This window comes from Miniopterus natalensis, chromosome 5, assembly GCF_054644295.1.
Source record: "Miniopterus natalensis isolate mMinNat1 chromosome 5, mMinNat1.hap1, whole genome shotgun sequence".
NCBI classification, from domain to species: domain Eukaryota; kingdom Metazoa; phylum Chordata; class Mammalia; order Chiroptera; family Miniopteridae; genus Miniopterus; species Miniopterus natalensis.
Genome location: NC_142085.1, coordinates 37,868,392 through 38,434,920, shown reverse-complemented (window position 1 = coordinate 38,434,920; position 566,529 = coordinate 37,868,392). Strand labels below are relative to the sequence as shown.

Below are 566,529 nucleotides of genomic sequence, written 5' to 3'. Positions count from 1 at the left end.
TGAAGTGAGGGAGCTCTTGTGTTCTTATGTTTAAATCATTCAGTTCTCACTCTACCTTAAGGTTCTTTAGCACAGATGATTTTAAGATGTTACAAATATAACATTGTCTAGTAGCTTTCATGATATCTCTGCCATCACGCTAAGTTGCATGCCTAGTACCCCAAAATCAGGAAGATTGCATCCTCTCTTTGGTGAAACTTTGTCACTAACTACAGAAATGTTTTATTACATAGAAAACAGAGATTCTATTAAATATTCGCAATGAGCAGAAATACCTGAGGCATGTGACAGTGCACTAGAGTTGATGACTATAGCTCTCTTTTTTTCTCTTTCCTGTGTTACTCTTGACTCTGTTTTGCTGATGGACACTGACTGGTGATTAATTTCAGTATTATTGTTATTAATTTAGTCCTCCTTTCCTCTCTTTCCACGCACTCTCTAGGCTTTCAAAACTCTTTCATATGGATTATTATATTCACAGTTTAGAGCATGGACTATTGACATGTTTTGTAGTTTATTGGAAATATTTTAATTTACAGGTTTCTTTCATATATGTAACTCAGTTTCCCTGTAAATAAGAAAGAAACTAAAAGTGGAAGTGATTTTTGCTGTCCTGTCCATTTGATGATATGACGATTTAGGCATTGCGTATTAACTATTGGTGCCGAACTCTTGAATCTCACCTTCATTAAAATGCGACATCAAGCTGAGCTGTTTTCACTCTCTGCTCTTTCCTCATCGCAGCCTCAACCCCAGGCAGCTGTATTCACAGCTGTCCTTATTGAGAAAAAGGTGACTGCAGATGTGCAGGATGGGCACTCAGCACAGACCCTGGGGACTTAGACTTAGGATCCCGCTGGATGGTGATAGGCCCACAGAGTTGAGAGGCACCGTAATGCTGAGGCACATACACAGGAGCCCAGCATCTTAGCAGAAACTAGAAAATCCGTGTCATGAGAGTGGTCACCTGCCACTCTGCATGCAAGCAGATGACATCTGAACGGGAAGTATAGTTGTGAAATGAAAGAGAAATAGAAACAGATTTGTTTCCAACTCTACAAATCATGCAAGTATTAGAAGTTGGTTTGCCTAATATAAAGTACGGAGGAAAGGCACAGCTGTGAATTGAAAGGCACAGCTTTTAATTTTATTATTATTTTTAAAAGTTTTAAAAATAGAAGGATGGAATATAACTCTGCATTCCTGAAGGGGATTCAGAGATCTAAATTAAAAATTATAATTGACATATAGAACCACTACCAGATGAAGACAGATTGTAGAATATATATCACTAAAAGAGCCTTGTCACTTATGAAGAAGGTGGCCAAAACTGTCTTTAGGTGATTGATTAATAGGAATTTTCGGTAGGCAAGGGATGATCTGAATTACTCCATGGAGCTCTTCTAGACTTACAGGTCTAGGTTTCGCTATATCCTTTGAGAAATCAAACTTTTTTTTACTGGCTAAAAAATAAATAAAACCTAGGTCTTCTTTTTCCTTTGTCTTTTTCATTTTACCACATCAAGTCGTGTTCACATGTTTACATGTGAACAAATTTTCCTTCATACCTTCATTGCTTGGAGATCCATCTGGTCTTAAATAGAAATTGAACTAGAATTTTATTTTCCCAATTCTGATTGGTGAGGTTTTCCCAGGGAATGTGTCCTTCAAGTATTTCCTTTGAGAATGAATACATACTGAAACACATCACTTGATATCTATCTACCTAATTGCAATAATCTAATGCAGCTATCAGAAGGGTCACACTGTACTTGAACATATACAGAGAGTCAATGTCCAAATTAAAAGCCATTCTAAAACTAAAAGTCTTGGAAGGTTTATGTAATACAGACATTTCTAAAAAGATAGGGTCTTGAAATTATTGGGTATTTCCCTATTTAAATTCAAGACTATGAGTTAAAAGAGTATTTTGTCAGTCCATAAGCACAGTTCATATGCTCTGTCAGTCCCCAGGTGTCCCTGAAACCCGTTTTTTGGCAACTTTAGAGAAGCCAGTTAGGTTGTTCTTTTACTCAGTTTTAAATTTTGTCTTTGAATTTCCTATGGGGAAAAAGGAAAACATCCAGTTGAAATTCCTTCTTTGACATCCCTGATGCATTATATTTAAACCGAGTTTCTCCTCCCTGTGAGGAAGCTCTCCTAAGAACCAGTCTTTCAAGAACAGTGATTACCTAGCTATTTGGTAATGAGAGGGTGGGTAAATTATGAATCTTGCCTGGTAGGTAGCATGATGTTAGTGACATTCACACCTCACCTTTGAATGTGGATTGTGTTCTGATTAATAAATCTGGAATCAAATACAACATTTACACTTTAATAAACATGTTATATAGTTAGGGTTTATCATTTGTACATACGTAGTTGGATTTCAAATATTTTCTGAGTTCAGTTCTCACAGTGAAAATGTAATAATGATGCTAAGTGGTCACAAAAGAACAACTGCTCGACAAAGCTATATTTATTCAACACATTTAAGTGTTCTCATTATGCTTGAATTATTACTGTCGCTATTACATACTGGTAACAGTGGTGTCTAGTCTTTTTTCCAGAAGGAAAAGGAGCATAGGAGCTTGTGAGGCAAAAGTGCAGCCAGATGAATTTGGGGAAGAACAAATTTCTAACTTCCCTTTAGAGATGAGATTTGAAGTTCACATCCTAGAGTCTACCCTAAATATTAACCAGTTCAGAAAACCATCTTTAGGTTAGTGTGCTAGGTATTTACTGGCTCTACAAACCCATTTTTATCTCCCTGATACATTCTCTCTCCTTTCTTCTTTGGTATTGCAGTGTCTAGAGGACTGAAAATGACATTTCTCAGATTCCCTCACAAATTTGGGTTCTGTGAGTGTGAGGAACTTATGAAATTTTTGGAAGGCCATCCTTCTATAGTAATGTAATTACATAGATTGGCTTCTTACAGGTATGTGTTCGCAACAGCTAAACTACATGTTCCACTATCTCGGCACCAATTTTGTGAGTGTAAGCAGGGGGATGGTGATAGCAGTCATGGCAGATGTGGTCACATGAATTTGAAGTCAAAGACTAGGAATGGCTTTTGACTTTCAGTCTTCCAAGTTACCGTAATCTTATAAGCATCTAATTATTTGCATTAAAGCTCTTTCTACTTGAAATACCTTGAGTGATATCTATTTTTTTGCAGTGACCCTTACCTAATTAAGTATTCAGCACCAAAATTTGATCAGGAAATAGACTAGCAAAGATAATAATGTGGAATCAGTTATCTGACCTAGTTGAGTGATAATTTCATGACCAGTGGGAGATGGGATACTGTTTTCCATGTAGCAAGTAGTTGAATTTTCACCTATGGTCACCTAAAATGGAATACAGTAGTTGCCCCTTATTGAGAGATATGGTCCAAGATCCCCAGTAAATGTCTGAAACCACTGTTAGTAGTGAACCTTATACATACTATGTTTTTTTCCTTGCATATAGACCTGGATGATAAAGTTTAATTGATAAATTAGGCATAATAAGAGATTAACAATAACTAATAATAAAATAGAACAATTATAACAACTTACTGTAATAAAACTTAGGTTATGTGAACATTCTCTCTCCAGTAATTTTTGTATTTTGCAATCCAACCCTGTTCCTGAATCTCTGTAACCATTCCTTACTGGCAATCTGGCAATAAGTGGCTGGGTGTCACTTGCTGCAGGGGACCCCTTGTGGAAGTCTTCCTATAGGCTCAACGCATTCTTGCTCAACATGTTGCCATCAATAGGAACACATTTCCTATGTATCCTCTACCCACAAATCAATGCCTTTTCCATCTTAACTAAGCACTTACCATTCACCATGGTTATAACTTTTGCACTTTGAGGTGCAACAGAAAAACTAGCATGAATTTCTTTTTCCTTCACAATTTCACCGATACAAGACTCATTCTCACTGTAGACCTTAGCAACATCAGCATGACTTTCCCCCCTCTTAAGTCAAGAACTCTCACCCTTTTCCTCAAACAAAGCACTTTATGGCTTCTCTGTGGCATATTTGAGTTGCCAGCATCACTACTCTTGCGCTTTGCAGCCATTATGAAGTAAAATAAGGGTTACTTGACCACAAGCACTGAGATATCATGGCAGTCAATTTGATAACTGGGAGATGCTACTAAGTGATTAAAGTGTGTACAAGGGGAGACATTGGACGAAGGGATGATTTACATCAAGGGAGGCAAGGAGCAAGATGGCACAAGATTTCATCATGTTACTCAGAATGGTGAGCAATTTAAAATTTATGAATTGTTTACTTCTGGAATTTTTCATTTAATATTTTTAGAACCCAGTAGACAGTGGATAACTGAAACCACTGAAGTGAAAGCATGGATAAGGGGGACTACTGTAGCTATTGAAACTGAAACCTTTGACAGCGCAAGTGGCTGCTGAATTGTAATGTGATGGAAGTAAGGAATGTCAAGACTTGAGTGAGGTGGCTGCTTCTGATTGCCCTGGAGAGCTTACAGAAACCAAATTAACTCATGTTTGAAATTCTTGGCTACCCGAAGAGGCCTTGTTATATCTTATCGCTACAGATCTGAAGTGTTTTAAAACAAGAGCTAGACTTTCATCCAAAGTATGTTGCAAAATTACAACTTAAGGTCACAACTTCAGTAGTTTCCTAAGCGGAAGTTGTGGCATTCATTGGGAAAGAGTGGGGCCCAAAGAGTTGGAATAGGGACATTTGGGTAGATTTGGATGAATCTGAGAACCTGAATCTCTCAAACCCATTGAGTATCCTTGGCCAGGAAAGCAGCCCTCTTCCCTTGTCAGATGACATTCGTTCTTTGCTGCTTGAGGTCCTATAATGACTTCAATCAAAGAGTTACCTTCCAAAAGGATGCTTATTTTTCTATACCTTCCTTCTATTCTTACTGTGTCATCAGATTGTAAGATTTTTTAGACCATAGCATGTCCCAGGAGATACACACAAATCTACCCTGGGAGGAGATAGTTTAAGATTATAGAATTTGGCTAATTTTTACCTATATAAATGTGTAGGAATGGACTCTAAGAGTGCTGAACAAAGCAGAAAGAAACATCTTTATAGTGGACTAAAATTATTAATATTAGTGCACTTACCAGAAATTCTTAATTTGAAGACATATCTCAACAGTGAGGAGTTGCTTTAATGATTTGTCAGTTGCTTAACTAAAACCTGGAATTATTGATAGCCTACATTAAATTGAGCTGTATGTTAGAAATTCATTGCAATAATGTGGAGGAGGAATCCAAAGGCTTAGGAAATTAGCAATGTTGGAGATGATTTATCGTGTGCAACTCACTGTGTTTGAGAAATAAAATTGGTAAATGTACATTGGTAATTTGTCCTTGAAAAACTCTGTAGTGGATATTTTTTTGTAGGCTGGGGATTCTAGAGGGATTTTCCTCTATCCTTTTAGGTTTTAGCTGAGACTTGTGAATTAAACTGACAAAAGACAGATTAACAGGAAAAAAGCTTATAACTTTTATTGATGTTAATATTTTTAATTTTACATGCTTGGGGATTTCAGGGGGAAATCCCCCTGAGAACCCCAAAGAAGTGGTTAGACTCAGAGGCTTATATACCATTTTGACAAAAGGCAATCAATTGTGGAGGAGTAGCTAGACAAAGGAAAGCATCTGGGCTTCTAAGACTGGTAAATTGTGGGGAAGTGATTAGGAAGCATGTGGAGGAAATTAATGGTAGATAAGGGATTTTTTCACAAGGTTTGTTTATGCAGACTCATTTCAGTGCCATATATATTTTTTTCCAGTGGTAGGAGTTGTTGATATAGGAGAGGGGAAGAGTTTCACAAGGGGAATTTATGCCCTGCTGTTAGGCAGACAGAGGGAGGGCAGAGGGCTCTTCTGTGTCACCTTTTTCTCAGTTGCCTTCAGTTCAAAATAATCCTTCTGTCAAATTGGCATATTTTGAGATGATATATTCTGATCCCCTTCAGAATGATGAGGGAGGAAGGGTGCTGTCTCTGAAATGGGTCCCCTGACTTCAGTGGGAGTGATGGTATTACATATCGCCAGAGGCCAAATGGCAATCCTGAAATGCCAGAGACAAAGTGGACCTGGTTACAGTAATGAGCAGAGTCAGAGTGGTTATTAGAATGGCTTAGTCCATGAGTATTTCTGGTGGCAGTTAATTTATGATGATGTCCCAAGGGGCTGAAATAGGTAGGCAGCCTACTAAACTCCTACTTGATCTGTATATCTGACTCTAAAGTTAATGAACATAGTCTTGGCTTGAGTCACCACAATAGGGAGGCACAGTTCCTCACCGATTTCTCTACCTGAATTAATGCATAGACCAGAGCTTCTAAAAGAGAGGGAATGTTGGGTTCCCACGAGGAAATCCCGTGACTATGTCACAAGGATATACTATGATTTCCCCTCCTAGCTTTTACCAAAAGGGAAGGGAAATAAGCAAACCTTGGGACACTGATCTGATGATGATCATGAGGCACCCAAATTGCTATTGTGGTCACCTTCAAAATGGGTGTGTATGGAGGCCGGATGATAAATGCAGTTTTGGCCCGAGTCCATTGCACAGTGGGCCCAGGGTCCAAACTTTCCATCTCCAATTCTTGAATGTAGAGTTGGATTAGACATACTCAGTCTCTGGCTGACTCTCCACATTGGTGCCTTGTGCCATGGAATTAGGGCTAATGCACTATGAAGTCAAAGCTCCTAAAATATTCCCTTCTTCTTGAAACAGTGGACCAAAAGTAACATCACATTTCTGGGTGAACGTCAGAGGTTCATGCCAGCATCACAGGCAGGAGACATTCCGGGGTGATGAGTTTTTATCTTATATCCATTTAACTCTGCTGTTTGACCTGAGCAGAGCTGGGAGGATCTTAGAAGATGACAGTGTATTATCATTTACTTAATCATGTAATTTCAAGTTTAATGGCCTTTCCAGACGTCAACTGAAGCAAATCAACATAATTTTGGCACCTGATTATCAGCTATCAATCTGTTAAACATTTTTTTCTCTTTTACAATAAAGAGATAACAGAAGTAGTTTCTTTCACCTGTACTCCTTTACTGTCATACCTCAGGACAGGGCTAATTTTTCGGTATCCTGTTATGACCTAGGAACCTTATGTGTCGCATCATGCCATAAAACATCGGTTTGTCTATCATCCTGATCGGATGTAGTGAGTAGGAGGTAACAAGTACCATAGATTTTTTGGTAAGGAACATGTGTGCCAAAGAGTAGGAGAGGAAAAAAAATAATGTAAATTCCGGGGCTATGACATGAATAAAATTGTTGGCAGTCCAGTGGCAGGCTGAGATTTTTTTTCTCTTTGGTGAAAGACAATTGCTACACTTTGTCACCATCACTATTAAAGAGGCAAATGATTGGTAAGTCTCATTGAACTTTTAAAGCAACATAAATATATTTGAGGCTGTTTCTCTGACCCACTTATCAAGTAAACCGTAGGCTGCCCTTTCTGAATGGGGCCAGAGTAAGAGAAGGCTTTGCTATTATTATGGACTGCAGTGCAGATTACTCTCTTAGCTGAGCCTTAAGATCCAAAAGATCAAATGGTGCTTGAAGCATCTGGCAGAAAGCAATTCTGTAAGGACCTCTGGCAAACCTTGATTTAGAATTACAGAGCAGCCCTCTATGGTTTTAGAGCAAAGCCACGAACTATTCTCCAGGTAACTATTCTTTTAAGAAACAGGTCCTGGATTGCGTCTGGACCATGGTAGAAATTTGTGTTCTGACCATGGGCTATCAAATGATCACATAAGCCGAGCTGCCTGGCATGGACGGGGTGCTATCTGCTCCTCCATGTCATAAATAGGGTGTGCATAACGACGCTCTTTCATCAAGAGGAAGACTCTGAAGGCACAGGCAAGTGGCATGAGAGCGCCTGAGACTGCCATCTCGTGACTCCGGCTGCACTGCCACTTCTCCCTCAGCCCACATGTTCAACCTCTGGAAAGTTCCTATGAATTGTTGGCTGGTTATGTTTGTGTGCCTCTGATCAATTTTGCCTCGTTTTGTGTCCTAGGACACTGACCCATTTGGGCACTGCATGTTGTTTTTGCTCTGGTTTTTGTTTGGAAGTGAAACACGGGCAGATTACGGATGCTGGGTAGCTGCAGCGGATTGTGCCCGACATTGCTGCCACGAGGCATCCATTCCCACCCCTTTCTTGTCCTTTCCTCCGTGTCGCGTGTTGCATGGGTTGGAGAGCTAAAAGCCACATCTCCAGGCTTCCTTGAGGCCAGCGTCCTGTGTCTGGTTTATATTATGCCAATTAAATACTGGAGTGGATGAGTTTGTTTGGAGAGAGAAGGCAGCCGAAACAGCTCTGATAGACTTAACATTGACAGCAGCTGGGTCCCATCCATGTTCCACCATTTGTCATCAGCTTCGTTAGTGTGGAGCCGCTGCAGTGTCACTGAGGGTGGTGGCAATGGCTGAAGCAGTTTCCTGGCCTCTGATCCCGCCACAGCAGTGGTTCATTGGCTTACGAAGTATAGTGGCGGCCCTTTGACTCCTGTTCCCCCAGGCTAACCCTTTCCGTTCGAAAGCACTAGCTTCTGTTTCCTGCGCGGGACCCTGAACAGCACAGATGAATAGTACAAAGGCTACAGGGCCTAAATTAAGTGCAATGTGACACGAACTCTGCTACTGTTAGAATGCAACAGCGGTACAATTTTATCCGGCTCTGGAGCTCTAAAATGGCCATTCTTATCTTTAACACGCATTTTCCCCTTCCTGTGACCAAGCATCCTTCTAACTAAGTATTGAATAAATGTTTTTCTGTATTTGAAGGGGTGCAAATAACTGGCCCAACTTGGGCACCCACATGTCAGCACAGCCGTGATTCCTTAGACCGCTTGTGCCTTATTTTGGGGGATTTCCTTAAGAGCCAAAGACAAGGTGTTGGGTGCAGATAGTTTGAGAGTTGACCGAAGCTAGAGTAAGTCTGAAGAGAATGAGATTGGGAAAGAGGGAAAGCCAATAAAGGGTATATTTTAGGTTGGTTAACATTGGGGCAACTGAAATCCAGGGTGGGCAAAGATAGGTTTAAGGTTAGTATGGAAAATAATGCAATAATTAATAAATATTAATACAAGAATAAGCTCTGTGTTTTTGTGTACTCACAATGGTAAAACTGCTTTTGCCCCACCCTGCATGATTCTGCTGGAGACTCTCTGACAAACCATAAGGAAATCTCAGACCTTGTATCTGAGGGAATCAACAATTCCTCAGGCCATTCCTCTCCAGCCTCATTTCTGTTCCCCAGAAGTAACCATTTTAACTGTTTCCAGTTTGATTTCTTCTGGCAGTCTTTCATTTGTAGTGCTAAATATTTTCTATCTTCTGGTAGTCTCTTAGTTATATTTATAAATAATAAATATGTGTTTCCTGCTGTTTCTAGGTTTGCCAACTGGAGGCATTATATATTGAGTTCCTACTATCATAGATGGGTAGAGCTCAGTTATACCACACCCACCTTGCTTAGGTCTAAATAATATACTTGCCTCTCTACTTCTTTTTCCATGGCTTACAGAAAATATCTTTTGATCTCACAGTTTGTAAGATGTAAATGTAAATGCCTCTGTATTTTCCTTCTCTCTATTTCTCCTTTCAATCTGTATTTCTTGTCTATATTTTTAATTTTACTCTGTCAATAGTGATAATATTTACATTCTATTATGTTATCATAATTGTCTTCTATGTTTTGCTTTCAGAATTGTTCTAAAAGTTGAAAAATCAATAAAAAGCTTTTACATTATTTAGGCTATGTCAATTCTGTAACCTTCAGAACTAAGTACTGTGTCTTGGTCACATTTCCTTTTTTGTATAGCTTTTTGTTTTTCTTAGACTTTTAGATTGCCTTTTTGTTTTCTTGAATTTTCTATTTTTCAGGGTCTCAAGTATACTATAAAATCTGTGAATCTCCTTTTCCCCCTAAATATCTCACATCTTGGGGTATGAAAAATGTGTTGCTCTCTAGGCCTTTGTATAGCTATCATTCTAGTAATTGCCTTCACTATTCAGAGGAATTGAAACTGCTGTTTTTTGGGTCAATATCTTCCTCTTCCTTGATTCATTCTCTCATTTTCCTGGGTTATATCCTTTCTTAAGACAAGTTACATGGGTGATATATTTTCTTCTTTTAAAAAAATATATCTTTATTGATTTCAGAGAGAGGAAGGGAGAGGGGAGACAGAGAGAGAAACATCAATGATGAGAGAGTCATTGATTGGCTGCCTCCTGCACGCCCCCAACTGGGGATGGATCCTGCAACCTGGGCATGTGCCCTGACCCAGAATTGAACTGTGATCTGGATCCTAGGTGGATGCTCAACTGCTGAACCACGCCAACCGAGTGGGTGATATATTTTATGAGTACTTATATCACTCAGATTGTCTATTCATGTGCTTAATAATTTGGCTGAGAGCAGAATTCTAGGTTGAATATCAATATTTTTTCCTTAGAAATTTTTTGGGAAATATCTGTTGCCTTTACATGACTAATAGTTGGTTAGGAAAAATCGAATGCCAGTCTGAATTTTATTCCTTTGTTAGTGACCTATGTTCCCTTGTCTGACAGTATTTCTTTATCCTTAGGTTTCTGAAATGTCACAATGATTTGTCTAGGTGTAGTTATTTTTCATGTAATTTTCAACACACCTGAAAATCTTTTTTAATTTAAAAATATGTCCTCTTTTGATGAAGGAAAATTCTCTTCTTTTTTTCCTATAATTACTTCCCTGTTTATCTTCTCTAGTTATCAATCACATTTTAAATTTCTTTTTTTTTTGACCAGTACATATACATTTTAAATTTCTAAGAACTTTATATTCTCTGATTATTTATTTTCCCATAGCATCTTATTTTTGATTTATGAGTGCAACATACCCTCAAATATTTCTAACATTCTTAATTAGAGGATTTTTCAAAGTTGTTTTTGTTCCCTGAATTACCTTTGTTTGCTTTAGAGTTAAATGTTTAGTGTATCTGTCTTGGTCTTTCAACCTCAGAGCTGCGTAATCCGTGGTTGCCATTCATATTTAAACATGACACAGACAAAGGCTGATTTGGAGCAGTGTGCTTATGGCAGAGTGTGTTGTCTGTTTAGCTGTACCTCACTGTGAGCAGGCACGAAGCTGGCTGTCACACTGGGGGCCTCTCCATGCCAGAATGAGGAATGAGAAGGATTATAATTTGAGGCACCAACACCTATACTACCTGTCTTAGTTCTCACCATAATTTTTTTTCAAGAAAACATTCCTTGTTTCAGTAAGGGTATAAGAAGTGAAGGTTAGTGCTGCAAAGCTATGAATTTTGTGCATGAGGGTCCTAGCAGGTAATGAGGGTTTTTACTATTCCACAGACAGGTTTCCTAAACCTCTGTTTTCAACTCAACTTCTCGTGTCCAGCCTCCACCAGTGTGGCATTTTCTGGGGGTTGTGGAGGGAGAGCCGGGTCCCCCCTCCACAGTAGCCACCTCTGCATGTGACCTGCATACCCTGCCTCCTGCTTCAATGATTTGACCACCTGCTTTCCATCTTCCTGAAAAGTATTGAAATCTCTCACCTGCTCTGCCCTCTTCATATTGTCCATATTATTGTGGAGTCAGACATTTTACTAATCTTTTACTGTCTTTTAAATAGAGCCCTGAGAAAAATAGAAAATAAATAGGTGAGCTTGCTCTCCCATTTTGAGTCAGAGGTCACTTTAATATTTCTAAAAAAGGAAACATTCTTTTTTTTTTCTTCCTCTCCCCTCCTAAGGAGCCTGGAATGTGCTGTTTCCTATTGTTTTTCTTGAAAATTAATTAATCAATGTACAGGGTGTTCAGGGCAATATACTTAGTATGACCTTTACTCTTGAGGCACGAATGGGAGTCTGCATGGGACACCCATGATGAAGATTAGAATTTGGAGGAAAAATGGAAATGAGTCATGATTTAATTTGTATCAGTCTATATATAACTGAGAAGGGTTTTAGTTGATTCAATTTTTAAATATTTATTTAGTTGTTTGTTTATTTATTATTTTGGTTACCCATTATGTAAGTTTAGTTGTTTTTAAAATACCTTTGTTGTTGAAAGTATTACAGATGTCCCCTTTTTTCCCCCATTGATCCCTCCAGCCCACATCCACCCCACCCCCAGGCCTTCCCCATTCTTGAAAGCATTCTTGAAGCCAATACCGATTCCAAATCTAAGCTTTGTTCCTGATATAACCTTGAACAAGTTATTTAATCTTTCTGGATCTGTTTCTTTATCTGTAAAATGGAAATAATAACTAACTCAAATAATATATGAGAATGAAATAGAAAAATGTATACAGGCATACCTTGTTTCGTTGCACTTTGCTTTGTTGCTCTTCACAGAGCAACAAATTTGTATTTTTTACAAATTGAAGGCAAGCCCCCCCCCACCAGCAAAAAGATTACAGCTCTATTGTGGTGGGCTGGGACTGAACCCCCAAGATCTCTGAGGGATGCCTGTACAAAGTACTGAGAGCAGTGTCTACCTCATAGATACGGCTTAACGTGAATTCTTTGCATTTTTTCTTGGCATCTCCTTAAAAGTTCATTATTCCTCAGACCTAGTAAAAAATGTTTTATTTTTTTATTCTTATTTTGTGGCAGTAATGGGGAGGGTTAGGTAGTCTGCAGAGTTGTTATTCTTTCGACAGTCATAAAAAAAAGGGGAATTAATGCCCTAGGCTTTTTTTCTAATTGCAAGTGATCAACAATCTGTTTTCACATTCATCTTCAAAGAAAGTTATCTTCTCCCCAAAGAAACAACTAGTCGTTACTTCTTTAAGAACATTCATGATTTTCTTGTTTTCTATTAGCATCCTAAAGCCTATTTCTAACTGGTTTTGATATATTTAGAAAACTGTAGAGTTTTTCTTGTGAACTGATTGTATTGAAGGTTATTAAGATACCACAATACACTGTGTGTATTAATTGCTTAATAAAGGATTTAGTGCACTGTTACTTATATAGTATAACTTAGCATATTATAATTGATCACAAACCAACTGCAGTGATGCTCTGAATTTGGGGGCCCCATGGAAAATATTTATAATGAGATGCAAATAATAAAATCTCCAGAGCAGGGGGAAACTTTCCAATTAAAGAGTTATTGGCATAGTCATTGTTCCTCTGCAGTCCTGATACTGTTGATTGTGAATTCATATACTATAATTTGAATTCAAGCAAAGAAAATCACTAAAGAAAATAGCATGATTTTTAAATCAGGTACTGAAGGACTTCAAAGTTTATTAAATAACAATAAATTTTTAAAAACTTTCTATAGTAGCTCTTATTGTTTTATATTAGGAATTAATTTGTACTTGTTATAAGACAGCACTAGAATGCTCTGGTTAGAATAGCAGGAGAGATAATCAGGTTAATGGCTCATGATAGGGCACTGTGACAATAATAGAAATTAATGACTTTAAATCCAGAGGGGCCTGCTATGGATCCCTGGATTAAAGAACATTACCAATACCATGACCATCCTGTATACATCTATAAATCTCCTGCAGTTTGAATGTAAGTGTAATTACAAACAAAGCTGCTATTAGCATCCATGTGTAGATTGTTGTGTGGACATGTTTCCAACTTTTTTGGGTAAATACGTAGGAGCAAATTGCTGGATTGTGTGGCAGGAGTATGTTTGCTTTTGTAAGAAACCACCAAACTGTCCCCCAGAGTGGTTGTACCATTTTGTATTCCTATGAGCAATGACTGAGAGTTCCTGTTGCTCCACATCCTTGCCAGCATTTGGTGTTGTCAGTGTTTTGGATTTAGGTCATTCTCATAGGTAATGATATTCCATTGTTGTTTTAATTTGCAGTTCCCTAATGACATATGACGTGAAGCATCTTTTCTTATCCTTATTTGCCATCTGTATATCTTTGGTGAGGTGTCTGTTCAGGTCTTTTACTCATTTTTAAAATTGGGTGTTTATTTCCTTAATCTTGAGTTTTAAGAGTATTTTGTGAATTTTGGATAGCAGATATATCTTTTGGTAATATTTTTCTTTCAGTCTGTGACTTGTTTCCTGTCTTGATAAATATTTTTTAGATTAGCTAATTTATCATTCTTTAGGGCACACAATCTGGATAGAGATAAATTGTGATTTTATATTGTCATAGACTATTATTAAGCAATACCATTGCTTCTCAGAATAATCAGTCACAGAAATTTAAAGTTAATCACTTACATTCCTCACATATACAGTAAGTTTTATTTAGATGTTGTTGAATGAATCATCATTGTTTTATGCCATGAGTGTGCTGTAGACTGAACAGGAAAAGGGCAAGGAGGGATTTTTTTTCCCAGTGAGGAATTGAGGTAGCTTAGTTCATATCATAATTTATTTCTGTATTTAAAATTCACATCAGCTTTCCCACTTCTCTATCAAAGTTGAGTGGTCACAATCTTGGGAGCAGTGCTCATCTGCTATGGAGTGCACAATGTCACATGAAATTATCTTTCAAAGACTTAATTTTAAATATCTTCAGTGATGATTAAAATAACAACAATTTATAAAGATTGTAAAGCTTGTTATAAAGGTTAAATTGCTGAAACAATAAATTACATAGAAGAAAACATACGTACTGAACTCATGGACCTCGGTCTTAGAGAAGATTTTATGAATTTCATTCCCAAGGCAAGGGAAATAAAAGCAAAAATAAATGTGACTATATCAAACTAAAAAGCTTTGCACAGCAAAAAAAGTGCCAGCAAAACAAAAAGGTGACGAACCAAATGAGAGATGATATTTGCAAACAAAAGCTCAGACAAGAGGTTAGCATCCAAAATATATAAAGAACTCATACAACTCAACACAAAATGAACAATCCAATTAAAAAAATCAGATGAGGACTTGAACAGACACTTCTTCCAAGAATAGATACAAATGGCCAACAAATATATGAAAAGATGCTGAGAATCACATGATTTCACTCATATGTGGGATATAAAACTAAAACTCATAGACATGAACAATAGTACTGTGGTTACCAGAGGGAAGGGAGGTAGGGGGTAGTGAAGCGTAAAGGGAACCAAATATATAGTGATGGAAGATTATTTGACTGTGGGTGGTGGACACACAATGCAATATACATGTCATGTATCATGGAAATCTAAAATTAAAACCTATATAATCTTATTAACCAATGTCATCCCAATATGTTTAATAAAAAATAAAATAAAGGTTAAAATTGCAACAATTTATGCAAACTTTGCCCTTTTATATTTGGATTTTGAGTGAGAGGTTTCCTAATTATAACCATAATTTACATAAACATTTGAAAGACAATAGTGTAATTCTGGAAACAAGACATTTCCTTGTCAAGAAGTAGTGTGCTTATGTCAGAACTTAGATAATATAAAGAGAGCTTTGCTTATTTTTATGGTAATTATACTTTTGTACTCTCAGATTACTGTTGAATATATTCATTAGACAAATATTTAATGAATTCTTTCTATGTACCAATTATTGTGCTAGCCTCCGGAAGATAATAATATACATTCCAAGCTGGTGTGCCAGTGACTTGTAAAGATGGTCAAATAAACAAATAATTTTATTATAAAAGGTGCTAAAATTGAGGTCTAGACAAAGATGAGAGAGAGAGAGTTAGAACCACTTCATAAAAGTTTGCTTCTAATTTGTAAATAACTTTTTGTAATAACAATTTTGTGTCTAGATATGCATAGATTTGCATTTAACATTTATAGTAGCCAATGCCATCTTAGATGTGACACGAATTAGAAACTCTTGATACAATATAAACAGCATACTACTTACTTCTCTATGCACTGAATGAAGAATTCACTGACTAAGACATGTGCTATGGAAATATGACTCTGAGAAGATATTTTAAAAAAAATTTAGAAACAAGTACAGTGGATTTTTACTACTAGTTACAAATTTCTAGAGTTAATGTTGCAGAAATAAGATTGTTCATATGGTGCTGGAGAGTGCATCAAATTTTAATCCCTCTCTTTAATATGTAATTGTGGTAACATGGTCATCTGCCAACATATCACTAGAACAGAGATTTTCAACATCTGTGTTGCAAGAATTTTTAAAACATGCGATACCTGACTATTTAGTCAGGGGCACTGACCTCTTTTCCCCTAGATTGTCAAATAAAAAATGACAACAGTCAACACAACGATAGCCATTTGGTGTGAATGAATCAAAATTATACTTATTTTTTAATCAGATTGGCAAAAAATAGAGTATATTTTTTGGTGTGCCACAGAATTTTAGTAATTAGTTTATGTGTGTCACAAAATGAAAAACATTGAAAATCACTGCACTTAATAGGAACTTTGTAATAAATGGTCATGAACATTAAGGAAATTTTATTTTATTTATTTATTTATTTTTTTAGATCTTACCAACTTTTATTTATTTATTGTTTTGTCTTTAATGTTGAAAGTATTACAGGTGTCCTCTTTTTCCCCCCATTGATCCCCTCGACCTTGCATCCACCCCACTCCCAGGCCTTCCCCATATCAATGCCTGTGTCCATGGGTTATGCTTATAATCATGTAAGTTTTTTGATTAATGTCTCCCCACCCATTCCCCCCTTCCCACCTTCCCTCTGAGATCCCTCAGTCTGTTCCATGCTTTTATGTCTTTGGATTTATTTTGTTCATCGGTTTATTTTGTTTATGACATTCCACATATGAGTGAGATCATGTGGTGCTTGTCTTTCTCTGCCTGGCTTATTTCACTTAGCATAATATTCTTCAGTTCCCTTCATGCTGTCCCAAAGGGTAAGAGATCCTTCTTTTTAACAGCTGCATAGTATTCCATGTGTGTAAATGTACCACAGCCTTTTTATCCACTCATCTACTGATGGGCACTTATTTGGGCTATTTCCAGATCTTAGCTATCGTAAATTGCACTGCTGTGAATATAGGGGTGCATAAGTTCTTTCTGATTGGTGTTTTGGGTTCCTTAAGATATATTCCTAGAAGTGGGATCACTGAGTCAAATGGCAGTTCAATTTTTAGTTTTTTGAGGAAACTCCATACTGCTTTCCATAGCTGCTGCACCAGTCTGCATTCCCACCAAGGACTTTTTAAACATGTTAAAAAATATGAGCTAGTTGAGACCAAGTTGAGCCAGGTCAGGTTGTAATTATTAATTTATGCAATAGTAACTAATTAGGTGTTTACTATTCATAAAAATGACGTCAGGGTTTATCTTGCTAAGCAAGTTTAAATTCACTGCTACTAGAGTACTTTGATACTATGGGAATGTTTCCTAGGCATAGTGATGCTACACAATGCACTAGACATCTGTGTCCGCACTCTCCCAGTTATCTGGGGGTTGTTTCAAAAATTTGTTGATGATTCATTTGTTGGTCCTCCAGCTGAGACAATGTCATCCGTAGGTATAAAACCTCGGGCCTACTCACAGGGCCTATTGAACCTATAGTTCATCTAGAATAAAAAGCTGTACTTGAAATTTAATCATCAAGTAAATCAACAATACTTATCTTGGAAAAGGCTTTCAGAGTCCTAACAGGAGGTGCCAGTCCCATAGCCGACATCCTGTTACAATAGAAGCAGGAACCCCCTGAGCCCCGAGCCATTCCTGGCAGCTCTAACAGCTTCGAGCAGAACCACCAGTCAAGGGCTGAGTACCGGGGACAGTGCAGCATAGCAAAACCAGGCCCATGGGAGACAAACATCTCCCCAGTTTATACACATTCAAACCTCCTGTTTGTGTAAGTTCTTTAAAGGCTGAAACAATATCTTATTTGACTTTGAATAGATGTTTCAAGACTTAGGGTTTGGCAAAAGCAGGCATTAGAAATGGCTGCTGTGATTTGTCTAGTAGTAGCTAAAGTCATTAGTATACAATTTATCCCAGGAGTAAATTGATAGCCTGGACTGAATCCATGGACTAAAAGAAAAATAGGTGTCCCATTTTCAGAAAGCTTCGGATCTTGGAAATAAAATCAACATTCCCTGAAACATCACGAATAGTTGATAAACATTAACTACTGTTACCTTTATTGGTTGAATACCTGCTATGAACCTCTCAACACTGCCTCTCTACTCTGCTTGTCTCAGTAATTTCAAATTATCCCCCAAATTTATCAGTATTTTATTTTATAAATATCCTCGATTAAATAAAATTTTTCTTTTAGATTAAATATTTATCATACATCTCCTTCAGAAAGATGCTGTCCTAAGGAGTAGGTATGTGCAGCCGGTGAAACTCAAAAATACTGATGCAGGCATGTTTGGCTGAAAGTAAGAAAAAAATTGCTATTAATAGTAGCATAAATGAAGAGCTTAACTTTTGTCTCATACAGAATCAGAAGTCTAGAAGCAGAGAGTATAGATTTGGTGCAGTAGCCATTTTTAGCAGGTTGACGTAATTCTTTAAATAATCATTATTCTTTTTTCTCTACTGATCCCACCTTTATTTAAAATTTTGATATTGCCGGGCCTGCATGGCTCAGCAGTTGAGCTTCAACCTAGGATCCAGGAGATTGTGGTTTGGTTCCCAGTCAGGGCACATGCCTGGGTTTCAGGCTCGATCCCCAGTAGGCGGCATGCAGGAGGCAGCCGATCAATGACTCTCTCATCATTGATGTTTCTATCTCTCTCTCCCTCTCCCTTCCTCTCTCTGAAATCAAAAAATAATAAAATTCTGATATTTTGCTCATCCTGTATTTTTTGAATTATTATGATTTTTAAAAATATTGCATTAAAATATTAATCTTGATTACTGATTTTTTCTGTATCCTCTTAAATTCTGTTCCTGAAGCAAAGGCTGAGTTCACTTGCCTTACCCTAGTCCTGACCCTTCTTATTCCAATCAGTATAATAATCCTTGTAAAACATGTACATTCATTGTCATTGTTTAAATCTATCCCTTGAATTACTTCAGAATGTTTTGAAGCTTCAGAACAAGGGAAGATATTTTAGAAACAAACAAAAACAAATGGGAGTTTGTGTTTTCAACTAATGGAAATCAGAGTAGGAGGGCCCAACCCTCTTTACGTTGTTGTGAACCGGTGTGTCACATGGAGCTTCGTGGAACAGGGGACTATTTACTAAAAGCATGGTTCTTGGCCCTGGCCTTCCCCTTTCTGAGCCAATGAGTAAGTCGCAAGTCCCCTATTGGCCTCAGTTTCTTCACCCCTAAAATGAATAGAATCTGCCTTGCTGATCCCTGAGTTGCAATGAGATCAAGAGCGTGAAAAGGCTTTTTAAACTGTAGAGGTATGAAAGAGCGTGGTGAACTGTAGAGCACCCCTTGAGGAGGTGAGCTGGGGGCAATGTAAGAGAACACCTAAAGAATCAGAGCCGCAGACCGTGGCGGTAATCCAGGCCAGCCCTCCCATTTGGACAGTGGGGCAAGTGAGGACCTCAGACACATACCTTGTGTCAAAGATGGGGCAGGACACGGCTTCCTGAGTCTGGTCCAGGTCCCAGGCTCTTTCTCTTACTCTAATGATGATCTCAAAGACATCAGATTCAAGGTAGAATCAGGACAGGCCCTCTGGAAAAGGAGAGAGAGATTCCTGTCCTTAGTGAGAGAGAAAAGCAGAGAAGGGAGCTTGAGAGGATTTGTTTCTGAGGTGTGGATAATTTCGACTGGGACTGGCAAAACTGGCTCCCATTGTGAGGTGTGGCCACACAAGCAAACCAAAGTGAGTTAGACTGACTAGGTTTTTCAATCTGGTTGGTTTTGCCTGTGGTATAGAGTAGCTTAATGAAGAGGCAAAGATGAAAACAGGAAACCCATTATGTAAGAATTAGTCATTCATGTTTACAAATAAGCTCTCTGAAAACTACATAAAATGATATGGCTCTTATAACAACAACAACAATAATAATTTACTTTAGAAACTAAAGAAAATCACCTAGGAAAAGATGCATTTGATGCAGGAGTGGGAGTGGGTAGGGATAAAAAAAATTCCTTCTCTAATTTCTTCATTCTCATGAAATAAAAAATTTTGCTAAGCTCCACCCAATTCCTCATTGCTATACGTGACTCATCAACCTAATATTAGCTTTTACGTAGTAAGTGCCGCATGCGCTCTAATGGCATAACTAGTGAGAGAGTATTTATTGACATTAGTCTTCAGTGGGAAAAAAATTATGTAAGATAAGAGTATGAGAACCAAAGTTTGGTTTAATAACTTTGGTCTTACAGCACACAAATAAATGGTTCCAAAATCAAAGATAAATGACATTGCATTGCTATTATTATCCATTATTTCCAAGGGAACCAAATTATCTTCATTTTCTCTAAGACATTTCTAAAATGTCCTTGTTCCTTGAAAGTATAACATGCCCAGAGCACTGGAACTGTTCTCTGGCTAGCATAAACATTTAGCTTGTTTTGGCTGGACTCTACCCAAAAGGCAGATTCAATTAATGTGACCTGTTTGAAGTAAATATGCTAAGCCTCCAGCAAAATTGCTACATCATCTTAGCAATGTCAGATTTCCTAAAGCCTGGCTACTCCTCATGGAAATATTAGTAATCCTACGTGAATTGTTCTGTCACAGATTAGTAGCCACTACTCTTCATTCCTGGAAAGGGTGGGCGCACCCCATTTGAAGGGAAGTGTTAGGATCTTACTCCTGGGATGGATGGCTCATAGTCTCTTTGATATTTAAAAGAGGTGTGTGCAAGTTTTACAGTCATAAGATGGGAAGTTTTAAAGGCGATAATATTGTAGGAAACGCTCACACGAGACTATTTTAATAGTAACATTTTCTGAGGAGGTGGGTTGACATGGTTGCTATGGTTCCAATATTTTTAAATCTTTCAATATGTACCAGATACTGGGTTGAACACAGAAGATAAAGAACTGAGTCAATCATAATCCTTCTCTTAGAAATTTCACAGTAATGTGCTAAGTGTTCCTCAGTTTGTTTCTCAAGCTCTGACCTCTTTCTTAAGATCTAGGTAGATGAAATTGCCAACTGGGTGGTTTGTTAACTCTTCAAAGCTAGCCCATCGGAAAATATCTAGCTTTGCCCCTACCCTTGTTTTTCTCACCATTTCTGTTGGTGACGTCAGCATGCCAGCACTGAATTATCTTCCTTCTTTTCTCCACCTTCCCAGCCTTAATTCTGACCCCTTTCTTGCACTTGCCTTATGCTTTAGTCCATAGCTATGTCCTAAACACACCCCGACCTCTTCCCAGCCATCCAATATCAAAAGGTTTTACTCTTAAAAATGCTTCCTGATATTTATTCTGTAGAAATGAGGATGCACATTGTATAAATATTAACTTTATTTAGCAACTTCTATTCCTACCTTACATGCATTTTCTTAATGAACCTTCTATCTATGACTATCTGAGGAGGATGTGTTATCATTTCATTTTATGTGTGTTAAAATCCAGTGACTTGCCTAAGATTACACTACTGATAAGGGTTGGGGCAAGAAAAATAATTTGCCCAGGATCCAAGTATGAATCCTTTTCACTGCTTGATGATTTTGAGGTCAATTCTTTTCAGCATCTCTTAGTAGCATTTCCCAAATGATGTTTCTTGAGATATTAATTGTTGCTTTTTTTTTTTTTTAAAGAATTCTCTAAACATGGATTTGGGAAATAAAAGAAAGTTTAAATGGTTTATTTTCTGCTAGTATTCTCTGACTTTTTAATATGCTAATGTGCATTGTGAATATACATTGCACAATATATTTTATGTAGCATTTTTTAAAGGTATTTAACCAGAGTACTATTGCTTCACAGCCTCTCTTGCTTTCTCCAGAATAAATCTGAGGAAAAGTCATATTAGAGAAAGAGAACTGTAGATCGTAGCACCAGTTCTTATTTTCTTAATTTCACTTGCTAGGAAAAATCTCAACTTTAACATTCTCCTGGTTGACTACTCAACAACAGGCTGCTATGAGTTTAGTCACTGTCATTTCAACCCTTGTTGAAATCTTTTCTTAAGCTCAGCCCAGCTGATGACTCAGGGAGGCCCTCACCTTCTGACAGATAGGTAACCAGTTAAGTCTGTGTATCCATGTCTGGGAAAACATATTAATTAACGAGAGCTTCTGCACTTGATAAATTCAAGACACTAGGACAGGTACTTTGATAAGCATTATCTCATTTGGCCCCCACACACCCTGGGAAGAGGGTACTAATGTAGCCTCTGTTTTACAAACGGGAAAAGAAAGGCTCAGTTGTACGTGCTCATCCATGACCACATAGTGGCTGCAGTGACAAGCTTGAGTCTCATGCTCGAATCTGTCTGACCAGAGCCCATGCTTTTAGCCCCATACTCTTGTGAGCTGACTCATTATCAAAATATTTAAAAATAGATGAATCTGATTAAATGACTAAAAAAATATAACAGAAGACTCTAGTGTCTGTGTCCACTTAATATTTATGGCTCCATATCCAGCTCCTAGCACAGTGTCTAGCATGTAAAAAGGGCTTAGGAAATCTTTGTTGAACAGAAATGGAATTGGATGACAGTGGAGAGACTAATAAGAGAAGAATATAAACAGTGGAGCTAACTTAAAGAAAAATATCAATTAAACAGCATAGTCTCTTCACTGCAAGCATATGAAGAAAAATCACATCACTCCTCAGAATTTCTGGAATGATATTAAGAGCTGTTTGTTTCACCAGGTCATCACTTCCCTGTTGAGTTAGAGAACCAGTTGTCGCATCGGGGCTGTCATCATCTCGACTCTCTGTTGCCACTCTATTGTTGCACACCCCTCCTGCAGCAGGCATGAATCAGGTGCCCTTACACAATCTTGAGTATCCCTAAGGAAAATTGCCTGTTAGTCATATATCAACTACTCACCTGCCCAATGATGAGATTTAATCTTAGATACTTGAACAGGTGACGTGGTGCCAGCAATATAGACAGGTTTTGTAAGTAAAGTTATAAAAAGAGGAAGGAAAAATCACTTTTTCAGGCAACTTATTCAATTATGAGAGAGACAAATTACTGATGCGATGATACCATCTTCAAAGGGAAGTATATAGGTGTATTTAGATGAGTTTCTTAGAGCAAGATGGTGAAGATAATGAAATGTATGTACTGTGGGTGGTGACTAAAGAAGGGTATAGTGATTACCTAAGAGTATGGATGGTGCAAATAGCTAAGGAGGGATAGAATTGAGTGACTCAAGGATTAAATAATTAAGGGGGGAAAAAGAAGATGATATATCCTTTTTACTTCCTTTCAAATAATTTTGGACTTCTCATGACTGATGATATCCAAAGAGCGTGCTGCTGACACCATTCCCATTCACGTGCCCTTTAATATAAACATCAGTGTGCATGGTGATCCTTTTCATAGTGGGAACATCCGTAAAGTGTTCCATTTGTATGTATTGAATTTATTTTACCCAGACTCTTTCTTAACAGAATTTGAGAAGATATGATACACACTAAGGCCAGTGAAACCAAGTGACTCTTATCTATGCTAGTCTCAGGGCCTAGCACAGCCCAAATCATGGTAAGCACTTAAAAAAATGTATGTTCAAGGAATGAATACAGGGTCTAAATGACTAACAGAAAATCTGGTTGAAAGAACCATTACTACATTTTGGTTCAAAAATCATTCCTTTCAGGAGGTTAATTATTTCTTGGAAGATTCGCAGGTTCTATCCCCCATAACCCTTTATAATCTAATATCAAGTGTAATTATTGGATTTATGGAGCTTACATCTCCATTGGGGCTGTACTATATGTTGTCAAATGCCAGTGGATTACATACAAAACACCATCAAAACTTCCACATATCAATATTGCTGACTGGAAACACAACAGTTCAATCACAAAGTGCCTTAACATTTTCTTTCCTGAAGTAATTATATAAAAATAATAAAAATATTTACTAGAAAATTCTCTTGAGAATGCAGCCTAAGTGGTTGATTGTCAGAATTGGGAAGAGTAATGAACATCAGAGAAAATCAAGTTCCCTGAGCTTCAAATTTGCCATGCTTGCTAAAAATGCAGATTCTAGGGCCCTTCTTCAGATCTACTAGGTCTAAATACTCAGGAGGTGAGGCCTAGAAATGTATGCATTTTAAAAACTAAGAAAGATTTTCGAAACCGCCACCTTATCCTTTCTGGTATATAGAATCTTAGGTACAGAGCGGGACCAGCTGATGAGACCCAGGCTGCAGAGCTCAGTGGTCCAGCAGAGGAAGAACAGAGACTTTCATCTGCTTCCCACTGCTCCTTTGACCCTTCCACATTTTCCCTTGATGCTTGCTTTTTGGCTTCTAGTATACATTCCCTAATTATTTGATCCTGTTTCTAGGCAAACAAATGGCCCGCTCCCTCAGGTACTCACGTACCAGTACCATATGTCAGGAAGAGATGAATAAGGCAGATGTAGGTTGGCATCCTGGTACCCTCTGTATGACCTTGGCCAAGTTACTTCACTTCTTTCATCTGCCCTTCCCACATCTGTAAAAATGTGGACAATAATGACAACCTTTCTGTGTTATTGTGTACTATGAGCTGGATATTGGTGTCCCTCCAGGAACCTTATGTTGAAGTTCTAACTTCCAATATGATAGTGTTAGAGGTGGAGCCTTTAGGAGGTAATTAGGTTTGGATAAGCTACTGAGAGGGCAGCCCCCATGATGGGATTAGTGTTCTTATAAGGAAATGAAGACAATAGAGCTCTTTATTTCTCTTCCTTGTGAAAACACGCAAGAAGGTGGTCATCTTCATGCCAAGAAGAGGGCCCTCAACAAGAAACCATGCTGGCACCCCAATCTCTGACTTCCAGCTTCCAGAACTGTGAAAAATAAAATCTCTGTTGTTTAAGCCACCCAATCTATGACATTTTTATTGTAGCAGCCTGTGCTGACTAATACATCATGAAGAGCACATGAGGTAACAAGAGATAATACCTGGTATATATTAGATGCTCAGTAATTATTATTTCCTTCCTTATGTGTTATTCTAAAAAGGGTGAGTATTTGATGTCTCAATTTCCTGTGCAAATACCTACCACCCTTGTCTGTGGGATGATGGATCAGGACTCAGATGGGTGTGTGGGGGTGGAAGTCCAGCATATATATATATGTGTGTGGCAGGGCTTCAAGGCACAATCTGGTTAAAAGGGGGTAATTTCTAGGGGATTTGTCTTGAAAATGCAAAGCAAGATTCTTGCTTTTGCTTAGATTCTGTGCTCTTTGGGTGGCTTTAGGAATACTGATAGAGATTAAAGGCCACCTTCCCCCAATCATTTCTTAGTGCTACCCCTGATGGTAGGGGCCCCTGATGCCAGAATTCTGTCATTAAAGTCTGCCTGCCTCGCCTTGACCCCATGTAAGTCAGTGAGTGTGCTCCATGACAGGTAATCTTTGGTGTGGAGATGGCTGTGACAGATACAGTTTCGTTCATTCATTCATTCATTCATTCATTCATTCATTCATTCAATAAGCAATCATGGAACACCTGCACTGAAGAAGCAGTTCTTCAGCGAACTCAGGGTGTAATCTGGGAGTCACCTTTGGGTTCACTACCCAGAACATTACTCTTGTTTCATGAAACACTACAAGCCGTGTACTATAAAGCCATTTCCCATTCATCGGCTCTTCAGTGCTGGCCCCATTTTAGTCATCAGTTAAGAGTGGAAGTGAAATTCTCAGAATTAATTCCACAGTCACTGCTGAGGGTAAGCACTCCAGCCGCCTTCGCCATCTTGATGAAGTAGTCAGGAGGGTTTTTTCCTTTAATTCAAGCTCATTAGCATATCTTAATGTCAATTAATTTAAACATATTTCTTGGGTGCCAGGCACAGTTCAGAAGGCAGATAAGCACCTCCACCTTCCCGAGCTTGCCTTGTAAATGAATACTCCCTGGCAAATCCTTTGGGGTCAGTGGGGAGAAGGGCTTGGGTTTCTGTTCTGCAAGAGACGACCACATCTATCAGTCAGTCGTTAGCAGTGGCGTGCAGCCCGAGGTTCGACCCTCAATGTCAGCTTAGGTTGTTTAGAGAGATACTTTTCCATTGTATTTTTTAACTGAAACAAGGGAAACTCCATTTCTGCTATCGGGAACAGGGCCACTTTCTTGTGCAAGGGCCCCGGAGGAAATAGAACTAGGTTTTGCCGATTTTGAACTCAGCAGGCCCCTTCCCCAGCCCCTGAGGGTGCGGTCCCTGAGCGGCCTTCCCCGGCCTCGGGCCAGTTCCTTCCCCTGTGCCCCGACCACCCACACTTGGTGGGTGTGATGTCCCTGGCGGCCGCTAGAGGGAGATGAGCGCCTGAGACAGCAGCGGCTGTGAGGCCACGGCGGCGACCTGGGCCCCAGGGCCCGGTTCCAGCCCGGCTCAGTGGTCACCCAGCTGGATTTAGAATGCCCTGGAAAATAGAAACCGTGAAAACAGAATTAAATCAGAGATAGGGTTTCCATCTAAAACACAAGACCCCAGTTAAATATGAATTTCAAAGAAATAACAAATACAAATATTAAATCAGTCATTGTTTATCTGAAATTCAGATTTAGCTGGGTGCCTTGTAATTTTCTTCACTAAATCTAGCAACTCTGACCAAAGATCAGAGAGACCCTGGGAAGACTGAAAGCTCTTGTAGGGGATGAGGGGTGAAGTGGGGGGGGGGGGGGAGACAGTTTTTACTACCTACCCATTACTTGAACTTGATAAAGTTTTCTGTCCTTTAGACTAGAAGAGGTTATTCTATTTGCAGTTAGCAGAAAATCAGCGATACAGCCTGTGGCCTTGGCTGGGAGAGGCATGAGGGGTGGTCCTCCACCTTAAAACACCTCCTCCATTATCTTCTCCAAGGTCAAATACACCATTAAAGTCCTTCCTATGTTTAGGAATTTCTCCTAAAGATGTAAGTATCTTTTTAAGAGAATGTTACCCCAGGCTCCTATGGCCAAATACCACAGACTGGGAGCTTAAACAGCAGGCGTTTATTTCTCACAGCTCTGGAGGCTGGAAGTCAGAGATCAAGGTGCCAGCAGGGTTGGGTTCCTGGTGAGGTCCCTCTTCTCGGTTTGCAGATGGCCACCCCCTTGCTGTGTCCTCACATGGAGGAGGGAGAGCCCTCTGTTCTCTATATTCCCTGATAAGGGCTCCAGTCCCACCATGGGTGCTCCAATCTCATGATCTCATCTAAACCTAGTTACTCCCCAAAGGCCCCACCCCTAAATACCATCATGCTGGGGTTAGGCTTCAACACATGGATTTGGGGAGGGCACAGGCATTCAGTTTGTGTAGCAGAGGCGAGCATAACATTTCTGGGAAGGCTGCTTGACAGCTAGTGGGAAACCAGTTCCAGACCAGAAAAAGAAATAGATTGAAAACCCAGAGTGCCAGGCAATATCAAAGGACGAAATGCAATGAGAAGACAAAAAGGAAGGCCCCAGAAGAGGGGACCTGGATTATAATTGCTACATTCCTAGTTAACAATTTTGTCCAGGGAAGGAACCTTTTTGGAGGGCACATTTAGAATCTGACTAGGTGGCTCATATCAAGTTACCAAAATGACTTCTGAGCACCTCAAATGCAGGAGCATGATTGCTGTTCATTGTTGATAACAATATTCTCAGGTTGGATAAACTCAATCAATCTCAAGGAACATTTTTTATATCTCCCCATAGTAGGAACAGAGTTATAATGTCCTTTGGGTCCTAATAAAGTCTAAAGTAATCACAAGGGGCTTGCGCTCACTATTACTCAGCTGTCTCTCCAAGCTTTTCGTCTTGAGCCCCTTTCTTATTCAGAGTCGACAAAGGTACCTGGAACCCTGAGAAGATTCTTAGGACAAATATCTTTATAACACTCTCGAAACATTCCTCTTTTGCTTCCTTTTGTCCCCCAAGAGCAGTATCAAGCAAAGAATTCCTAATTGCTGGAGAGGCTGCCTTAACACTGAGAGGACATTTAAATTACTGACCTTGGAAAGACAGCTCTATCTTGCAGTCCTGGAAGCAGAGAGATTTTTTTGTTTTGTTTTGTTTTTTAAATTTATGCTGACAACGTTAATATCAAATTAAATCAGCAGGGGGCACAATTTCTTCACAGTGTGCTAGGCTTTGTTTTTTTGATTAGAAAGAAAAGCGTCTAAGCTATTTCTTTGTGTTGTTCTAAATCGGAGTTATCTGATAATCCAAATATCAAAATGTCAGGCACATATTCATTTTCCACAGACAAAAGCAAACTAAGCCATCCAAAAGCAGTCGACACATTTACTGACAGTGCCTTGCTAATGATTTCATTTCTGCATCAATAATTCTTTTTTTTTAAAGATAAACAATCATAGGGTGAGCATGTCTAAGACCATAAATCCAAACACAAAGTGGAACCTATTGCCCATATTTATTTAAAGTATCACCCTAGAAGCTCCCAGCCTGATGGTGACTGCCATTTTCTGGGTCTCTAGAAAATTGGTAGAAAGATTTCATCTATTGATTTCATCAAGAATCGTGGCAGTTACTTACAGGGGCTGTGTGTTATAGCTGTCCTGCACATCTTGAAATAGTCTGTGCATTCATAATACCTCCAAGTCAGGTATATTGTATTCTCTTTTTGATTTGCTAAAAAGGAGTGGGAATCAATGCACTTGTCTCCTATCATTCCCAAATGTGTGACATAGAAGGATCTGGCAATGCCCAACTGTCAACTTCTGCATTTGTACTTGGCCCTGAATCAGTGCTCTCTTGGAATAATCACTTTATTACTCTTGGCATTCATTATATTATCTTAGAAAACAAACAGTTTATACCTATCACAGGAATATTGGAAGGATTCCAAAAATCTCATCACTAAAGTGTTACCAGGGTTTCTTTAAAATTGTCATTATTAAATGCAGTATAAATAACAGCCCAAACTTACACAGACTTTACTTTGCTTCAGGCTTGACTTCTTTGCATTTATCAACTCATCAAATTCTTCTTCAGAGAGATTAGAAAACTTGCCCAAATTCCCTGATGTTGTAAGAGGTGAGGCAGAGATACAAAGATAAGAAATCTGGCTCTAAATGTATGGGCAAGATGCAGGAGTTTAAAATTTTAATTTAATTTCTGGAATAAGTAATAGTGAAAGGTTTTAAAAGTAAAAATGGTTTATAAGAAGAAGTTTTGCTTCCACTGCGTGTGTCCTGTCCTCACACCTGCCCCCTCCCTTAGCAGTATGTACACTTCCAGTACTTTACACAACCACACACAAAGCAAATCCGAACTCTTCTCCTCCCCTTTATGACACAGGAGGCGTCACATTGTCTTCACTCTCTTGAACTTTGCTTTTCCACTGAACCATCTGCCCTGGATACGTTCCCAGAGCACAGCGAGAAGGTATCTCATTCATTTTCAGCTGTGTAGTATTCCACCGTGAGGATGTACCATATTTATTTAAACAATCCTCCACTTATGGGAATGAGTTGTTTCTCATTCTTTTTTTTTTTAATTTTTCAATGTTTACTTTCAATATTATTTTGTATTAGTTTCAGATGTACAGCACAGTAGTTAGACAATCATATACTTTACAAAGTGATCCCCCCAATATTTCCAGTACCTGCCTAGCACCATAGATAGGTATTAAATTGTTGACTATATTTACTATGATGTATTTTACACCCTTGTGGCTGTTTTGTAACTACCAATTTGTACTTTTTTTTTTTTTTTTAATATATCTTTATTGATTTCAGAGAGAGGAAGGGAGAGGGAGAGAGGGATAGAAACATCAATGATGAGAGAGATTCACTGATCGGCTGCCTCCTGCACGCCCCCTGCTGGGGGTGGAGCCCGAAACTCTGGTATGTGCCCTGACCGGGATCAAACCTCCATCTCCTGGATGCTCAACTGGTGAGCCACGCCAACTTTTCATCCACTTGTCTATTGATGGGCACTTGGGCTGCTTCCAGATCTTGGCTATTGTAAATAATGCTACAATGAACATAGGGGTGCAAATATTCTTTTGAATTCATGCTCTGGGTTTCTTCAGATATATTCCCAGAAGTGGAATTTCTGGGTATATAAGGCATTTTAAATTTTAATTTTTAATTTTTAAAGGAACTCCATACTGTTTTCCACAGTGGCTGCACCAATCTGCATTCCCACCAACAGTGCAGGAGGGTTCCCTTTCCCCCACATCCTCCCAACACTTGTTTGTTAATTTGTTGATGATGGCCATTCTAACAGGTGTGAGGTGAAATCTCATTGTGGTTTTAATTTACATTTCCCTGATGATTAATGATGTTGAGCATCTTTTCATATGTCTATTGGCTATCTCTGTCATTTTTTGGAGGGTGTCTGTCATCTTTGGAGAGGTGACTATTCAGGTGGGTTGTTTCTCCTGCTATTACGATCAACACCACAACACAGCACTTGTGCATATCACTTTGTAATTGTGCAGAGATTGCTGTTGGATAAGTTTCCAGAAGCAGGACAATTGGGTCAGAGGGTGAAAGTTTTTGTAATATTGCATAGATATTGCCACATGGCTCGTTCTAGGAACTATACCATTCACACTCCCCAAGAAATGCTTGAAACTACCTATTTCCCAACAGCCTCATTAACAGAGAACATGTCATCCTAGAACAATTTAGGGGATGGCGATGCCAACTCCAAAGCCGTTGAAAACCATGAATAATTTTTGACTCCCCAAAACTTTAACTACTAATAGCCTACTATTGACCAGAAGCCTTATCAATAACAGAAACATTCAATCAACATATATTTTGTGTGTTATATGTTATTATATACTGTACTCTTACAATAAAGTAAGTTAGAGAAAAAATGTTATTAAAAAAAGCTTTGTCTGTGAGTTTTGCAGATTATTGCAAATCTCCAAAAATTTTTCTAATAAATTTATTGAAAAAAATGTGCATATAAATGGACCCAAGCAGTTCAAACCCGTGTTGTTGGATGGTCAACTGTATATTGTTGAACTCTTGAATTTTTGCCAATATGGTAAGAGAGAATGGCATCTCAGCATAGTTTTAATTAGCATTTTTAAAAATTATAAGTAAGGTTGAGCATCTTCTGATTGATTTAAGGGCAATTTATATTTCTGTTTATGTGATTTGTCCGTCCATGTTCTTGTCCATTTATTTGTTGGCTCATTGAGCTTTTTCATCACATTTTCTAGGAGTTTATATATATTAGAAAAACAAAATATTTTTATGTGATAGGAGTTGCAAATAATTTTCTTGGTTTGCACTGGCTTTTTATTTTGCTTATGTCTTTTTTGAGACCATAAATGTATTTTTATTTTTATGTGCTTGAACTAAGATACAGGACTTTAATGTCATAAGTTGTTAATTATTCAAAGTTTAAATAGATTCCATTCAATAAAAACATGTTGAGAACTTACTGCTGTGCTTTCTACCTTGTGCTAAATGTTTGGGACAAAACTGCTCCCCTGGAAAAGTTCCTAAGTCTAAAGATTTAGTCATATAAGTAAATAGTTCCAGTGTGCCAATGGTAAGGGTTACAACAGAGATATGAAAAAGGGCTATAAATTTACCAATTGTTTGCCTAACTCTGAGAAATTTGTGAAAGATTTAATAAATAAAGTTATTTTAAAGCAGGGTCTTGAGGGTTGTGTAGGAGTCTGACAGGTGAAAGAAAAGGGAGGGGTAGATAAAGTCCTCATAGCTTGGTTTCTGAGGGATTAGGTCCAATGATAACATTTAAACAACTCTCTCCCCTCCAAACCAGATAGGTTGACTTTTTCTTGTATCAATTTGCCAAAACACAAGGAATAATCTCAATGATCTCTTACTTAAACAAGAGGTAGTATAGTACTCTTACCTGAAAGAAACATTATGGTTGGAACTCGGTAAACGTGAATAAGCTTGTGGTGGCTTCTGGCTCTCAGTGTCCACTTAATGTCATTCTATTCTAAACATTTGATGTTAAGCCTAGTATTTCACTACTGGAATCAAGAAAAGAAAAGGAATTCACTAGTATCTATAGTCTTTGGTAGAGATAACTGTAATATTTTTTCTTTTAGGTTCATCTCACAGTTTCCATAGAACTGGAAATTATCTTCACAGTGCGTACAATCATCTCTTCATTGGTCAGTTCAAGTATGAGATACAATCGCTATGGAAGAAAGAAGAGTGGAGTCGGCCACTGACTGGTACTCAGGAGCTGGAAAAGCTGGGACTCACTGCATTGGCTCAAGGGGCAAACACAGTTGTTGCCCACCCAAGCTATCACTGACTCCTGTCTCAGCTCTAGAATTCCTGTCTGTTGAAAGAGGAGACCAGCCTGGACTAGTGACAGCGCACCTCCAGGCTGGCAATCTAGTTCCTCTCTTTCAACTGGATATCTGGCTCAGGGTGGATATCTGGCTCAGAGCTTGAGGCTCAGGGTGGTATGAACCTGTTAGGGCCAATAATGCATAAGAAAAAGTCTGCTTGGGAGTTTCTGAGACAGCTACTGCTTTCCTCAAAAAACAGACGGGTAGCTGGTGCCTGCCTTTGTGGCTTCATCTTGCCTGGAATGCATATGTGATGTCTGCAACTGCAGCAACCATCTTGTGACAAAAAAGACAAGAATTTTTGCAATGATATCAGCCTTGACATCATGCTGCTGACTTAACATAGCAGTTGCCCATGTCCAGACTTCTTCGCATGGGAGGAAAAGAAATATCCTTCCTTTCTTAAGTCAGGTTTTCTAATAAGCAGTGAAGCAGTCACTAAGCAGCCGTGGTAGGCGCTTATATACTATCAGGTTGGCTTGCCACACTTCTGTCCACTCAGCTGGAAAGAAGACGACAAGCCCAGGTGGCTTTAGGCAATCTATAACTTAAAGAGACAGCAAAGGCAAGAGAAGCGTGGTGCCAGCGACCTGTGTTCCTTGTCCCAAAGGACTACAATGAACCAAAGGGCCAGGTCATGGGCAATGTGAGCAGTGAGACCCACTGCTGCTGAGGAGCCAGCTTTAGACTCCAGCCAAGTAATTTTATAATCTGGAACTGTTTCCAAAACAGGAGGACAGGTAGAAGGTCCCACGCCTCACAGGAACCAGGGAAACATGAGAAGCACCTGTAGCAACCTCCCGCAGGCAGGGCAGTAGACAGAAATAGCTTTGTAATAGCTCCTCACAGAATTGCCTCTCTTGCTGAGTTCCCGAGAGGATGACAGGACGTTCAGCAGGATGAGTCAGACCACAGCTGGGCCTGGGCTTCGTGGTCTGTGTGGAGACCTGTCGGGGAACCGTGGCAGACACCATCCCCTACAAATTGCAGATAAAAGCCTTTTTAATTTAATTAAGAGGTGGTGGTGGGGTAGGGGGAGGACTTAAGCTTGTTGAAGGACACAAGTTTTTCAGACAAATAATATATTCTGCTTATAGTTTTATCTTTTGCTGAAATATTTGCCAGTATCTCATAAGACTGATTACAGACAAGGACACTTCCATGCACACAAAGATAGTGTGGAAGCACATTCCCAGGCATTTGCAAGGATAGAGTTCAAGGTCTTGTGTGTGTGTGTGTGTGTGTAAACATATGTGTGTCAGCTGAACATTAGCCACAAACCTCACAGACCCCAGCACACTCTATCAACATGCTTTCTGCAGCTGCCCTTCATACGTGATGTGTATAATTACACATCCAAATTCATCCCCAGCCACACAAATGGGCTTGCCTCATTCTTATTTCTTAAATGTATAAAACAGATTTTGTGAAATCCAATATGAAATTCCAATCTTAACAAAGCTTGGAAGAGACATTTTTACAGCCATTGCCTTTCACGCCTGAAAGGAAAGCTCAAATAACTGCAAAAGCAGAGCGCAGGTAACACCGCTCGTTCATCTTCCCAAACCACATCGGGTGGGCAACGCTGCTGTTATTTATGATTCAAAGTATTCATGTCACATCACCTTCATGTTCTGAGGTAGAATTTATGATGTCTGTACATGACTCATCCTAGCTGTCCCCAGGAATAAAAACAAGACTGGCTTATTACTGTGGAATGGAATGGGTGAGTTGGAAGGGACCTAAAGACCCCCCCCCCCAATTGTACTGGTGAAAGTAATTTACCCAAACAGCCTGTCCCTAGGGCCCAGGACAAGAGCACACATGGCGTCCTTGGGCCGCCACTCCACTCCCACCCCATGCTCTGTCCTGCACCGCAAAGTCCCTTGTGAACATGTATGTGGAAACGCCAGCCTGCATGGCTGGCTCTTATGCAAACCAGTTTTACAGCTTTATAGCCCCTTTTCAACCTTGTCTGCAAAAGGGATGCACAAAAAAATAATTCTTAAGTTCTAATTTGCAACCTTTAAATATCATCCTACTGGGCAAGCTATTCACTGTGAATTTAGAATTTGCTGGGAAAACTTGATTAACTTTCTGAAGTACTCAAAGAAGAGATGGACTTAAGAATGCCAGGTTGGAGATGGGGGAGGGGATGCCAGAGGCTGGAAGCAGAGTTCAGCGAAAGTCCACACATGCCCTGCCGAGCCCCACCCTACCCCAGGCTCACCTCTCTTCCCAGAACACTGGCCACCAGGCTTATACTCCCCAAGTGAGAAAGTTGAGGACTCCTCTCTGGAGAAATGGATTGGGGCAGGAGAGCAGATGTATAGACACCAATATTTGAAGGTCACTCCACAAAGTGGCTGCCTCTGACTATAACCCCACAGAGAGGTTCCCTGGGAACCAAGGGCCAGCACGGCCCACAGAGCTTCTCTCAGCTCTCGAGGGCTTTGCTCATATCAATAAGCAAGAACAGCCGAGGCTTGGTAGATGTCATGGGAAGCACCTGACATGAAAGATAGAGACAAAAAAGTAAAAAAAATAAAAAGGGAGGAGGGAACTATACAGAGAAGAGAAGAAACACCCTGAACATCTTATAATTGAGCTCAGAGAAAAACAAGAGCACATTCCATCTGTGAAACAAGAAAAGAGGGTTCTTGGAAGTTAAAATTTGAAAGCTGGAATGGAAAAAGTCAATAAGATTGCTGAGAGATAAATTTAAGGAAACAGACCAGGAAGTAAAACAAAACAAAACCCTAAAGAGCCCAAGGCGGCCACGATGGCTGAGTGTCTTCCTGGTCCTCCCCCGACTGCTCCTACCTTACCCCGATCCCCAGTGGTCTGCTGTCTCACCGCTCAGCTGAGAGTGCTTATTTAAGTGCCATCTCATTACCTTATAGTTAAATTACACACTGAGTATTGTTTTGGAACCATATAGCTGGGCCAGGAGAAACTATAGGCCTTAAACTATAAGATCTTATAAAGTAATACCTATATTAACAAGATTAGATTCCCAGAGAATTTGTTGATATAAAATCTTTCTGTGAGTCCTTCATTAAACACATAAGCCAGATCACCCAAACAAGGTCATTTGAAAGAAAAGAAGGCAGTGGAACAATAGAGAGGAACCAAGCAGAGCTGCACAGAGGAAGCTTAGGGGGCTACCAGGCGCACCTTCAGCAGATCTTTATGGAGAGCCTACTGTGTGCGGTCAGCACCCTTAGCACTGAGGATACAACAGGCCCTTTCCTCATCAAACTTATTTTCTAATAGGGAGACAATAAGTAAACAGGCAAGCACATTTTACGTACCTGTGTTATTTCACAAACCCAGTATGACAAATGGTAAGTCACTTAGTACTCCCAACAATCCTATGAAGTTAGTATTCTTAATTCTATTTTTCAAAAGAGGAAACTGAGGCAGAGAAAAATTAAGTACCTTGCCCGAGGTCCCACAGCTGGCCTGCCCCAGATGTAGGCTGCCGGTGTAGCTTCCTGCTCTAGGTGGTGTCCTTACCAGCTGCTAGACTGCCCTCCTCGGGCAGGAATAGGCTCTGGGCACAGCCAAGCAGAGTGAGAACCTAGAGAGTCATGTGCTGTATGAGCTACTTTATGTAAGGAAGTCAGGGAGGACTTTCTGAGCAGGTGACATGTCTGCATGGCTCTGTGTGCTTTGGAGCTCAAAGATTTCTGGAAAATATAGGGGCAGGGGGAAACTTTTCTCCCTTTCCATCCTCATGATTAATTTTAAAAGAAATAGGAAGCTTCTTGTTTAGCAAGTAATGTCTATCTCCTTCAACTACTGCAAGGCCACGGCTGCCAGGAGCAGTGTCCACAATCAGTCAGGAACAGTTGCCATGGCTTCTGGGGAATTTTTATTCCTTTTCACTATTGTAAATTAGATTCTGCAGGTGTCATAATTCTCACCCATTTCAAATGTGTGCTACACATCTTTGCTTCCTGTTAAGGTGTTAATAGTTTATCACAGTGTGACTGTTCCTCTGCTCATATTTATCTTCCCCATTTGAATTTTTTATAGTTGCTATTAAACATCGCATCTGCAGGACCCCAGGACAATATCCCAGGCATGGTCTAGCCAAATAGATCAAGCAAAGGCTTCATTTTCCCTTTACATTGACCTCTACATTTTGACTTTTGGGGTTCTGATGATCCTTAACCATGTCCACATTTTACTTACATTACTTGTTAATGGGATTGCAGAACAGAAGTGTCCAACCTCTCTTCCGTCTGACTTTGCTTTCTGCCTTTAGGAGGATTTTAAAATCCACTTTAAGAGCAAGTATGGCAATGGCATGAACACAGCCATGGAAGCCAGCATCTCCCTGTCAACTTATCTCTTCCCTATTAAATGCCATAAATTTTCATTAGGAGATCAATAGAAATGACACGATTGCTCAGGAGCTCAACCCTGATATTTAAATTTCTTCTCCTCGACCTTAATGACGGCATCTGTCAGAGCAGTGGAGTGGGGTGACATTTACAACAGTGCCACTCCATTCTGTGATTAGACACAGATCATTCAGGGGTTAGGTTTCGGGCTAATGGTGATTTCAACACATGCTAAGTAGCAATCGTGGTAATTACAAAACCTGCAGTAAGAATAACAAATAATATCTTGTTTTTCAAACTGCATCTCAATTAGCAGGCATCACATAGTTGGTGGTGCAGGAGGGGCTTCTGTTATATGCTAGACCCTGAACACAAGGGATGGGAGGGAGAGATGGGGCTTCTGGACAGATGAAGAAATAGAGAAGAAAAGCAGGAGTTGAGAGGAGGAAACTGCAAAAGGCAAAAGCCACAGAGCCTACATGTATTAGTCAGGGCTCTCCACAGAGCATTAAATAAGGTTTTATAAAAGATCAGTCTGTGACCTTCTTCATTTGTAAGTTTTTGGCAAATTTATAAAGCTTGAGTGTCAGCCTTTGTATCAAGGTATATCCATGTTTCTTAATCCAAATTTCCAGGAAAATGAGAAATCAGTTCACTCAGGATCTCAAGTGGGATGTGCGCTGCATCGTGTAGCTGTAAAGGTTTCTCTGAACTCTAAGAAACGGGTCTTTTCAAAGGCCATTTGTTGATAGCTGAGTTCTATATCATTCCGTCCTATTTCTGAACAGTTGGATCTAGACAAACTTCATCATACTTGAGATGAAAGCCTTTAATTTCAGCAAATATATCAACTGGTGATCCATCCTGCAAAAGCTGTGGCCAATCTTTGCACTAACTGCAAGACAAAAAGTGCTACAAAAACTGCTACAAACCAGTCCCCCGATGCACTTCTGGGCTGGTCTACTCATTAAGGAGCTTGGGCACTAACTGTAGTGCCCTCTGGCTGCATCTGCTCTTTTCTGCTCTGAATTATGGTTTCATTTTCTCATTGGTAGCCTTGTTTTTGTTTTTCAAATGATAGGACAAATTTCAGATCCTGTAGTTCTTTTGCATTGAGCATAGTTATATTAAAGAGGTGGTAGCTGCCTGACTGATGACAATGGACACTTTCTCCTAGGTTTGGGGAAGCCTGGCTTAAGAAACTGGCGTTAGAACTGGCTGTGTTCAGGGGTCTGAGTCCTGAGGGCAGATACTTCATCCTCGATTACAGATTTCGGGGACCCCAGGGGTAGGCATTGTAGTGTTCGTCTTGAAGCATTCCATTTCTTCTTTTCCTCTGACTCTTTCCTGGTTATATCCTTTGTAGGTAGCTGAGCTAGGTTATTTGGTGCATAACATGGGACCCACAGGTACTGTTTGGGGCCAGTCACTGTTCAGGTACATCTCATTCTTCTCTGGCCCTTTCAGATTGAAAAATTGCAAAGATATTCTTGGAAATGATTTACTGTGCTCTCCCCAACTCTGCCGACAATATCTTGGGCTCCAGTTACCTCAGCATCCCCCCAAATGCCTCTGCTTTAGGGAAGGTATATCATCATCTAGATCAGACTTGATTGCAGACCTTTTCTTAGCCTTTATTTTGACTTTGCAGCAATTTTTTTCACTGCCATAGCTTTAGATTGCTAGTGTGTGCACCTTGATAAAGAGATCTCAACCAGAGGGGAAGTGGGTGGGGGAAGAGTGAAGGAGGTAAAGGGGACCCAACATATGGTGATGAAAGGAGACTCGATTTTGGGTGGTGAGCACACAATGCAATATACAGATGGTGTAACATAGAATTGCACACTTGAAACTCATATAATGTCATTACAATGACACCCCAATACATTTATTTTTTAAAAAAAGAAGAGATCAGTTGCTTGTTTGAATGAACCCAAAGAAGGGATTGTACAAACTGAAGAGATTTAGATCTTTGTCTAAGGCTATGTGCTGCTCGTATGGGGGACACTTCTTTCTATACTTGTCAACAGAGATGTTTCACTGTGAGATATCCAATTATGTCTTTTCAGTCAGGGACGTTTTCAGTGGCTGCAGTAGAACATAAACAGCAGTGTGAGAAAGGCACACATTATGAAGCAGAAATAAGAGAGAATCCAATGTATGGTGCTCGGCTGGCCTTCCTTTCCAGTCTCCCAAACTACGTAGTTGGTCTTGAAATTCTTGGGCTACTAGAACGACTGACAACAATCACTTTGTCTGCCTTCACCACAATCTTCTTCTTCTGGGTGTCGTACTATTGGAGAACACTGAGCACATGTGTCTCCCTCCACCTCATGGCACCTCAGGGAACCAGCAGCACCAACAGGAGTCTGCGTCTATGATAGCAGCGGGGCAGCAGCTGTCGTGGACACGCTATAAGGCCTCAGGAGGCTGTATGAGATGATCTTAGCAGGCCTTTCCCTCTTGATGTCTTTTTTTTCATTTTATTAAGAGCAGTGTTCAAAGTGCTTATCTACAATAAGCATCTCCATAAGAAGGATTCCCCTAAGATTTCACCTTTCCCATATCTAAAATTGGCGTCTTGATAACTTGTCCACACCTAACCAAACCTGCTTTTGTCCCAGGCTTTTTCATCTTAATAAACAGTACTACTGAGTTGATGAGGCTCTTGACCAGAGTCATCCTTCATTTTTCTCTTTCATTTTCACCCCATATCCCATCCAGCCAAAATTCCTGTCTCTGATCCAAACCAATCATCTCTGGGAGGATTTCTGCAATAAACCCCTCAATGGTTTTTCTGTGCCTCTTTTTATTCCTCTTCCCGTTGCTACCCCCTCTGCCACATAATTTAGTCTCTAAACCGCAACCAGAGGGTTCTTCTAAAAGGCAAACTAGATTGTACCACTCTTGCAGTAACCCTCTAGTCACGTCGCCAACATTTAGAACCGACCCAGAGTCCTCTCTGTGGTCTCCAAGTCCTGCACGATTGATTGTATCCCTGGCTGCCTCTCTGACCACAACACACACGACCCCTTGCTCATTACACTGGATTTCTTGTTGGTCCTTACATGTCCATTACGGGCCTGCCTCAGGTCCTTTGCACTTGCTATTCCCTCATTCCGGAACCTCTTCCTCTACGCAGTTCAAGGCTAACCCCTCAATTCATCTGCTTCCGCCACTCAGAGATACCTCTCCTCTTAAGACCCTTATCTAAAGTATCACTCTCATCCCTCTTCCTTCTTTATTTTTCATGATAGCATTTATGGATACCAGGTTTCATATTATATATTTTTTGTTGATTTGTTTATAGTGTTTGTTTATAGTGTAAGACCCCCAAGGACAGGGACTTGCTTTGTTGTCTGCAGGGTCCCCTATACCTAGAATGATGCTTGGCACAAAATAAGTGCTTAATACATATTTGTTGAATGAATAGCTAGATGAGAAAACTGAAACTTAAGACAAACTATCTTTATTTTCCTGTATTTCCCAGGGTCAATTTTGCCAAAGGTGAGGATAATCCAGTATACAAATAATGTGGGCATCCATGATCAGAAATTGACCATAATCTGAACTCAAGTCCTGTTGCATTCTTTTATGGATCCTTGTTGATGGTTGTAATAAAATTATATAATGTTCTTACGATGAAACTTAAAACCAAACTCTATTTAAGTTATTAGTGTTTCTGAGTAGAAATTGCAGCCCTGAGCACCGTAGAGGATCTGCAGGAGATGATTTACTGGAATGGCATGTGTGCCCAACCCGGGATCTATGCGAGAACATCAATATCATTTTTGCTAAATTATGTGCCTAATGAAGACATTTCCAGGGAGTATCAATGACAGACTCCTCATTTACTTCCAGAGCTGCATGCACAACTCCAGTAGCCCCTGAAACAAGCTTGGTAACATCAGTGCACAAATCACTCTTCAAGTGAGCAAAGAAAATATGTCATGACTTACATTTATTCATATAAAACAAATGAAGGAGAACATTTATTATTTACTTACTCTGGTTTTATCATCTTTTTAAGTTGTTCTAGTTGAACCATAAAGCTCTACCAAATGTCAGACTGATCTGTATAACAGAGCAGAGAAATTTGCAGTAGCAGTTAGAACACTTGGGTTTGTTTCCATTGCTTGTGCAAACTTGTGGAAGCAGCTTACATTCCTTCTGCTCCTCATTACACTAAAAGATGATAGAGTTGAGATTTCAAAAAAGAAAGCCCCAGCATTTTCAGGAAACAACAATAGGCTTCCCCTTAATAGGATAAGAAATGAATAATTTAAACTATATATAGAAAACATTTGTGGAACCATATTTGACTGTCTGCAAATGAATGTATAAAACAGGTAATTTCTCTAAAATTCTGTTTACTGTATTTCTAAGTTTCCCACATTTCTTCATACATTCTTTCCACAAATATTTATTGAGCATCTGCTATATTCTATATACCTTGTTAAATAGAGCTAAGGATATGCAATCTAGAGGACAGACATGGATGTGAACATGTATTTTATTTATATAAAAAAGTTAAAAGAATATATTCTCTTTGATAAAAATAATCTTGGTTTTCATGAAAGCTTGTGTGAAAAAACAAGGGACGGGATTGACAAAATTTCCAGGAAAATCTTGTAGACCAACAATTTAAATAAATTGAATAGTCCAGTTGCCTCATGGCCATGGAACAATTGGATTGCAGAAGTTCAGAAAATATTTACAGTTTTTGAAACTGGTGCCTGATACACTTAATAGTACAGCAGGTTTTCAAATAATGTTGATGAAATGCCTAGGACCATAACTCCTATTTATATCAATTAGACTATGGTAAAATAAGTTTTGTTATATGTCATTTTGCTACAGTTCCAAGAACTATCAACGATATTTAATGAAGACTTACTATATTTATTTTAGCTTTAGAAAATCTCTCCCATGAGGTTTTATAAATCTCTTCCTTTCCAATGCTAGCACCTCTGACACCCAGGGCAGCAACTGGCAGCGCCAGGTGATAAAGCTGAGTCACCACGCCTTCTGGAGGAAATGTTCATTGTACATTTCTGGAAAGCAATTTGGAAAAATGCCTCTCCATCTTACTAGCCATTTGACAAAGACTTTAATTACAGAGCCTCCAGATTCCCTTTTCAGTATCTTTCTCCCTCCTCAAGATAATTTCTTCAGCTCAGGTTCCTAGTGCTGCAAGTTCTCTATCCACAGACAAGTCTGCTCCTAGGAGATGATTCTGACAGAGTCACTCACACCAAATTCAAATATCTGATGTGTCTTTCTCCTTTCCTATGGGCATTCGCACTAACAAGTTTCAACGCCTTAAACAAGAGACATCACTTCTTAATTTCTCATTATATCATCTGTTAATTGGAGATGTAGAATGACTCAGCTCTGACGTTCTTTGGTTTCAGCTGCACAGCATTGTATTTGTCCGGGTGTCGTGGTGGGGGTGAGGGTGGTGGAGAGCAGAGAGTGGAGGTTTGTGTGTAAAACTCTTCATGGAAGACCTTATTATCAGTTAGGGTGATTTTCCTTACAGTATTTTAGCCAATATATTAATTTATTATTGTAACAAGAAGTCTAGAGGTGGGAATCTCAGGAGTGGGTCCACACTGCCAGGCCACCGAGTCAGGCTCTCCGACTGGCTTGTATTTTCATCATGGTCACCTAAAGGTCTGCAGCACCTCCTGGCATCAGATTCTGCAGTTCAAAGAAGCAAAGAGGAGGGGCAATGGGGCGGACTCAAGGGCATGGCCCCCTTTATCTGGGAGAACACTTTCCCAGAGCCCCCAGCAGGCCTCCCCTTACATTGCCTTGGCCAGAACTGAGTCACTCCCCGACCTTTAGGAGCAAAGAGTTGACAGAGACCTGTCATGAGTTATTCCCCAGGGTTAGCCATATTGAGAACTAAGCAAAATCGAGGTTTGTTAGCAAAGAAGCAGGGAAAGTGCTACTGAAAGGCAATCAACAGTGTCTGCCACAGCCTTAGAGCCACATCACCAAGAAGCTACTCTGAGTGGACCTGGGCCAGGCTCAGTCAGACACCTGGCCTCTCCCCAAGCCCCTCCACCTTCCTTGCTTCCTCGTAAATGTTCAGGTTGAGAGGACAGTGTGTCATGGAACGGATGGTGATGCTATGAATCAAAAGAGAAACAGGATGTTGTAGCACTATGCTCAACTTTCCGATTATCATTTGTTTCACATTTTTATTCTGTAACTTGAATTTATTCTCTGAATATTTTACTCAATCATATCTGCAAATGTGCTAGAAAATGCAATAGATTTTTTGGGGGTGGGGTGGGGAGGTTAGGCTATTCTCTCACTGAAATGGTTCAGAGATGATTGTATTCAGTTTTATTTCCAAAATCTCCACTTCTCAAATGCTGGCGTGCTAAGAAAACAGATGGCTTGATCTGAGGCTTCTTTTGTTGAATGCAAGATAATGTTTTCAACATCATGCCAAGATTTCATTTGTAATTTTAAAATTGCTTGGGGTACCATCAAAATTCTGAGACAGTCTTCATAAAGGAAAAGCAACATTTTTGCATGAGGACGAATTCAAGGAAAATAAAAAGTGTTTAAAGGACACACACTTTTTCTCATCAAAATAGAATTAATTCTGTTGATTCCAATGGAGGAAAAAAAATCTCTATTTTTAGGATATATAGTACCTGTTGCATTCAATGGAAGAATGTCAGTTTTCAAATTCTCACTTCTTTTTGGCTATTAAAATATCAATATCTTAAAATCTTTGAAAAAAAGCAAACTTAGATTCACCTTTCTAATCTTTCTTATTTTTTAAAAAAATATTTTTTGTCTTTATTGTTGAGAACATTCCATATGTCTCCTTTTCCCCCTATTGCCTCCCTCCACCTGGTGCTTGTCCCACCCCAGGCCTTTACCACCCTATTGTGTGTCCAGGGGCAATGCATATGTGCATATAAATTCTTTGGTTAATCTTTTCCAGCTCCCCTCACCTCTTCCCTCTGAGATTCATGATTTATAATTGTGTAGAATTTTAGAGTTCATGACATTTGTTCGCAAACTTTATTTCATGTTATCTTTTAATTAATCAGCGAAGAATATTATTATTATTCTCATTGAAACTGAGAAAAAGAACCCTGAGGCTCAAAAAAAGAAAATGACTTACCTAATGTCACAGAATATTAGCTATGGAGTTAGGCCCAGACTGAGATTGTTATATCCATTGCAACACTTAGCTTATGCCTGTTCTGTGTCAAGCACCATTTTGACACTGGAAATAATAAAATAACAAGAATCAGATCTAACATTTCTTGAACACACTCAGTGCCAGGCACCATCCTAAATATTTACATACCTTATCTCATTGAGTCCTCTCAACAAACCTATGAAATAGGAACTATTAAAATTCCATTTTCAGCTGTGGAAACCAAGGTCTAGGGGCTTGCATAAGGTCATCCTGCTAGAAATGGGGAATTGTCAGCTCTTAATGATTTAACAAACAGTGCTACTCTGTGCCTCGGTTGCAGTTATCAACTCTCCTGGAGCCGGTGGGGAGTGATTTGTGCTGGCTGGAGCCACCTCTGGGAGCACTGGCTGCCACTGTACACGGCTGCTCTTTGCAGTGCTGCTGCATTTTTTCACAACTCTCAAGTTGCCGTGATGTAAATATAACTGGAAGAAGCTGAAGCAAAAAGAAAGTCTACTGATTCATGGAATCCAAGGGAGGGCCGCACAAGCAGACCACCCACCACGAGAAGGGCAGGGAGAAGGGGACCGCTGGAACCAGCAACTTTGGTTCTGACTGAATGCTTGCGGTCTCTTGTTTTTGTTTCTCTCTTTTTTGAAAAAAATATTATCTTTATTGTTGAAAGTATTACAGTATTATTGTTGAAAGTACCCAGTCCTCTTTTTCCCCCATTGACTCCTTCTACCCATAAACCCCCCCCCCCCCCCCCCCCCCCCCCCGCTTCACCACACTGCTGTCCGCGTCCATGGGTCATGCACATTGGCTTTATTCTTTCTCACTACCCATAGCTTTTTTTCATATGGTAGGAACCTCAGTCACTCATAGTTATGAAATTCATCTTTTGATTTTCACCAACAGAGAATGTCTGACTCTCTTGGGTCTTGTTGGAAAAAATTCCACATAAGGACTCTGATTGGCCTGGCTTATATAAGAAGCCACCCCTGGGACAATCGAATGTAGCTAAGAAGACTTATCGTGTAAGAACATGTAAGAGTTGAACGTGTATAGTTGTGCAGTTTGTGTATTTCACAAAGATGCCTTCCCAAAGGGCAGAATGAAGCCCGTGCACTGCTCACCAAGCCATGCAGCCTGGAGGAGCATTTCTCCTGGAAGAAAGACAAGCTTTGCATCTCTCAGACACTGGGGCTTGCCAAGCTGGGCACCCAATGGCCTGAGCCTTTTCTTTTTAAAAAATTAAGCTATAATTGACATATAACATTATATTAGTTTCAGGTCTATATAAAATGACTCGATATTTGTAAAACAATGACCACAATAAGTCTAGTTAACATCCATCACTACATATAGTCACAAAATATTTTTTCTTGTGATGAGAACTTTTAAGATTTACTCTCTTAGCAACTTTAAAAACTGCAATCCAGTGTTGTTAACGACAGTCACCATGCTGAACTTATTTATTTTATAACTGGGTATGTGCACCTTTGACCACCTTCACCCATTTCACCCATCCCTCACCCCCTGTCTCTGGCAACTACCAACCAATCTGTTCTCTGTATCTGTAATAAGGCCCCCACCCTTTTTTTTTTTTTCTCATGAAAGTATTAATTAGGCTTGTGGCCACCCTGAATAAAACATGACAGCTTCTGAGGAAATAATACATTTGTAGATAGAGGAAGGAAAGGTAAGTATTAATTACTGAAAAAGAGGTGATACTCAACAGAACACTGAAAGGGAATTTAAACCATTGGCCATATTCTAAGGTTTCCCACTTTGTAACAATGAGTGAATTCTCTTCAGAAAACTATTTTGATTTCATGTGAATTTTTTAAAAACAGTTCGACAATTAAGTCACAAAACAATGATAAATAGAGACTATGATGTGAGCAAAAAAACCACTGCCAGGTCAAGGTCTGAGCAGCACCCTGAGGAGCAGCACCCTGGGGAGCAGCTTGCTACTCTCTCAGGTCTACCCACCCTCTCTTTGAGGATTCAGAAACTCTCTCACAGTTGATTTCAATTAAACAATTTCATGGTTTCTGTGTGAAAAGACAGTCTGACATTTAATAGAGATGCCTGATCATCTTCACTAGAAAAGTGCTGCTGAAAGCAGTTCTGGTTACATTAAAATGGTATTTTTAGCACCAGGTTTGTGGAACTGTAAAGATTAAAAAACACACACAAAAACTTAAGCGATTCCTCATGGGTTGGAGCAAGTTTTCTCTGGAATACAGTCACACCACCTCTACCCAGAAAGCCAGCATTTTCTCCAAAGCCGTGGGCTGTGTGGAAGTAAGAAGACTGAGCGTGTGTCTGCAGATGGGCAGAAAGAGGCCGGATTCAGGAGCTTGACCAGCTGGGCCCCATTTCAACGCAGCCCAACCCTCAAGCCATGAGGCAAAGGGCCCTGCGTATTTACTCTGGGATATCGAACCCCAGCGGCAAACTTCTTCCCTGGGGCACATATAAAAATCTCAGGAGTATGAGCTTTGCCAACATTACCAGGCAGCGTGCACCAAGGGGAAACCTGGTGCTCCAAGGGCTGGGCTGACAGGCTCTACCAGCTTCATCCTGCTGCAGCAGCCCCCCCCAGTAAGTACCTTTTGAATTTAGGCTCTCTGCCTTCCATTTTCCTTTGCTTCTTCCTGCGCCTTGTTTATTTTTCTCCACTTACCCTTCCCTGATAGCCCAGAGCCGTGCCTGACTTACCCACATCTTCCTGCCCCGCTCTGCTTCCTCTATCCCAGGGCTCTCTCTTTGTTTGACTGGCCAGCGCCTAGAGAAACAAACAACGGTGGAAAATCTCAGGAGTAGAAAGTTGTACCGAAGACTTTCAGATTAAGGAGACTCCCCTCTCTCCTTCATGTCTCCCATTTCTCCGTTTTCTTTTTATACTTCATTCATCCTTCGCTCTGCGCTTACTCTTTTGTCTCGTCCTTTATCTACTCTGCTTATGACCAAACCTTCCTTGCAGAGTTTCTTTTGTTAGAAAAGCCAACATCTTGTGCAGTAGATTTTAAATCCGATTGCCATCAGCGCAATTAAAACAGTGTATTCTTCTGCGAGGGGTTCGAGGGCTGTCCTGGGGCGTGTGGGCTGTGTGGGAATCGTCAGGCTGTGCACATAGCCTTCCTCGGCCCCTTTCCCCACGCGTGGAGCTTGCTTTGGGTAAGCGGATGACTGAGCAGAGGGCGCCGCTGACCTGCATCGGGCCTGCAGCATAAACAAGTAATAAACCCTTTTTGTTTTATGCCACTGAGATTCTCGGGCTGTTTGTTGCTACAGCCAGTGCTGCACGAGTTTTTGAAACATGCAATACCTGACAGTAACTGCGCAGGAGCTGACAGCCACGGGCAGGCAGAGTGACGTTTCCCACTGAAATACCCTCGTGGAAAATTTCCGATCTCACCGTGAGATGGCAATTCGCTGAGGCCGGGAGGATAGGCCAGTGACAGAGGCGATTTCTAGTGCTTTCCTGGTGCTTCAGACAGGAAAGAGCTGTAGCAAAGCAGCTATGTGCAGCCGTTTACTACCCTCTTCCCACTCCCCGCTCTCCAGCCCTTAGCTGGCCGTGGTGACCTCCAGGGAGGGGGCTGTTGCTTTCACGTTTACTGGTGTGTCGGAAGCAAGGGCAGGTCCTGACCTAACTGTCCACAGCACAACTGAAACCAAGCTGCTCCTCTCAATAAGACTTTATTCTAATTTTGAGGAAAATGGAAGGGAACTGCAACACCGAGAAAACATTTACGTTACTGAGCAGGCACAGGGAAGCCTCTAGGACTGTTACACTCACCACCCCTCCGCTCATCCCAGTATCAGAAACGCTCCAGGAACATGCCCTTCCTTAGACCTCACCCCAAAGACAAGGAAAACTTTCTCTCTCCCAAGTTGCTTACAAGTCCTTATTTCTTATCGAACACTTGACCATTTCCCAAGATGATTGATTCTGGGAGCACCTGCTTCTTTTGAGGAAACTCCATTTTCACCTTCATGTACCATGATCTGACTATATGGCTCCAACAAGACAATCACACAGTTGTGCTAGAAAAGAAAAATTATGCTCTGTGGTGGTAACAAACAACCTAAGACCTCAGAAGGATGGCTCATGTTTCAGAAAGGTCTTTGATGTGGCCTGGGACCTGGTATTCAGAAAAACTTTTGATCATGCTTCTGTAGTCTTTATTTTTTAGAATTAATTAAAATGTGTCAATTCCAGGCCTTTTTTCTTTCTTTATTTGGCAAAATCCTATTCCTGTAAATGTCCATCTGTCTGTGAAGCCCTCCCTGACTCTGGGCAGTGTGAATCCTTCCATTCTGGGTAATTCTGCAGCACTGTCCTCTACACCTTTTTGACAAAATTACTTACCTTTTTATATTGTGATTTGCCTTTTTTATTAGAAGACAATTGCCTGCGGACAGGAAGCAGGTACTTCTCACATGTCTATCTCAGTGCCTACCACAGTACTTGGGATGTAGGAGCTATGAGATGTGTGCCAACTAGGTGGGTGAGTGGCATCTAAGGGCACCATCACTTCCTCATTCATTCTTGGATTGTGCGTGTGTGTTTATGGGTTGTGGGGGTGTGTAATACAGTATAGTTATATCTATGTAGCATCACATATGAAGGGATGTGTCCAAAATGGTCCATATTGAACCCATCAAAGGAATTCATGGGTTGAAATACACAAAAGGCCTGAGAAATATTTATGTAGTCAACCACATTCTAAAAAGGAATTTGAGGTTCTTTTTTGCCCACTAAGGCTTCCCATACCCCATAGTAGTAATCCCATATTTACCCCTGAGCAATTCCCTTTATATTTATAATCAGAACTTTTCAAAACATTTCTTTTCTCCTTAAAGGTACATGACACATGAGTATGTTCTTAAGCTGGTAGTTTGTGATATTTTTAGTATGAAATAAAGGAAATGGTCAAATTTTTTTCTTCTTGGTACGGATTTTTAAGCCCACACGATAAATCACATTTAAGACAATTTTCTTCATCTGAGTTCTGCTTTTCTGGTTTTGCCTCTTGTTTTTGTGTGAAAAACAAAAAAAGAGAGTAGCAGATTATAACTGAGTTATTGTAGAATTGCATCACTATGTTTTTCCTCTGTTATTGGCAATGGTATTTGGTCATTTGTCAACTCCCTTTTCAAATATCCTTTTCCCCATAATAAGTCAAAAATGTCTTGTTTAGGGCATATAGAATAAGTTGTAATCATACATTTGCTAGCTCTAAACAATTCTCTTCTATCAGTGTACGCAGTGTGAATGTTATTAATGGGAAACTCTTTGCATGGGCCCTGAAAATAGCCAGTAACTCAACTTGTCATCATTTCGATAACTGCAGGCTTCAATTTCACATGAAGAAATATACGATTCAGTTTAGCAGTTTCAAAAGCAATGAATACAGATGATGAAATCTCTTCTTTCAGGCAAAAAGACTTCCAAATTATTACACACAGACACTTATTTCTAATAATGTCATTTTACTTCTCAGTTGCCTAATATTGTAAGTATTTGTCCAGGAAGTAGATAAGTTAATCACCATTTGAGAGCTCCAGGCCCAGTCTTTGGGACCAACTGAAAATCTTATCAGCAACTGAGTAGCAATGCTTCTCATCGTTTTCCTGTATTTCCTTAACTTCTTTCTTCTTACCTTCCAAATTTAGTTCCAAACATGCCAGAAATAGCTCTTTTTTAGATGGGAATTAATGATGATGCCATTTGGTTTCACTTGGGTGTGACTTTTTCTCACCCCTCCTTCCATCCTTATTTTTGCAAGACACAGATTGGGCCCTTCTTTCTCTAAAAATTTCCTCCCTTCCTCCAAAAATACACCTTCAGTCTGGGTGAATGAGAAGAAACAGATGTCCTCAGGTAGCCTAGCATTGAGCTGATGGCAGGAAGGACTGCAAGATAGTCACCTGGAGTAGGCAAACTTCCATTACCATGCGTTCTTCTCACCAGCAAGGCCATTCCTCAGACTGGAAAGCCTTCCAGTTCCCATTGTTATGCCATTGGTAGGTGGCTCCTTCTCCCTCCCAACTTCATCCAGCTGCAGAGGTGTGGAGATCTCTCATGTCTTCAAGACATGGTAAGAGTTAAGGGAACATGTGCACTTCAATGCTGTCTTCCTATAAGACTCTCCAGTAACATACTTTAGCTGGCACCAGGTGTTGTTCTGTTTGTGGTGTTAGTCCCACACCTGTCTTAATAATTTGGTTTTTTTTCTCTGTGCTCCCAGACACTTTGTGTTTCCCTCCTATACCAATCTCTATTGCAATCGTATGTGTAGTCCTCTGGTGTTATTAGGCCATGGACTCACCGAGGGCAGGTACCACATCTTCTGTCTACTTCATTGTATCCAGAGAGCCTAGCATGATTGTAGAAAGTGCTCAAGAAATACTGTTGAATGGATGGTTGGATAGTCAAAAATTATAGACAGCAAGATCGGAGCAATGTTAGCCTGGGTACTTCTTTGCTACATTTATAGATTTCTTACTTTCTAGTGGAATTTTATTTGGCCTCTAAAATCAAATCGGATATAAATCCCACTTTTGGAGATGATGTGCTATAGTGAAGAACAGTGATGTGCTGGTAAATGTTTATCAATGTAGCAGATTTGAAGCTACCAGTATGTTGTCATTGGGTGCAGCACTGGGGAAAGATGTCCAGTAGCACACCATTCTATGTATTTCCATCATACAGCTACAATGTAAGAAAATTACAGCAAGAGCATAGATAATAGTGAAATATAATGAAATAATTAGGAAGTGAAGGGGTTTGAGTATTTATTACTTTTGCTTTTAATATAATTTATATAAATTTAATATAACTTTTAATAATGGCTGTGTTTACAACTAGTTTACAAAATTCCTGATAATGTAATAATTTTCTCTCATGACGTTGGAGAAGCCGACTTCAGATACCACTGGATAGGACTCTTCTTCTTAACCTGCCTTCCGTATCCAAACTTTCCTCATCCAGCATTGAACTCACCCAGGATCACTTCAACCACTTCCTTGCTAGCATTTCCAACCAGGAAAATCTGCTGTTTGACTGAAACAATTAATTGTTTTGGTTAGTGGCAGAAAAATACAAAGGTTCATAAGAAATAGTACATGGGCCAGAAAGAAGATTGGGACATTCTTTAACTCCTTAAAACCTACAACCCTTTACTAAGTATCTTGAGTTGCAGGTAAGTAGCCTGCTTCAACTTAATATTTTTTTCTTATTATATTTATTGGGGTGACATTGGTTAATAAAATTATGTAAGTTTCTTTCTTTTGGCTTAAAACAATACAAATCTATTATCTTACAGTTCTGGAGGTCAGAAGTTTTAAAATCAAGGTGTCAGCAGGGCTGCGTTCCCCTTCATCTCTGACTGACCCTCCTGCCTCCCTCTTATAAGGATTCTTGTCATTACACTGGCCCACCCAGATAATCTAGGATGTCTCTCTGCCTCAAGATCTTTAATTTATTCACCTCAGCAAAGTTCCTTTTTACCCTGTAAGGTAACACATCCACAGGCTTGAGACATGACATCATATACCAAACTCACAAGACATCAGAACCTTGTTTCTGTTATCTATTGCTTTCCTGATTACATTTTCACATTTCTGGAGGTTCTTGATATCTGGCTGAGACTTTAGCCTTTTGTCCTACTGTACCACTATCTTGGGCAGTTGAACTTCCAGGTGGATGATCCAACACTAGGGCCTCTCCTTTCATTGGCACCCTCAAATCCGGGGATATTTGTCTCTACTCCATTTCTTTTTTACCTTTTTATTGAATTTATTGGTTAATCAAATTATATAGGTTTCAAGTATACAATTCTATAATACATCATCTGTATATTGTATGTTTTGTTCACCATCCAAAGTCAAATCTCCTCTGTCACCATGTACTTGACCCCCTTTACCCTCTACTACGTCCCCCAAACCCCTTCCTCTTTGGTAACCACCCTACTGTTGTCTGTGTCTATGAGCTTTTGTTTGTTTATCTTATTTATTCCTTTGCTGTTTTCACTCATATGTGGGATATAAAACTGAAAACATCAACTTAATATATTTGTATTTGGCATCATAGGCCATCTCTAAACCTCATCACCTTCCAAATCCAGCTTGATTTCATTCACTCATTTTATTTTATTTTTTAAAAAATATATCTTTATTGATTTCAGAGAGAGGAAAGAAGAGCGAGAGAGAGAGATAGAAACATCAGTGATGAGAGAGTCATTGATCAAGCCCACAACCGAGCATGTGCCCTGACAGGGAACTGAACCCCAATCGCCTGGATCCTAGGTTGACTCTCAACCGCTGAGCCACGCCCAGCTGGGCTCATTCACTCATTTTACAGGCAACTGTATTTTCTGGCCTATATGCCTCCTTGTTAATCTTCTTTATTGTGCAAACAATCTTTGAAGTGCCTCTTCACACCAGAATTGTCTCTTGGCTCTTGGGTGAAAGGTAATGTTCTGTCACTATTACTCTGCTCCTACTGCCCCCACCAACCAAATCAAAGTTGTCCTTTTTTTAAATCACATAACACTCTATGGGCCTTGATTCTGTGGCTGTCTTATGAACATACTGAATATTTTCATTGCCCTCTTCTTTTACATGTCCATTTTAGGCTGCTTAGTTTTGATGGGCAGTGCTTGGGAATCATACCCATTTAGTTTTCTTTGCATTTCACTCAGTAAAGAATCATGAACAGCTTTATAAATGTCTTTTCATAGCTTCAAGAATGAGGGTATTCATGATGTACTAATTGATGGGTGTAGAATCGTGCTTGTGAGCAGCAACATATGAAACGATCAGTCTGTCCTAGAGCACGATTCCTCATTATAGAGTAAGTAGTGATGATGACGATGATGCTTTCAAACTTCTGGCATTGTCCCCATGTCTTAGCACATTATGCATGCACCATAGCTTATACAGAAGTTGTGCCAAGACACACTCTCAAAAATCCACAATTATTGTGCCTTTCCTTATGTATCTCCTAAGTTAAGAATACATAACGCATAAACAAATTCTAGCTATTTTGTGCGTTAAGAGTAATGAAACAATATTTCAGTTGCCTTACCCTTGAAAACAGAAACAGCCATTAGGTTTTATTTCTAAATGTTTAATTCATCACCACAATCATCATCATCTGGACTACAGATGGCAGGCACACTTTCTAGAACTCTGTTTTTAAGTAAACAGCGTTTCCTCGAACAGCGCTGTAGAGAGAACATACAGTGTTTACATTCCGTTCATTTCTTCTCTGCATTTGCCTAAGTTTACAAGCATATTGGGGATGAGAATCATATGCCTAAAGAGCAAGTACAGTTTCTCAAATTTGGTTAAGGAGAAAAGCTAAACTAGACTATAGAAAAACACTTTCAGAGAGATTCTTTCGGTTGGGTTGCTTTTTCAAAAAAATTTACATATAGCTTACTCAGTGTTTCTATAAGGGCACACTCATCATTTCCATTCCTATTATCTTTGCCCATAAATACCTGACCAAACATAATTCACTTAATTAACAGCTCTCTAAATAGATTGAGTTTGCTGCCTTAGGGGATAGACACTAGAGGCCAGAAACTCCTGAGTTGTCTGGCAAAGCTCCAGAAGTGTCTAATCACATGCTTGGACTGAAAAAAATAGATCAAACCAAAATGCAAATGACAGCAGCAGAGACGTTGGCCACTGGGTGCAGGAGAGAGGGGATGAAGAGGTGAGCTTCCCTCTGCCTTCCAATGTCTGAAAGGCCAGCTCTAGGCATGATATTTATGAACTCCAGTGATGTACTCAGATCCAATAAACTAAAAAAATCAGAAGAGGCAGATGTTAATAAAGCCAATTTACTGGAAACAACAATTTCAACCATTTGGCATGAGCTTTTGGTCATTGGCAGTATGAAACATATAAACAAAAATTGTAAAGAACAATAAAACAGATAAAATTAAATTTATGGAAACCATAAAATTAATGAACTTACCGCCTTGTAAGAACTTATACTGGCATGAATACTATAGTTACATTACTGAGGTTTGCGGCTAACAATGCTGATTTTCTTTTATAATAAAAACTCTCAACAAAGTGGATATAGAGGGAACATATTTCAACATAAAAAGGCTATTTATGACAAAACCATAGCTAATATCATACTCAAGGGTAAAAAAATCCAAAAGCTTTTCTCTAAGATCAGGAACGAGACAATAATGCCCACTATCACCACTTCCATGCAGCATTGTATTGTATGTCCTAAGCACAGCAATCAGACAAGAAAAAGAAACGCAAGACATCCAAATTAGAAAGGAAGAAGTAAAAGTCTCACTATTTACAGATGACATGATATTATGTATAGGAAACCCTAAAGACTTCACCAAAAAGCTATTAGAACTAATAAATGAATTTAGTAAAGTTGCAGAATACGAACTCAATATACAGAAATCTGTTGCATTTCTATACACCAATAACAAATGATCAGAAGGAGAATGAAGAAAACAATCCCACTTACAATTGCATCAAAAAGCATAAAATATGTAGAAGCAAACTTAAACAAAGAGGTAAAAGGCCTATTCTCTGAACACTGTAAGACATCGAAGGAAGAAATGGAAGAGTATGAAATAGATGGAAGGATGCCAGGCTCATGAATTGGAAGGATTCATAGTGTTTAAATGTCCTTACTACTTAAAGCAACACACACATTTAATGCAACTTCTGTGAACAGACCAATGGTATTCTTCTCCAAACTAGAACAACTAATCTTAAGACTTATGTGGACCCACAAAAGACTCTGAATAACCAAAGGAACCTTGAGAAAGAACCAAGTGGGAGGTATCGTGCTCCCCTATTTCAAACTATATTACGAAACGACAGTAACCAAAACAGTCTGGCACCAGCATAAAAACAGAAATATAGATCAATGGAATAGAATAGAGAGGCCAGAAATAAATCCTCATTTATATGGTCAAGTAATCTATGACAAAAGAGGCAAGGATATACAATAGGGTAAAGACAGTCTTTTCAATAAGTGGTGTAGGGAAAACTAGGTAGATAGATGTAAGAAAATAAAATTGGACCGCTTTCTTACACCATTCACAAAAATAAACTGAAAATGGATTAAAGACTTGATGTAAGACCTAAAACCATAAGACTCCTAAAAGAACATATAGGCAGTAAACTCCTTTCTATCAGTCTTAGCAATATCTTTTTGGATATGTCTCCTCAGGCAAGGGAAACAAGAAAAAATAAACAATAGGACTTCATCAAACCAAAAAGTTTGCCAGAGAAGGAAACCATCTACAAAATGAAAAGAAAATCTACTGAATGGGAGAAGATACTCACAAATGATACATGAAATAAGGGGCTAGTACCCAAAATATATAAGGCACTCATATAATTTAACACCCCCAAAATCAAATAATCAAATTTAAAAATGAGCAGAGGACCTAAACAGACATTTCTCCAAAGAGGACATGCAGGTAGCCAACAGACATGTAAAAATTAAAAATTAAAAAATTAATAAAAAAGCTCAATATCTATAATCATCAGGAAAATGCAAATCAAAACCACAATGAGATATCACCTCCCATCTGTCAGAATGGCTATCATCAAAAAATCATTAAATAATAGTGCTGATGAGGATATGGAGAAACCCTCTTATACTATCAAACATTAGAAGTAGTATTAATGCCAATCCTTCCTTCTCAAACTCTTCCAAAATTTGAAGAGGAGGGACATTTCCAAACTCCTTTTATAAAGCCAGCATTACCCTGATACCTCAGCCAGGCAAAGACACCACAAGAAAAGAAAATTACAGGCCGACATCCCCAGTGAATATAGATGCAAAAATTCTTAACCAAATAATAGCAAATAAATTACAGCTTATTTATCCATTCACCTACTGAAGGACTTTTTGGTTGCCGCCAAGTCTTGGCAATTATAAATAGAACTGCTATAAACACTTGTGTGCAGGTTTTTGTGTGAATGTAAGTTTTCAGTTCATTTGGGTAAATACCAAGTAGCATGATTGCTGGATCATATGGTAAGACTATGTTTAGTTTTGTTAAAAACTGCCAAGATGTCTTCCAAAGTGGCTGTGCCATTTTGCATTCCCACTACTAATGAATGAGAGTTCCCATTGTCCTGCCTCCTTGCCAACATTTGGTGTTGTCAGTGTTCCAGATTTTGGCTATTCTAATAGATGTGCAGTGGTATCTTATTGTTGTTTTAATTTGCAATTCTCCCATTACATATGATGTTGAGTATCTTTTCCTGTGCTATTTGCCATCTGTATATCTTCTTTGGTGATATCTACCAGCTCTTCTTCCCATTTAAAAAATTGGGTTGTTGCCATGGGCAGGGTGGCTCAGTTGGTTTTAACATCATTCTATACACCAAAAGGTGGTGGGTTTGATTCCTGGTTGGGGCACCTATCCTGGTTGAGGGTTTGATTCCCAGTTGGGGTACATACAGGAGACAACTAATCTATGTTTCTCTCTCACATTGATGTTCCTCTCTTTCTCTCCCTTCAGCTCTCTCAAATCAATAATAAAAAATTGGGTTGTTCACTTTCTTATTGAGTTTTAAGAGCTCACTGTATGTTTTTGATAACAGTCCTTTATCAAATATGTTTTTTGCAAATATTTTCTCCCAGTCTTACCTTGTCATTCCTTTGCCAGTGCCTTTCACAGAGTAGAAGTTTTAAATTTTAGTTAAACCCAGCTTATCAATTATTTTTTCATAGTGTTGTATCTAAATAGTCATCACCGAATTCAGGGTCATCTAGATTATCTTCTAATGTTATCTTCTAGGAGTTTTATACTGTTGTGTTTTACATTTAGGTCTATGACCCATTTTGAGTTAATTTTTGTGAGTGCTATAAGATCTGTGTCTATATCCAATTTTTGGTATGTGCATATCCAATTGTTTCAGCACCATTTGTTGAAAAGACTATCTTTTCTCCATTATTTTGCATTTGCTATTTTGTCAAGTGTTACTAGTTCAAGAAACAGAGGGTTTTAAATTATAAATTTTATACATGTTTTAAACAGCAAGCTTTGGAGAAATAAATGAAACAAAAGACCATCCTTCTTTCCCCCATCTCAATCACAAATCAACCCATCCTCACTGTAGCATGCTAAGCCTTGGGGTTTAGAATCATGGCTTAGTTTGATTAATGAACAGGATTAGTCTGGAAAATATCAAGGTTGAAGACATAATTCATTGCCAGATATTTTTAAACAAAAATGCAAGTGAATTACTTGTTCCATGTACCTAAGATGCTGGTGAATCATTAATCATAGTAGTCTTCCCTACAGCCATGGGTTCCCAGAAAGTGCTGGCATTCCAGGTCTGCATCGTCCAAAAGACCATCTCTCAGATAATAAGAACACCATCCTCAGCTCATGGTGATTACAAAACCCAACATATTCTTATTTAGCTAGTCTCCTGGGAAAGAATTTTTTTCAATTATTTAGTACACTTTTCTTTATTGCTAGTCACTAGACTTCTGTCTTTGCTTGATGAATGACAGAAAAAAGAGTTAGAAGATGTCATTTTTCACATAAGGAACAGCCTAGAAGCATTTATGAATGGGAATAATTTAGAACATATCCCTTCCCATGATTTACATCAAAGACCTGGAAGACCCAGATTACTGCCGCTATGGCTGCTCCCTGTGTCTTTTTGATAACTTATTTCCCAGATGAAAGAATCAATAAACTCAAATGGAATGCAAATGCAATAAATATTACTGCCTGAACCACTCGATTCCAGTAGTCTCCTGAGGATTTCACATTAAATGGTAGCCTTTTGTCCTAAAGTTAATCAAACTGTCCTACTGCTTCTCAATAAAATGTCTAATTTGTTCCCAGAATATGTCTTACACAGAAGTAAAAATAGTTTGTCAGTCCTAGCCAGTTTGGCTCAGTGATATTTGAGTGATGTATTTGAGCCATTAAAGGTCTTAAACAGAGGTGTGATATGATCCAATTTTTAAAAAATTGTTTTTGTGTGTTTGGTAAAAGGCAAGAGAGTGAAAGCAAGAGGGCCAGTGGAAGCAGCTGGGATCATCCCAGCAGGAAATCACGGCGGCTAGGGTTGGATCAGCAGCGCTGGCCCCTAACGGGGTAGAGTAGATGGACACACGGGCGTGCTTAGGAGGCTGCCGGAACTTGCTGTTCATTTGGAGGTGCTAGATGAAGTAAAGGGAGGGGTCAAGGGTGACTCCTAGTTTTTTGGTTTAGAGCCATTGGATGAATGGTGATGCCTTTTACTAAGAGGAAAGACAGGAAGAGAAACAAATGACAGCAGGAGCCCGCGCCTCCGCCACCCACTCCCCTGAGCTGGGCCAGCTCCCCAGACCCGGCTTTCTCAGTGAGGCGCTTCCTCACCACCTTTTCTAATGACGCCTGATCCTCTACCCCCCTCTGTCACGCTACCACTTCATTCTCTTTATCATACTCACTTTATCACATTATTTTATTAGTCTCTTGTTTATTAATAAATGTAGGCCAGTTTGAGTTGTTCACAGGAGTATCACAATGTCTTAGCAAAATGCTAAGAAGACAGCTGGTTTTCAAGAGGCAGTTCTTGAATAGTGAAAGATCTTTTAAGGAAGCCCAATACATAAAAATAAAAAACAAAAAAGAGCTGAGAGCATAGTTTCTGTGGTTGAATGAGAGAAGCTAAGGGTGGGGATGAATAGTGGGGATGGCAGGTGGACCCCCTACCTGGCCCCCTCTTCTAGCTGCTCCTGAGGCTTCTTGGAGAATAGAGTGAAAACCAGGGGCAGTGTGTGTGGGGGAAAGCCAGCGAATTAGAGCTGTCCTGGCCAACAGTTTTTATAACAGTTTTAAAACATTGGTGAAATAAATCAGTAAAAATAGTAGCACTTAACTGCATTGTCTATTCATGGCTCCACACCTTACTTGCAAAATGTCTTCCTCCCATTGATATAGTAAAAATAAAAAAATTTAAAAACTCTCTTTGCTGCTGGTAAAACATCTTTGTTGGATAGTTTTCTAATAAGGGTTTGAAGGTTGTTTGGAGCCACCATCAGCCAGGTCACCAACCCTCAATCAATCAGCAGACAGTCTCCAAAAAGCTGGTACTTAGTAACATTGGAAAAACAAATTAGAAGCATGGTACTACTGCCTTGTAGGATTGTTTATTTTATCATTGAAATTGTAAACAATTCACCTCCCAAGAAATTTTCTGACTTAGAAAATTGCATGTAATAAATTTCTCATCTGTGAGAATAAGATGTCATTTTAAGAAAAGAGATGCATAATTTTAAGAAAAGAAGTTCATTTCTTCTATTATCCAAAAATAAATAGCATTTTAAAAATATCGACTTGTAGTGCTACTTTTTTTCAACATATTTATGTCTTGAACCTTACCTTAAATAAATGTATACTATTCTTAAAGGAATATGTGGAGTCTGACAATAACCACTATACCCCTCTAAGTCATAATGACGCATGAATCCTGGACAGATGGCTAGACTCCCTCAAAAGCCCCAAAGCTCTACCCAATTCCTGCCGTAATGAAAGAACTAATTACTTTAAATTGTAGACTTCCTGGTAGCTCTTGAGAAATTGGTATTTAAGATGGGAAATGAGACATTTTCAAGCTATTTTGTGTTTTTAATTTATGTAAACGCTTCATTTAAAAATTATGTTTAAATATTTCCAAATGCCATTTTTACTTAACTATAGTATCTACAAAAATAGGATGATAGGTATGGGAAAGCAGACCTATTCCTCTTAAGCACAGACCGAACACAAATGTGGATTTGTTGACAGTTGAAAGTAGGAAAAAAGAAGGAACCAAAAAGGGCAAATCTTTGGTACTCATCAAGACTTTTCAGCACAAGATATGGAAAACCCATGTTAAACTGGCTTAATTCTTAGAGAGGCATTTATTGGCTCTCAGAACGGAAACACCCAGGAGTAGAGCCGGTGTGAAACACAGTTGGAACTGGGGAGACAAAGGATGTCACTGGGTTCAGTTTCTTCTCATCTCTTGGCTTTTCCTGCATTGTGGTGACTTGATTCTAAGTACCACTTAGCAGAACTTGGGCAGCTTCCAGGCGCACGCTGTTTTGACCGCCAGCTATGAGAGTGGAAAATAGCATGTGCCTCTCCTTCATCTGTCCTAGCAAAAGTGCCAGTGGGTCTTATTGACTCTCCCCGACCTAGTCACTGCAGCCTGAGGAATAAGCAGCCCAGATCAGAGAGGACACCTAAGAGCTAGGAGGACCCGGCCTTGGCAGGCCCAGGTTATAGGACAGGGACTCAGCCTGGGGAAGAAGGTGATGCAGCTACTGGACCTGGGAGCAAGTCTGTGACCCTCTCTTCCTCATGGATAAAAATGCCTAGTGTATAGTGTTGAAAAGATCCAACAGGATAACATAAATAAAGCACCTCACAGAACAGCAGACTTTCAACAAATTTTAAAGATAAGCCATTGTCTTTGCATAAGCAGCAATGACCTTTGTCACCACAAGGTGACAGTCGTGGGCTGAAAGGTAATGGACTGCTTTTTTTGGCCACTGGAAAAGTACGAATTGGCTGAAATGACGATTGGCAGTTGGAAGAAAGAGTGGGGAATGTGAGTACAATTCCTGCTGCGCTGAAACCAGCCTGTGTGACCTTGGCCAAGGTCTGAATTGATCTCTGGTTTGGATTTCCTCAAGAAAAACTTGGAGACCAATTCTCCACTTGGCTTAATTGTTTTTTTAATTCTGTAAAAAGCTAATCTTGTATTTAATAGTAATAACTCTAACCATAAACTCAGAAGTCAAAAAATGTTCAAGTCTTGGTTGTTAATACACACTGTTTAAAAATATGACTGTCTGAAGCATAATCCATTCATTTACTGCTAAGTCGCTGCTACCCTGGGAGGCCTGAAAGAGTTCATGTAATTTTGTAAGGTGACTAATGGGTCCACAGAGATGCTCTTGAGTTATACACAGCTCAGAAAATCGTCCTCTGAGGAATGCAATTCAGAAACCTCACTATTAAAAAAAGTCACACTGAGCAGGCTTCAAAAGAATTTTCAGTCATGATCATATTTTAATGCTAGGGCCTTAAAATGACTCAGAAAAGCAGCAGCAGTTCAGAAAATGTCAGGTCTGAAAAGTGTGGGAAGTATCTGGGGCAGCAGGAGGCCAAATCAGGAAAGGGTGAGATTTAATTGGGCTCGAGAGCAAAACTGCTGACTCTCCACTTTGGCATGAATCAAACCCTGTAACAAAGTTGAAATAAGATGATAACAGTGAACATTGACCTGGTATAATATATTGGGGGAGGGTATGGTATGTCTCAGTACAGAATTCTCTACTACAAGGAAGCAAGGGGTGGATCCATCCTTGCAAAAAGAGACCCGATTGACATTCTAAGGGTGTCCCCACATTTCCATGTTCCATGGAGATGTGGAACAGCATAGTCTGAGCTCTTGACCTTTATTTCTCAGCATAGTTTTATTTCCAGGGTAAAACCTCCTGAACTCTTAAACCTGGAAAGTGGGGGTGGGGATTTGTTGGTCAGGTATGGATTAGGAGAGTTCTTAGGTTTCTGTCATTCTTCATAAATCCAGACCGTGCTTTACACAGTGCCTCATAAAAGGGGAAAGATGATTAATTAAGGTTTTCATTTTGTTATTTTCCTGCTGTAGAAGGAACTAAAAGAATGAGAGCTGTTTTTACCTTTTTGTTTTTCCTCCCCCATTTAGGGGTAGCCAGGACTTGAAGGTCTTTTGATTCTGGGCTGTTGTGTTGAGATCAGTGCAGAAAGCCCAAGTCTCTTTAGGGCCCCTGGAGAGCTTAACACACAGCAGGCCGGGCCCCACCCCCAGTGTCCGATTGATTCAAGCCTGGGGGAGTCCGGGAAGTGGTGTTTCCAATGATAAGTCTCCGTTTAGCACTGGTGCTGCAGGCCAGGACCATGCGCTGAGGACTGCTGACTGTTAGGGTGACCTCTCTTCCTGGAAGCAGGGAAACTTCCCTTCTCTTTTGGAAGCCTGGAACCTGAGCTTATTGAGAGGGTTGTGTTGGGGAGTGCGTCTGCGTGTGGGGAAGAGATAGATGAATGTGTCTGTGGAGGACCGTGGAGGCTCTTGAAAGTGAGGGAAAGGACGTTGCCCAAACCCAGGATGAGCACGGAGGCTCGTAACTCCTGAGGATCTGTGGCAGTTTCTTAGCTGTCCCCCGGGGCTAGGCTGAGCTTGAGACTTGAAGGGAAGTTGTTTGGCCCAGAATCAGGTGAGCCAACTTCTTGGAGAAACCTTGGACAGATAATTCGAAGGGTCCATAACACACTGAGAGGCTTGCTTATTTTGGGGTACCAAATGAGCCTTCCAGATTTTTATGTAAACCCTGGTAGAAGGGGGAGGCGGAGAGGACACATAACTGCATGTCTTGCCAATTCAATGGCATAAAGGATGGCAATCAGAGTTAATTTGATTAGAAGAAAATAACTAGATATGTCTTGCCTACCCAGCTTTGAGCGAATGCCACACCCACTACAGGAATTTCTGACTTAGAGTTCATAAGCCACACGCATTAGTATCCGAGGCCTCACTCAGATTCGGCCCTGCCGAAGCTCTGGGTTCCCTTGGAAGGGCGGGGCGGGCTTCTCTGCACATCGGGGCACGTCTTGCCCTGCCCGGCACGACACACAGGGGCTGAAATCCAGGGGAGCTGTGGGGAAAGGCTGACGGTCTCTAACTTCCTAATGTACACACACAACTCCTGCCTAATGTCACACCACCAGAAAACACTACACTTAGGCATTTTCCTGTGGACTTCCCGTGGTTTCTACTTTTCACAGCCATAATAAACACCCTTGTAAGCTTCTCCTGCGTGTGTAGGTACTTGTAAGTTAGACACTTAGAAATGGAATTGCTAACTACCTGAGAATTTTACTTGACCTTTGTCACAGAAATTCTGCCAATTAGAGATGCACGTGCTATTAGAAGCAGCTTGGGTTCTTTCTAACATGCAAAGACTTCTGAGAGCATGCAGGCCATCACCTGAGGGTATAAATGAGCCCACACGGGTTGCTTTTCTCTATTTTCTAGTTGAGATGTATCGTTCTGAGCAAATGGAAGAAAAATTACAGGAGGATGAGCGAGAATTACTAACCAGGTGCATTTGGAGTAGGGATTAGGGTACAATGCCTGGCGACCTAAATGACATAAAGGGTTTATGTCATTTACTGAAGGGTGAGCACAGGGAAGTTACAAAGTGAAAAATTGTCAAGGATTAGCTTGTGTCTCAAAATTATAGCTCAGTCTAATCCCATTTCCCACTAAGAAAGGGGACAAACACCCATCTTCTCCCTGGACCTAGGGCTCAGGTAATGCATGTTATGCCTTATTCTGGGTTAAGTAGACTTTGGGGGAATCACATGGAAATTTAAATATCATTAAAGTATTGCTTCTATAGAAAGTGGATTTCTCTTTCGAAACAACTGATGTAAGTATATGCTTTTAGTACCCAACGATGCTCAGAAACAGCCTCTCTGTGGTTATGAACTCAACCTCGAAAAGGATTCAGCTACCTGACTTGAGTAAGAGCGATTTCTATGACTAAGCTGAGAAGAAACCATGTTCTTAAATTTCTGAGACATGCTTCAAAATGTATTCACTGCGATTCTTGTGTTGGGGTGGTTCGTGGGCATTTTTAAAGCGAGGCTGTGACACCATCATGTGCCCCGTCTCCCCCTCCCTTACAGCAAGGTGAGCCTCCAGGGCAGCTCTGTGGGACACCGGCTTAAGAGCCAGCCAGCCACGTGACGCGGGAGGGGGCCTGCACCAGCTGCTGCAGGGAACTGGTAAATTCCTCACCTGGCTTTTGAAGATATTCAAGGAGAAAGCAGGGACACACATACTTGCTCTCACCCAGCCAAATAAGACCATGTTCCTTTTATCATTTCACTTTAGCCGTGTTTGTTTGAGCAGCAGGTGAGGCGCTTTTTAAAAGACTCATCTCCGAGGGAAGTCATCTGTTTTACGTTAATTGTCCATTAGTCTCCAAGCCTCCGCCCATTAAAATCCTCAGCCGCTCATTACATATATTGTGCCCAAGTCCCGCTGTCAGCTTTCAATGCAGAGCTGTTTTTCCTCAGCTGACTTAATTGCGCTAAGTGCCTCTTCCTTTGAGACAGCGGCGAGCCTACCAATTAATTCGAACTTTCTTTCCTGGCTTTAGGTTGCACAGATAAACCGCGGTGAGGACAGTGCAGATGCTATTTACTCTAATTTATCAGAGACCTTTCTGCCATAGGCTCACACGGTGGGTGTTTAGAGACCTTTCTGCCTTAGTCTCACACAGTGAGTGTTTTACATCTAGACGGCTCAGTTTATACGGTGACTTCTGGATATGTTTTGAATAGACTTTGTTTTCTATAGTGAAAATACCCATGAATTTACAATCCATCTATGCTGTTGTGATGAGGGGTTTAAATTCCATTTTCTCCTGATTAGTTTAAATGTGCAATTTTTAAATGCATGTGGCACTCTGAAGAACAGCTTGGATGAAATTGACTTTGCTGATGGGAAAATTAGGCTTTCATCCTTTCAAATTACAGCTCGAGGGGTTGCAGCACAATAATTTAATTACTGTTGCTGCCTTATTATAACGGATTCGCCTACCTTTAGTCCCATGGCTGCTGTTTTGAAGAAACACATTTAAATGAAGGAAGAGCAAGAGATCATGATTATAACCAACCTTAGAGTAGCTTTTAGGAATTTTTGATGGGATGGAGGCAAATAAAGCCTAAGAGAAACATGGACAGATTATCTTCAACTCTATACAGAGGTAGTAGAAAAAGTCTTCATTTATTCTTTTTAAAAATTGTACCATATTCCCACTTATTGCATTTTAGATATTTATTAATATTAAAAACAGCCAATCAATTAATATAAGTTCCCTTCAAGATACCATGGAATTCGGACTCTAAATCTATTAATCTATTATGATTAATATATTTTATCACAGGTCTTAAAATCTTTACCAGGGTTTCATCTCAACGTGTAACTGAGTTTGTTAACAAATGGCCCTTTTAATACTTGGTAAGTACCTGCTCATTGATTTGCTCGATTACATTTCAGCAACACCAGAAGTGGAGGAAGGGGAGGGGCCAATACAGAAGCATCCAGACTGATTTAAATTACAGGAGAGAATGAAAACCAAAGGTGGAATTTTTTGTTTTCTACTTCCTGAAGATTGTTGGGGAAATATCCACTTTTGCCATCAGCAAATTATTTAGGAAAAAAATGAGCAGCCCTACATGGGAAACTGTAGAGTGGGTGAGCCTCTTAGGCCCTCTGCCTTCCTTCCGGGGGTCCCTAACCTGGCCGCACCCCTCCTACAGCTCTCTCCCCCCTACCCACCTGTGTCCATTCTCAAACAGCCTTGATTAGTAACAAGGTATTAGCAAACGCAGATACTAAGAGTTAGGATTCTGATCCTTTCAGAGGACTCTCATCTTCCTCATCGTCACGTTTCGGGAACATTTTTGAGCAGACTGTGTATAGGCGGTGGGGAGGCCGTCGGAGTTCTTATTCCCAAAGGGTGCCCCTTTTCCTCTTGATGAGTTAGCATCCCTGATTAAGTCTGCAGGTTTTGTTTCTGCATAACGGGCATAAAGGGTGGCCTCACCCACTTATCTTTACAGAGAGAAATTCTTTACTACCCCCAGGTTACAGGTGAGTTAGTTCTAGAAAATTCCTTTGATAGTTCATCTCATCTGTAGGATATTCCTTTAAAAATCCTATCAGCTTTTCTCTCAGCAGTTTTTCAGGAAGAGAGCTTAGGAAAATACTAAAATACAGACTAACCGATTCAAAGACGTATATTAGACATTTAAAAACTTCATACACGTTGCTGTGCCCTTCAATATAGTGATTCTTATTCTAGAGGCTTGTACAGTATGATTTGGGTTAGCCAACAATGATTAGACTATAGGTGTCAAGTCCACCTCCCCAACTGCTAGCAGAACTGACTCTGAGTCATCACCTCTTACATCATCTTCTTTGTAACTGATTCATTTGCCCAGGAAAGTGATGCTTCTGTCTCTCTGTTTCTGAATTTTCACTCCAGTGTTCTGATTGACAGTCTGGAATGTTGTTCACACATGTGGAATCTTGTTGGAAAGGATATTCTTTCCAAGGTCTTCCTCGGGGTTGTCTTGCCCTTGTAAAAACTTCTCAGTGTCTTTGTATTCAGACCCCTCTTATTATAGTTGAATCTGTTGCCCATCTATGGCAGGCACACCATAGGGTGACTTCTAATGAGTCCTGCCCTTAATTCCCTCGCCACGAGTGTGGGTGGAACCTGTGATTGGCTTCTACAGAATAGAATGTGCCTAAGGTGTGATATATCACTCCTGTGGTTATATTATTTTATATGGCAAAGGTGAAGGGATTTGGCAGGTATATTCAAGGTCACTAAGTAGTTCACTTTAAGTTAAACAAAAGGGACTTTACCTTGGTGGGCCTGGCCTAATCAGGCAAGCCCTTTAAAAGAGGCTGCAGGCCTTCCCTCAAGTTAGAGACTTAAAGTAGCAGAGATTGCCTTCTGTCCGTTGCTTGCTTTGAAGAAGGGAGATGCCATAAATTCTACAGCCACACGGAAATGGATTCTGACAACGACCTGCAGGAGCTTAGAGGCAGGTCCTCCCTTACTTGAATGTCCAGATGAAATGCAGCCCAGCCAACACCTTGATCCCAGCCTTGTGAGGCCCTGAGCAGGGAACCCAGTTCCGCCAGGCCCACATTCCTGACCCACAGAAAGTGTGAGATAATAAATGGGTGTTGCTTTGGGCTGCTACGTGTGAGGTAATTTGTTATGCAGCAATAGAAAACTAACATACCACCCTTGCCATAAAGATACTGTGTGGTTTTTATTGCCAAATATCCCTTACATCATTATTTACACACAAATATTTACGCACAAACTATATACAAGGCCTTCTTGCACTTTGTTGCTAGAAAATGTACCCACATCATGCCCCAGGCTCTAGAGATGACTTATATGTCACCCTTAAGTTTCCTACAGACGTCGCTGCCAGATAAATTAAGAGCAGATGCGGTGCCCAACATTAGGAATAAGAGTTCCTTTTAAGTACCTGGACACATCTGGTCCCTCTGCTACCTTTACATCAGCGCTTCTCTAACATTTCATTCTCAGGACCCCTTTTCTTCCAACACTATTGAGGATGCCAAAGAAATTTTGTTTGTGTGGGTTCTGTTTACCACCTCTTGTATTTGAAATCAAAGCAGAACGATGTTTGAACATGAGAATGCACCTTTTCCATTAGCCATCAGGACATGACATCATCACTCAAGCCTCTGGAAAACCCCTCTGTTTGCTAGTAAGAAGAATGAAACTAAAAAGCTAAAGAACATCATAGTGTTATTATAAACTGACCTTGCAGACTGAAAGAGTCTTGTAGAACCCCCAGAGATCCCCAGACCACGCTTTGAGCATCATTGAGCAAAATATCAATATTTTATTTTATTTTATTTTTTTAATGTATATTTGTTGATTTCAGAGAGCGGAAGGGAGAGGGAGAGAGAGATAGAAACACCAATCATGAGAGAGTCATTGATCGGCTGGCTGCCTCCTGCACGTCCTGGACTGGGGATCGAGCCCGCAACCCGGGCATGTGCCCTGACTAGGAATCAGACCGAGATCTCCTAGATCCTTGGTTGTTGCTCAACCCCTGAGCCACGCCAGCTGGACTATATTTTCATTTTTTATCTTTGCTCTGTTTTGCATTGCGTTAAAATTTTTCCAACTTTCTTGAAATATAATTGACATATCACGTTGATTATATTACATAAACCAAAATAAGTGTATGAAATATATGAGGTAAGCACTTTAAAATATGAACAGAACAATAGCCTAGCTATGTGATTGTGCTGGTTATTTCTTGCTTGCCCCCATATACATCACTGGCTCATCCTTGCTCAGTCCTGTGCCCTCGAAGCTGATCTCTACAGACTATGTCACAAGGGTCTGGCCCTCTGGCTTCCAGCTGGGTCTGGGCAATTGGAGGCACCAGTGGGAAAAGCAAGGAGAGGAAGAGAGTGAGGTTGAGGTCATGCATTTATCCCCTCCTTCCCTGCCACACGACAGTTCTGGCAGCAGCCCCTCTTCTAAGGCCCCAGCTCTTAGCCAGCTACAGTAACAAAGGTCCTGCTCTTTACTCTTCAGGGGAGGCATGGCGATGGCTTCTTGCTGCTGTGAGTGCCTGGTGTCTCGCCGTAACTTGTTGGCTTCCCTAACCCTGCCCACATTCAATTAATTACTTTATGTATTTTTATTTTCAAGTCCTTTGATTATTCGATCTGTCTCCTGAGGGATCCTGGCTAACAGAGTGACTTCAGACAAGTCCCCTTCAATAACAGGTTCTCAGTTTATTTGGCTGTAACATAAAGGACCTGTGCAGAGGGGCTTTTGCATATCAGTCTCACCACATTCCAGTTTGTATTGTGGTCTGCAGTTTGTGTTGTGGTCAGATATGTTGGGGTAACACTAAGTATGATTCCTCCTTTTGGGAACCACAATTTATGGCACATATCAAAGGCTCTGAGGGGTTGTAAATAAGCCTGTTTAACCTTGTTTAACCAGCATTTCCCTAACACAGTTAACTATGGAACCACTGCTTTTGCAGAAAACCTAATAATGTCTACGAAATACTGGACCAGCTCACCCCCAGGTCTGCCCGGCCTGGCCTGTCTCATTCTATGGAGAGGCCTCTGTGCGTGTATTGCTAATGGTGGGGATATTCTCTGGTTGTCCCTCTGTCCTGACACCTAAAACGTTCCCACCCATGGGGCTCAGCTTACTGTAAGTACAACAATAATGAAAACCTAGCCCCTGCCTTGTTCGCAAACGTTCAAGACAAATGGTCCAGTGATGGGGACCCTATCGTGTCCACTCATCCTCACCATCCCAGGTGGGACCTGGAATGGGCGATAAGTGTGGGATTGCAGAGGTTACTGAACTTAGAATACCACTTCCCTGAGCTCAGCGCAATGTTGAGCTCTTCTGACCATGACTTTGTGATGGTAAAGAAGTATTTCTCACATTAAAATCGGATTGAAAGTAAAATTTGGAAATAGTGGGTCACAAATTTACATGGAGTACAATATAATCAAAGCACAGGTAAGGGTGATGGTGCGAAATAACGTGAGTCCTACAGAAACTGCCCGGAGGTCTGGAGTTGTCATGAACAACACAGAGTCCCAGGAAGTCTCAGGGGCCCTCCTGGCCTCCTTTTACAGTAAGCAGCTACCCTCTTGACCAGTTTCCAGAACAGCTAACATACATCTCCCTTTATTTCTAATTGCCAAACCCCAGTATCAAGCCGTCCCACTCCATCGTGACACAGAGGTGGGGACCTTCCCCCAGTTCCAGGTTTGAATCCTGGCTGAACTAAACCAATTTTAGTCCCATTCTCTTTCCAACGATAGGTTTTGGAGGGGGCTTGTTACTCATTTCTGACCGGTGGGACATGTAGAGGGGTGGTGTGTTGGAGGGACTTTGGAAAAGTGGTCCTTGTTTCTAAGAAAACAAACACCAGAAGCTATGCCCCCTTTTGCCACTCAGCGTTGCTTTGTTTCTGGCTGTCTCGTTTGGAAATGCTGCGACAATCTTGCTTCCACAAGAAGAGCCTGAAAAGAGAACTGATGCCGAGGACAACAGAGCAGAGGGGAAGGGACCTGGGCGATGGCATCACCGAGCCTCTGATTGTGCGCTCCACGTAGTCTAGGCCAATTTGAGCCAGTGTTTTCTGTCTCTTGAAACTCAAATCTTTCTGACAGATGTCCCTTTTAATAAAATTACCCATGGTCATTATTTTCACTCTCAGATTCTTCCCAGGAATCCTCTGTCAATGTGTAGGAAGCAGCAGAAAATGAAACACTGCATCTCTGTGTTCACAGGCCTCCCTCCTCCTGTGCCCCAGGCCTAGAGTGACAGCGCGGGCACTGCCCCTGCCAGGATGGCACGTCGGAGCAGCCCAGGAATGCAGGCATGGGGAACAGCACGTTTGTGGAAGGGCCGCCCACAGAACGCTTCCCAGCAGGAAATTTTGGAAAGGAGACATGCATGGTTTACTCATTTCCTTGATACACACCTCCAGTTACTGTGTTTACGCATGCAGACATCTTCATATGTGTACGGCCATTATTTAATCTCTATTTTATGTGGAACTATTGGAAGGTCAGGACTTAATCTTTGACATCTGTCTGCAGTACTTAAGACACTGTAATAATGTAAGTTATGTGCATTCAAGAAATACTTGTTCACTAATATCCCTACCCATTTGTATTGTAAGAAAAGAGGGACGAGAGGAAATTAATCCTTTGTCCTTGTGTCAGTCAGTGTTCAATCCGAAAAACAGAAGCCAGCCCAGCCTGAGTGGCTCAGTTGGTGGAGCATCGTCCTGTGCACCAAAAGGTTGCCAGTGTGATTCCTGATCAGGGCACAGACCTGAGTTGCATGTTCAATCCCCGGTTAGAGTGGGTATGGGAAGGCAACAAATAGATGTTTTCCTCTTCCCCCCCCTCCTTTTTCTTCTCTCTCTCTCCCTTTTTCTCTCTAAGCATGCCTTCAAGTGAGGATTAAAAAATAACAGAAACCATTCTGGGCAATCAGAATTCATAAAGTGAGGTTGACAGTATCATTAGAGAGCTGGGTAAGGAAAGGCTGCCAGGTTGTTTTGGGGACACCTGAGGGTGCAGAGATCCAAGGGAAATGGGAGCTGCTGAAGTTATTAAGTTGCCCCTGGTGGGTGTTTCTCAGGAACCCCAGACACCAAGGATCTGAGTGACTGCGGGCAGCTGGCGCCAAGGAGAAGTGGCTTCTACTTCTTCCCACCCGGGACATTCCATGGGGGTGGGGAGCTCTCACCAGCCAAATCCAACCTGGAAGCATGTAGAGAAAGAGCTCCTGGGGATTGAGGTTCCTGGTTTTCCTCTGAGACACAGAGAAGGTGGGGGAGTGTATGTATCACAGTGAAGCCAAGTTGTCAACACACCACCCAGAAACCCCCCATATAGTAATAGAAAATAAAATCAAAACAAAAAGCAATTGTAAAATACCTATCTATAAATTATACCAAGGACAAGATCACACTGGCAAAAAGCATTTGATATTCGGTTAATTGGTAGACTGTCTGCTATGCAGAAGTGGTGGCATTTTTTTTTTCTATTAAATTATTTCTTGCTCAAACTCACTCTGGTGCTTGGAATGTGACGCTGCAGCCAGTTAAAGGTGTCTCTCTCATGGGCACTTTCTTTAGAAGCGTGAGCACTGGAGCAGCTTTCTGAAATCTGCACCTCCAAAAACCCATCCAGTGCAGTCAAAGGCCACACAGTTGCTTGCAGCAGCTTCAAATACACAGTACAGTGTCAGAAACAATTCCAACCAAGATATTAGCAGACGTCCTCCTCTTTAAGAAGGAAGAAACAGCTTTGGAGGACAGCCACCATGCTTCTAAATTCATTGGCACACCCTCACCTGCAGTGTCTCCTAATGATTGTCACAGTTAGAGCTAACCTGGTTTTCGGGGGTTAGCGTGGGATCAAGGGAGAGAGAGCAGCTAACTGACCGGGAGAGAAATGTAGCAAGAAAAAAGCCTTTATGTTTTGTACTAAAGACTATGATGATTCCAGGGGAAGCCTGATGCTTTGGTTAGGAAGAGAGGCCCAGTTGAGGACCCAGCTTCCCAGAGACCTCCAGAGAGAAATCTGCTGTCCCTTAGATGCAGGGGTTCTGGGAACATCCTAGGTTTTTGCATTTCCTGCAGCAAAAACACAAAAAAGCACTGGGAAGGTGGAGGCCCAGAGAAGCGGATTTGGGACATTTTCATGGTCAGTACAACTTGCTGGAAGCTCTGGTAAGAGAGTTGGGTGTGAAGTGGACTGGGACAGTGTTAAAGTAAAGGAATGGAGTTAGTGCTCAATTATTCATTATTCTCCCTATTCCTCTCACAATTAGCAGAGAAATTTAAAAAGGACCATCCATGTATGTTTATGTAAACCGTGGGGGGCTTAGAGATGGCTAACAACACTCTACTTAGTCAATGACCAAAAACAGTGTCCTGTAGGCAACCAGCTTGACTGCCAGCCATCCGGCGCCCTCAGAGCGGGGGCCCTGTTTCTCAGGGCCTGCTGTTTGCAGCACACACCTCGCCGCATCTTTGAGCAAGACTTCTGCTCACATCAGTGCCTTCCACCCCAGTTCATATTGCTGTGGCCAGTATGATTTCCCTGCTGCCCTCTCCTAAGATGGAGAACCAGCCACCTCCAGGGGGCGAGGCTCGGGCCTGTCTTTACGCCCTACTCCCTGAGAGGCACTTCCTCCTAATGCAGCCACACTGCCATCCTCTAGTGCCCCGTCCTCATCTGGCCCAGCGAGCTGAGCGCAGCCTTCATGGCCAATGTACCCAACATCCACCCACCAAGCCTGTTCGTTCAGCATACTGGTGTTCACGCTAGCAGCTAGGTGATAAGCATCAAGATGGGTTCTTTGGGGTTTTAAGTTGAGTGCTTTCTGCTTGTGAGATTATTTTCTATCTTTTAAGTAGATAAAACAGGAGTATGTGGAAGCATATACTTTAGTGTTTGGGGGTTGGGGGGTAGTCTGAGTTAGGCAAGTAGACTCCCTGTAGGGAAACATGAACATATTGGCACGCATGACTGCACAACATATTTAGACTCTGTATGTGTGACAAATCACTGTGTCATTCTTTGAAGCCACAAATGTTAGGGCTTCTTATGCTAAAAGAGGCGACCCTATCTAAATAATACTCTAGGTTCTCAGTGCACTGATAAACATGTTCATTTTGGGGGGAATTAAGAGGTTTGACCCCTCTATGACTGTTATATAGGAGAGTTTGCAAATTAAATGTTTTTATACTGATTATCAATGTTTTGTATTGCCATTGTTGGCTTAATTTTTAAAGATACAGTGATAAAATGGTCATAAATATGTATCTCTGCACTATATTTTATTTTCTACTTTCACATCTGGCAATTGATATATGTTACATGCTCTGCTGTGCTAAGTCCAGGGTTATTAAGGGGCCAAATGAATGGCAAATCTTATAGCATAAAGGTTGTTCGGAGAGTGTGGAATGCCTCAGAAGTCTGTCCCACCCATTCAAATACGGGACATGGTACATGAAAAGCATAATAGAAGGTAAAGAGCGAAGTGCAAAGGAATTTGAGTTATTTATAAAGCAGCTCTGCAGATCTAATCTATGAGGATCATCTCTTTGTGCTCAGGACAATACAAAAGGCATTGAATGAAGTAAAATGATTACAAGAAAAGGCAGGCTGTGGTTTGCTTAGCTATAATCACTTGGGGATGAGCCGCACCCTCTGGGATCACGACTGTTACTTCCAGAGTGTACACGATGCTCTGTGCCAGGTGCCAACCTGAGTGCTTCTCACGAGGTGTCCTGGGCCCCTCACAACACACTGGGTAGTGATCTGGCTGGGGCTGGAGCACTGGCCTCACCAAGTGCTACCTGTGTGTGTGTGACTTTAAACAGATTATGCACTCTCTCCCCTCTTCAGTTTTCCTCACTTGTGAGAGAGGGACAGTGTTAGTACCTCATGGATTAATACAAGTAGAATGCTTGGCACAGTGCCTATCACATGGTGAACATTCAATACATTAAATATCATTGCAACTGCAGCTGTGAATAGTCCCTGCCGGGAGCAGCTTACAATCTAGTTGAAGAGGGCAAGACCTATGAGTCAGTCTGAGAACAAGTAGAACTTGCTACAAACCACAAAAACCAGAAGATTGAAAAAAGGAAGAGAAAAAGAGAGCACATGAGCTGGAGAGAGCTGTCGGGATCTGAAACGAGCTTTAGAGAGAGGGAGGGACATGAAGAGGCAGAAAGAGAAGGAAGGGCGCTCCAACAAGGGGCTAGAGGGAGCCAAGTCCTAGAGATGGCAGAGGCTGTGCCGGGGCCACAGGACGCTGAGAAAATCAGCAGTGAGGAGTAAGAATTAGAGAACATGATCCCTGAGGGCACAGAGAAACAAACCAGAGTGCTGTACCCATCTGGCCCCCTCCGGAGAGGACCTGAAGGGAAGCTGTAGGACTGTGGTTCCCAAGTGTGCTCTCAGACCAGCAGCAGCAGCATCACCAGCAACTTCGTTAGACGTGAAAATTCTCAGGCCTCGCCCTGATCTACTGAATCAGAACTCTGGGTGTGGGGCCCTAAGGTGATTATGATACACAATAAAACCTGAGGACCTGTGGGTGGCAAGAAGGTCCCTGTTCCCACCCCATCTTTCCCACGTCTGTTGGGAGCCCCAGTAGAGGCTGGTTAGGTCCACACTTCAAGCATGTTTGCTTAGGCTTGAAACAAAAATTCCAAAGGATGAGCAGTGAAAATGAAGAGCAGGTCCCTCACGTCGCAGGTAGACTTTCAAACACCTCATCGCAGTGCCTGCCCCTGACATCTGGGAGGGAGCTGGGCCCTTCAGTAGCTTATGGAGTGGATCTGGGGCAGTAAAGAGTTGGATGAAGAATTTTGGCAGATGGCTGGTACATAGCAGTAAGTGCTTCATTTTCTTTCAAGAACATATTTAGGAAACTTTATCATAAGAAATATTGGAACAATTTAGATTTTTTCCAGAACAGAAGGAGTCTGTATTGCAGTCTCTATCCCAATCTAATCCATTTAAGACATTGACCTCCCAGTGATGGTTTTTATGACACAATCCAGTGCCATCAGCCTCATGAAGACCCTTGCATTATCACTGGTTAATACAGAGTTTGGGTCCTTATTAAATGCTGGGCTGGTGCAGGTGGCCATTTGGAAGATGGAGTGTGCTCTTTGCTGTTAAGAGCAAACAAGTGGCTCTTTGACATTAAAAGCATTAGTGGGAGGTAGAGAAGATCATGTGACTTCCCTCAGGAAGAAGCTCTAACACGTCCTCTAAGAGCTTTCACACACTTAATTTCAAAATGTAATCAATAAGACAGATAAATTAACATTTGCTGGCTTCCTTAATTTACCTTATTGAATTATTTGATTGGTGCTTAAAACTCAGAGACAAGTCTAAATTCATTCAAGGATCTAATGCTTCTGAAATAATTCCAGAGTATTTTAAATTGCACTTTTTTTTGTTCTGACACAAAATAATTTTCACCTTGGACATAGCTGCCTTTCAGAGAAATATACCACAGGCAGGGTAAGTAAGGGGAGCCAGAGGACAGCAATACTTAGAATTTTAAATTCCCATTTCCATCCATTGCGTAGGTAAATAAAATTAGTTCATTATGTGTCGCTGCAAAACATTCATCTAAAAGCCTAGAGGGAATCACAGGCTTCCCTGTATTCCTTTGCCCAGTAGCCATCCCTTTCTGCAGTATTGAAAATCTATACAAATTGACAAACAAGAAATTAAAGCAGTGATGTGAAACGGCCTCCAAAACTCCTCTCTTTCAATTTAAAATTCATTGCCTAATGGATGGCATAGATGGGAAGCTGTTGTTTGTTGGTTAATAAAGATTCCAGCTAATGTCATGTAAACTGGAGCTCCTGAGCCAGGACCTTCTATCTTTTTTGAAGCTGAGGTGGGAGAAAGAGGTATAAAGAAGACAAAGCCTTCTGAGTGGAACGTTCGCGGGCTTATGTTTGTCAGATCCCATCACTTCTGCCTTGGCATCGGCACTTCTATACAATGATAATTTTTGTTTCAGTCTCTTGCCATATCGCAGTCTAGAACCTCATCAGCCAGTCAAAGATTACTGCGACAGTCAACCAGCAAGTCTCCCAGCTGCTTGTCCCACCTCTCCGCCACGCCATGCAGTCTACCTTCACCTCCCTTCTCTCACCCTGACTTCCCTGCTCCAGCCCAGGAATGAGCCAAACCAGGAGGCTTGAGTTCCGAACAGGACTTCTACTCTGGGCATGTAATTTTTGCCTCACTGTGACATCTATTTGGTTTATGCCATTGTCATTCTGAAAAACACCTACTCTGCATTCACAACTTAGCTCAAGTATAACCTTCTCTAAATGTTTATCTGAATCTCCAGGAGCTGCTTTGGTTTTTGTGCCCATGAACCTAAAAATCTCAAGGTACCCATCACACTTTTTTTTACACTTATTCGTTTACTATTCCCATTGATCTATAAGCTCACCAAGGGCTGCCGCCAAATCTAACTCATCTTTGCCTGTGTTTCCAAAGCCTGGCCAGTTCCTAGCATGTGGTGAGTTTGCATAGATAACTGTCAAACTAATGAAGATATAGGCTCCTGCCCTACCTGATGGGAGACATTTAGGAAAATCAATGACTTTTATGCCCTGGCAGCCTGGGCCATCACCACTACATTAAAAATGGGCTCGGTCAAGTAGTAAAATGACTGTGGAAAAGAGGACTCGGGGTGTCCAGAAGATGGCTTCTGGACCAAATCAGCCTAGAGTATTAGAAGCTGAAGGTTTGACATGCACGGGACAAAATAAGTCCCTGCTCAGAAGTAACCTCCTCTAAGAAATGTTCTGCTCTGACTGGGCTCTCTAAAATGTTAGTCTCTCTCTGTCTCTCAAAACCTCTACCCCACTTTGTCTGTCTTCATCATTTTCATCTCAACCTTACAGCTTATTATATACCCATCTGTCTATTGTCTGGTCCCCGCTAGAATGTAAGCTCCACAAGAGTGAGAACTTTGTTGAATTCTCAGAATCTACAACCACATCAGGCACATGGTCAACCCTCAATAAATATTTTGTTAAAAAATATAAAGGAATCAATTCCCCCCCCCCCCCCCAGGGAATCAATGTATCCAGTTGCTGCTTATCCCAAGTATTATAGTTAGTGGTTTAATGAAACTAGTTTTCTGGGAGTTTGAGCTGAGAGTAAGAGGTGAGATGGGATTGACAGCACCTGGTAAAGTTCTGGAGCCTGGGCCACAAAGGAAAGAGGCCATCCTGAAGTCTTCTTTATTCTCTGCCAATCACTGCTGTTCATTACATAACCTTAAATCAGGACACAGTCTGTGTTCATTTTCTATTTGTATATCATTCACTCATGTATTTATTGAACTACTCACCTACTGTACCTTTTGCACCTACCATATGTCAGGCTATGCTGGGTGCACCAGGAACACACACATATTGAATTCGACAATGCTTTTTCCTTTAGGCCACACACAAGTATAAAACATAAAGTGATAATGTGCTATGACAGACTTTGGATAAAGGGCTAAGAGGATATAGCTGTGGGCCAATTACTTTTTCTTAGACAGGAAGGAAATATTTCACAAGAAGGTGACATTTAAACGAAGACCTGAAGGCTAGCAGAAATTCTCCCAGTAAATGCCACTGTCTTCGAACACTACCTTCACCTCACCACCTTGAATCTTGATTGTGCCACCTAGTGCCCCGCCTGTAATTAACCTTAGCTACTCTTTTGACAATACTTCCTTCATCATGATGGATGAAACTATAACCTACTTGGTGATGGCTAGTAGTGACCCTCCTACCCCAGTTTGCTCCAGACAGGACAAGGTGAGACCTGGGTATATTTCTTAACCTCTTATGCCTTAGCTTTCTCACTTGAAAAATGAGAATTTTAAACTGAATAATCTCTACACCACTATCTTTTAGCAAAAATGTTTAAAATAAAAGCACCATATAATGACTAGAAAATAGTTCTTTTATTAATATTTGTTTCTATAATTATGGTTGTAAAACTGAACTCAATGTGCTGCAAAAATGCATTATTTTAATATTTTAATTTATGTGCTAAGTTAACAGTAATAGATAAGACACATAATATAACTGATGTGTTAATATAGTATCAAGAATTATGTTTATTCATAACTCCAGAGTAACAGAATTATGAAATCCCCAGATTTATTCACTAACACATTGGCATCTCAATAAATACCCTGATAGTAAAAATAATTAATTAATTAATTATTTTTAAAAAGCACCTTGGTTATCCTGAGGGCCTGTTTTCCTGAGAATTTATTCATACATAACATCTTCTTCTACTCAGTGATGCTGGGTAAATGAGGTGTTGCTGTGATAATGGTCCTCAGGCTCATCAGGGTAGCTGGCAACATTAATTTAACCTCTGAACGCCCTCTTCCCATGCAGCAGGCCAAGAGAATTTTTATAAAATCCCAAAACATCTTCTGGCGCACACGGCGAATCTGGGATGCAGGGTTGGGACTGGAAAATGCTCCCTTTCTTCCCAAAATGAGCAGCCTTGAACAATCTTTGGCTACCTGGTGAAATCTAGGAAATTATACAGAATGTAAGCTATCATAAAGATTTCCTTTTTTCCTTAAGATTCTGTTCATTGTAAATGTAAGTGGCATATTCCTTGGAATATATTCCATTCCATTTCTAGAGGTTGTTACAATTCACATGCCTACCCCCACCACACCCTGAAAGAGGGAAATAGTGATCAGGTAATTGTAACAGGCTGTTCTGATCCAGCCATGAGCCATCTTCAGGGAAATATAAATAGATGCTTTAGTACCACTTACTGGGTAAGTGCAAATGGAACAGAGGCTTCATTAGGTGCCTGGTGTACCAAGGGCTTCACTGTGAATGGTGCGGTTTCTAATGAACTGTTCACGCTCTGTCAGGACCACCACCGTCATCCTGGAGTGTGGGCTGGAGCTGCTCTGAGATCAAGGGCACACAGTGGCACTCTGACTGTCTCCAAAACCTTAGGACACAAAACCAAATGATCTAGCCTTTCTGTGATGGGGCTTTTTTTCTTTTTAAATACGATCTTTTTTTTTCCAGATAAAGTGACATAAGTACAAACAATTAATTATTGATTTGACGACTGTTCTAGTCAAAACAGGCTGTTCATGTGTTATTTTTCTTGTCCCATTAGAAATTAAAATTTGCTCTTCCTTTCAATTATATCTGGGACCAACAATATGTTTCTGGAACTCAATTTAGTTATTAAACGGGGAAATATGCTGTGACATAAGTGAGGAAATTTCATTCTTTCACAAAGTTTGGTGTTTACTATTAAAGATTAAGACTGCTAACGGAATCGTAATTTAGGTTTTAGCAAGACTATGAGTTCTAATTGTTTGGTAGGCGTACTTTATTTTTCTTCAGTTTAAGCCACAATAAGATAAATACACTTTTCACCTCTCGAATTAGCAAAGATCATGACACACTTCATTGCAGAGGGTGCCAGGGAGGCAGGTGCTCTTACAGTGGTGGCGGATATAAATTGGAGGACTCTCTCTCGATGGCAATTAAACATTCGCATAGCATTAGGTGGGGCTGAGTAAAGTAAGCCTCAGTGCGTGGGGGTGGGGGTGGGGGGTGGGAGTGGGGATAGCGGTGGGGGTGGGGGTGGGGGTGGGGGTGGGGGTGAGGGAGCTGGGGCAGCATGAGCGGGTGAGCAGTGGTGCCATACAAGAGGGTGCCCAGGCATGGAGTGTCAGGGTGAGAAGGGTGTCCCAAGTGGAGGGATGGTGGTATCAGCAGTCCCTGGCAGGGCATCAGAGCCCTAGTGGGGTGTGGAGGACATCTGTGTGGTGTGGGGCACAGGGGTTCAGAGCCCACGTAGGGTGAAAGGCCGCTGTGACCTTGGCAGTGAAAGGTATGTACAGCTCGGCGACTTCACAAAGAGCTCTTGGGGTGGCTAGATCAGTGCTTCTCAGACACTATTCATTCCAACTCCAACCTCACGAATTTTCACCACCTCTGTGTGCCATCTAACTATTATTAAATATTTCTTCCAATTGACCCTGTTTTACTTAATTTCATTGTTAACAGAATAAAAAAAATAGACTTCCTGCTCTATGTGTAAAAGCAAGATTGCTTGCCATTAAAGAAGGTAAAGGTAAAAATAAATACTCGAGTTCCCTCCAAATATTACATTCTTAAAATTTAATAATTATGAATGAAACAATAAAATAGTAAGTCAAATCAATTTGTACAAAAAATAAGTACCTGAAATATAATTTCCCCCATGGAATTAAATCTATAAGCAGTCTTTCACAAAAGGCATCGTTTGGTTGGATTTCATGTAAGTTAAGGGGAAAATGAGTTTTTAGGCCAGTGCCACGATTGGGTCTTTTAGTTTTACAGTTAGCAAGTTCAGACAGACCCTACCAACATGGTGTACAAAAATGCAAAGGGCATAAAAAATTATTTGAGCATTAATTTCTAATCCAAATGTTGCAAGAGGCTTTTGTTCCATTAAATATAGTTTCGGAAAGTAATTAATTATAAACCAGTTCCAGGTGTTGCTAGTGGACTAGAGATCAGGACCACTCAGTGTTCCTTTCTGCTCCACTTCCTCCACTTAAAATCTGCATGGCATGTCAACAGGCTGGGAAATCCTACCCAGACAGTTGTCTGTTAACCAGTTTTTACATAAGGGTGCACATTTGAAACACACCTCTACCCCCTTGCTTCTTTCTCCTTGGCTTTTAAAGAAATAATATCTTCTGAAATTCCTGGCACCCCCTGAGCCCAGTTTCTAAGGAGACAGTGTCCCTGAGGAATATTTTTAAATAGGGCAGCCTCTCTCCTCCTGCTTCTTCCCTTTGGTTGTCTTCTCAACCCTGACTCTGTACCTAGGGGCCAAGGGTCTCTCTAACAAGGCTGCTCTCACCTCACAAGTGTGCACAGGGAAGACCTACGGTACCACCAGCCTGGTAGAAATTACTGGACATTGTGGGATTCAGAAAACTGGGTTTAGACCTCAGAATTTGTGGGAGCATAATAAAATCCCTTAAGCTCTCTGATTCTTAGTATTCTCAGGCCAAAGTGGTGCTAATCGAAGATTGTTTTCTCTGGCCCACCTGAAATGCTTTGGTAAGAAGAAAAGTGAAATGTAGGAAAGTCCTTTGTAAACTGTAAAGGACCATGAAAATGTTAAGGGTTTTTACAACGATGAGGTATAAAATATGCATACCATACAAAGGCTGTGTATTTCATATAGGGACACGTGTGTGGTTTAAAACAAGGTTTTCTCAACCTCGACCATACTGACATTTGGGGCTGGGTCATTTATTCACTGTGGGGGACTGTCCTGTGCATTGTAGGATGTTTAGCAGCATTGTGACAACCAAAAATGTTTCCATTCATTTCCAAATGTTAAAATTAATTATTTATTTAGCTCCTGCGGGGAGAGGAGCTAAATCACCCCTAGCTGAGAATTACTACTGTAAAGGTCAGAAAGCCTCCTTTGGAATGGTAATTTATTTCTAAAAAACTATCCTGAATAGCCAGACATGTGATTAAATTGTTAGGGTCTTTCTCCCCCTTAAACCATAACATATTTATAATATGCAAAAATTGAAAATTACCATAATGTTCAACAAGGAAGAGTTGGTTGAAATAATGATGGCACAACCACACAATAGAGCACTGCACAGAAATCACATGGCAGAGGCACTGAGTGAGCACATTTCCAGCCTCCTTGACAGTTAGGGGGAGGCCAGGTGGCCAGTCCAGCCACTGGTAATGGCCTGGGAGGAAGTGTGTTATTCCTAGGCCAGGACAGTTAAAAGTGGGTCTTCTCGTCTGGCTGGGCGTGGCTCAGCGGTTGAGCATCGACCTAGGACCCAGGAGATGGCGGTTCAATTCCCGGTCAGGGCACATGCCTGGGCTGCGGGCTTGGTCCCCGGTTGGGGGCGTTCAGGAGGCTGCTGATCAATGATGACTCTCTCATCACTGATGTTTCTATCTCTCTCTCCCTTCCTCTCTCTGAAATCAATAAAGATATATTTAAAAAAAAAAAAAAGCAGGTCTTTTCTTCCATCTTTCTCTTCCCCTCCCCTTTGGCAGCAACCATGGAAATCATGTGTTGAAGTGACAGTGCCCCAGGATGGAAGCCTCGTGGGTCCCTGAGCCAGCACTTGGAGGAGAGCTGCCCAGAGAGCCACCTGGCCCACAGTGGCATTTTCCTTTTTATCCGGAAAAAATTTTTGAGCCTCTAAGTTACCAGGGTTTATTTGTTCCTCTTGAATGTCCTTTCCTAACTACTACAAATATTCGTGTTCATAAGAGACTGGAAAGACAAAAAGCAAAATGTAGACAGTGGCTACATTTCAGTGGTGGGCTCACCAGTGATTCATTCATTCATTCCTCTCAGCAAAGGTTCGCTGAGCCCACGTGCACCAGCACAGTGAGGGTGCTGGGGTTCAATGAGAAGCATGGTGTTGTCTTCACCTGGGGAGCTCACAGTCCTTTCATATGTGAGAAGAAAGAGCGGTTAAACAGTTTTCATACCGACGGTGAAAAAAATAAAGGAAAGGAAGGTCCTAACACCTATGGAAGAAAATTCTGCCTCCATAACCCAAAGATAGAAATAACTGGGCTCATCCTTCACGCACTTTTTTAAAAAGAAATACCGTTATTGATTTCAGAGAAAGAAAGGGAGAGGGACAGAGAGATAGAAACATCAGTGATGAGAGAGTCATTCATCAGCTGCCCCCTGCATGCCCCCGACTGGGGATGGAGCCCGCAACCCGGGCATGTGCCCTGACGGGGAATTAAACTGCGGTCTCCTGGATCCTAGGTCGATGCTCAGCCGCTGAACCACACCAGCCAGGTTCTTTGTGTACTTTTAATAGAGCATGTGTTCTACAACTTGGTACAAAGTAAGATTAAAAACACAGAGCTCCAGGATGTTCTGTAGTGGTTGAACAAACCCAGCTGTGAGCTCAGTTCCTGGAAAGAGATTTCATTACACTGTATAAAAGTGCCTCCCCTGTATAGGAGTAGGTGTCTGTAATCTTTCTGCTCTATTTGCTGCATGAACATTCATTATTTTAAATAAAAGAAAACAGAGGAAACTACTTATACTTCCCCAGTGTCTCTCTCTCGTTAAAATTAATTATTTTCCACATTCAGTCCTCTTTGTTCACAATTGTGACCAGTGAGAGAAACAGATCTTAGGAAACCCAATTATGTCTGAGGCAGTTTCAGAATCAGATAAAAGGGTTGGGGGCTGGAGCTTAAGGAAAGCCTGGCAGGGAATAACTTCACATTTCCAACGACCGGCCATATTCAGAATTCTCCTCCTTGGGAGTAGTTTTGAAAGCACTGTGTCTTAAACATAGGCATTTTCCAGTTTTAATTTCTAAAACGGAAAATAATGACTTTCATTCAGAAAGGAATGAAACAATATTCTGTACTACTTTATAGCACATGAATTTAATTACTACATCAGCCAGTAAAGGAAACACTGCATGCTGAGAACTATTTGGGTAATATTGTGCAGCTATGGGTTTCACTTATTTTATTTAATGAACCTGTAACATACATGTGAGTGATTCCTTCAAACAGAGGGATCTGATTCTCAGTTCCCTAGGGAATTAGCATATTGATTATTGTCAATGCATAAACCATGCCTGATTAAATGTTTCAGTAGAAATAATCTCATGGAAATGAGGGCCTGATAGCACAGCTTAGTATAACTTATTTTAATTCTCATTTGTTAATAGCAAACAAGAATTTTGTATTCCAAAGACAAAAATGCTGTGTTTAAATTTTCAAAGGAGTGGTAACAATGGAAAACTTGGTGCTCTCTTTCACACAGACTCATCTTCACAGGTCACGAGAGCACCAACGTCACACACCATCAGAGTCCGAGGAAGGCTCTGGAGAGTGGTGTTCCATGCTTTTCACTGTGGCCTTTCATGCTTGTTAGCTACATGCTTAATGGCCCCATCCATCTATACCTGGAAAACAGTGGCAACCTCCTCCCTGAGGATGCAGGGATGCTGGAGCTGCTGCAGGGACTAAGGCCCTGTGAGAGGCGTGTGCACAATCTCCCACAGGGAAAGGAAGAATGACCTGGACTTTGTTCTTGACTGGCCCTATCATGTTCAGGCAGCTGGGCAGAACCTCAGAAAAGTGGGAGGTGACAATGAGGTGGTGACTTTCCAGTGCTGCTGAAAGCACAGCCTGCTATGGACGGAATGTTTGTGTGCCCCCAAATTCATATATTAAAGCTTAATCCCCATTGTGATGATGTTTGGAGGTGGAGCCTTTGGGAGGAGATTTGGTTATGAAAGTGAAGCCTTATGAATGGGATTAGGGTCTTTATAAAAGAGACCCAGAGAGCTCTCTCACCCCATCCGTCCATCATGTGAGAACACAGCTGGAAGACCACTGCCTATGAACCAGGGAGCAAGCTCTCACCAAACACCAAATCTGCCAGCACCTTGACCTGGACTTCCAGCCTTCAGAACTGTGAGAAATACACATGTGTGCTTAAGCCACCCAGTCTATGGTATTTTTTCTTTGTTCACTGATGTATCCCTACCTCTTGAAATAATGTCACCAGATAATAGACGCCCAACAAATAGGTCTGAAATACACAAATGAATGAACAGTTGGTTTCCAAGATCACATGGGCCCTTGCACAGGCTCCTCCAACCCGCCTCTCCCTCTGCTTCCCACTGCAGGTGTGCCTCACCTTTGATAATCTCCTCCTCATTTTTGGACATGAGATTGGTATCTATTCCATGATGAAAATATGGAGGGAAACTGGCTGCAGGTATCCCACATTTCCTTCCTTCCAAAAGCATCCACCCACCTCTCCTTTCTCAGAAGTAGAGCTATATGTCTTTCTTCCTTTCAAAGTCTGACCCTTCCATCTGTACTTCGTCTCTGCCCTCAGTGCTTTTAGGAGGGATTGCTCAGTCGATATTCTGTCAAATTGTTGGGGTTTGCATCCTTAATGAAGCACCCTTTCTTCTGTGAGAACTAAAAAAGAGAGAGGCGATTTCCTGCGTCCTGGCCTCAGGGAGGAAAGCTCTAAAGAAGAAAGGGGCAGAGCTACACAGCTCAGAGTTTATGCAGCTGAGGTCAGATCCTGGGGCCTGGCCAGGAGGACTGTGAAAGTGAGGCTGAGGAAGAACTGCTGAGTGCAGTTTGCTCAGCCACAAGGGGGCAGGACACGGGGGAAGAGAGAGACCCCTGAATGCTGTGAGTAAGGAGAGGCTCCAGGCGAAGAGGCAAGGCCCAGATCTCCAAACATATTTTCTTCCTATGGTGGCAGCTGAACAAGCGCCAGGGATTTTAAGGTGGAACCTACCAGCAGCCTCCCCGAATGTGCTATTCCCCAGCCCCACCTCCTGCCCACTTCCCAAGGTCAGGGATAGCAGCTGCCACTGGAGAATCTCTGCCACCTCGTGGCCACTACAGCAGTGACAGCCTTGGAGCCCAAGATGCCCCTGCAGACAGGGTTGGCTGCTCTGTTCTCTTCTCTCTCTACCTGTACTCAGAATTGGGTAACCCCTGGTGTGAATAACCCCTGGAGTTTTTTGCTTGATCACGGGGGTGAAGGGGGAAGGGGAGAACCTGGAAAGGAAAAAAGGCATTAGTGCAAGAGACAAATGGAGACCAGCCATTTTGATATCGAAGGAGATGTGTCATTTTATACGGTCACCCTGGAGAAATCAGGTGGAGGCAAGATCTGGGAGGCTCTGCTTGCCATGCTGAGTTTGCCTTTTCCCATCGGCCGTAGGAGAGAGGGATTTTAAACAGGGGAGATGAGTGATCAGAGATTGCTTGGGTGAGGGTGAACGGGCTAGAGCAAAGGGAGGGGAAGGGGCAAGGGAGGGGAGGGAGAAAGAGAGGGGGAGGGGGGAGAGGAGAGAGGGAGGGGGAAGGAGAGGGAGAGGAGGGGAGGAAGAGGGAGGGGAAGGGAAGGGGAGGGGGAAAGGGAGGGGAAGGGGGAGGGAAGGGGAAAGGGAGGGGGGAGGGGAGGGGAGGGAGGGGGAGGGAGATGAGCATGGATAAAAGTAGGGAGACTACTGCAGTAGCCCAGGTCGTGCTGAGGGCCTGACACAGGGATAAGGGGCAGAGGGAAATAAATGGGTGTGAGAAGTACTAAGAACGAGAATTGACAGGGCCAAGCAATTGCTGGTCTTTTGAGGGGATGGGGCAGAGGAGGTGTTTGGCTTGAGTGACTGAGTGGATAACGGTGTCAATCACTGAATTAGGGAACAGAGGAGGAGGGGCGGGTTTGGGGAGAAAGTTTTTGAGTTCATTTTGGGACATATTGGGTTCTGGGCTCCTGGGAGCAACCCAAGAGGTAGAGCAGTTAGGTAACTATATGTGCAGGTAGAAAGCTCGTGAGAAGCTCTAGGCTGAAGCTGTAAAGGGGGAGTAAAGAACAGGGGGGCAGTGGCTGAGGCCATGCGGGGGTGCAGGCTCAGGAAGGCCGTGCGCAAGGAGGAGAGGAGAGAACACAGGCAAACATCTTCGAGGATCAGGCAGAGTTTTTGGGTTGCAAGGGACAGAAACCAAATCTAATAAATGTAAGCAATAGATTAAAAAAACGTATTGGAAGCCTCCTGAGTAGTAGGTCACAGAATAAATAACTGCATAACCAAGCCTCAGGGACAAGAAAGGAGCTCCAGAATTTAGGATCCGCTGTGTTGTTACGCTGGGGGCTAGAGCAAGACTATCACGGACTGGTGGCTCTCCACAGACATTTACGTTTCACAGCTCTGAAGGCTGGGAAATCTGAGCTCAGGGGCAGCACGGCTGTGTTGGAGCGAGAGCTCTCTTCCTGCTTTCCCCCCAGGGAGAGAGAAAGCAGCACTCACGCTCTCTCTTTCTCTAATTTGAGGAAGGTGTCTCTTTTTAGAAGGGCACTAATCCATAGGGCAGGCTGTGAGGAAGGGCAGGCCGGACCTCTCTGGACCAGTCTGGCACAGACTGAAGTTGTCATCCACAGGCACAATTTCTTCTTTTTCAAGGAAGCCTCAGCCTAGATTTTAAGACCTTTCAACCGATTTGATTGAGTCCGGGGCCATCCAGATTATCTAGGATAATCTCTCTTATTTAAAGTCAACTGCTTATGGACTTCAATCACATCTACAAACACTTTCATCATAACACCTATATTAGTGTTTGGTTGAATAACCTGGAACTGTAGCCTGACCAAGTTAACACATCAAACAGATCATCACGGGCCTGTTCTAAATATTCAACATACTCTAAACATTATTCTAAATATTTTATGCAGAATATTTTTTTTTTGAGGTACTGTGGTTACTCCTTTTTTACAGATGAAATTAAAACTCTGAATGAGTAAAAAACCTGTTTAGTGTTTCATAGCTAGTAAAAGGTGGAGCTGGAATTTGCCTCAGATAATCAGACTCTACAACCAGTCAGCTGAGCAGCTCTCTGGAGAACAGGATTACGTGTCTCTAGAGCAGAGACCAGCTAGACTCACTTTTGTATTCTTAGCACCTAGCCTGACAGATAATAGGAACCTAATTGTTGAATTAATTTGTTAAGGTATAAGATTTAAAATATTCTGTGTATACTCAAGGGAAGATGAATGAAATCTACTTAATAGGTTCCTTAAACTGCAAACTGCTTAAAACAATTTTCTTAATTATTTTAAGTGTTCTTTGGTTTTCTAAAGGAATTAAGCAGTTGTTTGGTTCAGAGCTGAAGATTTTAAGTAAACTATTTCAAGGGAGATTTTTTTTCTAAGTTGCTTCTTTAATTTTCTACAATGTGGCTTTATTTCTTTATGCATGATATGAAGCCAAATTCCAAATTTAATTAAAATTCAGTATCTTTAGGAGAGTACAGGAGGCTATTTTCTTTATGAGCTTTTTTCTTTGGAAACTAAACAGAACATATTTAAATGTACTTAGTGACAAAAATTAAATTGGGAGTTTTCAGTATTTAACTATTTTACTGACATATCCAAATGTAATTAAATTGCAAAGCTGCCTGGCTCGCTCCTTCTGCCACCTCTCAGTTCCTTGATTTCCTCACCCCTTATACTCTTCCTCCCTGCCTTAGCCAGCCTTCTTCCCCCATCCTGCAGCACTTCAATATCTGGGTCTCACTCCATGCTTTGTTCTCACCATTTCTGAAATCTGATTTCATGCACCCCCACCCCACCCCCGCCTGTCTGATCCCACCTCCAGTTCTTCCAGCTGACAGGCGCTTGCAGCAATTCTCCAATTATAACAAGACCTCCAGTCCACTGACCCACTTTTTTGAAATCCTCGTTTTTATGCCCTTATTTACCACAATTCCATTTCATCTTCACTTCCTGCCTTAACCAGCTTTCATCCCACCCGTCAGCGATGCCATCGCTCCCTTGTCTCGCCTCTGTCTTACTCCCCTTGCAAACTCCAGCCCCCGGTGAAGCCCAGCGGGCCGCCTTCTCTGCCTGCCCGGAGCCGCTGAACACTGCTGGGGAAGACCACGCAGGCCGGCTCCTGGCTTCACTTGAAATTCGTGTCTAGAAATGTATGGGCACTGAAACCGCTTGAACAGGGATATGTTTTTACGCAACCACTAGATCAGTATTTTGCCTAAGGAGGAAAAAGAAACAAATAATTCCCTAATGGCGTTTAATATCCAGAGCATTCCCAAAATGGCCTGGTGAAATTTGAATAAGTTGGTAGATTAGCTCATAGTACTGTATTGATGTTAATTTCCTGATTTTGATCCTTCTACTGTGTTTATATAATAGAATATTCCTGTTTTTAGGAAATCGACACTGAAGTATTTAGTGTTAAAGAGCCAATCATGTCTGTAACTTAGGTTTCAAACTGTGTTTTAAAAGTGTGTGTGTCTGTAGCAGGGAGAGGAAGTGGTTTCAAAAATGTGGTAAAATCTGAGGAATTTGTACTATTCTTGCAACTTTCCTGTAAATCTGAATTAATGTCAAAATAAAAACTTCCCTTAAAGTTGGCAATTAATAGCCTTTGAGATTTATTTTAAAAGTATGATGATTTTATTCTTTGGGTAAGGATTTATACAAAATTAAAATGAGGAGAACACCTTTTACATTTGTTTAGATAGAAAATAAGGTTATTATAAAAGTTGATTGAAAAAATCAGCATATATACTGAAAGAATAACAGGTGATGTATCATTCATAACATCAATTCTGTTATTAAATTAAAAATCTATAAAACACTGATTATAACTCACATTTCTCTACTAAATTACCCATCTTTTTACCTCTTTCCTCAAACATCCCAGTATTGTTTTGCATCTTAACCTATCTCTACTGTTAATCTTTGTACATATCAATACATAAAACTCTACCTACAGGCCTTGTCTCCCTGCAGCCACAATGCCTTCAGTGTCTGCTTCTGTCCAGTGCCCTCAGGACCTCCCCTCCCCTCTACTCTATGCTTGTAGCTTCCTTTTTCCTGAATCATCCATTTCTTCTCCCCACTGATGCTACAAACATGCTCTAGAATCTCCCACCTGTAAGATCTCCTCCATTGGCTCTCATCCTCAGATCAGACCCTTTCCTTGTTTTTATCTTTAAGCTAGAGGATTTTATTCAATCCCAAGGCCATAAATGCAGCCATTAGACTACACTCTAAATTTCCATCACTGACTTTTACTCTAAAGTCCAGATTAGCTACCTGCCATCTTGAAGTATCCACTTGGATATCTAATACATATCCCAGAACCAACAAGTCTTCTACATCTCAGTACATAGAACCACACTCCACTCAGTTCTTTAAGCCTATACTGGAGGAATTAGGAGAATCTGTCCACATGTCTCCTCTCCGCTGACACCACCTATTTTAAGCCACCATCATCGAGCTCAGCTATTGTGATAGGCTCATAGCTATTCTCCTGTACCAAATCTTGCTCCTTTCTTCACAGGGTACTTACAGTGATCTTTTCTTAAGCAACAACAACCACATAAATAAGACCTGGTCATGTTTCAACTTAAGATACTTAGATTATTTTTCATTATACTTGGAATGAAATGTGAACCCTTCACTGTGGTCACTACCGCCCCCTATGACGTGATTCCTGCCTATTCTCCAATCTCTTTTTCACTCTTTCCTTCCCTGCTCACCTTATCACCCTTTTCCTCTTTTGCCCTCTGAGTCTCTGACTCAAAAGCTCTTTCTCCTCCCCGGCTTCTTCTCATCTATTACATCTCAGTGGATTTGCCCTGGCCACAGATAGGCCTTTCCTGGCCATCCTATATCTGAAATAGGTACCCCTCTTCACCGCCAGACCCATTTCATATCATCACTCCATTTACTTCAGGCACAGTAATGATCAGCTTCTTAAGTTTTCTAACTGGTCTTATGTTTACATTCTAGATTGTAAGCTTCGTGAGGGCAGGAACCTTGTCTATCTCATTCAGAACCTGCAGAACCTGGGATGGTTCTTGGCACTGTGAAGAGAGCAATAAATATTTCCTTCAGGAATGAATCATGTAACTTAAGCTCATATTAGATTTTGGGGCATTGTCATCATGTGGTGCCTTTGATAATTTGTAATATTTTTTCACCAGCACTGTTAGCTAACTTATCTTTGTTTTCTTGCTAACTGAGTCAGAGCTGTTCTAGCTTCTAAACTATGTATAATATTGATGAAGGGGATCAATTTGGAAGGCAAAACGGAGTTCTCTCCCTGACAGCCTAATTTTTAAAAATACATGAGGATCACCTGGCTGGGTGTGGCTAGTCAGTTGAGCATCAACCTAGGATCCAGGAGATCGCGGTTCCATTCTCAGTTAGGGCACGTGCAGGGTTGCAGGCTCGATTCCCAGTCGGGGGTGTGCAGGAGGCAGCCGATCAATGATTCTCTCATCATTGATGTTTTTCTCTCTCTCTCCTTCTCTCCTTTCCTCTCTCTGAAATCAATAAAGATATATTTTTTAAAAAACAAAAAACATGAGAATAATATATGAGTGTATATGCTCATATATGACATTTTGTTTATCATTGAAGTTTATGTTATATGATAGGTGCCGTGTTAAGCACTGAGCTATGTAAGATATGCACTTCTATATACTTATAGATATATACTTATGTATATAGAAAGATGTAGACATAGATCTATATTCCCATTTAAATATAAATATATAGACATTCTTCCAAGACCCAGATGTTCATCAGAATCAACAAGAAAGATCAGGATCTCAACCGAACTCAACAAACTAACAGGATTTGGAATGGGAAGAAAAGATGTGAGAAATGCATGCTAATCTGATTGCTAATCCCTCAGTCCCCATGTCACAGGGTTCCTGTAAGCATTAGGTGAGATGCCCACATAAAGCTCTTACCACAGAGTCTGGCACAGAATACGTGTTCAGGAAGAGCTAGCTGTCTCCAGCGATGGTTTCTACTCATTGTGTGATGGCCTTGCATTAGGTCCCTCCTAGGACTTCCAAGGCCTGCGCCTCAACCCCTCCAGTAACCAGCAGTGTAAGAGGGTTCTGAATTCTCCACGTCCTTGCCAATACTTATTTTCCATTTTCAAAAAAATAATAGTCAAACTAGAGGATGTGAAATGGTATCTCATTGTGACCTTGCTTTGTATTTCCCTAGTGACTAATGATGTTGAACAGTCAACCCTTGCCCTGCCTGGATGCAAATTCTGAATCTTCATTTCTTCTTCAACCTCACTTTGCCCTTTGTGTGCTATTTTTCCTTTTATCTCAAATTGATCTCATAATGTCAAGTATTCTTAACATCCTCTTGTGAGTGTCCTTGATTGATGTTCTTGGACATAATAAAATCCATGATCTCTCTCTCTGCTCACAAGTCTTTCTGGGCTCCCTATTCTGGCCTTTGTCACTTGACTCAGTCTATAGTACTCAGTCTCCGGCTATGACAAAAGTGGGAGAAAGGTCTGGGAACAAGGAAGACAGAGCTGAGAAGGGAAGAAGCAGGCCACTCTCCTGAGACCTGGAGGCAATTTCAGAGGTTAGGGGGTGAAACTGACATGGACAGGATAATTCAGCATCTGGCTTCCTTCACCTATTTCTTATTATATATAAAAATGAAGTTGCTCAAGAGGGAACTGCAGCCAATTAGGTTAGAAGTGAAAGTTGCTTGGGCCAGAGGGAGCTTTAGAATAGCCTACCGTACTTTAAAAATACCTGTTCTTGTACCTCACCTCAGAAAATATGACTCAAATGACCTGCCATGTGGCCCATGAATCAGAATTTGTGAAAAACCCCTCCCCTCCACCACCACTCTGCCCCAATGATTTCAATGAGCAACCAGGGTTAAGCAGCACCAGACTAGAGGCAACAGGGACTACAATTAGTCCCAGATTGTGGTCAGCAAAGGACAAGAAATCTGGGTGAGCAGAACTTGTTTAAATATGATAGCTATGGTTTGAGAATAGACATTTTCTCAGCCTCACAGAAAAAAACCAAAGGAAAACATTCAGCTCAAAAAAAAACCCATCAGTTCAACAGAACATGTCCACTTTATTCATTTTTTCCTAGAATTTTCTTCTCTTTAGAATAACCCAGAAAAATAGCACCACCGTATAAAGGCATATTCATAAGCATTAAAAAATCATATCATCTGCACAGTTCCATTGCTATGCCTCTTGCTCAGCACAAGATTAGAAAAATGGCCAATGTTCGTAGAGTTTTCTACACACATTACAGAAAAGCTTTAAGGCTTAGGAAGGGTCTGTTTGGGGCATACTGAAGTCTGTGTGTATCAACTCACCAGAGTTGACTCTTATAATCATTTCCTAAATTCATGTTCAGCCCTGTTGCATATGTAGTTTGAATTCAAATACTCTGGGAATATTTACACCATGAAAACTTGTAAATGCTTTAAATCAAGACTTTTCTTTTGGAGTGCTAGTTGTTACCAGATGACCCTGGGCCTGATCAAAATCTCTGATGTTCTTTGATAAACTTTTCCAAATATTCCCCTGTATCATTTGCTGTCAGTGAAATGAAGTGCAGCTGCTGACTTTAAGGAGGTGTGGTCAGGAGGATTAGTGCACCGTGACAATTAACACTGCACCATCCCACAGAGTGAGGCTGGGGAGGTGAGCACTGGGTCATTCTGTTTGGTCATGGAGCTCACCTCTGTTTCATTTTTATCCACACTGGTTTACTTCTATTGGTTTTGCATGTTTCATCTTTTTGAGAACTTATGTTTGTTAGAATCCTTTATCACTTAATAATTAGACAGTAATTCAACAGTAGACAGTTCTGTCAACAGTAATTATAAATGCTCTTTTAAGTCTTGCAAGTTTGAAAACAGACTGTGACATAGAAAACATGAAAAAAAGGAAGCATAAAAGAATGCTCTTTTACTAAACTACTGAAAGAAAGTGGAACTCTTTTCTCATAAGTAAGGACTATGCATCTTTTGTTGCTATTCTAAGTTAACTTATAGGCTATGTATGAATCCTGTATATTGTATATAGAAAGGCTAACTTTTTTTTGTTGTTGCTTGAAATGGTATCTTGGAAAATTCAGAACAAAGCCAATGTCATCTTAGTTCAGATCATAAAATTTCTTTTCTTAAATATCTTGACTTCAGTGGTGGTCAATCCCTATTCTATCCCAGGGCTAGTAGACTTGCTTCCTACTGATACAAATCATTTTAATGAAAAAAGACAGGTTCCTTCTTTTACCACTGGATGAGTGATCCTCAAGCTCCTCATCCTTGGCCACAGCATTTAATCTCCATCAGACATGATAATATGCAGTCGGATTCATTATTCTCTGAAGGGCAATAGACACTAAACTTTCATCTACTCCCTGACATCATCAGCCTCCCAAATTATTTCTATTTGTTTGGCTCCCTCCACATTTCCTGGGTAGGGAGTTATTATTTGTTAATGTGTGGCATAGTTTGATACATATAGTGCTGCTGGTGATAAGAAACAGGGCAGAGCTAGAATTTACCTCAAGATGGAATGTAATTAAATATTACTATACTGTTTTTAAAATGTCTAATCTATGCCATGTGGGGCTTTAAAGTGATCAGTAATTCTAAGAAAAACTGAGACAAGCCTGAATTACTATAGCATTTTCACCAGGATACCAGAAATGACTATTTCGGGTCTTGGGTTTATGAGTGCAGCACATTTATGAAGAGTAGAAACTTATTACTAGATCTCTGTTAGTCCAGGTCCCAGGCCATGGGCCAGCATCTCTCTTTGGAGCAGCTTTGTCTATATGTCACTGTGGTGAAAAGCAACCCTGTGCAAACTCTTCAGAAATGCCCTCCCGTGATCCCATGCTTTACCACTGGGGGCGCTAAAGAGCCAGTCACCCAGATACAAAACCAAGGGGCAACCAGAAGACAGGCTAAAAGGCTGAGGTACTTCACATAGAATTAATTTGAAAAGTAATTCTTCAAATTGCAAAAAACAAAACAAAAACAAAAACAAAAAAAACAGCCAACAAAACCCCCCAAAAACATATGATGTTCTTAAAGCAAACCCCTGAAAGCCCCTGACCAACTTAATTTTCCCAGAATTGTGTTCTTTTTCCATGTATTTTTTTTCCACAGAGCCCATACACATGAAGGCTTAATGACTTTCTGACATTTTAACAGAATTTCCAAATATTTATATATTTAAATGTCTATATTTTTTTAAGTAGCAAGAGAAAGTCACTAATTAGGTATGCTGAAGGAAAATTCAATTCATTACAAATTATCTAGGAGCTGTATGCACCATTCCAGCTATGGAGAATCAATCCTTCTCAGGGAACTAATGAGCCTTAGCTTCTGCATTAAATTGGTGCCTGTCATTTAAAATTATACACAGATGTATACATACCTGTAAGAGGGGTACATTATTTATATGCAAATAGTATATATACCCAGTTTTTCTAACAGCAATTAATTTGCTACAGACTTTAAAATCTGTCTTGCACTTTTAAAATATCTTATCAGAACCCAAATTTAAAGCTATTTCATTGATCACCAAGTGACAATAGCATGCATATCCTTGAAGGGGTATGCGGTGCAAAAATAACATGACATGACTGTTAATTAAATCATACCTACATTTCTGATCCCAAGCTTACATGTCTCCAAATAGCAAGAGAACACCATGCCTCTCCCCTTCTCTCTCCCCCTCAGACCTCCCTTTCAAAGTGCATTAACACATTCGATTCTTTTTCCATTTTCTCTCTTCATCAATGCTGACATCCAGCTTCCATCACGGCTATTAGAACTACTGAGCACAACCACATGACAGGATTTGTAGACTCCCCATGGCTAGCACAAAAACAAAAGCATAAATAGAACAAGTAGGCAGCAATTTCTGTGGGCGAGGAAGGGGGGTTCTTGAATTAAAGGCTAGCTCCCTCCACAGGAAAACATGGATCAGCCAGCTCACTGACATTAAGATCATAGGCCCCCAAATCAGGGAGATTTAGATGTTTCAAGAATAATGATTTGTTTTTATTTGTTTGTTGGTTGGTTTCCATTCCAACCTGTTTAAAAAAAATGTGTACAACTCCCTCGCCTCACCATATTTTTTAAACAATATAAAAATGCCTACAAATATAGGGGGATATGATGACCAGTGTTTCCTCTAGGGTTATATGTATATAGAGAAAAGTTTATACTGTGGCATGTCTCCTGCACCCTCCCTTATAGGTATTGCCACATGATTGGTCTCACCAAATACAGGGCATTCACCCAAATTTCCAGGCAAATGTTTATTCCCATAACTTACAATATCTGTGAAATGTGAAAACCTAAAAATAAGAGTGGATAGAAATGTTTAATGTATTGCCTCTAATGATAGAGCCCAGGAAAATTTTTAGAACAAAAATGCATTGGGCAATTTTAGCAATACCAGAAATCTCAAAGTTCCACACTCAGCTGACACAGATTTTCAAGTCTTCACTGCTATCATTTTAAAATTTTCTTTGGGAGTTCAGAATGATATATTGGTATCAATATACCAAAAGCACATGTGAAATAGATCAGTCTGCCCTACAAAAAATTTAGCGGGAGGTAAGTCTGTGGGAAATTTTGTCTCTGCTTTGGGGAATTTTTCTCTGTACCCCTGTAATGCCTTCTGTTCTCACGTTTTATTTATTTGCTTCTAAAAACCTAATCTTAGAAAAGGAGCTGATACATCCAATCACATTAAGGCATAAGCCACTAGAAATTGACTCCCAAGGGTTAAGCCTTAAGCCAACACTAAAAAATTCTAATAGTGGAATTTTATCCCAAATCATGTTAGCAATCAAATTCTAAACTTAAAAATATTAAAAAGAGACTGGTGGTTTTGCCCCAAAGCATAAATAATTTCCATGAATGAACTACCTTGTCTAAATTCCGTATTTATAAATAAATACATCTAAATTTTTGCAAGGCTACAGATGATCCCTATTTAAGATGGTTTGACTTACAATTTTTTGACTTTACGATGGTATGAAAGTGATAAGCATTCAGTGGAAACTGTTCTTTGAATATTGCTCATTTCCTGGACTAGTAAGGCGTGGTATGATACTATCTCGTGACGCTGGACAACAGCAGTGAGCCTCAACTCTCTGTCAGGCACAATCACAAGGGTAAACAACGGATGCCGTACATACTGTGTTGCCAGTATGTCCTAAATATTGTGTTCTGAGCATGTCTAAGGTAGGCTAGGCTAAGTTATGTTAGTCAGTAGGTTAAGTGTATTAAATGCATTTTTGTTGTTTTCAACTTATGATCTGTTTACCCATTGTAAGTCTAGGAGCACCTATAGTCATTGTAAAATTCTATCGAACTTCTATGGTGAACCAAAAGCCATTTTAGAAAAATCTCTTTGTCCACAGCGGGATGCATATGATAAAATACAAATGTGTGTTTAGATCCATTACAGCAGTAGTTATGATCACAGAAAAACTGCAAACAACATAAATGTCCATCCATAGGGGAGTGGCAAACGGATTCAAAGACAATGAAATACCACACAACCTGGGTTTGTCTATTTTTCCCCTTTGGAAATTTTTAAAAATTGTGATAAAATATACATAACATAAAACTTTACTGTCTTAACCATTTTAAGTGTACCATTCAGCGATATGCAACCACTTAAAAATAAGGTGGACCCACGTATGCTAAAATGATATAAACTCTCCCAAATATGTTGTTGAATGAAAAAAGCACAGTGTGTATCAAATGAATCTACTTTGCTTTTTATCTGAAATACATTTAAAAATAGGTAATGTACAGAGAATAATTTATCACTCATGAGCTTATTCTCAAAACTGGCAATTCTTTTCCCCCCAAGATTTAGTATTTTTTTAAACTTTTTTATTTAAATAAGGAGAATTCTTTCATATGGAAAGAGCTGGTACAATCCCACATTTGAAAAGAGAAACAATAGGTACTGAACCTGAGGGGAAATGTGAAAGGTGAATGTGCCACCTCACCCGGCCTGTTAAATCCATGATTCCATTTCCCTTCCAAGGTAAAACTTCTCCAAAATAATGTATAAACAAACTGTACATTACACCTTCTGCCTTTTCAAATATCTGGTCTACATGAAAAGACAAAGAAAGGAAAGGCCAAAAAACCACAAAACAAAAGGAAACAAAAACAAAACAACCCTCTCAAGAACAACAAAATAACCCCAAGCCCTTTTTACTACACAAAACATGAGTTAAAAGCTTACAGTATAGTGTCCCCTTTAAACAGTGGAAGGAAGTCATCCACTCAGAGCCGTCATAGAAATTTCCTCTCTGAGGCTTCCTAAGGCGCAGAAGACGGGGCCGGGGATGCTGCTACCAGCTTGGAGGCCACCCAGCTGGGGTGCAGAGACGGTGAACAGCAAGTTGGATGGGCCTGGCTGATTCCTAGCCAAATACACGCTGGTGGTTAGGGGGAGGGCGCGGCTGGGAACAGACAGTGCCCGACCCCAACACTGAGCCACTTCTGTCCCGGGTGATCTATGTGTCTTATGTCCACCTCATGTTTTCAAACAGGAAGAGCTGGCTTTCTGAAGTCTTCCTTTCTGATTCATCTCAGAACACGACAAAGTACAGACGCTTTAGTATCCTTGATGATCAAGGCCACTTCCAACGGATCTTCTAACCCAGGCTTGCTCTGCAAGCGAAAAGGGACACATACAGAGGAGAGGCCACGCGCAGCTACTTGGTGCAGGGGAACCGAGGAGCAGGGAGGGAGCTTTACCAGTTCGCCAGCTCTGAACACAGCCTTGACCGTGGGCACACCCTCAGCCTCCTTGGCTCTGAGCATTAATCACAAACCTTGTCAACCATCCGGAAGGCAGATCCAGAAGACAGGAGGTCGAGAGTGTAGCTGGAGATAACTGAGACCAGTACTTACCGACAAGATACCCCAATATTCCTAGAAGTGGTTGGAATGACCATGGCTTTGGAACCAGAAAAAATGATTTTCTGAAAGTGTAGCAGTCATCCTCTGTCTTCCTCCTTAAGGAACATAGAGCTGAAACGGGCAGTTCTTACAATTGGTCACATTTGCTTCAATATGTATATGTGTGTGTGCAAAGAAAAACAATTCCAGATAAATCTGAAGTCCATTTGTCCTTCATTCCCTGTCCCTTGCAGCCAAGTCACCTCTTGAGAATCACGTGAGTTTAATGTGTATCTGATTCATCTGCTTTTATCCATCTATTTTTTCAGACAAAGAGAAGTAACATGAATACAATATTATTTTGTGTACCTTTTAAAATTTGCCTAAATGTTATAACCTCTTGAACCTGCTTTCTTATTCCACCATTAATCTGAAGCTTGTTTTCTGCACCTGACATTGTTTTGATTGTGAATGCCAATTGTGTGTTTTTGTGAAAGGATACGTGTATGTGGTTGATTTTGCAAAACAGCTTTCTGGTGGTATACGCATGACATTGTTAATAGTGTTCACATCTAGAAAAACAGTGGGGGAGGTGTTTCAATGGAAGGAGGTAGAACTTTTACCTTTCATTTTACACCCTCTGAAGCATTTGAAATTTTACTACAGTTGTTAGCTTCCTAATAAAATAATTCATTTAAACATATAACAATTTTATCCTGTTCATGTGGCAAGGTATGTTCATGTAGCAGGTTAAATGGGGTAAATTATTCTTCCCCAGTTTACACATCACTGCCCATTGTGAAATAACAACATTGTGCGTCATGATGAACGCAGTAGAACTTGCAGAGAAGTTACAGGTTCTAGGGGGTAGGGGGTTAAGAGATCACTCATCTCATTCAGTTGAGGAAAACTTAAGACAACCTGCCTGCTAGGGATGCATCAGATTGGAACAGAACTGGCTGAAAGGGCTGTATGTCACGTGTACAAAGAAAATACATCGGGATAGGAGGGAATACCGCTGACTTTAAGTCCTGGTGCTGTCACCAACAATCACACACCTTTCTCATTTTAGGGGTTTTTTTTCCACAGTAAAATGAGAAGACACAGATTTCTCATTCATTCATTCTGTAGATATTTGTGGGCTCTCTTGTAGGTGCCAGGCACTGTATTAGGCACTAGAGACATAAAGGTGAGCCCGATGGAGTCTCCTGCCTCAGAGAGTTCCCAGCAGCACCCTAGGAGCTTGGGGACATTCCCTGAGTCCAGCCTCCAAACTGGAAATAGGCAGAGTGCCAGGCAGGAGGCCTGCAAGCTCCGGTATTGCCCTGGACACACTCGGCAATGCTAAGTCAGATGCCAGCTGACAGAAGAGAATAGTTACTCCAAGGGTCTCAGCAGAAGTCTGGGACCCCAACAGAAAAGGTCTCTACTTCCTGTGGGACTTGGGGAACTTGGCTTCAGCGGAGGAGCTGCAGGATGGACTAGAAGCGCCACAGCCAGGGCGATAGAGGGAACATGCAAAAGGAATGTTCCATGAGTGAGCAGAAGAGAATATCTGACTCTTTTAACTTGAGTCAAGTTAAATGGGGCTATTCTACATCTTCGTAGCGTATATTCTGAGAGTCCCTTGAATTTTTTTTAAGTGTATGACCTTTAAAATGACTGACCGCATAAACTGTCACAGTGGGTCGTATGGGAGATGGAGTCACTTTGAGGGGAGAAGTCTCCTCTTTCCTCTTGAAATTGCCGAGATGGTCACTGTAGTGACGCCGTGACAGGCCGAGGTTTCCATGTGCTGGGGCAGAGGGCTGTTCCAGGAGGGCGTCGTCCTCGGGCCTCTCAGGGAGGGATTTTCCACCAGAAGCTGAGCCAGAGCTGAGGATGAGCGGGAAAGTGCTGACTGATTTGGGGTTAGATTTTGAAGCCTGTGATATTAAGAGAGTGAACTAGTATCTTATAAAATGGGGATAATAATACCTAATTCATGGGATTACCATGAGGAAGAATAAATTTTAAAACATGGATATATAAACTATAAAGGGCTTTATAAGCAGGAGGCTATTATTATTATATTATCTGGTGTTCTGGAAGATATAGGTAATATATTTCCTAGAAATTGTTTCATTCCGTGGGCTCATGAAAAGGTGCCAAAAGTCCAATTGGCCCTATCGATCTCAAGTCTCATCTGGGGATAGTTGCCTTGTCTCTTACTTGTTTGTGAGAAGGACTCTCATTCCTTGAGGGTGTATTATGTGACCTAGTTCAGTAGAGGCCTGGGGACATTTAGGGAAATATGATTTTGACAAAAATCTAGGAGGGGGGGATTCAGATTGGCATTTAAATCAAGAAATGCATCCACACACACCAGAATCTTAAAAGCCCGTATGGGTTTGGCTTATGATGACAAATAAAGAATCACTATCTCTGTCTTCCTTGGATCCTTCCCGGTTATTCCTTATTATAGAAAAATATATTGTCATGTGCATCTGAAATTTAAAAAAAATTTTTCTTTTCAAAATCTTCCAAGCTAATAATGGCAATACTAAAATTTGCCTATTTTTTTTTATATCCTTACAATCTTTGTCACAAAAGATACAATGCTCAGTAGCTACACAGAGAGAAATGAGCCCCAGATAAAATACTTTTGAAATAGCATGGCTCTTTTTTTCTGTATACACAGACAGGAAAAGCGATTTCTTAGCCCAATACTACCAATAGCCTCAAAAGATTTTCCAGTGTTCCAAAGATGAAATGCTTTCTGCATACATAACTCAAATCTAACAATTTCTAGTCATCCATTATTTAAATGAGAGACTTGAGTATGTTAACAATTTAGGAGACATTTACATAAAAAGAAATCATTTACACTTTATAATTATCCAGTCCACAAGAAAATTATGGTGCACTCCTCTGGGAAACACAGAACAGAACAAATGGAAAGATAATGAAATAGAGTTGCCATGATTCATGCAATAGCTTTTGACTAGTTTTTGAGAGAGAATTTCGCACATTAGACTCATGCATACATCTTTGGAGACAGCTCCAGAATTAACAGTTCTCCCTTGGGATTCTTGAAACCTTAGGTGATGTGGGGATAAACTCAAAGCCCAAAAGTTAATGTCAAAGGGAGCAAATTTATGCAAGAAAGTCATGGCCAGACTAGCACAAATCATAGAAACAAAGGACCAGGAGAACAGGGATCAGATGGAAAACTTTCTAGGTCCCCCTGGAAGTAGTACAGGGGCAATAGGGCATCACCCATCTTGTACCAACTGGATACAACTGATATGAAAAGGCCCAGTGAGGAATCTTAACTTATCCAAGTACAAAAATGAAAGTTTCTATTTATTCCCAAAAACTTCTATTAATTCAGTCCTACCAACACCTCACTTGCATGCATTTTTTTCCCCAGTAGCTAACAGTCTCCCTCAAAGAGATCTTAGACTGATTTCCTAAGTTGTCAAACATGCTTGGCTATTAAGACAGGGTCATTTTATTTTTTTGTTGAAAGTTAAACCTCCCCACTTAAAATTTCTATCTCTTACATTCCAGGTCTCCTCTTTCCCCTGTTACCAGAGGCTTGGATAGGAGGACAGGGGAGGAGTGTTGGGGCCGGAGAGGTGGAAATGGAAAAAAAGTTGTGTCTTTATAAAGCTACACAAAGCAAATTGGCTCTTGTTTTTTGTTTTTTGTTTTTTTTTGCTATCAAGGGGGCAGCCCTTTGTCCATGGTAATAGGGTTGCTGTGCCTATTCTTTTATTAGTATAGTTTCGTTATCTAGACTTATCCCAAACAACTTCCCTGGCACCATAACCCGGCACTGGGGCCTTAGTCACAGGCACACACTTGGAACTTTAGGGACAGTTTTGTCCTTTCTCCACCAGACTATGTCCTATGTCAACTTTCTTCCATTTGAAAACACCAAGGCATGTCATCAAGCCCGATGGCCAAGCAAATACTCAATCAGGAAACAAGAAACCAGTTTTCCCTTTTTAAACAAGACCTTAGACCTTAATAATTGTTCTCTGGGCTGGAGAATCATTAGAGGCCAGTACTGTACCAAGGACAAGGTGGTGGGAGGAGTCCACCCCAGTGTAGGTAATAAGCTAGTGCATTATCTGTAGAAAATTTAAATACAATAATAAAGTCAACTCGAAGTCAGTATGCCTTTTATCATTACTATACTGCCACAATTCTAAGCAAAGTCAGTGATAAAATCTCTCCCTGTAAATATTTTTTGTTGGCCTAAGTTCTAAACAATTATTGATCAGAGAGGGAAGGGAGAGGGAGAAAAAGCTTCAAATTAATATACTTTTATTGCTTATCCTTTAATAAATATTTATCCTGTCTGGAAGTTAATTTGGAGAACTCATCGATCACCTGGTTCCCAACACACAGGGATTCTGTAAACCTCATTTCTTTCTGAAGTAAGTTCATAAAGGTTGAATTTGGGCACAACCACCAAGATACTTCATATTCCTATTCTTTTTTTATTTTTTAAATCTTACCCAAGGGTATGTTTTCATTGATTTTAGAGAGAGAGGAAGGGAGGGAGAGGGAGAGACATCGATGTGAGAGAGAAACATCCATCAGCTGTCTCCCATACTCGCCCTGACCATTAATCGAACCTGCAGCCTTTTGGTGTATGGGGCGTTGCTCCAACCAAGTGAGTCACCCAGCCAGGGCAATATTCCCACTCTTTTTGTTTTTTAATATGTCTTTATTGATTTCAGAGAGAGGAAGGGAGAGGGAGAGGGAAATGGAAACATCAATGATGAGAGAGTCATTGATCGGCTGCCTGCTGCACGCCCCCTTCTGGGGACCAAGCCCACAACCCCAGCATGTGTCCTGACCAGAATCGAACCTTGACCTCCTGGTTCATAGGTCAACGCTCAACCACTGAGCCACACCAACCAGGCAATATTCCTATTCTTAAACAGTGATTCAAAGTTAAATAATGATAGCCTGGCAATTGTAAAGAGAAGGAAATAGAATTAGAGAACTTCAATTCTGTTCATCTAAGCAGCCACTTGGAGTTTTTATTTGTGTTTAAAATGTAAAAAAGTGAAACTGCAAACCATGAGGTATGCTGTATCTACTTGATATGTGCAAATTTCAGTGTGAACATGCACTATTTTACTGAATTTGAGTACTATGTTTAAGGAGTTGATATATATTCTTCTTTTAAAATTTGCTAACTAAAGAATGAATCAAGAAAATAAAACATTAAATAAATGGTACCATTCAGTAGCGGCAGATATTTAAGAAACATAATAATTAGGAATTCTTTTTGCTAGTACCCCCATGTTTCACACACTAACCACATATGCAACGTGGTCAGGTACATCGGTATTGAAGATGGTAAAACTGAGGCAGAGGAATCATTCTTGAAGTTCTTTGCGATTTCTGAAAAAACGTTGCTAAGCCTATGGAAGAGATGTTGAAACAACTGGATGATGGAAGGGCATAGTCATCTATCATGGTCAATGATATGACAAGGCTGAAACTATGACAGATACTCACAGTAGTGTCAGGCACAAGTCAAAGGAATTACTCCCAATCCTAACATATGTCTTGTGTAGAGCACTCTTTGAACCTTTGCAGAGCTCTCTTCTTTTGGAAGTGTTGCTTTGTGTGGCTCTCTTGGAACTTTGGGGAAAATGTATTCATTCATTTAATTCTCTCCTCATTGATGGAAAACATTGCAGAATGTGTGTATAACAGTGAAAACACCTTCCAAGATGAATGGTGTGCTCCTTATGGAGCTGTACAGTCAAAGCAAAGCATCTTCAAGGTACTATGCAATCCAAAAGAAAATGCAGACCCAAAAGGATTAGCTTAAAATTTCTCCCTGTTACATGCACCTTTTCTGAGTTTTCTTTTTTTCTAATGTGACGTTTTAGATGAAGTTAATCAGACCCCAAAATATTTGCAAACAGACAAAATCAGCCTTGAGCAATGCACAGTGAAACAGCAAGCTTTAAAAAAACTGCTTGAATATCTCACAGAAATTCTGAAGAAGGCTGTAATTATGCCACATAACATCGAAAGGACCAACAACCCACCAAAATGGTATCAAAGTGAAAATATCTGAGCTACAGAAGATGCAGAAAGAAATCTTATCTGAACTTTCCTTATCTGACTAATACAGAGCCTTATAAGAATCAGTTGTCACTGAGACAATTGTCCTTGGGCACTGAAATATTTCAAAAAAGTGTGTAAACAGCTTTATCAGAGCCTTCCTCCCTTTGAAGCTCTAACTCAGTGCCTGCCCCCCTTACTAAGTTGGTGTATAAACCTTTGTCCCTGGATGTCTCTATAGAGTACGCCCACGTGCATAATCCATTTTTGTCCTGTTGTCTGTCGATTGTCAACTAATTCACAGGTGCCTGACCATGTGGGCCTAAGTTGGTAGATTAAAAATTTTCCCTTCCAATAACATAAAGAAAATGAGTATTTAAATAGGAAAAACAATCGAGTTTTAAAGAATGACAGGAGAAATAACCAGAGATGCTGGTATTACATTGCTAGGGGATATGAAAACAGCTGATTGAACCACCTCCTGTTCTTACCAAGAACTGGACATTTGTTCTAAAGTAAGGGATCAAGTAATGTCTCTGCAGAAGAAAAACTTTGAAAGAGTTTATGGAACATGATATAAATTTATGTTGAATTTACTAGTAAAGATATTTTGGTAATTTTTTTCTGATTGGAGGCATTTGAACGCTGCTAGAATAAATCCCAAAGAAACCATGACACGCTCGGTACTGAGATTTCTGGAATTTATTGTGAAATTGGATTTTTATGAGTCTTTGCTGACCTTATACTTAAGACTTCTTACTACTATATGTATAAGTATTGCTTCATGTGATAAAAGTTTTTGAAATTAAAATGAATAAAAAGTAGTTTTCAACCAACCATGAGGGAAGATAGATCGACCAATTCAGCAAAATGTGGATATGTGGAGAACTATTTTGACATTAAGGTTTGAAAACAGAAACTGTAATGTTCATCACTGTGCCAGACCAATATGAAGAAGTAAATATTTCCCCCTTTTCAAAAAAATGCATTGACCTAATTAAAATATATTAACCCATTCTTTTTTCTATTTTTCTGCAGTAATTTGTTGACTTTTTGTTATTTTTTTACTGACATGATTATACTTACCAAAAAAAATCAACAAAGCATTTTTCACTGTTTGCATTTCTTTTCTGTCCAGTATTATCACTTGTTTCAGTTTGTGATCATTACCGAAATAATTTTGTTATGGACAGGAGGGATGTACAAAAAACTATTCTGGCTGTCCCTTAGCTTAGGTGAGCCTCTAAATTCACCACCACTTGACCCCTCCTCCTCGGGGTCCCTCCCAAACTTGCCTTCCACCTGCCCAGCTTCTCCCTCTTTCCTCTGGGCCATCTCCTTTCAGTCAGGGAGGCTGAGATTGAAATGAAGCTTTCGTATCTATAATGTCAATCTACAGACACTTAGACACACTTCTAGTTATTCTTTGAACTAGAATGTGGGGGTATTTGGTACCATTTGGTCTCAGAATTGGCCTTTGTCTTCAATTCTGGAAAACTAGAAAGATTCTGATCAGCCTCTCACACCACCACACATTTTAAACCAAGTAAAGAAATCAGTGCTATTGAACTTGATCATACCAGATTGGCATTGCTTAATATGAATACAAATGATTTTAGGTTAATGGGATAATTTGAGACTTTCCCTAAAAACAATTTTTTAAAATTCTCAGCTTTAACTTAACTATTGTTCATCTCTTTTTTTGTGCTTGTTTTTTATTTTTTATTATTGATTTCACAGAGAGGAAGGGAGAGGGAGAGAGAGATAGAAACATCAATGATGAGAGAGAGTCACTGATCAGTGCCTCCTGCACCCCCCCCCCCACTGGGGATCAAGCCCGAAAACCAGGCATGTGCCCTGACCGGGAATCGAACCTTGACCTCCTGGTTCATAGGTCAACGCTGAGCCACGCCGGCCGGGCATATTGTTCATCTCTTAGACCTGTAGTTTTAAAGTAGAAAAGTAGAGAAATTTAAAATAAATGATAACATAACTTAAACACACAGGAGGAAAAATAGGATGAATTAACTTCTTTGCAGCTGCTAAAAGACTGATGGGATTTCCCAGTAATGGGAAACTTTGCTTCCATTTCCGCTGAAAAAGACAAAAATGGTTCTGATAGGCACAGTGTCGTTTGGCAAAGATTTATACTTATTAAATTAGGTTTTAAAACTTGAGACGACAGGACATAAATCCTCTCCGAATCGTTCCGAGTTGCTCTCAGGCAAGTCCTGTCCCGTGTCCGTCTGCGTGTGGCTCCCCAGGCCAGAAGTCTGAGTTTGAGGGTGAGTGATTCTCCCTGTGGCTCCCTCCTGGGAAGAAGCCATCAATGCAGGACTGCAGCCGAGCAGCCGGGGCTGTTTCTTGGTCGATGAGCCAGAAGGCTGGGCAAATGAAACACAGCTTTTGTTTTTCTTTTTGTCGTGTTACTGGTTGGTAATTTAGGGCCTTGAGATCAGTGCGTATTTCATTTTTCTCTGTGGAAGCTAACCCCTTCAGGTGGAGCCCATGAAGTAACATTGCAGAGCGAGAGAGAACAAAAGACAATGAAGCTTATGTGTCTTTTGCTTTGGAAAAGGTTTTATACTTTGTTTAATGATTTCTTTATAACTTACACTGCGTGGAAAGAGAAAATTAGGGCTTTCATATGTCTGTTCTCCATTTAAAGAGAATATTGGTTTTAGTCCACTGACACAGAGGCAGGAAAATTGGAAAGCTGAGTTCAATTATGACTGATGGCTCCCTGAGACGACCTGTAAAATTATTCTTTTGTCTTTAACAAGAGACACTATCTAGATTTGGTTTTTTTAAAAAAGTATTTCAAAATGTTTAAAGACTGATTCTTCAAAGGAAAATGCTTAATTATAAAGGTGATAGATCCAGTATGGTCTTGATACACATGTAATAAGGTTTTTCAACTTGGGCTACACTACCAGCTTTAGGCCATTTTATTTTTTTATCATTTTTTGAAATATCAATGCTTGAGTGAAATACACTCAAACCTGAAATAAATATTTTCACTCTTGATTAAGATTGGTTCCCAATTGTACAAGTCACAAACCACTTGGGTTGAGTGCATCAAAACCTTTTTTTATAATGCCTTTAACCTGCTTTCCAAATCAGTGTTTTCCTAATGGAAGGAAATAATTGTGAAACTACAAATAGACATTGAGTAGAAATAAAATACAAGTTGTGTTACTTTTATTAATTTATAGCTAATGGAGTCAACTGAGCCTGTGATTGGATTTTGTCTACCCAAAGTTTTTCAATTCCATTCTTCTCAAAACAGACCCTAGTCCTTTGGCCACAGAGCTGGGATTAGCCAATCCTAGTGCTTTTTCCCTCGTGGAAACAGTGATTGATCAAGGTGTGAGTCTGTGACAATGCAGGTCACCGTCCTCCCCTGGAATTGATAATAAACAGAGGGGAAAGAGTTCTCTTTCTAGCTGAGCTACTAAATTGGGACTGCTAAGGGGATAGGCTCCCTGCTGCAAGAAAATCACTAGGAGAGAGAGACCATGAATATAAGACTTGAGAGCTGGGGGAGATAATGAACCCTGGCCTCAGTGATCTTTGGGGCTCATCTCTCAGCCCTGGTTCCTAAAACACGGCCTTTAAGTTTGTCATCTACCCAAGTAATTCTTCCAGCTATCTGAGCAATAAATAACCTCTCTCTTTTTTTCCTGCTTATTGATCATTTGAGTTACTGCAACTTGCGACCAAAAAGTCCAGACTAATATTTGTACCATTTTATAGCACTTATTTTTTACTTTTTAAATTTTATTTATTTTTTTGTCTGGTAGGTTTTCTTTTTCTTTTTTAATTGGATTTCATTGGAGTGACATTGTTTCACAAAACCATACAGGTTTCAAGTACTGTACAACTCAATAAAACATCATCTGCACATTGCATAGTGGTGTGCCCAGTAATTCAGGTGAATCTCAGCTTCCTAAATAATAATGATAATGACAATAGTTTTCTTATGTGTTGTGCCCTACTGTTAAAAATGATTCATGTACATTATCTAACCAGTGCTCACCACAATGCTGTGGGACAGTTTGGGAGTATGGTATTGCCCTCATTTGATAAATAAGCAGACCAGATCTCAGAAAAACCTGTGGCTTACTCCAGGTTACAAAGCTGGTGAGTGACAATTGGATCCATGTCTTCTGAATCTAAAAGTGCTCATGAGACTCTCAAAGAACTAGCCATGTGCACAGTAAGGTGAGGTCCGTTATACCACCTCTAATTTTTCATTACAATGATTAACTCTACCGTAAAATAAACTGCATTACATAACACAATAAACTAAGGCACAGGGTGAAAAGTTTCGATCTGACTGGCAGTTATTTAACGTAAGTATAACCGGTCGTTTCCCATGACTGCAGGATAAAGCCCAGGCGCCATAACCATAAGCATCTTGGCTCTTCCTTATGGATCTCAGCCACTTTCCTTCCATCCCTGTTCCAGGCTCTATAATTCTGCCACATTCTTAAACACCTCAAGCCATTTTAGAGCTGACATTTCTCTTCTCTCTGGTTTCTGCCTCCCTGCGCCTCTGTGGAGCCCGTGGAGCAGGAACCACCTCTGAGGTTACCATGGACGAGATGACTTCATCTGTGCTTCTTTACCGGTTCTCTGTGTGCCTGCTTCTTTCCTGCTCAACTATGAACTCCTAGAGAGTGGGGGCTAGTTCTTACTTGAGTGTGAATCCACAGTCCTTAGCACAGGACACAGGACACACACAATGCGTGTCTATCATTTTGTGAGCGAACGAATAAATTGAAACACAAAAAATACTTTTAGATACAATATTTTTATGAAGTATTACAGTTTGAAAACACTTTTATATGTCAATATCTAACCTTTTATTTTCAAGATTTCTGGAAAATACTAAATGCTGTCAAGTAAATAATGAACAATTGACTAATGATCCACTTAGTGGAAAATAATGCAATACTTCCATGTGTGTCTAATAACTACTCTCACTTTAAAATTCAATGCAGTTTCATGTGTAATTCACTCTTAACCTTCACTGACACTTAAATCTATAAGCTCACAGACTTAATCCTTAAAATAAATGCAATGTAAAATGTTTAAAATTTGTCAGGGAATCTGAATGAAAAGGTATCAGCAAATATAACTTGCCATGTTAGATATTGATTTCATCATTTCTTCCCTGGGAAAATAAAATCAATGTTTACTATGGCAGCGGATGACAAATGGTGGGGGCTAAATGAGCTTCCTGTGTGCATTCATTCTGATGATAAGTGAAACAAAAGGGATCCACTGTGAATTACATCTGCGGCGAAGTTGATTAAACCTGCATGCGCAGTCACAGCATGACTGAAATGTCATGGGATCCGTGATGAGTTGCTCCTCCGATGCTGTTTGCCCTGCGGGAGTAGCAGGCAGGCAGATCTTCCTCAGTTCAGTGATTTTACTGCCTATATACAATTTCAGCCAAGTGCAAGAGAAAATACTCAGAATAAGGAGAGCACCGGAAAGATAGCCAAGCCATAAATAACAGGATGGCTGTTTTAGAGAGCCAGATGCAAGGAACAGGGCAGCTTGGTAAGCGTTAAGAAAGGAGCGATGAAAGCCGGGCATTCCATTACATTGTCAAAGCCAGACTAGAGAGAATCATGTCTCTGCTGGCTTTGTAAGCAGGCAAAGAAAGAAAAATACAAGCAAATATTCAAGGAGAGAAAAATATAAAAGCACTCTTTTTACATCTGGCCCAAGGACACCATGCCAGATTAGAAGAGGAATTTAAGAACTGTAGGGGAAGGCACTACCACAGAGATAGAAAATTCTGTCATGTGCTTGTTTGTGGTAGTTTTCTTCCCCTCTCCATTCAATGGATAATTAATAAGAATCTTGCTAGGATATGTAGAGAATGCAAAGGGAACAGGTCACATCTGAGCTCAGGTTGCCTTATTTAGTTAAAAATTCACTTTGCTATTATCAATCTGATTGAAGTTGGAAGTTGTGATGAAGAGCATCTGGTTCTTGCAGGAACACATTCCCCACAGAGTCCGATAATCCTATATTACACTGGATTCCATTACTATTGTGGTATTATGGAGATATTTACTTTGGGAGGCATTTAGCACCTTTTTGGCCATAGAAATGTTCTTTAGGAAATGATTTCTTCAAGTGCCTGAGCATTAATATCTATTTCAGCAGAGGGTGAGAGTTAGGGTATGTCTACATTCAGCAATGTACTTATTTCCTAAGGCTTTTTATTAATCTGGTATTCTCCCAAGCCATTTTAGAAATCTCTTTGAGACATGTCCATTAAAACTGAATTATACTTCCTCAGCAGGTAGTATATTAATACTAGGTGTCATTTACTTATAAAGTATTTTCAGCTTTTATTCTAACATAACCATGAAAATAGACATGAGTCCACAAGCTCATAGGCTAAAATATGTGCCAAATGGAAATGGGGGCGGGGGGTGGCAATTTACCTTTTGTGGAATTCTGCATTTGTGGGTTTTCAGAGAAACTGCAGGCAAACATGTTCACAAAATCACTTTACAAGTTAAATATGAGAACCAGAGTAGGTGGTGGAAATTAGCAAATATAAGTACAATGTTTGAGGAAACATGTCCAAAAAGTTATTACTCAGACTGATGTCAAATAGTTTGCTACCTATGTTTTCTTCTAGAAGTTTTATGGTTTCAGGCCTTACATTTAAGTCTTTAATCTATTTTGAGTTTATGTTTGTATATGGTGTAAGATAGTGGTTCAGTTTCTCTTTCTTTCTTCTTTCTTTCTTTCTTTCTTCTTTCTTTCTTTCTCTCTTTCTTTCTTTTCTTTCTTTCTCTCTCTCTCTCTCTCTCTCTCTCTCTTTCCTTCCTTCCTTCCTTCCTTCCTTCCTTCCTTCCTTCCTTCCTTCCTTCCTTCCTTCCTTCCTTCCTTCCTTCCTTCCTTCCTTCCTTCCTTCCTTCCTTCTTTCTTTCTTTCTTTCTTTCTTTCTTTCTTTCTTTCTTTCTTTCTTTCTTTCTTTCTTTCTTTCTTTCTTTCTTTCTTTCTTTCTTTCTTTCTTTCTTTCTTTTTCATGTATCTGTCCAGTTTTCCCCAGTACCACTTGTTGAGGAGACTGTCATTACTCCATTATATATTCTTGCCTCCTTTGTAATAGATTAATTGACCATATAGGCTTGAATTTATTTCTCAGCTCTTTCTTCTGATCCATTGATCTATTTGTCTGTTTTTGTGCCAGTACCACAGTGTTTTGTTTTGTTTTAATATATTTTTTATTGATTTCAGAGAGAGGAAGGGAGAGGGAGAGAGAGAGAGAAACATCACTGATGAGAGAGAGTCATTGATCGGCTGCCCCCTGCACTCCCCCGACTGGAGATGGAGCTCGCAACCTCTGCATGTGTCCTGACTGGGAATCTAACTGTGATCTCCTGGATCATAGGTAGACACTCAACTGCTCAGCCATGCTGGCTGGGCAGTGCCATAGTGTTTGACTATTAAAGCTTTGCAGTATAGTTTGAAATCAGGGACCATGATACCTCCAATGTTGTTCTTCTTTTCCAAGACTGTGTTGGCTATTTGGGGTCTTCAGTGTTTCCATATAAATTTTAGGATCATTTGTTCTAGTTCTGAGAAGAATGTCATTGGTATTTTGATAAGGATTGCATTGAATGTGTAGATTGTTTTAGGTAGTATGGGAAACAAAAGCAAAAATAAACAAATGGGATTTCATCAAACTAAAAAGCTTCTGCATAGTGAAGGAAACCATCAACAAAACAAAAAGACAGCCCACTGAATGGAAGAATATATTCACAAATGATATATCTGATAAAGGGTTGATATCCAAAATATATAAGGAACTCATAAAACCCCCACTGATAATGAAAAAACAAACGACTCTTTAAAAAATGGGTAGAGGACCTGAAAAGACTTTTCTCCAAAGAGGACATACAGATGGACAACAGACATATGAAAAGATGCTCAACATCACTAATCATTAGAGAGATGCAAATAAAAACCACAGTGAGATACCACCTCGCACCAGTCAGGACGGTTATTATCAAAAAAGTCACAAATAAGGTGTTGGTGAGGATAAGGGGAACTTTGTCACGTTGGGTGGACTGCAAATTGATGCAGCCACTATGGAAAACAGTATGGAGATTCTTCAAAACACTAAAAAATAGATCTACCATATGATCCAGCAGTTCTACTTCTTGATATTTATTCAAAGAAAAGGAAAACACTAATTTGAAAAGATATATGTACCCCTATGTAGATTGCAACATTATTTTTAATAGCCAATATATGGAAGCAACTTTGGTGTCCATCGACAGATGAATGGATAAAGAAATCTTAGCACTTGTGACAACATGGATGGATCTAGACGATATTATGCTAAGCAAAATAAGTCAGAGAAAGATAAATACCATATAACTATATGTGGACTCTAAAAAAAACAAAAACAAAAACAAACCCCACTAAATCAATCGATCAATCAATCAATCAATCAATCAAAGTAAAACAAAGCAAAACAAAACAGAATCATAGAAACAGAAACCAAAGGGATGGTTACCAGAGTGGAGGGGGTGAGAGGATGGGTTTAAAAGGTGAAGGGAAATATAGTCAATAATATTGTGATAACTTTGCTCAGTGACAGATGATTACTAGAATTAGTGTGGTGATGACATTGTAAGTATAAAAATGTCGAATCACTATATTGTGCACCTGAAACTAGTATAACTAATATAATATTGTATACCAATTATACTTAAATTTAAAAAATGTAAGTACAATGCATTTTGGAGACCTTAAGCTATTTCAAAAATTGTCCAAAATGTTCTCTAGTTTCTTAATGACAAGTAGCCTTTATCTGTCTTTACTATATTTTCTCAATTATTTGGCATTTGGAACAGATACTTCACTTTACATTACATTACAATTGTTTAATTTAATCCAACAAACATTTTAATGCTTCTACTTTTATTCTTTTCAACTGAGAAGCATGTATCCCAAGAGCTGTGGGCTGGAAAATCTAACTAATTAAAGCATAATCCATGGAGGCAGTTGCTGCAGTCTAAATTTTGCACAGAAGTCAGTTTAAATATGTTTATTTTAAAATTATTAATACTATATGATAGATTTGAAGGCAAAATTTATGTAATTTTTTAAAGATAAAGCAAGGCTTCAAAGAAATTCTATCCTAAAGCAGTCTGAAGGCATAAACTCCTCTGCTGTAAGTCATACCTAGGGGCGGATGCAAGAGGGATCTTCTCTGTTGTACCAGGAGATATGGCATAGTGTTGGGTGTGTGGATTTGGGGGTCAGTCAGATCTCAGTTTGAGCGTGGCCTGGCTATTTATCAACTACAACCCCTGGAGAGTTATGTGGTCTCTCTTTAAAGCCTCAGTTTCTTTGTCTGTGAAATGTTATGTGAACTATAGTAATAGCTAACCCTCAGAATAGCCACATGGACCAGGCTGTGTGCCCAGTTCTTTACAGACATCTCTCAACTGAGAACAGCCCTCAGAGTTGACTGTTTTTATTATCCCAGATGAGAAAGCTGAAGCACAGCAGCTCCCTGCAGAAATGTGAAGATTCACTCCACTGTGATGGCTTGTAAACTGTCCCATTTCATGATGAAGGCCTCTACTTCTTCTCCAGGTTCCTCCTGGCTTATGGAGGAGAAGTCAATAAACTGCTCTCTAGATCCACTAACTCTCCAGGGGATGTGGGTTCCAGGGGACCCTGGCTCTGTGATGCAGAGGCGAGGAGAGCCCATGCTGCCTTCCAATCACACTATGAAATATAATTGTATTCCTGCTCCACCCTTCAATCTCCACCTGACCAATGAGAGTGATTCATATTCCTCTTATTTGAATGCCTTTATCTTTATTTTGTGTCAACCAATGCTCCTGATTCCAATTTGTTGAGTGCATTCACACCATCCCTTCTCTGTGGTGCACTCTTAGGCTTTCCCTCACTGATCAGCAGTGAAGGGGATCATGCCCCAAAGATGGCCCCCTTTTACTTTACTTTCTCCCGTGGTTACAGAAGAGGCTTGGCCAAAATTATAGTTCACCCAGCCACAGAAATTCTTTATCTAGTGGTCACAATATTAACATTTGCCAGATCCATGTGTGTGGAAAAAACTCTCACATTGTTTTGTAATGTGTATTGCATGCCCAGGTAAGACTAACCCAGGCTAAGGTGGTATTCAATGAAGAGAGTTCTAACCTCGTCTTCCTATCCAGAATACCAGAATCTTAAAAATTACTGATTGTTTTAAAATATAGGTTTTGCTATTATTCGGGTATGGCAAGGCCAACAGATCAGGAGACAACTGCCATAGGAAAGACAGTTTGTTAGATTCATAGACCCCAAAGGAGGAAACACGCTGTGCCCTGCCCTGTGGGCCACATGGAGAAGCACCAGGCTCCATCAGAAAGCAGTGGGAGCAGGGGAAAAATGTGGGCAAGAGCCTTTATTGTGGTTTCTCTGGGAAGGAACCAGTGAGGCAGGGTAAACAGGTTTAGGATTGACTAATTTGAATAGTATCAGCAGGCACCAAGGCATAGGGACTATACCTAGCTAGTTGTCTGGTGCCTGACCTGGGGTGATTAGGGCAGGTGGATGGTGGCCCAAAGCGTGAGAACTCAGATGAAGGAAGTGGTTGGAGCGTGTGTGTGTGTGTGTGTGTGTGTGTGTGTGTGTGTGTGTGTGTGTGTGTTTTGGCTCTGAGAATGGCCAGTATGCATATGAAAGGTGTGTTCACAGGGAAGTTATTTACTACCTTTAGGAATTAGCTAATCCTGGGAGGGGCAGTTTCTCTGCAGTCTGCAAGGTCCCAAGATGTCAAAGGATCAGAAAATAAAAGGCCTGATTAATACATCAATTCAGTGAAATTGGTGTCTATCAATTAATGATCTAGACAGTAATACTAGAGAAGGTTATTAATTCAACCTTTAATAAAGATCACAGAAGTTGTAATTGAGAATAACTTAATGAAGACCATATGGAATAATAGTTATAAACAAATTACTCTAAATTAGATTGGGCATAGTCCTTTACTATAAACTAACACTCTGTGAGCACAGTGCTTTTTATAGCTCCCAGTGTTGCCTCACTGGGAGTCCCTGGGGCCCTTAGCAGCGTGGCTAAAGAAAGTTTGTTGATTTTCATATTCTCTTCTTCATTCCTGATGCCTTGTCACCTGCTGAAACCTACAGTGATTCTCATCAGTGTGCTGACATGGTCATTTCTTTATATTTCTTATACCTCATTTCAAAAGTTTCCATTCTCTTCATCCATAACTATCAAAAACTTAGAGTTTTAGGAAGGCTGATTTTCTCCAGTTGTATTTCTACAACTTTGTCAGTATGTTATTAACCTTAAAATTTTTTAGTTCTTCATGAAAGGCCCATTGAAAATTACTTACTGAGAATCATGTTGATTTTCAGAGTGACAGAATTCTACTGGTTTGTGTTACAACGGGTTTACATCTAATACTTGGTCATGAAATAAATGAGTGTCTTCGATTAGCCTTTGAATTTTACCTTGTACAGTGTGCTTCCCTGTGCTCCATGCAGACTCACTCTGCCTGCACTGAGAGCTCTGCTAATATGTGGAGGCTAGTGTGTTTTCACAAGGTGAGGGCATTATTGCATTCTCCCAAATCAGACTTTATGTTCAAATTCTATTTCTGCCATTTACCAAATGTCTGATATTCAGCAAGTTAATCTAATCTCTATAAGCTTCCTTTTCTTCCTCTATAAAATACGGTTCATGATAATACTCACTATGGCCCTGGCCGGTGTGGATAAGTTGGTTGAGTGTTGTCCTATGCACCGAGGGGGCAGATTTGATTCCGGGTCAGGGCAAATACCCAGGTTGCAGTTTGATCCCAGGTCGGGGTGTGTGAGAAAGGCAACTGATGAATGTTTCTCTCTCACATCGATGTGTGAGTCTCTCTCTCCCCCTCTCCCTTCTCTTCTCTCTAAAAATCAATAAAAATATATATTTTTTTAAAAATTACTCACTACATAAGGTTACTGTGAAGATTAAAATGAGATAGTGCACATAACTCAGCACAGCATCTGGTACATCATAAATGCTTGGTAATTATAATCACTATCACAGATCTCCCAACTGTGCTCTTCCTGTATTTTAAGTAGTTTTTGTAAATTATTGGTCTCGTTTATTATGTTGATATACTAGTTTAACACTCAAATGTAATTTTATTTTTTAAGTGTCAATACCAAGTACTTAGAATGCAGAGATCCTATAGTCTCTCCTAGGTTTCATCTGATTGGAACTTTTATAAATTCCTGTACATCACAACCTATAGTGGATTGGGTCGCATTATGACTTGTGGGTTCTTTCCTCCATAAAAATAATATCAACATTGTAATTTATGACTGAGTTGGTAAAAAGATAAATATGGTCAAGGTGGCATTTGTTATATTTTAATCATTATTATGTTCATTTTTCTTCTGATTTTAAAAGGAGTTAAAATAAAAACATTTTCCTGGGCTCCTAAAAGTGCCTTGTACCCTACTGTGCCTTCTCCTGTGTATAGAAGATAAGTCAGCCCTAATGGTGAACTCGGGCCACAGTGAGGGTCCAGAAACCCCAGTAATAGCATTTCCGAAAACACAGCTAAAGATATTGCTATAGCCGTTTTGTTAACAGTGACAATAAAGCTATTACCAAAATCATTCTTGGAATAATATATTATAGAATGACAAAGGTGTCAAACCCCCTTGAGACCACCTAGTTCAAGGCCCATAGATCATAAGTAAAAAATTTAGGCTCAGTTTCCAAGTGAATTCATAGAGAGCTCCAGCTAGAACCCAGTTCTCCTGGTTTACCAGGCTGTATTTTTTTCACCACACCATCCATTATTCTTTCAAGCTTGATTTGAGCTCATGTCAAAATGTAGTTAAAAATCATCTTTTGTTTTCCTAGCAAAGCTGTTCTCCTGATAGTATACTTCCACAGATATTTATAGACCCTTGTGGAATTGGACATGAGCTATTACTTGTGGGGTGGGACTTGAAATCTCTCCCTTCCCCACTGCATTAGCAGCAACTATCTTCCCATGTAAACTGACACCAGGTTGGTAACACAGAAGTCCCTGTTCGCAGGGGATACATCCCAAGACCTCTAGTGAATGCTTGAAACTGCAGATAGTACCAAGCCCAATTATTTTCCTATACATACATACCTATGATAAAGTATAATTTATAAGTTAGGCACAGTAAGAGATCAACAGCAATACTAATAATAAAATAAAATGTTTCCAATACCCAACCTCTATTTCTGCAGTTTGTCTTTTTTGCTAACTCTTAGTTATGGTGGTTTATTTCCTCTTGCATTTAGTGGTTTTTAATCTGAGCTCATGTTTTCTGGAACATTTCCCAGAACATGTTTCCTCAAGCATCTCTGGAACATTGTTTTGTAAGAATTTTTTGTGTGTTCTGGGTTTATAATCCTTACAGTAGAGAGGAATTCCATTTCCTACTGCTTGTCATCTTGTTTGGAGCAGCTCGGTCAGACCTAGTGCTCACTTCTGTCCGGTCTCACAGTCCCTCCAGGGCACCTCCCATGGAGGCAGGTCATCTGGTCACAGCACCCTGGAAGGAGGGCTCCGCTAGCTGTGGCACCTCCCCAGGGACTGCAGTCAAAGGACAGGGAGCAAAGTTGGGAAAAGGGGAACTAACATTTGTCAAGTGATTATTATATAAAATCCAACCTGGGTGTTTATTATCTGATCTCTCTTCTTTTTTTAATCCTCACCTGATGCTATTTTTTCCATTGCTTTTTCAGAGAGTGGGAGGGAGAGAGAGAGAAACACTGAGGTTCTACTGGTTGCCTCCCAACGTGCCTGACCGGGAGTGGGGAGCAAACCTGCAACTCAGGTACGTGCCCTTGACTGGGAATCGAACCCTCGACTCTTTGGTGTGTGGGCCGATGCTCTAACGACTTAGCTACACCAGCCAGGGCTATCTTCCAGATCTATCTTCTAATCTGGAAACCAGTTATCAAGATCTTATATCTTGAACCCTCACCTCCACCATTTGATAAATGATTCAACCAGGAAAGGTTAGAGATACCTGATCTCTGGAATATGCCAACCCTTTCAGATACCATCTTGTTTTAACCCACGATTTTGGAGTGAATTTCAACACTAATTTAGCCTCTAAGGTTATAGATCCAAGCTTCTCAAAGATCCACTTGTATTTGAATATTACATTCTCTGGGCAAAATGTTTCAAGTGGCCTGGTAACCACGATTTCAGCTTTTTCATAATACACAGGTTAATTATATTCTTTGAAAATGCCAAAAGTTTGGCTTCATTGCTCAAGGGACTGTATTGATCTGCAACAGTATCCGGAGACATTTCTGAGAAATGCCCTAGCCCTATTTCAAAACCTCCCTAATCTGGCTAGATCCTCTTGTGTACAAACCATCAGTATTTCCACAGGATAGTTTCCATATGGACCATCCTCATGTTAACATATTAAAACAGTGTTTAAGATGAAATATTTAGCCTAAGTAGAGAGGTGTTGAAAGCAAAGACCAGCTGTGGTGTCTATGTAGTTGGTAAAGAAACAGCTGGAATCTATATACTATTTGGAGGCATGACTGAAGATGTACTTTTTGTGAGGAATTTGCCCTTCGGGGAAAAGAACCTTTGCATTTGTGTGCAACTGAAGCGGAAAACACTGGAGAACCTTGAAAGTCAGGGACTATCTTCAGTTACATTAGAGAAGTGAACAGTTAGAACATTATGATTATAAGGAGCCATGATAAAACAGAGTTTTAATTAAATCCTGCACATTGGCAGTGAGGCCCAGGCCCAATTTTGTACAAGTTTTAGAAATTAAGTATTAATAGAGCTGCCTAGGATATCTAAGTGGCCTGCACATATTAGATCTGTGCTGTCCATAGTAGTAGCACTAGCCATTTGTGGCTATTTAAATTAACTTAAATTAAATACAGCTAAAAATTCAGTTTCTTGGTTTCCCTGGGCACATTTCAAGTGCTCAGTAGTCACATGTGGCTGGTGGCCACTGTATTGAACAGCACAGATACAGAATATTTGTATCATTACAGAAAGTTTCTTTGAACAACACTGTATTAGACATTCAATAAACATGTTGAATGAACGAATGCATGAATGCCCAACATTTGAAAGGGGAGAAAATGTACTGCTTTTGTAAAAAGTTGAACTAGTTCTCTTAAAGAAGACAATTTTTATTTGGGGGGAAGCCCCCAGTGGGTGAAATAATAGAATGACCCATTAAGAAGTATAATGTCATGATTTCATTGGACATGGTTTAAGTTTCTGTGATAAACTCCTCCTCTGAAATCTTCAGTCAAGTCTGTTTTCTTAAAAAAGACTTGTGTGATTGGTTTTCTTTTTTTGAGGAGCTCAGTGAAGCGGCAGTGCCACATAACATTTCCATCAATGACTAACTTCACATACAACAACAGTGGTCTCATAAGATTATAATGGAGCTGAAAAATTCATATCACCCAACAATGTCATAACATTGTTCACACAATGACGAAATCACCCAATGATGTATTTCTCAGAAGGTATCCCCATTGTTAAGCAGTGCATGACTGTATTTCATAGAAGTGTACAGAAGAGAGGCCAGACATGGGGAAAGAGGAATCAGGAGGTTGAGAAGCTCATGATAACATATATCCACGAAGAACAGCTTTGGAATTCCACAGCCAGGGAACCAGGCTCAAGCCAATTTTAGCACTAATTAAAGCACCTTGGCTGATCTCTAAGCTGCACTTTAATATACTATATCAGGGATCAGCAGGCCAGATCTGGCACACCACCTGTATTTATAAAGTTTGTATGCTAAAAATAGGTTTTAGACTTTTCAATGAATGTAAAAAAAATCAAAAGAATATTTCATGACACATTAGAATAATATTTAATTCAAAATTCAGTGTTCATAAAAAGTTTTGTTGGAAGGACCACCTCACTTGTTTATATATATGTCAATTCCTGACTTTATGCTACAATGGCAGAGTTGAGTGGTTGTGACAAAGACCACATGGCCTGCAATGCTTAAAATATTTACAGTCTGGCCTTTTATAGGGAAAGTTTGCCAACACCGGTACTATATCATCAATAGTGGGAAAAGGAATCTACATACCAGATACCACAAAACACTGAGGCCAGGAATGGGTTGCACTAAACGCAGCTGCTTTATGGGGAACCAGAATAAAACAGGTTTTAGAAGATTAGAAATGATGGGAGGAGTAGAGAATTTCTTAACAGGAAAAATCCTCTACATCAAATGGAAACTGCTAAATTTTTATTGATGATGATAGCAGGAAACTGTACAGATAAACAGAAAATGGTATGATTTAATCATCTAAGCTATCTGAGGATCAGTTCAACATCACTTGTTTTTCATATCTCATAGTGTTATTTTGAGGTTCAAACGCAAATATGTATATATAAAAGCACTTCGTAACATGTAAGTGTCATACAAGTGTAAAATATAATCCCTACTGATTAATAAGTATGATTAAGAAGCTGATTCTGAATACTTACTGGAGATAGAGAAGATGGTGATCAATACTTCACAGAGGATTTGGTAGACAAAGTTCCGAAATAACTACTAAGAATATCATTGAGTTGCCTTCCTGGCCCAGTGACCTCCCTACAGCATGCAAATTCCAAATATGCCAAGCATTCAACAGCTGCCCACTCACATGCTGCCTCACTCCCTCCTTCCCGTGGACACTTCCAGCTGCCTGTTGGACACCAGGAAAATGTCCACCTGAGATACAGAATAGTCTAGCACCAGATGCTGCAAGTCATTTTCTCAACAAATGCCTATTTAGTGCCTCCCATGGAAGATCCCATGCTAAAATCAATGAGAGGGAAAAATAGGAAGCTCAAATTATGGCTCTTATTTGCCAAAATTTATATTGACTTATTGGTGATGTTGAATTAATTCAAAACATATTGAATTATTAGTGATAATCAAGTGGCAAACGAGAAATTTTGGAAATAAGTTATAGAGTCATTTAGAAAAGAATGAGCTACAAAGACCAAAAGTGGCCAAGAAATGCCCCTAAAGAAGGAAGGAAAGAGTTGGGTTGGAGCGTGAAGGCTGCTGGGGCTGAGGGGAGGGAAGGAAGGCGTTACGGGTGAGGAGACAGAGGAGCAAAGGCCACCCACCCAAAGAGGAGGTCAGCCAGGCTCAACAGTGGGTATGTTGGGGAAGAGCAGGTGAACTTCTTTGAAAAGGTAGTGAGTAGAAGCCTTGGCACCGACAACAGGCTCCTTAGAAAAAGTGTTCTAAACAGCTGGGGAACCACAAATGTCCCTTCCCCTCCCGAACAGGTTAGAATGAAAGAGAAAGTGGCTAAGGGGAGAGATCCAGAGGACATTTGCGAAAGCCATCGACCCTGAATAGGGGAGGGAGAGATGCTCTGAATGGAACCGTGAGTAATATTTCTTGTTATCTTCTGGCATAGTCTTTCCAGAGTTTCTCTCCAGATTCCTGGAGAGAAGGGAGTAAAGAAAGTGTAATGCTCAAGAGTGAATCAAATAAAATATCTTTACTATATATTGCTGAAGCTGACAAAGAAATAGCACTATCACCATATTTTTTCAGCTTCTTTCTTGAGCATTTCAGTGTGACAACAATTGAAACGAAAAAGTGGCGACAATCACAACTTCTTTTGCCGATAGGTGATCTCATCCACTTTGGTAATGTTGAGAAACAGCAATCAGAGCCATGAAGCTTGGAGATGGCCATCAGAGGGATACTCGGTGCACATACGAAGGGCCACGTTCCCCTCTGTGAAGATGGTAAAAGGAGCCTAAGGACGGACGTCTCAGAGATTTCACTAAAGTGGCTAAATGGCTAATAGCAGATACTACCTTTTTTTGTTTTTTTTAATCCTCACCTGAGGACATGTTTACTGATTTTATTTTTTTTAGGGAGAGGGGGTCAGGGGTAGGGGGAGGAGAGAGAGAAACATTGATCCGCTGCCTCCTGCGTAAGCCCCAACTTGTGCCAGGGATTGAGTCTGCAACCTAGGCGTGACCCTTCAGTGTCCTGGGTGACGCTCCAACCAACTGAGCCACACTGGCCAGGGCAGATGCTACCTTTTCTCCCCCCACCATTTTACATATGAACAATATTGTTTTACAGCATACCTTTATATCTTTTATTTCATTGGTCCTCATGGAGATTTTGTGAGTTTGGCAGCCTTCACAACCAGATCATTTCAAGGGTAGGGAACCCAAATATAGAGAAAGTGACTTATTTGCCAAATGTCACATGGAGATGAAAGTGTAGATGCCATGGTCAGAACCTACATCACATATCCTCTAGTCTTGTCCTTATTTTTGTATATCAGTGGTCTCCAAACAGTGGTCCAGAAAGACATTTTTAGGGGCTCAGAGCTTCTGTTTAGTAAACTTCTGAGAATCTTCCTTTGACTTTGAGGTCTCTGAGCTGTGTAGCTTTAAGGACAAGTAAATCAGGAAAGAACTCTGGTCCCCTTCTTGAAGCTCTTGTGGCCTGCCTCTACTTTTAATCTTCAGGGTCTTGAAAATATACAAGATGGTAAGATGAAGTTTGACTTTCACTTTTCCAAGTATCACTCTGTCATTTGGGAGACAGTTTTTTAGAGGTGACTTTTTCATTTTTTTTTTAAGTTTCTTTATCTTTATTGTTGAGAATATTACCAACACTACCATTTTTATACTGTCCTTAAGAACCAATATTTTTACCATTAAGTTTAGTGACCAGTCTAAAATATCTCGACTCATACAATAAAACAAAATAATTTTATAAACTAAAGAAGAAGAATTTTATTAGTTTTACCAGCAGATTTGTCATTGTGTGTGGTTTTTACTAGGATTCACTGAGTCCCAGTGGTGATGTACTAAAGAAGACTTTTACTGCGACCTCAGTGAGCTGTGATTTGAACAGGTCAGACTAGCTTAGAATGAATGAACCAAAGGCCAGTTTTATCTAACATGCAAGTTCTTGTCAAAACTAACCATGAATGCACTTAGTGTTTGCATGAGAATAAAATGACTGGGAAAAGAGAATCATAAGTCATAATTATTCCATGATTAAGATGAATTCTTATAGGTATGAAATAACAGATAACCAATAATCAGATTGACCTTTCACATTTGTGAAAACAGGCTTGTTAAAAAGAAAAGTTAACAAAAACATCAAACCAGTTTCTTGGTGAACAGAATTCATTGTCTCCATATATGAGTAGATTTAGTGTGGATGGTAAAAACACATAGACTATAGTTTTATGTTTAAGAAGATGTTCAAAACATCTAAGTGTCTTGCTAATCAATCCACAACTACATGAGTAACTAGAATGGCCAGGAATTGATGGCACTGACATTAAAACATGTTCCTAGGCTAATTTATGTAGAATACGGTGATTATACTGCTAAATGAACTAAGCTCTATGAAGAATTAAAGAGTAAAAGGATCTAATTCCACGTGATTTATTTCTGCCAACAGAGGGGAAAGGTTTAAAAATATAAACTTAAAAATAAAATGTAACTGGTTTATTGTAAAAGCTTTTACAATTTTCATTAAAAATAACTGTAGATTAAATTCTTCCCATTATATTTTAATGATTCTTCTTTTTTTTTCAGTTGTGATTTGGCCACGACTGCAGCATGGGTGCTGGTGCTGGTGACCATGGGGCTGGCCTTGGGCAGAGCAAGACCTGTCCCCCTTTCACACCCACCACAACCAGGAGGGGCTGTGACATTGGCCGGTTCAAATCTCTGCCACCAATGGAGTGGAAGGCCTTCAAGAAAGCCGAGTGCCTTGGTGAATCCCTATCATTTTGTTTTATTTTGTTTAAATTAATTTTTGTAAATTAAGGTATAATTGGCATACAACATTGTGTTAGTTTCAGGTATACAACATAATGATTTGATACTTGTGTATATTGTGAAATAATCACCACAATGTCTAGTTAACATCATACATACAGAATTCTTTTTCTTATGAGACCCCTTTTTTTTTTTTTTTTGGCCCTGCAGCTAACTTTCTTGTTAAATTCCCTTATTGATTTTAATAGTTTGCTATAAATTCTTTCAGTTTTTCTCCATATATGGACATGTCAAATGCAAATGACAGCTTTATTCTTCCTTTTCAATCCCTTATACTTCTTAATTATCTGGCCTTATTAACTGACTAGAACCTCAAGCAACATTGAATATAAGTGATAATAGTGAACTCATCTAAGTCTTGTTCCTGAACTCAGGGAGAAAAGTGCTATTTCACTATTAAGCATGATCTTTTTTTTTAACCCATCTCCCCCAACCCCCTTCCCTTTGACAACCATCAGTTTGTTCTCTGTATCTATGGGTTAGGCAAACAGCATTAGATTTAAAAGCTGAAGGAGATGCTCCCAGAAATAAAGAAAAAAACAAAACTTCCATTGAAAAAACAAATTGCTAGCTTGGAAAAAAATTATTGTGTACTTTTCAGATGAAAACACACACTTAAATCTCTAGTTTCTTTAAAAGGTTATTTTAAAAAGTCATGAAGTTTAGGTCAGTTCCTTCAGTGAATACTAATAAGTGGTGAATGTTATTCTGGTACTTTCTCCAACTCCATAAATTCAACAGTAGTGCAATGTCAAAATAAAGGCATATGGTTGCTTTTCTGCTGAGAGCACCACTTCCCGAACCCTAATTAGAGGGCAATGCATAAAGCTTTTTTATTCTTTTGCATACTTTGAGTTGAGATACTGTCCAGGGAATATACATTCACATGAAAAAAGGGAATTTGCTTTGGGTAATGATTACTCCTGATTATTAAACGTCTCCCTCTTCTCTGCTTAAAATTGAATTGCTCTGAGAGAAATGTTCATTTTAAAGCCGGAAATAGGAACACAAAAGTTTACACAACAAACTTCACCATTTAATGGGTAAAGATAGGATTGTGGATGGAACTTAAACATAATTTAACACTCACTTTATGGCTAGAAAAAGGGGAGAGAAAAAAAGCACCATCTCTCTTTTCAAGTAGTGAGTGTTTTGAACACAAACAAGGAGTCCAGAGGTGGAACGGCCTCGACCCGCCTCGGGCACAGCCCTGGCCAGCAGCTGGCTGACTGCGGCCTGCCCGAGGGAGGCTCTGCTCACTCGGACAGAAAGTGGAATTCAACACGCTAGAATTATTTCACGGAAGGTGCTCTGTTTCTCCTAGGACGGTGTTTATAAACTGCATGTCACAACCCAATAATGGGCTGTGAAATTAAGCTACCGGGTAAAAATAAAAATGTTATGGACTGCATTGTGTCCCCCAATACTTACCTGTTGAAGGCCTAACTCCCAGTACTTCAGAACGTGACTTATTTGGAGATAGGGCTGTTAAAGAGGTAATTAAGTTGAAAAGGGGCCGTTAGGGTAAGCCCCGATCCAGTATGGCTGGTGTGCTTATAAGAAGAGGAAATTTGGACACAGGCCTGCACAAAGACCATATAAAGATAAAGGGAGGAGATGGCTACCTGCAAGCCAAGAAGAGAGGTCTCAGAGGAGACCAACCCTGCTGACACCTTGATCTCAGACTTTTAGCAGTCAGAAAATTTATTTTAGCCTGTGGAAAAACTTGTGTTGTTTTAGCCATGCAATCTGTGATATTTTGTTATGAAAGCTCTGACAAATACACCAGGATTTTAGAAATGGAATACACTGAATTAAAAATGTCAGGGAGCTCTGTACATTGGAAGAGTAAATAATACAGTTTTATTATAATTATATGGGGTGTGTGTGTGTGTGTGTATTGGTGTATTGGGTCTTGATATGTGATGTGTTTCTCAATGTCCCCCATGGTCAAAAAGTTTGAAAGCCACTGGTTTAGAATATAGTAGGCGCTCAATGTGTTTGCTAAATGATACTTGCATCATCCTGTCACAGTCCCCCTGGGGCTCACTGACAGATTTCTGCTCTTTGTCTCCCCTTCTCTACAAGGACTTCTTCTCTTTTCACATGACTTCTAATCTCATATTGTCATCAGTTAGGTTATGATCTTTTTTACACTGTCATGTCCCTGACTCTGCCTTAAATCAAGTTCTGCTTTTCACACAGTCTTATTGCTTCTTGATTTGGGTGGCTCTGAACATTTTCAGAACATCTACAAATGGCTAATTTCACTTATTATTTGGGAGGTAGTAGACATCTGCTATTTCCATCTGATCAGCATCACTACTGTCATCTGGCAATAGCCCTCCTGACTTTTTGAGGGAGGAACAATCCCTCCCTACTCCATGAGGTTCTGGTAGACTCTTTTTTAGGGTGGGCATGTGATCCAGACTGACCAAAGTTTTCCTGATATTTGACCTAGGGTCCATGAGAACCTGGGGCTGTTTGTTTGTTTTTTCAGCATGAAAGACCCTCTCTGTGGAATGAACCTAGACAAGACTCAAGCAGAAAGTTGAAGAAAAGACCATGGCTGGAGACCTGAGATGCAGCCATGCTTAAAGTATTAACTTTGGTATTAACTTTGGTTCTCAAATCACTACTCTGTTTTTATTGCTTGAATTTAACAAAGCAGGTTGGTTCCATTTGCCTTCCACCCAAAGTTATCCTTGAGTTATAGTTGGCCACAGGTTTGGGTTATGTGAACTGATAATGGACACCAGGCTACCCTCTGAGGAGCACTGGTATGGTAAATAAGGAAGGTTTAAGAAAAGACGATGGAGGATTCAGTACTGGAAAGAAGACATATAAACTGGGGAAAACGACAGTAAACAAATAGTTTTACATGAATAAAGACCGTGTATGGTAGGTCTCCCTGTAGGGCCAACAACTAAATTAAACCAATTAGCAGGCAATTTAAAAATCTTTCAGATTTATGATGTTTTGTTTAGAGGAGAAAATTCTCATACGTAATGATTGAGTAAAAATAAAGACTACTACAAATATAGTAGCCTCACATTTTTAGTTTTAATTACTTTTTATAAAAGAACACAGAAATTATGGGAACAAAAGGGTAGCTTCAAATCAAGTTACAGTGAGTTATTCTAAAATAGGAGAAGGTAAAGCCAGTCACCCAAGTGTCTGTGAGGTTTTGCCATTCCCCTGCATGGAAGCCTTCCTATGGGCTTGGAGTAGAAAAGATCCCTAGAAACATACATTTTTTTGTAGAGACTAAAATAAAACAAAATTACTGTGATAGAACATCTCTGTAGCTCATGGACTGTAAAGCATTAAGAAAGTATAAGAACTTGATGAAGTCCATCCAGTTTCTAATGCACGTAGGAGTGAATGTGGAGAAGTGACAGGAGGCCTCGTGCTTGGAGAGCTTCCAACACATTGTGTAGCATGAACAGCTAACTGAGAAGCAATTAGTCATTAAGACAATAGGCAGGATGAACTCCATATACTTGCTCTTAATGAGATAGCATAAAACTCTCTTAATGACTCTTAATGACCACAGTTAAAAAAGCAGAGAGTCACTCCTGCCTCCATCACTTATGTCCAACTTTCTTCTCTATTTTCCTTCTGTAAAAATCTTCACAGAGCCTCTAACATACCTCTGATCTCCATTTCTCATTTTCTTCTTCTCATTTCTGAGCTCCCTGTGCTGCAGTTGGCTATTATGAGATTCCTGTGGAAGCACTTTCCTTTACAAGTGGCCTGCTTCCATGAGAGTCCTTAAAATCACACTTTCTACTACAAGTCCACTTGCCCCAACTTAGATTTTTTTTCTTTAGTAACTTTCTACATTCATTTACTGGTCCTATTCCATTTCTATTCAATATCTCCCAATTTCAGCAATTCTTTCTCATATTTTTTTGGCATGTAAATAATTAAGGAGCTCACAGCAAACTTCCAGAATGTTAAGTTCAAAGGCTGCATTCTAGTGTTTGTTTGATCACACCTTCCTTTGAGACTCTTCTCCCTCTCAGCTTTCCATACAATATTTTCTACTGGTTTTCCTGCTCCTCCGGGTAATCCTTCATTTTCCATTCTCTGGGACTTCCTGAACTATCTCATCACAGCCATTCTGCTGTCCAATGGTAAATTTAACCACCTGGGTATTTCACCTACACCTCAAACTCATAGTGTAGAATAGCAGTCTCATTATCTCCCCCATTTTTGTTAACTACAACCATCAACCAAGCCAGAAAATGTGGGTGTCACACTTTACTCTTTACTCTCCCCAGCTAATAAGACATCTCCATGGCCATGACCCTAGTTCAAGCCCTCTCATCTCTGAATTAAGTTTCTAATTAGTCTCTCAGCCTCTATTCCTTCCCACATCACCCTTCCCTACACCCCGTCTTCTTCTCTCACTGCCAACTCTGTGATTTTCTGAAAATGCAAATTTGATTCTTTGACACTCTTGCTTTATATCCTTTGATGCCTTCTAGTATCTACAGCAGTGGTTCTCGGACCTCAGCCTCACTTTGAATCACCTGGGAGGTTATTAAACATGATTTTGCTGCTGTTCCTTGGACCACACTCTGAGTATCAAGAGTTTCAAGTTCATGACCAAATGTTCAACAGGGACCCCTTACAGCCTGCTCCCTGCTTAACATTACAGCTGCGGCTCCTGATATTGCTCAAAGAACTCCTGTGACAGATACCTCAGTCACTCCAAACCTTCACCCACCTTCGTCTAGAGACCCTCACCGTTTACTAGCCACATGTCTCATACCTTTTGTCAGTCAGTAAAATGAGCAACAGCTGGGGATTAGTCCATATTCAAAAGGTAAAAATCAAATAAAATTTCCATAAAAGCAGGGAAATACATGTGTTACAAGCTCTTTGTGTGAAATGGTTCAATAATATCACATTTGTTTCACATTTCTTAACAACTCACCTTTGAATCTTTACCACGGTAATCTTTTTTGCTTAATGAAAGTCTCACTAAAATTTTTATGAGGCCAGTGGTGAGAGAACAGAACTATATTAAGAGCCTTATGAAAAATATATGTATCTTTCTCTAGATATTGTCTTTTAATATTTTCATTGGATTATCAAGTGCTTATCTTCATTCTAGCTTTATGGCTCATTTTTCTTTTATCATTAGAAGTGGCTAATAAAGAGGTAGAGTAAAATGCATTCGGCTGTTTGACCAGGGTTGAACATCATTTCCTACACCACTGGGAAGCAATGTTTATGTGAGAGATCAACCCTCACTTTTTTTTTGAGCCCAGAACAGATATTATCGTAGGAAGAACAATCTCATAACGTGGTTGAGCCATTAGGTTCAGGCTCATCTCCCACCACTTACAGCAAGATAATCCAACATCTTATTAATCATGGAAACTGCTGAGCTATTTTACATATTTCTGTACTTTTGCATATGCTATGTGCTCTGCTTAAAGTTCCTTTTCTCGCTCACAGAGCTAATTCTTCCTGATGATTTAGAATTAGGTCAAATGTTACCTGGATGAGAAAACCTGAACTGATTGCCTCAGCTGAGCTGGCTCCTTACTGAGTTGCCTGTGATCACCTCCATTTGTACTCCTTACAAATCTGATTTATTTGTAGGACCCCATCCCCACCCCCTAAGAGGCAGGGACTTCATGCCTCCTGAGCCTGGCTGACACAGTGCTGACTTATAAGTGCTTCTGGCAGGCAGAATCACGCCCTCCTCCTCACTCTAACCCCCTGAACCTGTGAATCTGTAGCTTTACATTGGCAAAGAGGACATTGCAGATAGAATTAACGATCTTTAAATGGAGAGTTCATTCTAGGTTATCTAGGTGCCTCCAATGTAACCACAAGGATACTTTTAAGAGAAAAATAGAAGTGTTAGAGCCAGAGATGTGAGGTGAAAGCAGAGGTTGAGTGATACATCCTTGAGCTAAGGCATGCAGGCAAACCTCTAGTCTAGAAGGTGGAAAAGGCAAGGCAATGGATTTTCTCCTAAAGGCAACAGAAAGAAATGCATCCTTGTCAACAACTAGATTTTAGCCCAAGACCCATTTTGGACTTCTTTTTTTTTTTATTTATTTATTGAGAGATTTGTTGTTCTGCTTATTTATGCATTCATTGATTGTTTCTTATACAGGCGGTGACTGGAGATCGAATTTGCAACCTTGGCATATCTGGACAACTCTCTAACCAACTGAGCTACCCAGCCAGATCCCATTTTGGACTTCTGACCTCCTGAATTCTAAGATATATTCTTGTTGTTTTAAGCCACTAAGTTTGGATAATTTGTTACAGCAGCAACAGGAAACTAATACAGTACTAAATTAATGTTCTTTTACAGAATCCATGAATAGAAAATGCCTTTGGGCTCATTTTCTCTGTCCTTGTGCTTTTTCTATCTCTTCTTTCTCCTTGAGCTGCAAGCAAAGCCACAGGTGATGCTCTAAGACCTGGCCAGGTACTTTTCACACCCATAGGTGTTTTGAGCCCCGCGTTCTGATGGCCCAGCTGGGTCAGAGCTGGGAAGGGCTACCTGTTATATCACTCTGCCAGCATGCAAAGTCATGCTTCATTAAATATATTCTACCGCCTCTTGGCACAAGTCTCTGTGGTTGGTGCTGTGGGAAATTTTATTTAGTCTATAGTTTACTTTAGAATTCTCCAGAACTCCTTGGGGATAAGTATCGCAATCAGGTAAATTCAAACATAACACCTCTTGTGATCATCTCCTGCTTTCCACCAGGTCTCCCCACTCTGCCTGTGTCCCAGCAAAAGACAGAAACACCTACCTCCATTAAAAGCCCAGGTTTCCTGACCCAGTTAGATAACTTTCTAAAAAATACTTAAAAATTCCCCTTCAGTAGGTCTTCCAATTTAGGGTAAATGTATATTGAAAAAGACTTTAAGGAAAATAAAAAATGTATATTTCCTTTTCACAGATAATTTCACAGGTTCCTTTAACTGCTTTGCTTGCAGCTAAAATGAAACACGAAGTCCACTCTGTAACTTGTACTCAGCTGTCAGGCCTCTAGGTGTCGCTACCACCCAAGTCCTGTTATCAAAGCATTCCTAGCTCTAGAAATAACTTGCTAAGCATTTAATGTGGGTTTTTTAAGATTATCTAGGAAAAAAATATATATATAATATAGATATATATTTTTTCACCTGTTATATATACAATATATATTTTTTCATTCGTGTGTGTGTACAATCATAGAACATTGCCATTTTCCTCTGTTCCATTCTAACTCTAGTTTTTTTGTGCAAAATTCAAACTAAATGATGTAAATGATGTAAAGATTAAATGATATACCGGAATACTTTTACATTTTATTCTTGTTCCATTTCCATAAAAGCACTGGATCATCCTGGATTTTATTTGACTATCAGAATATTCATTAAAGATGCACCCAGTTCCACTGACACACAAGCAAATGGTTTTCCTTGTACAACACTGTTTCAGTGTTTTACATTCCTCTAGATTTGTATACATTTTTGGAGGCTACTGTGAGTTCATTTGGATTTCAAAGCAGGAGGAAAGCAGCAAACATCGAAGAGTGCATTTAGAATACTGGAGATATTCTAAAGTTCCCTAGTCAGTAACATTAGCTTCTTCCCCATTCTGAAATTTGACAGCTTATAAATGTAAATACATGGCATATTGAATCTGAAATAAGAATGCCAAACGGGAGAATTTAGAAGGGTTCAGAAAGGTTGAAACTCTGCTCTCCAACACTGCTCTTTTCTGATTTTATAAAGTTCTCTATATTATTAAATTGCCTTGATTCCAAAACATATGACAAACTTTTACAAAAATCATCTGTTCAGCCCTGGTGAGTGTGGCTCGGTTGGTTGGGCGTCGCCCTGTGTACCAAGGAGTCATGGGTTTGATTCCCGGTCAGGGTACAGGCCCAGGTTTCGGGTTCAATCCCCTGTAGGGGGCGTGCAGGAGGTAACCATGTTTCTCTCTCTCTCTCTCCCTCTCTTTTCCCCTCTCTCTCTAAAGTCAATAAAAATATATTTTTAAAAAATCACCAGTCTCAGTTCTACTTTTTCTTTATGAACCGCCTCCTCTGTCCTTGTTTACACTGTTGCTATTGCTACCACTTCTGCAGTTCTGTCACCCTTTCCCTCAGATTCTTCTTGTTGCTGACTTTGTAATTACTACATTTTATTTCTGGTGGCCGCTGTGGGTCACATTTATAGGCTAGACCAAGGCTTAAAGGGCATAACTGGAAAGAACATTCTGTTTAAGGACACTCCTTGCCTCTGTCTCTCTTTTTTTTTAAACTAAGATTTAGTACAATTAAAAATTGAAACAAGTCTCCATTAAGATATATGTATATGTATGTATACAGAAACACAGGCACACACAAATAAAAATAAGAGCTTTCTAAATCTTACATTTAATATTTATACAGTCCTTTTCTGACAGATCTGAATATAACCAAAGCTATTGTTAGGCAAAGAGCTTTGACTACAATCAAGGCTATTGTAAGACAGGAGAACATGCTGTTTTTATCATCCACCCACTTTTCTACCCAAGAAAAACACTGAACAGCAGTTAGCTCATATTAAGGGCTCTATCTAGTTACTGCTAAACTGGCAGAATTCTCAGGCTTCTAAAAGCGATTTGTATTGATTTCTGACTTCGGAGCTAAAATTAATAAGGAGCCCAGGAAGGCCAGGATTTTCCCTTGGACAGAGAAACAACGCCCTGGTTATATTAGGGACTAAATTGGATGTGCTAGTTAAGGGTGTTTTTTTTTTAAATTATGTATATAAAAGAATAACAATCAAAGTGAAAAAGTGGGTGGTTACATAATAAAAGTGAGTATCAGATTTTGGTCTGTTTTCATAAAATAATACCTAGGCCCAAACCTCCCCGGTAACAAAGTGTGGGCTTGGGGGTAAGGGTAATTAACTCCCAGAACTAACTCCAGCGTTACTACTGATCTACAGACACCTGTAACATACAGACCAAGGAACCTAGGAATTGAAAAGGCGCAGAGGCTGCCTGGCACAGGTCTCACCATGGCACAGATCTTTTCCACAGGTGGGCTTGGTCGAGACCACAATGACATCCACACTGCAAACTCCCACGACGGGGCCACACTGGAAGTTCTTCGTATATTCCCAAAAGTTCAGAACGATGCAGGTGCTCTGAGTATCTCTTTGTTAGTCTTGTTTTTGTAAACATGTCCTAATGGCACACAAAAACCTCAAATACTGATGAGGGCATCGAAAAAGAAAACTGGCAAACCCAGCATTCCAGGAGCAAGCCGAGAGGGCCCTGGAGTGTCCTGGGCTAGCCATCTTTTGAAGCTAATTACTTTCTCAGTAAAGTTCATTTTTCTTTTACTTCAGGCTCACGTAAAAGTTAATAAAGGAGGGATATCTGGCAGGAACATCTATCTCTCGATCTACCCACCCGCTTAATCACTAGCCGCCACAGACGGAAAGTCTGGGAATGAACAGAATCATTGGTTTTAATTGGGTATGGCACCTACTATCTCCTAATAACCTCCTGCCTGTCTTCCATTAGAGGTAAGATCTTTTAGGGTGAGTGAGTAGGTCAAACTTTACAGAGACTCCCCCCCCCCCCAATTTTCTATTTGTTAAAAAAAAAAAGATAAAGAACCAATAGTTAAGTCCTTTATAAAAGTATTGGGTTCTTGGTATTTATTTTTTTGTAATTAAAGAGAAATTCTACTGCTACGATAAGGCCAATGCTCTAAAAATAGTTTGATGCATATCCTCTGAATAACTGATTACTTGGAGTCATTTCTAGAAGCTTTAAATATATACTTTAGCATCATGCTTTTCCTTTAAATAAAATTTCAACAGCTTTACAAAACTGAGAACCACAAAGATGACTAGAGGGAACTTTGCATCTTCCTGTGACATTTCTATTTGTCACAAGACCCTCATCAGCTTAGTTAACGACAGAGTTGCTAACTCCCACAATGAAGTTCTGCATCCTGGAAAGCAAGGCAATCAGTATTATCCGTAATGCAAATTTTCATTTAAATGACCCATACTTTGCAAAACACTGATAGTCCTTTTGCTTTTAATGAGCTTGGCTAATTCCAGATAAAAAGTCACTGAGAGAATCCGTTTATGATACACGTCAGTTATCAATTTATCATGTGGTAAATTCACCCTCTAACACGTTCTGTACTAATGGTCAGAGTTCCTTTAAGCATCTCTCCTTGGCAGTGAGCACGATGTTAAGCTTTCTCAGTAGGGGGTGCTGGAGGAACACTGTAGGGGGAAGGGGCTCTTCTGTGGGGTGTTGCACAGTGGGTCTTCGTTGTGGGCCTGATGGTGCTGCCTCAACTCGGGGGTCCCAGAACACATGGATCCCCAGGGACCTTGCAGCTGTGGTCTGCCCTGGTGATAACCTCCAGGTTTAGGTTTCCTGCCTGCACTGGCACCTCAACTCCCTCTGCAAGCACACGCTGGGCCAAAGCTGGTCTGGTCGCGGCCTGCACTGGTGCCAGTGACTAAACCAGCCCCGCCCAGGGACCCCAGGGAACCTCTCTGCCATGCAGTGGACTGCAACTATCACTTCTCCAAGGAGCCTGGCCTCCCTTCCAAGGTTGTCCTTCCTTGGGAATTCTTCCTCTGTTCCAGGATAAAATATAGCTTTCTTATATCTGACAGACATTCTTTTATCAGAGTTTAATAATTCTTTATATTTAACTTCCTGTTTAAATCACCATGTGGTGTTTCTCTCCTAGTTGGTCACAGACTAACACAACACATTTCACACTTAGTAACTGGCAATTGCCAGCAGAAAAGACATAAAGAATCCCAGGTTACTAGTGATACAATAAAAAATAAAATAAATTTAAAAACTAGACTTTTCAGTGCATGGCTATGTATTTAATTATCAAATAGACTATTGAACATATACTAATAAACCAAGTATTTCATTTGACTGTAGGGTCAGCTTTTATATAACAAATGTGCTGTTTAAGTAAAAAGAGAACATACAAGTAACTCCTCTCCCTTAATACAAAGCTGACCCACACCAAATAGTATGAAATAAGCAGCACGCACACACACAACACACAGCAGCTTCTCAGATACTGAATAATAAACATTTATGCTCACAAAGAGCACTACTCTTTCACCAACATCATGCAAATGTAAATATCAGTACCTGGTATCAACGAACCCCACAGAATTGTCTTAATACAAGATAAGAGATAATGGACCTGGTTTTTATATTATATTTGGGCTTAACTGGTGAATGGAGATAATGCCCTTAGTCAAATAGGAAAGGGCTATTCTTTCCAGGTAATAAAGGGCTTATTGTTCACCAGGTAGGATACAAGCCAGGGTCCAAAAAAATGACTTCATGGCACAGGATTCTTGGAATCTGGCTGGACAGCTTCGGTGGTGGCTCCTATGTTTACCACAAGCCATGCAAAGGAAGCTGTTCCAATCAGCAAAAAATCAGAATGTAAATTAAAACAGTATATTGAAAATACTACCCAATGAAAGGCCATTTTCAATGAAAATGACTAATAGCTTTTGATAATGATGAAAACATTGGAGACAACATCTTCACCAACGCTTAAAATCCATTCTCTACTAAAATGACCCGTTTTCGGGAAGAATGCTCTCTTTTGGTAGAAACCACTACCACCCAAATTCCGCTATCATTTTGCCTGCTTATCTGATTCCAGCTGTACCACTCTCACTGCTGCTGCTTGTTTTAGGGCTCCTGTAAAGCTGCCTCTAGATCACTGGGTTCCTCTGGAATGGTTGCAGGGGACCCTGGTCCCGAAATGAGACAATGGCAGGGAAGTGGTTTCCTTCTGTTATTTAGAAACTCTCCACAAGCCAGAATGTGGTGGTTTTACCTCAGTATTTAACTGCTGAAACCCTGCCTGCCCAGTCACCTCATGACAGGATGGGAGCCTGTCAGTCCTCAGGTCCTCACTTACGACCGGGGCACAGCGTAACACTATTACACGGGAAATGGTGCGGCTGGGCCATTCCCTCTGGCTGCCAATCTGGGAGTAAAAATATTGCTGTTGCCAACACTTCTGCTACTCACCGTACTAGTTGGTTAGGCTGTGGCTAGGAACAGATTATTTAAGAATGATTTACCACTAAAGACAGGAAGAGAGAGAAAAATGGCCAAGTCTGGTCTAGCATACCAGAATCAATGTCAAATTGCCGGCCTTTTTGCCCCAGCTATTGATCTCGGAGGGGTCATCTTTGAGCCGTGGGGCTGTTCAAGAGCCCAGAATCTGTATTTCAACCTAGTGATGTTATTAGTACGTGAAATAAAATGGATTGACAGGGAGAAAAATAAGATAAAAATATTATCCCAACTCAACAGATGGTATAATATCAATAAACTAAATCAAATTAGTGTGAAAAATGTTTTGCCTATAATTTACCTCAGACAAGTTGTTCCACCCATCCCCAAAGGCAAAATCCTACGTTGCTGTGGTAGTCATTAGAATGACAAATAATGAGCCCCAAAGCAACATGCAAAGCAGCTACGGGGAACAGATGGCTGGCATCTCTGGGCTTGCAAGGGCCGGAGCACAATTACTCTCTTATTTCAGGGAAGGGTCTCCAACAAAATAATCCCCTCAAATATTCTTCCACTTAACCCAGTACTGCTACCATCAATTATTTTAATGACAAAACTAACACAAGTTTCCCCAAAAAACTGTTTTGCTAAGAGTAGCAAAAAGAAAATGTTTAAACACTCTGGGTAGGGAAAGGAAGATATTTTCCCCTTAATACATTGTTTTCATCACTGGCAGTGAGATCAGAAAGAAACTTAAAAAGCAGATTATCCATATATTCTTACGAGCTCAAATGGGTTTTACAGATACAGAGAATTAACATTTTAGGAAATCTGGAACAAAAACCTATTAATATTCATCGCTGTTCTGCAGATTATAGACGGTATCTGTGGTTCATTAAATTCCCTCTATAACAGAAGGAAAAACACAAAAATGCCACCATGACTTGGTTCACAGATGTGGGTCAATTCAACAGGGGACAGAGAGAGATGTCCTTATTATAATACAGAAATATCACTCTTTATTCCAGGTAAAGAAGAACCCCTCCCCCCACTACAAAAAAGCTTCGATCCAGAGGGACAAAAAAACAAAATGAGAAAAGCATTGATCTTGGCAGCAGTGTTAGAAAATTATATTCCAAAAGATGTTCACGTTTCCTTTTGTATCCTTTTGTAATTATAAATGAAGGAAGGAGATACTTTGCCCAAACCCTAAAAACCTTTTAAAGGTATTAATTTCTCTATTGTAAATTCAGGTGAAGAGGCTGGTACAGAACAGCACTGTCTAGTAGTACTATATAGCAAGCCATAGACATAATTTATAATTTTCTAGTGGCCACATTAGAAGTTTAATATTTGGTTTAATCCAACATATCCTGACTATTATCATTTAAAAATGTAATCAATATACAAATTATTAGTGAGACATTTTATTTTTTTTCATACTAACTCTTCAAAATCTGGAATGTTTTACATTCATAGTACATCACAAATCCAACTAGGTAATTTCAAGTGCTTAGTAGTTACATGTGGCTTGTTGGTACCATACTGGATAGCACTGTTCTCTACTATAGAGCTTTCATTTCCATAACATTGATAAGTATTTACACTAGAGCTTTTTCAGTGGAAAGTTTGATTATAGTGAATTTTATTATAGAATCAGAAATGATGTATATTTAAAGTGTGGAGTGCTGTTTTATAAAAAGGTCTAAATCTTTGTGCAATTCACTATAAGCAGTACCAGATTTTCAGTTGATATCCTTTCAAATGGCAGGGTCCTTGGTCTATTAAAAATGCTGTCCTCGGTTAGCAGGAGCCTCAGAAGATAAGACTGCATTGCACTTTCTTGTTCTTATAGCAACCAATCTATTTACATGCAGGAAAACATGCTTCTGCCACAACACACTGGCTTATATTCACGATGCTGATCTTCCTCATTCAGCTTAAGGGTTATTTAATTATGAGTATAGGTTCAATACAATCTCCTATGACTTAAATGTTTTTTCAAAAAGGACTTTATGTATATCATTTTGGCCCACTGACATAAGCCTATTATGTGTTGGCATACTAAGGAAATAAGCATATATAAACATGCAGTCTATATAAAGATTTCCTTCTGGTGAAATTCTGTAGCAGAAAACCAAATTATGACATTCATTTCTTTCCAAATAACTGGAATTGATGAGCCTTAAAATAGCTTCAAAGAAGGAACACTTCCGAAGCATTGAGAGGTTTCCAAAGTACATCTTCTCTTGGCTGATAATGCTTACAAGCTAAAAACCAGCACACTGTAAAAACACACAATATATGCATTTTCTCCAAATAGAATAAAGTTTCACATGCTTCTCATACTTCTGGAAATGGCTTCAGAAGATTTTTCTACTCTGAATATGGTTTCTCTATTAGTTAAATAAGTATTAACTGGTAAGAGATTTAAGTATAAAGAGCATCTAAAAATTACGAAAGGAAAAACACGACACAACAGAAAAGAGGTAAAAGACTTGAAGAGGATTTCCAAGAAGAGATAAGTATTCCCATAATAAAAAATGTTCAACTCATTAGTAATCAAATATATGCAAAATGAAATCATAACGAGATACCATTTTACACTCAGCTTGGCAAAAGTTTGAGTCTGAACATCCCCAAAGTCGGTGAGGATCTAGATACCTGGAAATTCTAGTCTCCAGGTGGGGGTGCAAGTTCGTACCATTACCTCGGAAAACAATTTGGCCTTATCCAGTAAAGTTGGTGATGTGCTTCCTAATATGACACAGCAATCTTATTCAAGGTATATATCCACTCTTGTGTATGTGCACCAGAAATCACACAGAAAATGTTCATAACATTCCCTTTTTCTGCTTAAAAGAAAAATGCAGTTCAACATCCAGCCACAGAAGGGAAAAACTGTGAGCCACACAACAAAATAAAGTGTAATAGTGAAAATAAACAAACCAGGGTATTTGTTTCAAAATGATAGCACCCAATTGCAATGGACATAAAAAGGAAGTGACAGACGAACAGTTTAATTTCATTTATTATTAAGGATACACACATGGAGGTAAAACGGTAAAAGACAGAGAGGCAATGATCAACACAGAGTTCAGAAGGGACTCCCGCCATCAACCTGGGGCGGGGCAGGGTCAGAGGAGGGCTCACTGTGCTTGAAAGGAAAGGCCACAAGCTGGTGGCAGGCACACGGGGGCTTGCTTATTACTCTTTACATTTTAGTGTACATATATATATATATATATTCTATGTGTGTGTATGCATATATGTTCCATTGCATGTATAAAATAATTTTAAATTAGAGTGGTTTTAACAAACATAAACGAAGATTATACATCGTGTTTCAGGTGACGCCCGTCTCCTGGAGCAGTACGCACTGACCTCAACTTTGTCATTAACGCGGCTTTTGTCTCTCTCATCCTCGAGGGTGGAGACGACTGTCCTGCTCAGACAGCCCATAACATTCTAAGGGCCCCACACCTGCTGACTGAAAGGATGACTAAACTAACCTGACCTGCATTTCTAGAAGAACCAGGAAAATCTGAAAGTCAGGGTTGTAAGTAGGTGGCTTGTTTGGTTTCACGTTTTAGCACATTCTGCAAACTTATGGCCTGCTCTCTTTCATCTCGTCCCTCACCCTCCCTGTCTTGGTGTCTGAGGTTTGAAATAGTTCAGTGATGAGATCAGTTTTAGACACTGCTTTCAGAAATGTTTTCTTCTGCTTTCAGAGGTGGCTGCATCAAAGGGGGCCCTCTATTAAGGGTGGCAGCTACACTGTGCTTGTTTTCTGCCCCCAATTAGGGGAACAAATCCACCAGCCTGGGGCTTCAGTGTACTCAGGAAACCACACCAACCAGGAGCTAAGTGATTTATTTAATGCCATCCTTGGTCCGGGTTGCTGTCTGAGATGATTCTGTGGTCACACACACACACACACACACACACCACACACACACACACACACGAGATGATATGTGCATCTCCTCAAATGGTCAAACAATATGTCTGCATTTTTACAATTAATCTGAAGGTATGGGGCTCATGGATGGGAGTGGAAACACAGCATCCCAACTAAACAGGGTTTCAACCAAACACAGAACATCAGAAAAGGTATAAGAAATGGTAGGGAACAAACACTCCATTTTCAGAATATGTGTTTTCTGGAAATTATTCCTTTTTAATGTTGAATATAAAATCTGAGATTTCACCAGTGCCTTTAGGGACAAATGCATAGAAATTGAAATCTAAAAATAACAATTATGAAGATTAAAGTGGCCCTGACACTTAAGAAAAGCTGGTAAATGAAAAGCATTTCTAGGAAAAGCAAAACCCTCTGTAGCAAAATCAAATTTTAAAAAACCAGAACAAACAAAAAAGAGAGACTTTGGTACCTTTCAATAACAGAGGAAAAATAGGTTTAGTTAATTATAAATTCATGTAATACAAAAACATCTACATGGGAATGTTGAATAAATCTATAAAACAGAAACAAATCTAAAATATATTAAAGTCTGAGAAAAAAAATCTTCCTTTTCTCCTCTTTGATTTTAATAGAACATCAGAATTTGGAATAAAACAAGTATTTCCCCAGCTAAATTTCCTTCTGGACTGCATATAGCTAGCAGGATGGCACTCTGTATTTTATCTAACTTTAAAATGGCATACTTTGATTTCTGGCAGCACATTTCCTTTGTTCCCAACAAGCCTACTATAGAAATAAAAATTCTGTCTTGAAATGCCCTGAATATTACATCTATGCCTGCAATTCCCATCCACTTCTGTCCTAGGCTTCTAAGACTGTGGTTATCTAAATCTAAAGGCAGCTAGCTAAAGAAGGGAACAAGGAAATCATTACATGTTTGAAATTCAGCTGGTAAAATAGCATAAGGACACAATATTCTCTGAAGACAATGCAGTCCCAGAGGGCAATCCCTCAGTACTCTGCAGGGCCTGGGTACTGTGTTAATGCCACACAATGTGCTTCTAGCTCACTCATAACAAGTATAGTGCCAGCTGAGGCTGGATCATAAAAAAAAGAAGGTAGGGTGAGGGGTAGATGAGGTGTAACTGTGACAGTAATTTAGCACTACTATTCATCTAGTCTGCTTAAGAGAATCATACTGGGCCTACCATAGCCATAGGAATTAAAAAGTTTTAATACAAATCTGAGTAGCTTTCTTTGTCTAGCAAGTATTGTATTGATCCTACAACCCCAGAATTTAACTTACTAAGTCTCCATCTTAACAAGTTGGTTCTTGGTGCTCACTGGCAAGAGTAGACAATATAAATTAAATCACTGTAACATTTAAAAAAATTTAATTGCTGTAGCTTAAAAAGAAATTAGAAGTCTTATCAGAAGACTCACATACTCAAACACAATATCTAGTTTAAAAAAAAAAATCCTGGATAGTCCCTGGGATTTATCAAATGGAATTTGACCTGGATCTTATTTAATGCCAACTAAGCAGTAATACCCATGATTTCACAACAGTTTTCTTTGGAGAGAAAACTGTGGATCACATATCTGTTCCAGTCTAGTAGAAATCTGTGGCATGCTTTGCTTCTGGTTGTAGTCGTGGCTGCAAATCTCAGGCTGGGATTTCAGCTTTTGCATTTAACAAGTCCACATTTAGCAAGTTGGAGGGTCAGAGAACATATGTGACAGGGCTTTAATTCTTCCATCCTTTCAATTTCTTATAAACTTCCTGCTCAGAATCTAAATGGCAGGTCCTGAATCGGGATGCTGAGAATAGCAGAATATTTTAGGCAGCCCTCTGACAGTTGGTCCTATTCAAGACTGTTCCCATGTTTGGCAACTAAAAACTCTAAAAAATGTAAGCAGGGTCAAGGATGCAAAAAAGGAGCCTCTACCCTAATAAATTAGACATGTTCAGTGTTTATCAGCATCCACTCCAAAGGGAGTAAAGATTTTGCATGCCAAGTACAATTCAGATTTATCTCCAACAGCCCCTTTCTCATATATGCTGCTCTGAAAACTCATTGAGCTCATATATGGAATGAGAACAGGTATCTACATTACTCTGAAAAATCCGTGACAGTGCATTGTCCAGAAAGATGAACTACCAAAGTTAGAGAACCAATAGAAAGAAAGGGAAAAAATTAAAATGTGCAGCAATATTAGCATTTTTTAATATGCCTAGTCAAGGGTTCACAAAATATATCTAACGAAGATCTTCCTTTATCAAAAAAATATAATCCCTTCACAAAATAGAATAAGTAGCTGTTAGTCAGGGTAGCTGCATTTAAAAATATATGTGCACTTAATGTATAAGCTGCTAGAGCTGAAAATGCCTTCAGATATGAGTCACTTTTCCTATAAATTTACTATCTAATTAGTGCACCTCTTAAAATATATCTTTTAAGCAATCTTATGCATTTAGGTGAAACTTTCCTCTTGTAAGAGATAAAGAAGCATCTATTTTCCAAAATAGCAATTATTTTAATCCCTGTAACTTGGTTCTGATCACACATTGTTGCAACAGTGATTTCTGGGAACATCTGTAGGAGCTTGGAGGATTTATGGGGGTAAGAGTTTACATTATCGAAAGGAGGCTAGAACATCCAACTCTTTCTATAGGTGTTATTACAAAGCACTGGAATAGTGACATTTGTGATTTTACAGCAAAAATCTTCATCCCTTTGTCAACCAGTATTTCTTTTTCTTTCTGATCAAAATATTCTAATATCCTGGAAGACAAATTTTACAATCCAGGCAGCTTAAAAAGAATCAGGTCTGAGCAATAATGGCATCAACTACAACCTAGGGAGATCCAACATTTTCTCTCTGATGGTACCCGGCACTTATCTTTCAGTCATTAAGGAAGCACACCTGTAACAGGTTACAGTACCTCCAGGTGAGCGAGGCAACTGCAGGCAATTCTGAAAATAAGAAAAAACCCACCACAGTTCTGATTTGGTTTAAAGCAATCATGCAATCCCATTATACCCATGTCTTCCAAAAACACCTTTTCCAAATGCAAGCAAAGTTACTGATGATGCATGTGGCTTTTGTCACAGTGATGCATTAGGTAAGCAGGTGTGTGCTGAGTACCAGGGGGCGCTCCAAAATGCATCTCCATCGTCTTCCACTTGTCTTCTAAGGTTCTGCCTATTTATTTAAAAAAAAAAAGTCAGTTATTGCACTATGTTGACAAGAAAATTCACACTGGCAGTGATATTTTAAATGTCAGGAACAGAGATGTTGGGAATCACAATAAATCACCCCCCATGTGATTGATAAGAACAAATCCTGGGTTTCAGGATAAAAGGCCAGATTTAAATGCCAAACACCTGACCTGCGAAATATAAAAGTGAAAAGAAAGCCACGTTTCAACAACTGCCGAGACACCTCTTAGAGGTACTGTTCCACTCACACCTGGGTGAGCGGGATGTGTGGGTCCCCTCCCTCAGGGGCCCTGTGGAGTGACAGAAGTGAAGATCAGCGCTGTAGGGCCATGCCTACTGGTCCATAGCAGCTGCTCCAAACCCCAGGAGGGCTCCATGCTTCAACCACTGAGGAGACACCTGGCATAAGGGGCCTCCGCCCTGCTCCAGCTCTGGCTGCTCAGTGCCCAGGGGTTTACCAGCTGTTATCACCCCCAAATGGCAGTGAACTGAAAGAAACTTCTACTTCAGTCCCTGCTTTGAGTTATTAAAATAACAAACTTGATGGGCAAAACACTGCTGGCTCCAGCCAGTCATAGAAGAAAGTGGTTTTCCCCACGGTTTCCATACCTTTCAACTTTTCAAGGAAAGTGGGAATCTGTTATTTTAAATATTAACACAACTCATTTAAATTCTTCTAAAAATCTTGTGCAAACACATCTAGAGTCAGTGTGGCCTGAAGGCTGCCAACTGTGTGACCTCCCACCTTCCTTTCCCCAGTTTACTTTTGAGAATTGCCAGTCTACACTGCAGCTGTGCCTTCTGGGCCCATAAGTGTTTTTTTCCTACCATCTCTCTTCTCTCTCCTCACTGTGTAAGAGCAATTATAGGCACTAATGGTATCCTATGTTCCCTGGCAGGCTTTCTAGCCCTGAGTTTTATGTGTGTATACTGTGGAGAGGGCAGGAAAGAGGGCCTCCATCTTCTACTGCATTACACCTGTGGACGCTCTGTCTGGGCCTCATAGATTATATAATGAATTAGCACCAAGGTAAAAATGAGTAACCAGAAAGGAGGGAAATGCTCAATTGCTCTTAAAGACACTCTTATTTCTCTCCTATGAAGGTGAATGGAGCATGAGTTGCTATTAACCCCAAATGATTCATGGCGGGGTGGTCCACACACTGTGCCACGCACTTCCATCCGGGTGCCACGTGCTCCTGCTCAGAGGGACCGACGCAGGCGCCTGAGAGCGGCGGCTGGAAGCGCGGGGCCGCCCGGAGCCCGCGCACCCTGTGAACGGTCTGCGGAAACCAGGCGCTGCCAGTGGCATCCACACCAACTGTCATGGGAGAATGCTTATTTTACAGATGGTAGGTTTCTAGAGAAATTTCTGAGAGAATAAATGTTTTTTCTTTTTTTTAAAGGTATCTTTTGATTGATTTCAGAGAGAGGAAGGGAGAGGGAAAGAGAGAGAAGCATCAGTGATGAGAGTCATTGACCGGCTGCCTCCTGCACGCCCCCCACTGGGGATGGAGCCCGCAGCCCGGGCATGGGCCCCAGAAGAGAACTGAACCCCAATCTCCTGGATTCTAGGTCGATGCTCAACCACTGAGCCACGCCCGGCCGGGCGAGAATAAATATTTTTAAAGAGTAGAACAGTCATCCCACAGAGTCCCCAAGAAAGTCAAACCTTTATGGAAAATAAGAACAAAGAAGGCAAGCACACAGCATTTTTTTAAAAAGGCTTTTGCATAGACAATGATGTCCACTGGATTTATGCATCCATTAGATTACTCCTACCACAGTCTTTTCTAGCTCTTTGAAGATAAATACGGATGGTTTAATATCCTTGGATGAAACATGTTACAAAATACTACAATTTTCCTAACAAGTATTCTAATGTTCCACCTTTATAAAAATAGTCTTAAGAACCTTTTAATATTATACGTGTGGGTTTTGCCTCTGTTTAAAACATGTGCATGGAAACCACCCACAACCATCTGTGGACTTACTGATGTAAAAACAAAGCAAGATTTCCCATCGGCTATAAACTACAGGTGCTGGTGTATAATTTATATCATTGATAGTTGCTGTATTCCTCCCACAAGTGTTCCAGAAATGGTACAAATCCTGTGTAGCCGCAAATGACATGTTACTTAGAGACACCAAAGTCCCCAGTAATGCACTTTCATTTCAATTCGGTATTAAAAATGACACTCTAGAACTCAGTCTCATCGAAATACAGTAAAAACCTCAATTGCTATATATATAAAGATGGCAAGGAAATACACCAAAAATGTTAATGTGGTCATCTCTGCGTGGTGGAATAACAGGTGATTTTTATTTTCTATTCAACACTTTTTTGTACTTTCCCAATTTTTCTAAATGAGCCTAGGCTACCTTTATAATCAGAAAAAAAACAACCCAGCTGGTGTGGCTCAGTGTGTTGGAAAGTCATACCATATACCAAAAGGTGGTGGGTTTGATTCCTGGTCAGGACACATACCCAGGTTGTGAGTTCAATCCCTGGTTGGGGCATGCATGGGAGGCAATGGATAGATATTTCTCTCTCATATCAATGTCTCTCTCTCCCCCGTCCTTCCTCTCTCTAAAAATCAATACAATTTAAAAAAAAAAAAAGAAAACAAATAAATAAATAAAAAACCAATGTCTTTAAAAAGGGAAATAATAATCAAAATATTACCTTATTTAATAAGGAAATGCTAGTTTTTATTTTGAAAGTGAACTCATGTGCTTCACAAAGTTGTGATAATATATATCATTTCTAGGTCTAAATATTAAAAAACCTTGAGCCTTTTATGTTCTCTAAAAGACATAAGACGAAAAAAAAAAAAAAAAAGGCATATGACACAATGAAGTAGCTTTAAGAACATTTTGATTAGTTTAAGAATTGTAGAGTTTTTTTCAAGGTTGACTATTTGTTATTGCAGACCATCTGTTTTAATTTAAATGAATTAAATATGCAAAAGACCTTAAAAGTATGACTTTGATGCTGCTAGTTCAAAAAACATAAAGTAATGTAAACATGCACTTTAAAACAGAAAGCACCTACTACTTTTTGCTACCTTAAATTCTTCAAAAGGGATATAAATTTTAAATAAATTATAAGTAAAAATAAAGTCTATATACAGCAAGAATTGAAAACTGGAAAGAAAAAAAACTAGTCTTCTTTTTGTGTTTTTACACTGGGCAGCCTCTAACTGTGCATTTGAGAAAGCGAAATCTAAATATTTAGGGTATATATGCATTCCTCTAACACCTCCACTTCAACTGAGAACAATTAAGAACAACTGAAGATGAATTTTAAAGCAAGAAAAGATTTACCTACCTTTGATGCCAACCGTGACTTCAGGCCTAAGAATGAAAAGACTGTGTTGCTTTCCTTTGATTCAAAAAAACTGTCATAATCCTAGAAAAAAAAGGGGGAGGAATAAATAAACAGCAAACAATTATCTTTGTATTTGGTGCTTTTGACAAATTCTTTATGAAAATAAAAAATGTACCATTGCTCCATCCAGGCCAGGGAAGAGCAATACAAATCTACTAATTTGCTCTGCTTGGGCCTAAAAATTTCTCTAAGTATGATGATAAATGTAACAAGTATTTAATCCAAAGCCTGTGACAGGATTAAAACATAAAACACTGACAACGGAGGTGAAGTTGGAACACACTCCCTTTCCTTCATGTGCCAAACTAATATTTATTTGTGTGAAATCGCTCTGAGCTAAGATTTTATTCTAGCGCTTCAATATGGAAGGCTGCCTCCCAATTCTACTCCTGATATTTTGTTATCTAGGGCTTTAAAAAAAAATCCCTGGGTAAACAGAAATCTGTAAAGGTCTCCATGTGTCAACGTGAGTGCTTCTATCCTGCTTCTGAAGTGGTCTACATTCTTTAAGACTGTGTCTTCAGAGAGAATGAGAAGATCAAATAAAAACTAGAGAAAACTAAACTCTGTAACATTTACCTTTGCCTCAGAAGCAGAATCATTTCTCTCTTTCACTTTCACAAAAGAAACCATTAAGGAATTCTGATCAATATGTTCATCAATTGTTTCTTTTCAAAAGTCTGCACGTATAATACTGCACAGTTTCTAAGTTGATACAAAGCAGTCTTAAAATCCGGTAGAGGCCCCTTGGATAACTTTATCCTGGGAGTAAATATTGTAAGCTGGCAGGACCAGAATCATTTTGAAGCACTACCTTTGCGAGGCACCTTACAATCAGTCTGTCACTCGATCCTCACCACAGCCCACCAGGCTAGGGACTGGCTCAGGGCAAAAAGGAAAACGTTGCCCAAGTTTGACAGCCAGTACATGAGAAAGAGCTGAGATTTGGGCCCAGCTCTCATTGATGCTGCAATTGATGGTTTTTGTCCTCTACGATGCTTCCTGCCCAAGGGGAAACCAAGTGTGGGGCACCCTGTAAAATGAGTCACTGAGCTCGAATGAATCCACTGCTAAGGCAAGCCAGTGGCATCACAGGTACTTCTGAAACCTGTCTAGGAATCTAAATGAGCCGCAGACTTACAGAGATCTGCTTCTTGCAAAGCATGCCTCAGTTGATCAAAAAATCTTTGAATTATTTGACTCTCTTGTCCAAATGCTTTAGCAGGGTGAGGCTGGAGTTGAGTTTCAAAATGTTAAGTCTGAGAAATTGTATGAGATACACAAGCGAAGACGATTGTCAACTGGGCAGCTGGAGGCTCTTAGTGACTCCACAGTATCAGATTTCATAGAATTTTACGAAAAATTTTACAATTGTTTTATAAGAAAACTATGTCACAAATAATGCAAGTCTAAATTTGATGTGGAATCTAGGCAAAATCCCATGAACTGAAAATGTTATAAATATTCTTATTAACAAAGATATTTCCAAACAGTTGAGTGACACTTCACTGGGTTCAAGAAAATTCTGTTCAACATATACATTATCTAGCTGATCATTTGTTGCTTATATTTAATGTGGTAACAAGAGGAAGACAGCTAAACTACAGCCAGATATATCTCATCCTTTTAGATATTCACTAGATGAAAACTGGTGTACGTGTTCCTCCCCTGCTATGTTCGGCCACTATTCAGTCTAAATTCTTTCCCTAGAGAACATCATTTAGAGCCGTGGCCCTAATAAAATTCACATTTTTTGCTCTGATTTCTCCTCTCAGTTCCGGTTCAACATAAGAACTAACTGTTCACAGACTCTTAATCTTAAGGGATTTAAATCGCGATTCATCATCTTCCTGCCACACCACAAGATGGACCTCTAAGAAAAATGGTTCCACCATCTAATGGGCTCTACCAAGTCGGAAATCAAGTACCACAGGAGGCCTCTCTTTCCTCAGCCAGTAACTATCTTTCATATTCATGTAGCCTCTCCATTTTCAACAGCTGTCCCATTGCCCTAATCCATGAGAGACTTCTGCAGTAGCACCCCAATTTATCAACCCTCCTCCATTCTAACCTATTTCCATCCACTCATTCTCAAGTGAGGACTAATCTTTTAAAAATAAGATGTTAATCATATTGCCTTCTTCTTAAGTCCTTTCCTTTAAGACTTCTCACTGCTCTTACAATACAGATTAAAATTCTTAACGTGGCTTAAAAGGAGCTGTGTGGTCAGCTCTTAGTCAAGGCTGAGGAGAAGAGAAGTCTTGTATTTCCACTCACCAACCACTATCTGGGTGACAGATTGATTTCTGGGAAAATGAGTGGTATATATGCTCAGTCATCTGTAGATGTGATGTCCTGCGGTCTACTGAGTTATATGACCTTCATCAACTCATTTAACCTCCTCAGACTATTTCTTCCTTTCTGCATCAGATACTTCCAAAGTCCCTTGAAGCTCCAGGATTCTATGAAATGATGCAGCATTCAGGAGAGTTGCTCTTAAACGGGCTGTTAGCTGTGTCCAGGTGTAAAGTCACCTATATACCCCAGGTACTAAAGCTACCTATTTGAAAAATTTACCTCTCTCTGGTTTAACTGAACAGGAAATGGAAGAGACAATAGTGAGAGATAAAATATTAGAATTAGTGACTTTATCAAAATGCTGTCCCTGTTTTGAATTTTGAAAGGGCTTTTACTTGTTTCTACTTGATTAATAATCTCTCATGTTAGTGTAAAATGCAAGAAGGAAAAAAACGAGGACTCTAAGAAATAAAAAATGAGAAACAATGCCTGACTCAATTTCTATAAATGTAGCATGAATTTCACTATAAAAGACTAGAGCGCTAACATGAAAATATCTTGCATGTAAAAGATCAAAAGGCAAGTTACAATAAAAATGTGTATAATTCAGGTTTGTGTTTATATTAAAAACTTTAATTTAAAAATAATTACAGTTCCTCATATCACAAAACTAGAAATAAAGTTAACTCTCACAAGCAAGTTTCATATATAAAACAGGACATGTAAAATCTATACATGTAGAGAAAATATGTAACTTTATACACAATCCATTTAACATTGAATCAAAACTGTTCTCATAAATTTTAGTCACCAACAAAAATATTTAGAAATTTCAGATATTTAGAAATCTCAGAAGGGCAACATTTCTCATTTAGATAAAAAATCCTCTTTAACAGTATCTCTGTCATAAACATCATAAGCATTATTTTTATGAACCTTTAACTCAGTGCCTCATAACTATAGCTAGGGGGCTTCTTACCTGAACACTAAATTGGATCCTCCCAACAGTTTAGAAATTGTCACTTAAGGTAATTAACTCCTTCCAAAGTGACAAGTATAAAATTTGGTAATTAACTTTAAAAGCAGAATAATTTAATGAAATCATTTGTAAAAGTCAATGTTAGAACAGTACCTGACACACACCAGGTTACCAATAATACCTGTCAAGTGGATGAATTAGTTGTCTGCTAATTAATGACTGATGTGCCATGTTTTAGTTAATCTCATGGTAGCAACATAATTTTAATAAATCCTATTTCTACTCTATTACTTACAGGTTTTAAAGAATTATGTATACAATTTACTTTTTGACATTCAAAAGCTTTTGAGTGGTCTGATGAATCTCAAAGTGTAAAGGTTAAACTGTTTTCCTTGTCATGTTTAGTCAAAGAGTACGTGATTGATAATTTAAAATCTAGGATTTCTGAATGGTTAAAACCTCCTTCCAGAGATAATAAATTCAATAGTATGATGTGAAATAAGAGCAAAGTAGTATTAGAAATTAAAAAATCACATCCTACTGATTATTAGTACAAGTTATTATGGCCTTAGGCATTCCCCAATAAGAGAGAAAGATCCATTTTTCTTACCAGATTCATTTCACTTATCAGGCTTATATTTTAAAAAATATATTACTGTTTATACTGCAAACGTTAAAATGGCTGTATTTTAAGAACTCGCTATAAAGTTTCTAAATAGGCCTGCTGAATTCTTTATAGTCAGACACTATAAAGTGTTTGTAAATACACGTCTGCAAATGACACATTTCAGGACAATTAATCTCCTATTGATGACCAGGAAACAGCTCCTCTGGAGAAGGGTACAAACACACAAAGCATATGCAGAATAAAACTGCCCGTTTTTATCACATTAAAGAAGAAGCATGAAAAATTCCCTTTGTTTCCAGTGTCAACTGCTTATGAAAACAAACATTTCTGGACTATGTAGGTATCAGCATAACTGAGCACTATTACTAACGGAACATTTATCTGAATGTTGCAATTTTAAGAATAAAGCAAGCTAAATAGCTTTTAGAAAGAAAAAAATGACTCCCATCACCTATACTTCTGTTTGTGTTCCAGTGAAAACCAATATTAGAGACATTTATAAGCCCATGATAAAATCTACAACAGGTAGAGTTCACAATAGTCTCATTCTTCCAAGGAGCTTACTTAAGGACATTGGCCGCACACTGCGATTAGACTATTATGGACTAGACAAGCATTTGAGACAAAGCCCTTAAAGTTCTTTGCCCTTTTAGTGTTTCCTAAGAGAACTGTGAGGAAAACCCACAGCAGCCACTCTGAAAAGCTGTGCCGCTTCCCACGCAAAGTCAATGACAATTAAGTGACAGATTCACTTTATTTCTACGTGCCAAGGACATATCCAAACGGGAGGTTGCAGGGAACAAAAAGAACACAAGCCCTACAAGGAAATGGTGGCAGTAATCAATTCCAAATGAGCCAAAGAAAATTTGGTTTATCTGAAGGAAGAAAATCTTTTTAAAAAAAATATTTTTTGTTGTTGTTGCTATTAATCCTCACCTGACGATATTTTTCCATTGATTTTTAGAGAGAGTGGTGGGAGGGAGGGAAGGAGAGGGAGAGAGAGAGAAAGAGAGAGAGAGAAAGAAACATGGACATAAGAGAGACACATCAATTGGTTGCCTCCTGCATGTGCTCTGACTGGAGCCAGGATGGTACCTGCAACCCAGGTACGTGCCCTTGACCGAGAATCCAACCTGTAACCCTTCGATGCTTGGGCTGATGCTCTAACCACTGAACCATGCCGGCCAGGGCAAAAAAATGTTTTTCAATATTCTTTTTAAGACTATAAGAATTACTGCTGCTGCTGCTGCTTAAAATGAGCTAAGGCTCCTTCTTCTTAAAGTTTCAAGCCTGAGGGTATCCTCTGAGCAGGACTTCTTGATTTGGTGGTTAAAGACAGTTAGTACTATATTCTATTTTATGAAATCTTAGTATAGAAGGAAAAAATAGTTGGCAGTTCCAATCCTGGTAGGGTATGTAAGATGTGGTTGTCTAAAACAGGTTCATTCAGCAATTTTTATGCCAAATACTAAAGATATGAGTAAGCCCAAAGCTGAGGATTTTAAATTCCTAATTCATACTTAACATTTCCAACCATACTAGAACAAGATGGCAAAGCAAGCAAAAACCCAAAAACCAATTGAAATTGGATGGAAAATATTTTTGTGCTAAACATAGCAAAAGGAACCAGCAATAAAATTTGAATAACTACCCACAAGAGTAAGTGGAAAGGCTAAAATTAGTTAAGAAAATCTCTTGAATATCGACACTTTTGTCATTCTCTTTTAAGCCACTGGGATTTAGTAAAATACCCTCCTCTGTGACTGCTCACAGAACTAAACAGTTCTGTAGAGAATAGTATTTATATGTTCAAAACAATATAAATATTTACATATTATCATAGTTCCTACAGTTACAGAAGGGAATGTGACTGTTATAAACTTTAAGCAATGCTTAAGTATGTGTGCATGTGCATATATGTGTGCAAATCAAAATAAAGGAGAAATAAGAGAAGCTATAAGAATGCAAATCTCTCTTCATCTTTCAAAGAAAAAGGTAAACACTGTCTACATTTAAAATCAAGGAATACAGATATTAGTATATGAAACAGAGTAGTGATAACTTAAGAACCTCATAAAAAGGATACATCTTGGGAATCTGGGGGAGGTCGGTTATAAAGAAGGGCAGAGGAAAACTGACGCCTTGCTTTGACCCTCCTGTCAACAGGCTTTATTGTCTTAACACTTATATCAACATGGCCTTAATGTCTTAACAGTTTTGTTTTCTTTTCATTAATTATATCTGCATAAGACTCAGAAAGAGAAAAATTTTAACAAAAGGAAAACCATCAGTTTGGATATCAGTTAAAATACACTGCTAAACATGCAACTGGGTAGCCTGAAACTGTCTGGATGAAGGTTTTCAAAATTCACAGCACAAGTTGTTTTTATAAAAAAACATGTCAGGGACTTATCACTGTAGAATATTGAAGCAAACATCTCAGTAAGGTGAAAATGGAAGATTAAACATTTATAGACAGAAGAATAAAAACTAGAGTTATATAGAAGAGATAAAACTGCAAAGAATGTCTAATTAAATTATTATGCTTCTAGGCATACAGCTGATCAGCAATCAGCGATAAAGAGGACTTTATATCATCCCTTCCCCAACACCCAGCTCTTCCTTTTCTAGTAGCTGGGAGAATGCCAGATAAGATTATTTATTGTAAAATAGCTGAAGGAGAAGATTCTCCTTGATTAGATAAGTGATCTTTTAGACTGAAGGCCTTGGAATACAGATTTTCAAATTCATATCAAAAGTTTCCTAAGGAAATTCTACCTGTCAAATATGTGAGCTTCTAATAGAGGCGATTTCTGAAACAGATTTCATTGCAAATTTAGAAGTTTCGGTAAGCTTGCTTTTGAGGCATTTGGCTTTGACTTTTATTAATAAAATGAGAATACAAATGCTCAGAACCCTGACAAGGCAAGACCCAACAGAATGGGGCAGGTCCCTGCTTGGCTGAAAACATCTGTGTAGCTACTTACCCATTCCCGGAACCAATTTTTGTTAAATATGATCTATGTTCCTAGCATTCTGATAGGTACCAGATACTAACATAAATATGCCACAGGGCCTATGGAAAGTGAGCACAAGGAAATTAGAGACTGATTGAAGGGAAAGACATGAAGAAAAAAGAAAAGAAAATTCTATGAGATAAATGCCATAATAACAGTAATGAGGCACAGGTTTGCTTGACATGGGGGTGAGGAGTAATAAGCAGAGTCCTAGTTAATTAGAGAAAACTCAATAACATATTTAATGACTCAGTTTTATAATTCTTACATTATAAGGATCTACTGAGCATTCAACCCAGTGAATGAATAACAGCTTATAATAATTAACCAAAAAAATTTAGAAATCTCATATATGTAAAAAAAGAGACCTTAAAAATTTGCATAGAAGAAACTGACAAAAACATACAACAGATCGAGGAAAATGGCATTAGACTTCTAAATTGCAGAACTGGAAACAGAATTATAATGAAGCAAAATCATCAAAATTCTTCCAAACCTAGAATTCTATACCCAGCCAAACTACCACTCAACTATAAGACTAGAATAATGGCATTATCATACCTGCAAAATCTGAGAAACAGAAAACTGCTAGGTTTTTATTTTAAGCCTTCTAGCACTGTTTGACTAATAGCTTTACATTATTTTGAAACTGTACAGTTTCCACACATTTTCAACTATTACCTCCTTTTGGTCTGCAGGCACAAGAATACATTTTCTAGACTCAGTAATTGTGAATGGGATACACCCTTGGTTACTACATTCTTCTCCTAATAAAATATGAGATCAGGATATAAAAAAGTTCCACAAAAAAATAACCTTTATTCTTATATATAATGTACTTATAGATGAGAAAATTGAGACTTAAAGAGACAAGTGACTTTCTAAAGGTGTCACAGCCAACATAAAATAGTAGTAGAACTCAAATCTGTATCTAGTGCTATGTTCAGGATTCTCCACTTGACACATATATAAGAACACTGTGCTCAATCTTTATAGCTTTGTTTTAATATCTCATTCTTCCTTATGCACACAGGAAACTTTCCTTTCAAACCAGCAAAAACACTGTTACCCCTTTTCTCCACCTAGTGGCAACCCAGCTTTTCATTTCACCTCAAGCACCTGAGCACTGTAGCCTAGCCCCTTGCCCTTCGCCAGGCGATCCTAAAGAACTGGAGAATAGGTCCCAAAATCAACACTGACTTATATACTAGAGCTCTGGCAAAAGGCAAATTCTAAAGGCTCATTAGAAAGAAATGTCTTGATTTTTTTCTTAACCTAAGGGTGAGAAGGAAATAGATAATTAGACAAAAGAGAGTTCATCTTCACATATGCTACATACAGCAGGAAAGCACCTAATGTATTTTACAGGTTCATAATGATTCATCCAGATTATAATAAAAATTAAACTACTGTCTATAAACAGCTATTAGTTTTTTTACTGTAAAGGAAAAAAAGACTCAAGAATAATTAGCCCTTCCAGTCTGCCCCCAAAATGTATTAATCAAAAAATATGCTTTAAAATTTAGGACACAATAAAAACATGCACACAGCTTCCCTTCTCACCCCCTTTTCCAAAGCAGAGCCAGGAAAACTCCCAGACACACATGCACTCAGACTCACACACACTGTCTGTGACCTTGGACTCATACCCCCTCCTTCTCAACCTCCTCCTTCGTTAGACCTGTGGACCTGAACAGGCACCGGATGAAGAGGTTCCAGTCCTCACTGAAAACCCCCTTGTACTCCAGGTGACTCTGTGATTTGAGTATTGCAAAGAAATAGTGTAATAACAATGTAGCTACTTACTCCGCAATATCGGTCACCATTAAATATCTGAGGTGGCAGAGGGTTGCCCTGAGCGGGCTTCTTTTCCGGGGGCACGTTTTTGTACATCCACTGCCTCTGTTCTTCTGACATTGTGATATCCACCTCCTCAAACTCTATCTTGTTGGCTTCCAGAAATCTAACCACATCTTGCTGCTTCTTCTTTATCTGAAGAGAGAAGAAAAAAAAAAGAAATGCTCAACTGAACTAGATTTGATTTCTCATCGTCAGGGGTCACTGATAAAAACAAAACAAAAACAAGAGGCGATTTACGTAGGCGCCATGCCCTGTCTACTTTGTGGAAATGCAACAAAGCCGTCTAAGCAGGTCCTGACACGACGGCTTCGTCACCTGGACTCCCCAGAACTCAGGGGCACAGCTCAGGCTGCCTGGGACGGACAGGCCAGGTACGGGGTGAGAGAGTCACACAGCGCTTAGCAGGCCGTCACCATTCCCCCATCCCACCCCCGGGAGGCGACATTTAGAGCCAGGAATGTTCTCTGCACAAAACCACTTGAAACTCCATCTGAGATGTCGACATTTCATTGATTCCCGGGGGCAGCAACATTTTTATTCCCCTCAGAAGCCTCCTTCAGCTAGTCCACGGCCATAGCCACCGGCATGGACGCACCCTTTCATCAACTCAGGAGCGACAAACGTCCTCTCCTCCCAAGGGGAGGGCAAACAGCACGCACCATTCTATTTTGCTCTCTATTTCCTAATCCTCTCCATTCTTCCGACCTGTCACGCTCCCTTCCTCAGTCACTAGGGGTCAGGTGTGCTCCTGAAGAGCTGCACACACATTTGTAGTTCTCAAAATGTTACCAAGCTTCTTAATTTAAGGATCTCTATTAACTAATTTAGATGGGGTGACAACAGCCAATGTCTTAAACACAGTGTGTAAAACGTGAGGAAAAAAGCTTGGTTTTCCTAAATGATTCTGGAAAATCTGCACAAAGAACACACTTAAGTGAAGTAAATCTTGTAACAGCCAAAGAAAAGAATCCTTTTGAGAGATCAAGCGGCGAGAAAGACCTCTTGTCGTAGGAAGTAAAATATTTGAAGGGCAAGCTGTCACATACCAGTTGCCTCTATCAGCCCCTCCCCCAAAGCCCCAATGACAGATGTCCCTGAGGTGGAAATCTGTCATATGCCATGAGCAAAGAGACTGTGATCACTGGGCGGAAGTCTATGAATGACTAACAAGAGCAAAGTCAGTACGGACAGAAATAAAAAGCTGACATAATAGGACATCTTTAAGCAAACTGATATTATAAAATGAGAATTACTGTATGATTATAAATCTAAATTGATAATGGCATTTAATTTCTCGAATTAAGCCACTTTTCATTTCTGAAAAGTTAACTTTTTTCCCCTCACTGATACACAATTTCAGAAATGTAGTGATAATACTTTGAAACTTCAGCTTGCAAAAAAGTATCATCCATCCTACTTAATTCCCCCTTACAACCCTACAAGGTAGATTTTATTGTTCCTGATGTCAAAAGTTGTTGCCTACTTTGATTAAGGCCCTAGTGTGTGTTTATGTTAGTCCCCTATTTAAACTCCTTTATAAATCTCTTACTGTTTCTCACAATACTACCGGACAAAGCCCTATGAATGAAACCCAGGTGAAAGGGTGGACCCAGAGTAAATTGCTTTTCAACAAAGCCACATTGGACAAGAAGTACAAACTTCTAGTTATACAATAAATAAGTCCTGGGGATATAAACAGCATGGTAACTATAGTTAACAATACTGTATTGTATATTTGAAAGTTGCTAAGAGTAGATCTCAAAGTTCTCATCGCAAGAAAAAATATTTGTAGCATGACCTGATGGATGTTAACTAGACTTATTGTGGTGATATTCTGCAATATACACATATATTGAACAATTATGTTGCATACCTGAAACTAATATAAAATTGTATGTCAATTATACCTCATTAAAAAATACAAGGACAGCCCGGCTGGGTGTGGCTCAGCAGTTGAGCACTGACCTAGGATCTAGGAGATCGGGGTTCGATTCCCGGCCAGGGCACATGCCCGGGTTGCAGGCTCGATCCCCAGTCAGGGGCGTGCGGGAGGCAGCCAATCAATGACTCTCTGATCACTAATGTTTCTATCTCTCTCTCCTTCTCCCTTCCTCTCTCTGAAATCAATAAAGATATATTTTTTTAAAAAATACAAGGCCACATCAATTTACATTCCCATTATAATATTTGAAAGTTGTATTGTAGAAGATTAACGTCCAAACAATGTGAGGTGATGGATGTTAACTAAACGTATTATACTCATCATATCACTATATATACACACATCAAATCATGTTGTACACCTTACACTTACGCAATGTTATGTCAATTATATTTCAGTAAAAGTAAAGAAGAAAGAGACATGGTTGTTGTTCCCTCCAAAGATTTCAAATGCATCATTACACACTGACAATGCTCAGGAAGCAAAAGCTATCTCCTCACTAACCACGGTAATGGCTGACAGCTCTGTAAGGTGTAAAATGTAAGGAATTATCTTTTTTAAAGGGGGAAGCAAGGCGAGGCATGACCAGGCTTGTGTTTCAGAGAGATCACTTTAATACTATGCAACTTAAAAAGAAAAAAGGAGAAGTTGTACCGTTAACACTGCTATGGAAAGGTCTCTAAGATATATATGTAAGTGAAAAAAACACAAAGAGCAGGGTTGTGAGTACACTAAGCACATTTTTCTGAAAAGAAAAAAGGAGAAAAATAAGAACACATTTGTATTTGCTTGTCTTTACATTTTTAAAAACTCTTGAAGGTGATAAAGAAATTAACAGAAGCTTAGGGGTCAGGGGAATGGGAACTGGGTAATGGGGACAAAGCGGGAGCAAGAGTTTTCACTCTCTACCTGTATAAACTTAAAATTTTTTTGAACAGTGTGAATGTGTCAATAGTCAAAAGACTAAACAGGAGAAGTTTATTTTGAGACAGAAAGAGAGCTTCATGTAAGCTTCACAGCCCGGAGGGGAGCGGCGGTGCAGGCCACAGAGATGGTGCTTTACGTAAATCAAGGTTCCAAGCAGGACATGAAGCAGGACTCGGAGCGTTTTATTACTCATCGGCTTCCATGTTTCCTTACACTTATAAGAATGGCCAGATGATTAAAATAAAATTTTAGAAAAGGGCTAAGGCCACAGAAAATTAACTAAGTACTACAGCAAATCACCCAAATAAACAAAAAGAACAAATGTAACCTAGAGGGGGAGGTTCTGAAGTGGATGTTTGTGATATTAACATCAGGAAGGAAGATGAGTCATGCCACCAAGCACTTGTATTTAAGGTTTGCCAAGGTGAATGTGGCCTGGAACTGGGGGAGCCCAGGCTTGAGTGGCAGGAGACAGGCCGCCTCCAGAGGCAGGCACTTGGGAGCCCGCAGGGCCTGGGTAATGGAAAGGCATCCTGGGTGGCGACAGGAAGCCATGGAGGGCACTTCATGTGCTGGGCACAACTCCAGAATTCAAGTAACAGTAACTTATATAGTCATTTCCTTAACACAAAGAGCTTTCTTCTCCCCACGTATGACCGCTCTGAAGCTAAGTGTACCTTACAACCATATCAGAATAAATTTGGGAAGCACATGGAAGAGAATTATTGGGTAACAGTCACTGAGCCAGGTCGATTTATCCACGAGTGGAAGGCAGGCACCTATAGCTCCTGCTTGGTTCGTTTGTTTTAAACACACTTGTAAGCCACAGCACATAATACTAGTTATTTACCTAGGAGTCATCTTCCTTTCTTTCTTAACACAGAAACCTGGTTTTGTTTAGGAAAGCAATGTGCTCAGCTACAAAATTTGTTTAACCACTCCCCTCTGCGGCTTGGGGTGATCACACGACTCAGCTCTGGCCACTGATATAAGGCAGATGTTCCTGGGGACGACTCCACCTAATGAATGGAAAGGCAGAGCCCACGCTGCCCTTCATCCTCCCGTCCCCCTGCAGAAATGCAGAAGCGGTGCCGGGAGGTGCAGGAGCCACTGTGCAGTTGTGGAAACCAACACCATATGCTACGGACGGTCAAACAGAATGGTAGGGGCCTGGGTCCTTGATGACATTTCACAGCTGTCACCCAGTCTTGTGCAGCCTACTCTAAACCCTTCCGTATTCGACAAACAAACCCCTAATTAGTTAAGCCACTCTTGAATCAAGTTTTCTATAGTTTGCATCTAAATGCAATGCTACTTGTTTAAATTTAATTGCTACTTCAAATGTCTTCAGAAATACTGTAATATGATGAACTGAAAATAAAAGCTATTACTGCACAGCAGAGCTTAGACATAAAAGCTGTAAAATATGAACTTAATATATGTGAAGTGAATATTCGTCACTGAATAAACAGATAGATTTTCATTTTCTCTGTGAAACAACAACAAAGTTGTTGAACCTACAGCAGGGAGATATATCTACAAAAGCACGAAAGGTGCATTTTACCTTATCACTCAAACATGTGCCATTACACATCACCCAAAGCAACTAAAGGGGACACTGCTAAATCCTCAGGCTAGTTCACAGGTACGCAAATTGTGGTCCACAGATCAAATCTATTATTTATATTTTTAAATGGTTGAAAAAATTCAAAACAATACTTCATGACATGTAAAAATTATATGAAATACAAATTTCAGTGTCCATAAATAAATTTGCATTGTTAGACTGCTACACCCATTCATTGACATGCTGTCTAAGGCTGCTTTTGCCTCACAATGGCAGCTGAGTAGCTGCAACAAAGGAAGTGTGGTTCCCAAAGCCTAAAGTATTTACTAGCTGCCCTTTACAGAAAAAGTTTGCCAACCCTGGGCGAGATGCCAGATTTTCATTTCCAGCTCAAAGTTCACTTTCGCGGTGAGGTCTTCCCTAATCACATGATTTTACATTTTTACCAGCCACCCCAGAACTTCATACTCGCCTTCAATGCTTCATTTTTGACCTTAGCACTTAGCATCTGACATACTGTGAGTTTTATATGTTTGTTTGCCCACCACTCCCTAAAAGAACATAAATTCCAAAGGGCTGGGGATTTTGTCTGCTGTTTTGTTCACTGCTGGATCCCCAGAGCCTAGAATGGTGTCTGGCATGTAGCAGATACTCAATAAACATTTGTTAATGAACAGGTAGGATTCTCACAAGTAGAAGGACGGGTGTAACAGCAGAGCTGACTTTCTTATCATTTTAGATATCTTTAGTATCACCTCCTTGAAGAGCCCTCTCTAGCCACCTTAGCTGAAGTTTTGTGTAAATTTATTAAAACTTTATCTGTTTACTCGTTTTTATGACCATCTCTCTGCACACAATGTCAGTCCTGTAAGCAAGGGACTGGCAAACAGGAAGCCCTCAGTAAATATTAACTGAACGGATGATTAAAGAATATCGCTCCAGTGCTGAACATCAAAGGCTTCCAGGTGATATTCAAGAGATCAAACTCAGTTGGTAATGTCAGTTAGAAACAAATGCAACTGAAGTTTAGTCAAACAAAATGCAGATCAAATGCTGGTATTTCTCAATTAATGCTAAAACTGTATGAATTTAAAATCAGTGTGCCTAGCACGTTACATCTAACTGTAAATAGACTAAATAACTCAGAAGACTCTCTAGACCCTGAATGTGAAAAAGGCTTTGCTTCTAACACGGACACTGATATTAAAGAAGAAAATTGTATGTGATTGTATGTTTAAATAAAAATGCTATTGTCAGTTAATTTTAAAAATTGCAAGTGCATAATGTAGTATTTTGTTTTGTCCAAATGTTTTCTTTTTATTAAATTGTTGATATATTCCCAAACTGATGGCGATTGAGAATTAAGCAAGTATTTCCCTCACTGTGCTTCTGATCGCTACCATGGATTCGACCATCCTTAACCACTTCCCCCCACTTATCTCCAGCAGCTCAGACGCAAGCTCCTTTGATGTGCCTGAAGTGGCCTTCTTGGCCACTGCATGAGTAAGTATGTGTCTCCCCCAAATTCATTTGTTGGAACCTAACCACCAAGGTAATGGTGTTAGAAGGTGGGGTGAAAAAGCAGTGATTAGGTTATGAGGGTGGAGCATTCATGAATGGGATTCGTGTCCCTATAAAACAGTCCCAAGAACTCCCCTGCCCCTTCCAGCATGTGAGGACACAGCAAGAAGTCCACAGTCTGCAACCCAGAAGAGGGCCTTCACCACAGTCCAACCATGCTATTACTGTGATTTTGGACTTCTGGTCTCCAGAAGTGTGAGAAATGAATTTCTGTTGTTTATAAGCCACCCACTTTGTGGTATTTTGTTATCGCAGCCCGAATGGACCAAGACAATAAATTGTCACCCTTCAACTCTAGACCCCTGCAAGACTCAGATCTGCTGAGGACCCTAATGCCTGCACCCAAGACCTGGTAACGCACCCTCACAGGCGCCAGGGTGATGAGCTGTCTGGGCTGCTGTTGCTGAAAATCTGCTGTTGTAGCATGAACACTCAATGACCCATGGAAATACTTGTATCTGGCAATCTCCTGGCTCCACAAGTCCCTCAGGATTAGATCAGAGGGCAGGCTAGATAAATTACATTGTACCTGACTTAGACTTACCCCCTACTCTATACTGCTGATTTCTAAGTAAACTTGCATTCCTCCATTCTCTTCTTATAGGATTAGTTCTTCCAGAAGGCTGCCAGTTAACTTACATAATTAAACAGCCCCTGCCAGATTCCTTCCATTGGCTTCCCCACATGTCTAGTCAGGTTTGAATTCTGAGGTGTACACAGATGAAATAGCACCCTGGGAGTCACTAATAAATAAAGAGACATAATCAATTTGAATTTAGATCGATTTTTAAAAATTGACACTTAATGTGAGCAACTGTGGGAAAGGAAGTTTAAAGACAAAATGAGGCCCACATGGAGGGCAATGAGAAAAATTAAAAAAACGCCACACACAATGTATTTTAGAGTTAGACTGTCCTACTTTTAATTCTGGCGCTGTCAGTTGAGTAGCCTTGGAGAAATTACCTTATTTCTCTCTCATTTCAGTTTCCAAATCTGTGAAATGGACCCAGTATGTTTTTTTCATTGGTCCACTGGCAGGATTAAATAAGAAAGGAATTAAGCAATAATAGGTAGTTGCTCAATTGTTTCGTCCATTCAAACATATTAGCTTCACTTTCTTGCCCTGGATTTAGCCTTCTGCAAAAACTATAAAGTGACTGCTGGGTACTTTCAAAGGCTTTAGGTATCTGATGTGACAGTTTTTTATTTCACCTACTTTCACAGTTCAAATATACAGTTTTCTTTTTTCTGATTCCAGGTAAGGCTGATTAAGGCGTTTCATGTATCTCACATGGAAAAAGTCAAAGACAGGCAGAGGAAAGAGAAAGAAAAGAATAGATTTTTTTCTAACTTGACAAAATTTACAGAGGGGCTGAGCTAAACTAAGAGAGGCAGAGGGCCCTAAAACAATTCCTCTTTCAACTAAAAAGAAAGGGAAGGACTGATAATCTTTTCCCTTGTGAAAGACCCTAGAAACTTTCCAGCAATAGGGTACCTCAAAAACATATAATTTCATGCAAATTCTTCACATCCTCACTATTGGACTCACTATGCATTATACTGTAATAAAGGGATGCAGCCAGCTGGGCCTGGCTCAGTGGCTGAGCATCGATGTAGGATCCAAGAGATGGAGGTTCGATTCCCGGTCAGGGCACATGCCCGGGTCGCCGGCTCGATCCCCAGTCGGGGTGTGCAGGAGGCAGCTGATCAATGACTCTCATCATTGATGTTTCTCTCTCTCTCTCCCTTCCTCTCTCTGAAATCAATGAAGACATATTTTAAAGAAAAAAAAGAAGGGGATGCAGATGGCAAGTACCGGGGCAGATGCTAGGTTAGTTACCCCAGGAGCTATTCCCTACCTCTCCTGTGAAGGCTGTAAAACCCAAACCCCAGTTTTCCCATCCACCCTTGCAGCTGGGGCAGCCATGTGACCCAGATCTGGCCCTTGAAGTGCGAGCCACAGTCCGATGGGTGGAGCTTCTGGACAAGGCTTTGCTCTCCTATTGAAGCGGATGGATTAAGATGCTAGGGCCCCATCTCAGCCTTTCCTCCTGCTTCCTGCTAGAAACCCAGGTATGAGAGCTGGAGGTGCACAGGTAGCCTTTCCATCGTGAGGGAATGAGTCAGTTAAAGGCCAACCAAGAGAATCCTAGAAACCCAAGCCCTGAACAAATCGACCTCCAGGCTTACCAGGAGAGACCAAACACTTCTATTCATTTAAACTCACATTAGTCAGGTCGTCTCTTACTTGCAGATGAACACACTCCTAACTAAGACACTCACCGATGTGCCTCACTGTTGCAGAGTAAGGCAGGGGTGTAGAATAAGCCCCTACAAGCCCTCTGTTAACTGTCAACATTCTAATGCTGTTTAACTAAACATGAGATTACACAAAAAGTACTGTGTCTCCAGTGTCCATTTCAGTTTATCTTACTTGAAAGCAAATACCAGGTTTACCAAGCCAGAGATAACAATGAGAGATGCTGTCTTGCAAGAGATTGAAACTTGAGTTTCAGGGAATCAGAATGCCAGGAAGATGGATTATGAAATACAGAGCACATTTTGAAAGAACCATTATGATATTTTGTAAATTAGGCAATACAATTCTAATGATGGAAAAGATTGTCCCTGGTATTTAACTAAGTACTCAATATGTTTGTATTAAATAAACATTACTGAGCTATAATAAATACTTTTAACATATTTTCATTTTAACCAGTCAACACTTTTTTATCCTGTTTTCTTAATCAATTTACATTGGTTTCTTTTTACCACGTTTATAATGTTAAGTCATCTTTCCAATTTAAAAGTTTTTTATTGAAAAAGCCCATAATTTCATCATGGTGAAGTAATCATTTTTCATATTACCTTCCAGGAATTCAACATTTAGAAACATAACTTTATATAGCTGCTATATAATAACATACACATTTTAGGGTAGGATGTTATGGTTGTATTATAAGTATTTTGTTTTTATAATCTTCATAGTTATCTTACTGAATGCATAAATTCTATCGAGTATTTACTCTAGCATTACCCTACCATTGGAAATTTGAGTGTGTTTCTTTTATAAAAATGATAGCTGCTCTGAGTGTGCTGACAGTTTTCATGATGACAAATAGTAATATCTTCCCAACAAATATTAAAACACACAGACTCTCACACCGACACACACATCTTCTTTCTTCAATATTTTTGTTCCTTCAAGGTAAAGATGATAATCTAGCAAGTAACATTCGTTCTTTTTTTAAAAAAATTTTTTATAATCAAGTAACTTTCTTGTTCAACTTTTACAAAATGAATTTTAGGAAATGTTTGCTATTATAATTTTGTTAATGAAAATAATGCTTGTGTCTATAAAAACGGTCCCCGTGAAAACCTAGAAAGATAATTTTCTAATCTCCTAAAAGTCTTTCAAATGAAAAACTTTAGTGGGTTTTTAAAAAGATGTTATAAAAATACAACATCTTCTGATTGGTTATCAGGAACAACTAATTTACATCAGGGAAGACAGTATGATTTTAACTATGGAAATTTTTACCACTGCTGCATGATTCACAAATGGGATTGAAAAATAAATACCATTCTTCTTCACTTACGACGATGCTCACTCTCCATATGCATCTGTGTATTTTAGGAAGGTGCCTTTTCAACAATTTAACAACTGTTAACAGCAGACCTTTGAGTTGTAGTCTTCATCATTAGTTTACAGTGTTCTCAGTAAGAAAAACTTTTGGGAGAGAGAAAAATTTTTTTATCATTAAAAAATAAAATTAAGAATATTGTTTCAACAGTACCCCATCGTTTTAATTGCTATTTTGTGGACACTTTATGATGCATATATTTTATTAGTACAGTAATATATGCATATAATTTATTTAAAATATTCAGATACTGGCATTATATCCTCAAATTTTTATTATTATTGGGGTATGTGATCAAAAAACATTGCAGACCACTGCACGAGAGAAGTGTGGGGACTAGGAGAAATGTGGGTGTGCAAACACACAAGATTATATATGATTTTCCTTTATAATGTTTGCCTAAATAACTTTCAAGCCAGAAGGCAAATCTCTCTTACGAACATTTGAGAAATACTAAAGTCTATTATTCTCATTTTTAGTGTTACCTCCCTTATAACAGGTTTTAAAAGTCAATTTATAAATTTCTACTTAGCAAAATCAGCAAAAATAAGGGAAGGAAAAATCCCACCATATTTTTTTAAATAACATGGTGGTGGGGGTTCATTTAGGTAGGTTATTTTTGTAACAATGTTAGGTTTTGGCTTTGTATGGCTTAAATTTTGATATTTCTTACCTGGAAGCATTCTAGCATACCTATGACCGGGAAAATTACTCTATTCATAAAGAAATCCTAGAAAACTAACCTGGATTTTTCTGTAAATATAGAGGTATACTATGCAGCTAATATATTTTCTATAGGTTAACATAAATGAGGCAGGGTAATAAATCTAGAGGAAGAAAACAGGAATATTAGCACATACTAATGTGCTTTAATCAGGCAAAATTAAGATATTGTGCAATATACTTTCTGTTTTCTCTCCATACTAATACTTTTGCCCTTGAAGACATCACATACTTCCAGAACTTCAACTACTAACCTTTATGAAGTTATAACCAAAATTTGCATTTCAAAATTGACCTCCTTCAGTAGAGCCAATCCCATAGTTCCCAAGCCTTTTTGAAAATGTATGCTTAAATGTGTCAACCATCACCTCAAAGTTGCCTGGTAAAACAAAACAACAAAAATAACCACAAAAACCTTGTTTCACAAGGTCAACCCATCAATTCACAATTCCCCTCCTTCTCTTAACTTTCCTGTTTCTATAACAATACTCGACTTTGTTGGTGACTCAGCAGGACAATAGAACTGCCTATAAATCCCAAACTTAACATTGTTACAAAAATAACCTGCCTAAATGAAAACCCCTCCCTCCCTCTCTCCTTACTGTGCTTGGTTCGGCAGCACTAACGCAGGGACGGTGGGAAGGTAGGCCGAGAGGCACGCCCGGCCACCGCAAGCCCGCCTCAGGTCTGAGGAGCCCCGGTTCCCTGCGACCTGTCCATGAGGGTTAGAGCGCTTTGATAATGATGCCAAGGGCAGTGGGCCGATCCTCCTCGGGGCCACTTAGTTTTGATTTATGTTCTAGTCCTGCACAGTCAGAAAGGGATCATCTAGTGCAAGTTTCTTACTCTATCAAAGTTTCGGTTTCCTCAGAGGTGAAATGCAGATCATAATTCAGCTCAGAGCACGGTGATGAAAATTAAATGATGCAATCGAGTTCTTAGTGCACAGCACACCCAAAGAGCTCCGCACACATTAGTTACTATTATTACTTTAGCAACTTTTATTCTAAGCCCACAAACCTCATCAGGGTAGTTGGAGGGTGTAGCAAGTGTCGGGCACCGTGCTAGGCACAAGGGGCACACACCTGCCTCTGCCTTACTTCAGCTCGCCCCCAAGAAAGCTGTGAATTACAGGTGTCAATAGTCAAAGCGCTGACAGTGCCCAAACTAGGAAACTTGATTTAAACAGACAGATGATCCACGCTCTGGGAACATGCCCTTTGAAGGGTTTATTTTCCGCCCAAGTTCATGCTAATCTGGCCACGCTCCCACCGCAGCCAGGGGAAGCAGGCTAAAGCAGGCTGGGCGCGATGAGGGCAGGAAAGGGTCTCCCTGGGCACGCCTTGCACAGTCTCATCAGCAGAAAGAAGCCCAACTGCTCCATCTTGGACTAGCCAGACCCAGGAACACACAGGCGCTGTTAGTTGTTGAGTGTTCACAAAAGTAACCTTTTGACTTTGCCATCTCTGCTGCATACAGGGACTAAGAAGGAATGTTAAAGGTAAAACCAGAAAGTGGAACAAAGGGAACCAGAAATTACAGCCAAGTAAAGAGTAATTAACAAATGTCCCCATGGCAGTCCCCTAGGACTTAAAGAATGTCCTGGTGTATTTTTAAATTGAAAAACAGTATCAATTTAATACCTTTTTATTTTGAGTATACTCACTTGTCTCTCTCTTAGAATTACGTATGAAGATCAAGTAACTGCTTAATATGTAATTGAAACCAATCACTTCATTTGGTTTCCAAATTGAAATTTAGGCAGGTATCAGAGTTTATAGTTTACTACTCTTGAGTAAAAAAAATATTTCAGAGCAAATCAAAGAGAGCTTACTACTGCCCTGTTGCGAGCAGAATGATTCTTCCCATGAACTCTAATCAAGTCTACCATCAATAAAAATCTTACCGGTATGTATTTTCTCGTTGGGAACCAATACCTTCAGAATAGTTTAGGGAATTCCCTTCACAATCCAGGTCATAGGTTACTTAAACAATATCTACTTCTAATTTGTGGTAGAATGTTAATAGACAGCTAAATAGAACCCCCCAGGCACCCTGAATCCAGCCTGGTCACAGCCTGCATGTTTCTCGAAGTATCAGTGGTAATGGACCAGTTTGCTGTAGTTCTTTTTGTTTTAACGTTCCAATCTGTGACAAACTTCTACTTCCAGAAATGAATGTCCAGATAAGTGATATACCAAAGATACACAAAACAGAAACCTAGTTTTCATTCATAATAAAAAACCAGCATGAAACCACTATGTAAACTTGCTATAAAAATGTTAACCCTCAATTACAATACTCATATTAGTAACAAAGTTTGGTCCACAGATCACTCTTTAAACAGCTCTGCTCCAGGACTGACCAGGTTTTTACGTAATGGCTCCTTTCCACTAAAATTGTCCCAATATTATTCACACTTCCTACCTAAGTTCTATTTATTCTTCACAGCTCAGCCCCAAGCCCACACTGTGCTCAATTATGTCTACCCAGTAGTTCTCAATTGGAAGTGATTTTGCACCACTCTCCACCATGGGACATTTGTCAATGTCTGGAGACATTTTTGGTTGTCACAACTAGGGAATAGGGGGGCCAAGGATGCTGCTACATATCACATGATGTACAGGAAAACCACCCACAACAGAGAATTTTCTAGCCCAAAACATCAGTGGTGCCAATGTTGAGAAACCCCAACTTATACTAACCACTGCCCTCCCAGATCATCTCCTTCACCAAACTCCCAGTACACCCACGGTTACCACCAACCCAGCATTTAATGATACACAGCCTGGCGCTGTTTCGTAACAGTTGTCGATATCTGTGCCTCTTTCCCTAACTTAACTGTAAATTCCTCTGGAGGATTCAGACCATGTGTGCATCACATCTGCATCCCATAGGGACTCAGTGGGGTAGCTTCAGAGGAGCTGATCTGTCTCCTTTCCCACCTGCTTGATGAAATATAAATAGCTATAATGAATTTTTCCATTAACACGTGTTTTGAACTACTCTTGGTTGGCATTTTAAAAAAACAACTTGTATTACTTAGCAATGTGAAACCATAATAAAACATTAGCAAAAACATGGAATGAAAGATGTGGGTGGTTGGATTTTATAGTTTTTACATTCCCCATAAAGATTACATGTTTACTTCCTTAAGGAAAAAGAGTCAGCCAAGTACAAAATATGTTTAGAATGCCACCATGAAAATTATATATGACTGTTCATACACATGCTTCCTGTTAATTAGAGGATGCTCTGCAGAAAAGCTGCTCTGGCAAAACTTGCTATAATAGTCAAAATCCTCTACAGTAAAGAGGAAATCCTGCTGAGCATAGTATTTTCCACAGGCAAGAATACACACTTCAGCCAAAAGCCGTGCCTTTATCCACAGCTAGAGATGCTGTTCTGTAACACAGTGGATTCTAGAATATGTTGTTTCCATTTCTACATTAGTCCATCCTCAAATGTGTGAAAGTGATCCTATAAGATGATCTAGAAATTACTTCTACATTTGAAAAATAACTGCGGGGATGACAGATCATTTCCACAGTTACATTTTACAGGGGATCACACAATTAGTTCGTATTTCCATGGTAGGCACAAATTGATACCTCTAAGAGAAAGTCTGAATGCTCTTACCTGCATTCTATGGACCCGCCCCGTCTCTTGGGTTGGCCATGTCACTGGCCTTCTCTGCCCCCCTTGGGCTACTTACTGAGCAATGCTAGTGTGCCTCGTCTGCTGAAATTCCACATCTAACTTCAGCTGGACACCACTCTGTTCTGATCCCACACAGACACCACTAGGAGCTCTCACAGCTTCCTCAAATCTCCACAGGCACTCGCCCTTCCCACAGATGTGTCTTGAAGAGTACCTCCAAATTCTGGTGTCTGCACCTCAAATTTCTCTGTGTCTTCAGCCGTATGATTCTGCATTCCATCTTGACTCAGAAGAGTAAGCAGAGAAGTTAACAAAGGAGAATTAGAGAGACAGAGCACAGAGGGCCAACACAGAGAAAAACCGGGCTCCTAAAGGCCAAGGAGCCATTGTTCACTCAACAGGACTTTACAAGACCTTGTGAAGGCCTTTCCATGTGCTAGACACTGCCCTAGGAGCTAGGGTAACACAGGCGAAAAAACAAGGCCTTTAAATTGATGCGATGCCCAGTCTAACGGAGGGTGGGGGAGGTAGGGCTGCCAACAAGTAACTTCGCTGTGAAACTGGCAGAACCACAGCAGCGTCCTCAGGGCGCAGGCAGGCAAAAGGCGGTACTCTGTGGGGAAGGTGCGCAGGCAGGGCTGCAAAGCTACAGCGATGTGTGAAAAACAAACAAAAGCACAGCATCAGAATTATAAAAAGGAGGAATATAAATAAACAGCTCATATGGCGAGGAGGAAAAAGAATCTACAGCTATATCCGAAGGCAGAAAGGAGAATGGAAGGCAGAGGAGGAGCTGCAACAGGGGGACAGTTAGGAGCAAATAAGTTCCTTTCTCCTGGAAGTGGAGATCGGGCTTTCTGTATAATTGAAGCTCACCCCTTTAGGCACAAACTTATTTTTTTATTTTAAACTATTTTTAGTTTAGAACCCTTTCTAAAATGCACCCCATGTCCCTGCGTTGTTCAGCAGAGTCCATCAAGCCAAAATATGCCAAAACTGATGTAATCTGTTCTGGACCAAAAATCACCATGATGATCCGTTTTTGTACTCTGATGTGGTAAACTGACATTCTCAGAGTCCACTTACACCATATGGCCAGAGCTGTGCTTCTGGAATTCTCCATTTCTGCCTTCGACGGCAGCCGTTTCTTCTCAGAGCTTCCTCTCAGTGGGGCCAAAGACCACTGTGGCCTATTTTATTTAGTTTTCTGGGTAAGGCAGTGAAGGGCAGCCTGCAACCCTGCAAAATGTTGAACAGTGCACCGCCTCTCAGGGGCCTGTCTGCTTCCTCTTAGGTCTCCAGCCTCATTTCACACAGGGGTTCTAGAATTCTGATATCTGGATAAGAGAGGTAATACTAAAATAAAATGATCTCTGATAACACAGATCCTTCATACCACTTATTTAAGCAGTAAAACAAATCATGTCCCTCACAGCCTTTACATTTCCCAAAGCACAGGCTCTAGTCCAGTCCCACTTTGATGTGGTCATGAACTCTTGATATAGTTTTATGTTTTTGATGCAGAAGCTACAGGAACAATATTTCTTTTTCACTTATTCAACAAATACTATATATGCCACCTTTTCTAATAGGAGACTTGGGGGAATAAAAAGATGAATGGAGTAGTCCCTGACCTCAAAGAACTTAGAACCTGTAGTTCAAACAACCTGCATACAAAATAATTATAACCAAGAGTGGACTGTATTGAGGCCACAAGAGAGAAGTTCACAGGCTGAGCCATGGAGGCCTAGGGAAGCAGAGTCCTCCCAGTCTAGAGGGCGAACGAGGAAGGGAGGGGTGTGGGTACACTTCACTGGGAAATGTCACTGGCATCAGCTTCAAATAAAAGGGGGACTCTGACTAGTCCCAAACGAGGGTGAGCACCATCAAGGCAAATCAAATGGCATGAGAAAAGGCACAGAAGTCAGGGAGAAAAAAAAAGTCTGGTGTATTTACATAGTAGTCCAAAGAATAGTGAGAGAAAATGCTGGAAAGGGAGGTGAGAATCAGATCATGGAGGGCCCAAAATATCAGGCTAAAAAGTTCGGCCTTGAAGTTCTCAGCAATCAGGGACCAATGAGGTTTTTCTGAGCTTTCTGAACCTAACACACAAATTTAATCTTTTAAAAGGATGAGGCTTCCCTCCCCCACTTTAATGGAAAAGGAATTCAAAGGTGAATTATTAATCAACTCATCCCTGTTAAGTATCCCTTGAACCAAGCTCACTATTAAAACATCCCTGTGGAACTAACTCTAGAGCATCCATTTGTCCTGCTCTCACACGACAGGAAAGGCCAGTGGAAAAGGAGTCATCTCGTCTAAAACAAAGGGCAGCAAGGATACACAAATCAAACTCAGGCCTGCCGAAAAAGAACAGGTAGAACCACACCTGCTGCGGTTCACGAGCTAATACAAAACATTTTGCAAACAAAAAAAAGTCTTTTCACTTTCCAGTGGAGCCTTTTATTTAAGGGAAATTTTCTAAAACCTTAAAAATAGCCACCTTCCTAACTCAAGAGATGCTTTCTTTCTGTCTAGCTCTAAATATGTCCTTCTTTGCCCTCATCCAAATAAATACACCTGCCCTTGGGATAATTTCCTCTGTTTTCTGTGCTCATCTTTCCCCCCGTCAGATCATGAGTTATTTGGGGGCAGAGGAAGAGCAATGCCATACACACACTCATTCTGCATCCTGAACGTGGCTGAATACTGGACAACAGAAGGTTTTCATAAATACATGGGAACTGATTAATTCAATTACTTTCCAAAATACATATTCCCTAAAGACTCAATGCTTGTTACTCATACTGGCTTATGTGTGGAATAGAAGGAAAAAACCTCAGAGCTAGAGGAGCTCTTAAAAAAACCCACTACTAAACTACTAAAATAGCTATAATCTAAAAGACAGAGAATAACAAGTACTGGTGAAGATGTAGAGAAACTGGAACCTTCATAATTACTAATGAAAATATAAAATAAAATAGCTGCCTTGGAAAACAATTTGGCAGTTCCTCACATAGTTAAAATTATAGTTACCATACGAACCACCAACTCTACTCCTAGGTATATACCCAACAAAACTGCAAACATATGGTCGCATAAAAACCTGTATACAAATGTTGACGGGAGCATTATTTATAACAACCAAAAAGTGGAAACAACCCAAATATCTATCAACTGATGAATGAATGTGGTATACTCATTCATACAGTGGAATACTATTCAGTCATACGAAGAAACCAAGCGCTGACACATTCTACGACATGCATGAAAACATTATGCTAAGTGAAAGAAGCCAAACACAAAGGGCACATTCCATCTATGTGAAATGTCTAGAATATGCAAATCCATAGAGACAGAAAGTAGATTAGTAGTTGCCAGGGGCTGGAGGGAGGAAGGAGGGAATGGAGAGTGACAGCTAATGGACTTGGGGTTTCTTTTTCGGATGATGAAAGGTTCTGGAATTACACTGTGGTGATGGATGCACAACACAGTGAATCTAAAAGCCAATGAAACATAAAACTGAAAAGGGTGAATTTCATGGTAGATGACATATGTCAATCAGAAAACAACAAAAACAACACGATGAGAAACCTGAGGCCCAGAGAAGCTAAGTTTCTTGTCCAAAGACACAAAGCTAATTAAATGCATCACCAGACTCCAAGTCTCCCAACTCCTAATGCAGTACTCTCGGTCCACAAAGCACTGCTCTAGAAGTATCAGGACAAGCACTGTAGATCTGAACTAGTCATTTAACGGCTCACACCTCATCAGAAGAGGAAGATGAATGTGAATTAAATGATCTCTTCAGTTCCTTCCAGTTTTGAGACCATCTGAGTCTTGTCATATCGTGCGCGCTTCCTCTCTGCTACTACAGATCAGAACAGGAATTCTCAACTGGGGGTGACTGTGCTCCCCAGGGGACATTTGGGAATGTCTGGAGAAGTTTTTGGTTGTCACAAATGGGAGGCAGGGGTACTACTAGCATCCAGCAGGTGGAGACCAGGCATGCCGCTTTATGACTCCAATGCACAGGACAACCTCCCACAACAAAGAATTACCCAGCCCCAAATGTCAATAGTGACACAGTGATGAACCATGATTTAGAATATGATCAACTTCACCTTTAAGCTTTTCAAGGAAGTTCTGCCTTAAAGAATAATGACATCAAACAGCGATTCTGAGATGAGAGAGTGGCTAGGAGGCTAGCACCAACCACACACAGGAAAGAGAGACACTTTTACCCCCCATAATAATTAACTTCCACAAAAGAGTCGAATATTCAAATGCCCAAGGCAGTTAACATAAAGGAATGAAGCCAACCAACACCTAAAACCACTTAGGACTATTATTTCCTTCCTTCCACAAAAAAACTCTCACTGGCTCCCATTCTTCATAAAATATATACAACCCACCAATATAATCTGTGGTTTCCCACTTTTGATAGACATAGATGCCAAGAAATACTATCATAAGAAAAAAGAACATCACAAGCTCCATAACAAATGGCTCAGACTTGGGAAGATTCACTAACCCTAATAAACAATGTCAGTTTCAGATACTCCTATAAATGCATTCCAATAAAACTTAGGACCCATTGTCCGATTATAAGAACAACTTTTTTTCCTTTAATTAAATCTTAACAGCTCATTTAAAGTTGAAATTCACAAAAGACAAGCGAATTATTGCTGGCTTAAATTTAAATGAAACTCATAGTATTATTAATGGCTGGCATTTCATTAAGCTACAACAACTTTACAAATGAGGATGCTGAGATCCAGAGAAGTTAAAAGAGTTGCTAAGCTACCCTGCTGGTTAGGGTACCAGAGTCATAATTTGTACCCAGGTCTTTGTGTTCCTAAAATCCACATTCTTTCCACATATTACCTTGCTTGTATTACATCAATTTCTTCTATTTACCAAGTTTATGAGGGTTTCTCTGTAAATTACATGTAAAGAATCTGATCTTTGTGATGTGTATGGACAGGGGCTTTGCATACCCGCTCCTGCGGGTCCCTCCTGCCTTCCTATGGGTGCTGATTTAATGACATTATTGCCTTTACACAGAGCAGCCGCCTGCACTCCCACAGGCCCTCCTTCTGTCCCCTCCAACCACCGGTGGCCCTGACTCTGGCCTCCCACTTTCTACTCACTGTTGCACTGAACTCCCACAGTAGGCTGCAATATGCTGATAAACTCTTTCCTCCAAATGGATACTTTATTTGTAGGGTAGAAAACGGGAACTCATCAGCCCATGGAGAAAATGTCTCTCAGAAACCCAGGATCCAAGATGAACAGAATGAGGGCACACACTCCCACCACTAAACGTCTGCTGTTGCCCAAAAGGTCCTGAGAGATTAAATATCTCTGCTTTTGACCCCATCCTGGGTTCCAGCCACAGCTTCTCCCATATCACCCTATCACCCTCCCATCCCATCCTCTGCTACCTTCAGTTCAACACATCAAGTCAGTTCTACTCAACTTTATCACACAAAGCAAAAGAATCATAATTGAAGCAAATCTGGTTTCAGGACACCCAACAAAGCATTCAACAGTCCTTTCAGAGCACTGCCTATTCTAATTTCTCTTTAATCACCGATTCCTTCCTCTGGGACATGGCCATTAGGAAATAGGATGGTATGGATCTGGGTGTCTGGACCTTCTGGAATCTATGACAAGGCAGGTTATTTAAAGTTTCTGAATTTCAGCAGGTTCCTATGTGAGAGAGAAACAGAGACAGAGAGACAGACAGGGAGAGAGAGAGGATATGAATGGCTACCATGCCAAGTTACTTTAAGAAATAAAAATAACAAACAAAAAGACCTCCTGAGTACTTCCTGCACATGGTGTGAATGGTAGTTGTTATGATGATGACCACATATTCACTTTCCATTTCAACCCATACTCCTTATAGCCTTTATCAGTCTCTGCAGAAGCAAAGCCACTGCTTTCACAGGCCCTGGGGACACTGTGCCTACAATTACTTGCTCAATAGCTGAGTGGGGACCCCCTGGAACTGTTCCAGAGGAATCCTGTCCCTCCCCTTTCTTTAGCCTGAGCTCACACACTGTTATCCTAGCCAGCTTTCTGGGTTAGCACGACCCAGGTTCTCACTGATCTCTGATTGTGGGCTCTTCTAGTGGGCAATATAGGATAATGGAAAAAGGTACTAAATATGAAATCGGAAGACAGGGGTTTGAATCTGGATTCATTGAGCTAAATGATCCGAGGCATGTTACTTAATCACCCTGTACCTCAATGTTCTCATCTGTAAAACAGGTGCAATAAACCACAGTTTGTAGGGTCTTTGTAAGGTTTAAATAACCTGCAGGAAAAGTCCTATTACATTGCTGGGTACAGGTAAACACTCATTGTTCACCTGGATCTGACCTTTCAATGCTCCAAGGTCAGCATGGTAGACAGGCATATCCTAGAGTCCACCTATTTCAGTGTCTTTCTTCCTCTCCTGCCTCCACCACCTTTTCCCAAATCCCTTGTTACCTCATTTACCACCATCTACCTGCCCCTCTGCCAGGTTTGAAAACCCCACCTACATGTCACAAGCATCAAGATTCAGCGTTCAGTTTCACAGTCAGGATAATCACTGTCTTTTCTGGGAAGTACCACTCATCTTCATTAAACACAGAAATCCGGGCCCTTCCCTACCCTCACCCCCAAATTTAGGTAACACGTTTGCAGAGGATATTATCCAACAGTTCAACCTAGTGTCTCCTATTTCTCTCACAGACTCCAAATAGTCTACATTCAGTTACACTAATCTGAAAGGCAGAGTCCAACTGCACCGAGTCTAAGACAGGGCTGGCACAGGCCCTGGTCCTCCTTCCTCTGGTGCCAGAGAAGACACCAGCAGTCAATCACATGGCTTGTTTCCCAGACAAGGCTCCAAAACCCCTCTCCCAGCTCTCCAGGCAGCCACCATCCATCAGTCAGAGCTGTCATTTGGAATGAAATCTACTTGCCAAGTTTAGGAAGCTTTAAATCAAGCTGAACTCTAAAATCATGTACTACGTAAAGCAAAGAACAGTGTCTATTTGCATAGTACCAAGCACTTTGTAGGCAGTGAATACATATGGTTTAGTGACTCATGCCCAACATGCTATATACCATAAAAGACAGGGGTCTTTTAAAAAATGTTCAAAAATTACAGAACTCTAATCAAGTGGTTTGTTTGGGGAATGACCTCAAATTGTAATGTTCTTAATTCAAATTTCAGTTGAAAACTCTTTATACTTACATTTACTAACAACTCTCCAAAAATTATACCGGTATGCACTCTCAGCTTAGTAAGTACTATGTACTGTACATAATATTTTTATGATTAAAGATCTTGCATGATCCAAGGTTATAACTTTTATTTTTTATTACTGTATTACTATTGCTGCTGCTGCTGATATAATAGAAATAATAGATAACATACATTAAGTATTTACTATATACCTGGCACTCTGCTAAATGCTTTATGTGGAATACTTCACTCACTCAATGTTCATCGCGATCCTATACAGAAGGTACCATTTCTATCCCACTTTTACAAATGAAGAGGCTGAGGTTACTTGACTAAGGCCACAGCCTTCATCAATGGCAGAGCTAGGATTTGGGCTCAGTCCGTGCCTTATCCATGAGAGAACCCTGCCATCCGATGACACATAACCCATAGATGGGCCAGAAGTAAGCGCTTGGGTTGAATATAAACTGATTCCAGAATTAAATATAACAGCAGATATTCAATCCAAATACTTACTTTGGCTACGAAGTAGTTTATTATAAAAGGACAGTGCAACCCAAAACTCCTATCAGTGGGGGATCCAGGCTTAGAGAGTGGCCCATTCCCATCCAAAGGAACTGTCCTAATGAATATAATTACCAAAGAAGAAAAACAGTAAACTTCAATCCACATGGGAATGTCATGAATGAGGAACACTAACTACACTCCCACGCCTTATGCAACCCACAGAAGGAAAACAAATTACTCAAAGGCTGTGTTGGTTGTTGTTACTTTGGAGTTTTTGCTTTGCTTTGATTCTAATAGTGGGTTAGTATGCAGCAACAGATGCTTACCTTAACTCTATTTGCATTTACCGAATATCTAAACTGACCTGTCAGGCAAGTCACCTAATTGGGTCTCTCTTACCCCTAACCCTCCTCCCAAAGCCACCAGATCGAAGATGGCAAAAAGCCATTTCCTGATGTGGGCCATTACCAAGCACAAAATGGAAAAGGCATCCCGAAATACTTAGAACCCTCTGCATTCAGTCACAGCCAATGTTCCATTTCCGGCTTCTGGAGCCCTGAAGCAATATTGGCAGAGAGCCCACAAAGGTCCCACAACAAGACAGACACACCCTAATGTACGCAGGCCCTGCTTTTCCATTTCCACGGTTCAGGGGTCAGTTCCAGGAAACCCTCTTTGGGGTTCTGCCAGACACTGAGCCAGCCCAAAAGAGTCAGGTACCCCTAGGAATAAATAAGTTGCCAACGGCAGAGGAAACCAGGTCCTGGGGACCAACCGTATTGTTCTAGAGTTTCCCAGGGGCTGCGCCAGCCTACAGGTACCTGGGTTTGTAGGTAGAGGGGGCCCCCAGTCTGCCAGCATCTAGTTCAGCTTTCAGGCCTACAGCAAAACTGTCATGAGTCCAAAAGGGAAACATTCAATTAAGTGCTCTTCCTAGGTTGATTTCTTTATAGAGTTTGGGGGGGAAAAAACAATTAAACATAAAAGAAATACCAACACTAACTTTAAATTACCATAGCCCAGTTCCTGAGTAATTAGCCAGTGCTGGCAGATAAACTCAGGTAAATAAGCCCATTAGAAGAAGCGGGCAGAAGGGAAACTGCACTGCCTGAAACCAGGCAGCTCAGTTGCACTCTGCTGGCACAGGCCACCCATCGCCACCTCTTCCTCCCACCCCCACTTCTCCGGCCACCTCGACCACCCCCCAAAACTAGGCGATGGTACACACTAATCACTACTCATCTAAAAAACCACTCAACAGAAAGGTTCAACGCTTCTAAGCTACATTTATAGAGGACCCAAAAAAGTTAACTGTACATAATCAGAAGTGGAAAATTTCCCTCAAGTATTAATAAACACTTGCCATTTCACAGAAAAATATTCACTAGATAGCTAATTTGGAAAGCTAAGATCCTTTTTTGCATAATTAATAAATAATATAACAAAAGTTAACCAGAAAAATAACGAATACAGGAATGTAATTTAACTCAAAACAACCTAAATTTCTATTAACTCTGCATCTACAATAACACAGATGAGAGCGATTCCTGCTGAAAAATTGCGGAAACCTAAAAGGGTCTCTGAGTTTAGAGTTCAGAGTGTAACTTTTTAAAAACTGACATTTAGCAGCTTAATTAATAATTTCTTGACCCTATTTTTTAAATCTGTGTTTCAAAATAAAGTATTTTAAATTTTTACTTATAATGAACAGTATGTTGTGTTAATTTTTATTTTTAAAAGTGAAATATTTAAAGAATCTAGACTTTTTTCTACTCTGTCACCCAATTCTAACTTTACTAGAAAAAACAACACAAAAAACAATTCATTTCTGAACTTTTTATAAATTAAACATTAAAAAAATCTAAAGAAGAAATATTTTTTGGAGTTAGTATTTTACACTGCTTCCTACTCAACTGTTGAAGTTTTTCCCCTCTATAATTGTTTTCATTTTCTACTTTTGATGAAAACTTGAAAAGAAAAACAAAACAAAAAAACAAACCCAAGACATAAGTAGTCTTACATTCCTGCAATTCGGAAACCACCTTATACCACATATTATCAGTATTTGTCAAAATTTCATTTCCTCAAATAGATAGAAATGTTTACTGAAAGTGTCCTAAAACAAATGGGTAAAAAACCCCTAATTTTATAAATGAGTCTATGACCTTGATCATATTTATATTTACACATTTAAAATAGTATTGTTGAAGGAAAAATATCAAATTTGGGGAATACTAAAATTAACTAGAAAGACTGAGGTGAGGTGTTTACTTGGGATATTGATAAATCTCCCTTCCCAACAATAGACCTTGTACACTGACTACAATCCCATATAATTACATACCCAGCTGCTGCCTTTAAGAGTCAAGAAATTTGCTCAAAATCTTTCCAGTTAAAGAGAAAAAATGCCATCAATTAGCCTTTTTATTTCAACTCTCATATTACATGCTGTTATGGGTCCAATTGTGACCTCAAAAGATGTTCAAGCCCTAACCCCTGGTAATTATGAATGTGGCTTTATTTGAAAATAGGATCTTTGCAGATGATTGAGTTAAGACGAGGTCATTAGGCTGGGCTCTAATTCAATATGACTGTGTCCTCATAAAAAGGGGAAATTTGGACACAGAGACAGATGGCACACAAGTACACCATGTAAACATGAAGGCAGATATCACAGTGATATATCTACATGCCAACGAACCCCAAAGACTGCCAGCAAGCCATCAGAAGATAGGAGACAGGCACAGAACAAGAGTCGCTCTTACAGCTCAGGAGGAAGCAACCCTGCCGACAGACACCCTCATCTCAACTTCTAGCTTCCAGAACTGTGAAACAAGTTTCTGTTGTTTCAGCACCCCTGTTTTTGGTACTTTGTTAATGGCAGCCCTTAGGAAACTAATACACACACCTTCCCAGCCTGACCTTCTCTTACAAGCCCATCTTTTTCCTTGCGTCCCAACATATTTCTGCTTCTAATCATTTCGTGCATGCTCCCACCTATTCCTGAACCTCACTCCACCCCTCCCTCACCAATGCCCTTCGGCACTGTTTCTCCTCAGGGCCACCACTGGCATTCTGCACCAGGCAGTTCTTATGGGGCCTGTCCATCACACTGCAGGATGTCGAGAATCCCTGGTACTCTTTCACCCAGGGCGCCACAGTGCCCACAGTGGAGAACACCTGCTCTAGAAACTTTGGAGTCACCTGTCCACCAGAGTCTGAGTAGGGTCCCACCATTTACTGTGTATGATCTCATCACGTCAGTTAACTTGAGTCTCTTCCACTGTAAAATGGGAATAACTAACTACCTTGCCGCACGACTCTGAAGTATCAATGAGTTAAAGGTGTTAATGAGCCCAGACTTACCCTTATGAACTTCTTCTGGCATCAGAATCACCTAGGAATTAATGCCCAGTCTGTTCTACATACTCACATCCTGACTTTACCTGCCTTGGAATTCCTTTCAGCAGCTTCCTCACACAGTGAAGCTTCACTGAATACATTCTGTGGAGATGCAATTGCTTAACTGATCATTGATGTTTAAAATAGTTATTAATCATGCAAACAGTTGGGTATGCCTTCTACAGTTGTAAAGAGCAAGACAACTCCGAGTACAGTTTCTATGTGTTTTCCCAGCACCCTCACTCATACTTGAAAACATAGCTGCAACCCTGGGCAAAGCTCCATGTTTTCCAACTTTGCTTTCAATTTCTCTGTAACACTTGCTCCCAGTAAAGGTTCCTCTCCAACATCCAGGGATATATTGCTGTCTTGCTCATTTCACCCTGCCCATGAAAACATCCCCCAAGGCAGTGAGTCCCTCATTCCCCTTGACCAAATGGTTAGCATCCCAAGTCTTTGAGCTAGAGAGTCAGCATTGATTTGTACCACGGGGACAGTATAAATCTGCTCTCCTGACCATCACATACACCACACCTAGCACCTAACAACACCTAACACAAAGCCTGGTACTGCACTTAGTTTCAATGATTGATGAATGCAAGGATCAACCCATGCATGAATGAATGCATTGCTGAGTGAACACCTGAATGAATACATTTAGGAGCCAGGATACATGGCTTTCATTTAACCCTCAGCTTTGCACTGACTGACACAAATGACCTTCAGGCAAACCACTGAATCTCTATGTCCTTCCCTGTGAAATTACGTGGCTGGACTTCATTAAAATCTCTTTATGTTTTGTTCCCACTCTAACAACTGAGCCCATGAACTTTTTTTTAAGATTTTTTTTTTTTTTTTTTTTAATTTTTAGAGAGAGGAAGGGAGAGGGAGAGAGAGACAAACATCAATCTGAGAGCGAAACATCCATTGGCTGCCTCCTGCCCATCTCCTACTGGAGTGAGCCCACAACCTGGGCGTTTGCCCTATCCAGGAATCAAACCAGCAACCTTTTGATGCTGGGGAAAACAACCCAATCAAGTGGGCTATACTGGCCAGGGAGAGCCCATGAACTTTAAGGAAGAGTAAAAGAAGACTTGATTTCCTTTTTGAAAAATTTTAGTTAGCACAAGGGTGGGGTGTATTTATCCGAAAACACATTCAGGGGTTCCCTCTCTGTCAGAGAGCACCTTATTCCCTGGAGGCAAAAAGCCAGAGAGAGCATGCATGCTGCAGACACTTTAGACACCTCCAAGACACTGAGTACTATGGACTTTGTGTGTTATCATGGGCTTCTTTCTTGGACTTCGAGTCTATCCTGTCCTCAAAAGGGGTCTATGGGGACCTCTGCTGCCTGCTGTATCCACCCAAAGCTCCTCCCTTTCCAGCCTGAATAAGGTGGGCTTATGCACTGTCTCCCAGGCTCCAAATCTAACTCAATCCCTCTCCCTGCCATCTGCCTAAGGCTCCCACATGCATATTTCATGATTTCTGGCACATTTCCTCCTTATCTGACATCCTGCAATGCATCCCTCTGCTGCCTATATTATTTCTATCTCTGGTAAGAATGTTCCTGAAAGAGGCATGTGTCCTTGGGCTGTACTTTATTCCTGGTGGTTTTACCTTTCCTATCTTATCTCCCCACCTGGTCCCCACAGGACTTCCTTGAGGACATAGGCCACACCCTTTATTCTCCTCTAGCTCCCCACAAGGCCTAGGACTGAGCCAGGCAAACAGCAATCCCTTAGAAAATACTGAATGAATGAAATAACCGAATTCAATGTTTTTAAATTAAAAACTGGTATTAATATATTTCCGGTATAAAGTTACTAAGACCTCCCCTTTTAGGTATACAACCAGGATAAGCCAAATATACGATTTTCTTAGGACTGAAATAAAATGTCCTTTACTACAATATGAATGATAACATTACAGCTGCATAAGAAATCTGATTTTTCAGGTATCCATACCATAATAATGTGGCATTGCTTTTATTTCCTAGTAAAAGCAGATTTGAGCTGGAGCTGGGGAAGATAAAAAGGCACTCACCCTTTGGCGTTAATTATTCCAACTGCCACTGTTATGTGTTGAAGCCAGAGAGTTCAGGGAAATCAGAACAAGATATGAGCATTTTCTCTAAAGAGAATTTCTGAATCTACTGCCAACTGGAGCAGAGCATCTTTTTAGAAATTCCTGGGACTTAACTAAGTCCATTTCTAGTCACATTCTTCCCTTAAGGTTTAATAAACTTCAGCCAAAATCAAACCGACTTGAGAATCAAATTACTTATCCTCACAACACTGCTGGAGAGAAAACACTAAGGCTATGCCTTCGAAGCTTAATATAGGTTAATGCGATAAGCCCCATTAGCCTCCCCAGCCCAACAGTTGACTTAAACAACTTCATTATCTCTTGGAAATGACTATTCTTAAACATAAGCATACAGTTATCATTGCCCAAAGTATCAATATTATATAATTACAGAAAAACTGTGTATTGATATAGGAGATATTACAATTGGAGAGACTCGATGACTGAGGATTAACTGAGACTTGAAAAGATTGGGTCCATTAAGTAGATAATTAGAGTTTCTGGGCTGTACATATGTGATAACCGAGTATATCTTCCAGCTCAAATCACACCATGTCAGAACACATACCACCAAGGGGCTGGTGAGGGCACCTGAGATATCACAGTAAAACACCAAAGGAAAAAGAAATTCACTTTGAAGCTAATAGGTATATTGCTCAAATAAAAGAAGCTATTACAAGGATTTATCCACATTTACCCAACTGATGATGTCAAAGCATTTTAAAGCTAGAGTGCAATTCTGAGTTGTTCATCACACAATTCTTCATTCTACAGAAGACAAACTCAGGCAGAAAAGGAGCACCTCATACTACTAGTCAGAGACTGCATTAAAACTCAGGTCTCTTTCCCTGGCCGGTGTCTCATCTGAGTGGAGCATTGACCCGTACACTGAAAGGCTGCAGGTTCCATTCCCAGTCAGGCCACATACCTAGGTTGCGCGGTTTGACCAGGGTGCGTGCAGGAGATCAACCAATCGATGATTTTCTCTCTCTCTCTCCTTCTCTCCCCCTCTCTCTCCTTTCCCCTCTCTCTAAAATCAATAAGCATGCCCTCCTGTGAAAATTTATAAAAACAACAACACTTAGGTCTCTTAAGTCTAGCTTCATGAGCAAAACACAGAACATTAAAAAGGCACATTAGCAGGGAGGCAATAAATATTTGTTAATGGAATTGAGGAAATGGAGATGCAGGGTTCCAGAATATCTTGATATGCTATCTATTGACAGGTTAAGTCAAGTAATTACCTCAAGTTTTGACCTTGACTTGTCCAATACAGCCTAGACCCCTTAACACTATAAAGCATCCCTGTGCAATCAATAAAATGCTACTGGAATAATTATTGAAGCATGCAAGTTGGTGGTGAAACCAAAGGCTCTGTACATTCTTACGAAGGAGTGCATTTGGAAAAAAAAATCTATCTACAAACCAGTATGGGTTTCCCAACACATGAAGAGTAGTTTCAGTGTAGAAATCTATAAAAGGCAGGTATGACTAAGCAACCAAAAATAATTAGAAACACCAGAACTATCAAGAGTCTGGGGACCAGACCATGTCTGCATATAAAGATAAGTTGGCATTTCCCACCATCTATTGTTCCTAATGCAAAAGGGAGTCTTTTTTGTGCTACAGTGTTGATTTCTTCTTAAATAAAAAGCCTCAGTTGTTTATAAGGATTTGCAAACAGTATTTTATACCATCCTCCATCCCACCTGCTTCAGAAACAAATTTTGGGATTATTGGGTTGAGTTGCTGGCCAGTCAACTGGACAGATCAAATTTTAAGCAATCAATACTGCACTTTTTATGTATTTACATATGTATTATATATCTCACCAAAAAGCTTCTTAAATCTATAGTTTAAATTAAATCTTAGCTAAGAAAACCAAGTCTTAATAATCACGTAAAACATATTGCTACATGTCTTACTCAGTGGGCTATCAAGTATACTCATGAATTTTCCTCAAAGTCTGGCATCTGGCTATTTCTCTTCTTCCTAAAAAAAACAAAAATTCTTCCTAAAAATATTCAAGAATATTGACCAAACAAAATAGCTTACAATAACTAAAGAGACCACCATTTGTACATCCCCAAGATGAAACTGACCACAGCATTAAAGGGGGAAGAATCCAAACACGCTCATTTACATAAAGATGTAAAATTATTTACAGTACTCCAGGGAAAAAACAAAAACAAATTTCTGGCACAACAGGAAAAACCTGGTTTACCATTCTCTGCGCAGGTATAAAGCTAAAGAAATGTACTTGATGGGGAAGGGTGGGTAGAGAGCAATTCCCACTTAAACTTGTTTCACTCAAGAGCTAGGCTAGCAAACCACGTAACCGAAAAAGCTTCCGCACAAAACTTAACCAGGCTGAAAGTCCAAAATGGGGAGTAATTAGCACCAAAGGAAGGTGGACCCCAAAGCTCTTGGACCACCCCTTCCCCCAAATTCCCGCGCCACGCAACCGGACCTGGGGCTCCCCGCGCTGACCCCCTCTCTGGGGGTGCAGGGTGAGCTGGGGGTGAGCCCGGAGTCCTCCAGCACCTCTGCTCCCGCCGTTTTCATTGTCCAGGCGCGAAGGGGTCGATCACCTGCGGGCGCGGGTTCGCGCGGCCGGACGTGCTGCGCACCGAGACGCGCGGGCGAGCGCCGCGCTCGGCCCGCGGGACCCGCACCCGCGCCCCTACCCGGGCTACCCCGACCCCGGCCCGCTGCGGATCCCAGCCGTGCTCACCGCCACGAAGCCCGAGGAGGACGCGATGAACACGCGGATGACCATCCTCCCTCCGGGTCGCGTCGCACCTTCTGCCCCCTTGGGCTGTGCGTTGGCGCGGACGCGGAGGCACGACTCGGCGGAGACGCGCAGCGGCCACCGCGCGGAGCGCTTCCTCGGGGTAAGCTCGCAGGGACCTAGATCCCTCCCTCCCTGCTGGTCCGCAGATTAAAAAGCTGAGCGCCTCTGCGCCGCCGGGCAAGCCGGCGGAGGGGGAGGAGGAGCGGGAGGAGGCGGGGGAGGCGGGCGGCGGGCGGCGGGCGCGGGGCGTGATGGGAGTTGTAGTTCCCGCCTCTGCCGGGAGCGGCGGGTGCACTGGGTCCCGGAGCGCTGCCTCCCGGTCGCCGGTCAATCCCCCACGCGTGCAGGTGGCTGGAGGGGAGCCCGGGGCAGGGGGAAGGCTGTGAGGATGGATGGCGAGGGTGCCAGCGAAAAGAAAACGAGGCAAAAGGGCTTGGTTCAAAGTCCAGGCTTAGGGTCCGTGCTGTGGTTTCCTGGTTTGGAGCATGCCCACCCAGGGCCGTCCGCGTGGGGCCCGCCCCGCGCCCGGCGGCGGTGGGGATGGGGGGCCGGGCGCGCCTCTGCGTTCCCAGCCACTCTGGAGATTGCAGAAAGGTGATTCTTTTTAGATAAATGAGAGGTTTTCTTCTACGCAGTCGCTGAAAATTAGAAACCCAGATGAGAACACAACCGATATTTTATTTTTCTTAGCAAAACTGTAATTGTAGTAGGAAAAATAAATACCAAGCGAAATTAGAATCCTTCTATCAACATTGGGAATCAGGACCCCGCCCGCCCCGCCCCCTGCGCTGCACAATGGCTTTGCCTTTGTGAGCCTAATATTTACAGTTGAGCCAAATCTGTGCCTTTTTCAGACCTGCTGCACATTCCAGCGCAGTCTCCCTGGAGGACGCCGTTAAATAGAAAAGCTTTTATGCAGTTGCTAATAGTTTAGGAATAGTTCTTTAGCAAGTGCTTCTGTTTAACAAAAGCGCAAGCCTCTCACAGTTTAGTGGAAATGAACCAGTTTCCCTGCAGTACTGTATTTACTTTCTTCCTTTCAGCAGGGGAGCTTAGCAGAGTTCTGGGAACAACGTTAATTAATAATTCTAGAAACAAAGAAATTAGATGGTGAGGCCTCTTGGAAAATTTCTTGCACAAATACTAATCGGTTTTGACCATTTGTTTCTTTAGAGCGATTTTGGATATTTTGTGTGTAACCTTTCCTATTAGTTGTCTTAAGTCATTTCTGTACTGTTCCTTTTTAATTCAGTATAATAACAGAAGATACAATCTTAATGGGATTTTATTCCTTTTTAGTATTCAACAATTTTAAATATAAGTTTTGCTGTAATTACTAGCTCTCTTCAAATATACTTTAATTTGACTACCATAGACGTGGAAATGAATGTTTATAAAATTTAAAATAATTTTCTTAAAGGTAGATACTAATTTCCTGTCTAAATGCATCTTTATAAAGGTCAGCATTTTCTTCAGTTTGAAATTATGTAACTTTGAAGATATGGTTAAACTCAACAAATAGGAACTCAGAGCATGTTCTTTGAAAGGTACAAGAATGGATAAAAAGATAAGTCATTTTCTCAATCAGCAGAGCACCTGTTGTCTGCAAAAGAAAAAGGTACAGAAATAGCTACAGAACAAGAAGTGCTGTACCAGTGGAGTGTTGTGTGGATATAAAGGAAAGAGAGAGAAAGGGTGACTTTTTAGAAGAGACGTTAAAGATAAGTAGAATTTCTGCTGGTAGATAGGGGAGAATGCCGGGGGAGAATCTGCAGAGTATGTGAGAATAGCCAGCAGTCAGTTCTGCTTCAGGAAGGGAAACGAGGGCACTCATAGAGCACAGGGCTGAAAAAGAGAGGCTTGAATGAACACAGTAAGGAACTCTCCTGCGTTGTGTGCCTAGTTCCTTGCCATTTTCTGGAATCTGTTCCTCCGCTCTGATCCAAGAGGTTGTAGTGATGATGGTGCCGAAAAACCTTGTTCATACAGCAAGACCCAGACCCTTGGCCACAATTGACTGGTCGAGGGTGGGCACCTGACCCAAGCAAGGCCAGGCAACATCCCTACCCTAAGGATTTGGAATTATGACTGGGAAAAAGAGAATTTGAACTCCGACTAGTGACATGGAAGCTCAGAGCTTTCCGAAACCGTGTTCCAGCGTGAGAACCAGAGAAGCTATAGAAGCTAGTCAGTGGGAAAAGAACAACAAAGCAGACGCATGGAGTGTGACAGATGAGTTTCAGAGTGTCCTGAGAATTCTTTAGTCCGGGGCCCTAAAACATGGGTGTCAAGTCCAGCTGGTTGTCTGTTTTGAAAATAAAGTTTTATTGGGACACATTCTTTTTCATATTGTCTATGGCCAAATGACAGCAACCATATGCCCTGCAAAGCCTAATACATTTACTGTCTGGCCTTTTACAGAAAAAGTTTGCCAGTCCTGTTTATGGTTCAACCTATTTCTATATCCCTGCTCTTGAGGCCTATGTGATATTCCTGTATTATCTTGCTTAAGCCTCCTCAAATTTTGGTTTATGTAACCAAAAGTGCCCTGAGAAGTCTGTATTTAATTTATAAGCATTCTGACAAAGAGAAGAAATGATCAGAGTTATACTTTAAGAATTACTCTGGTAATAATTAGCTATGTTTCTTCCACCCTGGGTGAAAAAGTTTATCTCTAGAGCTTGTGTGCAGGACAGAGTGCTAGCAGTCCAGGAACCCTCAAAGGCCAGTATGGAGTTGAGACTCAGAGTTAGTAAATAAAGTGGAAGAGTGACCAAGAGTAGAAAGCAATCTGGGATACAAGCTAGAGGTCCAAGTTCAACACCAGCGTATCATACTACAGAGAGGATTGGTTGCCCATCTGACAAGTAAAGTCTGCAGATAAAGCAGGCAGCTGAAACTTACAGACAGAATCAAGAAAACTGAGTAGGTCATTAGGTTTTTGGGAAGTTGCTCCTACATTGCCTAGGACTTGATCTCCTTTGCAAGTCATGATAGACCATCTGGCTAGAGTGTTTTTTTTTCCTTAGCTTTATTGAGATATAATGGATATATAGCATTGCATAAATTTGAGGTAACAAAGTCACAAATATTTGCTGCTATTGCAGTGGTTTGTCGCCTTCATTCATAATTGAAGGAATTGGCAAATTTCAGTTAGAGTTTAGTGAAAATATAAAGATATTTTTTTCTTAATCAAGTTCATGAACTTCCTAAATTCTGTGTGCAAGGTCCTTGTGGCATGGGCGTCGTGTGTGTTCAGGAACCCCAAGTTAAGAGATGGTGTTGTCTCACAGCACCCAGATCTGTAACAGCCAATGGATTTGCCTAAGAAGAAAGTACAGAAGGAGGCAAGAGGAGCCATGAAGAGTCCCTTGGAAAACTCCTACATTTAAGAATTGGGAGAACAAGGAATTTAAAAGAGTGGAGGAACAACCAGAAAAGAGCAAAACAAGAGTCAGGAAGTAGAGAATAGCAGGAATGTTCCTCAGCCTGGAAGCCAAGAAAGCTGATAATGAAAATGGTGGCGTTGAGTCGTTAGCCTGGGTCACATTCCAGCTTTGCCACTTAACACCTTGGGCAGGTTTTGTCACCTGTCTAAGCCTTGGTTTTCATGTCTATGAAATGACTAAAAATAATGACTGTCGCTCAAGATAGTTATGATGATTAACTATGCTTAGGATATTCTCTAAGTGATGCCTAGTAGGATCCCCCAGCCCGCAGCCCTTGTGAAGGACACTGCCAGCTCACCTGGTCACAGGCGTTGGCACCACATCTGTGTGCTTCCCCCAGGGTGACCTATGACAGCTTGAAAGTAGTTCATGACATATATGACCAAGCTTGAAAGTACACACGTGTCCTCTTTCAGGAATTTACAGTTGGAAAATTGAAAGACTAAGGCGATCAGCAGTAGGAATATAAAGGAAGATGCTGTGAGGGGCCTGAGGGTGGGGATGAGAAGCTCTGAGTAAGAACGAGACCATGAGGGAGCTGAAGTGAAAAATAAGAGAGGAAGCTGGTCGGTGACAAGAGGAGAATGGAGCCTCTGGGAGTGAAAAGCAGAGACACTAACGCGGAGGCTGGTGGCTGTCTTACTTTCAATCTCGGCTTCCATGGATCCAGGTCCGCCGCAGTTCCTGCCCTTGGGTTGCCGTTTCACAACCCAGCCTTTAATCTGCAGCTAGTTTAAGCGGGTCTCTTCCTCCAGGGGTCGGGCAGGAGACGAGAGAGGCAAGGAGAGGGCAAGTGCACGCGTGTTCCCTGTGAGTGAAAGGTAACCGTCGGTGCTGCGCCGCCGGGGAGGCTAAAGAGCCGTCTCGGACGGGTGAATAAAGAAAAGCTGAATTTATTAAAAGGGGATGCGGGGTGGGGATATCCAAAGGGAAGGGCTACACAGCACTGAGCCAAAGGGTATTCGGTCCATGATGGAAGCAAAAATATACGTGGGACAGTGGAACAAGGGTATAGAAGCAGCAACAGGAGGACCTAGGCCGGGCTGCTTTGGCTCCGAGACGTCGGAGACGGAGAGGAGGGCCTTGGAGACAGGTTCGGGGGGTAAGCCCGGTATGAGCTGCTGCTGCCCTGGGCTCTCCTGGTTGCAAGTCTCGTGGGGTCTCCTCGGAGGGATGGAGATGGCACTGGCATGCTTCCCTTGGCAGGGCGGGGGGACGACGACTTAGTCCTTTGTCCTGAGTGGATTTCTCTCTCTCTGCAGGCGGGAATCTGAGGGGAGTATCTGAATAGGATATTCATCAGCTTTCCAGGGTGCTCTTTCAGGGTTGTGGTTTTCCACTGATTGGTCGGAGCCAGGGCAGGGGGTCGTTTGTCAGTGTATCTGGTCCTGAGCCAGCCACAGGGCCACTTGTCTGGTTTTGCTGCTTATCTGGGCTGGGAGCTGAAATACAACTGAGGCCTAGATGTTATCTTTAGGGAGGTACGCTAAGGGGTCTAAACCCTAAACTGCATGACCAGCGATATGCTAGCGGAGGACACAGATTACCCTGGGGACAAAGTTCTTGTTTTCCCAGTTTCGCCTCTTGCCAGGCATCCGTGGCTTCCTGCCCTGGTGAGTTTCTGTACCCTAGCTTCTGTACCTGGGTTTCTGTACCTGCCCATCTAACAGTGAGGACTGTAGAAAACTGGACAGCACATCACAAAAATTCAGATATTGGTCTGAAATACTTTGATTTTTCAATGTAGACTTAATTTTTAAAAAAATAGCCAATTAAGTCAAAACCACTTGAAAGTCCTTCCTCTACAGCCTTGTAGTTCTCCAGGTTTCTCCCTCCAGTGTAAATAAAGCACCGAGCCCAGTGTTTGACGCCCAATAAATCCACAAGAAGTACTAGGTGTTGTTACGATGATGGTTTATTATCATGGCTAACCTTTGCAAGAGCACTTCCCGCACAAGGATGGAGGCAAAAGCCAGCTGCAGAGGCTCGAGGACTGATGGATATGAGACTGTAGAGGCAATGATAGAGCCTTTTCTAATTAGAAGTTGAGGGATAATGGGAGGGGACAAGCAAGGACAGAATTTTGAAGGGGAATCAGGGAACATGAACATTGTTAAGGTTTAGCTACAGATTAAATAAAGAGCTCTTTTAAGCAGCCTGGAGTATCAACTGTCCAGATTTTATTTATGGACTGGAACTGAATCTGAGAATTCTGTTCTGCCCTGTTCTTAACAGCCCTTAAACCAATACTATTCGGCTCCCCAAGGATTTGAGGAACCTCAGCCACCACACCAAGGCTGTCACAATTCCTGCACTGCTCCAGGCAGCTGCTCCTCCGAAAGCTGAGTTGGCACTTTTGGCTGTAAGTGGGTGACAGATTTGTGGGAGAGGAGGTTATAAGGCAAAGGGCAGGGGCAGGTCAGAGTCGTTAAGAAAGGGGGCTCCTAGCTAGAGCCGGATTAATGCCACAGCCGGATGACCTTCCTTAGGCAGTTTACTTAACTTGCCGATGCCTCACCTTCCACGTCGTTGTTGGGGGGCTTAATGGAGAAGATGCCTATAAAGTGCTCTTGCACAGCTGGGACATAGTTAAGACTCAGTAAGTATTAATTATTATTAATCATGCCAAGTAAAACACGGATGGCCTTCATTTCCATAAAGCATATAAATTCTATAAACATTTCTGTTTCATGTCTGTGATTTTAAGTTTCTCAGTAACAAGGAGCTGGTTGATTAAACCTCTTTGTACAGTGTCATGGTCAGTTAAAGTACTTATCAAAACCCTTTGATGTTAATGAAGTTCAGAGGCCATACTGAAAGTAAAAGGAGTATTAGTGAAACGAAGCGGCAGTAGAGTCAAATGATGTAGCTTGAGTTGCCTGAGAGGAGTCATCCACCGCTTTTATGTTGCTCCATCAGGCCCCTTCTATTTTTAATAAAATCAAATCCTAATGAACAGGAACTGTACTGACCAAGCCCTGGATCGGGTTGAACTTTCAGGACTCACGTTAAAGGCCTAGAGGCAAATCACAAAGCAAGGAATTAGGCTTGAAACCAACATTCAAGACTTAAGCCTTGAAGCAGTTCACATTCAACCCAACCGGGAGGGTCCCCCATCCTCTCCGACAGGAGAAGACACTTTTATTTCCCCAGTGCCTTATTCCCAGGAGAAACGGAAAGCAGGGATGAAGAGAGAGAACTGCACAAGCTACCGTCTTAGAGCTCTTAACAGCGAGGCCTTGAGATCTGCTGGTAACCACAGGGTCAACTAAAAGCCTTGTGTGCAGTTCATTTCCTGCAGTTCATTCATTCGCTCTGCGCTAGATGCTGGGGATCCAGCAGTAACTCAAACACAGTCCCGCCCTCATGGAGAGTATGCTTTTTGGGAAGATGAAGACGGAACAAGGGCATGCTACGTGCTTGAAGGGAAAGACTAGATTTGGGCCTTTTTTGTTGTTGTTTTTAAATATGTTTTTATTGATTTCAGAGAGAGGAAGGGAGAGGGAGAGAAAGGGAAACATCAATGATGAGAGAGTTATCGATCGGCTGCCTCCTGCTCGCCAATGTGGGGCTCAAGCCCACAACCTGAGCATGTGCCCTGACCGGGAATCAAACCTCGGTCTCCTGGATCCTAGGTCGATGCTCAACCACTGAGCCACGCCGGCCGGGCTGTTTTGGTTTTTTTGTTAATCTTGTAGGACTCTCCTAATCACTTTTTTTTTTTTTTTTTTTTTGAGATATATGTGCATTCCTCTCCACCCCCAATAAGATTACATCATAGGTCAGGCAATGATATCTCCATAACAAAATAACGGTTGAAAGTTGATATTGTGGCAGGCCGGTGTGGCTCAGTGGTTGAGCGTCGGTCCATAAACCAAGAGGTCAGTGGTTGGATTCTCACTCAGGACACATGTCTGGGTTGTGGGCTTGACCCCCGGCAGGGGGTGTGCCAGAGGCAGCTGATCAGTAATGTTTCTCTCTCAACGATGTTTCTATCTCTCTATCCCTCTCCCTTCCTCTCTCTCTAAAAATTAATAAAAACTTTTTTTAAATAAGTTTATATTGTATAAATAGTTCTAAGCAACATAAGTTAGAGGAACTTCTAATACTCTACAATATTTTGGTTATTAGGTCACTACTTTATAAATGATTACCATATTCTAATAAATGAACATTTACATTTAGGCTATTGTTGAATTCTGAAACATTTTGATTTCTTATGAATACATTGCTAATGAGTTTTCTCATTATAATTTTTCTTTATGCTAGGCATAAAGGCTATTTAGAGTAATTACAACAGAGGAAGTATAAGAAAATGCTTATATATAGCTATAATTAGAGAAAATGGAAGTCAGAGTAAACAAACAAAGTGTTACTGTTGTAGTAATTATTTTTATTATTGTTTTTCCTATAATTTTGAAGGGCCTACTTAATGGAAATTATGAACATTTGCTTTTAAGTACTTTTTAATACCTGGAACCATAACATTTTTGAAAATAACGATTTTGTAAAGGTTTTTACCTTTAAATTCCTCAGCTCTTTCTTAGAAGTAAAATCAAAGGATGAGAAAAATATAAAGCACTTTAACATTAGGTTAGCAGCTCTCTTCCTTCGTTCTTTGCACCTGTCTCTATATAGTTCATTCAGAGGCAACTTCAAGCGCAGATACTACTCTGCGGTACTTTGGGTTTGCTCTCTACCGTAATGAGAGCCTTTGGGTTTAAACAGAATCTTTTGAGAGGGGAAACACTTGGGCACTAAGTGAAATTCCATTTAACACTGATGTCAGGGAGCAAGACTTCCTTATAAATGCAACTTACTGTACTCAGAAGCCATGAACTGGCCCAGGTGTCACTAAGTTTATGACAAAATAAAGTATTTAATAGTGGAATTCTAGTCCTTCCAGTGTTAATTGCTCCCTGGTTGTAAACCAGACATATTTTTAAAATTCATTAAATTCTCCTTACCCCAGGAACAATATAGTACAATGCCTTATTTTACCTTAACCACAGTTTACATTTGTCCAGAACATGTAGTTTTTAAAAGCCCAGTCCATTCAGTTCAGTTTATCTGTTGAACACCTGCTCTCTATCAGTAATTTATCAAACTTTCTCTCTTCAGCAATTTGTATTTATTTAAAATTTTAATAATTATTAAGAAATAATCTCTTACCCTAGCTGGTTTTTCTCAGTGGTTAGAGCGTCAGCCCACAGACCAAAGGGTTCACCCCAGTCGGGGTGCAAGTGAGAGGCAACCACTCGATATGTCTCTCTCACATCGAAGTTTCTCTCTCTCTCTCTCTCCTCCCCCCTCCCCTTTCCACTCTCTTTGAAAAAGCAATGGAAAAAATATCCTCAGGTGAGGATTAAAAAAAATAATAATCTCTCAAGACCAGAAAATTATTACTATGTCCTTGGAATTCCTGAGTAGCCTGTGACTTTGATAGCTGTTCAGTAGAGGGGTGTTATGAAATTTTAATTCCTTACCACAAGCATTTACCGAGTTTGTGTTAGGCACTAGGCGTTCTATTAGATACTGGGAATATGAAGATTAATTAAACAGAGAGTGTGTGGTGGGGATGGGGTGAGACCATTTTAGTACAAACTAAAGTCCTGGGTGAAAGTACAAAGGGCAGTGAATGAGTGGCTGTGTGAGAGCAATGTAGAGAGACATGGAATGTGGGTCTCTTGAAAGGAATCTTTATAGTATGATCTAAAGTTTACTTGCAATTTGTATCATTTTTTCTGTTCTGGATATAGAGTAGAACATTTTAGGTAGTTAATCAGTATCTGTTTTCCTGTAATTTGCTACACTTTTGCTTTTGTTCCTTGGTTAAGAGTAACAACTGTATACTGGAGTCAAGGTGGGGGGGGGGGGCAGTGCTGGAGGAGACAGTTCTGCAAACAACCTATCAGCCTAAAACAAAGAAAGTCTGTCCAAAATCTGCTTCTGCTCCCATGTCAGTTGGTATAAATGCAGCTACAAGTTTGGCTAAACCTGACAAATTTCTAGCAGTCATAGTGACATTGGATTATTTCACACAATGGGAAGAGTCCAGGGTGGTGAGCCCTGGTTTATTGTAGCAGTCCAGCAGTGTCCTCAAAGCCCAGGGCACTTCCCACTTTCCATTCTGCCATCCTTAGCATAATGCTGTTCTTCCTGGGGCTCGTTGCCTCATGGTTGCAAAGTGGCTGCCACAGCCACAAGTATGGCATCTTCATACTGCCATCCAAGAAGGAAGAAAGAAGGGGGCAAACAGAAAATATGCTTTTCTTTTATCACCGAAGGAAAGCCCTCCCACAAGCCACCTCGCAGACTTCTCCTTAAACCCCGTTGGTCAGAACGGGGTCACACTGCCACCTGCAAAGGAGACTGAAAAATGTACGTTAGAAAGGAGAAGGCAAGAGCCAGATGGGTTTAGGTCTGTTATCATTCATCCCCTAGGAATAGAGCGGAGGGCGAGCATATTGGGAACCCAAACTCCTAGGGCTCTGTTAGCAAGGAACACAATGGGGGCGGTGAGTGGCAACAATGATGCTCCAGTAGTTTGCTTAGTGTGACCTTGGGTAAATTATTTAGCATCTGTGCCTCAGTTTCTACATCAGTAATGTGGAGACAATAATAAAACCTGATCCCTAGGCTTGGGTGAGAATTAAATGTTGTATCCCTGCCAAATGCTTGAATAAACTACTGGTGCTTGTTAAGCACTCACAAATATTAGCTGCTAATAAAAAGAGACTGTATTTCCCAAAGTGCTTGATTTACAACTGCATTCCTCAGATTCCCTGGACAGCACCCTGTGCAAAAGCTAGAGAACTGGAAAGCGTGGCTTCCAGCCCTCAGAGAAGGGTTCTTTCCACCAGACCTACGTCTGTGATAAACTTTAGACCCTTTCGAGTCTTTCCCGGCAGCACCCCCATTCCTCTCCCTGGCTCCCATTCTCTCCTCTCCTTCTTCCCCACTTTTTCTCTTGCATCTACTTTTCCGGTACATGTTTCTTTTCTCTCTCGTGACCCACTCCCCTTCCTTTCAGGCCAGGAAATTATCGCCATTTCACCCTGCTCCCGACTTCAGGGCTGTAAGGGATGCCGACCCTCACACAGGACTCTAGATTCCTGGACGCGGTTATCCTCCAAGGACTAATGGGTGATATATTCAGAGCTGGTTTAATTTATTCTGCATGTGCTAAAGCATAAGTAATTCACAAGCAGGTGACGGTCGCGCAGCTCGCGTGTGTGGATCTGGTGATAAGCACACCGCATTGCGTTAGTTTCTTTTTGCCAATACCACTCTCATAAAGGTCAGAAGAAAAACATTTAAGGGAAAGGCAAACACATTTTGATTTAACCAAATTGGCTTATTCACCTTTTTGAAAAAGAGTAGGGCAGAAATAGGACAAATAGCTTAAGAAATGAACTTTGAACAAATAGATTTGCCAAAGAATTACCCAGCAGGAAAGAACATTTGTTTATCACCTCAAAAAAAAAGAGGCAGCACCTGGCTCCCGTGAGGTTGATGAATGGTACGCAGCAGAAAAAGAAAACCAGAGAATGTGTGTTATGAGCTTTGAAGATGAGCGGGGGGGAAAGTCAGCAGAAAGAGAACTCAGTGCACTGTATCGAAAGCTCTTCCGAGAAATCAGAAACATTTATTTTTGAAAAGGGAAGCTCAGCTTCAGTGTGCAATAAAACCTTTCTTCCACCAAGTGGAATGACGTCTGAATGTTAGTGAAATCCTATGTCCCTTTTCTTCAAAATGCCTTTAAATGAGCAGAGGAAGGAAATCACTCCCCTCCGTGCCCACCAGACAAGGGAAAGGGAACAGCTGCAGAGTCAGAGCCAAGCTGTGTCAAAGCCACACCCCGGCCCTCCTTCATTATTCCCCAGCCCTCCCTTGAAACGGGACGAAGCCCAGGGTACCTGGGGCTGCATCGGAGGGAAAACAGCAGCAGTTCGGCTCCTGCTTCCCCTCATCTGCACCAAAGGCAAGTGGGTTGCTGTGATGAGTCCTGTGGACTCAGCTGTACCTGGCGTCCCTGCCTGCAGCCAGCAGGTCGGCCTTAGCGGAGGTCAAAGCCTCAAATGCCTCAGAGGACCAGATAAACAAAGGCAAAAAGGGCCACCAGTAAAAGTCTACAAGCTAAACTGCTTGTTTTGCACTAAATAACAAGAGTATAGCACTGCTAACTAAAATACACAGTAACAAAAGAGAATGAATGAGAATGATACATGCTTGCTTAAGGTTCTCAGGGATGTATGGTTAATGTTAGTGAGGAAAAAACAAAGCACGGAACAGTGGATATATTTTGCTTTCTTTTGTGTAATAAGGAAGAAAAAAAATTATGCATACAGTTATAAAATATCAAACCTACAAAAGTAAAATAATAGGCTACCTATAGAGGTCAGGGGGTGGGGAGGAAGATGGGCAGGGTGGAGGGGATATGGATGGATATAATAGATTTCTCTGGGTACATTTTTATATAGCTTTGATTTGGGCCATATAAATACTCAAACATGTTTTACCTATTCAAAAATAAAATTTAGTCACAAAAATAAAAGCAAACCAAATTTGAAATCAAACTGAAACAAATTACTCCAACTACATGTCATGTGGGTGATGTACATAGAAAATAATTATTTCAAGTGACTTTGGAACACAGTACTCTTAGTGTTCATCTTTAATCAAATATATTCTAAGAACAAAAACGAAATTGCCCCCAACATCTAAAATTCACTAAGTAATTATCGGGTATTTCAATTTATTTCCATAGCAAATAAATAAATATGTTATTGATTTAGGAACTGAGATTTTCTATGTTACAAAAAAGAGGTACAAATATAAAATCATAAGCGTTAAGGAAAACTGTAATATTAAATTTGAATTGGAAGTATCATATCAACTCATGATTTAAATAAATATATTTCTTAGCTTTAACCACTGAAGAGCTTAGGGGCAATGATACACCAATGGCAATGAGCTCACTGAGTTCAGAGACCTTGGTTTTTAAATACTATTCTCCAATAAAAGGGCCCAAGGCTCCCTGGAGAAATGGCTGATTCTGGGTCAGGGGCTTGGAACTTGCAAGATAAGCCCAGGGTTTTTCATGTGCCCCAAACTGGGAAGAGCTCAGAGAATGATGGGGACATCTCAACACAGGAGCCGGCCAGCTTGAAGGAGCTCATGCTGGCAAAATTTGGGGCAAGTTGAGGACCAAAAATAACTGCAACTGATTATAAAAATTGAATAAATAAAAACAGAGTAAATAAATAAAAGTTGAATAAATAAAATTCCATAGGAGTATTCAAAGCAGGAGAGACAGAAAGACCTAATTTGCCACCATTGAAAGTGACTATAGCAACTTCTTACTCTGAAAGTTAGCAAACTGAAAGATGCTCTTACCCTGCCTCTTTAAAGGAACTGTAATTCATCCCCAATTGGTAAGGAAGAGCTTGTTTACTGAGGAATGCCTGCAAATAAACAAAGAAGAAAGGATAATTTAGAAAATCACCATTTTGCAACTGTCAAATTATATGTGCAATTAAATAAATATCAACAGATGCTTATATCATTAAGTACAAGGTGACTGTGGGGCAGATTATCCACACCCCACCAAGCAGATTTTCAAGGGAACCCCCCAGCTGTACACTGGAAGGACCTGCGGGTCATCACATTAGTCAAGTGACTGCATTTAGCATCACTATTGTCCAACAACCTGGCATTCTGTGTCTCCTGATTGAAGTGATATGCAATACAAATCACCTATGAAATATCCCTCTCAAAAATGTTTAATCTAATTCCAATCTGGCCTTTAGAACCAACTTGCAGGTTACAGGAAAAATTGGCAGGGGCATGGGGGGTGGTAAAAAACATCACAAGGAAACTGTCAGAGAAATGCAGAATATAGGTGTTTCTACGAAACTTTGGCCTACACTCTTCTAAAAGTCAATGTCATGAAACAAACATACTAAAAGTTTGAAGAACGATTCTTATTTAACTTGCTTAACCGAATACAATGAATGAAACTTGATTGGATCTTGGTTAAAAAAAAAAAAAGCTCTAAAAGCTTTTGGAGATAAGGAACTTTAATCTGGGCTGACTGGTGATTAAACCTGGATATAAATAGGGAACTATTGTTAATTTTCTTTGGTGTTATAATGGTATGTGGTTATGTAAAAAGATGTCCTAATTCTTAGGAGATACAGGGTGAAATATTTAGGAGTGAAATCTCAAGATGTCCCCTACTGAATTTCAAAAATTCAGGTAGATGGTAGATAGATACATTGATTGATACAGAGATAGATATGAAAGAATCAAATGTGGCAGAATTTTGATAATTGTTGAATCAAGGTGTTGGATAGTTTTCATAATCAAAAGTTAGCTGAAAGTTTATAAATGAATTAAACAGACAACATCTGGCACTTAGTAAATAGATACTCTGCACATTTTTCTTTTGACCTCAATCGCTGAGCAGAGCTTTCCAGAGTGACAAGGGCAGCAAGTGAGAGGTGGATGGGACCGTAGAGGTCATCAAGGAAGCTGAGGTCTGGTCCCAGAACACAGAGGTTGGTGCAGATTCGGGACCGGCCCCTTTGAGCCTTTGTTCCTCCCAGTAAGAGAATAAGCTCTGGCGTCAGGAAGACATGGATACAAAGCTCCCGTGTGATCTCAGGCAGGTCACTTAACATTGCTGAGATGTATCGTCTTCCTGTGTCTTCCTGGCAGGATAATATGCCATCTCTCACAGAGTCATTTGAAGATGAAGTGAGAAAATGCGTATGAAGAGCCTGGAGCAGAGCTGCCACATGTTACTCCAGCCTCCAGCTCCCCACCGCCCTCTACTTAGCTCCTTCCCCAGCTTTTCAGCATCCATCTCACTTGGGCTTTCATGAGAAAGGCCAGGTGCAGGATCATAGTGCCAGTGGGCTCCTGCGTCTCCGTGTGGCTGTCCTTGCCCTGCCGTGGGAGCCATGCTGTGCCATTGTGAGAAGGGACCCTCGTTAACAGCTGTTCTGGGCCTCATGCCTCCCAAACACGACAAAAGAAGGTGGCTTCAGCCCACATTCTTATTAAATAAAACTGAAGAAAGCAGGGTGGGTTAAAACGGATCTTTAGAAAAGAAATATAAAGTATTAAGAAAAACATAAATTTGGAAATCATTTGATGATAAATATCTACAGTTCATTGTGTGCTACAAGCAATAAACAGGAAGAGCCCATGGCACTTGAAAGAAAAATAAATACCCACAACTTGTGGCGTATTTAATGTGCGTCAGTTGCTGCACTGGGCACTTTGCAGGAGTGATCACACTCATCGTGATAGCGACCCTGAGGGCGACCTTACTACCCCTGTGCAGGTGAGGCTGCCCAGGCTCAGAGAGAAGTGATTTGTCTAGTAGGCCGCAGAGCCACATTTGCCTCTGGGTCCCACTCCAAAGCCCCACTTTCATTAACCAGTTCAGTGCTATAGGCTGCAGAGTTTCCCTGCTCAGAAGCAGCCTCACAGAGGTCACTGGTGGTAGCGACCACACAGCTGGACTCTACAGCTATCTTTCTGACCACGGCAGCCAGGGAGCACCGTCAATGTGTAAACTCTTGAAGTAGCCCAGCCCGATTGCTGATTGGCCGAAACCAGAGCTCCATTGGAGCCCCTCAGTCTTCTCACTCCTGGAGCTGTGATCCCTGCAATGGGGTTTTTGAACTTAAAGCAACCTCCGGGCTTCATGGCTCTCCGAGTAGTGAGGTGGCTCCCAACCAATCCAGGGGTGTTTGCACGCTGGTGCTAAGGCCACTGTCCACTGCAGACGCTAATAATGAGTCCTCTGGACAGCCAGTGTCCATGTCAGTCCCTTGTGCGAGCAGCCTTTGGGCTGAGCCTGAGAGGGGACCGGGGAGTGGCTTACTTGGAGCAGACCTGCTTCCCAGGGAATAAACTCCCAGGCCACCTTGAGTCATTTCTCTGGTTCTGTTTCTACTTCCAGAGTGGCACCAAGTCAGAAAGTGGCTTTTAGCCAGCTGCTTCTTCATGCACCTGGCTGCTGTCTGTCCTGGGTTGCAGTCTCAGCCCTTCCTAAGCCCACCCTTTTCCTCTCCTGTGGCCACTGACCTCCACAGTCAGGAAACGCACACTTCCTTTCCATCCACATACCTGATTTGGGGTTTGTCTCAGTTTGAATCAGAGGCTTTTCTACACAATGTGCCAAATATTTACTCATAAGCTCCCCTGAATCCTTCCTGGAACCAGTTCGGTAAATAAATGAGTTCAGAGGGGGATGCTTAAAATCCAGCAGATATAAAAAACACAAAAACACAAAGGCAGAGTTGGTTACAGTGTGAGGCCCAACACAACTGTTGTAAGAAGAACACCAAACAAAATGCGATATGGTTAAAAAGAGAGAGAGAAAACCTCTGGTTGTTAGAAATAAAGAGCTCAAGGACATAGCATTTTGCATTTATGTGCCCACCTTATCTCTTGCCATTCCCACATACCCATTCTACATTCCAGCCAGGCTAAATTATTGGCTTTACCCATAATGTGCTCTACCATTTTTGCCTCTAAATTGTTGCTTTTTCCTACGTGGATCACCTCCTTGCAACTCACAATCTTTAAATGGTTAAATCTAAATTACCTCCCAAAACTCATGCCAGTGGTTCTCTTCTCCAGGATGTCCTCCATTTGGTGTCCCCTGATGGCTCCCACAGCGACGTGTGTCTCTCTTTAACAGTAATGGTTCGGGTGGGGGTTATTAGTATGGCTTTCAGAGCCAGAATGCCTGTCTGGCTGTGAATCCTACCTGCTAAATTAACTTTACATAAAAGGACTGAGTTTCTACCCATAAGGCACTTAGAATAGTGCCTGGTCATAGAAAGCACCTAACAAGTGTTAATTATTACTAATACACACTCTGGGTCATATGTAAATGTATTTCTTACTATAGATCATCATAGTCAAAAAGATTGAAAGTACTTCTCTTTAGATCCCTTCCAACTCTAAAATTCAAGGTGTAGAATTTTTCCAACTTTCCAAAGCCACCTAATTCCTGTTGATACGACTCTCTGTACAAAGTATATGTATACCAGAAATATTGGTTTTTCTATTATCTGCTCATCAACTAAATCTTTACTTCAAGCCTCTACCTGAATAGACCTGAACTTCCATTTAGTCAGCATTGGGGCTCTTCCTCCTCCTTCCAGGGTTGCATTAGGATCTTGGAGAGAGGCTCACAGAGAGTTAACCTTTAAAAGACGGCATTTAAAAGACAGCATCATACAAACTCCGTATATTTTCCAGGATCAACTGTACAAATAATGGTTTCTTTCCTTTTGCCTGTAAAAAAGAACGTATATGCTTAGGTTTCTGAGTATTTAACCTTTAAAAGACAGCATTTAAATTCCGTCAGCATTTAAATTCGGCCAGCGGGACCCACTCCTTCCCGGGAACTAAAGTTCCCTTTCAGCGGATAAAGGTTAAAAATGATGAAAAGTTCTCCAAATAATGGTTTTTGATATAGTCTGTGAGTCTCTGTGTGTCCTAGTTAGCTCAGACTGCTATAACAAAATACCAGAGCCTGGGTGACTTCAACAACAGACATTTATTTTTCACAGTTCCAGAAAATAACTGTGATCTTGGACCTGGGAGGTCCAGGATCAAGGTGCTGGCAGGTTCACTTCCTGGCGAGACTCCCTTCCTGGCCCTGGAAGGCCACCTGCTTGCTGTGTGCTCGCCCGGCCCTTCCTCGGTGCATGCTCGGAGAGAACCCCCCTGTGTCTTTTTACAGGGGTACTGATCTCATCATGGGGGCTCCACTTTCATGACTTAACCCAAACCTAATTACCCCCTAAAGGCCATCACATTGGGGATTAGGACTAAAGTATATGAATTTTGGCAGGACACCTACATTCAGTCCATAACACGGTGCCAGCCCCACATCTCCCCAGGCCCAGAGTCGTGTGATTGTGCTTCCGCCACGTGTCTGGCACACATGCTGGGCACTCAGGGCCTGAGTGTATCATCCTTAGGAACTATCCACCTGAAGCTTGGTGCCCTCTTCAGAACAGAGCCCCCCTTCTTGCACAGCTCCCAGCAGGGCGCCACAGTGCTCTTTCCTCCCCTGGGCAGAGGCCTGGGAAAATCCCCTTTCTAATCTAGTCGGAGGCCTGCTCTCCCTCCGATGTCCTCCAGGCCTCTGCCTCTCCCTCAGACCCTGTCCCCTTCCATGGTTTTGGCTTGTGGAAAACAAAACCCAGAAGGGCCTACAGACCCTCCTGCTTCCCATCTCGTCCTGTGCCTTCTCTGAGACAATGCAACGCAAAAGGGGAGAAGCGGGTAGGGGGGACAGAAAATGTATGTGGAGAAAAAACATAACTTATAGTTTATCCTAGCATCCAGCCACAATGTTATGCACAGTCTCTTCTCAACACGCAGGGCAGCAAATGTGGCTTCTCCCGGCCTGGCTCTGGTCAGAGCTGCCTGTTTCACATCGCCTAATGCCCCAAACTCGCCTTCCTTCAGAGACTATACAAGAATGTCACTAAAAGAACCAGGTCAAAATAGTTTGCTTTTCAGGAGGAACTGAAGCAGAATTATCTGACAGGTGGTGGTTCCAAAGTTCATCGAAACCTTATTTCTAAAGTTTACACAAAGCTTATCTCCAGAGTACAAATACTGTCAGCTGCTGAGAGGGAGGGACCACAACTCCTCTTCTATATTATGCCCCCCTGCAAAAGAATCCCCAGAAACTATAGATTATAATATACTATTAACTAAGATACAATATTTGCAAGTGAGCCTATTCCACTCACTTAAGTGAATGCAGCTTTCTTTCCCTGGGCCTTTGCTTACCTATTTCAGGCACGTTAGGGACAAAGGCCCACTTCAGACACTGGGACAGCTGGGCTTTGATGCTAGACTAAGAATGAAGAGAGATGTCCTTCAAAACTTTCCTCCTTTGAGTTGCAGATCCTTTTGATTTCTGACTCTAAAAAGAACATACTGGCTGCTCTTAGCTGTGGTCTAAGCAGAGTGCTCTAGCCTTCAGGATTAACAGGCCTGCAGAGGTGTCTTCACAACTGCGGCCTCCTCCTCTCAGGTGATGAAAGTACCAGTACATCTGGCCTTTCGGGAGGAGGGTGGCAGCGGGGAGCCTGAGGTCCCCGGAGGCAAAGCTGATGTCCCTGAGGGCCGCATCCAGACCCCTACATGGCCAGGAAGGGCTCAGGTGCATGTGAGTGGGACGGGCCAGCGCCTGCTGAATTCACAGTCAATTCTCCACATGTTTCCCACATGATGAGTAGACGAGTTTTGGTTCTGTGCATTTTGTGGATTGCTGGAGGATTCCTGTGGCAAATATTAAACAATGAGCGAGATGAGCTTCTCTGAAACCCAGTAGGTCTTGGAGCTGCCTCTTCCTGCTTTCAGTTGATATGGGCTCAGGAAGTAGGAATTGATTTTATCCAAGACACAATTTGGAGGAAGTTTGCTGTTGAAACATCCCAAGCTTATTTCAAAGTCGAATCAAAATGATTTCTTAATTACTCACTGGTGTGGATTACTTAGATATTCCAAGTTTGGATTTTAGCAAGACTGGGACAGGGAGTAGGTTGCAGTAACTATTCTTACTGTTGGAACTGGGGTAAAGTTTCTCACCCACTTATCCGATCCTTGATCGTAATCTGGAAGTTCCTGGATAGAATGGGTGAGGGGAGTAAATCCTCATGGTGCGTTCTGGCAGAAATGATTGTAGGCTGCAGTTGGGAGAAGGGAATTTGATAGACAACACATGCTTCTCCTGTGGATGGCAAAGTTTAAAACACACACATACACCCGCCCCCCCCCCAAAAAAAACACCTGGAGCCCAGTCTTGCCTAACAGCATGGATTTGTGATTGTAGCTAGTATTTTTTGAGCCATTACTGTGTCACTTTACACACGAGGTGACTGAGGTTCTGAGTAATTAAGTGGCCTGCCCAAGTTTACACAGCTAGTAAGTAGCTGAGCTAGTATTAGAATCTGGATTTGCCCAACACTGCAGTTCGTGAATATTTTCAAAATAGAGAATTGAATTACTGTAGAGTTAATTTAAAGCCAACTGATTTAGCAAAACTCATTAGCTGAAAGAGTAGAGGGAACATTGTTATTTAATAATGAAAACAGCAACAACTGTCATTTGTTGGGCCCCTTCGCTGTGTCAGGAATGTTTCTAGGCACCCACCTCACGCCCCTTGTTTCATGTGAGCCACAGAACAGTGCTAGATTGTGGTCCACCTTTGTACATGAGGACAGTGAGACTCAGAGAGGTTGTCTAGCACCCTTTCATGGAGCAGTTCAGGGCATCAGCCCCATATAGGAAGATTAGGGTGTGGATCCAAACTGTAGATAAATAGCATATAAAATCATAGGATCTTAGAGCAGAAAGGGATAGTCAAGATGACCTAGTCTAAATCCTCTATTTTACATTTGGGAAAACTTGGATTTAGAACCTTGCCCCAAAATCACACATCATCTGGTTAGTTGAATCCAAGGCTAGGATATAGGCTCAATTCAGTTAATCAAGTTTGATTTGAGTGCCTACTGTGGTCCACACATGTTCAGGTCTCCTGTCTCCCAGGCCCAGGACATTTTCTGCCAGACCTTGTGTAGCAGGTAGGACGTGGGGCCCGAGATCATAAAGTTTGCCCCTAGTTCTGCAGGGCATAACCCTGCAGCCGAAAGAGTAAAGAAAACAGGTGAGGACAGGATTGGGGAGGGAAGTGTGTTCATTCGTTCATTCACTCACTCCCCAGTCATACAATGTACCTCTAGTGGAGTCCTACTTGTATGCCAGGCACTGTTCTTTTTTTGAACTGTGAAATATGACAGATGTTCACGTAATTCCTAAACACTGTCAGACCTTGTGTAGAAGGCAGGACATGCTTTACATTGTATAAGAAGGCTGTGTGGCCAGGACATGAGCTCTAAGTCATGGGACTGACCGCAGTTAGTGAGAAAAACTTTCCGCCTGCCCTGAAGCCAGAAGGGAGAGATCAGACTGGAGCATGAGATATAACTTGTTTCTAAATGTGAATGTCAAAAATAACATCTTGAGTTACTTTTGTGGCAACTTGTCTGTACAAAATGAAGTCCAAGCCTTTTGATTAGAACCTCGTTGGATGATTTTATTTTAATGCAGTTAATAAGAATAATGAGAAGCCTCTGTTTCTATAACAAGGGCCCATATTCATCAAGTTCATGGTGTGAACTGCTGGGGGCATTTATGAAGATAAGAGCATTCCCACTGTGCATAAGGCAGGTGGGAGGGATGGCTTAAGGACATGAGACCTCTGTCTCTCTAAGCCAAAAGGGTGAACTCCCAAAGCACTTTATTTATGAGACGCTTTAAGCTCTAAATATTTGCAGATTATTGAAGAAATGTATATAAATAAAAAATATGTGACAGAGAAAAGTGAACTCAAGGTGTTAAGTGACTATCCATGGTTATATATAATTAGCAGCAATCTTGGACTTGAAGCCTCCATCCAATTTTTATTTCATTCTCCCAATTTGCTTTTTTGGAATTTTTCCACACTATAAAAAAGTATAGTCATACTGTGCCTTCCTTTGTTCCAGAATAAGAATGTCGGTGAAATGTCTTGCAACCTTTGAAGAGGCAAATGTAAAGTCAGTGCATGGAAAGGCAGGCATTATCTCGGGAGCAGAGCCCTAAAAGTGTAACAGGTTGAATAATGACATTTCTGAAATTCTCTCATTTGACACTGGAAGTATGCCTTCCACGTGAGAAATGCAATAATAATTCTATTTGCTGGGGCTACATGAGAAATGAGACTTGAATGGTCTGCTTTCTTTGCCCAGATAAACGGATGACAAGGTTCTAGCCAGTCTCTCCTAACTCCGTGTCCACAGGCATATTTGCCGCCTTAGTGGTAAGTAAGACTGTGCTTACAATAAAGGCAGATAGGCTGACACACGACTGATTCAGTGTTTTGGAATCCTGACAGCTAATGGAAACATAGCTCTGTGACTGCTTGGATCAATATGGCTATTGGATCAACTGTGGATGAATGAACTATTAATACTTGCGTAGAAAAAAGGAGTGTGCCAACTCAGATGGCTCTGTTGATTTAACCGTGCTGTGGGACTAGGATGAATGAGGCTGGAAGTAACATTAGGAATGAAAGAAAGAGACGGGGCTAATTGGGAGAGCCCGAGCTGCCTGTCAGCAGGGCAGAGGGCGGGCCCGTGCAGGTCAGGACCCTGGGCCTGGAGAGGCAGGGCACATTCTTGAATCCAAGCCAGGATCAGGGACGGCCATTCCTCTTCTTCTAGTCAAACTCGTCTGGATGTATCTAAGCAACGTCTGTGGTAGGCAAACACAGACTTTTTAAATGGTACATGCTTCCTGCTCTTTATATACATTTTCCCCTCATAAAACTTTCATTTGGCAGCCAGTCCTATGTAAATTATTTTGACTCAGCACATCAGCCTCAAATACATATTCCAATGTCCAATGTCATGAATGGAAAAGGAGTTTATCACACAAGGGAACATTCTGTTGCTCACCAGTGAGGAGGCACCTCTAGTATCAACAGAAAAGGTGTGTTTAGTGTAAATGCTCAACTTGAATCTCCACCTGATCCTGTTCCAGCCCTGATAGGAAGACGATTGTTAAGACCATGAAGCACTGCACCCTCAGTCTTGCCGGCAGTTTGGCAGGGTGTGGGAGGTTAGTCTCGCCACTTTCCTAGCACGTGGCTATCTGCATGTCAGCTTTCTCAAGGGGCAGTGTACCCAAACTTTGCCAGGCATGAGACAGTCACCTAGGCACCTTAAAATAAGTGCATATTTTCCAACTGTATCTATCCCATATCTAATGAGTCAAAATTGGTTGTGAGGGAGATGAGGTTGGGGGCAGGTCAGCTGTAGTTCCAGCAAGCACCCCAGGGTGTTCGATCTACCACCAGGAAGGGAAAGCAGATTCCTAGGTTGAATTCTGGGGGGAAAAAGATTTTGTAAGTCATAAGACAGAATTTCCCCCAGGAATACTAACTACTGAGACACTGTAGGAATCTTTATAAAATCATGGTCATAATGCCCCATGTTACTTATGTTACTGCCCTTAGTTTTAATTGTAATATTTTTGAAGGGAGCTCTGGATCCTAGTAAGTCAAACTTCTTGAACACCTACCATGAGCCAAGCCCTTTGGGCAACACAGTGGGTTAAACGTGAATCTAGACTGACGCTGAATCTAGACTGTGGAAAACAAGACTGATAAGTGAATAATGATATGATAATCTAGAGACTGAAAGAGCGAGATGTACTGAAGGGATGATCCTGGCACATCTTGGCCAGGTGCTGTTGGGTAACTGTCCTCCTAAGAGACCAGGGAGGGCCCTTTTTCAGTCTCTTGCTACTTCTCTTTCTCATGACTGATGAAACACCCAAGGGTGCAGTGCCTGAGTCCTGGGTGCAGCTGTCCAATAGGGTTAGAATTGAGCAGTGTGGAAGCACCTCCCAGTCTCTGAGGGGGAAATTGAAGAAAGGCTGGAATATCCAGTAAGGCCGTAGGTCTGTGAGGCAAGGACTGAACCAGACTGTGGGTTTAAAGAAGGGAGGGAGATGGTGATAATGAAGGTAAGAAAAATAAATGAGAAGAGCCGGGAACTGCTTTGTGCCAGGTACATCAGGAGCTCAGCATGTGCAATTTGCCCAGCTGTGCTTTCTGACCCTAATATTCCAGTGCTTTGCTTTCCGTTCCTGGATCTAGCCACCAGACAGCTAATTTTCATATTTATGCACGCTCTTGCAAGGCCAATGCTCCACAGCTGTGGTTTTGAAGCTACAGGGAATCGGGATAGAAAGTTCCGCACTGCAGAAAATTTTAAGACCAGCTGAACCAAATTGTATCAATTGAGATCACAATGAGACTGGGAACATCCTGGGACTATGTACAAAAGGGTGTGTCATGAAACAAGGTTATTTACATTCTCATAAAATGAGTGCTAAAGAGAAAGGTGGATGGGTTCTGGTAGTAAAGTCAGCAGCAAAGTCCTTTTTTAAAGGTCTGAAGAATTCTAAAAATGTACTGTAGAGGGCCGTTTGTTTCTATTCTCGAAGAGAAGCAAAGTGTGTTTTAAACAACTAGAAAAAAACTATTTACATCTATCTCAAAACTGGAGCCCAGAGTTTGATTCTGAAAATAATGAATGTCCAAAACTGAAATAGTTTTCTTTAAAAAAAATGTAGTAGGAGGTGACAGCATTACTTATGCAATGTGTACCACTAGCAGAACTTTCCACCCAGATTTTAGTGTGTAAATAGATGACAAAAATTGTTAATTTATATAAACTCATCTGAAAAAGGAAATTGTTCCTGAGCTTAAGTGACAAAAAAATATGGCATTTAGTAAAAAGGAAGGATATGTGGGTTTCTGATTTCTAAAAAGCCAAAGATCAAATATCCTTGACACAGTAAGTGTGACATTTTAACCAAAAAGCGAATGGCTCCTGAAGGGTCTGCCAGCCAGCCAGCCAGCCAGCCAGGCACCAAGGGTCAGATTGTCTGTGATGCACCTGTGTCAGTCCCAGTTATGACCGCCCAGAAGTGCTCAGCAGGGCAGGGGAAATGCAATGTAATTATTATTGTGATAGCAGGAAGGTCTGAATTCTTCCAGCAAGTTCGTGTAATGCCTAGCATGAGGGATATCAGTTTTCAGAGGCCTGAGAGTACAAAGAAGGTAGTTATAGATGTGTATGACAAAGAAGAGTTAGGAAAAGCAAAATATATGCCCCACCACCTGAAACATGTATTTAAGGATTGTCCTGAGACTTCAGGCGTACCCAGAGATCTGAGCAGGGCACCCTTGTCCTTTCCTTCAGCAGAAGGGACGCTTCGCAGTCCCCACCTGGGACCACTAGGACGCCAGGTGGTTTGGATGCGTTCCCTCAGCCAGCCGCTCTACCCAGCTGTCTCCCACCCCTAGAAAGGCCCTTTCTTTCCACCCTTTAGCATCATCAGTTTTCCAACTTGCCAAGTCAGGTTTTGAAGACCACTCTAGTAGTACTGTAACGTTTCATTACATTACTGTCGATTTTAAATTAGAAGCCTCTGGATTCTTTCCAGTGGGGATTAATGTGATGAAGTCAGCAATCTTATGTCCAGAAGAACTAACCAAAGTAAAATTTGCCGCCAAGATTATATTTCGAGGTAAAATTGCTTCCAAGTGACCAGACCTGTCATAATGCTTGCAGACACTTGTTTTCCTTCCTATCTGCTCAGCAGAAAAAATTTCTCTGTTGAATGTGTTTAATCAAACTGGCTGTAATAACCACACATGTTCAAAGTTTTCTTTACTGGACTTGCATATTGACTCTCCTGTGTTGAATAGTGCGCCGGTCAGTGAATGGTAGCGATGCTGTTCAGCTGCTTGAATGCCCATGCCACAGGTTTCATACTGTCACTTAACATTTGACTCTGAGTGTTTATTAAAACAATCCTCCATATTTTAAAATTTACTGCGAATGTTACACCTTGACCCTGACATTGCAGATTCGGGTGTTTTGGATAATACTCTGTGAAGAAAGTTATGGCCTTAATATTTGTCTAAGTAATCCCTCATGCAACTTAAAGGCAGGGAGTAGGGCCCGGCCAGGCGTGGCTCAGCGGTTGAGCGTCGGCCTAGGATCCAGGCGATCAGGGTTCGATTCCCGGTCAGGGCACATGCCTGGGTTGCGGGCTGCAGCCGATCAATGACTCTCTCATCATTGATGTTTCTGTCTCTCTCTCTTCCTCCCCTTTCCTCTCTCTGAAATCAATAAAGATATATTAAAAAAAAAAAAAAAAAAAAAGGCAGGGAGTAGGACATTAAGCTGTAATGGAAGACTGGAAAAAGATCCTGAAGGTACAGGAAGTCCTTGATAGGATCTGTGACAGTAAGCGAAATGATCTATAGCAAAACCAGTTGTTACCACAGACTAATTGATATAACAAGAGTTAAATTCCTCCAGCATCTCGCCCATGTTATAATGAAAAGGTATTGAATGAAAGGACATTGTTGTACCAATGTCATCCCAGTAAATTCAATAATAAAAAAGGATGTTATTGTAGGACCTGCTGTATTTATTCATATGCTTAATAGTTTAACAATTTATTTTTTTCTCACAGTGGGTTGTGGGTTATGTGGGTGATTCTTCTGCTGGTCTCTCCTGGCATCATTCATGTGACTATACCCACGTGGTGGATTGGCTGGGGGCTGGGCTCAGCTGGGCTGTCAGCCACAGCAGGCACATTGATCTTACCCCACGTGGCCTCTCCACAGAGCCACCTTGGGCTTTCTTACAGTGTGGTGGTCTCAAAGCAGCGTTCTTACAGGGAACATTCCAAGAGTGGAAAGAGAGCTATAAAACCTTTTAAAAATAGAAAGACATAGGTACAGAGAACAGACTGATGGATGCCAGAGGAGAGGGGGGTAGGGGGGCTGGGTGGAAAAGGTGAATGGATTAAGAAGTACTAATTGGTAGTTACAAAAAAAATATATAGTCACAGGAATGTAAAGTACAGCATAGGGAATACAGTCAACAACATTGTAATAACTATGGTGCCAGGTAGGTACTAGAAATACCGGGGGAAACACTTTGTAAAGTATACGATTATCTAACAACTATGCTGTACACCTGAAACTAATACAAAATAGCATTGAATGCAAACTGTAATTGAAAAATTAAATTAAAAATAAAAATTCAGTAGGAAATTATATTAAAAAAACCTTTTAAACAGCACTATAATACCTGTGTCACTTCTGTCACGTTTTTTTTTAAATCCTCAACCAAGAACATTTTTTCCATTGCTTTTCAGAGAGAGTAGAAGGGGAGAAGGGAGAGAGAGAAACATTAATGTAATAGAGACACATCGATTGATTGCCTCCCCCATACACCCTGACCAGGGCGAGGAATGGAGCCTGCAACCGAAGTAGGTGCCCTTGGCTGGAAGTGAATCTGGGACCCTTCAATCTGCAGGCCGGCGCTTTAACCACTGAGAAAACCAGCCAAGGTTGTCACATTTTATTGATCAAAGCAAGTTATAAAGCCAGCCCAGATTCAAAAGGGGAAAAAACAGACTTCACCTCTTTTTTAAAATTTTTTAATCTACTCCTGAGAATATTTTTTCCATTGCTTTTCAGAGAGAGTGGAAGGGGAAGAAAGAGAGAAAGAGAGAGAGAGAGAGAGAGAGAGAAATGTCGATGTGAGAGAGACACACGGATTGGTTGCCTTCTGTATATGCCCTGATTGAGGCTGGGGACGGAGCCTGCAACTGAGGTATGTGCCCTTAGCCGGAGTCTAACCCAGCGCCCTCCAGTCCAAGGGCCAATGCTCTAACCACTGAGCAACTGGCTAGGGCCAGACCTCACCTCTTGGGGCAAAAAGTGGCAAAGGCACATTGCAAAACGCCTGTGCAACGGGAGATATTGATGTGGCCATTTTGGAAACACTCCACTAAAACAATCCATGTTCCTCCCACATGCAAAATACGCTAACTGCCACCTCCACCCATGGCCCATCTATGATGGCATCTGCTCCAAGTCCAGGGTCAGCTCATCTCATCCGGCACAAATATGGAAGGATGAGTTCCTCGTGCCGTGCATTCGGCGGCTCAGGTGTGCTTCTCTCCGTCTGGGAACATATGAACTAAAAAGGCAAGTTTCCTGCTCCCCACACACCAGCAATGACGACACAGGAACAGAAAACTGCAATAGGCAAAGATTACATCCTGTACATCTCGCAGCAGAGAATAAACATGGGAAAAGTGGGGGAGTTCTGCCCTGGGGAAGATGAATGAGGAGCCTGCGCCTTCATCTGAGGGATCATCATAAAACCAGCGCCGTTTCTGAGTGGTCTCCACACCCTTTCTCCCTTCACCTCATCACTAACTTTAGAAGGAAGGTAACTGCTTGGCAACTGGGGTAAACCCAGGCTAGGCCACGATAGGTGAGGTAGCTCATCTGAGCTGCGTGGCTACGTGTTTGGAGGTGGGCACGCTGAAGGCAGCTTCCAGTCTCCCGCGTGGATAGTGGCTGGGATAGAGAAAGCAGAACAAGTCATAAGAGTGGAAAAGTTGAAATAATCTTTGGACTTGTGGGTTTTGAGGTGCCTGCAGGATATCTCTGGGGAAAAGCTGAGGGCTGCACATACAGACAGAAATGATTGGCTTTCCTGGGACCCTAACGCTCATTTCCCCAGGGAGACTGAGCAGCAGTGCAAGGGTGGAACCTGGCAAAACCCGACACCTGCCTAATTCTAGCTTGTCGGGATTGGAAGCTGCTTATCTGCGGCCGGTGTTCCTGACGTCCCATGTTGTGGGGCTTCCTGGGTTCGGCAGGGTGGCTCCGGGCTGTGTTTTCTGCCAGTAGTGATAAAACAGTTCTTTTCCACGTGGACAACAGTTCTTGTGTTTTCGTCTTAGCTTTTGTTTATTTGTAAATCAGTTGCAGTTGAAAACATGTAAATGTATTAACTGCTGTGACATTGCCTGATTGTGAATTAAATAAGAGCAACAGCCTCTCAAGGACTGAAAATCAGGGCCACTGTGGCAGTACAGAGATTCCCCGACGCGCTCACGGGGAATTGTGCCTGCGTCCCGCAGCGCTTCCCGTGGAGGGAGACAGAAAGAGCAGTTTCGTTTTGATTTTCAGTCACCCCTTTTAAAGGTAACAAAAGTAACTGATTCCAGTGTTAAGTCCATTTTAATACTAAGGTAGTTACCAGGTTATATGCCCCTTTGGTGTAGGGTGGGCAAGAACACAGATGGTACAGTAACCATAGCAACAACACTTGGGCTAGTTTTCTGCCTGTCAGCTTTTTTCAACATATTTCCTTTTAAAGGAGAGGCTTTCTCTCTCTCTCTCTCCCTCCCTCCCTCTTTTTCCCTCCCCCCACATTACTTCCACTTTTCCCCCTTTCCCTCTCCCTCTGACCCTCTCTCTTAGCAGACTAAAAAAAAAACCGAAGAAGTTTCATATAACTTCCTCCTGGTTTTTCAATCTCTAAATTATTCAAATTTTAATACAAATCTGAATTATAATGTTTCCATTATAAAACTGCATTTCTTATTTGTCCCTCTTTTACTTAAATAGGAGATATGGGAGGGAAAGCAATTATAAGGCCAGAAGTTGCTAAAATGAGACCATTTTCCTTTACCTTTGAGTTCAGGCAAAAATCACATGAGCCCAAGTAGGCAGGCATGTACCCTCAAGGACTCTTGGAGGCAGACTCTGCTACTTCTTCAGGAAAATCTAACCTCCAGCCACCCTCACAGTAAAAGTCTTCCTTCACTCTCGACGCCAAGGGCCTCATACTTAGCCATTTTAATAAAAAAATCTGGAGCCTGTATTCCAATTTGCTGGAGCCTGTATTCCAATTTGCTCCTCTGCAGCGTCGCTAAGCAGGATATCTGACAAGGACAGTTGGAGTTTCTCCTCAAAAATCGATCTTCTGTAGGTCTACTTCAGGGCCTTTTCTCCCCTGAAACATCTCCGTGCAGACTTGTTTTTTAAATGTTACCCCCTCAGAGAGGCCTTCCCGCTGGGTTATTCTCTTAGTTCCCTGTATACTTCTTCAATTGTGATTTATATTTATTTGCTTGATTACTTGTTTGTTGTCTGTCTCTCCCAATAGACTCTAAGGTCTTTGAGGGCAGAGACAAGTTCTGTAATGTTTCACATCTCATTCCCAGTATCTTATGCAGGATTTGGCTCATTGTAAGTAGTAAATAAATACTTTTCAAATGAATGAATGCATGTTTCATTTTTTATAAACTCCTTTTAGATTTGATTTTAAAACAAAACCAAACCTTTTTTTTTTTTTTTTTTAAATTTGAAGTGTTGGTATGGTTTCTGTTTCCCTTTTACACTTTGGCTGCTAGGAAGCTCAGGTTAGGTTAGAGCTCAATCACTGTAGTTGTATTTGCTACTAAACTAAACATATTTGTTTCCTTTGTTTTTCATGGCTTTTATTTTCTTTTATTATTGTAGTTGTATCATTTTTATTTTAAGTCACTTCAAAATCTTCTTGAAAGCAAGTACCATATAATAATAAATATCAGATCCTTCATAGTTAAAGAATTTTTCAGCAATCTCCCAGAGAGAATGATGTGTACTATGAATGGTTAACTCTTAAATGTTGACATGAACATGAACAGTGATAAAAGAAACTTTCAATAGGAGAAAATTGAAAAGGCTTTTTTTTTTTTTTTTTTTTTTAACTCTTCAGCTATGTTACAGGGCATTGAGTGAGAATAAGTAAACGTTACATACTAAACTAATCATGTTGATTAGCAAAATGTTTGAATTTTTAAAGAGTAAAATCCACTTGAATTGCAGAAGCATTACTTTATTGCACTTTATACAAATATATTTTATATACAGAGTATCCTAAAAAATGTATGCACACTTTAACAGCTGATAGCTCAATTTTGAGAATGAAATGTATTTTAATAAACACTGCCTTTATAATTACTCAAAGTGTGTGTATACATTTTTGGGGGATACCATATACGTATGCACATCCTTGCAAACCCACTTAAAGCTCCTTTCTGGGACCTATGTGGTTCCTTGCTGCCTTTTTGTGGAGAAGAAAAACCTGTCTGACCATCATGATTCCTGGGTTTTTCCACCTTAAATAAACAGTGTTGCCAGGTGATCCAAGTTTGCAGATTCAGGACGTGAAATCCTTCCATTGTTTGCAGTTGTTGGAGAGGGAGGAGAGGCAGCTTCAGAGGGACTCCTGAGACACTTTTAAGTATCTGTGGCCAGAAGAGGAAGCTATGGTGAGGTAGCAGATCAATGGCATCAGTGTCACCTGGGAAGATGGCGTGACAACGGAGGGTTTATTAATAGAAAGGACGACCGAGAAAATGTCACACAGAAAAGAAATGATTAGTGGCAAGAGAAGCTGGGAACCACTTCAGATGAAAGAAGGAAGTCCTTTTCCCAGCAGTAAAAAGACAAACAGCACCTGCTTCTGTGCCTGAGGGGCCAGGAATGAAAAAGGGCAGATCAGTGGGTTTTCTCCCAGGCCTCCAGGCGAGTGGGTGGAGAGTGGCGGGAAGGTTAATGTGGCTAAGGCAGGTTCCAAACCAGCTCAGGAAGGAGAGTCCAGGCTTCCTCTGTCCCTGTACCTGGTTCTCTGGGGCGGGGGGTGTAGCCAGAGGACAAATGGAGAGTGATCTTCCTACTGCTACTTTTCCCTTGGGCATAGCAAGGGACAGAGTGTCCTTCACCTTATAGAGCCCCATCTTGCACCTTGAGAAACAGTCACCAAGCCCCCATTCTCTCTACTCTCACATTATCTCTATGAATCTGAGCTCCTGCTGGGCTAATAATAGGGTGCATTGCTTTGTAGACGTCTGAGGGAGCTAGGTAACGCAACTATATTCCCTGTGAGTGAGGGACCTATGGGGACAAAACCCACTCTGGTGTGTGGAGGGTATTTGTTTGGTGGTGGTGGTGTTTTTTTGGCCATTCCCCTTTCCTAATAATACCCGGTTTCCATTTATAGAATGTCATCTGCCTCATTGTGGAGTTTTCATAGGACAGTTTCCCAGCCAGTTGAATCCGTTCCACAGTTGATGGGCATTTGGGTGGTACCAGTCTTTCGCTGTTATAACAGATGCTGTTACAAACATTGTTACACCTGTTTTCTGGTGTTTATGTACAGAGAGGGGATTTGCTAGGAATGGAACTGATGGATCACATAGTAACCCCCCTCCCCCCTTTTTTGGTCCTGATCCATTTCCAGCACATTTTCTTCAACAAATATTTATCAAGCACTATCATGATTAATCAGGCATAGGAGGTGCTGGTGACAGTGAACATAACAAAAATCTTTGCCATCATGATGCATATATTCTAGTGTGAGGAGACCAAAATAAATAAAACAAGTTCATTTATATAGTATGTTACACGCTGTTTTATGTTGTGGAGAAAAAAAGTAGAGGAGAAGGGTCAGAGAGCCGGTGGAGGGAATTGCAATCAGACCACCTGCTTGTACAGTTGTGTCCTGCACAAGGATGCTTGGGGAGGCCTAAGTAGGGGCTGAAATCCAGCCACTTGCCGGAGAGAAAGGCAGATTTTCCTAACTGATCAGGGTGGGGCTTCAGGAGGCTGCAGGTGGCAACCAAAATATCTGCCTTTAAATGGGGCATTTCTAGAAATATCCCTCTGGCAATATTGAGTTCTTGAGCTTTTGAACTCTTTGGATACAAGCCTTTACCTAAGTTTACAAACCTGAATATTTTAACTGTAAGCCTTTTTTGTTGATGAAAAATCAGGTATTATAAAAGTGAAATCTTGTTCAAGTCCACAGCGCTCCATCAGTTGCATTCACCTTACCCAGATAGCCTGGCTGGCTGTCATGGGGTAGTAATCTGGTTTCATGAGATTTCCTTTCACAGTCAGGCTGAGCATTTTTCCATAAGTGGCATTGTTGATATTTTTGCATCAATCTTGTGAAGATTAAATCCAGTATCTTTCTGGGACTCTAAGTGAAGCTGAATTGCCTATAATTTACAGGGCTTTCATAATTTTTCATTAAAAAAGAGCATAAATAATGTTTGCCCTTTTCAAGCATAGTACATATGTACTGACTTTCAATGTTTTTAATAAGAGCTAATGGCTTGGCAGTGTAGGCTAATTTCTTGAATATTTTAAGTTTTATGCCAATTAGGCCTCCCTATCTAATGCACATTTCTCCATTTTCTCCCCAAGGCAAATCAGTCTTGACTTGTCTGCCACTTTCTGGGTACAGATGGTACATATTACATGTATTAAGCTTCAGTTACTTAAAAAAAAATTAACATTAAGGTTTGAAGTCTTCTGGTCTACTTAGAGATATCATTTATAGAGTATGCCATGTAAAAAGAAGGCAACCTTTTCACTGCATTTCTCCTTTCTCTGGCTATCATTAATAATGTTTACTTTTGATCTTTTATTTTCCTTGCAATTTGTTAGATTGCTTGAGTCAACTGATTTTGCCTTATATATCTCTGTACTCTCTTAACCTTTTGAGAAACTACCAAACTATATTCCATAGTGGCTGCAGCATTTTACATTCCTACCAATACTGTATAGGGTTGCAATTTCGTCATATTTTCACCAACTTATTGTCTGTCTTTTTATTATATCCATCCCAGTGGATGTGAAATAGTATCTCAGTTTGGTTCTGATTTGCATTTCTCTGAGAGCTAGTAATACTGAGCATTTTTTCCTGTGCTTATGGGCCATTTGTAGACATATCTTTTTTGGAGAAATGTCTGTTCAGATCTTTGGCCTATTTTTAAAATTGGGTTAACTATCTTTTTATTATTAGGTAATGAGACTTTGTTATATAGTCCTCATACAAGTCTCTTATCAGATACAGAATAGCAAAAATTTCTACCGTTTGGTGGGCTGTCCTTTCACTTTCTTGATCATGTCCTTTGAAGCACAGAGGTTTTCAATTTTGATGTGTAATGTATCTTTTTTCCTATTGTTGCTTGTGCTTTTGGTGTCATATCCAAGACACCATTGACTAGTTCAAGGTCTTGAAGATTTATGTCTTTGATTTCTCCTAAGAGTTTTATAGTTTCAGCTCTCACATTTACACTGATCCATTTTGAGTTAAATTTTGTTTATGGCGTAAGGTTGGGGTCCAACTTTATTGTTTTGCATATGGATATCCAGTTGTGCCAACACCATTTCTTTAAGAGCCTATTCTTTTTCCATTGAATTCTTTTGGCACCCTTTTTAAAACAGCCAGTACAATGTTGATTAGAAGTGGTAAGAGCAGCTGGTTGATGTTCCACTCTCACATAGATGTTTCTCTCTCCCTCTCTCTCCAAAAATCAACATAAAATCTTTTAAAAAATCGAGAGATACATGCTTCTTTTATATTAGTAGGTAGAAAATAGTAACATTTAACATTTACAGTAAATAGAGGTGGTATGCAGGCAACAGAGTAACAATGAGAAGTTTTGTGATCCTTGTGTTTCGGTAGCTGCACTTATGCCTTGGAGGGGTCTGGAAAAGAAAATTACTCTGACAGTTCAAAAATATGTTATCCTAGATGCATAAGAACAATAGACAGGGCTAGATTAACCTTTTACTAAAGATAAAGATTAATTTTTTACAAAGGAAGCTATAGATCTGGGACTTCACTACCTACCATGACCTGCGCAGTTGGGAATTTATGATCAGACCATCCTGTGTGGTTACCTTTGGTTACTGAGCTTGTCAGATCTGCCCTTTTTTCATCCCCATAATCAAGAGTTGCTAAGCCCAAGAAACAAGTTCCACAAATATTTTATCCTGCTAATCTAAATTCAGAAAAGGAAAAAAAAAATCTGAACACTCTGCTTCTGCTGAACTCTGCAGATGATCCAGGAGTCTGACTTGGCGAGAATTCTTACCTTTGCCAGCTCGTGTTAGAGGTCCCAGGACCTTTCTATTGCAGTAACTTTGGAGTGAGCAGTACCCCGAAAGTGAGATGTCCTGTTCACAGCCCCAACTATTGGAGAGGAAGAAAGTTTTCTCTACCCTCTAGGTTCTTCTGGCTGGTCTAATAATTAAATTGATATGAGTCAGGTTAACAAGAGAAAATAACAAAATTTAATTATATACAATCATTTGGGGATCCCACATACATGAGGGAGTCAGAGACTCCCACATACATGAAAGGTTCAGAGACAAAAAATTTAAATGTATATAGGGCATTCTAAGCTAAAGATGAGATAAGGTGCCGTAGGGCTTCCAAGGGGAGGAAGGTCATTCACAGGGCAATAAAGAGAGCAGATGCTCAGTAATTAGAAGTTTGCCCTGCCCAACAGATAGGTAGTAAAAAGTTATTTCTGGTGAAACTTATTATGGGCAAGGCCCCTAATTTAAATTCTTCAAGGGAGCGGTAAAAGTTTCTCAGTATGCTGCAGCTCAAAATAATTCACCTGCCAACAGGGCACATCTTGGGGTGGCCTCTTCTGAACCCTTCAATATCCTTAGTCAGACTGAAGAGTTTTCCTTCTATTTCTAGCGTATTGAGTGCTTTTATCATGAAGGGTGTTGAGTTTTGTCAAATGCTTTTTCTGTTGAGATCATACAGTTTTCTGTCCTTTATTCTGTTGCATGAGGCATTGTATTAATTGCTTTCAAATGTTAAGTTTGAGCATTTGAAAATATGTTCACAGGCCACTTGTGTTCTTCTGTGAAATACTGTTCATAATGTTTGCCCTTTTCCACTGGGTCGCTTGTCTTTTTCTTACTGATTTGTAGTAATTTTTTCTGTAGCCTAAAGATCTTTACTGGTTATGTGTGTAGCCAATATTTTCTGCAAGTTTGTGGTTTGTCTTTTTCTCTCTTTAGGAGGTCTTTTGATGAACAGTAGGCTCTTAACCTTAATGTTATAAAATTTTAAAATCTTTACTCTGTAGTTTGTGCTTTTGGAGCCCTGTTTCAGAAATCCTTCTCTTCTGAAGGTCATAAGTCTGTTCTCCTAAATTGTCTTGCCTTTCACAGTTGAATTCCCATTCTACCTGGATTGCATTTTTTAAGGTCTAATGTAGGATCAGATGTCTTATTTTATCATGTGGACATCCAGTTGCTTTGGACACAGTTAACACAGATTCACTTAGGCTCAGCTAGCCCAGGTCCTCAACTGACTGCCCTTGGGGAGCTCCTGGTGGCCCCACGGGCCGCGGCTGCTGTCTCGGCCTTCCCCGCAGAGAGCGCCGGCGCCAGCACTGCCCCCAGTCTGAGGCTGTGGGGCCTCCAGGCCCAACCCACAGGGACCCCTAGAGTCCCTGGCTCCTCCTGCCCCTGCTCCCTCCGCATAAAACCCAACACTAAGGCATCCAATCCTGGCATGAGCGTCTTAGGTGTGGCTCACAGAGATCAAGTGATACAGTCTAAACCTGTGGTGGCGTTAATGCTTCCTGGGACACGCTGACCAGTGAGGACGAGAAGAGGGAACCAGCAGATGACTTGTCCTCCCACCCCCTCTGATGGCCTGTTCTGAAGCACAGTGATTTGAATAAAATGTCCAGCCTGACTAAGCAACGAGCAACCAGCTGTGTCTCTTTGTGAAGCTGCGGCTAGCTTGGAAATTATTTGTTTGCCGCTCCTTCCCAGCCTCACTTCCCTTTTCTATCACTTTTTGCTGCCCTGGGATTAGATCTCCCACTAAATAGCTCTTCAGCATGGCCTCAGATTCTGGTTTCTGGGGAACTAAGGTTGAAATACTTATCTTAGCCTTTCCTTTACTCACTTACCTGAAATGCCTATTATATTGTAAATCAAGTTTCCCTAAATGTGTCTGTTTCGAAAGTGTATATTTTGTTCCATTGATCTATTTTTGTAGTTTTGTTAATGCCACCCATTCTTTCTTATATATCCCCCAATCTTAGTCATCTTCAGGTCTTCAGGTAGTTTGAAGATATATTTTAATCTTCACCCGAGGATATTTTTTCCATTGCTTTTCAGAGAGTGGAAGGGAGAGGGAGAGAGAGAGAGAGAGAAACATGGATGGGTTGCCTCCCACACTCGCCCCTGACCAGGGCCGGGGATTGAGCCTGTAACTGAGGTACCTGCCCTTGGCTGGAATCGAACCTGAGACCCTTCAGTCCTCAGGCCGACGCTCTAACCCCTGAGCCAAACTGGCTAGGGCGAGATCATAATATATTACACATTTAATATTCACCTGGTTTAGTTCATCAGTGACCAGAAGAGTTTGTGTAAAGTTGGGATCACATGTTCTTTGATAGAATTAGATGTGCCTTTCATAAACAAACCAATTAGCTGGATTAAAAAAAGCCCAGCCTGGAAAGCTTTGTTTTCTAATGAGATGTGAGACATTTAAAGATATTTTTGTTTGACTTTTCACCTGTTTTGTTTATTTTTACTACCTGATATCATGCTCACTGGTTTCCTGTTTTTATCTTTTGTTTCTTCTTTCCTCCCTTTTTCTTACTCTATCCCCCTCACTACTTTTTTGAAATGTTGTACACTTACATCTGTTTTTAGTGTTCACCCTTGCCATTTTACATGCACACTTAAAGTCTAAATAGTCAGTATTTTTATCTCCCCCCTAATTATATGATTTAACTGTTCTCACCCACTTGTCAACTCATATGCTATTACAGTTCAGTTTTTTAGCTTTATCCTGTTTAACTTTCACAATTAGACATTCTGGTTATCATTTACCTACGTTTATACTCATATCTTTGCTCATCATTCCTTTTACCTCTCATGCAATCCGTTCAGGATCACTGTCTGCCTAGAGTACATCCTTTAGAATTTCTTACAGTGAAGGACAATTCGTGCTAAGTCTCCCAGTTTATGGTACCTGAATAATACCTTATTTCACTCTGACTCTTGAAAGAAATTTATAAATCTCTATTTATACTCTTTAAAAGAGACCTACTAATAATATACCATGTATGTGAGTACAAAGACTCAAATATAAAGATATGAATTTTACTTCAAATTCAACACAATTCCAAATTCTACCAGGTTTTTTGGTTCTTGTTTTGTTTTGTTTTATGGACCTGAACACACTGATCCTAAAATGAAAGATTCTGCTAAATGGGGCATCTTTCAGATATAAGACTTACAAAGATATGATCATTAAGATCATTTGGCATTAGCAAAATAATAAAAGGAGAGAGAGAAATGGAAAGAAAAACATGTCCAGAAACAGAGCCAAGCACATATGGAAACTTGATCTTTAACATCTTTCGCACTGTGGATCAGCAGGGAAAGATAAGCCTTTTAATAAATGCTGCTGGGATAATGGATATCTGTATGGGAGGGCGAGACTGGATTCCTACCTCATGCTATACACAAAAATCTACATTAAGTGGAGTAAAAACAAAACATCAAACTTTTAGAATATTTTTGTGCTTTCAGGGTTGGGAAATATTGTGTTATCCAGGAATAAAAAATTAAACCTTTAAGGAAAAGACTGTGAGTCAGTTAGACCACATTAACATTTAAAAACATCTGTGCATCCGACGTCGCTGTTTAAAAAAGTGATAGAAGACAAGCTACTAACTAGAGAAGAAATTTTCAGTGCCTAATGTCAACTAAAATTTAATATGAAATATATATCTACAAGTCAATATAAAAAATCAAATATAATGGATATGAACAGTCATATCACAATGCAGGAAACACATGAAAAAAGCTGAATATCACTAATAAAGGAAACAAAAATAAAAATGGGTGCTATTTCATACCCATAAACATTGGTAAAAATGTAGTCTGATGATACCAAAAGCTGGAATCCATTTGGAGCAGTAAGAACATTCATTTGTTTGTGAGAATGTATGTTGGTATGAGTACTTTGAAGAACATGTGCACCATGACATCATATGTATACATAGAGATATCATAGATATATTAACGAAAAACTGGAAACAACCTAAGAAAACATCTATCAACATAATAATGGAGAAATAAATTTCAGTATAATCATACAGTGGAAAAGTGAATTTTAAGTGCAATGCAATAATCCAGATTAGATTCTGGAACAGAAAAAAGGATATTAGTAGGAAAACTGATGATATCCAAATAAAGTCTGTAGTTTAGTTCTTTGTGATGTACCAATGTTGATTGCTTCGTTTGGACGAAATGTTCCTTGTTATGTGGGATGTTAATATTAAGGGAAGTTGGGGAAATGGCTTATGGGAGCTCTCTATACTCTGCAACTTTTCTGTAAGTCTAAAATTATTTCAAAATAAAAATTACTTTAAAAAATGAATGAATAGCGCTACTTGTATCACGGATAAATCCCACAAGCCATGTTGCGAAAATAGCAAATTGCAGGAGACACACATACTATGTAACCAACCTTAGAAACATTCAGTATAATATTTTATTTAATGATGCATTCACATATAGTATAAATTTAAACATATATGTGTGTGAACAACAAACACCAAATTCTGAATATTAATTTCTTCTTCAAGGTGACCGGCTGGCATATGATTGGGAAGGTTGAGGACAGAACTTGGATTTTATTTGCGATGTTTAATTTCTTGAGTTGAGTGGTACATACAAGTAAAAATTTTGTTATACGCTTCTTCCTTTAAATTACCTGAAATGTTTGATAATAAAACAATATCAGTTTCTCTGAAAGAAAAGAAGGAGGGAAGGAGAGAGGGAGAAGAGAAGAGGAGGTGGAAAGGAGGAAAGGAATGAGAGAAGAAAGGGAAAGTCAGTTCAAGGAACATTTAGGACAACAGCCACCTGAATCAGAATCCAGGGACGCTCGAATCGAAGTTTGATTCCTAAGCCCAAGATGCCAAGAGATTTGAGTTTAGATAGGACCCAGGAACTTGAACATTTGTCAAACGCTCTAAGTGTTCTTGTATCAGTTAGGGTGTGGCTGGATAGGTAAACTGATTTGATTTACTTTAGCCATAAGTTGATTTAAAAAATTTCTTATTTATTTACAGACATGCATGCTTTAGTGGCATATGAATGTCTGTATATATGAGTTATAGGTTGCCTGAATTACTGAGTGGTACAGCTCAAAGATAATTTGACTAAGAGATTAGCCAGCTAGGTAGCTATGCCATACAGGAGGCTTTAATGGACCCGAAACAGTGTGGTGAAGTTTTGGATCCCTTTTCAGAATAGTGCATTTAAATGAATAAAATAGCCACTACAGAAAACAGTACAGAGTTTTCTCAAAAAATTAAAAATTGAACTGCTATTTGACCCAGTGATCCCGCTTCTAGGAATATATCCTAAGGAACCTGAAACACCAATCAGAAAGAACTTATGCACCCCTATGTTCATAGCAACGCTATTTACAATAGCTAAGATCTGGAAACAGCCCAAATGCCCATCAAGGAGATGAGTGGATAAAAAAGCTGTGGGACATTTACACCATGGAATACTATGCAGCTGTAAAGAAGAAGAATTTCTTACCCTTTGGGACAGCATGGATGGACCTGGAGAATACTATGCTAAGCAAAATAAGTCAGTCAGAGAAAGACAAGACAAGTAGCACATGATCTCACTCATATGTGGCATATAATAAACAAAATAAACTGATGAACAAAATAGATCCAGAGACATAGAAGCATGAAACAGACTGAGGGATCTCAGAAGGAAAGTGGGGGTGGGGGATGGGGTGGCAAGAGATTAATCAAAGAACTTATATGCTTTTATGCATAACCTATAGACACAGACATAGGTACGGGGAAGGCTTGGAGGCGGGGTGGATGAGGGGTGGAAGGGATCAATGGGGGGAAAAGGGGACATCTGTAATGCTTTCAGCAATAAAGATAAATTTTAAAAAATTGCATAAAATTATAAAATAAAATATATTGAAATACAGTTACAAATTATTAAACAGATTTTGATATATTGTGTTTTTTTAATTAAGGCATTGAATAACAAGATATACTGCAGCTATAATAACTATCACAATCTGAAAGTACTGATGAATGTAAATGATACTTGGTAATATTTGCAACAACCATAACGTCATATGAAACAGCCCTAATTTCTACTGATCTCCAGGTGTAGGTAACGCCTATACTGTTGCGGCTTGTTGCCTATGTTCATAGCTAAAGAAAATGCTCAGTTCCAGTTAGAAGTTTGTGAAAATAATAATAGTCCATAGATCAGACCAGGACTAGTAAGAAGTGAGTGAAGCAATCACACTCAGTCCGACAATTTAAGGAGCACTAAAAAACTCAGTTATCAAAATATTTTAATGCAATACTTTAAAAACCAAAATTAAGGCCAAAAGTCACGATGAACAAAATATCAAGGTTTTTAAATAAGGAGAGGATCAGTATAGGCGTCCTGAATTCTTAACTATAGACCCAACCGGTCCTACCCATGAACCCCCCTCCCCAGCTTAAGAATTCCTGCATTATAGGCAGGTGGTCTCACTTTTAAAAAATTTTTATTACCACTTATTTGGCATTGTTTGGGCAGAACCATCAAAATCTTCCAAATCTCATTTTTTCATCAATAATCTTTATTTATGACTAGGGATACAGATAGGTTTCTCTGTGCTACATACATTCCTTATAATAAAATAAAGTTTCAAAATCCAATAATTCTGTCTCAGCTCTTTGGCATTGTTGACAAAGATTAGAAAAACAAGTGGAAAAAATAAGTTTGACCTATTACATTTTCTGTGTTTGTAATCTAAAGGCAAGTCGTTTTAAAAATAATTCTAATTATTTCTCTTATGATATGAGATTTTTTTTTTTTTTCTATGAAAATACATTTTCTTGGCGGTGCCCCTATAAGAGGCAAGGAGAACTGTTCAGGAGAGCATGCTGCCGGGTTAGGACCACGCCTCGCCCATAAGCCGCCTTGTGGAATCGGCAGCATTGAAGAAAGCCTGCTTCATGTGCTTGCACCATTTCTCACGGAACCGTGCTCTTTAGATGGCTATTCTTCAGCAAGAGGCATGTCTCTCCATTCAGCGGGTTCCTGTGCTGGATGGACAACAATAGCAAATCAAGCTCCTCAACAAAACGTTATCATTCCTGATGGGATTGTTGGAGGACCTGCATTTTATTTTCAACGTGTTCTTCCGTTTGTGGCCACCAGTACTGAAGCTCCACCTAGGGCCCTTTTCTGTAATTACATTCACATTCATTAAAGCTCATCTGGAGCAGGGCTGTGTGGCCACAGTTATGCAAATGGAGAGTGGCTGGGCCTTTGTTTGGCTCTGTGCAGGAGAGCTGCCGTCTGACTCGCACGGATTAGATTTGGTCACAACGAGGGACCGCGCGCCAAGGCGGGGAACGCGCGGGCTGCTGGCCCGGCAAGGACGTGGTTCACAGCTTCTGTCTGCCTGGGAACGTGGCCCTCCGGGAAGGCCGCCCGCTGACCTTTGCCACCAGGTGGTCCCAGCCCGGGCAGGCGGGAAAGGGGAGGAACGGTAGCCTCCTTGTGCCTCGCAGAGAAGGCCGGCTAGGAAAGGTGGGAGAGGCTTAGGTCAGATGGAGGCAGAGGGAGATCAAAGGGCAGGCCTGAAGAATTTGGTTTAGAAGTTGCAATACAACTCTTGAAACCTTGGTTGTCTGCCCTGCCTTTTCTATTTCTGTTGGTTGGGTTTTCGGCATTTTAGTCCTAGCCCCCTGGGCGGTTTGTTGTAAGATTCCCCCTCTCCAGCAGTGAGGGGTGCGAGTGGATTGAGCTAGCGCCCCGGCGTGTTTTGACTCACACCTGCCATCTGTCTGCTTAGTCACTGTGCAACCAGCCCTCCCCTAACTGATGATTTTCATTTGATATAAGAACTGGCAGGCAGCAGCGGTTGTGTTAGGAGATTGCTGCGTTCCCAGCTTTCTTTCTCCTTGTGGTGATGGCAGTGCGGCGCATTGATGCTTCAGATCTCCACTTGGCTTTTTCTGGGAACTGCCGTATGTTCCTAAAGATACTGCGTGTGAGGAGAGCTGTAAAACAAGGAGAGGGAAGGGGATTCTTTTTGAAAATGTTATTTAAAAATTGTAGACATGTAGACCATTACCGCTCAGCACAGAGTAAAGTGGAAATCTCCCGAATTATTTATATACAGAGTTAATATAAATAATCAGCTCTCAATTTCAGCAAACTACCCTGGCTTTCTGCATGTTCCCATTGATAGTCTTACTCTGTAGAGTTTGGGAGTCAATTCTCTGTGAAGGAAGATAGAGCTGAAAAGAACTAATTGTTTTTACATTCAGCCATTGAAACCATGCATCCAAAGCAGAAATTGTGCTTAAAGTGACCACTGTAGGTACAGATCCAGACAATTTGGGAAAACAAGTCCACTTTAGAACCAGGTTACAAATCAGAAGGACAGTTATTTAGCTAAACATCTATTACTATGGTAACAAAAATATTTGTTTAATTATTTTATATATGTAAAGAATATAATATATATAAGTACAGTATAAATAAGAAAAATAAACATTCTTGTCCACCACTCAGCTTAAGAATGAAAACTGTAACATTCTGAAGTCCTGTCTGCCTACCTCACCTAGCGTCACCACCCTCTCAACTTACTCCACTCCTTGTTTCCTAGGTAACATTATCTTGAATTTTGGGTTATCATTTCTTTCTTTCTTTCTTTTTGTAGTAAAAAGAAAAAACTTATATATTCCTAAATAATGTTTGTTGGGTTTTGCATGTTTGGATTTTATATAATTGGGACTGCAAACTATGTATTTTCTGTTACTTTCTTTTTCATCAGCATTATGTTTCATTCATATGGATGCATAAAACTACAGTCCATTTGTTCTCACTGCTATATATTAAGTATTCCATTATATGTATGTACCACAACTTTTTTATCTAGCCTCCTGCAAAGGTCCTTTGGGTTGGTTCCAGTTTACTATTTAAAACAGTGCTGCAATGAACATTTTAGTATGTTTGTTCTGTTGCACATATGTGAGATTTTCCCTAGACCAGGGTATTTATGTAGAATTGGAATTGCTGACTGTTAGATGGATGCATCTTTAACTGTACTAAGTAATGTCAAATTATTCCCAAAGGGGGGGTTGGACACATTTACTCTCTCATTAGCAGCATATAAGAGCTCCTGTTGTCAAGCGCAGTTATCTGTCAGACTTTAAAATGTTTGCCAATATTGTGGATGTAAAATGGTATTTCAGCCTTTTCCTGATTAGGAGTGAAGTTGGACATATTTGTATAAATTTACTAATTATTGGCTTTTCCTCTTTTGTGAAGTGGGTATCCATGCTTTTTGCCCATTTTTAGTTTGCATGTTTTTTTTACTGGATACACACACACACACACATACATACACACTGGAATATTATATATAATACTGGTATATTATATATATAATACTAATACTTTGTTCTAACTAATATATGTCAGAAATTGGAACACATAAGCTTCCCACCATACTCTACCCTGGCTTCTGTCTTTTCATACTTTTAAAAGTGTCTTTTAATAAACAGGTTCTTACATTAATACACTTGTATTTATCTCTTTTACTTTATGGATTCTACTCCTTTTTTGTCTTAAGAAACCCTTTTTGTAACACAAAGTAGCAAAGATAATTTCCTATATTTTCTTCAGAAAGTTTAGAAATTTATATGTACTTAATCCATCAGGAATTTATTTTTTTGGTTATGATGTGGGTGCATATAGAAAACAAATTGTCCAGGCATTACTTACTAAGTTGCCCATTCCTTCTACACTGCTCTAAAATTGCAGAGATGTCTTTCATGTATGTACTGTGTCCGTATCTGAGGTTTCTGTTTCATTGGTATATTTGTCTATCTCTGCACCTGTGACATACTAATGAAACTTGAAATAATCTTGAAAATACGGTGGGCAAAGTCTTTCCATCCTCACATGCACGTGTTTTCTTCAGTAGTGTATTGGCTTTTTTTTTTCTCTTTGGCTATTCTTGATCTTTTGCTATTTTGTATAAATTTTACAATTTGCTTACCAGGTCCCACAAAAACAATTTAATAAACATGTCATGCTGGTTTACTTTCTTTAATTATAATTTTTCTATAACATAACTAAGTCTGCACAAATAAATGTTAAATCATTTTAAAGGAGTGCTGAGTGATCAAGGAATGAGTTAACTCAGTAACATTATTCCTAAAAATTTAATTAGTGAAATTTCATTTTGTTTGTAAAATGAAACATCTCAGCCTGTAGGAAACCAGCCAACATCAGTGAATGGAGATCTTAAATATTCTGTCCCAGCTAGCTCATTTTTGAATAAGGTCTATCTTGGGAGAATCTAAGCTTTTAATAAAAACCAGTGAACAAGTATTTATTTAAAGGCAATTATAATGTGCCCAGCCTTGTTCTAGCTAATACAGAAAATATATAAATGGTGTAAAGTATGGTTTAGGTCTTCCAAGCATTTATAATTTATTGTGGAAACAACTGACTATCAATGAAATTCCAAAGTTTGTAGTTCTGACCACGAGCTAGTATGGAATAAACAGAAAGGAGAGAACAACGTGGATTGAAATAATCAGGACAAATTTCATATAAAGAGGGAGGGTGGTTGTTGTTGTTTGTGGGTTTTTTTTTTCAATAAGAAGGAAAGGAAGGACAAGGTCTGGTCCATAACAGACATCCAATAAATATTTGTAAAATTAGTGACATCAAGGAATGTTTGATCAAATAGGTACAAAAAGCATACATGGTGGTCCAGTGGAAAACTTGTTTGATAGGTTAGGGGGCGGAGTGAATCAAGGAAAAGCTGAGCCTCGGAGAAAGTTGATTAATCCAGGTTTAAAGCAATAAAGGTACAAGAAAAGGGTCATGGCAATGTGAAAAGAATGTAATTCCGTGAATTAAAATATTTATAAAAGGATCGATGCAATTAGTACCATATTAAGGTCACTAAATAGGAATTATGAACACGATAGTTACTATCTAATAAGAAATAACAGGAAGAGTCAAAGGTGACCCAGGTTTCCTCACCTGGGATCATGAAGTGTGATTACACTACTGATTCCTCTCCCTCTTCCACTACTCGTCTCACTTGATACTAAGCGAGGGAATGTGGAAGAAACATTTAAGTTCTGAGAAATAAGTTGTACCAGTGTTTACCTGGAAAGAGCTGTAATAGGAAAAGCGCCAACGATGACGCGCTGGACATCACTGCAGAAAGCTGAAGCGGGAAGAAGGGAGGAGAGGCTGTTCCCTGAGCACCTGCGGGGGCTCCTTGGGGGCGCCCATGACTGTTGGGAGAGAGTTAGAAGGCGCAATGAGAGAGCTGCGGATTTCTCAAGTTTGCATTATACCAGTGACTCTCATTCGATTAGAGACAGTACCATACTCCAAAAGGGAAATTGTAAATGTGCATTGGCTTCTTTACTTATCACAATGACTCTGGCGTCCTAGACACATTTCCTGTGTTGGGACCAGAGATGAAAAGCTAATGCAAGGCTCAGGACAATCTCACACAAGGAATTATTTTTCTGCCCCAACTATTAACAGATAGTGCCTCTATTGAGAAACTGTACATTATAATGATGCCAAGTAACATGATAAACTATGAGGTGTGCTCTGTCTTCTATGATATGTAAGATATCTGATAAATGACAGAGCAACTATAGTTAATGCACATTCATTTTTAAATCAAATACCGTGGCAGAAGTAAACACATAATTTTCAAACTCAAGAAAAGTACAAGCCAATGTTGAATTTTAAAAAAACTAAAAATTGAAAAAATATAGCAGTTTTATATCCTTAAAATTTCTACTGCCACACAAAAAGGTCATTGTAGGAAGCCTGATTGTTACTGTATTCACACTGTAAAGAGCTGGAGAATTTTCTCTTTTCTAAATCCCCGAAGAATGGAAATTATGAGGAAATTCAGAGAATAAAGGACTTAAAGAAATTTATCATCTGTGTTCTATGATTCCAAGAAAAATAACATATAAGTCATTCTAAAAATAGAGTTTTCTTTCCTTTGTGGAGGGAGGAAAAAAGAGCAATTATCTGAGCTGAATGCATCTCTCCCTTCCTAGCAGGTTTGCATCCTTGTTGTTGAAAATCCATTTCTTCCATGTTCTCTGCCAGAGAAAATTCTGTTTCATTAATCTAAGTGGGAATTTCCTGAATAAAAAGAGAGAGAAAGCTCACCCAGAAAAAATGGAAGATACTAAGTCAGAAGCAGCAGGAGATATACCAGGAGAGCTTTACGGGTCAGATATCAAAGGGAGTTCACCGTCAACTGCACACACCGCTGGGACACAATAATTTCCTCTCTATTATAATTACAAAAGTGGGAAAGCATCTTCTAGCCCTTCATACATAATGTATCATTCTGTCACCCATCTTGAATATTAAAAGGATTCAGGTTTGTAAAACTCATGTATTTCTGGGGAATCAGTTACAAATGAAAATATAGTGTACATTTTACTTTAAGTAAAGTAACTCATAAATTGGAAGGCCCTCCTTGTTGAAGGCGTTTGAGAAACCAGGAAGAAGGAATGAGCACGGATCTTGAATTCAGATAGCTCAAGATCAAATCCTGGCTTTGCTACTTGCTGTGTCCTTGTGCAGATATCTTAGCTTTGATACATTTTTTTTGAGGTCGCCTCATCCTTAGCCTCAGAGATTAGCATTTTCTAAGAAAACTTCACGGCAGAGTTAGTAAAAGGTGCAAAATATGCAAATTCAGGGAAAGTACAAGTTCATGTTGAATTGAAAGAGCTAAAAATGGAATAACATATAGTATAGTTTTATATTCTTAAAGTTTCTCCTGCCGGGCCTAAAGGCCGTTGTCTTCTAAAGTCTGTCTGCAAACTGAACAGTTTCTTCTTTAGCCCGTCTCTCTCTCTCAGTGTTTTCTAGCACTCGGCTAGCAGAAACCAGTTGACTCCCGATATCTCTTTAGTCAGTTTCCACAAGTTTATAAGGTTTACTTCCTAGCTTCCGAAGTACCACAGGTGACAGTTTTAACAGTTGTTTCACTACTGCGCAGCATGAGTGGCGGTTTCTTCAGCCCGCTGTAGCAGGCCGCGTGCGGTCCCAGCCTTCACGGCCAGTTCGCTCACCTTTTCCCGTCTGCGCTAAGCTTTCTGGCTGCACTGCTCCAGACTTCACCAGCAGCCCCGGGCACAGCTCTTCCAGCTTCCCCTTGCTGCCTAGTCCCCAAGCCACTGTCACACAGTTATCAATGAAGTGTAGATATTTGTCTAGATATAAGTTGAGATATTTGTTATAGCAACGCCCCACTTATGGAAACAAATTTTTATATCAATTTTTGCTTATAAAAAGCCACTCCAAAATATAGTCCCCTAAAGGCATAATCATTTATTAGCTCACAAATCTGTAGATGAGCACTTTGGGCTGGACATGTCTGGATGGTCCCACCTGGATGCACTCAGCTGGCCTCACTCACACAGATGGTGGTGGCTGGAGCAACAGGGACAGCTGGGTCACGTGTCTGCAGCCTGTAGCAGGCTAGCCTAGGCTTCTGATTGCTGAGTTCTAAGACCAACAAGGGAAAATAGGTTTCAACCTGTAATGACTTTTCAAGTCTCTGTTTGTGTCACATTTGCTACTTTCTCATTGGCCAGGCAAGTCACTTGGCCAAGCAAAAAGTCAGTGTGGGAGTTGACTGTCCATGGTCATGGCATGGGTATAAGAAAGGAAATTTTGAAAACAATCTGTCACAGGTTATGTTGCCTGAGCCTGGTTTTAAAGGACACACGGGATTTTACAGATAGTCCAGTGGGAGGGAAATTCCATTTCAAGAAGAGGGAACATTATCTTGAGAGCCATGGAAGAATAAACGTGATAATCTATTCTGAAAACATGTGTTTTTGCCCTTTCTTCATACGGCTACCATCCAACCTTGCATATTTCAAACTTCAAATTAAGAACTTAGATTATATATTTTTCCATTTTAACAGTTTTTAATGAAAGTTGTATTGAAGAATACTTTATTCCTGCATCTTCTCAACTGTTTCTCCCTTGTATTTGCCTTTTTCCTTTCCTACTGGGTGGGATTCAGCTTTACGTTCAAGGATCTTTTTGTGGTCTTTGTCCAGCTTTCGTCCAGCGATAACCACCTTGCTGGGGGGCGTGCCCACATGAATAGTTGTAAACCATTATCTTTCTCGGGCTGCACTTGTTTAATGTAAATGGCATATTTCTTCCTGTAGACCTGGCCCACTTTGCCACTTGCTGCCCTTTGTAGTTCCTTGCACAACTGAACTTCATAATCCTTTTGGATGGTCATGGATCGAACCTTGTACTTCTGTCTCAGCTCTTCGGAAAGAGAAGATGACATACTCTTCCTGTGAGTGTGAGAAGGTGCATTGAAATGCCATTTATGGTTCTTAATCCAGTTCAAAATCACAAAGAGATTGAACTTCATCTTGGCCGCTAGCGCTTCAGCGATGGCAGCAAAAGGGAGAATTTAGATTATATTTTAATGTCAAATTTGAATTCCAACCAATTTGCTTATGCCTGAAGAAGGTATCTTAAAAATCATGAAGAGAAGAGTAAAAAAACCGTCATTCATATAATTGACCCAAATTGCCTTTCAGACTTCTAAGTGTCTTCACTTTCTGAATATGGTAAAATTGCAAGAGTTCACTCACCACCAAAAAATAAATGAATCATTAATATTATTTTCATTCAAGACAATTCAGATTGGGAGTGGTGGGAGTGGTGGGCAGTACATGAAAACAGTCAGCATACTAGTGAAATTCCTTGAAAAAAATAAACTTTGTTGGCTATGATGGATTTTTGCATAGCTGGGTAGAGGAGAGACAATGTATAAGCCAAATTTGTTGGTGATGGTCAGTTTTATGCAGAAAATGGTTTTGCCAGTGATAATAGTTGACTTGTCATGTTACACATCCTACTCTATTCTTAAGTGACATCACACAACTCACCATATTTTAGTGTTCTGAAAGTGAAAGAAACATATGCATGTAGATACACTTCACATTTAACTGTAGGAGCTAGAAAAACTTGCTACCAGATCTATTTTATGCCATTATCAAGGCATCTTTTTTCAGCATGTTACCTCTGTGATCTAGATGATGAAAACTGATGTTCAGAGCAGTTGTAACCCAACTTTTGTCTTGGCTCTCTCATGACCTATCTGATATGACAGTTTGCAGAAGAAGAATGTCATACATTTGAAGATAAGTGAATTACTAAGCCGTTGTATCTGGAGTCTTTCAAAATTATTTTATTATTTTTGGCAAGGATCTAGAGAGATTGATTTTAGAATTAAATTCGAATTTGAGATTGGAAATATGGTTCAATATTTCATTTTATCAATACCCAGAATGCTGAAGGAACTTACCCAAACCTACAAAGCCAGTTAAATGCAGAGTTGAGACCCTAATTCCGACCACTCATCTTGGTCTAGTGCTCTTTCTACTACATCGTGCTGCCTCTGATCAAAATAATGTTTGCTGTACAAATAAATCCCCATTTCATAACTGTTTCAAAAAGTTATGAAAATATTTGATATCAGCCAAGCTCTGGGTGCTTCAGATAGGACAGTGAATAAGATATAGTACCAGCCTTCGTGTAGCTTATAGCCTGGTTAAAATAATCACATAGCTGATGATTTTGACAACATGTAACTATTTGTCCCTGCATTTATTCATTCAACAAGTATTTTATAAGCACCTAATATATGTCATCAATTTACTAGGCACCGAGAAAATGTCAGTGAGTCAGGAAAATTATTATTGCTCTCATGGAGCTTATAGTATAGCATTCACTTTGAATGTTTGTATTTTTCTTTAGGAATAAATATAATAATATAAACAAAATAAAATATTACATAAAATAAATATTTTATTAATATAAATATACACACATAAGTAATATAACATAGTGCAGACAATTTGCTAGTAATCAGATGTGGATTTTAATTTTGGGTTTTGCCTCTGAACAACTGAATGACGTTAGAAAAGCTACGTAACTTCCGTGGGTCCCAATTTACGAGTCAGTAAAACAAGGACACACTAAACCTGTGCTATCCAATATGGTAGCCACATGCCAACCCTGGAATCCCCATTCCTCCTGGAAGCTCTGGCTCCTTCTTGCGTGGAATAACAGTAGAGACCAAGATATGGGCACTAGGTATACCTGTTACCCTTACATTTTCTTCCAGGGCCCTGTCACTGGGCAGAGCTCTTACTGTTTCATTTCCTTGTATGTACCTGTCTTTTCTCATTGACCGCAGCCATCCCTGTCTGTTTCTGATTCTTTCGTCACTGTTACTGTCCCCATCAAGCTTCTTTCCTGATTTGCCCTTCTTTTTTACACATCCAAAATAGCTTCTTTGATATTCTTCGGAAAGTTCATACAATGTTGATTTTTTTTTTCCTGGTGGATATGTGGTTGGATTGTAATCTGTTCAATTTCACACTTGCATTTTACCAGTTTTTACATCAAATTCGTCTACCAGTTAGAGTGCAATATTCTTCTAGCAGCTGCCTTAGCTCTTTTCACCTGTTACAGCTTTTGGGACTAAATCTGTTTATTTTCTGTTAATTTGAAACATGTTCATTAATTTATTTATATATGCCTCATGACTATGATTGGTATTCCAGATAATATGGTAGAAAAGACAGACGCATCCTACAGTATTACCCTTCAGTAGTAATTCTACTCAAAGTCCATACCACAAAGATATAGGAGTGCCCAAGGTAGGTGTACAGGTGTTTGTAGGGAAAAAGACATGCAAGTTATGACTATTATAGTAGCTTTATTAACTCAAAAGATTGTCACAACTGTAAGCCTACTTTTTTAAAAACAATTATCTTTATTGTTGAACGTATTACAGACATCTCCCCCCCCCCCATTGATCCCCTCCACCCTGCATCCACCCCACCCCCAGGCCTTCCCCACACTATTGTCTGTGTCCATGGGTTATGCATTTATGCATAGAAATTCTTTGATTCATCTCTCCCTGCTGACTCTCCCACCCCCGCCTTCCCTCTGAGATTGCTCAGTCTGTTCCATGCTTCTATGTCTCTGGATCTATTTTGTTCATCAGTTTATTTTATTTATTATGTTCTACATATGAGTGAGATCATGTGATACTTGTCTTTCTCGGACTGTGTAAGCCTGCTTTTGCCCACCCCATATTGCTAATTGTTTTCAGAGATAGATACATGGAGATTCATTATACTAGTAGCTCTATTTTTGCATATGTTTGAACATTGTCATAATAAAAAGTTAAATCGAGAAAATACCTAAAGTACCAAGAATGCACCTTACAGATTCACCTCAGTTTCTTATCAGGAACATTTGCTGAGCACCAGCTGTTTTGCCATCGGTGAGAAGATCAATTAGGGATTTTACTTGTTTACTGAGAACTTATTTAGAGATTTCATTTTTTAAAGTAAATATAGGAATCTATTTAATGAATGGATTCTGTGCTTTAAATACCCTTAAATGAAATCCTTTCAAAAAGGATTCTAAAAATTACATTTATCTGATGTATTCGTGCAGCTATGGAATGCTGGTTTTGAGGCCAGGGCCTAGTGCTATCCTAATGTATGCAACACCCTAAGGCATTGGCTACTTATCTGACAGTGGTTGACCCTCCTGTGTATGGATGACCTGTGCCCGAACTGCTGATTCTACAGTCCATCCATCTCCACTGCTGAGCCGTCTAGAGGGGATCCAGCAGCAGACGGCACACATCCTCTCCCCTGTTGTTGATTCCCCTGGCTATGTCCCTCCTTTCCTTGCATGTATTGCTCATACAAGTGAAACTCATTTGACCTCACAAAACAAGATGCTGACATGTTTAAATTAGTTCTCTCTTTTAGGAGATTCTCATTTAAGATATTAATTTGCATTGTAAACATTTTCTTCCTTGACAATTCAAGGAAAGCAAGAGCTCAGTCAGATTTGAATAATCCTAAATCCTAAATGAGTTAGGTTCAAAATAATAAACTAATATACATAATAGTCTGTCCATTTCAGCCTGATTAATTCCAAACTCTCTGCAATCAGGGTAACTTTTCTCGTGGAAGCACTCTGGAAAAAGTTTTGCCTGGCAAACGAGACACATAAATGAATAATTGTCTCATAAAATATTAAGCTTTGCTTAGAAGAGAGACATTCTCTGGACATCTAATGTTTGCTGGCTGAAGCAAGGCTGTGTCCTAGAAAGCTTATCCCCTACTAATTACAAAGCGCTTTCCTCCAGTACCCATTTAGTCCAAATGTAAATATTCGGAGCATAATTACCCTTGGAAGGCTACAGTCTCGGAACAGTCCCAGTGGAATGCTCCGGTTCACTCATTTATCTATTAATAGTTCCTCACATTTTTTTTTTTATGTTGCAGATGTCCTGAAAACATATGCTGGATGCTTTTTGCTGCTCAATAGGAATTTTAATCTTTTATATTTTAATACTAATTTGGAAAATTCAATATCTCCTTCATAGTCATACATTTAAAATTTTTTGTCATAAACCACTAAAATAATCATAACTTAAAAGGAAAAAAAAGTATAGCTAAGTATTAATTTTAATAAAAATTAAATTTTGACCTAATTGTAATTCTGTATTTTTTCTTTTCCCAATCACCTTATTTATCATTAGTTTTGAAATTATAAAAAATATAAATTGCAAATACTGCTTATATCTGCAGATTAAAACTAAAAAAATTTCATGTTTTTCATCAAAGTTTATTATTCTACATGGACACCTAGGCGTCTGTAATTATGCATATGGTCAGGGGATAAATATAAATTGATAACTGTTATTTTGTATATTTTTCACATAACCAGAAAGCATTGTTGTAAAAGCAAATATGTTACTTTGTAGTTTTCAAAAGTACTTTATCTTTACCTAATCATAAATGTTAAATATGCTCATGGTAGAAAAATTAGAACATATACTAAAAAAATACAAAAAACTCCCTTAGCTCTGCCATCCAAAGACAAAGAGTTAATACTTTTGCACACTTATTATACTTTTATATTCAACTTTGTTTCTTATTATATTTATTTCCTCTTACCTTTATAAACTTTATGAACATTTTCAAAATTTAACCATAAACCATACTATATTTAGCTACATTACTATTTATGATATCTTCAATTTTCTTTCAAAAATAATTTTGTGATGCTATAAGTGCATGTTTGCACTTTACAATTTTTGTATTTAGGAATTCCTTCAAGGAGACTAATTCTAAAAGTGAAATTATTTGGTTAAGGGATACAGTTTCTTTAAGATTTTTGATATATTACTAACAAAAAGGTTTAAACCAGTTTATACCCCCCAATAGTATGAGAGTGCATGTTTTTATTACTTCCTTACCAGCATTCAGTATTTTTATTCTTGAAATAGGAAATAAGTGGAGAGATAAAAGCAAAATCTACTTAGATCTAATAATTTTACTTTGGAATTTTTAAAAAGACTTATAATGACATTAGACTTTTCCGTATTTGTGAACATGTATTAATATATCTTCGACCAATTAGCTATTCATATCCTTTGTTCATGTATTTAGTGGAGACTTCTTTCACCATTTGTGATTTTCGGAAGTTTCCTCCTTGCAGAAATTTGATAATTAATTTTATACTTACTTTTTATATCTTGAATTTGTACACTTAATTTTTTTTTAATCTTTATTGATTTCAGAGAAAGAAAGGGAGAAGGAGAGGGAGAGAGAGAGAAACTTCAGTGATGAGAGTGATTGATCTGCCGCCTCCTGCACGCCCCCTGCTGAGGATCGGAGCCCGAAACTTGGGCATGCGCCCTGACTCGGAATCGAACCGTGATCTCCTGGATCCTAGGTAGACGCTCACCCTTGAGCCACGCTGGCCAGGCTGTACACTTAATGCTTAAATTCATTTGGTATGTAGCTGATGAAATGGCATGAGTAAAGGTTAAACAAATATCTCTACACTCATGACTTGTCCTAGAATCATTGACTCGGCTTTACTTATTTACTTTTTGTTGTTGTTATTGATTTGAGAACTTTTCTTTATCGTATATTTTAATTTTCATAGCACTGTAATATTTTAATATTTGGACATGTTATAACTCTCCTCATAATTATTATTTTTTCAACTTTCTTTGACTGTTTATCTAAATATATTCTAAGATCATTTTGAAAAATTTAAAGAAGTGGCCTTTGGATGTCAGTGAGCCTGTAAATCAATTTGGAATTATTTGACATCTTTAAATTATTTAGTTTTTCTTTCCAGAGACATGGTATATTTTTAGACTTTTCTTTATGTAGGTCACAGAATATGACTGTTGTGAAATATCTTGCTGTTTACATTACCATGCCACATATTGATAGATATATAATAACAATATCTGTAATAACAATGTTTATCTATATAATAATGTTTATCTCTTTTATTGTTTAGTTAGATATTGCCAGGTATAAAGGATGGGGCAAAAGTAGATTTACAATTGTGAGGACACGAAACACAGAGTTTGTTCTTGTATTTTTCTTAAGTATTATATAATTTTCCATACAACTGTAAACCTATGTTTGCCCCACCCTATGTAATAATAATATAATAATACCTACATTTATTAGCCTTGGGTTTACTAAACAATTATCTTATTTAATTTTCAAAATAATCAGAGGAAGTGGACATGATGGTTTCCATTTTACAGATTTGAAAAAAATCTAAACCTTGGAGAGTTTGAGTAACGTGTTCAATTTGTAACTTCTGAGTGATAGACCCAAGTCTGTCTGGCCTCTGACTTCCAAGTCTGTGCTCTTAATTGCACTACTCTGCAATATGAAAGCTACTAAATTTTATATTTTTAGTTACATACCTAGTGACTGGATTTTAGGATTTAGAGAAAAGTACATTTGAATTACAAATTTCAAACCAACATTCTTTATTCCCTGTTGCTGACTCCTCAATAAATCCCCTATTGAATTTCAAAGACTGCTCCAAAACAGGAACTCCCAAAGGACTGTCAGTAGAATTTGTCAAAAGATGATTAGAAAGCTCTATTAATATTTATGCATATGTTTTGTCCTTAGCACAAACTTCATGATTTAGAACGTATGCCTCGTTTCCACCCCCGGAATTTCTTAAATAGAAAACTTCTAGACATTTTAGAAAGACCTACTTAATTTTTTTATACATTAGACAAGCATCATAATGACAAAGTATTAATACACCTACTGTGGTCACAGCAGGAAAAATAAGTAAAGCCAAGTCACTGGCTCTCCAAAGGCTTTTGAGAATTGTACTCATGAACTGCAGTTTCTCAACACAGCTCAGCCGGCCACAGAATTTTAAAATGACCGTTAAGAAATGGACGATGACATATAATAGCTTATAAACAGCTGTAACATTTCTTCAGAATGAAGAAGAGTCCTTATAAAATGGGACCAGACCATAGAATTTTCTAGAAAAACTGTACATTATGGAAGATACTTAATGAAAGAGGAAGGAAAATGGCTCCGTCTTCCCAGATTAAGTCACCCAAGATCTTTGGCGTTTGGTTGGTTCTGTCCATTATGGCTGCAAGAGTCACCCTTCTTGTGATACATCATGTTTTCATGTTCGTTCAAGTGATGAAAAATTTAAAAAAAAAACAAACAACAAATTCAAAACGCACACTGACTTTTTCGGTCCCTCCTCCACTGGGGCCACAAGCAGGGACCATTTCCATTTAGACGATGGACTCTTTCTTCTGTACCCAGTTCATCTGCACTTGTGTATATCTCATCTAAAACTGAGGCTTTGTTGTGATTTTGAAGAGGTTCATCAGAATCCAGTATTTCCATGTGTAATAAAACATACAAACACCATCTTCACTAATGTTCTGCATTTTTTATCAGTGTCACATTGGGACCGGCAGATACAAACTCAGAGGCCATGGCAAATAGGTGGTAAAACTAGAACTTTATTCTTTGACTCCTATTAGCTGTCAACTCTCTTTTCTCCAATGACTGAAAAGCAGCATCTGTACCAAAAACCGAATACTCTTTGGGAGACAGAATCCTGGGGCAAGGAATGGGGTGGGGGAAAGGACACCTGTAATACTTTTAACAATAAAGATAAATTTTTTTAAAAATTTAAAAAGAAAAAGAAATGTCTGAATCACCAAAGCAATGAAGGTGTTGATTCCAAACCCTAGGGCGTAGCATCTTATGCTTCGAATAACTGTGTTTAGAATAACGGCAATTGGAAATACTGCTCTCATTATGAGAAGCATCTAACCTACCTTGAATATCAAATAACCATTTAGCATGCTCAGACGTTCGTTATGAAGTTCATAAGATGTAGTGCCTGGTTTTTGTTGTGGTTGTTTTTGTTTTTTAAATGTGTTTTTATTGATTTCAGAGAGAGGAAGGGAAAGGAAGAGAGAGATAGAAACATCCATGATGAGAGTCATTGATTGGCGCTGTCCCTACTGGAGACTGAGCCCACAACCCACACAGGTGCCCTGACCGGGAATCAAACCGTGACCTCCTGGTTCATAGGTCAATGCTCAACCACTGAGCCACGCCAGCTGAGCTAGTGCCTCTGTTTTGATACCTGAGAACTTTCCCATTGTGACCTTGGATGTCCCTAAGGGAGTCCTTTTCAGACTTGACGGGGCATACAAATCACCTAGAATAAATATTCCTATTCTGTAGGTCTCGGGTAGGGCCTGAGTCTCTGAGTAATTCACAGCAATTGCTGACACTGCTTATTTGTGGATCCCACTTTGAGAAGCAAGACCTTTGCCGAAAAATATCCTAGCTGACTTTTATTTAGCCCACTGTTAAGGCAGCCACAGCTCCCTTAAGATTTCAATAGCTTCTACTGCTCCACTGTATTGTAAAGAATTTGGGGATAAGACTTTGGAATCCCAAAGAGCATATACATAGTTTAAGATGTCTTTATAGTCTGCAGTGGAAAAAGCCCACCAGAGAGATCGGTCAAAAAGGTCCTTCTAAAAGTAACAGTTCTTCAAATTTTGGAAACATTGTACAAAAATTCTCAAATGGTCTTCATCAGGCGTCTTGAAGTGATGGATATTTCTAAAGGGGCTCTTTGCCTGCAGTAGGCTGGCATGCTACCCTTTTGATGTTCAATTAGCACTATATCCATGACCACCGATTTTCATAGAAAACCCTTGCTGAATATTGCATGGAAGAATATGCTCTTCTGGGACATTGGCTGAAAAAGTATTAAAAGAAATGCGTAGAAACAGATGCCATCGTCATGACATTGAAGTACAAGTAAGACAGGTTTTCTGGAGGCACTAATAATTGAGGCTGCTGTACAGAGGAACCTCTAATAGTAACCAGTTACTTTCTGATAATATTCTGCCCTAACCACACCGTATGTAGTGACCATCCTGTAGCAGAACTCAACAGCCTGCATGGCTCTGACTCCTTGACCAAGTGGGGACAGCAGTGAGATCGTGAAGCTAACTCTGGAAGATCATGTCTGGCCTGTGGTGGACATGACCGGTGAGTACAAAACCGGGAAGCAAGCAGCTCCAGGTACAGTATGTCCTAACGGGGAAGGGCTCACTTGTGATCTCTGCTGGTGGTCAGATTTTTATCCGGTTGTGATAAGTAAGGGTGGGGGGTGGATATGCAGGTCTCTTCATACAGAAAAACCTAGATAAGCAGAGATTCACAGTGGGGGAAAATCAGGGAGTGACTCAGTAAACTCCATGGTTGGTCAAACCTTCCATCCCAGTGTACATTCAAAATTTATTCCTCTGTGAAATTGGTGCCAACTTTCTCTCTTCAGTCCCAACTTTTGCGTCATCCTGTTAGCAGTAGCTACAAAGTCCAGCCTTCCCTGTTGGCCTCTTTGATTCTCCCCTCTTCAGCTAAATATTATATGTGAAATACTTTATAGAAAACTCATGGTGACAACATTTTCTTAATGGGTTGTTTTTTTTTTCTGCTATGGAAGTAATGAAAATAGGAAACTTGGGAAATGGAGAATTGTAGAAAACTAAAACAGAAGTTATCTGTAGTTCTTATTTAAAAACAACCACTATCAACATTTTAGTGTATTTCTTTGAATTTTCTTCTTACTAAGCACTTGAAATTATTAAAGCAATATCAAAACTCAGGAAGCTTTTAAAATTATACAAACATGTCTAAGAGTCCTTGCCACCCACCCCTGCACCACCACCCCATGCCAAGTCTCACTCCCCAGAGATACAAATTTAAAATTTTCATCTGTAGCCACTGAAAGATTTTAAGGGATTTTTGTTTGTTTGTTTATGGTAGTTACTCTCTGGCCTCCAATATGTTTCATTACTGTTTATTGACTTATTAGTATTAGACAGTATTCATCAACTTGTTATAAAAGGTGAGGAAATTAGGACACAGATGTTCCTCCACCTTCCTCCTTCCTGATTTTTGTTATATTTTTTTAGTTGATGACGTTTATAATGTTGATATTGTCTCATGGCTTCAAGTGGCTGTTGTGTGCTGTGCTTATAGACTGAGTTCAGAAATGCAAACCCTGGGGAAAGGGGGAAAGGTAAGTGGGGAGGACCTCAGCATTTCTTTAGTTAATTACACTGTACCCGAACTGACTTTTGCTAATGTTGTCTCTGAACTTGTACTCTCACCCATGAAGAAAGGAGTCCTCTCACCCATGAAGTTCTAGGTTGTAGCTTTTCATTCCTCTATTTGCTCCTTCAGTCTGATTCTATTTCTATCTTCCAGAATTTTCCTTAATGATTTCCTCAACTGTAATATCCATTCCATACTCCCATCCATTCATGCTGTTTTCAACCTTTGAATATATATTTTTTCATTTAATTTATAGCTTTTCTGTTGTTTCACTGGGGCTTTGGGAGGCAGGGGGTCGGGCGTGTGTGCAGTTCACCACTTCGAGACACCAGGAATAATTCCCTCCATATGGCCATTGTTTGGTTTCAGCCATCTTATTATAAGCCTGATATCTTACTAATTGGATTAATTAATTTAGATCTTAAGAAAAACAAAGCTGTAAGATCACACCAATATTTATTCAGATGCCGGGGACCTGAAGTTCTTTTTTCTCCTTTGTCTTTGTCTTCTGTTCTAGGCCCTGCCTCCTTTGTTTCTTCCATTAGATCAGTGATTTTCAACCTGTGTGCTGCAAGAATTTTTAAAAATGCAATACCTGACTATTTAGTCAGGGGTACTGACCTCTTTTCCCTTAGATTGTCAAATAAAAACATGACAACAGCCAAACACAACCATAGCTGTCCAATGTGAATGAATCAAAGTGCCAGGCGTATAGAAGAGAGTGAAACAGAAACAACCCCCCTCCTTGTGGTGCTCATATTCTAGAAGGCAGGGATGCGTTATTTACATCCTATAGGACTCTAGCTGTCAGCTCCACACACCTGGCGAACACTAGAAGGGATAAAATGAGTGACCCTGCTGGCTTAGTAAACACGTTGTTAAAATTGCTGGCGGTTTATCAACACCCCGACTGTCTCGTAATGAGTCACTAGGAAGTCAGAATCCCTTCGTCTGTAGATCAGTGGCTATTTGATAATACTAATACTAATAGCCACATTAAAGGAACAAATAAATATTATAACTCAATTCTTAAAATTTGAGAAAAACACCAGTGTCCTACGATAGAGTAATGGTTAAATAGATTATGACATATCTGTAAAATGGAAAGAAGAAACTATTATAAATGGTATTTATGAAGATTTTTTAAGAAGAGAAAATTGTTATTAAGTGAAAAATCACAATATAAAATTACGTATACAGTTTGGCTCTGTGTAATAATTAAGCTGTTTCAGCTCAGTGGATTATTAATAAAAATAGTGTTTATTTTGCCAATTGTTATTTTCAGCTGTACTCTACTGAATGCCAGATTAATATCTTGGACAGATACCAGAACATTCAGGTTACTTTCGGGTTTGAAGTATAGTGTAGTTTTAAAACGTTAGTCTCATTTCTGATTCCGTTGCTTTTCCTTCCCCCATGCAGTAGAAATAAGGGAGGCGGTGCAGCCGGCCATGGTGGAGGGGTCAGAGGCAAGGAGGCCTCATTGGCCTCACTCTGGTTTAACATGTGCATGTCTGACGCCAGCGTCCTAGAGGAGATGGTTTCCAAGCAAGTGGAGTGTGGTTCTCTTAGTACAATGCTTAGATTTACCCAGGGCCCTCTGTTGCAGTAGACTTCCTTCAGGAATAGGGTAGACTTCCCTCAGGTCGACTGGCACTTCACCCTCCCAGCTTCTTCTTTGGGTTGTGCGTCTACCAGCCAGCAGCCTCCTGGACAGCCCCATGCTCTTCTGCTTCTCCTCTGACTCCCCACTCCTTCGCATGGAATCATAAAACCACAGATGTCCTTGCCATATTTTTTAAGGTCATGGCAAACCAGATTGGGGGCAGGAGTCCTCATCTTCTAGGTATGTGATACATTTAAGCCTTATTTACAGTGGTTTTTCTACCCCCACCTTCAGAAGTTTTTAGACTAGAAATCGACATTAGTCTCTGTGGATGCCCCATGAACAGTGGAAACTCTCCCAAGAACTGCTTCAAGTGCCTTATTCCAGTGGCAGCACAGTGTTACAAAGGGGCTGCAACTCAGCAGGCACCAGTCAGGGAGTGAGATGCCAGCCTCCCTTTCTTCAAGGCACCTTATGAATCTCTATGAATTATTCTCCTGGATTTCCTCCCTTTAGTCCCATACACTAAGTCTTTCCTCTGGTGAGGTGAAGGCAAAGGGAAGAGTTTCCTAGGGTGTGGTTGATAGCGGTAAGGTTGGTTGTACACTTTTTAATAAGCCCTGTTAGAAGGTTTTGAGTCCTAATTAATTACTTATGGCTCCTTAGAGAGTGATCTTGACTTAGTTCAGTCGCCACAATTCTGGGGCAACAAGAATAATCCCACATCACATTCCACTTAGCAAAAGTGGAAAAGGGAAAGGCTAGAGACATTTCAAGTTTAATAATTTTTACCCACTATTTGTATTGTTTAATTTATATTTCCTGAAAAAAAAAAGTCTTCTTACATCATCCAACTATTGTGGTTTTTCTAAATGTCTTGCATAATGTGATAGTGTTAGAGTCTACGTGGCTTTTGTTCTCAGTTATAATTTTGCTGTTATAGACTGGACTGAGGCGTATGAAATTACTACCCTGTTCTCCCTACCCTGCTACCTGGCAGATGCCATGACCTCAGGCTTACTCTTGTTCTGTCACTAAGAGCAGCAACTGGCCCCTATGCCCTTGATAAGAAGAAAGAGAGTTCAGTGAGATCAAACAAGACAAGTGGACTCATGCTTCCTGCAGTTGGAGTTCTTGCCTGAGTCTACACAGCCAGATCCCTCCTTGTTGTCTCAGGATCCAACAGTGAATTGCATGGTTCCTGGTATTCAGCCAAAGCCTGGACTTGCCACAGGTCCTGCTTTGCCTCTCAATTTTCAGAAAGGACATTCTGCCTGGCCAGCATGGCTCAGTAGCTGAGCATTGACCTATGAACCAGGAGGTCACTGTTTGATTCCCAGTCAGGGCACTTGCTGGGGTTGTGGGCTCAATCCCCAGTAGGGGGCGTGCAGGAGGCAGCCCATCAGTGACTCTCATCATTGATGTTTCTGTCTCTCTCGCTCCCTTCCTCTCTCTGAAATCCATAAAAACATATATATATATATATATGTTAAGAACTATATATATAGTTAAGAAAATATGTAATTACAGTATGTCCCTCACACCACCCCAGGCCCCCAAAAGAGGAGCAGGATCTTTGCTGCTGACTGTAGCACCCTGTGGAGTACTGGGTTTCCCATGACTATTACCTTTATGATCTTTGCTATTTGTTTGAATCACTTATAATATTAATTACATCACTTTTTAATATAAGGAAACATTACATCACTGGAAAGTCGGTGTCATTTATAAATGGTAAGCCAGTGTCATTTATAAATTCTTTCACAGTTGAGAGAATTGAAACATAGTTATTACATTTTAGCTAGATACTATTGCATGCAGTTTTTTATACCAAAAATCTGCTTTTGTTTAAAAAAAAAAAAAAGAATAGCAAGCATTAGCAAGGTGCTAAAGACTACCACCAGGCTGAGATGTTTTCTTTCCTGAATTTAGAAAGATTGGAAGCCAGTTATTTAATACTCTGTCTATAGACCACTAAAATAATTTCATGTACCACTAGTGTTAAGTAGGCAACACTACTTTCATCGTTTTTGTCATGTTTTCCCTTGTGTTACATGGTTCCTCCATGCTTTACTTAGCCTAACACAAGTTACTTACATAGCTGTAGTGAGAAGGAAATTTAAATATCTTTTATAATTTGTTTTCCTTTGGAACCATATTTCTGAAATTAGTTTCCTATTGATTTAACTACCAAGAACAAATTTTCAGATGCTGAATTCAAAGAAGATTATTTGAAGTTACCCAGGCATTAATGGTTTTTAAAAAAAAAAGGAAAGAGGAAAAGGAACAGCATTTTACTTCCTTTTTAATAATTCCAGATTTCACTGAACAGAAAGTACTGGGGGAAAAGTCACCTGAGTAATAAAGCATGCATCATTTGAATGGATTAAAGTTCAAATCACTGCAAAGCAGCTTATTTTTCATCCATCACCATGGCTACAAAAGGACAGCTGAAGTGCAAGCGTCTGACATCACAAGCAGGCCCCAGCAGGCCTGGGGGAGAGCGCGCACCACAAAGGACCAGAGGGGAAGGGAGGGGGGAGGGGAGGCAGAGCGAAAGGGTCATTGTTAAGACGATGAATCAGAAGTTCAGTTGGGAGAATTAAATAGGAGGAGGCACGAGGCCAATGGAGAAGCTTGGAGACCCGCAGTTGTTTACGTCGACCTTTTAATGCCTTCGCAGACAGAAATAGAGCCAGAGGGAGGCTGAGAGAGAAGGTATATCATCGGATCGCTGGCTACTCAAATGGCAGTTTCAATGGTTTCTTTTAGGTCCTCCTTATTTTATGGTTAGGTTTTAATTTTAACTAATGTCCTAGAGCTTTGACCTGCCTGGCTCTAACATTGAAAATGAGTCCCCAAAGTAGTTAAAACCTGGTAACAGCTTGAAAGAATCAAAGAAACCAGTATCCACAGGACAATAGAAAGCAGTAAATATTGAGAAAAATTGCTATTTTAAGGTAGTTCTTCTTCATAAACAGATACAATTTTTACTCTATTTTAAATTTTGTATTAACTTAAAATTTTGTTTTCTATCAAAGGGCAGTGCATTTATTGTCAGGCTGCTGAGTAGTGTATAAAGACCCAGATGTAGGAACCTTGGGTTCAGAGGTGGCCTGGTAAAGAATTAACAACAGGCTCTATAGGGAAAGCCCAGATTTGTAGCATTTGCTGGTTTCTGCGGTATAAATAGTTTCACCATGCCTGATCATCCAGCATGATGTCAACTGGCTTGCAGAATTTTTGAAAGGGTAACAATTGGCCCTTGTGAGCCAGTACCAGTGAGCTCTTCAGTGGCTTCAGTGACTGGGTTCTGGGCCAGCACTGACACCAACTAGTGGTGGGACCTTCAGCACCTGACTCGGATTAAAGGGTTGGAGCTGGGCTTAAACTTTGGTTGTTAAAATTGTGCATTGGCTTATCTTGGTGGTTTGAGAGAGGACTCTTGGGGGGCTGCTCTTGAAGGGGGTATTTGGGAGATTCTCAGTTCTTAGGGTTCTACCTCCTCACATCCACTTCAACTTTGCAGGGCCATCCTGACTCAAGGAATATTTTAGATTCCTGTGTAAGATACTGTTTGGAGAGAAGACTGTGACTAAGGGGAAAAACTCAGAAAACCACTTGAATAATTGATCTTAAAGACCCCCTTTTATTTATAAAAGTTTATGATCTATGAAACTAAAAATGTGAGTCAAACATCAATATATTGATACCTGTGGACAATACCGGACTTACAATGGTACTTTCTCTCTCTTGATTAAAGCTTAAACTAAACACCAGTTGAGAGAGTCAACCATGCCTGGGTAGAATTGTACCCACAGAATCAAAGACATTTTTAAAACGAGAAGAATCTTAGAGACAATTTCCTTCAAGGGTTTTTTAATATGCCCAAAGGGCTCATCAGAGCCCCCTCAAAATATGCCTCTGTGTGTGTGTGCATAAACACGTGTGTACACTAAACAGGTTGTAATCCACTTGTGACCCTCCCCTCCCCACTGCCATGCCCCCTTCAACGGAGAAGCAGCTCTTACGTTTTAAACACACTCCCTATGTTTTAAACATTAAGCTTCCCTGTAAGATTTCATTTGTGGAAACACTTCCCTGGGGTAGGGTGGGAAAGTAGGCAAATACCCCTGACTTACCATTTGCTTTGTTTAACCAACCAGAAACCAAGTTTTATCAAGTAAAATGCTTTGTCCCACAACCAGCAAGAGGCAGAGTCATATCTGGAATTTAGGTCTCTAGGTTTTCAGAGCATTATTTCCTTTTTCAGAAGCTTGGCTACCTGCGACCACTGCTTCCTACAACCACTGCTTCCTATAATATGCCTCTGGATAAATCATCCAACCCTAGATTGTCAGATAGGATAGCCACAACTCACATGTGACTATTGAGTACTTGAAATGTGGCTGGTCTGAATTGAGATGTGTTGTAACTGTAAAATATATACCAAGTTCAAAGTGTTAATACAGAAAAAAATGTGAAATATCTCATTGATAATTTTTTTTTTAACCCTCACCCGAGGATATTTTTTCCATTGCTTTTCAAAGAGAGTGGAAGGGAGAGGGAGAGAGAGAGAGAGAAACATTGATGTGAGAGAGGCACATCAATTGGATGCCTCCTGCACTCGCCCTGACTGGGGCTGGGGATCGAGCCTACAACCAAGGTACATGCCCTTGGTCAGAACTGAACCCAGGAGCGACCCTTTAGTTCACAGGCCAACCCTCTAACCACTGAGCCAAACCAGCTAGGGCCCATTGATAATTTATAAATATTGATTACATGTTGAAATGATAATATTTCAGATATATTATGTTAAACAAAATATATTGTAAAATTTAATTTCTTTTTAAACCTTTTTAATGTGATGACTAGACAATTTAAAATTAAACATGTGGTTGATATTATATTCCCATTAGACAAATCTGATTTAACCTCAGGGTCAGTCTCCTCACCTATTAAGAGTGGAAAATATCTGCTTTTCCTATTTCTCAGGGTTGTTTTTAAAATCAAATGAGGTAGCCCTGTGAAAGTGCTCTGGAAAGTGCTACAGCAATATAAGGTCATACTCTAAGGCATTTTAATACTTGGTCACCTATTGTGTTACTTGCTCCCTGGAAGGTGCTAAAACTGTTACAGAGTTTTTCTTTTGCTGATGTTTATATGGCTTTTGTGTGTGTGTGTTGGAGGGTGTGTAAAATAATAATGTAGGCTACAAACCTTATAATGAGCACATTTATTCAGTCTTCTCATTTATATTCTGTGTGTGCACTGAGTCCATCAACTCATTAGTCCCAGTACTGAGCCGTACAGATTGTAGACGCTAGTTATATACAGTGAGGATCTCAGCTTGAGTCATAGACCTCAGAATCCTCCTGGGAAAGGACTTTTCCAAGGGGATAAGAGTCAAGCACAGCTATTTAATCGAGAGCTGTCAGAGAAGATAGTGTCTGACTATAGCACGGCGACCATTATTCAAATCCATCCCAGGCCAGCTCCCTCTTGTGTTTGTGTTATAAGGCAAGAGAACTGAGGGCTGCTGTAACAAAAAATGCTATAGACTAGGTGGCTTAAACAACAAATTTATTTCTCAGAGTTTTGGAAGCTGGCAAGTCCAAGATCATGAAGCTGGCACGTCTAGTGTCTGGTAAGGGACCCACTTCAGGTTTGCAGACGGCTTTCTTCTTACTGTAGCCTCACACAGCAGAGAGCAGAGCACTTGCTTTCTGGCCTCTTATAAGGACACTGACCCCATTCATGAGGGCTTTACCCTCATGACCTAATTACTGCCACCCAGCAAAGGCCCCATCTCCTAATACCATCACATTGGGGATTAGATTTCAGCATATGAATTTTGGGAGACACAAACATTCAGTAACACAAACATCAAGTAACAGTTCAGTGGGCTAATGACTGTTTCTGTCTTATATATCTTCCCACTTCCGGTTCTCTTTCATGTAACATGAACTCTAATTGAAGCGTTACTTCCTTTGGGAAGCATATCTGGGCCACTGAGCTGAGTTGAATCCCTCCTCCAAGCCCCCTTTGCACCATTGGTATACCTTTATAATCACCCTTTTTACACAGTACCTGCAATCAGGGAAACTCATCTTTATTGTTCATTAGACAGTGAACAGCTAGAAGACAAGAACTTCATTTTTTATCTGTATTCCCTGAGGTCACCTAATAAGTACTCAATATATATTTAATCAATGAGCAAAGGTTTCTAACTTAGAAATCTCCCATTGCAGTTCTGCTATGCCATTTTCGTGTTTTCACTGGAGAAATAGATGGCTATTTTATTATGCTAGAATGCCAAAGTAGAAAAAACACTTTTTTTCTTTAGCTAGCATATTTATTGTCAATTAGAAATATAATCACTAATCTTAACAGAATCTCCTGTGAATTATTTTCAGTTGAGAACAGGCAGTTGTCTACTAAGAAAATTGTATTGACATTCTCCCTTTCAAATTTAACAATGTGAATACAAACAGAATTATGGTTTCTGTCAAAGCTTTCTTACTGAGATAGCGTTTGATCTGTAGGTCGATTTACTTAAAGATGTAATTGTAGAGTAACAAAATCTGAAAGCATGTATTAAAAACTTGCTCAAACCAACTCTTGGTTTAGTTCTTTTTATGCAAAACAAAAGCAAAAGCCCTTAAAATTCCAATAAACTCATAAATTGAGATACTATTAATAATTCACTAATTATGAAAGAAAAATACTAGTATACATCTCAATAGTTTTATTTCTTTCTCCACCAACAAAATAATTAACTCATAAATTCTATCAAATGATCAAAAAAGATTAAGTTTTTAAACAGAACAATAATCCAAAAGTATCAGCTTTCTGTACTGCAAAGGCAAATAATAACAATTGGACTAAATTTGTTTTTATAAGAGCAGACAACTTTCTGTGTCTTCAATTTTATTGTTCTTTATGCCCAACTTTTTCCTCAGCCATTCAGTTTCTTTTAAGCACCTCAAATATTAGATACTGTTTAAAAGTTATTATACGCTGACAACCTACTATTTACCTGGAATTTATTATTAAATTTAAAATTTTCTAACAATATGGACAACTAGGAAGTTAGATTTAAAAAATGTTATAATACTTATCACATATCTAGGTAAAATATATAAAATTGTGACAGTACTGTTTTTTGTTTTTTAAGAATGGTATTAAATGAACATCTGAACGTTATTTCAAACATGATAGAGTGAATAAAACTGCACCTTGAAAAGATCTTGAAAATGTGCTGCATACAATTAGACAATGTTTTGGAGACTCCAGACCTTTAAAATATTTTCTTGCTTTTCAGCAACTCTATTAACCTGTAGATGAAACATATTAAAGGCATTAAATGTGAAACCTGGAATTGAGCGGCAGGTAGGCTTGAAGCTTGGCCCTGCCACTTACTTCTTTAGTATCTTGTCATAGATTTTTTAACCTCTGAATCTGTTCACGCAGGTATAGTGATGAGTAACAGTGTCTGTCATGAGTGAAGTTGAAATGAGATTATACTGCCTAGCGCACTGTGAGTGAATAAATTAGTCTCCTTCTCAGCTGTCCTTGAGTGTTAACAACCCCCATTTGACTCTGGGAACATACGTTTGTTTTTTCACCTAAATATAGCATGTTTCTTGACTCTTTATAACAAGTTGTAATCCATTGATGCATTTATTAAACTATTTCTTACAGGGTCAATAACCAGTGAGCTATTCTGACGAAGAGCTTTAGCAGATTTAAACAAATGGATGAAAAGTATTTCAGTGCAGTTTTAGGGATGACTCATTTGTTTTTAACTAACAGATGACTGCTGTCTTCTACCGAAACTGGCATTTAATTATGGTATTGTTTAGGTGGATTTGTCTGAAAGCTAAAGTAAAATATATTGACAGGATAAAATAAAAGCTTTTAAATAGTGCAAAGCTGGGAAAACGAAGTCAAGTAGGAAACGGAATTCCCATTATTCATGGTCAGAAGACTGATTAGAACGCATTTGCTTGTCTGGATGAATTAGATTCTCTGCAGACGGAGGTAAAACCCAGTTCTGGAGAAATTAACACTGGCGGTAAAGAGGAATACCGTGTTAAACCATCTTCATGACCAGAGGGTTCAGAGAGGCTCAACATAACCTTCACCGAAGAGCTGATTTTCTTTTTACCTTCCCTAACTCCTACCATCAATTAATGCCGTTTAACGCACTGGCTTTTTTTGTTTGTTTTTAATGCATTGTCATTGTTTAAAGGGGAAAATATTCCCTACAACAGCTCTTGGTGGGTTATTGACATGCACTATGGACGTTTCCTTTTAAAAAAATGTGTGCAAATGTTTCGAATGTCATTCCATCTCAAACCCCTTCCAAAACCTAAAAATCACTTTCAAGCCACTTTCCCATGATCTCGAGGCAGGAGGCAGGAGCATTAATGCACTAACTCCACATCGTCCTGAAAATCAGCAATTTCAGGGCCAAGGCCGAGCAGAAACGAGCTAGGTATTTTTTTAAAAAATTATTTTTTTTATCCTCGCCTGAGGATATTTTTTCCATTGCTTTACAGAGAGGGGAAGGGAAACATCCACGGGGGGAAGGCGGGAGAGACACAGCTACTAGTTGCCTCCCACACGGGCACCGACTGGGGGGGGGGGGGAACCCAGGTTCCTGCCCTGGACAGGGAATCGAACCCGCGACCCGTCCCGCTGCGCGCGCCAGCGCTCTAACCCCTGAGCACACCGGCCGGGGCTGTGTGTTTATAATTCCTTCCAGTCGATTTCCAAAGGGGACTGCTGTTTGCAGTTGCGCAGTCTCACGAGTCCCCTGCGGCCTCCGCGCGCGCCAACCCGCTCCCACCGCGCGGGGCCTGGTCGCGGCCGCGGCGCCTCCCTCCACCCCGTTTAAAGGGCCGCAGGCGCGACCCGCGGAGCTCGGCACGAAAGACCGCCCCGCGCGGGGCGGCCACGGCAGCCGGAGCGGTTAGCCAATGGCCGCCTTCTCCCGCTCTCAGCGCCCCCCCTCCAGTTCCACCGGCGCCAATAGAATGGGCCCCCTGGCAACAGAGGCCAATGGGAGCTCGGCGCGAGCGCCATTGGCTGCGGCCCTCCCGCAGTGGAACCTGGGCCTCCGCCTCCGTTACCTTGGAGCCCAAGTCGCCACGCCGCGGCCGCCCCGGAGCTACCGTCCCGCCCCTACTCGAGCCAGTGTTCAAATTTCCCGCACCCCGGTTCCCTCGGCGCCGCCCCGCAGCCTCCCCGGCTTCCGCAGGGGCCGGCAGGCCACTGTCGGGCGGCCTCAGGCCGCGGCCCCGGCGGGAGTTGGTGCCCAGAGAGAAGGCGGGGAGGTGAGACGCCGCGTCGGCCGCGACGAGGCCGCGGCGGGCGGAGGGTGGGCTGCGGGGGCGGAGGGTGGGCTGCGGGGGCGGAGGGTGGGCTGCGGGGGCGGAGGGTGGGCTGCGGGGGCGGGGAGGCCGTGGGGAGTTGCGGGGTACGAGGTGGGACGGCAGCGTGGGGAGCGGGCGGTGCGGCGTTCCCGAGTGGGAGTGTGCGAGTGGAGGTGTTGGAGCGGGAAGGATGAAAGGATTAGGGATGCGGGAGGGTTTAGGGACGCGGCGGCGGGAGAGGAAAGTCTTAGGAAAATTGATGAACTGGCCGCAGCTGGGAAAGCGCGGGGAGGCGGGGAGGAGGGGAGGTTCACCACAGGTGCGGGATTGGCCAGTGGGGAGGAGGAGCTGGGGAAGGGCTGTTTTGTTCTCTAGGAGGGACCGGGGGAGCTGCGGTGGGTGTGGAGAAGGCGCCGGGCGGGATTTGAAAACCCTGAGGCCCGTGGGGACGGAGGGCCAGGAGCGGGGGAGGCTGTGCAGCTTTGGGTAACTGGGATAATAAATAAATGCGAGAGTGAGACTGTGGTTAGAGTGGAAAGGTTCTGAAGAGTGGAAAAGAAAGTTTTACAGTTCTTTCAGGGATGGGATGAGAGGAGGGAAAAGGGGTTGGCGAAAGTGTGCCTTCCCGGCCTCGGTGCGCTGGCGTGGGTGCTTCACAGGGGCAGGGCCAAGGGACAGGGCTGAACGGTGAGAAGAGCGTGGGTCCAGCTTACCTGCGTTTGAATCCCTCTCATTTCACTTGATAGCCTTGGACAAATTACTAACATCGGTTGGTAACAAATTACTGGCTATTAACAAATTGCGTTGTATTTCTTTTTTGTGTTTGTTTTTTTTTTTCCATTTGGGAATGGAAATAGTAGCTATTGTGAGGATTAATTTTATTGAGATGTTCATACCTGTACTTGGGTAAATGAAAAAAATTGATTGGTTTTGTTAAGGTGGATTCGTTACTGGAATTTGGTTTGTGCGAGCTCTTCGATGGGGGCTGCACTGACTGGCGATTTTCTTAATCTTTTTCTTCTTGGAGTCCCCTCTGAAAGTGAAGAAAGTTTTGGTTCCTATCCCTAGGAAAATAGACTTGGGCACATACTGTTTATGGCTATTCTTTACCTTCAGATTCAGGTTAGAAATGGATTAGATATCTCTTTGGTATCAAAAGTCATCATCTAAATGATTTGGGCTGAGTGGGAGGGCGCCACATGTATTTGGAAAACAGTAAAACTGCAAAAAGCTATGGTTCTACAGATCCTTTATTTTCTCTTTCTTTTTTTTGCATGGTTTAAATCTATATTTTTTAAAGTTGTAGTTCCACATTTGAATTTTATTAGTATTATAAATATTTCACTTTGAGATTTCGTCTCATGCTATCCAAATACATAATAGGAAATAATAGTTTGTTTTGATTCTCTAAGTTGGCAAGTTGTTATTTCAAATATCAAAAAGTAACTGGTGACTTTTGAAAAGAGGTTTTTCTTTTGTCAGAGTCACATTTCTTTTAAGCAGTCATGGAACTGTACTTTTGTAAGACACAGTAAAAGTCCATTATGATAAAGATGCTACCCTTTCTCCTGGCTCTTCTCCTGCCTTATCGTTCTTCATCTCCTTAGTGGGATCCTCTTCCTCTACCCACCGTTTAATTATTGTGTTTCCTCATAATTCAGTCTTCTGCCTTCTCTTCATTCTGTGTTCTTTTCTTGGCTGAGTTCATCCTCACACTTTTGGTAGTGTTGGCTCCCACCATCTAGATTTTATTAATATACTCTTTTTTTTCTTCTCTGTCTCTGGGAACTCTTGAATTAGCCCCATATTTGTGCAGGTAACTTTTGGTATTTCCACATAGATTTCCCACAGCCATTCTAATTCTAAACTCAGTATACCAGATAGTGAAACCATCACCATCAAGCCTATCCTATTGAATGGCACCATAGTTAGCCAATTTTGGAAGCCCCAAACTTTGGAATTCACTTAGGTTCTGCTCTCTTCTTATACTCCACATATAATCCATTAACAAGTCCAGTTTTCTTTACTTGATAAACATATCTGAATCAATTCTGCATTCTATATCTCTCGTTACCCTACCTTAATTCAGACCACTATTACTTGCCACTTAATTTCAAGACCAGCTCGTCATCTTTCAGCCTATTTGCCCTCTAATTCTTAGGTTGGAGATGGATCTTTGTAAATCTGATCATTTTATTCCTACTGAAGATCCTTTGTTTCCAACCAGCTTCTTAATATGACATAAAGATCCTTCTTGTAATGGTTTCTTCCACTTATTACTTTACCACGACTTCCCAGCCAGTGCAGTCATTCTAAACCAGCATTGTCCAATAGAAATATAACAGAAACCATATACATGATTTAACATTTTTTCAGTTGCCACGCAAGAAAATGCACACAGGTGAAATTAATTTTAATATATTTTATCTAACCCAAAATATCCAAAATGTTACTTCAACATATAACAAATATAAAAGAGATTATTAAAGATATTTTATGTTCCTTTTTTTGTACTGAGTTTTCAAAGTCCCTTGTGTATTTTACACTTATAGCATATCTAACTGACTAGCTACATTTCAAGTGCTCAGAAGCCACTATATTGGACAGCACAGTTGTAAACTATTTGCAGTTTAATTATATGCCATGGTGTGTGTCGGGAAGGAAACCAATGCCTGTTCTCACATGACTTGGCAAGCAGCAAGCCATCCACCACCTGCAAGTACCATCAGAAGGGCTACTGCACCTGTGGAACTCATTGCAGCTGCGTGAGTCCCTCTGCTGCAGCTGATGGTGCTGTGGGCTCCATGCCCCACAGTGTGCCCTTCTCTGTTTCCACAGTCCTCACCCTCTTTCCGACCTCACTACATCTATTGTGAAAACTAACGAGCCTGGGAAACGTGAGAACATTGGTACTTAGAAACCGAAATCTCTGGCATGGCTGAAGAAAAGGCTTCCCCAGGTGTGGTGAGTAACCCAGGAGGCAGTGACCCCCCAAGGAGCCCAGAGATGAAGCTGCATTTCTACCTTGATGTATTCAGGAGTGGCCTTGATTACTTAGAAGCCAACAGCTTTATGCCTTTTACTTTTGCACATGCTGCTTCCTCTTACTGAAATAAGGTCTTCCCTCACCAGCTGCCTTCTTTTACTAACCTCATCTATCCCACCTTCCTAAAACACAAAAATATAACCCAAATCATATTTGTGCTTAATCTCTGCTAGTACCTAAAGTTTTCATTTAGGCATTATTGCCTCTGTAAACTTTTCTAAACTTCCTTCTGTCCTCTAATCTTAGTTTTGAGTTACTTGGCCTCCTTTACGTCTCTTTATCATAAGTATATACACTCTTGTGTGACCTTTCTCTTCTTGGCTGGGAGTTGCCTGAATTACCATTCTTGTATCTCCAGCTCCGTCCATAGTTCAGTGCCTGACACTTAGTATGTGTTCAGTAAAAACCCAATGCATGAATGAATATTCTGTGATGTTTTCATTTGACTGACTAAGCTTTAGGAATACGTACTGTAGTTAAGATGCTTTAGAAACTGATTATGTCTTAAATTTTAAGTCTAGCATTTACTGTGATCTGACCGAGTGTCTAGGAAACCATACTTAAAATCTAAGCATAGTTTGATTTTTAAAGCAAGAGTGGGTGTCATGTAAATAAATGTAGGATAAGGAAATGCCTTAGGAATATCCTGGAACATATAAGCAGAGGAATGGAAAAATTTAGTTGGTTTGTTTCTTAATCATTTTTCTCCTTTGTAGGAGAGACGCAGTTGCAATTGTAGTTCAGCAATATTGTTTTTACCTTTATCTCATCTTAGGTTATTTTTCTTTTGGGGGGGAGAGATCTCCTTATTTATATTTTTTAATCTCTTTATTTTTGTTATACTCATCTAGCTGCCTGTTGTGTGAGCTCTTACCAGCAGCAGAGGTAACCAGGCAGCAATGTTTTATACAGAGAAGCCGAACACAGGGAAATGACAGGAACAGTTATTTTATACAGTTTTATTTCCTTGAAACCTGTCTTAAAGTCGCAGAAATCATAGGCTCATTATGATATTCCGTATACATTGGATTCTATAATTTAGATTTACATTCAGCGTCATTTGAAACTGTACATAAAGGAGGCATTCTGGTACTAAAAGAACTTAATCTTTTTTCTGACCGGTTTTGTGTGACATATACTATTTGGGGCTTTTTTTTAGGAAGAAAGTTTGTCTTTGGATGAAAAATGTCTAGTGTTAGATTTGATAAGTTTCCTAGCATTGCCATGATAGCACTCTTGGCCAGTTTTAGAAAATAAACAATTCTTAGGGGTTAGAAGTGGGCAAGACTTACAGTTTTACTTGTTTGTTTTTATATAGTACCCCTATACAGGTAGCGGAAACAAATGAACAACTGTTAACTGATCCATTCTCAGTCACAAAGAATTAGTTAGCTGAAGAACTATATATGGAATATAAATCTTCAACGTTCTATTAATCTTCATAACTTTTTTCTTTTAAGATAAAAATAATTTTATTTAGTTAGTATATTGTGAGTAGTTTATATTAGTCAAATAGAAATTATTGTGACTACAAGTGAAATTTAGTCTGAAGCCCTATTAGGCCATCTCATTTATTTATTTATTTTAAAGATTTTTTGATTTTTAGAGAGAAGGGGAGAGAGAGAGGAACAATGTGAGAGCCAGTCGATCACCCCACACACCCCCCACTGGGACCGAGCTCCCACAGCCTGGGCATGTGTATCCCAATCACCCACCAGGATTGCACCCAGCAGTAACCCACCCCCATGCAAGCGATGATGCCCTAACAGCTGAGCCATACCAGCCAGGGCGGTCATCTCAATTATTTCAAATTAACCCAGTAATAATATTCCAACTTTACTATGATAATGGTTCTGAGCAAAACCTTTTGATTTGCTAACTTTTCTCTTAGGAATTTTAGAGATTTAAGTAAGCCTTATGCAATTATTTTAAAGAGGGAAGATTTAACATTTCCTTTAAAACAGAAAGGCAAATTTTATACAATGGAACTGTTAATACTCTGTTTGGAATAGCATTGCAGAATAATCTTTTATTCCTCAAAAAATTAATAAATGGTGTTATGATTGCCATGGTGAACTAGACAGAAAAGATTTCTGTTCTCATGGTTCTTATATTTAGTGGGAGAGACAATAAATGTAAGATTATTTCCAAAAGTAACAAGGTCTGTGAAAAAAATAAAATAGTAATAACATAGAGTAACTGGGCTCACTTTAATAGAACTGTCATGGGAGCCATTTTTGAGCAAGTGGCATTTGTGCTATGAACAGGATAAAGAGGAGGACCCATCTTTGTAAAGTTCTAAGGAAAGGGCCTCTAGATAAAGGGTGCAGCAAGTAAGTAGTCTCTGAGTTGGCAACAAGCTTGGCATCTTTGAGGCACAAAAGGAGGCCACTTTGGCTGAAAAAGCAGATGCAGGGAAGAGTTGCATGAAATAAGGATGAAGAAGTAGGCAAGAAGGGCTAGATCTTGCAGGAGTTTTCAGGTTTTGTTCAGGAATATGATGGCTGTAGGAAGCCCTTGAAGGGTGTTAAGCAGGAGAGCAATGCCAGTTGATCTCGGTGTCAGGTAGCTTTTTCTGACTGGGGAAACAAGGATGAAAGCAGAATATCAACTAGGAGACTGTTGCAGAAGTTCAAGTGAGAAAAAGATGGTGGCTTGGACTAGGTTAGCAGCAGTGGGGATGGTAAGAAATCATCAAATTTGGAATATATTTGGAGATAAAACCACCTGGTTTTACAAATGGTTTGGATGTGGGATGTGAGCTTATGGAGGAATCCAGAATGATCCTTAGATTTGCAACACGAGTAATTCAGTAATGGAGGTGCCATTTAATGAGATCAGAAAAATAGGAAAGACTGGGGGCAGAAGGGAGATGGATCATGATTTCAGTTTTGGTCATGTAAGTGTGAAATGACTTTTAGATGGAGTTGTCAGATAGGAAGGTGGGTATATGAATCTGGATATCAGGGTAAAAGAAGTCTAGACGACACCACCTAAGGAGAGTATAGAGAACCAGTATGTGGTGCCTTGTGTATCCCAACATTTAGAGATCAGGAATAGGAGGAAGATTTAAAAAAGGAGATTGAGAGGAGACAGCTGGTGAGGTAGTAATAAATGGATGGCTATTGAAGGTAGGTAAGAAAAGAGTTTTTAGGAAGAGAGGAATGATTAGTCGTGTGAAATGCTGCTGTGAGGTCAGGGTACTAATAGGACAGAAAATTGGCTATTAGATTTAGCCAAGATGAACATCATGGCCTGTTTTGACAAAAGCTATTTCAGTGGGGATGAAAACTTTACTAGTATAGATTCAGAAGGACATGGTTGGAAAGGAAGTAAAGATGCTCTAGATTATAAATGAGTCTTAAAATTTTTTATTGTAAAATTGCAGTAGAGAAATTGGGTTGTAAATGCAATCGGACATGGACTCAAGCAGCAGCTCTGTTACAGCCTCTTTGTTGATAGACATGATCCTGTAGAGAGGACACAATTGCAGGAGCACAATTTTTGAGATGGAGAGAAGGTGTGGGGAAGAAGACAGATGAAAGGTTTAGCTCTAAAAAGGAGCAGAAATGCTTCTTCAGTTTTAGCAAGGAGAGGGCAACAGTGTGGGATAGATGCCCATGGAGGTGCTTCACAGGTGAGGTAGTTCTCATCTGATTGCTGATAGTGAAATGCTGAATAGGTCAGTCAGTTAAGATTCAGGAGACTTGTACTCCATTTCAGGTTTTACTAACTTAGCTCTGAGATCTTAGATAAATTGTGATCTTGGGTAAGTCACTTGTTTTTGTGGACCTCAGTTTCCTTAATCTAGTTAAAGAAAGAAGGGATTCCCAAGGGTTCCTTTCAGTGCTAAATTGTTATGTAATCTTATTAAGCTGTCGTACTTTGTTTTTTATGCTTTATAAGAAAAATTAATAGTTATCATTCTAATAGTTGCCTTACCTCATCTTTATTTCTTATTTTTTGGCCTAATATTTCATGTCTTTTTTTTTTTTTTTTAACTTGCTAACTTTTGTTTGCCCATTTGCTTGTTTAAACTGTTTTTCTGACATCATTGTCAGCCAGGCCATGATGTTTTTATAAGGACTAAGGATCAAGTTTTTAAAAGTGACTTTTCACAAGTGTTTAAGTTTTTATTCTCTAGGAAGGCTTAGATCCTTGGGTTGCTATATTTCCTAAGGAATACTACTTGTTTGTTTTCATGAAGAGTACAGGTGATACAAGTATATGTAAGTTAGAAATACCTGGCTTATTTTTATTTTTAAAAAATATATCTTTATTGATTTCAGAGAGAGAAAGGAAGAGGGAAAGAGAGAGATAGAAACATCAATGATGAGAGAGTCATTGATCAGCTGCCTCCTGCACAGCCCCGACTGGGGACTGAGCCCACAACACGGGCATGTGCCCCTGCTGGAAATCAAACTGCCATATCCTGGATCCTAGGTCGATGCCCAACTGCTGAGCCACACCTGGCCAGGCCCCTATTTTACTTTTAAGTAGATCCTAAATAATCAGAAGTTTGGCACAGGTAAAGTATTCTCTAGTGTTCCTGGAGCTATTCTTGAATTTGTTGTCACTATTAAGAAAGTGTTCTCATATAATTAGCATGTAATATTTTTAGGGAATATATAAAGGATACATCCGTAATTTATTGTGACTGTTTCTAAATTGTTTCTCTTTGATGGAAGAGCCCTAGAGCAGGGGTGGAGAGCCTTTTTTCTGCTAAGGGCCATTTGGATATTTATGACATTCAAGGACCATACAAAATGATCAACTTAAAAATTAGCTATGAAAAAAGCTCCTAGATTTACTGAATTTCGAGTCCCGCCTGTGGTTGCTTTGGCAGGGACAGACCAAATGATATATATATAGCCCACGGGCCGGATGTTCCCCACCCCTACCCTAGAGGAATTCATAGTGTGTTCTTGCTCTTCTTGGTTTCCTCGTTGTCTCAAATGGCACCTGCATCATCAGTAATTTTTTGTTGAACTAATGGGTACATGAATAGTAGTTTCATGGGCTTTGAAAAAATGATTGCTTATGTCAAGTTGTCATAAAAGGGTAAGAAAAATTGTTAGAAAGAATTGGCTTTAAAATGACATATTTGCTGTTAATGATGTAGATCTGACCATATGCATTTGTTTTCTCTCTCTTTGGAGACAACACTAAAATAATATTAAAGAAAAAAAGAACAAACGTATAGCAATGAAGGAGTGATAGAGGATTCTCAGTAGATGAGCCAATTACAACACATTTCTGAAAGAGGCAAAAAACAGTGATAGATGAAACAGATTAGAACAGAGAAAATTGTGTCCTAAAATATTCAAGAGGGAACTGCAGCAGAGAGAGATTCTGATGTATCCAACAGAATCTCAAAAGAATCTGAGCGAATCTTGGGATTTAAAGTCAGAGAAAAAAGATGATTGAAAATGGAAACGAAGAATAATTGAAAAACTACATATGAAGTAGTTTTGCCTTCTTTCCCACCCAAGCCCATGTACAGTGACAGTCAGGGTAATACTCCATCCTACACCTCTCCCTCCCTTCCCCATCATAAATACAGAGGTGATTTCTTCTGGAAATAAAAAACAAACACAAGAAGCACAAAAAGAAAAAGAGTTGCCCTGGTGGACATTTGTGTCAAGATAATCCCTCCTCATTCTAATTTTTAGGGAGCCACCTTTATAATGACTGATTCTCTGCTGTTCATCCTCAAGCAAAGTGTGCCTGTCAGGAAACTCTACTCACTTGTACCTGGTTTCCATTCATTCTTCCTTTTTCTTCTTTCAAGTATCAGTGGACAACCAAAACTTAATTTCAAAGAAATAAAAACAGCAATATATATAAATAAAATTCCTAAGGCAAACAGAAAAAAAATGTCACCATGTGAAACAATTTCTGGATCAGAAGAGACCTTAAAATGCCTCTTTAGTTTTTTCAGAGGAATGAAAATGTATTGCCTCTGTAAAGCAAGAACAGAATAATTTTTAAAAATCAGAGCAAGAGAGAGTTCTTGGGAATTAAAATGTTTGCACAAATTAAAAAAAATAACTTGGATGATTTAGAAGGTAAATTGAGTAAATCTCTTTGAAAATAGTACAGAAAGAAAAAGGGTGTGTCTGTTATTTAACCAGTGGAAGTTTCAAAAAGAGTAAACAGTTATCAAAAAGGTAACATAACATTTCTGGTACTTAAAGATACAAGTTTCCAGATTAAAAGGAAGAGGGAGAGAAAAGGGCAATCAGTGAAAAAGACCTATCTCTAGGCACATCATTGTGAAATTTCAGTATACTAGGAGGGAAAAGCCTAAAAGCTCCTGAAGGAGGAAAAAAGATAACTTATAAAGGAATGAGAAACAGATGAGCATAACTACAGTGTAAACTCCATAAGGGCAGGCATTTTTTTGTTCTCATTATTGTTACATAGTGAGAGCTCAAAAAAAAAAAAAAAATGCTGATTAAAAGAATGACTACCACATCTCACAAGCACCTCTGAGGGTTTAGAAGAGTGGAACAGTGCCTCCAGAGTTCTGAGAGAAAATGACTTAGAATTCAGAACCTCTGAAAACTATCAAGTATGAGGACAAAGCAAAAGCATTCTCAGGTATGCCAGGACTCGGAACATTTACCTCTTAACCCGAATACTCTTTCTGGAGAAGGTATTTGAGGATATGAACTAGTAAAATGATAATGAAAACTAATAAAGATGATGGTGTAGGCTACTAGAAATGGTGGGTTAACTCCTGAGTACAGTAAAAGTAATTCCAGGATGACAGCTGTGCAACAGGTCTAGAAAGTACTTGGATTAAGTTAGAATAGGAAATCTCTGGTCTCCATGAAAAATACTGTAAGGGGAAGAATGGAATGGAATTTAGGTTGTAGATAGAATGACTTAAACTGGTGATGACTTAAACTGTAGATATCGGTGATGATAAGAGGGATGCATTTTGCTTTCAATTAGGGGAAAAAAAGGACAATTAGTAATTCTAAGGAGAAAATCCTGCATAACCAACCTGTAGTTGCATATTTTCACCATTTAAAATGAGGTGTTAATTAAATCTTCATCTTTCATAGTCTAAAATTGCTAATTCAAGAAATTTATAAGCATAAAAGTAGAAGCCATTAAAATAGTTGTCCCAGGGATCAGGACTTGGATTTTGGGGTAGTGGATATTTCCTTTCTTTAAAAAATGTTTTTATTGATATTTTGGAGAGGAAAGGAGAGTGAGAGAGATAGAAACATCAATGAGAGAGAAACATCAGTGGGCTGCCTCCTGCACTCCCCCTACTGGGGATGGAGCCCAAAACCCGGGCATGTGCCCTGATCAGGAATCAAACTGGCGACCTTTTTGGATGATGCTGAGCCAACTGAACCACACTGGCCAGGCAAAATTTCCTTTATTTATTTATTTTTTAAAACTACATGCATATATTTGGGGTGGGAAGAGTGCTGATGCATGAGACGAGTGGCAGGTAATGTTTTGTGGATTCTTACCCTTTGCAATGAAAACTTAAGTAGCACCTCTGACTTAGATGATTGAGCTACTTCTGTTATATACATATAAATGAAATAACCTTCATCTATAAATCAACTTTTAAATATATTATTGGAATTAAAACTGACAAGGAACATGAATCAGAATTTACTGAGCATTTCGTATATTTGAATTGTAAATATAATTGTTGATATTTATTGAGTGCTTATTGTGTGATAGTGATTGAATTATCTCATTGAATCATTACAACAATTCTCTAAAGTTACTATGTTATTCCTGTTTTATAAATGAGAAAATTGAAATTCAAATTTAGATTGAGAAGTTGGGTGACTTCTCCAGATTTACATAGCCAATAACTGGCGGAGTCATTTAATTGCTCTAGTCCATCCTTTTTGTCTAGACAATTTTTAAATGTGTAAATATTTTCTTTCATGACTGCAGGCCAATTTACATATTTTTTTAAATATTAGTGTTTGTCAGAATAGCTGATTTCAGATCCAATAACTAATTGTAACAAAGAATGAGATCGATTGTCAGGCACTAAATACTAATTAGTTTTTAAAAGTATTATATGAGCACGGATTTAAACATATCTGATGTGTTTTAATCCTTTGCTGATATAATTCGTATTGATGGTGAATTTGTTCCATCTTTTGCTAGGATGAGCTCCTTCAAGTTGGCTCCTGAGCCCTTTTGACACTGTCTAGTGTCTGATAGCTTCCTTTCTGGTATAACCCCATTTCTGGATCTGTAGATTTATCTTATATACTTTCTCCCTCAGATGTGGAATAAGATATTTTACTGGGAGCATTATTTCCTTTTAAAGGGAAGTAGTATCTTGACACATCTGGGTGCTAGGAATATTCTTTGCAATTTGTCTCTTGTTTTAGGATTTTTCAATGAACAGAGCAAGGAAATAGTTTTTCTTAGTATAAAATCCATCATAAATTCATAATTACACTCCTGATTCAAATTTTGGACTACAGAGTTTTAAAAGCCCTTATTAGCTTATATTTGTTTCTTCCTATGTTGAAAAAAATGCACTTTTTTTTGTTGGTAGGATATATCTAACTAGGGATATAAAATCAAATCATTATTTTAAAATCATTTGAACTGGCTAATCTGTGTGGTTTTGCCACAAACTGTATATCTAGTTAGATTGATTTATTTCATTTTCTTTATAGGAATTGCTTTTAAAATCTAATTTTTAAAAATTATAATTTCCATATATAAGTCTACAAGTCTAGCTCCTATCCCTGCCCTAAACTTTGCTTCCTCTGTTCCCCCAAAGCTGTTTGTTTAATCAGCTAGCCAGCAGTAAATGTGGCTTTTAAATTAATTAAAATTCAAGTAATTAAAAATTTGTTTCTCAGTCTCAGTTGCCACATTTTAAGTGTTGAATAGCTACATGTGGCCATCTTCTATATTGGTCAGCACAGATTATAGAATGTTTCCATTCTTGCTGAAGTTCTGTTGGACAGCCCTGCCCTAGAAACCCCTCCCTTTTTAAAATTAGGTGTTTAACTTATTCTGCTGTTAAAAATATAAAAAATTAGGTGTATATATTTATAACCCTCTTTGATAAATGGAAATATACATACTTTTCTCCACCTTTTTATTAATATATCCCAAAGATCACCCCAGACTGCAGAGAATATCAGAGATAGCCCTCATTCCTTTGAAGCTTTCTAGGACCACTTGATGGTCTGGGTGTGTAGGTGTATGTAGCAGTTCCTCAGGGATGGTCGTTCTGATTGTTTTAGGTCTTAACCACTGCAGTGGTGCTGCAGTGAACAGTAGTAGTGCTGTTTAGTGTACGCCTTATTTCATATGTTACTAGAACCACTATACTTTCAACACTAATTTCATCTATGTGATTTTTGTTTCTCCTAATAAAAATATTCTAATTATAAAAATAATCTGATTTCATTTTATTAAAAAATAAAAATATATTGAGAGATGAAATCACCTAAAATTCATGTTGCCCAGACAGACAATATTTTGGTGATACGTACCCTTTGCTTAGCAAATTTTTTTCAGTTCCTGAGTTAAGATTGTATACTCACTATGTTCAGTATTTTTTCAATGAATGTGTGTAGTTGAGATCCCATTGTATATGCCCATTTGAATTTTTCTTTACCACGAGAGTATAAACCTTTTCGTTGTTAACACATTTTGTAAACATTTCTAACAGCTGCATGATATTATGCTGTATTGATTTTTACACTATTGCTCTTAATTATTCCACAATGGTTAGACATTAGGTTGCTTTTTTTTTTTTTTTTTTAATCCTTACCTGAGGATATGTTTTTATTGATTTGAGAGAGAGAGGAAGGGAGGGAGAGAGAAAAACATCAGTGTGAGAGAAACATCAATTGATTACCTCCTGTACTTGTCCCGACTGGGAATCGAACCCACAACCTTTTGGTGCATAGGATGATGCTCCAACCAACTGAAAAACCTGGCCAGGGCCTTCTTTTTTTTCAAATGTACTTCATTAAACACTTGCACATAACTTTTCCCCTATTTTTAGGGTTATCATCTTGGTATCCGGGAATAGAATTATTGGATCAAAGATTAAAAGCATAATTAAAGTTCAATCCATCTTGCCAACATTTTTTCCAAAAATTCTGTGGCTTTTTTTTTTTTTTTTTAATATATCTTTATTGATTTCAGAGAGAGGAAGGGAGAGGGAGAGAGAGAGATAGAAACATCAATGATGAGAGTCATCCATCGGCTGCCTCCTGCAATTCTCCCACCGGGGATAGGCATGTGCCCTGACCGGGAATTGAACCCCGACCTCTCAGATCATAGGTCGATGCTCAACTGCTGAGCCATGCCCTGTGGGGCTGTGGCTCTTTTCTTGATAGCCATTCTGGCAGCATGGAGTGTTGTTTTGAAAAATCTTTGATAATTTGATAGGCTTAAAATGGTGTTTGAGGTTGAGTATTTTTATGTGCCTATCATTTGTATTGCCTGCTATGGATCTTAACATGTATTTGCCCATTTAACTTTTGGCCGCCTATTTTTCTAGTGGGTGGTATGAGGTATTTATTTATGTGTTAAGGATGGTAACCATTTTTCTGTCATGTTGCAGATGTTTTTCATTAAGTGTTTTAATTTGATTAACATTTACATACATACTTTAGTTTTACATTTTTATGTAGTCTTAAATATTTTTCCTTGTTCTTATTAGCAGGCTTGTTCTTACCACCCCACCCCCAAAAGAGATAAAAACTGGTTATTTGATCATTATTCACCTGTTAAAAATCAGCATTTGTATTATAAATTTTAATATTCAAAGGGGTCAAATACAGTAAACATTCATTCAGAAACAATTATGTCAGGCACTTTACATGTTCTCTCTCTCGGCTATGACAGTCTGTCTTTTCTCCAAATACTGTAAATAGCTATGTGTGAAAATATAGATGAATTAAATTATAGCTTCTTTTAAAAACTGTAAGTAGTATGTTATTTTGCTTTTAGTATCTTTCATTGTAGTTAACTGTAGAAATCTATTTCACGAAATGTGATGAGTTTCCTTCCCCCTTCCTTAATTGTAGGGGAAAAAGTGTTTCTTCTGGTTGCTAATGTGAATTGTGGACTACAGATACACAGAGAAAACAGATTGTATAAACACAAATATTTTCACCAGGATCTAAAGACTTAAGCTCTTCAGGCTTGTCTGGATTTTTCTGGAAAAAAGAATCTGTGAAATTATGTGAATAGTGACTTCTTTCAAAACCATGGGGGAAAGAGAAAGAAGTCCAGATACTGACCAAGAAAATAAGGCAGACAAACAGCATTACTGTTATTGTTCATCTGATTTTGAAACTACACCACATTCTTCTGGCCGGTCATCACTGGTCAATCCCTCCTTACCTACAAGTATTAAGGAAAAAAATGCTAAAAAACAAATTTCAGATAGCCAAGTGCATCACCAAGGTAAGCACTTAGACCTAGAAGACTCATTTTGAATTCTTAAGGAAAGCGTGAATGAATGAAACTCTTCTGTTTGTATGTACTGTATATTAGTGTATGCATGGAAATGGACTGATTTACATTTTGAATTGAATATATTTTTATAAATTTATATAAATGTTGCTCATGGCACTGCATATTAGCCTTTGTTATATTCAAAGTCATACTATATACAGAAGAAAGAACCATAGTTAAGGCTCCTTATTTTGTTTTCTTTCTAAATAAGTACTTATTTTGCAGTTTTGGGAGTACTGTAAAAGCAAAACAATCAAATGTTTATATCTTTCTTTGTCTTAATTTTTGAAAAGTAGTGAAAGGCATTTATATTCAGTGGTTAAGGGGCATTTCGTTTAGAATAACATTACTTCCCTTAGGGGTAATGCAGTGCTGACTGCAAAAGTTCAGATTAAACCCAGAAATAGAATTTGGGACTTGAGATCACCAGTCTGTTTTCTATTAAACTGTGTCATAATGGAAACAAGATCAATAAGAAAAATTATTTCTAATTATTAAAGTATTACTAACCTGGAACTGGTACTAGTATACATTTGACTAGGTAATATTCTAGAAACTTCTTTGTCTTAAGAAATCCCTGGTCAAAAAAACCCTCATGCGTACTTAGTAACAAAACATGTAAGGACTATAAGTACACCATTGAAAATGAGCTAAGTTTAATGAGGTGGTTATACTATGTGTTAATAAATGCGGCACAACTATAACAGCAGTAGCTTAGGATGATGAGAGTTTAGATTGTGAGGCATGGAGTGGCGAAATTGAAATCTGAAAAGCGAAATAGGCCAGGTCATGAAACACCTTGAATCCTGTGCTAATACAGTGATTGTTTCTGTGGGGAAATAGTTAACCATTGAAAAGATTTAAGCAGGGGTATAATTAAAATTGCCTGTATAAGTTCTTACTTTGAAAAATAATGTTTGCTTTTTAAAAATCTACAAGAATATGTTCTTTTTGAAAGCAACCCTTTCATGGACCCCTGATCTAGCTTCCCAGGGACGTTCATACTTTTTAACAATCTGGTGCCCTTCCTTCCGACCCCCCCCCCCCCACACACACACACTTTTTGCAGTACAATGGTGCAGGATTTCGGTCTCTTCCTCCAGCCTGTCTCAGTGTGAGCCTCTTGTTTTGATTTTGTGGTTGAGAGCATAATCTGATATTAGACTTTTGCTCTATGTAATTAAGAACAAATAGATCTTAGGGTTGAACTTTGGAAAATGCATATTTATTCCCAAGAAATAATTTACATACCTAGGGAATTATTGGTAGGAATACTTTGATTTTTCACTCCTTCCCAAGAGCAGCTTTGGAGGCCACCCAGTTAATGAGTCAGAACTTCTTAGGCCTTATCTTATTTGAGAAGATAATTGAGAAAAAGCTGTGAAAAACTGTAGAAACCTATTTCACGAAATGTGATGAGGTCTGACATCACCTGTAAAAATTTCAGTCATTGTCTTCACTCTGACTTGTACAGTTTGCTGCTTTGCATTGTCTTCTGAATTAAAATCTGTGGTAATTTGTCTACCTTAGATCAAGCAACAGGACTAAATTGATACCTTCCTTTAAACACTAAGTTAATTTCCCTTGATTTAAGTTGCAATCACCAGTGTAGACTAAACTAAGGAAAGAACAAATATGATTAAAACAGTATCTTGAACACTTGAATTTGTGGATTTGCATATTTGATAATTATTTCTTTTTCCTTTTCATATTATCTAAAAAAATAAAATTGTGCTCTATGAGAAGTTATAAATAATGATAAAATTTAATAGTTTAGGTTATGCATGTTTCTATATTGCACACTCTATTTCTTTATCAGTAAAATAAACATTGAGTTTTTGGTAGACATAGTTTATCTTTATTACATGTTTTTTAAATGTTATATATATTTTTTTAATCCTGAAAGAAGGAAAAAAGCATTATTTTCTCACTTTTTTTCTTTTTAAATATATCTTTATTGATTTCAAAGAGAGGAAGGGAGAGAGACAGAAACATCAATGATGAGAGAGTCATTGATTGGCTGCCTCCTGTATGCCCCCCACTGGGGATCAAATCCATAACCCCGGCATGTGCCCTGACTGGGAATCGAACCTCAATCTCCTGGATCATAGGTCGATGCTCAACCTATGAGCCATGCCATCCGGGCTCACCCTCTTTTTGGTGGTGAGTTAAGGGGCAGATGAAGAATGATATCCATGGCAGTCAGTCATATTTTATTAACACTACATTTCATCTTGATAGTTTTAAAAATGAAAATCAAGAAGGTAGATGAAATCTGGTAAATATTTTTGAGTTCAGGTTAAGCATACTTTTGTTAATCAGTTTGTAGTCATGCAAATAAAATATACTAAAAGCAAGTGTTCAGATTTTTAAGATGTCAAAAAGCTGCTTTTGGGAGCCCTTTCTGTCTGACTGAATACCTGAATTAAAATAGTAGTAGAACATTTTTATGCTGATTCTTATATAGGCCTCAACTTTGAAATAAAACAGATTTCTATTGATAGGAAATCTTGTTTGCTGAGCAGTATAACTTTATACATAAAAATCAGAGATTTGGAATGATTAATGTTCATCTTTATGTATAACCATTTTTATATATAAAGTTTCTGTCCTTCCAAGAGCTGAGTACATATTCCATAATAGCAATATAGATACCAAAACTTTCTTAACTCTGTATGTTGGAAAAGGAAGAAAATTGAAATGATGGACTCTCCAATTTAGGATTGAAGTATTGCTGTTCAATGGAAATAAAATTCAAGTCACACATATCTTTTTAGTAACCCACATTAAAAAGGTGAACTTAATTTTAATAATATATTTTATTTAACCCAACATATCCAAAATATCAATTTTAAATATCGTTAATATGAAACACTGTGTGTGAAATATTCTCCATTCTTTTCTAAGGCAGAGGTGTTTTAATTTCAGGGTGCATTTCACGGCTGTGGCGTATTTCAGTTTGTACCACCCCTACTTCAAATTTCTCAGTAGTCAATGTAGCTAATTACTACAATATTGGATAGTATAGTTTGGAAGTTACAAGTAGGTTTTCCCTCCTTTTTATTACCACTTCCTTTGATATATTCAAGCATTATTAGAGTTGGAATCCCAAATCAGTATACATTCAGAACACCTTCTTTATAAAGTTTCATTAAAAAGAAGATTATAATGTTAAATTGTAAATACTATTGGTTAAATCTTTGCTTGTTTGCATAATGGAATCGGTATTTATGGCTGGTGAGATAGGTTGGATTTCCTAGTTTTGTGTGGGTTTTTTTTGTTTGTTTTTTTTTTACTCTGGCATGCATTTCCTTCTTGAAAAAAATACGTTGGAGATTAAAGTTCATTATTCTTAACTGTGGCAGACATCCAGAAGCCTCTTTTAAAGAGCAGGTGTTCTCTATATAGAGGCCTAAGTTTAATGAATTTTTAGTAAAAATAACATTCCAGATTTTTGTGAAATATTGAGATTAATATGTACACTTTAAGGATTTCAAATGCTTATATTTTTAGGATGTAGTATTTAGTTTTTATCTTGTTCTTAAATTATGTCAGATGTTTTTGATATGAACATCACACAAAAGAAAGCCCCTGAGAAAGCATTTAGAATCACATCGGTACTGCTGAAGTGTTTTTCATTTTCAATCACTAATAAATGGGATTAAGTTCTTATTACTGACAGAGAATATTTGTGGAGAACTTTGTTTTACAAGCATACTTCATTTAATCTTCAAAACAGCATAATTATGTAGGTGGTATTATCCTCATTCTGTGGGTGGGGAAATAGACCTGCAAAGGTTTAGTTGAATTGACCAAGGAGTTATTAAGTGGTAAATCTTCTCACTGTACAACATGTTGTCATCCTGTTTCACCAAAGAAAGAAAAAGAGTTATAATTAATTTAGAAAAAAACTTACATTTCCACATGTCAAATATCTTGGCACAGGTGACTTGAATGTCACAATGTGTTTGTCCAGTGTTTATTGGGTATCATGCTAATGCTGATGATGCCCATATTCGAATTCTGACTTGCCATTTTATTATAAAGTTACAAATGGTAAGTCCCGATACTGCCACCTTTTAAAGCAATGTAAAATAATTCCTTATAAACTATTGTTATGTCATTTTGATGGATCAGAATATTCTTGGCCTTTTTAAAAAGATTCCAAGCTTTTATTAATAGAAACATTATATTAAGAGCTCTAAATAAAGTCTAATATTTAAATATTATAAAATCATATTTTAAGGAACAGAATAACTGTTATGGGTCCACTTGTTAGAATGAAAAATAATACATTTGGTACAGCTTTCACTTTCCATTATTACTGTTTCTTTTTTAGCCTCTAGGAAACGAAGTCCTAAGCGTTCACCAAACAGAAAGGGAGTCCGAGTGGGATGTCGCTCCCAGAGCCTCAGTAGGGAGCCACCTCGGAAAGATACTGATCTCGTTACAAAACGGGTTCTTTCTACAAGACTGCTAAAAATCAATGACTTGCAGAACGAAGTAACTGAACTCCAGGTCAAGTTAGCTGAGCAGCTAAAAGAAAATAAGGCTTTGAAAAGGCTTCAATACAGACAGGAGAAAGCCCTGAATAAGTTTGAAGATACAGAAAATGAAATCTCACAGCTTATTGCTCGTCATAACAATGAGATTACAGCACTCAAAGAACGCTTAAGAAAATCTCAAGAGAAAGAACGGACAACTGAGAAAAAGATGAAAGATACAGAATGTGAACTCTATAGGACAAAATTTTCCTTACAAAAACTGAAAAAGATCTCTGAAGCTAGACACCTACCTGAACGAGATGATTTGGCAAAGAAACTAGTCGCAGCAGAGTTAAAATTAGATGATACTGAGAGAAGAATTAAGGTAAAATTTCTACAGCTTCTAATTGTGCTCTTTTGTATTATTTTTCATTGGACATTTAATGTGCTCTATTAAGATTGCTTATTGCAGTTCATCATTTGCTTGGAAATGAAGACTATCTTTTTAGTATTTTCTTTCTCAGTTAAGAGATTGGGAAAACTTTAACATTTAAGAGAAAGATGCAAAAGATTAAGGGCCACATGTTAATGGATGAATGTTTAATTCTGTGGATCATAGTCATTTGGGGGAAATACACTGTTTGATTATCTGATTGTTTCTCTAAATTGAAAATACTATAATAGTTGTAGTGTATAAAACTGACATTTTGGGGCCATTGTATGAAAATTGCCACATGAACAATACTTTGTTTTCACTTTGAACATTTCTCAAAGACATCTTTTGGGCAGGTGTGCCCCTACTCCCCAAAATGAAAACTGATATGAAGCATAGGTGGAAGAATGTTGAGTTACTAGTCTGAGAATACAGCAGATCTTTAAAAGAAAAAAAAATTTTTTCTTGAAATGAGAGAGGAAAAGTGTACTACCCCATCACTGTTACACAGGGAACCTATATTAGATACTACCTGCTATAAATGTATCAAATGGAAGCCCTGAGTTAGGGCTTAGAATTGACATGTAGTTTGGAAAGCAAAGGTAAGGAAGAAGTCTGGAATGATGCCTGCTGAAAAGAATGTGTATTCTGCCGCTGTTGAATGGAATGTTATATCTTTTAAGTCCAGTTCTAAAGTGTGGTCCAATTCCAACATTTACTTATTGATTTCCTGCCTGGCCAGTCTTTCCATTGCTGATAGTGAGGCATTAAAGTCCCCTAGTATTATTGTATTGTCTTTTTCTCTATTAAGATTCATTAGTATTCGCTTAATATATTTCAGTGCTTGGGCATTTGGAGCACATATATTTATGATTGATTGTTACATCTTCTTGATGTTTTGACCCCTTTATCATTATGTAATGATCTTCTTTGCCTCTTGTTACCCTTTTTGGTTTGAAATCTGTTTTGTCTGATAGAAGGATGGCTGTCCCTGCCGTCTTTTGATTTCCATTTGCTTGGAATATCATATTCCATCCTTTCACTTTGAATCTCCATTCTTTCACTTGAGTCTGCATAAGTCTCCTGTTGGCAGCATCTAGTAGGGTCTTTTTTTTACCCATCCACCCCCTCTGTACCTTTCGATTGGTGAGTTCAATACACTTACTTTTAAGTTGATTATTGATATGTAAGAATTTACTACCACCATTTTACCTTTTTCCTTCTGGTTATATTGTCTTTCCATTGTTTCTTTTTCCATCTATTTCTGTCTACCTTTGTAAGTTTGGTGGTTTTCCAGGTGAATTTGTTCAGTCTCCTCCCTTTTTTTATGTTTCATATCTCTGGTCTAGATATTTGCTTTGTGGTTACCATGAGGTTTACCTAAAACATCCCAAAGATAAAACAGTCCTTTGTCTGCTGATAGCAATTTATTTTTATTCACTTGTAAATGTTCCATCTTTTTACCCTCCCCCTCTTATATTTTTGATGTCACAAATTCTTTTTATGCTGTGATTTTGTTACCAAGTTGTAGCTGTAGTTATTTTTAATGTCCTTTTCCTTTAAACTTTATGCTATAATTGTTTAATATTACTATTCTAAAAAAGTTAGTTTTATAATTCTGACTGTCACCTTAATCAAAGTTCTGTGTACTTTTGTTTTTTCATTTTGACCTGAAGAGCTCCTTTCAACATTTCTTGTAAGGTAGGTCTAGTGGTGGTGAATCCTCACAGCTGTTGTTTGGAAAAACCTTATTTCTCCTTCGTATCTGAAGGGTAACTTTGCTAGATAGAGTATTCTTGGCTGGCAGTTTTAGTCTTTCAATATTTTGAATATGTCCTTTCACTCTCTCCTCACCTAGAGAGTTTCTGCTCGCAATCGCCTAACGTGCATTCTCTTGTAGGTTAGTAGGGAGTCTTTTCCTCCCAACGGCTGCCTTTAAAATACATTTTCATTGACTTTTGATAGTTTTAATATAATGTGACTTGGAGAAAGTCTTTTTGTGTTGAGATAATATGCTGTTTTATTAGCTTCATGGACTTGAATGTACAATTCCTTTCTCGGGTTTGGGAATTTCTCAGCTATTATGTCTTTAAATAAGTCTCTACTCTGTTTTCCCTCTCTTCTTTTGGTTTACCTGTTGATCTGATGTTGGCTCTTTTAATGCAGTCTGACAATTCCTGTGGGGTTTCTTCACTTTTAAAAACCGTACTTCTCTGTCCCATCTGACTTGCTTTGTTTCTTGCGCTTTGTAATGCATCCTTCATAGTTTATTCAGTTCTTCGGCTCCAGAATTTGTTTGGTTCCTTTAGAATTTCAGTGTCTTTGGTAAAGGACTTCTGTCCATTAATTTTATCCTGAAATCATTGGATTTCTTCATAACAATTATTTTGGATTCTTTATCAGTGAGATCACAGTTTTCCATATTTGGGGGTTTGGTTGCTAGAAAATTGTCATTTTCCTTTTGTGATATTGTTACCATAATTTTTCATTGTATCTGATGAAAAGTCTCTCTGCTGCTGCATTTGATGTAGTGAACACCTTTGATCACTTTGATTCTAACAGTTCAACAGGTCGTAATTAGGAGGCTTTCTTTTATTTAAAAAAAAAGCTAGAGGGGAGGTGTGTGGTTTTGGTGTGCCCAGGTAGGGGGATGGTCTGTGGGTGGATCTTTTGCCAGTATCCTGGAGCATCCAGAAGGAAACCTATTCCTTCATCTCTGTCTGCCTTCTTCCCTTTCTGTTTCCTCCACAAAGTGACTGTGGTCTCTTCTCAGATAGAGCAATGGGTTCCTGCAGCATGCACAGCAGGGTAGACCTTCCACTCACTACCTTCTCCCTTTACCTCCTCTGCAGCCTTTTCTGAGACCCAGTCCACCCATTTTTGGATGTACAGGCGGACAAATCTCTTGAGTATCTTGGTGTGCTGTGCAGAGAGGTGCTTTTGTTCCATTATGAATGTCCCATTAGTTTTAAGTCAAAGGGGAGAAAAAAAGGAATGACTCAAGCCACCACGATGCTGACATTACCTAAAAGAAAATATTTTAACATAAATTCTTTCATAAATTTCATGGAACATGTTGAAGGCCATGGAAATGTCTATTGTTTTTATTTAGAAATATTTTATAAGGTAATCTCTGCACCTTGAATAGTGCTGTTTCATATCTATTTGCCCAAACAATGATTCTCAAAAGCCCATGTTTCTCGTCACATCCTTTAGCTGTCTTTTGCTCCTAACTTAAATGACTGTTCATGTACGTGTCAGACAAATGCTTAAGAAATTAATAGCTAAGTATTAAATTGTTGGTCAGCCTGTTTCACAGTTTATTTTGTTTACGAATACTAATCCCAGCTTGGTTTGTATGTCTTGTACAGTACTAGGGAAAAAAAGTCACTTTGATGCTAAGTGCAGTGTTTTACAGTTGAATTATTTTTGTTTATTTGTACACATATCATAGGAACTATCAAAAAACCTTGAACTGAGTAATAACAGCTTCCAACGACAGTTGCTTGCTGAAAGGAAAAGGGCATATGATGCTCATGATGAAAATAAAGTGCTTCAAAAGGAGATACAACAACTGTATTACAAATTAAAGGTAAACACTTTATTTCTCTCTATAATATCTATTAGATGAAAACTCAATATTTTACAACACTGTTACTTTTCATATTTGTAAATGGTACAATATCATTTATGAAATTCCAATATCATCTTTTGCACATATAAAGAAAAAGTTTGTTAATATCATCACTATAACACATGTTAAAAATGAAACATTGAATACACTAATAGGAATGATATAACTGAAATAAGTTATAAAATCCTGGATGAAGTTATTGGAAATAGTGTTTTTCTCTCACATGGTTGAATAATCCAGTGTTCTTCCTCAGGTAACCACATGCTTGATTATTTTTTAAGTTATTTTAAATAATGCTCTTAATTTTCAGTGTCTATAGGAAGCATTCAAATTAGTTAATTTTGTTAAAACAGGTGTTCTTTTAATTCTTTCCTGAGCTCATTGATGGGTTGAAATTTTGTGCAAAATTTAATGTTTATATATTACCTTGTATAGAATTTTTACTTTGTTAATCAAATTATGAGAGAAGGCTATAGTCCCAAAACACTTGTGTCAAGAGTGGTGGTGTTTTTTTAAAAAAGCTCTAATTTTTAACTCATTAATAATTTATAAGTCACATTTGAGAAATGCTAACTAAATTCTTTGTCTCTGTTGCTAAGCCTGGAAGACAGTTTAGGACAATACTAGCTCTATCAGGTAGGAGTAGGTAGAAAATGAATTTTGCCTTATTTTCTCTCATTTTTTTGACTGCCATTATACAGAGTGTCCTCCCAAAATGTATACACACTTTAACAGCTGATAGCTCAATTTTGAAAATGAAGTGTATTTTAATAAACATTGCCTTTATCATTATTCAAAGTGTGTGTATACATTTTTGGGGACACCCTATATATTGAACTTTGTAGGGAGAATCATTGTTCTACCCTAACCTAAATGCCCTAGAGACATTCTTAAAAAGGGAAACTGAACTAGGTATTCGAGTTTGGTAAGTAAAGTACCAACTGACAAGGTGGTAATTTTTGTTTTGAGACTCTGTGTCCTTAATTATTGGGTTTGTTTTCAGGAAAAGGAGAGAGAACTGGATATAAAAAACATATATTCTAATCGTCTACCAAAGTCTTCTCCAAAGAAAGAAAAAGAACATACATCAAGAAAAAATGGTATAGTAGCTATTGTTGTTGGAAACACGTGGCAGCTATTACTAATAGCAAAATAAATTCTGAAATGGAAGGAAGGCAAAGGGGAAAGAACTTCATTGAAATAAATTTGTTTCCTTTAAGCTACTGACTAACTTAATATTTAATATTAAATAGTTTTTCAACTTTCTCAAGTTTTTCTTGAGTTCACAAGTTATATTTGACATAATTTATAAAAAGTTTTGCTTTATAAGCATACCCCAAACTAGATACTATATTATACTGTAATGAACCTACCTAGAACCTTTGTTTATATGTCACCTAGCTTTAACAGTTGTACATTTTACTAATTTTATTTTATCTATTTTTTTTACTTTCTTCCCAGAGTATTTTAAAGCTAAGTCCAGCTATTTTATTTCACTCATAAATACTCACTTTGGTATTGTTGTACAATATCTTTTTTTTAAAAAAACAAAAGTATAATTTCCCTCTTCTGTAAGTTACAAAAAAATTAAAAGCATAAACTTTGTAGAAGCTTAATAGGATTTACCTGTCAGAATTGTCCTCAGATTATAACGTAATTGCCAGTAAATCCTAGAAACAGAAATATTAATGTGAGTACTCATGGAGCTGAGCAAAATATGCATTATCTCATTTAGATAATAAATATATATACCAGCTGAATTCCATATATCTTAGCAATGTTTAATACAATTAGAAAAACTCTTTTATAATTTTCATGATAGCTGCTTGCCAGACTGATAATACATACCAGTGTACAAAAGGAGTACAAACCAGTGAAGACTTCAACATAGAAGAATTTCCTATTACACCACAAACAGTTATGTGTTATGAAAACAAATGGGAGCCTGAACGTCTGTCTTTGGTGAGTTTAGCAATATGATCAGGTGCCAAACTCCACGTGTGAAGTTATTCCTGCAACACAGTAGCAAACATTTTAAAATTTCAGCAGTGACTAATACTACATCTGTAACTATGCAACTAGCCTTTCAGAGAGACAGATAACATCTGTATATTTTTATTAAATTCCTTTGAATTGACTCTTAGTTCACGTTGCGTCTTTCACATGCTTCAGGGAGGTAGATTTACCTTCTGTGTAGGAGGTGGAAGGGAAGAAAAATTTACTTTCTAAGTTTCTTACCTTGTGTGTACCACAGTGGTCTCTAAAAATCCTCCTTGCTTTTATATTTAAAAGCAAAGTGTAGTAGCTTTCAAATGACTTCTTAGAATTTGACTACATTTAATTTGGGGGACCTTCTATGTAAGAGCATTTTACAAGTTAGATGAAAGGCAAGCAAAGTAATTGTGGTGGAATCCAAATTAGTGGCATTCTGTGTTTGTGTGTGTGTGTGTGTGTGTGTGTGTATATGTTGGACCTTCATTTAAGTTATGTTCTGAATACTGGAAGGTCCTTTTCTGTAAGAGGTTTTTCTCTTCAGTTTAAAATCCAAAGGAAATATATACCAGAGAACCATCATATTTTAATAATCCTATATTTTTGTGCCTTGTAAGTTTCCCCATTACTCTAAGATCTCTTCTTGTACAAAACAGAAAGGATGGACTGATTTGGTTCCTGTGTGTATTCTGGCTTATGTTTTTTACAATTTAGACAAGTTAGCTGTATCTGCTGTGTTTCTTCCTACATTTGCACTATAATTGAGATTAGAGATCATGATAATTTTTCTTTTTTAAAGGATAAAATATGGAATAGCAGAGTAATTCTTAACTTTAATATATGTTTCAGCAGGAGGAACAGCAGCTTGATATAGTGAAGAGAGTATAGCCTTGGAATTAACACTGCTTTTCAGTTAAATTGTGGTTCTGACATTTTAGTTGTGTGACTTCTTGGAGTTTCAATTTCCTAATGTATAAAATGGGAGTGCATTACCTTTTAGGGGTGTGGTAATAACTAATCATGAAGTTTGAAATTTATGAAGTTCTTAATACTGATCCTGCCACTTTAAAGGGCCCTCAGCAAATGGGAGCTATGTAAAGAACAGGTCAAGCTGCTTTTAGAAAGAGACCCAGAATACAGTGGCTCACACAAAATATTAGTTTCTTTTTCTGGTCAGTAGGTAGTCCAGAATAGGTAGACAGCTTTATTCCATGGTAGTCATCCTCTGTCTTACTGCTCTTCCATCTTAAAGGGTACAGTGGCACCTCGGTTTTCGAACATCTCTGTGGACGAACGTTTCGGTTTAGGAACGCCATAAACTGGAAGGAAATGGTACCTCGGGAGTCCAATGTGCCACACAGCTCCCGCTGAGGGCAAGATCCCGAGGCCTAGCTGTCGGCTGTTGATCCCTCGGTTTTCGAACATTTCAGAACTCGGTCTTCTGGAATGGATTACATTAGAAAACTGAGGGACCACTGTATAGTCCTCTTGTCCAGCTGGCGTGGCTCAGCAGTTGAGCATCAACCTATGATTCAGGAGATCGAGGTTTGATTCCTGGTCAGGGCACATGCCCGGGTCGCAGCCTCAATCCTTAGTCGGGGGCATGCAGGAGGCAGCCCATCAATGATGACACTCTCATCATCTATGTTTCTAGCTCTGTCTCATCCTCTCCCTTCCTCTCTCTGAAATCAATAAAGATATATTTATTTATTTTTAAATGGTTAAAATAAAATAAAAACACACAAAAGCATAGTCCTCTTCTATGCTTGGAACTGGCTCACCACCCCTATGAGAAAGTGAAGGGCAAGCAGCTTTTGCTTTTATAAATATCAGAAGTTGTATATGTATTTACACCCATACCCTGCTGGTCCTGTCTAGCTGTAAGGGAGGCTAGTCAATGTTGTCTCCAGTTAAGCAGCCTATGGTCTGCTAAAACTCAGGTATTTTCTAATTAAAAGGAAAAAGGGGGAAATGGATACTAGGGGACAGTGCTCTATTATACAAGTCTACTAATAATATTTTACTTTTATTAAGAAAAATTACACACGTGAAAGGGACCATAAGAAACTAGGAATTTAAGTTTATATTTTTGATTTAAATATTACAAAATTAATTGAAGGCTTTGGGCCTAATGGTATAGGTGAGACTCAAATTCTTATATGAACTTGAAATATTGAGTGTAATTGTCTCTTCCTGTATTATAGTTCAACATCATCTCAATTGGCCTTTATAGTTGGTTAATAGCCTTTCTGGTTAATGGAATTAATCAGATTGTGTTGTGAAATGTACAAAGCCAGGATATTGACTTTACTTCTATTATATTGGTTTTGATATAGCTTATAAATGCTTCTTTAAAATTTTAACTAAAGTAAGAAATAAACCTGTGTGCTTTTGAGCATCTTTCAAAGGGCATTAACTTCTGACTTACTGATCTATTATTTGAAAATTTGCTTTAATTTCTCAGTTGGTATCATGCTTAACTTAATGAGAGATCTACAATATTTAAGTAACTCCTTTTTTTTCATGTCAACTTGCTTTTTTTTTAATGTGTACTAGGACCTGAAATCTCATGGGAGAGATGAGCATGAAGAAGCAGGGATTCTAACCCCAGTTGTGGAAAGAGAAGAAAATTTTGTTAAAGCTCATGGAATCCATGTTATAAAACAAGAGACTGAGAAGCTGGAAGATGATGGTAAGAGTTTAAGCAAGTGATGAGTCCACACCCCCTAATACCTTCCAGCTGAAGAGTGAATTGGATATTCAGAGCGAGAAAAGACTGATGCAGTGGTAGAGGACGTTCTTTCAGGAACCACAGACATTTGAATGAAGTTACTAAGGAAAGAAAAAATGAAAACTATTTCAGTAGCTCTTTGGGGTTAGGGAAAAAGGACCAAGTTAGCTCAGAAAATTCAGACGAGGGGAAAAATTCTTCGTGTATTAACTAAAGATTAAGATATAACTGAAGTACAGCCCTCTTTATTGGCTTGACCTTGAATCTCTAGTATGTAGATGAGCCCAAGCATTAAAATCAATGAATTGTAAGGTCCTGAATCTATTCCTATAATTTTTCTTTGGTTTTAAAATGTAAAGTAAATCTTTAACATGTTCAACCATTAGTGTGGAAGTTTAGTGAACCAACTCCTATGGAAATTCAGGAATAAATTCATTTTCATCTGGAAAAAATGTCTTAAAGGTATAGGTGAGACTAATACTTTGACTGTATTTTATTAGTTATATAGTAGCTACTTACAGAGAAATCCTTTTCCCCCTTAAAGTTAATGGATCATAAAATCCTGACTAATTGTTTTAAATACACCCCCCCCCCCACACACACAAGTACATTCACTAATTTAAGTAACAATATAACAGTTGCATAGAAGCTATATTTACATCACTATCGGCTAATCCACAAAGGGAGATGCTTTTCATGTTAAACTGTAGAATAGAAAATTAAGGTGTTATGTTCAATTCTGTCTAGGTACCAGGAAAAGGAATAGACTGTAACTTTTCAACTGATATTTTTATTGGAGTTGATATGGAATGATCTCTGACATCACTGAGAATGTATGCCATTTACTAAAATTACCAAATGCATAGTGTTCTTACATATGTTAATATTTTTTTTATTTGGAAATAATTTCAGAATTATAGCAAAGCAGCAATAATAGCCAAAGAAATGTTTAAGTTGTATACCTCATGCATATACCCTAAAATACTTTCGGGTACATTTCTCCAAAATAAGGACAGTATAGTTTTCAACCTCAGTAAATTTGACTTTGATACAACCCATTTGTCTAGTCTGCTGTCTATATTAGTTTTGTAAGCTGACATAGTATTGTCCTTTATAACATTTTCTTAGCTTTATAAAAAATACTTTGTGAGATTGATATTACTGATGAATACAGACCCATTTTTTAAAAAATAGAATGTTCCTCATTTGTAGTTTATCTGAAGCTTTCTCTTAATTAGATTCAGGTTAGTGCATCTTCCATCAGAATACTAAGTAAGTGATATGTCTGTATGACATCCAGAGGTTCAGTTTACTTTTAAATTTAAAATAAGTGTTTTTCCTGTTACCTTCCATTCGGTGTGCAGTTCAGTAAAAAAAAAGAGACCCTCTTCCCTACCTCTAAATTGAAGAACAAAATTTTTCTTTAAATGTGAATCTTAAGTGCAATATACATTAAGTATATTCTTTTTAAATCCCAGAATATCAAGTACAGAAATGAAGTTTATGGTGTCCATTTTCACTATACTGGTAATACCCAAATTAAATAAAGACTGCTGTTTTGTAAAAGATGAGAGTTGGTTTCCTGTTTAAAAATATTGACTGTTACAAATTTCAATGTTAAAATTTGATTTCATACAGAATGGGAAAGAGAAGAACCTGCAAAAAAGCAAAAAGTAAAGACATCTATGCTGGAGAGAGAAGAAAAGCCAGCATTGGAAACTGGAAGATACCAAGTAGAAATGTACCAAATTCAAAATATTGATATATTGGCAGAAGAGGAAGAAGAAAGACTGAAGAGAGAACTGCTACTTGCTAAACTGAATGAAATCAGCAGAGAACAAGATTCTCAGAATCTCAAATGTCCTCCTCTGCCATTGCTCCCTAATTTGGAATCTAAACTGCGCTCCCCAAAGAGAAGCCCCAAAACATACATGTTCTCTGAATCCTCAGAGAGATTAGTTAATGGGCATCACTTGCAAGACATCAGTCTTTCAACTTCAAAAGGAGATGGTCAGAATCCAGGGAGTAGCAGAAGCCCAGTCTCTCCAAATGAGCTTGTATTTGGCAGCTACGTGCCTTCATTTGCAAAAAATTCAAGGAAGTCAAGTCCACTTAGCCAAAAAAGTTGCCTTTTGGATTTCCAAAGAAACGGTATAGAGAAATTTAGCAAAGACAATGCAGATTTAACTACAAGAAAAGAGAAAAAAGCTAATCTGATGGAACAGCTATTTGGTGCCAGTGCCAGCAGCACCATTTCCTCTAAAAGCAGTCGCCAGAATTCTCTGGCTGCCAACAAAGGAGACTTTGACCCTTTAAATGTTCGCCCTGGGGACAGAAGCAGCAGGGGTAGACAACGTGAAGACGATGACTTTTTCCTCAGCGAAGGAAGAAGTTTTAATCCAAGCAGACACAGATTAAAAAACCAAAAAGCCACAGGACAAGCAGTTGATTCTGTAGAAGATGAAATTGAGGATGTAGGACTGAGATGACTGACTAGAGTATATATTTTTTTCCAATTGTAAATATTATATTTTAATACAGTATATATTATCAACATGTAGACTTTTTAATATTGAAAAGTCCTTATTAAAGAATGATTTTAATAGAAAAATACAGTAAAAATAAAAATAGGGAGAGTATATCACACCACGTAGCTAGTTTGCCAAGAATGAAGGAGGCTCTTTTGAGTGAAACCAAAAATAGAGATATATCTTACTTAGTGTTACTTTATTTACACATAGGTTTTACCTCTTAAATCAGCTCTATGGGAGGTTTCACTCCAGTGGAGTTCACTTTCTGTTTTTAATCCCTATTTATTTATTTGTACTTAGCTCAATGAGGATTATGACCCAAATAGCCTTCCTGCTGATTACTGAACGTAAATTAAGGGTGAGAAACTCTGTGTTGGGAAGTGTAACTCCAGATGGGTGCTACTTTGAACCAGATCTTCAATGGGTCAGGGTGGAGGTCCCTTCCTTACAGGGCAAGGCTGAGCTACTTTTAAGTGGAAGCAGTCACCACATTGGGATTTCCTATCCTTTGGAAGGAACCAGAGTTAAGTGCTACTCATTTCTTAATTACAAGTCTCATTAAATTACCTACAACTGTGCTAACATACTGGTTGAATTCAGAAGACACTTATTTGTTTACATGGATAATTCTTCTGACACGGCTCCCAGTGTAATCAGTAATTCCTCTCCTTGTTCTTTTATACTTTGAGAATCTTCCAACATAGAAAGATTTTCAGTTTAATTTTGTTTCCAAAGTAACGTAACTTGGAAATTTTAATATATACTATTAAGATTTGAACTTACTGTCAAACTAAAAAGACAATGATAGTGTAAGACTATTGTACTTACAGGACTAATTTTAAAGCAAACTTGGTTAAAGGTATTTTAGAAATGGGGTTTCTCCCTTGCAGTGTAGGGTGGATATTTTTCTGTTGAAATGCATTTGCATTAGTTTTCTGCTCTTTGTAGCTCACTTTTTCTGCAAAGGACTTTATGACCTTGGATTATGCTGGATATGATTGGTCTTTAAGTAGCAGTAATACAGTACCAACCAAGGAGAGTTTTCTGTTAACTGTTTAAATAGAGAGTGGTAGAAATAGTGTATCGGGAAGAATAAAAAAATGTAGGTTGGCACTTATTCTAAAGTGAGCTGGTTTTGTTTTTATTTTTCCCCTCAATATGATTTCTAATGGCAAGCACACATACTGATGAGGTCACAAGTGTTACTCTTTTGGGTTCTTATAAAATGCTTATTATTGAATATAATTTCATAACTATTTGACAAGACTTACCTGGTTAGGTCTCTAATTAAAAGATGTACCAGCTATCTTTTAAATTGTGTTCCTGGGCATTGAATTTATTGGGAATTGAATCTCCCAAAAGTGCTAAATTATATTTTTTAATATTTTAATAGATTTTTTATATCTGATACAAATAAGAATTTAGTATTACAGATCATTCTAATATATGTAAACCACAATATTGTAATGCAGTTCTTGGTAAAATATTATGTAATGTTAATTTTGTTCATAGTTGCTAGTTTTTCTGCCAAAAGTATTCTCATATTTAGGTTGTTTTGTCTTATAAGGTTTTTAAAAAGCCTTTTGGTGAAGTTTTATATTCAGGTCATTTTAATTACTCTCTTACTTTTCTCAGCCTGATGTTTTCTAGGCTCTTTAACCAGATGCAACAAGACAGAATTATTAAATTTAAACCTAAAATTAAGTCATAGACTTAGAAGCATTATGGTGTAAAGCATTAAAATTGGAGATTAAAATGTACAGAACAGGTTTTTCTTAATGAGCAAACCTTAGAGAGTAAATCATTTTTTTCTAAATGTCAAGTTAAGTTGTTATTTGTACTCAGAATGTTTACTAATAAAAGTTAAAAACACACTGTGACTCTTTGTTTGAATTAGGAAATATATAATGGAAACGGTTAATTTTTATTTTTTTATTCATCTTTTTTTTTCTCTGTCCAGTATTTTTAGCTGAATTTGCCCTAAATCGGGTTAGACACTATTGCTAATCTTATCAGATAATTATAGTTTTAATCTTTTCACCCTTAACAGCTATCATAATGACATATATTGCTCATAATATAAAAAAGGTGGGGGTAAGGAGAATTAAATGAATCATAAACTTAATATATGGCTGACTTACTGGGTTTTTTAACTTCTTTTCTCCATCTCATATTCAGATATGAGATGGTATCCCTCATTGGGTGTTAGTTGAATATCTGCCTCATGGAAAGGGGATGGTAAATTTGTATTAGGGTAACAATATGGATTTTTTAGGATCAAAGAAGGTACCATAAATTATCAAGAAGGGATCTGCCTTTAAAGCTTTTTCCTTTCTACACAATAAATGCTCCTTTCACAAGGATGTCCCCTATTATATATCATTTGAAAGTGCTCTCCTTTTAGTAAAAAGCATGTATCCACTCATTATGAGTGCTTCCTGGGTGCACTGTGGTAGATGCCAGGAGAGTAAGACCTGTCCTCTGCCCTCAGAGTAGATGCAAAACGTGGTGAGCCATCCCTGTCCACCTGCCTTCCCTGAGTGACTTTGGGTTCCTCAGCTGTTAATGGTCGTAAATGAAAAACTTAGTTTAATGTTTGTCTGGGTGTCTGATATAAGCATTCAGTAAACATCAGCTATTATAGCTAATTACTCGTTTCTTTTAGGACATAATTTTGAAAATAAAGCATAGGCAGACTTCTGGTCAAGATGATGGAGTAGGTAAATGCTATCCTGCCTCCTCCCACGACACAGCTAAATTATGCAATAACCATCATTGAGAACCACCTGAAGACTAACTGAAGTCCTATAACTAAGGTTTTAAAGAAGCCACAACTCGAATAATAGGAGGGGCAGAGATACAAAATGGTCAGGTTCCATACCCATGGGGTGGTAATTAAGAAACAGGAGGAATATCTCCAGAGGTACTCCCTGAGGAGCAAGAGTTCCCAGCGCCACACCCACCACCCCAGCCCAAGGCACCAGTGCTGGGAAGAGGAGTCCTCATAACATCTGGCTGTGAAAACCTGTAAGGATTGCATCCAAGTGAAAGGAAGGGCTGCTGGAGTCCCAGGTATCCCTCTTGAGGGCCTGCATACAGATTTACTCACAGCCTCACTGGCTCTGGGCTCCAATGTGGGGGAGCAGCTTGAACAGCAGGGACATATAGGGAGGAATTGAATTGACTGGTTTCACGGTGAGGGCCCAAAGGGCAGGGGTCAGGGTGGCTGTCTCGGGACAGAGGTGCTGGCAGATGCCATTGCTGCTTTTTTGAGCCTTCCCCCCACCTAACCAGGAGGTGCAGGTGGGTGCCAAATCTGAGCTCTCCATTAACTAATACTACCCTACTCAACTTACACGCCCTACCAAACCACTTCCAGCAGCTTTTCCACACGAGTAGCCTGCTTCGACTCATGCTGTAGACTTTCCTAAAATCAAAGGTTCACAAACCCTAAACAAACAGCAGCTGACCATGGCATGTGCTCTGTACCTCTTGCTAAACAGCCCCAAGACTGGCACAAGGAGCAACCAGCTTTAACTGCCACTGTAAGTCCCATCAGGTGGCCTGAAGCCTGGCATTAGCTGCAGCTAGTGTTGCCCAGGTACACAGCTTCAACTAAGCAGCCACCAATCCAACACAAAAGGCAGCTGGCCTTAAGTCACATTGTGCTGCCTACCAAAGGCCCCACACATGGCACTAGTGGCTGCTGGCTTCAGTTTGCAACATAGCTTCTCACAAGTGCCTCCAAGCCAAGCCCAAGAGGCAACCAACCAGATAACTTTGTAGCTCCTATGAGGCAGTCTCAAGTCAGGAACAAATGGCAGCTGACCTTGGCCTGCACCAAAGCCCCTCTCAAGAGCCTTCAGAACCAACACACCCAGTGGATGGCTTTAGATCACAGCAGACCACACTACCCAACTCCACAAATGACATATTCAAAGGGCAGACTGCACTGGCACCATAGCCCCACTAAACTGAGCCCTGCTTTGTGGGGTAAGCTCCCACACAACAGCTTGTCTGCTGTAGTCCCATCCACTCAGCCTGAGGGTCAATCCCACCCACTGATGTGCCAACAGCAGTCAAGGCTCAACTAGAGCAGGAGGACACAACCCACCTGAGGGATATTCCTGAATCACCTGGTTTAAGTGAACAAGGAGATTGTACCACTGAGCCTCACAGGACACCTACTAGTTAAAGCCACTTTGCCAAGACGAAGATGTAGCATATCTACCTAATACATAGAATCAAACACAGGGTGGCAGCCAAAATGAGGAGACAAAGTAATGTCCCAAATAAAAGAACAGGACAAAACTCAAGGAGAAGAACTAAAGGAAACAGAGACAGCAATCTACCAGACAAAGTTAAAAACACTGGTTATATGGATGCTTATAATGAACTTAGGAAAAGAATAGATGAACTCAGTGAGAACCTTGACAAAGAGATAGAAACTGTAAAAAAGAACCAGTCAGAACTGAAGAACATAACTGAAATGAACACAGCAGAGGGAATCAACTGCAGATTAGAGAAACAGAGGCTCGAATCAGCAATCTGGAAGACAGTGTAGAAGAAAATACCCAATTGAACAGCAAAAAGAGAGAACTGAAAAAATGAGAATAGTTTAAGGGGGCCTCTACGACAACATCAAGCATACCAACATATCAGAGTGGTGCCAGAAGAAGAAGAGACAGAACAAGGGATTGAAAACATTTTAAAAAATAATGACTGAAAACTTCTCTAACCTGGTGAAAGAAACAGACATACAAGTCCAGGAAGTGAAGTCCCAAACAAGAACAACCCAAAGAGGCCCACACCAGGACATACCATAATTAAAATGTCAAAGGTTAAAGACAAAAAGAATATTAAAAGTAGCAAGAGAAAAGCAATTAGTTATATACACAGGAGCTCCCATAAGACTATCAGCAGATTTTTCAACAAAGAATTTGCAGGCAGAAGGAAGTGGCATGAATTATTCAAAGTGGTGAAAAGCAAAGACATACAACCAAGATTACTCTACCCAGCAATTCTATCATTTAGAATCGAAGGAGAGAGTTTCCCAGACAAGAAAAAGATAAAGGAGTTCATGACCACTAAGCTAGTGTTACAAGAAATGTTAAAGGGACTTCTTTAAGTAGAAAAGATTAAAAAATATGAATAAATAAAATCAGAAATGAAAAAGAAGTGACAGCTCACACCACAGAAATGCAAAAGATTATAAGGAAATAATAAAAAGCAATTATATGCCCAAAATTGGAAAACCTGGAAAAAATGGAAAAATTCTTAGAAACATACGATTTTCCAAGGCTGAATCAGAAAGAAACAGATAATCCAAACAGACCAATAAGTACTAGCAAAATCAAATCAGTAATCAAAATACTTCTAACAAACAAAAGCCTGGATTATATGGCTTCACAGGTGAATTTTACCAAACATTGAAAGATTAATACCTATGCTTCTCAAACTGGTAAAAAGAATGAAGAGGAGAGAAGGCTCCCATGTGTACTTTATAAGGTCAGCATCACCCTACTACCAAACCAAACAAAGACACTACAAAAAAAGAAAAGTATGTGACAATATTCCTGATGAACATATATGCAAATATTTTCAAAATATTAGCAAACCAAATTCACCAATAAATTTAAAAGATCATACACCACGGTCAATTGGGATTTATTCCAAGGATTTCAGGTTGGTTCAGTATCTGCAAATCAATTAGCTTGATACACCACATAAAGAAAATGAAGGTTAAAAATCACGTGATCATACCAATAGATGCAAAAAAAATATTTGACGAAATCCAAAACCCTTTTATGATTAAAAAAATACTCTCAGCGAAGTGGAATAGAGGGAACATACCTCACAATAATGAAGGCATATATGACAAACCCCACAGGTAACATCATACAAAGTGAAAAGCTGAAAGTTTTTTCTTCAAGATCAGGAATAAGACAAAGATGTCCACTTTCACCACCCTTATTCAACATAGGTTTGGAAGTCTTAGCCACAGCAATCCAACAAGAAAAGAAATGAAAGGCTTCCAAATTGGAAAGGAAAAAGTAAAACTGTCATTATTTGCTGATGACATGATACTCTATATAGAGAACCCTAAAGATTCCACCAAAAAACTAGAACAGATAAATGAATTCAGTAAAGTAGCAGGATACAAAATAAGTATCCAGAAATCAGTTGCATTTTTACACACCAATAATAAACTATCAGAAAGGGAAACTAAGAAAACAATCCCATTAACAGTTGCATCAAAAAGAATAAAATGCCTAGGAATAAATTTAACCAAGGAGTTAAAAGACCTGTACTGGGAAAAGTATAAGACACTGAAGAAAGAAACTGAAGCAGATACAAATAGATGGAAGACTCATGGAGAAGCAGAGTTCACATCATTAAAATATCATTATTGCCAAAAGTAATCTACATATTCAAGCAATCCCTATAAAAATACCTGGTATTTTTCACAGGACTAGAACAAATAATCCTAAAATTTATATGAAACTACAGAAGACCCCAAATAACCAAAAGAATCCTAAAAAAGAAGAACACAGTTGGAGGTATTATGCTACCTGATATCAAACTATACTACAAGACTATAGTAATCAAAACAGCATGGTACTGATATTAAAACAGACATATAGAGCAAGGGAGCAGAACAGAGAGCCCAGAAATAAACCCAGGCCTATATGGTCAATCTATGACAAAGAAGGCAAGAATATACAATGGGGCAAAGACAATCTCTTCAATAAATGGTGCTGGGAAAAGTGAACAGAAACATGCAAAAAATGAAACCAGACCACTTTCTTGCATCATATACAAAAATAAATTCAAAATTGATTGATGATTTAAATGTAATACCCCAAACCATAAAATCTTAGAAGAAAGTATAGGTAGAAAACTCTTTGACATTGTTCTTAGCAATGTTTTTTTGGCTATGTCTGCTTAGGCGTGGGAAACAAAAACAAAAATAAACAAGTGAGACAACATCAAATTTAAAAGGTTTTGCACAGGAAAGGAAACAATCAACAAAATGAAAAGATAACCTACAGAAAGGGAGAAGATATTCATCAATGGTATATCCAATAAGGGGTTGATATCCAAAATATATAAGGAACTCATACAACTTAACACCAAAAAACAAACAATTCCATTTAAAAAGTGGGCAGAGGACCTGGAGACATTTCTTCAAAGAAGACATGTGGATGACCAATGGACATGAAAAAATGCTCAACATCACTAATCATCAGGAAAATTCAAATTAAAACCACGATGAGATATCACCTCACACCTGTCAGAACGGCTATCATCAATAAATCAACAAACAACAAGTGTTGTTGAGGATGTGGAGAAAAGGGGATCCTAGTACACCTTTGGTGGGATTGTAAATTGATGCAGCCACTATAGAAAACAATATGGAAATTCCTAAATTTTTAAAAAATAGAACTACCATATGACCCAGCAATTCCACTTCTGGGTATTTATCCAAAGAAATCCAAAACACTAATTTAAAAAGATATATGTACCCCTATGTTCATTGCAGCATTAGTTACAATAGTCAAGATATGGATGCAACCTCAGTGTCCATTAATAGAGGAATGAATAAAGAAGATGTGGCGCATGTATACAATGGAATATTACTCAGTCATAATAAAGAATGAAATTTTGCCATTTGTGACAACATGAATGGACCTAGGGGGTATTATGCTAAGCGAAATAAGTCAGACAGAGAAAGACAAATACCATACGTTTTCAGTTATATGTGGGATCTAAAAAAATAAACAAACAAACAGAAACACACTCATAGATACAGAGAACAAACTGGTTGCCAGATGGGAGGGGGTTGGGTGGCTGGGTGAAAAAGGTGAAGGGATTAAGATATACAAACTGCTGGTTTGAAAAGTCATGGAGGCTTAAAGTATAGCATGGGAATATAGTCAATGATATTGTAATAACTCTGTAAGGTATCAGATGGGTACTAGACTTATTGGGGTCATCACTTCATAAGTTATATAAATGTCTAACCACTATGCTGTGCACCTGAAACTAATATGACATTGAATGTCAACTGTAATTTAAAACAATAAATACTAAAAATAAAAAATAAAATAATTTTAAAAAGAGAAAATAGATAATAGGTATGTATACATAATACACTATAATTTGCACAAAATACAAGGGAAAACCCCTTCTATACCTCCAAATTAACTATCCTAAAACATCTGTGCTATATTGTGCCTCTTAGGTATGCACTTAGAACTTCCCTTACTTTATTCAGCATTAACTGTGCAGTAAAATTGATGAGCTTGTGTCCTGATCTACAGAAGAGTAGAAAACCTAAGCTTTTGAAAGTTTCTGAAGACTGTTCAGTGACATAAGGGGAGGTGAGAGTTAACAGCCTCGCACCAAAAAGTGACAAAATCCAGAAAACACAGGAGTTTCTGGTTGCATAATGTAGCAGTTTGTATCCCAACTCTTTCACAATGTGTATGTGAATTTTTGGATAAGTCACAAAACCTCTCTGTACCTCCTTTCCCCATCTATAAGATGGGGCTAATGATAGTACCTACCTCATGGTGGTTGCATACATTAAATGAGTTGATATATGAAAAAACACTTAGAACCATAAGTGCTCAAATTATCATTTTTGATCTTTTGGAAAGGTAATCAAGAAAAGGTGGAGAGAAGTGATATTTGTTGAATGCCAGGCATGGCAGTTAGTGTTTTTATGTATGTACTTTCGCCCATTTAATTCTTGTGTTTTTTCTAAAGTAGATATTTATTATTACTCTCATTTTACAGTTGAGGGTAATACATTGTAATATGTGATAGGTTACCCCCCTTCATTGACTTATCAGGTTTTCTGTGGCATTTTTCCTGATGAAGAAAATTTGGACATACAAAAAATCATATTTATTGTATTTTCCAATTAAAGTATTTTAAATTAATGGCTCTGTGGAAAAAAATTGAAAAGCTCTTAATGGAATAAGCATTAGTTACTTACTCAACATACCTTAGTCCAAAAACAAGTCATTTCTGTAATAAGGTACGATTAAACCACGGGATTGCACTATGAAGTTCATTTTGTTACTATAGGGTAATTTCAGCAGTAGGTAAGGTGAATATATAAGACTTTTAAACTTAGAGTTCATAGCAAAGGCTTAGACATCCAGATACATATTTTTCCATACCAAATGCTTCATTTGTAAATTATATATCCATATAAATGTACATAGTCTAATTCAATCCAGAACAAAACAAAAATAAAAATGGGTAACCAGAGTAGGGTAAAAGAACACTGGCTTTTGGTTGGAAGTTTGTGTTGGAGTTTGCCACTTGCTAGTTACAACTTTGGGCAAATAATTTAACATTTCATAAGTTTCCACAAATGTGAAATGAGGCTAGTCGTATTTTACAAGGTCATCAGGAGTATTAATCGAGACGAAGTATTCTTGAGAGAAGAGAGTAAGTAAAAATAGTGAGGCATGTACGTAGAGAGCATTACCTATTCAGCATTTTCTTTTATTTCTGTATTGACACCCCAAACCTTTTTAACAACAGAAGCTGGTCAGTATGGAATTTTAAAAGCAAAACGTGTTATTTTTACACTATAAGCTGCCATCTTTGAAATGGCTTTTGTCTTGATAGGTCCTGCAGAGGTTACAGTCTCCCATAGGCGGCCCTTTGCTGCTTCTGCGGACAAGCAGCCTGTGGGAGAAGCAGTTTGTACACATAGTTTTGCTTCAGCAGCCGTTTCCATGGAGTAACAGATAGAGATCGGGAGCTGCCGCTGTGGTCTGCAGGCAGCGCATTAGAATTCAGGATGAAGCCTCCCTGCCGGGGGAGCTGGGGGAGCTGGGGGAGCCCTGAATAGCATGGCCGGAGGCGGCTGCCTTTCTTCTCTCTCCAACTGACCTGAATATCAAATTTCCAAATTCCTGAACCAGTTGATGCTGATCCTGGTTAGGTACTCTTTTAACACAATCTGTAACAGGACATTCTAGATTTCAGATTTTTTTTTAACCTGATAGAAAGAATCTGATTCACCCTACATAGGCGATCACAGAAACTGCAAATATTGGGCTATACCTAGAAACAAAGGTTTATTAAAGTCTTTTTTCTTTTATAAGAACTTCCCCCCAATCTTAAATTTAGCTTCATTATTTGCTTCTAATATCAGTGACATCTTGTAATACTTACTCTCGTAAGCACTTACAGAGGTGCTCCTTCAAATAATCAGCACAAATCTCTAAGTTCTTATCTAAAATATTTTTCAGTAGAGAAATAGAATCAATAGAACCAGAGAACATAGGCAGGAAAATCCTCAAACATTATCACTGGGGGCCAGAATCAATGGGGCCCATAACTCCGAAGTCTAGTTTTATAATAACTACACGCTCCTTGGTCCTAGGCAGAAAATAATAGAATTTCCCTGGGCAATAAATAGACACATTTGCTTTATACTTTAGGCACCAGTTCTCAAAGTGTGCCTCCCCCCTCCCCCGCCCCCCCAGCCCCGTGAGAATTTGTTAGAAATGCCAGTTTTCAGGCTTCATTCCAGGCCGCCTGAATCAGAACTTCTGGGGTAGGAGCCTGTTTTACAAAGCCCTCCAGATCCTAGTGCTACTCAAGTTTGAGAAAGGCTGCTCTAAGACAACACTGGTAGGTGTGGTGAGAGGGACATTCTTTTATAGACGGAAATGGCTACCTGTGGGGTTTTGCGAATTCAAATCCAGCGCCTAGGGGCTTGGGCTCGCAGCTGCTGGTGTCACGTGTGGGCTCCCCCACGCTGCACACTGCCTGCACCAGGAAAAAACACTGCCTTTTTAATGGCTATAACTTAGTCTGTAACTGTCAGTTTTCTGTTAATATGTCAGAAGATTTTAACCAGCACCAAAAGAATTGGGTAGATCATGTGGCACTCCTTCATCACACCCATAATCCCCAACCTTTAAAACATGGCCCTGCAGCACTTCTTGAAGGAAAACGAATCAGTGTGTTTTGAATTTGCTGTTTTTTGTGAGCGTGCATTTTACTATAGCAGTAAGCTTCTTAAACTGAAAAGTTAAGCTTTCCCTTCTGTACCTTCAGACATTTACTCCCTCCCTTTTTTTGTTGCCACCAATTATACCTATTTATGCTGTGAGTTCATTTTCAAATTGCAGTGGCTGTAGTCGTCTTCTCTCTCCTTCTTCTAAATTATTTTATTTTTTCCATCACCACCTCTTTGCCCCGCTATGTCCCCTTCTACCTCTAGCATCCCCTCCACCCCACCCCACGGTCACCAATGATTTTACATTATTCACAGTGGCCAAGACATGGGAACAACCGAAGTGTCGTTCGATGGAGGCCTGGATAAAGAAGGTGAGGTGCGGGTGCCCGGTGGCACACTACTCAGCCACAAGAAAAGATGAAACACTGTCACTTGCAACACCATGGATGGACCCTGAGGATATCATGCGAAGCAAAATAAGGCAGACAGAAAGCGTCAAGAACCATATGAGTTCACTCACTGTGGGATATGAAACTGAAAGCAACAAATGAACAAACAAGACAAACAAAAACTCATAGACACAAACAACAATATAGTGGCCAACGGGGGTGGGTGGGGGAGGTAATAATGGGTAAAGGGGGTCAAATATATGGTGACGGGAGGAGATCTGACTTTGGGTGGTAAATACGCAATGCAATATATAGATGATGTATTTATTACAGAACTGTACATGTGAAACCTATATAATTTGATTAACCGGCATCACCTCAAAAAATTTAATAAAAAATTTGTTTTAAAGTGAAGCTTTTCCAAAGTTTGAGACAATGTGTGAGAATGTGTGTTTGTGTCCATGTACTTAATGGTCCAGGCAAGTAGCTTCTGTTTGAGAGGTTTAAGAAATATTAAAATTATCTAAAAGAGATAAGCCTATATACAGGGAATAAGTGAGATAAAAGAAAGTTAGAACTAAGTATTCAAATTTCTCATGTGTCCACTCCTTAGCATCTGTGAAGGCAAAACAAGAATTCCTATGTACATCCAGAAAAAGTGTTTATCGACAAAGTAGCTCATGTTTTCATGAGTCTGGATGTTGTTTGCTATACAAAGTCTCCGTCTGTCTTTCTCTGGCTTACTTAATTTATGAGTATATTACCAAAAAATCTCCACCTCATCTAGGACAGACCTGTTCTATGTAATCTGTTCAGGATAAAGATGGGGCCAAGTATTGGGCCATGTAAAATAGTGGTGGTCGTGTGGGATAGGAGAAATGGTTGGAGACAGTGATGGCGATGAAATTAGCTATACTTCCAAATGTGTACTCAGGAAAATCATATTTCTCCAGGACTTAGATCCCATACAATACATTGCCACTGGAAAATGTACATTTGGATGAGCCACTGAAAGTGTAGCGGGATTGCAAGTTTTTAATTTTTATCTATAAAGCTGTGATTATCCCAATGTAATTTTGGCCCTGGGACTAGCAATCTCTTAGAGTAATTAATATAGTGGTTCTGACACCTCCACAGCAATCATACCTTTACCAGTTTCATTGTTACTCTGCTTATTGACAAACATGTTCCAGAGTAAAAGTTCTTGTTTAGTTACAAAATTCTTCCCTTAAGCTCCTTCACAAGCAGTTCTCATGTTCAGCTGTGGCTTAATTTTTGTCTCTGTCTTTTGATTAATTGCAAAGTTTGTTGGAGACCAGCAGCATAATTAAACTGGTGTATATTGTCATTGGGTCTTTCCTTAGCTGCAGAGAAGTTGCTAGGGTATTCTCTTAAAGATACAATTCTCTTGATTAACTGCAAAACTCAGATTGCCCAAGTAGTATTTTTACTATTTCATAAAAATACAGGTCAGGATTGCATTCGCATTTATAGCATGATGAATGCTATATATCTCTGGATGCTTTTTAACTTTACAGAAATGTGTTTAGGTACACTTACGAAGAATGTGTTTTGAATAACAATTTAGTGGTTGAGAATTAGTCACTTTTATTTTAGGGAGAGCATTCCTTTGTGTTGTGCAATGTATATGGATTTGGAGCCGAAAGAATTCTTAATTCTAAATTACTACTAAGAAACACATCTGCCATTGTATCTGTAGCACTGTAGGAATTTTATTGTGGTTTCTATGATTATTATCTATTGGTGTAAACAATTCCAAAATTTCATATAAAGTATGATCATTGTCTCTGGTTGATTTAATAAAATAAAATATAAAAATGAACAAGGAAAACAACTTTATAATAGTTTGGTGTGATATGGACAGTTGTTTTGGTGGTTAAGGGCTAGCAAATGACTTTAACTGATTGGCATTTCTTATAACAATTGTTTTATGGCTAGTAAGTCTCAAAATAACTGTGTCTGAATCTACTCACTGCCCATCATTTAATCGTCCATTTATTCATTCATTAGCAAGAGTTTATGGAGCTTTTATTATGTATAATGCAATTCAGAAGTCAAAGAGGATTTTTAAATGACATAAGATTTTCATTTGAAACAGTCACTTTTATACTAATGTGGAAAATAGATTAAATTCTTCACAAATTAGGCCCTGGCCAGGTAGCTCAGTTGGTTAGAGTGTTGTCCAGACACGCTAAGGCTGTGAGTTCAGTCCCTGGTCAGGGCACATACAACAAGCAACCAATGAAGGATAAATAAGTGGAACAACAAATTGCTCTCTTTCTCTCTCTATCCCCCTCCCTTCCTCTCCTTCTCTAAAATCATTTTTTTTTAAAAGAAAGTGAAAATATAACCCAGAGAATGGGGAAATTTAAAAATAAAAACAAGCTGTTTAGGAATAGCAGACAAGAAATGAGTGACCACACCAAGATGGAGACACGGGTTGTTTCTGACTTTGCTCCTCTTCACAAGAGAACAATTACCAACTATTCATGGACAAGAGACCACTGAAAGGACCTTAGGGCACAGGACTGAGGCTGAAGCACCCACCTGCAGCACAGAGACCGAGAGAGACTGCATTTGAAGGGTAAGAGGAATGGCTACGTGCTGGCCACACTGCCTCTCCAAGTGGCCTTGGAATTGCTTCTCCCAATGAGCCTGGGGGAGGAAAACTAACGCATAGCCCCCACTTATGCTGAATATAGCCTCAGCCTGCCTGACCAGGGAACCCTACCAGAGCACACAGGAATCTATGTAGCCCATCCAACAGCCCTGCTTACTGTGGCACTTGAACAAAGAACACAGCACATGGCTTTCCCTCTCTGCAGAGTGAAACCAGTGGCCTCACCAAAACAGGATATTCTGTGCACACTCCTGTCTGATTCAAGTCCCCAAACAGTGAGCCACGAAGGCCCTGGGTCCCATCTTGCAGCCCCATCAGGACAGGAGAGCTATTTCATAGCCATACCTACTGCTGAGTATAGAACCCAGTCCTTACCATCGAGTAAGCCTGACGAGAGAATCCAGGCAACCCATCCTACAGCCTCACTTGCGCAGACGACTAAGCCAACAGTCCTACCCGGCTTTTCTCAGCCAGTGGCACACCATCTACCTCCCCAACTCAGAGCTCAATCAGTTGCCTCATCCCAAAATAGACCCTATTAGCAGGCCCCACCTGCTCAAGGATGTTACCGGCACACACATCCAAAAACCCAAACTGACTTGACTGCTGAAGAACTGTCTCTGCTAAAGCAAACCTGCAAAGTCTGGAAAAGGAGACCACTCTTAAATGTGTAGGTACCAATGCAAGGAAGCAAGGATCACAGCCAACCAGGTCATGACTCATCCTAAAAAAATGTAGATCAATGAACTGTCAGACAAAGAATTCAGAATAATCCTCTTAAAGAAGTTTAGTGAACGATAAGAGCACAGACAGAAAACTAAACAAAATTAGTAAAACAATTCATGAATGAAATGGGTTCAACGAAGAAATAAAAACCACTAAAAAAAAAAAAAAGAGTAAAAATCCTAGAGGTAAAAATATAATAAGTGAACAGAAAGGTTGAAGAGAAAGCTTTAAAACCAGACTTAACCATGCAGAAGAAAGAATAGGCGACCTGGAAGTTAGCAAATATGAAATTATCCAGTCAGAGGAGAAAAAAGAAAAAAGAAAGAAAAAAAGTGAAGAAAGTCTAAGGAACTTACGGGGCACAATTAAATGAAATGATATTTGCATTATGGGAATTCTGGAAGGAAAATAAAAAGAGAAAGGAACAGGAAGTATATTTAAAGCAATAATGGTTGAAAACTTCCTGAACCTGGGGACAGAAGCAGACATCCAAATCCAAGAGGCTCAAAGGACTCCAAATACAGACTGAACCTGAATAGGAGGAGTACACTGAAACATACTGTAATGAAGAATTGCCGAAAGTCAAGAATTTTAAAAGCAGAAGAGAAAAGAGAGAGGTTACATACAATGAAATCTCCATAAGACTATGGGGAGGTTTCTCACCAAATCAACAAAGTGAAAAGACAACCTATGAAGTGGGAGAAAATATTTGCAAACCGTTTATCTAATTAGGGCTTAATATCCAAAATATATATAGAACAAAAAATCACTCACCCTCCAAGTAATCTAATTAAAAATGGGCAAAGGACCTAAATAGACATTTTCCAAAAGATATATGAATGGCCAACAGATCCACGAGAAGATGTTCAACATCATTAATGTTTAGGGAAATGCAAATTGAAACGACAATGAGGTACCACCTCATGCTGTTAGAATGGCAGTCATAAAAAAGACAAGAGATAAATGCCAGCATGGAGGTAGAGAAAAGGGAAGCCTTGTTCACTGTTGGTGGGAATATAAACTGCTACAGAACTATGGAAAAGAGTATGGAGGCTCCTCCAAAAATTAAAAGTAGAACTACCATATGATCCAGCAATTCTACTTCTCGGAATATATCCAAAAGAAAAGAAAACACTAACTTGAAAAGATATCTGCCCCCTACATTCATAGCAGCATTATTTACAATAGCCTGGACATGGAAACAACCTAAGTGTCCATCAACAGATGAATGGATAAAGCAGCTGTGTGTGTGTGAGTGTGTGTGTGTACGCACACATGTGTGTATCTATAACAGAATATTATTCAGCCATAAAAAATGAGGTAATCTTGCCATTTGCAACAACATGAACGGACTTGAGAGCATTATGCTAAGTGAAATAAGTCAGAGAAAGACACATACTGTATAATCTCACTTATATGTGAAATCTTAAAAAAAACCTCATAGAAAAAGAGATCAGATTTGTGGTTACCAGAGGTGGGGAATAGGGAGAGGGGGACTTGGAGAAAGGTGGTCGGTCAAAGGGTACAAACTTCCAGTTATAAGAGAGACAAGTACTAGAAGTGTAATGCACAACATGATGACTGTAGTTAACACTGCTGTGTGAAATATATGAAAGGTGCTAAAAGAATAAATTTTGAGTTCTCATCACAAGAAGAATTTTGTTCTTTTCTGTTTTGATGGTATCATTATATGACTGATGTTAATCAAACTTATTGCAGTAATCATTTTACAATATGTAAGTCAAACCATTACGCTGTACACTTTGAACATACACATTAATGTAATGAGGTATGTCAATTATATCTCAATGAAGCTGGGAAGAAATAGTGAGTGAGTGAGTGAGTGAGTGAGTGAGTGAATGAGTGAGTGAGTGGGAATACACTATGGATGGACTGTGGAGTTCTTTATGAGAGGACTGACAACACTTGGTAATTGATTGGATATGGGAGGGGGTTGCAGAAGAGGGCCTTGGTCACTGAGGAGGTAACAGTGACATGGACTGAAATGGGGACTAGGAGAAGAGCAGATTTGGGAGGCAGCAGGTAAGATGAGTAGCTCCATTTTAAGCATGATGGGTTTGTTATGGGATGCCCATATGGACATGTTTAGCAAACAGAAGGAATATCTACATGAAGATATGATTTGGGACTCAATCACACATGTATGATATGTAGCCCTTGAGTGGGACAAGGTTACTCAGTATGTAAAAAGTGTGAATAGAAATAAGTCAATAATAGCAAAGAGACGATCATGCCCAAGTTTCCCTAAAGCTCATTTCTCACTTTTTAACTCTGAGTTTCATAAATATTTGAACTGTATAATTCATGAAGTTCCTGGGTCTTCCTCATTTCTTTCCTCACTTCAAATCCTTCAAGGTAAGGAACGTATCAACAAAAATCAGAAGAGGCTATCAGTTTTTAAATATTTTTAGGAAGGAGAGGAATTCTCTGAATCTCAAAAGGCTTTGATCTATAATTGTTTGCCTCTGCTAAACTTTCCCAAAGGACTTAAAGATATTTAAACTGTTTTTCTATTGCTGCGGAAGAAACAAGTTCACTAATGAAATAGACAATACAGGTAACATAACAAAATTCACCTATAAAGTTCTACTGCTTATTTGAAATGCCACTGTGTGTGTGTGTGTGTGTGTGTGTATGTCTAACTTTGTACTTTGTTTCCTGTTCTTTTCATTCACCAGTACCACAGATCTTAGTTTCATATTTTTAAATTAATCATTTTGCCTAGGTAATATGTTCCATGGTTCAAAAATTAAATGGAAAGATCTGTTCCATGCTAGGTATATAGTGAATTCTTGTTTCTTTCCTTGTCTCTAACCTAACCAGTTTCACACGCACACATATTACTTATGAGAATCTTTCCAGAATTTATGCAAATACAAGCAATGTGAATTTGTATTCTTCCTGTTTTATAAATAAAAGGTAGCATATTTTACACACTATTTTGTACTTTGATTTTATATATATATGTCAGAGAGGCTATCAGTTTTTAAACATTTTTAGGACTATATATATACATACACACACATGCACATACATATATATCGTGGCAATTGTCATTGTTAGTTCTATATGTCAACTTGGCTAGCTGTAGCACTCAGTTATTTAATCAAATACTAATCTAGAGGAAAACGCCATATGAAGATGGAGGCAGATATTGATGTCTCCAAGGCAAGGAATGGCAAGGGTTGCCAGCAACCACTGGCAGCCAGGAGACTAGCATGGAACAGATCTTTCCTAGGACCTTCAGAGGGAATGTGGTCCTGCCAACACCTTGGCTTCACACTTTTCATCTCTAGAACTGTGAGAAAATAAATTTCTGTTGCTTCAAAGCCACCCAATTTGCAGTGCTTTGTTATAGCAGCCCTGATAAACTAATACAATGTTCTTTTCGTATCATTCATAGGAAGCATCTCACTTTTAAAAAATAGCTTCATGCCATTCCATTGTATGAATATTCAGAGTTAATCTACCAGTCCTCTATCGATGGATATTTGGGTTGCTTCCAATCTTTGCTATTACAAGCAATGCTTCCGTGAATGACTTTGTACATCAAGTTCACATACATCTAAGTATATCTGTAGGACAAATTCCCAGAAGTGGAATTGATGGGTCAGAAGGTATATAATTTATTATTTTGACAGATACTACAATATTATCTTCCATGGTTTTAACCAAGTTCCACACTCATCAGCAATATAACTGCCTATTTTGCCCTTCTGATAGATATCTCAATACAGTTTTAATTGCAACTCGCTTGCTAAGTGTGGAATTGTGTTTAAGAGCCACTTACATTTCTAAACTATTCTGAACATTTCTGAACTAAAAATTTTTTTTTCTACCTTTCTATTGGTTTACTAATCTTTATTTCTAGGATATATTTATATATTAGAAAGATTCGCTCTTCATCATTGATATGACTTGGAAACTTACCCCACCCCATTTGTCTCATCTTTTTATTCTGCTTGTGTGATTTCTTTTCACCATGTATACTTTCTTTGATATAAAATATACCAGTCCTTTCATTTGTATTACTGTAGAGTTATAAAAATATTTTATCTGATTACTATTTGTATATGGAAAGGCTATTTTTTGAATTTTCCAGTTTTGTAATTATTTCAATAATGACAGTTTTAGCTCTTCATTTCCAGTACATGTGTCTTCAATTTCTTTCTCTTGGCTTACTGCATTGGCTTCTTCCTCCAGCACAATATTATATGAGAATAGTGATAATGCTCATAGTTGTTTAGAACACAATTTTTGGTGGAAATACCTCTATTATTTTCCCTTAAAGTATGATGATGACTTTTGGGCTGAGATAGATTCATCATGTTAAGCAAATAATCATCTTTCCTGTTTTACTTGGGTATTTGTAATTGAGAATGATTGTTCAATTGTTTTCCAAATGCTTTTTCGCTGGCAATAGATAGAATTATGATTGTGTCTCTAGGACTAATAATGTGGTAAATTACATTAATAGAATATGTTTCTATTTCTCTTTGTAGGTCCTGTAATTTTTGCTTTATAAAATTTGTGGAAGTATTATTTGCTGCATAAAAGATTCATAATTATACGCTCACCGTGAATTGTGCCCATTAGGTTTAAGAAAGTCCTTATTTTTTTCTTGCTTTTTTGCCCAGAATTTTACCTTTTTTGATATTAAGGTCTGATACTATTTTTATTTTGTGGGGTTTACCTAGTATTTATTTTTATCATTTCTGAATCATTTTGTTTTAGCTGTGTCTCTTGTATAAAGCACAGAGCTGGGTATTTTTTTATCCAGCCTGAAAATTCTTCTTTCAATACATAAATTAACTTTTTACATTTATTGATATTCAAGTAAGCTTGATCTTTGCTTAATCAAATGATTTTATATACTATGTTTTAGCAGTTTTTAAAATGTCTTTCACTGTGTTTTATTTTCTTTCCATGTGCATATGCCTGCGTGTATTTTTTGCTGATATTTTGAAAGGTTTGTGGTGTTTTGGGTTTTTTTCTAGTGCCTAATATCCTTACTCCCCTACTACTTTGGACAGTATCCTTTAATTCCTTATCCAGCAGTGTTATTTTAGTTGATAATATTATTTTTCTTACTCTTTATACTGTCAAATATTGTTATATTCCTACTTCTTGGGTCATCAGCTTTAAACGATATCTCTTAACTTTAAACCATTACAGATGAAGCAGTTAATGTACCTACTATAGCTCTTATTTCTTTCTCCCTTTTCTTCCCAAGTATTATTAGTTTTATGATTTCCATAATATCAGGATATAAAACATTGGCACTCTGTTCTGATACCCTATTCTGCATTTGCTTTAGTCTTAATTCTATAGTTAAATGTATTCGGTGCTCATAGGCAATTCTTTCATGATAGTGTTGCCAGTCATTTCTCAGCTACCTGAAATTCATTCCACCACAGTGGAGTCTTGATTGGTGAAATGGGCTCCAGATACCATCTGGAGGGTGATATTCCACAGCTATAGATGGATTCAGAGGTGAGACCGGGAGAATGTGAGGCACACAAGAGGCATCTGGCATAATTTATTTTAACTTCTGAAACTGTGATTTTTTTATTTATTTATCTTTATTGTTGAAAGAATTAGAGATATCCCCTATTTTTCGCCCATTGCCTCCTCCACCTAGTTCCAACCCCACCCTAGGCCTTCACCACATTATTGTCTGTGCCCATGGATTATGCACATAAATTCTTTGTTTAGTCTCTGCCTGTCCTCCCTCTCTCCTTTCTTCTGAGATCAGTCAGTCTATGCCATGCTTCCATGCCTCTGGACATATTTTGTTTGCTGATTTATTTTGTTCATTAGATTCCACATATGAGTGAGATCATGTGATACTTTTCTTTCTCTGACTGGCTTATTTTGCTTAGCATAATACTCTCCAGGTCCCTCCACGCTGTCTCAAAGGGTAAGAGATTTCTTTTTCACAGCTGTAAAAAAGAATCTCTTACCCTTTGAGACAGCATGGAGGGATCTAGAGAGTATTATGTATTCTACGGTGTAAATGTACCACAGCTTTTTTATCCATTCCTTTATATGAGCACTTGGGCTGTTACCAGATCTTAGCTGTTGTAGATAGCGCTGCTATGAACATAGGGATGCATATATTCTTCCTGATTGATGTTTGGGATTCTTAGGATATATTTCTAGAAGTGGGATCACTGTGTCAAACACCAGTTTGATTTTTAATTTTTTGAGGAAGCACCTTACTGTTTTCCATAGTGGCCGCACCAGTCTGCAGTGTACTAGGGTTTCCTTTTTTCCACACCCTCGCCAGCATTTGTCTTTCATTGATTTGTTGATGGCAGCCATTCTGACAGGTGTGAAGTGATACCTCATTGTGGTTTCAATTTGCATCTCTCTGATGGTTAGTGACTTTGAGCACCTTTTCATAGACTCTTGGCCATCTGTATGTCCTCTTTGGAGAAGTGTCTATTTAGGTCCTTTGTCCATTTTTTAATTGGATTGTTTGTCTTTTGTTGAGTTTTATGAGTTTTTTATATCTTTTGGAAATTAACCCCTTATCAGATGTATTACTGGTAAATATGTTCTCCCATACAGTGGGTTCCCTTTGCATTTTGAGGGTATTTTCTTTTGCTGTGAAGAAGCTTTTTAGTTTTATGTAGTCCCATTTGTTTATTTTCTCCTTTCTTTCTCTTGCCCTATAACAAGGGCCATTTGGGTATTTATAACATCATTTGCAGGCCATACAAAATCATCAACTTAAAAATTAGCTATGAAAAAGCTCCTAGATTTATTGGATTTTGAGTCCTGCCTATGGTTACCTGGGCAGGGCCAGACCAAATGATTTAGTGGGCCATATATAGCCTGGGGGCCTGACGTTCCCCACCCCTGCCCTAGGAGATGTATTTGTGAAAACTATATAGGACATTGGAAAAGGAAATAGAGGAAGATACAAACAAGTGGAAGCATATTCCGAGTTCATGGATTGGAAGAATTAACATCATTAAAATGCCCATACTACCCAGAGCCATCTATAGATTTAAGCAATCCCTATTAAAATACCAGTGATGTATTTCATAGATCTCGAACAAATAATACAAAAATGTATATGGAACTAAAAAAAGAGCCCAATAGCCACAATAATCTGGAGAAAGAAGAACAAAGTTGGAGGGATCACAATACCGGATATCGAATTATACTACCAAGCTACTGTAATCAAAACAGCCTGGTACTGGCACAAGAACAGGCATATAGATCAGTGAACAGAACAGAGAGCCCAGAAATTGACCCATACCATTATGCTCAATTAATATTTGACAAAGGAGGCAAAAAAGAGTAAAGATAGTTTCTTCAATAAATGGTGTTGGGAAAAGTGAACAGGTACATGCAAAAAAATGAAGCTAAAGCACCAATTTACACATTATGCAAGAATAAATTCAAAATGGATAAAAGACTTAACTGTAAGTTGTAAAACCATAAAAATCCTAGAAAACATAGGCAGCAAAATCTGAGACATCTCATGTGGAAGAATTTTCAGATACATATCCTCAAACTATCATTTTAATTATCTCTTTGACCAAGGTTTAAAATTACTTAGTATTTCTAATCCATTTTAAATTTTACTGTTGTTTCACATATCTCCTCTGTAGGACACAAGCTTCAATCTATCTTTTCATTCAAATTCTCTACTGTTCTATTCTTTATCTTTTTCAGCTAAGGATTGAAAAGGAGTGTTTAAATTTCCCTTTTAGGATGTGGTTTTATCAATTTCTTCTTATATATTGCTTTAATGTATTTTCATTATAGTTAATGGCCCCCATTTTGGAGGTTTGGGGGGTGTAATTACTCACAGCGCTCTCCTTTCCAGTTTATAAACTAACTGAAAAAGATTCTCAGAAATCAGATGTGAATGAAATATTAGCTTTGCTGCATACTAAACTGAATTGGAAGATTTAACTTGGATTTCTAGCTAATATAGGCCTTCTATTACTTTATTGAGTCATAAATGGAGTAGCTAGGATGGGAAAAGTCAGTAGCCCAGGGTTTCTATACAGTGAGGGCAGGGGCAACGCTGAGGCTGAAAGCGTGCGGGAGGGAGCATATCATGAAGCTGTGTCTGCTCAGCAAGCGTCCCCTCTTACTGTTCATTGTATGGGCTTGGGTGGGGAGGGCAGTTACTCCAGTACCACACGTGAGTGGCACCATTCCACGTTCCAGGGAGGTTTCCACATAGAACCCACGTGTTTTCAGGTGGGTGGCTTTGAAGAAGCAGGCCAGAGAGCCCGTGAATGCATAATGACCCTTTGGTTTCATTCGTAAGTCATGTCTGTGGAGGAACATATGAGAGCTGAGGGGAGTTCCTATTTCAGGGGAGTGGGCGCTCAGGGAGAAATTGGTATCTCTCCCTTTTGTTGCTATGCTGTAATTTTTAGCAACGTTTATTTCTCATACCTTGAATTTTATTTTGGTGTTGATATCAATCAAGACTTCCTACTTCTCTTCATTTTGCATTTCTCATAATATCTTTGTCCATTCCTTGATTTATTTTATGCTTTCTATATCATTTTGTTTTTGATATACCGCTTATAAAGAGCATATAGTTGAATTTTTTTCATGTTGCTTTGTGTGTGTGTGTATACATAGATACATACGTATTTTTTCATTGAGGTAACATTGGTTTATACCATTACTTGTTTCACGTGTACAGCATTATAATTGGGTATCTCTATATATTGTGTTCGATAGCTGGATTTCTTTAAAAGCCACTGTAAGTGTTTTTGCCTTTTTGCACTTATACTTGTCACTACTGAGTTTTGTTTTACATTTGTCATCTAATACGAAGATTTCTTGATTTTTTTCTCCATAGAGTTTTCCTTCTTTATTTTTCTCTATTGATTTAAATGCTACTAATCCTAATACGTTTATGTGGCCTTAGCATTAAATATGTATGTATTCATTTATTCATTGTTACTTATTTCCTAAATTTTTTTTATCAGTGTTAAGAATGAATCCAAATCTGCTGACCTCCCTCAGTGTAGAATATAAAAATTAGCATACTTTCTTCATTCCTCCTTTCCACTTAATTTTTTGTTGAAATATTACAGGATTATAAAGTTATATTATTATATTACTTTATCTTTCCTTTCAAGACTTTTGCTTAATATGCATATTAAGTTTAATAACCATATTAACACTTATTCGGACATTAACTTTTTTTTATTGGTTTTCCTGCTTACTGACTTTTCTTCTATATCCTGTCTACTTTTGAAATTTCGATTTTCTTAGTGTATCAAATATTTTCATAGTTAAGTTACTATAAAGTACTAAGCTACTTTAAGGATAGTTACCATTTTCCCTCAAACTGAAGTCAAATTATGACTGTCATTCTGAATGAGTTTGGGAAATACAAAGATAAACCAAAGGAAGCATGCTTCTTTACTGCAAGCTTCTCGGAGTTTGTACTGCACAATTACATAGTATGAATCTCTAGAAGGAACGTGCACCATTTTCTAATTTTGATACCACTCCATTCTCTTGGTATTTAGTTAACACTAAATAGAGAACTATTATTCTAACTCATATTTCCTCCCATCAGTAACTTCTTTGTTTGCCAAGATTTTATTTCCTTATCACTGAAATGAAAATGTCAACAGGACATGTTTACTGTAGCTCTCTTTTATTTTTCTTGGTCATCTGTGTATCAGAGTTTAGTGCACAAAATAGAAATTACTCTAGACATTTGGAACAGAAAGGATTTAATACTGGGAACAAGGTGCTTATGTAAGTAGAAGAACTGGAGGAGCAGGCTGCAGATTGGGCTCAGTGCCTGACTCCCAGAAGGCTGCCTGCCTGGTCCACCCAGCGCTGCACTCCCTCTGCCACGGCGAGGAGGCTGCCTGGCTTGGAGCAGCTGTTAGCACAGCTGCAATTCAGGGAATTGAGAGCCAGAATTAGAGAGCCACCCTTGTCACAACAGCTGGACCCTGGAGCCCAGAGTCTGGTTCCTGCTGCCCCTGCAGCAGCGGGACACTATGCTCGAAGGTCTTCATAGTCTTGGTTACCACACACCTCAAATTGAAGGAAGATAGCCTTCACCTCATTACATCCAGAGCCCTAGGTGTGAACAAGCCCGGGGTGTATCATTTTGAGCTTTTCCATCTTCAGAGCTCAGGAAAATTATGGCTTCCTGATTGGTAGAGCCTCAGACTACTTGGATGAGCTAGTCTAGTAGAAGTCAAATGCTCTAGTGATTGACCATGTAATGGGTAAGTCTCCAGAAATAGTCCTCAGGGTTTATTTTCTTTCTCTCTCTGAGAAGACCCAGTAAACATCTGCTTGCCATGAGTAAACAGTCCCATTGACTCCTATTCTCTCTTCTCCCCTTGTCCTTTCTCACAGCACTTCAAAACTGATCCCCAAGCTGTTCCTGCTGCTCTGGTCACCAAAACAGTGCTCAAATGCAGGAAAATAGAAATAAAATTTGTGAGAGTAATTGTCTGATTATTCATAAGCATGATGAATGACTATTATTGAGTAACTACAATGTTCTGGCAGAGGCTTTCATGTATACCGGTCAAGTTGCTTTCTATAACCGATGTAATACCCAAGCCCTGTGTCCCAGTATCCAGACCTCACAGCAGAATCCTATGGTCCTAGCCAGTGTTCCTGAGCAGCCAAAAGCTCTGTGAGCGTGTCCTGAACACCCTACCTGACACACATTAACAGATGCATATTTACTCACTGTTTTCCAACACCCCTAAAAGTCACAAAAAAATTCTGTTTTTACCAGCCTAAAATTCTTACCAAAACAGTGAACATTTGAAGATATTGTCTCCAGAAAGATCTTTGAGAGGAGAGGCCAAGGGAAGTACTTCTGGTCTCCCTTCATTGGTGTTAGTTATTTTATTAGATTGCGCCACTGACACGTGGCATGGGGCCAAAAGGAGAGTGGACAAATTATATAAGCAAGGAGCACTGGCTTACAGGGTAGGAGCCAAGGGTTGTCAGCTAGCAGAGTACCCTCAGATTCAACCATCCATTTTCTCCCTGAGTTTCTCTAGCAGCAAAGTAGGGATAATAACACTTGCCCTGCCTACCTTGTGGAGCTACTGTGCCTGGCAAATGTGGATGTGTCCAAGTACTGACAGTCACACAGAGCAATATAATAATTCAGAGGATAGGTGGAGTTAGGTTGTGACAGTGATAAGACTCAGTGTGGTTCTGGGGACAGTAGAAACTCAATAGCCCCCTCCTCAGGGCTACAGGCTCTGGCCTCAAAGTTTAGTGCCTAAAACAGAACCGCTGTTTCTGCTCAGTGGCCGAGGCAGTGAAGGCAGACAGCTTCTGACCCTCTCTTGTGCCTAGGCTCTTTCTGTGTTGCCCAAGCTAGAAACTTTCTCACTTACCCATCCAGGAGCCCCCATGAGCAGCAATCTCTATGAAGAGCCAATTTTCTGGAAGTGAGGCCTTGGTTCCAGAAGAGAATTCTGAAAATGCTGGGAGGAGACTGCATATTGAGACAGGGCAGCCGGACCCAAGGAGCTCTACAATTCCTGCCCAGCAGCCACTGCTCCATGCTGTGCTGGTGATCAACCCCTTAGAAGTATGCCTTTGGCACCTACTTTAAAATAACCTCTTAGCTAAAAAGAATAAATCACAGGAGGAAGGATTTTGTGTTACCTCCTGCCCTGGAGAATTAAAGAAATCTATACTTTCCGGGATCTGTCTCTTCCAAGAGCCATTTGGAAAGGAAACCTAAATGAACACTTAAAACCCTTTTTAACTCTAGCCTGTGAAGTTCAAAATGCATCCTAGGAGGCCTGTGAGTCTATGTAGTGATATAACTGAGCCAACTGCTTCCAGCAGCTCCCGCTCGCCTGCTGCTCTGACGATGCACCTCCTAGCCTTGGTTGTAGTTGGAAGAACCTGCTAAGTGACTCCATTTGCCATAATTCTCAGATTTCTTCAGACTAATGTGTCACATCTAATTAAGATGGTGCAGCACTATCACCTTGCTCTACTAACCACAGCTGTCTGTGCTGCAATGTTCACGTTGAACCTGGATTGTCCCAAAAGCTGGGGAACAGCTTCGCTGACAGTGGCTGATGAATTGCTGATTACATCTTGAAGCGTTTTAACATTCCAATCAATAAGTAGGAAAAAAGATATTGGAAATTTCATTTCCCACATAATCCTACTCATGCCTCATGAGATTTTTTTCTTGCTCTGCTATTATAATAGTTGCCCTGCTGATCCCACAAGGTTATCGCGAGGCTGAGGTGAAGTATTATATTTTAATGCGCAGAGTCAGTGGTTGCACATGTTACAGGCTCATATGCTAAGCGCCACCCTAACCTGTGATCTTTATTGTTTGATAAAACTGGCCTGAACTCTGAAGGAAAAGTCTTAAAAACATACACAATACCCTCTGTGTGTACTTTTGGTATCAGAAGAAAGGAAATATTTTAAATTCCATTCTCAACCATCTCTTTTTGACAATAACTCTGTGGCAGCATTTATATGTGGGATTAACAGCCATCGGTACTTATTGACTTTTTATGTCTCTAAGGCAGAGATTAGTCTCCAAGATTTATCCCACTCCTAATCAATAATAACAATATAAAGTTTTGCCCAATATTTCTTTTAATAGTATCAAGCAATTTGTGAATAATTCTCTGTGTATTATGCAAAATGGATAAAGGAAAAAAAATGTAAGAATAAACCACAAAGTTAGATGGACAAATAAAAAACCATAAATGTTTCAAATCACTTTTTAAAAATTTTCACTTGTTTCAGCCAGGCTACACTGCCTCTTCTAATTCAGCTGACTTGACAGTCTTCCCAATATATAGGATTTCAGTGTTGGCCCTGAGTGAAGAGCTGATGAGGCCTCCTCAGCCCTCAATTCAACACATTTTCCCTTCAGTGTAGCACACTTTCCCAAGACAGCTACTTGGATCCCTTTCTGAGTTTCCCATCTCTCAGAGTTCAGGGTGTCCCAGCCTCAGCTCAGAAATCATCACCTTTTCCCTTTCCAGGAACTTTCCCTAAAGATGACAACCGTGAGCAGCAGCGACTGGAGCGAAAGAATGGTCTTTTGCTCTATCAGTCCAGATCTGATGTGAGCAGCTGTCCATGACACTTAGGACTAGGGCTGGTCTGCATTCTTTTCATAATTTTGAATCCATTTTGTGAATTACAATTAAGTAACATTTTGGCCGAATAAACCTTTAATGGATCGTGGATATTGAGTGTACCTCACATGGATTTCCTTTAGAGGGCACTATTGAATCTCTGAAGCCATGGAAACCTTTCTTTATGTTTCCTTGGTAATGTTGGCCAATATTGAAATCATATTGGGCTTCAGATCTACTCCTATAGTAGAATATTGGTATTATACTCATGATCAAGTCTATACTTTGAAGAGATTGTCCATGGTACAGAATAATTAAGAAGCTAAACCAAAATGCTGACTGTTGGAACAAACCATCAACGCAACCCGTAGTTCTAGATTGGAAACTTGAACTGGCTGATTTACTTCTGAAAATTCTCTAAATGAGGATTTCCTTTTGTAAGATGATGCCAACTTTAAACAATTCAGTCTTCTGTTTAGAAAGACAAATTAGCACCTCTTTGGAAACTAATGTCTCATTCTAGAAATAATTATTAACACATTTTTGGAAGAAACCATATTTATGGTATTTTCATTCAGGTCTGGAGATATCCTACTAAAGTTTCTTTTTAAAATTTCTTGTGTTTCATAGACTCTGCAAATTCACAGAATTTGACAAAGGCCATAAGGGAGAACTTGCTTTTTTATTCTCTAAGTTAACCAAAATAGACATTTATAAGCTGGCTCATTGCAGTTTTTATCTAATTTCAAAATAATGAGAAACCTAAAATATTCCAAAGCTCAGAAACACAATTTTTCAGAAATAAATGTATTTGTGTCACCATTGACCAGGGTCTGCTTAGCTTTCATATCATAAGATACCATTCCAACACAGGTCCCTTGTGTAATTTCTTACTAAATTACTGAGATTCTAGCCTAGCTATAGGTATTAATCTCACAAGTGCTTTATAAATTGATAAATTAACAAATAAAAAGTTCATGTATATGCCAAAGAGAAAAAGTTGGATTTTTATTGTTTAATGAATTATATATAAATTCATCAGACAAACCTTTAAGACTCTTCATAGAATGGCCCCAGTCTATCTTCCTAGCCTCACCTTTCTCTGCCAGCAACCTAAGCTCCCAGAAACGGCACTGCCCACAATTATCTACATTCACGCTTTCCCATATTCCTCCCTTTACTCACCCAGTGTCTTCCACTTGGAATGCATTTTCCTCCCCAACTGCCCTCCCCAAACTCAATAAGGGTCCAACCTACCCTTCAAGTGGCATTTTGGTACCGCTCCACTGAGTATCCTTCAAAAGTGATCTACCCATTCTGTGAATTTCTATGCCTAGTTCGGTATTATTCTCAGGTGGAATTAATTTTGTTTTGTATTTAAGTGGTTTGGGTGTTTATTTCATAACTCTAAATTGCAGAATTTTTAGAGTTTGTTTCAAAATCTGAATCAAGTCTAATGCATGTGGTAATGACTCACTACATGTTGTTTGTGTGCATGTGTGTGTCTTCCAAATGAGTTGGGTAAAACCAAAACACTATTGCCATTTGTCTAATGGGGGGCATTGAAGGCAGAACTTGGACAGTGTGGAAAAGAGGGGTGAGGGAAAATGCCAGAGACATTTAAAGTGAAGCGAAAGGCCTTCCCAACTGATCGAATGTGGAATGCAAGCGCTCGGTCAACCTTAGCTCTCTATCCTATTTTATTTTAAAACATTGCGCTTTTCTGATTTAATACAATATGTATTTCTTCACTACAAGCTCTATATGGGCAGGAACTTGGTTTAGGTCATTGCTATATCCACAGCACATAGGAGAGTTTAAGAGGTATTTTAGGTGCTCAATAATATTTGATGGGTGAATGAATCAACTAATAAGGGCGCAAAGCTGACAGAAAGGACAGCAATCTCATCGACAGGTTAGGAACCAGGAGAAGAAATAAACTAGGAGAGAGGATGACTTAAATTTCGTTAGTGATGCATACATGGGCATCTAAGATGGACACTGAGGAAGCAACTGAAAATTGACATTGGAATTTGAGAAAAAAAGTCAGCCTCAGATATGCAGACCTGGGCTGGTGACATAGCTGTACCCGTGGAAGCCATGAAATCGGATGGCGTTGTGAGGACAGAGTGTAGAGAGGTCTGCTTCGGCTGGGTTACTGATAAGCACCCCTAATGAGGGGCAGGGCTAAGGCTCCAATGATGACTGCAAACTGGTCAGAGAGGCAAGTAGGGAGACTCTACATCCTTTTATTGACTAACCTCTCTGCTCTATTGGACATTATTGAATTTCTCTTCCCATTTGATTTCATCATTTTATACTGGTTCTTCCTTCCTATCCCACACTAAATGCTATAGATTTTTATTTTTAAATATCTTAATGTATTTTATTTTTCTTTTTACACCTACCACCATAGCTGAAACATCATCAGAACCATCATCAGAAACATCATCTTGCCCACCCGGGTGTGGCTCAGCAGTTGAGCGTCGACCTAGGATGCAGGCGATCAGGGTTCGATTCCCGGTCAGGACATATGCCCGGGTTGCGGGCTTGATCGATAACTCTCTCATCATTGATGTTTCTCTCTCTCTCTCTCTCCCTCTCCTTTCCTCTCTCTGAAATCAATAAAGATATACTTAAAAAAGAAAAAGAAACATCATCTTTATCCAAATTATTTAGCATCCTTAATCCTTCAGCTTCTGGGCACCTGCCTACCTGCCTAGGCCGCCTGGCAGCATTCCACCAGAATGATCTTTCTAAAACATAATTCTGATTGTGCTATTAAATGACTCAGAATTCTTCAATGGCTACCCATGACCCAGGTCACACTGTGCAAACCCTTGACTGACCTGGCCTTGGCCTTCTCGAACAACTTCACCTGCCCCTCCCCCCACCCTCTCCCCCCTCCCCCCACACCAAGCCACCTGTAGTTCTCTGCACCGTGCTGTTCTCTGTGCCTTGGACAGTTTCCAGTGGATAAACTCCTTACTTTTTCTTAAAAAAACAGTCCAAGAACTGCCTCTTTCTGAAGCTCCCGACTCCTAGTAGAGTTAGACGCCTCCTGCCCCCACACGCCTCCACTGCTCTTGCGCTGACTGTCCTCCCACTGCCTCTGTACCCCTTGGGGGCAAGGGCCGAGCTCTTCCAGTGTTCGCATCCTCAGCATCTATCCCGGCGTGTAGCATGGGGCAGGTGGCCATAAGTGTTGATCAGAGGAGTGGACAAAGAGGAGGAGAGAGTTTCGAGGAGAAGGCGGTGGGCAGAGGGGCCGGAGCTGAGCAGTGGCTCTGGGAGAGCAGATTCCGCAGAGCGGCCGAGGCAGCGACAGCTCGCTGCTTTTAATAATCACCGGCGGGGAACTAAGGTGGCTGGATGGGGTAGCAGGTCTGGGGACGCTTTGATTGTTAAATTTTAATTTTATTCTCGCTTTTGTTTTCTATTTTGGGTGAAGAAGCAGGAGCGTAAGCAAGTGACCTAATAAAAAGGGAGCTGTTGCCAATTCGAGACAAAGGATAAACAGGGAAAGTTCCATAGGAAGGACAGACGGACTCGATGGCACGCGGTGGAGCGGATTTTGTAATGGCCTCGCTGACATCCGGCACCCCTTCTTGTGGCAACCACCCTAAATGTGAAGTAGCACTTTCCGAAACCAAGACCACCAGCTGAGTAACCCCACAGAGCCTAGTCCCACTCTGTCGTATGTGGATGGCCTCGAACGCCGTCCAGAGTGAAATCCACGTGAACTGGGACTCCTGGAAATGTGCGGCTGGACGGTGCCGCCTGGGTGCCCCCAAGCCCTAGGTGCACTGGGGAAATCAACTCCACCCTCTTTTGAGAAACAGAGTATGGAGTTCAAGCCTAAAATAGCATGAACTTATCACCTACCCACACTTACTGATCTAGGGAAGGCATTTCTTCCAATTTATACCAGTGAGGTATGAGAGGAATTCGCTTTGGGTTTTTGAAAAAACTTTTTTGCTCTTCTGAGAGAAGTTCTGGAAGCAACTCTCACTCTCTGCTTGAATGTGAAAAAGGAAGCCTGGGGCCCAGGGGCCACTAGAGCCATCTTGTGATCCGGAGGGGCTCTAACCTTACGCTGATGTTGATGTCAACAAGGGAAGACAAGAGAGGCAGAATTTGATTCCTTGTGGCACCGCTGGGCTGCTGAAGTCTGCCCTCCCTCTAGACTTCCAGTTACACGAATGTGTAATTCCTCTTTGTTGCTTTAATCCAGTAACAGATAGAAATGGAGCTGTGATCGCCTCAGAACAAAAAGAGAGTCCCTTCTCTCTGAGAACAGAGGGTGAAGATGTAGAGAAATGCGAAGATTATTCTGCTAACATTTTTTGTGTGTTTTTTCTATGTGCCAGACAATATATTTAACACTTCACACTCTTTCTTTCACATATTCTCACAATAGTCCTATGAGAATCATCATCTCCATTTTATACGAGTGGACTGAGGCTATAAAAATTAAGTGACGGGCTGGGTCACTGGCAGTGAGCAGCAGAATTCACAGTTGAGTAGCATGTGACTCCAGGCTGGGAGGCTTCCACATCTGTTCCCAGGCATCAGGGTAGATCACAGCGATTTTCCCAGGGAAGCAGGAAGCATGCAGAGGCAGAGAGCATGGAGGGTGGGGCAGACAGTGCCTGGAGAGTGTGGGAAAAGTGGGGAGTTGATATGAGATAAATGAAAGAATTGCTGAGCCAAAGAGAGGCTCTGCAAATATCAAATCTGTGTTTCACAGATTACCTTGAACAGCATAATAAGAAAAAAAAAAATCATAAACTGCTCCTTGATGACTGATCAGCTTATTTTCGTATCAAAAATACTGAACAGAGAAAGACTTGAATATCACCAAGTCAAGTTAAACTCCTTCACCTTGTAAGGGTGGAACCTGAGCTCCAGGGAAGAACTACGTAACAATAATGATGACTAGTATCTCTCAAATTCACAGCTGACTAATTCTCCCAAAAGTTTGGTTCCCCCATCCAAGATTTTTCTGGAAGCCACATTCAAAATAAATTGGCCAGATATGGGTGTTATTTACAGGGGTAAATAGGCAGAGATCCAACCTGTTACTCTGGTTTTGGACTCTCAGCTTGTCAGTTGTGTGTAAACACTGACTAATATCAGCCACTTCATTCTCTCACTACATTTTCTTTCTTTTGGGAAAATCCCGTTTAGTTTTTGCCTCCACTTTTTGCCTTCATCGTCTTTTTTTCTGTGTGTGGTGGAGGGGAAAGCACTAGAACTCGAGAGTAGGAAATTGAGGGCTGCCTGTAGGAAGGTGCCTCCTCTTTCCTCAGGGACACTTGTTCTGCTTTGAGCCCTGAATTTTGGGAAATGAGTAGCAGGGGGATGTCCAATGAAATACTGTACTATAAAGTCCTCTGTGAAAAGCAGATTTAGGACATCAGCGACTTCTAGTCCTTTCCCTTAAAAATGGTTTTCAGAGATGAGTAAATGTAGAGAAGTCTTACTTACCAACATGGGAAGGAAAAAACTGAAAAAGCGGTAATATATTGCTCGACAGAATCAAGATTCCAAGAGAGTTTGATAGACTTGCACACGAAATAAAGCAAATGAGATGTGGCTTAGTAAAGGTTAATAGAAAGGCTATAAGTGGAATCACAGAGAGATCTTGTTTTGGAGTCAAAGAGTGGGATCAACTCTAGTTGGGGAAGCTGGCCTCTAATAATTGCTCATGTAGGAATTCTCAGGAAAAGTTTGGGTTGACTTTGATTATGAAAAATGGCCTTTGCTGGTTACAGATCAAAGGAGCAAACCTGCCCCTCAGTGCTGCTGGCTGGCTGGCAAAGCTCACTAGGAACATAGGGCCTACCCTGCATGACCCATTTTAAAGGTAAATGCCAACAACTCAAGGACCTCCAGATAAATGTGGCAGGGCCATGGCGGGAGTCAGGAAACCACAAAGAAAGATTGAAGACGCTAGGGGGATGTTACACAGAGGAACAGAGGACTGAGAAAGAAGGGGGATCAGTCTTTAAATAGATGACGAGCAGTGACGTAAAAGGAACTGTATTTATTCCAAACTTCTAAGAACAGAGATGGCACCAGCTAGTGGAATGTTCGGGGAGGCAGTTCCATTTAAGAAAGAACTCCCAAATATTTGGGTCCATCTATAAATGGACTGAGTTATCTGGTGAATTAATGAGTAACTGAATTAAACGATCTCAAAGTCCTTTCAACTCTGAGATTTAATGATTTATGATCATCTAAATCATGCCCAGTTCATGCAGAGAGAACCACCACTAACCTGGTGTAAATGGCCTTTTGGTGTTTTCTATGCATATTTACATATTTTTTTATTTATATCCTATAAAATTTTTTTTCATAAAGGACTATTCTATATATACTACATTATAACCTGATTCTTTTCACTTAACCTAAAGTAAACATTTTTCTATCTCATTAACTAATGTTTTAAGACCTGACTTTTATAGGTCACATGGTGTCAATGACCCATAATTATGCAACCAGGACCCTATTTTTGTACATTTACATTGTCTCTGATTTTAATGATTATAAGTAACCCTATAATAAACCTAAACACCTTCTCCTCAGCAAAGATGGACTCATCTTTAAGGAGAGCAGGTTTCATGGAGGCATCAAACACACTAAAAATCAAACTGAATGAGAGAAGGAACTTGCTCCTAACATTTTAAAAGCATCTGATTTTCCTTATAATTTTCCTTTGCCTGGGAATATTTTGAAGCAGGAATTCTGGCTTTTAAATGTTCTATGCTGCAGGGAACACACCATTTATTTTGTGTAGTGGTGTTTTGGTTTTTTTTTTCCATTTATAAAATTGCCCCCTTCATATTAAAATTGCCTCAGGGTACAAGTACAAAATATAAAACATTTAATTAAAATATTTAAAGCAGAACACTAGTATGGTAGTATAGTCAATGTTAATGACAATACGAAAATAAAATATAATAGTGACTTTTGAAAATGTCTCCTGACAACCCTAGGTTCTTTTTTAAAATATAGGATATGAAGTATTTCAAATCCCATTTCAACACAAGTTAGAGTACCACAAATGACCACATTAGACACAAATTGCATTATTTTAAAATAATACTGTTACTTTCCCTATTTATTTCATTTCACAATTCTGAGATAAGTGCACTGGAAGCAAAACACTTAATTCAAGAGGGTTTTGGCCCCAAGATCAAAAAGCAAATATGAGGGGGAGAGGGAGTATGAACACATTTGAAAAGGTTTCCCTTTGCAAATAATGATCATTTTTTGTCAATTCAAGCCCTTTTATTTTTATGCCATATGATTTAGACAAGTGCTTGTGGAAAATATTTTATTTGCAAATAAAGTCCTTTAGTATTTATGGTGCTAAAGCTGGGCCAAATCTGCTTTTTCCAAAGAATTAGAAGAAATTTTTGAGACAGGCAACCCTTACAGAAATTTCTACCGATGATTAAGATAGACTAAAGATGATCTATGACTCAAGGTGGCAAAATCTCTAGGAATAAAACTTCTCATTACCTGAGAAGGCATCTCTGGCTAAGCATTCACTAAAGGAAAAACATTGGCAAAGAAAAAAATCTCAGGGAAAACAATAAGCCACCTGGGGAAGCCTTCAAAGCTCTGAGGCAGCCTTACTTGAATACAGTCACTTTCTTGGGGTAATGAAATATTTTTTAGAAACCTCACTGTTTAAGAATATGTGGCCCCAGAATAAGTCTTCAGCATGCTCCATCCCTAATAAAGAGGGGCAGCCCTTGAAGTCAGACTTTAGGCCTTGATCTCTGAAGTGACTTCTAGTTGTTGTAATTTTCCAAGGGAGAAGCTATCTGTGCAAACAACATCCCCAGGGACCTGGCACTGTGCGATCTGCCCAGTGTACTCCGTGAAATCTGTCCAGCTGAGCATGGGGGTTCAGGTCAACTGCCAAGAACCCCGGTCCCATTTCTTAGGCTCCGTCACTCTGACTGTAGCCTCACTTGAAAGAGGCTGAGAAGGGGGTGTTCAGAACATAGATTTTTTTCTATCTTAAAATATTTCAGAGAAGGAAGAGAGAAGGAACAGAAATGAGAGAGAGAAGAAAAAGGGAGGAAACTGTGTTACCTTGGTGTGCGGTAGAGAATAACCTTACCCCAAGGGAGGTCTGCCTTTGCCCCATGGTCCTTGGGAGGTGACATCTAAGCTGTTGGAATGTTGAGCCTGGTAAGTGTCTAGCAATGGGATTAGGGTGGGGGCTTTGGGTCATGTCACATCAGCTAGACCTTCATTCAGAGGTCAGCAGTGTGGGTGGCCAGTCAGGTCTCTGTAACTGAGCCCTCATAAAAACTCTGGACATCAAGGCTTGGGGGAGCTTTGCTGGGTGGCAGTACTTTGTGGGTCTTGTCTCATGTTGTTACCAAAAAAGTTAACACTGTTTACATTCCACTGAGAGAAAACAACTGGAAGCTCTTCCCCTTGGCTCACTTTAATCTGTACTGTTTCATTGTAATAAACCATAACCATGAGTATAACAGCTCTGTGAGAACTTCTAGAGAACTACTGAAAATGAGAGTAGTCTTGGGGACCCCCAAACTTGCCTGGGCATCAAAAGTGTTTCTCATAATGACCCCCTGTGAGCTATGTCACCTCCTCCCCCACTTCTCCCCGTTGGCCCCACGTCACCACCCAGCATGCCCGCGACTATATAAGATTGCCCCGCCAAGTATTTCCCCGTAGCCTCCCTCGCCCCTCCCTAGGAGAAGTCATCCGTTCCAGCCTGGCTGTTCCCACTGTGGTCTCCCTCCGAACTGAATACACCGTCTTTACTCAGGCTACTCTCTCGCCTTGAGTGTCCCCTCCCCCTCATCTTATCCAAATCCTACCTGTAAAACATTTAAAAAGAGAGACAGGGGAAAGCTACAATGTCTTGGGAAGTCCACTGGAAATAAATTCAAGATCAATTATAAACTGGTAGGATTCAGGGAGGGATAACAGTCTATAGCAGAAGGTCACAGAATAGAACCACTACCAGGTATCACCAGAATCCGAGCCACAAAAGCCTCTTGTATATTTTTCAGAATGAGCATGATTTCCTGGTATTTTACCCTATTGGGGATTCTCATTATTCAAATGGCATGGTGATTAGTCCTCTGTGCTCACAACCAGCATTTTCCTCACTCCCAGACAGCTGGATGGCAGTAGTAGACTGGGACTTCACCTGTTCTAGGTTAATGATATTTCTGGATTTGAGGTATCTTTATTACAAAAGTATAAATTAATTGAAATATAATTTGTCCCACTCCAAATTTTTCTGCATGTATTTTTTGCTTTCCTTCCCCTTTTCTTCATATAGGTCTAAGAAATAAAATAAAAATATAGGAGTACATAGTTATAACTCAATAATGACAAAACATAGAAACATGCAAACTACCTAGAACTATCACAGCTTTTGAACCGCTGATGAGACCACCATGATATTTCTTCAGCTACCTGCCGTAATATGCACAGCCCTATCCCTAGGGCTCAGGTGGGGCTGGTGACATCAGAGATTGGTCATTTGCCACCCAGGGGACACACCATCACCAAGATGCACACTACTGAAAATCACCTCATAATGATTTTATACTGTAATTTCTATATAAACATATAATTTATGTAATAATTATAACTGTGGGGTTACAAAATGGATAGTCATTTAAAGGTCCTTTAGAAAGAATTGCATGTCAGGCTTGCTAGCACTGTTTCAATTCCTTAAATCTTGTGCCATATTTGTACTTGTTTGTTCACTCACAAAAAGATCTTTATATTTTTAAAAGTCCTTTTTCACCTCTGCAGTGAAATGAAAGTTCTTAAAATATCCTGTCCTGACTTTAATTAGATGTTTGGAGAATTTCCTTGCCGCTCTTTCATCTCAATATAGAAAACAGATACCTAAAAAAGCAAGTGACCTTGCCTTGGCTCTACGGGGAGTTGCGATTGGTTGCGTGACCATCGTGTTGATGAAAACCCGAGTTCTTCACACTGGGAAGAAGCATCAACACCACACACAGCTTCTATACCTCCTTTCACTTCAGAGCTGCTCCCCAGTTCACATGTCCTTAGACAACTGTCGGGTTTATCAAATAATAAATGAACAGCTGTCAGGTTCACCACGGCCTCAAACACAGTTCACCTGCTCTCCCTCAAGGCGCCCCTTCTATCATATTCCTTTTTTCCTCCACCAGCATCAGCTGCCCTCTTCATTCCCTGCACCTGCCCAGCCTCTTCCACACCTTCGACATGATGTTTCTCCCATTCAGAATGGTGGTGCCTTTTCCTCACCCCATCTCCCAAACCTAGCAGTTCCTCAAAGCAAGCGCCAATAACCTCCTCCCTTAGAGAGGCCCCTCTGCTAAAATCCTAATTTAACTTCTCATCTCTCTGCCCTCCACATGAACTTATATTCATATACTTATAAAACGTCTAGTTGAAAGGGACTTTGGAAGCCTTTCAATTCAGCTTCCCTCCAAATGCAGTTCACCCCAGTCCCTGCTGAATTGGGAAGGGAAGCACTCGGCTCTTCCAGGCTCCAGGCTGACGTCAGACAGCTGTCCTCTCGGCACTGCGCCCTCACACTGTACGACGGTCTGCTGCCCTGCAGCCTCGGCTTGTCCTCTACAGCAAAACCAAATATGGCCAAGTCGCAATTTACCCAGGGGTTTGTTTTAAAGTAAGCAGACAAATCCCAGGCATCATCCAGAAATTATAGTAAATATGTTTTTGTGTATTATAGTCCCTCCTTTTAGAACATCCATCACGGCCAGTTTTGTCCTCCATTTTTGGAACAGATTTCTATTTCTTTGACTAATCTGTAGCTGTAGTTGTTGATTTGCAATTAAATATATAAAACACCTGTTTAAAAAAAATACTACAATCACATCAACATAGAGAGATGCTCACAAGATAAGAGGCGTCAGGAAACTGAGACCAGTCAAGATAATGTAGGTATATATTCCCTCCAGGATACATCTACTCCTCTTACACATGATCATGGGCTTCACACATTTAATAGACACGCATAGCTCTCCCCAATTATGTGTGTTACTTTTGTCACTCTGATTCTCCCCATTGCCTCCCACTGTTCCTCTGTGGTATTGTTCTTTTATCAGACAACTCTGATGTTGATGCTGCCAACTTTCTGGGCTTTTGAGAAAGAGCATGTTTCAGGTTTATATATGTGGAGCTGAGGTGAGAGTGAGACCACCGAGCAGATACTGTCCTGGAGGCAGAGAGATAGCTCCAAATTTTAAAGCTGAAATTTGGGCAAGCAATCAGAACCAAAAATGTAAAAATTTGAAGTCACTTTCAGGAAAGAGACAGTCTTGGTCTTCCAATTAGACAATTTCTGGGGGCAGGGACTGTTCCATACATTTCTCTGAAACTTCACATCATAAAAGCAGCTCAGCAAGCACTAAACAAGTATCTGTAGATTGCAATTCAATCCAAGTTATAGGGAGCCCAGAATATAAAAGCAATTAATTTAGCAAAAGGGGAGGTGAGTTAGAGCATGTTAAATTTTTATGAATAGAATCGCCTTCCTCTCCACCTTACCTCTCAATAGGCACACATGCACACACATGCACGCACTGCTCACATGGCCCTTGAAAGGTGGTCTGTGTGGAATTCCTCAGGTGTAGGGAGGGGGATTGGTAAGTGGGGGGCAAATAGGAGGGCTTCAGGCTTCCCATTCCATCTCTAGCAGAGCAGCCCTATTTTAAATCTGTTGTTCCCATTGAGCCTCTGGGTAAGACTTTCTTTGACAAAAGGATTTGGAAGAAAGATCTGGGACAGGAAGGAGGCGGAGGGGGAGGAGGTCACAACCACTGCTTTAGCTCACAGTAGAAGATCAATATAAAAGAGCCATGTGGGCACAGGAAGTCTCCAGGCTGGGATCAGGCTCAGGGTTAATAGCTAGAGGGCACTCAATCTGCCTCTTGCCTCCACTACGCTTACTAAAAATGTTCTTTTTTCCCACTTTATTACTTAATATATATTTTGTTGAACTGAAAATACGCACCATGGGGCACCATTGGAGATGAGAAATCATCAGGATAGCTCTGTCAAGCCTAGTTTTTGCACTATGGAAAAACTAAGTATGGTTTTTCTCTTTCCAGGGTCTAATGGCAGGGAAGTCTTGGTAGTCTTTTGAATGTACCTAATCTATGGCTCTTGTTAGTGAAAATTCCAAATGCTCCTTTACAAGGAAGAATATGCACATGGCAGTTGGAATGGGTGCTAGGAAGTGAAAACGCAAGCCTGAGCTCAAATGAGTGGAGGCAGGACCTGGGGACACAGCTGAGGGATGGCCAGGAGACCTGTCCAGCAGGAGTAGAGAATGGCAGAGACGCTGAAAGCTAGGTGGACATCCAGTGGGGAGTCCCCGAATGCCCCACTAAACAACTTGGACTTTATTCTCTGGACAATGAGGAGCATTGGTGTTTTTTGTTCTTTTTAAAGGAATAATCAGAACAGTGCATTTGGAAGATTAATCTTGATGGAGGTGAGTGGGTGAGTAGGGAGACTTAGCTCAGGAGCTGCTTCTTTTCTAAACCTCTTTGAGCCTTAGTTTTCCTGTCTCTCTGCAATAGGGAAAATAGCAACATAGGGACGCAGCGAGAACTGATGAGAAGCTATGTGTCAGGACGGCACTACAGGCTGTGTGGCTGAAAGGTCCATGTATGATCTCTGGCCTTAGACTCCCTGGGTTCAAATCCAGCTCTGGTTATGAACTCTGTGACCTTGGGTAAGTTACTATAAAATAGGGGTGATAAGAGGAGTACCTACCTCGCAGGGCTGGTGTGAGGAATGTGGTCAACACACATGAAGTGCTTGGTAAGTACAATGCTACCCTCCCAGTGAGCGGTATCATTTAGGACATCACCAGAGGGAATGGAAAGGAACAATGAAATGTGAGCAACATTATTGAGAGAGAGCATGATGACAACTGTTTGTACTTGAAAGATAAGGGAGAGCCAAGATAACAGAAATATCTTCGTGAAGACGCAGAGAACGTGGTGTCATTAACAGGAACAGAGACAGCCAGAGGACAAACGGCCCTGGAGGACCATCCCTGTTTGTTTGGGGCAGACTGAGCGTGCTAACGAGGCATCCACACCGAGCCGCCTGGCGGGTACTCAGCACTGCAGGACTGGGACTGAAGCTCAAGACAGACGACATCCGTAGGACTGAGGTGTTCACGCGGTTAGGTTCGGCGGCTGAAGCTATGCCATTGACTGAGATCACTAATAAGAGAGTGAAGAAAACTGGTGACAGGATATAGACAGTTTGGGAAGCCTAGAAAATGCCCTTTTATAGCCAGTTTTTAATCTATAAAATGTTAACCTCTCACTATATGACAAGAATAGAGAGGGAGGGAGGAAGCTATGTATTAGTGATTTTGAGGAACCTTTAAAGTTAAAAAAGTAGTATTTGCTTACTGTAAATAATTCATAAATATGAGAAAGTGCAAGAGGAAAAATAATAATCATCTAAAAATCCCACTATTTACATTTAGGTATATTTCCTTTTAATTCACTGTATATTTCTATTTCAATGGAAATCATACTATTTTAAAATTTTTATTTTTTTTAATGTAAAAATTGTATAATCTCCCATGAGAATTTTCTCATATCGTTAAAGAGTCTAAGGAAGTATTATGATGATGGCTGCATAGCACTTATACACACCACCCTTAAAACTGAGTGGCCAATCATGTGGTCAAGGGCATAATTATTTTCATTTGAATTTCAGAGGGAAGAGCAGTAGCGAGGACTTCCTGTTACATAACACCTCACATCTCAGGGCGAGGCTATACTCCTTCACTCTAAGGAAACAGAACCATCGTATGAAACATTTAAACTGGAATTAATAAGAACAGCTGTCGACAAAACCAATTGCATTTATTATTCACACTCAGTCATTGCCAATTAGAATTTTCTTTTTGAAATAAGCATAATCCCATGAGTGGCTGGAAGCCACATTAAGCACTCTAAGGTGCTCTCTTGCTCTTTGGCCAGAAGGACTCTACCATCTTCCCCATTAGTAGTAAATACTTGTAGCCTGGCCAGGTACATATATAACTTCACACACAAGTTACAGAGGCTGGATAAAAAAGAAAAAGTGTTGATTTTATGTACTTTATTATCACAATCTCACAAACTAAACAAACTATTTGGGAGAAAGGAATTGGTAAATTGTTTCCCTAATTCATAAGTTAGAGTTATCTGCAAAGATGTAATATATCAATTTCTCCCCCTAAGTCTCTTTATCAAAACAATCTTCCTTTATTTAGTCACCAGAAAACAGAGGAGGCGAAATTAAAGCTTTGTTGGTGTCTAATACTAAAACATACAGGCCACACTATGAGGATATGTAAACTCCCCTTGCATCCTGCCTCACCTGCTCAGCGGCAAGGTAAATCTCTTAGCTAAAACATGGAATGTATTTTCCAAATTATTGGTGTTCAGTAGATGCTATAAAATTACTTAGACACTACACAAGACAGGCTTGTGAAAAGAAAGGAAAATTATTTCCAAAATGAATTCAGAATCCAAGGAAAATAATCTCTCTCCATTTTCCTTTATCTCTCCATTTTCCTTTGTCTAATACTAAAACATGTCCAGGATTTGTGTAGCTTGTTTGGCATGTTTGACAAACTAGAAGAAATGGATAACTTTCTAGAAACATGAAACCATCAATACTGAATCACAAGGAAATAAAAAATATGAACAGACCAATTACTACTTAGGAGATTGAATCAGTAATCAAAAATCTCCCAATGAAGGAAAGCCCAGGACCAGATAGCTTCACTGGTGAATTTTACCAAATATTTAAAGAAAAATTAACACCAATCCTTTTCAGTCTTCCAAACTAATCAAAGAGGAGGAAGACTCCCAAATTCATTTTACAAGGTTAGCGTTATCCTGATACCAAAGGCAGATAAGGACACTAATAGAAAACCACAGGCCAATCGCCCTGGTGAATAGATACAAAAATGTGCAGCAAAATTACTAGAAAACTGAATGCAGCAGCATGTTAAAAGGATCATTCATCATGATCAAGTGGCATTTATCTTTGGGATGCAAAGATAGTTCAACATATACAAATAAATCAATGCTTCTCTCTCACATCTATGTTTCTCTCTCTCTCTCTTCCCCCTTTCCTCTTTCTCTAAAATCAGTGAAAACATATCCTCGGGTGAGTATTAAAAAAAAAAAAAAAAAAAAAAAGCAACATCTGAATAGAAGGAACTAATTAAATAAAGATGATTTTCTAAAGTTCAGGGTATTGCATCCCAGATTCCATTTTGAGACTATTTTGTCACACACCCATACCTACCTAGATATTCTACTTTGAAGAGTGCAATTTACTCTATTTGGAATGAACAGCAAAGAAAAGAGAAGGTATTGAGTCTCCAGTATTTGTAGAGTTTATAAAAAGCGCATTACTGATTGCTGTTAAATTAATTATCTACAGCACAGCGATGTTAAGTACATTAATAAACAGGATGACTGATGACTGACAGTGAGCAGGAGATTTGTGTTTATGTAAAAAAAACCCCACAGAGTTCTGTTATACAGTAATCTTTGTAAAAAGTTGATGATGCAAGTAAACATGTATATTTTTATCTCTTCTTCCTTGAAACTATGCAAAATATGCAGCTGGAGACACAGGCCAAGACACAGGTTAATAACACAAATCGCTGAGCTCATTTTCACTGCGGAGACTCATAAACATGCAGAGAAAATACAGTTCTTAGCTGACTGGAACTTATCCTAGCATTTTTTTCACAGTTAAATATTCTAATTCCATGATCGATTGCTAAATACCTTTGATAAATTATTTCATAAGTTTATCCCTTGGACGAAATAAGGCACCTAAACCTTCAATATTTCTTACTAATGATCTTTTTCTTTTTCTCTAGCAATATTTTATATGTTAAATAGTCCCTTTGGTTTGATAAGAGGTTTTCTACCCTGGGAGCATGCAGCATGGTTAGATTCAAGAAGAGAAGAGGGTTGTTCTCCTTTGATAAGGTGGGAGGAAGATAAGGTGAGAGGTAGGGCAGGAGCAGCTGCGGGCAGGGCACAACCTGTAGACAGATGGGCTTTGGAAGGAGATCCCACGGAGGGGGAGGATCTGGACACCCCACAGCCCCCACTGCAGGCCCCTCAGGCCAGTTTCCATGAGCTCTCACGGATGCACAACCCAGTGTGAAGAGAGCGCTGCTTTCCATTGTAATCAAGCCCTTTCATTGGTTACCCTTAAAAAGTAACATGTGCTACACTGCCATAACCTGAGTGTGGATGTGCCCATTTCTGCCCAGGAAACCAAGAGTATTTTGTGACTGTTTATCTTGATTTCTATTTTTGTGACTTTTAAACTGGATATAAGAATTCAAATTCATACATTTTACTCCATCTCTCTGTGCTTTTAGTAAATGCTTAAATGCTTTAAGACTTATTGAATGCAGGTGTTTTATTTCTCAGTAATTACCAGAACTCACTTGATTTAATTATGATGATCTGTTATTTTCAAGAATTACCTTTTAAAATTCCCCTTTCCAGTTATTATTGTGAATCTGTGGCTTTCTTGATCTAAAAATATTTCTAAGAAATTTTATAATCTTATAAAAGATCAGTTGAAAGGGTTTCCTAAGGTTTTTCTTTTTTCTTACACAATAACAAACTTAATAACAAAGAACGATATTTATAGATTAATATTTGGGGCAAATTCTAAAATGTATTTCTAGCTACAACCTCTACACCGCCTCATGATTACAAAGCAATCTGCTTCTGTTTTTCTGGGACTAAAAGTGGATAGCACAGTGGTGTAACTCCTCATTACACAAATTATTGCAGCTCCATATTTAAAAAAACCCTTTTGCTTAAATAATTTGCATTTTTGCTTATCCATAATGAATCCATGTAAGACAGAAAAAAAATGTCTTCCCAGATGGTCCTTTTTGCATTAATATTACTAACCCAGGCATCTAAAGCAAACAAAAAGGTGTTGAAATATGTAATCTGGGCCGACTATCAGAGCTGTGAACTTTCAAAGGCTTTTCAGTTTTCAGAGGACAGCTGGGTGTGCACATGAAGTCCGTTTGGCTAGACTCTCACTTCTCTTGTGTTTCCCTTTCCTATACAATCATTATGTGAATAGCTTACTTCTTCTGGAAATGGAAGAATGATTATAACCATTCCTGAACTTGGGAAAGGCATAAAATTTGCTTATGTTGTAAAAGAAGAAAAACACACACAACTGTTTTAATATTTATGGTGGAATCAATTGTTTTTGTTTGCTTGGTATTCATTTGTCTTTTGCTGGTAAAATAACCCATATTTTCCTTGGGGAACTGCCACTGTTTCACTTTTATCCACATGAAACTAACAGTCCCAGGGCTGGGCCTGTGAGTCAGGTTGGCCAATCAGTGTGTCAAGTTCCTTTAGCCACCATGATCTGTTCGGGAAGGGCACATGCTCCTAACTGGTCCAATGGAAGTAAATCTGGGGAATTTTATAGAACTGTTAAGAAAAAAAAAATTATCTTGACTAGGAACTGCTGGAGTTACTACATGGAGATAACATCCAAAAGGAAAGTGGAGCTGAGATGTGGCAGGGGATGGTGGGCAGAGGGGAGTGGAGGGAGCAGGGGGGAGAGAGAAACAGAGACAGAGAAAGCAGACCTAGTTCTTAATGCATGAGCCAAAGATTCATTCAAGCACCTAAATAAGTTCTAAAACAAAATCTATCAAGATGTGATCATGTTTAAAATGGGACCATCTGTCAGATGTGAGGACATTCTATGTGCCAGGCACTCTGCTGGTCCTTGGAGACATGCAGGGATCAATAAGACAGGGCTTCTCTGTGAAAGGCTGCTGCTCTAAACACTAGAATGTATTTCCACCCTCCCAGTGACAGTTACGGAATCTCTATTTTTTTCTAAGCAAGATGTCCTTTTATAAAGATTTTTGCAGGTAAGAGGAAGAGAGGGAGAGAATCTTGATTATGTATTGTTACTATAATGTAAACACATTTCTTAACTCCTAGAGAAGTAGCTAGCACTTTAATAAAATGTTCTTTTTTGGACAAGAAGAAAGGCTATTATTATTTAAATGACAGTCTTAGGCAGCAATCCTTGAAGAGAGAGAAACCTCCAGGGCCAAAGACTGTTAACAGCACTGCACAGCTGAAGTTGTGGTTATATATTCATTCAGAAGGAATATCAGGTAATCAGAAAATAAATAAGATTATACTGCTAGACACTTGATTAAACATAGGTTTTAGTATATATACACACATATATGTATACATATAGATTTGAACAGGTAAACATTTTAGGTTATTACTGGCTTGTACATGAAGAGGTTTAAGATTTTTCTCGACTATTTCAATAAGATCCCTTCCTCTACCAAAGGTACGCATGCATACACATACCCCACACCAGTGGAAAGGACCAGTTATCCTCATAGACTATTTAATATAAAATTTATATTTTAAAGCCCCTCAAAAACACTGTAGGCCAGGATCAAACATTTTATAAGAAAAGATCTGTTCTTTTCTGGACGAAAAGGAGGAGTGGAGATTGCCAGTAATGAATGACTAGTACTCAATGAGCCCAATGAGTTCATGTACACGGAAGGATTTGTAATGCAGTGAGGTGAAAAAATAAATACTATTTAGAGAATTATAATGAATGGACCTTCTCATTGCTCCAAGTCAGAAGTTGTCAAGATCTGTGTCCATCTGTGACCACCTTCCCTCATTCCCACCATCCCTCACCACCATCACTGGACATCTCCCCACTCCCTCTCTCCCTGACAGAAAGTCAGGTGGACAGAGTAGTTCACTGCATTCACTATTTCTGCCTTTTGTTCTGTGCAGAGCTCTTTGGGGAGCAATGAGGGATATTCCTTCCTACACAGATTCAGCCACGGGTATCACACAACAGATATGACCTGACTTAAGATCCTTCAGGAACCAGCTATTTCTATCACACCCTGTTATTTCCACCCAGGACACATCCACGGTGCCTGGGTACTGGTCCAAAGGGGTTCTTGGGAGGCCATGAACTGAGCCCAGAATTAGTGTTCCACTCAGCCGATTAAAGCCTAGACATCGAATCAGGGTCACCAGTGTACTCTGCTTCCTTCTGGCAAACATTAATTGCCCTTGCTGGCCATCTGGCCTCCACCAGGACTTTGGAGGCCCATCAGGCCATTTTGATAACTCTGAACCTGAAAGTGGAGGAGTCTGAGTTGGACACCGATAGGCCTGGGGAGGGCTGTGAGACCCCACCTACCCACAGAGCTGGGACCTGGGGCTAGACCGCACAACGACTCAGTTATCTCTCTGCACCCGGGTGGCTTTTCCTTTGACATTTATATCCACAAGGGCCTATTTTGGATTTTTTTCCTCCCCCAAAGCAAGCTCCAAAGGAGAGCTGATGTTTTCATCATTAGAGACAGAAAACTGTCAGTGATTTTTAAGTAAGCTGTTTCCAGTTTAAAAGAAAATAGTACAATAATACTTCGCCTGGCCCATGGTAAAAACTCAATAACTATTAGCTCTTTTGTATGGTCATCATTGTCAACATTATATGTAGCCTCACTCATTCCACAAAGGATTCCAGATCCTACTATGCGATAATTCGACAGTGCAGCTCTGTGTTGCGTGGGCTTTGCTGTCACACCTGTGCATTTCCTAACGCAGGGTCTCTAACTCCCACTAGGTCCTTCTAATGGCAGACGACAGTGAACTCCTGCCCCGTCGCCTGTGAGCTGACAATAGCTTTAAAAGCAGAATATATCTTTCAAGTGTCACATTTCATTTTAAAAACTCATGTTATTTTTGCATTTTACTCTGTAGTATATTTGTTTCCTTTAATACAAAAAATGGTGATTTAAATCATTTTTTTTTTAATTTTTTTTTTTTTTTAATCTTTATTGATTTCAGAGAGAGGAAAGGAGAGGGAGAGAGAGAGAAACATCAATGATGACAGAGTCATTGATCGAGCCCGCAACCCGGGCATGTGCCCTGACCAGGAATCGAACCCCGATTGCCTGGATCCTAGGTCGATGCTCAACCGCTGAGCCACGCCCGGCCGGGCTAAATCATTTATCATTGAGTAAAGCTGACCATCTTTACCACGTGCCTCCTGGTTTATCATGACGTGTACATTTATACCATTCTGAGAAACATGGCCTATGAGGACAGGAATTTTAAATGTGAAGTAGGAAATCTCCTTGGGGATTAATAGCCTTGGCATTCTATGTGGCTATTAGGTCTTTCTCAAACACAAAGAAAGGGAATAAAATTGGGAAACATGGGCATGGAAGAGCTGGCTGAAAATTTTAGGGAACTCCATTCATTGCCTCTTATCTGACAGGTGACAAAGTGCATGTCTTGGCTCCTGCAGCTCTGGCCTCACAGCTCAAGAACACTGAGGACACACAGGAAATCAGCATGTGCCTGTCAGGCCATGACTAATAGAAATTGCATGGGGTTAGTATAAGAAATACAGTTATGAAAAATAAAATACCAGGCAGAATAATTGTGTGTGACAGAGATCACTGTTAAGTTGAAACACATAAAATGTTTAATATTTGGTCATTTTTTAAGTATAAAGATGGCAGTCTCTGTGATTTAACCTATTATTTCCCCAAAGCTTATTGACCTACAATGTGCACAACACTGATTTTTCAGTAAAACATTACCACTGTAATCATAATAAGAATAGCACTTTCAGAGCTTTAAAAAGCACACATAATGAAAATTGTGGAAATAGAAAGCAAAACTTAGTGGATAATGCTGAAAACAGAAGTTGAGCATTGCATTGTAATCATGGTGCATAGTCAGAATCCTTTTGCTCAATTTTGAGAAACGATCCTGTGGATGCTTGTTGATCCAGCAGGTGTTAAGAAATGAAACATCAGGACCAGAAGAGTAAGCCTTGAACATTTCATCAAATCACTTGGAAAGATGAAGTTCCCTGTGCTCTTCATGGCCATAAGCAAAGTGCATTTATTCCACCATTTTATCAATGTGAGAAGAAGAAATAACAGATGTTGTTTTACTCCTCTGTTTTCATCAGTAGCCAGACAATACTCAGTAGCGATATAATAAATTTCTCTTAGCATCACCCTTAGTAGGCAGCTTAGCACCCATGACAGATTTTTCAGACTCTTATATATAAACCCAGATGCATTCTTTCCTAAAACTCATTTAAATTTGACTTTTCATCTCAAATCTGAAGGTATGTGGAGGAGTGGAACCACACAAGGACAGAGAAAGTAACCAAACTCAGTGGCATCAGTGACATAGGAAAGCACAGTTTAGAGCATGTCGATGCTTTAAACTTTGCAAGTTAGGGTAGCACTTTTGTCATGAGCCAGCCCTATCTGCTTCTTTCGATTTGAAATACACAGGTCTGTATCTGAGTTGGGTGAGGAGGAGAAATGGAGGCTCAGAAGTATGTATTTGGTAATCAAGGAGGAAAGCAGAGGGTGTTGCTAAGCACATGTGAGAGTTTCTATATTCAGTTTGGTACACCCTAGGTAGCCCTGAATTTCAGATTTGCTGCCTTCATTCTTTTTTTGAAGCTTATGACTTGAAACTTCAACCGAGCAGGCACAGAAAAACAAAGCAAGCAATCAAACAATAAAACACAGCACACCAAAACCACCACCAAACCAAGGTCAGGAAAATATATGAACCACTGATAAACAAAGATTGTTCTGATGGACACATAACTGTCAAGCTAACAAATAGCGTGGCTTCCCATTACATCAGAAATCTGATCCAAATAAAAAATATTTTCTAATTTCAAATGTTAAACATACACAGAAATTGAGAGACTAGTAAAAACACTACCTAGATTCAACAAATTTTAAAAAGTTTCCATCCCTGCGTTATCAATCCTTTTTATTATTGTTGAAGTATTTTAAAGCAAATCACAACCTCATGTCATTTTACTCCCATATATACTTCACTATTCATCTCTTTAAAATTAAGAATAGTTGCTTCCATAACTACAATTCCACTTGGGCAAAATTTCAAGTGGCAATCTATCACTTAAAAAATTAAAACTTATATTTACTCTTCATTTATACTCTGCTACATTGCAAAATGGAATGTAATATGAGAAAAAGAGATACAACTAAAAGGAAAGCAAAGGTAAGATAGCCGAATGAAACCAAGAATTAAAGAACTGAACATCGAGGAATATGGAAGGTCCTATCCTAACCCAAAACCCACACCCTGCTTCTTAGGGGCGAAGCAGGAGGGAAATCCTGGCAGTGGCCCGATTCAGTGTGCATAAACGAGAAATATCACCAGTCCCCAGGAGAACATAGCTCTTCTGTCTCTAAGGTCCCTGAGGAATTTCCCCGGGATATCTTCATGAAGAAGGCAGTGTGAGATTTATTGGACAACATATTTTACAAAATCCCCATCATAAATACAAAAGAGGCTCTGTGCTGCTCCTTTTTAGCGCGCCCTCCCTGCAAGCTAAGGCATAATGCTGACGTCCAGTGAGTAAAAGTCATCCAAAAAGCGGCCAGAGCAGCGTGTCATGACAGACTGGTAGCTGCAATCCCCGGGTGCAGCATAAAACCCATTCATTTCAAAGCAGCTTTTCATCTCCCTCCGACTCTCCTGGTCCCAATTCCCCCATGAAAAATACAGCCCTAATTTTAAAAACTCGAATCCAGCTGTTACTACTTTTAAGTGCGGTTATCCATATCAAGTGAATGTGACACCAAATGTGTCTTCCCCATTCATTCATCATTTGTGAATATGGCCCAGCCACTGGACACCTCCCCCCTTTTTGTTCAGGAGGGTTGCAAATGCCAGAAACAATCAATCTATAAGCAAATCAATGTGAACAGCCATCCGTTGGAAGAGCCTACCCTGCAGCTATCTGCTATTTTTTTTTTTTAATAGCAGCTGAGCTTGTCTTTGGATCCAACGACCAGAATACCCATGCACTAACGGAGCCGTCTCTTCTCAGCTTTTAAATTTTTTCCTAGGCGAGGCTAGCTTTGCAGCTTGCAGGCTGTAGGAGCAGCTTGGGGCTGGGGGCGCTGTCCTGCTCAGCCTGCGTGGGAAGCAGGCGGCTCCTGCGCCCTGGGCTCTCTCACCTGCGCCCCGCAGCATTGATCCTGCGTAAGCGCGGTGGCTCCTCAGCAATCTACTACCTGCCAGCAGTGTCTCCGTGGAGGGAAGTATTTCTAAAATGCAATTTCTTTGTGTCCTTAGCGTGTGTCACATCGCTCATCATGCTTTTAAAGATTTCCTCCTGGCTTCTGCTAACAGCCTTTGCTTGCTTTTTGCAGTTCTGTTCATCACACAGCTAAATAAACCTGTCTGAGGTTGCCATCTTTCAGGAAACCCACCAGAAAACAAGCTGCAATTGTGTATAGAGCTGAACTGACACCAAGGAACAATGAGGAAAAACAATCTCAATAAATAGGAAGAAAATTTGAATGCACAAATATTTTCTTGTCAAACTAAAAATAAAAAAGAAAGAAAAAAAGGAAAGAAAAACATTCTGGAACATTTAAACATACCCACCATGGTAAAATATGGCCTGCTCCCACACTGCTTATTTTCCTGAGTGTAACATTCCTATTTTAAAATTGTAGCAACAGATCCAAGAAACAAATGTCTTTGAAAATTCCATTTGGTGGTAGCATCACTGTATGCATTTCAGCTTTTTCTTTCCTACTGAAAATTATTGTAAACAGCATGAAAAATGTCAATGCAGGAAACAGAATATAAGTAATGGATGGTCTTAGAAAAACAGAGGGATAAAAATGTTTGTGAAATACTATGCTCAAATGACTAACGCTAATATTTAAATAAAATTATTCCCTGTGGGCAAGGATATAAGTAAGATGCCTACGGAGTAATAAATAAAATAACAGTAGCAGGGCAAATAAAGTTAGAAAAGTCAGTCATATTTCTAGATGATTTTGGGGAGATGGCAGAGACAATACCCAACAGTAGGATAAAATGTGTTACTATTTCCAGGAACTGAAAATTTCTGTTTGTTTCCTAGTATGTCAAAAAGAATGTTAGGTGTTTTGTTGTAGTTGTCCTGAAATATCCAAAGCATACTTTCTATTTCCTGTGCCACTTTGCTGAAATCTTCTTACTTTCTTACACTGTTTCCCACATATACTCATCCAACCTTACTTTCAGATTTCCATTTATGATTAACAGTATTTTAAGTTTCCTAAATGGAGTCCTTTACTTGGAGTCTTTACCATTATAAAGTCTAGATGTTGAATCCTACTTTCCTGTGTTTTCTTATACATTTGCTTTTCTAAATTCGAAAACAGCAAGTATCTCACATGTGCCTCACCATCGCTCCATTTTAATTGAAGGCTCCTTGATAGCATTGTGTTTAGTACCCAGGCAGTTGCAGTATCATACAACCTAGGAATTCACAATTGAATTTTAAAAAAACATTTGAGGCGAACATGGAAATACTCACCCGGGAGAGGTGAAGTTCAAGCTCCCTGTTAAAGAACAGGAGGGATTTAGGTGCTAAGAACAGAAGAGGCTGTTTCAGACAGAAAGGGTGATATATAAACCCCTGAGCTGCAGAGGGAAAACTTGGACACTAGAGGGATGCCTGGCATGCTTTGATGGTTTTAGACGCCACACCGCTGACAAAGTCAGTGCAAGCTCTGGAAGGTGTTGTATCGGACATGCCCTCTTTAGTTCCACTGGGGGAAAGCAGGGCCATTCACCCACCACAGGCAGCCAAAAACCACACCAGAAAAGACAGGCCCCGGAGATCAGGGCACACGGGCAGCCAGTGCAGGGAAGCTCTGAGCGCGATTAAAGTGTTTGGGGATGAAATGTTCCACACTAGTTTCGATGCGCCATTGCACTGCCTACCCAACTCTTCCAACGCAGAGAGCCCTTCTGGAACTCATCAGCATCTCCATTCACCATCGCTGTCTCCCTCACCCTAATGAAGGGCTTCCAGTTCTTAATTGCCTAAATCTCCCGGGGAAGTCTCGGAACACAAATCACAGATTGATTCGTTTGTGGTGGGACAAAATTACTGTGTTCCCTCTAGTTTTAAATTCTCTTCTAAATACCTATAAGAATCTGTGATTGGGGTCATTCTTCATATAAAGCAGTACATATTACAGGAAGGGGCAGTCTTAATGAACTAATTCATCTGCAGCTTCACCATAGGTACAGGGTACCAAGTTTTACAATCAGGCTCCAAATTTGAAATAAAGAGGAATAAAGATTAGAGAAAAGCCTTAAATTCACTACTCGATACTCAAATTTGGAGTAATAAGTGAGGGTGAATATTCCCCAGAATCCTTCATATCTTTCTTCCAGCTTTATTGTGATATAGTTGACATATAACATTGTGTAAATTTAAAGTATATAATGTGATTATTTGATACACATATATTGCAAAATGTAGTTAACACATAATTTACCTCACATAATTACCCTTCTCTTGTTATGGTGAGACTAATAAAGCTCTACTTTCACAGCAACTTTCAAATACACAATATAATATTGTTAACTATAGTCACCCTGCTATACCTTAGAGCTCTGGAACTCATTTACCTTATAACCGGGTTAGTACACGTTGACCAACATCTCTCCCTCCCTCCCTGCCCCTCAGCCCCCCGCAGCCACCATTCTGCTCTCTGTTTCTATGAGTCTGATGTTTTTGGATTCCACATATGTGATATTTGTATTTCTCAGTGTGAGTTATTTCACTTAGCATAATGTCCTCAAGGTCATCCATGCTGTTGCAAATGGCAGGATTTCCTTCTTGTTTAAGAACAATATTTCATTTAATATATACATCAAATATATATGTCATATATACATATATAAAATCTCACACTTTCTTTATCCATTCATCTGTTGATGAACATTTAGGTGGTTTCCATGTCTTAGTTATTGTGAAAAATGCTGCAAGAAAATGAAGACGCAAATCTCTCTTCAAGATAGTGATTCTATTTCCTTCAGGAGTAGACCCAGAAGTGGAATCTCCGGATTACAGGTTGGCCCTGTTTTTAACTTTGAGGAACAGCCATACTGTGTTCCGTGTTCCCTGCACCACTTTACAGCGCCACCTACAGTGCACCACGGTTCCCTGTTCTTTACACCATCCCAGGCATTTGCTATCTGTCATTTTATAATAGCCATTCTAATAGGTGTGAGAGGGTATCTCGTTAGGGTTTGGATTTGCATTTGATAAGTGCTGTTGAGTACATTCTCACATACCTGTTGCCCATCTGTGTGCCTTCTTTGGGAAGATGTCTATTCAAATCTTCTGTCCATTTTTAAATTGGATTGTTTGGTTTTCTTTGCTATGGAGTATTCTGAGTTCCCTATATATATATTTATATTAACCCCTTATCAGATACGTGGTTTGAAAATATTTCCTCCCATTCCATCCACAGATTGCCTTGTCATTTTGTTGACTATTTTGCTGTGCAGAAACCTACAGTTTGATGAGTCTCACTTGTTGATTTTGCTTGTTGCCTTATGCTTTCTATGTCATATCAAAATAATTATTGCCAAGACTGATGTCGAGGAGCTTTTCCCTACGATTTCTTCTAGGCGTTTTATGGCTTCAAGTCTTATATTTAAGTCTTTAATCCATTTTGAGTTAATTTCTGTGAGTAGGGTAAAACTGGGGTCCTATTTCATTCCTAGCATGTAGATATCCAGTTTTATCAATACCATTTATTGAAGAGACTATCCTTTCCCATTGAGTATTCTTGGCTCTTTTGTCAAATATTAGTTAACCGTATATGCATGGATTTATTTCTGGGCTCTCAATTCTGGTTTACATGATGTTTTTATGCCAGTACCATATTGTTTTGATTACTATAGCTTTGTAATATAGTTTGGAGTCAGAAAGTGTGATGCCTTCAGCTTTGTTCTTTCTCAAGATTGCTATGACCATTTGGGGTCTTTTGTTGGCCCATATAAATTTTTGGATTTTTTTTTTTTTTTCTGTGAAAAATGCCATTGGAACTTTGATAGGGATTATATTGAATCTATAGATGGTTTTGGTAGTTTGAAAATTTTAACAATATTAACTCTTCTGATCCATGGACATGGAATATCTTTTCATTTACTTATTCTTCAATTTCTTTCATTAATGTCTTATCTTTTTGGTATATAGATCTTTAACTTCCTTGGTTAAATTTATTCCTAAGTATTTTTTTCATGCTATTATAAATGGAATCTTTAATTTATTTTCAGATAGTTCATTGTTATATGGAAAAGCACAACTGATTTTTGTATGATTTTGTATCCTGAAAGTTTACTGAATTCGTTTATTAGGTCAACAGGTGTGTTTTTTTAATGTAGTCTTTTAGGATTTTCTATATACAAGATCATGTCATCAGCAAACAGAGATAATTTCATATCTTTCTTTCTGATTTGGATATCTTTTGTTTCTTTTTCTTGCCTAATTGCTTTGGGTAGGATTTTCAGTACTGTGTTGAATAGGACTGATGACAGTGGGCACCCTTGTCTTTCCTGACCATATGGAAAAAGTTATCAACCTTTTACCACTGAGTATGATGTTAGCTGTGGCCTTGTCATATATGGTTTTATTATGTTGAGGATGTCCTTCTATACCCAATTTGTTGAGCATTTCTATCATGAAAGGATGCTGAATTTTGTTAAATACATTTTCTGAATCTATCGAGATGATATGATTTTTATCCTTAATTTTGTTAATGTGTTGTATCATTTTTTTCTTTTTCTTTTTGTATTTGTTGAGTTAATCTTGCATCCCAGGGATGAATATCACTTGATTATGGTATAATGGCATCCTTGTAAAATAAATTTGGGAATGTTTCCTCTTATTCAATATTTGGAGGAGTTTGAGAATTGGCATTAATTCTTCTTTAAATGATTGACAGAATTCACCTGTAAAGCTGTCTGGTCCTGAACTTTTTTTTGTTTAGGAGATTTTTGATTACTAACTCAATCTCTGTGTTATTGGTCTGTTCAGATTTGCTATTTCTTCATGATTCAGGCTCATTAGTCGGTATATTTCTAGGAATTTATCCATCTTTTTCCAGGTTGTCCAATGCATTGGCATATAATTTTTCATAGTAGTCTCTTATTATCTTTTGTATTTCTGTGATATCATTTGTAATATTGCCTTTATAATTGTATTTATTTGAATTCTCTTTTTTCTTGGTAAGTTTAGTTAAAGATTCATCAATTTTGTTTATCTTTTTAAAAACCAACTAGTTTCTGATCTTCTTTGTTGTTTTTATAATCTGTTTCATTTATTTCTTCTCTGATCTTTGCTAAATCCTTTCCTCTGCGGACTTTCAACATAGTTTGTTCTTGTTTTTCTAGTTCCTTGAGGTATAAAGTAAGGTTGTATATTTGATGTGTTTTTTTCTTAATGTAAGCATTTACCACCATAAACTTCCTTCAGTACTGCTTTCGCTGCATCCCATAAATTTTGATATGTTTTATTTCCATTTGTTTGTTTCAATATGTTTTGATTTTCCTTTTGATTTCATCTTTGACCCACTGTTTGTTCAGGAGTGTTGTTTAATTTTCACATATTTGTTAATTTTTTGTTTTCTCCATTACTGATTTCTAATTTCACACCAATGTGTTTGAAAAAGATACTTGGTATAATTTCAGTCTTTTAAAATTTACTGACACTTATTTTGTGATCTAACATATATCTTTCCTGGAGAATGTTTTGTGTGTGCTTGAGAAGAATGTATATTCTTTTGCTGTTTGATGAAATGCTCTGTATATGTCTGTTAGGTCCATTTCTTCTCCAGTGTTCTTCAAGTATTTTGTTTCCTTATTGATTTTCTGCCTGGATGATCTATCCATTGTTGAAATGGATACTACTATTGCATTGCTTTCTATTACCCCTTTCACATCTCTTAGTGTTTGCTCGATACATTTATGTGCTCCAATGTTAGGTGAATGTATATTTATAATTGTTATACCCTCTTGATGAGTTGACCCCTTTATCATTATATAATGACCTTCTCTATCTCTTGTTACAGGTTTTGACTGAAAGTCTATTTTGGTTGGTAGAAGTATAGCTACCCTTGCTCTCTTTTGGTTTTTATTTGTGTGAAATATATTTTTCCATTCCTTCACTTTGAGTCTGTGTGTGTCCTTGGAGTTGAAGGGAGTGTTGCAGGAAGCATAAAGTTGGCTCTTCTTTTTAAAAAATTTATTCATCCACTCTATTTGGTTGGAGAATTTTATCCATTTACATTTAAAGTAATTATTGGTAAGTAACGACTATTACCATCTCATTAATTGTTTTCTGGCTGTTTTGTAGTTCCATTGTTCCTTTCTTCCACTCTTGTTATCCTCCTTCATGAAATGATAACCTTCCATAGTGGTATACTTTGATTCCCTTCCCTTCATGTTGTATTTAATATTTTTTTATTTGTGGCTACCCTCTGGTTTAGTTGAAACATCTTATAGATATAGCAGTTTCTTTTAAACTGATAATTTAACTTTGATCACATACAAAAACTCTATTCTTTTATTCCACCTTCCCACATTTTATCTTTTTGATGTCATACTTCGCATCTTTTTATATTATGTATCCATTAAGATATTACTATAACTATATTTATTATTGATACTTTTCTACTTCCACCTTTATACTAAAGTGGTTAACACACCACCATATAACATTATTAGAGTATTCTGAATTTGACTATATACTTGTCTTTGCCAGTTTTTCACCATATGTTTTCATGTTACTAGTTAGTTTCATCTTGAAGAACTCCTTTCAACATTTCTTGTAAGTCAGGGTTAGTGGTGATAAACTCCCTCAGCCCTTGTTTGTTTTGGAAAGTCTTCATTTCACCTTTATTTCCAAAAGACAACTTTGCTGGATAACGTATTCTTGGTTGGCCTTTTCTTTCAACACTTTGAATATATCATTTCATTCCTCCTGGTCTGCAAGGTCTCCGCTGAGTGATCTGCTAATAGTCTTATGGGGATTCACTTGTATGAGATTTTTTTTTTTAAATTTGCTCCTTTTTAAATTGTCTTTGATTTCAAATGGTTTTACTATAATGTGTCTTGGAAAAGGTCATTTTGGATTGAAATTTGGGGATGACCAAGTCTCTTCTCAGATTTAGGAAGTCCTTACCAATTACTGCTTTAAATAAGCTTTCTATCCCTTTATCCCTCTCTTCTCCTTCTCGAACTCCAATGATACAGATTGTCTCTCTAAATGGTGTCCCATACGGCCTGTAGGCTTTCTTTATTCCTCTTCATTCTTTTCTCTTTTTGCTTTTCTAACTAAACAATTTCAAATTATTTGTCTCTGAATTTAGTAATTCTTTCTTCTACCTGGTTTAGTCTGTTAATTTTGAATATTTCAGCTCAGTCACTGTACTCTTTAGCTCTAAAATTTGTTATTTTTTTAATCTTTGTTGAACTTTCCACTTTGTTCTTGTATTATCCTCCTGATGTCATTAAATTGTTTATCTGTGTTCTCTGATAGCTTTCTGAGTATCTTTAGAACAATTATTTTGAATTCTTTGTTGGGCAATTCCTGCATCTCCATTTATTTGGGGCCAGTTACTGGAGGTTTACTGTACACCTTCAGTTAAGCCATGTTTTCCTGATTCTTCATGATCCTTGTAGCACTGCATAAGTGTCTGCTCATTTGAAGAAGCAGTCACCTCCTCTAGACTTTCTAGATGTACTTTGATAAGGAATGACTTTTACCTGTGGGTGAAGGCATGTTGGAGTGTTCTGTCCCCAGGCCAAGTGCTGTAGGAGGGTACCAAGCACTGAAGTGTGTGACAGCACCAGTCTGGAGGGACATGGTGATGCATGTCTCAGGCTGTTGGAGTCCACATTATTAACAAATGCATGGTCCTTTGTGAGCACTATTTGGGGCATCAGAGCCTGCAAGGGTTACTGGGATCCATAGGAGTGTCTCCAGGTCCAGTGGCTGGAGTTTATAGTATGCACATGCTTGGCTACAGGGGCCAGCTGCAGGTGCCCCTGTAGTGGTAGGGGCTGATTACAAACATACATGTAATGATAGGGACTAGGTCAGGCAGTAAGAACTAAGGCCAACAGTGTGGACACTGGCAGCTGTGGGGGCCCTGGCTGTTGGCATGTACTACTAGGCATCATAGTCTTTCCTGGGTGTACACATGCAGAGGAGGCCAGTGACAAATGTCGAGCTGGTGGTGTGCAAATACACAATTGGAGTGGCTACCCCAAGTGCGCACACAGTGATGGGTGTCATCTCTGGGAGGAGGTGTCTAGGCTACTGTCTTACACTCACACAGCTGCAGAAATTTGGGCTGAGGCTGTAGTTTTTGGACTCTGGTGGGTGCAGGAGAAAGAAGGGGACCAGGTGGGACTCAGGGGGCTGGTGTCAGCAAACACAAATACCTGTGGGGTGAGAACTTGTGAAATCTGCAAGAGGTTCATAGTAGCTTTATTGGCCACTGGTATCTTCATTGTCAAAAGCTGCTGAGGTCATTTGCAAAGCAGGCCACTGGGGACCTCAGTGGCTCATGCCTTGTGGCTAATTCTTGTAGGCCCTGCTTTTTTCCCTTGTTCCTAGACATCTCTGTATGTCTCAGCTTTGCCTGTCTCTGGACCAGGTGAAACTAAATGGGATCTTCATGCAATACCCCAAAGACTGGGGAAACTAGTCACTCACCCTGTTCCTCCTTTCCCTGCAAGGGGAACTCTTTCTAGCTGGGGAGTTCCTGCTTGGTCCTCAGCAATGCCGGCTTGGGAGATTGGTTAATGCAGGCAAAATAAAGCTATTCTTCCTTCCCTTTGGTGCTGTTACTATTAAGTTTTTGTTTACCTTTGTTGATAAAGTTTCTTAAGTGTATGCCAGGCCTGGTTTTGTTTAGGGATAGTTGTCTAATTGTTGATCCTTTTGCAAGGACAGAGGTTGGGGTCTCCTACTCCTCTATCTTGGTGATGTCCCTCTAGAATTTGGTTGTTTCTTCCTCTCAGGAAGGACAGAGTCCCTCCATGTGGAATCTAACGCCTGGAAGCCTTCATGTGCTTTTCCACGGCTGCAGAATATAGTGAGTATCCTGGAAAATCAGTTGTTCCAAATGACGCTTTTCTTAAGACAGAAAAGTATCTTCCTTAAACCCAATACCACCACTCCAGCTGCTTCATTATTAATAAGTATCTCCACGTGGGCATAGCTGGAAATCTGTAGGACTGTTTCTCTTACAGAGAAATCCTTATTAGTTTTTCTGCCATTTTTCCTGCTAGCCAATATCAAGGTCTTTGCATTCTGAGTTAAAATGAGCTGCAAGACACTGAACTATTATTTTAAATTCTGCACACCATTCCAGAAATGTAGGAATTAAAAAGATTCTTTCAATGAAGGATTTTTAAGTATTGCAGGTGTCATTTGAATATCAGCCACACTCCCTGGGACATATTTCTAGCCAAAATAGAGAGAAATTATATACCAACTTTCCTTAGAGTTGGCCTAGTAGAGGTCTCCTCTTTATATCCTATCATTTGGGTACCAGTTCTTTAAAAAGAGATTGGCTCCAAGGTGCTCAGTAATGACAACTTATGTCAGCTATCTGCACACTAACTTTGTTCAGAATATCCCATATTTTAGTACTAGATGTGTTTGAGCTTTGTGCAATTGTTATATGATTCAGTCATTCTAATAATCCTTTGCTCTGTCTCTTTTAATGGTCACTGATGAAAACATAATGAACACAGAGCTCCTAGCAATGAATGTGTCCCAGGGAACTCAGCTCCCTGGCTTCCGCCTAGGCTTAGCATCTACAAATGCCTGTGACTCAGACAGTCTCCCACCAAGACTGGTTTTCAGCTATTTCTGTCATGTGATCAAGGCATTAGATGTGCCCAGATCCCAAGGGCCTTTCCCGGTCCTAGACATTCCAATCTAATCAGTATGAAAAACATTCACCGTAGTAAATGCCACTTTAATTATAAGCTTGCTTCAACTGGATTAAAATCAAAATAAGCATGCTTAACACAAAAATTAGATCTGAAAAGCAAAACCAGTCACTGAGTTTCTGAGATAGGAGTCCATTTTTATTTCATGATCAAGTGATTTTCTTTTCTAATTCTTATTTTAATATTCTCATTCCCACCATAAACCTATACCATCATCCAATCCCATACAGTACTCCTCAAGTAATTGTTTCCTTTTTACTAGCCTTTTATTTACCTTTCTGGAGTCACTTCAAGTTTACTGTCTCTCTTCTCTTCAGGGCACCCCAAGATTTGGGTGCAGAGGCTAAGCATTGCAGAGAAGCCCTAACAGCGGAAGTCAGTAAGTAGTCATGAACAGTAGGTTTAGAGTTAGACTTGCTTTCAAATTCTGGCTCCAACACTTAGTAATACTGTAATTTGCACACAGCATTTCTCTAAGTTTCAATTTCCTTAGTCACAAAATAGGAAGAAATCATACTTGTTTCACAAGGTGATTGTAAGGATAAATGAGAGAATGTAGGTGATGCCTTGACAAAGGGCCTGGCAAATGCAGTAATATCATGCTACAAATGCTATCATGGACAAATGCTCCTTATTGATATGAGTAAGAGGGTGCTCATCAGATCTATGTGTAAATCTGGGATCAGGAAGACTCAAGTTTGAATCCCAGATCTAACTCCTGAGAGTTGCAAGACCCTGGGCAGGTTGTTTAATTTCTCTCTGCTCTCTTGGCTCTTTTGCAAAATGCGGACAAAAACACCTGTCTTGTGGGTATCATTTTTGGGTGCTATGTTTATTAATACAAGCTTCTTTTAAAAGATGTGTATTTATATACATAGAATAAAGTGACCACCATACATTTTTCTCTGAAATACACTGGTAATGAGAAATAAACAAGACCATCACGTTATCAAGGGTTCTAGGGGTAGTTAATCTTATTTTATCCCCATAAATAGCAACTTCTATTCAAATAATTCAGTACCAGACTTTTCACTTTAGGTGAGGTCTCTGCAATTAAATAGGTAGAGTTACAAACAAGTTTGCTCTGGTTTGTATTCATTCCGCAGATCGATTTCAGTAGGAAAGCAAGTGCAGCTGAGCCTAGGTCGAGGCTGATAGCAGACTCCAGAAACCACAGTGGTTTATTGAAGAGCCCAGTCCCTCAGATGTTCTAAACATGGGATTCCTTTTCCTAGTCAGAGATAAAAATACCACCTAGGAACCAGCTATATTGTAACAGGATACACAGAAGACAGCCAGCGAGCTGTTTATTTTACCCTTAGCAAAGGGCCTTGTGGTAAGTTGTATTATTGTCTCCATTGCTCTCAGTGAGGACTATATTTTTCTACCCCGTCAACATCAGGTTTTAGGTGACTTGACTTGGCCAGTGAAATGTGAGCAGTAATGCCACTTCCAGACAGAAGTTTTAAGAGCCACTGGTCATTTTCTGCTCCTAGAAATTCCTTCAAAGAATCCTCCCTAATGGTTCCCTTATGTGGGCCAGAAGTACCTGATAGTCACTGGACTTGAACGGCCTCTTCCTGGCAATGCTGCAAAGATAAGTAGGGTTTGTCCAGCATTTCACTTTAGGATGCAGGAACACACTGTCCTTGACTTTGGTTTTCAGTCAACACAAACACACACACACCCTTCACATATTTACTTTTTCTAGAATGTTGAGTTAATTCTCCTGTCTTTTGTTATCTTCTGTGAGATAATTTAACTTCTTAATGCAGCTGGAAAATGTGGTGCAAATGATACTGTAGTAAATGAAAGAACTTCATCAACTTCTAATTAGAAATTGAATCACTATGTGGATAGCATAATAAAATAGCCTGCTCTCAGTAATCTGCAACAGAAATTGGTTCAGGGAAGACTTTATTGAAAGGATAAGATTTAAAAGCTCTAATTAAATTTATTTTTTAAAAAGACTCCCTAACTTCTGGACCAGCACTGTCCAATAAAACTTTTCATAATGACATAATAATTCTATAACTGTCCTATCATATGGTATCCACTAGACACATGTGGCTACTGAACACTTGAAATGTGCTAGTATAATTGAGAAGCTAAATTTTAAATTTAATTTATACTTAAATTTAAATAACTGTGTGGCTAGGAGATACTGAATTAGAAAGTGCACCTTTGACCCTACATTGGAAGAGTAGCTTTTCCTAGTAGTACTCTTTCATGTTGCTACATATGTATGCATACTATGAGTGTGTGTGTGTGTAGGTATATGTATATATGTATCTAGTTATTGCTCTATCTCTGCAGGTACCAGACTTCACCCTTTTATGTTTAAATTAGGCAGCTATATTATTGTAGATCCAAGAAAGCATTGCCTGCTCCGTTTCAGACTCATATGGGTTCTCTCAACAGAGATCTCATCTAACTTTATGAAGCAAATTTTACAATAAAGCATTTCCAAGCTAGTCCTAATATGCAAAGGAAGAGTACCACATCCTAGAATCATAAGCCAAAGATGTTCTTATTCAGTTCATCTATTGATCTAGAAAGAACCACTCCCAAATTATCCTGACAGCTTACAATATTATACTTCCCAATCTCTATACTGTAGCTCTCCATCTTTATACAGAAAATTAGACTTCCAAGTTCTTCAAACAACCAGATTTTAGTTGCTCCCATCACTGAACTGAAACTTAACTATATTTTCATCTTGCTATATAACTAAGGAGTTTATGTTCCCCATTTTCAAAGGATTCATCTCACTGCAAAGATGTAATATTCTGAGATGTACTATGACTGTTAAGACCATGGGATTTGAAAAATAATAATTCCTAACTGTGAGGATATAATTATTTGGGAAGGCTGGAGGTTGATGTATCATTAGGGACACTTGGACACTGATTCTTTTTACATTCTGTGGCTTTGGCCTTCCTGGTGGACTTTCTCAGGGAGTAGAGGCCAGGGAAATCCTTGCCAAGAGAGGCCACGCTGGTCACTGCCTCAGAGAGGTTCTTTATCATTGGGTAATTAATGAAGACATTTAATCTATTCTTAACAAGAGTGTGGTGTGTTCTCTTCCCCTCAATTACATAGCACCAGAAAGACCTGGCTCTACCTCCGAGTGGCAGTGTGAGAATTAATTCATCGATAATACCTAGCATAGTAACTAATATCATGCCCCTGATAAAGGATTATTGGGTGTTGTTTTGTTTTCACGGAGTTTTAAGATTAAAATGCAATTTTATTCAAATAAAAAAAAGTTTTTAAGAAGTATAGATACTTTGGAATAAAGTAAAAGAATATTCAGTAGAAAGAGATGAATATACACCAAGTATATCAACATTGGAAGTACTCCAAAATGCAAGGCTTTGTACTTTTCTATTAAAAAACAAAATATAATGGAATAATTAAAGTCAGGCCCCCTTCCACAGACAAGCTAGGCATGGTCAACCTTGATCTCTTATTGGAGAAAAGGGAGTTACTGAGAGATTATAAAGAGAGAAAGCTGAGGCACTTGAGGTTTCCATTGGCTATTTGTGATTGTTCACATGCCAGGCCCTGGAATTACTTCCCTATTTCATCTCATTTCCCTCAACCCAAGTAGGGTGTTTTCATAAAACTCTAAGGCACCTGCGCCTATGAGCAGCGGGTCACAGGAAGCTCTCAGGGTGGCTCCAGGGGTTCTCTCTGCAAACTAGAGGCAGAGGACAGTGCTAGTCATCAAGTCTTCCCACAATAGAGAAGTAATGCTGCCAGGAGGACCAGCCTCAAATATACAGGGCGACACATTCAAGCCAGATTTTCTTAACTTGGAAACTAAGTTGGACAGCTTTAAAAATGTATGAACTCTTTCAAACACCAACCTAAAACAGATAATGCCATTTTCCCAAGTGGCTGACCAGCCTCAGGACCTGACTTCAGCAATGAAGAATTAAAATTTATAGCAAGAGAATCATAAAACATGAGAACAGATATTTTACAATATTTAATGGAAACTGTCTATCAATCTTACAAGGGGTATATCTAATGTAAAAGACAAACAAATCAAGATCATTTATTTTTCAAAACAGAAATAGAGCAGGAATCAGAAAGACTGACTTTATCATGAATATGTTATATATTTGTTGCGTCTTTATGCTCCAGAGAAAAATGCAAAACTGTGCAGCTAAAGCGTCAACTTGATTGCTTAATGACGGTTAACATTTAAGAATTTGCTCTGGGGGAAATAAAGTGGAAATTTAAATAGTGTGGCAATTTGCCATTAGTGCAGTTTTCACTGCTTATTTCCAAATGAGGACACAAGTGAAAAATAATGGGGAACCTGCTCGGACTATATTACGTTCAGTCAAATCTCTTCCCTTTATTGATTCTGTAGATACATGCTGCTCTAATGGTATAGATAGCTTTGTTTTTAGGCTGTCAGTCTTTAGAGAAACTTTAAAGTTTTCCTATTTAGCAAGTATTCCCATAATCCTTGGATACAAAATGTCTTCATGTGCATAGAAACACATAGATATATTTTATATTCACTAAAGAGAACAGCAATTTATTCCAAATTAGAGCGCCGTCTCTCCTAAGAAAATATTGACTCCCCTCATTGCTGAAAATATATACCCCTCACCCTTGTGAGATTATATACTACCCAGCCCCATTACTTCCAAGCCCCAGAAAAGGGTCTACCATCCTGTGAAATGAGTCTGATTACATTTTAGGGCATATTCAAGTGCTAGAAATAAACAAAAATAAGACAAGAGCTCACGCATAATAACAACAGTAATCATCAGAGCAGTCATTTAAATTAACACTTTTAATCGAGCACCCTAAATAAACATCACCATGCAAAAGTAGAATAGAATTTAAATTTAAATGAACATTCTACCCCATAAAAAAACAGGTGGGTGGGAGGGAAATTGACAAAGATCCTTTTACTTTACCCATGTAAACATCAGACTAATTTTTTCTCCCTAGGCTTGCTTTTCTTTCTTTAGCATGGCAGTTCTGATTCTTCAGCCTCCCCATGAAGAAGAGAAACATTCCCTTGAAGCTAAACTAAATTCATCAGCAAACGAAATTGCATTCATTTGATAAAATGCTAAACGGAAAAAGGCAGGTTTATTTTAAGCCGTCAACAGGCTGTTTTAGTTAATCATGCACAGTGCAGAAGACAGGAGTTTGGTTGCTAAGAAAATGGTTGGCAAGTTTCCACAAGATCCATGTGACGTGAAATGCATCTGCTCCTTTTAACAGCAAAAGAGAAAAAAATAAAATAAACAGTTCAGGGTATATTTGGTGAGTCACTGTGGAACACAGGGCCAAAATAACTTATGTGTTGTCAGTTTATTTTATACAACCTTATTGTTGTGGTGTTAGCCTTTTCTTATAATTCAAAAAATTTCACTTTCATAGTGATATTTTGTTAGGAAACTGATACATATTTATTGCAGATAAATTGGAAAATGCAAAATGAGAAAATTAAAATCTGATCTAGCACACACACAAACAGGAATACCAGTATCTACAATGCCTGGTGCATGCATAGCAGGGGCTCAATATTTGCTGAATGAATTAATAGATATTTTATTTACAAATATGGAATCACACCGTATTTGCTTTAGTAACCTGCTTTTCGTTCATTAAAATATTTATCACAAACATTTTTCTGTTATTAAATATTCTTCTAAAGCATTATTTTCATAGTTTCATTATTATGGGACACACAAATTGTTCTCTTACAAGACCTTTAGAAGATCCAGGAACTGGCTCTCCCCTCGTGAGGCTGATACTATGGTGCTGATGAAATCTGAACATGTTCAAGATTTTCCTGCTTGGACGTCACACTTATTTCTCTGCTTATTCGGTCACTCGCTGGAGCCTCAGCTGTTCTAAGCATGTGTAATTTCCACCACCAGACACAGACCTTCACTACCTAGGTAGATACAGGGTGCTGTCAGCATCCAGGCACACTCAGGTGAGAGGCAATAGCCGAAGACGGCAACCTGCTTGGCACCCCCCGCAGGCCATGGGCATCGATGTCCACAGCATCTTCAAGGAGGCTGCTGTGGACAGAGAGGACAGGCCAAAAGGACAGTCTTAAATCACACTGTGGAAGAATACATTGGTTTAAAATGCTACTGACTACACGATCCAGAAGGCTGAGAAGTTCAAAACAGAAAACTGGGCAGAGAAACATGGTCATCTCCTGAGAACTCACTTGACCTCACTGTCTTCACTAAGAACAAAATGGAACACAGGAAAATTCAAGGCACAATGACGGAAGATTCTTGAAGATTCAGTAAAATCATCAGCTGGCTGACCAAGAAACTAGCCTGCTAAGAAGGAAGAATTCGAGTATCAGCAGGAGAATTCCAGTATTCTGCAAGTTCATCATCACAAGCTGTACCAGGGAGCTGAGGACAAGCTCTCCCAGGGACAGAGCTCATCTGTCACAGTGTGCCTCGTCTGAACCCACGATCCGAGAAGGGGCTGTGCTGACAAGAAAGCATGTTCCACAGATCTGTCGCAAAGTTTAAATACGTGGCTGAGTTAGTTCAGTTAAAAAAAAATTTATTTACACGGTGAATTAATTTGTAGAAATAAATAGGTCCAAATATGCATACTAACTCAATCAAAATAGCTCATGTTTTGCTCATTTAACAGTCTAAGGCGGGTGTTCTTAATTGGTGGACGGTCTGCGCACAGTGACTCAGGGAGTGACCCAGGCTTATATTGTCTTTTTTCCACCAGCGCTCCTCCTCATCTGCCTCCAGTCAACGGACAAGAAATGAGAACACAGAGGGGGTCCGCCTGCTTCTTTACAGTCCTATTTCAGGCGTGGCATTCGTCACCGAAACTCAGTCATGGGATCTGACCGCATGTGGTCTAACTGCCCCCAAAGAAGAGAAAATGGGGTGGTGGGAGGAGAGGGGTTGTCTAGCATAGCTTGCAATGTGTTTAAATTTGGTCATATTTTGTATACTTGAGTGATTCTTGTTCCACTCCAGCACTGTGGTATGTGAGTGAAAAATAAAATTATGTCTCTGTGAGTAAAGATCTACTTTAAATTAATGCTATGAAAACAAGTAGTGTTTCTGGGTCAAATGGCATAGGAAATTCTAGAGCTTCTCATTAAATACCATCAAATTGACCTTGAGAAGTTGTTCGGTTTATACCCTCCCCTCCATGTTAATGACTACACCACTGCTAACACTGCATACGTATTAACATTTTAAAACTTTTTTATAAATAAAATCATGTATTCAAACAATAGAGAAAAGATGAGTGAGGGATGTAAAAAACAAATCACCAGAGGGAACCACCACTAATCTTTTGTTGACTATCTTTTCCTACAACCCTCTATGCACATAATATTCCACACGAAAGATTCCATTATACTTGCATTTTAAAAACCTATGAAGAGCCTATTCTCTTGTTCTATTTTTCTTTTTGATCTATGATTTCTTTATCTCCTTGTTTCCTCCCTTCCTCCATCCAGTTTCTCATGCTTTGCTTTTGATGGTCATAACTGATTTATTTTCCTGAGTCAGTCCTAACTTAAGGAGGTACTATAGCACGATAATTGAGAGCATAGACCCTAGAGCCACACTGTCTAGATCTGAATTCCATGTTGTCCATGTCCTGCTGTTATGACCTCTTTGTGTCTCAGTTTTTTTTATCTGTAAAATGGAATAATAATAGTACCTGCCTCATTAGGTACTATTAATCCTTGTGAGAGTTAAGTGAGTTAATACATGTCATATGTTTTAAACAGTATCTGGTACATAGTAAGTACTGTATGTGTTTGCTATTATTACTACTAATCTATCACACACATTACAAATATTTTCCCCTGCCTATTGACTTTCTTTTGGCTTCATGTATGGTACTGTTTTCATGCAGTAAAATATGTCTAGCCCTTCCATTATAGCTTTTGTATTTCCAAATGTGTCTTAAAAAGGCCTATCTCCTTATTTCCTTTTAAATCACCATGTCGCATACATTTCCCCCCCCCTAATTTATGCTTTCCTTCGATAATGGGAGAGTGGAGTTTTTGGTGATTGTTGCTAATGTCAAAGCTATCATTCTTTTTCCTTAAGGTTTCTACCTTGGTGTTTGCTTAGAAAAGCCTTTGCTAGCCTTTTCTGGTTTAATTCATTTACTGAGAATTGATATCGGTAGAGATATAAGTTTTTTCCCTAAATTGTTTGCTAGTTATCCCAACACCGCTTATTATGCTAGGCTCTGATTTAAGGGGCTCATTGAGGATTGGTCCCTTACTCACTGGAGCTTGACTTGACTGAAGTCACGCCCCATCTTTAGTTATCGTGTCCTTTAAGAGAGAGGTCTGTAAGCACAGTCAGCTCTTAATTATCATCCCATAGATACTCCACTTAGGAGATAAATAAAATAAAAAAAACAGATTCAAAACATTTTTTTAAAAGTCTCATCCTGGGCTCCTCACATTATTTTCCATTGGGTTGTGCTCAGAAATGCCAGGTAACATTAACTTTACATAAGTAGGCTTGGAAAAACATTTTTTTAAAGGTATATAAATGTTTTACAAAGCTAACTATGAGTGTGTTTTGAAATTGCCACCATCTAGTTATCTGTGCATTGGGCTCTTTAATGATTACAAGTAATGCAAAGCTGAAGAGTGCATTTGAAAAAATGAAATCCACAGTTTGTTTCTCTGAATCAGGCACTCTGATATGATTTTATAGACTAGGAATTAAAAGACAAAGGGGATTAAAGGAAGTTTGGCAGAGGTAAGTAACCCAGAGAAGACAGATTTTTTACCCTGGAATTTAGGATTAGTCAGTTGACAGCTCACAAAACTTTTTATAAGATGCTTCCTTCCTTGTCATGCAGGGCTCAAGCCTGAGCATTCTAAGCGAGGAGCTTAAAGAATCTCAAATGCCACCATGTCTTTTTAAATTCCAAAGCAATCTTATTAACAGAGCTATGGAGCTTGGACTTTAATATCTGTTTTTTAATATAATTATGGCTCAGTTATGGTCTATACCAACGCTCCTCAAGCAATCTATGGTAAAGAACCAGTTATTTTTTTTCAATTTGCAAAGGAACATTTATGTATGGTACTGTTTTCATGCAGTAAAATATACCTAGCAATAAAAATGAACTACTAGAAAAATTAAATGAAAATGAAAAATATATACAATAGAAGTCAAATTTTCTATTATTAGGCTTAACTGATACAAAATTACTATGTCGAATGGCTATAAAAGTTCCTAAATGCTAACTTTTAATTTCTGTGCTTATTTCATTGCAAACCAGTAAGGGTCAGTGGACTGGAATGGGTCCCTGCATCATGCCTTAAGAAGCACTGCTCTACGCCTTCGATCTTCAACCGCTGTTGTGCCTCGAGAATTTTTAAAACATGCAATACCTGACTATTTAATCAGGAGCACTGACCTCTTTTCCCTTAGATTATCAAATTTAAAAATGACAAGATCCAACACAACAGCTGTCTGGTGTGAATGAAAATCGTACCTATATATATTTTTTATCAGATCGACAAAAAAAAATTTTTTTTTTTGATGTCCTGCAGAATTTAGTAATGAGTTCATGTGAGTCAGGAGACGGAAAAGGTTGAAAGCCTCTGCTCGGTGCCACTCCCCGCCCGACCTACGGCCGGGAGGCTCCTGTCAGAGGCGGTGGGAAGGATCCACCCAGGGGGGAGCCGCTGCTCTGAGGCTGGCGAATGCTAGGACCCCCCTTCCTGGGGCTGGTCACCCGAAACCACCAACGTATGTCTGTGGCTGAAGATTTAGTTCTGCACCGAGAAAGGCATGATACATTTGGAATCTCCCATTCGGTAAGTAATGTTTAAACCCTCAAGGTACTGTTCATGTAGCATATTCCATGTCTCAACTATAATTTACTAAATATTTGCTTTCCACACTTAAGAATCTTTTTTTTTTTCACATTAACACCTATAAATTTAGTGCCATGTGGAATGGTACATAGCACGGAGCTTCATACTCGTTTCACCCCAAGTAGGGACTCCCCACACCCCTTGTTCGAGGGTTCCCTGCACTGCGAGCGCGTTGGAAGGCTCCCTGCACCCGGACCGGAGCGCTGGCGGAGACCACGCCACCGATCTCTGCCCAGGACTTCAGGCAGGCTTGCGGGGACACGGACCACTCGGTGCGATCAGACCGGCTCAGGGCGCCTGGAACACATTATGTTGTTGGACTGTAGGGAAATCCATTTCTTGACTGTCCATTCTCTCTAAAAAATGTGAATTTAATCACCCAGATTAAAAAAATGATCAATTTTTATGTAGTTTACTTAGTGGCATGATAACTTCACCTTACTGTTTAGATATCAAGTAGTAACTTTCTTGAGCAGTACTGCCTCGTGCAACAACCCACGGGGGTGGGCAAAGTAGGTTTACAGTTGTAATACAAATGAATAACACAATAATTGATAAATAATAATACAAGAATAAACTGTTTCGGGTACTCACAACTATAAGCCTACTTTTGCCTACCCATGTATTGCTCCTTGGAATACCTTTAAACATTTGTACAAATGCAGAAAAAATGAAACCATTTATTCACCCCCCAGGGTATAGTTCTTTCAGTTACCTTAGATTAGGTTAAGTATTTTAGAAAAAGTCAGTTTAGAGTTAATGTAGTGGGAACAAGAAATAAGCTAAATTTTAGTGTCAAGTTTCTAGTGAAATGTAGTTACATACTGTTAATTTCATTACAATCTATCTGAGCTCATTGACCTTACTGACAGCTCTAGCTTAGTATTAACACAGTAGCTGACCTCCCTTTTGGTTAATTGTCATTCTGTTTTATTCCTTAAATTTGTTATATTATCATTTTAAGAAAGAGAGTCTGCTAACGTAAGTATTCATGTTTACCAAACAGATACTACTCTGAAAGCATTTATATGCCAATCAAAATATATATGCAATGCATCCATACTGTCCCAAAGGGTATGAGATCCTTCTTCTTTACAGCTGCGTAGTATTCCATGGTGTAAATGTCCCACAGCTTTTTTATCCACTCACCTACTGAAGGGCACTTGGGCTGCTTCCAGATCTTAGCTATTGTAAACTGTGCTGCTATGAACATAGGGGTGCATATATCCTTTCTGATTAGTGTTTCAGGATTCTTACGATATATTCCTAGAAGTGGGATCACTGGGTCACAGTATGGATGGACCTGGGGAAAATTATGCTAAGTGAAATAAGCCAGTCAGAGAAAGACAGATATCACATAATTTCACTTATATGTGGAATCTAAAGAACATAATCTGATGAACAAAATAGATTCAGTGACATAGAAGCATGGATCAGACTGACGAATCTCAGAGGGAAGGTGGGGGTGGGTGGGGAGAGATCAACCAAATAATTTATATGCATAACCCATGGACATAAACTATAGTGTGGTGAAGGCCTGGGGCTGGGAGTGGGTGCAGGGTGGAAGGGGCCAATAGGGAAAAGGGGGACATCTGTAATATTTTGAATAAAAAATATGTGTGTATGTGTGTGTGTTTGTGTGGCTATACATATTAATTAACAACAGTTATAAATAGGAATAATTTCTAAGTTCTATTCTGGATAAGTTTTAATTATTCACCAGAAAGATAAAGTCCATTAAGTCTTAAGAGCCTCTCTGACTCTGCTTCAGAGAAAAGGCTGCAATTTGAAGGAAAAAAAGGTATGAAGATCCAGGAACCTAGCACTTCCCCAGGCAAGGGGAGAGGGGACGAAAACTACTAATTAGCAAAACTTGGAAAGGCTTAAGGCAAACTGCAGACTTCATGCCCAGCCATCAGGCATCGCCTCTTTCCCAGGGCTCTCCCTGCCTCTTCCACTCCGGATCCCACCTCCTCCAGCTCCTTCCTGCTGGAGCCTTGTTCCATTCGTTATCCTGGGCCTGTGGCTGCATAAAAATCAAGCCTCGGGAGCTTCACCATGTTCTCATAGCTTGTTCTAACCAAGGTGGGAAGCCTCTAGAGCATTTCTACCTAATCCACACATCTCCAATAACTGGAATTTCACAAAGGAAAGCCCACTTCCGACATTCATTATGTTATTATCAAAACCTCTGGTGTCAGAGACAAAAGATAGCTAAGGCACCTGTAGCTGCCTCTGAAGTTTGGCATCTTGATTAAATGCTACCAGTAACCACCGCTGGAGTACGCATTTCCAATTAGAATGACTGCCTGCCTTGGGGTCTGGGTGAAAACAAAGTGAAACCCGTATTTTGCACACATTGTGTCTGCTGAAGTATTTTAAAGCAAATTACATTACACCTTCCCTTGGAAAACATCAAGCTACTCGAAAGGGGGCTGCACTTAGAATGTCCTCATTTCCTGTTCACTTTTAACCCATGGCTACCCACCCCCATCCTTACCACTGTACCAAAACAGACCCCGCCAGGGTGGTTTATGACTGAGAAGCAAAGTCCAATGTGCTAGACCCTAGCACAGTTCCTGAAATATCGATATTCGTTTCTGTCATTTTAGGAGGAGTTAAACATGTCTTAATCCTGTTTTTCTTTGCCATATACTGAAAAACTTTGATTCGGGCATGAGACGGGAGAGTTTGGTAATTAAGTGGAATATGCCATATTCATTACTCAGCAAATAAATTCTCACTTCCCATGAAATGGTAAAAAGAAAAAAAAAATCCGTTTATTTCACTGTCCCCAAGCTCTCCTGGAAATGCTCAGCCTGACAACCCAGATATGTAAAAACATCTGAAAATGATAACTAAATGCCTCTGGAAAAAGCACAGCTAGTAAAGATTCTCTCGTGGACAAGTTAGGTCCCACATTTTTCTAGCAAAATTAGTAGTCTACTAATTGCTGATAACAAGATTCCTTCTTGTATTAAATATATACTACTTTCCCATACATATCAGTTTTAACTTCTCTTCAAAGACTCCAGAACAAATAAAGGAACTAGAAGTAGATGATAAGTTCACAGGGGCATTTTTAGACATGCAATGGATATATTATACAACATCCTGTTCTGAAGCCATCTGAATCTTAATTCAGTACAAACAGGAAAGGCACGTTTTCTACTCAATGCATTTGAGTGCGCCCCCTCCCGAAAGATGGAATGTTGGGCATGCCTTGATTTTCACTCAAGTAAGCAATATGCATGTGCATGACATGTGGGAGATGCCACTAATAATAACTGAAATTTCAGTTTGAGAAAAGACTCAATTGCAGAGAAATAAGAACAGATTCAGAGTGGGCCTGGGGAGCTGCCAAACACCAGTAGAAACATGTTAAAAAACTCTTTTCCTATTTTTTCTGACACTCGGAATTTTGAGAGCTCCTCTGGTTATCTTTGAAACAGCCCCACCATTCCCAGAGAAAGCAGCAGGAAGCAGAAAGGACAATTGTATATGGAAAAGTCATGGTTTAAGAGGGAGAGAGATTCAGCTCAGAGTCACTTGATGTTTATGGCGCACCTGATAAGTTTTAGATACCACGCTTGGTGTTTTCTCAAACAGTAACACATTGTGTACTACAGTGTACTTTACTTGTATTCAATGATGTGAGCTCAGGGGAAAAGAGAGAGAAAATGTATAAGTGCACATATATTTTTCTTTTTCTTTTAAATTGTGTGTATATTTATATAAAATACATATGTACATTTATTAAAATATACATATACATTCATTTAATAATTCCAATGATTTCACCCATAATTTAATGAACAAGTAAATGCTCCTATAGAGATTATACCTGGGATGGGCTTAATAAAGTATACAGGAGTCCCTCTCTTTTGGCTAGTCCCAGTTCCCAAATACCTCTCATATTGTGAGTATCTAGGTACAAGGTGATCCTGGTGTTTAAAGAGAAGTTTTGGATTTTTTTCATGTAAACACCAGCCAAATTTTCCTCATGTTCTTTATTGGAGAACTAGTAATTCAGTCTAGTGCTAGAATTAAAGCTGGACTAAGCGGAGTTTTTCCCGAACACTCTGACTTTAGAACCTAATCCCAATACAAAATGTTTCTCCACTGAACTTCCTCTAGTTGAATTCTCATAAGAAACTTGTAAGGATTAACAGGTTACGTGGAATAATAAATATGGTATTCTTTACTCTATCAATGGTAATAACCTTCCCTGTTTGGGGGCAACTATGCCACCCTGACTCAAACCTCACAGTTCAAATAAGGATTTATCAGGTCAGGGTTTCTTGTGTCCTTGACCACAAGGGAGGTCTTGTTAACCTGGTCCCAGTGACTGGTCCAGGGGAACACACATGAGACCCAAATGAGGCCCCTCAGTGTTCTCCCCTTGAATTTTTCTACTGGACTTAACAGGAAAGAGCCTTTCTTATTTATGTGATTAAGTTCTATAAAAATGTTACCTTCAAGTGTCAGCTGGCCATGTCCCTAGATAATAAAGATGTCCGAAAATATAAAACTAATACAGTTGACCCTTGAACAACACAGGAGTTAGGGATGTCGGCCTCCAAATAGTCAAAAATCCACATATAACTTTTGACTCTCCAAAAACTTAACTACTAATAGCCTACTGCTGACCAATAACAATAACAATCCATCAACACATATTTTGTATGTTGTATGTATTACATACTGAATTCTAATTATAAAATAAGGTAGAGAAAAGAAAATGTTATCAAGAAAACCATAAGGAAGAAAAATGCACATAAGTGGACCTGCACAGTTCAGACCCATGGCCAAGAGTCAACTGTACTCAGTGAGGAACTGAGATGTGAGGTCAAGTCCTGCCAGCATCCCAGCCCCTGTATCCAGTCTCCTAGAGGCCAGATCCTACCCAAGGCCCATGTTGTTTTCATTTTTTATTTCAGAATCCTAACTATCACCTCTCTTGTCCTCTGTAAGTTAGAGTTGGTGTCTTACATTGATGAGGCAGTGTTGTCTGTTTCACAGATGAGGACCACATGGTTCACAGGTTAAATAACTTATTGCATCCCCAAAGTTAGTAAAGACAGAGCTGGCCAGCTACTAGAGCCAAGCATGAATAAGGTACAATACCACAGTCCACAAGGCTGAGATTTCATGGTTAGTAGAGGCTTTGTGGGATAAATATTTTTATTATTATTATTTTTAAGTGAGAGCAACTCCTTTTCTATATGGGAACTGGCAGAAAGTTACCTTGGATGACCATTTTTGGGAAAAGCCAGTAAAAGTGATATCCTCTTCATTATGCAAATGAATAGCAATAAAGACTTCTCCTGGGGGAAAAATAAAACAGAAACTTTGGGGATCCATGAGGGACCAACTTTGTAGACTCCACCGAACCCATTTACAAAAGGAGCCCAATGCTTTCTGGAAAGAAACAAATTGAAGCCCACTGCTTACTCTCAGAGTTCAGGAATGACCCTGGTCTAAACTCAGGTCAGAAAAGAAAAGAATAGCAGGGCCTTTATGTTGCTTGAGAGAGAGCAATTTCAGCATCCAGATGTGGCTAATTAGATGTATTTACTCAGCGTTCCCTCACTCAGAGGAGGGGGGGACTCAGCCCCTTGTGCAGAGGAGGTGAGCACCTCAGGCAAGGGCCATCAGCACTGCCTTGGGTGCCTCCCTTAGGAGCTGGAATGCCACACACGGAAATCATTCCTCCTGGATCTTCTATTTTTACAGAGCTGCCCAAGCACCTGGGTCAGCATAGGGGCCTAATGAAAACAACAGACAATAGTCTGAGTCCTTCAAAGTGTCTGACCTTGACCTTAATGTACATTACAGCCTTATGTACACTAGCGTCCATGCAACTCTATCATTCTCATTCCTTTGATCACGCTCTGTGTTTCTTCATCGTATGTACCACTGCTGAATTATATTATGTATCTGTTTCATTTTTTGTTACCTGACTCCCTGTATTGGAGGAACCACAGTCTTTCTCTCCTGTATGTCTCCTTTACTTTTACATGGAACAATTCACTTCTGACAATTTCAGTCACCAAATGTGTGGGGGATCCCCCCCAGACAAGAAATTCTCTGTGACACTAGTTGGCTGTCGTACAATCTAACTCAATTCTGACAGTTCCTGAAGATGGCATCAGATTAGGCTGCCCCTCCACTTCAGATGACAATCACAAGTAGTAGGTCCCCAGGTTACCCACAACTTCTGTCCAGTATGGCCACAAATCCGAGGTTCCCATGACCTCCTCTCCTTTGGATCCTATTATTTGCTAGAAGAAGCTCAGAGAACATAGGGAAACTCTTGTTTCCATTTACCAGTTTATTATGAAAGGATATGATAAAGGATACAGGTGAACATCCAGATGGAAGAGATGCGTAGGGGGAGGTATGTGAGAAGGGTGCGAAGCTTCCATGCCCTCTCCAGGTGCACCACTCGCCCAGCACCTCTACATGTTCACCAGTCAGGAAGCTCTCCAAACCTCTTCCATTTGGGTTTTTATAGAGGCTTCATTACAGAGGCATGATTGATTAAATCACTGACCACTGATGATTAAAATTTCCAGCCCCTCTTCCCTCCCCGAAGGTTGGTAAGGGAGGGAGGACTGAAAGTTCAACCCCCTAATGGAATCATTGGCTCCACTGGCAACCATCCCTATACTCAGGTGCTTGCCAAAGTCACCTCATTAACATAACAAAAGACATATTTAGGGCTCTCATCACTCAGGAAATTCCAAGGGTTTTAGGAGCTCTGTACCAGAAATTGGATGAAGACCAAATATGTATTTCCTATTATAAATCAGGATATCACACTCCCAAACTAAAAGATGAGCTCCAAGAAGAGAGAATTCTGTTGCTAACCCTCACACCCAGGCTACCAGCAGACAGCGTGTTTTCAGTTAGAATTCATCAAATGAATGACGGTACCGTGTGAGGCCATCATAAGAACCCAGTGTGACAAGTTTTTGATAGTAAATAGCACAAGACAACATTGCTGGCAAATAGCAGAATAAAGATATGAATTAAGCTGTGTGTGACTCCAAAGCCTTCACTTTGAGCCACTAAGTTATATTGGCTGGGTGCCTTGAAACATTTATTGAGTAAATAGCAGGAAACAAAGAAGAGAGAGGACTTTGTCTGCTTTACATCTCTGGCCAGGGCTTGGCCTTGCCTCTAGTATCTGCTAAAGTAGAAGGCTTTAAGATTAAATCTGAATTCCATACCTCAGTTTACCATTCCCCACCTGGTGACCTCAAGGCCACCGAACTTCTCACAATCTCAGTTTCTTCATCTGGTATTTCCTAATGATGGCAAAAAATTTAGAACAGTTGCTGACTTGATAAATTCTACACCAATGGTAGCGGTGATCCCAGTGAGAGATTGTAACACAAGGAAACACCCTGGCTCTCCTCCTCCAGCCTGCTCTAGGCTGGCTTCTAGCCAGTGTTACTGGTCAGCCATGTGCTGAACAACATCGTTTACTTACATCCAATCCTTTTTCAAATTCCTTCTTCCCTGCCAATACCCCTAGATGTGTAGAGATCCCAAATGAAATGCTGGAAAAGGCCCTGCTTGCAATGAACATAAGAATGTGATCACAACTGCCCAGGGGAAGAACACACACCTTTGGGATGGGTTACTAGGCCTGTGCATATTTGTTTTATAAAGGAGCACCAGCCCTCTGTTCTGCAAACACAACAGGAGTTAAAATGTATTTTCCCAATTCTCTGGCAATACATTTGAGGCTTGAGATACTTGGAGTTCACTGCCCAGGGCTATCTCTATGAGCTGAGAGAAGCACATAGATCTTCTGACAACTTGTTGGGTAGGTTCTTCCTGCTGTTGTTAGATACTTTTAATAGAAGAGTGATTATTGGTGTGGCTATTTTCTCTAGTTATGTATCCAGGCTAATGTTTAATCATAAAGACCTTTTTTTAATATCAAGAAATATTACAGCCCGGCCAGCATGACTCAGCGGTTGAGCATCGACCTAGGATCCAGGAGATCATGGTTCGATTCCCAGTCAGGGCACATGCCCAGGTTGCTGGCTTGATCCCCAGCAGGGGGCGTGCAGGAGGCAGACAATCAATGACTCTCATCATTGATGTTTCTCTTTCTCTCTCTCTCTCTCTCTCTCTCTCTCTCTCTCCTTTTCCCTTCTTCTCTCTGAAATCAATAAAAATATATTAAACATTAAAAAAAAAGAAATATTACATAACACTAGCCTTCCCCCAAAGCAATTGTCCATTGACTGAGGAGATACATTGTGAAAAACAATTATAGTTACTTAACTACAGACTTCTAAATGAATTGGAGTTGTATAAATCACATTGACATCTACACACATTTGGAAGATGATAGTGCATTTACGTGTACGACAGCTTAGCTATTCAGTGAATAAATATCTGGAAAGTTGAGAACCCCTTGCATTAACTTCCTGGTGCCTCAGAGACCTACATCCTACAGGCTGGGAACCAATGTCTAAAGATATTTAATTGAGAATTTGGAGAAGAAAATACCACAAAGTTAATTTGAACATTAACTTTCAGAGTGGTCTATAATTCTACTAATGACTGGTTGAATTTAAAAATTAAAATAATGATAGGTTGACCATAAATAGAATTTTGTTTTGAAACTGGAAAAACATGAATTTCTAGTTGCTTCTTTGGAGTCTAATTTTTAACTACGTAGGGTAATCTAAGTCTTGGCAGGATAATAGACATAATTTGAAACTACGAAGGTATAAACCCAAGGAACAATGTGTATAATGCTTGAATTATGTTCAAACTGATCAGGGGAAAGGCTAGGGGGATTTGTTTATTAAAATTATTGAACAGGAAAGTGCTTTCAACCACAGTATAAAAGGCAATTTGCAATTGCTGTTCTACTTTACCTCCACTTTCCACTCTTATTTTAGTGCAAAGGCAATTTGTAGCAAAACCAGCTTTTGCATCTCCTCAGTTTATGTTTTTACAGGAGAAAAATGCCATCATATAACAAATTGCTCTAACTTTAAGAGAAGTAGTCTCCTTTCTGGCCTCCTTACTTTCACTAATCTTTAAGGGAATTTCAGATTTACATAGAATAAGGAGTACATTCTTTTCCTTCTCTCCTTAAATGATCAAGTAGGTGACATTGGTGCTATTTTAAAGATTCTGAAGACGAAATGTATTTATGCTACACTGGAAGCGAAGCCTTACAAAATGAAGCCTTTTTTAGGCAAATCAGTATTTTAAAAGTAGAATCAAATAAAATGTATGTATTTTAATTATTTCAGATTAATTTAGCTCTGGACTATTTAAAAATAAATTTCTTAATATAAAAAAATAGAGCTGTTTAAAATAAAACCATCATTTTGAAATTTAAATACCTAAGAATTATAGAATGTAGGAGCACACAAAAAAATGATGATTTTCCATGGATTCGGGAATGAAAATGCTACTATGCTTGTCTTCATATTTTGTTTTTTAATTCTAGGCCTTTTTAAAAATAAAAATAAAAAGTTAAGGTCTAAAGAAAAAATTTCACAAATGAACGTGTAAACAAAACAGTATGTGAAAGCACTTTGTAAGTTAAAAAGTAATATGATCTCACTTATATGTGGAATCTAATTAACAAAATAAACTGACAAACAAAAAAGTTGCAGAGACACTGAAGCATGCAAAAGACTGACGTGTATCAGAGGGGAGGGGGGCAGGAAGAGACTAACCAATGAACTTATATGCATCCTTGCATAACCCATGGACAGACAATAGTTCGGGGAAGACCTAGGGAGGGGGCAGGAGCAGGGTGGAGGGGGCCAATGGGGGGAAAAAAGGGGACATCTGTAATATTTTCAACAATAAAGATACATTTTTTTAAAAGTAATACTGGACCTACATCCTTCAATATTTTAATTGAAAACCTTTTTCACAAATATCTCACAATATTTTAATTGAAAACCTATTACACATTCAACATTTATTGAGTAACAGGATTCTGCTGTGTGCTTAGGATTCAACTCTGCATGAGGCAGTAGGAAGCCATATGTTTCAGGCTCCGGGAGTCTGGGCTTGAATCCTAGCTTTGTCCCTTGCTGACCATGTGACCTTGGGCAAATTATGCTTTTTTTTCTTCAACGAAATGGGGATATTAATGGTATTTAACTCACAGAGACATTTTGAGGACTAAAATACGTATCGTAAAACTGTTAAGACAAAAAATGCTTGGAATGAAGTTGTGTAACCTTGACTTCATGCTAGAATCATCCAGAGAGCTTTTGAAAAATATCAATGAGTTCTTCAGTTGCTACAGTTCTGGCAAAGTGAGAACAGTGACATGGGCTCTGATTGCTGACAGTGTCATAATGAGGACATTCAAATCTAGCTTCTCCCAAATCCCTCAAGAAGAGTCCAACAGAGGCTGGATTCTTAAAGGTGGATTTTAATCAGTCATAACTTTCCCCAAATGGATAGGGATGTGCATATCCTAAAAGAATACAATAGAATCTTAACCCTTAGATTGGGCCACATTTTACAAGGAAGAGCCAAAGAACCTGGTTTGTTCTTTATCTTGCCAGGAAAGACAAGCTTGATCGAAGTCGACATGAGAAACTTTCATTGGCTATTCCATCCGAGGATAAACTTACCAAGGATTCAGTGACAGTCAGTATGGGTGATATGGTCTTTCACCAGGTTTAGAATGCCACTATGGCAAATACCACCAATGCTCACTCAAAACCCATATTTTAGAACCAAGAAACTTTCTCAGGTCCACTCTGACAGAGAAGAAACTGCACACAACGTGCCATGAGCTCTGGATGATACCATTCATGGCTTGGGGAGAGGCATGGAGTGTGAGGAATGCAGACTCATCTGTGCAACTCCTGAGAGCCAGGGTTTCAGAAGCAGAGGGTCCCACAGAATCCAAGGCAAAGTTATTGCAACTCAGGAGGAAATGGCTCCGTCCTGGGCTCTGAATGAAGCCTTGTGGACAGTACCCAAGTACCTAGCGCCTTTAGATCTGGAACCTCCAGGCACCAATGAGAGGAGCTGAGAACCCTATGATTGAATCCTCTGTTCACAGATATGTGTGAGGCACTGAATTTGTTTTCTATGGCTGCGGTTACAAATGATCACAGCCTTAGTGGCTTGTTTTAAAACAACACACTTTTCCTCTTACAGTTCTAGAAGTCAGAACTAAAAAAAAAAAAGGGGGGGTCTTATGAGCTAAAACCAAAGTATTGGCATGGTTGCATTCCTTCTAGAAGCTCTAGGGGAGAATCCATTTCCCTGCCTTGTCCAGCTTCTAGAAGCTGCCCACACTCCTTGGTCTGTGTCCCTCTTCAATCTTTTACGAAAGTAATAACATCACTCTGACCTCTGCTTCCATTGTCACATCTCTTTCTCTGACTCTCCTATCCCCCTCTAGTCCTTATAAGGGCCCGAGTTTAAACTGGGCCACCCAGATAATCCAGGGTAATCTCCCCACCAGCAAATCCTTGACTTTAGCACCTGTGCCAAGTCCCTGTTGCCATGTAAGGTAACATATTCACAAGTTCCGGACATTAGGATCTGGACATCTTTGGGAAGCCATTATGATGCCTACCACAGACATCATGGGGCCGAGCACTGACCTGTAGAGGTCAAAGAATAGAATAACCTTCAACACCGAGGGGAGAGTAGGGCATCGTGACTTGAGTCTTCCCTTTGTCTTTCCTTTGCCACATGTTGACTTTGGTGTGTCTAGAAGGCATGGCAGCTAAAGGAGCTGTTAGCCTGGAAATACCAGGAGGCATACAGCTTGGTGATTTGTGAAAGACCATCTCTTAGCTTACAGTATTTAATAGTTTTTTAATCATTAAAAAGTAGGTTAAATTCCTTTTCTTTGGGGCTTCTAGAGAGTCACTCTGCCACTTAGTAGCTGGGACCAACACCAGCATGTAGGTTATAACACCACTGCAGACCTGCTCCCATCCTCTGCTCACACTTACAGAACCTCCGATCGAAGAAAGAGTTCCCCGATACTTGTTTGTTCTCTGCACCCAAACTGTATTTTAAAACAGCCCTGTCTGAGGATTAGACATTTCCTTGCCTGTGCCTGATGGTACGAGGTAAGTAAGCTAGACAGATGATAAAGGTTCCCAACCCTTCCATGACATATAAACCTGCTGTTTTAGAAATCCTTAATACAACAGTGCTGGCTTCTTCAACTATTTTGGGCCTTGTTTATGAGTGGATGATTCTACTGTGGATTGTCCTTGGAATCAGGTAAATATTGTCCCACAAGCGTCTGTTTTCAAACACCAGGTTAGAAATATTTTTGTTTTGCTCCTTAATTTTTCTCTCCTGAACCACAGTAGTCAAAGCAGAAGAGCGATTTGAACTCACTGTTCTGAACGGCTAGTTGAGCAGCTTCAGGACTGATGCGCTCTTCCTAACGTCTCCAGGGGAGAGGCGTAGTTTACTCCCTGTGTGTAGGATGCTGCTGTGCACTGTGAAGGCCAGATTAAGATGCCTGGTTCTCACAGTGTACAGTGATATTTGCACACTGGAATACATCATATGTGGGAAACAAAAAGGCCAACGAACCTGGCCAGATGCTGTCAAAATGGTAAAATAGACAAAGAGAAAAATAATTTTTTAAAAATCCCAGCCTACCTATCTGTTTGCTTTATCCCTCCCACCCCCCACCCTCCACCCCCATCGTGTCATTGATCCTGACAGAAGTAGCTGTCCTCCCTGGACCTCAGTTTCTTAGTCTGTAACATTAGGAAGCACACTCCACTTTCAAAGGCCTGTGCCTCTGTGTACATGACCCCCCTCCCTCCTGGGTCCAGGAAGCCAGCTCTTAACATTTATATCATTGCTTCTTTGGGGCTCTGGTTTCACCTTAAAAAGTTCTAAGCTTAGGCCCTCCTTTCCCAGAGCCACCCTTGGCATCTGTCCTTAGTTTGTCAAGCCTTGGAAGTGCCAGCCTCTAGGGAAAGCCCCCTCTCCACTCCCTGAGCTTGACCCACTCACTGGCTTCTCACACCCACCAGGCTCCTAGCCGAGCTTACTGGACACATCTGGAGTTTTTGTTTGTTTTGTTTTTAAATATATCTTTATTGATTTCAGAGAGAGAAAAGGAGGTAGAGCGAGTGATAGAAACATCAATGATGAGAGAGCCCCTACTGGGGATTGAGCCCGCAACCCGGGCATGTGCCCTGCCCAGGAATCAAACCATGATCTCCTGGATCATAGGTCGATGCTCAATAGCTGAGCCATGCAGGCTGGATTGGAGTTTTTTTGTGTGTGTGTTTTTTTGTTTTTTTTTTACTAGAACTCAAGTTGTATTTCCTTATTGACGTTTGAAGTTTACTTTTACCTGCTTTCTTAGAAATAATATAACCCCATCCTGATGGAAAATTACCTTGTCTGACTTAGAACAATGTATGCGTTATTATGAAAATGTGTGGACCCAGCCAGTGTGGCTCAGCTGTTGAGCATTAACCTATGTATGATCCAGGAGACTGTGGTTTGATTCCTGGTCAGGGTACATGCCCGGGTTGCAGGCTCCATCCCTAGTAGGGGGAGTGCAGGAGGCAGCCAATCAATGACTCTCATCATTGATGTTTCTCTCTCTCTCTCTCTCTCTCTCCCCCCCTCTCCCTCTCTGAAATCAATAATCACATATTATTAAAAAAAAAAGAGGCACTGTCAAACATTTTTTCTTAGAAACCTTAGAACCTGGAACTTGCAGCTACTGACTCTGCTTTTTCTTAGCAACTTCCCAGCCCAGAGAAGTTATGCACAGGGACATGTGCCCACCTATGTGCCTGGCCAGCAAATGGAGGTGGTGTTTTATGGAGGAGTATTTCAATAAGTGACTGAAACCTTGATGCTTGGGTTCTCTGGAGTTCAATGGCCACACTAGAAAATATGTCTGAGTGAAGGAAAAAGGCTGAATTGAGGCCTCTGTGTGATGCTCAATCTGATGTTATTTAGCTGCTGCTAAGGAGGAAAGTACCTGCTCAGGACATGTGGCCTTCTGGGCGACTGAATCTTGAGGGCCTTTGCCAAAGCACAGCTGCAGAAAGGGACCCAGTACTTAGGGAGCCGACTGCATTCTTTGATTTTAACAGATGTCTATATCTAATACCAGGAATCTAATAGGACAGAAACGTCAGCCAATTTATTTGACAACCTTTGTTTTTCAAAAGATTTGTAAAGTATTATTATTATTATTTTAGTCGTGATTCTTTTAAAGGGCGTTGAAGATGACCACGCCTGCTTGGCTAAAATTCCTAGGGCAAGAGTGAGTTGTAGGCCAGCTGTTACTCACTGAAGGGCTAGGTTATAAATAGGTGTAGCAGACTGAAAGTCCAAATGCTGTAATAAAACTTCAAGGACCACTGTAGAAACTCCTCAGCCTCAACTAGAGCCTGTCTTTAATTCCTAAATTAACTGTATAAGATATTTAGAATCATATTTTTACTGCAATTATTTATTTTTCCCTTTCTCCCTCTTCTTCCAACAAACTAATCAGTTCAGTTCTACGACCAAAATTTTAAATTTGAGGTAGTGTGTGTAAATAGTGAATAAATAGGTAACTCTAAGATCCAGAAGAATGCACTGACAGCACACTTTTAGACAATCCCCACAGGATTTCAAAGCAAATACAGGCACTCCAGGACAACTGATATATTATTAAACTGTACCATTGTAACTAATAAGTAAAATGCTCTTTTGTTGTTAAAGAACAGTCATCTCTGCTAACATAATTTTTATCCAACTTAAAGGACAAAGCTGATATTAGGGTAGAAAACTGGAACAAAAGAAAAACATTTCTGTAACATTTGCATTTTGACCACCTGAAAGATAAACTAGGTTAAAAACAATATTTTTCAGAAAATAAAATTAATTCAAAGTCTCAGGAAAAACTATTTAGTGATGTTCATGTTCAAGCCATTAATGCATTTTAAAATAAAAAGATAGTTTTTATTTGAGGCCTGTAAGACATAATTAAGTTGGTAGAGAAAAAAAGTAAAAATATTACTAATAATGAATAAACATGTATCAGGTGATGGGATTCACTTCTGAGTCATGAGTTGTGCTTTACATTCACTAACCTCTGAGTTCAACTGCTGTTTATGTCACTCTGATCCTCATCTGATTATTTTATATGCTGCTAGAGTGAATGATGCGGTCTGGCTATTTAGCACCAACCAGAGCCATCCATCTATACATCTGTAGACTAAGTTTTCTTAAGTGCAGACCCCTAAGAGTCACTGTGTACACGTATGCATGGCAGGCATGCATTTGAGTAATTTTTTTAAAAAAACTGTTTCTCTCAGTTGGGAGTTGGGTGCACAAAGAAGAAGGAAAATAATATGAACACTTGAATAATTCTCAAGGATTTAAATCAATCAAAAGAGAAACCATGAGGTCTCTTAACTTTGGTGACAGAATGCTATCAGAATGCATTTTAAAAAGCCAGCAAAATACTGTGGCTGTGACACGGCACCAAGGGTGCTACAATATGTGTATAGTCAATAAAGTTCTTCAAAACCAATCATGTTTTATGCTCCTTTTCTGTAAAGGGATTTTTTTTCAATTAAATTATCGTTAGAGTAAAAACATTCACATTTCCACTATACAAGGTTCAGTAAGATTTGCCTGATGTCCAACGTGTTTTTCTGGCTTCCAAGTAACTCATGAAATGCCAACAATGTGTTTTACCTAGTCTCAGCCATACGTGATCAGAATTGTAGTTTGTGAGGTCGGATATGGACCTTGGGCCTGGAAATGAATGCATAGTACCCTATGCTTCTAATAGTTCCTCAACCCAAATTCTGCTCCCCTGTCCGTTTTAGAACTTCCTTCCAAATTCTTCCATCGCCCGTTCACCTTCTCACAAGGTTGGGGAGTACATTGGGAACATGTGTTGTGAGCAAATCACTCAAGGACAGACTCATCAGTGGCTCTAAAGGTAGCGTCAGGAAAAACAGCTGGGGTGCCAATGGACTAGAATGCCCTGCCTCTCAGCCGGGTGCTGGAGCCTCTTCAAGCTGGATCAGCGTGGGGGGAAGCTCGCTTCCTATCTAGGTCATGTCGCCTTGAATTGAGATGTAATTACTATCCTGGCAGTCTACCCCTTCCCAAGGATAAACAGGTGGGTGCAGTTGGCAGTAATTGATCTCTTTTTTCGACTCAGAAGGAACCTGGCACACTCCCCACAATGGTTAGCAAATCCCAGTAGCCCCAGTCATCAGGTAATTGCTTGATGGTGACTGGATGAGCCCTGGGGGCTAGAAGTCCCTGATAAGAAAGAGAACTTGGAACTAACTATTTTCCTGTTATACTTGGCATCTCGGTCAAAAGAAAACTGGGATCACATTAGACTTTTAATGAAGAGACTTTTTCACCTGAGTCTTAATCAGAATATCAGGTTCTAATCTCCCATCATTCCTTTCTTCCACCACACAGCTCTTACCTAGAAATCGGTGCGTGTTCACTGTTGTTGAGGACAATGCAGGCTCAGAAAAGAAAGCCTGAATGTTAAACCTGCTAGGCCAGGAAAACAAGCAATTATCTGAAAATTTCTGACCCCTAATCTTTTGTGTCCTGCGCAGCTCAGATAACCCTGAGCAGTGAAAATGAGGCTTCTCCTAAATTGTCTCAAAATTGCTTCAATTTCCTTCTTTGCTAGTGGAGATTTTGCTGTATTGTGCTTTTTCAGCTGAAAGGAGTTTCAGACAAGAATGAGGTTAGACATTGTCCTTGTGTCAATAGGGTGGGCGTGGGTTTTCTGAGAGATTAGGGTGATTGCATGTGTTTCTCTCCACTGATCATTGCTCTCCAACACCCCAGAATGCTGATGCGAGGACTGTGGGCTGGTACAGCTTGAGCCTGGGCAGAACTGTTTCAAAGAAGAGCACAGAGAAGAGCTAGACCTGGGTTCCTAGCCTGGCTTTTTCGCTAGTTTCCTGTGTGTTGAATCTCTCTAGCTCTAGTTCCTGGTCTGACAGAGATCTTGATAGGGTTGTTGTAACAATCAGATGCGATAGCCTAGATTTAAGCACCTAACAATATCTCAGGAACACAAGCAGTGAACATCTCATTTCCCATCTTGACCACATAGGAAGGATGGCCATATGTCCTGGTTTTCCTGTTGTGTCTATATAATTATTAACAGCACCCTAAGTGTCCCAGTTAGGTTGATAAATTACACGGTTGTGCTACAGTCAAGAAAAGTTGTTTTTTGATGATGTCCCTCTGTCATTGCCAGAGAACTTTTGTGGCAAAGAATGAAACCCCCTTTAGCCAGCTTAAGCAAAGAGGGGCTTATAGGAAAGGTGTGGAGGTAGTTCACCAAACAGCCATGCTTCATGAAGGGCTAAAGTCAGAAAGTGAAGTCCCTGTTTTTCTCTCTCCAGAGCTGTATGTCCTCTTGATTGCTTCTCTGCACATCTGGTTTTGTCTTTTCCCTTTGTAAGGCTGGCTTTCGCTGTGTTAGCATGCATGTGGCCACCATTATCTCTAGCTCTAATACCATCTTCAATTCACATTGACTAAAGTCAGATCTTTAACCCCAGCTTCTACATTCCTGAATAAAAGGATTTCTGACTTATTTTGGATGCACACAAATCCATTCCAAATGCTCGACCTTGGGTCTAGTATCTGCCTATAGCTAAGTCAGCCATGACTGGGGAGGAAAGAGGGTGTCAAATGGTTTGCTCTCCCATTTAACAGGTCTGAGCATTCTCTCTGCCAAGGGAGCCTGAGAAGACTGTCTAACAAGGGGTGTGGGGTGGAGAATAAATGGTCAATGGAGGGAAAATGACTCTTTAGTAACCCTACCCCTCACATAATATTCTGATGTCGCACTGAGGCAGAACACAATTCCCACTGTTGCTCAACAGAAATGAGCTCTATACTCCCAGAATTCAATCAAACTCATGCTTCTAGGGTCTCATTACTTCAGGTATTTTCTCTGTGCTGGGTGAATCTAAGCTAATAAATCTAAGCTAATCTGTCCTCAAGTTCTCATATTTGGCAGAGAATATAAACGTTCCCTCACCACTGCCAGTCAGCACATCTTTGTTTTCCCAGAGGCTTACTAGGGACAGGGTACTTTCAATTGACACTTCTCAACTTTTCCAGTAAAGTGGCCCTTACCACAGAAAGAATTCATATGCTTGGGGTGCTGGGACTGTAGCACAAAGCAAACAAAATTTCTCACATTTTAGCTTTTAAACTCAGTTCAGATTTGCATTTCAGGAAACATTATTTGTTTTGATACAACTTCTTTCCTCAAATTTTAGCATGAAGCCACTGTTCTTGAACAATGGACCATGATTCTCCTAAAATGAGTATCTCCATGCACCTTGCTACGTATCTGCCGGGTGGAACAGAAAGGGTTTAGCCCAATGAAAGGGAAATATAATAGTGGAGAACCCGTAAAGGGCCCAATATCATGAGTAGTATAAGTTGGGAGTTTCTCAGGTTAGGAAGAATCCGGTGTTTGTTAGTGATCTTTTGTCATAAGAATGCTGAATAACCTCCCTCCTTTATTCTTACACTCATGGATCTGGGCTCAGCCGGGGTCTGCTGACCTAAGCTGGGGCCAGTTGGGCTAAGCTGCAGGCTGCAGGCTGCGGGCCGGCTTCAGGCCAGCTCCATATGTACTGACTCTAAAGCCTAGGCTGAAGGGGCAGTGGCTGCTAGGAGCATCTCACAGTGGTTCACAGGGGCTCAGGAGCGAAGCTGAACAGAGCAAGTACATTTACAGACTTTGCTTGAGCCACATCCTCCAACATTTCATTGGCCAAAGCAAGTCATATGGCCAAGCCTGAAATCAATAGGACTAAGGAATTATCCTCTATCCCAAGAAGGAGAGGGAGTTAAGTGACTATTTGCTGAACAATAATCCATTCTATCATACCAGGTTCAGCCACATAGGTTTCCCACCACCACGGATTCACTGAACCCCAACAGCTTAGAGTTGGAGGAAGTTAGTTGTCGTCTAGTACAAAATCCCCTCCCAATACAGGGATGCCCTCTCAGGAATGGGACTGCTGGATTATATGGCAGTTCTATTTTTAACATTTTGAGGCTTTGCCTCAGGAAACGAAAGAGGTTCAGTATTGCTGGAGCACAGATACTGAGGAAACATGCATGAGGCAAAGTCCAGTTTAGAAGCCGGATCTTTATGGAGAGAGCAATGGGAAACGCTGAAAGCTTCAAAGCAGGGGAATAGCATAATAAACCACTCATTGTAGAGAGTGGTTTAGACAGAGGCAAGGGAGCTTATGGGGAGACTATTCAGTAGTAATTCAGGCAAGAGGAGAAAGCAGTTTGGACTAAGGTGCCAGCAGTAGAGATGGAGAGAAACTGATGGATTCAGGTGGTGCTTAGGAATAAAATAGACAGGACTTACTGATAGCTTAGATATGAGAAGGAAAAGAGGTATAAAGGATGGCCCTTAGCATCCTGTTTTTATAACTATATGAATGGTGGTGCTCTTGATGGTGACAGGGAACACTGGGGGTAGAATAGGTTTGGGGAGGGAATGGGATGAGTTTGATTTCAGATATGTAGTGTTTGGGTACCACTGGGACATCCAAATAGAGATGTTGAGAATAGTAACAGCAAGTATCTATATTACATGTCTGGTGCTGTTCAAGACACTTTGTACATACGAATTAATTTACTCTTTACAGTAACCCTATATGGTAGATTCTATTATTAATACCATTCTATAGAGGAGGAAACAGAGGCACAGAGAGGTTAAGTAGTCTTCCCAGAGTCACACAGCTAGTCAGGAGAGAGTCTGAAAAGTAAGTTTGGAGCTACAAAGAAAGACCTGGAATGAAGTTATAAATTTGAGAGTTACTGACAAGCCATAGGTCTGGAGGAAATTGTTCCAAAAGAACAGCATAGGGTAAAAAGAGCTGAACATTGGGGTAGGAAAACTATCCACAGTGTGTAATAAGGTCAAGAGGATTACTGCTTGTCTTTTCAATGCATCCTAAGTCATTGTTTATCAGACCTAGCCATGGATTATTTAATTTTCTAGGAAAATATACCATTGTTTAACTTTGCTTCTTTTAACTATTAATTAGGGACTTATTCTGTGATGTTCTATTTCTTTGTATATTTGTGCCTGGCAAAGGTGCAAATGATTTCCATTCAGTAGAAAACAACATTCCAAAGGTTAAAGCTGATAAGAACATTAACTGGTTTTGTGTCCAAACAGCAATCTATTCCAATTTTCTTATTTTAAAAAGACTACATAATCCCAGTTCTTTAAATCTTTTTTAAAGTCAGCTTTACCCTTTTGCTAGTTCCAACATTAATTAGTGAGTTGGCATGTGTTTATTCTCAGTTTGTAAGAGGGTCATGTTTTAACTTCTGAGAATTACCCCATAAAAGAAGTGAGTCTTAAACATCTTTAACAGTCTTTGGGAGAATCCTTTTACTAGCCACAAATCCATCCACCATTACTGAGCCCACATTTTTTCCCCCATTTATTTGTTTGTCAAAAATTACTACTGAAGAAGTATTTAGTCCAAGGCATTGTATAAATCTCAGGGCATGGGAAAGAATGAAAATGACACCTTTGAGGTACTATGGTTTTTGGGAGTGGGGGTAACAGACAGATCAACAGGAAACCATAATATTTTTCATTTTTTAATGCCACACAGGAAGAATGCTACAAAGCATATGAGAAGGCTTTGCAATGGGACTTAAACAATGAAGGGGACTTTGCAGGTGGAAATGAGAAGAAAGGAAACAATAACATGAACAAAAGTGACACAGAGCAAAATAAGATACCATATTACCGTTTTGGTGACATTCATATACCCTTTGCTTTGGCAGTCTCTACTGTGTCATTTTAGATTCTTTGGGAATGGCTTAACCCAGCAACACAAGCTGACTCTCAGTGCTTACTGCTCTCCTCCCTAAAGGCTCAGAAACGGTTCATGGTCACAGAATCTCCTGATACGTGACCCCCTATCTAGAACTCTGACTGACATTATACATCCCAGATGCTACATCTGTTCTTTTTCATTGCTTTGGGCATATGGTATTTTTGAGTTAAAAACTAAATTTTGTCCTTAACTGTTAAAGAGAAACTAACAAATATAAAAACAGAAAAGTAAAAAATAGTTCTATGGGTGGATTTATTTTACTGAGGAGGTAGCTTTGAAACTCATGCATAAAAGGGACAAACTATCCAAAAGTAGGTTTTCAAAAACAATGTTCCTAAGTGAGTCCTGTGCAGTCAGGTTCTTACTATCTAGTGTGCACTGGGCTAGTTCCTTTCACCTAATCATTCTTAATGCTCAAAATAACCCAGTAGAATGGTTCTTTCCATTTTACAGAAGAGAAAAGGAACTTTGAAAAAGAGCAAGTGGGATTCCAAAGGTTATGGAGTTGGGGTTTCACCCAGACCTCTACCTTAAAGTACACAAATGTTGTAGAGTAAAGCAATTAGGCATCAGGTGCTGTTTCCTGTTGGGGCTTCCTGGCTTGAGAGGTCACTGTCATCCCATGTTCTACTTGTACACTTGGGATTCCTGGCCACATTCTGACAGTGCCAAGAGAAGACTCTAGAGCTCTAGGCCTTTTTATTATTTATTCCTTGCCCCAATTCAGGGGCTTTACTCTCAGAACTTTCATTTAACTCCTTAAAAGATCTTATCTAAGATCTTTATTATAAGAACAGATATAGCTAGACCATGCCATTAATAAAAACTGAACACTTAGTTGAGGACCAGAAATAGGATCTTAATTCATATCAAAACAGGCCTACTTCAAGAAATAAGAAAAATCTCAAAGGAACAATCTAACCTTACACCTAAAGGAACAAGAAAAAGAACATCAAACAAAGCCCCGAGTAGAAGGAGGAAAATCATGAAAACCAGAGAAGAAATAAATACATAAGTAAAGAAATAAACAATACGAAAGATCAATGCCACAAGAATTGGCTCTTTGAAAAGATAAACAAGATTGATAAACTGTTAATCAGGTTCATCAAGAAAAAAAAAAAGGACCCAAATAAATAAAATTGGAAATGAGAGAGAAGTACCAACTGACACTTAGAAATAAAAAGGATTATAAGAAAATATTATGAGCAACTATATGTCAAAAAATTGTACAATCTTGGAGAAATTCTTAGAAACATACAATCTCCTAAAACTGAGTAAAAAAGAAACAGAAAATTTGAACAGACCGATTATAACTAAAGAAATCAAAGCAGTGATTAAAAAACAACTCCCAACAACAAAAGTTCTGGACAGATGGCTTCCCAGGTGAATTTACCAAACATTCAAAGAAGAACTAATACTTCTCCTCAAACTATTCCAAAAAATTCAAGAGGAGGAAAGACTCCCAAGTTCATTTTATGTGTTTTTCCATTGCTTTCATTATCCTAGGTGCTCAATAAATACTTGTGGACCGAGTGAATTAAATTACCATTAATTATTTAATGCATAGTAGGATGTGCACATCTCCATTCCAGCACATATTAAACTCCCCAACTTGACTGTAAGTCTTTTGGTGACAAGGCAGATGTCTTTTTCTTTTCATATTGGCTGTGTTTAATTCTCAAAACAAAACAGACAATCCAACATTTTAATTAAAAAATGAATATGCCAATAAATGAACTAATCAAATGTGAGATAAAAATACATACATTCATAAATACATAAGTAAATGAAAAATAGGTTGTTGCTCAACTATAGACAGCTGTCAATGCCAAACTTAGGCACTCGGACTTATTCTGAGGGAAAAGTTCTCTGCAGGTGTTATCAGAGTTGATTGGTGGGTGAAAAGAAAGAACAGTTAAGAAACTCTTCCAGTTGTCCAGATATGGGAGGGTGAACATATAAAACTACTCAGATCCGATCAGATTGTATTCACTTAGCAGAAAAAGTATCCCAGTGAGAACAAATGAAGGGAACACAATTAGCACATTTTAAACAGCATCTGCATTCCACAGAGACTGGTTCAGAAAGGAGAGGGGAGTGAGCAGAGTGCCACCGCAAGAGAAGCAGCGAGGACAAGCGAGGCTAAGTAGGCAAAGAGCGCCCTGTTCTCTGCTTTCCAGGACAGCTTCTTCCTTTCATCTATGCACAGAATTTTGCTGATCTGTGTGACTGCCTGCGCACATTGGCTCCTTAGGAAGGATACTGGTTCAAGGTAACGATGAAATGATAAAAGACCGCTGCTCATTTATTTTAAGGTACCACAGGTAAGCAAGAAATAGAGGGAGCCTTTGTTATTCCTGCAAACAATGCCATGATAGAAAGCGAAATGGAAAATTTAGAAGCACAAGTAAAAGTCCGAGTTACTGCAGCATAAAGTTCCTGAGCCCTGTTGCCCCAAATGAGCGAATTCCTGCTGTTGCAGTTTTCTTTACTACGTGTTGAATAAAGGAAATAAATAAAATTGGTGTCAAATGAAATATTTCCTCTTTTGATTGGAGAGGACATGAAGAATTAGAAGCTGTTTATACTAACAAACTCTAGGGATGACTTTCTGCTCTGTCAAATTCCAGTGACATTTGGCAAAGCACGGTAATGCATGAAGCTCTATCTAGGTGGCAAACTCCACAGTCACCTGAACAGAAACACTGGCCTTTCCAGCGGAGGAAGGAGAAGGAAGATTGACGTGGGCCTCCTTCAGTCAAAGGCCTTTGATAGAACAGCAGCAAACATGACGCTTTCCCCTTAAAATAAGGAAATGAACTTTTTTTTAAAAAGTGTCTGGGTGTGTGTTTTTTTAATGCATGTGACTTCAGGGGCAGCTGAATTCATGTCTGATTTCCTCAGAGTCAAGGAATAAAACAGGAAAGTTTTCTCCTTTTATTACCTAAAAAGCCACATAGCTTGTGTTCTGTTTAGCTCAAAGTGGAAACTGGATGAGTATAACTATGAAATATTTAACTAGACTTTTCGAGCAGACATTGGAATCTAAGCAGCTGGCGTTTAGTTGAGCGGCCAGAGGCACACTTCTCCTTGGGACAAGTGCTCTCTGCCTCTCCACAGAAACTCCAGGGATGAGGCCACTGCCCAGACCAAGAGGGGACTTTCTTTCTAGGATTTGACACTAGGGTCAACTTATCAGATGTGCCAGAAAAGCAGCCCTGTAGCTTTGCAACGTCTCTATGTTTTCTCCTGTGTGATGGCTGTTACTGTATTAACCCTCTCTGAGTTTCAATACGGTATTTATGGTAAAGCTCTCATCCTGTTATGCAGGGCACAAAGGGCAGGAGAGGGAAGAAAAGCAGCATTCATTTATTTATTAAAAAAATAGGTACTAAAAGTATGAGATTTGGGGACAAAAAATGGCAAGCAAAATGATGTTTACAAAGACCCTGCTAGGGTCCTTGATGTGTGATTCCTTATATAGTGGGTTAAATTCAGAGGGGCACTCAGCCAGCCAGCCAGCCTCCACAGAGCAGACCTCTGCTTTTGAATCTGTGCAGAAAACAGTTAATGTAGCAGGTCTGAAACTGCTAGCCCCAGCAAGGCATGCTTGTGAGGTTGGGCCTTGGCTAGTGTCTGGGAATCTGAATTTGGGGAGTGTTTCCACCATTCCCTAACTGATAAGGGCAGTTTACTGTAGCTAAATTGTTTGTATAACTAATGTTGTTCATACTGAACATGGCTTTCTTTCTGGGAGTCTGGAATTTTGTTACGTGCTAGGCAGATGGTGCCTACATGACCAGTGTCCAATAAAAACATTGGGTTTTGAGTTTCTGATGAGCTTCTCTAGTACACATTTCATATGTGTTTTTACATCTTGTTGCGAAGTAATTAAGCATGTCCTGGAGTCTCCACAGGGAGAGGACTCTTGGAAGCTTGTGCATGGTTTCCTCCAGACTCTGCCCCATGGGCCTTTTTCCTTTGCTGATTTTGCTTTATATCCTTTTGCTATAATAAATCACAGCCATGAGATAACTATACGCTGAGTCCTGTGAGTTATTCTAGCCAATCACCATACCTGGAGGTGGTCTTTGGGGACCCCCTGCTCCAACTTTACTGGACCCTATACTTACGATCAAGCCTGTCATATAAGTTCTTATTTAGTGCCATTTTCAGGAGCTCATTTAACGGGACTTTCTGGAGGCAGAGAGACCCAGGGTGAATTCCAAAATAGAGAAAAAATAATGAAGAGGATAATGCAGTTTATCCAGATCCTATTGACTCTTCTGGAGTTTATTATGAAGTTTTCATTATCTTTGCATTGTGTTTAATATTAGTTATTATTACTATAGTTAGAGTTTAGTGTGTGCTTTTTATAATGTCATATTTTATGTTTCTTATATTCTGACGATGACAACTAAAGATCACACATCTCAACAATCGTTATCAAAAATTGTATTTTGCCAACTGTAACTTTGCCATTTTTCTCTAAATAAGGATTTCTTAACTACCAAGCATTAGATTCATAGTGACAAGTACTCTACTTTGCTGAATTTATCACTAGAGCTCCTTTCAGAGTTATTTTCCCTCACTTTAAAATGAACCTTCATTTGTCAATTTCTACCTCTTGATTTTTAACAATAAAGACAACTGTAATGCAGTTATATGCTTCTTCTAGAAATATATATGCATGTGCACATGCGTATGCATATATACCCATGGTCACATGGTAGAGAACATTTTGTTTTGCTTTAATTGGATTTTTTTTCATTCTTTTCTTTAGCCTATAGACATATCTTTCTTTCCTACATCTTAATGGTTCCACTAAGCCTACTTCCCTTTTAGGAAGCCCTGAAAGTTTTTGAGCAGATTTCAAGCAAATAAGTGTCCTTATTTGCATTTGTTGTTTTCAGAGCTCTAAGCACTTTTGATGGCCCTCTTAGGCAATGGTATACAAATATTGACTCAAATGAATTAAAGACTTGAATGTAAGACCAGAAACCATAAAACTCCTAGAAGAAACATAGGCAGTAAACTCCTTGTCAGCAGTCTTGGTGATGATTTTTTGGATCTAACACCAAAAACAAAGTCAAGAAAAGCAAAAATCAACAAGTGGGACTACATTCTATTAAAAGGCTTCTACACAGTAAAAGAAACCATCAACAAAGTGAAGGTGACCTATGAAATGGTAGAAAACATTTTCAAATCATTTATCTAATAAGGGGTTAATATCCAAATTCTATGTAAAAACTCAAACAACATAAAAAACAAACAATCCAATTAAAAATTGGCAGTGGACATGAATTGACATTTTTTCAAAGAAGAAATACAGATGGCCAACAAGTACATGAAAAGGCATAAAAAGATTCTCAACATTATAAATCATCAGGAAAATGCAAATCAAAACCACAATGAGATATTATTTCATACCCACCCAATCAAGAACCTGATAAACATGCAGCTTAAAATTTTCTACATTATATTATTTCTTAGGCCTGATGTGGAGTTTCCCTAATTGAATTAACATTGTGTAGCTAACTTTATGCTGAATGAAATTGGTTTTGCTTCGGTTCTATAAGTTATCATAGCATTCAACTCTTAGTATATGGTATTTTATTTTACATTAAATTAATATAAATTATTTGATTGTGTACTGTAAGGCTATTACAAACATATTAACAAATAAAAATGAAAAATAGTCAATAAAATTCTTCATGTAAATAGAATATATATAGGGCACTGGAAGTGTGGGTATTCAAACTGTCATGCTTTGAATAATTTAAAAGCAAAACAAACAGAAAACAAAGTCCAAAATGAAACAAAGTAATATAATATGAAGTTTAGATTTTACAGAAGCCACAGTAAAAATAGATTGGCCATCATCAAAAAGATAAGAGATAACAAATGCTGTTGTGGATGTGGAGAAAAGGAAACCCTTTTGCACTGTTGGTAGGATTGTAAGTTGGTGCAGCCACTATGGAAAGCAGTATGGAATTTCCTCAAAAAATTAAAATTAGAACTATCACGTGATCCAGCAATTTCACTTCTGAGAATAAATCCAAAGGAAACAAAAACATTAACTTGAAAACATATATGCACCCGCATGTTCATAAAAGCATTATTTACAATAGCCAAGACATGGAAACAACTTCTTAAGTGTCCATTGGCAATGAATGGATAAAGAAGTTGTGATACACACACACACAGAAATATTATTTAGTCATAAAAAAATAAATTCTTGCTATTTGCTGTAATGTGTATGGACCTTATGAGAGCATTAAGCTAAGTGAAAGAAGTCAGACAGAAAAAGACAAATACTATATGACCTTATATGTGGAATTTAAAAAAAAAACCTGATCTCATAGATACAGAGAACAGATTAGTGTTTGGGGGAGCTGTGAAATGGGTTGAAGGGGGAGGTGTCAAAAGATACGAATTTCAGTTATAAATGAAACAGTCATGAGGATAAAATATATAATATGGTGACTATCATTAATAATACTGTATTGGGTATTTGATCTTAAAAGTTTTCATCACAAGAGAAGAAAAATTTTGTAACTATGTATGGTGATGGATGTTAACTAGACTTACTGTGGTGGTCATTTTGCAATGTATACAAATATCAAGTTATTACATTGTATACCTGAAACTAACAAAAAATCCATGTCAATTATACATCAATAAAAAAATTTTAAGGAAATGTACAAAAAGAACACCTGAGTGTATTATGGGCTCAACTTCCTCTTCCCCAAATTCGTATGTTGAAGTTCTAGTATCTAGTATCCCAGAATGTGATTTTATTTGGAGACATAGTCTTAAAATAGGTAATGAAGGTTAATTGAGGTCATTGAGTAGGTCCTAATCTAATATGACTGGAGTCCTTATAAGAAGAGGAGATTAGGACATAGACACTGACAGAGGCAGCCATCTGCAAACAAAGGAGAGACCTCAGAAGAAACCAAACCTGTCAACACCTTGATCTTGGACCTCTAGCCTCCAGAACTGTGAGAAAATAACTTTCTGTTATTTAAGCCACCCAATCTGTGCTATTTTGTTATGGCAGACCTAGCAAAGTAATGAAGAGTGATAAAGATGTGACAGTACCTAGAAGAGAATATAAGAGTCAGAACATTTTTTGTTACATTTATGGGAGAGTTTTAAGCACATTTCTATGCTGAAAGAAAAGAGATAGAGCCCAGCCAATGTAGCTCAGTGGTTGAGCATCGACCCATGAACCAAGAGGTCACTGGTCCAGTTCCCAGTCAGGGCACATGCTCAGGCTGCAGGCTCAATCCCCAGTAGGGGGCGCGCAGGAGGCAGCCGATTGATGCTTCTCTTCGATGTTTCTCTCTCTCCCTCTCCCTTCCTCTCTAAAATTAATAAAAGCATATTTTAAAAAAAGAAAAGAGATAGAACAAGCCTAGACACCCAGTCCAGGGTGTTTTTACATTATCTCACTGATTTATCTCATAAATTTCTGGTTCTTGACATGCAAAGAAAGTCACCATATTAATTTGACTATGTCATAGCAGTAAGCATTTGCTCATCATGAGAAAGTGGCATTTTTAATCTTGATGAATCAACCTAATCAATGGTCTGATCTACTCTTGAATAGTTAGGACCTAGCAGCCTGCAGGTAAAGAAAAATTTACATAGCTAAATCCATTTTAATAGGAGTAAGTTGTGTAAACTAAGCATTCCACCATTTTTATAGTTTATGACTTTATTTGGGTTTCCAATTCATTTTCTATTGATTAAGCAAGATAATTTTTGCTTTGATAGTTAACCAAAAATATTTTAGCTTAATTTTCTTTGAATTAAGGAGATTTTATCTGTGCAGCAGCATATAGCTAGCTTTCATACAGGGGCCACAAAAGAATCCACGGACCAAAAAAATCATATGCAAAGAAAGAATTCAAACATTTGTAGGATATTAGGACTTTCCAGAATGTCAGTGATTTTCACTGTGGCTTCTATGAAAATCTAAGCTTCAAATTATATTACTTTGTTTCATTTTGGCTTTGTTTTCTGTTTGTTTTGCTTTAAATTATGCAAAATGTCACACTATTTGAATACTTTCAGCATAAGAACCCACACTTCCAGTGCCCTATGTATATTCTACTCACATGAAGAATTTTATTGACTATTTTTCATTTTTATCTGTTTATATATATATGTAATAGCCTTATAGTACACAATGAAATAATTTATATTAATTTAATGTAAAATAAAATACTATGTACTAAGGGTTGAGTGCTAGGGTAACTTAGAGAACCAAAGCAAAACCAATTTTACTCAGCATAAATTTAGCTACACAACATCAACATTAATTCAATTAGGGAAACTCCACATCAGGCCTAAGAGATAATATAATGTAGAAAATTTTAAGCTGCCATATTTATCAGATTCTTCATTGAGGTGGAGGGAGGTACGGGGGAGAAAACTGGGGGAGAGAAAGAAAAAGTAAATTGGAAAATGCCAAATATTTTTTATTAACATTTATAGCTCAGCTGTATTTTATGAAACCAGCCACAGAAATGAAGGATAAGTGTTCTCTGCTTTACAGGGCAGTTTTTCTGCTATAGAAATCCCCAAATAACTGATGGGCAGCTGAACATACTCAAGATTGGTTTTTACAGCTTCTGTCAGGAGTTTCAGATTCGCATCTTCAGTACTTTTCTTTTTTCACTGTATTCTGCTTTGAACTGAGTTTGACTGGAGGTCAGAGGCAGGAAGAATCTTATAGAAAGGTCTCTCTGCACAACTGTTAAGTGCCATCCAGGGAAGCACAGACAAAATTGTATTTCTTCGCTATTTATAATTTTACACCCCACCTCTCTCTCTCTCTCTCTCTCTCACACACACACACACACACACACACACACACACACGTCATTTAGTCTAGCACACAGGAGCCTATGTATGGGCCTCCAGACCACCAATGTTGTCCCCCATTTTCCACTATAATCAGAAAAACCACTCCCCAGTCTCTTTGCCTTGTGCTTCTATTCCCAGTCCCACTTGTTGCTTTTTTCCTTTTTATCACCAGTACTCCCTCTCTGAACAGCCTGGCACTACGTGTCTCAGAACTTTGCCAGATCTGAGCTCACCACCAACCTGAAGTTGCCTGAAGCAAAAAGGCCACAGCCCCCATACCTGATCAGCACAAGGCAACAGGGTGAACACTGTCCTACAAGGAAAAAAAAACATAAGTTCCAGGTCCTGACTGTCTCTATTTTAGTTACAAGACCACAGACAAGTCTCTCAACTTTGGGGACCTTGGTCTGCCAACAATTTCTGACAAACGAACGAGATGGTTGTAAGGATTAAATTTTACAGTAACTATTTCTAATATTTGTTAATGTAAAATTTTTACACTTTTCTCAAAACTTCTCATTTCCATTGGCTACGATATTTTCCCCAACAGATTTTGTATCCTTTGAGTGCAAGAACTATGACTTAATTTGAATGATTAACATCTACCGTCTGGCAATTGTTATACATTCCAATAATATTTACCAAATGAGAAAATCAGCGAATTAAATAGAAGTAAGTAATGTGTGTGACAACAATGTTCCCACACTAAGCAAACTATACAAATGCAAGGTGTTAGTTTTTTCCCATTCACCTGTGAAACAATTCTGGAGGGTGTGCTCTGTGCCGGGCACTGTGCTAGTCAAGAACAGCAGACACAGCCACTTGAAGGGAGCAGCAGTTCTTAACACTGGAGAGCTCTTCTGAGGAGTTACTGTACTGGATAGTCAAGCATGAAGGGAGAGCAAAACGCCTGAGTAGTAAGAATGGCTCTTTAATTTTATGAGAGGGATTGTGGTTAGAAATTCAGAAAACATTCTAAATTAATATTTAATGACTCAGTACATTTTGCCCAATGTGCCATTTCTCTTCTTCCCTAACTTCCATGTTTCTTTCACTTGCCCATGGAAAAGTCCACATTTCCAATGCTTTATCTTTAAGGAACCAGATCAAATCAAGAGTGCCAAATGTGTGCTGAGTGCTTCATTTGGGGATGTGATCGCTTTTTTCAAATGAGAGAATTTAACCTTAGGCCTTTCTTCAATGATAGTCAGTCGGCAAATAAGTTTCTTTCTCTAGAAAATGTTGAGTATACACTGAACAGAGCCAGTTAGAGAATTCATTTAATTCCCATCAAATGTATTAAAATTCCACTAAATACTGGGCCAGGTTCTGATGGGCATATCAAGTTGATTTAAATATCACTGTTCCCCACAAGGAGCTTAAACTTGGTAAGAGGTAGGACACATACAAATATTCAGTCATAATTGGGAAAAACATATCAAATGGAAGGAGTTAATTTATGCATTGTCAAATATTCAGAGAGAAATTGCTTATTGTAAATGGATCTTACAAGGTGTTAAAATTGCCTATAGAGCCTTGAAATAATTCACAAAATATCTTCAGTGGAAAATCAGTTATTTCCTAGTTATTACCCAAGATTTACCACCTCACTTTACATGATTTCAAAGACTTTTGTGTAGTAACAGTGATTCAACTTGTATTTTATGTAGTCTTTTCTGGAATCGTTGTTTGCATCTCTAAATACAGTCTACACAGGCACAGATTTTCAATGCAATATTAATGTTGCATGTACATAAAAACGTTCTCATTTACCTGTCTTTGCTGTTCTTATACTAGTACTTTAAAAGCAGTTTGCAGCTGAGCCATTTGTTCCTCTCACCATGTGAGATGGGCTTATAGCTCACATATGGTAGAGGCATAAGAGCTAAACGGGTTTTATTTTAGCCTAGAGGATCATAGATTTGCCCCCCTGGGATTAATGCTGTCATTTCAAACCCCAGGCTAAGAAAAATGTGTATTGTCAGACTTGCTTTACCATTCTTTCAAGTGAAAGTTTAATCAACTTGACATTTACAGTAATGAGTGTCTTGGTGACAGCACTTATGGCCCATACACCAATCTCTATCCAAAAGTAAATATGAAAATGTGGAATGAGGAAGGGCAATTGAGTGTCAAACCAAGACTCCCAAGTTTGAAAACAGCCTTCAAGTGTGAGGTATAACTGAAGCCATCTCAGGTTTCAGAGCTATGCTTTTTCCTTCACAATGTTTGCAGGTTTTATGGGGAGACATAGGATTCTTTAGTTAAGTGAGTTTGGGAAACGCCTGGGTCAAACACAGAAAAAAATGTCCAGAGCTTCTTAGAACTTTTAGTATACTAACATGCTATTTGAGCATCCAAAAGAGATACATATTATGCAGCTTTCCAGAAATGTCATTATCATAGAAACTTATTTTTTCATGAGATATCTTTTGGGATGAATACCTATGGGAGGTATTTTACCATCAAAGAACTTTGCTTTGCCTGGGGTCATTTACTTTGCCATTCCCACAATGAAAACTGTTTGTTTGTTTGTTTGTTTGTTTGTTTTAACTCCCTTATTCTTTCTTTACTCTTCTCAGAGGTTCTTGGAATTGCTTTAAAACTTTATTTTAAAAAGCCTCCATTCAGAAGTTAATAGGTAAAATCCAGGTAAATTCCCATTTTACAGAATTTCCATGTACCAACATAGCTACACTAAGTGGGTTTATGTTACATTGGTTATTACTAGCAATTTTCAACCTTTTTCATCTCATGGCACACATGAACTAATTGCTAAAATTCTGTGGTACACACACACAAAACACACACACACACATATATATGTATAGATATATATATATATTTTTTCCTATCTGACAAAAAAATTGGTATAATTTTGATTCATCTATGCCAGATGGCTATGGTTGTGTTGCCATTTGTCGTTTGACAAGCTAAGGGAAAAGAGGTCAAATGCCCTGACTAAATAGTCAGGTACTACATGTTTTAAAAATTCTTGCAATACACCAGTTGAAAATCGCTGGGTTATACTATGGTTATGAGATCTGGTTTACAGTTTATTGAATTTATTTGAACTCTATGATAACATTTATATGAGGTAGTTAGGCTGGTCAAACTCATAGAGACAGAAAGTAGAATGGTGGTGGCCAGGGACTGGGGGAGGTAGGAGGGAGAGGTATTTAGTAGAATTGTTGTTACAGAGTTTGTTTTGCAAGATGAGAAAGCTCTGGAGGTTGATTGCACACCAGTGTGAATATTCTTAACACTATTGAACTGTACACTTAAAACCAGTTAAGACAGTAAAATTTATGTTATATGTATTTTACCACAATTTTAAAGAATCATGTGATTTTCAATATAGCACTGCATTAAAGCTCACCAAATGTAAAGACAAAAAATGAAATTGTTTGCATATTTAAACTTATTTATCTCTCTTTATGAAAAAAGGAAAGTGGTAGAGGAAAACTCCAGTTCACTACAATGGAAACCTAAAGGGTTCAAATAGCCGCCTTAATCAAGGTAGCAACTAACAGTGCAAATATTTGATGTTCTGGTGAAACTTCTAAAAATTACATGAATCTTAAAATAAAAGGCACTTTAAATTTTCAAGTTAGGTTATTTCCCCAAATATACATATACAAGTTCTTAGTGATCATAATTTCAATCTATATCAATTGTACATTTCTAAATCAACTTTCATTAATTAAAGACACTTATCCCCAAGTTTTAACTTTTAACATTCCAAAGTGATATTATCATTACTATTATAATTTCCTATAGATTTCTGGCTACACTCACAGAAATGTTTGTTATTTTTTTACGATGAGGATATGCCCTGAAATGGGGAAAATATGCTTCTATACTTCTTTCTTTCCTAGCTCTGTTCTAGGCAACACTAGGCTTTTTTGTTCCATATATGTAGTACTTGTTAAAAGTACAATTCCTCTGGGAATTTCAGGACATGTGCACTTAATAATTATATATAGCAGAACCAGAAAATAATTGTGTATAGCAGAATTAGAAAAACAAGATATGTGTAGCAGCATAAAACACCTTGTCACATCTGGAGTGAGGCAGCAAACTGCCTGTCCCCCTTTATGCAGCCCTGGGCAGGTGCCCTCCAGGAAATAGATATGAGGTTTCCAATTAAATAATGATAACAGGAACATTAATATCCCTGCCACACAACCAAATCCATCCTGTATAAAATAAGACTAAATTCACTTTGTGAATTAATACCACAAATGGAGTGGTAAACGCCCTCAGTGAGGTGGTCATTGAAGAGGGAGTTGTAGGAATTTGTCTTCCTTATAGCCCCAGAATAGAGTTCTAGGAGCTATTTGTGTGATTAAAGGAGGAGCCTGGGGGACTGTTACAGGGTCAGCATTTCAGGAACAAGGTGAGACTCTGAGGCAGGTGACTAAAGATGAGCCCAGGACAACAGAAAGGCCCAATTTAAGAGAACTGAAACCATCCCTGGAGAGTACAAAAATGTCTTTCTTCATCATCAGAATGGCTTTTATGAGCTCCAAGGTAATTAGAAATTTCTGTAGCGTTGAAAAGGACAGATAATCAGTGTCTAGGTTTCACCTAATCCACACTTTCGTATGTAAACCTGGAGGACATGGAAACTGAAGGCTGGTGGGGAAGCTGCCTGGAGATGTACACAGGGAAACAGAATGCCCTCGAGTTCCCATCTGACCTCATCCCTGAATCTTCAGGACACCTACCTAGAAAGAGGGTCCCATTGGGTGAGAACTGTATCTGTGAGGAAGGGGGGAGGGGAGCAATACTGTCAGCCCTATGCCCCCTGATTTCTAAAAATGCAGGCAGTGTCATACAGAGACTTCATCAGGATACTGAAAACGAGTCCATGAAAAAGTCAGGAAAAGGCAACCAGCCCCATTTGCAGGCTAGGATAAGACGAGAACAATTATTACGAGAGCTTGCAGACATCTTAAAGCTTCCAACACTCCAATGCCCATTGCTTTTATTGTCTCCTCTGTTTCATGAAGTATTTAGTAGGAAAACCCTAAAATAAAATGAGTATGTGATTCTGCATCAAAGAAAAGCCAGAAGGCTAAGGAGATTGTATCCTAATTACATATACAGTCTTGAGAGTGAGCGCAGCTAGAGAGAAAGGAGAGAATTAAACACATCCCTGAGGCTGGGGTTAATGAGAGGCTCTGCCTGGGAAAGCCCACATGGAACAGAGCAGTGAGCCCAGGAGTTTTACCCAAAAGAGACCCCATATAAATAGGCTCTGACTGTCAAAATGACTGATTCTAACTTTCATATTTATTATTTTTTCACTTGAACTGCAAAAATGAGACTAACTGAATCATTTCTCTTAGATACCCAAACGTCACAGTGTAAGTTGGTTAAATTAAACTGTAAGGTGGAAAAGAAAATCATGTTTGAAAGCTCCAGTATAAGTAAAAAAAACAGGAAATCCCAAGTCTAGTTACTAAATCGTTTGCACTTTTTTTCTCTAACAGTGAATCATCTAAATTAGGAGTTATGCCTAGAGAAATTTGAAAAGATACCCTATTTAATTCTAGAAAACACCATAAATTGTGTCAGATTGACTCATAATTTCCCATAACCCAGCCTGCATTCTTTTCTCCCATGTACCCTTGTTTTCATATCAGCATTAACACAAGGTGAAATGTCATCATTGTCTTCTCTTTATAGTTAAATTGTGTTCTGCTGCCTGGCTTCCTGCTGAGTCATCGCTCTGTATCAGTTCCCACATGGCACTGTTTCAAGGGTTAGAAACATCAATGATGAGAGTCATTGATCGGCTGCCTCCTGTATGCCTCCAACTGGGGATCGAGCCCACAACCCGGGCATGTGCCCTGACCGGGAATTGAACCACAATCTCCTGGATCATAGGTTGATGTTCACCCACTGAGCCACACACCAGCTGGGCTAATTTTAATTTTTAAATAAAATTTGAATATTTCCTTTATCTATATTGTTTTATATTGCATCTTCTATGCATTATCCAGTTCATATCCCCTGTCCATTTGAGTTTTTTATGTTTTTCTAAAAATCTGAATACACCCCATGGTGGACACCTGTTCCTTTTACCTGCTGAGAACTTTTTCCGTTTCATACCTGGATTTTAAAAATTCAAGTTAGCTAAAGTTGGTTTCTACTATTTATAATCAGACTTGATAGAATGTTTATATTATGTAATGCCTAGTCAAAATTTATGTAAAATGTTTTCCAGTTTATTGACTCCTTTTTAATTTTAGTTTTATTTTTTCCAATATTTAGAAAATTTCCATTTTATAGAATTAAAACTCTAAATCTTTTAAATGACTTTTCAATTCCTTCAAAACTAATAAATTATCTTTCCTTCACCAGGTGATAATCTCTTCACTTCCCATTTTGATTATATATAAATTATTCCAATTTATGGCAAATTTTCTATTATACCTAAGTATGTTAATTTTTCATGTTTTCTAGTAGCAAACTAAGTTAAAGTGCTATATATTTATATAACTACAACTCTCTACATCTTGGGAAGTATTTAATTTTAGGGTATAATAGATACTTTCCACATGTGTAGGAATCCATTCCAAAGTTCCAAAGGGTAATGATGTTCTACAAATATTATATTTTAGGAAGGAAGGAATTAGTGGAAACATGTGCACTGCTATTCTTTTTTTCTCTTCCTAGTCTCATTTCTTCTTTTTTCTTTCTAGTGCAGCAAAAATGAGAATCACATAGGAGGCAGGAGGGGGACTCTATCATCTAAGAGGGAAGCCAAGTCCTGTGCTGGGAAGAGAGCCCACGTCAGGAGCAAAGACCAAACAGGAGAATGTGAAACGTGACGGCATTAACCTGGGTGATGACTTACAAGTATTGGAGCTTCTCTTGGCTTCATGAGAAGGGGTCTAACCTGAGCGCTTCAAGCAGAGCTGTAAGAACAGGAATGATAGTGTAAAACTTGATCACATGAGACCTTACAGAAGCTGAGCGTCTGCCACAGGTAACAGCAGAGTTGCTCTGCTGAAACCCAGAGCATCTGCTCCCTTCTTATCCTGCCACGATCCCCGCTTTACCCTGGAGATGCCAGGATTCTGCAGGACATGACTGGGAGCCAACTAGTTTACAGGAAAAGAGGCATCATACATCATCGCACTGTGTGCCCAGGAGAAAGCGGCTGACAGAGCTGAAATAACACTTCTCTCTGGAGGCATGTTCATTGAAATAGGGGTCAAAGGGACTGAGCCTCGATAGAATTTCATAAATCAGAGCGAGTGGAAGAACTGGCTGGGGATGGAGGTGGTGGCAGGCAGAGAACCAACTCAATTGCCCTAAAATCATGTGATGTGTCCTGTCATCTACTTACTGGATGAAGTGCTGGCCACAGACAATTTCTTGTGAGTCATCATCATCACAAGACACTTGGTACTTTTCTAGGAGCCTTCAGCACACTAGTCACACAAATTAATCCGAATCCTACCAAATAGGTCACCTCGTGTATAGACTTAAGGATAAATATGCATTTGAAATGATTCCCAAGAAAGACAGAGAGAGTAACATTTGAATAAAATTATGGCAAATTAGAAAGAAGAATTTAAGATTTTTCTCCAAGTCAATCAAACCAGGTTAACATATTTAAAACGAAGACGGCAAGTGGTGATTATTTAGTGTCTGAGAGCCTGACAGAGGGTTTTGTTTGCAGGCTCAGCCAAAGAACTGAATGTTCCACAATGTCACTGAAGAATGAAATGTCATCTGGTGGGATTAATGGCTGATAAATTTAGAGCAAGGCGAGGAAACTATTACTTTGTACCACATTTAGCCAACCTGTGAAACCCACTGCCGCAGGAGGTTATGGAGTTGAGTGCTGCCATGGGGTTTAAAGCAGAATGAATACCTTTATGACTAATAAATGCTAGTGCCAGCTCTTCATGCTAAGATAAATGGGGTAATCAAAGTATATATTCGAGAGCACAGGCCAGTTGCTGCAGAGACCAGAAGCAGGGGCCTCCCCCTGTAAACAGCAACATGAAATTAGCTGTACAGAACACAGGAAGCATTTTTACCCCTCTGCCGGAACCAAGATTACCCCTCTACAGGCAGAGCCCCACATGCTGGCCCAGGAGAGGGGCTGCTGTGAAACTAAGTACGTGAGATGGTCAGAGGAGCGCCTGTGCTGAGCTCCCCGCCATGAGCTATGCATGACCAGCCACCAAACAAGCACAGGGAAGAGCTTTGTTGCCACCCTTAGTTACCTGCTCCACCAGCCTCAAACTTTTTCATGCTGGGGTTCTGTCCTGCTGACTGAAAGAAATGTTGGGTTTCCCCTTTTTTCACTAGCCGAGCACCTGCTTCCTGTAGCCCATTCTGTGCTCTTACCTTCAACAAATGAAGATTCTCTATTTCTGAACATCTGTTTTCAGTTCCTAAGCATTTTCCCATCCTCATGATCTGGGCTGGATCATGAAGAAATATGAAGGATCCCTAAACACATTCTTTTTACAGGTGTGTTAAAAGTCAAAAGTAAGAAAAAAAATCTAGGTAGGTAATATAACACCGGGTTGGTGATGTATATAGCACCCCAACTACCGGAATACTTAACTTCCAGAAATAGAATCAACATTAGTTATTTTTACTAAATTAGAAGCGCTTTGCAAAATCTAAACAGATATTTTGTATTATAGATTAAATTTAAAATAAGATTAATTTTAAAATTTCTAATTCGAATTTCTCCAATTTAGAATTGGAAAACTAACTTCTTTTTTCTGCACAAGAGGAATTAGGTCTTGTATTTCTCTTTGAAATGGACAGTCTAAAATTTGGCCTAAATCCCTTAATTGGGAACAATATTTAGTTTTATTCCATTTCATAATGGAGAACAGATGTACCCAAATGTAGTTACTTCCAAACATAGTTTGGTTTTATATTTAGAGTAACTACTCTCAAGACATTTGAAGAAATCTAACTTTCTAACGCCATCATATTTAGCTCTCAGTATCATATACTGCTATATGATTTTATTTGACAACCATTTATTCTAATATTCATTCTATTAATTTTGAGAGACAATGTGAACAATATTAGTTTATGCTAATGAATTTTAAATAGAGAACCATGTTTGGAATTGGATCCTCAACTCTGCAACTGGGGAATTCCTATAATTTCCAATTCTGAAAACTGATTATAAAGTGCAGTAGATTATTCCTTGCCAAAGAAACAGTTTTCCTAAGAATATAATAATCAAAACATATAGTTTAGAATTATTTACAAGCTCCTTTACATTTGTATTAATAGGTAACTACTTTTCATGGTAGCATTTCTTTATTTGACTTCAAAATAGAACTTCATTGAAATGTCTATTGTTTTTTCCAGTTTACTAAAATTTCCATCACACACAGTCTTTGTATGGTTTACTCATAACAATGTCTTAAGTTGCATTCTTTTGACAAAGACATACTTTGTATATTAAACATGTAAGAGTAGTCTCTAATTCAACAAAAGAATTCTGTGCTCTCTCCTGCTTTTCTTGAGTAATTCTGCCCCCTCTCAGTCTGTATCTCATTTTCTACTGTTGCTGGAGACATGGAGACACAAAACATTTCTTACCACCAGAAAAAAAAATATCATGAAAAATGAGAACTGACACTTACTCTCAGTGTCAGGCTTACAAAATAAGATGTGACTCCAATAAATTGGAGAGAGAATGTCAGTCTAAAAAGAGAATGGCAACTACACAGCTAATTGCCACCTTACAGTACTGAGACCCAGTGTTGCCAAAACATCTGGCTATTTCCAGAAAGGCCAGGTGCCTAGATTTGTGTCTCAAGTTTTAAATGTAGCTAATTAATTTTAAAAATATAATGTATAACACTATGCATTCATTAGAAGGATTATAATTCAAAAGATAATAAGTATTAGTGAGGATGTGGAGAAACTGGAATCCTTATAACTTTGCTGGCTGGAATATATAATAGTACAGTTATTTTGGAAAACAATACAGCAGTTTCTTTAAAAGTGAAACATAAACAACACGTAACCTCCTAATCCTACTCCTAGAATTTATCCAAGAAAAATGAAAATCTTTGTCCACACAGAGGCATTTTTGCAAAGTTTATATCAACATTATTAATAATAGCCTCAAACTAGAAAAAACTCAAATGTCCATCAACTGGTGAATTAATAAACAAAACGTAGTATATCCGTATACTTTATTGGAATATTAGCCAAACCTCAAAAGGAATCACCTACTCTTATACACTATAGCTTGAATGAAATGAAAATCATTATAGGTTTAAAAAGCCAGATGCAAAAGACTATATATTTTATGTCTCCATTTATATGAAATGCTGGAATAGGGAGACCTATACATACATAAAGTGGATCAATAATTGCCTAGGGCTTCAGAAAGTGGGGGCAGCTGTAGAAACACGGGGAATGACTGATAGTGGGGAGGGCATTTCTTTGGGGAGTGATAAAAACATTCTAAAATTGATTGTGGTAATCACTGAACAACTCTGAATATACTAAAAGCCAATGAACTATACATATTTAATGGGTCAATAGTATAGTGTGCAAATCCTATCATAATAAAGTTTTTTGTTTGTTTTTGTTTGTTTGTTTGTTTTAGAGAAAAAGGGATGAAAATTTGTAGGACAGGAAACAAGAGGAGCCAGCAAAGAGTGGGAAAGAGAGGAGTGAGACAGGAAGCTGGGCGTTAGAAACTGTGCCCTGGGAGCAAAGGCAAGTTTCAGGATGGGTGGAGCGAGGGGCTGAGGGGTTCACCCCTAAGTCTACCCGGAGCTCAATGCTTGATGAATATTGGAAGATAACTCTTGACAGAATCATTAAGGAGGAGCAGCATCAATATTGGCGACTACCATGATTAACCAGGGCCTCTCCAGTTTTTTTGAACATGATAGTAGAGAGAGAAAGGAAATTCCAATGATTACAGAAATCAAGTGCCTCATCATCGATATGAGTGGGGTCTCAGTGTAGATTGAACTTGATTTCCAGGAATCCTGAAATAAAGCCGGCTGAAGGGGGCCTGGGATTCTTATTGATGATACTCATTCTCTTCCTCCTACTATGTGTAATGACCATGAAGTTGGCGGAGACTGATCCCCAGAGACAAGCCCTGATTAGCCTTAGCCAATCTGAGTGAACCCTATGTCCTTGGCTATAGTACAGACCTACCCTCCCCCCAAAAATGTTCTGCTTTTTACTAATAGTTCTTGAAAAGTCATACACCATTTACAGACAATCCCTTTTTCCCACGTGAGGCTTTTCCTTTTTACCCTAAAACACACTGAGCAAATAATAGACTAGTAGAAGTAATAATAAAAGAAATAATAAAACTTATTTTAGAAATAAAAATAATAAAAGCCATAAGTGAGTAATATCTTTGAGATTATGATTACAGGCAAATACATGCTCATCAATTTACTCAACACAACATTTTTGTATTCAGCGAATATCATATGGATCTAATTTGAATTGCGTGCAATGTTTAGATAAACCCAAAACAATTGACTTCGCTTATGGATGCCAAATGAGAGGGATAAAGAATTTGCAGCTTCAACAGCTCTTTTTGTGAACATATACTATTTCCATATGTTTCAGAGCATTCTTTTGCTCAGCTCTGACTTAATCCTAAAAGTGGTTTTCTATGATGAAACTTTTAAGTGCAGTTGAAGTACAAAATCAAGAGTCCTAAAAGGCTGAACAGTTGATGAAGAAAATGGTACAGAAAGAAAAAGAATAAATAAACAAACCTTATTATATCCCTAACTTATAAATGAACTTGCATTTTTACTTTTAAATTATTGGATTTTTAAAAGTTATGTATATTTGTTTGCATTTTTCTATTGCTATATAAAATAATCAGAAGTCTTGAGTTGAGATGAAATCACAATTTTTCTTTTAAAATTAATGTAAATATGTTTTCCATTTAGTGACTTTTGGGATCAGGGGTTTCAGGAAGGAATTAGTCATTAATCAAGGGACAGGTGTGTTTCAAGCCACTAAGTCAATCAGAGTGTTTTATTTCTCTAGTTATAGGAGTTTGTGCAGTGGTTGCCCACTGGGAAAAGTTCAGGAAACTCACTTTATGGTTAGGGAAGGGACTGGATCTCTTCACCAGAATGTGGGTAATGAAGTATGTAACTCTGCAAGTAGCTGGCAGCCATTCTGTGACCATGTCAGGGAGATAGATGGATTTGGATTTAAGCTGACATCATAAAAGGCAGAGTGAAGAGACAGAAATAATCTATGGCTTTGATGATATAATTTATCTGCCAACTCAAACTAAACAGAAAATCGCCATATTTCTGGAGTTTCTACTTATGTCTCTTTAATGCAAACTGACCTGGGTTTTCTATAAGTTACAACAGGAAGTATCATAAATTGGGTCTTCTGTTTCTAGAAGTATGACAGACTACATGTGCAGAGAAATCCCTTCAGGACGTATAAATTTAAATGTTTTTTAAATCTTTTTCAGAGCATAGCTGAGCTGGAAGTTAAGAAACAGAAATAGAGGAGACAAACAATGAGAAAGTGTGATTCCATGAGGATTAGGTGAACACTGGAGCTGGCACCATCCCTGAGAGTATCAGCCAATTATAATGGCCACATGTGGGTTTTAATGGCCATGTGTTTGAGAAAGAGAAGCCAAACCAGGGGCCAGAGCAAAGTGGAAGGTAGGGCCAGAGATACCTGCATGAAACCAGGATCACTTCAAGAGCAGTCCCCACAGTGGGTGAATAAGAAAACAAAAGTGACCCATGGAAGGAAAGATGCATGTCTCAGCTTTCCCTCTAACGGAGCAGGGGGAAAAGTCTCCTTTGAGATTTCTTAACCACAAACCATACTCACATGGGTTTGCCTCTGAAATTTATATTTCCTGAGAAAAATCCAAACTGAACAATTGAGTTTAAAGGGATCTTAGGTTGGTAATGCCTCAGGTAACACTGTTATAAAGATATGCACTTTAAATGCAGGTCTCAAAGAATTCCTACAGGTAGAAATCCAAGGATTATGAAATCACAACAAAAATGATGAACACAAGAGGAAACAAGCAACCATGAACAAAAGTCATCATAAATAACATCTGCAGAAGCAGCGTACATTAAGAAAAATACTGCATTTCAAAACTTCTGGAATGCAGCCAAAAGTCTTGAGGGAAACTGAAAGCCAAAAACACTTATATTAGGGGAAAAAAGCAAAATTCAAAGTCCGTTGCATAAGCATTTATCTTAAGACATTAGAAAAAAGAAGAGTAAAATAAACCCAAAATGTAGAAGGAATAAAATAATAAAGATGAGAGCAGAAAAGTATGAAGTAAAAACAAAGATATAATGAGTTTACCAAAAGTGGTTCTTAGAAAAAAATTAATGAATTGGCAAGCCTCAGGCAAGATTGGTTACGGAAACATAAGACACAATTCAACATATTAGGAATGGTAGAGCATAACTAAAAAGGGCAGAGAGATCAAAATGATAATGAAATAGAAATAACTTTAATGTGAAATAAACAAAATGCTTTAAAATTTTACCAAACTTGACTCAAAATTGATGAAAAAATAAAAATAGTTATTAGTAGTTATCAAAACAGTTATCAGTAGTGCAAAATTCTCCCTTAAAGAAAATAGCAGGACCAGATGACTTTACAGCAGAGTTCAACGAAATATTTAAAAAAACAGGTAATTCCAAACCTAAATTTCCAGTTAACAGAATAAAAGGGAAGGCTTTCCAATTCAATTTCTGTATCTAATTTATTTTGTTATAAAAAGTAAAGAGAATATAATAAGGGGGGAAAACAGGCCAATAAATACATATATATGTATGTATGTATGTATGTATTTAATATGTCTTTATTGATTTCAGAGAGAGGAAGGGAGAGGGAGAGAGAGAGATAGAAACATCAATGATGAGTCATTGATCGGCTGCCTCCTGCACGCCCCCTGCTGGGGATGGAGCCCACAACCCAGGCATGTGTCCTGACCAGGATCAAACTGTGATCTCCTGGATCATAGATCGATGCTCAACCTCTGAGCCACATCAGCCAGGCAAAACAGGCCAATCTTAATGCAGGAGCAAAAAACTTTCTAAAGAAGTGCAAATTGAATCCAGTAGTGCACGAAAAGGATCCTCTATCATCACTGAGTTGCACATATTCTAGGAATACAAGTTGATTTAACATTAGAAAATTTATTAAGTAATGTATCTATTAACATATAAAAGGAGAAAAATGATATAATTTAAACAGATGCAGAATAAGCAGTTGATAATATTTAATAATTATTTCTAATACAAATTCTCAGTGGACAAACTATAAAAAGGAATTTCTTTAACTTCAACAAGAGTGTACAGAAACCTTATAGCAAACATTATAATCAATGGTAAATCATTATAGTTGTTCTCAATATAACTATTTCTATTCAACATTGGACTAAATATCGTAGTGCAATAGATTTTTTAAAAAGCCGTAAGATTTGGAAAGTAAATTATTATTCAGAGGTAATATGATTGTGGACAAAATGGAAAACCCAAAGGAATCTACCCAGATATTTATAATTAATCATAGATTTTAGCAAAGGTACCAGTTACAAGATCAATAATCAAAAGTCAGTGGCATGGAAGCCCTACACATTCCGCTGGTTTTCAGCAGGATGAGTTCAGTGGACACCAGGTGTGACCCGTCAGCCTCTACATTCTCTCCTGATGGGAGAGTTTTTCAAGTTGAATATGCTAGGAGGGCTGCGGCAAACAGTAGTACAGCGACTGGAATCAGACGGCAGGATGGTGTTGTCTTTGGGGTAGAAAAATTAGTCTTTTCTACACTTTATGAAGAAGGGTCCAACAGATGACTTTTTGGACACGTCGGAATGGCAGTGGCAGGCCTGTTGGCAGATGCTTGCGCTTTAGCACACGTTGCAAGAGCAGAAGCTTCCAACTTTAGATCTAACTTTGGCTACACCGTTCCACTAAAACGTCCCGCAGCCAGAGTGGCCACGCATGCACACGCAGGTCCCCTCCGCGGGGCTGCCAGCCTCGGGGCTGCCGTTGCATGTCAGGGCCTTGCGGGCGAGTGGCGGTGCACGGCTCTACGCGCCTGGCAGCGGGGTTCCTCGCGGCTGCTGGCGCTGCGCTGCCGGCGGGGCGGGAACGGAGGAGCCCCGGGGAAGCCTGGCCTGCCGCCACGCCGGCGGAGGAGCGGCAAAGGTGATCGGCGCAGCGCGCGGTGAGGGTAAGGATAAAGCTTTTGAACCGGGGCTCGGCTGAGTTGGTGAAACAACTAAAGGAAGACAGGAAATTGTTCCAAAAGATATAAGGGAAGAGGCAGAGAAATATGCTAAGGCATCTTTGAAGGAAGAGAAATCAGATGATGATGATATGTAACATTTTCTTCAGCACTTATTTTAAATCTCGAATACAGTTCCCATGTAGCTATTTAGCCCCTTGGATTATTACATACCCACTGACCAGTTTTCATTAAATTTTTGTCTTGTAAAAAAACAAAAAAGTCAGTGGCATTTTTGTACGCCAGCAACAAATAGCTAGAAAATGAAAATTAAACAATATACTATTTATAATAGATAGAAATGTAAAAGTACCCAAGAAAAGATGTTAACAAAAAGTATGTTAAAAAACATGTTTTTGTTTGTTTTATTTTGTTCTTGTTTTGGTCATTTGTGCTTTAATCCTTAAAACAAATCAAAGTGAAACTAAGCTGTCATTTAAGTGGGGTTCCCGAAGGGAGTGGAGGTAAATGGAAACTTCTTAAATAGACTGTTAACCAATCCTTATTTTTACCCCAACTGTATCCCACATCCAGAATTACTAGGGCCGCAAATTATTGAATCTTTGCGGATTCTGAAATGTAAATTAGTGGGCCTCTAGTCTTTCCCAATGATGGTTTATTATTCAGCTTTCTTTCCTCTGCTAAATTAGTTACTGCTTCCAACTACCATCCAGATGCCACTGAGGCCTTTCTTGCTCTCCTTGTCTTGGAGGGTTTAAATTGCTCCCTTCCGACCTCCTGTCCCACACCTTACCCCCAAATCCCTTTACCACTACTTGAGAGAGGTTCTGGAAGGACACAGAGGACAGTGTATGTATTCAGTTCACTACTTTTACCAGATGCCCACTTTAACATTCTATGAGCATATCCTGATGACAAGTAGGTATTCACTCAGAAATCAAATAAACGGCTTATTTACTTGGTAACTAAGGAAAAATTATGTTTTGCTTTGTTTGTCTTGTTTGCAACAGGGCAGATTGTTCCTAGAAACTCGAACCAGTGGACGGCAATCACATTAATTGACTTGGCCAATATACTGAATTCATTTAACCTAGGTCGAGGGTATTATTAGTGAGTCAGGGTCAAATCTAACAAACGGGTTACAGAGAGGAACGAAAATGTTGCTCTTCGGAGCCTGTTGAAAAGTGGCCTTCCTCTCACAGGGTGAGAAAACCCAAGGCACTCTGCCAACTGCCTCAAAAAGCAGAAGTGCCTCATGGTGCTTTTGTCAGGCACGTAAATACGGCCTGTAAACAAAGCAGTGATTTAGCCCTTCCCTTCTTCCTGAGACTGAAGAAAAGGTACAAAGCAATGGCACGCCTTTTGGATTTCGCCCTTCGCAACCGATGTTTAATATAGAGTTTGCTCCTGCTGTTCTTTGTGAGGTGTTTCATCTCACACGCGCACTTCAAGGTGATTGCTTACAATTCACACCGTTTTAGAAATACTTTCTAATGATGATTTTAAAAGATAATAGTTATAAGAACTTCACTAATTTAGGCTGTGGATTCTTATCTATAGCTGAACAAAATTACACTCTAATTTCCTTAAACTTCTAATTCAGCACAGAGCCGAATCTTTCCTTTCATCTTCAGATCCTCTGCCCTTGAGAGCAATCTAATCCTCTACGATTTTCTTCTCTTTAACTCCTTCCTTCTCAGGATCTCAAATCATGAACCTTTTTCTCAGAACTTGTCAGTGAGAGTCCCATAACACATCTCAGGCAGCATTTTAAATGTTAAAATAATTGATCTAATGACCACTGATCTAGGTGGTTAGGATTTTGTTTCCGCATGTATCACAAGGTGCCCTGTGCCCTTGGAAAATACCTTAGCCCCAGTTTTTCCCCCCTTGTGAATGAAAATAATAGTATTTATAATCTGTCTCTTTATCTGTGTAAATAAAGGTGTATAAGAAGATAAAGATAAAAATATCAGCATATATTATTGTTCCCAGGTCATGATACTGAGGACTGAAATATTATGAAAAAGAGAATAAAATAAATGGGAAAGGGGGAAAAGAATGATGTGAATTATTAAAAAGAACATAAAAAGTGACTCTTCTAGAGGAAAGTGTAACAGACATTTTCAGGAAGTGTCTGTCCAAGTAAGTGATGTAGGAAAATCACCATGAATTGCATAAAACAGGCTTAAAAGAAAGACTGGAGAAAAAAAAAAACACACAGCAAATTAATAAATAAAAGGAAAACATTACTGCAGTTGGCAAAATGCAAAGGAAAAGTTTATTTCATAGAAATAATTATTTTAAACATGATTAATAGAAGGTATTCTTTAATGTTCAGAAAAGAAAAAATGCCATGCTGCTGTATTTATACTTAATAAAAAGACATAATATACTTAATATATTTAATAGAAAGACACAATCTCTTTCTAAAATTCCAATATATTGCACCAAGAGCCATAACAAAATGGCAATGATATCTATTTTCATTTGGTGATTTTCCTCATTAAAAAGAGAATACCTTATTAGTGTATTAGTATTACAAAGCTAAATGTCCCAGTATAGTAATTTTTAAAAGGCACCTGTACCTTACTACAAGTTGCTTCACATAGGATTAGCCAATGACAATGGCCTGTTTCATTGACCAGCTTTCTAAATTTCAGGTGTATCTGACTGGAAAGCATCAGAGAAAAATCTATACCAAACTTTCAAAACACAGTTACTCTTTACACTCCCCAAATTGTCTAAAATTGTCTAAATGGGAGGAGTAAGAACTGTAGTGTGTTGTTTTTTTAATTGCATTTCATTCAGAGAGAGAAGAAAGTAAATGACATGTAACTCCATTAACAAAGTGTCAGGCTATGGATCTTAAGGTTTCCTGTCAGGTTCTGGTTTCAGCACCTCTGTCATTAACCATACACTTTTGATCAGGACAGCTTAATCTCTCCTGGACAATAATATAAAGATGTAGAAGTAGATGATAGCCAATGTTCTTTTCAATACTCCTGCAGTCCTACCATCTTCTAGCAAAGCCTTTTTCTATTTTTGTAACCAAATCACTTAGGATGGAGTTCAATCCTTACCCACCCCATATAGAAATCCAGTCTAAACCAAGTAGTAGGATAGGGAAGCTCTAGGGTGTGTGTGTACATAATCACACTCCATGCCCGCAGGGTTGGAAACATAGTTATATCTGATGATATAAAGCAGCCTTGAGCTGGTGATAGGTTATCATTAAAAGGATTAAGGCTTACTTTGACTTGGGCTGACATCCAAAAGCTAGATTTAATGTTAACAGCTGGAATGCTGCAGAAAATAAAAAGGGTGAGACAAATGGAGTTAAATTAGAGCAAGTGGGTGTTAAAGGCATGTTGGAATTATTTCCAACTTAGTTTAGAAATGTCTCATTCAAAGGCTAAAAAAGAAGAGCTGGCATAAATTCTCATCTATGATTATAAAATACAGAAAAATTCCTTAGGTGGAAAATTTTATCTTTCAAGGTAAGAACTGTGCCATTGAAAACTTGTGTGTTTTTTTTTGTTTTTTTTTTTGAGAGAAATGACTAATCCTGGAGCCTTTTTAGCACTTTTCAGCTTCATAGCACTTGAAAAACATGCTAATACTTAAAAATCACGTAGACCTGTTAAGTCTCAGGAGGCAGATTTATTTTTCTTTCAGCATATCTGCCGAAAATTAACTTACACGTCTGAGTAGCACAGGTTAAGGCTGATTCAAAAGCTTTTTGATGGCTGTCAGGGGGGTACCTCAAAGCATAGTCGGTGAGCTGCAGGTCATTGATAAGAACCAGGATATAAGCACCCACAAATTCTTTTCCACCTGCATCTCCATGCTCTGTGGACCATCTACATTTGAGTCACAATGGGGTTGGGAGTTAGGGGTAGAGTGCACATAAAATGCAAATTTCTGGGCCCTAATCCAGACCTACTGGAACTCTGAGGATGGTACCTGGGAACAAGCACCCTGAGTGATTCTCATACTTACCAAAGTCTGAGAAGCACTGGCCTATTTTGTGACCATTCTCAATATTCTCTAGACTAGATCACTCATTTCATGGGGGAAAAACCAACCAACCAACCAAAACCACACTTGTTCAACACTGGCCTACACTCAGTTGGGTGGTGGGAATCATAAAAACATGAGATCTTCCCTCTAGAAGGTCTAGTATGTCACATAAACATAAACAAATATGTGCCCATGTTCGCTCTGTGAAATGCCTCCATTACCACCCTCCCTGCTAAATTCCTTCCTTTCCATTCTCAAGACCCAGGTGGCATATTTCCTGCCCTTAACCCCCTCAGGTAAAGTTGATTTTATACTCCTTTGGCCCATTATTTGGACTCACTATGAAACACACAAGCTGTAGAAGTGCTATTACAGCACAAGTGAAACTGTCTCCCCTGTAAGACTGTTCATTTGATGGGCAAAAAGAATTTATCATTTATCCCTGCTTCCTGGTACAGTGCTTGGTACATGGTAAATACTAAATAACGCTTGTGTGCTCATAGCGAGTTCACAGGACTTTGGGAGGTGATGGAATTTTAAAAACATGAATTATGAAGAAATAATGAAATTAAAACACAAGATGGTTTTTGAGAGCCATAGAGATCTACATTGCACATAATAGGCACTTCGAGGGATGCTTTAGTAAATCCATTCCTTCTATGATAAATTAAAGGGTGAACCTGAGAAGTTCAAGAACTATAAAATATAGGAGCTTGACTTTTCTCCTCTTTAATTTCTGAGGGTTCAGCAAAGGCAGTTAAATACCTGCTAGTTAACTCAATGCCTTTAAGAATGTTGATTTTCACTCTCAGCCATTACCTTCTTAGTCTCCAGTAAGTACAAGTATAAAGAGTGTAAGTTTCCTTAATAATTCTTTGATGCACATGAACTGTGTGCAAACAAACATATTTCATATTTTCTAGAATTGAAAGACTCTAATATTTTAAATTACAGACTCTACACCCCCTTGTTTTACATATTCTTCTACCTTTAGGCTTTACAATCTATGGTTTACATGTTATACTAGTAATTGTCATTATATCCTGCTAAGTTATTGTATTTTAGTGATTCTAAGATGACAATTTTCCCTCAAAATTTTCACATGGCAGAAATCAGGATTTTCTTAAAATTGATCATATCTTATTTTTAATGAACTCTAGTAGCTTTATTCTTATCAGTAGTGACCCTAAGCAACTTCAAAGATCTCAAACACTATATCTAAAGCTCACCAAAAAAAAAAAAAAAAGTATTTACTTGTAAGAAATAAAGAAAAAATTCAACAAACTTCTGTATTTATATATTCCAGGGATAATATAGGAAACACAACACTTTATTTCCTAAGTGATTCTATGAAATAGACCACAAAGTTTAATGTATATCTTTATCTTTTCCCTTCATACTTGAATCAATGACTCTGTGAATGGTATTTCTTCAGAAATTAAAGAATTACTGCAAGTGTTTTTCCAAATTACATACACCAGGAACTCCTCTTTGGGTTAAGGAATGTGGCCCATGTCAGAAATATTTGAATGAAATGGGAATCCCCAGAACTAGAAAGTGAGATGAGCCTTGGTAGTTAAACTAGTTAAAATGAACACATAATGGATGCAAGTAGTCATCTGTAGAAGTCATCCAACCTAAGAAATGCTTTAATTTAACCTGGCTGGAAATCTTCAGCAATCAAGGTGATTAGAGGGTAATCACAAAGGAGCAGGTCCAGAGCAGAGATGGCAAATGCCAAAGTTTCCATAACTGGACCCATTCTTGGGAGGTGAGGTGAGAGAATGCTAGCAAAAATTTGTAGAGTTTCTCTCTCATTGAATAGACACTGAGTCTGATAGATCCAAATATTTTAATCTTGAAAAGATTATATTTCCTTTCATGAGGCAGGGGTAATTTACAAGGTTTGACCATATCCTAAAAAACTCACTGTGCTCTGATTTTATTCTCATCAAGAAAACTGATACACTGCCCATAGATTTTTTGTTTTTTGGTTTTTTTAAATCAATAATGCTTTCTATTGATTTAATAGTGGGTTTTCAGGAAAAACGCATATATCAATGTTGGTACAATATATCTGATTTAAGAAACATTGAACTGTGAAACACAACTAGAATGAAAGAGCTATAGTGAGCAGAGATTGTTACTTGATTTCTCCAACATCTATTTTTCCTTTTCTGCTTAGTAGCAACGTACTGATTTAATTCAGGACAGCAACACATGTGAGCATTTATAGATTAAAATTTTCAGGCTCTCTTGTACCAGTTATGATAATAAATTCTAGTAAATGTGATATAAGCGAAATCCAGTGAAGATCTGTTTCCCTTCCTCTTTTGCCTTCCTTGCTCCCTCCCTCTCTTGAGCTTCCTGAGATATGGAAGTCATGGCTCAAGTTTTAGCATCAGGGGCTTTCAAACAATTTTGAAGATGGGAGCTACATAGTGAAAATAGTAGGACAGAACTGAGTACAATTATTCAATCCACCACAGTTCTCAATAAAAGCCTGTTAGATAAATATAGTAGCAGTTAAAGGTGACATGTATGGTAACAGTCTAACTGAATTAGACACTGCAAATGCCAGAGAAATACCAGAAAATGCGTACAAAAAGATTCTGAGAACTGTAAAGGTGAAGGTAATCAAATCAGGGGCAGAGTGATGTTTGGATATTTATGGCGTATGAACCAGGACCCGCAGGAATGATGAGGGGAGCAAGTGGAGACAAAGGAGACGTTCCAGAGTCAACAGGGTACTACAAAAAAAAGTATACCACCACCTCAGACAGGAACTAAAAAATCATTTGTTGGTTCCAAATGAACCTGGGCTAGCTACCATCTTAATCCCCACCCTTACCAAAACTTTATCATTACTTCTTTTTTCCTTTCTTATGGCTATTTATTATTCATATTTTTATCTTTTCTTCTTCTTTTAAAGAAGACCCTTTAACATTCCTTGTAGCATTACTTCTTGAGAAATATTTTTCCCTAAGAAAAATATAGTTCTGATTTTATAAGGATATTCTAAAACCTGATTCACTTTATGGAAATTCACTTTGACAGAAAGCATCTACTTTGCTTGGAAATAGTATAGTAATGAACCAGACAGAAAACTTAGTTTCCCCAAGTAGCTAAGCAACATCCAGAGAATGATTTAAGCACTAGGAAGAATAGAGATCTAAGAATAGTCACCACTTGGAGAGAGGAAATATAGCATTATGATGGAGAACACAGGCACTAGAGCCATTTATCGTGGGTCCAAATCCCAGCCCAATCACTTTATAAAAAGGGAGTGATAATAACTATACCTACTTCATAAGTTATTCATGAGAATTAGATAAATTAAATGGAGAGTGATGAAAAATAATAAGCACTTAGTAAACATTAACTATTATCATAGGCAGATGTTTCTACCTTCTCCGCCTTTGATAAAGCAGAAGGATCAGGTAGCATTTAAGAAGAATGATCCATATAGGTGCACATGCTTCTCTAGTGAAGAGGTCAGCTTGGCCCGATAGACAGAAACTCACTGTGCACACATCTATGTATATCTGTATATGTATATCTGTCTAGAAATATTTTCAGAACGAACACAAATACACATTCTTAACATTCCTCTGGCTTTCTCTTTTGGGAAGGAATATTCCAAAGGCAAACAACTCAGCAGTTTTATAAAAAAGTAGAAACCTAGAAAATAATTCTTTGTGACTCTTTATTGGGTACATTTAAACATTGATATTGACAAAATAATATGAAAAACAATAAAGAAACACTGAGAGCATCAGCATATCTTTTCTTTATGGTGATTTCTAAATATAAATAGTTTATACGTTACTCTTTGAAGGGCCCCTTCCAAATTTTTCTAAATTAAATTAACTTTGTTTTCTCTCATAATTTCTATAAAATTTGGTTGTATACTGATCCTAGCCTTCTTAGTATTAATCTTTTAGAAATCTATATCCCCATTACGAGTTCTGGTACATAGGATGTCTGTTTAATAATAATGATAATTATTATTATGACTGATATTTAAATATTATTATATAGTTTACAAACAGCCCCTACATACATTTTTCTATTTTTCCTTTTTTCTCTCACAAAAGCCCTATAATAGCTTTGCAGTCTTGTCAGCACCACATATAATACTTTGCATTTAACAGGCTTTCAAAAATATTTTGGGGTTTAATTAAAATTAAAACTGGATTGTTTGAGTTCAATTAAAATGTTCCCACTCCCCTGAATTTTTATTACCTCTAAAGCAATTAAGAGAGGGAAAGGAGATTTTGAATGCTTTCACTTTGTTATTTGTGCATCACCAATATATTCCTAAGATAAAAAGATTAAGAAAGTATTCATTTGACCATTAAAATTGCATATAATGACAACATCTAAGCAAAGCAGGATCTTAAATATTTATTTATTTATTAGGTCAGAACACCTTGTTTTACCTAGTTCCTTTTTTTTTTTTTTAAATCCTCCCCCAAGGATATTTTTCCATTCATTTTTAGAGAGAGTGGAAGGGAAGGAGGAGGTGGGGGGAAGAGAGAGAGAAACAACGACGTGAAAGAGGCACATCGATTGGTTGCCTCCCCCAACCCCCCCCCCCCCCAAGGGTCCACAGGCCGATGCTCTGACCCCTGAACCGAACCGGCCGGGGCTTACCTGTCCTTTCTGCTTACTCACGTCCTGGTCAGCACCGTGTAAGCTCCACATTCAATGATTAAGTTATGAGAGAATGAAGAATTAAGCCAGCCCTCAGGAAAATGATGCTGTTGCTAACCCAGGACCAAGTCAGTTTTCCTCACTCAATAGTTTCTCCTTTAGAAGACAGAGCTTCCAACAGCCTTGTGGGGCCTGTTTAAATTCTGACATTTCTCAATTGGAAAATGAACTAAAGCTATCAACCCACATTTCATTACACAGATATCTTTCAATCACTAGAAACTACAGCTAAGTTATAATCTCATATGATAGCTACTCCACATGAGAAAAGCTTTCTCACCCATTATCCCCTCAAAGTCATCTGGTTTCTTTGCCAAGTCTCTTCTATTTTCACGAGCAATTTAAAAATCACTTACAACTCAGAAAATAGCTCACCTCTTATTTAGTTCTTTAAGTTATCTGTAAGCAGATTCTGTGCTATGTCAAAAACCATTTCTTATTTTCACTGGACTCAAATAGCTAACGCTTCTCTGGAATGTGAGGTCCATTCAAAATGAAATAGAATGAAAGGGAGGCTAATATCCAGAACTAGAGTTTTTTTCTTATTAAAAACAAAATTTGAGATGAGCCCTGGAAGCTAAATATTATTAGAATTAGAGGTTAAGACCCCTGGAAAAAGAGTAAAAACAGAATAGAGTTGAGTACCCAAAAGGGAAGCAATGCATCGAGACATGATTAATGGTGTGTGCATGTAGAAGATATGCAAGAAGGAGAGAGAAAGAAAAGAGGTGGTCTTGGAATCCCATTTGCAACTCAGACGTTTTTCCTGTGGGTGTTGAGGGTACAGTGAATAAAGGAAAACTCTGCCAACACTTGTGGCTGTGTTCCCCAAGCTCCGGATAGGCCAGATTCCACGTTAGGGACTGAGGACAACAATGAACACGGCAGCCCTGCTCACAGCCTAGTGGTGGAGACGTGTGTATACAACACAATATTATAGAATCAGAATGACAGAAATGCTCAAATTGAAGAAACAGAAATAATTTAAAAGAGCTATGGGGTCATAAAAGTGGGAGTAATTAATTCAAATGAAGGGGATTCGAAAAATAACAATATAAGGGTTAAAATTTAATTTGGGACTGGGAAAGAGTAGGAATTCATTTGGTAGGAAAAGGAGGGAAAGTGCATCCCAGTCGGACGGCATGAAATGAATGCCACACTCAGGAAACAGCAAGTAGTCCCACGTGGCTGGAGCGTGGGGCCTGAAGAGGTAGGAGATGATACAAAAAAGTAGGTTGGAACTCTATTGAATCAGAAAAGTTTTTGTGCTAACCATGACATGAGCACAGCTGTGCTCTAGAAAGGCCCTCTCTGGCAGCATTATAAAGACATAATTAGAAAGACACTTATGAAGAGCTTGAAGCCATTGCAATAGCCTAGAATCTAACACTGAGATACAAGGAGGCAACAAATAGGAAAGACATTAGAAGATAAATTCTATTGGCCTTAATAACTCCTGAGCTATGGAGGAGAAAGAGAAAGCAAAAGATGAAGCTAGAAAGATAACATAATTTTATAATTGTCGCTGTTGGGTACATTAACTGGGAACTGGGAAAATCAGAAGAAAAGAATGCCTTGAAATAAAGGGCACAGAAGATGGGGCTGACTTGCACTCAGTTGAAAATGTCACATCATCAGCATGAAGACAATGACGCATTATAGGAGTGGCCCTAACATGTTAGAAAGAGCAGTATTTTTATAACTTTGTGGAAATACACTTTTACTAATTGACAAGTTGCTATTACAACTGTTTAACTGATTTCCATTCTTAATTAAGTACATCATTAACTTCAGAGGTACTGATGTGAGATACAATAGCTAAGTGAGTCCTGCTTTACCAGCTTACAGCACAGGAAACTTCTCTTATTCAAAATAATAGGACTGAGTTGACACCCGTCTTCATGATGCTATGAATGTCTATTTCCCTCCTCATTACTGAATTCTAGGGATCTGTCCTTACTAGCCTTCACCGAGGGAAAATAAAACATCTCATTAATGTACCAGCAGCTCCTTCTCTCCTGCCCTGAGTCATTCTAGAAGGCAGAAGTACCCACTCGCGGCAGCCTCCACCACACTGAGGGAAGTTCCTCCCAGGGGCCCACCCAACCTGAAACTAACCCAGTTGAAGCTTCCGGAGCCCTCACATGAAGGAGCCATTTCCATGGTTCTGGGAGGGGCTCTAGCAATTTTGTATTCAGAATTTTGTATTATTTTAATATTTAAGAAGGAACCCAATATTTTATAAAGTCAGATCCATCAACACCTGGATGGGCCCTCACCCACACCCCCGCTGCTGCTCTGAGAGTGGCTTCTCCAGCTGCCGAAGGAAAAAACAGCCTCTTGGCTCCCTATCCAGTTTGTGCTTGTGCCACACCATGGCAGACCTGGGCTTCTCGGTACCAATTCTTTAGTAACAGCCCTAGAGTTTAATTGTGGACAAACGGAGGAAGCACATACTGGCCCTAAGATGCTTAGGTAATTACACACAAGGTGTGATATGATGCAGTGGTTCCCACAGCAACCCAGGGTCTGGTATGGAGTGCCAGGCGCCAGTTCCAGCCTTTTCTCTGCCAGAAGATTTACTCTGAGTCCTCTGCTGTCTTACTGCCACCTGACCTTAGATTAGAGCACCTCAGTAATCAGGATCTCCTTCAAACTTTTCCCAAAAGGCTCCTTGGCCTCTGCAAATGTGACCAACTCCTTTTTCCCCGGGAACCATCACGTGTAGTAGTGTTGAAGGTCAGTCAGCCATGCCTGTTTATCTTACGTTGATATAATGAAATGGGCTATTAAAATGTCTTTTTGTTTTTTCCTGAACAAAGAAAGGCAGCTTCAGTAATATATCTTCCTGGCTGTAAGTACACATGTGTTACAACCTTTAAATAGCTTGATTTCACTCCCTCTCCCTCACTCTCTCATACACACACACTCACACCTTGCACCATTAAAATTCTGCTTCACTGAATTCCTTTCAAAAATGATTACATAGACCTAAGTACATTTAATTAGAAACTTCATCTAATACAAACTAGGCTTGCTCACACCAAAGGCAAGCCTATACGGTTCTGGTACTCGTAAGATTTCTTTGAACTCCCCAAATGTTTCCTTGACTTTACCAAGCACAGAGTGGAAGTCTCTGGCTCTGATTACTCTGTGCACAGGCCTTGCGTTGCTTGTATGGGCCGAATCAAACCTTAACTGGAACCTAAACTGAAAGTGACTGCTTGGATTTAAACCTCAGGAGGGATGTGGGTCACTAAGGCATGTTCGGGATTTATATTTGTTTCAGAAGGATAAATGTCTCACATATTAACTTGTCTTCTAATCCAATTAACTTAAATGATGTAAGAGGTTATGTTTCAGATAAATATGATTTCTTCACTCTTGATTTTACTTGAAAACAAACAAGCACCAAAATCTCACCATATTTGAAACACTTTTTAAAAAGGTTTCCAGAGGCAATTTTGTTATCTGCTCCTTCTCAATCTTTAAAAAGTCAAGTTGGAATTGACTTTATGCATTATTTTTTAAATTGGAGGATAAGTAAACTCTTAAATAAGGTATTAAAAGAAAAAGGAAAAATCTCTAAGAAAGTTTCAAAAATGACTAGGTAGGAGGAAACTAATTCTACAAACTATTAAACATATTATGAAGTTAAAATAAATCAGTGTGGCACTGACAAAACATATTATTAACTATATATTAGCTATTATTTCCAATAATAGTGTTATGATACAAATTATCCATACCAGCCCCCACAACTATTGAGGTACCTTGAGGTTTCTGAGTCCCCTGAGTCAGAATTTCCAGTTTACAGGTTTACACTTGTGATTTTATCCAAGATTAAATATTGAATGGCTGGTCCTGACCCAGATCTTCAGCCAACTGTCTGTAAACTGCTCAGGCTATTAGTCCTTACAGCCTCTGGTGTGAGATTATTCTCCAATTCTCCCTGGGGAAATTCTTTTTTTTCTTTTTTTCTTTTTTGAGGACCCTCTTTTGCCTCTATACCAGTCCCTCAGTTCTGCTGTCTCATGATTAATCTGTTTGTCTCAGCTTTATGAGTTCTAGAAATCTCTTGCTACCCTGTCTTGCTGTTGGGGTCCTCCCAGATCTCCAGAGTTGCTATATAATTTGTTTTTAATATATATACTGTCATTTCAATGGGATTTAGGATGAAGGAGAGGCTATAAAATGTGGACTCAGTCCACTTTCTTGAAGAACTCTTATGTGGTCAAATAAATCTCCCCTCCTCCTTACAATGAGTTCTCTTTGTTATTTACTTCTATTTTTGTCTGGATAGCTTTTAACATTTGATATTTAATTCCTTAATTAGTTTTATTTTGTGCCAAATACCTAAACTGTTGCCCCAGTACCATTTATAAAATTATTTGCATCTTTTTTTCTTAAAGGAAACTCATATACATTTTGATGTAAAAACATGTCTAAAATATGGTAATTAAAATAAAGAAAGTTGTAGATAAATGTGTTTGGAAAAAAACGGAAAGAATTTTATGTATAAGGCACTATATAGTATACATTATATATACTTATATATAGACAGTAACTTCATAGAGGGCTATAAATCAAACTGTTAATTGGAGAAGAATCAGAGGCCAGAGAAGAATTTCCTTTGAGAATAATCTCACAATCAGAGACAGTGTGAACTAAGAGAAGCAGCTGCTGATAGGTGGTTGGCAGAAGAAAAGGCTTGGATCAGCTGACTGCAGCATTTGCTCAAAAATAAAACCACAGCCCTGCCCGTGTGGCTCAGTTGGTTGGGCGTTGTCTAGTGCACTGAGAGGACACCAGTTCAATTCCCGGTCAGGGCATGTGCCCAGCTTTTGGGCTTGATCCCCAGTAGGGGGCGTGCAGGAGGCAATTGATCAATGTTTCTCTCTCTCATGGTGTTTCTATCTCTCTCCCTCTCCCTTCCTCTCTCTAAAAAAATCAATTAAAAAACACACATATAAATACAAATTTTTTAAATAATAAAATGAAACCACAAGTGCACATGTTCACAAACTGAGTATTACTAGAAAACAACAGCTAATCCTGAATTGAATTCTTACTATGCCAGAAACTGTTTTAGGAGCTTAATATGAACTGACATTTAATCCTCATAACAATTCTATGAGGGAGGTACTACTTTTCACAATATTAGAGACAGGGAAACTGAGGCACAGGGCAGTTAGATAAATTTTCCAAAGTCACATAGCTGCAAATGACAGAGCCAGGATTTACCCAGTTGACTTTATATTAGAGTCCACCTTTTACCCCTGTGCTCTACTGCACAATCTAAAAGACCCTCTGCCTAGCCTGCAGCCTCTCTCCCCATCTTTCTTACAACCACCAAAATTCCCAAAGCACAACCTATATTCCAACCCTGGAAATGGAAATGAAAAGCCTCACTTGGATTAGCAGGGGTGGGGAGAATTCATCCTAAACATAAATAATACCATGTTACCTAAACATTCATCTAAAATGAAGTCACCAACCATTGGATAAAAACCTACAGTAGAGAAAATATAAACTCAAACAACAGGAAGAATTAACTCCCAAAGAAAGAGTTAAGAAAATAGAGCAAAATATTTAAAAAGTATAAGTTGTATTTGTATTTTTAGACAGAGACAAGGGGTGATATTCACACAAACTACATACAAATCAGAGTCCTCAGAAATTTAAAACATGATTACTGAGATTTAAAACTGATGAACTATGTAACAGAATGAACATAAATGATCAAATTAGTGAATTGAAAGACTAAGGAATTCTTTCAAGATGTTAGGTAAATATAAAAACATAAAAATGCTAGGAAAAATGTTGAGACAGTCACAGTAGTTCTGTGATAGTCAGAATAATGGCCCCACAAAGACGCCCACATCCCCAGAACCTGTGAATATGTTACCCTACCTGGCAAAGGGGCTTTGCAGATGTGATTAAATGAAAGGATTCTGACATGGGGAAATTATCCTGAATTTTCCATGTGGGTCTGGTGTAATCACAGGGATCTTGAGTCAGAGGCTTAAATCAACATGAATTTATTATCTTACAGTTCTGTAGTTCACAAGTCTGAAATGGGTCTCATTGGGCTAAAAATCAAGGAGTCAGGGCTGCATTCCTTTCTGGAGTATTCTCTAGGGGAAAATTCATTCCTTTGCCTTTTCCAGCATCTAGATACCATCCACATTCCTTGGCTCTTGGCCTCTTTCCATTTTCAAAGCCAGAAACAGTAGGCGGAGTTCTTCTGGCTTTCTCTTTAACATTTAAGGATACTCGTACCTACCCAGATAATCCAAAATAATCTCCCTATTTTAAAGTGAGCTGATCAGCAAGTTTGATTTTGCTATCTTAATTCTGATTTGCCACCTAAGTAGCAGTCACAGGTTCTAGAGAACCATCCCCAACATCGAATGCTCCTTGCCTTTACGATAGATCATTTTCAGCCATGCCAAACTTCTCCCTTTAGACTCTCACATTCTAATACACTTTTGGAAAGCATGGGGGGGGGGAAGAGGGGGGAGTGCTGATTAGTGTAAGGAGACATAAACCTACTGGATGCCCTGTCTAGTGCACTTTTCCTGGTCTTTGAGCTGCTTTACATTTCTGTAAGTTTTAGAAAATTAGAAAAACTATAGTAATGCAAATACATCTTGTTTATAGAAATGCAAATACTGTCCAGAGGAATGCAACTGATTGTTGCCCTACAGATATTGACCAATTTTGCCAGTTCGCAACCATTTGTCAATTTTTAAGATGGCTACATATTTTTTTCTTGTTGGATTTTCCTTTGAACCAGTAGTAATATTTTACTGTTTCTCTCATTAATTAATGAGTTAAACAAAATCTTTAACACTTTTAATTGACTCCAGAGTTCCAGATTAGTTACACCAGGCAGATTCTACTAGTGCAATTGTTGTCTAGGTGGGAAGACAGATTCTTGGTGCTCTCAACTCCACCATTTCCCCAGAATCCTCTGCATTATTTTTACAGATCACATTTTGCTCGTACATTTTTGTTTATTTCACCATTTTCCATGTTTCTATGGCACACTGTTCCAAGTGAGCTGCTTATAAACTGTGTCATAGGGTACTTTTTCCCAGTCTAAGCATAGAAGAATTTAAATCAAATTTAACGCATACATACTTCTTATTAGTATGTTCAAGCTATTCTACAATCTTATTTGATATTTTCTATGTACTATTTTTTTCTTTTGTTCTGTTTTTTTCCTGCCTTTTGTTAAGCAGATGGAATTTTGACATTTTATTTATGTTTCTCCAATGCAGGAGTACATTTTCTATAAAGAACTAGTTAATAAGTACTTTTGTGGGCCATATAGTCTCTGTCACAACTACTCAATTCTGTTGTAGCATAGAAACAGTCACAGGCAGTACATAAATGAACAAAACTATGTACCAATAAAACTTTATTTTTTAAAAAATCAAGAAGTGGGCCAGATTTGACCTACTTTGGTTTCATACCCCTGCTCTAATGTCTTGTAAGTTATACAAGAACTATTTTAAACCCACATAGTGAGTAGCAGTCTTCCTTTAGTGAACCTAAAATCAAGGACAAATGGAATTTCTTTTCTAATATTAATTGCTTAAAATTGGACCATCTTTTTTTTCTTTTTAATATTCAGATCATCTTTCTTCTCCCTTTTCCTTCACTATCACATCATACTTTTCATCACACCATCTATTCTCTTGAGAACCCTGTCATTTTCCTGAAGTCACTCCTCCTGAGGATCTACCTACCTTCTCACCATCACCCTCCTGCCCTGTTCTGTACTGACTGCTCTATTTATTGGCATGTTGCATAGCTGTTTTCCTAGGATCTCCCTTCAGTGCTGTCCTGGACAGAGGCTTCTGTTTTCTGGATCCCATTTTGTCTTCCTCTTGTTCAGTTTGCCACCTAGATATTGGAGTACATCCTCAAGGGCAATTATATTTTTAACTTGTAAAATTCTTTCATGTTCTCTATGTTGCTTTTTTTTTTCCTAATAAACTTTTATTGACTTTTCTTTGCACTCTCCCCCATGAAAATTTTACTTAGAATTATAATTTTTTAAGTTCTGTGTCCTTTAATTTTCTCTGCTTCTTCTGGGGTCAGTTTGTATATTCACTTGTTTGTTTGTTTCTCTTGGTCCTCTGTTTCATTTAGTTGCTTTTCCTCAAATATCTGATGATCTTTTGTTGTCCATTTATGTCTTTGAATGAGAAACTCAGTTGATTATCTGGTAGCTGATTCATTCTCCCCTTGAATGGCAAAGCTGATTGCAGGGCTAATATAACTGGGAACAGCCTGTCTACTGGGAGAAGCTTCCCTTTATGGTGCCTGGGCATGAAGCAGGCAGGCACGCTGGAGTTCCTAGTGGCTAAAGTAAGAAGGGCCTTTCTCTGGCAGCGGCATCTTTAGTGTTTCTCCCTCCTGGACAGGGCTGCCTTATTTCTTTAGAGGTCTGAGAGAGACATGCAGCCAAACTATACCCTCCCCAGGAACTCTCTCCCACCTGGTGTATCACTTTATTTGGAATGCATCTTGAGGATATTGGCCTCAAGTTAATACTGCTTTTCTAATTCAATTGTTAGGGCTGCTGTTCTAATTAAATTATTATCCACTTTATTGCCTTAGTGCTCTGTCCACTTCTTGGTATTTGTTCATTCTATTTTTAGAGTTTCAGTGGATCTTGTCTTATCTTCTCAGTGTTTTTTCTCGTATTTTGGGTTTCCTCAACTCTTCTCCATCAAAACCCATGATTTCTTTCTTCTGGATGCAACACACAATTTCTAGTCTGCTGATATTAACTTTACTTGTTTGCCAGTGTTGATATGACTATACCTACACACATTCTGTAAATTTAAGGAGTTTGGGTTAGGTATTTAGATAAACTGGGGAACTGAACTCAATGTCTATTTATTCTCCTTTAGGCCATCTAAGCTAATCATTTGCTGGGATCGTTTTCATCTCCTTCAAGTCCAAGTCAGAGTGTTATTATCCTTCCCTAAAAATGTTACATTGACCTTTTTTATATATTTTTATATATACTTTAAATTCTATTTAGATTTTTAGTTAACATATACATTTCCTATAAAAGTTCAATACTGGTAATACCAAGTCCTCCCTGACCTCCCACTTTTATCCTAAAGATAATCAGTTATCAGCTTTCAATGTTTGCTTGTGAAATTTTCTATAAATGTATAACCCTATATAACATCACATGGAAATATAGTTTTAAATCATAAATGGTATCATAATTTTAATTTTGTTTTGCAGTTGCTTTTTTATTTAATAATATGTCTTATACCTTTATATGTGATCAGTAAATATAGATAGTTCATTCCTTTAAATTGCTGAGTAGTTTGGGCTCTAGTTTATTTAACCTTAAGTATTAGTTTGGTAATTACAACATTGCTGCAACAGCCCTAGCCAGTTTGGCTCAATGGATAGAGCGTTAGCCCATGAACTGAAAGGTCCTGGGTTCAGTTCTGGCCAAGGGTGGGTACTTCAGTTGTAGGCTCAGTCCCCAGCCCCCAGTCGGGTGCATGTGGGAGGCAGCCAGTCGATGTGCCTCTCTCACATTGATGTTTCTCTCTCCCTCTCCCCCTCCGTCTCTCTCAGAAAAGCAATGGAAAAAATATCCTCAGGTAAGGATTAAAAACAAAAAAACAACCGTGCCACAACAAATATCCTGTACATTTCTGCTTGTCCACGGGTGTGAGTATTTAACCGGTCAAGAGCTGACATTGCTGGTTATGTGGAAATGCACCTTGAAAGTCCCCACAAAGGATTTTTAAATCTACAGAAAAGTCTCTCTGTACTTTTGAGGGAGAAATGATAATATTTAATGATGTAAAGATGTAAAAGCTTTTTTAAAGAAGGATACATGAATATGATACTTTTATATAGTATAAAATACATAAAATACTACATGTTTGGGGGGACTGAATATAATATTGTATTTACAAATGAGAACAATGGTTGCCTCTAGGGAGGAAAAGAAGAGACTAGAATAAGGGAGGGATATATAGGACCACAGTCTATAATGTTGAATTTCTCAAGGTGATTAGTAGGTTCTTTATACATTTTATGGTAAAATAAAACTAAATACAAGTAGGTCAAAGATTAAATCTGTTTTACTTAATTCCAATAAGGGAAGATTGGAGATCCCTGTTTGTAGGGAAAAAAGAACATGTTTACCAAAAATACAGAAGTCTACAACTCTGGTACTAAGAACCTGTATCAACCCAGGAAACAATCAAAGAGAGTAGAGCACACAGGTGGAAAGAAAAAGCTTTACAAGCAACTGGAAACCTGTTACAGGTACATTTATGAATCTCATGGGAAGTCAGTAGATGGTTCCTATTTATTGGGCTAATGACAGTTTCCAGAAACTTTAAGTGTCTGAACCTCTATATTTACACATGGCTATTGCTCTATGTGGAGTTGTATTTTATGTTTGTAATTAATAAGCCACCAATGTCAGAGGCCATGATGCCCAACTTGCTATACTTTAAGAGCAAAAATATCTTTAAAATGAGACAATATTTCTGCTTTTCTTTGTAGCACTTTAGGTCCCCATAGACTCTTGAGTCAGCAATTGCTACTTTTTTATTTTAATGTTTTTATTGATTTTAGAGAGAGAAGAAGGGAGAGGGAGAGGGATAGGGAGAGAGGTAGAAACATCGATAAGAGAGAAACGTCTACATTGATTGGCCGCCTCCTGCACACCCCCCACTAGGGATTGGGCCTGCAACCTGGGCATGTGCCCTGATCAGGAATCAAACCAGCGACCTCTTGGTGCATGGGTCAACTCTCAACCACTGAGCCACACTGGCCAGGCAACAATTGCTACTTCTTTAACATTACAGCTCTCAACCTACTAAACACCTGACACCTGACCACATTTTATTTCACTTTTGGAAAAACCCATCCTGGTAGAAGAGGATTTTTTTTGTAACAGAGAAAAGCTCTACTTCCTGCCCAGTGGAGCTTAATCTACTAGTCAGTTCTTAAAAGAGGAACTGACAAGAATAGTAGTAAAATAAATTCCCAAGAGCTCAAAGGCCTCCCCAGTGGAAAAAAAGCTGACCTCATTTCTGGATTGCTTCCTGACATAAGTTTCTCATCCATAGGATATTTTACAGAATTTTACATGACACATAACAGAACCACATTCTCTCCACATGTGACTCAGAAAATTATGCTGTGACATATTATATACCCTTTTCTGTTGTGTGCACTAGAAATGAAAAATCTCAAAATGAAAATTTGGGAAGTTGCTGGTTGTTCCAAAAACAGACACCAAGACTGTGGCAGGGTTCTGATAGAACTGAGTGATAAAGAAATTGCCTCTTACAAGTTTCAGAGGAAAGATGGCATATTCATGTGGTTGACTTTTAAGAACTAGCAAATCACTAACTTAGTATACTGGACCCTCAAATTCCCAGTCTTAAGAATATATTAGGAGAGTAATTTTAAGATTAAAATGTAAATCCATAAATATGTAGCTAAGAACACAAGCTTCTAAAATGAGCCAAGAAAAAAAATTACTGATGTTTGACTCAGTTAGCTATTTTCTGACAGGATATTAAAGCTGCCTGTGAGATTTCTTGGACTCTGACTCATTTAATTCATTTAGACACTGCCAGCAGAGCAAGCTACAACAAAGCAGATCCATCTTAACAAGCTCGCTCCTGGCCGGTCTAATAGAGAAAAATAATTGAATTGCTGATTTTGATATTTTTTTAAATGCACTCAGCATTTGAGTATTTGGCTTCACACAAAATAAACAGAAATGTTTATTACATCATCTTCCCTGGAGTGGAAACCCACCTCCCCTACTGAATTAGCTCCAGGTACCTGTAGAATTATATAGTGTTGAAGTATCTTCCTTGTATTTAGTTTAGTATAACCACACTTTTAAGTTAAAATCTCCATGTCTTATTTGGAGCACACAGATCTACATGAATAAGTGAATATGCTGATCTTAAACACATCTACAGTCAATGGATTTCTGAACAGGCACCTGCTGCAGCAGAGCGAATCCCCATCAGAGTGGGTGGCATGGAGAACCAAGGCAGCAAGCTGGTGGCCACAGACTTGAACAGTTTGGTGTTTTTTTAAATGAACCAACATTTAAAAAACAGGTTCCATATAAAAACTTAGACTTGTAATTCCCTTGAAAATTTACAAGAGCCTCATCCCAAATCTCCAGGAGCTGAGTAGCAGCCGCCTCCTCCATTGCTCAGAGTCTATGCATTTGGACTTCTCCAAGCCCACCTCTTACATATTTCCCACCTGACCTGGTAACACAGGGGTTTGGACTACTAATAAAGAGAGTAAAACAGGAAACTTAGAATAAAAAGCCTTCTGTCCTCACTCCATAGTTGGCACCAAGGCAATATTCATTGGATAAATATATTAGCTGGATCCCATCCAAATCTACTGATATGACAGAACATGTATCATCCATTAAAAGGTAGCTCTGCATAGAAAATCTGTTCAAGTAGTAAATTATTCTACTTTACTACAAAGAGAATGGATCTTGACTAGGGTGGGAGGGAGGTTATTATTAAAGTTGTACCTATGACTTATAGGTTTAGATATTATCTCATTAGAACCTCACAATAAGGTTAAAAGGTAGGTATTTTACAGGTTAGAAAAGCAAAGTTAATGGAAGTAAAGCAACTCGGTTGATAGTAAACAATTACTAAGTGATAGTGTCACTATTTGAAGGCAGGTCTTTGTGATTTCATACAATTTTATATTTTATCAACTTTACCATGTTTTCTTGGAAACATATTCTCCTCACTAGCAAGTGAGAAAAATATTAATCATTTGACTCTCAGAGTTATGCACTAAATTAATGATATTTTATAACTTATTATAAGCTAATTACAAACAAATATTTCAAGCTTTAAAATGCAAAATTTTAGAGAAAAACTTTTTTTTTTTTTTACCAATCTTCAAGTGAGAAACTCTCCTTCCTTGTATTAATTTAACAACAGTTATAACAGAGACTCAAATTAACAGTGGCTCACACTACAACTGTATTTCTCTTCACATAATAGGGTAGGAATAGGTCTACAGCTATTATTGTGCTTCCAAGTGGTCAGGTCCCAGGTTCTTCTCGTCTTGTTCCACTGCCCTAGAGTGATCCCGTCACCCTCATGGTATAAGATGGTTTGCTGCCACCTCTACAATCCAGGCACAGGATGGAGTGGAAGTAAGGAAAACCTGCCCTTCCCTTGAAGGATATGATTCTGAAGATGCTCACGTTATTTTCATTCATATCTCTTTAAAAAGAATTTAACCAAGTAGCCACACCAAGGCATAAGGGAGTGTGGAGAAGGTAATCGTTAGCTAGGGGGCCATGTGCCCAGCTAAAATTTTATTATGGGAGGTGGAGGAAACCAATACTGTCAGACAACTATCCATCCAGGCACCACCTTAAAAGCTTACACATGATGCCCGGCCAGCGTGGCTCAGCGGTTGAGCATCAAGAGATTGTGGTTCGATTCCTGGTCGGGGCACATGCCCAGGTTTCGGGCTCGATCCCCAGCAGGGGCGTGCAGGAGGCAGCCGATCAATGCCTCTCTCATCATCGATGTTGCTAACTCTTTCTCCCTCTCCCTTCCTCTCTCTGAAATCAGTAAAAATATATTTTTAAAAAACTTATACATGAGGTACGACCACATCGAACTGTCCCTTCTGAGGAGAACACGGTTCTGTTTCTTACAACCCCATCCTTCTGATTTTGTTTCACTGTCGAGGTCCTGAGCCTGTTGAGAAGTACTCCCTCGGCTGGATCTTATGTCTGCTCAGCCACATCCCATTTCTCGGCATTCTCTTTTTCAGTGCTTCCCTCCCCCAACTGCTGTTTTTTGTGTTGTACTCATTTAGGAATTACAATTCCCCTATGTTTCAACAACTATTCATCTTTCTCTGGGTTAATTCAAGACATGAATTTCTAATACACCTGTGCGGAGATAGAGTAATAATCTTAGGTGGGTTTTTATTCAAATTCAATGTTGTACTATTGTGAATAAGATAAGGCATGACATGTTTACATTTCTTTGTAAGCATCCGGTATATGGATGCACTTAACAAGCAGCATTCAGCAATAGCAGTGATCCTCACATTGTAATAGAATCATTGGGCATCCATTAGGCAGGCACAATTGCAATAGTCATGATCGACAATTAATACTCCGTTTGCTAATTGATCTGTAGAGTCAATGCAGTCCTAATCAAAATCTCAGCAGGCTTTTTGTAGCTATTGACAAGCCGATTCTGAAATTCATATGGAAACGCAGAGTACTCATAATAGCCAAGACAGGCTGACAAAGAAGAGCAAAGTTGGAGGACAACCAGTACCTGATTTCAAATCTCATTATCCAGCTACGGAATCAAGACAGTGTGGTGTCAAAATAGACAAACAGATCACTCAAACTGAATAAGGAATTCAGAAATAGAGCCGCACATATATGGACAACTGATTTTCCACAAAGGTGTAAAAGCAATTGCATGGAGGAATGCCAAACAACTCATATTTCCAGATGAACGGCTAAATAAATTGTAGAATATCCACACAATGGAAAACTACTCAGCAATAAAAACGAATGAGCTCCTGATCCATGCAGCACCTTTGATGAATTTCAAAATGATTATGCTGAGTGAAAGCCAGATTCCCTCTCCCCCCCCCAAAAAAAAGAGTACATAGTATGAGTCCATTTATATAAGACTCTAGAAAGTGCAGATTTTCACAGTGACAGAAACCAGGTCAGCGGTTGCCTGGTGTGGATTTGTAGGAGGGGCTGACTACAAAGGGGAAGCAGGAGGAAACTCTCAGGGGCCACAGAACTGCTCTGCATCCTTATCGTGTGAAAGTGTCACACACTCTATTTGTCAAAACTCAAAGAATTGGATTGCCTCTATGATAATATAGCTTAAAATAAGCTTTTAATAAGTGACTTGGTAGGTCCTTTTTATATGCCAGAAGTAAAACAAAATCTGTTCTTAATAAATAAGAATCTAAGACATTCGTTAATTTTTCTCAGTTTTTTCCCTTGATGCTGGCCTATGACATAACACCGTAGTATAATTCATGAAAGTTCAAGTTCAAGGGTTAAAAAAAAATGAGATCCAAGGGTAAGGATGATCTTACTTGTTTCAAAGAGAAATTCCAATACCTAGAAAAATGAGTAGACTATCTGGAGGCAGTTACTCAACAAATATTATTTGTTACAGCAATACTTGTGATAAGCATTAAACAGCTGAGAGTTAAATGCAAGAGCATGGAATGCAGATAGGATATATTACCTTATGCAGGATACGGAGCCTAACCAGGACACATCCAGTCTCAGAGCTCCCTCAGGAAATAATAATCTCCACCAAAAAACAAATAGATGTGCAAGCTCTATCTCATAAGTTTGTATTTTGAAGTTCTTAATGGACAAATTCTCCTAATGATGAAATTTCAATATCAATAAACAAATCAAATAAAAATGATCGATAGGCATTCAGTTTAAATCTTCACATTTTAGTAGAAAATACATTATTGCTTACATCTGAGTTACCATCTGGGCTCTTGGATTCCAAAAGAACTGGTTCACTCAATTATTGAGAAACTACTCACTGAAAACAATTTGTCATAAGCACTATGACAAATAACAGAGACATGTCAGTGAACAGGAGAGATTCAGACCTTCATGCAGTTTATCTCGAGTGTAGCTTAGGATCTCTGCCATAAAGTGTGGTCACAGTAATTTTAGCTTAAAAATTTTCAAAACAGAAATAACCAATCACCGAACTTTGTCTCCTTCTTACACACTTCTATACACACACACACACATACACAGCCATACAAATCTATATATACTTATATAGAGAGTGTCCCAAAAAAATGCATACACGTTGTATGTATGTACATTGGGGTTTCCAGATACATGGGCACACACACACGCATGCTCATCTATCTGTATGATATATGTCATGTGTATTTCTAAGCAATTTAAATTCTTGGAGAAACTTTCAAGATGAACTGTGTGTAAACTATTATCCTAGATAATTAAACATAATGATCTGTGATTTACAGTTATTTGCTATAAACCAATTAAGTGCTGTAGGCCAACTACCAAAAATGATGATTTTCACTTAAAGTAGTTAAATTAAACTATTACAATTGGAAATAACAGGCTATCAGACCAGTTTTCTCTGAGGCTGATAGTTCAGAAAATAAAATATCATTAGCATATATCACAAAGGAGTTCATACAAAAGTGGGATAAAATCACTAAGCCACTGAGTAAAGAATAAATTAGAAGAAAGACACTTCCTGTTTCACTCAGCTAAAGTTAATGTCTTTTACGCTAAGAAAGGATTCCAGGAAATGATTGCTGCTACCTACCTCTCTGCTCCCACCTCCAGCCTGCTGCCTATTTTGACCAGCCCTTTACACCAATGCAGAGCTGGATGTTAGCATACCCTTGGGCCCTGAGGGCACCCAGTGGAGAGATGAGGTAAGAGGCTTTCCTCTGGGGATGGGCAAGAGTCTGAGACCTACAACAGACTTCTCAGGACAAGAATCAGAAAGCAGCCCTGGCTGGAGGGCTCAGGGGTTAGAGCATCGGCCTGTGGACTGAGGGGTTGCTAGTTTGATTCGGATCAAGGGCACATACCTGGATTGCAGGTTCCTTCCCCAGCCAGGGTTCCCCAGCCCCGGTCAGGCATGTGCGGGAAGCAACCAATAGATGTGTCTCTCTCACATCGATGTTCCTTTCTCTTCCCTCTCTCTCCGTCCCTTCTTCTTCCCCCCCCCCCCAAAAGAAAATCAATGGAAAAAATATCTTCAGGTGAGAATTAACAAAAAAAAAACCAAAAAGAATCAGAAAGCAGAAGTTTGGGAAAAAGCTTGTCCCTTCAGGCAGCCATGGAGAAAAGGCCTTTATATGCCACACATTCATGTGTCAGATTTCCCCCCTCTAAAAAAGCCCAGCAGTACGGAAGAGGTGTGCTATTCCCTCCCATTCCTGGGGCTAGAGATAAGAAAAGACTGGCAGCCTGGGGGCTTCTTTTGACAGCTGACCTGGAGACTGGCAACCTGCTGGCCACTGCATTCCCAGCCCACAAGGATTTCCAGCGTCCATCACTCACCATCCTGCCACAACTTGGGGCGTTGCATCAACCAGCCCAGAACGAGTCAGTCATGTAAAAACTAGTCAGAGCAATTACAACTTTCCAGGTGAAACAAAGATGATGGGAAAGCTGCTCAAGAAACTCAAATGAAGCACATAAACACAGGCATAAATATTTTCTGGAGCTAAACCACGCCATAATTTCCCTATGCAACAACTGGGCACAAGAAGAAAAGGGTGATCATTATAACGGCCAAAAAGAATGGTCCAGAAGACCACAGAATAAATAATTCAAGCACAGGCATGTGGAAGCATGAAGGGACAGATAAAACAATCTGAGGACAGATTTAGTAGACATACCACCTAGCAGTAATTCCCGAAAGAGAAATACGTTATTAAACTGACAATAAAAAATACTTTCTCTGAGCTGAAGACAGACCTGAGTCTGCAAACTGAAAGGAATTGCTGAGTATTAGGGCATGATTGGGGAGGAAAAAACACACACACCTGGGTATATCCAGGTAAATTCCTGAACTCCTGAAATGAAACTACAAATTTTCAAGCAGAAAAAGCAAAATGTCTACATGAAAAATGATAGCACAGGGAAAAATTAAGAATAGAATTAATGGAACAAATGTAGTGGAAAAGTAGAGTAGAACATTTATATTAACAAGGATAAATGTCATAAACAGTTAAGTTGATCAAACCAGCAAAAATAAGAAAAAGAGAAGAAAAAGCATTACAAAGAAATAAACATACAGATAGAGAAAAATGAAGTGTATCAATCATTAGATTAAATATAAATGGGCTGATTTTTTCCAATAAGTTGTCAGGTTGGTTGAAATGCAAAACCCAACTGCAAACAACTTACAACAAAGCTGTAAAGAAAAGTTAAAAGATACAGGGGTAGACAAAAATATAAAGTAAATGCAAATAAAAAGAAAGCAAGAGTGATATTAATATCAGACAAGGTTGATTTGCCATATGGTTTGTATTTGTATTTGGAAACTAATTCTAACAACAAATTGGAGAGTAGATTCTAGAAGGAGCAAGACTAGATAGAAGAAGAAATAATACTAAACCATGACTTCAGTAGGTTAATTTTGGTTCATAGCAAATTAAAATTGAGAACATTTTAAAACCTTGGTACTTTCAAGGAAATAAGCAAAATCAAATCGTCCCTAATTTATTGTGGTTCTTGGCAGCCTTAGCATCACCTCAGAACTTGTTAGAAATACAAATTTTAGGGTCCCACCCTCTACTTACAAAAGCTCTGTCTGGAGGACCCAGAAGTCTGTGTTGAAACAAGGCCTCCAGGTGATTCTGATGTACATTAAGATGATTAGGTTGCTTTCTCTGAAAATTAACTTCCCTCCTTAGTTACATTAATTTATTTCTAATTTATTATTTTCTATTTCCCAGGCTGGCAATGGAAGGTCAGAAGGGTTGCAGTTGAAATGGATACCAACTATTTTCTACAGAAGCAATGCCATAGATTACAAAATGTAGTGACATTTTGTTTCCTTTTGAAAAACAATCCTTGCTAAATCTAGCATGTTGAGAATCCTTGTGTTGTAAACATTCCCAGTAAAAGTTGGCTGAGACTGTAAATGTTTAATTTGTTGAAAAATTTAAAAGCCCCTTAAAATAAAAATAAATCAAAAAGTTCAAGTCACTTAAGAATACCCATAGTTTCATGAAACATTTACAAAATCAATCATGTATTTGGCTAAAAAGATAAAGCTTAACAAATCAAAGTTTCAAAACAGAAAATAAAGAAAGATATATTTTTTCAAATTACCTACCCCAATAAACTTAAGCATGAATTATAAAATTTTTCAATTTTGGAAGGTTAATCCACATTAAACATAAAAACTATATAGATATATATGATATAATAAACTATAAAGAAAGCAGTAACATGGAACAGCATGTTCCAGGGTAAACTTGTCTTAAAGGTCTTTATTATTTAAAAAAAAAAAAAAAAAAAGAGGAAACAAAAAAACTTAGTACTCATGACCAGAAGTTAGGAAGTGAATAGTAAAAGAAACAAAGAAGGATTATTTAAACTAATAGTTGAATTAATAAACTAGAAAACACAAACAAACCAAACTAAAGCAGAAATGATATGTAAATTCAAAAGTTAAAAAAAAATTCAAGAGCAACAGAGCAGATAAACTCTGAATTTGATTAAAAGAAAGAGAGCACATGGCAAACACTCACATGAGAGGGCATTTGGAAAAATATGCAGGATTAAAAATGAGAAGGAGACAAACCACAGATACAGGCATGATTAAAAGAATTATAAAAGATTACTGCTTACAATTCTACGGCTACAAATTTGAAAACACAGAAGTGAATGATTTTATAACAAAATATAAATTACGTAAATTGACAATCACTGTGGAAGATGTCAGACTGGTGATTAAGAAACTATCGTGAAAAAAGGCACAAAGACCAGATGGGTTTAATATTTAAGTAACAGATGATTCCAATGTTGTTTAAACATTTCAAGGCCATGAGGGGGAAAAAAAGGAAAAAACCTCCTAATTTATTTTATGAAGCCAGGTTAATTTTAAATCTAAAGCCTGATGTGAAAGAAAAAAGAAAATGCTAGACTCATCTCACTTAAAAATGCAGATACAAGGATTTTAACTAAAATATTAGCAAATAAAAGGCAGCTTGCTTCTGTCTTACTTAGGTCAGGTCCCCAGGATAGACTCTGAAGTAGAAATATGCATGCCAATGGTTTTGGGGGGAGAGCTCTCAGGAACAACACCTTTAAGAAAGTGAGAGGCGGGAGATGGGGTAGAGAAAGAAGTTGAACTGCATGCAGGACTGTACAACAGTGGGTTCAGCCTGACACACAGAGCTCCGAACCTGCCCTGGGAGGCAGACTGCTCCCTGAGAGGAACTCAGCTTTGAGAGAACAGCATTTCCAACACTCTAGATAGCTGGGGAAATTGGCTCCTGCTGATGGTGGCATCGGAGCAGCACACCACAGCACCCATGGGCCTCAAGTGACAAACGTTTCAAAGAATACACTACCAACAAGTAGAATGTATTCCTGATTACCAGTGTGGTTTGATATCCAGAAACCTTTCATTATAATCCTTTGCATCAACAAACTTAAACAAATGTATTAAGATCACATTATTAGATGCTGAGGGATATGATAAGTGTGTTAGTTCATCAGTCATTTCTGACACATCAATAGTTTTCACATAATGCACATAGGTGAACACATCATGCTCTGATTTATGTGTGTCTTTTTTTCTTTCTTGGCTTCCTCTCTTTCCCTGCATCCACATCAACCTCAGTACAGTAAGCAGAAAAGAAATAACTATAATATACTGGCTCTGAATATATATTTAAATTTGTCTGAGATTTGTTACTGAAACAAGCATCCTGCACCACCAGGTTCCCTTTCACACAGGACTGTGTTGGAGAATTTTTAATTCAATTAAACATGTCTTTCTCCTGAGCCATTCTTCAGCTCTCAATTGAACACACCAATATTCCCCAAAGATAATTAACTCTGCAAGGATATAAATAAAAATAAGTAAAAGCTAGGAAAATCATCCAACTCTGGCCATATGCCCAAACAGAGAGCATCATTTCTAGAGCTATAGGTTTCCATTTAGAAATTCCCAACCAATTCACCTTTGTTAACGGCAAACATTCCCTCGAAAAACATTCCCTCCCCCACTAATGATTTTTTAAAATTATAAATATGAAAAACAATGTACAGAGTCTAATTCTCTTGCAGATATACAGCACATACCAGAAATTAATCTGGATGCTTACCTTTGCAGATTCCACCTGGGGGCTTTATAGATGGAGAATCCCAATCTTGGAAAACAGCCCTTCGAAGATTAAAAAGCACGTCTGGCTTCAAAGAGTGCTGGCGTCTGGCTCATCGAAAGGATTCGCCAACAATTCCGGGAGCTCACCCACTCTTGGGTCATGTTAAAGCCACACTCTCTGGAAGAGACTGAACGTCTGGGGTGGAGCTTAGTACTTGACTCCCAGAAGCCTGTTTTCACGCGTCCCGGCCAGGTGTGGGTCCTTAGGCCCACGAGCTGCAGTTAGGGAGCAGAATTGGCTTCGCCAGTTTCCCATCCGCAAGCCACAGCAACCTCAGACCAAAAGAATCTCTAGGGGCGGCTCTTTCCCAGAATAAGGTTCTAGAAATGGCTCAAGTGTTTTATGGTCTGTCCAGAGTAGTTTATTTTGTCCTCCTAGGCAGAGCTTTGTGGAAATCCAAATGATAGCACAAGTTTTCTTGATGTGTACTGAATCAAGGGCCAATTGAGCCTCATGTTCAGTGTTGCAAGCTAAGTCAGCCTGATGCACGGATCTCAAATAGACGTGACAGGCGCAATGTGACCTGACGACTGTCGATTATCACCCCTTTTCCTCCGGGTGGCTGCTGAATGAGCACCACTAAGACTCTCTCCTATATTTTTCCTTTTCCAATGCTTTTAATTCTAACTAATGCCTCTTCAAATTAGTCCATCTCTTATATAGGTAAAGCTAAATTAATATTTGTTGGGAAGACTTTAGTAAATTATTGATACATGGACCCTTTACTTAGTTTGATATTACATGAAATAAAACATCTAAAACTGTGTCTAAAATATGTAATATTTGGGGAAAGTTTTAGAAACTTTAAGAATCAGGAAGAAAACCAGGTCTTGTTTTTTTGTTTAGTGTTTGCTTGTTTTTACGTAAGAGAAAGAGCTAGCAAAAGTAGACAGGAATCATGTATATCAAGCAGTTGTGGTAGTCATCTCTTGGACACAGAAGACTTGGCCGGATGAGCTCTGTAGACCCTCTTTCAGCTCTATATTACATGGCTCATGTGACAAAAGATACTTCTTCATATGTTGTTCTTCTACTGACAGTGAGAACATTTCTAAAGAAATGTAAATAATTTTGAAGTTCCACTGATCTCCAATTCTTTATAAGAAACAGATTTTTTGAACATTGAGATAATTGATTTCATATTTTCCATCCATTTGGTGCTACTTTCCCAAGCCTTTATTTCTTTTCATTTTAATTCTCCACAAATTCTTTGCTGAAAAACTGCAATTACATTTAACTACAGAGAGATGGTTAGATGGTGCATGCATAACTTTTATGTTTTAATTCATTCCTTTGTTAAATCAGAGTAATATATCCCTATTCAACATATATAATAACCAACGTCAATTTACTTAAAACAACCTAAGCCCATTATATTGAATACTTCTTGCTGACATTATTCTGATTGGCGATGTGAGGTGTGTGGGTTTTTTTTAAGGAAATAAGATAAAGACAAAAGGCAATCATGGTAAATGGCATTGAATTAAGGGAGAAGAATCTAGATGGAGGGTTAACAATAGTGATCTACAGACTTCTCAAATGCAATTTGGCACTAAAAAGAATAATTACTACGTGTTCTGGCTTCCACCTGCAGTCCTACCCTAGGAGCCATTCTGTGGCTAAACCTGCAAAGCCAGAGTCAACCAGGAAGGAAGATCATTTTATCAGTCCTGATCACTCAGAACACACCAATGATTGAGTTTTATTTATTGCCCAAACTGACTACTTTTCTTTCCACTTGTGAGATGTTTTGCCTACATTCTTTTCATTCAACATGTCCAGGATCATAAACAGGTAAAGGAAAAAGGGGAGAATGGAATATGGTTGATGGGAACCACAGGGTTCCATTAAATACATCTGAGTAAGGGGCATCCTTTTTGTAGATACTGATTGCCCACAAATGCTACAGTTGAGTACCACACAGGGACAAGGCCGTAAATAAGGAGTCCTAAGCCTCAGTAGTGAGAAATACAGCCACTCGAGTCCCTCTATAACATTATGCTGAGGCTTGTTCGTGAAACTAATATGTTACAGGGCTCTTTCACCATTCTAATTATGATATACATACAAACCTTTGTATGGTTTGCAAGTCATGTCAGTTAATTGGTAATACAATAGAAAGCTTCCAATGGAAGAGAGAACAGAAGAGAAAATATGCCCTTTCTGTGTCCCTTTTTTATATTCAGTGTGAAAACTCCACTATTAATGTTATTGGGGAGATGACAAGACCTCAGTTCTTATTTATTTGAAGGAAAGATTTTAATCAAGAGACAAAGTTATAGCAAAGTAAGACTTTAATGGCTGTAGCAAAAATACACTTAGGACAGTGAAACAAGGAAGGGCATAGAAGAAACAACAGGAGAGCCGAGGCTGGGCTTCTCTGGCTCACTGAGATGTCAGAGAAAAGGGGTCTTTGGAGACAGGTTCACGGAGTTAGCCCAGGATGAGCTGCTGCTGTCCATTGCTCCCCTGGTTGCAAGTCTCGTGGGGTCCCTTAGAGTTTAGGAGATGCATGCCTGTGGGAGGAGGCGAGGTGGAAGGGAACGGCATAGGCCTGCTCCCCTGAGGGAGAGCCTGCACTGGGTCCCTTATCCTGAATATTTATCTCACTCTTGCAGGTGGAAATCTTAGGGGAGATCTCAGGGGAGGGTCTCAATAGAATATTCATCAGCTTTCCAGGTGTGTTCTTTCAGGGTTGTGGTGTCCACTGATTGGTCAGTACCAGGGCAGGGGGTCATTAATCAATGTATCGAGTCATAAGGCAGCCATGGTGTCACTTGTCTGGTTTTGCTGCTTTTCTGGGCCTGGAGCTGAAATACTACTGAGGCTTAGGTATTATCTTCAGGGAGGAAAAGTTCAGGGGATCTAAACCACATGACTAGTGATACGCTAGAGGAGTATAGGTTACCCTGGGGACAAGTTTCTTGTTTTCCCAGTTCTGCCCCTTCCTAGGCATCCAGAGCTTTGTGCCCTGGTGAGTTTCTGTCCCTGGCCCATCGTCCTTGTTCTGTTCATGTCAGTCTAACTGCCCATAATATTAAGATGCTGAGATTTTGCTGCTTTCCTTTCACTTTGCTAGATTTCTTGTGCAATGTGTTCACAATGTGGCCTAGAAAGTATGTCCTGTGCTTCTACCTGCTTTTCCTTGCCTCCGAAGAGGCAGCATCATGATATAGGGATATATCTGTACTGAACATCAGAAGAACTAACAGTGCTAGCTCTATCATTTTTTAAGTGTGTAACTTTAAACAAGTTACTTTACCACTCTAAGCTCCACCTATAAAAGGAAGATTTACTGATTCTCTAGCTTTCCAACTGTTTTTAGTACTAGAATCCTTATTTGCAAGTGGAATTTTATTCAAAAACCCCAACATATAAAACATCAGAGTGGAATACCTTAATCTGAAGTGGGGAAACAGCTGGTGGTATGTGGAGCCATTTGATCCCAGGCTCCCCCCTTGCACTTTTGCTGTGTTAATGCCAGTCACCTCACTCAGAAGACTGAGAACTCATGTTAAAAAAACACCACCAACCTAGGTGAGCTTTTCTAGATTTAAATTCTGCAATTCAGTGATAAGTTACTTCACTCTTCTCTACCTGGATGCAGAGAATCTGGTTCAGTTTCAATTAGTGTGTGAAATGTCAGAGAAACAGAAAGTCAAAAAGTAAAAACGTTGCATAACATAAAAAAGAAAAACACTTTTTTTTCCTAACAGCCAGCAGGAAGTAGATAGCAAATCTCTGTAGGAATGTTTGTTAAATTGGTTTGAATCCCACTGTTAGATCTGCAGGCATCGCTTTCCAAGTTTACATCTGCGAGGCTCTCCCTCAGTGCTGAATGTGAAGATGACTTCTCCCTACAGACTTGGGTTTGCTCCAGTTCCCAACCCCTCCTCAATGGAAGAGGGACCCCTACCAAGAAACCTAGCCTCAGCCCCACCTGCCATTCTATCTTGCAGCATCAGGAACTGTCATCCAGAATTGAGTGGCATAATTAACAGTGCCCCTGTGTCTCCAAAAGGCCTCTCTATGGCCAGCTGAATAAAGGGCCAGGAACAGTATAAACAAGCTCTGGTGCAAAAAAAATAATTTTAAAAATAATAATCTCATTTCTTGACCGTTAACTATATGCCAGGCATTATACTAAAAGCCTTATTACTATGCATACCCTAGCAACAATCCTGCAAGGCAGGTTTTATTATCCCCTACCCCTACTCACAGATGAAAAAACTGAGACTCAGAGTTTTTTTAGACACAAAGACAATATCTAGCACACCCCACAACGAGCCCCAAACAATTGCAGTCTCCTTTCCCCACACCCATTGGAACTATTCTTGGAATGCCAACCTGCTTGGCTAAGACCCAGGTCCTGACAGATCTTTGCAACAAGGTCTCTTCCTTAGTGCAGCTGACAAATTGGCCACAGGGAGTCCATCAACCAAATATAGGCCATTTACTCATAAAATCATCTAATGTTTAAAATACGGCTAGATGTTTAGAAAATATTTTAGATCACTGACTCTAGTGGAAAGTAATTTACATTATGGAAGCAATCATTTAATCACTGCAATTAGCCAAATTATTACCTATTCAGCTAATTGTCTTTTAATGATGTAATTTAAAAATTTAAACATTATATTATGGTAGCCAATGACAAATTCTTATTTCATAATTTCCCAATGAAAAGTGTAATTTACTATACTGTACAATGTAATTTCCACAGAAATTAAGTTGCATTTTATTCTTAATTACAGGCTAAATCTTCCCCTAACTATCATGACCTGTACATAACCAATGAGAGAACTTGGCCTTTCAGGAAAATGTAGTGATAGAGGCTAAAACAAAGGCAGTCAGTTAGGTTTTTTTCAGACATGTTAACAAAGTGCTGACTTTCCGTACAAAAACATGATACCATCAAACCTAGCAGTGCTTCTCAACTAGCTGTACATTAGAATTCTCTGTGGAGCTTAAAACAAAACAAAACAAAACCTCATGCCCAGGGGTCACCTTTAGGGATTATGATTTAATTGGTCTGAGGTGTGCCCATCATGCTTTAAAAATCTCCCCAGGAGATCCTAGTATGCAGCCAGGGTTGAATACCACAGAGAAGGTAATTTTAGCCTGTGCTGCCTTTAGTCAAAGTTTTGTTTTGTTTTGTTTTGTTTTGTTTTGTTTTGTTTTGTTTTGTTTTGTTTTGAGGGGAGTTGCTGGTAGACAGATTCAAGAAGCATTATCCTGGGCATCTGGGAGCAGTAAGGCAGGGTTACAAGAATGGACACAAAAGACCCAGACAACCAACCTCATTTGAGCAGATTATTTATCTGCCATGGGACCATGCACCTTAGATCTGAAAGCAAAAGTTAAATGAGTTAAGGAGCTCTTTATAAAATGTTGAGCCAAAGTAAATCTCTGAGTAGATGCAATAGCCATAGTTAAGACACCAATTCCACTGGACTTATTTAAATGTACAAATGCACACATGACACTTATCACACCCTAAGTAAAATGCTTCCATTATCACAAAGTTGAATGACAAGTAGTTTCTCCCTCAGGGGATCACAGTCCGGTGATTTTCTGTACTTTCTGGCATTGCCTGGAGAAAGAATGAAGAGGCCTTACCACACAGGTTCAGTCCTGAGATCGAGCAAGCAAGTGTGGCTAGGAGGCTGTGTGCAGCCACCGAAGATGTTTCTATGAGGGAAGCTCAAGGATCTTGGCATTATATATGCTAAACAGTTAACTTAACCAACCTAGATAGTCCAAAAAGTTCATGAAGCCTGAGCACAGAGCTCAAAAGGAACTATACATGAGTTTGTTCTTTTTAAAACAACTTTATTGAGGCATAACTGAACACACAGTCAACTTCGTATATTTGAAGTATACAATTTTATGTTTGATATTTCTGTAAAATCAACAACACATTCAGAATAATGAACATATCCATCACCCTCTAAAGTTTCCTCCATGAAAAACACACAAAGACATGGAGGCTAAATAACATGTTACTAAACAATGAATGGGTTAACGATGAGATCAAGGAAGAAATAAAAAGATACCTTGAAACAAATGAAAATGAGAACATGACAACCCAAAATCTATAGGACACTGTGAAAGCAGTCCTAAGAGGGAAATTCATAGCATTACATGCCTATCTCAAGAAACAAGAAAAATCTCAAATAAACAACCTAACTTTACACTCAAAGGAACTGGAGAAAGAACAACAAACAAAGCCCAAAGTGAGTAAAGGAAGGAAATAATAAAGATCAGAGCAGAAATAAACAAAATAGAATCTAAAAAACAATACAAAAGATCAATGAAACCAAGATCTGGTTTTTGAAGAGATAAATAAGATTGACAAACCATTAACCAGACTCACCAAGAAAAAAAGAGAGAAGACTCAAAAACAATCAGAAATGAAAGAGAAGTAACAGTTGACACCAAAGAAATACAAAGGATTGTAAGGACATACTATGAACAATAAACTAGACAATCTGGAAGACATGGATAAATTTCTAGAAACATACAATCTTTCAAAACCAAATCAGGAAGAATCAGAAAATCTAAATAGACAGATTATAACTAATAAAATTGAAGCAAAAATAAAAAAACATCCAACAAACAAAAGTCCTAGACTGAATGGCTTCCCAGGTGAATTTGACCAAACATTCAAAGAAGAACTAACACCTGTCCTTCTCAAACTATTCCAAAAAATTCAAGAGGAGGGGAGACTCCCAAGCTGATCTTATCAGGTCAGCATTATCCTAATTCCAAAACCAGATAAACACATGACAAAGGAAGAAAATTATATGCCAATATTTCTGATGAGCATAGATGCTAAACTCCTCAACAAAATATTAGCAAATCAAATCCAACAATACATTAGAAAGATCATACACCATGATCAAGTGGGATTGATTCTGAGGATGCAAGGTTGGTACAATATCTGCAAATCAATAAATGTGATACACCACATAAACAAAATAAGGGATAAAAATCACATGATCATATCAAGAGGTGCAGAAAAGTATTTGATAAAATCGAGCACCCATTTATGATAAAATCTCTCAGCAAAGTGGAAAGAGAGGGAACATACATCAGCACAACAAAGGCCATATGTGACAAACTCACAGCAAAGATCATACTAAATGGGCAGGAACTACAAACGTTTCCCTTAAGATTGAGAACAAGACAGGGATGTCCATTTTCACCACTCTTAATCAACATTGCACTGGAAGTCCTAAAACCTGATCCTTTGGCCTATGGCAGGGATAGCCAACTCAAGCATCTATAGGAGCTTTTCCGAAAATGTAAATAAGTGACCTGAGGGCTGCAGAGTACAGGCCTGCTCCTAGAGGGGGCAGCAGCTACTCAGCTCCAAATAATTACAGTAAGTCCTCACTTAATCTTATCAATAGGTTCTCAGAAACTGCGACTCTAAGCAAAATGATGTAACAATTGGTTTTGATAACAAAACCAATTTTGCCACATTATTTAAAATGCCAATCACTCCAGAAGACGTCACACTGGTGATTAAGAACCTATCAAGGAACAAGGCACAAAGACCAGATGGGGTTTAATCTTTAAGTAACAGATGATTCCAATATTGTTTATGTATTTCTAGGCATTGGCAAAAAGGGGAAAAAAATCTTCTAATTCATTTTATGAAGACAGATTAATATTAATTCCAAAGCCTGATGATATTTAAAGAATGCTAGACCCATCTCACTTAAAAATGCAGGTACAAAAATGTCAACTAAATACATTAGCAAATACAATACAGCTTGCTTCTGTTTTAGGTAGGTCAGGTTCCCAGGACAGACTCTGAAGTAGCAATTGCATGCCAAGGTTTTTTAGGGAGTGCACTTAGGAACACCATCTTTAAGAAAGCGAGAGGCAGGGGTTGGGATCGAGGAAGAAGTTGAACTGCAACACAGTTACGACAATAACTGATGACCAATTCAGAACTTAATTGAGCATCTCTCCCATGGCCAAACCAGATTCTCCTTCTGATTTCTTCCCTATCAGCTACTGATAATTTCATTTATCTATCTAGGTACCATACAAAAAATACTATGAGTTTTTCTTGATTTATCACACTCTTGCATCTCTAAATCAAATGTCACTAATTTATGTATTTTACATCCTATATTTCTCTAATCTACTACTCCTTTCAACCCATAACATCACCACCCTGTCCATGCACTAACCTCTTCTTGATTGGATTCTACCAATAATCCTCAAGTCAGGTTCCTAGGTTTCTGTTTGACTCACCCCATTGCCAAAGGGACTCATCTAATTTGCAAATCTGAGTTTTACTCTAGCAAAGAAAATGCTTTAATAGTTTTTCTTTGCTTCTATAATAAATAGAGTCCAAACTCATCAACTTGGCAAAAAAATTCCTTCTCCCAACCTGGCCTCAACCTGCACTTCCTGCCATTTCCCACCTTTCCCTTATAACAGTATCACACCAATTTTTATTCTCCCACTAAACCTGCTACCTTGGGTGCTGCACCACTGCTGTAGCAGATGAATTCCTTGCTTCATCAGGGAGCTAATTCCCACTCACTCTTCAGTACTCAACCTGTACCTTGTCTTCTAGTTGGTAAACTGCCCCCTCAAAGCTCTCTCACTGTTCTGGACATGCTCCTCTCATAGGAAATATTACTTTGGGGGGAATTATCCCCTATTGTATGTGTCTCATTTACCAGACAATTATTCATCTTTTCATTCCCAGTGCTTGACATACTCAAGAAATAGTAGTTGAATTTTTAGTGAAGATCAGGTGCTAAATGACAAAAAACATTTCCCCGATCTATATATCTAGTAAGCCTGACACCCCAAAATGTAAATATGTATATATATGTGTGTGTGTGTGTGTGTGTGTGTATCTGTGTGTATGTTGATTGGACATCACCATTTTTAGCAAACTCAAGTGCTAGTGCCCAGTGCCTCTTTACCCAGAGCAGGGATCAGCAAGTTTTTTCTATAAAGCTTCACATAGTAAATATAGTAAATTTTACACATAGTAAAAATAGGCTTTTGTGGGCCACATGTTCTCTGTTGCAACTTCTCAAAAATGCTGTTGTACCACAAAAGCAGTCACAAACAAATGAGCACGTCTTTGTTGCAATAAAACTTTATTTATAAAAATAAACAATCACCCAGATAGTGCCTGTGAGCCACAGTTTGCCCACTCTTGACCTAGAGGCTTCTAAACCAACTTTAAAAAACTCCAATCTCTTTCTCCCACAGGAGGCCACATCTCTAGCGATCCCCAAGAAGTTCCAGCACAGTTTGCAAGCACTGAATACCAACATCAATGGGTTGCAGAAAATAGCCTTTGTCATCACTGCCATTAAGAGTATGGAGCAGAGATATGCTTACAGAGTGTTGAGAAAAACACTGACTCACAAAGAGCGGTCACTGAGGATGAAGTAGAGCTTGTGGTCACAATCATGCAGAATCTAAGGCAATATGAAATCAAAGAAGGGTTCTGAAACAGACAGAATGACATGGAACATGGAAATTATATCCAGGTCTGGCCACTGGTCTTGACAACTATGAAGACCTGGAGCAATTGAAGAAGATTCAGGTGCCACTTCTGGGCCTTCACCTCCACGGCCAGCATACCAAGACCACTGTGGCAGTGGCCACACTGCGGGTGTATCCAAGAAGAAATAGTTCTATAGGCCCTGTCTATTAATAAATAGTTATACACCTAAAAAAGTTCAACATCAAGTCACTGGTATTCATGATGCAAAAGTTTCCTTCTCCCACTTTTTGAAAATAAGGATGGTACTTACCCATCACCTGGAAGCTGGAACTTCTACCATTCTTAAAAGTTCTGCTTTCTTGCAAATTAGATCAGCAATGTAATTTACACATTTTTCACAGAATATCGAGATGCAATTTACTAGAATTGGGGGACTATTTAAAGTAACTAGGTTCTCCACCACGGGCTTCTCTTTCTCTTGCTAAGGTGTTTTTCTCTTCTGCTCTCCACTTCTTACTCTTTTCAATGAGAAGATAAAAGTAAAACTGAGCTACAATAGCATGGTTTTTCCTAAGTAATCTCTCAACAGTAGGTCACTGTAGACTTGACTCCACCCAATGGGACTTCTGCCTCTTTGTTCCTCTTTTTTAATCAAACTTTTAAAGTTTTGTTTCTTGTTCCCTACATTTTTGCAAACCTCAGTTCATTTTGATATCTAGGCTTCTGCTACCCCAATGGACTTACCCTTGGTCATGTGCCCTCTCTTCATATAACATTCTGAATCATGGAAGAGGAGGGGTCCCTTCACTGCAGTGGGACAGAAGACTGTGCAGAATTAAGACCTGGAAATAGAATTTTCAGGTGTAGGGAAAAGTATCCAGTTGTGTCGGAATGGGGGCAGGGTAGCTCACCAGGTTTTGGTGTCTATTAGAATGCAGAGCTCCATGAAGGCAGGGTTAGTTTCTGTTTTGTTTTGTTTGTTCACTGTTATATTTCCAGGTCCCTGAATAATGTCTGATACTAAATAAATATATGTTGTATGAATTAAAAATGGTTATCAATAGACAAAGCAAAGATAAGATAAGCGAAGCATCAAGAGTATTCAAGACCATGTAACCAGGGATCCTACCAGGTAACCAGGGATCCTACCAGAGCCTGCTTACAGAATCCAGGACAGGCGACTTGAGCAGACAGAACCAGGCAAGTCTGCTGGCAGGTAGCAGGGCTTTCGCACTGCCAGGGCAGTAGGGACAGAAATGCAATGCCAATTCCAGTTTTTAAATGGGGGCCATATCACTGGGGGTAGAACCAAAGGTGTCTTAAGGCTGATTTCCAGATAGACAAAAGATCCTTAAATTCCCCCCATCTAACCCAGCTTCTGATTATAACCTAAAATTTTGAAATAGAATTTCCTAAATATCTACATGTCAAATTTTTCTTTAGAATCAAAAGCAGTAGTAAAGGCTCTTTGAGAACTTTTCCTATAATCCAATCCCCCTTTGGGCCTGAGCAGAACACTAATACAGTGGAATGCCAAGCTGAATTCAAAGATGTAGCTAGCAGCTACAGTACCTAGCATCCCTGTAGAGTGACCCATGGCAAGTGGGGTTTCAGAAACCTGGGGATCAGGCAAGACAGGACCCGATGATTCCTCATAATGAAATTCTAACTTATCTATATTTCTTAAATTTCACATTTGCTAAGTAAATTTCTTTTAAGTGAGGGTATGTAAAGTATAAACATAAAGAACAAAGAAGGAAAGAGTTTTAACAGGCAAAATAACTAGTCAGGTGTCACATTCTCTTGCAATTGGCCAGGACCATTTCTTGCTCGAAGGTTGTATCTCTAGTTCCTCACTCAGTGCCCACTAGCAACCAATAAAAATTTGTTGGATGGGTGAATAAACAAATGAATGAAATAACCAACCAATTAAAATAATTTCACATTGTTTTGCTTATTTCAATTTGTGTCAGGTTTGTTTTAGTGTAACTCAAGGTCTTCATTGAGAGGTGCCTCAGTGCTCGTTTGCGTCAAGGTCATAGTCAGTGGTGGGTCCCTGCGCTCCCTACAGCACAGCAGGATGCTGCTAAAAAAGCAGGTACAAGAGTAATGTTCCCTCAACTTACCAGTCATTTTTCTCTATTATATTTTTTAAAAGGATTTGAGCAAGATTCTTGAAAAGGCTCTTTAAAAAATAACATGTCATGTGCCAAGCATGTAATAGCTGAGGTATTTTCATTGTAGAAAAATAATGAAAAAAACAAAATGACAAAATTCTACTATAAATTATATAATACTTTTTAAAATCTATATATAACTTTTTAATCATAACACATGCACACATTTGTTTAAAAAAAAGTAATTATACATATGTGAGAGGCATACTTATGTCATAGTCTTCAAGATTGAACACCAGTTTATCCATTTGTTAGCTTTATGATCTTAAGCAACTTAACCTCTTAAGGCTCTTTCCTCACCTGTGAAAATGGGGGTGATCACTATACCTACCTCACAGCATTTCTGTGAGGATTAAATGAGATGATGTATGCAATGGGCTTGGCACAGTGTAGTATATGTAGCACAGTAACTATTAATACTTTTATTTGAATTACAGACATACTTGTTGTAGATATTGGGTCACATGCTATTGATGTAATTCAATGGTTTCTGAGGCATCTGAAGTCCACAGATTAGGAAACATTGTGACAAAGCAGGAACTGTGACATGAGGTACCTTAGAAAGAATAACAGAGCTGCAGCTTGGAACTTGGAAGACAGTCAGAGCAGACTCCTCTCAGGAGCTGTGCTGGCAAATGGAGAGCTTCTGGGTGATCCTGTCACTAAGGACAGAGTCGACACCCCTAACTGGATTCGTTCCTGAGAGCTGGGCACCACTGCTGATGAGAGTGCTGTCAAGATGTTCAGTAGTGGCCTGCCCCAGGGGACTCTGCTGACCACACATGCCAATGAGCATGGCTCAGAGAAGGGGGACTCAGGAAATTTAAAGATTCAGGGTCTCTCAGAAACAACTCAACTGCCCATCAGGAGATGAGTGGATAAAAAAGCTGTGGTACATTTACACCATGGAATACTAGGTGGCTGTAAAAAAGAAGGATCTCTTACCTTTTGCTACAGCATGGAGGGACCTGGGGAATATTATGTTAAGCAAAACAAGTCAGTCAGAGAAAGACAAATACCACATGATCTCACCTATACGTGGAATCTAATGAACAAAATAAACTGACAAACAAAAATTGGTGCAGAGGCATGGATGCATGGAACAGACTAATACATCTCTGGTGGGGCAGGAGAAGACTGGAAGGAATTAGCCAAAGAACGTATCTGTGTATATGCATGGCCCATAGACACAGACAGCAATGTGGTGAAGGCCAAAGGGAGAGAGTAGGGGACTGGTGGAAGGGGTAAAGAGGGGGAAATGGAGGGCATCTGTAATAGAGTCTACAGTAAAAGAAAAAAATTTAGGGTTTCTGATCCTCTCTTCCCATTGTGGCCTTTGGCTTGCAAAGTGTGAGCCCTGAGTGTCCATGCAACATGCAATAGAAGGGGTGAAAAAATTATGCTCCATCAGTACACCTCCATTAGGAAGGGTCAGTCATCTTTTCCCACCGAGAAAGCTGGAAGCCAGAAGCTGGATGAGGCTTCAAACCAGTCTGGAGGTTTGATCTAGAACCTGGCCCTCAGGTTTCCAGGGGATTATTGGAGTGTTTTTTCCTGGGATGGATGCCAGAGTGTCCTCTTCAAATGCTCCGTTAAAATAGTAATGCTACGGCTGCTGCTCATTTTTATGCATTTACATGTACTGGCCGCATCACTTTTTTGATAATAATACCTTTACAATAACTAATGAGACATATTAGGTGACATTAAATAATAATGAAAAATCTCCCAAGATTGGGAAAAAGGTTGCTCAGTCTCTGAGGCTCAATTTTGTGATCTGAAAATGAGGCAGTAGAAGCAGAGTTTTCGGGGTCACTTTCAGCTCTCACATTCGCTGATGAGACCACTCTAAGGTCAGGTCACAGGTGTAAAAGCCACAGGTGTGTGACCTCCGTATTTCTCCTTTTATGCCTCTGGAACCTTTTCTGTTTCACCCTGTTGTGTGTCCTCCATGACATGCTTCAACAAACAGTACCCATCACCAAGGCTTCTCCCTCCCCTGATACTGGCAATTCACTAAGGATTTTAAATTCTGGTACAAAACTCCATTTCCAAATCGTTAAGAAAGATCACATTCTCTAATAGCTTAGAGTCCTTCAGTTTTCACTTAGTCCAGTTACTTTCTAGACTGAGACTGGATATAAATATTTTCATAGTCCTGTCCGTGAAATACTTGTGAATTTTCCCACAAAATTATTAGCCCAAATGCAATCATTTCCTTCTTCTGATGGAGATTTGTCTTATTTTTAACAAATGACCACTTTCACAGACAATTATACAGTCCTCTTTCCAACTCAGTTTATTTCTCTCTAAATTTCTTAGTAAGAAAAAATTTCTTAAATACCTCATTTTGGAATTCAGGGCAGCTATTTTGTCCTTTCGTTTCTTTCCTTCTAAGTTCAATATTCTTTTTCCCAAATGAAAATAGTAGTGATTATATGAATCAATTGTTATGCCAGTTATTTTCTATATTATTGTTTGATGATAGATATACATCTAGTTCAGACATCACAAAACAAACCTGGGACTTTTCTTTTGCACATGAGTATCACTATCACATAGCATGAGACTGAAAACATGAGAATGGAATACTGTTTGTTTCCAAAAAATAACACCACACAACAAAATTATACAATAAAGCTGCATGTAGAAAGAATATCACAGTATTCTTTTAAAAATCAGAAAGATTGTCAGTTGGAAGTACACTCAATATATTTAAAATGGAGCCAGATATTACAGTTAGGACAAACGTATCAAAGTCATATTTTTTTTTAAGTATAAGTAATGTTTACATTAACCATTACATGGAAGCTATTTTATAGGCTCTTCAAAGCATAAAGGGATGGAATTTGAATTTGATATCTTCCAGTTCGAGGTTCTTTTATTCTACATCAGTATCATGCGAGGCTGTGTTTGCATTCTGTAAGTGGTTGGTGAACTGTTTAAATCCAATAGCTCAATTGTAGAGTATAACAGAGGATAGGCTTTCTGATCGAAGTGTCTATACTTCCAGGAAATAAGAATAAAATGAATCATTTAACCAAATGAAAAGTACGCATGTTGCCTATATAACTTACTCTTAATATTTTTTGTCAACTAGAACACACAGCCTGATATTTAAAGTAAATATGGTTTATGTTCACATGTTGCTTGAGAAATTGAAAATGGGTAAACGTTCAGTTCCTGATCTGAATTTGTATAAGGTACATTAGACAACAGCACAGGGCCCTGGTTAAAGTGCTCAGAGCCGTTCACAGGGCTGCAAACACCAGTTCTTGATAGTTTATTTCAAAACCAGTTTCATAAAAACTCAGCTTCTAAGATATGTGCCCAATAAACAATATAGAGCTTTAAACAGATTTCTCAGCTAATCTATACCATTTTTAGTCTAGTTTTATAAAAGTTAGTATATGTCCTAGACATTAAAATAATAGACTGCTCTTACTAATATGTAAAAAGCATAAAGTTTAAAATAGAACTAAAACACACATAAACTGTGTAAAAGTTAAATTAAAGCACCAAGAGTCAATATTCTCATCACTTTCACCATAAAGCTCAAGCAATGACCAAAAGCCTACACAGAATTGCTGGCATTCAATTTTTCTGACCTCTGAACACGGCAGTTTCATGATGTCCAACCCAATATAAAATGGGAATATGACAGGCTGGTATATGACTTAAACTAGTTGTTCAGAGTACATTTTTCCAGTTGGAAGAAAATCATTTTAGGATTGGACACAGCTTTTAGATGCTGAGAACCGAGCCTCCACAGCAGGTCACTCTGACTTAGGCAATGACCCCTCTGATGCAGCTTTTTAAGAGAAGGTGGGATAGACCCTCAGAGCAGTTTTCAGACTTTTCAAAACCTGGAAGGCCCATAAGCAAGAGAAAGGAAAGGTTTTCCTAGGGCTATAACATCAACATGCTAACAATTGAGGTTAGTAGGCAATGTTACTTAACTCACTTTTACCATTGCTTCGAATCTTAAACTAAAAATGAAAACTTTATTAAAGGTTTTTGTGGGAATTAAATGAAATCATGTCTCTAAAGGACCTTCCACCTGAAAACTGCTACAAAGTGTCCCTTCACTTCTTACTCTCTCATGGCTTCTCAGGGTTTGACCACAAATCTTGTTAAGTGAGGGAAAAGGTCTCAAGGTCCTGCAATAGAGCCTAGAATGATTACTGGAATAGCAGTCAGCAAGTGTGTGTCAAAGGGTGCCCTTCAAATGCAAAGGTTGCTGTATTTTTCTTTCCCTCTCTAGGAATATATTTACCTTTTCTCTCCTTTCTTCCTCAACTAGCATGATTTCTAACCAAGGTAACATGGCTTCCTCCCAGCACTGCCCTAAGCTGGTCTGAGGGATGTCACCAATGACCTCCCTTGGTTCTAAATTCAACGTACACTTTAGAGTGGCAGCACAGCATCGGATATTTCTTGGTGCTCTCCCTTCCCTCCGATTCTGCCGCTTGTTTCCTGGTTTACCTCTGTCTCCACTCATCTTCTTTTCCTCTGGTTCCCCCTTTAAGTGTCAGTGCTCCCCAGAGTTCCATGCTGTTTCATGAGTTTCTCCATGACTTTCTTCAAAGTCATGATTTCCACTACTACCTACACATATTCCTATACCTGTATCACCATTCAGGTGGTCGGCTCTAGCCTTGGGCCTATAAGTCCAACTGTCAAATGAGTAGTGCCACTTGAGTGTCCCAAAGACATCTCCAAACTCCCCAAACTTCTGTGCTCCCATGGCACTGTGCAGATGACTTATCCTAGCATTCATCATTCTAGGGGTTTAAAAAAATATCATCATTATTTCATTGCAGGCAGGGACTATTTTTTATTCAACTTAGAATTCCTAGCTCCTGGCAAAGTACTGGCACATAGCATTCCCTAAATATGAATGAGAAAGTGCACGTCTTGTGACGCTGGGGAATTTGACCTAGGGCACCTCTACTCTGCCTGGAGTGTTTCCTTCTTTCCTTGGCTCCTCAGCATGTCTGGACTGTGTTTTGGTTACTGGGTTGCTTTGTTTTCAAGGTTCTGATTGTTGCTGGGTGATTTCCTTGGGACTCCCTCCTGGTTGCTACGCTTCACAGTGTGAGATTTCTATCCACAGTTAAATGTTCACATTTTTTATCTGCCTCTGGAATGGAATGGGGCCTCAGAGAAGCTCAGTTGCAACCACACATATATTTGTGGACTATAATGAGCAGGGAAGGAGTTTGGCAGGAATTGCCTTATCTCTGCCCAGAGTCTGCCCTCCTGTCTTGTTTCACTGGTTGCTTCCTCAAAAAGAATCTTACTTTTCCCTGCTCAACTCCAGTTTGAATGTTTCCATTGGTAATGGATCTATTAACTTAAAAAATGAGGAAGTTTATTAACCTCAAAATAAAATTATTTTATTTTATTGAGAATTGAAGCTGTTCTCTAGCTTTTGTGGGATAAGGTTTTTTTGTTATTGCTTTTCTTTTAAACTTTAAAACAAATAGTCTTTAACTGACCTTTTTTATGGAAGACTTCTACTAAAACTAGGATTTGAGAGAGACAGATTATTTGCCTTTTACAAACATGGTATAGTAAGCTAACTTCATCTGGAAATGTTGAGAACTAAGATATTCTGATTCATTGAATACTCTAATCAATCCAAAAATATTTCTTAAGTGCTTTCTCAACACTGTCTTAGGCATCAAGAGGAAAACAGAAGATTTTACAATACAGCTAGAGGTGAGAAGTCTAAGACCCTTGCAGTAATTTGTGACCAACTTAAGACAATAGTAGCAAACCAGATAAATCCTTAAAAGGGCCCTAAAACTGACAAAAATACTACATATATCCCTCCGGTCAATTTATTCTCCCAAATTAGCATTTAAATCTTCTCCACTGTCCTCCAACTTCAGATTCAATGCTGTGACTGCTACTGTCATAACCACCAACTTCACCTCTACTCCTCTCACCTTCCCCACTCTCATAGGGTGACCTTAACTTATAGGAGAGAAAATAAACATAGGAGCCCTCCGAAACTTATGCATCCTCCTGATACCAAATACATCAACCAATACCTATCCCTTTCTTATATAACAAAAGTATAAGGCAAAATCCTCCATAACATGATAGATTGCTCCCATCTCTTCCTTTTCAGAATTTATAAATAAGGATATCTATCCTTTCTTATTTTTTTCACCTTTTCTTCACTCCATTATAATTTCCCAACAGTTTTTAAGCATCTTCAAGACTTCCATTTAAAAACTACTTCTCTCAACTCCCATTCCCCCCACAGAGACTGTGCTATATTTCTCTGCCCCTTCGCAGACATATTTGGCAGAAGAACTGTCTACACATGCAGCCTCCCCTTCCTCAACTTTCATTCACTCATTAACCCAATCTGGCTCTGCCCCATCACTCCACCAAAAGAGTGCTAGTAAATGAGACTGAAGTGCTCCATGTAGCTAAATTCAATAGGTATTTTCAGAGAGCTTCAGTTATCACATAATAATAATTTACAGATCCATTCATGAGAGGTGACCCCAATTCTGAGGCTAGACTCGCCGCACTTGAGTCATACCTCTACCATTTCATACTTCCACATCTCAGAATTTATCGAACACCTATGCTGTGGTTTCATCCTATAAAAAAAAGTAAATAATACATAACTAACCTCAAAGACCTGTAGGTATCTCTTACACACATATATAACTTAGTTGCAATAGAGCCTAGAAATCACTATTTTATATTTAGCCCCAATTTTTCTTCTGAACTGCATACTGGACTGACATATTGAACTGCATACTGGACACTTCCACTTGGATATCTCAAAGGTACTGTATTCATTTTCTATTGTTGCTGTAACAAAGTACCACAAACTTAGTGGTTTAAAACAACTTAAATTTATCTTACAGTAGTTCTGAAGGTTAGAAGTTTGACATGGGTCTCAATGGGCTAAAATCAAGATCCCTATAGGACTGATTTCCTTTCTGGTTCAAGAGGAAAACCTATTTCCTTGCCTGTTCCATGGTTCCTTCTCCATCTTCAAAGCCAACCACATTGCATTTCTTTCTCTGACTCTCTTCTGACTCAACCTTCACTTTTTTTTTTGAGATGTAATTCACACACCATAAAATTCACTATTTTAAAGTGTAAAATTCAGTGGTTAGTATATTTATAAAGTTGTACAAGCATCACCAGTAATTCCAGAACTTTTCTATCACCCTAAAAAGACATCCTACTCCCTTGAGCAGTCTTCATTCCTCCCTCTCCCAGCCACCAGCAACCACTAATCTATTTTGCATCTCTATAGATTTGCCTATTATGGACATTTGATATAAATGGAAACATACAATATGTGGCCTTTTGTGTCTAGAACTTTCACTTAGTTCATCCATGTAGTAACATGTGTCAGTACTTCACCTTTTTTATGGCTGAAAATATTCCATTGTATGAATATAATCACATACTTCCTATCCATTCATCAGTTGATGGGCATTTGGGTTGTTTCCACTGTTTAGCTGTTATGAATAATGCTGTTAGGAGCATTCATGTACAAGTTTTTGTATGAACATGTGTTTTCAATTTTCTTGAGAAGAATCTAATAGAATCATATTATAACACTATATTTAACCTTTTCAGGAAGTGCCAAACCATTTTCCAAAGTGGCTGAGCCATTTTACATTCCCACTAGTAGTGTAGGAGGATTCTAATTTCTCCATACCCTCACTAACACTTATTTCCCTTTTTTCTTTTCTTCCTTTCTTTGTCTTATTTTAAAATTTTTTAATTATTTTTTAAAATTTCTAGAGTCATTTAGTGGCTGTGAAGTGGTATCTCATTGTGGTTTTCATTTGCATTTTCCTAAGGACTGATGATGTTGATTATGTTTTCATATGCATATTGGCCATATATATATCTTCTTTGCAGAAATGTCTACTCAGATCTTTTGCTTCTCTTAAATTGTTTCTTAACATTTTCATTGTTGAATTATTAAAATTATTTTTATATTCTGGATGTTAATCTCAGGTATATGATGTGAAAATATTTTTCTCCATACTGTGGGTTCTCTTTTCACTTTTTGGATAGTGTGCTTTGATGCACAAAAGTTTTTAATTTTAATGAAGTCCAATATACCTTTATTTTCTTTGCTTATACTTTTGGTGTCTTATCTAAGGAGCCAGTGCCTAGTCGAAGGTCACAAAGATTTACTCCTGTTTTCTTCTAAGAGTTTTATAATCTAAGCTCTTACATTAAGGTCTTTGATTCATTTTGAGTTAAATTTTTTTATATCGTGGTGAAAGGGGGTTCAAATTCCTTCTTTTGCCCATGGATATCAAGCTGTCCCATCACTATTTTTTGAGAAGTCTATTTCTTTCTCATTGAATGGTTTTGGGACCCTTGTCAAAAATCAATTGACAAAAATAGATGTATGAGTTAATTTCTGAACTCTCAACTCTATGCCACTGATACATATGATTATGTTTATGCCAGTACCACACTGTTTTGAATTAGGGTTTGAAATCAGGAAGTGAGACCTCTAACTTTGTTCTTTTTCAAGATTCTTTTGACTATTTTGAGTTCCTTGAAATTCTGTGTGAATTTTAGGATCAACTTGTTTATTTCTGTAAAAAGTAACTGGAATTTTAATAGGGATTGCATTGTATCTGTAGATTTGGGTGGTACTGCCATTTTAACAATAGTAAGTCTTCCAACCCAAGAACACAGAATGTCTCACCATTTATTTAGGCATTCTTTAATTTTTTCATTAAAGTCTTATAGTCTTTAGTGTGCAAGTCTTGTGCCTCTTTGGTTAAATTTATCCCTGAGTAAATGTATTTTATACTTGTTTATGCTATTGTCAGTGAAATTGTTTTCTTAATTTAACTATCAGATTGTTTATTTTAATGTATGAAATACAACTCACTTTTGCACATTGATCTTGTATAATGCAAATTTGCTGAAATTTGCTATATTAGCTTTTTTGTGGATTCTTTTGTGTTTTCTCTATATAAGATTATGTCATCTGCAAATAGCGATAGTTTTACTTCTTCCTTCCCATCCTGGATGCCTATTTCTCCCCCACCCTCACCAAACAGAAGTGGTCAGATCAGACATCCTTTGCTTGTTCCTGATCTTATGGGGGAAAACTTTCAGTCTTTTATCATTAAATATAATATCAGTTGTGGGTTTTTCACAGATGCCCTCTATTAGTTTGAGGAAATTCTGTCTGCCCTTAGTTTGTTGAATATCTTTATCATTAAAGGTTATTAGATTTGGTCAGATGCTTTTTCTGCTTAAGATGATCATTTCTTAAAATAATCATGAGGGGTTGTTTTCTTTATTCTGTTATATGATGTATCTCGATTTATTTTTGTATGTTGAAACAACTTTGAATTTCTGGAATAAATCCCACTTGGTCATGGCTTATAAAGCTTTTTATATATTTTTGTATTTGGTTTACTTGTATTTTGTTGAAGAGCCACATGGGATATTGGTCTGTAGTTTTCTTTTCTTATGATGCCCTTATCTGGTTTTGATATCAGGTTAATAGTGGCCTCACAATATGAATTAGGAAGTTTTCCTTTCTCTTCTATTTTTTTTTAAAGAGTTTGGGAAGGATTGGTGCTAATTTTTTATATACTTGCTAAGATTCATTAATGAAGCCATATGCTCCTGTAATTTTCTTTGATGGAAAGTTTTTGACTACTAATTAAAACTCTTTACTTGTTAGAGACCAGTACATAGTTTCTACTTCTTCATGAGTTGGTGTTGGTAATTTGTGTCCCCTCTTTTATTCTTGATTTTAGTATTTTGAATATTCTTTTTATCATGGTCAGTATAGTTAACTGTCAATTTTGTTGATCTCTTCAAAGAACCAACTTTTGGTTTTATTGATTTTCTACATTATTTTTCTATTCTGTATTTTATTCATTTCAGCTCTAATCTGTATTACTTCTATCCTTCTGGTTACTTGGGATTTAGTTTGCTACTTTCTTATACCTTTAGTTAGAAGTTTAGGTTATTGATTTGACATATTTCTTCTTTTTAAAATGTAGGTGCTTACAGCTATAAATTTCCCTCTGATCACTATTTTTGCTGTATCCCATAATTTTTGGTATGTTATATTTTAACTTTCATTAATCTCAAAGTATTTTCTAATTCCCCTGTGGTTTCTTTTTAAAATCATTGGGTCTTTAGATGTGCGCTTTTAAATTTCAACATATGTGTGAATTTTCAAAATTTCCATCTGTTTTTGATTTCCACTTTCCTTTCATTGTGATTGAAAGGAAATATTTTGTATAATTTCAGTCCTTTTAAATTTATTGAGACTTGTTTAATGGCTTACCATATGGTTTATTCTGGTGAATGTTCCATCAGCACTGGAGAAGAATATATATTCTGCTGTTGTTGGGTGGAGTGTTCTGTTGAGTCTAGTTGGTCAAATCTATCTCCTTACTGATCTTCTGTCGACTTACCTATTCATTATGGCAAGTGAGATATTGAGGTCATCAAGTATTATTGTTAGATCATGTATTTCTCTGTTTAATTTTGTCAGTTTTGCTCCACATACATTGAGTTTCTGTTAGGTACATGTATATCTACAGAGTCTCCTTAACCTATTATGGGGTTATAGCCTAGTAAACCCAATGTAAGTTGAAAATATAAGTCAGAAATGCATTTAATACACCTAAACTACCAAACATTATATCTTAACCTAACCTACTTTAAACATGCTCAAAGCACTTACATTGTTCTACAGTTGAAAAATCATCTAACACCAAGCCTATTTTATAATAAAGTATTGAATATCTCATATAATTTATGTAATTATGGCTTGTAATCCTCATGCTAGGCAATTATTTTTAACTTTAACTCAAGAGTAATTGCCTTTCTCTTTTCCTTCTCACCAGAAGCAGGAGACATATGGGTGTTTTGTACACATGAGGGGACACAAAAACACAAAACACAATATCCACAAAACCCTGACAGCACAGTACACTGTAGAGCATTGGTTGTTTACCCTAATGATTACATGGCTTACTGAGGTTTGTGGCCCACTGCTACTGCCCAGCATCATGAGAGAGCATCATACCAAATATTACGAGCTGGGAAAAAATTAAATTTGAAGAATGACTTCTAATGAATGCATATCACTTTTGCACATTGTAGAGTCAAAAATCTTAAGTCGAATCACTGTAAATCAGGGACTGTCTACATATTTGTATTTTCCTGGTAGATTAAACTTTTATCATTACAAAGTGTTCATCTTTGTTTCTAGGAATGATTTTTTACTTTAAGTCTATTTCGTCTAATATTAGTACAGCCACTATAGTTCTCTATGGTTACTATTTGCAGGTATCTATTTTCCATCCTTTTGACCTATGTGTGTCTTTCTGTCTTGAGTCTCTTGTAGTCAGCAACTAGTTTGGGTCATGTTCTTTAAAAATCCACCTGTCAATCTTTATCTTTTAATTGGAGAATTTAATTCGTTTAATGTAATTACTGGTGAGATAAGATTTACATCTTCTATTTTGCTATTTGTTTTCTATATGTCATGTCTTTTGTGTTTTTCAATTCCTCCATTACTGACTTCTTTTGTGCCAAATTGATATTCCCTAATGTGCCATTTTAATTCTCTTGTACTATTTGTACATATTTTACTATGTATTTCTGAGTTATTTTCTTAGTGGTTTCCCTGGGGATTACTATTAATATCTTAAGGTCAACCAGTTAGCAATCTTAATTCCATCTGCAACCTTAATTCATCTTTGCCATGTAAGATAATTTACTAATGGGTTCCAGAGATCAGGATGTGGACATATTGAAGGACCATTATTCTGCCTACTATAGATATCTAAAAGTCAGTATGTCCAAGACCTTTTCATTAAATATGTGCTCACAAACACACATCACACACACACACACACACACACACACACACAGATACATGCACACTAATAGATCCCACAAAATAAATAAGCAAATGAGAACCTCCTGGTACTCTTCCAGGGCTTCCCTACCTCCACAGCTGGCTGAATCACCTGTGTAGCTGAGTAAACTAGGCTTAAGAGGAATCTTTGACACCTTCCCCTCTATCACTCTCCAAATCCCACTCATCATTCAATCTTAGCGATTTACTTCATCCAAATTTTCTGTATTTCTACTTTCATCACCCTCTTCTAAGCCATTTTTATTAAACTTTTCTTCACTATTATGCCCTAAAAAAGCCTACTTAGATATTTTTCCTAATTGCCTCGCCTATGAAATGTTAATACCACAGATAGTACAATGTAGCTGTGATTTATACATAAAAAGAGTATGTCTAACGCTTAATCTCTTTATTCAATACTGAGTGAAGAATGACTTAGTAGAATTTCCAAGTTAAAAGATAAATTAAACAGCTACCAATATTTAGCTTTAAAACTGTATATGCTGAGTAACTTCAAATGTAATTTATATGCTTATAAATTGTAATGTGTCAAATATATGCATTCATATAAATACAGAAATAATAACAATGGAGTTAAATTTTAAAATAACATGAAACTATTTTCCAGCAAACATAAAACTATTGAAAATTTTAATTAATTTCTTTAAAATTATTTTTAGAGAAGTTAGCTTTTAACTTTTGCTTGGTATGAGAAAACACTTTAATGTAATTAGCTGCTAGATATCCATTCGAATATTGTTGATATTTTTTTCTTTTCAGCATTTGATGGAATGGATGATGCATTGGTTAACTTTTGTCTAATTAAATAATAAACTATAAACTATTTTTATTTAAATCTCAAAGTCCAATTCACACACAAAACCATAAAAATCAAACATAAACAATATCTATAAGGTGGTCAATAGCAGCCCACAGCCATTCTTAGGTCATCTCTTGCAATATAATTCAGAACCAAATAGCCATACAAGAGAAAGTCCCCAATCATAGCTATCTCTTCTGTAGTTGTCTAGCATTGATCTTGCATACACTTTGTATATCTTTCATGAATTCAATGCCAATGCTGCTCATATGCTACCTCCAAACAACACCAAAAACCAATGAGAGAAATTAATTACTAAGGCCATAACATTTTATCAGTTAGGGTTGAGCTTCTAAGGGCCACAAATCAATGTAACAATTAAGGGGGTTATTTTTGCCCCCACTGAACTAATTTTTGTCTTGTTGAGGGCGATAGTCACCCATGTTGAAAGTTCATGGTCTAAACAATCATCATTTATTACTAGCATTCTTAAAATAATCTCCTGCTACATCTTACTACTTTCTTTTTGCCACTCTGATCTATTCTTCACAATGCTGCGAAATGATCTTTTAAAAACATAAACTTTAATTACCCCTCCTCCTTCAATGCTTCCAGTGGCTCTCAGAATAATGCCAAAAAGCCCAACCCTGCTTTAAAATCATGCATAACGTGGTTTAAATTCACATCATCTCATAACAACCTCCAACCCAATCTGCACTCCAGTAACATTGGCCTTCATTTCTCTGAACTCTGACCACAGGGACTTTACATATGCTGTTCTCCTGCCTGAAAGCTTCTTCTCTGCCATCTTTGCTTATTTAAAGGAGTTTTCTTCAGATTTTTGCTTAATAATTCCTTCTTCAAGGAATCCTTTCTTGTTATCCCCAACATCAGCAAACCTGCTTTTAAAAAATAACTTTGATACCACCATACCCTCCCTTCAATAACACTCATCAGTTATAATTTTATATTCATTTGTGTTATTAGTTCTACAGTCTCTAATAAGTTTCCAATATTTTTTCACCAGTATCTCCCCAGTATCTAGCATAAATCTGTCACAAAATAGGTATTCAATGAACTTATTGAATGAGTGCATAATTGATTAATTTTGTGCTAAAGAACTTAAAAGATTGAGCAGTTCAAAGTAGTAAGAAAGAAAAATAAATGAAAGCCATAACATAATAGTCAGCAAAGGCTTGTTGAGGCAAAAGTACGACTATTTTAACAAATATAAAGTACAAAAATGAGAAGTATGACTCTAGACCTTGATTCTTCTATTAAATTGTATTCTGGAAATCTTACTTTAAAGTCCAATTATACAAATTATGTTTGACTGAGAGCAGCCATATTGTCACCTTAGAATGCTAGCATATGTAGTAAATGCTAAAATTTTTCCAAATATAATGTCTTTGATTCTTCAGATCACATCCTGGGAACATGCAGTGCCTTAGGACATCGCAAGCCACAATTATCACAGCACAACTCAGCAGTCACAGACAACACAAGCTTGCTTTTAGGGATGTCAAAACTGCTGCACCAGCATTTTGCCTCCCAGCCTTCTGCTGCGCTCTGGGCTGACGACAATGCCCCGGCATACAAACAGGCAGCCAGAGGAGCTCTCATAAGCCTTAGGGTGTGAAGGCAGCCACTAACCTCTATCAACAGAAAATGGCTTTCATGTCATTTATGGCATAAGTGTTTAATGCTGTCCATGCTGAGGACAGCATTAATGTAGTGAAAACTATGACAGATTTTAGTCAGAAAGTTGGGACTCATTCCTCCCTCATCATTAACCAGTTTGGTGACCTTAGAAAATGCATTTGACCTCTTTATACCTCTATAGAACATTAAACCAGATAAGAAGTTGAAACATTTCACTACTAAGCTCTCCAGTTAATAATATTTAACCATGGGCCTTGTCCTTCAAAATATTATATAGAATAATATTTAGATAATAGAAAAAGTCACTTAGCAATAATTGGTTGTTTTGTTAAAAATTCTGACAAATCCCTAAGGAGGATTAGGAATGGTGGTGACAGAAATGACGGAAGCTGCGTTAGGCAGAGAACAGGGTAGGTGATTGGGCTAGAAGGAGATGTCAATTTCCTCAGGTAATTAAGCAGCATTTCATGTTCTGTTTTTATAGAACAAAATCCTATAAAACTTAGCACATTAGGAAATAAAGCCCAGCAAGAGTATCTATAACTTTTTCTAGGCATTCTGAAATATTGAAAATAGCTCAAGATACCCTAATATCGCCTTTGTAATTATTTAAAGATCTCAGGCCATATACCACTGTACAAGAGGATCCCGGAGGTCTCTAGAAAAAGTGTAGTCCAAAATAAGTTTTCATTAAATGAGCTTTGGGATCACTGACTTCTGTAATTAAATTAGGGAATTTTTTTAAAAATATATCTTTATTGATTTCAGGGAGAGGTAAGGAGAGGGAGAGACAGAGATAGAAACATCAATGATGAGAGAGTCATTGATCAAGCCCGCAACCCGGGCATGTGCCCTGACGGGGAATCGAACCCCGATCACCTGGATCCTAGGTCGATACTCAACCGCTGAGCCACGCCTGGCCGGGCGGGCAATTTTTTATGGAAGGGAGCAGTTATCCCTTGTCCATATAAAATTACATGTAAAAAGTTAAATTATACAATTCAAGGGAAAATGTATCTTTCTTGCAAGTATTCCTTTTATAAATATTTTCTATTAGTGATTTAAATTCATTTACATCATGCATTCTCACTGGGGGCTACTGCATCCAACAGGACAAAAATTGTTCCTTGGGAAGTGTTAAAAAATATCTTAATATTACAATGAACATGGCCCTTCAAAACACAGTTCTATCTGATAAAATCTTATTCTTTAGTATTTCATTCCTGTTGCTGGGTTTGGGGTTTTTAGGGGTATCACATGAGGAACACTGACACTAATTTCAAGAAGGGCACACAAAACCTCTGCCAGATCAGCCCTACGATGGCTGCAGAAAAGTCTGTCGATCAAGGACTTTCCCTTGCTCCATCTCAGTGAGAGGTGGCCTGCGCATGGCTACAGGCTGCCGCCGGCCTTGTGAATGCTTTTATGTTTGTTCTTTATGCTTTTGTGTGTTAGCTGGATTTTGAGAACTAAATAAAAACAGTTTATATCTTATTATTTAAGTCAACACAAAGTATTTAATATGTTACCAATTATGTGAAATGCTGAAAAAATGTCAGCAATATCTGCATGAATAGCTAACAGCAAAAATAAAAATTATATTCTCATATCAAGCAAAAGCCTAAAGTTAAGTTTACTAAAAATAATTAGGAAATTAATTTGATTCTTTTCAATTGTTTTACTTTTGCTGGAAAAATAACACTTTGAGTGATTTAAAAAAAAAAATCAGTTACATTACTACCATTATTATGTACTTATTGCCAGGCTACTAACTACATTGTTAGGCTTTGTCCCCTCTCTAGAATGTAGTTCCTTTAGACTTTTTCATTCAATAGCTCTGTCATTTTAAAAATATGCTTTTCTAAATTTCTCTATTTTTTTTCAATTTAAGTATGGACATGACTTTCTACATCTTAACTGGAGCATAATGCCACTTATTTTAATTTTGCCACTTTGATAAAGGAGAAAATACCATACAAGAATTCTATATGTTTGAATTAAACATATTTAAGGACGGAGGGACACATTGGCAGCTGAGATGAGGATTATTTCTCCTGTCTAAAGACACTGACACACCAGGCAATTGACTCTGATGGGAGTCTCAGTACAGGGAAGTAGTTAAAATGAAATTTTTAGAAATGAGCCACAACACTAGAGACAATAGTGATTCTCAGATTGTGGGGCTAAAGCTCTTCAAATCCTTATATAAAATCAGTTGATTCTCACTTTCGAACTAAAATGAAGGTGTGAAGCCTCATTAGGGCCTTTTCTTTTTGGTCTAGTAAGAGATGTTGGTTAAAATAGTGTAAAATGCCAGATCAAAAATCTAGAAAGGAGTTCTAGTTTCTGATGTCCTTATATGGTGGCCCTATGTGCAGCACAGGTTATAGAGCCAGGCAGAGCATGTGTCCTTCTGAAGTTGTATTCTGATAAGTGATCATGTCCCTGAACTGAGGGGTTCCTGAATGTGATGAGTTAGCTGAAAAGTGTTAAAAAAAAATCTGAATAGAAAAAATATATAATCATTTTGCTGTGTAATAAGATTTGATTTATTATATTGAATGTTTCTTCCTGCCTTCATCCTAAAGCTTTAAAACACTTCTTTGGAAACCACTGATCATTTCACAAAGCATTTCTTCAAGGCCAAAGGCATAAGCAAAGGTCCTTAAGCTCCCTCTCCCATCTTTGGGAAACAGACGCCAGGGGAACTCCCAATTTGTTCAGGGTCCAAAATACAAAAAAAGTGGTTCTGAACTTAATCAAAATATTCAAGGCTTTTCCCAACACTAAGAGAGGCAAAATAGCTTGTTTTTTAGATCTAATATTACAGAGTTGGATCTAATATTAAGCAGCTGTCATGACATCTGGTCTTCCTTATAGCAAAAGGGATGTACTTGTGTGACGGTTGGCCACGGTGAAGATCATCCTGACTCTGGTACCTCAGCTTTGCAGAATTTTGTAATCTAAGATGCACACTATCCAGTTTTCATGAGGTAGACAGTTAAAGCAAAATCTATGTGCATCTTTGGGAAGCTGACAGGCATAGCCCAACACCTCTATGTTCCCATTTACCCATTAGATAGCCAACGCAGAGAATAGTTAAGATACCCAAACTGCTAGTAATAAAAGACTGGGAAATGGCTCCTCCATTTCTTTTCTTGGTTTCATCACTATGAGCTCTTGATACATTTGAATGACAAGATTCACTCCATAATGGTCCGAAATGCATCGCCCATTATAGTGCAGCTCTACCTAGATCTACTCAACAAGTTCCCTGTCGTGACTTAGCTGACTGATGTCCACAAGTCAAAGCAGTGTGCAGCAGCGAATGCAACTAACTACACCCTAACTCTCCTTCAGTAATGAAAGCCCAAAATGTTACCTAGGCGCATGGACACCCAAAATAAAGACTACATTTTCCCCTGTAGCTTGGAGGGGCTATGTCAATAATTTCCCACTGATGGCACAGTGGTACAGCTTCTGGAAGACACCTTTAAAGGGAAGTAGTGAGCTCTTTTCCTTTTTCTTTTTTCTCAGATCTGATGACTACAATGCAAATGTGTTGGCAAAAGGTGGAGTAACCATCATGCACCACAAAACAGAATCTGCATATTGAGGACTGATGAAGTCTGGGAATCTGATCATTGCGAAGCTGCCCATCAGCTCCAGACCTCAATTGTACAAAGAATTTTTAAAAAACTCCACCCTGTTTAAGCCACTGTCATTTTGGATATCTGACATTCACAATAAACCCAATTAGAATTTGGAACCTAGAAGCCTGGTGCTACAAGTAACAGAACTAAACGTGTGATTTAGTGAAAGTGGCCAGTGAAAGAAAAGCAAACTAGAAAACTGATGACCTTTGTTATTCTGTGGCAAATATTTGGTAGTAAAGTGACCACAGAACCTAAGACAGACGGGGCAATGGTGTGAAAAATTCAGAATGTAGGTATGTATTGAATGTTTCTTGCTGCTTTCAGCAAAGTCTCACAAGGGGGAGATAAACTCAGGCTAGAACTGAATGGTACAAAAGCAGAAAAAGAAAGAAATACAGCTGAGCTAAGAGAGGGATATTTGCCTGCAGCTTGCAAACTAACTCAACAAGAACTCTGACAATGTGAGGTGTGCAGGGCTGAGAAAGGTGGTATGCTCTGAATGAACAGTCATAGCGAGAAATAAGACTGTGGGCCCAAGGTTTTTTTCTTAAGGCTTTTTCCATTAAAAGTAACATATTCACAGGAATATCCCGGGAATTAGGATGTGGACATCTTTGGGGTGGACGCACAGTAGTCTTTACATCAGGAAATAAGGTGCAATAGCCTCTACAACGGCCCATGTGCAACTCCTCTTGATCCACAGACCCTTCCCTCACCTCCCCAAACACAGACACACACACACACAATCCAGTGATGGGGCAGGGGCAGGATACCTTTAATAAATACATTAAAAACAGGAAGAATGGGAAATGCATGGCCTCTCGCAATTCTGATCTTAGACTGGGCAGAAGTTTTAGGTCCCTTAGCCTAAAGGTGAGGAATGTTCCCTGAACAGGATCCATGGGGGTTTCTTACGAGGGGCTCCCCTGTCTGTTGATCTCATGGTCCTTGGATTTTCACCTTGGGATGCTTCTTCTTTCCATTATCTTTCTGGGCCTTGTCTGAAGTAAGCATTGAAGAATATCTCCGCCTTACAGGTTGAGCAGTTTTCTCAGTGTACTTCTTGCCCATCAATGGTACGAAATCCAAGGGTCATTTTAAGTCTCAAATAGCCACAATTGCATTTAATCCAGGTTGGTGACTCTTTTAGCAGTAAAACTGTCTTCAAAAGTTAAACTTGGTTGACTTCTTAACTATTCCCACATTTCCTTTCTAGGCCTATTTCTTTGCTGTACTCCTATGCTCTTTTGTCCCAATGACCTCCCCCCCTTCTCTCTCTTCCCTCTCTCTCTCCCTCCTACCCTCCATCCCTAATTATAGGTTTCTTGAGCACAGCGATGAGAGCAACACCTTTTCAAACCCTGAACCATTTTAAGTAATTTTGAGCCATTTGGTCCAATTGAAAGGAATTTCAGGTCACAACACCTTAATCCATGTTTAGTGATCTGATCCTTGCTGCAGAGCTGACTTTTAATAGGCCTTTGTTGTTCAAAGTATCAATTTTATCTTTTACTGTTTGTGTTGAGAAGCAGTTGTCTTTCCCAGCCTGATAGGTCCCTGAATTTGTAGACACTCATCTTTTATTTATCCCTACAAACTGACAGATTCTTCTCCAAACATATATCTTTCTTGTAATATCTTGTCAAATGCAGCTAATAGAAACCAATTATACCATAATAATAATTTGTTTTCAATCTCTTCCCTAAAGTTAGGTATGTCTTTTACCTTCCAATGTACTGCAGGCAACACTTTTACCCAATGTTTCACCATGAGGTAGTAAGCCAAATATAGGGCAGCACATTCTACAGCAACCATAAAACTTATATATAATTTTTTTATCTCTGCCTATTTTAATTTTAAGAGGCTTACACTAAATATTCTTAATCAAGTTCCTGGGGATTCAGGAAAAGTTAAAAATTTCCTGTGCTCTCTTTTATAATTCATGGAGAAATATAAAATACTTTCTTCAAACAAAATACATTAAGCACTATGCTTCAGGCACATGTGCATTCCCATAGTTTGTCACCTTCAATTTCACACCAATTCTGTGAGGTGGTGTGTCGGTTAAGGATCGCAATCAGCTGCATGTCACAGACACCCACCTTCAGTGGCTTGATCAAGCATAGTGCTCATTATATGTAGTCTGGAGGTGGGCAATCCAGGGCCAGTGCAGGGACCAAGACACTTGCCTTTCTGGTCTTTCCTCTAAACTTGTAGCCCCTATCCTCACAGACATAAGATAGCTGTTCTACTTCCAGACATTATCAACTCCCAGGATGGAAGAAGGGAAAGAACAAAGGCAGAAGGCAGCTGTGGGGCTAGGTCTGCCCCCTTTATAGGTGGTGTTTACTACCTTGTGTCTTTTGTACACATCTCATTGGCCAAAACAGTGTCACATAGCAACCTCTCTCTGCTGGGGAACTAAGGAACTTAAGTTTTCATTTTGTTTTGGCCAGGACTATTGCCAAAATCAGGATTCTGTTAAGAAAAAAGCTAATGTGAATATTGGTAGGTAACTAGTGGTGTCTGCCTTGGATAAACATTACTACTTTCATCTTATAACCGAGAAAACAGGGTTCAAAAAAGTTAAGTAATTTTATCATAGCTTGATAACTTGGGATTTGAACTCCAGCCTTATAACTGCAAATCCAGTGTTTTTTGTTAAACTTAAAATTTTTTTGACATATAAAGAGGCAAATCAGATTATTCAGAAAACAAACAAAAAACCCATTTGCTCCATTTGCTAAAGATTCTAAAGAGCAGAAGTGGGAATCGAGATGAGAAAGGGGGGAAAGAAAAGATTTTTCTATGGGAATAGCACAATCGTATGCTCAAAAAATCACAAAAATAACAAAAAACCCTCTGTGCTTAAAAGCAGACTTAAAGATTATGGCACATTTTCAGGCTAGTTTTCCACTACTGACTAAATATTTATTGCCTTGTGGCTAGAATTCATCATGACCTGGCAAAACTCATTTTATTGCCTGTATTAACTCTTACCTAGTGCTTGAGAATTATAATAGTTATTAATCAGGCTAGCCTGAAAATCACCTCTAATTGTTAAATGGTATTTTCCAGAATGATTTGTTTGAGTGTCTTTTCCCCAAACCTGAGAATTTTTTTTCTCTCTTTGCTTTCAATGAGGAAAGGAAATAGTCCTACCTGTCCTGAAAGGCAGGACTGCTGTAAATAATGACAGAACAGGGGTGTTGGATGTTTCTTACAAGCTCCCAAGAGTTCTGAGGTTTGAAGAAAATGCAGAAGAATCAGAAAAGGGGAGCCAGGATCCCCAGCTCGGAGGGCAGGGTGTGGTCCTTGAGAGGTGCTGGCAACAGCAGCAGGATACAGAGTGTGTTGCTCAGTCCGAGAACTGCAGCAACACCTGACTGGTCTTTGGCACCTGGCAGCTCGTGGCTCTTCCCCTAAGGGACTGAGATATCCTTAACCTGCTGTGTCCTTGCCTTGAACCTAGGAGAGTCCCTCCCTTCACTTCTGCCTCCTTAGACATGGCTGGCTTTTGGTGCCGGACATGCTGGCAGAAAGGGATGGATGACCGAATGTAGCCTGATCCCTGGTTCTATCTACAGAGCATGGCTAATTCATCCCCAAATAGTTATTTGGGAGCTACAAAGAGCAAATCAATTACACTCCTGTGAGTTTAAACATCAACAACAAGAAGGAGATGTAAATAACAGAGATTGCGGGGGGGGGGGGGGGGGGGCGGGCGTGTAAAACATACTTGAGATAAAGAATCTGCACACAGATTAAATCTGATTGAAAACTGGGAAAAACAAAAACTGGGTTTCTGTTGGAAGATCACAGGACACCCTGGTCCCCCTTGCTGTTAACGTAATTACAAGGTACACTTGTACAATCACTGAAATAATAAATCCTTGAAAGGGTGTGGCTTGTGGGGCTTTGGGCAGGTTAGGTTCCTGCTGAGGATGAGGGGCCAGGGAATTTAATCATGCCAGGGACTCCAGCAGCCACCTGCAGTGCTGCTTGGGAAGACGGGAGGAGGTGCTGTTCTAGGGATCTGGAGGTGTGCAGTTTTTAATCACCCTTCAGAGTCCTTGCAAGTTGAGAAGAGGAAGAGGAATGTGAAGTAAGCAGGTAGTGCCAAGCAAAACTGGAATTAAGGAGAGAGAAAGCACAAGGTGAGGTCTGTGGGAGAGGGTGGAGTCTCACTCTCAGAATTATGCTCCTGCTTTGAACGTGAGTTAAGAAAACAACAGGCTTTCACAGATATACATCAGTAGAATTGAAGTACCAGCATTCAGCAAATATTTGTTGAGAGCTAAGGCCTACTCCAGAATTCTCAAATTCTAGTTAGTATAACAAAATCACAAAAGGAGCTTGTTTGAAATGCAGATTTTTAGGTCTAGCCATGAAGATTCCGATTTACTTAGTTGGGGACTAGGACTGAATTATTATCAGGCAGCTCCTGTGATTTGGGATGGGTGGCTCTTCGACCGACACAAGGACTTTGTAAAAACAAAACATGGATTCTTCAAAAGTTAGTATCCAATCAAATTAAGGGCTTTATCAATAAAAACAAACAAAATAGAATATTCTTTTGCCATCTCTTGTTTTGTTTTTGGTTTTTTGGGGTTTTTTTTTTATGTTTTGTTACACTCCTAAATTCATTCACCTCTCAAATTCTTTGGCCTATTTACTGAACAGTAACATAACCCAGAATCACAGAACTATCAGAAGCAACAATAAATAGATTCTAAATCTGACTTCTCCAGTAATTTGCCATTCCTTAGAGCAAAACCCTAAGGAAGCCTCCCTGAAAGAGGGAAGGAAGGACAAATCAAGAGGGAGGTGAACTGCAAGTGAGCATTTCCTTTCAGGATTTGAAGATTAAGGACCTTTAGTCTGGGGAAGAAATTGATTCAGAAGATTCATTAGGGCTATGCAGTAACTTTAAAGATTTTTCACCAAGACCCATCCTAAAAATACATTTCAAATCACAACCTAGAAAACACACACACACACACACAAATAAGCCATGTATGTGTACTTGTGTGTGGTGTGAGTTTACGTGGGAATGCATGGGGAAATGGAAACTGATACTTTCTATGCTCTGCCTTTTCTTTTGTCTCTCGCTTTCTCCCTCTCCCCCCACCCCTCCACCTCCTTCCTTAATGATAGTCAGGATAGCACACACGGTTTTGCCCTGCTGTTTGAAAAATGCTGAGGTAGGTGTAGGATTCTAACCTCTTTGAGTAGGAAAGAAGGGGAGAGGAGCTGGAATTGGAAAAGAAGCTTGTTCACGAATTTGCCCTTTCTCCCTCAGGACTAACTCCCTCCCATCATTCATCCATTGTCTATCTTGGCTTAGATAGTATCCACATCCTGCCAAGAAGACTTTACTGTTTTAGACGCTGATGTATCAAAGCAGGAAAAGTGTTCAGCAGAATATACTGATAAACAAATGAGTCTTTACTTCTTACCACGCTGGCCTCCTCACTGTCTTGCATGTGGCAAGACAGGTTCATTTTTTCTCAGGCCTCTTTATCTCCTAACCTGGAATTCTAGCTATCTACCAAATCATTCTCTTTGCCTACTCTTCTTACCTTCAGGGCTGCCAGAAGAGGTCTGCACTTCTTTTCCCAGGCCTTGAAGGCTACTGAAGGTACCTGGAGAACTGTCCATTCCCTAGTGTCCTGCTCAGGCAGGTGCAATCCACTTCAAAGGAAAGAGAATCGATATTGTTATTAATTTTGCAACTAAAGTCCTTACTTTCATCACTTGTAAATGAACTAAGAGACTCAAATGACCCAAGATCCCCACAATCAACTTTTTTTTATCAAGATAGCATGTTTCATTTTCATTGCAGCCAGTCTACATTGACAATTTTGTCTGCTGTTGTTGAGTGTTTAGCCTTGAAAAATATCAATTAAAGACGCCAATTTCATGAGTCACTTTTCATCACAGAAGGAAAAAACTCACCCTAGCCCCACCTTTGTTGTGAACCTTTTTATCTCCATAAAGAAAAACAACAAGACCTGGCCAGCGTGGCTCAGTTGGTTGGGCATCATCCGGTGCACCAAAAGGTTGCTGGTTCAATTCCCGATCAGGGCAAAATCCACGAGTTCCTTAAGGGATTATAGAAAAAAAGTCACTGACCACTTTGCTAGGATTCCAATTAATTATTCTGAAGTTAACAAGGAAAAAAATAAAACATTAAATCTAATTACTTTGTGACATTGTTTTAGACATATTTACAGCCTCTGTGTGACCAAAGTATATTTGGCCATATTTGTAGTGTAAGTCTTCAGTATACTTTCCTGCGATGTAAACTTTGGCCTTCTAATATGATTATGAAACTAACCTTGCCTAATTTTGCTTTTTCTATAATTTCACATGAATAAAATTATTTAGTATAGTCCTTTGTATTTGACTTACTTCAGGCAACATTTTGTTTTTGACATTTACCCATATAGGAATATTTTGTTCCTCTTTCGTGCTGAGTAGTATTTCATTGTATATGTTTATCACACTTTGTTTACCCATTCAGTAGTGCTATTTCTGTAGCTGTTGAAATGATAATATTGACTTTTTCCTATATTCTGTTAACATGGTGAATTACATTGGATGATTTTCAGATGTTAAACCAACTTTGCATTCCCAGGATAAACCTCCCTGATCATGATATAGTATCTTCTCAAATGTTGTTGGGTTTGACTTACTAAAGTTTTGTTCAAGATTCTTATGTCTACATTTATGAAGGATATTGGTCTTAGCTCTCTTTTCCTTTGAGAAAGACAAAGTCATGCAGTGGCTTTTGGTATCAGGCTAACACTGATCTCCTGAAATAAATCTGGAAGTGTTTTTGTAATGCCCATTTCATGCCTGGCAGAACTTTGAGATCAAATATCAAATTCTGCACATTTAAATCATGTATATTAAAATATACACTTCAAATATAAAAATCTGTTCTGACCTTGTTCATTCTTTTTCTAATTTCCATAACCAATATATCCTATTCCTCTTCAAGCCTAGTTTGAAATAGCCTGCATTAGTGAGTGGCTTGTAATCACAGATTTATTTTCTATTGTTGACAGTGTTACAGATGTCCTCTATTTTCTTCTCCTTTGCCCCTCCCCCCTCCCCCAGGCCTTCACCGCTCTATTGTCTGTGTCCATGGGCTCTGCATATGTGCATATATGTTCTGGTAATCACAGATTTTAGGAAATAAGAGGCAAGCAATTTTAGAGATTAATGTCACTAGATAGATACCTAGAGGGGAAAACCAAGAGCCTGGGGGACTGCCAGACCCTCCCAGAGCAGAGCGCCTCCCACCCACTCTCCATCATATCACCTTCTTTACAAGCCTTTGAGTGGTAAACGTATACAGAGTCTGCTGTGCATAGACTTACATTACCAAGTTAAGGTGTCCATCCTCACTCTTTTTCCTCCCTATGAAGGCCCGTCCACACTGACACAACCCCAGGAGGGAGCAGGAAAACAATGGAACTCCGGGGTCCTGCGCCTGGGGGTTCGCTAGTTGCACTGGGCATGCTCAGTCGCCGGGCAGATTTTTCAGTAAAGTGGAAACTACAACAGCGAGTACGGAGCGAGCAGAGGTGGGCGTGCCCTCGTGGAATTTAGAACGTTGTCGCAGCCAATGGGGCCTCGCGGCCGGCTGCCGGCGCTTCTCATTGGAGGAGCTGGGAGGCGAGCGAGTAGAGGGCCCCCTGAGGGAGCAGCGGAGGTGCGGGTCGGAGAGGCCGTGCCCCGCGCGTGAGCAGCTGCAGCGGCGGCGGCAACCTCCAGCGGCGGCACCGGCGGTTCCAGCCCGTTGCTTTACTTTTTAGCTGCACGAGCACAGGCATTATGCCGAAGAGAAAGGTAAGTCTTACCCGAAGATTCCAGAGGCCTCCAAATGGTGCTTACGGCAGACCTTGTCATTGCAATGGCTTGCGCGGAATGCGCTCGGTAATAAGTCGGGGATTGCGAATGTCTCGGCTCTCTGCTTGTTGTAGACATTTCCCCCTTCTTCTCTCCCTCCCTCCGCCCCCATCGATCTCCGAATGTTACTTTCTGTCCGGCGACGCGTTTTCCCCGCTTTTTGAACTCCTCTGTGGAATGGTTTCCAGCCCCAGCGAGACGCAAAAGCGAATGCGTTCCCTCTTCCAAGAGGGGAGTTTCCTCCGCAAACTACCAGGTTGGGATGAGTGCGGAGGGAAGGCGGCGAGAGGGGAAACGAGTCCACGCGCGGGGAGGTCGAAAAAGAGAAGTCGGGCAGATGTTGGGGTCGTTCCCACGCGGGCCGTGCCCACGGCTGGGTGCGCCGCGATGGCCCTGGAGGCTGAGGGCGAGGGAAAGCCATGTTTAGAATAGCGCTCACCCCCTGCTCGCCCGCGCGGCGGACCCGTATGTACCAACTCCGGTGTCAATCAGGGCTGGGGACGGCGCGGGCGGGGCCCGGGCGGCCGGACTTGCCCCGCAGTTCGCGGCGAGAGCGGCCGAGTCGGCGGCGTGCGAGACGCGCGGGCGGCGCCGGGCGCCTGGGTCGCCCGCTGGGGCCGCCGAGGGCCGGGGCCGCCGCATCCGCTCCCGAGACCCAAACCCACGCTCAGTCGGCGAGGGCGGGGTCCGTGCGTGGAGGGAGCTGGGGTCACTGTCGGTGCCGCTGCTCCTTGCGGACTATTATGTCCCCTTCCGCGCGGGCCCCGGCCACCGCGAATCTCGCACAGGGACGCCCGTTTCTCTCGGAGTCCGACCGCGACCCGCGTGGTCCCGGGGAGGGAAGGGGAGGCTTCCTCCCCCGCAGGAAACAGGTGTGCGGCGCCCGCCCCTGAGGAAACGCCGCGCGCCCTCCCAGCCCTGCCCAGGGCTCCTGGCGGCGTCAGCCCGCAGGGTTTTCCATTCGAAGCACAATTTCAAATAATAACCTGCTCTAGCCGTCAAAGACTGTGGGCTGGTTTGTGTGTTTAAGGGAATGCGTTGCTTAAACCTTTTGACGTTTAAAAACACAGGCGCTTTCCGCCCTGGCCGATTTGGCGCAGTGGTTAGAGCACTGGCCTGCAGACGGAAGGGTCCCTGGTTCGGTTTCAGCCCAGAGCAAAAAAATCCTTGTGTTGTGTCCTCGGGTGAGCTTTACCAGAAAACGGGAGATTCTGCATTATATGTCATTACTGAAAATTTGATGGAAACTTGTCTCTAATCAAACCAGTTTCCTAAAATCTTATTTTGTGCATACTACGTGCCTCTTACTGTGGGATTAGTTTCACTTGCATTATCTCATTTAATCCTCTGAACACCTTGAGTGCTATCGCCCTTGAACCTGGGCTTAGAAACATGAATTACCCAACGTCTCACCAACCAGTGGCTAGTACTGAAGATTTAATTAGATATTGTAGGTCCAGACTTCTTACCTTCAAACATTATTGTTTCATTCTCTTCATTTAATGCTGGGCGGTCAAGAGAAATTTAGGAAATCCAGAGATACCCCCGGAGAAGTTGGATGGCTTATTGAGAGTTCTAATTAATGCTTGAGGTTCATTATTTAAACTTATTTTTTATGAAAGGATTGTTTTTCCAGCCCTGTTGTACTAAAGTGAGGATATTAAAATGATGCCACCATTTTCAGCATTTTTATCTGAGTTTTAATGACAGGTTTGGAATTCTAGCAGAGTCAAAGGTACTAATCATCAAGAAGTGGGTTACAGGGTTACTTGGTGCCATCTCCTTTCCTGGGAATTATTAACAAATTTAGATGAACAGTGGGTTAGATGTGCACTAACCCTTTATGTATAATGGACCCTGACATGGTAGAATCTTTGTTTTTCAAGAGCGAGAGCTGGTGAAACCATTACTTTTCCTTTCCTTTACTGTCCACCTCTCTTGGGAAGACAAGAAGAGCAGTAGAGGAACTGGCTTTTAATTATGGATTTATTTCTCTGGAAGGCAGGGAACCCCCTAAAGAAGCTCGCTAGGGGCACACCTGTGTGTCAGCCCTCAGGATGTCAGAGTGTTCTTCAGAGATGACAAACCTCTCCTTGATTAATAGGAATGGTTTTCATTTATACCTAGAACTCAAAAGACCTGGTCAGGGGCAGCCACAAATTAAACATGGCTGCCTTGGCCATCCCATCCATCAGGTAAACCTTGGAGCTGCCTCGTGGAATCCTGGAGTTCACCCGAACTTATATTAGAAGCCATTGTCATTAGGTAGAACCTGCCCAGATACAAAGAAAAGAACTGGACACTATCCTTGCGTAGCTTTTGGAGATCTGTAAAGTTGGAGTAACTGTCAAAACATTTACATACTCTGTGTGTGGGGGGGGGGGGGGTGGTATGTGTGTGTTTACTAAAGGACTGTCTGTTCTGCATTATAATAAGTTTTAAAAGTGCCCCCACAATACTTTTTGCCATCTTGGCCTCTTTTTTCACCTTTTCCCAGAAATCAAGAAAAAGTATTTAATGAGCACATGTTTAGGCTTCTGCAGAGTAAGAAGAGACATTAGAAATAAAACATCTATAATAAAAATATAATAAATTTTTAAAATAATAATAATAAGTCTGGAACCCTAGCACCTCTTTAATGCCATAGGCATACATAGGTTGTTCTCATGGAGCTTATATTTAATTCAATAAGATGACCAGAGTAGCAGATACAAAACAATTGAATAATATTAAGCCTGTATGTATGTTCCAGAATATATAGTACAGATTCTAAAAGCTGTAGGATAGATAAGGAAGAAAGTTGAATTTTAACTGGTCTTGAAAAGGTGGGTAGAGCTCATATACAAAGGAAAAAACAGTCATTCTTTGTTATCGGGTATTTGAATGCCTCTTCTGATTGTCTCTTAACATGACCAGGCCTCAGTTACACAACTCAAAGCCCATAATATTTACATTAATGTAAAACATTCTTATGACACTCCTTAATCATATCTTTATTTTATCTGTATCTTTGGATATGATAGCTACATTAAACCAAATGGTTTTTTATTACTGCTGTAGTGTTTTTTGTAGTAGTACATCACTCAACAGTGAGGAGTTCTTCAATTAGCACTAAATCTCTGAGTTTGTGAGATTTAAATAAAGTTGACTTTCCTATATGTATTTAAATATATATTTAATTTATTTATTAATATATAAATATATATTTAATATATTTTCTATATATATTTAAATAAAGTTGACATACCTAATGGGTGATGGGTCAGTGGATCACTACTTATTCATACTGAATGGAATACCAGGGAAAATGATAATATAATGGACTCTGTGGTAGTGGACAGTGTGTGACTGAGTTCTAGACTGTTCTGGTCAGACATCCACAACTGCCTATAGTGGTCACATTGTTCAGTGATGATCTGATGTTCTACAAAGAGGCATCAGCCATTGAGGCCTAGAGTCAGAGTCCTGGCATGATTAGCAACAGCAAACACGTTTTCACACCCTTCTTTTTCCTTTTTCCAATTCCTCATCACTAGAACTATTAGAAATGTCTAGTGTATCACAGTAATTCTCTCATGAGAAGATTTTCCATGAATTTGGGGTGTAAATACTAGTGTTTGTTTATTCTTAAAATAAAAGTTTGGGGGGGCACTGTCTGCCTCCTCCTTTGAAATATGAAATTAAGTTTTATCTTTTTTCTTAAAATGGAAAGGCTCCATAGTGCTGGGCTTGGCACAGGGGATTCTTAACTAATAATACTGAAGATTTCTGATTAATCTTTCATAAAATATAACAGGTTATAACACTAGAGAAAGACTCTGTAAATGAAAATACAGATACATTTGACTATATGAAAATGCATATTTTAATATGTCAGTAGACACCCACTGTTAAAATTTAAAAACTTATGAAAAACTGGGGGGGAAAATTGTACCAGATATCATTGAAAAAGTTTGCTATTTTAAAAAGATAGTCTCAAATGTCCTTATGGAAAAGATGTATATCCTTGTAAGAAAATAGCAGGCTTAAATAAATGAAAATGTTTAGTTTAGTAGAAATCAAAGAAATGCATATTATTAAGAATAATGAGATGTAGTTTTTTTAAAAGATTGGAAGTACCACTGCCCATTGCTGAGTGATATTGACACTCCATGCAACTCTCAAGCAGTGTGGTTGGGAGTATAATTTCCTTTAAAAGAAAAAACTTTATTGAGCTATGATCTACTTACCATAAAGTTCAGTCATCTATTCAGAGTATACAGATCAGTGATATCTAAGAAATGTATAGAGTTGTGTAACATTACCGTAATCTACTTTTAAACCATTTCCATCACTCCAGAAAGGTCTCTGATGTTGTTTGCAACCAGTCCCTATTCCCACCCCAGTCCCAGGCAACCACTAATCTACTCCCCATAGGTTTGCCTGTTCTGGAAATTTTATATAAAAGGATTCAAACAATATGTAATCTTTCATGTCTGGTTTCTTTCATTCAGCCTAATGTTTTTGAAGTCCACACATAGTATAGCACATATCAGTACTCCATTCTTTTTTATTGCCCATTAATACTCCATTGAATGGGTATACTCCTTTTTGTTTATCCTTTCACAGGCTGATGGACATTTGGATTATTCCAGTTTTCAGTTATTATAAATAATGCTGCCATGAATATTGGTATATAAGTATTTCATAGACATGTTTTCATCTCTCTAGGGAAGTTTTCAAAAGGTAGAGCTGGTGGTGTTATGAAAGTGTCGTTAACATTTTAAGAAACTTCTAAACTATTTTCCAAAGTGATTGTACCATCAGCACAGGCGAGTTCAAGCTTCTCTACATCCTTGCTCATTGTGATTGTCAGTATTTTTGTGATATCCATTCTAATAAATTTCATTTACATTTCCATAATAACTAATTATAATGAACATCTTTTCCTGTACATACTAGCACAATGTATATCTTCGGTGAAATGTCTATTCAGATATTTTGCCCATTTTTAATTGGATTGTTTATATTATTATTATTATCATTATTATTAATTTTAATCCTCAAGGATATTTTTTCCATTGCTTTTTGGGAAAGAGTGGAAGGGACAGAGAGAGAGAGAGAGAGAGAGAGAGAAACATTGATGTGAGAGAGACACATCAATTGGTTGCCTCCCACATGCCCCAACAAGGACCGGGATCGAGCCCCGCAACACAGGCTCGTGCCCTTGGCGAGGATTGAACCTGGGACCCCGCAGTCTACAGCCTGACACTTTAACCACTGAGCCAAACTGGCCAGGCCTGTTTGTCTTAATTGAGTTGTACTAGTTCTTTATATTTTTTGAATGCAAGTTCTTTATCAGATGTATGATTTGTAGATATTTTCTTCCAGTCTGTAGCTTAAAAAAAAACCTTTTAATATTTTAAAGAACAGAATTTTAAATCCAAGGTCACAGTTATTTTATTCTACAACTTTGATCTCATATTTAGGTCTATGATCCATTTTGAGTTAATTTTGGATATAGTGCAAGATAAAGGTTTAATTAATTAATTAATTAACTTTTGCTCATGGATATCCAGTTGACCCCGCACCAGTTGTTGAAAAGATAATCCTTTTTCCACTAAATTGCTTAAGTACCTTTGTTGAAAATCAATTCATCATGATCATAAAGGTTTATTTTGGGGCTCTAAGTTGTGTTCCATTCTCTCCCTGTCTATTCTTACATTATTTCCACATTATCTTGGTTTTATAGTAAGATCTGAAATCTAATAATGTCAGTTCTCCACTTTGTTCTTTTTCAAAATCGTTTTGGCTATTACATCCTTTGCATTTTCATATAAATTTTAGGATCAGCTTGTAAATTTCTACAGAAATGCGTGTTGTGATTTTGATGGGGATTTAATTGCGTTTATAAATCAATTTGGAAAGAATTGTCATCTAAGCTATATTGAGTTTCCAGGTCTGAATATGAAAGGTTCTGACAGATAGTATGCCATCCGTAAGTGCTTGCTGAGTTTGAGTCAATATTGATATGGAACCTGTATTTGAGTAAAGACTCCAGAATGGTAGGGTTGTTCATTTTATCCATTCATTCACTCACTCCATGTTAAATAAACATTTCTTGAGCATCATCTTTATGCAAGGTACCATCACCTCAGGGAAAGTAAGTAAATTATTGTTTTTTTTTGACCCTTTTGAAGTAAATTAATAAATGCCCTATTTTAAGGATCTTTCAGTCTCACAGGGTAGGAAATATACATATGCAATGCAAGTATTTATAATTCACGACAAGAAGTGATAATAAACCATAAGAAAAGCTATGAGCAGTGGAGCATTTAAAGATTTGGCCAGAATGCATGTCCAAAGGAAAAAACCCTGACAAAAGTTGTTTGGTTCAAATGGTTGGGGGTTATAGCTTTTTTAAAATATATATAGTCTTAAGAGAATGAGTGCTAGTTTGTTACTATAGGTGATCTGTCATTGGTCTTTCTGTGAAGTATTGCTTTCTCTGCAGTCTGAGGAAGTTAAATTCAAGGCCTGTTACTACAGTTGAGATTGGATTGTAAACAGTAGCCATCCTCCCTCCTTAGTAGAGATTCAGTGACTTCTTGGTCCTTACGCATTTCTGTTCATGACCCTCTTGTGCTTTAAAGGTGGTTGTGTGGGACCATGTATCCAAATTGACACACCTTATTTGATTGATTACCTAATTTTGAATTAACTTTGTAATCCTAATTCCACTTGAGCATGAAGTTTTTGATGGCTCTGGTCTTTTTTTTAATCGCCATAGCTCCTAGCACAGGTACTGTAATTATTGAATGAGTATATTGAATGAGTGATTTTCAAGAGAAGAAAGTATAAGTTTAATTATTTCATATATTTGTTGGGGAGATAGTCCAATTTGGTCTGACTTTACAGTTTATTAGCTATATGATTTAGGGCAGGCTACTTAACTTCTTCCTAAGCTTCTAAATTCCTAAATCTCTGAGAATCAGTTTCCTCATCTGTAAAACCAGAATAGAATTATGTTCTACCGCATTGGGTTGTTGAAGGAATTAAATGAAATAGTGAATGCAGAGTTCTTAGCACAGTGCCTGGCATATGTAAAACAGTCAATGGATATTCATTATTGTGATGATGATATTTTTAACTATTAAGAAAACTACCATGAATTAATAGGCTTGTAGTAAGCACCAAGCTTCCATTTTGTACAACAAATGGCACACACAGTGGGTAGGGAGCAAGCCTTTCTCACCTTGGATGTCTAATTAACTGCAATTATAGGAGTAAATGTTCAGCAACCAAATAAAAATGTAGTGCTTTTGAAAGAACATAAGCTTTAATCTGGTGCATTTTTTACATGGTTGATTTTTCTTACAGAAAAGAAATGTGTTTAAAAATATCTTCACATAACATTAAAATTCCCTTGGCAAATCAGTTATCAAGTGATCCTCTTTTCTTATATTTTCCTCCGAAAACACTCCTTTTGTTTACACCAAAATTAAATGTATTCCACTTTTCTTTAGGGTATACTTTGGAAATGGTGACTGAAATAACCATTTAAGCTGTCTGCTTTCATAGTACCTAGTATGTTGAAATATGAGGTTAATCTCCTGAGTAATTTAAAAATCAGTGTTGAAGATAACAAACCAAATCAAAATGTTGAATATTTTTTTCACTGGCTGCTTACTTATTGTACATTTCATTTTCTTCTCAGAAAAATTCAGCCGAATCCTATATTGGTTCCTAGTCAAGATTTTTATTGAGTCTAATATTCTTATATCTGTGGCCATGTCCAGAAACGGCGATTTAGATATGCCCAAGGCAAATGCATATTAAGTCACCCATAAAGTAAACGATATGCATGTTCAGATGTAAGGAAATAGAGGAAACAATTTTAAATTTCAAAATTGGTTCTAAAATTTAATATTTAAAGAGAAACTTGTATCAGTAGTAATATATAAATACATGTGTTACTATTAAAATTTAAATAGCTACCATTTATTGAATGCCTGGATGTACCAGTCCTGAGCTATGTGTTTTATATTTATTAGGCACCTTAGGTTTAAGAAAAATATGTGAAGTCATTATATATGGGAAGTATTATGGTGTCATTTCAGTTTATTCTCACAACAGTTCTGTGAGGTTGTCCTCATCTCGCAGATAGTGATATGACTGTTCACACTGCCATTTTGCAGAAAGCCCCAGTGATAGGGAATGGTCCTGGCAGCCTGGCTCCAGAGCCTGTGCTCTTAACCATTGAGCCCCCAGCCTTTCTCATACACAGTGAGAATATTGGGACTCAGTGAGATAAAGGAATTGCCCCTGGGCCACACAGCTAGAAACATAGAATCAGGAATTCTACCCAGCTCTCTTTTACTCAAGAATATTGCTCTTAACCATTCCACAATGCTTCTGATAAATGTTTATTTCTAATAATCTTATATACTTTTATTTAAATAAAGGTGCCCAACGAATCAAACAAGGAAGAACCAAAAGCTATATAAACTAGTGAGTGTTTATTTGTTTAAAATGTTGTCTTTATTAAGATGTAGGCTGATGCCATTGCTTCTAGGTGCCAGTCAGAGAAAGTTACGCAGCAAGTTGTTATTACCTGCAATCATGCCCTAAGGCAGGCCTCGGGGTCCAGGCCCCTGCTTCTGGAAGAGGCACATTATCATGGAGTCTTCTGGGTATTTCAGTAACTGATGGACTGTAGGGACATATACAAGATATACATAATTTCCTCACCCAAGTATTGATAGCTTTGAGTACTGAGAGTCTAAGACTTCATATTTTCTCAAATCCACCATGAACTGTTGGATTTACTATTGCCAAGATATATTGTCTTCGTTAATTTTTTTATATATAGAATAATAGGGATACTCCCCTATGACCAGAAAACTGTGAATATACTTGCATATTATACAGTCTATTGAGAGATTGTAGCGTAAATATTAAGCCACCATTATTTAGGCATTGGATTTAAAAAATCAGCAGGTGCTTTTGATTTTGGAACTCAAATAAGACTAAAAGGTTTATAGCTTAGAAAATCTATTGGACCTAAGACTAGATGGATTTTTATTTCAATGTTCTGGATTACCAATTGATTTAATTTTAACTATAAAGTTATTTTTTAAAGGTATAAAGTGATATTATTTTAAAATGATAACTTAATTATTTTAAGCCCATTCAAAGATATAAACAAAGTCTACCCTGAGAGGTGTTGTGGTCTTTTTTTTAACATTTCTTTTTCTTTTCTTTCCTACGCTCTCTTTTTTTTCTTTTTGGATGTAAGCTATGGTTTTTTACAGTACTGGACAGATTTAGTTAAATTCTACTCTGTGGGGAGTCATGAGTATTTGACATAGTGTATGCGCGAGATAAACTAAAGAATTTTCTGAAGTTTCATATATATGCCATGTAATATATTTTTTTAACTATATTTTTCCTGTTTCTCATTGCTTTTCCTTACCTGTTCTCTTGATATAATTTTTAATTTTACTACTTCCCCTTTTAGTGGTCATATGTCAGTCACATCAGAGACAGCTGATTAGTTTTGCAAAAATACAAGGAACAACGTAACTGCATTTACCATTTGCTAGAAGCTAATTCAGATGTAGGCAAAAGTAACTGTCTGGTAACACCCTTTTAAGAGCCCAGGTGTAAAAGTTGGAATACATGTGTTTAGTGTGGACTCTGATACTCTTTACTGGGGGAAAGTAACTTGACCTCTTTGAACCTCTATTCCTCATCTGTAAAATGGGAATATTAAGACTGCCCCTGTGTATCTCAGTGCTCTTGAGAGGATCATATACAAGAACAATGTGCAAGGACATTGAAAAATGTAAAGTACTATTAAAAATTATAGAAGTGACTTGGTGGTTTGTCTTTGGTTTTAATAGTGAGACAAAAATACATGTATCTGTGTATGTGACCATTTAAAAACCCAGAATAGTAAATTTATATGCATGTCAACATATAGTATTTTAATGGGAAATTATTTGTTGTTATTCTAAGAGGTTCAAAAATGAGGGGGAATAAGAAATACTCCATTACATTTTATGTGCTCCTTGGCTAAGGATACAGGTTAAAATATTTCCCAAACTGGAAGCCCTTTGCTCTTCTAGCATCCCAGATTTGCATCCAGTTTTGAAATTAGGAAAACTTAGAGTGGTGTAGTGGTTAAGAGAATGAACTCTGAGACAGCCTACCTGAGTCTGAGTCTCAGCCCTTCCACTTACCAGAAACATTGCCAGCTGGGGGTTCTTGGGCAAGTTATTTAACCTCTTTCGCCTCAATTCCTCATTTATAAAGTGGGCAAGATGCTATTTTACCAACCTCACTGGGTTGCCACAAGGATTAACTCATTTCGATCATTGCCTTGCACATAGTGCAATATGCATGTTTATTAAGATGATGATTGTTCTTCTGGGTCTCTTGTCCTTTTCCAAGACCTCAGTACCTGGAATCCCTGTAATATTCACAGGACACTTCCTCAGTGTGATTAATAAGTGTACGAGCAGCAAAGTAAGTCAGGCAAATGAGACCTTCATGTCCATCTTCTTAGTTATATTCTTGAGAAACTTAGACCCACGGACATGAGATACGAGGCCAAATAGAATGCAGGCTTCTGACCTCAGTCAGGTGCTTCCTTCATGACCCCATCCCATACAGTATCCCACACACGGAAAAAAGGCAACTCTCATGAAAGAGGCAACTCATGCCAAAGAGTTGTGTAAAATATTTTGAATTATTTATTTCATATTAACAATATAGTCCCATTATTGAATTATGTACATTTATGCTAATAAAATTTCTCTGAACCTGGTTGAACATGGCTTTTTCTTTACTTTCAGTTACCTTTACAATGTGAGATATTTTCCCTAAAAGTATCCCTCAGAAAAGAGAGAGTTGCTGTTTATTTCCAATCATCCAAAGTCTTTTAAAGCAGAATTATTACTTTTATCTTGAACAACAAAATATTATTTTGGGAAGATACTAGCCTGACATGATTTTAATAAGTATAATTTGGGTTTATAGAAGTTGGTGAAATTAATCAATATAGCAAAGGAGGAGGGAGCAAAGAAATTTAACAGTTATTTGATTATTAGTCCTCTGCATGTGATCTCTCAATTCCAGGTATTGGATTTTTAAAAAGCATCGCAATATTGGAAGGTCCCAAAATACACCTCCAGAATGAATGAAAAACAGCCATACTAATGTTAAACAATTGTCCTGATGGCTTTTAATAAAATTTTTAGTGTCTGTTTCATGTGTTATAGAAATATTTGAATATTTAAGGGAACTGTTATTTGAAAAACCTCATAAGATTTCATGGGTAGTACCCCATTTGTAGAAGGAAATTAACGTTGCATTACTCAAGTAGTTACTTTATGTGTTAATCTTAGCAGAAGTAGGTGTAGACACATTTTTCTTTTCTGGATGGGTTTTTGGATTTTTTTTTGTCCTAGAATGGTTGTCCTCTGCTAACCAGCTCACTATTGGACTGCTTTCTTTTCACCAGCCTCACATTTGTAACAGAAATTGTAAATTAACTTTAAAAGAAATTTTAAGTAATAAAAAAATAACAATTTTAAAATATTGGCCAATAAATTAGAGGAAGATCACCTCCAAGTAATATAGTCCCCATGTTAAAAGAAGTGATTGTTGGTTATATCTGCTTCCAGCTTTTCCACATTAACATGGATAACCCAGGAGTTGAGACTGGATTTTGTTCTATCGCTACTGGCAAATGGTTAAATAATTTAATTCACTTAATTTATACAGGAATAGTCTTCGTCACTAAAAATCTGAGAAGTAACTCTGAGAGCCTATACTTACCAGAAGGGACTTTTTGGAACTTTAATATAAGGTCCAGCACACGTTGCTGAGGATCCTGAACTCTCCTCTTTCTTGCGTGTGGCTGAGAAACATGGCACCAGGCGTACTAGACTAACACTCCCCAACTTCCTGCCACACCCTCAGTAAAGCTTCCTCTGCAGTGACGAATTCATAGGCTATTGCCATCTAGAAGTGTTCCCAAGCAGCTGTTGAACGGCATAAGGATTTTCTCTTCTCTGATCCCTTCCCAAGTTTGGAGGAAGAAAAGTGTGCTCATGACCCCCACAGTGCCCTCGGTAAGGTGGTAACTGCTGTTTATTGAAAGAGAAGCTCAGCAATGGGGTAATTTTTCCTGTTGATTCCTTATGGGCAGTCTATAGAATAAAAATCCCCAATTTCTTTTCTTGCTTTCCTGATAAAGACTGCTGGTCCTGTTGTAGTCTTAAGGAAGATATAGTTGTGTCCCCTTCAGTACAGGTTAGTGTCCTAAGATGCAGGGCCCAGGCATCTTTGAATAAAGAAAGAAGGGATATACTTCAGTTAGTCAGTGCTGAAGGAACCCACGCTCCCTCTGCCACATTTTCCTCCCACACTAGCCCAAGAGGGAGAGTTTTGAATCAGTGTTTATAGTGATCTTGGCTTCCAGTCTTGCCCTACACCCGTTCCTTCATATCAGCACAAATGAAGTGATTATGAATTATATGTCTTGAACAGAAAGAGAAGAGGCAGTGTATAAACCAGATTTATAAGCCATTTAAAAAACACAAAAAATACTATGAGTAAACCTAGTCATGGAATTTGTGTTCAGGAATAGACCTGGCACTGTTAAACTGGGCTTCTAGCTCCCCTCCCCCCCACACACACCTAATACCAGTAATAGTTTTGGTAATAGTTTTGAGGAATTCTGAGCATTCCTATTTACCCAATGCTCAGAATTTATAAATCTGACTTATTTTTATCATATTTGCTTCAGATATTTTTAGTAAATAAAATGTTATAAAGTTCAAGTTTGAAACACCTCCTTGGTTCCCTTCTCTTGTCAGCTTCCCTAGAGACAACCATTATGAATTTGGTGTGTATCCTTTCAGTCCATGATTTTATGCATTTATGATATATTTGACATATATAAATCCATAATATTGATTTGTTCATGTTTTAAAATTTGTGTAAGTGGAATCATATACATGTATTCTTATTTTTTTCCTTCTGTCGCTTGACATTATAATGAATAAGTATAATTTACTTAGGTGTATTGTGATTCTTAATGTATTTGGACCTTTTCTAATGACTTATTTTGTGGTCTCTATTTATGATGTGTTTCCCTTTGCTTTGTTCTTTTCTCCCTTGCCTTTTATTTGTAAAATTTGCTTACTTTCACTTCTCCTGACTTTTAGGTTTATAGGTCCTACTTATTTTCTTAAAAATTTTAATGACTATATTTTAATTTTTTTTTTAACGAAGTCTAAGATTTTTCTTTGTCTGTATTGTCCTACAGAACAAAATCAAAACAAAACCAGGACCTTTAACTTCTGATCTGTTCTACTCTCATCTTTTGCAGTGGTTATTGTCTAAAACGGTACTGTCCATTATGGTAGCCAGTAGCTTCATGAGGTTATTAACCACATAAAAAAAAAATGAGCTGAATTTTTAAAACTTTAATTTTAATCAATTTAAATTAAAAAACTGGTATTAAATTCAGTTATTGGAAAGTTTTACATATGTTTGAAACAACCTGGATATGTAAAACCACTATAAGCTTTATGAACTCTAAATACAGATCAGGTATTCTTGGTGAAAACTTAGCACTTGAATGGAGATGTGCTATAAGTATAAAATACATGTCAGATTTTGAAAATTTAGTACAAAATGTTTGTGTAATATCTCAATAATTTGTATATTGATTACATGTTGAAGTGATAAAATTTTAGAAATATTTAGTTAAATAAAATATTATTAAAATTAATTTCATCTATTTCTTTTTACTTTTTCAATGTGGCTATTAGAAAATGTAGAATTACATGGTATATTTCTATAAGACAGCACTGATCTAGGAGTTCTATTGAAACTTTTAAATATTTAAACACACACAACATAGATATTATTATCTATAGGGAGTAGCTAATTAAATTTACCAACATATTTCATACATTTCTTCTTCTATACTTTTCTTCCACCTGGATTCATTTTTTTTAATTGCTGAATTTGATCCTTTAGTAATAGGTCCTTATTGAAAGAAAGGCTCTATTGGTCTCTACAATAGTTTGCCTTCATTCTTGAGTGATAGCAAGGTATAGAATTCTAGGTTGACAGTTTTTCTCAGCTTCTTGAACATTACCCCATATTTTGTTACCTTTGTAGTTGCTGGTGAGAAGTAATTCTTTGTAGATTATCCATCTTTTAACTCTGATAACTTGTAAGATTTTTCCCATTGTCCTTGACATTCTGTAGTTTTATTACAGCATTTCTCAATGTATTTGTTCTGTTTGTTTCCAGTTTGTTCCTTGGTGTGAGCTTTCAATCTGGAGACTCATTACTTTAATTTGGAAATATTCTGTTTTATGTCTCTGCCGTCCTACTAGTACCTCTGTTCTCTGCTTCCGAAATAAGTAGTAGGTATATGTGAAGCTTCTCAATTACCCACCATGTTTCCTAACCTCTCTTTCATATTATCCATTTCTTTATTGCTCCTAGTTGCATTCTGGACTAATGCAACTTTCAGTAGTCTGTGACAATTCATTATTTCTATTACTATCCCTGGTCTAGTGTTTATGTTTCAAGTTTTTCTTATTTCAGTTAGCCTACTTTTATTTGTAATAAAAAAATTTCAACTGCCCGTTGATTTTGCCAAAGTTTAGGCCTTCTAGGCCAATAATCTATCACCAGGTATTCAGCAATCCACCTGCCTGCCAACTTGCCCTCAGTGATCTGAGGGCAGTGCTCTAGAGTCCTAGAATCCTTGTTGTGCCTTCCATCTGGCCACCATATATGTCCCCCATCCCGTGCTGCCTCTCAGCTCAGTACCCATGCCATTTAGTTGCAGCAAGCTCAGATATGTGAATGAGACCTTTTCCTTTCACCATGGTTCTCTGCCCTCTTGACCATTCTAGATTAGCATAAACCTGCCCCATCCTAGGGAGTGGAGCAAGAACCCCTCTGCCTTGGAATTTCCTGTCCCTGTCTTAGTCACCTCGTCCTTCCCATCAGCCTGCTACAATATTGAAATACATCTGAGATCATCTATGTACACCCTCAAGCCTTGTTTCCCCTTTTCTTTGTTGTTACTCCTCACGATCCCTTGGGACAGAAAACTTCAGACTTCTCTTTTAATCCCTTCATACCATGCCCTCCTTGTATCTCCAGGCTCATGGCTAAATATTAATGTTCTACATAGTGTGTGATAAGATAGCCTGAGATGGTTGGTCTTTATGAAATAGTATACCTGTTAACCTGTGCAACTAAAACAGATGACGAGGCTGCAGAGAATCTGGATGTAAGGGGATGTGCTCAAGCCCAAGGTGCTGTTGAATATAATTTTATATTTGATAATTCAGAAGACTCAACATCTATATAACAATTTTTAGTCTATGAAATGCTTTTCCCGACATCTTGCTTGTTCACTAGCATGACCCTTTGAGTTACACGTCATTATAATCTATCATTCACAGATAAAGAGACAGCCATGGTGATCAAGGCACTGCCCCAGATCACACAGCTCCTAGGTAGAAAGCTAAGATTTAAGCTGGTGTCCTGACCTGCATTGCTGCCACAGTTCCACACTGATCTCAGGGTAAAGATCAGTTGGGTTGTTCCTGACTGTAAATTTGTTACATGCCTGTTAATAGAAAGCCCTTGTGGAAAGATTGCCGGAGAAACCAGCTTTGCCTAGAGTTATATTTCTTCACATCTCTAGTCTTATGTTCATTCATCCGAAGGCATTAATATTTTCAATTATACCTGCTTTTTTAAGTGGCATCCTTTCAAGTTTCTCTTTTTCAATAACTTACATCCAATTCAAACATTATCAGGTCACTATTTAGAGAGTGATCTCTCAGTCATATTGCTGTCACTAATCCACTGCTTAGAAAAATATTGAAAATGTTGTTAAATCATTTTTAATTTTTTAATGTAGTTTAACATCAACAATAGCTATGTGCTGCTTCTTTAAATGCCTGTCGGTAACAGATAGAGTGTACCCCGGATTTAAATCTGCCCAGTGGCCCAACAGGTATGAAGGGCAGCCCAGCATTCCTTGACAACCGAGGGTCTGATTTGTGGCCAGAAGGGTCAAGTTTGTGAAATGAGCAGAGGAAGTGAACACAGCTGAATGTCCCATCTAGGGATTGTCTTCATATGGTCAGACTTTTTAAGATGTGCCCTCTCTAACTCCATTAACTGATATAACACTAGTTCTGTGAACCAGACAATCATGTACAAGAGAGTGGAGAACAGAAAGGTGGAAGCTCTGTTTCCCTTTATGATAGAGGAAGTCCCATGGAGGAAGGAATATAGTTCATTGATTTGGGAAACAGAAGAAAACTATGAATCTGGGAAGTTCTAGAGAGAGGTAAACTGATAGACTGGGTAACAGGAAACCATAGGAAGAAGAGAAGTTTATTATGTCCTGTGACTTGAAGAAAAGCTTTTGTCTTTCTCAAAGACTTTGTATACTTCTGACCTATGTTTTACATATTATTTTATGTTTTTAAATTTAGCATTATTTGATGTATACTTTCTATGTAGTCACATAGCCTAAATATTTTTAATCCCATTGTATTAATAGTTACATAGTTTACTTAAACATTTCCAGTAAGTCATTTCCAGTTTATTCCATATTAGAAACAGTAGAAACAGTACAAATAAAACCGGAATCTTTCTTTGAGTCCTGGTTCTAAAATTGGAATTACTGGACTATCACATAATTAGTCTTATGTCTGTTTTTCATATTGCCAGGTTGTTCTTTGAAAATATTATTCTAATTTACAGTGTCACCTGCCCCACCAAACAGTGGGTTTTATGACCTTACATTTTTTTTCTCTTTTTATTAGATAAGGCATTACCACATAGCTGCTTCATTTTGCTAAGCTAAACAGTGTGCCAAACATCAGTTTGCTATTTGTAATTTTTCCTGATGGGAACTATATTTATATCTTGTGTTAAATAGCTAAATTTTCTAATTGTTTTAATCTTACTTACTGTCTTTAGCCAATAAAAATAAATATATTGGGGTAGTTGGTATGTCATGTAAATCTATTTTACCCTTTGTATGCAAGCCTGTAAAAAAGGCAGGTTTGAACTGTCCCAAGAGTGGGCTCAGGGCTGCACAGGGCTGGGTTAAAATCAGGGAACAAATCAGCTTGGGTGGCGGGGCTCTTGGCTGTCCTGTCAGGCTGGGAGTGTCATAGAGGTGCTGGAGTTGATAATGGAAAAATGGTAATATTTTATAAAAATAATAAGTATCAATTTAAGTCATATCAAGAAATGGGCTAGAAATCAAAGGCAAGTATGGGATGAAAATACTCTTTTGCAATTGGCTTAGGCTTTCCCAACATCCTGCCCTCATCTCAGAGCATCAAGCAAACTGGAACATGCAGGCAGATCCTAGGTACCCCGCCACTGACTTCTGGGTCCCTGTTCTTTAACCCACATGGAATCATAAAAGAACGAAAATTGCTTAGGGTTGAATGTACATTGAGGACAGGAACTCATATCAGTTCTTGCACCACTCCTGCAGTCATTCATATAAATGCAATGTGTGTGTGTGTGTGTGTGTGTGTGTGTGTGTGTGTCTGTGAAAAACATATCCTTATACAAACTTACTTTTCCCCCCACAAAATATCTGTTGGCTTATGTGGTCCAGAGAACTTAAATAGCTTTTTTTAAAAAAATCTCCCTCTAATGTGTGTTTTCCAATTTAAATACAATTCACTGAAATATTTTCTTTCTAGTCTCCAGAGAATACAGAGGGCAAGGATGGATCCAAAGTAACTAAACAGGAGGTAAGTGTATCTTTTTGACATCCTGTATTTAATTATTTAACTGGAATTTTTAATATTGTTATGATTGTCTGCATCTGAATGAATACTATTCCTGTACAAGGTTGTTGAGACTACATAGGCCAGAGATAAGAGTGTCACTGTGTAGTCTCCCTTGGCTTGGGTATATTTCAGTCGGTTCACAGATGAGTCATTTTTCCACTTACTGTGTTGTTTATGTTTCTACCTGTGGGTCCCGCTGTCTTGTTAAAGCAGATACTGAGAATTCCTTCTGGGCAAAAATCAAGATAATAGGTAAATTCATCAAGGAGAACAAAGTCTGCCTTTCACAGCAAGGAAATCAAAGACTTCTGATTTAATAAATTCTCTGCTCCAGTGAGTGAATTATAAATTACTTTTTAGGTTTTGAAATTTGCCTAAGAGGAATCATCTCTAAAGTAAAAAACTATGAAAGGATACACAAGATGTCAAAATATTAAAGTTGGGGGTTTTTAATCAGAAAAATTCTTAGGGCTTAAGATAATTAATTAGGCAATAATTCAAAGAAGCTCTGTATTAAAATACAGAAACCTCCAAACAGCTAGGAACTTGGAAGAGATGCTTGCTTTCATTTGACCTTCCTTGGTAATATCATGAACTTCTAAAAGGAGATGGGTGAAAAAGTAGCAAGTGAGATGGTAACTATGGTGACAGCCATTCACTTTTGCACAGAGTTCAGTGTGTTGAAAAACTGCAACTCTTACGGTTTAACTTATAAACTAAAATGGGTCATGAGAGAGATAAAAACAATGTCTAGTTACAGATTCTTTTATTAGGTGATTCATACTGTGGATAATAATTCAGAGGAGTTTATCATGAGAGTAAAATCCCTGTACAGGATTTGTACAGGGAAATTCATTCTGCCAACGGAAAACCTTTAACAGACTCTATAAAGAAATAATTTAAAACCAAAACAAAACTGCCTATAACCACATCTCCACCATCCGTTTACCTAATATTGAGTGTCTAACATTTGGGAGGTGAAGTTTGTGATCCAAAATCAAACCACTATACAAATGCTAGATCCAACCAAAAAATAATGAATGTTAGAATTTTCTTGAAAATGGAAAAATATAATTTGTAGGACAGTTGACTAAGTGTAATGAACCTTAATGTTTTTAGATTTGGGCATGAAATGCATCTGGGTTTGTCCTTAGGGACTGCTATTGAAATTGATCTGTCAGTCAGAAAACCTAGAAACCATTGGATAGTGAAAAGTCTTTCCAATCCTTCACTAAAAGAAATCAAGCTGGTTAGAATATATAGAAAATAATTTTGTGTATACAACTGTCTCATACATATTATTTTGGCCCCAGAATTTAAATTATTTACAGTACAGTCACACCTTGTTTTGCGACTCACTTTATTGTGCTTTGCAGGTCTTCCATTTTTTACAAATTGAAAGTCTGTGGCAACTGCTGAAGGCTCAGGTGATGCTAGGCATCTTTTAGCAATAAAGTATTTTTATTAAGGTATGTACATTGTTTTTATAGGCATAATGCTATTGCACACTTAATAGACTGCAATATAGTGGAAACGCACCTTTTCTATGGACTGGGAAATAAAAAAATTGTGTGACTCACTTTATTGAGATACTCACTTTATTGAGGTGTTCTGAGGTGTATTTTTATTTTTTATATTATTTTTATATCCTGTTTTTATATTATATATATTATATTTTTGTAACAAAAAACTTTCCTAGACAAGACTCTACCTGTCATTTAAACCATACCCAAATTAAAACTCATGATATTCCTTCAGGACATCAGTACAATTGTTTGAAAAGTGAAAAAGTCAGTGGGTTAGCTGGTGGTTTAGGGTTTAGGGTAAGAACTGTCAGACCGTATATTGATTTGTTTCACCTCTGCTGAATTGTTTGAATTTTCTAGTCAGGCCATTGAGTATGCACAGCCTTGACTACAGTGAAGGCATCACTTGCAAAGGATTTGAAAAGCCTCTATCCCTGCCATGATATTCGAAGGGGTTGGTGCAGAGCTTAGTATTTGGACAATAAATGACGAAAACAATATATTGCGGTCATTACATTTGGCAGTTTACAAAGCCCTTTCACATACGCTGTTTTATCTGATCCTTACAATAATCCTGAAATGAGGGCAAAGCAGATTCATTCCTTGACAGAAATGTATTGAGCACCTAAAGTGCACCAAGCACTGTTCTCAGCTCTGCAGGGTCCACAGTGAACAAAAGCAAAAATGTCTGTCTTCATGGAACTTCCATTTTAGCAGGAGGGAGAGAGAGTAAAAGAAAATAATCGGATATTTGCTATAAAGAAAAATAAACCAAGGAAAGGTCATAGGGAATGTCAGAGAAGTGCCGTGTTTGTTAATAGGCAGGTGTTATTATCTTCGTTTTCACTAATGCAAACAGTGTCCCCAGAGACGTATGTGATTTTCCCCACATGCCGCAGCTTGTGAATTGCAGAACCAGGAAAGATATCTGAAAGTCCTGATTCAGAGTCCTCTGCCCTTGGGCCCCTTTTGTGGTAATCGCAAAAGGCTGACCATCCAGTGCTTTTTCTCTGCCAAGGCTCTCATTACATCTTCCCCTACCTCCCAGTTTTGCAAAGAAGGTCATTTCTATTTAGTTCCTCATTTGTGTTTGGGAATTAAAAGCAATTCATATTTGGGGTTTTGTTTGGAAGTACGTGGTCAGGCTCAGGAGCATTAAGAAATCTCATTAAAATAAACATACTTGCAAATTCCAATAGAATGGCCCATGTATTTCAAGCTGTATTCAGCAAAGTCCAGTGAGTCTACTTGAATCCAGCTAATCTCTATCCCAGTGAACTCTGTCACAGCAAGATTAGACTTCCATATTGCTTTTTGCCTCCAGGACATAAAAGTAAAAGACTCCATGTCTTTCAGAGTAGCCTTTCCCCACATTCTCTCCAACCCAGGGAATGATCAGCTAATCAGTAAACACTTGCAGAATAATTCCGTTGTTCCCAGCACACATATACCACAGTGACGAACCCTCACATTGTTCTGTAACTCTCATGGTGACTTGTCATTCTAAAAGCCTGCCTTTCTTCCTCAGGGACCATTCTTTTGGCCATTTTTCCTGTGGATTCACAATCAATAAATTGAGAGAAATGTTTACTACATTTATTTTTGGAGTGGTCCTGCCCAATAGTCTGAGTCTCAAATGAATACTTTAAATTGGAGTGTTTCAGGAGGAAAAGCCAGCAGTCTAGTCTATTTCATGTCTATTAAATATAGTCCAATCATTTATAGCCTCTAAGGCTGTGAAGGCTGATGGAACTGTCCAGGAAGGTGTACACACTTGCACGTGTACCCAGTTCCTCTGGCTGAGTGAAAGGTTCATCCCAGCCTCCACCATTTGCAGAAGGGGAAAAAAATCTCTTCCGATGGTTCCCAGAAAGGAAAATTTAAGAAAATTCTTTTTTTTTTTTTTTTTTTAAATATAGCATAGAAAGAAGAGCTGGCAAATTGTAGGCAGGAAGTCATGAAATGATTTTACAGTAAAATGTGTGCTTTTTGGAGATTAGTTACTTTAGACAGCCTAGAAAAAGCAAACTTTGTTTTTGCATTAATTTCTTAGGCTTTTGATTTGGCAATTCTCATACTGGACTTGAACTGTAAAAAAAGTAGTGAGTCTTTGCATCAGAACTGCTTGCAGGCCCTGCAGAGCAGTGCGTTGGTTGGAATGTCCCTCTGGAAATCCCAAAGTGCTCTCTGACATCACCCTCCCTCTTCCTATGTTTGGGTGTTTGCATTGGGAGGGCAGGAGCAAGAGCATGAGTGGGGGAATTTTTCACATGATTTGTCCTCACTTCACCATTTATCAGGACAGCTGGTTGGCGGATAGGGAGGCAGCTATGAGTAACGGTTAACATATTTGGCCCCTTTTCAGGCCTGAACTGAATAGTACCTGACTGAGTACGGGCGTTACTCGGAGATATTACAGATTTGGTTCGAGACCACCACAATAAAGCAAATATCATAATAAAGCAAGTCAGATGAATATTTTTGTTTCCCAGTGCATATAAAAGTTATATTTACTCCCTGACCGGATGGCTATGTTGTCTGGGGCATCATCCCAGGCACCAAATGGTTGTGGGTTCACCTCTCGGTCAGGGTTTGTATGGGAGGCAACCGATTGATGTTTCTCTCTCTCCCCTTTCCTCTCTCTAAAAAATCAGTAAAAATATGTCCTCGGGTGAGGATTTTAAAAAGTAAATTATATTTACACCATACTGTAATGTATTAAGTGTGCAATAACATTATGCCTAAAAAACAAAGTACATACCTTAATTTTAAAAGGCTTTATTGCTCAAAAATGCTAACCATCACTGGAGCCTTCAGTGAGTCACAGTCTTTTTGCTGGTAGAGGGTCTTGCCTTGCTGTTGATGAAAACACAGTCATTTGTAAAGTGCAGTAAAATGAGGTAGTGACCTTAGCAACTCTCCCAAGGTCACACTTGCTGTACATGTCTAGTGTTCACCTCCACATTTACTGAGGGGCCCCAGTAGGCACTGGAGCTACAGAAATGTTACAGAAGATAGTCCTGTGCAGGAGGGGCACAGACATGAAACAGATGAGGTGAACAGTGAGGGAAGACCAACGTGGTACTCGAAGGAGAGGGGTTCAGGTAAGGCCTGCTCACCCCTCTAGCATGGAGCCTGCCCTTTTCCTCTCGGAGAGTATCTTCCTGAGCATGCTTATGCCGCCTGCGCCTTGCTGTGAGATGGTGTGGGTAGTTCTTAAGGTCGCCCCGAAGCGCCTAAGCTGAGCTCTGGTCAGTAATCGGCGGGTGCACATTGCTCCTCCATGCTCTGACTCCACGTTGAAGAAGCACAGCTCACCCACCTGCTGCCCGGTTTAACTGGTAGTGTTGCCTTTTCTTCAGTAATACCCAGTTTATGCAATTCACCGTCCTGGGAAAGGCATCACACAATTTGGGTTCTGATTCTCAGGGACCTGTGGTGCACTGACCTGATAACCCTAATGGACACCGTGGTATTTCGATGAGCATCCGATAAAGGCAGGCCTCCCATGCTGTGTGCTGCGTGGTGCATACCCTTTCCCTCTGCAGTGCATATGTCACAGTCCCCTGGTCTCAGCACATATGTCACGGCCCCCACTTAGCCTGCACAGTCCCCTCGTCTCAGCACTGCTGCTGGCTGGCCTGAAGTCCAGCTCTGATCTTTCCTCAAGACCCCAGGGTTAAAATTATTCATGAAGGCTCTGGCCCTTCATTTTTTTCTGTAGTTTAAAGAAAGATGAGTTTAGTTTCTTGTGGCTATTTTCAGTAAGAAATTTCTTAGATGTAAAGATGGCAAGAAATATTTCTTCCAGTTTGGCCTGACCAGCTGACCTGGACTGACCCAAGCACAGCTTCAAGAATTTCATGATTCCTTGCACTCATGGCATGGGCTGCTACTGATCATTTTCACTGACCCCCTTAAAAATCATTTGAAACATTGAAGCTATTGTAGTAAGACAAAGTCTGCATCAGGCAGCAAGAATTGGGGAAAAGCTTGAGTTCATTTGTTGAGCAAATGTTGAGTATCTCCCATATGTTGGGTGGCATACTATTCTACTAGAATTAGAGCAGGGAGTAAAACAGACAAAAAGTATGGAGTGTTTACTTCTAGGACATTTTTAAAGAAGGGCAATTGTACTTTTAGAATGTGAAATCCCCTGGGGAGCCATCTTTTGCTGGTGGTAAGTAGAGTATAAATTCTATATGCTTATTTCTGAAATAGTTAGAAGAGTTCTGTTAGTTTAAATTTTCTTTGCCATCTGATTTGCTAACTTGCACCATTGCTGAAGAAGAAAAGATTTCCTGAAAAACATCAGTCTCAACACAGTTTCTCTCTATATTCTCTAAACTTCCAAATTAAAAGAAAAGATTAGTGAACTTTTTACTCTATTTAAACCTCTAAACATACGCATTTAGTAGAGAAATAAATGTGTGTACTTGGTAGCAGGTGAAAGGAAACATTTCTCATTCACTGCCTAAGACTTGTAGTCCTCTTTTCTAACATAGTAACAAGGTCCGGAACTCCCATTGTTTTGGTTTCTACACAATTATCTAAGTCTCTTGCTTTAACTTATAAGCTTTAGTTCCATTCGTAAGGAACAAGAGTCAGACTGGAAAGTAGTTCTTAAATAGCATCTCAATGTTCCCGCTATCAATTTTATCACAAAAGAGTCGAGATTAGGGTTTGGAGCCTAAGTTCATCTTCCTTTTCCATCCTTAATTGGGAGAGGCCATTTCTTTGAACCGTGTGCCCACAGAAACTTCGTCTTGAGCATTAGGGTGCCCAGGGTGACTTGGGGTATTCACTGTACTCACCTAGAGAGGGTGATGGGAGTCATACATTACATTATTTCAACAAATATAAAATACATATCAAGAAAGAACTTTTTAAAATCAACTTAGTTGTGTTTAATCACTAAAAAATATGTATTTTTCCATTTCCTTTGTAGCCCACAAGACGGTCTGCCAGGTTGTCAGCGGTGAGTACTCTAGAACCCCCTTGGTGTTAGTTCCTATGAGTTCATGTTCCCTCTGTCCAGAGCAAAGCTGCAGAAGCAAGATTGTTTCCCTTGAGTTTTTTGTTTGCGTTTTGATAATTACGTGGGTCACAATATACAGCAAATTCGACCATTGCTGCCAAGCAAGTCCCTTGATCAGATGTGTGGGTGAAAACCAGTGGCCAGCCCCATTACCAAGAATATAAAGCACAGAAGTTGTTTGATATTGCTCGATCTCTGAAACGAAAGAAGTACGTTCAGCAAAGTCATATGGAGCCTTCCGATTCTACCTGTGATGCGCTGAAGTGGACAAGAATCTGATTCTCTGTCTACAACTCATACATTAGTCAGAATGTTCTGAAAGTTATCTGACTCCGTAGACTTTAGCCTCATTTCAGAACTAGGGAGTCGCTGAGAAAGTAAAAATTCCACTTGGACACTTGGAGTCTCCCTCTGTGGGCCAGGCCCAGGGAAGAGGTTTAGATCATTGAAGTAGGGATGGGCAAGGGGCCAAACCTCCGCAGTGAGTGTGCTCCAGCTCTCTTCGCCACACTGTGCTCCTTGCTGGCCCTTGTGCTCCTCCCTGCTGCCCACTGACTGAAGTCCAGTCTTCATTCTGCCAAGACAGGTCAGCCTGTTTCTCTGGTGGAGGATTTTGCTTAAAATACCAGCAGCACTGCCCACTGAGATGTAGAGGAAAGGCATTGACCTCTTGGCTGATCGCTTATATTCCCACACTAGATAGTATAGGAGCTGCAAGCTTCTGTGGCCTTTGGGGAAGCATGGATTTCATCTGTAGCCAACACCCATGCCTAGAACGGATCAGGAAATCCAAACAAAAATGGATATTAGGAGCAGTCACAAGTTCAGAAGTGTAACTGGGTTTGAGTGGAGTGACCAGTGTTTCCCGTGAGTCTGAGCCTTAGGAAGCGATGTCAGAGTCACCAGGAAGAGTAAGTGCTGGGAGGTGCGGTTGTATATGTATTCAGTTAATGCAGATTCTCCCAAAACCCCCCAGAGATGGCGTGCTCTAATGGTAACTTTCAGCATGGCTCAGGGGTTAGTTTAAACCCTTTTTAGGCTAAACTATAGATTTTACTGAAAGCCATTGTATTCCATGGATGTCTGGCCCATGAAGGGGATAGACCTTGCAAGGCAAATGATACCCAAAATTTAGAACAAGGCTTTTCCTGAGCAACAGGAATCAGCAATATAAGCGCCTGCCACTGAGATCATTGCCCGTGGCGCTTGATGCAGAGTCTCTCCAGAGGCCAGTGGGATTACAGACTGAAACCTCAATATTTCTTGTCCCATCAAAACACTTGAATGCTGAGTTGGGTCGGGGGGGGGAGGGGGTGGGGCGGAGAAGGCGGTGAGGCTGTCTTACAGAAACTATTATAAAAGGAAAGTATTTGCTGTCAATTGAGAAAACAAGTATATGTTAACACAACATATCAAAGCTCAAAATGAAAATTTTAAAATCCTGAAAATTTAGGAGTCCTGCAAGCTGCTGTATTTGGGGAGCAAACTGCAGATTTAGAGTGGTAAGAAGATTAATAAAAGCCTTCCTTACTTTTCAATCTCAGTTTTCTTCTTTTATTTGAAAGGTCATGTCTAGCAGTCAGTCTTCAGGAATTGAACTGTCTACAATCTTACTTTATGCTCTTGATGAAAAGGGCCCTATTCAACATGAATCTGAAACACCTAGAGGCACTGGAGAGGAACATGTATTTTTTCTCCACAGGGGGAGACCCTGGCCAGTGTTTTCTATTTAAAAACCATTCCCCCTAGTGCCAGGAGAGATGTACACTTATTTTTTCTAGCTCCATGAGAGAAATATTTGCCCTAACATAGCTATAGAAAACTAGAGTTTTACACTGGTTATTTTCCCCAGCATCCCCACGTGCCACCCTGTCTCAGGGCCCTGGGAAGCAGGCTGGGACTGAAGCCCTGTGTGGGGGGCACCATGGCCACAGAGCAGGCAGGCACTGCTCAGGGCAATGAGGAGACCCACACGAGGCCACAGAAAAATAATTGCCTGGTGGGCTCTTTGGCTAATAAGATCTGTGAAAAATCTTAAACTTTAGGGGCTAACAGCGGACATTTTATCATTATAATCATGTTCTTAATAGAAAGCTCTAGAGACAAAATGAGCCCAGTGCCTGGGTGGGCAAGAGATTCTTTTCACCTTGTACTGGCATTGGAGATGATGAAAGTTGGCTCCAGGACTTGAAATCTGCATCAGAGGTGAAAGGATTTGGAAATGATTTTGAAATACCTCACAGGCAGCAGTCTTCATTACAGGATGGGCTTTGCCTGTGATTGTGCTGTGATTTCTAGACTGTTGGGAAGGCTAGTGTGACCGAATTCATTGAGTCATTTGGCCAAGAGCCTGAGTCATCCTTCCTGCTGCTATGCTGTGATAAAAGGAACTACAGAGACATCAGAGATAGAAGCTGAAACCTGTTCCCGGAGAGCTATTCTGGACCAGAGAATAACGAGTTGGCTTTTAAATCTCACCTGCCGTTCACTCAAGAACCCAGGATGAAAATAGATATGAAATTGCAGAGCTCTTTATGCCGTTACCTGATGCTAAAAATAGAACGAAATATTTTTTAAATGAGCAAAATCATAGTCAAAATGCACTGTTGTCTTTTGTGATCTTTTCGTGGTCTTTTTGGTGCTGAGGGTTGTCTTTGTCACTATTTGCATAACTTAATTTATCTTTTCAGAAACCCACTCCACCAAAACCTGAACCCAAACCAAGAAAAACATCTGCTAAGGTAAGAGGTGCTTCCACTCCCACTTTGGCTTTTTAAACAATGAATAAATTATAATTTCATATCCAAAAGTCATCCAAGGAAAGATCACATTTAATGCTTCAGGCTAAATGTACTGACTAGAAAACTTATCCCTGCTACAGGCTTTCTCGACAGGCATAAAGCACAGTTTTATGCTTTTACCAGGAATGTGTTTTCCATCTGGTCAATAAAGCAAAGAAAGTCAGCGCACAGTGCTCTGAGAAGCCTCATGTCCAAGGGGGTTTGGTACTTCCTCCTGAACATGCCATTCACACGGTGCTCACACGGTTCACACTGGTGGCAGCCATGGACACTGCTGCCAAGAGCTCAAGGACCCGGGGAAGGGGCTTCTGGCTTCACATCACTGCTCTTACTAGGCCAGTCTGATAACTCATAATAATCACATAATTAATACCAGCAAACATTTATATGGCCCTTATACTATGCCAGACCCTCTTCTGATTGCTTTTCTCATGTAACCGTCACATCAGCCCTACTGAGGTAGGTATAAATAGCCTGTTTTGCCGATGAGGAAACTAAAGCACAAAAACAGACCCCACGTGGCTTTTCTCTACTCTGCCCTTCAGAGCATTGCCCCTTGTTGTGAATTGTTTGAAACTATGTGTATCATGGTGTGAGCAGGTGATTCTGAAGCAGAACTCAATTCTGTAGCTTGGTCTTAAAATCAGGATCTAGCCCAGCCGGGTGTGGCTCAGTGGTTGAGCATTGACCTAGGACCCAGGAGATCGAGGTTTGATTCCCAGTCCGGGCACGTGCCCGGGTTGCGGGCTTGATCCTCAGCAGGGGGCATATAGGAGGCAGCCAATCAATGACTCTCATCATTGATGTTTCTATCCCTCTCTCTCCCTCTCCCTTCCTCTCTGAAATCAATTAAAACATATTAAAACATATTAAAAAAAAAAAAAAGATTCATGTCCCTTAAAAAAAAAATTAGAATCTGGGTCTTCATTCTCAAGTTCTCTCAGCTCTCTAGTCACGCAAGCCCACGTCCCCAGGCACGGGAGGTGTTCCACGAGCCGGCCTCCCCGGCTTTGCCTTGTCCCTCACCAGCTGCCTCTGTCCTCTCCACGGCAGAACCGCCTCTCACCGCATCGAGAGAGGCGGTCCCCCGAACAAATGCAGAAGAGGAATCGTCGTGTTTTCGCAGAAGGGAAGGTCCGGTGGACTCTCAGCAGCCTGTTACACTTTCAGTAGAGCTCAGCTGATGCCCCACCAAACTGGGTTCCCATTTTCCCCCCAAACCCACCGTGTTGGCCCAGTTGTGCCTGGCGCTGCGTTTGGACGGAGACTGGCGGGTCTCGGCTGACACCGCACCGTGCCTGATGTACTGTCTGTCTGTGCTTTGATCCTGTCAGAAAGAGCCTGGAACCAAGATTAACAAAGGTGCTAAAGGGAGGAAAGAGGAGAAGCAGGAAGCTGGAAAGGAAGCCGCTGCCCCGTCTGAAAACGGAGAAACTAAAGTGGAAGAGGTACTGTGCATAAATACCTCCCACGGGCTGAGTCAGTGTCTTAAGAAATTGCTGGCTCCTTCAGCTGCTGATAGCATGTTCCTAAAGTCTCTTTTCGTTGCCTGTGATGTTATTGCAGATCCACATCTATCGCTCAACTGTTAGTGTCTCAACCTGCAGAGGTACCCCACCCCGCACACTGTCCGTAAAGGGGCAGATTGAAACAGTGAGAGTTAAGGGTATCGTAGAAAATCCTGCATGTTTGCAGTGACTAGAACCAGCTAGTGGTGTGCTGTTGTTTATTATGAGCCTTGGGAGCTTGCAGGGAAAGCGTCTGTGGTCGTTTGAAAAGCAGAAAGCAATGAGTGCAGCAGAGCTTTTGCGTAATACATTCCTGCCTTGTCTGTTTTACACCCAGAGCTGAAGTAGGTTTTGCGGTGGAGGCGCTAAAAAACAGATGTTCTAAAGTGTGTGTGTTGGTGGGGTGGACTTTTATTTGGCTTATAGTAGTTTTAATAGTAACTATATCATTGTTTTTCATTTTTCCCCCCCCACAGGCACAGAAAACTGAATCTGTAGATACCGAGGGAGAATGAATTGTCATGGAAAAATTGAGATTGATTTTATGTACCTCTTGGGACAACTTTTAAAAGCTATTTTTACCAAGTTTTTGTAAATGCTAATTTTTTAGAACTCTAGTTGGCATACAAAAATATATAAGGATGGACATTTTACCTTCTCATAATACATCTTTTTGGAAATTTCCATCATTCTCAAGTGTAATAAATTTAATATTGGAAGCTGTGTGTATAATTGATTCAGCATTCCATGCATTTGCTTTAAAAATATAGTCCTGTGCATACTGTGGTGTTTTTACTGTGCATATATGCATTTTTCATGCAGTTTTTCTAGAGCAATAATCAGTGGTGCTTTTGTACCTAGGTTTATGTGATTTTAATGAAACATGGATAGTTGTGGCCACCTGCTGACTATTTGTGGTTTAAAATAAAAGGTTTTCTTGCCTGCAGAATACCTGCCTCTAAGTAATGTTTTACTAAATTTAGGCAGAGTTTCATTTTATTGTTGCAGAAGAGATAAAGAATTTCTACAGTCTGTGCCCTGAGGGTATCTCTAATAAGTAAAATAGGATTGCTTCTGAATTTTCTGGCATTTAAAAATGTTATTATTTTAATAAAGTCATCTGTGAGTGCCAGTGTGGAATTCCACCTAATACACTTCATATAGGAAGTGGCTCGCAGTGATTATCATACACAACACATAATAAAACACCACTTTTTTTGAAGTCCTTATAAACAGCATTCTGCTAGTGAAAAGCCATAAACTCGGGCTCATCCTTGAAATTTTCCCACTTTCAAAATAATGCTGAGTCACATTTGTACTGAAATACTTTCCCATTGGTTGAGGACTTCACAGCTTTGAAAACACTTTACCCAGCACGACCACACTTCAGCCTTGGGTCACCCTAAGAAAGAAGTTGGCAAAGATATTATTAGAGCTCCTTTTTAGGCTAAGAAACAAGGACATGGAGAGTGTGTGACTTATGTTAGGCCCACAGGAAGAACAGCCAGAACTCGAACCTGGTCTTTCGAATTGTCTACATAGTGTCTATCTTACTCTGTTCAAGCTGCTATAACAAAATATCACAGACTGGGCGTAGGCAGTCAGCCTCGGGTCAGTGTGTCTCCTTAGACAGTGCAAAAGGAAGAACTGTGCTTTGCTAAGACGGCAGTCTAGTGTAATAGCTAAGCTTGTGAATTCTGCAGGCCTTCTGCCTGCATTCAAACCCTGTCTTTGCCACTTACTGGCCATATGACCAAGGACAAGTTACTCAGCCTCTCTACACTCCGTATATCTTAGAGTTGCCATCTGTGAATGGGAATAAAAACAGTACTTGCTTCATAGGGTATTATAAGTGTTAAATGGCACAAAGTAAATGTTCAAAAAGTATTATTAGTCAAGACATGGGGCGGGTGAGATGTTAGCTCTTTGAGGGCAGGGAGGGATGTCTCATTCTCCTTTGTGTCTCGAGGGTCTGACGCAGAGTAGAGGCCCAGTAAATATTTGTTGAGGTGAAACGTGGTCTTCAGCAGGGAAGAACCAAGCTCAGGGTTGTGAGCACTGCTCTATGTGTTTCCAAATCAAGCTAACTGGGTAGTGTAGCCTAAACATACAGACCACAGTTCTGGCCAGTGTTCCTCTAAGTTAGTAAGAAAATTAAAACATTATTGTTTTATTTAGTTTGTATTTAAGCTGAAACCTTTTAAAACCCCAATACCATAGCTTTCAGAACACCTTAAAGTTTGTTGTGGGACCATTCCTGAAACAATACTTGTTCAACCTATGCGGTCACATGTTTACTCTTAATTTAGACCCAACTTCACTTCCCTAGAAAAGTTAAACCATGATTTTTAATACCTTTCTACATCAAAAAAATATTAACAGTTGAATATTAACAGGGAATATTCATTTAGAGACAGGCATACCTTGACTTAGGGTGATGGATCTCATTGAGTTCCTTGAAGCCAACTCATCAACTCAGAAGATGGACAGAATCCCTAAGGTCACCCAGAGTCTCCTTTATAGCACGACCAGCAAAGGGTTTCTCAGAGCTGCTGAATACCACCAGTTATAAAGAAGTTACCACTCAAATAGCCCAGAGAATTTTTTAAAAATTTATTGTCGAGCCAAGAACCATCTCCTTGTGGCTTCCGGTTACTGATCCCAGTTCTACTAGGATCAGGGACATATAGAACTAATTGATTCTTCCCCCAGCAGTCCTTCAAACACAGAAAAACACCTGTTGCACCCCCTTCGGCACACCTCAGTTTCTCTGGCCCATCCTTACAGATTATGGTCATAGGACATAGATCTCTTTTAAAATGTAATACATTTTAATTAACCTCATGGGCACAGAAATTTTCAAAACAGTCACATCAGGTTGAACTATATGAAATGCTTAGCTTATCATCTCCTTTGGACCTTCAAAAACAGCAATTTTATATGGCTCAACGTAGGCTTCTCTCAATTTTAACCCCCTTTGCAACTTTGATCAGTGTATCTATCTTCTGTGACTTCATCTTGATCTCTAATAAGTATGTTTACAGGGCAAAGGGCACTTCAGGGCTGTACCAAAGTCTGTCTTCCAGGTTCACCCATTCATCAAAAATATACTGAACATCTAAATGCTGGGCATTTTTCAAGGCATTAGGGACATAGTGGTGAGAAGGTCTGTGTCCCTGCTCTTATGGAGCTTGGAGTCAAGTGGGGAAGCAGACTTTAACTTCTTAGTTACACAGATAAAGGTATGTTTATAAGAGCCATTACTGAAGCCTAACCTCTTCCACAGCAAACCCTTCTTGTACCTCTAATGGATTCCATTTTGAGAAAGCTGTTAGCCACAAACCCACAAGAAACTAAATAAGTTAACTTATTGAATGGCATTTTTAAGTATTATTCACTTGGTTGTTATATAGTACCTTGAAACAAAAGACAATTTGGGCTTGGCATAATGAATGTTTAGTTGTACTTCCAGGAAATAATTGGTCCTGAATATTTCTTGTGGTTCGTACATAGATGTCTTTTTGACTAGAACAGTCCAGTCTGTCACAAAAATGACCTGTGGAATTTGAATGACTTGACAGGTAAAACAAAATTTGAGGGGAATAGAGTATGGGAGGAAGGTATCCTCAAGGTTGGGAATCACAGAACTGGGATAGGCCTTTGTGGGTATCTGTTGTCGTTTCCTTCTTAGAGCCGAGTCTCCCTTGAATTCCAAAAGAACTGCTTTATTTTCCCCTGGGAAAATGTTGAGGTCTTCTAATAGTAGGTTCTAAATCAAGATATGGTGATTTAAAAATATGCATTCACTCTTTTTTGGTGGAATTTAATTTGAGAAATGAGTAATGACTGGCACTCTTAAAAACTGGTTTACTCAAAGAATTTATATGCGTATATGCACAACCCAAGGACATGGACAATGGTGGGGAGAGGGACTGGGGAGGGGCATGGGACGGGATGGAATGGGTCATTGGGGAGGAAAAGGGACATCTGTAATATTTTAAACAAAAATAAAATTTTAAAAAAATGGTTTACTCAGCACATACCAAGTCCCACAAGCTGTGTTTAGCGACTGTTAAGCAGCTACTGTGTTCTGAGCACTTTGGAGAAGTAATAGCAAGCCCGAGAAGAGATGTAATTTTTGGCTTTGTTCGTATAAGACAGGCCTTTGGCCATATGCACTTTGGATTTTTTTAACAGAAACTTTAATACTGATTCATCAAAACTGAGACATAGTAAAATCCTTGAGTGTCTACAATGTTCCCCATAGTGGATAGAAGCAAATGAGAACTTTACTGATCTTCTCTGATACAATGAGTTGCTTTTCCTCTTGCATTCACACAGCACTTTTCTTGACCTATATTTTGTACTTATTTTATTCTGTCTGATACTGTAAAACAGTGTTTCCTTTTCTATTTCCTCAAGTAGAGTTTGAGCCTCTGTAGGCAGGGAGGTCTTCACCCTATATTCTTCTAAGTACTTACCTGGTATCTGGTACATAGTAATATTTATTGAATGTTTAGGTGAACTAATTTAAGTCTAAGTTGTTCTCCCAACTTTCAAAGTACTACTGACCTCTGAGGGAGGCAAAACTAAAACATATAAAAAAAGAAAAAATACTCCAGGGTACCAAATTAAGTGTTAAGTGTGTTTAGTTCAGACGAAAGTCTCTAGGAGACCAGAGAAGAGAACCATCTTGAGCAGCTGGGGAAAGATTTAATGGTGACAAAAGCATAGATGCTCCCAATTTTTAAGGAGGTATGAATGAGTCAGAAAGGAGCTGAAGGACCTGTCAGACAAGGTAACAGCCGGGCTAGAGGAAGCGTGTGGAGTGAAACACACCTGGAGTAGGTTCATCTCGAAAAACCATGTTTTAGATACCTGAGCAAATTGATTCACTGTTTCCTGCTCCCATTTCTTTTGTTAAAGGATTGGATTAAATTTCATTAATGGCTTGTAAAAACCTTTCTTTTTTTTAAAGCAGTAGGATACCAGTACTTCTTTCTTGGTGGGGGCTTCAGGGTATGTATGACCCACTCTCTTGGCCATTACCTTACCCTTTGAGGCAGCTCCTAAGTGTCATTGGCTGAACCAACTGAACACAATTTGAAGACCAGTGAATCAGGGTACCTCTAAAGGTCTGGGTGACAGGATGATTCCTCCCAACTATCAATGTGCATGGTTTGTGCAGAAAGAGACACCTTGACTGGAGTAGAAGGTTGATGGTGGGAAACATACAGCGCTCATGATCATGCCTGGCACAGTAAGCACTGGGGAGTGCTGTGTAAATATATGTGGGAGTGTGATACTGTAGGCTGGAATGTGAGATCCACATGCACACAGAAGCCTTGAGTGGTGGTCACCAGTGTTTGTGTGTTAGGCAGTTAGACAAGAGCAGAACAAGGATGATGGGCCAGGTACAGAAGGCCACCAGGGCAAAGCCCCAGGTGCCCAGCAAAGGACAATTGTAGGGTGGGACCTCGCCCCCAGGGTGACCTTTCCTCCCCTAGCATATCTCTGGTCATGCAGTTTGGACCCCCTGACCTTTCCTCCCTAGAGATAACATCTAGGCCTCAGTTGTATAGTTCATCTCCAGGCCCAGAAAAGCAGCAAAACCAGACAAACAACACCAAGACTGACCTCAGGACCAGCTGCATTGAATAATGACTCCTGGTGCCCACCTACTGATCAGTCAGTGGAGGCCTAGACCCTGAAAGGACACACCTGGAAAGTTGCTGAATATTCTATTAAGATTTTCCCCTGGGACCTCCCTTAAAATCTCCACTCTTAAAACCCTTAGGACAGAGGACTCAGCGCTCTCCCTCCCAGGGCCATCCCTTCACTCTCCCCCTCCTCATCCCCCCAGGGGCATCACCTTTACCTTCCTCACTACTAAGCTCCAAGGGCCCTTCCTTTACCTCTATAACTTGTTTCCTAAGCCCATTTCTTCTAAGAATTACTTTTTCTACCTCTGTGATTTACCAAATAAATGTTCTCTTATAGTTTGGATCTTGGCTCTGAATTCTTTCCTAGGCAGAACTCAAATACAGAGGTTGCTGAACTCAGGTTCAGTCTGACCCCACAGGTCTAACACCCGGTGCCATTCCATCCGCCTACAACATTTGCATTTAATTCAGCAAGAAACATGGAGCCTCCCTGGATTCTTCCTCAGGGAAGAGGCAGGATGGGCATGGTGTCTAGGGGAGAGGAGTCTGGCAGCTAACTGGATTCCTCAATCAACCTGTATTTTCCCTTTAATTAGAATATAGTCTGGATATTGCATATTAGAGAATTGTTAGTTTTCTAATATGTAATTATGATAATTTTTAGGAAATGTATGCTGAAGTTTTTTAGGGAGGAAAGGTTGTGACAACGGGAGCTTATTTTCAAATAATTATATATGTAATGTTTATTATATATGCAACATATGTAGACATATATCCATCTGCATAGATAAAACAAATATGGCAGAACGGTCCTTGTTAAATCTTGTGAGTATACAGAGGTTCCTTACAGTATACTTTTCTGTATGCTTGCATATTTTCATAATAAAAAATCAGAAAAAAGTGGGTGAAAATGTTGTTTCTTGGGTCCTCTTATTGGAGCAAGAGGACAATTAATAATGATAGTCATACACATGAGGAGAGTACTTACTCTGTGCCAGGCTGTGTAGTAAAGAATTTGGCCTGACCCAAGGAAAAGTCTGGCTTTGTCCTCAGCTCCTGAAAAGTAATCTTTAAACCCGTGGAATTTCTCAAGTGATAAGAGTGTCTTTGTTGTTCACGTGATTCAACTGTGGACAGAGGTGGAGTGTGGGGGTAGGTGGGAGGGACTGGAGACTTTGTTGAAGCTCCAGGGCAGTCGTTCAATCAATCGTGCCCATGCAGTGAAGGCCCAGGAAAAACTCTGGACTCCCAAACTCCGATGCACATCCCAGGTTGGCAGTCCTCCATGTGTATTGTCACAGTCCTTATCAGAAGGGTGACACGTCCTGAGGACAATGGAAGCTTTGCCTTTGCAACCCTCCTGGACTCTGCCCCATGTCTCTTCCTTTGGCATGTTCTACTTTGTATCCTTTCCCTGTACTAAACCATGGGTGTAAGAGCTTTCAGTGAGATCTGTGACTCCTTCCAATTTTATGCCCTTATCAGACCTGGGGGTGGTTTTGAGAACTCCCTGAACTTGCAATTGGTGTCAGAAATGATGATGGTCTTGGGGGCTGTGCCCTTAGACATTGCAGTTGGCTAACACCAGGCATGGCATTCGCCTTTTGCATAAATATTTAATACTCGTAGCTTGAGCATTAATGAGTTGGATGGCCTGTTTTACAGATAGGGAAATTAAGGAACAGATAACTAACTTGCCCAAGGTGATACCGTCAGTAGAATTTAAATGCTGGCAGGCTGTTCCAGAGTGTGTGCATCTTGCTGATAAGAAAACAAGCTTATATCAGGGATATAAGTGGCAAGAATTCCAGCGTAGGCAGGTCCTGGCAGCAATCTAAGTTGAGTCCCATCTCCTTCATTCTCTGAGCGCAGTTCTGTATATTAATAATGATCCTTCAGAATGGGGACCCTGAGGCAAAAGAAGACACCGTGCCCTGAAGGAAAGATTCAGTGATGTTTAATACTACACACTTTGTTTTCTAAGGCCATTAAGTGTACTAATTAATTTTATAAAGAAGTCCAAGAGTTCTAGCAGAAAGGGCTTTCTCATCAACTTTTCCCTTATCCAAGTAACAAGACCGCCACATTCTCTGACCATTCCTGTTAATAGGAGGCCTGCTGTAAGATTCCAGTGGCATGGAAAAAATGCTTTCAGAAAGAGAGAGAGAGCGAGAGCAGTCCCACACTTCTCTCCACTAATTGATAATTGACAATAATCCAAATCCAAATAACGTGTGCTTCAGAATTCAACAATAAGAGTGGTAAAAATTTCAATATCCTAAAGAAATAATCTAAGGGAAGGAGATCTATGTAACAAGGGATGCTCCTGTATACTCTTCTTTTACAAAATTCAAAATGCTCCCATAGGAAAGTTCTAATTTTAACAGGCCACAAGTTTCAAGACTTTGCAAGCACTTTGGTAATTTTCTAAACCAATTAGCTGAATGCGCATTAAATTTTTAGTCAAATCATCACAAAAGCTTCCAGATAAATGGGACTATATAGGTGCAAGCAAAACGTGTGAATGACTCTCTGCAGTAGTCACCAAATTTGAGCGTTTGCTCTTTGAGTGTGGGCATTGATGTGTGAACAGTGCCCTTACACAGGTTGTGAGGATGCTATTCTTCTCTTGCCACCTCCAAAAAGCCTGGAGGTAAGCAATTCACTAGGGGGTGGGGTGAGGTGGGAGTAGGCAATGCCAAGAGAAAATAAGAGAAATCCAAGAAATTAAACATCTGGTTTATTTAGCAGCTTTATTCTGTTAAATTGAGCCTAAGGGCTCAATTTAAAACTCTAAGAAGTTTTATTTGTGCCTTTCTATGGACTTCCTTAAGTGGCTTATATTTCACCTAAAACAGGAAAGAAAAAGAAAAGGAAACTCCAAATATTGTGTCTTGAGATTATGCTTTGGTCTGATCTCTACTATAGTCATTTTCTGATTTTCTTGATCATTAAAAAAAAAAAAAAAAAAAGGTTCTAAAACAGAATTATGCACTGTCCTAAAACCTTATGTAGTCAAAAAAAAAAAGAAACAAACAAACAAATTTTTTTTTAAAAAGGGGCGGGGGTGGGGAGGAACACCACCAAAGGAAAATGGGCATCGGTGTTTGCACTGCTCCTGGTCTATAAAGTAAGAACGGGCAAAGTGTCTATCTCACAGGGCTGTTATGAGAATTAAATGAGTCAATATTTTTAAAGTGCTTAGAACAGTGTCTGGCACATAGTAAGCTATATAACTTTGTCTAACAAATTTTTTTAAGCACAAGTAAAAAAAAAAAAAAGACTTTGCAGGCCCAAGTGGAACGAAGTGAGTGAGCATTAGCAAACCTGCCTTTGTTCTCCTGACAAGTAATTAAGTACCATGAGGCAGCTCTGGAGGCAGAGAGAATTGAGGTATAGTGGGAGAAAAGTGTTTTCAGCAAGCCTCAGCTAAGTGTGTTATCCCTTGGTTTATTTTCATTATATGAGTTTTTTGGGTCCTGCATACTTTGAAGTTTGCCTCAAGGGAGAAAGTTGAATTGGGAGTCTTTGTGACTAGAATCTTTGGCCTGGAAGGTTGGCGCCTTCAGCTGTTTCTCATGCCAAGCCTTTGAGATTCTGTTCCCGTTCCAAAAGCAGACAGGAGCTTCCTTGCAAGTTTCTCTGAAAGAAATGAATGAGACTAAACTCCAACAGATTTCTGCCTTTATGGACCTTTAGCCTAATTAGTTCGGTGAATTAGTGCAACGGCTGGAATGCAGAGTGCAGCAGGCCCCAGTTCTGGGGATGGAGACGCATGAGGCCCCATAGATCATGAAGAGGGACCGGTCCTACGGCTGGTCAGGGACACTCAAGAAAGGCTACTGTAAGAAGGCTGCAGAAAAGCTACTGCCATCTTTTGACCATAGATTTTCAACTTTGAGCCTTGTAAAATTATATTTATACCAGAAAGATTTTGTAATACCAAACCCAGTGAACACAATATATCGCATCATTTACACTTTGGGACTTGAAAAAGAGAAAGAAAATTTTAAAGTGGTTCTGAGTAGCTCTTTTCCACATCCAGAGAGGAGGGGGAAATAACTGAAAATGGAAAATATCATTAAGCAGTGACAGGAGCGATCAGGTCAAATACAAAGAAAAACTTTCAGGTCTTCTTAAAACAGCTGTACTGGCCCAATCAGACTCACCCACTTGTATAACAAACATTTGTTACCATCTCATAGATAATATAACCTACAGGCATAGTTGTAAAAGTTCAATATACTGTTCTAACTACAAAATGAAGAATATTTTTTAAAGTAATTTATAACAAACTAGATATTTCAGGTATGTGAACATCTGGCTGTGACTTCACAAAAATACACAATGGAATGGATAGATGCACAAAATAAGTTTACGTTTAGAAAAATAAGGCATTTGGTGAATTATCAACATACTTTTTTAAAACTTGAACCTTTAAAATAAAGGATAAATGTGTTTATAGGTTTGCATGGAGTCACTGTAATCAACAGCCGTCATTGTAGTGGACACTCAAGTACTACAAACCTCTCCGTTGGTGATGTAATTTCCTGAAATGGAGCATACCACTTGTTAAAGTTGCAAACTAAGCACAATGTTTAAAACCATGCAAAAAGTATTCAGAATATGCAGTGTGTATATGTTAAAAGAGAGTTAGGTCCTAGGCCTAGAAATGTATAAACAGAGTTTAAAACAAAATCTACATGAATGTCCATTGGAACAGGTGAATGTCGTGAGAGACATATGACAATGCTGCATTGTGCAGGAGCGTCCACACGTTGCTGGATGTCTAGAATTCCTGCTTTCTGCTCAGGAAACACCTGTAACCCCTCCAGACCTCCCTCACCCACCTCTCCACTTCTGGTCACTGTGACAACTAATGACTCCACAGAAAAGCACAACAGCCTCTGAGGGCATAGTGCAGCCCCCGTTAAGAAATCCCACACTAGAAGCTTGGTAGCCTCCCCAGTGAAGTCGGTGTGAGTCTGTGTACGAGGTGTGAGTGCCGTGTCTGTGCTCTTGTTTGGGGAATGATGGAACAGGAGGGACTAAGTCACAAATAAACTTCCTTCTCTATGTTTCTCCACTCTTACTTTAAAATTTTTAAATTTACTTTATATTTTTAATCAACTGTTTTAAAAGTCAAGTAGTACATAACAGTTACCTGCTGCACACTTCCCCACCAAACCCTCTCGCCAAAGGCATATACTTTCAAATATTCCTCCAGTATTTTACATCCATAATTCTAAATAATGTGCTTTTCTCCCCCTAGGGTTTGATTTTTAAAACATGATGTTTTAATTATATATAATAATATACATTATAATATTAAAATATTTTGTAATTATAAATAATCTATTAGATTTCAAATAGGAAATATAAACTTTCACATAATATGTACAGCATATATTAAAATTAAGCTTTTTTCATGTGGTGTTTTAGAATTTACAAGTGAGTTTGCACAGGCATCATTTTATGTGATCCTCACAGAAGTCTTGAGAGGAATGTTGTTAGTGTCATTGTCATTTAAAACATGGGAAATTGGAACACAGATAAGTAACATGCCCAAGATCACATGACTATAAAATAGCAAAGACACGATCAGAGCCCAGAATCTTTGCTCTGAAAATACTGTTGTTTTCAACCTTACTTCAATAGTGAAAATATCTATGGGACTATTCTGCTCAGAGTCCTTTTTGGTGAAAACTTCTTCAAGGCCTACTTCCAATGGCACCTTCTTCCTGAAACTTTGGCTGTCCCTCCCCAGGCAGATCTTTTCTCTGTGTGTCCCCAGTAGTTTGTCCGTGTGCTCATCACAATGAACCGTAAGTTGTTCTCTTCAGGCTGCCTGAGTTGGATCAAGGGCTCATCAAAGCCCTGGCCAGGTTCTACTTTCTCTTTCCATCCCTAGAGCAAGGCAGGTCATCAGGCACATGGAAGGTGCTAGTCTCCCGGGACAGTGAAGAGGCATCTCTGTGCTGGGACCTGTGCTAAGTGCCGGGGTGCACAGGTGACTAGACAGAACACATTCCCTGGTGTCCAAGCCTCCAGTTTGGTAAAGACGTGAATGCATGAGGGTTGCTCTCCAAAATGGATAGAGGAGCAATGACTTCAGGAGGAAAGCTGCCCAGAGACTAAAGTCCTCTCAGATTTGGCTTGCTTTGCACCTTAAAACTTAAAGGATTAGCCAAAACAGATTGAAAGAGGTACACATGGAAGACAAACTAGATTCATAAGGTAATGAAGATCTTGAGAAGGGAACGGAATTGACAAAAGAGGAAGCCAGTAAGGGTATTTCTTACAAGAACAAAGGTGGAAAATAATTTTCCGTAAATGGAAGTGATTTATAAGTAAGGCCAAAAGGAGTTTATATTAATGGTGATGGGAAATTGTAAACGTGTGGATGGATATTTTATCTGGAAGAATGTTGAATAGCTTTAAAAACAGAGAAACTAGTCTTGGTTTTCGAGGTGGTCATGGAGAAAAGAGGAACAATTTAAAAGCCTTCGGGGCAATATGGTAAAAGAGAAAGAGTAAGATTTACCAATAAATTAGTAAAGGATATGAAGTTGAAGGGAGTTTATACAGTTATCAAATCAAGTGCTATTGAAAAATCATGAAGAAAAAGAGTAGACAGCTTTAATGGGGGGCAACTTTCATTGTCCAGTTGAGTAAGAATTAATGGCAATGAGCTCCTATTAGAAATTACAGTACATAGCATGCAGGTTGTGTCCTTAAATGCCACCAGAAGGTAGTTGAGTTGCCAATCTTGCATTTCTTTCCTTTTTCAACCTAAGAAGAAAAATACCTTCATGAACTCTGGTGAATAACCACAATTATAAATACATAAGTATAATATATAATTATAACCACAGTTATAAATAAATAACTGTAAAGAGGTAGCCTATTCTTGAAACCAAGGAATAGTTTCTTGGTTTTTATCACCTGCCACACAGACACCCTCCAAATGTTGTATGTGCCAAGACCAGTACCTCCTCCCAGCATCTCCTTCCCATGAAGAGAGTAGATTTGATATCTACTATTGGATTACAAATTGGGAGAGAAGTAAAACTGTTCATTCATAGACAACAGGATCCTATATAGAGAAAAGCTTAAGAACCACATGCAGAAAACTATTAGAACTAAAAAATAAATTCAACAAGATCTTAGGATACAGGACTAATAGACAAAAATCAGTTGTATTTCTATATATAGCAGGGAACCGTCCTAAATGTTCTAAAACTGGATTTTAGCAATGGTTGCAAAACTGGGTAAATTTATTTTAAAATCATTGAATTGTACACTTAAAATGAGTCTGTTTCATGGTATGTAAATTACACCTCAATAAAGTTTTTTTAATTGGGAGATGTCAAAAAGTGATAAAAGACATTTTTTTCAACAAAAGGAGGATTTTATTTATTACTTATTCCTAACCCCTATGTCGTAACCTCCGGCATCAAAAACTCTAACCCTGAGCAGCAGAGCCTAAGGTGGGAAATTCTAGGCCTTATCTGGAGTAGAAGTCGAGATGTGTGACTACCAGTGTCTTAAATCTCAGCACTGACACCAGCGGGCAGGACTTTGACAGTCAGCTTGTACCGAGGTTTATCTGGAAGAGCACTGAGGAGCCTGGCCACAAAGGGACAGATTGAGGCGAAGTGAGACGTCAAGTCAGGTCGTCAAGGACAGTTCTGGGTGGGGAGGCGGGGGTTGGGCTCAGGATCCTTGTTGCCTAGGATTGGGTGGGTCACAGCCTTACGGGACAAGAGGCACTGGCTGTTTGGAAGGAAAACTTACCTCTTTGAATTCCAAGAGCCAGTCACTTCTTCGGACCAGAATGGAGGTCCTGGCTTTGATAACCCAGAGTAAACAGAACACGTAGAACTCTCAGCACTCAACTCTCAACAGCTCTCAACATCTTTGCAGACAGGTAAAAACACGATCATCATTGCAAAAATTTCAATGGCTCGATTCACACCAATGGCCCTCTGGCTTTGGCTTTTCAAGGCCCTACACACTTATAATTCAAATCACATTTGTAAACATAAAACATTCCCAGTTACAGCTATAAGGATATTTAATACTTGCATGAATAATTTGTATTTCCTGTCTTGAAATATGAAAACCATCAGTGGAGTGAATTTAACTTCTGGGCTCAGAAGCGAAGTTTTCAGATAGATTTTTCCCATGCTTTGTGAGTGAAATAAACAGGTGCTCAACAGGAAAAATAAGGGGTTTTTTTGGTTTTTTTTAGTGCAATGATGCAACCCATGAACTGATTCTGGGGCATTCTGCCTATAGCTGTTTTTATTTCAGTTTTGGTTTGTTAGTTTTCAAATTTATTATTTTTGAGAACTATTGGAAAACACAGCACTCTGTTGTTATCCACCATATTTTGGGAATACTGCGTCAGCCAAATATTCCGGTTCAAAGAGAGTTGACTATTTGTAAAGAATAATAATAACGGACATAATAATAGCTACATACACATATTAGGCCTTGACACAAATTTGTCCTACTATTCTGCAAAGAAGTTTAAGAGAGGAAACTAAAGCAACTTGCCTGTGGTCACATGAGGCAGCTGAATAGATCTGCAGTGCCAGAAACTGTGCTAAGCATTTTATGCACATTATAAGCTTTACTCTTCATAATAAATCTAAGAAGAAACTATTATTCTAATTTCATAGATGGGGTTTCAAACAGGGATTTAGGAATAATCCTTGTCCCAGATTGATAATTAAAGTTGTACCAACGACTCTCATCAGATTTACCTGGTTTCTCTCCTCCGTGGCATCCAGCAGGCCTTTGATGATAGAGGGTGTGTCTCAAGTTCTGCAAGGGCGTCACTGTGAAAATGAATTATTGTAATTTCCAGAAAAAGCTGGTTAAATAAACTGACTTTTGTCAAAAAAAAAAAATCATTGTCCTCATTGTAACAAACATCTGCCACTCCCAAAAAGATGCCACCCAATTTTCATTAATGGCACGGAGTTGTGGAAATTCCTCATACATGGCAAGGTAATTGCCACTTTAGATTCAAAATATGGGCTCAATAAGAGGAACAGCAAGAGGAGATGATTCTTGTGGCTCCGATACAAAGCATGCACTAAAAAGGTAATTTATAAGAAAGGCAGACTGAATAAATTTGAGGATGAAATAACAAATGTTAAATTAGGCTTTTTAATTTAAATGAGGGAAGTGTCAGAGTGACCAAATACAACTTTGTTTTGTTTCAAATTTTCTTCTTTTGTGTTAGCATTTGCTTTAGAATGGCCAGTTATTCATCTTTATTGGCTTCTGAAATAAATAAATTGATTTAAAAAGAGAGCTTTAATAAAATATCTTTGTTCCTGATACATTTGTGTCTCCATTTACAATGTTTTTTTCCACAGGGTCCAAGAGCTAAAGAGTAATTTGGGGTTGTGGCCTTTCAGAACCAGGCAAATTATCACTGTAATGGGGTCAGCAGAGGGCCAAATTGCTTTTCCTGAATTAGCATGTGAAAGGAATGTGGGCAAATTAACTGTGTATGACTGAACTCTATTTTATTTGCTACTGGGCGACATACTGCTAGAGCCAGATTCATCTCCAAAACTGGAACTCTTGGGGGGATCCTGTACAGGTTCGTTTCACTTTCTGGTCTTTAGTCTGCACAATAATAAAACTCACAGGTATTTAGTGAGTTTTTCACTATGTGCCAGGTTTTATTGCTTTTCAGCTATTATTTTGTTCTCAAAATAAGCCTATGAGATAACTGATTCATCAAGATGCACCACAGAACCAAAGGAAGCATTCCACGTATTTTAAGCAAGGTGGAATTTAGTACAGGGAATTGGGTGTTTACAACATTGTTAGACGGGCTGGAGGAGTAAGTTCTAGACCCAGCCTCCAGAAGTAATTCCCAGAGAAATACAGGACTGGCCCACTAAGAGAGCAACTACCTTCAAGGTCTCTGAAGCTTGTAAATTCACAAATGTGTCCCAGAACAGGAAACTGGCTTCAAAAAGCTGCTTCTACTGCTATAGCCTTTGACACTGAGGAAACTGGAGAAGACATGGGGACTCTGCTGCAGATGAAATCCCACATCTCCAGGATCTTTGCATGCCAGTGAAAAAAGGCCAGGTGAGATGAGAGGATAGCCTCATGTTTGCCTTCCAAATTTTAAGCAAATCCATCTAAATTACAGGACCTAAATAAATTATGTCCAAACCCCTAGCTGCAAAGGGAATGGGAAATGCAGATTTTTAGCTTTTCAACTTCTACAGGAGAGAATGGATATAAGGAGGGAGGTGGGATGTAAGATAAGCAAGGCAATCCACATTATTTATCCCATGTGGGTGCTGTATTGCAGTCTTCATGCCCCCTTTTGATAGATAAGGAAACTGAGGCCTAGAGAATTAAGTAAATAGCCCAAGGTCACACTAAGGTGTTCTACTCTAGAACCTGTGCTCTTAACCACTGGGCTTTACTCCCTCCCTACAGCCAGGTTGTGGTCCTTTGTCCACATAAGCTAAATTAAAGTCCCCAGCAGCATTATTCACCAAAGGTGAAAATTTCCCAATGATAAAAAAATTCCAACAAGGTCAATCAGGAAAGAGCCAAAGCCATGGTACACTATTGGATTCTCCCAAATTTATAATACTAACAAAAATCCACTTAATCAGCTAGATCCAGCAAAGCTCTTGAATTTTACGTTTTCAGAACTTCTGACTATTGATTCAGGCACTATTAGGTGCTACTGAGATGGCATTTCAGCCTGGAGAACCAGGAATATCCAGGGATCCAACCCCAGATAAGTCCCCATTAATCACTAAATTCAAACCCAAATCTTAGAATTTACTGCTAAAATGTGGGGAGGAGCCTCTTCCAGAGAGGTGGAATCAGACCTCCAGAAAACAATAGAAATGTCTTTCATTCCCTAGCCCAGAGCTGATGTGGCTGAGATATTCCCAAGTGTTCACTAAGCCCATTCCCCCTCCGCCCCTTTGCAGTTAGGTTGGAACCATGTGAGTTCTGGCCAGTGGAAGGTGGGAAGTAGTGACATACAGTATGTGCAGGCCTGGCCAACCCTTCTCGATGGCCATGCTATATGTTCACACTGGTGGTGTGACAAGATAGAAGGAGCCTGAGCTCCTCTTGAATGACTGTCAAACCACATTAGACTGTGATGTGAGCAATACATTTTTATTGAATTAAGCCATAAAAGTCTGGGTCTGCTTGTTACAGCAGTCAGGCTGACTAATACAGCTGACCTGGACCTGCTGCTGCAGATCTGCTTAAGAAAGGCAGGCCAAGTTAGACTTGTAGCAGAGTATGAAAACAAGCATTACTCTCTGGATAGCCTCAATTTAATGAAATTTTAACCTACCTTCTAATCAACATTAGACTCTTTCTACAAAAATTCATTTAAGAGTTGCCATTCCCTTTGCTTTGCTTCTGCTTCTCAGACCAGGACAGCAAAGCTGGACAGTGCTGGAGAACAGAAAAAAAGAGCTAAATGGAGTCAGAAAAAAGGGACTCTACCTGAAATTGCTGGACCTTTAAACTCCTTTGATAGTTCCATCCCTGGAAAACAGCAGTCCCTTCCATTCACTGATATCAGATCTCTGGGATCAGCCCTCCTCTGCCTGGGGTGGGAGCGAGCAGCACAGAAGGACAGCAGGGCGAGAGCAGGCTTCTGCTGACTCTTCTGTGCACTGAAAACATATGAAGAGGCTAAACCAGATTTCACCTCTCTAAGAAGAAAACTCTAAAGCTCTTTAAGAGTACCACTTATATACAGTAGCAAATATATTCATTGTAGATCGCTTTTAGCTGTTCATTAGACAAAATCCCCTGGGGATCTTTTATGTCAATGCTTTGGAAATTAGTCTTTGTTACATTATGTAATTAAAAACAATAAAGCTAAGTGCCTGTTATACTCTTTTGTAATTTGAAACAGGGATTCCCAACCTCAGGTCCTATCTCCAGGCCCCTCAATGGCCTCAGAGGTAATGATGGGAATCTATGCAATATTTTCATAATATCAGAAAACCTTACAGAAGCAGGACATTGAACTTAAAGTTGAATGAGCTAACTAAAATGCCAAGTTTCAGGGGGGTTTTAACTGAGATCACATCGGCTGAGTAGAGTAATTATCTCAGAAGATAACTGATTGATAATTGATTATTTCATGCCATTTGAACATTCTGGATAACAGTCATTTAATGTATTTGATTAATACAAATGGGTTAATAACCCAATAAGACTTTATTCTTAGCAGTTTAAGAATCTAGCCAAAAAATGCAAACAACCCAAATGTCTATCAACTAATAAATGGATAGATAAAATACGGTATAGCCATACAACGACACATTATTCAGCCACAAAAAGAATGAAATACTTACACATACTACAACATGGACACGGCTTAAAAACGATCATGCTTAGTGAAAGAAGCCAGTCACAAAAGATCATGTAATATATGATTTCATATATATGGAATGTCCATCAGACACAAATCTGCAGAGGCAGAAGTTGATTAGTGGTTACCTAGGGCTGAGATGGAGAATGAAGAGTGGCTATTAACAGATTTCTTTTTGGAGTGATGAAAATTAGGTGATGGTGATTGCTGCACAACTCTTTATATATACTAAAAACTCTTGAATTGTACATTTGAACGGGTGAATTTTATGGTATGTAAACTGCATTTCTGAAAGCTGTTAAAGTTTTTCAGAAGCATAAGTTGAGCTCTATAATTTCCCATTTGACTTTACCCCAGATTTGCCTGAATTAATGAAATCTTATGGCCTGGGAGTAAAGTGGGGTTCTTGAGAAACAACAACGAAAGGAAACAATAACTATGTCATCTCTCAGGGGACAATGCTAAAGCCTCAGGCCTCTCTCCCCACTTACACTGGGTCTTCTCCTTACTCGTGGCAGGAACCTATGAGATAAGACTGTGGCCCAGGAGAAGCTCTTTCTCCCAGTGCTCTGTTCCCATAGGAGACTCAGGCTTCACACATTTTCAATTCCATGCAGGGATTAAGGCCTGTGGCCTTTCAACCACACCATGGCCAATCTTCCTCTGGCAGTTTTCCCTTTTCCCTTTGCAGCCAATTGTACCTGGCACTAGATCTGCACACATGATACTTTTTTCCTTTTACCCTTCGAGGCATTTACCAAATTTTTACAAAAGTCATCAAAAGACACAAAAGCATTCTCCTAATTATAAATCGTAAGTCAATTATGAAAATTTCAAAAAATACATAAAAGTGAAAATAAGAAAATACAACTACTATCTCAGTACTAACCTTTGTTAACATTTTGGCATTTTTTTTCTAATATATATGTATATACATATTTTTTTACCCATTTGATATCACACGGTAAATTTATTTTTTCAGACTATAGGAATCATGTAACTAGTCTCCTTGTTGGCAGTAGCTGCTAAAAAGCCTAGAGACAAAAGCACAAAGCCTTAAAGCATTCATGTTCTGGAGAAAACTCGCTCCTAGCTTAATTTTATGTTTTTCTTTCAGATTTCTTCTGTCCTACTTTTCATGTTCTTATTTCTATATTTAATCTTGTTTTATTATATGAATTTCTATAAACCACTTTAAAGGCTTTCCAAGATAATTTTTTTCATCACAACCATTTTTAAGTGTACAGCTCAGTATTATTAAGTATATTCACATAGTAATCTTGCAAAACTGAAACTCTATTCCCATTAATATCAACTCCCATTTCCCCCTTCCTCTCCCTCCTGGTAATTACCATTCTGCTTTCTGTTTCTATGAATTTGACTACTTTAAATACCGCATATAATGGTATCATAGCAATATTTGTCTTTTTGTGACTGGCTTATTTCACTTCGCATAATGTCTTCAAGGTTCATCCATGCTGTAGCTTTTTTGTTAACTTTTAAGTTTGTTTCCCAATTCTGCTCCTCCGTTTTGGGATGCTCAACAACCAGTACTGAAAGGTGGATTTTGGGAGCCCAGGATGGGATGGAGAGCCTACTGTGGGATGTACCAAATAGGAAGCAACCATGAGACCAGTTTTAGACAAAGTTTTTAAGGACAGACGGTGAGACTGAGAGTCATTTTCCGAGGGGATATAGGACAGGCCTGAAGGGCCTGAAGTGGGTTGGACTTAGAGTGTAGACCTGTGGTTTAAATGAGGCTAGTATCACAGCTGGGGGACAATTGGCAAGGCAGGAGATTTTGGGTTGTCACAATGATTGGGAGGGTACCTGGCGTTTAGTGAGCAGGGTGAGCGATGCTAGAGACATTGCATGGCTTGAGACTATTCCCTAAAACAATTTTCCAGCCCCTAAAGTCAATATATCTCCCACTGGCACACACCGGGCTGGCTTATGTTGATGAATCTAGACTCCAAGGGCTACCATGTATTCTGTTCCTTTAACCATTAAGGACCATAGAAATGTGGACATTCAGTGAGTGAATAACTTTAAAGTACCTAAATGTGGACCACTGAATTTTGAAGACCTTTTAAAAACATACACTCCAATAATAATGAGTTGAGAATAAAAAGAGAAAATGTGTATTTATTAAAAGCCTGTTATATACCACAAACTTTGTGTCTTAGTTTCCTATGGCTGCTGTAACAAATTACCACAGACTGGGTGGCTTAAAACAGAAATGAATTCCCTCCGAGTTCTGGAGGCCAGGCATCTAAAATCAAGATGCCAGCACTTGGAGAAGCCGCATTCCCTCCAAAGGCTCAACCATTCCCTGCCTCTTCCAGCTTCTGATAGCTGCAGGCACTTCTGGACTGGGGCTGCTTCCCTCCAACCTCTGCCTTCAATGACCTCTTCTGTCTGCCTAGTGTCCCTCAGTCTCACTCTCATAAGGACACTTCTCATTGGATTTAGGGCCCAGTTGGCCAAACCAGGACGATCTTCTCATCTCAAGATTCTTAATTTATATAGCCAAGACCCTTTTTCCAAATAAGGTAACATTCACAGACTGGGGATTAGAACATGCATATATATTTGGGGTGGGGGTGGAGGTGGGGACACACCATTCAGTCCACTACACTTTACTTCCAGAATCTTGTCAAATTGTACACCAATCTTGTCCAGTCTTGTGACAGGGGCATCATTATTCCTTGTTTAGAAGTGAATAAATGGAAATTTAGAAAAAATAAGTACTTGGCTAAAGTGTCCTTGCACATTCCTGAGCTAAGATCCAGCCCTGCACTCCCTGAGGCCTGGGTTCAGCACTGAAAAGCTCTGCTCCAAGCCTGGGAGGCCTCAGGGCATTGGCCTCACTAATGCAAAGCTAGCTTTAGAGCACAGTGTTCACAGGTGACCTCATATACTCTGCTGGTCTCGACCTAAAAGAAGTAAAAGTTCTCTTTGCTAAAGGAGCGTTCAGCCTAATACAAGAAAGACATAGTCAAGCCATTAAACTTGTTCATTTCACAATCAATTCTAAATAGGTATCAACCTAACCTAAATTTAGATAATCACGCAATGTTCCAAAAGTGCCTTTTTCCATTTTCTTAGCCCCCAAAAAAAAGCACTTTTTTTTTTTAAGCTCAGTCTAATTTATTCTCTCGACATTTGTTGAGTACCTACCCTAATTTATGGCATAACCTCCCTTGAAACCTTTCCTCCCCTATTTCAGCCATTTTTATTTTAGAGTAGAGATACATTTGAACTCACAAAAAATAAAATGGTATAAAGATATTCTAGCATTCTTTATGTTCTGGATTATTTTTTAACCTAATTTACTGAATATTTACTTCTTGGTTTACTCTTTTCCTTTGCTTAAATTTAAGATGAATTAAATAGTATTAAGATTTTACATAACTGCAACTGGTTACTTCTAAAAAAATTTTTTTAAAAAAATAAAGCTTTTTTCACAATTCAGATTTAGGAGTGGCTTGAAACAGGCCAGGGGTGCACGCTCAGTCAGAACCATCAAACAATTGTGAAATAAAGAGAATATCATGCTGTTTTTCAAAGCTAGCTCATCCTTCTACCAAGGATACATATATTATTATGTCTCAAGAGTGATACATCTCACATAGTTTTAAAAAAGTTGATAGTTTAGAATCACAGCACCTTTTAGGGAAGGGATAGATTTCTTGATAACCTTGTGTATTTAAAGAAATAATATATTTAATGAACTCGCACACACAAATAACATCTTATCGCTGATTGGGGAAATATAGTGGAAATGCAAAAAGGGAAATGATATTAATATGGCCACATTGGAGAGGATCTGAAGAAGAGTGTTTAGATGCTTTAAAATGTAAATAGTGCCATCAGGGAACATAGCCTCGCTTCACATAATGGGTTTTCAGATAAACAAGTAGGGGAAATTTGCACTAATTCTATAGGGGCATAATTAAAAATAATTAGAAAAAATCCTACGTATTTTATAAAATAACTTCAAGAAAACAGACGGAGATGGATTTTGCATTTTTCAAAAATGGTGAGCATGTAGCACAAGCTTGGGATCTGAAGTCCCCAGTGATGCAAGCTTCCTTCCTTGTGCATACCTGCCAATTTACTTTAAAAAAATAAAGAGAAAAAACACACACACAAAAGACTGTCTCCAGGGAAGAGAATTTATGTGCTTAATGACTTGCTGGCAACCATCAATAAGTATGCTAGTTAAAGCAACCAAAGAGTGTAATATACATACTGCAAATCCAGGAAAATATTGAAGGGAGTAGATGACAGCTAGACAGACAGACAGACAGATAACCTTATGGTGACACAAAAAAGTAGGCAGAATGACAATCACTCTGGTTTTTGCTACAGTAACAAATAATGGCCAGATCTCAGTGCTTCTACAAACATTTATTTCTTGCTCACATGACGTGAAGGCTCTAGGTCATCCGAGCTTTGAGCTTGGCTGGGCTCCACGAATCTTCTCACCCTGGTACCCAGGTTGAAGCAGCAGCCTCTGTTTGGGGCATGCAATACTCGCCTTTAACAATTTCAGTGTCTTTATTGTCTATGTTAAAGTCATGTGTTTCTTCTGTAGCCATGATTTTTGCCTTCTTGACGTTCAGTTGCTGTCCTGCTTTGGCACTTTCTTCTTTGAATTTCATCGGAAGTCATTTTAAAGCATCACCACTTTCTACCAGTAAGATGGTGTCATTTACATATCTTAAGTTATTGATATTTCTTCCACCAGTGTTCACTTCTCCTTCCTCTGAGTTGAGCCCTGTTTTTTTACACATTTTGCATTCAGATTAAGCAAAGAGAGGGATAAAATGCACCCTGTCTGACACCGTGACCTATAGGAAACCATTCCGTCTCTCCGTATTGGGTCCTGACAGTGGCTTCCTGTCCACAATACCAGGTACAAATCAGGACAATCAAGTGCCGAGGCACCTATTTCTTTCAGAGCAACCCATAGCTTTTCATGATCAATGCAGTCAAAGGCTTTACTGTCCTGTCACCTATAAAACAGATGATCCTTCTTCTGAGATTCTTTGGAGCACTCCAGTATCCCGTGAATGCTCACCATAAAAAATTACAAACTTAAGCTCTCCTACTTCAGGTACATCATGAGCAGGCAGGGTTCTTTGGAAAAAAACAATAATGCTGGAAAAAATAAAAGGCAGCAGGAAAAGAGGAAGACCAGGTGTGAAATGGATTGACTCCGTAAAAGGAGCCATAGGCATGAGTCTACAGGAGCTGAGCAGGGCTGTTGACAGGACATTATGGACCTCACTTGTTCAGAGAGTTGCCTGGAATCAGAGCCAACACAACCGCACATAACACAGTACTCAGAGTGGAGAGCAAAAGTTGAGGGACAGAGCCAAGCCACACAAGGGCATTGTAATTTTCTGCTGGGACATAGCATATTTCTCATCTGCTCACATTCCATTGGCCAAAGCAAGGCCGAAGTCAGTAAGGTGAAGAAATACGGCAAAGGTTGAGAGGAATAAAAAATTGTGAACAAATAAATTAGTCTATCACACCTAAGAATTAGAAAACAAATGTATATATTTTAAAGAAAATATTGTGATTATTAAATACTTAAGCAATCTAAATAGAAAGCACTTCCAGTCAGTGGTGGACCCAAATTTTATCTAGTCTTAAACATATGCAATTTTTGTGATTCTCTGTAGGAAAATATGATCAAATACTACTATTACAAACTTAGGGGCCTTGAAGCTTAAGCTTAATTATCTTCAAGGTAAATTGGATATTGCCTTTAGTTTATATAATGTAAAAAAATCTAATTTCATTTAGCCATAAAATTGAAGCAAAAACATATAGCCACCATTTCAAAATGTCTATTGGCACGGCTCTTTAAAAATAAAATACCATAATTTTTAATAGGTAAATTATTATTTATTCATTTGGACCTAAGAATACAATAAGATAATCTTCTGACCTTCTTAGGCCACCTAAGTCCTACACCAAAAGAGAGGTGGGAATTCCCTGGAGGGCCTCATCTGAAGAAACCCATAGATTCACATTTTTATTTATTCAAAGAATCCAAATTGGTGCTGTTATAATGAGTATGTTTATTTTGGGAAAAAGTATCTGACTCCCGCCCCCCCATCCCAGAAGATAGCTGATGTGTAGAGGCAAGGTGTTTACTAAAAATTTACATATTGTTTTTCTTTAAAAAGTAATTTATTTCTTATACATTTTCTACACTACTAGATGTTCTTAAGAAAAAAGAGGGAAATGGTAGATGGTATGATCTTCAAGAGAGGTGAGCTCAAACTGAGCAATAAGAAGAGTATTATATTGAGGTGTATGGCGGTAGACCCAGATCCAGTCGCCAGAAAGTCTTTACCTTCTGCCCTTCACTCGGCATGGTAAGCAGAATAATGGCCCCCAAAGAAATCGATTCCCTAATCCCCAAAACATGTGAACACGTTACATTACACGGCAAAAGGGACTTCGTAGATCTGATTAAGGTTACAGACCTTGAGATGGGGAAACTATCCTGAAATACCCAGATGGACCCCATCTAATCACACGGATCCTTAAAAGCAGAGGCTGTTTTCTGTGATCGGAGAAGGGGATGTCAGCGAGACTGGCGAGAGACGCATGCTGGCCTCCGAAGGCGAACACAGCCCTGCTGACACATTGGTTCTAATCTGGTGAGATCCTCTCTGGACTTTTGACCCACAGAACTGCAAGATAATAAATTTGTGTTGCTTTAAGCCACTATGTTTGTGGCAGTTTGTTGCTGCAGCAATAAAAAACTGATACACTTGGTGGAGCAGGGAGGTGAGTCACCTGATGACTTATGCAGATGGGTTCTTAATTCCCTGGTGTGAGTGCTCCAGGAAGATTCAGTTCCCTCAGCCTCAGCACCAGACCCTCATCTTTTGACTCTCGCCCAAATTTCTGAGGCTCTCCCAGGTACAAACACTGCCACGCTGCCACAGCCCACCAGGCAGCATTTCCAACCCAGAAATCTCTTCTAGTTTATCTTTTCCAGCTTCCTCAATTTGTGTTTGTGAAGTGACATTTCAGATCCTTTTAGTTTAATTATTCTGCATGAGGTAAAGTGGGAAAATACACTTTGGCAACCCCGTGGGTCACATTCTCCAGTGTGATGAAGCTGTTTGCAGTGATCGGGGAAATGATTTTGGAAGTATATTCATTTTCTATTGATACAGTGTTTAACAATGTGGTTTGTTCATATTGCTGAAACTGAGAGCCTATAATGTTAAGTTCTTCTGTGGTCCTTGAAATACGGATGTATTTGAACTATTAAACTGCATTCTAATTAAATCCATTTAAACCTTGTTGCAATGAATGCATGCCTGTATTTTTGTTCTTAGCTGGACATATTGCTGTGCAAAACAAGTATCTGTCTAGCTCCAAAGGGGATACTCAGGAAGAAACCATAAGAGGAAGCTTTAATTAAAAACAAAGGCAAAAGTGAGTCATTGGGGAAAGTTAGAAAAAGATAGCGAATATATGCGAAGGCAAGGGATGGACTAATTCCAAAGCGCTGTTTAAAATAGTTAGAATGGAAATGGTCTTTGACTGGAGGTGAGAAACAGTCACAGATAAGCTATTATGAATGGTTTTCTTTGCACATAAAATAGGATGGAAAGTGGATTCAAGCAGCAGTGACGTGTGATAAACAAATGGACTAAATTCACAGAGGAGAAACTGAAGTCTTCCTGGCGGAACCCTGTAAAACAATAAAGCCACTCATCAAATAATGGACCAGAATGATGAGCTTTGTATTAATTGACATTGTAAAGTTATTATATACTATTTCAATATACTTTAATATGTATTTATTTTTTTTTAACATCAAAGGATTTAATAATCTCCAGAAGAGTGTTTAGCATCCTCACTGAGTTTAATTTCTGGATTTCAGCTGTGCATCACTGGACAAACAGACTGTAATATTCATGGAGCATTACTTTGCAAGGAAAATTGGCTATTTATAATATACAGTCATTATAAAGAAGCACCCCTTTACTGACAAGATTTAAATACTAGAGGCTGGCAAAAGAGAAGGTTGTGTTCCTAAACTGGAGATATTTATTCATGCCAACTTTCTTTCCACTATAATCCAAGTAGAAGCCACGAGAATATATTGTGTACTTCCCCTTGAGAGACAGCTAAGTGTCAACAAAGAGCACTGAGCTTGGTGCCAGAGCACCTGGGTTCCAGCCCTCATTCCTCTGCTTCTGGCACCAACAACGCTAGGAGGCCTCCCAGAGCCTGTTCTCTACCTGAAAAACAGAGATAATGTTACCTATTTTTGTCTGGTTCACAAATGAGGTAACATGATATGCCACAATATGAAGGTGCTTTGTAAATTTTAAAGGGTATTATACATTAGGGTCCCCACATTAGGCTTAAAATACAGAGAGATATACATATACATATACATCATATACATAATCGAAATGCTCATTCAGTACAAATATAGATAGTTATAACTTTTGGTAGAATGTTATCAAACTGTAATCTAATGTTAGTTTTGCTATGCGGTTCTTGTCACCATCTTAGGCTGTACGTGTTTATAGTGGATGTTATTGCACTCAGATATTTGGAAAATAAATGTTGCCTTCTCCATAATTTTGCCTAGAGCTAGCCTTTTACCCTTGTTTTTGAGTTTCTTATATTTTCTGTTTACAGCCAGATTATGTCTTCATTAAAGTACCAGAACAAATGTTAAATTCACTGATTTACTTACTGTCCAGCAAGTACTAAGCACTTATTATGTGGATAGCATTATACAGGTATTATTTTGTAAACTCAGCAAAATGAGCAATTTGATTTTTTTTCTCCCCATCTTCTAAACTGACTAGCTCTTTGTTTGAATTAATCAAATCAACCACTAGGTTTTTGGCTTTCTGTAGACACAGTTTAAATGTCACTTTCTATCTCCAAGCTGCTATTCTGAGAATTGGTGATGTGTAGGCGAAAAACACTTACTATTTAGAAATAGAGTACTACACAGTAAGGCTTATTAGAAAGTTATTTTCACTTTGTAGTTTTTACTTACTTAACTTTTTGTTATGGAAAATTATAAATATGTACATAAGCATATGGAGTACTATAAGGAACCCCTGCCCCATACAGCTAACCCAGCTTCAACAATTACCTCATGACCAATCTTGCTTCATCTGTACCCCCACTCAAACCTCCCCTAGCCCATATCAGTTCAGAGCAAACATCAGAAATCATATAATTTAATGCTTAAGTACTTCAATATGTATCTCTAAAAGATAGAATATTTTTAAAAAACAGCACAATAACATTATCACACCCCAAATAAAATTAACTGTAATTCCTTAGTATCGTCAAATATTCAATATGTGTTCAAATTTCCAACTATTTTATATTATAATTTTTCCAGATTTTTCCAATCAGTATTCAAATAAGGTCCACACACTGTGATTAGTTGATATGTCTCTTAAGTCTATTTTAATCTTCAACTCTCTCTTCTTTCCCCTCTTGCAATTTATGTGTTGAAGAAACTGGGTCATTTGTCCTGTCATCTTTTCTACAGCCTAGATTTTACTGAGTGTATCCTGTGATATAGTTTAATATGTTTTCCAGTCTTACATGTTTCCTGAATATTAGTAGTTGGATATGGAACTATGCTGTCCAATATAATATCCATATGTAGCTTCTTTGAAAAAATAAACTTTTTATTTTAGAATAGTTTGATTTTCCAAAAACTGTGAAGACAGTACAGAGTTTATAGCCAGTTTCTCTTGTTATGAACAACTTCAATTAGTATGGTATAGCTGTTACAATCAATAAACAAATAGGGACACACTATTATTTACTAACATCCATACTTTATTTAAATGTCCTTAGTTCTTACTTGATTTTTGTTTGTTTGTTTTTTGTTCCAGGATCCCATCCAGGATACTATGTTGCATTTAGTCGACATATCTCCTTAGGCCCCTCTTGGCTGTGGCAGTTTTTCAGATTTTCCTTGATTTTTATAACCTTTACAGTTTTGAGGCATACAGGTGAGGTATCTTATAGCATCCCCTCCAGTTAGGATTTGTCTGATATCTTTCTCAGGATTAAGCTGGGGTTGAGGGTTCTCGGGAGGAAGACAACAGGCCATTTTCATCCTATCACATCCAAAATACTTACTGTACTCATGATTCATCACTGTTGGTGTTAACCTCTATCACCTGGCTGAGGCTGTGCTTGCCAGGCTTCTCCGATATCAAGCTACTCTCTTTTCTCTCTTTCCACACAGTCCCCTTTGGAAGGAAAGCTCTTTTTGAGCCCCTGTTTATGGAGTAAAGAATTATCCTCCATCTCTTTAGGTAGAATATTTTACATAAATTTATTGCATAAATTATCTTCTGCATGGCCGATTTGTTCCTTCTCCCTTATTTATTTAATCATTTATTTGCATCGGTACTATTCATGGATATTTATTACCTCGACTACTTTATTTTGTTGCTCAAATTGTTCCGCCTGTGTCCCTTTGTCATACCCCTATCGTCGTGAATATGGGCTGTGTTGTTTTAAGCATTTCTTACTTTTTGGCATACAGCATACCCCAGGCTCATCATGTGTATTCTCTGCCCCCATCCTAGAATCAGTCATTTCTCCAAGGAGTCCGGGTTTCTTTTATCGGAGAATGGTATTAGAAACCAAGATCTGGGCACCAAGTTTAGTAAAATATTTTTAAATCATTCTTTTACTGCCATTTTGTCTGTCTCAGAAATTTTAAATACAATTTTTATTTCTTTATAGTTCCAATTTTCAGACGTCACTTTTAGTCTAAGATATCCACCTGAATTGAGTATGAAGCCTTTTATGTCAAGCAGGCAATTTACATACATATTTTAGTTCTATATATCTTACTATTAAATCAAGAGTCCGAAAATTTGAATTTTTCTACATTGTGCCAATTCAATCAGTTCAAGTGGCTATTTGGTTAAGTGATGCTAAGTGTCTGTGACCTTTGACTATTTTTTTTTTAATTTTTGGAGAATTGACTAAATATTTTGACATCTTGTAATTACAAAGAACCTAGAGAAAGTGGATAAAATGGTAAATATCATAAGGAAAGATTATGTTTAGTTCTGTGGAAATCATACAGTAAAAATTTATTAAGGCGAATCCTTCTAAGGTAGACTTTCTAAATAGTTAGATAAACCAGTAGCTAAATTTTTCATTATGAAATTTATGAAGTATTTGTTATGAAACATTTTCAAGGATTCCCATTTTTATATAAAATATATTAATTACATTTTTTCATCTATTTGTTAAAGGTATTTTCATAGAATTTATTTTTTAAAGATAGTTTTATGAAAGTTACCCATCAGGATTCCAAAGCCAGGCAAACCTAGCAAAACAATTTACCAACTATATGACATTGGGCAAGTCAATCTTTCTGTGTTGTTTCCTCCTCTGGAAAATCAGTTTTAAGACAAATTAGTTCACATATGTAAAGTACTTAACACATATATCTACATGTATGTGTAACATATATGTATATCTACATTTATCAACATATATATGTTGTATATATGCATACACACACAAAATATCTAGGACCCAGTTCATCTTAATATTAAATTATAGTTGTCTCTTTCTTATCTTCAATACTTTATTTTCTTTTCTACATACTTTAATATTACTTTTCTTTAGTATTGTCAAAACTTAAACATTTTGCTAATTTATGCTGACTTTACCATTCAGTTCAAATTAGTGGAATTTTGCTATAGTTTATATGTTTTCTCCATATCAGCACTGTAATAGGAACATTTATATATTTATATATTGATGCATTTTTCTCTTTTGCATTTCTTAGTATGTGACCTTTGCTTATTCTTCCCAAAGACTTAGGATTATATCATAGCTAGAATGCAAAAATAAAAAGGGTTTCAATATTCAGTTTTTAATATTCTAAGTAGGAGTTTTGCGTTTGCAGCAAGAAAATATTCCTGAAACCCAGGCTTTGTCAAAAGACTCCACAATTTTCTAAATTATTTTAGCACTATGTTGACTTTATTCCATGGAAGTTATCAAATGCCAGGGTTAGACAGAATTTAGGATAAGGCCTGAGGGAAGACCTTGTAACTTTGGAAGATCACGGAGAAGGGTAAGGAGAGGTCAGGCTATCTCTTTTGACCAAGGCGGATTTGTAGCAAACAGAAGAGAGACAGAGGTAGGAAGTAAGATTCAGCCCTGATCATCCCTTTGCAGGCAGAAGGGGTGGTGCCTTTAATATGTAAGGGAACCCTGAAAGCAAGAGCATTTGCTTTGTTCTCTCTGTGGGACCCTGGGAGGAGACGTGGGTGAGCAGCCCAGCAATGGTACTTGATAGAGAGAAATTGTCTAGACCAAAGAGTCTGGCCTCCTGGCTCTCCTGGCCTATGTGCTATGAGCAGGGGATCCAGAAGTGCCTGTGTGTCCTGGTGGGAAAAGCAAAGACCCAGAAAGGTCTAATGGATTGACAAGATCCAGGAGTCAGGCAAAGGGCCAGTGGTCCCGTGGTGGGTGCCCACACAATGACCCACAATGCAAATGGGACTGTGAGCAACCAGCAGTCACAGTTCCAGGAACCAACCCAGGCACTCAGTTGCAGAGACTAATGAGGGCCCACTGAAGTCACCATCTAAATCCAAAGCCCCTTCTCACCACCACTGTCTCCACCCCTACTTCCCTCATATGACATCATGACAGTGTCTTGGAGCTGAGTAAGTGGAAGAAGAGAAAAATTTTATATAATTAGTATTTTCTCAAAAGAGATTGACATGCAGCAAAGAAACTGATTAAACCACCAAAAGCTCAAATTATAGTGAATCTGTACATTTAAAACACACTCATTATCCAGAGGGTGAGAAAATCAGTTATGAGAAAAAAGTCATTAAATTGGCAACCCAATACAAATAGCAAAGGATTTGAAGATGGTCAATGCCTTTCCTTACCTGGCTGCTCTAGGATCAGCTGGGAGGGTTGATGGGGAGCAACTCTGTGCCTGCAGGCATGACCACAGCAGCTGCGTGCTCTGACCTGAGCGTGCTGGGAACAGGCCACACGAGCAGCAGGCACATCTCAGCCCTGGCCAATTACAAGGCGTCAGATAGAAGAAGCCAGCAGTCAAGAAGAAACCAGAAATCCAAGTGTCAGTAGAGGACCAGGTGTGAGCACAACCTCCCTACAAGGGGAAGCAACATGGAGGGATGTTCTCCAGGAATGGCACAGGGCCTAGGACTATCTGATATTTTCCTTAATTAAATGTATTATGCATAAGACTAGATATCTAAAAGCAGGTTCACTGAAAGTATGTAATAGAGTGTGGCTCTTAGTCCCACAGAGGGAGCCTTGAATTAAAATTAAGAATCATCTTGTCAGGGTAGAGAAATATGAGGTTAAACCATAAAACTAAGTAAAATCTGGGTAATTAATTCGGGGGAAATTTCCTCAAAGGTTCACATTGAGGAAAGAAAGTCTTTGTAAGAATGTGGGGGGGAAAATAGATTCAGGGATTCTGATGGACTATATGTTAATTCATTCATATTTATGACACCTAATAGGTTTTGATAGACAATAAAGAGGTCCTTGCTAATGATCCGGTAGGAGCCCAGAAAAGTCATAAGACCTTTAAAACAAACACAATAAAAAGGGAGGTTTGGGAGCACAGAGGAAGAACAGAGGGAGAATGACCCTTTTTAGCCTGAACTAGTCAGTGTGGTATCTAGCTGATCAAGTGTCTCAGAGCATATTCACTGGGCCTACTAGGTGCTAGGTTGTACCAGAGGATATAGAAGTGAATGTGGGGTGCCAGAGGAGGTTCCCTGGAAACGGTAACATCTGAGTTGAGACTGAAGGAGTGGGCAGCAGCCAGGTGAACGCGCGGGTGACGGTGCTCCAGGCCAAGGAAACAGCGTGGACAGAGTCTTGGAAGGAAAGTGAATCGCACATTGGGGACCTGAGCATGGTTCAGTATGACCCGAGGACAGGTGGGAGGAGTGGTGAGAGGTCAGCAGACGCCAGACGTGTAACAGACCAAGGGAGCAGGGGGAGGAAGATGGATGCAAGAGCTCTTTGGCAAATACAAGAAGTGACAAGGCTTGGGGACCGAGCAGGCTTCAGGGCAAGTAAACAGGAATTCAAAACCAGCCCCGGGTTCGGGCTCCAGCTGCTGTAGGTGCCGTTTGCCTGGAGGAGCTGCCCCAGAGCTGCCGCAAGCAGGGCGCGGGGTGAAGGCACTCGGACGAGTTCAGCCGGGACGTGCAGAATTTGGAATTCCCATGAGAAATCCAAATGGAGCCCCGGAGAAGCAGTTGGCTGTGGGGTGTGGGGTTTTAAAACACTATCTGGGCTGGACATACAAATTAGTAGAATTCAAGATACCTGCTGATGGAAAAATTATGTTCATATTCTTCTCTTCAAGTAAAGAGTTGTGAAAATGGTTTTTATTTTCAAATTTTTATACCACAAAAACAAAGTTTCAAAATATATTTGAAGTTTGAAGCAAGAATACCATTCCTAATATTAAATAAATACTTGGTAATTAATAAAGAAATCAGTTTACTGATTTTAAATGTTGGGATTTTTTTATATGACATGCTTTCTAACAAAATTGTAATATGAATGTTTAACTTTATATATTGTTCTTTTTACTCTTAGGATTAAGATGCTTTAATTTTTAAATTTTCATATTGTTATTAGAGCCTGGGTATGGTAGGGTTTTTTTTAAGCCATGGGTCAAATTTTAATCATTTCTTGCAAAATTCAAATAATTTGTCAGGTCATTTCTTTTTTAAATTTTTGATTTTTAAAAATATAACAGACATATAAAAAACATTGTGTAAGTTTAAGGTGCACGTGAGGTAATTTCTCTATTATGTATCTTCATCCAAGCATATACATAAACACTAAAATTTTGACAATCTTTCATTGTCAATAAATTTGGAAAATACTAGCATGCACCAAACTTGCTTGGTGTGGCTGGGGCCCAGTTTATGGCTGTGCAGTAACTTGTGACTTAAGCTCAGCAAACTGCCATACTGGAAAGTCCTTGATTTTGACATGTTAATCATTGTTCTTCTCTTGAACTAGGTGGGTTGAAGAGCGAAGGTTAAGCCTGGAGCCCTGATGGACCATGAGGCCTGGTGCAATCACTGCCTTTACCCTAGGCTGGTGTTGCTTTACTATGAACCCAGTACCTGCAAGGTCAGGCTCTTACTTAAAACAATGCACAACATGCTCTGTGTTCACTCTGGATTTTTTTTTATTGGGTGTAAGGGAATAGCTGAAGCTAGATAGAGAGCTGCCTTATGTAAAAAGACAATTGTCTTGCTATGTATGAGTTTCTGTTTTATCATAATATTACAAAACTCCCAAGGGAATTGTGACATAAGTATTTGAAATAATGCATCCAAAGTTCCTGTCTGTCATATATATTCATAGCTTGGCAAAGTCCCAGAGGGTGAAATCTCTATATCAAGACCAGTGTGTTTGTCACTTGTGAAAGGTGAGTGTGGGAAACTATTAGTATAATGGTATGAAATAGGTATGAAAATACTATTTGGAATTTCAATTTTGATTCCAGGTGCCAGAGAAACTTTGAAATTGTTAAACATTGTGTAATTGGTAAAACTTAACTTCTAGATTCACCAGCCATATTCATGCAACTCTCTAAAAACCAGGAGAAAGGCCCCAAAGAAAATGAAGTAGACTTTAGTAACTTATTGAAAGTGATTTCTTATCAGAAAAGAAATATTTTGTTTTCACTTTATTACATTAGCTGGGAATAATTAATTTTTTTCTGACTTCAAATTAGTTAATAAAATAGACTAGTAAAAAGAGATGTTGAGGTCTATCAGAGTACATTTGTGGAACAATGATAAAACATTTGTAAAGTCATAGTAATATAGATATACATTCAAAATCACACAGCATTTATTGATCTTTTCCTGGGAATGTACTGGATGCTGAGAAAAAAACATATAAGGGAACTAGAAGATATGACCCATTTGTGTCAACATTGTTTTTACAGTTAAAAAAATTATTTGATTTAAATATGGTTTCCCTGATGTACTTAATCATACATATTTGTGTGTAGTGTAGGCAGTTAATATGAAAAGGAACTGGTTATATGTAGACTGTCAAACTATTTGAATAATGCTCTCAAATATTTTTTAGCCTGAGTTAACCAATCTGTTAACTATTTGATCAAATATTTCGTTCATACAGATTTACTGTGGGCCTACCATGTGGTAGGTTGTACTAGAAGATACAGAGAAATGTGAATTCCTCCTGTTGGAAGACCTTATACTCCAACAAGGTAATAACAATACGTACACAAACAACAGCTATTTGTCCTGCAGGCGGGGTATGGTAAGGGTCAGCGCTCCACTGAAGAAAGAGCAGACGTCAAAGGGAGCAAGTTCAGAGGAAGAGAAGAGATCTATGGGTTTGTGGGTCTAGAAAGAATTCTGAGACGCCCGGCCGGGCGTGGCTCAGCGGTTGAGCGCCGGCCTTGGATCCAGGGGATCGCCGTTTGATTCCCGGTCAGGGCACATGCAGGGTTGCAGGCTCCAGGGCACATGCAGGGTTGCAGGCTCCATCCCCAGTCGGGGGCGTGCAGGAGGGAGCCGATCAATGACTCTCATCACGGATGTTTCTGTCCCTCTCTCTTCCTCTCTCTGAAATCATTAAAGACATATTCTTTTTAAAAAAAGTGATAGTGTGTCTTCATCAAAAGAGAAGCGGAGGGAGGGAGGGAGGGAGGGAGGGAGGGAGAGAGAGAGAGAGAGAGAGAGAGAGAGAAAGAAGAAAGAAGGGAGGGAAGGAGGGAGGGAGGGAGGGAGGGAGGGAGGGAGGAAGGAAGGAAGGAAGGAAGGAAGGAAGGAAGGAAGGAAGGAAGGAAGGAAGGAAGGAAGGAAGGAAGGAAGGAAGGAAGGAAGGAAGGAAGAAAATTCGGAGAGAAAATGTTCAAGCTTTGGATTTAAGATTCTCATTATTTAATGTAAAATAATTCTATAGTTACCAAAAAGTTATATCTTACATAAGCTCTGTGTAGCTCTATTATAAAGTTTAGGTATGTCATGCTGTTTAATTTTTAATGATTTTAGTCCCTAAATTCTTTCAGTTACCAATTGAAAAAAAAAAAAAAAAAGTTGCATGACTATGTATCTTCAGATAATGTATTTGTATAAATTCATAGGTATAAAAATGAGTGGTACTAAGAAAACAAAAAGTCCTGTAACTGAATAAGAAATTTTATAACTCTTAATAATAATGTTACGACTGAGGGAAAAAATGTGACCAGACTGTCCTACAATAGTACATTAATTTATTGTCCTTCAGGTTTTCTTCAAAGTCAAAAGATCTTGTTTTTCATTTAGGAATTATTATGAACCAGAATTACTTTTCTTATAAACAAAATAACCACAGTTTTCAAAAGAAGTTTTCTTTTTCTAACCCAAGAAGACCCAAGTAGATCAGATTTCCCCCAGTACTTTCTAAGTGTTCATTTCTGGCCAAAGATTCTGTGATAAAGGCTGAATTTGGGGAAGATTTAGCCCTAGGGTAAAAAAAGCTATCTAAAGGAAATGATAGTGTAATTTTAAGAATATTTATAGCTTTGGGTACTAATTTATTCTTTTAAACTGGCTGTAGTTTGACTTAGTCTAAAATATACCAACCCTACTAAATTTATATTGGATGATTGTTCAGCTATTCCATACGCACAGAAAGGTGGTATGGCATGGTGGTGAAATGCTCAGACCCTGGAGCCTCACTTGTCTGGTTCAAATCCCAAATCTGCTACATTCTTGCTACATCACCCTGGGCAATAGCTTAAACACTCTATTGTTTTCTCGACTGTTAAACAGGAATAATAACAGTTCCTGTCTCAAAAATAAATTGGCACATGGAAAACAATTAAAGTTGTGCCCAGAAAAGAGCAAGCACTGTTTGCTCTTAGTATTATTCTGTCTTTATATTGTGCTGTTTCGTGACTTTTTTCTCTGAAACATCTCTTTCCTCTCCTCCCTCCTCCCTCTCTCCCATCTCTTGGACTATCATTCATCTTCAGGGCACCTTTCCATTACCTAACACTGCCCACTGGTTCCTCCCACTAGATCCCTGGATCTTCACAGAAGTGCTCAATAACTGTTGAATAAATGAACCAGACTCCTTTAAGGCCCCTCCTTCCCGCCCCTGGCCCTCTGACCCTCTCCTGCAGTGGGCAGGGTGCCTTCCTCCCTGCTCCCAGGGGCCCTGTGAGTACCAGTCGCCCGGTCAGCGCTGTGGGTTACGCTGCTCTCCCCCGGGAATCCGACTCCTGAGCCCAGTGATGCTGAGACAGCGCATGGTGAGTGCAGACTCATTCCCATGCGCTCCCTGAGCTCACGGTCCACCGGTTCCTCCCGCCCACGGCCCTGGATCTACCCTTCCCAGGGCTGCTCAGCAGCTTCCCCTTGGATTCCGTGAGCTAACCTATATTCCTCCAACAGATTTCTTTTCTGTTTAATTAAGCAGAGTTTGTTTTCATTGATTGCAATCAAACTCTAGTAGTGGTTGGACTTGCAAGTTCCACTTTAGCTATGGTTTATGCGTGTAAACCAAGCCAGCAAAAAAAGGAAAGAACTGTGGAAAAAGTCGTGTGTGTGTGTGTGTGTGTGTGTGTATGTGTGTTTCTACTACATGTATAATTGCACAAGAGAAAATAGATTTTGTGCTACAATATACAGGGGTGGGAAAAAGTAGGTTTAGAGTTTGTGAATATGCAAAACGACGTTTATTTTTGTAGTATTATTTATTCATTAATTATTGTATTATTTATTATTATTAACCTACTTTTGTCCATCCCTGTATATAAAGTGAAAACAAGCCAACCATGATTTTATTATGGAAATCTATATGTTTTAAGATGGTGAAACTTTAATTACTCAAATGTGAGCTCTCCTTTCATATTTAAAGTTGTCATACCCTTTTATAAAAATATATTATGCAATATTACAGGTTTCTTTCTATAGTATACTTTTTAAACTTAAGTTCTTTGTTAACTGGCCTGACATATATTTCCCTTAAATTTAATATTTAAGTTAAACTGGTTTATTTATGTAGGTAATGGTAAAACAATAAAATTCAAATTCATAAATTAGAGAAAATAATATGCAATTATAGCTTAATTTATTACAGTAAACTACAAATACATTACATTTTATGAATACAAATATATGCATAATTCTATGTAAACACTATGTTAATAATTCCACGATGAACTTTAGCTATTATTTAATTTTAAATTATACTTAATAAATTAAGCTAGCAAGCTTATAAAAAGTGTTCATTTTAAAAAATACTTCTTAAAATTCCTTAAGAATTAGTCTATAAGAACAATCATCTATGTTCTCTCTGAAAAATAATTATTTTTGAAGATCACAATACAAAGGTCTTCAATAAATAATTTGGGGGGATTTTCCCCATCTCTCCTTTTGATTGTGAAGTTTTATTTATTTTTCTTTACTTTTATTGTTGACACTATTACAGATGTTCTCATTTCTCCCCCCCTTTGCCTGCCTCCACCCAGCCCCAGCCCCCTTCCCTCTGGCCATCCCACACTGAGGTCTGGCCTATGGGTAGTTCAAAGGTGTTCTTTGGCTAATCCCTTCACCTCCTTTCACCCTGTCTCCCCCTCTCCTCTGACAGCTGTGAAGTTTTAAAAGGTGTAATCTGTTTAACCCTTTGGCTGGGGGGCAGGGCGGGGAATGTATTCTTTGCAGGCAGAATGTTACATTGAACACTGGAAATAATTCTAAGGCAGTATTTATAATGGCAGCAAAAAATAACCTAAAAATTTACCAAGAAGTCTTCACAATACTTATACATTTTGTATTAAACAAGTACATAGAGGAATTTTCTAGTAGTCAACCTCTCTCTATGTTTGGCATACTCTTAAATTTAAAAAGAAATGCATACGGAGGGAACACTAATTTTTATTGCTATGTACACAGTATTTACAACTAAACAGAAAGAGAAAAGACGAGAGCCTGGTGTCATCTCCCTTCCCTTATTTGAGGTGGCTTTGCCTTCCTTTCATCCCCTGACCTGTGTGGAACAGCCTGGAGCACGGGTGTTCAGCAGGAGTTGACGTAGGGGGTATGTGTGTGTTGTTATTTAGCAAACACTTTCTGATAACAGTAAAATGGTCCTTCATGAGTTGAAAAATCTTTCAAAAGATGGTCCTGGTTTCCTGCTTTCAAATTCTGGGCTTTTTGATTTGTGAAAATTACTAGAAGTGTGTGTGTGTGTTTTCCATTTATTTATCTGACTTTTGTTGCTATTCTTTTTCAGTTTTCAACTGAGGGGGGACTTTAAAAAAACAAAAAATACTTTTCTATTGTTCGCAAGATAGAAATCTTTATATTTAAATGTCAAGTACACTTTAAGATTTGGAAAAATACACATCAAAGTATTACTTCATGGTTACCCTGGAAGGAGAATGTTTTAGAGGTGAGAGAGGCAATGCAAAGCCACCCAAAGAGAGGGGATTTTTATCTTCAACTCAAAACCATATATATATATATCTCCTCACCAGAGGATATTTTTTCCATTGTCTTTCAGAGAGTGGGAAGGGAGAGAGGAAGAGAGAGAAAAACATCAATGTGAGAGAGACATCGATTGGTTGCCTCCCGCACTCTCCCCGACAGGGGCCAGGGATTGAGTCTGCAACCGAGGTACGTGCCCTTGGCTGGAATCAAACCTGGGACCCTTCAGTCTGAGGACTGACCCTCTAACCACTGAGCCAAACCAGCTAGGGCCCAAGGATATGTTTTTTTATTTGAGAGAGAGGAAGGGAGAGAGAGAAAGAAAAAAATTTCGATGTGAGAGAAAAACATAGATCTGTTGCCTCCCATACGTGCCTCAACCAGGGTTGAACCCCCAAGCTAGGCATGTGCCCTGGACAGGAATTGAGCCCACAACCTTTTGGTGTACAGGACAACATTCCAATCAACGGAGACACCCTGCCAGGGCTCAAGATTTATATTTTTAACTATATTGTTTGGATTTTTATAACAAGCACACACTACATTTATAATTTAAAAGTAAAATTGAAAATGTTTGAAAAGTATTGTTACTATTACAAAATAAAACCCTATAAAATCAAGAAATGTATATTTTTCATTCATTCTTATAGCTTTTGAGATTTTATTTCTAACTTTTGATTAAGATCATTACAATCTTTTTGATAGATAAATAATTTAGTCGTATTAATAATGATGACAGTGATAGCAATAGCTGCCAAGACTTGTGTGAAGTGTTTTACATATATTGTTTTTTCATTCTCACAAAACCCTATTGTAGAAGTAGAGCTAGGTTTGGTGGGGCTTAAAATTTATACCATTTGGGGGAGAATGGATCTTTAAGAAAATAATACAAAATTGCCATGGCTCTTTATAGGGCCTTGGAAAGGGATCTGGGCAGATCCCTGCTAAGCTTCATGGGCTTTCTAATAAATTTTTCTCTACACATCAATCACATATTATGGTTCATTATGAGTACAAGAAACTGAGACCTAGAGAGATAACTTACCTAACATCACACACCTAGCAAATGGTTGAGCAAGCTAACTACAATATTTTATGATTCTAATAGAATCCTCCATAGCTTAATGATCTATGACCTAAAGTATTTCCAGTGGAGAGTTGGAGACAGAACTCAACTTCTGCCCAGCTCTGATTGCTACAGACCTCTACGTTTCTTAATGACTTAATCAGTAAGAGGAGTAGAGGAGAAAGGGAGAAACTCAAGGAAAGGAGGGAAGAGTAGCAAGAGAAACAGGAGGGACCAGAGGTTGTTCCACTGAAGGAGGAAAAGGTTAGAGAAAACAAGCAATGTCCAAATCCATGAGCATGTGCTTTAAAGGCTGTCTCTAGGCTACCATGGGCTTGCTGGAAAGCAAGTCAATCAAGGCATCTGAAGCAACAAGGTTGTTCTTGCTTGAGATACACTCATGAGGACTTACATGGGGAGGACAGAATGGGAGATGACCGTGTTAGCTAACGACATTATCATTATCAGGCCAAGGGACAGAAAAATAAAAAGGAGCCCCAAAATGCTGTTTTTTGAGGACTTTGAGCAGAAAGGAGTTAAAATGCTGGTACAGTGCTTGACTCCATGAGAGACAGGAAGATTTGCACTTGGATGTGATCATGCAGTCTCCCAAAAGATGGGGGGAAAGGCATATTGAACAGGTTCTAATCTAATTTGAGGAGTTGCATGATTTCAATCCTACAGCGCTGATAAAATATGGTTTGGGTGTGATCCTTTAGGGCTAGCGATTTTGAGGCAGTCTTGAAATTGCTGCCAGTGGAGTCAGTAGCCTCTAATTACTATTTATCCTTAGATCCCTCACAGGCCGTGCATGGTACCTTTAACAGAATAGGTGCTCAATGAAAGAGTTCTAATGCATCAATAAGTGGAACTCACTGGAGAATATGACCTTGAGCTGCCAGAAAAATAGCTTTCTTAGGACCCAAAATGTGTCCTTCCCTCTACCTGCCTCTATTTACCTCCCTGTAGAAAATCCCTTCACTCTAAAGAGTCAGTGCACATGGCTAGTAAATTCATAGAGGCATTTTTTTTCTCTCTAGGTCTATGAAAATGTATAAAATAACTACACAGTAACAAAAAAACCAAAGACAGAGAGGTCTTCTGAAATAACCTGATTTGTAGATATACATGAATATGTAGATATTATATACATTATATTCCCAGATAATTTTTGCTACTATGAAGTTCTTAGACATTGTCCTAAACTGGGCCCTCGATATTTCCCAGAAATCCCACTAGATCTTTCACATTTCAATCTCCAAATCTCATCAAAGCTGCCTCCTAAACATATCTCCAGTCCACTTGATTTTATACATTCCCAGGGCTCCTTCAGAGTTCTGCTCACCATCCCTTTCCTGCTTGATTATAGCATCGAGTTCCTAATGGGTTTGCTTACCTTTCTTACCATTCCTCTTCTTTCTGCATCCCCAATAATCAATCTTGGACTTCTCTTGACTTTTAAAACATGCCACGTCTTCTTCCTTCATGAGTTTCCACATCTCTCCCTTTTCTCTGAAATATGTTTTCTCTTCATTTAGACAATATCTACTTACGCTGTAGATTCCAAATTAAATATCTCTTTTTCAGCAAGTCATTCCCAGATTTTCAGGCAAGGTTGGGTCCCCTTCCTATATGTTCTGTCATAATAGTCAGCTCACTTTATGGCACTTGTTTGTTGAATGTATCTTCCCTGCCAGTCTGTAAATTCCTTGAGGGCAGGGACAGTGTCTTGTCTTCACTCCTGCGCTGTCAGCACCTCAGGTTCTAACTCAGGAATCCAGTCCTCCAAGGTCTCAAATTTCTCTCTTGATTTTCTTCTCAATGAACCCCAGGGAATCTTTATCTAGTCTGGGAGAGGTTGAAGAAACTTCTCTTCTTACATTTCCTGCTTTCTTCCAAATATTTTGTCTTTGCCAACATCAAGGTTTTTGAAACTCAGAAGCCAAGAATTGATACCTTTGTTTTCAGTCTTCTGTTGTTTTGTCCCTCTGCCAAGACAATGGCAGACGGGATGGCAGAAAATCTGGGGTACAGGAATGTATATGTGAGGGAGGGGGCCAATCAAATGTTGTCTCAAGTGTCATTCCACCTCACATTCCCAGCCAGCACCTGGCCCAAAGATGACATCTGTTCTCTATGATGTGTGGATCCTGTGCTGCACTAGGATCCTGTTCTCTCTCTGAGACTGAAGGTCTTATTCTCCACAGAACTAGGAATTTTGCCTACTGACAGCTGTCAACTTTCAGCTTTCTCTGGAAATTGCCCTCAGCTGCAGAGAGCCTCCTTGCCTAGGTTCCAGCCTCGTGCATTAGTCATCTCATACCCAGTCTAAAGGCCAGCTTTCCACTAACCTAATCCCAGGAGTTGGCTGAAGTCCTATTGTGACTACATGACAGCTCATCTTCTTGGTCCCATCCTACCGAGTCCTTTCTTTCATGCTAAGTGTTGATCCCAAGAACAGTCCCTAATAAATTTTCTGCATACAAATCTCTATCTCCAACTCTCCTTCCTAAGAGACTTGTCCTTTAGACTCCTCTGTGGTTTTTTGTTTTTGTATCTGCCTATCTCTCAGTTCCAAAAACCTAAAAATGGTGGGAAAATTTCAGTTCACTTAGAGTCTTCCCTTAAATAAGTAACATGGGAAAAGATTTACAGCTTATTTCTTTTAATTTTTTATTTTGGATACAGTCAATGGGGATATTGTTGCAAGGAGAGAGAAAGATAGGGGAGACAAAAACTTTTGCACTTTTACTTCTTTCTAAATTACATTAGAAAAAATTTTATTTATATATATATAATAGGTATATATATATCTATATATATGGAGAACTCATAGAATTAAAAGTAAGAAAGAAGTGTAAATGAAAGTTGCTGACAATTTTTAAGAACAAATTATATAAAATTCTTGAAATAAAGCAAATTAACAAGTAACTGTAGAGAGTAGAGCTGGTGTTTTTTATGCAGATTATAAAATATCATATGCCAAGCCTTCTAGTGTCAATTGCTTTTCCCTAGAAAACTGAAGAAAATGAAGTTGAAGAAAAGGTAAGATTAAGAGACAACATTCATTGTGCTTTTTTAAGTGCAAAGGAATGATAGTATTACTTCTTCCTGAGAGTTGGAAGGCTCTTAGAAGTCATGTAGTCTAAAGTCCTGGCCAGTGCAGGAATATCTTCTGTGAATTATTTTACTTTTGTTTAAAACACACAAATATATTTCTAATATTAATTTTATAGCTTCTAGTTTTGAAGTTTAATTAATAATCTTTGTTAAATATCAACTTGAGACTTTATGCACTACGGTGTTTTCTCTTGTTCTTTGATTGTGTTAATATTGATGCATTTACCTATCTTTGTTTAATTTTGCCTCTGGGATCTATTACATTGAATTAGCACAGTGTCTAGAGGAGGCACATTGATTTACTTTGGTTTGCCCTCAGACTCAGGCTACACTTAACCCATGTTCATGATAGTTCAGGAGGTTTTTCCCTCTTTACTGAACAACTACAAAACAGCGGTGAACAGTGTCCGAGTAATGTAGTATAGTAATTCTCTTGAGCATTGCCTCATTTTGGATGGACTGTGCTACCGAGAATACATCTGTAATTTGTTTCCCTGTGTGAGTGTGTATGTATAAGGAACAAGAGCTAGAATGTCCCCCTTGCCGTGGAGTTATTACTTTTTCAAGCCTCTTTATAAACACCAAAGCAATTTTATTCAGGACATGAAAATTAAAACAAAGTAATAACATTTGGCCAGTCTTTCTAAGTGGTTCCTATGTTCTAGGCACCATGCTGAGTGTTCTACAAACAGCTGGCCATTTAAGCCATATAACCCTGTGAGATAGGTAGGTATTTAATACCCACATTTTATAAATAAAAAACCCAATGCTCAGAGAGGTTTAAGTAATTTGTCTAAATCCACATGGCTGAAATGTTATCAAAAGTCCTATCTGATTTTTTTTAGCCACTCTTTTCAAACTTTTAAAGATTTCAACTTCAGGTCTTGACTGACCTCTCCAGAAACAGCCTCTTTGCCCTTCACTTTTCCGCTATGTTTAAGAAACCCAATTCCATTGCTTTTCCTCCTCTCCACCCCAAAAAAAAAGCACCAAAAAAACACTCCACAGTCCTTCCCACTGCCAGCTAGCTTCCCTTCTCCCAACTATCTCTCACTACTCAACACTTAACTCTTTGTTATCTCCTAGACCTTGCTAACTGGATGACTAGCTGCCAAATAAAATCACAGGAGGAAAAGATAAAGCATCTCATCTTTCTCCTCTAAGCCTTTGCTCCCTTCAACTTCCTCGTCAGTGAGTGTTCAAGTTCTCCTGTTTCCCCAGGCAGGCCCAGTGCTAAAAATAGCCCACTCGATGCATAACATCAGTGGCATTTCCTGGGGTATGAGAGTCCCAGTAAGAACAACTGGTGAGATGAGATGATCAGATTCTGCAAGTGAGCGTGGGGACACCCTATACCTCTCCCCTGCACCCACTGCAAGTATGCTCACACTTCTGCAAGAATTTGTTCATAGGCACTTTTAGATCAGATCAAAACAAACCAGTCCGTTTCCTTTTCTCAGATGAGAGTGGAGTAACTTACCATTGTTTCAAGGGCATAAAACAAGTGTCACTGTGGAGATAGAAATATAATTCAAGCCTGTCTGTCAGCCACACCACTGTTTTCAACTAAGCAGAGAAGCTTGATGAGAAGTAAATGTTAATTGAACTCCTAATGTTTAGCAAACCTAATTAAACACATTGTAAATTAATGGAAGAAAAAAAATTTCTCATACATACATAATATTTGGGGAGCCATTTTTTTAAAGAAAGATTACATTAAAAAAAATCAAAAAAGACTTCCAGTCAGGACAAAGATAAAAAAAATTGATAAAGAGAAAATATATAAAAATCCATATTCTCCCCCAGCAATATGTGTATTCTGAAATAACCTTTCCACACACATACAAAAGCTTTATCATCTTTTTCTGATTGTGGTAATAATAAGCTTACTTCTGAAATTCCATCTTATATTAAAGAAGAAAGTAAAAATTAAACAAAATCCTCCATACTTAGAACATCAGAACATTTTTTCACAATCTTTAATGCATACACACCTAGGCCAATGCCCATCAGTTCATTTTCATAGCCAGGGGGATTCAAAATGCAGCCAGTTGGGGCCAAAGAGATGTGAGGAGAAACTTGCGGAAAGGTTTTCTCTCACTCTAAAAAATGGATCATTGGAAAGAATTGGCTCTTTTTCTTCTGGCCATTGTCAAGTGTAGATGCCACTTCCAGAAAAACTGCTGTAGCCATATTTATACCAGGCCCAGGAGGAAAAGATGAGAGAATCACAGAGAAATTATTTGAATAAGGACACTGGGTTAAACCACTCACAAAGCTCACCGTGCCTCTGGACTTCCAGGCACGTAAAATGCCTGTATGAGTTGGATTTTTTGGTACTAGAAGCTGAATGTATCCTAACTAACACAGGTACTTTTTGGTCCAAGAAAAAGTTTAATATTTACATAGAATTAATCACGTATTTTATTTATCTATTTATCTATTTATTTATATTTACTTATTTATTCTTTTTAAATTGAATTTATTGGGGTGACATTGGTTCACAAAACCCTACAGGTTTCAAGTGTTCAACTCAATAGAACATCATCTGCACACCATGAAGACAGACAACCCAATTGAAAAATGGGCAATGGACTTGAATAGACACTTTCCCAAAAAGGACGTATAGATGGCCAACAGATGTATGAAAACATGCTCAAAGTCACTAATCATCAGAGAGATGCAAATTAAAACCACAATGAGATATCCTCACAAGTGCCAGAATGGCTCTCATAAATAAATCAACAAGAAATACGTGTTGGCCAGGATGTGGAGAAAAGGGAACCCTCGTGCACTATTAGTGGGAATTGCAGACTGGTGCAACCACTGTGGAAAGCAGTATGGAGTTTCCTTAAATCACATATTTTCTTAATAATTTGTGGGTTACTAACTTGCTTTAAAAAGAATTCCCAATGTATAGGTTCTACATATGGTCTCTATTTCACTTTAAAAATTTTTATCATTTTATTTAACTTTTAACACTAATGCAATGTTTACATGTATATATATCCTATGAGGTAGCAGCCCAACTATAATTTTTTTCAAATGAGTAGCTAATTATGCTATTTACTAATATGAAAATAAAATGTGCTCATATACTGAACCGCTGTCTTCCCTTTGAAGTGAGAATCACCCTTATCTTATATTGAGTTCTCAGGTATTCTGTAAACTACTAATTGATTAGTCTATCCCTATGCTAATACCCAACCATTCTGATTATCTGACTTTATAGCATTTTAATATCTGGCAAGGAATCTCATCATTTTTCATGTTCATACATTTCTTAGCTTCTCTTGGACATTTATTCTTCCATATAAAATGTAAGATAATTCAATTTTCTAAGACCATAGAGATCTTAATTGGTATTTCATTAAATGTGTATAACAAAACTGACATATTGATAAAATTAAGTCTTTCCTTGGAAGAACCCGGTATGTTTATCCGTTTGTTCAGCTCTTGATATAGCTCTTCAATAAGAATTTATGGTTCTTTTTCTATAGACACTGTACCTTTCTTATTAAATTTATTTTAAAATATTTTAAAGTTTTTGTATGTGGATTATTTTTTCCATTTCTAATACTATCTGATTATTTCTAGTATAGAGTCACAGTATTGCTTTTTAAATAGGCATTGTGTACACAGGTATGTTACCAAATTCCCTTATAATAGTTTTAAAATAGGGTTTCTTGGGTTAATGTCTAAAATGTTTGCTCTTAATTTGCATAAGTAGTATCCATCATATTTATTCATATTTTGATTGGAGTTTAATAGAAATGGATGCTGAATTTAATCAAATGTCTTTGAAGCTTATCTTAATAAACATATTTGGTAACTACTAATACACTGCTGTACTTTATTTGCTTATTTTTAAGTTAATAAGTCATGTTGATTGATTCTACTATAAATGCTTGAGGTACAGACCCAACTGGACACCTACTACTGTCCTACAGTTCTTTTCCTTCCCTCTAACCAACTCTCTTTCCTATTCTGAATAGTAATGTCCCCTCAGCAACTGCTCAATAATTTTACTTCCCTCCATCTTGCCTCTCACCTTCTCACCAGACTTCATTTCTAATATCACAGAAAATATAGTATCCATCACGACCAAAGTTCTCAACTTCCCCTTTCTGCCTCCAAATTTTCCTATATTTTTTCCTCCCTAAACTTTCCTACATGTTTCAGAGGAAGAAGTGGTCCTATTTCTTTGCAAACCTCTTAACTTGTGGTCTTGAATCCATCTTCTTCTGCCCCCTTTGAATTGTATGCCTATTAAGTACTGACTTTCAAATTTGTGCTTTGGTCAGGGTCAGTTATGCTATGCCACAGTAACAAAACAAAACAAAACAAAACAAAACAAAACAAAACAAAACAAAATGCTAAGTCTGATGACTTAATAAAAATTTATTTTTATTTATTTCACCCACCAAATCCATTGTGGATCTGGGCAACTCTCCAATGCAATTGTCTTTGATGTGGTGACTCATGAATTCAGGCAGCTATGATCTTGTTGTTCCCCAAGTCAACCCGAGTTCCCCTTGGTCCCCATGCCAGGTGAAGAGAGATACCAGAGAATAACAAAGGGGCTTTTCACTGCCTGGGCCCAAAAGTAACAGATTTAACTTTTTTCACAATTTACTGCCCTGAAACTATTCATATGACCTCAGCTAACAGTAAGGTATCTAGAAATGGAATTGTCTTAGTGCCTGGAAAGAAAAAATATAAAACAAATTTGAGGGCCATGTAGAATTGTTTCTTTCGCCTTTGTATCATCCATCTTTCTCATTTTGATGAAACTTTTGCTTCTATCACAAAATAGTGCCAAGTCTAAACCATCCTGAAAAGTACCCACTCACCATTTCATATGTATAACTTCTCTTTTGTATTCCCTACATTCCTGCCACACTGCACTGCTTGAAGTTACTCACATGCTTCATGTAGTCAGCAGGTTTTTTTGTCTCTTCCCCTCATAAAACTCCAGCTTCCTTGCACATAGATGCTCCTTCCTGGGACATGCTTTCTTCCTTCTTGCCTCTACAGCATCCCTGCTCATTCTTCAAAGCTAACCTAAATACTTATGTAGCTTTCCCTGAGTTCTGCAGACAGGAAAAAAAGCTCTCATATCTAAAACTTATAATCAATTCCATTCTAACCTACATTATAGTGTATTATAATTATTTGCATGATGTCTTAACCTTCCATCTAAACTATGAGATCATTGAGAGAACAATTATATTTTATTTATTCACATCAGCAGCAGCTTGCATAGTAGTACCTGGCACACAGAAGGCTTTCAGTAAATGTTTAGTGAATAAATGGTTGAATACATCAGTGAATAGTAAAAATTTCTGAAAACTGATAGGGGAGACTGTATGCTGCAATTTTTGAGGTATTGTTTATGTTAGGCTCTGTTTTACCTTTTAAAAAATAGCACACATTAAATAATTATTTTTTAAAATTAGTTGGTGGCAGAATTAGCATGAGGTAAAAAATTACTAATAGTATTATAGTGTATTATTTATGAAACATTAAATAAACATGGCATAACACAAAATACATACTAAAACTATCCATTTAAAGGAGTAAAGTATGTCTCAGTATTTATGATACAATGCCTTGCAATAGAGATAGGGATACTCTGGCATGTCTCCCATGGTTGTTGATAACGTTTATAACTTCAGTAATACAGAAGTAAATTTTACTTCTATATGAAGCAAAGATATTATAAATGAACTTGTCCCTTCCAATGTATAATATAAATGTTGGAAACAGTTGACTAAATAATAATAATAATAATAATAATAATAATAAAGCTAACCAAAACATTTTTAAATACTCTGAGAATGTTTATAATTATTAGTCAAACTTCTTTAAATTTAAATTTGGAATAGATAATTGTAGGCTTGGGCTATGAATAAAGCTAAAATATTAGGATATCATTCTAACCATTAATTTGGGGCATTTTTATAATGCTTATTCATTTGATTATCATATTCTACCATTTGGCTTGAATTGTAGGACAAAAATAATTATCTTCTGAATCTTTCTTTTGTTCTAAAATATAAGCAAATAGACAAGGGGATCCTGGCCAAATAACAGTGTTTTATTCATTCTTTCATCCTAAGTCATACCATATAGTGTTTAGTCAAGGTGGGTCTTGCTTTTGTTAGAAAATGCTTTTTAAAAACTAGGATTCTTGCCCTGGGCAGCTTGGCTCAGTGGTTGGAGTGTCAGCCCCCAGACTGAAGGGTCCCGGGTTCGATTCTAGCCAAGGGCACATACCTTGGTTGCAGGCTTGATCCCCGGCCGGGTCAGGGCGCGTGTGGGAGGCAACCAATCGATATGTGTCTCTCACATCGATGTTTCTCTCTGTCCCTTCCACTCTCTGAAAAGCAACGGAAAAATATCCTTGGGTGAGATAAAAAAACAACAACAGCAAACTAGGATTCTTTTATATATTAAACTTATCATGAGTGTATATATTCACTATATATAGAGCCAGGAAGCAAGCAGAAGGGAGATCTAAATATGCAAACATGTAGCAAGGGTTTGTCCCGAAATGGGAGTCAGAAACCAAAAGGAGTCAAGGTGAGCCTAGGTGAGCACAGGTGCAGAGCGAATCCAGAAGCTGGAGCCAAGAATCAAAGGCAAGTTGGGTCTTAACAGACAGACTTATTGAAAAGAAAAGAAAAGGAAAGGAAAGGAAAGGAAAGGAAAGGAAAGGAAAGGAAAGGAAAGGAAAGGAAAGGAAAGGAAAGGAAAGGAAAGGAAAGGAAAGGAAAGGAAAGGAAAGGAAAGGAAAGGAAAGGAAAGGAAAGGAAAGGAAAGGAAAGGAAAGGAAAGGAAAAGAAAAGAAAAGAAAAGAAAAGAAAAGAAAAGAAAAGAAAAGAAAAGAAAAGAAAAGAAAAGAGAGGAAGCAAGAGGAGTATCGGTAACCAAGGAGGTGAGCAAAAACATAGTGAGAGAGAGAATCGAGGAAGGCCAGAAGAGTCAACCGGGGTGAATTAGTGCCAGAAGAACTGATCAAAGAGCAAGAGTGCTTGCTCAGAATTCTGCTGGACATCTCATTCTGCTTCTACTTTTGTTTATTCTTAATCTCCACATCCTGGGGGTTTTGATCTTAAGCCTTGAAGGCATAAAGAATGGCTTCTGACCTTTCGACTCTTACAACATTTTCTTTCTCTCCAAGAAAAAGAGCAAAGGTCTTAACATTTCAAAGTCCAAAGGTAAAAGCATGCAACTGAGAATTTTTTTTAACACTGAGAAATTCTTTAAAATTCATAGATGCCTTTCCCCCATGTATGTTGTATGTTGTTTCAAATTTCATTCTACAAGAGGAATATATATATGTACCTATATACATACATATATACATGTAATTTCCCCAGCCACATACCTGTCCATCATTCTCGATGCTCTATTCCATCTCACTGATTTATTCATCTCCTACTAAGTAGGAACAAATGTATTCAAGTCAACTCTTTGCTATTTTGTTTATCTTATGAAAGATTATGGTGCATTAAGAAAAGGACATATAATGGTCATATTTTGTAGTTACTGGCACCTTGGCAAAATTAAATTTCAGTTTTGTTTCCAGGAGAAAATGGGCCAAGAATTCTTCCATGGTGGAGATAGGCTTCGTGGACACTCACTCCCTCCTTAGAGAGCAAGAAAAGCACATCCCAGCCTGTGTCTGTGAGTCACCGGAGAGAAATGGGCATCAGTTCTTCTCTTGTGTGAGGCTGGTGAGTCGCAGTCATGATGGTAGCTACCTTCATGCAGCAGCTACTCCGTAGCAGGCACAGACATGGCTTCTTGTTTTCATCTGTGCACTAGGGTCCTGACAGTTAGGATCCTATTATACAGACGTTACTACCAGCGCGATTTAAATGCAAACAGAAGCCCAGAGAGGTTTAAAAGTTTGGCAAAGGTAGCAATGCTAGTGAATCGTGGAATCATCAGTTAAACCTGACTCTGGCTCCCAAATTACGATTCTCACTTTAGACAAGTTATATTTTACTTTGAGCTTCAATTTCTCCCGCTGTCAAGGAAAATAGAAATATGTTGCTACTAATCTAACAAAAATCCTTGGACAGTATCTCAGTCATCTGTCCAGAGATAAACTCTTTGAAGTGAGTAGGAACCTGACCAAGATACTGGACTGCCTCTTCTAGTCAGAGAGAGCAGTATATTCCAACCAATTTCCTCTCTAAGGAAACACCACCCTTGTAAGAGACATTAAGAGGTAGTGGTTAAGAACACAAAGACTCAGCCTTCTCATCAGTAAAGTTCAGATGATAATAACTGGTTCATAAGGTTGTTGTGAAGAGTAAATGAGATGATACAAAGAAAGTGTTCAACTCAGAGTGTGCATATAGTAATCATTCAAAACATGTTATAAATTATTAATATTATCATTATCATCATCATTATGAAAAAAACTACACCTCAATCCTAGATTACAATTACCAGAGGCAATACTGACGTTAATTGCTTAAAGAACATAAAACTCCTAAGTAATTTTAAGTTACTCTTTAAAAACACCCAACAGTTTCATATCCTTAATTTCTTGGAGAATTTAGCTTTGTAGGATCCACCTTTCTAAGTAGAAGGCACACCAGATGGATGGTGATTCACACAGACTGTGCCCAAGATACTTCATTCTACAAATGTGATTGGCCAGTTTTTTTGGGGCATCAAGACATGTTTGTTTCAAAAAATAAGGACCTCTGAAGGCTGAGCATGGCACCCGAGAATGCCATAGTTGGTTCCTATTCCCACACTTAGACATTTCAAACTGGACATATTCACAGAGTCCAAGAGCCCATGTCTTTGATCCTTGCATAATTATGGCCATACAACTATTTTATCTAATACAGACTTTTTTATTACAAGCAAGTTAAATAGATATAATAGGCAAGTGATTTGGTTGTAACATATTAAGAACCAATTTAGGCTTTTTGACTAGGTGAACAAAGTAGAAATGTAAAATACAGCATGAAATATATTTCTGATCTTTCCAATGCTGTGGAGCCCATATTTAAATCAAATAGTCGCTAAATCAAATCACCTACTATTCAGAACTGTGTGATCATGGAGTGAAATTCCAGGTTGTATTGTATATGCACAGTTAATAATGGAATTAATGGACTTTCATGGCTTTAATGAATAAGCAAAGGTAAAATATTTTACTATCTCCATCAAGCATTCAAAAGATCATAATCTTACTCAGATTATTTAAGATTATGATGATTTTTTAAATAAAAATCAAGTATGAGTAACCCCCACCCCCAAAAAGCTTAAGCTTTTTCTAAGGGCATAACATTTAGAAGCAACATATGGTTCCTGTAGTCAAGAATAGGTTCCTTAAATTAGCCAAAGACATTCACAGAGAAATGAGTTGGAGGAAACAGGATCATGGGCAAGAGGGAAAAAGTTGTCAAGCCTCTTCCTTCTGCTCTTCATCATTTTTGCATGGCTGAATGTGGTCTTCATTTTATACCCAGTCCTAGAGGTAGAAATAGAGGCGCTGTTACTCTCATAATGCAAGGTCTTTTAATGCATTCGCATTTTGTTTAGTGACTATTTTAAATGTTATTAAAATGGAAGAGTACACCACATCATGAAATGTGAATGTTGCTTTTATTCATTTAATAAGCATGAACTGGATGCTTCTCTGTGCCCTGGGCTAGGCCCTAAGGGCAGCACATATTCTCTATTCACTATTACAATCTAGTCTCAGGGGAGAAGACCGATGTAACCTGGCTCCTTTTACTCTTGCATTCGCTAATCTTTTCAGGATCATATTACTTACCTGCTGAAGATCTTTCAATGGTTCCCCACGTCAGTAGAATAAAATCCAGACTAATTACTTTGTCCTATGCAGTCATGCATGATCATGCCTCTACCTCTTAAATATCACCTCCTGGAGAGACTTTGCCTGAAACTCATATGTAAAAATAAGTCACTTCACACACTTTCACTTTTTCCCTATAATATATACTCTCTCTAAAGACTTTACTTTTTGAATTGTTTTAAGTTCACAGCAAAATTGGGAGGATGGTACGGAGATATCCCATGTCCCCCCACCCCCACACATGCATGTCTTCCTCCATGATTAGCACCTCCCACCACGGTGATCCGCACTGACCTACCACAATCACCCAAAGTTTACAGTTTATGTTACTGTTCGCTCTCGGTGCTATACATCCTTGCTCATTTATCGTGTTATGTTCTTCTCACTTATTAGCAGTGAGATACCTGGATCATAGTAGGTGTTCAATAAACTTTGCTGAATGAATGACTATTGAATGAGTGAAACAGCTAGGAAATCATTGCAGGGTAGCATTTACATAAGCACATGACAATTTAGTACAAATTCTAAATGTATATTCTGTGAAAGGCTTGATCAGAATGGAATGGAGTTTGCAGTAAGATCTTTTCCATAGAAGTGAAATCATCTAGCTTGGTAGGTCATATGTTTCCAGGAGAATTTTCTTCATTGAGTTTAATGAAATGAAAGAAAAAAGGAAGATCCTTCATGACCACCATCCTGCTCTCTCTGAATGTACAAGGTTTGAATGTGACTTTGGCTCTGTGCAAGCAGCTTTGGATAAGCATGTTTATTTTGTATGATGAAGACACTAAAATTTTTCTTAAGTGACTCAAATAGTATAGTTGACTAGAACCCAGAACTCAGGTTTCCTTCCAGTTCCTTCCTGCCCCACTCCCAACTTGAACCCTGAGACTAGTAAATCACAGAGAATTAACAAACATTTATTTATGGACTTTCTCATACTTATTATTTCTTCCTCTTTCAACCTAAAATGATTTTTAGGTATTGTAAGAGGATATCATATATAACCAAGAAGGAGGAGATGATGAGGTTTTTGCTTCTATAATACGTATGTATTTTTTAAATAATTGGAACAATATTCATTTCCATCAAATCTTGGTGTCATTGGGAGAATTGAATATATTGACTTCTGACCCAATTCTGAACTACATATCCCTCTTTCTAGTATGTTGGTAAAAGTTGTAGAAGTGGAAGCAATTGTGTACTTAAAGTTCTTACATTTCATCTAAACCACTATTTTACAGATCTACCACACAAACCATACAGTCACAAATAGTTTGTCCTACATGCTAACAATTTTTTTTTCTCGTGGTTAGAAATTTCCTGGTAATCACTTTTCAATTCTAGTTCCTGGAAGTAAGTAAATAACGCAATTATAATACTTTAAAAAAATCAGTTGGGTTAACTAAAGCGCTTGCCTCACACAAGGTTGAATTAGGCCACATGAAAAGTTCCTTTGCATAATCTCTTCATGAGTTTGCTTATAGTTAAATGGATTCCAAGCTAATATAGCTAACCTCTAATTTTAAAGAAATTGTAGACATATACTTATTATTTTTCCTTTGGAGAAATTCTTGATAGAAATTGGGTTGCTTTACTATCTATTTAAATCTCATTACAGCAGTGGTTAGAAGTTCCAATAGCAGCTCTCTCCAAGGATTTGAGGTTTGGCATTCACCTTTGTAGGAGTTGATTCCCTCTTTTTCATGTAAAGAAATTGGGGCTCATTATCTCCACAAACCTAATAATTAACTAAGCAAAATGCTTCTTTATATATATCACATGACTGATGGGACAAGAAATCATTCATTTAACAAATATGTATTAGGAGCCTACTGTGTGCCAATTGTTATGGCAGGTGTGAAAGAGTCAGAATCAGCTAAGAAGGGGAAACTGGCATGAGAACATCATTCAATGCAGAGCTAGCTACAAGGTATAGGGGTGGCGCACACCTCTGCTAAAGGGTAGTTAGGGAGCATTTCCAGAGAAGAAATTTAAGCTCAGGTTGAATGTAAAAGTAAGACTATTGCTGGTGGATTAGGGTTGGAACGCGGGTAGGGAGAAATCAGGAGGACTGGGCAATCCAAGCAAGGGAAATATTAAAAGAAATGTACAGGGACATAAAACAAATAGTGCACAAGCTTGGCTTGGATGAAGCAACACATTTGAGAGCTAGAGTACTTAGTTAGGCAACAAATATTTATTGGGTGAATACATGCTAACAATGCTGAGCACCCTGCTTTGTTTGGAAGATTCTAGAAGTCAAGGAGACAGACCTTCAAAAAGATTACAGGTTAGCCCAGAAGAGAGTTAATAGCAAATGATTTCAAGTGTGGTATGTGCTTCAAAGAAGGAATATAGGGTGTTATGAGAGAATACTACTAAACCTGGAAAGATAATTTTGAAATAGCAACAAATGTCATTTCTCGTCCTCATTTTTGGCTATCTTTGCTCTCTTCCATAGTCCCTCCGTTTTCTTTCTCCAACCCCAAACCCAATTCAGGTAGCTTGTTGCCAAAGAAGAACACTTTGATAGTATAGAGAAAAGAAGTAACCTCTGTGGCTTCCTGGCTTTGCTGTCATTGGTATAATAATTGAAAGCATGGAAATGGATGATTGACCTAAAGAAGGCAAAGGATATGGAGTGAAAAAAGGGCAGTGCCTAGCATGGAGCTATGAGAAGCACACAGAGAAACTTGCAAAAGAGCTGACATAAGACAGAGTAAAGACAGAGCAAGAGAGAGAGTAGGCAAGTTAGGTGGGGAGGTAGACAAGGCTCAGCTCTAGAAGGACAGTATCAGGAACAGGAAAATAAACATCACTATAGATCTTACCTACATTAAAAATATACTAAGTACCTAGGAACAACTTTATGCCTACCAATTAGGGAACTTAGATGAAATGAATAAATTCCTTCATAATATATTCCTTCACAAAATATCAAAGTTTACTCAAGAAGAAATAAACAACAGAAATAGCCAGGGTTAGTTAAAGAAAATGAATTTCTCATTAAAAATCTTCATATGAAGAAAATTCCAGGCCCAGGTGACTTCACTTCAAATTATACCAAGTATTTAAAGATGAAATAATACAAACTTTATACAAATGCTTTAAAAAGAAAAAGAGGGAATGTTTCTATTTATTTTATAAGGCTAGCATCACTCTGATAACAAAATGTGACAAAGACATAACAAAGGGTTAGGGTTGGAGACTGTACTGAATGCTTTTTGTGTTTTTTCCCCCAATATTCCTGCTATACCTTTAGCTTTCATCTTTTCCTGTGCAACTATGCCACATAGGAGATCTTTCCCCACAATCTTGCCTCCTACCTAGAGGTAGCCTACTATTGCTTAGTATTCAATGCTTGCTATCTGAGCAGGAGGCAGGAAATTTCTCTGTTGTCCTGGTCCAGCTCAGGCTTAGTTATGCTCTGTGTGCCTAGGTCTTTGTGGTGGGTATTTCTCATGATCCTGTCTCTCCTCTCCATGACAGCCAACCTCTGCCTTATATTCTTATTGGGTATTTTTCATGAATTCAAACTCCCCCTCCCCATACCCCAACCATCTGTTGATGGAGACCCCTAATGATATTGATTGATATAGGATCTGTGACTATGACTGTTTCATGCTTCTTTCCTATAAGTAGAGGGTATTTTTCTTCTACCTATCTACCAGCCACAGTGGTATTTCAAGTGTGTCCAGGACGTATTAGGGTTTGTTGCTTCTACCTCCATGACTTAAGGTTTTTATTTCCTAGGGGTAAAGGGCCCAGGAGGTGCTTCATGCCTTTTCCACAGCAGCATCCAATTCCTTTCAGTGACCCTGCACTACTGAAGAAGTTTTTTCTGGTCTCTTGTCCTTCCTGTAGTATTTCTAGTGAGCACCCAATGGAAACCCATGGAAAGGACCTAACTCTCTGTATGTCTGTGGCTCCCAGGTCAGACTGTAATGCTAGCCCACACTCAGCCTTCTTATCAGTTTCTGAAATTTTTAGCTGAATTCTTTTTACATGATTTTATGGTGTATATTGTCTCTCATCCCCATACTATGCCATTCATAAACCAATTCTCATATTCTCTCTCTTCCTTGGAGAGGCCTGTCTGTTTTTGGATTCTGACCTCCTGGTTGCCTTGTAATCTTAGCTCTCTGATATGTTCAAGAAAATGTATGCACATGTACCTCATTATTACAAACTATTTGTGTTTTGGTAGAAACAGCACTCTTTCTTGCTTTCTACATCCTAAGAGAAACCAGAAGTTTTCTTCATTATTAAAAGGTCTTCCCCCCCCCCGGGTATGAAAATATAGGTTGAAATGTTTTGTTTTCTTTGGTTTAATTTATTTAATGAAGTTCCTCCATTGTCTTCTGGCCTGCATGGTTTCTGATGAGAAGTCTGCTGTCTTTTTTATTTTTATTCCTGTGAACATAGTGTGTCCTTTATCTCTGAGTGCTTTTAAAATATTTATTTTATCACTGATTTTTAGTACTTTGGTTATGATGTGTCTGGATATACTTTTCTTCATATTTTTGCTGATTGATGCTCATTAAGGTTCTTGGATCTATAGATGTAAAATTTTTATAAAATTTGGAGAAATTGTAGCCATTGTTTTCTAAAATATACTTTCTGTTTCCCCTCCCTTTCTGGTTCATCAATTACACAGATATTGTTAAACTATTTGATATTATTCCACAACTTGTCTTATGTTTACTATTTTTTTTCTTTTTATTTCATTTTGGATAGTTTCTATTGCTGTGTCATCAAGTTCACTAATCTTCTGTGGTGTGTAATATACTATTAATCTCATTCAGTTATTTTTTACTTCAGATCATGTATTTTCATATGTATAAATTCAAATTATTTTTTTAATACCTTCCATTTACCTCATTTTGAGAATTGCTTTTGAGTGTGTGATACAGATTGAGAATAACTTTTAGTCTAGGCTAATGTGTCCCTATTACTTAGGCACTAACGTTCTAAGGACTCTACTTAATGCCCATGTAGCAGGAGGTTGTTTCATTCTGGCTGGTTAGAATTCCGTCTCTTAATTGAGCAAAATTGCCAGGCTCTGTTTTGGTTCTCTCTCACTTTGTTATGGCTTGGAAACTTTTTCAGGAATTGAGCTGGGGCAATCAAAGTGTTCACTTTATTAGCCTTCTCTCTCTTAGGGATCAAATGTCCTGCACTGTTAATTGTCTCAATGTCTAAAAATTGTTTAAAGCTAGTGAATAAATATACTCTCTTTAGTATATCTAGAAGTAGATGTAGCCAACCTAAATGTTTTAAGGTATAGGGAAAATGGTAACATTTGTGGTTAAGTCATTCTGATGGGCCAATGAAGTACAGAGGAGAGTGAGACTAGAGACCAAAATCAGGTTAAGTGCTAATACTCTGAGCAACAGACAGCAGAAGCATAACTTCTAGGTAGTAGACATTGGCATGGATAAGAAGTGATGGCTATAATAAATATTTAGAGCAATGGGATCTATTGACTGATTGAATATGGGAAAATAAAATAAGATAATGAACACAAAATCATTTTCAAACATTATTTAAACATTTATTGAATAACTACTGTGTGCCCAGCAGTATGACGGGTTAACAGACTACAAATATAAATAAGAGATAGTATCTGGGCTAAGAGAGTTAACAGACTTATAAATATAATTACAAAACAACTCAGGGACTGCCATAATGAAAGTACAAACAAGGTGTTGTTTTGCATAAATAATGGAGCAATAACAGCAGAGAGTCAAGGAAGCCCTTTAAAAAAGGTCATATATGAATAGTTCTTGAAAGGTAGGTAGAAGCTTTTCAGGCAGATAGGCAAGGAAAGGATATTGCAGGCAAAGAAGAATAAAAGCATAGCGATTTCCAAGAACATACACAGTTTCACTGTGAATGAAGTATAGAATATGTTGGATAATAAAGGTATATAGACATCAAAATGTAATGTTATAGAAGCAAGATATTATTATTGCATTTTCAAGGATTGTTACTCTAGACATACATCATGTGAAATGTGTAAATAAGTTTTGGCCATGCCATGGTACTCAACGTAGACTCTGCATCATCAGTTACATAGAACAGAAGAAATCAATGTTTATGCCTCCTTCTAATCCAGGACTCAAGAAATGCAATTACTTAAAATGTCTGCATTCATGCATCAAGATAATGTTCAAACAATCCATGCTGTCTAAAAGAAATAAACATTTGTAATGGCTCTAAGAAATAAAGGAAATTTTATATAGCATTCACTTTTTTAAAGTTCTCTTTATGTAGACGAATTCCATTGGCAATCATTGCTACACAGCAAAATATTATTTGCATCCATAGCTCCAGAAAACATATAGAGCTCCCTCTTGATATTTCAGTTTTAAGCATTCTGATGTTAACTTTGTCTTAATCGACCTGTTTTCCATTTGGAATTTCCATCTGAAGTGTGCTTGTTCTGCAGTCAAGACCCTCTCTTTAATCTTCTCCAGAAAACAACCTCTAGTCTGCTGCTGTGTAGTAGAGGGTTAGTCATCTGCAGTGCAGAGTAGCGAAGGTGCCTGTGGGTGTAACTGCTTCTCAAACAGACCTTCAGCCAAGTCTATTCTTGCCCAGAATTTACCTCCTCTATCAGAGGTGCCAGACACCAATTCCTGAGCCTTTGGGGTGGGGGTGGGGACTGGATTCTATGCTACACGTAAATCTGGCTGCTTCTTGCCTTCTCCCCACTGCAGCCTCAGCTCTCCCAGGTCTGCTAAGTTGGCTGCCATTTTTCTTTCTTCTTTCCAGTTTCCTATATTCTAGTGACATTGTTTTATTTTTGTTCTCTTTGTCCTTGTGGGTTTACACCTTCTGTTTAAAAATCCATTTACTATCACTGCAGTGGTCTTCAGGAGGGAGCTCAAAATACATGTGTTCAATACTTCCTCTTTAACTGGAAGTCTTCCAGCTCATTCTTTTTTAATATGTGTGTCTTTGTCTTTTATGATGTACAGACTATATTTGTACAATAATACATATAATTTATAAATAAATACCTATTATCGTAATGCTCTATTTAAATTATCTTTTCTTCTTTTTACAGATAATAGTATTGGATTATAAAAGTTTGAAGACCATTGCTCTTCTTGGCCTCTCAATGATGGAGCCCCCCAGGGCTTAGAGTTTGGCATTTTTCTCTTTTTGTGTTCATACTCCCCAAGGTGATCTCATTTCATCCTGCTGTTGATGACTCCAAAATTTATACATTTAGCCAGGACCTCTGCATTCAACCCCAGATATCCAGATATTCGCTTCATATCTTCACCTGGATGTCTAACAGACTCAAATTTAACCTAGTAGACCCCTGACTGCCACAACCCCACACCCTCCACAAACTGCACCTTGTCCATGCCATGCGAGTTATACAATCAAAAACTTGTACAGAATATCTATATGATTCCAAAGCCAGAGAATACAACACAAGCCCGAACTGAAAAGATGGATGCCATGCAGCTTACATTCTCAGAGGTGGAGGAAAAGTCAACTAAAATTTACTTCTGAAGTCAATATATATATATATATATATATCTTGTGTTTATATTTACTTACATTTATCTAGATTAAGTGCTATGGAGAAAAATATAGCTAAGTAAAAGGTACGGATAGTCCTATATGTCTGTGTTTCCTGTTATCTCTTCTTTCTAGCTCCCCAAATTTCGTCATTAGAGTCTCCTATTTTGCTCTTTTTCTTTGTGAGTTTATGGGCTTAACACACTTTTATTAGCTGCCATTCAGGAGACTTTGAGGGGAGCGCTGAGGGAAATGCAGGTGTTCAATCCTCCATCTTCACCTAGAAGTTGAAGAGTGTCAAGGGAATGTCTTTATGAGAAAATGATATTTAAGAGGAAACCTGAAAGAAGTGAAGTAAGCCATGTCGATATCTAAAAGAAGAGCATTCCAGATGGAGGGAGTTGCAAGTGAGAAAGTTCCTAAAGAAGGCGTGTGTTTAATGTGTTCAAGGAACAGCAAGGAGCCTAGTGTTGCTGACGTGGAGTCGAGAGGTGGGATGAAAAGGGAGGACTGCTAGAAAAGGAAGTTAGAAAGGTGGCAAGGGGCCTGATCACTTATTGGAATCGATGGTAAGGATTTAGATTTTTATTCAGAATGAAACAGGAAGACCTTGGAAGATTTTAAATGGACATTACTAAAACTGCGTTTTAAATAATCACTCTGGCTGCTGTATAATACCCTGTAGGAAGATGAAGGCAGAAGCAGAGACACCAGGTAAGAGTGCACAGGCAAGAGATGATGATGGCCTGACCTAGAATGGGGCAACAGCTGTGGTGAGAAGAGGTGGGGCTCTGGATATGCTTGGAAGTTAGAGCCCCCAAAATTTTACTGATATATTGGGCAATAGAAGAGTCAAGTATACTCAAGGTTTTTTGTTTTTGTTTTAAATCCTCACCTGAGGATAATTTTTCCATTGTTTTTCAGAGAGAGTAGAAGGAGGAGAGAGAGAAACATCCATGTGGGAGAGACACATGGCTTGGTTGCCTCCCGCATGTACCTTGACCAGAGCCAGGCATCGAGCCTGCAGCCGAGGTACGTATGTGCCCTTGTCTGGAATCAGACCCAGGACCCATTAGTCTGAGGGCCAACACTCTAACCACTGAGCAAAACTGGCTCGGGCTATTCAAGGTTTTTGACTTAAACAAATGAAGTAATGGTGTTACTGATATGATGAAGGCTCTATGTGGGACAGATGTTCGGAGGGTGGGTCGACAGGGGCTTAGTGGAGTGGATATGTTAAATTTGAGATAACTGTTAAACAAGCAAACAGTGATCTCAAGTGGTTGCTGGATACGAGGAGCATATACTAACTGGAACTCATCAGTGTAAGAATGGTATTTAAGGCCACAAGATCTGATCAGATCAACAAGGAAGTGAGTGTAAATAGAAAAGGTGAAGAGGTTCAATAACTAAGATCTGGGGGGTTGGTGGGGTGTCCAAAATTTACTGATTGGAAAGACAAGGAAGACCTCACTGAAGAGACTGAGGACAGAGTTGCCAATGAAACAGGAGAACCCAGGGAGGCTGGTGCCCAGAGGAGAAGCGGAGAAGGTGTTTCAAAAAGGGAGTGATTGACTGTTAAATGCTGCTAAAAAGGTGAATGCGGTGAAGTCTGAGAAATAATCATTAGGTTAACAATGTGGGCATCACTGATGACCTTGACAGGATAATTTCAGTGGAATGAAGGGAAAGAAAGCTTAACTGCAGTGCGGATGCTGACTTGACTCAGAAAAAAACAGAGGCATTCTCTGTTGGAGCAATGTTTACAAGTAGGCAAGAAAGGGGAGAGCCAGAGTTTAGGTGGCGACGGTGGTTTTAGGTAGGAGACCAGACAGTTAATCCATTGCAAGGGAGGGAAAGGCAGGAGACGCAGTTTGCAGTAAGTTGACAGATGTAGCCAGAGATGTGGGAGCTTATTTCTGATTGAAATAGGAAGCAAGGCCATTATGAACTGAGAAAATGGAGAAGGGACAGGTATTGGAGGTTACAGGAGAGAGAAGAGCATGTAAAATGGTTACCTAGGAGAGAAGAAAGGCAAATTAGCTGGGAAGTTAGAGTGGGATTGCATGGCAGGGTAAAGTCCCACTTGAAGTTTGGAGTCATGAAGAAATCAGTTAGCCTGGGCATGGGATATTTCTCCATCATGTTTCATTGCTCAGGTGCAAAGTGAGGAGTCTGTGGAGATTTATATTTGACCAGGTTTGGGGTTTTGCCCAGCAAATTTAAAGGAGAGGTGCAAGGGATCTGAAAATGTGGCAATATGGTGCTTATACAGTGAGGGCCATGTCAGCAAACGCACTCTCGATCACTTGGTTGCTCTACCCAACCAACTAGAAATCATCTTTGATTTCTTCCTTTCTTCATTCTCTACACCATCCCATCAGCAGATCCTACTATTATCTCCATCTGGAACCTATCACCTTTTCTCACTCTCCATGGCCACCACTTTGGCCTACTCACTTGCCTCTTGGTGCCAGTGTCTTGGCAGCCTAACTGGTCCCCCTGCCTCAATTATTACTACTCAGCAATCTGTCCTCTACACAGCAGCCACACAGTCAGCTTCCAACATCTTAATCAAATTATATAGTCCCAACTTCAGCCTTCAGTGGCTCCCCACTGGACTTCTGTTTTAATCCAAGTGGAGGCCACCAAGGCCGTTGCTCCTCTGCCCACTTCTCCCACCTACTCTAGTAGTGCTTTCTCTGATTACCACTCTACTAGCCACACTGGCCTCTTCTCGAGTTCTCAAATAGGCATACACTTTTCATCTCAGACTGATGAAACCCTCTTTCCTTCTGCCTGGAATGCTCTTCCCCTAGCCCTTTAATTAGTCACTTCTAGTCATTTTTCAAGTCTCAGGTCAAATAGTAAGTTCCTCAGAGAAGACTTCCCTGAGCTTAGTATTTAAAGCATTTTAACTCATGTACTGTGCACCATATCACCTGATTTCTTTTAGAGCCTTATACAATCTGAAGTTATCTTTATATATTTGTCCATCTCCATACCTTAACCTTAATGGGGCAGAGACTTTGTCTCTTTCATTCTCTTTCCAAGTCCTAGAGCAGTGGTTCTTAAAACTTATTTATCTCCAGAAATTTACACTCTTTACACTCTTTTTCTTTTTAATCCTCACCTGAGGATATTTTTATCCACTGATTTTTTAGAAAGAGTGGAGGGGAGGAGGGGAAGGAGAAACAGAGAGAGAGAGACGGAAAGACAGAGAGAGAGAGAGAGAGAGAGAGAGAGAGAGACATCGATGTGACAGAACACATTGATTGGTTGCCTCCTGCACGTGCCCTGACCAGGGCTGGTGGTCAAACCTGCAACCGAGATGCATGCCCTTGACCAGGGATCCAACCCAGGGTCCTTCGTTCTGCAGGCCAACACTCAAACCATGAGCCAAACTGGCCAGGGTGAAATTTATACTCTTAAAAGTCATTAAGGACCCCAAAAAGCGTTTGTATGTGTGAGTTATATCTATTACTATCTACTATTAGAAATTAAAACTGAGAAATTTAGAAAATATGTACTTTTATTTAAAACAATAATAAACCTATTACATGTTAACATCAATAATAATTTTATAAAAAAAGAATTCCATTTTCCAAGACAAAAAGTAGCCTTGTTTCATGCTAAGAGACTAGCAGTTTTACCTACTATTGCTTTTGCATCATCAGTGCAAAGGTCATCAGAGTAAAGGTCATCAGAGTGAAGAAAGCAAATAATATCTTAGCAAATCTGTGAATATGTTCTTATCTCATAAGAAAGGGTCTTGGGATCACGGGGTCCACCTACTATATGAGAACACATGATAGCTTGCCGTATGGTAGGAAGTCAATAAAATTTTTGTAATATAGAGAAGGTACTGGATTGTCCTACTACATTGGTCTATTATTATTGACTCAGCAATTCCTTATTCTAAAAATAATTGTCTTAGAATTTATCATTTTGCTTGAGGCATCTTATAAGAGAAAAAATAAGGAATCATTTAATCAAAAGTACATATCAGTATCTGTCTTTACATGGAGCTGTGTAGATACTGCACAGGCCAAGTCAAACAGACCTCGTTTTGAGGAGTCTATAAACGCTACAGACCTAAAAAGCATAAATAGGGCTAATATTGAACATGTACATTAAATTACTTAGCAATGCCAACCTATAGAGGGATAACTACAGTTTAGATGGGATGTCATTACTACCTCAGTCCTGTAGAGAGAAAATTTTAAACTCTACCAAATAACATTAAAGAAAATCTGAATAAATGAAGTTTTAGCCCATGCATATAGATGGATGACTTAGCGTAAAGATGTCAACTATTCCTGAATTACTCTGTAAATTCACTGTAATCCCAACCCAAATGTCAGTTGTAGTAGACAGATGGACGAATGGAGTAGACATAAGGAATAGATAAAGGGAAACAGCTTTACTATAAAGGGAACTCTTGGAATCGACAAGATGGAAAACCCTAGAAAGATTAAAAAAGTGTAAGAATAAATAACAAGTATATTATCTCAGTAAGTAAAGAAGAAAGCCAACAGTGAGACATTACTTCACACCCATCAGATAGGGAAACATTGCCCAGTTCTATAATGCTAACTGTTGATGGGGAAGCAATAACTCCTTTATACATGGATGTTGCCATTGTGGAGAACAATCTGGCAAAGTAACGGTACCAATTATGTATGATTCTGTGATCGCACTCCTAAAGAAAAAGGGGGAAAGAGAAACCTTATAAAGAGAAGCATGGAAGAGAATATGTTTTTCACTGCATGGTTTGTGGAAGCAGGGAACTGGAAGCGACTCGCTGTATGCCCCTGGCAGAGGAAGGGGAAGCGCGTGGATGCCCACCGCCAACAGGGCACAGCGCTTAGAAACAGCGCAGAGCTAGAAACATAAGGCTTCCTGGAACCGAACAGAAAAATGAGATCCATGTACGTAAAGTTTTAAATATACACAAGCAAAATGACACTACCTATTTCCAAAGGTGCATTTAAGCTTAAGAATATACAACCGACACATGAGGGCAGCTACCTGGTGGGAAGGGGAGGGCGGGAGTGAGGGATGTGGTCGCGGGAAGAGATCCGCCAACTGCTTCTCTGGCCTTGTCCGGATCAGTGATGACAATGGAGCAAGAACCAAAGCCTTGGATTGACTCAACCTCTGCATCTATCCCACCTTCCTTTAATAAAATTTTAAAAAACTATGTATATTGTAGAATGGTAATACATTCATAGTCTGCATATCTGTACAAGGATAATTAGAAAAAATTGCTACCTACCTATCGTGTGATTAATCAGGGCAATTAGCCAGAGACCTGTAGAATTTCCGAGAGCTGAAAGAAGATCTCAACAATTTAGTTTTTCTAGTTTCCTGATTGCAAGTATATCTTTTCCCCAGCCATACCAAATTGATTTGTGTCTATTTTTCTTATCAAAGGAGACTCTCTTCTAATATCCTGTTTTAATATTTAACAAACAATCCTTCTTTCTTATGTGTGTACTGTATTTTCACTGTTACTTTCAAGTCATTTCTCAGAGAAGATGGATAAAAGTTGGTCTATGTCTTTCTTATGATAATGCTTCATGTATTTGGAGAGAATTATTATCTCCAGACTAATTAATTCCAACTCCTTCTACCTGTTCTCATGGGTCTTATTTATTCACTACTTTAATCATATTATTAAACTACTCTGAGGTTCTCCACTTCACAGCATCCTCAAGGTGAGGAGACATAAAGTGGATGCAATACTAATTCCACAATGGTCCCATGTATGCCTAATTGAGAAAGAAATTATTTCCAACGATTGCTACTGTGAGTCCTTAAAGATAATAACTAGGGGCTGGGCAATCGCATCAACCTTTTTCTTTATGCATTTTAATTATAACAATCCCTTATATGTATAAATGTTATTGTTACAAAACAGTCTTATTTGATTTTCCAACTCAGCAATGACAGGAAGGATGTCATAATTCTCACTGCACAGATAAATAATGCAAACTGCAAAGAGAGAAAAGTAGCTTCCCTGAGGTCACTGAGCTAATAGGTGCCGGAGGTAGGACTTATGATTCTAAGCATGTTGGAAGAATGCTTGATTTCAAGTAAGTAGAGAGCAGTATGGAGTAAGAGAAAGAACATTAATTTGTTGCCAGAGGACCTGGAAATCAGACCCCAGCTCTGCCACTGGCAACCATGTGACCACACAAGGATAATAATAGGGTTGGTGTAAACCTATGGCGAAGGTGTAACAAACTCTATAAGCTTTGATTTTAGTGCTTTCTTTGTTTTGATTATTTGAATACATTTGACTCTAAAAATTACTCCAAAATAACTTTCCTTTGTTTCTCTGCTCCCACATCACCAGTTTATTCCTCTTGAAAATGTTTCCCTTTGTTGTTCTTGTTTGTTTGTTTTTCCTGTTCTACCTAGAGCAACATCATCTTGCTCCTGTTTTTAGATATTTATTAACAAAATTAGGAAATTAGGAAACACATTTGTTCTGACACCTTTGTTCTTCTTTAGATTACAAAATCAGCTCAAGATTAATTAATAGACTATAGACCAAAGAATGAAAAGCATTAGTTATTTGTGCTTCCTTATATTTTTGGTTTTTGAAGCACTAAAAGATAGAGCAAATGACCACACGGATCGAAAAAGAAGTATTTTAATATCAATGTAACTTTTGCAAGTCTAATGACTTTTTAAATCAATTAATTAATTTTTAATATATCTTCATTGATTTCAGAGAGAGAAAAGGAGAGGGAGAGAGAGAGACAGAAACATCAATAATGAGAGTCATTGACCGAGCCCACAACCTGGGCATGTGCCCTGACTGGGAATTGAACCCCGATCGCCTGGATCCTAGGTCCACGCTCAACCGCTGAGCCACTCCTGGCTGGGCTAATGACTTTTTAAACATTTAAAAGTTAGTATTGGAGAACAGAATTTCAGAATGTGTCAATGATCCACTATTGCAATACTTTAATAAACCTAATCACAGCACTTGTATACCAGTTTTCCCATCTAGAGTGTAACAAAGTCTTCACAAATTACAGGTAATGTGTAAATGTTATTTTTGATACACAGGGGACATCTGAGAGTTATTGATTCACACCCTCTTCTAGAAAATGCCCTCTTTTCATCCACATAATTAACATTTATCTGGGGCCTCTGTTCAGAATTTCCTGAGACTCAGTGATTCCTGACTTATTTATGGTTTGGTTGTTCAATGCTTCCTTGGATTACATGAACCAATTTAATTCTTCTTTTGCCTTAATGCAGTAAAAATCAACCAATCTCTCTCTCATCCTCTCTCTCTCCAGCAAATACCTGCTACAACTAACATTTACATGTTTAAGGCAATGTCTGTCAGCTAGGAGGCTGAGCTGAGTAGGTCAAGTAGGAAAGTGAACCGTAGGAGTAAGCAGCTTCGTGAAAATAATATTAAGCTGGCAACAAAGAAAAAAATCATGTAGCAAGGGAAGATTCAGGACCTCCACCTAGTGAGTATTGAAGCCTACGCAGGAAAGGCATTAGCATCGGTACTGAAAGAACCAATTGAACTGTCTGATAACTGTCTCTGCCTTTAATGGTACAGTGAGATATTAGTACACAGTTGCCATTGATTTTGTTGTAATTGTTGCTCACTTTAGCTTTGCTTCCAGTCTTGAATGCTTTCAATGTGCTTCCATAGCTGCAATAATTCAAAAGTGTGACAGAAATATATCAGACCGATAGACATAATAGAAAAGAAAGAAGTTGGAACATACTTTATTTTCTCAAACTCTAGTCTTCTCTCTTTACATTTAATATGTCTAGAGCTGGAATGCATTTTACAGTGATATTGTAAAATATAACAACAAAAACCTTCCAGCTATGAAGGGGTGGGGGAAGGCAGAATATGTTGTCATTGTTTGCACATGTGCAAACTTGTATTTAGAAGGAATCTGTTCAACTTTGTTATTTGCTGTTGAATTTTAAATGAATGAGAATCTTGTTTATGTGAAGTGAATGCCGTTCACTAAAGCACTGAACATCTATCTGTCAGAAGCTCCCAGCTGGTTTTTAAGAAAAGTAATTTTTAAGTTACAAAAAACTCTGTGATTTTACCCAAATAGAAAGTGCAGGAAAAACACTGGTATTCTTCAGTATGCCTAGAAATTTCCCTCTCAAGCCTTATGATGTTAGAGGGCAAAGTTTAAGCACAAACTATGAAATGCAGTGGGCCACCAAAGCATTATCCATAATTTAAAATATCCTAACATAATGCAGACTTCTGACATCTAAGACATGTAGAGTTACTCTCAAATTCTGATTTGCTGCTAAAAGAAAAAAGTACATAATTAAATGGATAAAAGAATTATATTACTGGCAAATTAAAATAAATTTTCTTCATTCAATATAGTTTTTATCCTTGAAAGCTACTGCAGAATGAATGAGGTGTCTCAATATTACTGGCAACTTATAATTGAGAGATCTATATATTTTTTCTGTACTTCTTTTTTAAAAAAAATTTACCTTTATTGTTGAAAGTATTACAGATGTCCCCCTTTTTCCCCACCATTGACTTCTCCCCCTGCTCCCACCCCCTCCCAGGCCTTCCCCACACTATTGTCTGTCCATGGACTGTGCATATAAGTTCACTGGTTAATATTTTCCCACATATCCCCCTTCCTTCTGAAATATGTGAGTCTGTTGCATGCTTCAATGTTTCTGGATCATTTTTGTTCATGAGCTTATTTTGTCCATTAGATTCCACATATAAGTGAGATCATGTGACACTTGTCTTTCTCTGACTGGCTTATTTCGCTTAGCATAATACTCTCCAGGTCCCTCCATGCTGTCTCAAAGGGTAAGCGTTCTTTCTTTTTTTATAGCTGCATAGTATTCCGTTGTGTAAATGTCCCACAGCTTTTCTATCCATTCATCTACTAATGGGCACTTTGGCTGTTTCCAGATCTTAGATATTATAAATAATGTTGCTATCAACATAGAGGTGTATATATTCTTTCTGATTGGTGTTTCTAGCTTCTTAGAATATATTCCTAGAAGTGGGATTGCTGGGTCATATGGCAGTTCCATTTTTAATTTTTGAGGAAACTCCATACTGTTTGCCATAGTGGCTGCACCAGTCTGTATTCCCACCAGCAGTGCACTAGGGTTCCTTTTTCTCCACATCCTTGCCAGCACTTATTGTTTATTGATTTATTAATGGTAACAATTCTGGCAGGCGTGAGATTGTTGTTTTAATTTGCATCTCTCTGATAATTAGCATGAAAATGAAAAGGGACCCACTGTATGGGAGAACATATTTGCCAATGGTACATCTG

General features: G+C 39.1%; 3 protein-coding genes, 2 long non-coding RNA genes and 2 pseudogenes across 9 annotated transcripts; 4 read left to right on the top strand and 3 right to left on the bottom strand.

Moving 5' to 3' along the window:
- Window positions 1–142,656: 142,656 nt before the first annotated feature.
- SH3BGRL2 (SH3 domain binding glutamate rich protein like 2) lies at window positions 142,657–185,475 on the bottom strand. The gene is made up of 4 exons (XM_087817481.1): window positions 185,268–185,475; window positions 155,193–155,378; window positions 146,405–146,485; window positions 142,657–143,056 (listed from the first exon to the last, which is right to left on the bottom strand). Exons 1-4 carry the CDS (start codon window positions 185,310–185,312, stop codon window positions 143,045–143,047), a joined length of 324 nt encoding a protein of 107 aa, XP_087673607.1. The 5' UTR covers window positions 185,313–185,475; the 3' UTR covers window positions 142,657–143,044.
- Window positions 185,476–233,194: 47,719 nt separating this feature from the next.
- LOC107532811 (large ribosomal subunit protein uL24 pseudogene) lies at window positions 233,195–233,631 on the bottom strand (annotated as a pseudogene).
- A 34,856-nt stretch (window positions 233,632–268,487) lies between these two features.
- On the top strand, window positions 268,488–285,181 carry LCA5 (lebercilin LCA5). Its single transcript, XM_016207360.2, has 7 exons — window positions 268,488–269,231; window positions 273,622–274,151; window positions 277,654–277,791; window positions 278,837–278,933; window positions 279,656–279,795; window positions 282,382–282,517; window positions 284,195–285,181. The coding sequence occupies exons 1-7, from the start codon at window positions 269,033–269,035 to the stop codon at window positions 285,043–285,045; spliced, it is 2,091 nt and encodes a 696-aa protein (XP_016062846.2). The 5' UTR covers window positions 268,488–269,032; the 3' UTR covers window positions 285,046–285,181.
- LOC107532847 (uncharacterized) lies at window positions 272,120–467,870 on the bottom strand. 5 transcript variants are annotated; one of them, XR_015714568.1, is made up of 5 exons: window positions 467,742–467,870; window positions 466,312–466,457; window positions 465,936–466,047; window positions 279,460–279,503; window positions 272,120–273,145 (listed from the first exon to the last, which is right to left on the bottom strand). It is a non-coding gene; the product is annotated as an uncharacterized LOC107532847 (long non-coding RNA). The 5 variants fall into 5 exon arrangements; XR_015714569.1 differs by lacking the exons at window positions 272,120–273,145; window positions 279,460–279,503 and adding an exon at window positions 444,278–445,307; XR_015714571.1 differs by lacking the exons at window positions 272,120–273,145; window positions 279,460–279,503 and adding an exon at window positions 444,278–445,302.
- On the top strand, window positions 407,450–440,312 carry LOC148093078 (small ribosomal subunit protein uS13 pseudogene; annotated as a pseudogene).
- Window positions 467,871–468,107: 237 nt separating the features above from the next.
- On the top strand, window positions 468,108–497,953 carry HMGN3 (high mobility group nucleosomal binding domain 3). Its single transcript, XM_016207365.2, has 6 exons — window positions 468,108–468,213; window positions 486,042–486,092; window positions 492,606–492,635; window positions 495,386–495,436; window positions 496,831–496,944; window positions 497,063–497,953. Exons 1-6 carry the CDS (start codon window positions 468,199–468,201, stop codon window positions 497,192–497,194), a joined length of 393 nt encoding a protein of 130 aa, XP_016062851.2. The 5' UTR covers window positions 468,108–468,198; the 3' UTR covers window positions 497,195–497,953.
- Window positions 497,954–529,369: 31,416 nt separating this feature from the next.
- Window positions 529,370–557,586, top strand: LOC107532849 (uncharacterized). Its single transcript, XR_001602781.2, has 4 exons — window positions 529,370–530,295; window positions 531,319–531,409; window positions 547,403–547,550; window positions 556,737–557,586. It is a non-coding gene; the product is annotated as an uncharacterized LOC107532849 (long non-coding RNA).
- The last annotated feature ends 8,943 nt before the right edge of the window (window positions 557,587–566,529 follow it).

Bases quoted from the DNA above. Each gene is read 5' to 3' on its own strand.
- SH3BGRL2 (XM_087817481.1), bottom strand. From the start codon at position 185,312: ATGGTCATCCGCGTGTTCATCGCGTCCTCCTCGGGCTTCGTGGCG. The intron at 155,379-185,267 runs GTGAGCACGGCT...TTCTCTCTTCAG, and splicing joins CCTCCTCGGGCTTCGTGGCG to ATAAAGAAGAAGCAGCAAGA. The intron at 146,486-155,192 runs GTAAGTAGCTAC...TTTTTTTTCTAG, and splicing joins ATGGTGACCGATATTGCGGA to GATTATGACAGTTTTTTTGA.
- HMGN3 (XM_016207365.2), top strand. The intron at 486,093-492,605 runs GTAAGTGTATCT...TTTCCTTTGTAG, and splicing joins CCAAAGTAACTAAACAGGAG to CCCACAAGACGGTCTGCCAG. The intron at 492,636-495,385 runs GTGAGTACTCTA...TTATCTTTTCAG, and splicing joins GGTCTGCCAGGTTGTCAGCG to AAACCCACTCCACCAAAACC.
- LCA5 (XM_016207360.2), top strand. From the start codon at position 269,033: ATGGGGGAAAGAGAAAGAAGTCCAGATACTGACCAAGAAAATAAGGCA. The intron at 274,152-277,653 runs GTAAAATTTCTA...CACATATCATAG, and splicing joins ATACTGAGAGAAGAATTAAG to GAACTATCAAAAAACCTTGA. The intron at 278,934-279,655 runs GTATAGTAGCTA...TTTTCATGATAG, and splicing joins ACATACATCAAGAAAAAATG to CTGCTTGCCAGACTGATAAT.